Here is a 506294-nt window from a genome sequence, read left to right as displayed (position 1 = left end):
CTCTCTACACCCTTCCCTCCCCTAGTTTTTTTTCTTTCTAGCTACTACTGGAAGTTTTTTACTCCATAAAATATTTTGGTTAGATGTAATATCTTGTTATCAATCTTCCACAGGTATCAGTCTAACTGGATCACCAACCTTTGCTCATTACTTTTGTCGCTTGACCAAGGAATCACTGGACTGCATCTTCTATCCCAAGTTACCTTCAGCAGTATTATGTTCTTGCTGTTTACCTTGTGCTTTATTCTCTATCAAACGACGCCTATTTTTCTGAGTACAGGAAGAATGATTCTGAAATTGCTGACAAATGTGTTTATTGCTCACTGGCCCATAGCAGTGTACTCAATCTGTAGTCATGTCTCCCTTTGGCAGGCACCATCTTGGTCATTCTCATTTAAGAAAGAAATTTCCAGCTTCCAATGACTGTTTGAATGCACTAGTGCCCTACTCATTTGTCTTAAATATAATTCCTGTTTTGCCATAAAACCTGCAGAAAGAACTTTTCTTGTGTTTTTGGGCTAATTGCAGTCAACGGAATTTGCAGACATTTGGAACTGCAGGTTTCTTTCCTTCATAGGGAGGTCAGTTAATACATCTGAATTTTGACTCCAGTTGTTTAGGGCTTTGTTTGTCTGATGGTCAACACAACATGTTTTTATTCTCACGTTGGAAGTAAAAAGTACTGAGTTAAGAGTCATACGCTCATAGAATTATTCCAATAGAAAGGGATGTTTAAAGTTCATCTAGTTCCAACCCCCGTGCCATAGGCAGGGATGCCTTCCACTACACCAGATTGCTCAAAGCCTGGCCTTGAACACTTCCAGGGCTGGGGCATTAAGAGTTTCCCTGAGCAACCCATTCCAGTGCCTCACCACCCTCACAGTGAAAAAATTTCTTCCTTAGAATCTAAACCTGCCCTGTTTCAGTTTGAAGCCATTCCCCCTTGTCCTGTCAGTACAGGCTCTTGTCAAAGGTCCCTCTCCAGCTCTCTTGCAAGCCCCTTTTTTGTGCTGGAAGACTGCCAGAAGGCTCCCTGGAGCCTTCTCTTCTCCAGGCTGTGGTTTGCATTTACAGGCTGGATTGCAAGTGGGTGGAAGAAAAAGCCGTGTTGATGTGAGCCAGGCACTGCGCGATACTGGAACTGCTAACGGCACATCTTCATCCCACTCTGCTGGAACAGTTCTTCTGTGTACTTTCAAGTGCACGCTTTTTGGTCTGACTGGAATATGAAATAGCCTGTGGGGCACTGAGAATTTATTTCAAGTTCTTCACAGTGCAGTGACCACATATGTAGACAACTGGATAACAGACCTGGCTGCTCTTAGGAGTGTTTGCAAGGCCAGACAGCCGCATAGGAGTCTCACTGAAAAATGGAAAAGTGAGCTGGTTAGCTGGCAGAAGTGGAGGAGAATGGGGGTGGATCTAGGTTAAAGAGGTGAAAATACAAACCTGAAAGAAAAATATGTAGGTAGACTGAGTGTTATGTTGAATGCTAGAAATACGAGTGTTAAGAGTATGCTTACACAAAAAGTCATTATTAGGTAGATCAGAGAACTAGATTTGAAGTGTAGCCTTCTACAAGATATTTTCACTGAAATAAGTATAAAGCTGCTTCTTGAGATGTTGTATGAAAGATTCTGATTTTTTTTTCTTGCTTTAGAATCCTTGTACAATTTAATAAGCAAAAGACATTAGCCTCCAACATCATCCCCAAATACATGAGACGTGGCACCTTAGCTTTCTAGTTGTACAACACAGCTTAGGAAAACAAAACATGCTTTCATCCTACAGCCAAGAATATACTCTAGATCACAGCTCTTTTGGTTATTACACAGGCTTCTTTTTGCTATTCACCCTTTGTTCTTGCAGATGGAACAATCAAACTGAATAGAGGTTGCCTGGCACTTTCCAGTATGAGACAAGGTGATCTTTTTTTTTTGCCGCTTTCCAAACTAATTAGTAAAGCTCCATTTTTTCAGGATGATTTCTCTGTCCCAGATTTGGGGGTGGTTGGTTGTTCTCTATTTTTTAATGGTTCAGCTGTTTCTAAGGATAAAACAATGGAAAATGCACCATTCCCCATGTGCTAAATTCTTGAAAACATTCTGTCAAAACCTGGCACCATTCTGGTTTGAACCACTTGGAAATTGTCCAAAACCCCACGGTATTGGTACATAGGTCTAAATTTGGCCAAATTATAAGCCTCTGAAAAAATAGTTTGCCCACTATGAGGAGGGATAAAAGTCTGCATCCAGACTCTTCAGTTGGATTGGATATGCCTTCTGCTCTTTGTATTTCATATATAGTAACTGCTGGGTGCAAGTTACAGTCCTTGTCTGTACACACTGGCTGAGAGCTGAGAAATAGAGTGGGAAAGAGTAGGATCAGACTTCAGCAGGGAGGATTTCCAACTGTAGATCTTAGTGTTTCTTGTTTAAGGAATAGAAATCAGCTTTGCTGGCAGTGATGTCATCTAGGGGCAGATTCAGAGGCAGACTTCATTAACACCAGCAGTGGAGGACTGGTCTGAACACAGGAACCTCATAACCTGCCCAATGGCATGTGACCAACACAGGGACACAAGAAAAACTTTCCAAAAGTGCTAGTGTAATTTTGCCTAAAAGTCCTTGCCTAAGTAACAGAATAGTAAGTTAACCTGTACAGTATTTGCTGTGTGAGATTTTAAATACAGGAACACAAATAATTGATTAACGCAAAGAAGATGAGATTCTGCAAAGCAAAATAGGTGATATGTAAGTGTCCTGTTGATAGAGAGTAAATGGATGAGGACACTCAATGCTATGTGAATTCAGGTGCTTCTCAAATTCTCCATGAAGCCTCAATACTTGTAACAGGTGCTGCTCTAACAGGGCAGGATTCCTTCTAGGCCTGAGTATTTCTCTAACTGGTTTTTAGGTAAAGTTTTTTTTTTCCTGTGTGGTTCTATTGAAAAATGTTTTGGGAGAAGAAGACACTTAAAGTCAGATGCAGTATTGATATAACATTTATCTTTGTGTTTTTATTAAAATGGAAGGAGAACGCCAAAGACTTCTAGTTCAGCCTAATTTTTTGGGTAAAGATACACTGTGAAGATTTGAGAAGTATTCGTAAGAGTTCGCACCTCTTTATTAGGGGAACTCAATCAATCCTTCTTGATAAAGGTGCTATTTGTGGTTATTTCTAGAAACGTACTTATTCAAGCAGAGATCATGAAGAGTGGGTGGGCACTTAGAGCGTGTTGTCTACTTGTTCCCCTTTTCAACCAGGGGATGCTGTGCGTGACATGCATGATAGTTTACTGAGATAATTCCTAATCCCTGCATTTAAAGTTAACCCATCAGGTTGATATCCTTAATCCAGCAGGACAACATCCACCTGCAAACAAGCTCTCTGTGATGACTGTGAGGAGAGGCTCTCATCTCTGCATCAGATCTAAAGTAAAATGCTCGTTTTCCTTGTCATTTTTCATGGCTTGAGGAAATCTGAAGAGCCATAAACATTGCTTTCTCCCCATTAGGTGAGGTATCCCCAGTTTCAGAGCTCTTTGGTTTGTCCAGAAACATACACTGGTAAAAAACTTTGTCAGTATGGAGGAAGGATAGTGACAGGGAAGATACACTGCTCATAAAGGTACATGGCTCTTGACTCCAGGCAAGTCACCTCTGCCGTTGGGTGAACATCATGTTCTCATGTTCGTCTTTTTTCTATGAGGAAAAAAATTTGTTTCATGTAAGACAAGAGAGACTCTTCTTCCTTTATTCCCTTTTTTTGTCTGTTTGTGTTTTTTTTAAATCTTGTATAGGTTTTGCACAAAGCAACCACTCATGCTCTTGAATCAATAGTTCATGGCAGAAGCTGCGTCTCCCCTGCTCTCAGGAGACATTCTGACTCAGAAATGTTCACAGCCTATTCATCACTGAAGCTATAAACCTAGTTTCCTTGTTTATAAGTGGTAGAGTTTTCCAATAAATTATGAAAACCACACTTTCAAAAAGATCACAATGCTGCTCCTTATGAAACTTTTTCATTTGTTCCAGATTTTGGCATGTTTGTCAAAAGTTTAAAACACACCAATGAACAAAAAATGCCAAACAGTAAAAACCAAGCAAACAAGATAAAAAACAGTATTAACCAAATTCAGGTTTCCTCATCTTGCTATCTCCACCAAAATAAAAGTTTCAGCTACTATTTGTCACCTTTACGTGTCCAGAAACCTATAAATGCAAATTAAAAGGAGGGAAAATGGAAGGCTTGGGTAGGGGAAAAATTCTTACAGCTCACTGAGCTTGGATGGCAATATCAAAATAATCCATAAAGTTCCCTGATCAGTTATAAAAGGGAGATGGTGGAAGCTGGTGGTCACTTGGGGCTCGATGGCAACAGTGATACAAAAAGTTCAAGAAAAAGGAGAGTTCCCTGTTCTCTACCCGTGCAAATCTCCCTGTAAGGAAGTGCTTGAATGAACAGTATCTGCCACAGTGTGTGGGCGCTGGGTGACGAGCAGCCTGCTCCTGCGATGGTGCTGTGAGCACCGAGAAAGCTGGATTAGCATTGCAGCAGCTGCTACATTCACCTTCTTTAGCAAAGCTTCCCTGCAGACCACAGCTGGGACTTAGTATGTTTAGAGACATGCAGCTTCTTTAACTGACCATGCAATTGCTGCTAAACCGGCATTTCCTTTGAAAAACCACCTTCAGGTGCTGTCCATCACAGAGGAGGGGTGGGGGGAGCATCTTTCTCTTCCGTGTGTTAGTCAGGAACTGCACAACCACATCATGCCGAGCACTTGCTCTGCCTTGAGGAGCCACCACGGAGGATGTTTCCAGATAAGCTGGGTTAATCAGGCCACCATGATTTCAGAGGTTGCTGCTCTGCCACCCTGTGGGAGGGGTATGGCCTATGCTTCCCCCTGACCAGCTGTGTGTCAGTATGATCCCACCTATCCCTGCTACCGGATTTCTGGATCAAAAGTCTTAACCAGTTTTCTGCCACATCACCCAATATGGACAGTAATTGACTGACCCAAAGATCATTTGGTAGCTCTTTCTGCTCTGTGTGAGAAATAATCTCTGAGATCAGCCCTCTTAGACTAATTAAGCAGAGATCCCCTCTAATCCCCTTAGAGCAGGCTTCCCATTGCCTTGGCTTTGTGTGGACAGACTCCAAAAAAGCTCTGGCCACTCCTGATTGCTGAAGCAAACACGGGCTGTCTGAGATAAACATTCTGCCAAAGGTGTATTGGGGGGGGGTAATTCAGCATCCATGCCGTCGGCACGTTTGGATGCATAAATTTCTCTGAGTGGCACCAAGAGCAAAGCAGCTCAATGCCCCAGGTGCAATGTCCTGCTTGTGTGGGTTTCCAGTGCTGTGAAATGCCTGCTGTGCTGCCCTGCGGGTGCATTGCTATCCCAGTTTCTCCGGGATGTGCCTCCTGCACATCCCCCGACAACACCCTTAACAAAACCCGTGTGCTGCTGCCTGCGGTCGAGCTGCAGACACCACGCACAGGGTGGCTCGCCCTGGCCCTTGGCGTGCCTGCCCTGCCTCCGAGCCAGAGCTGAAATGCTTGGAGCTGGAAACGTTATGTCACAGTCCCAGGGGACCCCATCCAGAGGGACTCACCGAGTGAGATGCAGAACTCGGTTCTCTGCGCAGATTTTTGCAGGGTGTGCAGAGACGATTTGGCCACCCACAAGTCACTGAAGGTGCAGAAGGTGGTAGGACACCTTGTGTCAGGGCATGCAGGGTGTTTTCCCTTTCACTACCAACACACCTGAGTATCTTCAAGGGATGGGGTATTTCTCACCTGTCCATTTACCTGTCTGCTTCTCAGTAAGCACAGCTTACTGCTGTCACTGGCAAAACACTCAATAGTGGCTCTTCTAATACTGACCAAAGCAACAACCTGAGAGCACAGGGCAGGAGTTTTTCTTGTAGGTAACTAAATAGTCATGGCAACTGGAAAGTTTGAGGCTCCTACAGAAAAGCTAAATTAAAATCAAATTAAACTTGGCAAGGCTTCTCATCTAGGGATTACAGTACAATAGCATTTGAAATGTTCTGCCAGAACTAGTCCAACACTGATGGCAGAGCAGTCTTTTGAAGGCTATCTTAAATGTCAGTAAAAACTAAAATACCCTGGTAATGACTGTTGAATGCTTTGGAGGAGGTAACCATTGAAATTCAGTTAAAGAAAAGTTTCCAGCTAGGACTTATTTTTCCAACTTCTGTTTTCTGCACAACTATTTAAAAATACTTTGGAAAAGATGAGCAGTCATGTTTTTCTCAGCTGAGTGCTTCAAGGATGAGTTAAACTCAGGAACCTAGAGTCAGAGGGTCTCAAATGACCTGTCCTTCCCAGCTTTTTCCTATTGAAGCAAGCGCTTCACCTTTGCACATGTGCCATGTTAAAGTCTGGGAATAAGGAATCCTTTCCTCTGCTGATACTTAACAGACCCTTTACTAGTAATTTATCCAAATGTGCATGTAAGCTTTATCAGCAATCTTTTGTTTTAATGGTCGAACAATCTCTTGAGGTGAAATAACAGATTTTTTGCCTTCTCTTTGTTGAGGTTATATTTATATCATGCTCTCAGGCAATGAGCTTTAAACTCTTGTGTGAAATGTATGCATTATATCCTCATTTCATGCCTGTGGAAAGAAAGCTGTAGAGACATATATTCATCCAAAGGAGTGTTCCGTGGCACAACAGATCCCTGAACTCCCCTCACTGAGAGTTATTCTGTTAGTAAAAATAACTGACAAAAATATTAAACCCTGAAACTAAATAAACTTGAAAGACCATTGGTTTTGAAACCACCCTGCTTCTAAGTGCATCAGCATATAGTGAATGTAAAGCAACAAGGGAGGAAATGAAGTTTGCACTATTTCTGTTTCTTAAAAAAGTTGGAGCTTCAATCTTTCTTGTTCCTGTGTTTAAAAATCCTGATGAAATAAGAAGTGGCTCTGTAGATCTTGATGTACTTACAGAAGTAGTCTGGGTAAACATAAACTCTACTCTAGTCCTTTTAGTGCTGTATGTGGCCAAAGAGACAAAAAGCATTTCAAGCGCTCGAATGGGGAATCTCCTGGAAAGGGACAGCCTGAATAGAGCCGGCCTTTGTGATGTCGGGGAAACATGAGGTCAGGCTCAGTAAATTGGCAGGAATTGTTTAAAAGAGCTGTTACAAATGGAGAAGGGTACATTTTTGTGTATTAGCATGTTTCTGCTCACAATTTTAATGGTCAGAGGGAATAAAAGATGGTTTTGGGGGTGTGTCTGTGCTTTCTGGCTTGGTGGACAGACAAGAGGGAAGCGAGGAGGGAACTACCCTCCTGCACACATCTTGGTTCTAGATGCTGAATTCTTTTCCTGATCTTTAAGTGGTGGGGGAGAAAAAAAAATCCAGAGCAATGCTTTGTGAACCTGATCTCAGAGACTTGCCTGTGTAAAAGCAAGCTTGCCGGTCTGTTTGGCAGAGTGTGGTGAGTAACGAGCCCCTCTGGGGACTCTCCAGCCCCCACCAAGGGAGGCAGATCTTCCCACAGCCAGTATTTAACAACCAATGTGGTGCACTCCAGCTTAAGAGTGCATGGGATACCCTGAATGAGAAAAGAATGATTCCACAGACAGACTCCTGTTGTCATGCAAAACCCAGGAGAAATGAGGAAAAAAGTTTGTACTAATAGTTAACTGCTTTTACTGATAGAGAAATTTGCAGGGGGAGAGGGAGCAATATAAAAAGAGCTACAGGAAGCTAGTCAGTATGTGAAATTCCCCCACATAAACAATGCCAATCCAATTAAATCCATTAAAAAATACCAAACCAAAACTAAATGGTCATTCTTTCCTAAAGAGAAAAGCAAATGAACAGCAGAAAGGCCTGTTCTCACTATCAAAATTGTCTGTGTCTGAGAGCTGCTCTGAAGGGTCCTTGTGAGGTGATTTGAACTGGCAGTCTCTGCTGGCACATACTTACTGGGAAATGCTTTCTTAGAGCTGCTAAAAACAATTTTTAAACCCTCCCCATATTTTTAGGCTGAGGCCAGCTGCTATCTCCCAGTAAATTAGTTTGCCTGAAATGTCCTCCAAGGGAGGAAGACAAAAGGAAACTCAATCTTGTTTCAGACTCTCACACCTTAGAGCTGGGCAAGGAGGAGGAATGCAGACACCCAAGCGTCTTTCCAGATGAAGCTGTCGGAGAGTTCAGCACTGTTGAGTCAGGGCTGGTGTGAGGTGGCTGACACTCCTGAGGAAGAGTTTGGCCCTGGCCTGAGCAGACCATGATGGTGAGATAAAGGGAAGGAAACACCCAAGGGATTGCGAGGTCCCAGCTGAGGGCTTGGGCCAGCACCACAGCAGAGCCAGTGCCCCTGTGGGGGCTGCTGGCCACCTCTGCTGGCAACAGATCCGTCATGGACCAGAGCCCTGGGACCAGGGCCTGCTCCCCAGGACTGGTTGTTTGCTGAGCTGCAACAATTGGGCACTTGTCCCTGCTAATGGAAAAAGGCTGATAAACAGCTCTCTGCCCCTCTGTCTGCACCAGCACTTGGTCCCTTGTGGAACACACGCTGGAACACTTCCTTGGGATGAGAGCCTCGGCTGCCAAGGGTAGTTTTGTTTGTAACCTGTCAAATGAAGTCTGTGGTCAGGGAGGCTCTTGGACCTGCATCACAAGCCACACATTCATTTTGCAAAGTGTGCCTGTGTGTCCTTGCTTTCTTCTTCTTCATCAGTGAAGAGAGATCTTTGCTTTTCAAGGGACAGAGTGGGTACAAGCTCCTCCGAGGCCACATGCAAAACCTATGCTTACCACCTGTCATGCAGGCAATAATTATTAGGAACTGGAAGCAGCAAAGCATGCCCCCCTGCCTGACCTCCCTCAAACACAGTCAGTGAGGGCAGCCTTACGTGGGTGACAGTGGCTGGGCTTTGTACTTTCATGCACTCTTTTTCACCTCATATTTTTGGGCTAAAAGCAGTTTTTGTTGAAGCCCTAACAGACTCTGTCACCATCCCCTTTAGACAGGTGGTAAGTTTTAGTGACAGCATGCTCTCCTTTCTCCACCCAGTAGCTTTTGAATGAGCTCTTCCAGCCCAGGAGATGTTCGTTTAATGTTTGCTGTGAGCGTTGCCAGTGCTAATTGAGATTCTCAGCACTGAGACGGTGTTGATGGGATGCAAGGTCACGGGGTGTATCTACTCCCTGATGGAGTGTGCCTTTTGGAAGAAACTTCCTTTTGCCAGTGCTTGACATGAATTTGAAATTCACTTCTAGTGCCTGTTCTGCAGGCATTTGAAATTCACTGTTTTGTAAACCCTCCTGCAAAGGTTGGTTTCTGGGTAGCAAATGTGATATAAGCCTTTGCAGGCTGCCCTCTTCTCTGCGACCCTCTTTTATGGCCATGGGAAGGGTAGTATCAAGCAACTTCCTCCTGGAGCTACCCTGGACATTCTTGAACTCAGATCAAGTGATTGCCACATCTTCAAGGCTGGCTGTTGACTGTTTGCCCAGCTGCAAACACAGGAAATAGCACTGTTAGAGCCAAAAAAGGGGTACACTCAAGTGCTTCCATGAAATGCCACTCTACTTACACCACAGAAACCTAAGTTTATCTTCCCACAGCTCCCTACTCTGCTCAGAGCTGGGTGCTGTGCCCTGTTGGTGTCCTCTTCAGTCCTAACAGTTCTGGGACTTGGTCAGCAAAAACCACCTGGCAGAAGAGCTCGCTGGCACTGTCAAACTTGTCATTCCTACTCGCTTAGTAAAGTTGCTTAAGGCACTGAAATGGCAAGATGTTTCTGAATATTAACTAAAACAGGCAGGAGACAAAGGAGGAAGGAAAAAGGATTCATTTTAATGCAACAAGAGGTGAGGAATTGGGTATGCTCTCCTTCCAAAGTGGCAGCAATGATTAATAGAGCTGTTAATGACCTGGAATGGCAGTGTAGGGGTAGAACAGGCTGGTAGCAAAATATACATCTACTTTCATAAATACCAGGGAAGACTGGGAGGCTATGATCCTGACTGGGAAAACTAGATGCATAGCACAGCAGTGGGTGGAAATCCTTTTCAAGGCACCTGAAAGGAAAGGGATGATTTTAAAGTTTTCATGATATACAGACCGTATGTCCTAGACTAACTCAAGTTATCTTGAGCCAAGCATCATTGCACTTCATCCTGTTCAATAACGTGGACTCAAAACAGACACCAAATCTGAAAAGTGACAAACTGTGGAGCTTCTTTATAAAATTATTGTGCTCCCACTTGAAATATTGTAGAGCATTATTAGCATGCCATTTCATATCATACATCAGCAACAGCAAAGAGAGCCAGAGACAAGAATGAAAAGGATTAGTGATACGCAAAACTTCTGCAGTCAGCAGTGGAAAAAAGAGAACTGTTCAAGACAGAGATGAGTCTAATATGATGAGACTAAGAGGTGAAGATGTGACAACTGGTGAGTAGCACAGCACATGCAGATCCAGCAGAGTCTGTGCACCTTCTCCTACAGCTCCAAAAGGGAAAACATCTGAAGACAGCACAAATACAAGCCAGTGGAGTTTATTGCATTTGATAAGCACAGTCAAGGAATTGACAGTGCTGAAACTGATACAACACTTAAATGCATAGTGATGGGAAGGAGTAAAAGCACAGCAGCAGCCATAATACTCCAGAGCTACCCAAACCCGTATCTTGAAATTTCAGTAGCCACTGCTGGACACAGGGGAAAAGACAAAGTGCATCAAATGCTCTGCCTTGGGAGGGATGATCCAGTGGAGTCAGTGAAATGTTCCTTATATGGTGGTGCCAGGAATAGCATCTTCTCTTTCTGGTGATGTCCTCACTCAGTGGCACTGACAGTGCAAGTATGGTACAAATGTGATGAACAGAACCTGAAGGAGAGCAAAGGCCTTTCCAGGAGCACTATCCATGCTGGATCTGGATCCTTTAAGAAAAAGCAAGAAGCAGTAAGGCTGAAAACCCTAGCTTATTCTGGAAACACTGCTGACACTTTGCATTTAATCCTGCCATTATTAATGATTGAAATACTCTGGCAGCTGGTGGGTATCTGGCAACCTGCACGTCTGAGTCAGATCTCCATGTAGCACCCGCTCCAAGCTGGCTCCAGCACCGAAACCTTCTCCTTGTTGGAAACCTCCATGGAAGAGCCAGCCAGAGGACAGACTGCAGGTCCACTGGCTAAGAGAGAAGTTTCTCGCAAGCAGGTTGGCGCAGTGCTGGCCATGTGCGCTGTGCCTGTCCTCACACAGCCCTCACAGCCCAGCAGCACCCTCAGGAATGCTCAGGTGGGGGTCCACAGGCAGCTGAGACAGAGGTTAGAGGTTTCCTGGAGCCCTGACACAAATGCCTCAGTAGTGTGGAAGTCCTGTATGATAGTGCAATGTGAAGTGCCTGAGATCCTTATGCTGAGATCCAGCAGCTTCATCACTGAGTGTCTCTCCTGCCATGTTTCCCTGGTTTCAGAGTCAGAGAAGGGGGCAGCAAAGCACACACCTGTGCAAAGAAAGGCACAGAAAAATAATGTCAGACCCTTAAATTACAGAGATCTTCAGAGTCTGAGGATCTGTGGGTCTGGCTTGCTCAGCAAAAGGCATATTTTACATATAAGAAACCACCAGCTTCATAACATTAACTTCATAAAGATAGAAGAGAGGGGGAATGGGATCTTCTCCTGATGAAAATCAGGATTTTTTGGAGTGCATATCCTGCATCTTATCCTATTAAAGATGATGGGACATTGGTGGCCATCTCCTGTGTGCAGCAACAAGTCTTAGAGCAAGAAAAAGTATAATAATGTATTCTTAAAACTCATCTAAAAGAATTCAAGTATTTGCACATATGGACCTTCAAACCTCTCTGCCAGCCAATTCTGTAAGCTGATCTCTGACAACAGCAACAAAATGCATCTAATTCTGAAGCACAGCTTCTTGGTTAAGAGATGGTATGTGGGGCTGGGACTTATCCTAATGTATGCCATATGCAAAAGGCAACGCTGACCTTGCATGCCAAAAGAGGCTCATTTGAGCCTCACATTGCAGTGCTGTGCTTACAGGCAAATAAAGATAATTTCTCTGGATTGATACTATTGCTTTACCAGCTGTCTCTCAAAGCGCTGGAGCAGATAATCTGAATGGCCTGGCAGCCATTCTATTGCAAAATCATTGCTACCCAGTTGGCTGCGATTAACAGCAAGCAAAGATCAGCCTTGCTGGATGCAGGTGAGCTGACCGTCATCTCAAATGTCCCCCCTCATGATTGTCTGTGGCTGCACAAGGGGGAAGTGGAGTGCAAACTGGTGTAAGGAGCACGTGTCTCTTCAGGGAAGGGGTTGGGTTGGCAGCAGCTGGCCTGTTCCCAGTGGTCCCACCAGTGCCAAATCGTGGGCAAATACAGGCAGGCGCAGCCCTCTGCAGGCTGGGGGGCTCAGTAATCAGTAATTTAAGCACTACTACCCTAAAAAGTGCTGCAGGAGGACCCTGGCTAGGATGGCAGCTGATGGCAGCTGATGCAGCTGTCTGCTCAGGGTAAGAACACCCCAGAGAAGCCCTTCAGCCCAAATGGTGGGTCAGAGGCTGACGCTTCCTCAGTTCTCCCTGCACGGCTGCCTGAGTCCTTCAGAGTGTTGTGCTGGCACAGGATGAGCAGGCCAAGGAAGGCGCCCTGACCCAGCTTCAACACAGCACTGAGAGAACCCATGGATGTGCTGCCTGTGAGCTGTGCTTCCCCTGCAGCACTCGGTGGCATTTGGAGCTGCAGGGAGGGGACTGGACGTACCCAGCACCATATGGCCTCCTACCAGGCAGAACTGAGAGGGCGGCCTGGTGGTGCCTTCGCGAAGCAGCAGCGCTTTTTTAACTTGAGTTCCCGCCACGCTCCACTCAATGCTGTATGAGCTGCTGCATTAAAAATAGCACCGTGTGCAGAACCAGGCGGAACAGCAGGGTTGGCTACACACACTGCTTTTGCTGCTGTGAGAACAGGAGTGTTGTGTTCGATGCACTGGTGGAAAAGGTGGGTTTAGCACAACCTCTCCCCCTTGGACCTATTCTGTCTCCTTCCATTCCCATCCCCAAAATACTTTAAAAAGATGATAAGAGGTAAATTTTCAAGAAGAGACAGTTAATACTGAATGAAAAAAAGCACACTATTGCTTCTGCTATTCAAGCACAACAGGGTGACCCAACTACTGTTACAGAAGCTTGTGTAACTAAAGCAAAACCTAATTATTTCCTTCTACCTCTAGCTCCAGCTTCATCTCTTAGAGTTAATGTAGGCAAAATGAGCTGTTTGTCAGGAGAGGACTTCGTACCAGTGGAAAAATGTACCTGGCAGTCTCCCCAAAATCTTCATAATTTTTAATACAGCTTTCATGTTTGTTTTCACTTTCCCCTTTGTTAAACGTTTTAGGCAACTCAAATGAAGCCCTTGCCATCAAACCAGCCTTTTAGCAGTAATGACATAAATTACATTGTTCTCCTGAGCTTGCAGCACCCAGCTATTAAATCTAACCATGGGAGTTTGGCAAATCTTTTCATGCATGAGGCAGATGTTTCCTTCCTCCCCTGCTTCCACCCTCCACCCCCTTTTTTTGCCTTGCATGAGCACGATGTGCACTCTGAGGGACACACTGTACCCAAACCCCTTTGCCTAAGATGTTCTGCACAGAGCCACAGGTCTCCCTGAAATGTCGCCCTGAAATACTCCATGCCCATGTGGGGATGCAGACTCACTCGTGATCCCAGCCTGTCACAACCCTCCAGAATAACAATCTCAGGTGCCCAGAGTGGTTTCATGGTACAGAGCTGGCAGAAGCACCATGACTTAGAAAGTCACCTCCATCACCCAGGGTCAAATCCTGGCTGCTGCTGTTGGGACACTCCAACTCAGTGCGGCATGACTCCACGATTCATCATACTGGTGCTTGGAATGTGCTGCCATGTGCTGTCTGTGCTCAGTTAAACAGTCCTGTGCATTTCTTTCTTTTCCTTGGGGTCTTCTGGAAGCATTTTTACTTTCTCAGACTGTGTTTTCTCAGTGTAGTTATCTCCCCAGGCTGGGCTACCTTGGGAAAGCCATCACCTTGCAGAAGCTGTAGCTGTGCATATCCTGCTTCAAAGGGCATTTATTTCTATCTTCAAATTGCCCTGCCATCAATGGCCGTGTTCATGCTGTGCACAGTTATTCAATGACAATACTCTAATGCAGGCTAAAAGATTGTTAATCTGCAATCAGTGCTGTTTAATGTACACATGCAAATGGTAACATGCCAGTCATGCACTTCTCCTTGGGGTGGTTTTCTCTCATGGGGATGCATGACATGTGGCCCTGGTTGGCACCCAGTGTGGCAGCATGAGCTGGCTGGTGCACAGGCCACTCCTGGTTATCCTTGTCCCCATGTGGTCTCAGGACAGCCTGCCAGATGGATCAGTGTGCCTGGGGACACCAACCTGCTTCCCACTGCCATCCTTTCCCAGTTCTGCTGCCACATTGCTGCCAGGTGGTCAAGAAATGGATGGGAAGCCCTGTGCTCCTAGACAGCATCACCCAGAAGGCATCAGCTGCAGACTCAGTGTAGGAATTGAGGAGCCCTGTGACTGGTTTGGGCCTCTCTGCAAGGGAAAAAATGGAACACAAACCCAAGCCTATTTTTGTTCAGTAAGCTCTGGCATGAGCACAGAGGTTTTTCTCCTGATGAACTTTCTTTTTCTGTGCAACAGCAACCAAAATGAAAAGAACAGCGCTTAAATGGGATTTGTTAGTAGACAAACAAGGTTAAACAGGTTAAGCTGTGGAAATAAAAGTCTCGGTGTTCCTATCTTGGAGCAAATAGATGCCTGAATGTTCCTGTGAGACATATTTGCTGGTGCTGCAGTGCAGAAAGACAGGCACTGCAACCCTTTGCCTCAAGAAGCAAAACATATCTGTGCTGGGAAGGGAGGGAAATATTTTTCCTCCTGAGTTTCAGTAAGCTGGCTTTAAAACAAAGATTAGAGGTGTCAGTAATGGCAAAGAAAATGCACCCCCCTTGCAGTTCCACTGGACAAAAGGAGCAGCAGCACTCAGCCATTCTGCCCTGACTAACAGAGGGGGGATGGGACCACACACTGACATAGGTGCCATCCCCAATCCAACACAGGCTCTCTCCCCAGCCACTCGTGAATGGCATGAGTAACAGAAAGGAAGCAGTGAATATTTCCCATCCCTGTCTGCCACCCAGCAGCTGTGCTGACCCACCCCAGCTGTGGCACAACATGGGGGCAGGAGAGCAGCAATTGCTGCTCTCCCTCCAGCTCTAGCACAAGAGGCATGGGGAACTAGGGATGGTGAAACAGACTCGGTGTGCTCTGCCACACACTCCTAGCAGCAGCTTTAGAAATGGGAGAATGCTTTGCAGTTTCAGCAGAAATAGGCGCTCTTGAGAACCACATCATTGAAAAGACCTGAAGTTCAGAGTTGCTATCTGGAAGACAGTTCTGCTAATAGTTACAAGCCCCAGGTATTCTTGGATGCAGCAGTTCTCTTGTCATTGAGCCAAGCAAGGGTGACATTACCTCAACCTATTTTGTTATCCATGGAACTGGTTATAGAAAATCTCACTGCAGAAGATGACCTTGGACCAAGTGGGCATGAGAAGATTTGGTTTAAGTTAACAGAAAGATAACGAAAGTAAATTGTAACAAGATAATATGGAAGAGGGGGCTTTGACTTTCTGTGTCATAGCTCTTGAATCTTTCCATGTCTTTCACTCCCGTTGTGTGCCACTCTCCCATCGCATTGATGCAGGGGTTTGTATGGTCACATCACTTCGCTGAACCAGGGAGACAGCACAGTGAAGAGTGCTCAGCAGAGAGTGAGAGGTTGCTGAGGCTGGCTTGGCTGTGGCAGGCAGAATTGATTGAGATATGGCACATGAAGGCTGGAGAAGGCATCACCACCACTGCTGCTGTCCCTCTGCACTCCATCCTGCCCAGACTATCAGAGACCACCAGAAAATGGTAGCCCAGACTGGAAGGGAAAGGGGCAAGGAAAGGCTCCAAGCTTAACAGGGCACATAATATCTATCTCATAAATGTTCTTGTGAGTGGAGACCAAGAAAGAAAAAATGGAAGGGAAAAGAAAGAAAGCGTACATTTGGGATCAGACTGTCTGTTGTAAATGTGAGAAGTAACCCCAGTTGGGTCTGGTTAGACTTGAAAGAACCAAAAAGAAGTAGCAGAGACCTCTGTAGCTATTGCATCCTCCCAGGAGTGTTTAGCAATGTGAAAATACTGTGTACAACTGGGGCAAGAAGTGTCCTACTCTCATAGTGAGGGAGGGATCAGACAACAACTGGGTATCGGACTGCTTAACCCATGTGGAAAGCAGCAGCTTAACCTTTTGTGCTGGTTTGGACAAATTTGGAGGAAAAATATCCTCTGATAGAAGGCAGGTTACAACCATCCCCCCCACCAGTTTCAGGGGAAAAAAAGGAATTTTCCTCGGAGGGAAGTGAAAGAGATAAAAATTATTTATGTAACAAACACACAGGAAAAGGATAATAATGCTGAATCATGAAACCTCTCGCTGTAGAGAGAAACCTGGGAAAACTTCAGAGTCCTTTTGTAGGTGTGGTCTCTCTCCTCCTCCTTGGAGCTGGGTCAGTGTGGGCCCACCTCCAGGGCCTCAGTGGAAAATTCTCCCGATACGTTATGATGTTGAAACAGTCCAGAAGAGAAGGGAAAAACCGAAATTTCAGGAAAACAAAGTTCAACTCTCCATCTCCCTCCGGAGAAAAGGAGCCAAAAGCTGGCTGAAAAGCAAGAAGGGTGCTCCCTCTGCTCTTGCTACCACAGCATCAGAACGCAGAGGAGTGTGTGTCTGTGTCCTTGAACAACTGTTTTGAAAAGTTCACTCGGTTTTTTCCTCTCCCCCCTCTCAGGCTCAGTTTAAAGGCACAGAGAGGCACAAAATTAATTTCTGGGCATAGAACAGCGACAGGGGATTCACATCATAAAGTCACTCCAAGACACCTTTCAAATAAGAGGCTTGAAAGAAGATGCCAATGAGAATATTTTCTCAAAGATGAACAAAATGTTGCGTGCTTGGGACAGGAGGCATTGCACTTGACTGCTGACTGGGTAGGGTGGCCACAGTGACAGGAGCCTCAGCTCTGTGGGAAGCCCTGCCTGGGCTTGGCTGTGCCAGCACCATCCATATGGGTTTGTTACAGGCAGCTGGGAACCCATTCGAGCATTTTGTTCTGGACTTTGCACCTCCTTGCAAACAAAACAACAAAACTTCTTCAGAACCACTGAATTCCTCCTGTTGATTTACCTTCCCAAATGAAATTATCTGTGACATCCTAACATTCAGCTTCCTGCTCTGGTTAAGAGTAACAATTTATTTAGGTCTCAAAAATAAGAGACTAGATTGGCACTGCAATTCAATAAGAATAATTATCTAGACTGCAGGGTCAGAGCCAGGATGACTAATGGAAATGTTCAGAGAAATGGAAATTACCCTGCTACAGATGGAAGCTAAACTCTGAGTTTAATATATTCCAGCTAAAAAGACCAGATAATCTCCATCCCCAGTGCTGAGGGAACTGGCCCGTGAAATTGGCAGTCTGATAGTAAGGATTTCTGATCTATCAAATCAGAGAGAGATACCATAACACAGGAATCCAGTTAGTGTGAGAAATGGGAAGGAGGGTAGGATCCAAGCTGTTTACTCATTAATCCAACCTCATCGGTTTACAACCCTATAAAACAAATTTTGAGTGAACGAATAATTGAAGACATGGCAGAAAGTGAAGCTAAAATGTAGCATAGGCCAACCAAAGGTCAGTGAGATGGCAAGCTTACTGGCTCAGGATGCACAGACCTGTGGGATAGCTGCAGCTTACTTGTTGCAAATCCAGGAGTGAACTTGTTGCCCGTTCTTGGACTCCTAAGCCTTGGTGGCAAGGCAAGAGGGTGGTGGTAGCACACACCTTGGTGCAGGGAAGCAGCCTGGCATTGCTGGACACTGGTAACTGAGAAGTATGAGACTGGTAACTGAGTAACTGAGGCCACTTTGACCACCTTCACTGTGTTGCAGGTATGTCACCTTGTGAAAACGAGCAGCACTCTTACTCCTGTAACTCTGGAAAATCAGTATCCAAAAAACCAAAGGAATTTGATCAGAAAGCCCATAGATGTCTTGAGCTAGTGGGTGAATGCCTAGTCATTGCTTCAAAGTCTGTAAAAACACCCATCTAAAAGAAATTTCTGTTTTCAAAGAGCAAAGGCACTTGGAACCTGGACTTGCATTTGTAGCAAGCAGGCAACTGTTGAGTCTCAAGCTCACGGAGGAAGGGCTGGGCCCTGCTCTATGGTCAGGAGCCTTTCTTTTTTTTTGGTGCTCAGCAACTCAGTTTCTAACAGCTTTGTTGATATACCCAGTCCTCATGTTTGCCAGCATGAAAATTCGATGGGTTTTGTATGCAAGCCTAGCATAAATTTTTGCAGCTCTTTCCTTCTTTTCACTCTAAAGAGGGATTTTTCCTTTTTGTTTGAGAGGCTGCTGGCAGACAGCCTATGAGACTTACAGCTTTAACATGGAAATTTTGCTTAACTTAGATTTGTAGTTGTGGTGGGTTGACCTTGGCTGGATGCCAGGGCCCCACCAAGTTGTTCTATCACTCCTTTTCCCAGCTGGACAGGGGAGAGAAAATAAGATGGAAAATGACTCACAGGTTGAGATAAGGCAGTTTGCTAAAGCAAAAGAGAAAGTTTGCACGCACATAAGCAAAGAAAAAAACCAGAGGCTTACTCTCTACTTCCCATCAGTGAGCAATGCCCATCCACTTCCCGGGAAGCACGGCTTCAGCACCCTTAGCGGCTGCTCCAGAAGGCAAACATTCCAAATAAAGAATGCCTCCTTTCCTCCTCCTCTCCTTAGCTTTTATACCTGAGTTGACATCATATGGTGTGGAATATCCCCTTGGATAATTTGGGTCAGTTTTGTCCCCTCCAAGGATCCACCCCCAGTTGACTGATGGAGTTAGCACCGCTGCTGATGGGCTCGGCCTTGGCCAGCGGCACATCTGTCCTGGAGCCGGCTGGCATTGGCTCTGCTGGACATGGCGGAAGCTGCTGGCAGCTTCTCACAGAGGACACCCCTGTAGACCCCCCTGCTACCAAGACCTGGCCATGCAAACACAATACAGGAGTTTTATAAAATCTTTCCCTGGTTGGCCTCCCATGAGACCAACGTCACTGCAAGGCCATACAGACATCAGTGTTGGGACGTGGCAGACAGGAGGGACAGGATAGAGGCAGGAGGTGAAATACTGACAAACTGCACTGTTCCTCCAAGGTGTCCACTGCCTGGACCCTCAGATCCCAAATCCCACCAGCGCTGCACAGAGTGCCAGAATGCCAGGAGGCATTTTCAGCGTTTTTTCTTGCCATCGCCCAAATCAGTCCCAGTCTGAACAAAAGATTTACCAAGCCTTATAACTATTTACAAGAAAGCCTTGGCTTAAAATGGTATTTACAGACCGACATAGAGGTACAGAGACTATAGGTACTTCCCAGCACTGCTGTGGGGCTGATCCTCCCAATTGCCTCACATCAAATTGCACATTAGTGCTGGAACTTCAGCCCTTGTTCAACAAAGTGCAGATCAAAATGAGCTGTGCAATCTTCTGCTGCTACATAAGTCAATTATCCCTGAGCTCCATGACTCAGTCCTAGCCCTGCCATAATGCCCCCATGGACAGCAGTACTGTGGCCAGTAGGTATGTAGCGGATTAAGGGTTTAGTCCTGCATTAATTCTACTAATAAAGACAAGTTAGAAAAAGATCAAGGAAAAAAGAAGTAGGAAAAAGCTAGAAAATATTGCTGCAGTGGTTTAACCAAACCCCCTTTTTTCTGCATTGACCCACAAACTCAGAACTCAGAAGAAAACCAACATGATGCAGACATTTGCAGCTCCATAAACACAAGATCTGGACAGCAGTACTCAGAAGGAGGCGCTCAGAGGAATTGCTCTCCTGTATCTCCTCACTTCCTTCCCTTGCTCCAGACAAGGCTTTTCTCAGACTTGCTGCCCCAATTCTTCAATGCTTTTGTGCTTTTGCTACTTTAATTTAACAGCAGAGCCCCTGTTACACCAAAGCTCAAGGAGCTCGAAGGAGTACACATGAGCTTTCCTGAACTGCTTGTAAGAGCTGATTGTCAAGGTGCCTGTGTTATAAGAACAGTTCTATTAACTTTTGACCCGTAAAAATTGACTCCCCGCTCCATGCCTGGCCAGCTCCAGCATCTTAGAGAGCAGCAAGGCCAGCATTTACTTCCCTTGCAGATACAAGAGCAGTCATGGCTTGAGCTGGGACTTGGATGCTCCAACAGCTGCCTGCTCTGCCTGGAGCTGCAGTAGGTAGCTCTGGCTGCCACAGGAATGACCAGGGTGTCCCATGGGAGAAAGGAGCAAACTCCTAGGGAGGACTCAAGGAACTGAAGTCAAGTGCAGGTTGTTCTGGTTGGGTATTTTATGCCCAGAAGCATTTTGCTAAATCCAGAACATCCTCTTAGGACATATTGGAGGGAGTTGTTTTGTTGTTTGTTTGCTTGTTTTTAAATATGGGAAGAAAACACGAAACATTTGGAGCAGATTGAGATCTTTCCACCTAACATATTTTCTTTTAGTATGTGGATGTGTAGAGAAACAGATAGTTTCTGATATGTGATTCCAGATATATGTTCAAAAATCTTTTTCTGATGAAAAATATCCCAGCTCTGAATTAAAATTAGTTTTTTTCTGACCCAGAAGAGATTATTTTTTCCACTAAGAACATGGTCTACGGGGAAACTTCAATCTTGCTTCAATCTGGAACACAAACAATGTCAAAAATCTTGAATCTGTAACAATCTGGAAATTTGGAATCCCACCAGACAAGTTTGGAGACTTCTATCCCTTGCGAGCAGGCTGGGAAAGGAGGGCTGCTCTGCCCTACACAGATTCCCACAGTGTAGCAGGTGGAAAACCAGGCCCGAGTGTAGGTTTTGGGAGAGCTGTGCCCACCATCACCTCCTCATACCAGGACCCAGGACATCATATTTCCTTTGGGATAAGTATCACAAATTAGTCACGGCTGAGAGCTTTCCCTAACATGCTGGGTGCTCTCACCAAGATTTCTGAATCGATTGAGGAGTGAATGTGGCTGAGGCAGGTGCTCAGTACCAGGTCTCCTGTGAAAGCTCATTAGAGCATCCTCCATTATGCATTTTTTACTTAGGCTTTTACACAGGGAAATCAGCAATTTTCTTAATTCAGCAGATATGTGCACACGAAAACAGACCTAACCCAACAGTTAAACTACTCACAGTAACAGCAGAGAGCAACTGTACATGTGAAGGTGAATTAGAATCCATTTGGCTGTAGTGCTATCAAAATCTAACTACATACATATTTATTTTAGCTTCATGAGTATTTTTTAATGTAAATACAGATTTATAGATTTATTGACTTTTTATACGTGTGTGTACACACACACACACTTGTATTTATCTATACATAGGTACAATGCATGGTACCTGCAGTTTTAAGCATAGTCACACCCTTAGCAAGGGCTGTATCAGGAATGGTCAGGGTGAGTCACAGACATCTAAGCACGTGAATACGCTTGTGTTTTGCCTGACTTCATTAGATACCTATTCTGGATATGATTTTACAAAGGACAGTGCTAGGCTAAAGAAAGCATCTCCCTCACAGTGTTAAACAGAAGTGCAGGCCTTTGAATGAAACCAGAGTGAGAAGAACAGCACAGAAAACCAGATAAAATTCAGTGAGTGTCTCAGGCCACTGGAAAACAGCCCAAAATCTGGCATTTCACACAGGTATGGTGTCTGCTTGGCAGACTCTGCCTTAGAGTGATGACCAGCCCCCTCCAAAGAGTGTCCTCAGCACTCAACTGGCCAAGGGGGCGATATCATCCCTTGAACATGCAGTCCAGATGGAAACCACCTATGAACCACCTTTACCTTCCCCTCCCTGGCTGCCACGCCTCCCTCAGGCGATGATTTGGCAGCAGTGCCATGCAGTGAGCTGACTCGCAGGTGCCCAAAGGTGCCCAGGGGGAGCCAGGCTCTCAGCCTTGATGGTGATGTTGAAATATTTGTCTGTCATCTAAAAGTGCCCCTTCTCCTGTGAAGGGGCAGCAGCACATGCTGCCCATTCAGAGACGAGTGCACAGTCTTTGGGCACTTCTCTTCCATTCCTGGATGACGTCCGAGCAGCAGGAAAACAATTTAGTGACTAGGCGAGTAGCACACAGGAGGAGGAGGAGGTCATTAAAATCCTATGATTTTTTAAGCCCTTATGAATCTGGTGTGAGATTCACCTACATATTTGCTACCTCTTTGACCTTAAAGCAGTATGTTTATAATGTACTTCATGCTGGAAGCACCGAGAGTGCACCAGTGTATGGCATCTTTTTGCACACTGCCATGTTTCCTGAAGAGGCCTGCAGGATGGGTTTTTCAGATAAATTAAAATAAAAGCATTTCTTGGCTTTTAACCCCTTATTCTCTTTGCATTTGCTAAACAGCTCAGGGAGCTCTCTTGGCCATAAGCATGCTGCGTTTTGAGGCACCCTTGCTGTTTTAGGTCCGCCAGACAGATGACAGCAAAAAATGCCAAGCAGTTTGGAGTGAGGCAGCATAGGGCTATTTTAGGTTGCATGATCCCATTTCAGACCAGTGGCAATTTGTTTCACCCTCCACAGGGATTCCATTAGTAAGGTGGAAGTCTCCATCCATAAATTATCAAAAGTTTTCAGATACTGTAATTTCTTTTTTGTTCTCAAGCCTGCAAACACACACAATCACATTTAGCTGAATGCAGAGAAATGCCTCTGGCTTCAGTGAAACTAATGACAATGCCAGATAGTTGACAGTCATGATAGGCAGTGCATCAGAGCAGGTTTAGCCTCTCTTTGTGAGGAAAGGTAGAAAGAAACCATATAAATAAAGCCCAAACAATGACAATGCTGATAATCAACAGAGGGATTTTTGTTCTCAGAAACTCAGGTTTAGGTCTCTATGAAGAGAAATGACCTCACCTATTAAAAGCAGAGCTGGAAAACAGTTGGTTTCCAAGATGATGAGCTAGGAGTAAATAATTTCAGGAGGGAAGGGTCTTCTGTAATTGATTGGAGACCCATATTCCAGAAGAAAATATGGGCACAATGAGCAAAGAGAGGAGCAGAACAAAACAGGGAAGATGCTCTGGGAAAGCCATTAAATACCACAAGGGGGATTTTAAAGCTCTGTAAAATTGTCAGCTGACCTCATGCAGCAGAAAGGAAAAAATGTGAGCTCTAAAGGAAAACAGAAACTCAAGTGGAGAGGCAGAGGAGTGTTTCTGTAAGGCCAGCAGAGACAGCTTTGCTGAGTTTGGGCAGAAAATGGATCTGCTTTTCTTCATTGTCTCTTCCAAAAGCAATTTCAAGATTGATCAGCCCTTCCAGAAATTTCTGTGCACATGGGCTGTTGCACGTCCTCCTCAGGAGCCAGGCCCTAGGGGAAAAGGCAGCCAAAGCCCCAAAGCCCCTTCGCCATGACCTGGGACCTGCAGACAGACCCACCATCTTCTCAGTCTTCCCACAGCCCCAAGGAGAAGGAGAATGAGTGGAAGACCATGTTCCTCCAAGAGCTGGTGGCACTGGCATGGGTCTGGCACAAGAAACACAGTCATGCTCCTTAAGCCCTCACTCCAACTTCCCCATCATCCTCACTCAGCTTGTGAGTCCCTCCACTGCAAGCTCAGCAGCACAGCTCGTGTGGAACACACCCCTCTGTTCCTTCAAACCTGAGCTGGTAAGACATGAGAGGAGGAGGCTGGACAGGGTAACTATGGAAAAACAAAGTTCAAAAAGACCATCAGTAGCGTTAATGAGATTGGTTTCTTTGCTGTGGTTGCTGTGAGTAGTGAGGACAGGGGATGGGATGAACCTTGTCTGTTCATCAAAGCCTGAGGGCCAGAGAAGGAAGAAACATCAAATGTGTCTTTGGAGAGCCTCTCCAGACCCACAGCTTCTTGGGTCACAAGAAGCACTTGGGTGAGTGCTGGTCCAGCCATGGGTCTTGTGCCTGAGACCTAGATCCATCCACCAAGAAAGCACAGCATTGTTCTCTTACCCAAATACAAGCTCCAAGCCTGAGGGCCATATTTTGTGAAGAAAAGCAGGAGAATAATGTCCTGGCTTGTATGCATGTAGGTGCAAATTTGGGATGGGATCTCAGGCCAGCTCTATTCAGGTAGTGCTTTACTCTTCTCACTGGTAAGGGTGGTTTTTTTATTAAAATGCTGGCATTAGCAACATGTAAAATAAGGAGTTCAGCTGGTGAGCCCGCTGGGTGGGTTAGCCACTGCACTAGCATTCACAGCAGTGCTGAGCCCCAGGGCGTCTCCTGGACTGAAAGAGCTGCCAATTATCTGTTTTTGTTGGAGGGGGACTGGGCACCCATTGCAAGCATGTTGAAAGCATGTGCCTCTGCTGCAGGCTGGGAAACACCCACAGAGCTTCCCAGCCTCCACACACAGGCCTTGGAGGGCAGAGCTTTCCTTACCCCAGACCCACCAGGCTTTAACCATGGAACCATCAGAATTACCCTGCTGGCTGTCACTGCAGGAGCTGAGGAAACAGGTTCACAAGGAAACATTGTCAAAGCCACCAACCTTTCTGCTCTTAGAACAGCTACAGGAGGACAGCAACATTATAGATGTATTATATATATGTATATTGTTATCAGCAGGGTGCTGATGAAATCAAGGACAGGGAGTTTTGCTGCATGGACAGGAGCCAGGCAGTCCCTGAGGACAGGAGTTTCTCCTGTCCTTCCTTTATCTAGCTACTGTGTTTACAAAAACAGACAAGGATCAGTCCTGTAGGCTAAAATAGGAGCACGAGGACCAGCAAATGTAGGGACTTGCCAAATATGGAGAGTTTGGGAAAGAGCTGGTCATCTTCCACAAACTCACAGAGAGTACTCATTTCTTTGCTTCAGTCTCGTTTCTCTGAGTGAGCTTCAGAAGCATCCACATTACCATTTTGCCCTGTATTCACTGTGGCTGGCCAGCAGCTGTTTTGGTAGCAAGGAACAGAACAAGCTGCGTGTTCTCCTCCACACCCTTGTACAGGCGTGCTGGGATCTGCGTGGCTGAAGCATTTCCTTCAAGGGCTCGGTGGGGAGGTTACCAAGTCATTTGTGCTGAGAGGCACAAGGGCAGGGCAGGACAAACCTGGCCAGACTTGCCCTCTTCCTTTTGCACTGCACTCACAGAGGACTGTAAGTGAAAGGAAGATGTTTTTGTAATCAAAACGGAAAGAAAACACCTCGCTGAACCTACCAACACTATTTTTTATGATCTATAGCATTGCTGTAGCCTTCTGCACCTCTAAATTAACACTTGCAAATCATGTGGAGATGCTTGTAGGTGAATTGTTTGTTTTTTTTGGTTTCCATTCATTTAATTTTATTGTTAACTATGTGGCATACCACTTTATTTTTGACCAAAATATATAGCTGCAAAGGAGACAATTTTTCACCAGGAGGGATGAAGTGCCTTGTACCAGATGGAAGTAGGACTTCACCCATTCCCTACCACCCTGCAGGGGACAGGTGACTGAGCAGGCGTGGGGTCGGGGCCCCACACCTCCCATCAGCCTCTTTGGGAGGGAGGATTTTCTCCCTTGCTTGGATTCATGCTAAAGAAAGAAAGAAAAGAGTTCTCTCAACAGAGCCCAGGAGCTACAAAGGCTTCAAGGACAGGCTGTTCTGCCTCACTGAGGACCAGTGGTCTCTCTTATGGCACTTGATTTTAATGCCATTTTTTAAATGTTTGCAATTTTTTTGTCATTTGGTTGTCTCTCATTAACCAAAATGTAAAAGTGTGTAAAAAGAAAAGGGCAGGCAGAGAGGGTCCATTCAAGGCCTTGTACAACTCATGCCAAAGCAGCAGATATGTGGGGTAACATGAACTGGTGCATGGGGAGGTTCTTTGTTTTTATCATGTTTGGTTTTTTGTTGGTTTGAGTTTTTTGGTGTTTTGTTGGTTTGGGGTTTTTTTATGGCTAATACATCTGTTGCTGAAGGTTTATTTTTAGCTAAAACAGAAATCATTGTTATGCCATGGCAACCAGAATTGGGAGCTAAGCTAGAGCAAAGTGGTCTGACTAAAATATACCTGAAAGCATCCAAATTGATTAAATATCCTAAAAATAAAGATGATAGCTGTTAGGATAACACAATGCTGATGTTTGTGATTTAGAAACACAAACAATTTCTGTTATGGCATATTTTTTTTTCTCCTAGTTACTGGCTGTGAAGGGAGACCTGGAAAAGCATTACTGATAGTCATGAATGACTAATACTGCCAAAGGATTTGCAAAATGGGTGGGATGTTCTGCTGGAGATATGAGGAAATTAGGCTTTCTCTTTTGAGATGCAATAAAAGCCTCCTGCAACCCGTGCTTGAGGATCCAGCTGCAGTGCTGAGCTGATCAGCTGGTGGGAGGCAGAGGACATTCTGGGTAGGTGTTTTCCCTTCCTCACAGGGGCTTGTTTAATGTGTGCTGAGCCAAGTCCTGGCTGCAGAGATCCTGGTGCTTCTTGGGATGCTGGGGGTCGTCCCTCACACGTACCAGGCAGCACAACCCCTCTGCGTCCAGATGCCTATCATGCCTTGTGGTTTACCCACAGTGTCAAAGAGCAGAAGGGCTGCATGGAGCCTGACCAGACCTCCAAACAGCCCCATCCCTGGCAGCCACCTTGGCATGCTGAGAAGCTGGGAGTGGGCGGTGGTCCCCAAATACCCTCCTGGTGACTGGCTATTTCAGGCACCTCTGGGCCATGGATGTGTCATTGAGTTCACATGCCAGCATGTGAAGACATTGTCCTTTTGAGCTGAGAAAGATGAAGGGCCTTGAAGACATGGGCATCAGAGGTGATCCCCAGCTGGTGTCTGCTGTGTAGATCCCTCCATGCCAATAAATCTTAGGGGGGACCTCAGCAGTGCAGGTGCTGGACCATGAAAGCAAACCAAGGCAAAATGGGGCAGAGTCAGAACCAGAATGAGGGGCCCTGAGCCCAGTGGCTGGGTCTTCCATCCGAGGGCCCCCAGAGAAGTGGAGATGCCAACACAGTCTTGTCAGCCTCTCTTCTTCTGTGTCTCTCCTGGAAGCTCCTCTCCATCACTGGTGGGAGGGAAGTGGTTTCCATGAGCATCCCTTTAGGTTATGTGCCTGACTTAAATGGGTCAGATGCTTTTTAGGCAGGGGAACAGGAGCAATGGAGCACACAGGTCCTACAGCTGGGCAGATCGTGCTCCTATTGCCATGCACAGATCCCGACTTGTTGATGGACAAAGTTCCTTCACCCTGGTCATGAGCTCTGGGTTGTTCTGAGGCAGTCAGGCTTGGCAAACTCCAAACAGGCATTGTCAGGTGTTTGGGACTGGTGGTTTTGCTATGAGGCCACTTCATTTTAGGCTGTGGTAGACCTATTCACTCTGAAGTGCCGAAGTCACTCAGGCAGGAAGGGACATCAGATCTCAGATCCAACCTATGGCTCAGAACTAGGTCAGCATTGGCCTCAGACCACTTTACTTTGTCCTGTTGGATGCTGGAAGCCTCCATGGACAGACACTGCATAACTTGTCAGAGTGACGTGACCCATTGTTCAATCATCCTTGCATTATGTTTTTGTTTCCTACACCCAGTCAATCCCAGCTCCAGGTTCTTTCATCCAAAACATTCCCCAATGTATTTAAACTCTTCCTCTTTATACCTTCTTTCAATCTATTAATCAAGCTCTGAAGGTCCTCCCTTCTTGCTGGCCCTGATCCTAGAAAAAGAATTCAACCAAAATTACAGTAGAGGCTCTGGAATTAAGCCTTCTTTCCCAGTACCTCATAATTTAGTACTGCGTAATTTTTGCCACTAAGATGCTACTTGTTTAAAGCAAAAACACTTGGGGAATATTGCCATGGTCCAGAAAACTCTTTAGACCATACTGGTTTTTTTCTGCTTGTGGCGAACTGTCTAGTTAAGTATGAAATTTTGACAAAAAATGTCAATATTTGTGAATTACTTACTATTTTCAAAGAGCATTTGATGTGCTCTATTACGTTTTAAATGATGTGTGCAACAGAATCCTTATATTTTGATCTGTGAAAATAATTTTTCCTTAGTTCTAGTTAACACAGAATCAGTAAGGTCTGTAGGTTTTTTAATTTTAAAATACATGCCCAAAATTATATATGAATCTTTCTCAAAAGCTGCACCAAAATTATATATGAATCTTTTTCAAAAGCTGCACCATAATTAGACTCCTCTTGACCTGTTCTTTACAGATACTTTTTTTTTCACTTTTTATGCACAGTGCTTGGATTGACCCTCTGTTCTGGTATCTATTTAGAGTTGCTTGACACCATGGGAAATACTCTTAATGAAATACATTAATAATTATGCACACATTTAGAAAATCAAGCCTAAGCACAAAGGTGAACACCAAGTCTGAGCCAACAAACTTTTCATATGAATGTTTCAGCAGGCTGGTATCATTTCTTCCATTTGCAAAGGCTGCAGGGATGTGAAGCATTTTAGAAAAAGAGACTGTCTTTGGTCCAAAGAGGCTACAAAGAAAGGCCTTGATCTTGCAAGTGGCTTTGAGCAGATTTCTGAACCAGTGTGCATCCGATCATGGCAGCATGAACAAAGGGCCCAATCATGTCTCTGTGCCTCAAAATTTTCCTCTTCTGAGGGCTGCAAATCTAGATGTGAATCTTCACATATGTTTGAGGGCAGTCATGCTTTTCCTTGTTCCAGGTGGGTGTGCTTCCCCCTCTGATCCCTCTGGACACCCTGATGTTCACACATTGCTCATTGCAGTCGATGAAATACTAGCAGCCACTGTAAGGGACGATGGTGGTTCTCTCTGGTCCCGACTTCCTCTTCTTGCCCTGGCCCAGGCTCATCCACATCCCTGCCCAAATCCCCAACCAGCAGAAGGGGACTTCTCTGCCAGTCTAGCTCCCTGAAGGAGTACAAGGGCATTAGTGGGAGGTGGAGGGAAGAGTGGGAATGGCTTTTTGTGGCTGGTAGGTTTTAGCAGGGAGTTGATGTGTGTTACCCCACACTTCTGTCACACCCAGAATAGGAACCATAGCATGCACTGGACCCAGGCTGGATGTCTGTGTGCTGAGGGCATAGGTGTGATTTCAAAAGGCAAATGTGGACGCAGATGAACATGGCCTGAGCTTAGTCTTGAGGGTTTTGCTGCCTGAAGTCTCTAAGACGGTTTCCCTGGGACTGTGAAAAAACAGGATGCTTTTTCAGAGTGGTAAAACCAGGAAGGGAAGCATCTGTGGGGTCTCCTTACCCCAGTGCTTCTGGCAGGTGGGCCCAGGTCAGCACCCACACCAGGGCAGACATCAAGACCCAGGGTTTTCAGCATCCCCATCCTACTAGGCACCTTGCATCTCCTATTACACATCACCTCCTTGCCTTGGGATGAGGGTCTGGTAGGGTCATGGGGAAACAAGCCCTCCCTCACCCAGGGCCTGTTGAGGTGGCTGTCTTTGGTCTCTGTTTGTAAAGCTCTCACCAACACCTGTATTCTCAGACACTATGAAAATGAAAATAAGATGAAATAGCACTTGGTTCATTTGGTGAAACTAAAATTGATTTTTAATTTTTAATAGGTTGACTCACCACTCGTGGGCATTGCAGACAGTAGTTAAAAACTACTTTGCACTGGAGTCAGAAAGTCAGAACTAATTAAAGAATATGTCCAGAAAAGCACTGCTAATAGACTGAAGGGAAGACCTTAATTAGAAATTGGGAGGTAGTAACCCTCCTGTTAATAATGCTTAAATGACATTTGGGAGCCATGCAAAACAAGCAAACAGCTTCTCTCTGCATAACTACAGTTGAAGACCAGAAGATCAGAAGAACAATGTAAATACGGTCTGGATGCTGCCACTCCAGAGCTGAAACAACCTCCTCCTCAAAGCAGTCTTCAGTCTTGCTCTCCACCTAGTAACATACAGCACTGCAGCACTTAAAAAAGTCTGTAGAGTAAGGCAGCAAGGTGACTCCAAGGACTGCAAGGCATGAGCAATAGTATGCAGAAGCTAGAACACCTCAGCCTACACAATATGACTTACCTCTGCTCCTAAAGCAAAGCTCCAGGCACATCCTCAGTTACCTGGCAGACACAGCCGGCCAGGGCTCAGGAGAAGTGTAACTGAAGCAAGCTAAATATTTCAGGCATGTCGACGGCGATGCAGTGATTTGGTAATGACCCATGCTGAAAAAATAAACAGGCTAGGAAAATAAAATGTTTTGCAAGATTTCATTTCTTTTCAGAAGAAAAATAAAATAAGAATCTGATTATAATGTACCCCTCAATTCAAGCCTGAAACTCTCTATATTAGCAAACCTGGACAGTACTGTAAATCAAAAGGCATGCTTTCGTTTAACCTGCTGTGACAGACCCCAGTGTCATCTGCTCTGGTAAACCATCCCAAACTCCATTCACCCCCCTACTCCAGCCAGTTCCTGTGGCAGCAGCACTGGGGCTGGCACAGCTGTGGGGGCAGCCACAAGGATCCACAGGTGACCTAAGACCAGCTGCCACGGCATCCTCACCTACACCGGCACCACCTTCCCCGGCACCTGGAGCCAGGGCAGGGAGCGTGGGTGCTGAGCACGCTGCAGGAGTTGTCTTTCGATGAGAGCTGTCTTGGAGCTGAGACATTAAAAATAACCATCAACGTGTTCAGGCACGACAGCTCCCATACGAAAGAAGATCTGTGAATTTCACCATACCTTCTGTGTTGTGGCTGCCAGTACAAAAATCTATCGAAATTATCACATTGTTTGGGGGAAAAAATCACACAGATTTAAAGTGTAATAAAATAATACAAAGAAAAGGTTTTCTATAATTTTTGGCACATTACTGGAGGACTGAGAGCTGTCCCCTTTCTCTTCTAATCCGCGAAGCAAGAGTAGTCTGAAGTTTGAGGTGTTTCATGATTTCTGGATGTTGTGAGCTACATAAGCCAAAAATATCAAAATGTTGAGTTATCCGTTTGCTGATGCCTGGCAGTTTTGTAGCACCCTTTCCTAGGCACTCCTTGCAAAAAAGCATAAATACACTGTACCAGAAATATTTAAAAATGGAAACTTTTATCAAGGTCACAGTTCTCGCATGTTTCTGATTTTCATTAGCAAGCCAATTTTGTTTAAATTTTGGGAAACTTTCAACTAGTCATTTAAAAAATACCAAATATGGGTAATTACATGGGAGAACACACTAACAGCAGGCTTATCAGAAGTCTCAGCCAGGAGCATCCTTCAGTGCTCTGCATGTTCAGCAACTATTTCTGCCGCCCCCACAAAGCAGCCACCAAGGCAGGGGGAAGATGAGAGCCTAGTTATAGTCTGGAAGCTGCACCTGAAGCATTTACGGTGTTCAATCTCTCTCACTCACAGTCCTTATTTGTGGAGCCCTGTCTTGGGGGTTGACAGGAAACTGGCTTGTGTTCATGCCATTTTTCTCATGAAACCCTTTGTTACACATTTCAATGTCTCTATCTTTAAAGTTAAAAAAAAAAGTAACTCTTAGCACAAGCTATTACTGGCCTTGAACAGCCATCAAAAACCTGCAAGCTGTGATATTAAAATAGCTTTGTATCATCTTCCATCTTCTTTTTGTAGTGGAGGGCCTCTTGTCACCCTACATTTTCCTACATCTTTTAAAGAATGGGAAACCTCACAGTAGAACAGTACCTGCTGCATCCCTGTTCTTGAAGAGTGAATGGTCAAAATTTTGCCTAAATCACAGATAGGAGAGATCATTTTAATCTGCTTCTTGATACAACTGTTTTCAATCCGCATTGTTGTAAAATAGAAGGTTGTTAATTTCTGTTAAAACAAGGTTGTTGTGCCCTAACATCCTGCAGCAAAAATATGATAGACATCAACAGGGAAGCTGGCATCTCTCCACCAAGAAAAGCTGAGGGTAATCTGTGCGTGTGCCCTTGCTTCGCTTCACAAAGGCCTTCAAGAGAAGAAGTGAAAGGCAACATAGCAGGCTGGTATTAAGCAGCCTCAGCCATTCAGATACTTAGCTGAATTATCAACTTCGTCTGAAAAGAATGCAAAACCAGACCATTGATGGTAATTATCAACTGCACTTTGTGGGCTTTCAGTCTAATGAATACACAAATGAAAAAACAATGGAGGAGGCTTCCAAAAATGAACATGGCAACAATCTTGATCTTAGAGTTGGCTTAAAGACAGCTCCTCCCAAACCAGCTCTAAGGCCATGTTCTTACTGTATATTTCTCTTATTTCATTGCAGGGCTTTCCTTCTGAGGAACTCATTAGTCGTTTTATTCATAAAATAAATGCAAGTTTAATTTCCAAATTAAAAAGCATTAAAATAATTACATCTCCAAATCCCCAGTTAAAAATGATAAGAGATCAAATCCGTCAAAGGCTGTAAATGACTCCCCATCTTCTGAGGGTCAGTTGGAAAATTTGCTCAAAATGAAGCAGCCACACTGAATAAAACTTTAAATAAAGAGAATTAAGCTCTGCAAACCACCAAACTCGGCTGAACCTGCAATTCAACATTATAAATCGCCAACTTCATCTCTTTTTAGCTGGAGAAATACAATATACATTTGTCTTTGTTACAAAGAGGTTCTGCAGCTCTGAGATGAATACACTATAGGACTAACAATGGCTAATCATGTCCAAAGGCTGGGGAAGGCACGAATCCCATCCCTCTGGGGTCATTTTGCAGGCTCTATTGCCTTTGTATGGCACAGTCAGGCAGACTTCTGCTACATACCTGATATTGATTCTGAATTATGTCTTGCCTGGAAAAAGATCTTGGCAGGGAAAAATTCTGTTTTAGCCAGACTTAATTGTCTGTGGATTCCGAGGAATACTCACTGCTTGAGAGAAAACTTGAGAAAATTTGTGCAACCGCCAGTCAGAAAACCACGCAGGATGTGGAGGCACTCCCAGCAGTCAGGACATGCTTCTGAGGTGTGATGTGACTCAGGTTTCCTTCTTTCATTTATCTTTTACCCCAGGTCAGAACCTTGGTCTATCTGCATCCTCCTCCTATTTCCACCACACTGCTGAATAGAACATTCCATCACCCCATTTGCTGGTGTGCGCAAGCCCAACCCATTGCCCAGATGAAAAGAAAGCATTTTAAAACATTTGAGGGTTGAATATAATATTTAAATTGGTTCAAGAAGTCCTTTATATTTGTCCAGAATTCAGAAATAGTTTGATTTGGGATGGATCCAAAATGAAGTTTTGTATTTGGTGTAATCACAATATTGTAAAAGCAGTGATTCCCACAGCCTCTTCTTCCTGACAGCAATTGAAGCTGATCTCACATGGCACATTTTGTGCTGCTGCTGCCTTCATTGATTAAATTTTTCTGCAACCAAGTAGCTGCATCCATATGCAAGTAAGAGAAAAACTTGGGGTGATTTTTTAAGGAACTTCAGGTCAAATCATAATTTGGCTGCCAATAGCTCAGAAGCAAACACATCTGCTATTATCCACTCAGCAGCAGTTAGTCTGTATCAGCTTTCCAGCCACAGAAAAAAAAAAATTGGTATTTAGGAGGCCTTGGAACAAAGAGAAGTGGTTGGATACAGACTCAGGCATTCTTAAAAATACTTGCTGTTTATTCCCAGTATACAATACCTGCTTTCACCACACTCAAAAGTGAGTGAAGAGCAGAAGCAGCAAACTTCTTACAGCTCCCCACAGGTACAGAGCAGCTCTGTTTGGACAATTACAGTTCCTCCCTTATAATTTTAAACCTACCTCAAGCTCCTCCTTCTAACTTTGTGTAAAGTTATCGCAACAGATACATCTTTTATTGTTGGTTACAGCCAACAGAGGGCTCATTTCCTTGAGTTCTGTCTCTTCTGGTGCTCTCTCAGGCTTGATCAGGACCAAGACAAGTTGAGGAAGCTAAGCTCACTATTTCCCTGGCTGATGGCCACAAGAGCCTGAGAATGCTTCACCCACATGGGGTATGATGTCCAGGTGACTGTGGTAAGACCATAGGGACTGGTTTTTTGCCACTCTGCCTGTGAGGAGTGATAATTGGCATTGCTGACTTTCATCTCTGAGGTCTGGACCACTTTTTCAAGAGGTCATTAAAAACTGGAAAATCTAGGCACATTGAAGAGCAAAGGCAAAGGAAAGCAAAGTTTCTACAGTGTCTATTTCATTTAGTCTTCACTGCTCTGAGCAGTGTGCACCTTTGAAGAAGCAAGCCTGTTGAAAGAGATGCAGCCTCTCCATGTGGGAAGTAGATTGTCAGATGCTTGCCTTGCTCTTGGCCCTCACCTGGAGCAGGTAGCTCAGACCAGCCAAATGAGAAGCACATGAAAGCTGGTGAGCCCACATCGATGCCTCCCCAACTGGGAGAGCTTCTCAATTCCCAGTTCTATGAAGTGGAACAGTTAAGTATAGCTTATTCAGATAAAAGGACTTTCCTTCTGAGAACGTGAATTAACAAGCAAGTTATAACTGATGTCTGATTTTAAGCCTATGCTTCTAGCATATCATTAGCTGGGTTTCTCCTTCTCTTGGGTTTTTAAAGCCATGAAACCCACCACCCTGGTGAGATCTACATACCAAACCCTGCTGGAAAGTGTTATGCCCCCACAGCACCCACCTGTGCCCCAGCATTCAAGCCTCTTCTCAAGCAAAATGTAGAAACAAAACCCACAGAAATGTAACCCTTTTCTGTGGGAAAAGATGGGCAGGGAGATATTACAAAAATATAAAAGTTCTGCATTATAATAAACACTTGGTCTTGGAGACACATATAAAAGAAGTTTCATGGTTTCTTGCTCTGAGAAGCAGAGTTGCAGCAGTTAAAGCTTGTTAGACTCGAGAAGTTTCAAAGCAGTTGAAGGATGAGATCACTGTTCTTCAAACAGCCGTGTTTGGGCACGATAAGGTGGGAAAGTGAAAATGACACCAGTCTCTGGTTAGCTGCCCTGAGCCCACTGACCCCTCCATGGTGGTACATGCATCAGAGCCAGAGCAGCCTGTTGACAATGAAGGAAATGTGTTTTTCTCTGTAACCAGCTGCATGTAAAGTGTAGTCAAAAGTCTTATGGAAAGAAGTAGTTAAGATAATTTCAGACCTAATATTTCACCAGCAGTTGTACAGCACACTTTGAAACTGAGTTTGATCCTTGCTGCTGCCGTAAAGATGCACAGAGTAGCTCTAGAGGTGCAGAACTCTGCTGCACAAGCCTTTGTCTACCTCCCATATATCACTGCCAAGAATGCACAATTCAAAAAAATAAAGCAAACACATCTCTGGACAAAAGAAAAATACCAGTTAAATGGACCTCTTATCACGACAGGGAAATTTGTCCTCTCACATCTGGTCACCTGAGCAAGATGAGGCCATCATCCTCTCAGGTATCTTAGGAGGAACCAACACAACTGACTTTGAGGAGAAGACAGCTAAGTCTAGAGGTAACATGAATGTGCAACAAGAGTGACATGGGCAAAGTCCATTGTAAAGCCTGGAGCTGATCCTAGGTGTTCCCAGACTGCCTTTAGTGACTTTACTGTGGAATCAACGTAGATGAATGAGGTCTTAGATTAGCTTTATTTGAAATAATATTTGAGTCTTGCAAAGCAGAATGGTGCACAGGTTATTGCAGCAGCACTAGTATGTAATGACTTGGAAGTGATCTATTCAACTGTATACAAATTTCACTTGAAAGATTTCGCTCCTTGGCAGATTGGTTTTTGACAAAATGTAGCTGTGGCGTGAGTGTTTATGGCTGCTACCTACTTCTCCAAAAATAAGCTGATAAATTAACATCTCGCCCCAAATTCTGTGTAGCTGAATGATAGCCTGGGAAGGTTATGTTGAACACCAAGGTGGGCAGTGCTGAGCATCCAGATCAGTCCCAGCCAAGGTGAGCAGCAGGAAGGGATGCAGCCATCTGCCACACAGTTGGTTGACCCGCCTGGGATTAATCTGTTCTCGAGAGGACATACAAGGGAAAGGTGTCAGTGTCCTCCAGCCTACCACCACTAATTAACTGGCATTGTTGCTGATATTAATTGATACACTTGCTGCTGCAGGAGAGAAGCCAGAAACCAAGCAGGGATGTCTGTCTCCTTCTGAAAGTGAGCTTCTTGCAACATGGGCTGAGATGTGTTAACCAAAAGGTGAGAAGAAGCTGTGCTCAGCCACTGCTCAGATGGCACCTGCTGTATGGAAGATGCCAGTCCCACAGGGGATGCCAGTCTCATGGAGCATGCGAGTCACACAGAGGTGGTTTGGGAAAGCCTTGCCCTCTGGCCACCAAAGCAAGGTAACCATGCTACAGTGCCACAGCAGATGTGCAACAGATGCATGGAAGAGTCAGGAAGTTTTGATGATATTAGAGCCCATCATAGACAAGCCAACTGTTGTTATTTCAAAGACATGTAAAACGAAGACGTTTGATCCACCTGACTTTACAGCCATTGTTAAAATCGCTGCTGTAGCTGCCTGTCCATCCAAGTACCCCCTTTTGTACAAATCAGAGGTTGGCTTTGGGACATGCTGACTCTGGAACAACTTGTCCAATTTTTCAAGGACATCTGAGTAAAAAGAATAATTGCCTTATCACTTATTAACTCCAAAAATGATGATGATACTAAGGAAGCCTGGGACAAAAACCAGGATGCTGCTCTCTTGGGACACTATGATGGCTGATGCTACACTCCCTAAAACAATCAAGCTACTTTCTGTGTGAGAAGATATTAGAGAATGGTGGCATTGACCAATACTGTTCTGCAGATGTGAGCACCTCTTCTGTGCACGCTCCTGCCCCTTCCTTGGCTTAGGTGAGCTGGGTTGGTGCAACCAGCTGGAGCCAAGCAACCACAGAGCTCTCCTGAAGTCCCTGAAGACGTGCTTGTGCCACCCCCTTTGCTGACAGAAGCATGAGGAGGAGGTGGTGGCTTCCCTTGGAGAAGTCATGGCATCTAGCTGGAGTCAGCATGGTTTTCCACCAGCCAATCAGTTTGCAAAACGAATGCTTGGCTACAAGCAAGTCTCACAGAGAGGCCAAAACAAAGCAGGGAAATGAGAGACAGAGCTTGGTGGGGTGAGCCTTGCCCGTTGCGCTGCCCTCCTGGTGCCTGCTTCCCTGCAGGCATTCCTTGACTGCAGCCTCCTTCTGTTCCCTGGCTCCAAGAGCCCGCAGAAGTCCAGCCTACATTTGCCACATGCCATGGAAAAGTGAGTCAGTCATTAAGGCTTTTAACAGTGACGCAAGCACTGTTATACGTGTATCTAGTGCGTGGGATAGGAGCAGCAGAAAAACGTTGTACAAGTGACTGATGTGCCAAATTTCTTTTTACTTGCTGCAAAGAAAAATTGTGTCCATTATCGGTGAGCAATAGGCAATTTTTGATTGTTTTTTTGTTAGCTGCAATTTTATAGTAATATGTTCCACAAGTGAGCCAGTCTGTATTCTTACAGGGGAAAAAAAATATTTTTTAGAAAGACCAAGATAAATGAGGCATGTTTAGCTGTTCTGGTTCATGGATTTGATTTCTCTGCCTTTCCTGAAAGATGGACACTTGATAGGAAACTTCTGTCATTGCGTCCCTCAGATTTGTAGGGGATGAGTTTGCCTCTTACGTAATTATTCTGTTGTGCCAAGGTTAGTGGCTGCTGGTCTTACAACTACAGAATTAAGACAGATTATCTTAAGTGTGATTTGGGTGAGGAAGGAAAGGCCTGCTCATCTTTCAACCAGCTAGGTCTAGGTGCTGAATTTTGCATGCTATGGGGTTTGCCTGTATTTTGTTTACTTGTTTTCAAGAAGTTTACGGTGCCTCGTTATCCTCCTTACAGTATCTGTATTCTCAGTGAAAATCTGGGGCTTTTCTGGTATGTAAGCTCTCATGGATTATTATGCTTCAAGGTATGAATAATTCTCATAAATGATAGCTAGACTATCTCAGCCTAAGAGAGACATCTTCTTCCACTCAGTTTGGAGTCCCTCTGTTAAGTGCAGGACCCTCAGGCTGGGTTTGCAGGCCTACCTGCTGCTTCCTCCTATTTGTGTCATCTCCCACCAGAAAAAATTGCTCATTTTAGCAGATAGAGACCCACTCACAATATATATGTACTGAAAAGTGTGAGAACCATCAGGATTTTTTTCATGCCAAGCATCTTTGCCCTTGTCCCTGTCTGTGGTTGTGGCTAATGCAATGATGCACTGAAGGATCTCAACTGACAGCACTAAAAACAACCACTATAGAGCTGGTTTCTCACTGTGCTGAGAAAGGAAGACCTGGGTGGTACCTAGGGCATCACCTGCTGCCCTGGCCAGAGCCCTGCTTAGAAACTTCTCCCCTTGCCCCTCCCTTACTGCCCATTTTCATAGAAGGAGGTGCACTGTGAGTTGTTCATGCGTTACCTCAAACCCAGGGGAGGTTTTGGAAGTACATAGCATATAATTCCTTGTAATAGTTCTCTGCCATCCAGGAAAAGATGGTTTCTGGAGTGCATCCTAGTTGCTTACAAAGAGTGGAGAATTTGTAGCTGGAATGGCTCAGGGCATACAGAGGATCTGGCAGACTGAAAGCAAAACCTCTCTGCAGAAAACATTTGGCATCTCTTCTCCACAGAAGCCCATGTACCAGTGCACAAACTGGGCTCTGCAAATATCTCCAGCATATTTACCAGGAGCAGTCTGTAGCTGTTTGCGTTACATCTAACTCAGGCATTTCTTTGTCATCCTTCTTTGTCTTGTATCACAGGAAAGCACACAAAGAGTTAAGATATAATAATAGATTCCACAGCTTTTTTTTTTTTTTTTTTTTTTTTTTTTTGCAAAAGCTAATTTAGATTTATAGCACCGAGCTGGGAACATTTTATGGGACCTCTGACTTAAAACATTGGCAACACATCACTGCAGAGGTCTGCCTTTCCTTTTCAAAGAACCACGGAAATATCAAGCTGGAACAGCCTGAGATGGTCAGCCAGCTGTCTGCTATTTGAATCCCATGAAAACTCAAATACAGCTGCAGGTTCTACTTTGTTCTGGTCAAGTATTGCAGTCCTGGAATGTGCTCCTTTACATTGGGGCATGAATAGTGTCAAAATTAATGCTATTCTCTTAGCAGTATGGATTAAAAGCTGTTTGACAGTTCCCTAAAGGCATGAGTAAATGGGGAATTATTCAGGAGTAGATTTCTTTCTAAGGAGGTCCCACAAAGATCAATTATTGTCTCTTTTTTTTTCTACTGAATGTTTTAATCAGTGATTTTGGGAGAGAAACAAAAAGATAAATCACAACTGAGACACTTGAAGGTGGCAAAAAAGCCGTGCACTAGTTTGAACAGAGGAAATCCAAGGGCATTTTAACACAGCCAAATATGAAACTGAAAACCTGTAACTGCAGAACACAGGTTGCATTTAGAGAACTCTATCTTGCAGGTATATTGAGATATCCTGGTAATGCTGTCCACATCATTAATTGTTGTCTTCCTTGATAGGCGGGACATTCAGATTTTTGTCAGGAGAAAAAAGGAGGCGAATGGGACTTCATGCTTCTCAGTCTCCAGAGAGGTGTTTATTAATTCTTATCTAAGGAGTACAAGCCACTGGTATGGCTTAGACATAACACGGAGCCGAGAGTGCAGCAAGAAGACAACTTATCAAGATTTCACAGCCCTTTTAAAGGTAAATTACCCAATGATAGCTTAAAATGCAAGATATTTTCACTTTTTTACCAATGTCCAACAAGTTCCAAAATCACGTAGACAGGAACTGCGGAATTCTTTATCCAATCATCCCAAAACGCCATTGCTGCAAAATATGGAGTTAGTGAAGAAGGAGAAAGAAGCTTTTAACTACAACTTATCCTCCATTTTGAGGTTTTCTACTTCTATCTTATTCACTATGCAAATAGACCTAAAAACTCTAAATTTTTCACCCTGTGATAATCTCACATAGTATTCTATCACCTAATTCACACCATTGTAGATTCAAATTCTTCCCAGAGGCTAGGCAAATTTTCCCATGGACAAAGGTCAAAAACAGTACTGTCCAGGGGTAAAACCTTTCAAAACAGGCAGGGAAATATTCTCTGCATTCTAGGTTCCCACACCTGGAAAAGACCTGAGCATCATAAAATATGCCCACTACTGTTCAATAGCCCACACTGCACCAGCAGGTCTGAACAAACCTTCATCAGAGGCTGTAAAAACAGGACAGGCTCCAGGAGGGGGAGCAGAAAAAGGAGGAGGAGGAGGATGCATCCATCATCCCTGCATCAAACATGATTATTGCCACAGTGAACTATCCATTACCTGTACCTTGGTCAAGCAGGACATTGAGAATACGAGGAGTGTTCAGGGAAAAAAGCCAAAAGACAAGGAACGTAATAGGGAAAATTTGCTAAATAATTAAATAATCCAGGAACTCCATCAGTTTTACTTAAGCAGAAGGAAGAAATATGATCACAGTCTAAAACTACTAATGTAAGGAACAGAACTTTGAAGGTTCTTTATTCTGCAAAGAATAGTGCAACAGCAGGCAGTGCCCAGGTGTTGAAAACAGAAAGCTTCAGATGAGAAACATGGCACAAATCATTAAGTATGTGAGTTCTCTGAGTCTGCTTAGCTTGTTGTTTTCTACAGTACTGGAAATTTTAAAATTAATTGTATCTTTTCTAGAACAGATGCCCTTGCTCCAATTAATTTGAAGAAAGCTCATCATCTGCCATATGCAGACAGTTAGAGAGACGGTCACTAGCAGTTCCCCCTGGACTTCTAATTTATGAGAATAAACCCCAAATTATTACAGATGCTTGATACATATTTGGTGCAGTACAGAGCTCTGTCACCTATATGAGAGAGCTGATATAATCATGCCCTGGTCCAAGAAGGGCTGGCTGGCTTGCTTGTTTACTTGAACCGAGACACGTAAATTGTGCTTAGAGCCCATTTTGGGCACCAGTTACATGAGGGCAGCATCCTTAGCGAGGGGACACAGGCCTCTTGTGCTCCCACTCCAGCTGCCTGGGAGCTAGGGCAGGGCAGGCTGGCTGTGGCTGCTCGTGTCTGCCTGCCAGGGACCAGGGAGACATCCCACGCCCCATGTGATCCCACCAGGATTTGCGAATAATAAAGGCTCACTTTGTAGCGAACTGCCTCGGTGTTCTCCCAAAGGCGGGAATTAATTCTAGCACCATCCATGCAGCTTTTAGCAAAGAGAACAAAAGGTCTTGGAAATGCTCCTGAGCTAGTTCAGTACAAAAAACAACACATAAATGTACAGGAAAGGATGAGGCAGGAAGATTTTTGTGGTTAAATCAGTTGGTAACACTGACATCCTGGAAGCACAGCATTGTTGGGGGAATTTTTGTGCTCCCTTTCTTTTTTAAGAGTCCTGTGTCCTTGGTCAGAAGGAAATACCATCCTGGGGTGAGAATATGGGAAGCAGAAAATGGGTTTTATTCATACTGAGAATCCCAAACCATGCCAGTACTAACAAACTGAAAAAAAAAAAAAAGATATGAGGAAGCTGGCATATGTGTAAGGCACCCTGTGAATGACACACTGCTAATAAAACTAATTCCCTCTCTGAACAACAGTGAATCTCACAAAAGCCTCTCGCCTTTGAACAGGAAAGCCTGAATGAACTAAAAAATTGTGCCTCTCATATAACCTTTGTGTGTGAATGAATCATAGTTCTGGTACAGAAAGTAAAAAAGGGTCCTTTAAAAAAACTTACAGTGAGTTAACATAAAATTTCCATGTAAATCATGCAATAAGTTCTTTTTATTAATCTTTATCTTGCAAATTGACCAGTACTATTCCCTCCTGTTTTGCTCTCAATTTATTTCCTGTGTCAAGCCAAAAAACCTGCAATTTGAGGGCTGCTTTAATGTATGCTCCGAGTGTCTTGGCATTTGCATAACAGTAGCTTTCAGGGAGGCTCTTGTTTTCCACAAACTGCACAGCTTCCTTACACGGTATGGAAATCTTGATTGGATTTATGTCCCATTAAAAGTCCTGTCCCTTAGGCACCCAACCCTGCAGATAGCTCAGCAAACTTTCATTTTCATTAACAGTCCCATTGAGGTAAACACAGCAACCAAAGGGTGTTCGGTGTAAGCACACACAAACCCAGGCTCTCGTGTCTGATTATCCATTCATAGCTCAGACAGACGAAGGATGGGGGATAGAACGAGGGGGATGCCCCATCACAGCTCTCTGCCACAGTTCTCAGCTGTGAACCTAGTCTCTGTTTGAGAAATGAGGGGAACTCAATGCAGATGGTGACCTGCTCCATGATTTGACCCTGTGAATGGTCCAGCAATGATCAAAATGATCTCTAATGTCATATTTGACTTGCATGGCGTGCAAAACTTGGGTGTATTCATTGTGGACAAAATGGGTTTTTCCCACTATTTTCTATATTCTTCACTAGTTAGTTTTGACAGTAAGTGATAACTAATGGATAGTGCTAATCTATTACTGAGAAATTCTTCTGCATTTCATACTGATTAAATTATAGTACTTGCAGTTAATATAATGTATCTATAATATATCAGTTATTAATATATCCAACTGAGAAAAATCATTAAATCATGACAGTCTTATCACAGGTTCAAAATAAAGACTTCACTGAAATCTAAAGAGAAATTATTTATCTACATAGGGAAAATTACCAATGAAGTCTGAGCATGGTTCATTGCTTCTGTTAACTGAAGAGTTTAAGGCAGATAATTTGTTTCACAATTGGCGTATTAGGTTATTCAAGCTAAGCCAGTGTTCAGTGCTGTAACATTTTTGTTCGTGGACATCTGTAGAAGAAATGTTTAATCTCCTGAAGTTAACAACAAAACTGTCACTGAAATACCTGCAAATGAAGTACTGACTTTCCAAACCCATTTGCATTTTGGAACTGCAAAATCGTCATTTACATCAAACCCTCTCCCAGTGCAGAGGCACAAACAGCTGCACTCCAGGGTCACTTCTTGCTTTTCCATGAACAAGACAACTTGCTTTTGTCCCACCAGCAGCTTCTGACAATCATCATCATCATCATCTTCTCAAGCATGGTGCACCAAGACCCATTTTCCTTCCCCACACCACAGATCAAGAGTGCTGGCCATGCTCTGCCGAAGCCACAGATGCAAGCTCTCTGGGAAGAAGGATACCCTGTCACCCTGCTAGCTCCAACGTGCCTCTCTGTGACGCACTGAGTATGTACCACAAGCTGTTTGAAGCCTGCCTGCATGCCGACTTTGGCCATCTTCCCTCAGTCTTTTGGTTTATAATACACGGTGCAATGTCTTTAATCTTCTTTTGCACCCGTTCCTCATTAGGCAAACCACATATTATCATAACAAGCAACCCTCCCAGCCATCGTTATTCCAGCCATTAGGTCTTTTTCAGCCTCTTCATTACTCAGTCACACAGATTTGCCTTATGACTGCATTTATTACTCTTATTTTGACACATAAAGACATGCAGTATGTGATGATGACTCAGTCGTCATTATCCACAAAATTATTGTCTTTAGATATATGGAGTCTTTCAGCATCCATATACAGTCCTCACTTTGCAATTCACTTCCTGTAATAATTTTCTCATGCTTGTCTTTCCATTTCATATATATAAATTTCTTGTATTAAATCTGAGGAAAGTTAATAATCCTGAAAATGTTCAAAATCAAAAAGCATTATAGTTTTAAAGCAGTAAAAATGTTAAATAACGCTTTTGAAACTGTGTATTAATCTCCATTTGCATAGTCTCTGAACTTCAACACTTTCCTTTGTTTTCATTAGAGCAAAATTGGCTCCTGACCATAAACCCAACAATAAGTTGAATATATAATGTACCTAAATACTCCTGGCATTTAAACAAGTTGGGCTACCATAATTTTTTTCTCACAGCTTTTGCAACTCTGCTTCTGTGCCCATGCCCATCTTGTCTCACATTAGTGCAGCAGCACCCAGAGGGAAGGAGGAGTTGGGATGGGAATGCAGGTGCCTGTCAGGTCCCACACCCTGCTCAAACACAGAGTCCAGGGGGACCTGCCTCAAAACTTTTCAGGCCAAAAGGGCAGGAGAAGCAGAGTGAAGGAGCAGAGGCTCAGAGGAGCTGCAGCAGCTCCTCTGACATGCTGAGCAGCCCAGTGGCATGGTCCAGTTTAAGATGCCTTGTTCCCTTCCTTCTACTCCAGTGCAAACCAGGCTTGGTTTCACAAAGATTCGTCCTATGAAGCTCCTAGTTCAGGGTACAGTGGAAATTATAATATCTTTGGCTTAGGCTACTGGGGGTTTTGCTTCTTCATGGTCTTGTCATTCTTGCTCTTCTTTTTCTGTTCCAATAAGAGCGAGTGTTCTCCCCTTTCCTTTCTCCTTGTTTGCTGTGTACTTCTTTCCCTCTCATTTAACACTGCAAAAGAAAGAAATCTTTCCTATTTAAATTGCAAGAAAGGCTTCTGAGCAATTCTTTGTACAAGGAAATCAGTTCTCATTTTCATCTTCCTGTGAGCTTCACCATGTTCCTGGACACCTGATGATGTCCTTTTTTTCATGGTGTTCATTGGCATCCCTCATGAGGCAACATGCTGCCAGTCTGATCATGTCCCAGAGCTGTGCCTGCCCTTGCAACCATGAGCTTCTCCTATCAGGCCTGTTGTCACCCTGTGCTGTCCCAGGACTCAGCAGTCCTTTTCATCTCTGTTTTTAACAGTTCTGACTTCAGTGAGCTACACTTGGAAAGAAATGGCCTGGTGCCCAGGAGCAGCGTAACAAAGCATTTAAGCAGGAGCTTAGCAAAGGTCCTACTGAGTGAGGTTACTCTCATGTTCTGACTCAGATAGATGGAGAGCAGAAGGCTGAACATCTCCTGGGCAGATACCTTCCTGACTACTCTCCTTACTTAGGGCAGAATTGCTACGAGGAGCCTCTCGGTTTTCCAAAACCTTTTTGCTCTGCTTCTGCGTGTGTCCACCTTTTGGAGGTCTGCAGTCTGCTTTTAGGAATCACAAAACTAATGTTTACATCTGTGTTAATCATGTCTTTTATTATGCTCTCAGAGCTAATCCTTCATACTTTACCCTCCCTTACCATCTTCATTACCCACTGTCCCATATTGAGAAGGCACTCTTGTGATTTTTGGGAGAGCAAACTTTTAAAGTATGTGGAGCGCTTTGTCTTTCCTTAATGACATTGCAAAGTGCCATGGTCACAGATATTTAGATATTAAAAGACTCCATTTATATTAAGGAAATGACACCATTGGGCTGTCCTTGCTTTTACTCTTACTAATTTTAGTTCAAAGTCTCTTCCAATACAATACCTCTGCCAAATAAAAGGGTTCCACTTGGTGACTGGCACTTAGGGGAGGAAAGAGAAAAATGGCAGCCAACCTTGTCCTTCAGACAGCTTTAAAAGCTGACACAATGATTTCCATGTCTTCGTACTCCTGAAAATAACTATTTTGAACTGAAGCGTAGCAGTTCGAAGAGACAAATGAGGTATTTGCCTTGGGGTCCATTCTGGAAGTGGAGAAGAGGCATTTCACAGATATGTTTCTCAGCCCACAGTGCAATAGCACAGCCCAGGGAATGGGAGTAAGTTTTGCACAGAGAAAGCTATTTCCAGATGAAAGTCCTCCTTTAGATGTGTCCAGCTCATCTGGGATGGTGTGCTGGCCAGCTGGAACAGGTACTTTAAATGCTGGTACCTCCAAAACCACTTCTCTTGGAGGAAGGGACTCTTTAGGTACATACATTGCCACCACTGCTGCAATCAAATCTCCTTTAATAATGTATGTAAACAGCCTTCCAGAGCATGATCCATTCTTTGCATTTGATTTAGCCAATGCTCTTTCTCTATGACTTTGTGCTTAAAGGAAAACTTTGATGTAAAAAAAAAAAAGAAAAAAATCCATAATACTTCAAGAAACTCACAGCCCTTAAAATTAGATTTGCCTGAATAGGCAGCAGTCAGAAAAAACCTCCCTTTCCTCCTCTTTTGTCCTTGCATGGCCTCTTCATTTTCTCCTCTCTTTTTGTCTGGGCCCTTTCTGAAGCTTTCTGAATCATGTGTTATTGCATTTGACATTTTGGGTCTTGGGCTGCGTCACTGATCACACAGAGAGGGATTCAGCGGCCTGGCTTCCAGGCTAGGCTGCAGTTACCTGAGGTGACTGCTGTACCCTGAATCAAGCACTTCTCCATTTTTTCCTGTGTTTGAACTACAATCCCAAACAAGAACCTTGAACACATCATTTATCATCATACAACCAGAAATACTCTTCAGCATCTCCTCTGAATTTGTATTTTGGCCCTGTAGGTGCTTTTAAGAAGTTCTTGCGTATTTCTGTGGTGTGCAGGAGTGTTTGAAGATTTATGGTTTCTCAGTGGCATTTTCATAAAATTATTGATAAAAATTAGGTGTTGGCATTTTTACAGCAGTAAAAACTTGGGCAAGTTTTTCTTGCACAGGGAATGATTTATTTCCCTTTCCCTTTTGAAACCCTGATTTACAGTTAAACTGGGGATCTCCTCAGAATCTGGTCAGCCAGAAGCAAGCCTCTTTTTTCCTTATTTCTAGCTCTGTTACAGCCACTATGGTCTTTATGAACAACCTGGGTACAGACAGCTTTAATATTCTGACAGCACAGTGTATATCTCATGCAACAAGGAGAATGCCATTTGTGGTTTTGGTTTTCATATTTATTTCAGGGTATATCGATTGGAAAATCCATAGTTAAAGTCTGTAGGGATTTCCTGTGGTTTGACATTGGAATGTCACCTTAGATTTCCTGAGAAATCTATACTATTTATTTAGTGGCTTGATGTTTTTTATCTTGAAAAGAATTTAGTAAAAAGTGGCCTAAGAGGGAAGACAGTTGCCATGCTATTTGGCTTCAAGTTTGTAGTGTTACAGTCTAGGAATTGTGTATTTTCTATAAATTTCTTGAGAGTCTTTCGAACTCAGCATGGATTTTTTTTCTGACATAAAATCTTGAAATTGAGCTTTCAAAAAATGCATCAGTCTAATGCTATTCTTCAACATGTAATGAGTGCTGCAATCACCACTGACATCAGAAAAATTGCTGCACTTATTTCAACATGCTAAGAGCTGGGATTTTGCTAACTGCCAGAATTAGACCTTTGTTAGTGTTGTGCATCTACAGGTGCGAAGGATTCACAAAGAAGGGGGAATTGTCAGACCAGTGAATCAATCTGAGTCATACAGAAGAACAATCTTTCAGTGTCACCAACAAATTCAGCTGCTCACTCTATGAAGCTGAAATCCATGACATAGTTCATTTTTCAGCTGTTGAGCACATTCACATAATGTAGCTCATTCACTGTGTGTTGCCTACTTCACGTATGAATGTGCATTCACTTGAAAAGCCCATGAATACCCTTAGGTTTACAACACAGATACTGTAGTGTGGTACATTCAGCTTGTCTTCATAGCTCTAGGACTTGTGTGGCAGTATGAATTAATCAGAAAGAGAATGGTTTCCAACTTGAAAAGATACCAAAATGCTTTTAAGATTTAGTCAGTTTTAGTCACACAAAAAGAAAAAAAAAAAGAAATCAGTATTATTGTATGGGATCTCTGCTGAAAATTTCCTCCAAACCAAAGCTAGAGAAAAACCTTATTTTTCCCCATCTAGAAAATAAACAGAAAATAAATCCTTAAAAACTGTGTTAACAAATGTATTACTATATTAGAGATATTCTGGTAGTAGCAATTGTCTGAGGATATGGGTAAGGCAAGGCTGGCAGGTAAAATGAATACTTACTAAATATTACTTATTAAGTATACACTGGTATAAAGTATGACATCTACCTACAAAAGGTTACCTTGATATTATTTTCTGTTTTTCTTCATCAGTAATTTTAACACATATTTATGTCTAAAGTGAAAATGTGCATGTCATCTGAAAGGAAATCTTGCCATTTTCTGGTTAAAATGCAAGAACACTGTAATACTATCCCTGTTTTGCAACTAGATAGGCCTACTGTATTTCCTCAGATTTGTCTTCATGCCAAAATAATCCTTACTCAACATATTATGTGCTGTGAGGGCAGAGCTAGCACTTGGCTGTCTTCACAGTTGGTAGAGAGAAGAAGCCCTTGCATTTTCAGTTACTGAATCCTCTGCATTTATGGCAGTGGTCCAGAACAGATCAGCTTCAGGTATGGAGAAACCACTCTGGTCTGGCCTATGGCCAACTCAAGGCCTGCTCTAAAGCCAAAAAAACCCAAAAACACTCGGTATGGCATGATAGGCCTATAGACTTTACTGTTTTCTCCACATCCCACTATTTCTTCTGTAGTCACAAAACCCCTCCTGACTGGCTCTCCTGCATCCAGCCCCAAAAGAGAACGGCCAATGCAAATACACATCAACACCCCTGCCAGAAGGCTGAGAGAGACCTGGCATTCCTTGTGAAGGGAGTAGGATGTGCTATCACAGCTTAACACAAGAGTTCTGGTAGAGCAGATCCTCGTTCTTTGGAGCAGAATACATATTTGTCAAAACTTGACAGCTTTTTAGTCAGTAGTACATAATTTTAGTTCTACAAACCTTGATATTGTTCTGATGTGGCCAAAAGAAGCAATACACAGACCTGTGTAGAAATCCAAGACAAAAACAAATTGCAAAAACAAAGGCAACAACGACAAAAAAAGAAATTAATTTTAAAATGTGGATGACATAGAAACACAGTTAGGTACATTTCAGGACTTCTATTTTGTCATTCCCTTATGCTGTGTGGGTATGAGATAAAGTATGTGCAACTCTGAGCATTCCAGTGGTAAAATGCACAGGGCTCTGGACAGTTGCTTCTCAGTAAGGGAGCACATAAACCTATTGCAGTACAACTGTGTGGAAGCTTTACAAACCATCCCTATTCCCTGCAACATCCTGAAAGATCCTGAGGGATCTATTAACTGACAGGAATAGTCGCTTCAGGGCTTACAAAGAAACACCCACATTATCTGAAGAACAAAGGTAAAAGCTCATTTTACTTGTTAGTAAAAAAATATTTTGCAAATTCTAATATTTGGATACTTACTCCCTGTTTACTCTTCTCTCCTGCTTCTTTTCCTTTGAACTGTGCAGCATCTGTCATAGCTCAGTATTGTTTACTGCTGGACTGGTAGTTGGAGACCATTTGAGACACTTTGGGCATCTCAAATGTCACTAGAGACCTGTGTCAAGGCAACTCAGTTGTGCCGTAAGCATTACCATTAAAAGGATCTGAAGACACTGCATTGTCTGTGTTGTCAGATCTCCACTGCTCTCAGTGGGGTGCAGGCACTAACACTTTGCTACCTAAATTAAGGTGTTCAAAGATGCCAATGCCTAGCTGGAATCAGGATGGCAGGGCTTTGCAGGTCAGTTTCTCTTGAGGTGAAAAGAGGTATGGGGGCTTCTGAACAGAGATATAAACATGGAGATAAGCACATGGCTTATCTGAGAAGAGGTACATTAAGGATCATGCCTAGGGCAATCTGACTGACTCCATGGAGAAATTTAGCTCTTTATCTGCGGGCTGGGGTATTTCAATCAGAACAGCAAACACATCTGACTCAGTGCAATATTATAAAGATATCCAAAGTATGGAAAAACACCCTCAAGAATCAGTGACCTCACCAGGAAAGTGGCGTGGGGGGCCAGGAACCCAAATCCCGCAAAGGGAATTGACGGGGGGGATTCTGATGGTATCTGTTCAGCTGGAGGGGGAGGCAATGAGCAAGAGTCAACAACACTGTGGATACTGTGCACAAACTCAGTGACCATTCTTAATGTACCTTCCATAGGAAGGTCGACAAAAAACAAGGAGGTAGAGGCAGCACCATCAATTAAAGAGAGTGCTGCAACAAGGACAAGGAAAGCAAAATTCAGTGTTCAGGTCAAAAACGACAGAGCACCTTGGCTAGAGCCCATCGTCCAGAAAGAATATGGATGTACAACTGCAGGGCCAGTAGCAAGGATCTTTAGTACTTTTTCATATCTCAGAGATGATGTTATTGGAATAGAGTGGGGCCTTTCATGACATATTTTCTAAAAAAAATGGGAATATAGTCTGTGCTATGGTGGATCATCATTCTGGTCTCAGTAACTCTGGTGGATAACTGTTGTGATGTCTGACAGATAAGGGCCTTAGAATAGACTTTAAAGGTAAGAAAAATCAAAAATATGGAGGAGAATGAAAAATACGATTAAAAATACCACAAGTTTATTAAAGATTTATTTTATGTGGTACCTTTTTTTTGATGGGATTGATTTTTCAGACAAAGGAGATATATCTATTGATTCTATAAAGCTTATGGTACTTTGTTGCATTGGAAACCACTAGTACAAATTAGCATTGGGACAGGAAATGTAAGGGAGAAGAGAGCAGATGAACAGAAGACCAGGTTAGTGGGAAAAGAGAGCTGTTGCCGGGAGGAAGGTTATGACCAGAGGTTTTCAAGTCTTCATCTTGGGGCTGACCTTACTTAATGCTTGCACAAATAAATTTGATGCAAAGTGAGAGTGTGCTATTGAAATGTGCTAAAGACATTTAGCTACAAGGGTTTAAATATCATGAGTGAAAAAATTAATGATTTTGCAGGCTCCCATAATAGAAATGAAATTGCATGCAAAAGCTTGAAAGGCAGGAATCATGCAAAACCAGAGAAACAAGATTTTCTGCTATAAACCAGGGAGACTATGCAAAAGGACAAAGGAAGAAAGGTATTAGTTATCATCTTGATTATGATAGGTTACCAGTCTGATAAGGCTGTGAAAAGTGCAAATGCAATCTTTAAGCATTAGTTTGTTTAGCAGAAATGGAGAAGTATTAATACCACTGCATTAGGCAGCAATGAGATATCATCTGTACTACTGTGTACAGTAGGAGATATCAGTTCAAGAAAAATGAATGTGAGCTGAAAGAGTGAAAGGCTGTTGGGAATGTTATGCATAAAGAATATATTAAGAATATAGAATATATTAAGAATATACATATAAAGAATGTAAGTGGAGTAGTTAGCACCATGTTTTTCTCTGTCTGAAGAAGACAAAGCTGGGGCACATACTGTCTGTGCAGTAGCAAAGAACTGAGTCAGAGAGAGTAGAAAAAAATGTTTCTGCAATAACCACAACAAATAAAATGGCAATAAACTGCCACAATAAAGTGGCAAGGAAAAGCATGAGACCTGTGATGATTTTGGAATTCCCTTTGACCTATGCACTGCAGGTTGCACTTACTTTGGTCTATTGTTCTAGTGAATTGCCTACATTCTGTGCCATTTTGCTACTTCTTCTGGTTCATAAGCAATCAAATCTGTTCTTTCACACTAGAAAAAGAAAAAAAAAAAAGTAGACATCACAAAACCAAGTAAGAACAGCTTTAGTGCATGTAGTTCACTAAAGGGTCAATTCTAGGGGATATATGGACAAATGGATGTGACTGCTGTCTGCTGAGGAGCCAAACAAGTGACCCCTGTAGGTGAGATGGGGTGAGCTGACATGGGGTACCAGCCAAGAGATCCTGAGCAGACCTCAAAGGATCTTGAGTTTCGTTATCACCAGTGACCCAGTACAGCAATAAACAGACCTTCCCCCTTACAGAGCTGTGGAGAACAAATTTCAGCAGCTGATGTTGCCACAGAGCTTATAGGACTGGTCTCTGCTGACTGATGAAAGGCCAGGACAGGCATGGCAAGGCAGGACAAGGCAGGCAAATCCAGCTCTCTCATGTTCTCCCATCCATGAGAGATGATGCTTTCTGTATATGTGTTGTCTACAGTCTGATATATTTAAGGCTAAGAATATACGTATGGTTCTTACTTTAAAGCATCAGAAGAAGTACTCTTATATCTTAGTACATCTGTTGGGTAATAATGATCATCACAGATATGAGTAATATTATTCCTCTTAATAGGTAAATGACTAGATATAGGAAGAATTATTGAATGAATTAAACAGAAGCGGAGGCTGTGGAGGTTTTGTGCAATCACCCTGAAAAGAAGGCTGCCTCTCAACCCTCCTTCTTCCTCATATCAGCATTTATCTGCATACCCTCATGAGTATTTTGATATATTGCTTTTTTCCTCCATCCTGCATGTGTAAAGCATATTCCAAAAACTTCCCAGAGGTTTTAGCTTCCAGGGCTAAAAGGGGCTGAGAGATACCCAAACTTGCTTGTGATCTCAGCGGCACTGACAGCTGCCAGGGAAGGAAACCAAAACTCTGTAACTCACAGGAGCACAGTTTGTTCTGCTGTTCTTGACTACTGCTCCTCTTTGGGTCATATCCCAGGTGTGTTTGCATCTTCCTTTCATATTTACATGCTACACACAGAACTGGTGCCTAGAGAGCAGTATTTGTGAGTTCTCCTCTAGTAGAACAAGACCATGCTGCTTCCTCCTCTGGGGAGAAGGGAAGGCGTGAGTTGCAGTACAAAGGCAGACAGTAAAAAATGATGGGGGCATTTCTGCGTGTTTGTAGTCTTTGCCTATCACTATAAAGTATGTGCAGCAGGTGACCTGGGACAAAAGCCAGCCTACAAGTTTCATGTTTTAGGAAACACACAAAAAGAAATACATGAAAAGAAGTCAGGATCATTGCAGAAGGAATGATTCCCAGTTGTTTGATAGATTGCATTTGTCAGCGCTTCCCAACACCGGCCTGATTCTGGACTTCTAGAATTGTTGGGAAAACTCCTGCTGACTTCACAAAACCCAGAGTTTGTCTGGTGCTGAGTACAGCTGAACACTCACACTCTGATTGCTCACCCCATTCTGATACACTGCAGCCTCTCAGCATATGATATTGCATTTCCCCAGGCTTACTGGGCAGCTTTTGCAGAAAACAATCTGGCAAATTAGCAAAATACTGAACCCCTGAACATAAAGTATGAGAATCAATCATCTGGGGAGAAGTCAAGCTGAGTGGGAGGAAAGGGCAGGAAAAAGCATCTGGAGTGTATTTAAAACTCTAAACACTTTAATGTATATAATCATGGCATGTAATACACATGGGACAAATCTTGCAGTGATCTTTCAGGGGAAGTTCCCACTTATGTCACATGCCCTGTGCCTGTAAGGTCATGGAGGCTGTTGCCTTCCCAGAGTTCCCAAGTTTTATATGTCTATACTATATACACATAAATGTGTAGGATGAAACTTCCCAGGGGAGGGCATCTAGAGATGATGGGAAAGCTTATGTATTTTGGAGACCACAGGAGTTATGCCAGTGGGGGAGGTTGACTCTTGACTCACACAGGGAGCTAAATTACAGAAAGACAAGAAAGCAGGCTCTCCTTGAAACCAGCTGATAAGTAGGGAGGGTAGAAAATTCACTCACAGAGCAAGACTCAGGCAATTGTGCAGGCAAGAACTTCTGTTAGAATTAAAAACACAGAAAAAGAGATAATATGCCACTTTTCTAGACAATGAACATCAGCACCTTCACCAAACCTGGACCAAATCCTTTTTTCTCCACCCATAATGCCAAATAAAGACTCTGGAACACCACATGGCTTCTTTTTTCTTTCCTTCTGGCAATGCCCAATTTTTTTCTAAATACACTGGGTTTAAAACCTCCACACACATCCATTTATACTGGCTTTGTGCCAATTCTTCAGTTGTTAATTACAACCAGAGACATACTGTTATTTGATACACCATTGCATAGCTCTGGGTTTGCAACTTTTCTGTTTTCAAACTCACTGCATTATGAGCATGTGCAAAAATACGGAAGATGGATGGATGTGGGAAGTCACTAGGAAAGCTTGATTGATGTCCCTTGAGGATTTTCATATTCAAAAGTGAACAGATGAGTGCATCCTGCTGTCATGTCGGAGTCATTCAGGATGAATTTGCACCCTAAATTAAACTGCAAACTGTTAAGATAAGAAAGCAATTTTGGGGTAAAAAGTGTTCTCGCTGTATTTTAGAATCATTACATGAGTTCTGTATACCCTGACTGTATAAATACACAAACATATGCACAAAAGAGTATATATCTATATATAAAAAATATGCGTGTATATATATATTTGTGTGTATATATGTACATATGCATATGTACAGTGTGAGGTTGTGAGCAGCCCAGCAGCAGAGAGGGGTTATCAGACATTCTGTGAACCCTCAGAGCCGACTGCGAAGCCCCTCAGTGTGGCACCTGAGGCCAGGGACGTGGTGCTGCATAAGTGACTGCCCAGCATGAGCCTTTGAGACCAGCGGGTGGGAAGCCAGTTAAATAAATTGCGTGGGAGTTTTCTGCATTCTTGCTGGGGAGCCCCAGGGAGAAGCCCTGACAAAAAGAGCAAAATTGAAAAGTCAGCTAGTGGGGAGAAAAGGTCCCCAGTGTTTTGTATATTTCTGTATAAGGGCAAGGATGTTGAAACCCAGGAAATCAGGGACAAAATGTGAGCAGGCTGCCAGGCTGAGCCTTTGAAAGGGCTGACCACGGCAGTCCCACAGACAGCTTCAGCCAAGTGTAGGATCTGCCATGCCCCACACGGGATGTCCCTCAGGAAGGGCCTCAGGAGCAGGAGATGCCTTCTACCAACGGTTACCCTGTCAGCCAGGGAAACTGGCAGCCAGGACAGCTCTTGCAGCCAGTAACAGCCACATCTTTTGGGTCACAGTCCAAGCCCCTGTTCTCTTCCACCCACAGAAGCAATTTGATACAAATGTGGGTAAACAAAGCATTTTTGGATTTGTTTTGGGGATGTGCCAACTTACTACAGATTCAGATACTAGAACTGTCATTATCTCTCTTGCAGATGTCCTCTGGCGGGATGTGGCCAGTAGGGATGTGGGACAGATTGTCTCAGTAGGGTCTGCAGGATGTGGCTCCCTGTCATCATGCCCATATCAGTATAAATTACTGTCATATCCTCAGGACAACGTGACAAATCCTTTACACAGGCTGAGTCATCCTGAAGCTCTCCAAGGATTCCAGATTCATTTTCTGTCTTCAATATACAATCCATATTGTAATAGCATTGTTAAAAAAACTGTATGGAAGAACTCTGCATGTTTGTATAATTAATGACCCATGGGAATTCAACATTTGGGGGTGCATAACTTCTAATATCATTGTGTTTCTGCATTTAGTGCGGTGGCTGTCACACTGAAGACAATTAAACTGAAGTGTGTGTTCAGTTAAGACTGGTAGCCAGCCAGCTGGGCAGATAATCTCCTGGTGGTCCACACTTTCAGGGGAAATCCTGTAGTGCAAAGGGTCTGTCTGAAAAGCCCAGCACTGTCTCAAAATACTTGTACAACCTCTGCTACTTCAATCAGTCTGGCCCCATTAAAATATATTTCTACTGCCCAGGCTAATTTACTTCTCTGTGCACTTCACAATTATCTCCCATTGCAAGGACTTAATCAAACTTGGGAAATCTGGCCTTGCAGCAAAATGGAAGAAAATTTTGTATCTGAATTTTACAGGTGGAAAAATAAAGGTCGTTTGTATCAAAAGTCAAGATTGCTGCAGAGTCTCCTTAACAAACCACAGGCTATAATTCCTCTTTGCTTTTAAAAACAGAAATGAAATCCTGTAGGCACATGAAATGTGGGGGGGGGGAGGGGACAGTTTGGACAGAGGATAAACAAATATATTTCAGAAGCCAGACTTCTAGGTAAATAGTATGAGAATGCTAGTGCCACAATACCAAGAGAAAAAGAGATGGAAAAACCAGCTTGCCAAACTTCAAGAAGAGCAACCAAAGCAAATTTCCTACTAAAAAGCACAAGATACAATAGTACTTTGGACTAAGATGTGCAACACTTAAGCTTGGGCATGTGACCATGTGTTGATGTGTTTGTATATGTAAAGGTACATGTGGTGTCTTCTCCATTCATAAAACATAAGCCATCTGCCTTATATCTTGGAAACCAAGAGCAGATTCTCCTCTCCCAATGTCATACAGCTGATGGAAGTGGCTTGGGAGATCTTTTGAATAACAAATAATGTTGATTGCTGGTTCTAATATGTGTTAAAGACAGGCAAAGACAAGCTCTGTGAATTCCTGTATGACTTTGCTTGCTTAGCTTCTGCACTCCCTCCATTGTGTCTGATTATACTACAGTACAAAACAAGCTCCTGTGGCATATAATAAATGTAGAAAGATGACATCCACTAACAGTCCCCACTCAGACAATGAGATAAAGAAATAATTGAACCCTGCTTGCAAAAAAGAAAGGCACTATTAATAGAAACAGGGTGTATATCAGGACGTGCTTACTTGATTGCTGATAATCTGTGGGTCTCTTGAGGGCGGCAAGCCCCTGCTGGGGCCAAGCATGCAGCATTCCCAAACCCATGGACAGTGGTGTGCTACCTTCAAAAACAAGTCATGGATTAAATTCAGTTCTCCATTCCTACAAAGTCTAAATCTCCAATCAACCTGCCTCTTCCAGACAAGTCTGGGGCTTCACCATGCTCCTCATACAGACTCCATGGAGACTGTCCTACTTCCTTTTCTATTCCTGTGGCAGACATCCACCCGTGCAGTTCCTTGGCCATGAGCTTACAGCCACTCATACACTTGTCCTGTTTACACACCTCTTCTTTTTTTGCCATTCCTTCCTGTTTTATGTTTTCAGCTGCCAGACATTCCTGTTTTTTGGCTACTCAACTGCTTTCCAGGACTACTGCCCATCCTGCCATAACTCAGTGTTGTGGCATCATATCCTGAAGGAAGACTGGTGCAAGACTGTTTCCCATTTGAGTAATCCTTTTGTTCAAGCAGGAAGGATTATTCCCTTCTGATATCCTTAAAGGCTCTTCTCTGGTGACAAACCTAGAGTTTTATAGTATTTGTTACAATGATGAATTTTCAAGCAGAGACCATCAAGTAATGTAAATCAATATGGCTTTGCTGGCTTCAGAAGAGCAATGCTGATTTACTTCAACCAATGATGCATCCTTGTCTGTCTGCCATAACAGAACACTTCTCTGGGAAGCAAATTAAATATAGTAGGATTTCAGATGGTTGGGTGGCTCCTTGGATTCCACCTTTTATTTCTCTTCCTGTTATTTCTGTCATTATCCTTGCATCTCCCATAAGGTTTTCTGCCTGACAATGCAGTTATGATTTAGACTTGGTGAAAACTGGTTTAGCTTTGACACATAACACATACCATATCTTTGACTTCTGCACTTCTATTAGTCAGGCAGAAAAATTAGCTTTGGAGCCGGTGTTTTCCAGCTGCCTATCGCTGAGGAGTCTGGAGATAAGACTTCCTCTCCAGTTCCACCCACCGGGAAGTCATTAGCACAGCTCCCTTGCAAACATGAAGTCCCTAAACATGCCGTTCCCAGGCACACTCTCTTTCCCTGGCTTGCCTTAGTATCATGGAAATGTGATTTATTTTTTTCCATTGGTACTTCATTCTCAAACTAGCTTACAGTTTGCTGTGGTATGCTAGAATAACACATCCTAGTCCTGAGCATAATTGGATCCACATCAAGCCTGTGATTCTTTAAGCCTTTCTCAACATTTTACATCACACATCTTTTTACATCACTTCTCCCATCTGGTGACATGACTCTGAGAAATATCAAAGAGATGAGAGACCTATTTGTTCTTAAGCTGCTGTTTCCTTTTTTGAACACTGGCAAAAAAAGTCCAGTCAAGTGCCAGAGTTAGTCTATTGTTAATTTTCAATTCAATTACGGACATAAGAAAAAAGATTTGTACTTGGCAGTTGTGGCCTGAAAGTCCTAGTTAAAATAACCACCCACAGGAGCCATTCAGGTAAGCAAAGGGCATAAATTTGCCTGTTTAAAACTTCCCTTGTTTTCCTTCCTCCCCTCTGTCTGCTCTTTATTACTCCAGGTGCCCCCTGGCTCCTTCTGGTAAATATGTTCCCATATTTCCCATCCCTGGTTTCAGCAGTACCTCGCAGGAAAGTCATCCTCACCTTCTCTGATCTCCTCACTGCAAGGGCCAGCTCAGTCTGAATATTTCACCTTGGGTTAAGTGTTCAAAAAGGAGCTGGGTTGAAAAACTCCTCAAGCCTTCATAAGAGCCTGAGTCATGTTTGCAGCCAGGGTGCAGACAGTGACCTGCTTCCTGATCCTGAGGGAGAAGTGAGGGTGAAGATTTTGGGGGCGTGCCAGGCAGGGGTTTGTGCAGACCATCTTAAAATTAGAGCCCATACAAATTTCAGTGCTTAAATATGTTATTCACACATACTTACTGCTCTAGACAGATTAATAATTAATTGGCATTAGACAGGCAATGATGATCCACAGGAAGCTTTGCAGAGATTTTTGTCCTAAAAAAAATGAGCAATTTTCCTCATCCCACAGAAGTTCCCCAGACTGTAGAAGCAGTTGGGAAGAGACTGTCTTTAAGAACAGCGAAGGTCAAGAAAGACCAGGAGGCACTGGAGGAGTGATTCCCACAGGCAGCCTCTACATCTCCTGCAACATCTGACATACATAACTGTCAGCTCAAACCTGTATCTACAGTTCAAGGGTTCCTGCTGCATAGCTCATGCTTGCTGCAGTGCACTCTCCCAGTCTCTTCTTTGCAGCAAGACAGGAATCACTGTGTCCTCTAAACAAATCCCGCTTTTGTGGGAGTTCTGCAGGAATCTCACATCACCATATGGGAATCCAAGAGGAAAATTTACTTTGGTAACACTTAAACAGCAAAAAAACCTGAAACAAGCAAACAAACACACCCACAAAAAACCCAGGAGATCAAGAACAGGAAGGACAAAGGGACTTTTACAGGGAATAAACAATTAGGACACCTCTTGCTTTAGACAAAGGGGTATAAACTATTTGGAGGCCTCTTGTCCCTTCCCTCTGCTGCCAGATGTAAGGTTCAGTCATCTACTTTTGTATTAAACAAGACTTCCCTATCTGGTATGCAGCTGTGGAAGTACAGACAATGAATTTGAGGAGAGCTCCTAGCAGCAGCTTCCACGCTTCTCTGGCAGATTTGTACAAACTGGATATGACACTACCAGCAGCCAGCCACATCCTGCTCCAATAAACACTGTTATTTATTATTGAACTAAAGGGGACCAGCTCAGCAAGGGCTAGGGGACTGAGCACTGCTGGCTAGTATGTGAAGTCAAATGTGCAGGTTTTACCCAGATCTGGGCAGTGACAGTGATAAATTTAAGGCAGAAAAAGACAAAAAAAAAAGTGTTCCACCTTCACTGCAGAAAGCTGGAATTTGGGAAATCCTTCTCAAAAGCACAGTCACTCTTACCATCCACTTCACACTTGAATTAACCCTAGAGTTCACTTACGCTCTACGAGCTTTTCCATATTTTTCCCCATTTCCTCACAGAGAAACCACCATGCCTATGCCTGAAGTGGGAGTTCAGGCATTGGAGATGGCTGGGAGAAAGGTTTTTCTCATGAGAAAACAGCCTTAAGTTGTGCCAGGGTAGGTTTAGATTAGATATTAGGAAAAGCTTTTCAGGGAAAGGGTTACAAAGCGTTGGAACTGACTGCCCATGGAAGTGGTGGAGTCATCATCCCTGGAAGTGTTCAAAAAACACTTGTATGTTGGCTATGGCATTTAAAGCCATGGTTTAATGATGAACATGGTGGTGGGGTGAGGTTGATGGTCGGACATGATGATCTTAAAGGTCTTTTCCAACCTTAATGATTCTATGATTGCCTGGAAGCTGCTAAGGCAGGACAGTCCCCATGCCCTTGCCAATTGATGTATGGTGTGAATTTCCTGGAGCAGCCTTTGTCTAGCTGCATGTTATTTACAAGGTTCTTCTTTTGTCAAGGGAAGGTTTTGATAATATGCAGCAGTACCATTATTTGCAGTCCTTACCTTCCCTTAGAAATAGCATAATCCCTTCCACACTCTCACACTTGGCTCAACAAGGCCATGTGATATTTTTAACTACATCCCTATGAAATCTCAAGACTATTGTCCAAAGATTTAGCTCACATCTGCTTTTCTGTGCAGTGGATATTGATGTGCCTGACAGGCAGTGGTTTCATCACACAAGCAAGCTCTCTGTAAATATTATTTTCAACAGGGGCAGGAGAGAGCATTCAGAGGGGAAGATGTTAGCAAACGAGGAAGCTTTGACACGTGGCTCTCTAAATCTTGTTCTGAATTTCAGTTTTCTGTGAACGCTGGGAGGGCGGACTTCAATTCCAAGGCAGGAAAGCAAGTTAAAAATGTAAACTGGCAAAGATGGCTTGAGCAACTCACATGAACCTCAGGGCTCCTCAGACCATGTTTTCAGCTGGGACTCTACTCTCCTTTCACATTCATTCCCCATAGAGCCACATTCCAGAAGACTTATTTGATAGAAGCCCTCCTTTGTGACATACCTTTTTTTTTTTTTGCCTATCAGAAATATTGCCTTATTATCTCCTGCTCTTTTCCCAAGAAAAAGTCCAGGTAACTTAGCATATATACATGCAGGGACATATATATATGGAGCCTGAGATGTTCATTTGGACAGGGAAAGAAAGTCTGCAGTGGGGAGGAGGTTCTGAGGTAGTGCTGTTTTTGTAGAGGAGGTAGTTCAGATGGCCATAAGTACCCATAGTTACAGCAAACTATTTATATCTATTCTTAAAACAATTCATTTTTGTACATTTCTTTGCTACATTTTTCCCAGAACTGAGTTTTCTAGCTTCTATATGAGGATGTCAAGCGTAATAGTTCCACAAAAGTCAAGAAATGACAGGTACAGATTCTCTCCTATCAGCCAAACATGTCAGAAGACATTAGATTGTTTTCACATGAATTGTTCTTGACAATTTTGCCTTCATTGTAACTTCCAGGTGCCCAACAATAGCTTTAGTAATTCTTCCAGTCAATTTTAGGAATTGAGGCTAAGCTGACTGGTTCCATCTTTTTCTTTTGGAAATTAAGTACAAAATTTTCCCATTCCTGTTTTTCCAGGGCCTCAGTCTTTTTCCAGAAGCTCTTAACTATGCCACCAACAACTCCTGAACTGCTGGTGGTCTCAAAATACATTATGATGCATTTTATCAGATTCCAGGAAATTGGAACTATCTATCTTACGTACACGTTCTCTGTCCCCTTGTTGTTATACCTCCTGTCTTCACAAAAGGCAAAAGGAGAACCCAGGAAACTACAGGCCAACAAGAATCATCTCAGTCCCTGGTAAGGTGATGGAACAAGTCATGCTGGAAATCATTTCTAGGCACATGAAGGACAAGGGGGAAATTGGCAGTAGTTAGCACGAATTCACAAGGCAAGGCACACTTGCAACTAGACAACCATCTATGATGAAATGACCATCTTGTAGGTGAGGGGAGAACAGTGAATATTTTCTTCCTTGATTTCAGTAAGGCTCTAGGAACTGTGTCTGATCACCTCCTCATAGACAATCTGTTGAAGTATGGGCTGGGTAATCAACTCTAGGTGGCCCTGCTTGAGCAGTGGGTTGGACCAGATGACCTCAGCCATTCTGTGGTTATCTTAATATGTTTTTATATTAATTCACAGCAAAGAACTCAAGATTTAGCAATGAGCACCTTGGACTTGGGCTCCTGACAAACAGCACACTTCACAGGACACTCAATTGGGTCATAAGATTCTCAAAGTGAGGTGTGCCAACCATTTTCACCATTCATACTCTCCTAAGAGTCCTCGTAGTGCTTGACTGCAAGGGAACAGAACGCCCCACACTGGATGTAGTGGAGCCCATCAGGCAGGTGGCTCTTGTGGGGTAGAGGTTACTCCTCCACTGCAGAAGGTGCTGCAATGCCTAGAAATTGTTCTTTCAATTTGTCCTTGGATATCTCTATTGACAAAATCTGGTGAACCTGAAATTTTCTCAGCCTAATCTATAGCTGGAGGGATGCATCCAGTGCCTTTACTCTTGTGCTTTTTTCCCACACATTCCATTATCTCAGGAAAGGAAACTAGCAGTAGTTATGTGCCACTAGTGTTATAGGCCTCTTTGCTGCCCTTCCAATATTTTTTTCCCAAAGTATTTCCTGCACAGAGTCTGATAAATGATAAACCATTTATTGCTCATCTCCCAGGAGATTCTCTTAAAATACTCCAACAGTGTTAAGCAGAGTGTCAGATTCTGTTATTATAACAGTTGTCTCATGACTTGAAAACATTTGCATTATTTAGGAAAGAATCCAGAAATATCGACAAACAAAGCTCATGTAGCATATTTTACAAGCTCGTTAATTGTACAGGCATCAAGCATTCCATTGTGCTTTGGAAGGCTAGAGTGTTTCCTGGGACTTCTTTCATGCGTGCATCAGGACAAGAGTGGGGCATGAACCTGAGGCCAGGCATAAAAATAGCCATAACCTAATTCAACTCTGAAAACCCTACAGATTTAATGTTTAAACACAGAAATGCAGGAAGACAGTAATAGTCTAGTCCCATCCAATTTGTGTCTTTTAGCTTCAGGGACACCCAGCAGGTGGAACTGGTGGGTACAGCTCCAGGCTGTTGAAATGCGCAGTCTCGTGCTCTCAATTACCCTCATTTGCAGCTGCACACAGTAACAACGTGGTAATGTCCAGCTGTATGCAAAAATGGACCATGATGTAAATACACACAGAAGAGTTTAACACAAACCTCTCATTTCAAATGATGCCTGCTTGGCAATATGACCATCCTTGCACGAAGGCAAGAAGAGGATCCATGCACTGGAAGCAGTGCTCAAATTCCCAGCACCAGCTTGTCTCCTTCATTTGTTTTATTTCAGTAGCCAAGGGCTTCAACAGACAGGAGATCACCAAGTTTTCACTGAGACATGTCTTTAAAAGTGATTCTCCAAAAATGTGAGGGCAAGAAACATTAAGTGGAGCAGGAGATTCTTGTAAAATTGCAGTCAGCTTCTACCCCTCTAGAAACATTCAAAACTTGCAAGTGCCCTAGTCAGATTTTTACTGCAAGAGCTTTTCTCTCTTACTTCTCCTTTCCTGCCTAAATATCCTTAGGCTCTTGAGTGACTGAAACCCACAAAGAAAGACAGATGGCCTTTTGATAATATCTAATGGAATGTGTAATCTGGAATTCCCTCCCATGCTGAACTCTGTGACCCAGATTGAATATGTGCAAATTTCAGAATTCTAGTTGAATAATTAAATGGAAATATAATACAGTAATTGAGCTGTTCCGTTGCAAACTTACACAGAAAGCGACTAATATTGGAGTAAAATTGAGGATTTTACATGGGCAATGAGTTCAGTACAGAATCATGCATAGAATATATGAAAATATATTCTCATTTATAAGACAAAACTACATGTAAGGTAGTCTCCTTTCCAAAATAGTTAACTAATTGCATAGATTAGCAGGGTCATTGCGATACTCAAATGCATTATGGTCTATTCTTTCAAATGCAATTAGGAGCATTCAATTTAAGAACCAGTCTAAATGGGCTCATTTTACTCCATTATTTCAATCTAGCTAAGAGTAAATCAGTGAATAAATCAACATTTCACCATTATCTGATTGTTATGGGATTAACAGGAAGCTGATATTACCAAGCAGTTCTTTATAGACTGGCACTCCAATGTAATGAGCCATGTTCTGATTAAGCTGCTAGAGTGCTTCTGCACTATTTTATATTTCTGCATGTTGTTACGTGCTTCTAAAAAGTGACAGTGACCGAAGAGGTTATTGCACATGGCCCAGATAAAGTCTATAATGCTCTGGCTGTTCCACATAGCATATTTGTTGTTTTCTTCAAGCTCCTCTTCACAGTGTTTCTCTTCTGCATGACAAATGAGGCTTACTGGCTGTGTTTGCAAGCCTTACAAGCCTTTCAGTCCTCAAAATATGACTAGGAAGAATTAATGACAACAAAAGCTTATAGCCCCAAACACTGACTTCCTGAGCTATAAAAATGATTGTTCTGTCTGCTAGGAACAAAAATGCTTTTCCCTTTAGGTAGATCAGCTCATGGAGGGAGACAAGAAACAATTACCCAGCGCATTCCATGGGTGTAAGCATCTGGCAGTGTGCTGTAGGCAGGCTCCAACCCGTCGCATACATTACTGTAAGGATTGGAGTACAGTCCCCAGAATTTTTATGGAGGTCTTAATGCCTACTTAATAATGTCAAAGTGTTTGTCACTTCAGCAAAGAGGCCTCTTGCACAGAAGTCAATGAAGTTAACAAGAATTAGAGGAGCAGAGACCATTATTTGGGTTTCCATAGCACATTTTGCCCCAACTTCCTCACAAAAGTTACTGCCCCCTTATCAGGTGTTTCTATCACAGAAAATGATAGAAAAGGTTATGTAAAAAGGCAAAGGGAAGCCTCTAGTGAAACTACAAGAAGAGCTGCTTAAAATTATTTCAGTCCACAGCTGATGGACAACGAGACATAACAAAAAGATTACTAGCTGTTAACAGCTGCCTCAAGCTTCAGTCAGATGAGGCCATATTTACCCCTTAAACAGACCATGAGACAGCCAGAACTTCTTTACAAGATTATTCTATGTCTGCAGTATTAGCAAGGCAAAGGACAAATGGACTTAACTTTTCTGGATGGAGTCATACCAGGCCAGTGCAGTAAATGTAAACCCCTCCAACACGATGTCAAAACCACCAGTGAATAAAGATCCTTTCACATGTGTATCTCAGAATAAAAACTTTTGTCACCTAATGCCCCTGAGAACCATGTCAGTGAAAACAACCAATCCCTGCAACCCAGGCTGAAGTCACATACACAAGAACAGCACTGTCTGGTTGCCAATAGCAGTGTTTCACAAAATAGCCATCCCATCCTCAACCCCTCCATCTTTACCAGTAAGGAGTATCTTCAAAACCATATCAAAAACCAGGTCCAGAAACTACTATTTCTGACTGAATATTAAAAGTCATAAATTCAAGTAGAATACTTGTTTTGCAACACATCAAACTCTGTATAATCCTTCCATAGAAGTTTACTGACAGGATTATTTCTAATTTACCCTGAAGTACTGTTGGATGCAGAAGGGCATCACACCACAGCTGCTGATCTGAACAGAGACCAGCCACCTGAACTGCATTTTCTGCAGACCTGGATTCCTGAGTGAGCAGTTGGGCTGAGACCAGGCCGTCTGTGGACTGACAAGGAAAGCTGAATTACAGATCTCTTTCAGGCTCAGGAGTTAGATAGGTATGGAGCAGATGAGCTCTTTCTAATGGTGGGCAGGTATGGACACAGAGGCACCACTTAGGAGGCCTTGGGAACTTCAAAAGGGAAAAAACCGAAAGTTCTCATGGGGTTTAGGCATCTTCAAGGCTTACTGATGTCCAGCTCCAATAGTGAAGGCCAAGTCACACTCACACCCAAGGCATGGAGACAGTTATTGGACTGTGTCCAGAACTGCCCAGCCTTGCAGATGCACTATGTGAAAGCTGATCAGAACAGTACCACAAAAGTCCTGACAAATAATGGAGACAGATCCTAGAGGAAGATGTTATCCACATGGGCTGGTCCAAGCTTCAGACAACGTCTGAAAATCCTTCACCTCTATCTTCTTCAACAAGGTGACTATTTCATGTATTTCTTCATCTCCTGCATTACACTGTACTGTATAACTTTAGGATGCAAGGACACTGAGCTGTCAGTTCTTTATCCAAGTTTCTATGTTGTACAACGGGGAGAAAATGGAGAGAGTTCTTTCAACAACATAAAGTGTTCTAAAAGTGGATACTTTCAGAAGAGAAACTATTTTGAGGAAAGTTTTGCAAATTCTAGTTTAGAAAGCACTTAGAATATTTGTGTTGACAGTGGAAAGATCAATAAATAGCACCGTAATATAAAACAGAAATGAAATAATGAAAAAATAATATAAAATACTGAAATAATAGAAACAAGAATATGCTGATAGGTAAGTATTGCTTTTACAGATAGAGTACCAGTTCTCCCAGATCATAACTTAATTCTTGCCTTTTTGAAACAATATAAAGAAATAGATCGTAACAGCCTAGAAACAGCTACTATCTTTAAAGATACAGGAAGGAGAGTACTACTTCAGAGGTCAAACCTTTGGGGCTTATATTAACAAAAATTAGCAAAAGTAAATGATGCCATGACTGAAACATACTGGGAAGATTTGTTGTAGCCAAACTGACCAAGTACACTGCCTTGCCTGCTCAGTTCTGCATAATTAACTATCTTACCAACTAGACAATTGATTCACTGCTTTATTGATTGATTGTTGCATTAATTCTCTCTTTCTGCTTTTTGTTTTGCTGCCAGCTTTATCAGTTTAATTGCACAACTTTCTCCCTAAGTGATTCATTCCCTAATCAACTCTCTCATTCACTGCTGAGCCTGTTTCTCACCCAGTTCACTGCTCAGCTGAATCCCAATCCTTCACCTGCCTGATCTTCTTGGCATTTGTGACAAGTTGTGGGGCCCCTTGGGGTTCGGACGACAGGTTCTCTTTGATGCTTTGGACATTGGGAGATTTGATATTTATGTGCCTGAAGAAAAAGTGCTTTGTACATCAACAGTGATCGGGTTTTGGTGTTCTGGTAGAGAACTGGAGCTATGAAAAGTCACAGTAAAGGGTCTGTGAAAAGTCAATATTTCTTTGTTTATGTGGATGCCTCTTTTAGACAGCACACTTGTCTACGTGACAACTGACTACTATCATACTGCCTGAGGTAAAACTGCTTTTCAAATCTTAATTACAGAAGACAGGCAAATCTGCTTATTGCAAATCTCGGGGAGGATTTGCAACTTTGACCTCCTGACTAGCCTGGCCAGCTGACCAGCTGAAAAGGGCAGCAAAAGCCACTTAAAAGTTGATCAGGTTCCTTAGGACCTTGTCCCTTTCAAGTATTGAATACCTTCATGTAGAGAGGATCCACCACTGCTCTGTGCAGCCTGTTTCCATGCTTGACTATCCTTTTTGGAAGATTTTTTCCTCTGTCTCCAGCCAGCATTTCCCTGGTGCCGCTCATTACTGTTTCCTGTTCATGCTTTGCTGTGCACCTCTCAGAGAAGGTGATTCCATCTTCTCCATAGTTCCCCTTCCAGCTGCAGATTGCAGCAGTTAGATCCCACTCCTGTACGCCACAGGATCCAGCAATATGACAATGTGACAGAAAAATGAGAACCTGTCAGCTGCAGAGAGCAATGGAAGGAAAAAATGGCTGGACAACCCCAGCTTGGGGCTAAACTAATAAAACAACCCAAGGTACTGACAGATATCACACATAGGGAAAGGGATGTATTGGAAACTCTTCTTGGATGAAGAATGTCAGAGGACAGTGGGAATAGAGAAGATTCCCAGACTTAAAGAAGTTACTTGCAAAGACCAGAACTACTAGAATCACCAAACCCAGGGATGGTGGGGAAAGAGTAAACAGGAGTGAGTTGTTTATTTTGGATGGGAGGAGGGGGAAGGGTAAACCAAATGGTATGATTGGGAAGCTCACAGGCATCCACAAAGCAGCCTTGCCCAGAGGATGACAACCACCCTGTTTCTCTGTCCATATCACATCCACAACTTGCCTCTGTGTTCAGGGAGACCTGGAAGGTTTCTTTGAACTTCAACAAGAGGAAGCCCCAGAGGGAAAAGAGGATCGACCAAGCCTCCCCAACACACCCCTCTTTTTTCCTTTACCCTTTACAGTGTGTTATTACCAACACTGAATCCTTGCAGCTGCCCTTACTCCATTCCACCTTATCTTCAGTCCTTCAAGTTTGCTTGATTTTCCACCTATCACCCTATATTTCTCCTCCTCTTGCTAGGTAAATTCCATGACAGCACAAGCTATAACGTGTGATCCTTTTCAATCCTCTTGTCTACAATAGTTAATACTCCCTGTTAGCTTCCTTTCTCAAGAAAGTGAGTTTTAGACAGTCACATCACATGTCTGCCAATTTTCCCTAACACTTCTTGAACCAATTTGGCTTTTCGACTGAATGTGCAGCAGCTGAAGACAGCTGAGTTCCTACAGGTTCTGAGAATGCTCATGGCCAGGCAAAAGAGGGACCCAACTTAGTGCTCCCACTGGCAGAATAGCAGACCAAATTCACACATTATTTATCACCTGGCAGCAGCTGGAAGCCCAAGCCACAGAACACCACTCCTGGCTGGTGGCAGTGTTTGCTTGTGCTTACCAAGCAGAAGCACCACAGGAGACATGAGGGACAGCTGGAATACTGCAGAGGGATAGCTTAAAGGAAACAGAACACAAATCTGTAGGAAATTCTGCTCAGGGAAATGCATGCCTTTTAAATCCATGAGGAGCTGCCCAAAATATAAATCACATGAAAGATTTCCACTCAGGGTTTGACAAATGACCAGCTGGAACCATTTACTTAAAATCAGATTTGTGATTAAAATCAAACTTATGCAGTTTCAAATTTTTAATAGAGATTTTTTTATTTAATTAAAAATTAAATCTAAAATAATTTAAAACAGCTCTATTGCTAATTAGTTTTTTTCCGTCTTAATATGAGAAAATAGCTACAGGCAATAGCACATTTTGTAAAATATGCATCCCTTTACCTGGAGAACACGGTCTCTGAGTTTAGGGAAATTGCATTTGGAATTGAAGTTAAACATGTGAATTTATTTATAAAACAGAGACTGTTTTATTTTGAAACAACTTCTAGTGGCAAAAGCTTAAAAAGAGTACAGTTTCATTGTAAAGTGCCAGGAAACAAAACCTGATTACACTGATTTCAATGTACCTATGATGCCTTGAAGTGGCTACCTGAAAACAGAGGCTAGACAAGATTAAGAGAATAAAAGCAGGTATTTATTTGAAGGGCCTTCAAATGTAAACCCTGGGTAGTCAAAAGCCTCCAAGGGGCTCCACCCAAGATGGACCCTGGGTCACGGGTTTTTCACACTTTTGTAAGTTTGGTCCATTTGCATATCAGGGTTAATTCTCCAATTACAATTTCAGGTAGTGATGTAATTACCCCAAGTTTGCTCCCCCTGTCAGAGACTTCAGTTTACATATTTTGGGGCCTGGGACAACAAGGTGTCCTTGACTTCAGGCCCAGAGAGGGTTTGTTATGTCTAACCAGAAAGAGAGGACAGTAGCTAACAGGCTGTATGAAGTTTCAGAGTTATATACTAAGCAGTACAGGATTTGAAAAATATAAAAGTCAAAACCTAAGGCATCACCTAATGAATGCAGATACTTTTATTTCAAAAAGGCAGCCAAGATCCAAACCAAGCAGGTCCTACACTCATATCTAAGCATCCTAAGAAAGGAGTTTCAAAGGTACCACAGAGATTTCAGTGCTCAAGCCCCAGCCACAGATACCAGAGTAGCCCCAGCAGTGTTGGCCTTAATTCCTCAGCTTTCTGAAGTGAAGGAGAGGCAGCACACTTACAACTCACCCTTTTTGCAAGTACTTGCTTTCCAGCATTTTGCAGAAATGCATGGCTTTCTCATGGCAAGAATGTCAGTGAAACACTGGCAGAAACCCATGCTCTCTTTTTCCACAGCAGAAATAAATGTTTCAAATGGGAGATTTCTGAGAGAAAGGTAAATTCTCTGAGATATGTGAAATTTTAGGAGGTGTTAGGAAATAAACTGAAAAGGCAGCCACAGGTCTGACACATTTGAAAGTTTAAGATGATACAGTGTGAACATTTATAAACATTTCAACTTACAAATGGCTTAATCAGTAAATCAAATTTAAGCCTTCTTCTTATCTTTCTTCGTCTGTTTCACTACATTCACACTTTAACCTTCCAGGCTCTTCTGAGCTCTCTGCCACCATCTCCCTGCCTACCCTCTGCAAAACACTCCACACCATCTCCCCCTGCCTCTCTCTGAGCATGCTGCTTCATTTTAAGCAACTTCAAGTTTGGAAATTCAGTAAAATAAGTCTTTTGGAAGTAAAATGTAGAAGACCACATATCTGCAACAGCATTTCTGTAGTGTCTGTGACACTTGCTGTTCACTGCCACCTCTGTTCTCCAGGTACACATGGGTTTGCCTCTGGATATGTGCGGTGTCCAAAAATATTAACATAAATACAATTTTCACAAATTGCAAGGCTAAGGAAGTTCAGCATAGAAATCAATCAGCAAACATCATGAAACCCGTGAACAAAGCCTGAGAAACAACACAATCGATCTTGTCTTCTGCACAGCAATGACTAAGCCTCGGTCTTCCTTTTAGTAGTCCTCACTGTCATATGAGGAACATTTTCAAATCCTAGAAAAGGACCTAAGGTCCAGACACCACTGCATGATTTCTTCCCAGTGGGGATTTGCCAGCATTCCCCCTGTGCAGGAGAAGAACATCCACCCACAGACTTGGCACAGGAGGACCTTCCCAGCCTAGCAGGTTGCAGCACTCTTGCATGCATGGCCCTCAGCCAGTGGGGTATATGGAAAATAAAAGTGGCTCCCAGGTTTTGGTTGTTAGTAGCAAAAGAAGTGAGTATCCAGTCATTTTAAAGACTTTTCTCTCTTGCTTATCTGTGTTTTGTGAAAACAGATCAGCCAGTGGACAAGATGTTTACTAGCAATCCTTGCTCAGTGGAAAAACTGAGCAAATACATATGCAACTAATCTTTTGTCTTCTATGGGATTGGTTGATTACTGAACAAATGGGGGGGGGGGGAGGGAAGAAAATATAATTTCAGGGCCAAGCAGTTTTATTTGGTATAAGTTGTTTTCCAAACAGAAAAGGTATTGTTTCTCTAAAATTAAGGACAGATTGAATGTTGTGTGAGGCCTAAACTGGGATGCATGTTAAATCATTTGAGGTTAGGGGAAAAGAGCAATGGGCCTTCTCTGATTAAGGTGCACCAGGCTTTTTCTTTTTTTCTTTTTTTTTTTTTTTAATCTCCAGCTCTTCACAAAGCACGCTTGTGTTCGAAACAAGATGTTTTCATAAGCAAGCTTTTGTGTACAGCAGAGCTTCAGCTGTATTTCAGAAATTAAGAGTCATCCATCTGAGATTCACTTTAATGACTAATTTCCCTACCATAGAGTTTAAAGTACAAAGAACAGCCACTGACTGGCAGAGCCAAGCTTCCAGTTGCCATGCAACACCCCTGTCGCAGGTTTCCCTTCATCTTCTAGTGCTTTTACTCCGGCTCTTTTCTTCATGGATGAAAGTTACGCAGTGCTTTCTAGATACTTAACAGCAGATGTATTAAATTTCTAATCTGATATAAACCAGACTGCAATTTTCTACTGAAAAAGTCACATCAATGAATTTAATAATGTTTTAAATTATAGTATTTGATAGCAGAGTATCTAGTTTTCAAATTTACATTATGCGGATTTTCCTACCCTGTGAATCAGCAACAACTCCCTTTTGCCTGTGTCTTCTTTTAAGTGCCTGTGGGATTTAGACAATGTTTTGTGGGGAGGAAGAATCCATCCAGACCTTTGCAAAGTCACCTGTCCACACGCTAGCTGGTGGCAAGCACAGAGCACTTGTGGAGGCAGAGACAGACGCTGTGGCTCCTGTGATGATAACTAGCTGCTAGTCACCTCATCCCCTTCGTGCTGACCCGACTGGAGACACAGGCTGAAACCTCTCCATCTGTGTTTCCATTGTAATCAGGATCAAGGGGTTTTGCTATCAACTTCAATCAGATTTGAAGCAAAGAAGTAGACATAAATGACTTGGTGTTTTCCAATGAGACTCTGAGTCAGAGTTGTCTATGCTGCTGCCTGTTCAGAGAATATCTTCCTATTTTGCAAAAGAGTAATTTAGTATTATCAGTGGACTGTAACCAAAATTTAGAGCAATCTAGACATACTAATGGAACTACGCATGCATGCAGGGCTCCAGAGTAGCTCTGAATTGGCATAGGCCGCCATTTCTAAGCACAACAGGCACCAGGCATCCAGAAAATAGTGCTGTCACATACATAAAGATGATTTTCCTTTCTCTTTCCTACATGGATGAATGCACAAGTTCTCTTGTGGTGTTCCTGAAATCTGTTTTGAAAATGTAAGAGCCTAATTCTGTAAATTAGTGGAACAGTTTGAATTTCACATAGGCTAAAACTGGTTGTAAATTTTGTCTTTTTGCCATGATGATGAATATTTATAACTTTTGTTCCGCTGATGCCTTAGGTTTTAACTTTTATATTGTTCAAATTCTGTACTGCCTAGTGGGTAACTCTGAAGTTTCCTGTGGCCTGTTAACTTCTGCTCTCTCATGCTAGGTAGACATAACAAACCCTCTCTAGGTTTGCTCTTCAAGGACACCTTGATTGTCCCAGGCCCCCAAATGTGTAAACTAAAAACCTTTGAAGAGGAGGGGCAAACATGGGGTAATTACATCATTAACTGAAGTTATAATTGGAGAATTAACCCTGAAATGCAAATGGACCAAACTTATAAAAGTGTGAAGAACTTGTGACCCAGAGTCCATCTTGCATGTGTAGCCTTTTGACTGCCCAGGGTGTACCTTTGAAGGCCCTACAAATAAATAGCTACTTTTATTCTCTTATTTTTGTCTAGCCTCTGTTTTCAGGTAGCTACATCAAGGCATCACCGCTATTTGAGTAAAAGAATTATATACTAGTGGTTTTTACAATAAAATGCATTTTTAAAAATAGACTACTTACAGTATCTAAATTATGTTCAAAAATAGTCTGCAAAGATGCTGCCTGTCTACTTATTTTCTTCAGTTTTTGACCTGAGATTTATAACAAGTATTACCATGTGATGCATTTGTATGGATTCAATGACTCTTTCAGTACAATCGTTAGGCTTTGTAAGGCATAAAGCTTAATAGGTGAAAGCCTTTTCTAAAGGCAGTAGTGCTTTAATATGGTTGTCATTTTGTAAAGTGGTTTTGCTTTTTCTCACTGAAAGCTTCACTCTGCTGCAGAGGAAAGTGCAGATGAGTCAAGAAAACAGGATAATTTTCCTTGCATTCAGAGTCTTTGAGTGAAAGATAATGTGTTCCCAGGTTCTGAGAAACCTCATGTAAATCTTCTGTGTAGACTTTCATGAGTTGTTCTGGTTTTTAACAAGCAGCTTCTCCTCCTTCGCCCTGATGTTTACTGGCCCAGGCTGGGTCAGTCCCAAAGGTTTTGAGGAGAACTTCTTATGACCATCAGTCTCACAAATTTTCCCTGCTTATCCTTAGGTTCCTGTGGAGAAGAAATGCATGGGGGTCAGAAAAGAGCCCTGCTCATCCTTGGCATCCCAGTTCATTTAGCCCTGACTTCAGACCTGGCCTTTGCTGATTAAAAGCCAAGCGGACTACTTTCAAAGCAATTCAAATCAAGCTGGTTTTCTTAGCATTTTGTGTCTTTTATTTTTTTCCTCACAGCTATTACTGGGGTTTTAGGCATCCTTTTTGCCATAGCAAGGATTCTTGTCTTTATCTTTATCCAGGATGAAGGAGAGTTTTTCTCTTTGTTGGTATGCCATTGATGTCCTGCCTGATTGTTCAGCAGCTCCATGAACTATATAACCTTTACATAAATTCGAGGAATCCTAGAATCAATTAATGCCTTGGGTTGGAAGGCACCTTAAAGATCACCTATTTCCAGCCCTCCTGCCATGGGCAGGGACACCATTCACTAGACTAGATTGCCCAAAGCCCCATCCAGCCTGGCCTTGAACACTTCCAGGGATGGGGCATCCACAGGTTCTCTGGGCAATCAGTTCCACTTTTCATGCAGCCCAAGATATGTTTGGCTTTCTGGACTGCAAGCTCACATTGCCAAGACATGTTGAGCTTCTCATCAGCCAAGAGTCCCAGCACTCTCTCTCTTCAGGGCTGCTCTTGGTCTGCATTCCCCACCCCGTGTTTGTGCTTGGGATTGCCCCAACCCAGGTGCAGGACCTTGCACTTGGCCTTGTGGAACTTCAGGAAGTTCCCACAGATCCACGTCCCGAGCCTGTCAAGGTCCCTCTGGATGGCATTCCTTACCTCCAGTGTATCAACTGCACCACACAGCTTGGTGCTGTCAAAAATCCTGCACTTGTACAATCAGTGTTCAGCCAATAGAGTCAGTAAGTCTGAATATAAAATTTTCGGAAAACCTGCCTCCAGTTTGGGCTGACAAAACTGAACAGTTAAGTGCATTTGATAAGACAGCCTGATTATTTTACACAGGAGAGAGCATAATACATAGACTTTTCTTAAGGTTCATTTAATTTGACAAGGGTCACTTATCTGCAGATATTTTGTCTTGCTCTGAATACAATTACTACCTAAAATCTTTGCTTTATGCAGTTTTCCAAACTTAGGATGCACTTTTACAACACACAGCCTACTGGGTAGCTCAACCCTCCATCACTCTGAGGGTCTTACTGGGGATGTTAATCCAGCACCTCACAAAACAGAGCTTTTCACTGCTGCCATTTCCACCATTTGTTTAGCCTGTGGCCTCCCAGACTTGGGAAAGAGAGGGATACCTCTGCACAAACCAGGTCTGCATCCCTCCTGCACTAAAAGAATCAGGGCAGATGTTTCCCTCACAGTATTCACCCCTATCACAGACCTGGTGCATGATCCCCTTCAGGAATGGGGAGGGGATGCACGTACTGCACTCATGTCCTGTTGCAGATGGGCCCTGGTCTGCCTTGCTCTGTGGTGTCAGCAGAGCCTGAGAGCATACTGCCAGCTTTCCAAAGAGCTACTGGATTCAGAAGTACGCAGCTGCCAATGTTTGCTGTTTCCAGGATGCTAATCTTGACTTGAGAGCTGGCTGCATTCCAGCAATGCACAACATCTTTCCTTTCCGTGTAACAATGGGATGAACCATTCAGCTTTACTGTGCAGAATGTGCTACTGCACATAGTTATGTCTGTGTGAGTCACCCCACAACACCATCCCCCCCTCAAAACCAGCAGCAAAATAAAGCAAACCACACAAGATCAATATGCCAAAGATACGTGCCCCAACACTGGCAGTCGCAGTGTGCTTCCCATTTGTTTGTGATGCAGAAGCTGTATTGCAGCAGGCTGCGTGAGGGAGATTTGGGCATCAGCATCTGTGTGCATAGAAACATCCACCTGTGTACATGCCCATGTGCTCAAGGACAGACAATTTTGGTGGGCACTGTTGCTCATAGTCTTACAACTCCTTCCTCTGTAATACAAATAACACACCGTTTTGAAATCCTGTGGTTTAGCCTTCTTTATGCCCCTTCTTTCTAGGGGAACCTTATCAAGAAATAAAACTTCTTGCTCTCTGCTTAACCTCTACCTAAGACTGGTAAACAATCATTAATGTTTATACTGAAAATCCTGGAAAGGAGAATCCCCTAAGTGTAATTTCAAATAATTATGTCAGTTCAAACAATTATAGTAAGGAATCAGTTCACAGATGTCTCTTACAATGGTGAAACAAACATTTAACATTGGTTAATCTCCTATCAGTCAGGGGAGAATTGATTCAGAATGGACAAGAAAGTCCATATTTACAGTGAATGAGAAACCAATTATATGAAGAGAATTAAATATGTGGCTTGTGAGACACTCTAGTGTACATGATGAAGGATAAAACAAGAAAGATATGAGGGTATAATGAAGAAAAACATACAATACTTGACAGTACAGAGACACGTGGAAATTACATGGTTTTGTAAATGAAAATGTGTAAATTAGGAAATTATTTCCTTAGTTTGCAGTTACAAGAGCAGATGCATAGGTAAAAATTATTGTGGATAACTTGTTGGAACGCTATCAGAAGTATCCCCAAACCATAGGAGGTTGAAAAATGTACTTCCTTGAAATCTTGTTCAAAACACCAGTTTTCAAATTTGTTCCAATTAATAGTAAAAGTTGAGAAGAAACCAAGACTGAAGCAGCTAGAATTCTATTTTTCTAAATTCAGAGCAGCGAGATTTAATTTTCTACCTTGGGCACCAAGTTAACACTTCAATTAAGCTGTGGTAATGGTGGTAATCCTTTTACACAGACATTTTAAATTTTTGCAGGTGATGCTTTTATATGGACTACCTTAATGGTGGCACTGTAACTGAGACACCATAAATATTTTAATAACATATTTAATACAGGCAGTTATAAGGGACAGAATAAATTTTTATTGCTCTAGAAGGGCTAATGGTAAAAGAAGCCCAGGTCTAAACAGACTTTGATTTTATTTAAGGATAAGCACTTCCCTCTTTCAGTGACTGCTCTTAACTTGCTCATTTTCAGCTATAAACATCAAGTTCCAAAATACCCTACATGTCAGTCAAACTATTGTTTCCATAAGTTGCATAAATAAATGTAGCAATTTATTGTTAAAATTATACATACATACAGCTTAGTGTAAGGGTAACATTTAGAATGATGGCAGCAACACAACCCATATCAAAGACAGAAGTGAAACTGGACATGGGACTGTGGAACTGCAACAGAGGGGGTTGATTGGCATGGGCAATGACACGTCCCTTTTAGCAGAGATGCTACTGTCCCAGCAATGCTGCACTGTACTGGGGAAAACACAGTACCAGGAGTTTCATGACAAACTGCAGAAATCTCATAGATCTACAAATATGATTGGGATTTTTTTTACCTGGTATGTATTTTCTTCTACAGGTAAGACATTAAGCTCCAGATGGAGTATTGCCTTTTAATATTCGGCTAAACTTTCAAAACTTGCTGTACAAAAGATCTTAACAGCAGAGAGCTTTTACCTTGCTAAATTCAGTCCCTTAAGGTCCTGCTTGCCAGAGACACCTACAGTAGTGATTTGCCTGTCAAGTTGACCTTATTTCTAGGGGTCCAAATATGAGTTGTGCATAGGTGGATGGACATTCTCTCTTTATGAATGTTATTTTAGAGTAGGAAGTCACAAAAACTATTATGATTGATTTCTTATTTAAAATGCATCAAAAGCAGTCTTGGCTATCTCATGTTTTAGACTGAGAAAGTCTTTTCCAAAAATAGGATCAGATCCTTTGCTGCATTTAATCATAGTGACAGCCAGGCTGCCCTGGTTTGGGTCATAGATACTGTGTTGGTTTTTTTGATTTTTCTGGTGTCCGAATTGAAAAATTAAACTGCTGCCTGGGGTGGTCAAAATGGTGAAGCAGCAAGTGTCTCTGAAGCATCAGCAAGATCCATTCAAGATTTGCATTGTGAACTTAATGTGAGAACAGTTCCTTCCACTTCAGGAAAATGTGCATACAATCAGAGAATTTTTTAGGTTGAAAAAAGACCTTTAAGATCATAAACCATAAACCCAGCACTGCCAAGTCTACCAATAAACCATGTCCCTAAGTGACACATCTGCACATCATATAAACACCTTTAGGGATCGGGTCTCAACAACTTACTTCCACAGGCAGCCTATCCCAGTGCTTAACCACCCTTTCCATGAAGGAATTTTTCCTAATATCCAACCTAAACCTCCCCTGGCACAACTTGAAGCCATTTCTTCTCATCCTATCCTGTTGTTGCTTGTGAGCAGAAGCTGACCCCCACCTTGCCACAACCTCCTGTCAGGCAGTTGCGTGAAGGTCTCGGACACTGCAGGAGTGGCTGCTTGTGATGCTCACTCTTTTCCCATAAATGCATGGGAAATTCCCATAAATTCCCTGTTGCAGGCCCAGCAGCAGGGACAGCCTTTGGAGGAGTTGAGGCACAGGAGCTGAGCTCAGCCCTCCAGTGCAATGTGGCGATCTAGCAAAAAGTGCTGTGTTAGCACATTCTGATACAGCAGCTGATACTGCTTATCAGCACAATGTGGGCTTGACTCTTTCTGCCACAGGAGTAGCCAAGGACCCTAATTTCCTGGATATCAAGGCCAGTTTCAGACAAAGACAATTTGAACCCAACCATTCATCCTGGGACAGTAATGTGTTCTCCACAGGGGTTGTATTCATGCTGACTGTTCCAGAAATGTACAAAAAGCCAGTGTCTCCTCAGTAAATAGCACAGTGGGCAGAAGCCGCATCAGCCTTTTGTTAGTGCTGTGTGGTCTAAATGCCAGTAAATTCTTGGATTGTTTTATAGGTGTCAATCACCTATAAAAGAGAATCACTCTAAGAGTTTTTAAATGTGCTCAACTTTCTGTAACACCACCTGCAAGAAAAGAAACCCAAACTGGGTCTCCTAAGGAGGTCAGCTGGTCCAGCCCTCCGCACAGAGCTTGCTCAGAGGCTTTGCCATACTCTATCACATTTTGCCTATCTTGGCATCCCTCTGGCCCGTGGCACATTTGGACCTCCTGGGATTTTTGAGAATTACATTTGTTTTTATTTAAAAAGCATTTCACGATGGTGGGGTGGACATTGGCTGCGTAAGAACTGTTGGTTGGATAATTCTGTGTGCTTATGTCACATCTGCACCAGTGTTTATCGCTTCCTGAATAGAGGAGGTGAGAAATTGGACAGAGGAGATGGAGCTGTTGGAGTTGTGAGGCCACCTGGACGATCCAATGGGCACGGACATTAAAGTGTGGGTGGTGTTTTGCTTGGCAAATAGCTTTTAGGACTGTAGCAAAGCACCCATGAATAGAACAAGTTTCAAACCCCTCTGTCCTCTGAGGCCTAGTATATTTTAAAACCCACTTGCTTAGGGGCTCACAGTGGAAAAAATGGTGAGAACTGCCAGCCTAAACCTGGGGCCAAGAATGCCCCTCTCTGCCACTTTGTTTTTTCAGGTGTTTTTCCTATCTGACCGAAAGTAAATTTTTTTTCACCTTACTTAGAGCCTAAATATAGCAGACTAAGACATTTAAAAGAAGATGCTCTGATTAGCACTCAGTGGCATGGTCTGATGAGAAGCCGCCTCAAGGGTTTTTTGCAGTGCAATCCAGACTTATCTTTGCTCCCCAAATATGTGTGAAGAATAATAAATTTCCAGCAGCTGCAGGTCTTGTCCACCATGGCCTTACCAGCATGCAAGGAGGCAATCAACCCAGGGCTGCTGCTTCTTTGTGGCCTCCCTGTGAGTCACCCTGAGCAGCTCCTGCATGGTCTTCACTAGCTTTGAGTTGATGCAACAGGAAGGTAGTCACAAGCTCTTTGGGCTGTGCTGGGCTCCAAACACTGCCCAGCAGTGATTTTTGTCTAGTCTTCCAGAAGTTTTTGCTGACAACAAATGGGCCAAAATGCCCTCATCTGCAAGCACATCACTTCCAAAAAACATGTGGGGGCAAAGCAAGAGATGAAGAAACAGATGAGTGCACACCCTTCAAGAATCCCAGTCCTCCTTGTCTGCACTGCATCTCTGCTAGTCCAGGTCAGCTCAGGAATATATCTGCCAGGTTTCCCAGATGTTTAAGCATGTCTGCTCAGACAAGTTGCTTGATGACAGCGCAAAAACTGTTCCCGTTGCCCTACATCTCCTCTCTGGAAGCAGCTATCCTTGGGCGTTCAGCTTTTGTCACCAGCCGGTTGCATTGAAAAAGATGTAGATATTGGCAACAGCTCAAGGGGGGCATGGGCTGAGGTGTTGGTGTGATTTATTAGCACCAATAGCTGGGGTGGGGTCTCAAAGGCATTGAAATCAGAACATTAAAGCTGTTGCTGATCCGTTCTTGGACTTTGCTCCCCCAAGGCAGAGGCATCTGATCTGCTGATGCACAGCTACTGAGCTGCCATAATTTTGGTCCACAGATAAGTTTAGCTGCTTTATTTGTTTCTGATCATCTCTTCAGAGTAGTGGTGCTCCCCTACCGGAATTTTCCTTCTTCCTCATACTTCACAATTGGTAGTTTCTAAGTTAAAAAGTTTTCTTGACAAAATTATTTGGGAGAATCAACCAAGACTGTTGGTTGTCTATCCTCTTATACCTAATCTTTTACTAGTTCTTGAGTTATATAAGTGTAAATTAGCTTTAGTACCTCTGCACTCTACAACTAGACCAGCTTTGTATCCTGACCAGCTAGTTCAGGAGCACTTGATCTGAGTAAGAAGCTCAAGACTGAATTGATTTTTGGAAATGGTGGTTCTCAGAACAAGCTTCTTCTCTTCCCTCTGCAATGAAGTCAAGTAGTATTTTGCTCCAAGTGTCTGAGCAGCCCTCTCTCAGATTAGGTGCTGCAGTTCATAGGTTGAGTACTTCTCTCATTCCTGTTTGAACTTATTTATAACAAATTTAAGAGGCTGCATCACTTTATTTCTAAATTCCCCACAAAATCTGCAGTACTAATTAGAGGATAGTTATCCCAGCTGGTAACCTTTTATCTTTGCTGGATACTTCCATTTACCAGCAAGGCAAAAAAACAGATTACTGCCGTCACTACCGTTACAGCAATCAAATGTTGCAGACTGCCAAACACAATTCCTCCCCCCTGCCCCCAATAAAAATATTTTCTTTTAATGGGACTAAATCTTTCCAAAGCACATTTTCCTTCTGATGCGAATAAGTGGTTTGAAACAGAAGCATACACATGCCTATGTGACGTCTTTTTTAATATCAGATTTCTGGGCTCCAAGAAACCAAGCATGCACACAATATACAGAACGACAGAGGGCAAGGTGGGGTGTTTTTACTGCACTACAGCAACACTCTTATCTATTCTGGGCTGTTGGATACCATTTTGAGGTACCTACTGGTGGCAATATCTTCACATTGGTCTAATGCTAGGAAAATCATCATACTGATGATGGCTTTCTGAGGTGCCTCGCAGGAGGCATCTCCTCCTGTTTGCCACAGGCCACCATAGGAGGAGGTTCAGAGAGGAAAAGCAGTGTGGACCTTTGGACTTTAGGAAGAATGGTGAGCACTGCAGCAGTTAATACCGCCACCTTAAACAAAGAAAATTGTGCTGCTTAAACACTCAGAAAAAAATGAAATCATAAATCTTGTTTCCAAAATGCTTCCTGGGCAGGCCTGCTGCCATGTCACAGTCCCAGGACCACCTGGCAGAGGAGATCCCAGGGCACAGGGCTCACAGCACAGATGGTCAGCGGGTCCCCTCCTCCCCAGGACCCAGTGGAAGGCTCCCCCTCTCCAGAGTCACATCAGTTGCATTCAGTAAGTGCACTGTGAGTGCATTTTATTTGAGCAAGAACAATACGAAGGCTGTGTCTGGGCACAGAGTAGTACAGTATTCACATCTGAGAAAGCTTTTCTGTTGTTGTTGCTGTTGTTGTTTTGCTCTATTTTCTGACTGGGGTGAAGAACAATTCTGAACTCCTTGAGGATGCTTTCAGAGCCAAAGTTGTTTTCCCTCTGGTTCCACCCATATGAAAATGGAGTAGTTTTTTAACCAAGCAATGAGCATAGGCAGGTCAGCTGCTTGAAACTCCTCCTGCCAGGAGGCAGCTGCCCAGGCTCAAACAAAAGCCTCCTTGCAACTAACACTCTGAGTGATAGAGAAGAACAGAATGAGAATGTAAAACAGGGGTTTTAAAATGAGGAGCCACACTTGAGCTTGGCCCTACAGTACCCCTGCTAAAGGACAGAAATTTGTTAATGTGCTGTGCAGATAGCTACCCAGAGGTTACCTTTAACCATGATCTTAAAGGAAAAAGCTGTAGTGGAAATGGAGAGAGGGAAAAAGCAACACATCTAGAATGTGCAGCCTCAGTTCTAAGTATGCTAGGGTAAAGAGAGACAAAAAAGGCCTGGTTAGCTCTGTCCAAAAGAGTGAAGGGAAATAAAAAGGACATTTACAAGTATCAAGCAAAAACAGACTGCATGAAGATTCTGAAATGCAAAATATTAATTTATATATTGGGTTTGCTGTCATCAAAAAGGAGCGGTAGTTTTAATGTCTTGGCTTAAATGATTTATGATGAGTAAGTGGATATACAAATCATGTACAATCATTCATTCACTCAAAATAATAAAAAGAATGATGAAGAGAAGAACAGTCTGATTTAGTCTGATTTCGTCTGATTTCCCATATAACACAGTTTGTTTATCCAGGCCATTAGCTTGTGGACTGAGGTGTCCTATTCCTAGACGTCTCCCAGAGCACATCTGGAAAAAGCCCTTTCCTTTTCTTGGGACCTAGTAGCTGGAAACAGACTAGACAAAGCTTTTTCTACATTTTCCCAAGAAATCCAGTCCAGAGAGTGCTTGCTTTGTGAATCACATTGTTTTCTGAATCCAAATGACTGCTTGTACAACCCCTGTAATTCAGTACTGGTTCAAAAGTTTAATTCAAAAGCAGGATGGGGTCCTCTAGTCTCAAAAATTTTCAGAGGCTCCCTGGGACTCTTCCCCATGTTCAAAGGAAGATGGCCGGAGCTGGGCCAGAGAACATCTCCCTCTACCACACACTCCTATTTCAGAAATAAACAAACTTGTGTAATCCCAAAGAACAACAAATCTCCACAAGCTCCAGTCCTTTGACACCAATCAATACCAGAATGAACATGGCACTCAGACACTGCTGGTTTGTTTTGCTGTGTTTGGCACCTGCATTTCCAACTGCCTTTCTCCTTGATTTTTAGGTACTTTCACATTAATAGAGTTTTCAGAGGCTACAATTCTGAAAAGAGGTGCATGCAGATTTACTTTCATAACACGACGAGGTACAAAGAACGAACAGTAATTTATTTAACACGGACAGTAATGCCTGTCTGAGGCTTACTTGGTGAATCGCTTATTGTAGGCAAAGCGTTAATTATTTGGATATTTCAAGGAAATAGGCAGGCCTTGAGGAAGCCCTCCTGTTTGTCTGACACTAGAAGCCAACATTTGTCATCAGCAACAATCGCGAATACAACTTTATAGTGGAGTTTCTTGTGTGTATTAAGTGGATTGTGTTTAATCCCTTGATGACATGCAAAATGACATTAGTCACTATCACTTACATAATGAATCACAAACATATCACTATAGAATCAGCCTCCATGAACACAGACTCTGGCTGTGAAGAACATGTCCTTTCAAATATAGGGACACTGACTGCTCTGATGGGTGTAATGGGGAAGATAGAAGAGTTTTGCCCTCTGTTTTACTATCCTGCCTGCAGAAGAGTTTTACCAAGACAATTGGCAGTCCCCAAGAGTTTCTGCCCTTAAAACCTACTGGGAAAAGTTTTGTTTAAAAGCAGATTGTGCCTGTAATCTGTTACATGTGTCCCCTCCACCTCACAACTGTTCTGCTGGTGGCAGATGGCACAAAGGAACAAGAGGTGCAAAGTACTGCCTCAGAAATAATAGCCATTAGATCATAAAATGGCTTGCTTTGGAAGGGACCTTAAACATCCTCTAGCTTCAGATCCCCTGCCTGGGCAGGAACACCTTCCACTAGACCAGGTTGCTCATAGTCCCAACCATCCTGCCCTTGAGCACTTCCAGGGACAGGGCATCCACAGCTTCTCTAGGCAAACTCTTTCAATGTATCACCAAAACCAACACAAGAAAACTCTGTTGGCATTGGCTTGAGATTTAAGATGCTGCTTTGGAGGAGCTCATGAGGGGTCTTTCATATCTCTTAGTGGCCCACCTGTGTCAGCAACCCTTCATTTCACAAGTACCAGTGTCCCTGGAGTCCTGCGGGAGTGCAGCTATAAGTAGCTTCCTCATGGCTCCTCAAAAGTTTGGAGTTTAAGAGCTTCAGCTTGTCATCTTAAAGAGTTTCTGCCCCAGTGTACCTCACTGACTTTATCCTTGTCTATGAGAAAATGAAAGAAAGTAAACTTCAAAGAAATAGGCACATCCACTGTCTGACTACCAGCAGCACAACAGCCTCAATCTCACAAATATATATGAACATAGACAACTCCCACATTCTTGCCCAGTGCTCATTACCTTCCTGACTCACCAGAAGAACTCAGAAATAATTTAGGGATTCAATAAACTCATTAAGTACTTCCCTTTACAATTTAGGATGCTATAATCTGGTCCTGATTATTTGCATAAATTAAATCCTCCTGACTCATATCTTACCTGTTTCTTTCAACCCTTTACTTAGGGGATTTACATTCTTTTCTAATTGTACATACACAATTTTTCTTATTCAAGACGGGTTATAGTACCACAATAATTTTAAAGATATGATTAATAGCTTGCCCTTTCTCATTATTTGGTCAATCTCTCATTCTTTTCTAGTTCTATGACAATCTTAAATCAGGATAAAAAGGGCTTTCACTGCCTTTAGTTAAAGCTATTGCTGCTGTTGTATTTGTGCTGTTGTGCACCTTTAGTAGCTCTGTGCAAGGCACCTTCAAGCGAACATGATCTCTACTCTGAAAGGTTCAAACCTAAGGGCAGACAAAGAAATAAACTGAAGTTAAAATGAGGGAGACAAAAATACAGTCAACACACAAAGCAATTTGTTGCTCTGCAGCTGGAGGCTGTTTCTGAAAAAGTGTCAGTTTCCAAAGTTCTCCGTATCCAACAAAACTCTCAAACACAGCATGTAGTTTAGTGTAGAGGTGGACTTTTATTGAATAAGAATGAACTTGGACTCATGAGGGTCCTATTTGCTGAGTTGAGGGTTCACACCATTCAGATTGAAGTCAGTGGGAGAACTTAAAGGTGTAGGATACAGTACCTGGGGACTTTATATAAAGAATATTCAAGTCATGAAACTTGAGATTTGAGGTCCTCATGAGACAGGTGAACACTCATTACCTTTAAAAAAAAAAAGACCAATGAACTGTCTTGTGATGATGGATAAAAGTAGAACACTTGGTATCTAAGTCAAGCAGGAACATGACTGCAGCAGGTTTATGTGCCCTGAGCTAACAGTATAGACAATGTCTATAACACTTGAAAACCAAAAAAGTAAGCAACCTAAATGCATTTTTTCAAGGTTCTTGTGATTTTTAAGTTGCTGTCAAGATTTGGAAGGTTTTAATCAAGAAGAGAGCTTATCTGCAATGGATTTTGCAGGAGGATGAAGTGGGCATAGGCATGCCAGATGCACCTTGGAAGACCGAGCTCTTATGTCAGTCCTGGGGACAGGCACAGCATGATGGGCCCTCTCATGCTTCTTTCTCAGCTACATTCCAGGTTATAAATGCCCAGCGGTTTATATGACAGAAAGAGAAGAAATTCCCCAGGCAAAGCAGGCTGAAGGCCACAGGGGCTTTTCCTTGTCTCTTTCAGCTCTTGGGAGAGGCTATGCTCCAAACCTGCCCTGAGTCAGGGACTCCTTCTTTTTTGTGCTGTACACTCCTTCTTTTTTGTGCTTTGGGACAGCTCACAGGTCCATCACATGGCCCCAAAACCTTTCCAGCTCTTGGCTGAATGAGACCATTTCATGATTTCTGAAATCCTGGCCACGCCTCTTTGTCTCCCCTGCTGTACCTACTCTGGGTCCTTGTGAGACCTAGATATGCAGTTCCAAGAGATCCCATATATCCCACATATCTCTGTGGACTTTCCAGTCCTGAGGATGGGATTATTTCACACATCTTGTAGACTATGTTCCTGTTTAGATACTTGGGTAGGACAGTCACTGTTTAGCAGTAGTATATCGTCACCTGATGTCCAGCTGTTATCTCCAGCAGACCCAAAGCTTTTCCTCTTGGGCTGTTAACCTCTATTACCTGCTCACTTGAACCTTCACTGCTGAAATCCTGATGATAAGTCATACATGGAGTATCCTGTCTTATCTGATTTTATTTCCTCATTCTATTAAAATATAAGCTTGTATAATATTTCAGGTTTCAAGAAAAAAATTTTTGTTTTCTTGCATAATCTTTCTTTTTATGTTCTTTTTCATCCTTCTGAATTTGAATTCAGAAGTATAAATTTGGTCTATAAAAAGCCATTCCTGTCATAAAGAACAAACATAGTCCACATAAAGGAAATAGAAAAGAGGTACTGGATTTATTATTTACTTTTCAGTTTGAATTATTTTTCATATGTCAAAGAAACAGCAAATTAACATACGGGTGGGCTTACTGTTACAATGAACTCAGAAAGCAAAACCATGTTTTGCTACCAGAACTACATGATGTGTTTTGTCTTCTCTCACCATTTTTCATGCTGAATTTCTTCACTTGCACTCAGGGTGGAACCAAGTTATTAAATGGAGCCTTACTTACATAAGAAGCATATGACAGAGCATTTTAGCAGCTCCTGTAAGGTCGTTAAAAGGGGTGAGTCTCTATATGAGCAGAACAATCTGACTGGGAGACCAAATAGAAAGACAAAGATGAGATTTCAGATGCTTCCTCCTGTGTGTGCTGATAATGTGTTTGTTTTTTGAAATGGGGGTTACCAGCAGTGTCAGCCACGCACAAAGACTGAGGGCAGATCAGTTCCAGTGAAAGAGATTAGCATAGTTTTCCTGAGGTTGGTGTGTTCAACCAAAAATAAAATGAAAAAAGCAACAAGAATTTGAAGTGTGTCATGAATATCTTTTGTACTCTCTAGCCCTTAAGCAAATAATTGAAAAGCAACTCTAGTTATGAGTCATGATATTTCTTCAACAATGAGAATTTGTTCTTGATGCCTGAAATGGCATTATTTAGTTAGATATGGCACACTCCTTATCGATATCTTTTTTGTGAAGTTATAGAGATGCACTGAAGGGTGTTTAAATTCCTTTGCGATCCATCCATAAGCCCACTTAAGGTACACTGCATTCGCTATTCTAACAAAAGGAGTTTTCAGGTGCAGTATCAAGTCATCAGTGCAGTGCTGCTTTCTATACAGATTTTTCAGCTAAGCTGAGAGAGTGAAGCTCAGTAAAGCTAAATGACTTACTCTTGATTAGATTGCACCTTGAATTCCATGGCTCAGCTGGTTCTAATTTTTTTTTTCCAGCACCAGTCGCAATAACATGAAGGTGCTTTAAGGCAGAACATGGAAACTTTTGAAGGATCTGCACAATATGACTGAAGAAGGATGAAAAAGTACCTATACATCTATCTGACCCTTGGACAACCCTTGGCAGTTCTGGGTGAGCTGGTTCACAGTAGAAGAATAGTAAGGACTCTAAATGAGTCTTCATTGTAAAGATGTAGATAGTCGAACAGCTGAAACGTGTTTTAAAAAAATAAGGAACAGTTTTGTTGCTGGTGAAGGACACTTTAGTATTTGTGACATCTCTTATGGATCTATGGTGGATGCCTCTTGCCTACACTGCCCAGCATTTGGTAGCCAGATAACTAGCCACGCAGTTCACATTGTTTATCACAGACAAACTCTTTGGCAGAAAGAAGTCCATGCTGGGCTAGAATAGAATAGAATAGAATAGAATAGAACAGAATATTTCAGTTGGAAGGGACCTACAATGAGCATTTAGTCCAATTGCCTGACCAGGTGAAGGCTGAACAAGATTAAACCATGTTGTCAAGGGCATTGTCCAGATGTTTGTTATGGCAGTGCCATAACAATCCCAAATCAGCTGATTGTTTATCACAGTACCTGTGAGTCCCCCAGTAACAGGGACTTCAAAACACCAGCACTTGGTGAGAGCATATCTGTTGAGAGTTCACATCATTGGAGCTTTTAGGATCTTATGACTTTGCTGCTGACAATAGTATGGCTCCGTGTACTCTACTGTACTGTAATCTCCTCAGAAATATCCCCAGGATTACATTTGCCCACAGCTTTACTAATTTTTCTGTGACTGGGAAAGAAAAAAATTGTATGGTGGTGTTTTTGATCAAGCTAGGTTATAGGCACAAAGGCCTGAAGCTCTTGCAACGTTGTGCAGTAGTTAATGCACAGACAGTCCTCATGTGCTCTCCCAGGGCAGGATAAGGTTTCTTTTTTTGGCTTGTAGGTACAGGTGTCACCTGTAGGGATGGTGACTGCCTGCAAGACCAGCTGGCCCTGAACTGAGGTACGCAGTCACTTAAGACAGAAGAGTGCCATGTGTGTAAAATCAGATAGAGCCAGCTGCCCACACAGTGTAAGAAAACTTCTATAGTGTCCTGGAAAGCTAGTCTCTCTTGCAACCTCTTTCAGGGAGACTGGGATGGGATGAGGACACCCTCATCCAAACCTACAGTGTCTATCACCTCCATCTCCCCTATGCCATTTCCAGGAGCAACCATGGCAAGTCAGTCTGTCCGTTACAGCTCACCTCATTCCCTCTGTTTTCTAGGAAAAATAAAACTACAGACTGATGTCAGCTCCTTAGTTCAGGGGAAATAAGACTCACATACTATGAAGCCAATAAACTCTGAGTTGACAGCACTACAGGTTTAGAATCAGGGAGCCACTCACAGCAGGGTGGTGATCTTTCGATGTAAAGCACCATGCACATTCATGTATGGTCTTTAAAAGAAGGCTTCTTGGTGTCTCTTATAACTTCTGTAGATGGTAGGTCCTTTCATGAACAGGCAGCAAACTGGCTGTAAAAGGTCCTATCCATACGGGGCTTGGGCCACCTTTATTTCAGCTTTTATCACCCAGGAGAATGTGCTGGTCTGTGCCTGCTTTGTGATCCTCAGCTCCTCCTGTCAACTCCTCTTATCACTTAACTGTAGTGTAATCAGTTGTCACGTAGTTATGTGTTTATGGCATATACATTATACCTCCTTGGAGATAAGAAATGGTTGCTGACATGCACACCTTCATTAACTCACTGACAGAGGAGTAATAGTGAATACAACTGTCAAGGTAAAACGACAGAATATATCAGCATTAGGGTGATCAAACAATGCAGGCAAATACTGTCTATAAACATAAACCTGTTACAACAGCAGTACTTTATGACTTTTGGCAGCCACAAAGTCATCAATAAGATTCTAAAAGCTCCAGTGACATGTGAACTCACTTTCAATAGATACACTGTCAGAGCAATTTAATTTGCTTTGTGGTGGTGTCACTCTTTGTTGGAGAAGGACCTTTCTCACCCTCAGAGTTCATTAATGGCAGTGTCAAAAACATTCTTATTGCCATGACAACATGGAAGAAAGTTGAATGGAGACCACTGGATAGCAGAAAGTAGATATTGCACGTGGCTGTACTTGGCAGGCAGGTTCATACTGAGTAAAATGCTGCTCTTTCCAAAATGTATTAAGGTGAGTTCAATGTGCACAAGGAGCTTCTGAAGTTTGGAATGTGTCTTTCTGGGCATATATTTTTTTAACAGACATTAATTTCTTAATCATTTTTGCACCAGAAAATTAAGAAAAACTACTCAATGGTTTATGTCTAAAAATCTGCTCAGTTTTATCACTTATAGATGAAAGTACCTTTTGGACCATTTTCATCCATGTCATGTTTTCTTTCACAGCAACGATGACCTTATTTGTATCGTTGGGCAATGGTTATGGCTGCTCTTTTACTCTGCAGTATAGTCACACAACCAACATTTGATAGAGTATTAATGGTAAACACAACTCTGGGTTAATGATTTTTACGGTCTAATTATTTTTTCTGTGGCAATGAGATTCCCTTCTATCACTTTGTAATTTTCTCTCTGCAAGACTCAATGACTGAAAAAGTGGGTAAGCCCAGATGTTTGATGTCCCAGGCTGGAGCAGCAAAACCCAGATACATACTGAATTATCCAAATAAGAATTGAACTAATTCCAATTAACTGCATTTCCTTTGTCTTAGCCATTGATTTTCCCTTAATCTTGAATACCCAACTTCACTTCTCCAGGTCATCTGCTGTTTTATATGTTGCTATCGTACTCTCACTTTTCTTTGTTTCAAAAGCAGACGAGCTCAATCTTTTAAAACATGGTTTCTGCTGAATATTTTAACACACTCCCAGTCATTCCCATCACTCTGTGCTGAAGCTGACATAGATTGTTTCTTGAGACTGTGAGCACCCAGTCCTGCACTTCATCTTCCCCACAGAGTCACACTGCTGACCACATAAAAGCATTCCTTCTCTTTCCATGCCTTCACTGCCTGTGAACTTGTTTCATTCTTTGGACTGTGACTATACACATCTGTCCACCACCACATCCAAGTCCCCTTCCTAACCTGACATGGGCAGAATGGTGTAAGGTTAATGAGCAAATTGTGTTTCCCTCTCCAATTAACAGTATTTTGCATTTGTTGACACTGAGCTCCACCTGTCATTTTGCTCCCTATTGTTCAGTTCTCTGGAGCTCCAAACAACCCTCCCCCCCTCATGACAGGCTCCAAGAATATTATTCAAGAGATCAGTACTTGAGTACTCTACTCGAAATCTTTTGCTTTGTTGGAAATGGATTCATCTGATTCTTTATTTTCTATTTCTTGGCTTTTGCTCCCAGACAACACCAAGCAATCCCAATTGCTTCTCCAAACAGAAACAAGACATGTTTTTACACCTTCTAAGGAATCTTTTAACTCACTTTTTGAAAACTAAAATTCATTGATTTTTAATTGTTTACACTGCTTTGCAGTTTTACATTGCATTACTTACAGATTCAAAAATTCTAATTGATTAGTGAGACACAATTTACCATTGCAGAAATTGGTGAATTGCCTTTTTCCATTAAAACCTCCCCTTTAATAACTTTTTCTTAATGTTGCCTCTTTTAGAGGTATGAGACATGGTTTTAAAAGCTATTATTATACTTTTCGGCAGCAGAAGCCTGAGAGTATTAGGAAAAGAAGAAGCACTTCCAGGCCAGCCTTTGATATGTCAGCAAGATACTATTCTGGTGCTCTTGGCTGGGTTCATCTACTGACTGCATGTTGATTAATCGAATTCTTAGAATATTAAATTCTGCTAATTTATCATGTACTCAAAACACAGATTTTAATTCCTCACACAGGTGCAACATTTTTTCAACATAAAATGCAACATGAGAAGCAAGAGGAGAAATAGGGAACTGAAGAGAAGCATCACCATTGAAAGCAGGGTCATGAGAAGGCTCCCAGAACCCAAAGATTAGACTGAACGTTGCAGATGCATTCACATCCACCATCTTCCTTCTCAGGTGTAAATTCTCTACTCATGTTTCATCATTCTTACTTCATCATCCTATTTACCAAAGAAAAGGGAAATAGGTATGTAAGATACAGCACCTTGTCTTGTTAGAGATAGACATCCCATTCATCCCACCTTTGCTGTGCAAATGTCCTGCAGCACACCTTGGGTCTTGGTGTCTCAGACTGGAGACCCACTGAGGTGTGCTACAGGGGTCTGAACTTAAGGACTTGTCTTAATACCTCCCACAAGTAACTTCTCATCCATGCAAGTTCCAAGAATGATCAGCCTCTTCCTGCTGACCTGCTTAAGCACCTGTAAGAGACGTGTGGTCCTTGCTGGCCACAGGCATTCATTCCATGACAATATTCTGCCTTTCAAACTCAGGAATATGATTTTCACTAAATATTAATCGGCCTGGCTAGTGAGGTCCTGACAACACAACAAATTATTTACCAAGCTTTTCAGCCACATTTACTTACCAAGGAGACGATGCCAAGTGACCTGTGTGTCAAGTGCTTTGGTTCAAACAGCTGAGGAATCAAGTACTTGCTCAATGTATCTGCAGAGCAGAGCAGGTGAGGGGGGCTGTGGCCAAGGGATGTTTCTACCCAATGCAAAAACTGCATTGGGCTGCATCCAAAGCAGCGTGGCCAGCAGATTGAGGGAAGCATTTCTCCCCTCTACTCTGTTCTCATGAGACCTGCTCTGGAGTGCTGCATCCAGCTGTGGGGCCCCCAACATGAGAAGGATGTGGATCAGTTTGAATGAGTCCACAGGAGGGTCACAAAGATGATGAGACGCCTGGAGAACATCTCCTATGAAGGCTGGCTGAGAGACTTGGAGTTGTTCAACCTGGGGAAGAGAAGGCTTCAGGGAGACCTTATAGCACCTTTCAGTGCCTAAAGGAGGCTGACAAGAGAGCTGGAGAGGGACCTTTGAAAGAGCATGTAGTGATAGGGCAAGGGGTGATGGCTTCAAATTGAAAGAAGGCAGATTTAGATTAGATATTAGGAAAAAATTCCTTACTGTGAGGGTGATGAGTCACTGGAACAGGCTGTGCAGAGAAGTTGAAAATGCCCCTGAATGCGTCCAATGCCAGGCTGGATGGGGCTGTGCAACTTTTACCATACAACCTTTTACTTTCCTGAAAAATAACCGTCTTATTTGATAAAGGTAGTGTAGTAGATTTATTTTATTTATATTTAAAGTATGTCAGATGGAGATTGTAGGAGTGAATAGAGGAATTGCAAGGGCTCTAAAACAAGACCAAATGGATATTTTTAGACAGAGCAAATTTGAATGATTTTTACAATATTTCTAATTAAATCCTTGTTTCAGGGTTTCTACTAGTTGCTTGCAGTAATCAGGAAGGCAATTTTTTTCTCTTGTTAATGTATGACTTGACTTCTTATTACTTTTCCTCCTCCCTTGAAAGCAGAAGGCATGGTCTAGCTTCAGAAATAGGATGGCAGGCAGAGTATGTTGATGCTACTGAAAACCTCTAGCAAGCTGGTTTTAATGTCTTGATGGATGGTTCAGGCTTGGACAGATACACTGGGTTTCCATGGCCAAGCTTTGGTACGGGGGGGCGGGGGGGGAAACAGGGGTGGCTTCTGTGAGCAGCTGCCAGAAGCTTCCCCCCCATGTCCCGCAGAGCCAGTCCCTGGCAGCTCCAAAGATGAATATGCCACTGGTCAAGGCTGGGTTGATTACAAATGGTGGTAATGCCTCTGTGATAACATATTTAAGAAGGGGGAAAAAAAGTTACTGTGCAGATGTAATTGGGCCAGAGAAGAGTGGAGTGAGAACATGTGAGAGGAACAGCTCTGCAGACACCAGGGTCAGTGCAGAAGAAGGGGCAGGAGGTGCTCCAGGTGCCAGAGCAGAGATTCCCCTGCAGCCCATGGTACAGACCATGGTGAAGAAGCTGTGTCCCTACATGGAAGAGACCCACACCAGAGCAGGTGGATGCCTGAGAAGAGGCTGTGACCCCGGGGGGAGCCTGTGCTGGAGCAGGGTCCTGGCAGGGACCCCTGGAGAGAAGAGCTCACGCTGGAGCAGGTTTGCTGGTGGAACTTGTGACCCTGTGGGGGACCCATGTTGCAGCAGGCTGTGCCTGAAGGATTGCACCCTGTGGAAGAGTGACTCACATTGCAGTGGAGAACCGTTGCCCATGGGATAGACTCACATTGGAGAAGTTCACGGAGAACTGTCTCCTGTGGGAGCGACTCCACGCTGAAACAGGGGAAGGACTCCTCTTCCTGAGCAGTGGGAGAAACAGTGTGTGATGGACTGACCACAACCCCATTCCCTGTCTCCCTGCATTGTTGGGGGAGTAGACCTGAGAAGGAGGGAGGGGTAGGGGTGAATGTATTTTTAAGGTTTTATTTTATTTCTCATTATCCTGCTCTGACTTTGTTAGCAAGCAATTCAATTAATATCTCTAATTTGAGTCTGTTTTGTCCCAATAGGTTTTGGTGAGTGATCTCTCCCAGTTCTTATCTCCACTCATGGACCCTTTGTTATATTTTCTCTCTCCTGTCCATCTGCAGAGGTGAGTGATAGAGAGGCTTTGGTGAGTTCCTGGCATTCAGCCAGCTTCAACCCACTATGACAGGTCACCAAATCCAGGGATAGAAAGGAATTTCCTTCCAAGTTAAAGTGACAGTGTAGTTACAAAAATGCTGCTAGCGAGGATTTTCTTGTTATTTTCTAAGTCCGTGAGAGACTTTTCTCTCTCACAGAAGAGGTAGCAGGGAATGTAAACAACCCAGACACCTGCAACCTTGAAAAGTCTTGTTTACGGTATAGTAGAAAAATATTTTGACAATGGATGTTTTAGGATTTTAGCCAATCACCCCCAAGGGGTGGCTGGCCCTTTGTCCAATTAGGCTATGAAGAAAAAAGTCTATAAAAGAGTCTGTAAAATAATTAAATAAATCAATCTTGCTGCACAACTCCTGCCTGCTGGATCTTCTCCTCCTCCTCCTCCCTATGGCTGCGGGACACGGTGCTATACCGTAGGAACCAGGCCCGCGGTAATATGACAGCACCACTGGGAGAGAGGGCTATTGTTTTTCTCTGTAAAACTGACATAGCCCAATCGCCAGCATCCTCTGGGCTTTTATTCCTTACATATCAGCTCCTGCTCTAACAGGACAAATAATTGGCTCTAGCCCTAGATCTTTCCTTGCTCTTTTCTTAGACCTTTCATTGAATTTCTCATACTTCCACTTTTGTATTAAAGGTAAGGTTTACTTGCAATGGCCAAAGAAGTTTTTTTATGGCTTTGTGGTACCTGCTCTGTGGGGAACAAGGATTCTGCAAATCTTTGTGGATTAAACATTGATCAGATGAGGATTTTTGATGTCAGGGCACTAGACTGATGATTTAGGCAGTCCTAGTGGTCTGTGCCAGAGACATCTTGCAGAACAGCACAGTCATAATCCCCCCTGCTTGTGGATGATGAGAATGAGGGGTTACACCATGATAAACACAGAGCAGAAATTGCACAATTAGCTCAGGGCAGATTTTCCCCAAACTATTCAGTGGAATTCTTTCTAAAAGGTATATGCCTGTAGAAACTTGTTAAGGAGAACAGTCAGAGATTTCTCACCCCCTGAATTATGAAAAAATAGCTTTGTCATGGACTAAATTTTCTTCCGACAAGGGCACCACTGCAATTGCAGTGTTGCAATTATGTTCATTCATGTCACTGCTGATCACTGGCTAGTTCCTCATGATCCATGATCCCTTGCTGGAATCCTCAGCCTATACATAGAACCCATTCCTTCTAGGAGCAGTGGCTGGACTTTATGTGGGATCCCTTATGGCACCCTGAATGACACCAGACATCTGATGAGGCAGTTACAGACTCACATCCATACACTCCACATTCACACTGGGTAAGTTGTGCCTATTGGCCTGAGTCCCACCCCTAGCTGCTATCAAGTCTGGCTTTCCTGAAAACCCTTTCCTTAAAATGCATCATGAAAACAGCCTGTTCTTTAACTAAATTGGGTGTTTCATTGCCCACTAGCTAGAGCACAGAGATGATATAAAAAGAAGAAACAAGGTAGTTAATAGGTACTCTGTCCCCCCCATTTTTCTGGATATGGAGCACCAGGATATTTCTGTCTCCTTTGTCAGCAAGGATCCATATGGATGCACCAGTTGCTTCAAAAATAATTGTCAGCTTTCACCAGCGTTCAGATGGGCCCTATTTCTGGCCCCATGCACGTAGCAAACAGAAGGTGCCATCTAGTGTCTCCCAGCAGTATTCAAAACTAAAAGGAGAAATTGCTCAAATGAGCATTTAATGTCTACTTTCTCGTTATTTGACACAAAACTGGTCTTCAAAATGCACAAACATTTCATTTCAGGGAGGTTTAAGCAAGAGAGCACTCGTGTTTTCTCTATCCCTTTATCTCTCTACACTGTTTTCATCCAAGGTCTGAGCCTGAACTCAGTTCAAGACCAGGGTTTTAAGGACTTGGATCCATTGGTTCCATTTCATTAAACAATTTGAAGTCATTCTAAGCAATAATGATTCATTTCTTCAACAAGTCAGGGCTTGAAATACAGTTTTGTGTATTACTAATAAACTTTTGTCCCACAGGGCTTAGTCCCATTTAAAGCAGAAAGCAATTTAGTCATTTGATATCCCACAAAGAGAAAAGAGACAGTCTCAAAACTAGTAAAATAGAGCTGTATCTATAAATGGACTTAAATCCAGCTTAAGTGCTTCTGCAGGTGCCTTTGACAAAAAATCAGAGCTCTGAAAATCCACTCTGCACCTGATTGCACACTGTAGGCATATTTGCGGCAATATATCCACCAACATCTCAAAGGGCAAGTGGCGTAGAGGGGCGTTGTGTATCCTTCTCAGCCTTCACACCTCAAAAAGCTGATGCCCTACACCCATCCTGTGCCACTCTTTGCCCCAGGATTCCTCAGAGGGGCAGAGCGGTGCTTCTGTCATGCCATAAGTAGGAATGGGCTGGGACTGCGGTGCTTTTGTCTCCAAGTATCTCAGATAACAGGAGGACAGAGTGACATCCTCCAGACTGGCATTTTCATAGCATGAAATTGAGAAGTGCTGCAAACCCTGGGGCATGTGGGAGAGTTGGGCACTGGTAGCCAAAACTTGAGGATGGTGCTGGAGGATGCCGTTCAGCAGAGGTCCCCAGACCCGGCATGGGCAGGTCCGTGCTGCCAAAAGGTCAGCCTGAAGCAATCCTTCTCAGTTCTTGTTTTGGAGAGGACTGGTTTCTTAGGAGTGACCTAGGAAGCTGGTATTTGAGAAAGTAGAACTTTCTATCTGCATCAATAAGTGCCTCTGCTATATCCAGCTATAAAAGACCAACCTGGAAATTCACTCACAAAAAATAAAGAAAAATCTGGCCGCTGTTACCAGCTTTACCTCTGGTTCCACTACAAGGGACCCTTGCACTTTTTTCAGCAAAACCAGTTGAAAACATTTCATCACATCTGTGAAACTCTTTGAAAGAGCAGCCACACATATTCGCTGTCCCTAACTGGCAAGTATCTTGCTACCTGCTGGTCTGAGATGAGGCCACAGAGGATGGGCTCCCATCTGAATCATCAGGAGCACATGTTGCTTCTCACTCTTGCAGAGCTTAAGTAAAACAATGATTGCACGAAACAACAATCAAATGAAAATGAAAGAAATCTTCCACAGATTTATTTCTGCCTTTCCTCCTTGCAGGGTTAACTCTATTGTAAAATGTCTGCCTGTTTTACAATGTTTTTTTGCATAGGCTATCTTCTTAAAGTAATCAAGGGTTTTTCTGTGAGAAAAAATGTCGTAAATTATTCTGCTTTTCTTTTTCCCCACAATTGTTAATCTTTTACTTAAAAGAAAACCTGAAATACTGAACGAAGTTAAATAATAGTTACAACTCCTTTTCCAAAAGTAAATTGTATATAGGGTATTTTGCAACACATTTTACTCTGCAAATCTTTTCCTTGATTACTGGGATATCTGTGTATATAAATAGATCCTGCTTGTTTTGCATGCCTGATTCATTCTACAATGCCACCATCCAGTGTTCATGATGCTTCCCTATCACTGAAAGGATTATAAACCCCTAGATATTGAACTGGAACATCAGAAAAAGGGTAAGTTAAAATAAAGCTTTGGAAAAGAATGTACCAAGAAGCACATTAAAAGGAAAGATGAGTTTGCACACTACTGTGAGTCAAGTTCACTTGCCTTATTCATAAGCCATAGCAGGACCCCTGTGGGCTTAAAGCATTCAGTTGCCTTCTTTTGGGAAGCAAAGATCATGCATATGTAAGATTACCAGAAGGGTCTTTCTATATCTTTGAGCCAAATCCCCTGGAATCAGAAGAAAACACACACCATACCTTCCAAAATGGATCGTATTCCTGCTTGGAGCCACTTAGATTTACATTTTGTATGGAAAACTATCCCTGAATGGTTATAAGCTTTTTCCCAAATAATTGATGTACAGCCAGAAATCACAGGCTTTTTTCATCAATAATGTTCCTTATTGTAAATAGTTCTTGTCCTTTCCTTTGCATTTACGGAGATCAAACATGGAGCCTTAGAACACTAAAGCTGGGAAAAAATCAAGAAATCACATAAGCCATTTCCATGCCCCAAGGTGGGATCATCACTATACATCCATATCATCACTGAAAGTTACCAGCAACTGAAGGTCTCCAGCACTGGTGAATAAAATACATATTTAGGCAACCTGCTCTAAACATTATTGGAGATATTTTTAGTTAATGTCTAATCTGCATCTTCCTTTCCTGAAAAATTAGGTTTGTTTCTTTTTGTACCATCCACTACTGACATGGAAATCTGCATGGAAAACTTCCCTTCACATGCAGCCTTTGAAGACTCCTTTTTTATAGAGTAAATCATACAAATTAGTTTATTCTATTCTCCTAAATCACACTTTTGAGACATTTAATTGGACAGCCACTTTGGGCTGTTTCCAGCGGACCCACATAAATATGAGCTGTGGTGCCCAAGAACAGACACAATACCAGAACCACGACCTTGCCATGCTGAGGAGTTTGAAATATTTCAGTCTTTTTCATATATGTACTCATATAAAGTTTAAATTTTTGAATCATGATTCTGTTAGCTCCTGTATCATTTTCTAAAGAGCCTCTATATGGCAATTATTCCCTATCTCACTTGGAAAGCTACTGCAAATTGAACTGCATCCTATTTTCCACCTGATTTCTGAGAAAACAAAACATATGCATTTAGGCAACTGCTTTATCTGTTTACCTGATACTTTTTCTTATTTCCTTCAATTTTCTTGGAACTCATTTGCTTCTGTATCTGATTTGGTTGAAGAGCTGCAAAGGAATTAAGTTCTTTCAAGTTGTGTGAAAATCAGTGACTGGATAAAGAGAAAAGATGGAAATTACAACTCCTGGAGAGGTTCAGGCTGCACTGTGTGAGCTCACTGGTCTTCCAGGTGGCCCCTCAGCCTTGGCTAGTTCAGGTCTGGCCTCATGTCCTGCTGCCCCTTGCCCAGCTCAGAGACAGAGAACATGGGGAAGAACCAGCATCAGTGCAAAGCAGAGATGAGAAATAATATGTGATGATGGGAAATGGCACCTTACAGGTAGGGCAGAAGGGATGAGGGGAAGGTTATGCTCACATAATCTGCAGGGTAGATATAGGTATTGTAAATAAACCCACAGTTCCATGGATTGCCTGTTTTTCAAATTGTTTCTCCAATCACCAGCATGGCAGTTTCAGGTTTCAGTAACTGGCAAATTTAATAAGCATATCCCATCTTTTCATGCAAGACTTCAGTAAATGACAGAGTCAAAACTCACCAAGGACAGATGGTGCTGAACCCTCAGTTCTTCCCCTTCCCTGCAGGCAGTGCAACAAGAGTAACCCTCTCCCAATACCTATTCTCTCTCAGGCTGTTCAAGAAGATTAAACAAGCAAAGCTTTCTCAATTTCTTATTACGAAGGATGAGGTACCGGTCCCAATAGCAGTTTCCACTCACCTTTTGTAGGGGGTGAGCCAGTCAACTCCCAAAGCCTGGGATGATGATTCTGTGCCATTCCCTTTCACATGAAAAAATAGCAAGAATGTGATTTTTTTAAAGACTTCAACACATAAGTTATCACTTTAACAATCTCTCACAATTGATACCACCAGGACAACTGGCAAAACAAACCATTTAATTTGATTATCCAGACATTAAAACATTTTTTCTTCTAAGAAATGCTGATAGACCTCGCAAGCTGTTTTTAAAGCAAGACATTCCTCTAGTGCATTCACAGAACATATTTTGCACCTGTTTTTCATAACTTAATATTCTTTCTGCTCCTCATAACAGAATTCACTCAATGCATTCACTTACACTCTTTAAAAATAGCAGCTCTTAAAGCAGATACATGAAACCAGGCAGCACATGTGCTGCTGCTGGCTTCCACTCTAGAACAAACTTTAATACCTCTTCACTTGCAGATAAATTCTTGCCCTTTTGTTAAAATAGAAGTTCCTCTTCCCAAGACTCCAGGAGAAGGTCTGGAGATTTCCACATGACCCTGTGCCCAAATTCAAGGTGTTCTGTTATCAGAGTATGGAGGGACAGTGTGTACTACGGAGCTCAGATACAAGAAGCAGAGAAGAAGAGCTGAAGACCTCCCAAGATCCGCCAGTAAACCTAATGAAGGCAGATCTTGAATTTGGAAAATACGTTATGGCTCGGAAGCATGACAACCCATGGCATGGAATATTTTTCACATAAAATCTGTGTGGTAAGTCAGACACTCAAGCCTAGGAAAGGATGCAGAGAACAAGTTTGCTCCCAAGGTTCTGCTGCATGAAGTGTACTTCTAAAGGAGCACTGGGAGCTTCTGGCATCTCAATTTTCTGTGGTGGATTGTTTTCTCTTTTCGTCTTACTAACAACTTCACTCAATGGACAAGAAAAGGCAGTCCTACTGACACGACATAGTCGATCTTTTGAAGAAAGTTTTTCTGTTTTTCTTTCTTGTCTTGTTTCTTATTTCTCATATTCTTTAGATAATTGGAGAAAATGGTATATTTGGACTCAGAAGTTTACCTGCTTTTTTTTTCCTCAATGAAATACACAGTGCTTCATTATCCGTGATGCATCATTATTCACTGTAGATAAACACAAAGCCAAGTGCAATAAAATTTCACAGGAGAAATACTCTCTGGGAAGCAAAGGCATTTTAAGCATCAAGTATCTGGCTTTCATATTTTCAACAATTTAAAAAGCAAGAACATCACGACTCATCTGTATGATGAGAAGTATTTGTAAACACCAAAGATTTCTTGAGGAATTATAGAGCTCCCTCCTGTTTACTGAACAGCTTGCCTACTAATATACTAGGCAGCCAATGCCTTCAAGCCAAAACTTAGATGTTCTCCTCTATTGCACTGATGCTACATACTCAAATGAGGATTTAGAAATTCTTTGCATTACCTTTTTGAAGAGCCTATATCTGATTTGAACTTAATATTCAAAAATTCAGAATAATACAAAGAAACACATGAGAAAAGAAAATATTTTTATTTCCGGTAAGCTATTAATTATTATCCATCCATCTTACTATCCATCCATCTAACAGTATGTTTCTCTCTCATCTCATCAACCAAACACTTCAAATTAAATATTGAGCATAAGATTTTGGAAAAGGAGTGGAACATAACTTTAAAAAGGGAGTATCTTATCTTCAAGGATGTTGATCCTTTAAATGGTTCTATCTGTATTTAGTGCCTTGATGAAGTATACACTGGGAACATAAGCTGCATAAAATAGATTACAATCAATGCCTGTGTACTCTGTGACAAAACCACTGTGAGCTGTACATCAAAGAACCTGGACTCTTCTGAGTTCAGTGAAGAGAAGAACAGAGGTTTTTACCGAATACAATACATCAATCAACAATACCACTACAGCCCTCTTCATCTAATTTAATTTATCCTTGATACTATTTTCAATTAATGAGAGGGCATCTTTAAAATTTCAATCACTGTGTTGCAGAATCCTGGATATAAAACTAAATTGTAGCATGTGGGAATTGGTTAAGTTGCACTTTTAATGCTTTGAAGACATGTAAAGGAAGCATAGGCCTTATAGACACACCAACTTTCCATACCTTCCGTCACAATCACAAACTTGGAGCAGTTCAGACTCAATAGCATGGAACAACCACACCACTACAAAATGCTTTCCATGAGGAGAGGAAAATAAATCCCATCAGTTAAAGGAATGTTTATATCACTGAAAATATCCCTTATTATGGCTCATGCAAATATCCCTTATTATGGGTTAGGCAAATACTATCCATTATTAGATTTATGAAAATAAGTGATTTGTTAATATAAGGTGTGTCGTTTCTTCAGGAAAGAAGAGATAAAGCATTGCTATGTGTGTCAGTGGGGCTCAGAGATCCAAAATGCTGAAGGAGAAAAACTTCTTAAGTAAATTATGGTGGAAACAGATGAGATGAAGGATGTGTTTGTTAGCATGGGGAGTTAGGTGGCTCTTGGTCACCAGCACAGGGGAGACCAATGCAAGACAGAAGTGCTTGCAAGTATTCAAGAGCCAGCCCTAGCGAAAAACAGGGATTTCAGGGAGATAGACCTCAATAAGCACAGAGAATTCACAGGTAAAATCTCACAGGTCTTACATATAAGGAGAAAAATGTCTCACATATAAAGAGAAAAAGGGGTCTTGGAAACTTTGTCTGGGTAGAGAAGCTAGTCTGCGAGTGACACTTTCCCAGTGCAGAGGGGGGCAGGAGCTGCAATGAGAAATCAGTTTAGCTATCTTATGGTCTTTCCAATTATATCAAATGAGGGAAATAAGCACATATCCATAGAAACAAGGTCAGACTGACTGGGGAGTATACAAAATAATAGCATAAGCAATTAAGGGAAAAGTCAGAATTTTATTCCCAGAGGAATAAATAAAAAAATAAAAAAGAGAACATGCAGGAAGATAAATCCATAAATCCATCTGTAGAGATGTAAAGTACCAAGAAGATGACCAAGAAAAATGTGGATTTGTTGCTTTATTGAAAAGACAACCTATTGGCAGATGACAACAGGGAAGACCAAATACCTTTCTATGTTTATCTTCACACAATACAAGAAATCAATTAGCTAGTGAGCCAGAGAGAGTGACAAATCACTGTTCAGAATATAGAAAAGATGGATTGGAAAGCATTTAAGTAAGAAAAGTGTTTTTTCAAATCAGCCAGGCCTCATTAATATTATCCTAGTGGATTAAACAACTTGATGTGAGCTATCTTGGAGCACACTTGGAGAACAGACAATTACTGCAAAACTTGAAAGGGAGACTCAGCTTTAAAAGGAGACAAAAGCAAGAGTAAACACAGAAGAATAGCTAGCTGTCTTCAGTTCCCTCAAGCCACTGAAACAAACAACCCAGTATCTTTAAGCATCCTTAAAACAAGGAAATAAGTAACAGTCAATGTGGATTTGTCAAGGACAAACATTGGGCTAAAATAGTTTCCTCTTGTGAGTAGAGGAGAAATAGCAGATGTCACACAGCTGAACTTGGAAAACAGAATTCTCAAAGATGAACTGCAGATTAAGTTACTGCAGCAGAAGAGCACAAGTAATGTTTCTGCAGGGTTATGTTAGAAATAGAGCTATCTATTACCAACTGATGGAAAAAAGCATAATCCTATCAAATCTGCAAATTTAAAAATAAATAAATAAAAGAAGAAAACAAGCTTTTGAACAGGGCTAGAATTCAAAGTAATTGATAAACTGGAGAAACCTTTTCTAAAATAGGCTATGATTCAGCAAAGAAAAGTACAGAAGTCTACCCTTAAGCAGGAATAATGAGTCGCAAGACTGGACCAGACAGTAGGTCTGCAAAGATCTGCAAAGGCATTTCAGTGGATCATAAGCAGAACAGAAGTCAATGATGTCATGCTGTTGACAAAACTTATTTATTCTACTGGGTCATAACATTGGAAGTATAACCCATAAAAAAGTAAAAAAATATTCATCTGGCCTATCCACGCTGGTTAGTTCTGAGAAAGTACAGAGGACAACAATCAGAATGACCAAAGATCTAGAAAACATGACCTACGAGGTAAGAGGTTGTTCAGTCTGGAAAGAAGACAACCTCAACTCAAGAAAACCCCAAACTGGAGACAGGGCTGCCTAAAGGGAATACAGGAATGAATGGGCTGCATCTGTAACAAAGAAGATACAGATTAGATATTAGAAAAAACCTTCTATCACTGAGGATACAGAAGGATGGAAGAAGCTGTTGCAGGAATGTGAAAGATTCAGCTTTTGAGATCCTGAAGACTAGGTTGTATTACTGCTTGTAAAGGAACATTGCTGATAGGGGAGTTTCTGCTTTTTGGCATGGAAAAAGATTGTATGACTTCTTGGAGCCTCTCCCAACCATATAATTTTATGATTCTGTGCTTCCAAGATGATGAAGCTAATCAAACAAGCTAATTAGCATGTCTTTACACATCTCAGTTCTAGTCTCAGAGTTGCATCAGACTATCTAGGAAAACAGCTCCTGTAGATTTACTTTGCAGCCACAGTGTTAGGAACGGTCTTTAATGAAAGCTGACTGTGCAGAACTAGTCTATGTCAACTCTATAAGCAAATGGCAAGATTATAGACTCCTGTGTTGAGGCAGCAACCTGGAGCTAAATCCCATCCATCTTCAGGGCTGTGCAAGTCCTGATGGCTGACTTTGGTCCCATGGTATTTGGTCCCCAGACCTGCTCTCTGAGCTGGACTTCACTACTCAGTAAGGATCCAGGAACCTACTGGCCGCTCCAGCAGCCTGGAGTTCCACTCAGGGACACTCTCTATCTGGGCTATATTAAAGCCAAAGAAACTGCTACTCACTTTCTTTTTATAATGTGCATGACCTGACAACTTAGAGTCTCATCCTATTACTGACTGCACACATTAATCAAGAAAAATAAAGCTAAGTGATAAAACCATGGCCTAAATACGTCTTAATTTCCTTTGGACAAAAGCTGCCAAGTTACAGGTACAGAAGCATGGTTTTGTTTTTAATTTTTACTTACTCGAGTAGGTGTGCTTTAATTTCGAAGTTGTTTGTGTGCAATTTTTAAGTGAGTCAGAGCTGATTTCTTGGAAAGGCAACACGAATTCCCTTTGCCATAAAAAAAATAATTATACTGTGCATGTTTTATTTGCCACTAGGTGGGAGTGGAACATAATCTTCTAGTTAATCTTTAAGTAGTATCAATAGAGAAAGTGAAAGGCAAGGTATATTTTCTTGGCTGGTCGCTAAAGAAAGATCATTCTGTCGATAGAGAATGGCTTCAGTGATTCATAGGTGTCTACAGCTACAAGCCATGGGAGCAACATTACATTTTTATTTAAGCCTTCAATAAAGTACCGATAATTCATTAGAAAACACTTTGACTCCTACTCAGAATACAAGTTTTTAACATTTTTTTTCAGTCAGCATTAAAAAGTAGAAGATTTACTTCTTTTTCTGAAACTTACACACCTATCTGATGCATTTTCAAGGAAATGCCTTGAATACTATACTATTGCTCAGCCCTATCACCTATTGCTACTGCTGCATCTTTTGTTAGTATTGAGAACACTGCGTATCTATATAGTCTTCAGATACATTTCAAAATTTGTAACACACCTAGAAATAGTGCTCTTTTTTTATCACATAAGGCCCACTTGTTTTTCATTACATTTATTTGCAATTATTTTTGAAAGCCTGTGCTGTAAACAAAAAGAGTGTTTCTTACAATAAAATATCCTGCCCAATAATCCCTCTGCGTGTGTCTGTACCTCACTTGAAACAGGTACCCTTTTCTTAAAGCACAGTATCTTACTCTCTTATTAGTAATCAGAAATTACCATATCAAAGTACAACTGGATCATCAAAGAAAGAATGAATGATGATCACAGGTTGCAGTCTTTTCTTCTTTCTTTAGAAACCTTAACATTAAAAAAAATAATAAATTGAAAGATATCTTAACTATTTCTTGGAAAAGTACAAAGTTAAAGCATACGTTAGGAGGAATACACTGGAGGTTTCCAACATCATGGTGGTGAAGATAGAAACATTTTGCATCATGTCTCTTGGTGCAAGAGTTGTCAGTGAAATTAGTAAGGAGCTGATTTGAACAAACAAGAAAAAGCAACTTTTCATACAACGCACATTGAAACCATAGAACACCGCGCTAATGATTGCAATGAAGTAAAAATAAACGTAATTAATTGATTGATAACTACTCAAATTATGGAAGGACAAATCAGTCATGTTTTTGAATCTTCTTTTTTTTAATGTTCATCAGTATTAAAAGCAATGGCTAAGATGGAAAAACAAATATCTGTATACTGATGTATATGTAACTGTAGCACCTATATATGGAACTAGTACAAGATGAAGAACTGTATTTTCCCCTCAGCTTTAAGAGTATCTCAGTTCTCGCTTGAGCCTTGAAAGTCCAGCCCTACTTTGGGTACAGCTCTGCAATGGCATGAAGGAGGCATGGCACCACTTTAGAAAATGTCATCAATGCTTCCCTTCCAGACTGACCAAGTCTGATGGCTGCTGGGCAGGACAGGCTGGTATCTCACTATGCTTCAACCTTTAGGGACAGCTTCAGGCAGGCAAAAGCATATCTGATAGAAAAGGCAAAAGCGTATTTGTGGACTCCCTCTGCCATTCTTCAGGGTACAGCTGGCGCTCTCTGGGTCACCGTGCCCAGCTCCTGCCATGTGCCCAGTGACTCTGCCAACAAGGTACACACAGCTAAAGTTGGGTTTCCACCAGGCAGCTTTTCTTGCTGAATACACACAAGAGACAGCTGTGGTTTAAGGAGTTACCAGGCATTAGTATGCTTCCCATGCTGATAAGACCTGTATGGGAGCCTTTGCTAGCCCAGCAGGCATCAGGCAGGTGGGGAAGGGTCAGTCCTGCTGCTCCATGCTGTGACCTAGAACCTCCTCACTACAGTTCTTTAGGATTTTATACTGTCTATGTTGCTCAGTTTTGCCTCCTAAACTACTCTGAACAGCCCTACCTCGGCCTGCAATTCTGCCTTCCTTATGTCCCATGATTTTACTCGCAGCTTGGCCATACCAGTGGGTGCCTGAGCCGGGGCTGTGCAGCTGGGACGAACCCGAGCTGGATTCTGGGCATCGGAGCCCCTGGGGAGGGGCTCAGCCCCCTGGGAGGGGCTCAAGGTAAAACAAAGCAATGGTTACACCATATGCCATCTCCAGGCAGTCCTAACATAAATTTAGCCTCCCTGGGACACTAGTGGGTACTTCTGCAGTCAAAAATAGTAGGGATGACGCACACCCTGCTGCTCGTCCCCTCCCTGACTGCACACCCATGACAGCCGACCTGGGACAAGGGAATATAAAGCTACTCTGCCAGCTCCAAGTAAAAAGTGTAGTCTCTTTGTGAGACAAAAATTTTTGTTTGTGATAAGAGAAAATCCTCCTTATGAGAAGGGAATGCTTCTGTGACCTTTTCCTCATGTTTTTGCTTCCATGTGGCTGTACAGTTGCACAATATTTGGTACCACAGAATTGCCTGCAGCACAAATCAGTTTCTTTTGTGACCAGAAATCACTAGCAGGATGTCATGGAAACAGCTTGAGCTCTTAAAATGAGGATTTTATTTACATTAGAAAGTTGTTTACATTGAGTCCAGGATAGAGTGAAGTGAAGCTGCTAAAATCCCTTCTCAGAGCTCTGAGGACATCCAGTTCCCTACATAATGTCCTAATTAATAATTTGAGAAAAAAAATGAATCTAATTTAAATGAAATCAGAAGAAAAGTTTCAAAGCATGGCCTCAAGACATACATTGGGTACACTTGAGAGCCTGTGCCTCAGCAGTCACTCCACATGACCTTGGACCCTTGACCCACAGGCACACTGGGACCTGGGACCTTCCACACCATTTCTCCCCATCTCCTCAAGTGATGCAGGATTCCCTGCTCTCTTTTCTTCCCCTCTCCCCTCACATTATTTTTCCAAGGAAGGATCCAGCATCCCTTCCCCTGCTTGACATTTTAGCCTAATTTTTGTACTTTCTGCTTGCAGCAGTGAGCTAATGGGGAAAGGGACACTTCCATAATTAGCAATTTTTAAGAGTGGGAGTGGATGCTTCTGGGACATTGTGACTTCTGAGCAGCGGAGTTCAAAATTATAATCAGGGTGACTGACAGAGACATGGTGCACTTGGGGGCTGTGGAGGACAGTTAGTAGGACAGAGAATGCAGCGTATGCTGGCACCATCCCAGAGGAAGCTTCTAAACCAAGGATGTGTTTCATTAGGGTGGTATCAAAAAGACAGGGCTTCTCAGCGTGGAACAGGAATACACACAATCATGAAGAAAAGGCAATTTTTTCCAGAAATGCTTTAAATGCTCATGCTAGTTTATATTTTTTTTTCTTTTCCTAGTCCAGACCTGTTTCAACACAGATAAGGCTAATTCTCCCCGACCCATATTTATACACCTTTACCCATGTTTCAGCTCCCTGGTCTAACCTGGAAATCAATCTTGGTTTGAGCATGCTGTTGGTCTAGATGGTCCTTCAGAGACTCTTTTCCAGCTGAAATTATTTTGTGATTTGATATTTTAAACAGCTGGAAAGCACTGTTGTAGCCAACCAGTTTGCTTTTAACATTCATTTTTCACTTGCAGTGTCTCCATACAAATGACAAATGTAATGCTAAGCAGTCAGAAAGCACGCTTCAGGTGTTTCACCACAGGCTTTGACAGCCCAGATCACTCCCTAGCAGTTATCCCGGCTGGGTCTGTCTAATAGGGGCAAAGGGCAGGATCAGGGGCTGTCATCTCCAAAGGGATGATGGCTGCCTCTCATTTGACCTATCTTCCTTTTATAACAGCTGAGAGTAACCTGAGCTGCGTTTCAGCTCAGATACTTACTCTTAGCTGCATCAAACGAACAGCAGGCAAAGAAAAAAAAGAATCTTACAAAACAGCTAGAACACTCTATTTACCAGTACAATTTTTATGCAGTGAGACATAATTAACTTTTAATACTATTTACAGTTTTTGAAATTTACCCAGTTTGGTCAGTAATTCCATTTTTGCACTCAGAGGAAATGCCTCTGGTGATTCAACTACTCTTAAAGGAAGAATGTAAAGTATTTTCAATATCCTAATGCCAGCCAACAAAGCAATGATATACATTAGTTTGGAAATTATGGGGTTAGGTGCACAATAATTCTCATGAAGAATAAGCAGGAATTCCAATTAAAAGGAAAATTGCAAAATATATCCAATCAAATTATGCAAATGACAGGGAAATAGAACCATATATTTTATCTGAGATAGTGACTGCTACAGATAGTGTGACAGAACAATTCTTCACATTTTGAAATAGCTCTGGAGAGAAAATCTTCACAGCTTTATTTAAAATCTATTCAGACCAGAGGTGGTCCTGGTGATTAGCTGCTTTGAGAATTTCAGTTATGACAATAATCAGAGATACACTATAAGGAGCACCTTAAATTATAATTTTACACATTAAATAAGTGTACACAGGAACTAAATTGGAATAAGCAGAGCAAACGGATTCACATGCACTTTGTGGACATGCACATTTCGTTTTTGTATTACTGAAGAGGATTTTACAACACAGCAAAAGAAAATGTTCTTTGCAATGAAGTAGAATAATGTAAAACTGAGGGGAAATGATTGATCTTGAAGGCTGTTAGAAGGACCTGCTAATTTCAACACAAGTTCATATTGCCTTTTAAGCACTGATGAGGGTAATTCAACAGTATTCAATTTCAGAGTGAAAAAAGAAAGTGCAACTAATCCTACAATGAATTCACGTCTCCTGTGACCTCAATGGGACTCCTGGCCTACAGGTTTTAAAACAGCAAGGAGCACAACACACTAACTGAGTATCAGTTTAACTTCGGAAAAACACTAAACACTGTAGTTAGTTGACCTTGTCTGGACACCAGGTGCCCATGTACCACTCTATCACTCTCCTCATCACCCGGACAGAGGAGAGAACAAAAGGCTCACAGGTCAAGATAAGGACAGGGAGAGATCACTCTCCAATTACTATCATGGGCAAAACAGACTTGGGAAAATTTATTTCATTTATTACCAGTCAAATCAGAGCGGGGTAATGAGAAATAAAACCAAATCTCAAAGTCTCTTTACTCCACCCTTCTTTATGGGCTCAACTTCACTCCCAATTTCCTCTACCTTCACCATCCAGGAGCTCAGGGGGACAGGGAGTGGGGACTGTGGTTAGTTCATCACATGCTGCCTCTGCTGTTCCTTCCTCCTCAGAGGGAGGATTCCTCATGCTCCTCCCCTGCTCCAACATGGGGTCCCTCCTACGGGAGATGGTCCTTCATGGACTTTTCCAGCTGAGTCCTTCCCATGGGCAGCAGTTCTGTACCAATTTCTCCAGCATCAGTCCCTTCCATGGGGTGTAGTCCTTGAGGAACAGGTTGCTTCAGCTTGGGTGTCCCACAGGGTCACAAGTCCTGGCAGAAAACCTGCTCCAGAGTGGGCTCATCTTTCCATGGGGCCACAAGTCCTGCCAGGAGCCTCCTCCAGTGTGAGCTTCCCACATGGTGGTCACTGCCTCCTTTGGGTACCCACTTGCTCCAGCATGGGATCTCCACAAACCATAGGTGGATGTCTGTGGACCTTCATGGCTGCAGGAGCACAGCTGCCTCACCATGGTCTTCACAACAAGCTGCAGGGGAATCTCTGCTCTGGTGTCTGGAGCACCTCCTGGCCCTATTCACTCTTCTGTGGGATCTGCGTGCACAGAATAAACTGCAAAGGTAAAGACAACTCCCCCTGAACAAGCCTTATGTGCTGTCAGAGAGATCTTTGTTTTGGTGAGCTGTTGTTGATACAAGGAGCAGGTTGGTACCTCATGAAACATCCTCTTGCTCACTTCACATTTCTCACAGAATTTAAGTGCCTTTGGAGATGGCAGTGTTTTGTCCACTATACAAAAAGCCTCTTTTCCCCCTTTTCATTGCTTAGATGAAGGAAAATATCTCTGTGACTCAAAGCCTATAATTTCATGCAGATATATAGAATGGGTAAGGACAGAGTTGATTTATTAATGGTCTCTCATCCTCTTGTCCTCAGCACAGACATGCAGTAAGCACCAAATTCATTTGCTTCCATGACATGCTTCTTCCAGGAAACTGACTTCATTGGAAGAAGGGGGAGGACACTTGCAAAAAGGTCTTAGCATGCAACCACAATCACTGCATCTCAGTCCTTTGAGAATACAGAAGAGCCTGGTTAGCAGGACATCTTTCTCCCTTTCTAGGAAGTTACACCAAAAGCTATCGTCATGCAGGGACAGTCCTTTAGCATTTAATCTGGTTATTTCAATAGAGCTAACTACCAGACCACTTCACACACTGAATGTGTGTGCTTCTCTGCAACATTTCCTACAGAGACAAGCACCTGCAATGGGCTCTCTGCACTCTGTGTGGAGTCTATGCATTGATTCCTGCAGCACTCCACTTGCAGGATCCATTGATTCCTGCAATCCCTCTGTGGGATTTCTGAAATTTCTAGCACAGACACTAAGGTATGTGACTTCAGTCAGCAACTTCTCCAAGTGCCCAGACAAAGGTTCTGTCAAATCCCTCACGCCCAGTCCACTAACTCTTCAAGACCATTGGTAGCACCAGCAAGCAGGGAGGAAAGCAGGAGGGATGCAGCCCTCCTTCTCCCAGCTCCCATGCAATGTGGCAGAGGATCCAGACCCATCCTACCTAAATGGCATAATTACACTGGAAATCCCATCATCCTGGGCTTTGACAACAGAAAGAAGAGAGGAACATCCTGGAATAATCCCACAGCCAAGTGAACTGAGCAGCTCTTCTTTAGATAGGAAGCCTGCAGTAACTAAACACCAAAGAGATGCCGTATGGGGAGATCTGCCATGGAAAGTACAGAAAGGGATTAAAGAGGAAGGAAAACAACACGGGCACTGCAGGACACAGATATGTGAGGTTCTTGAATACATTAAGGTAGGGCAGCAAAGCTGGTGAAAGGGCTGGAAGCCATGTCCTGTGAGGAGCAGCAGAGGACTTTGGGCTTGTCTAGTTTGGAGAAAAGGAGGCTGAGGAGTGCTCTTTGCACCTTCCTTTGGAGGGGAAGCAGAGAGAGAGATGCTAATCTCTTCTCCCTGGGATCCAGCAATAGGATGTGTGGGAATGATTCAAAACTGTGTCAGAAAAGGTCTAGACTGGATACTAGGAAGCACTTCTCTACAGAGAGAGTGGTCAAACCCTGGAAGAGGCTTCCTAGAGAGGTGGTTGATGCCCCAAGCCTGTCAGTGTTTGCGAGGCATTTGGACATATCCTTAATAACATGATTTAACTTCTGGTCAGCCCTGAAGTGTCAGGTAGTTGGAGTAGATGATCAACACAAGTCCCTTCCAACTAAAAACAGTTCTATTCTTTTTCTACCATTACAGCTGCTTGAATTGGTTTTTACTTTGATTTTTCAGATAGCATTTTGATAGTTAAGACAGCTAATTTTCTTTTTGTAAAGAATCAGCCATCTCCAGTTCATTGATATTAAATTTGTATTAGTGTAAATGTATGGGTTTAATTACTCTGTTTATCTAACCACTGCTTGTTGTCCACTTTACTGGGAAGAAATAAGAAGGGGTAGTCATACTCCAAAGTTTTTTCAAGTATAATGGAGCAGCAAGCAACCCACACAAGCCAGCAAAACCATGCCAAATAAAACTATCACAGAATCACAGAATATCAAGTTTGGAAGAGACCTTCAAGATCATCTAGTCCAACCATCAACCTAGCACCACTATTAAGGAATGTTGCCAAATAGAGAGACTTACATATTATATTTGGTAAATATAACTGATACTTCATTTGGCAAATAAATCAACCATCAGACAATGCAAATAAAGTGACTCTGGCAGGTGATGTTCATATCCTCACCCCAGGAGTTTTAAACACTTGCCACACCATCAGTTACCCAACACTGCCACCCTCCAAGAGACCCCCCCACATATTTCATGCTGTTTAATCTCAAGCAGCACATACAATGGTAATTGCTCAATGCAGTTTTCACATGTGGCATGGATATGTCCACAGACTACAGTATTTTACTGTAGTGATTTCCACTTGTGCAAATTCATTGTTTGGGGCTCATTCTGTAGGAGAAAAAAAAAAAAACAAAACATAAAAACCAAACAAACTTCTGGCATCAGAGATGTTTCCTTGGAAATTCTGGCTAAGCTCAAAAGCAGTCCTTCCTGTAAAGAATCTTTTTCATCAGAGAATCATTAAGAGAGAAAATTATTTACCCACATTTGTTCATGATTTAGAAGCCAAATTAAGCAACCCCATAATCTGTCTCACTTTTTAAAGACCCTTTTATTGATTCAACACCAAACTTATTTGTGCCGTTCCTCTCTTCTGGGAGGTTCGGTTAAGTGAGAAAGTGGACCTTGCCTAAGCATCCTGAGTATCCATTCAGCCCAGCGCTCCTGGGCAATCTTTCTCTGCTCCATTAACAGTGTCTCTGCTGTGCTGCCTGCCTGACACTTTCCATGACGTGTGAGTGGTCCGATTCAGATGTGGCTCCATTTGTCTGGTACAAGGCCACCTCACTGAAGGCTCCTTTTTACAGAGTCTTGATGTTGCATTTTTCTCCTCCTAGCAGGACAGTTATTCCTTCCCATCATGAAGCCCCCCTAACCCTAACCTGTGCTTGCAGTTCTACTTGTGCAATGTACAGCATTCTCCACAGATAACATAACATGGACGCTCTGTAGGCAAAGACACCTTCAGGATGATGCAGGATTTCTCCGTGTGAGTTCCCAACCCCGAAGGAGGCCAGCTGGCATCAGAGCTGCCATGCACTACAAAATAAGTGAGTAGACTGCTGACAATCACAGGCATGTGAGGAAACTGGTGACATTGCTGGAGGGAAGAGCAAGACAGCTGTATGGACTCTGAGTGGCTTTGGCACGGAAATAAATCTTACACAGCATAAGATCTCTAAAAACAGAGATGTACCAAGCCATAGCATGAAGCTGCTCCTGCTGTAAATGCTGCATGTGTGAGAGAGACAATGCTGACAGCCCTCAGAGCCTGATAATCTGAATCCAGATGGTAGTCCCAGAGGCTGTGCACATTTCTTAGAATCAGCTAACCCTCAAGATAATCACAGCCAAGCATTTCCTTGCCTATAACATCAAGATGTGCTCTTAGTCAAAGCAACCACACCTTGCCTGCAAAATGTCTGCAAAGCTACTTCCTGCTATCACACAAATTAGACTGTGTTTTACCTGAGAAATTGGATTATTACCTGCCTTGAGACTCTTCTAGTCCTTGATGCAGCAGGTAAATAAGTATCTCTTCACTGCACCCTTGCACTTTTCTAGATCTAACCATTGAAAAAGATCTTGAAACATACAATTCACAAGCAGATGCTTTCATCAGACAACTCACTTGCACTGCAGCAGGTAAGTCACTTCTGAGACATGTGGGAACACCACTCAGTATAACTAAGGCAGAACTAGTGGTTGCCTGGACAATGCTACATACCATTTAGGGTACTGCTGCATCAGTGTGCTGATTTCTTCCCTAACACTGAGGACAAGCAGAGGTCTATTTCACTTCACAATGTGTTTTGGAAAAGAGTGTTTCCTTCTGAGAGAGAACTTTGGGTTACTCTCCACTTGCCATATTCTGTAATTGACACACAACCAACTCATCATGTTAACAGTTTTCCCATTAGGATCAAAATTTGCCATACTGGATCCAGCTTAAAATCCTTTTAACCTAGCACCCTCTGTGCAATGGAAAGCACACCCAGACATATCATGGGAAATCAGAAGGTTGGAAGGAACTCTCAAGCTTCTATTTTTAATGGTCCTAATGCCTCCAGTTTAATATCTCAGATGTTTTGTCAACTTCATTCATAGATATTCCAGATGGGAATGTGGCAGATGCTTAATATTAAAAGATGATGTGCTCAGGGATAGGACATGTGTCTTACTGCATCAGGAGAAATAATGCGAGCAAGAAGGCAGAAGTGAGGACCTGTGTATTCCCAGACAGAACCCTAATGCAAGCTTGCACCTGCCACTTCCATCATTGAATTTTCCCAGGGGTACTTCATTACTATTTTTGTATTCTGGATCTTTGTTCGTATTTTCCAAAACAGAACTACATCTTCCCAAGGAAACACATTTATTTATGACTGTGTTGCCAAATGAGACTAAATATAGCAAGAGTCGTGAAGATGGTTCTCTTCCTGTCCCTATTTCCGAACAACCTACTTTCCAGGCTAGGCATGGCTTGCCTAGGAAGACTTCTACAATTATAACACATCCAGGACCTGGAACCTGGGCTACAGCAGACAAAAACAGTGGCTGAAATATGCCCAGCATCCAAATAACAAGCACAAAAACCACAGACATAAAACATCACACATCCACTTTTTTCACAGATTTTCTCTTTATATTGTACTATATGCCTAAGGGGAAAAATCTGGGACAGAGTTTTTTGCTGGTCCAGTGTGCCATTGATTCCAGTGTGCCATTGATTTCCTCTGAGAATTTTTAAGAACAACAGAATGTGTCTGTCCCTGTATTTTTGAAGTATTTGTATCAGCAAGTTTAAAAAAAAAAAAAAAAAAAAGAAGAAAATCAAAAGGTGATCTGAGGAAAATAGAAAACAAGGAAAAACCCTGAAGGAGATTTTTCTACAAATTTATCCTGCTTTCCTGCAGATCTTTTTTTATTCCGTTTTTTTATATTAATCTTAAAAAAACCCAACACATGTTCATCAATTTTTTTTCCAACCATTTTATTAGACCATTGCCATGGTTGGACTTTGGAACAATAGAAATGCTGTGAGGGAACAAAAAATCAATTGGACCTCATTTACCAAAACTATTAGAATTTAAATACCCTGTCCCACAAAAAGCTTTCATTAGATAAATGCGATCTTCCCTGAAAGATCTTAATTTATCTATAATGAGATTCTGTCAATATCAAGCAAATATTGCTCTGTTAAGGCTAATCAGAGGTGTGGTGATCTCTAAACCTTCTGTTTAGATGGCTGTTACTGTTTGGCAGTATTTATTACCTGCAATAGAGCCCACTTGAAAGAGATAAACCATCCATCAATAGGACATGCCCTTTCAGCAGTTGTTTTATCAACTGCTTCATGTACCATTCTTTTTCATTAAACATCATGTTTCATTTCATCAAACATCTGTCTGTCTTTCATATTTTTACAAAAAACTGCCACAGCAAACTACCATTGACACGTCGCCCCTTGCAATGATGATAATATGTGGGTTTTTTCAGTTTGCCTTATACTTTTTGATCACCCCCACAGAAAGAAGGAAAGCAAAGGATAGTATGTTTTACTGAAATATACAAAAAACCCCCAGTCCAGCATGCATTTTCAGGCATCCAGCCCTTCAACACACCATTTTAAAAAGAGTAAAGTCCTTTTACTATTTACACTTATTTACATATTATATTAAAATATGTAGATGTTAGAACCATAAAACAAGAGAATACTACTAAAAGCATACTCCTGTTGCTGTAGAAATTGAGCTTGATTTTTTTCTGCTACACCAGTGAGAAGCAATTGAATGCAAATCAACATCTTGGCACCTTGACATTTTAGGGTAATTAAGGTGTAAGGCACAACAAAGAGATATTTGAAATACATTTGTTAAAAAAATACATTAGAAAAAGTTTTCAGGTAGAGCTGGAGGGAGATAAGTTGTTATAAAGGACAGAAACAACCATTAGAATCACAGAATCAATAGAGGGTTGAAAGGACCTCCAAAGATCGAGACCAACTTTTGACTGAATACTACCTCGTCAACTAAACCGCAGCACTAAGTGCCATGTCCAGCTGTTTCTTGAACACTTTCAGGGATGGTCACTCCACCATCTGCCTGGGCAGGCCATTCCAATGCTTGACGACCCTTTCAGTGAAGAAAATCTATCTGATGTCCAACCTGAACCTCCCCTGGCACAGGTTGAGGCCATTTCCTCTTGTCCTGTCCCCTGCTGCCTGGGAGAAGAGGCCAACCCCCACCTGGCCACAGCCTCCTTTCAGGCAGCTGTAGAGAGTGATAAGGTGTCCCCTGAGCCTCCTTTTCTCCAGGCTAAACAACCCTAGCCCCCTCAGCCACTCCTCATAAGACTTCCTCTCAGGACCCTTCCACAGCTCCATTGCCCTTCTCTGGACACACTCCAGCACCTCAGCATCCTTCTTGTAGTGAGAGGCCCAGAACCAGACACAGAACTCGAGGTGCGGCCTCACCAGTGGTGAGTACATGGGGACAATCATCGCCCTGGTCCTGCAGGCCACACTAGTTTTGATACAAGCCAGGCTGACACTGGCCTTCTTTGAGCACAGGCTGGCTCATGTTCAGTGGCTGTTGATCAGCACCCCAGGTCCTTTTCCACCTGGCAGTTTTCCAGTCACTCTGTGCCATCCTGTAGCACTGTATGGGGTTGTTATGACCCAAGTACAGGACCCAGCACTTCACCTTGTTGAATCTCATGCCATTGACCTCAGCCCATCGATCTAGTCTGTCCAGATCCCTCTGCAGTCTTCCTACCCTCCCACAGATAGGCATTCCTGCCTGACTTGGTGTCATCTGCAAACTTACTGAGGATACAGACACTCCACCCCCTTATCTAGATTGTCAATAAAGATATTAAGTATCTTTACTGGCCCCAATACTGAGCCCTGGAGAACTCCACTGGTGACCACCTGCCGGCTGGATCTAACTCCTTTAACCACCACTCTCTGGGCCTGGCCATCCAGGCAGTTCTTAACCCAGCAAAGAGTGCACGTGTCCAAGCCGTGGGCTGACAGCTTTTCCAGGAGAATGTGGTGGGAGACAGTGCCAAAGGCTTTACTGAAGTCCAGGTAGACAATATCCATGGCCTTCCCTTCATCCACTAGGTGGATCACCGGGCCATAAAAGGAGACCAGGTGGTCAAGCAGGACCTGCCTTTTATGAATCCATTCTGGCTGGGCCTGTTCCCCTGGTTGTCCTGTACATGCCATGTGATCACACTCCAGATGATCTGCTCCATAACCTTCCCAGGCACTGAGGTCAGCCTGTCTGGCCTATCCTATCCCCAGATCCTCCTTCTGACCCGTTTTTATCCAGGCATCACATTGGCCAACCTCGAGTCATCTGGGACCGCCTCAGTTAAGCAGGACTGATGATAAATGATTGACAGTGGCTTGGTGAGCTCTTCCACCAGCTCCCTCAGTACCCTCAGACGGATCCCATTAGCCCCATGGAGCTGGGAGTGTCTCTGGCACAGCAGGTCACCAACTGCTTTCTCCTGGATTCCAGGGGCTCTGTTCTGCTCCCTGCCCCTGACTGCCAGCTCAAGGGCTGGCTGTCCTGAGGAAAACCAGTCCTTCTGTTAAAGACTGAGGCAAAGAAGCTATTAAGTACCTCAGCCTTTTCCTCAGCCTTGGTTACAATGTTCCCCATATCATCCAATAAAGGATGGAGATTTTCCTTGGCCCAATTAGAATACATTTCTTTCCAAATACCATACATGATCTAACAATATATTGTTCAAATTTTCATATGCAATCACAGAATCATAGAATCTTAAGGGGTTGAAATGGACTTTAAAAATCATCTAGTCCCAGTCTCCCCTGCCATGGGCAGGGACACCTCCCACTAGACCAGGGTGTTCAAGGCCTTATCCAACCTGGCTTTGAATATAGTGAGGGTTGGGGCATTCAGAACCTTCCTGGGCAGCCTCCTGCAGTGTCTCACCATCCTCACAGTAAAAAAATTCTTTCTAGTAGCTAAACTGAATTTCCCCTCTTTCAATTTGCACCCATTACCCCTTGTCCTATCACTACAGTTCCTGACAAAGAGTCCCTCTTGGGCTTCCCTTCAGGCCCCTGGAAGGCTGCTATGAGGTCTCCACACAACCTTCTCTTCTCCAGGCTGAACAGCTCCGACTTCCTCAGCCTGTCGTCAGTAGAGGAGATGCTCCAGTCCTCTTATCCCCTTTGTGGCCCTCCTCTGGACTTGCTCCACCAGTTCCATGTCCTTCCTATGTTGGTGGTACTGGGGCTGGATGCAGTGGTCCAGGTGGAGTGTCAAAGAGCAGAGCAGAGGGAGAGAATCACCTCCTTACTGGCCACTCTGCTATGGATGCAGCCCAGGATTAACCTGGCTTTCTGGGCTGTGAGCTCACACTGCCAGTTTATGGTGCGTTCTTCATCAACCACCAACCCAAAGTCTTTCTCCACAGGACTCTCGATCTCCTCTCAATCACCTCTCCACCTTGTCTGTGGCATAGAAAAGAACCACAGGCTCCAAACAAATAAATTCAACGAGAGCACAAAGAACAGATACCTGAATTGCAGATAGCTTATGTAAGATATATTTGATGAAAGACAGCTAGAGAAATGAATGTTAGAAAGCTGGAAGAGACAAAAAGAAAAACAGAGGACTTCACAGACTTCTAAGATAAGTTTGGTATTCAGGGCAATTAAAACTAGATTAAACTGAAACTCTTTGGAGCTCAGTATATCTTGCAGACTGTTCTCAGTCTCGATCTCTATTTTAAAAAAATCAGATCTTCTTTTAATTAAACAATTTGACCTTCATTCTTCTTAGGGAACAACTTTCAGTCTCTACAGGATAATGGAAAACAAATGAGTGGAAGCATTGCCACTTTATACTCTATGTCTAACAGACCCCAGGAGCAACAGTCAAGAATGAAATTTAATAGCTGGAAGATGTCACAATTACTTGAGATGACATAACTACGTAACTTATAAATAAGAGGGTAATTAAAGCATGATATAAACTCAGCTGGTACCCCAACTACTGTTTAAATTTTATTGAACTTTACAATCTGGACTAAAACTTGTCATGTTTGTATCAAACATTTTTAGCTTGATTTCATGCAGAGCCGTTACCATTTCCAAGAATGGAACTAAAGGACAGTATTTTCCTTTTCCCACATCAACAAATTTTTACAAGCTTTTCTTTGAAACATGCCTGGTTGAAAGGCTTGAAATTTGAACTAAGGATTTTTTTAATGGCATAAAATGTTCCTGGAAAAAGTAACTTTAAGTTAGCACACTCTCAAAATATTGCTCAATCTTCAAAAAAAATTACAGTTCATACATGCTGAATAGAGAATTGTTACAACATTTTCAAGAAAATGTCAGCAAAATGTTGATTAGCGTGAGAATCCTGCAGGCCATGACTGAGCTGGATTTTCATTCTGCAGGACCACATCTAAACGGGCTTGGCCCGGTTAACAGCCGGAACCAATCTGCAGCACCTGAGAAGTACAGAAAGACAGGTTCAAATACTCACTCACTGGAAAGCCAGGCCAGAGGGAAGACCATAAATTTACAATATTCTGTCTTAATCCTATATGATAGATTTTTTAATTACCTTTTTTTTTTAATTATAGTGTTGGAAAATACTTAAATTTACAATGATAAGCATTTAGAATTTGGAAATACCTAAGTTTCCTGTGCAAATACATTTTTTTTGAAATCTTTTTCCATTACTGCAATTACTTACATATGTGACCTCACATCCTCATATGATCAGGGAAATTCAAGAAAAATTTTCCAAAATTATAGCCAAAGGATTTTTTCCCCCTTAATTTAGCCCATTTGTAAAGATATGTAATACTTCATATAACTCTCAACAGTGTAATTTGTGTTTGTAGAATCTATCATGGTAATTGCTGATTATCGCTTCTGGCTTTTCCTTTTAAATGCATCCTCCCAGACTCCTAATTCTAGGTTAGAGCCTTTCCTGTGATAAGCACATTCAGTTTTCATCAAAGGGAATGGAAATGCCACATGCACAGCTTGTAATCTGCACTTGAGCTTGCTACTTTGCTCTGATCACAAGAGGTGATGCTTGCATAGCAATGAGCATCTCCTCACTCTGGGAAGCCATGCTTCTGTTGAGCAACCCTAAAGTACATTGGTGGTTTTGCCACACTATTCGTTTACCAAATAAAACCTAATTTTCTACCTGTCTTGTCTCCATATGTCCTTCCTTTTACTTACCAAAGACTATGACTGACTGAATTGAATGTCTTTTTTTTCCATATGGATTATTTAACAGTTCCTTTACAATGAGTCACTTTTTCATGTTTTTCTTAGTCTCTTATTAACCCTGGCCCTACTAAACATGCAATTAACCTTTTCTTTAATCTGAAGATCTGAAAGAGTTCTTTCAGAAGGTGTTTAAACAGGTTAACAGTAGGTAACCTTTTATAAAGGTGTCACAAATGCAGTATATTATATGCAAAAAATGAGCACGTGATTTATGAGTTAATCAATAGAATAAATGAAATTTGACATTGAACTCATGTTTGGGCATATCAATCTTTGTAATTTGGAAATGCACTTTGTTATAATTATGTGCTTCCAGACTATGCTTCCTTCCAAAGGATTTGCCAATTATAAGCCAAATAATAAGCCAAATCAATTGATGCTCTGTCTAATGCCCAAACAATTGCAAATTTGATTCCTGCTGAAAAGACTATTTTTCTACCAATATAGGAAAATGAATTGTTGAATTGTGACTACTTAGCCATCTCTTTCTCCCTCATACCTGGAAGAAGAAAGGAAGTTGTGCAACATTAAGGCAGAATCAGTTCTGGAGGGAGCAGGAACCTTGAATTCTGACAAGCTGACCTAGATATAGCGGTATTGCATTTCCATAGTGGTTTCCATGATTTTACATTATTTCTGAATAATACCTGATGAAATGCCAAACCAGCTGAGAGCAAAGAGACTTTTACCATCCTAATACAGCAGGCAGCTTTCAATTTTTTCAGTAGGAACAGCAAAGTTTTTTGTGGGAGCTCAGCAGGTATTCCACAGCATGTTGTTCATTGCTTCAGAAAAAATATGACTTTACTATCATTCTGTGTGCTCATAAAACATGTTATACAATGAAAAAGGTTATTGAGTAACTAACAGAAAATTCTGAAAATGGTTGTGAATCTGCCTGTTTCCTTGCAGCTTGGCAACAGGATTGGAGCACAGGGGCTTGCCAAAGAAATAAATATGTAACCAGACCTGCCAACATTCACTCATTCAAAATTACATTATTTCATACTGAATTCATTTTAATGTTGTCAAGTTTTTCCCTTTAGGGGTAAAGGACATTTACCATGAATATTATTAGACATTGACAAAAATCTCACTGCTATTTATTTCCTGTGGACACTGAATTTGTGAGTGAGGAAATGGTATTTCACCTGATAGCCCACACAGTGGCAATGTACGCATTCTGGAGTAATTGTGTTCATATCCTGCTTTTAAAAGCACTACTCCCTTTCCATCTCAAGAAAAGCATCCTCCATAGACCTGCATCTGAAGCACTGACAGGATCATTCATGTATTTTCTTGTGGCCAGGCTAACACAGGGAGGGTCAGAAAGCTTCTTTAATCTGCTCAAAGTCTCTGTTCAATTGCCTTGTCAGATGGATGCTTTTGACAAACTGCCTTAATAAAAGCAACAATACCACTGAAGTCATCTACAAATCTTCAATAATAATTGAATTCTATAACATTGAATTCTATTCTAAGAAAAAACTCAATGAATGGTCAATTTTTGTTTGGTTTTTTTTGTACAACTAAACCCCTGTGTCTTTATATTAGTCTCTCAGAGAGCAGTTACATCTCTCCCTACCACCTCTTGCTGTTATTGACTAAAACGGAATTATTTTTTCGTAATTTATCCCTTTTTTTCAATACAAAACACACAGGTTTTTCACTCTTCTCAGCCTCTGTGTTGTCAATACAAACACGGGGTTTTTAAGTGTCAGAAAGTTGCCTCCTAAATTAACAAAATCACAGTATCGTCTGGAACTCAAAGGCCTGCATTCATGATGCATGCAAACTACTATTTTTTTAAGTGCATGTGCATCTTTGTGAAGTTCAGCAGGTTGTAGAACTTGGCATTGCTCAGGCTGCTCAGTAAGTTATCCTCCTTGTCTTCTGACACAGCAGGCACAGCCTTGGTGTAGTATTATCTGTAATCCACACAAAAGCTTTGTCTCCTACTTCTTCCACTGTATCACTCTTCGGTAAAATGACCCTGGGCAGAGCCCTGTTCAAGAAGTCGCTTATTTCCACAGGTTATCCCAGCCCTGTACACTTCATTATTCTGCACTGTCTGGTGGCCTCTGGTGAGGTTAGCATGAACTTTTTCATCAGGTATACTTGTTCAGAAAATACTCCTAGACATATATACAAGTCCCTCTGTGTTCTGCTTTCTGGGAGTAGCAAAATTCCCTCGGTTTAATGTCCTCCAAGGGATATCCGACTTCAGTGAGAAAATCTGGCAGGAGGGAAGTATGGGATGCCTCTTTGCAGCTCTACAAGATGTTCAAAGCTTCTTCACAACAAAAGCTTTTCAAGCCTGTAGTGTGTAGGACCTACCATACAACCTGCATGTGAAGATTTCCTGCCTTGTCATTACGTTTATTAACCATTTCAATGACTTCAGAAAGTTCCCATCCAAGAATTCTGGATCTCATTAGTGGTTGATGGCAATTCTCCAGACTCCCAGCATACTCACCAGTCTAGTAGACCCCTCAGCTGGTGGCTAGACATGATTGTATCACCTTTCAGCTCTGCCTTACCAACACAAAAAGCCAGTAAGAAACCACAGGTCAGGGCTTCTTGGAGTAGAACTGAAAGAGCAGCATCTCTTTCGGCACCCTCCATAGTTACAGGCATCCCACCCCCATGCTTAAGGCATGGGAACAGAGCAGTATGCCCTTTCTGAGTTCCGAGCACAAGAAATGGATGAACAGATTTGTGAAAGCTGTAGTCCATACTGACTGCTCATTACTGACAGGATTGTAATTCTTTGCCTCACCCCACCTTTTGGCCAGAGTAATTGTCAGACACTGCATGCTCTTCACCGACAGCTTGCTCTGCCAAGATAGCTTCAGACAGCTCCCACTAGAGCATAGCTTCCCACTGACATCAACTTACTCCATTCCGTTGACTTTTGCTGGAAATCTGCCCTCCTCATGCACTTTCTAACCCTTCTCTGGCTTCTGAGGCTATAATGGTTGCACTTTTTAATGATATGTAGGGTATATGGAATCCATACGGACCATCAACAGTCACTTCAAACTTACAGTAGATCTCCTCATAGGACAGAGCTGACACAGCTGGCCTGTTCTTGTGCTTCACAAAGATGTTTGAATTTCTTTTGTGGTATCTTCAGTATCTTTCTTTACCTTCATCTCATTCTTTGCTTCCGAATGTTGAAGCACATACATGTCAAAGCCTTCACCTGTAAGTCAGCATCAGAAATTATTTTATAAGAATCTGAGACATCTTTCCTCATTTTATTTATCATTCCACATCTCCTATTACTCTGTAAGAAATGTTATAGCATTCCTCAGGTATAATAAATAGTTTTCTAGCTCTCCCTCTCTTTGTAATCCATTTGTTTCCGGAGTTGTGAAGTTTAATCAATACTACACTAAAGCTTCTGCTTTTTGAAGACTTGAATTTTCAATTTCAGAGTCTGTCCAAGTTTTAAAACATCAATAAAATTTCATTGCATAAACTACAGTTCAACAAACTTCTCAGGCCTTAACTGTTTAGAAGAGGTCAAGGTAATCCTTCTGATTTTTGCTATCATATTTTCTCCTGTCTTTTGTTGTTGTTGTTTTTTCAAACAGACTGCAGCAATCAGGCAATATCCAGCAATACCAACATTGCCGCTGGCTGCTTTGTGGCTGTATCTATTTGAGATCTCCTCAGATACTTGTTCAAACCATCTTTAGTGCTGATACCTGCTTCTTTAGCATAGTTTCTGGCTGCTTCCCACACTTCAGCTTCAAACTTGTCCCAAGTGAGAACAAGCACCTGATTTGGAGACTCTCTGATCACGTTGCATTACTGACAATTTTGTTTGCTTAGGAATCTTTCCAATATCTTAACTGCTTTTTACCTAGGTGAAGTTTTTAATCTGCTTTCCCCAAACTGTCAGGATTTGAAGTGGAACAGCACTGATCTGCTGAGTTTACCAGCAAGTTCTTCTCCACCCAGTATAGATGCTCCCCTCTATGCTTTGAATACCAGGGTGAAATGTATTCAAATGTATTCCTAGAGCATTACACTACTAAGTTTATTGATCATTACACACACAGGAACACAAACACACATACATGCACACGTAGAGAGACACTCTGGCTTGGCTTGCTCTAATGAACTGCATCAGGTTGTTCCTGCCTTCCCTGCTTTCCCCTTCCAAGGGAGCTCTAATGGAATCTGATGTTCATTACTGGTACTCCAAAGATAATTTGGCAACCTTTTTTCAGGTCTTACGCAAATTTCATATGCTTCGCCGTTTCTCAAAGACAACTAGACAGTTTTTATATAACAACCCACTCCCTGCATCTACAGATGCGAAAACCAGCAGGAGTAAGAAAACAATTTTCCATATCCTGTGGTTTACATTCTCTCCCCAAGCCAAATCAGACACTGTATTCTTTAGCTAACAATTCTACTACAGATTTATGGTGAAATCACCATTAACACAAGCTAGGATGAAAGCAAATACATCTATTTGCTTATGCATGGAAAGCAGACAGCAATGTTACTGAAGTTCATGCAAACCAGTTTACAGGTGATAAAAAGGCAGGAAAATAATGTCCATTTCAAGAAGATATCCAAAAGGCCCTCCAGAACCTGTGACAAGCTGTACACACCTAATCCACATAGCTGAATTCTGAGGACACTTACAGGAGTGCACTTCACACTAGAAAGCATGGTTGCTTTTATATTTCATCTTCACTTATGGCCCTTCTGAGTTTTCAGTCAGCTTAAAATCATTCTCTAACCCTGCCTGCAATTCTTTCTTGATGCAGTCAAGATGTTTCCTTCCTTCCTTCCTTCCTTCCTTCCTTCCTTCCTTCCTTCCTTCCTTCCTTCCTTCCTTCCTTCCTTCCATCCATCTTTTCTCCACCAGATCACTGGCTGACTCCTCCTGCTTTTAAAGCATCAGCATTCCCTGGGCACAGCCGAGGCGCAGTAGAAGGTGGTACCTGACCCAGCCAGCCACTGCCGTGCAGCTGCACTCGGAACAGCTGGGTGGTGCACCTCAAACAGCTGGCTGGTGCACCTCGAGGCACAAAGCCCTCCACCAATGAGCTGGGCAATGCTCAAAGCCTCCCACCACACACATTATGCACCTGTGATAGCCCCTGCGACCAAAGGGAATACTAATTAAGTTTTATTCAATCAAATACAAGCTCGATGGATTGGAGGGATGAGCAGACAAGACCTTCTGAAATTCAACAAGGGCAAATGCAAGGTCCTGCAGCTGGGGAAGAATAACCCCCTGCACCAGCACAGGCAGAGGGCTGATCCGTTGGAAAACAGCTCTGCAAAGAAGGACCTGGTGGTTCTGGTGGACAGCAAGCTGTCCATGAGCTAGCAGTGCCCTTGTGGCCAGGAAGGCCAATGGTATCCTGGGGTGCATCAGGAAGAGCATTGACAGCAGGTCGAGGCAGGTGGTCCTGCCCCTCTGCTTAAAGCTGGTGAGGCCGTATCTGGAGTGCTGTGTCCAGGTCTGGGCTCCTCAATACAAGAAAGACAGGAACTCCTGGAGCAGGTCCAGCAGAGCAGGATGAGGGAACTGGAGCAACTCTCTTACAAGGAAAGACTGAGAGAGTTGGGCTCTCTTGGTCTCAAGAAGAGATGGCTGAGAGGGGCCTCATCATTGTCTATCAGTATATGAAGGGAGGGTGCCAAGAGGATGGAGCCAGGCTCTTCTCGGTGGTGCTGAGCAAGGGAACAGGAGACGACGGGCAAATACTGATGCACAGGAATTTCCACATAACATGATGGTGAACTTCTTTACTGTGCAAGTGACTGAGTGCTGGAACAGACTGCCCAGAAAGGTTGTGGATTCTCTCTCACTGGAAATATTCAAGAACTGTCTCTATGCAATCCTGTGCCATGTGCTCTAGGACGACCCTGCTTGAGCAGAGAGCTTGGACCAGATATCCCCGCGGTCCCTGCCAACCTGACGCGTTCTGTGTTTCAGTGACTCCGTGTGGCGGGACAGCAGCACGACGTCACCGAGCGCCAGGAGGCGACGCCCCGTGATCTCCCGCGCTTTCCGACCCTCCCCTCCCCCCGGCCCGGCCCGGCCCGGCCCCAGCTCCGAGTCCCGGCGCGACCCCTCCCTGCCCGCACCGCCCGACTGCCGCTCCGGCCAATCCCGCCGCGGCTGCCAGAGCCGTCCGCCAATCAGAGCGCTCCGCCGCCCCTGCCTCCCGCCCCCTGCGCGGCGGCGCACCAATGACACGCGAGGAGACGAACCCCATTGGGGGTCGGTTGAGCCGTCGCTCCCCGCTGCCCGCCTCGCCCCGAGCCGCCGGCACGTCAAAGGGAGGCAGGGCCAATCGGGGGCGAGGCTCCGTGCGCCGCAGCCAATGGGAGCGCGGCTGGCGTTGCGGCCCCGCCCCTTGTTCCCCCGCCGGCGGCGCGGCCGGCGCTCCCCCTTCCTCCCTCTCCTTCCCTCTCGCAGCAATGGCGGCGACGGAGCAGGAGCAGTTCTACGCCCTCCTCGGCAACCTGCTCAGCCCGGACAATGCGGTCCGCAAGCAGGCCGAGGTAACGGGGCCGCCGCGTCAGCGGCCGCCGAGACGGCCTGTCAGACCCGCCGGGCCTCGCTGGAGGGAGGGAGGGAGGAAGGAAGGGAGGGGGGCAGGGAGGCGGCGGGGCCGGCCGAGCCCCACGTGTGAGCAGCGGCACCAGCTGCCGCCGGGGCGGCCCGGGCCTTCCCCCGGTCTGGGCGGCGGGGCCGGGCGGTGGCGGCCGTTTTGCCTGGCGGGCGCAGGGCCCGCGCCGGCCCTTGGCCCGAGAGGGCGCGAAGGGTCCCGTTACTCCCCTCGGCGCCCGCCCCGGCGTGTCCGGCACCGCTCTCTCCCCTCGCCCGCCTCGAGACCGCCCCCCCGGGGCCCGTGTGGGACCCGTCCCCAGGGGCTGCTTGTCCCCGTTGCCCATGGCTGGCTCCGCCTGAGCCGCCCGGCGTGACGGAGCGCGGCCCCGGCCCCTCCGCGCAGGGGGGGCCACAAGCCGGTGGCGGCAGTAGCGTGTAGGGGGGCCGGCTCTCCGTGGCTCGGGAGCGGAGGCGTTTCCCGAAAGAGGTCAGAGCGGGTGCCTGGCGCGATGGAAGTGCTCTTGTGTGCGCTCCCGAAGCGCCCCTTGCAGGGGCTCCGTGCCCCCGCCCCAACTTGGCCGGCAGGAGCGGGACCGAGGTCCTTCTCTGTTGCCGCCCAGTAGTTTGGTTTTTTAACTTTTCGGATCGGCCGCGTCTGTATTCAAGTGTTTCGTCAGCTAAGAAGTATTTCACCCAAAAGAAGTGTTTTCAATATGCTGAGTCTCTCTTGTTATCAGCAAAAAGTTTTCAGACGTGTTGTTTCAGCTGAAATTCTTTGTGGCGGCTAAGCCACGTTAATTCTTTCTCTCTGTCATGCTTAAGGCTCCATTGTCAAGCCTGGTGGGGAATCTCTCCCGTTGAATTAAATACCAGCGTCTAGGTTTAGCATGAATTCCCGCTGCATGGCTGCATCGGGTCTTTTATCGCTCTCATCACTCCAGCGGTCAGCAGAGTTCAGCGCATTGTTTGGTGAAGAATAAAAAGCATTATTCCTGATGCTGCAGTGAAATTCCTCAAATATGAATCGAGAGTGGGAAGGAGAGGAGACATAAATTTTTAGAAAGCTAGTGAAGTTCGGTATTGATAACTACATTTTCTAGAGAGTCAGCAGGAATTTTTCCCACATTCCTGAACAGAGAGCTGCAATGGAGGCCATTCTCTGGGAGCTGAATTTCTTGCTCTTCTCAACTGCTTACATATAACCTAAAAACATTTTGAACTTTATTGGAATTATATCAAAGCAAGTTCATAGTGCAGCTATGTTGTAATGCCTATGAAATAAAACATTGGATAAAAACTCTGAAACACGGGTTCTTACAACTGGCATATTTTGTCAGCAACTTGCTTGAAACTGAGTTGTTTTTAATCTTCATAGATACATATGCACTATAGTCAATCAGAAAAAGAAACCTTAATTGATACCCAATCTTTTCTGTTAGTCTGTTAGTTTCCTATAAAAATACAAGGAGTAGTATAACTTTTTACTTATTGAACAGCACTGAATTTGATATTAGTTTCTGCATATTTCCAAGGTGTGCTGCAAATACTTTTATGGTTTAGGATCATTCAGAATGGAAGGGTCCTCAGGAGGTCTGTGGTGCTCAAAGCAGTGTCAGCTATCAGGTCAGATCAGGTCACTTGGGGCTTTGTCCTGCTGACTCTTGAAAACCTCTAAGAATGGAGACTGCACAAGCTCTTTGAGTTACTCACTCCTGCTTGACTGTCCTCATTAGGACAGAGAGATCTGAACCTCTACCAGTCTGAACCTCATTTTTTCAATTTATGCCTGTTGTCTCATTATTTTCCACCATGCATGGCTGTGAAGAACCTCCCCTTAGTCTTCATGGTGGATTAATGAACTTTTACGTAGAAACACAAATATATCTCTACAGGGCAGCTAGACTGACTTAAGTTGTCTATTTCTTGAAGTAAGATTTCTTTGGATAAAAGTATTGCATAGCCTTTAAAATATTTGCTTCCTAAAATCATACAGGACTCACACTTGGCTTTAAACATTAGCATAGTCCAAACAGTTCTTCAAAGTGTACTTACTGTTGGAAGGTAGTATTGAAAACATAAAGGATTCAAATAACTGCAGGTAAATTGAATAGCAGGTTTTCATTTATATCCAGTGAAAACCAGTCAGAATGAGAAATGGATAGACAGGGAACTAAGCAGACTCAGGGTATTTCAAATAGGTTTGGTAATTGAAATGAGAATGAGGAGTGTTCAGTTGAAGACTGAACTTGATGGAGATGTAGGGTCATATCCTGTTTGGGAGGATTGTAGTAAAAGCTGTTAAAAAAAAAGGATGAGGAAGAAAGCCTGATGACTCCAAACTCATTTTATGTGTATGGATCTGTATGTGTATAATCTGCTCTTGTGAGACCCCCACCTGAGTACTGTGTCCACCTCTGTGGCCCCTAACACAAGAAGGACGTGGACCTGTTGGAGTGGGTCCAGAGGAGGGTCGCAAAGATGGTTGGAGGGGCTGAACAGCTCTCCTGTGAAAGACAGTCTGAGGCAGTTGAGGTTGTTCAGCCTGGAGAGGACTGGAGAGACCTTAGAGCAGCCTTCCTAAAGGGGACCTGCAAGAAGGGTGGAGAGGGGCTTTTACAAGGGCATGTAGAGATAGGACAAGGGGCAATGGCTTTAAACTTAAAGAGGGCAGGTTTAGCTTAGATAAACAGAATAAATTCGTCACTGTGAGGGTGATGAGGCACTGGAACAGGCTGCTGGAACCTGGTCTAGTGGAAGGTATCCCGGCCCGTGGCAGAGGGTGTAGAACTAGATGATCTTTAAGGTCCCTTCCAACCCAAAACATTCTGTGATTATGTGTATGAACTAGCATGCTCATAACTTAACCTGACTAGTTGACTGCAATCTGGTTGGTTCATTTTACCATCTGTCCTGTAATGTTGTCTGTTGACTATGAAAGCCTGTCTTCCTCTTACTCATGTGTCTATCTTCTGATAGAGAAACTTCTATTTACTTTATTTGGGTGATTTTATGCTCTTTTTTTAAAGTGCATTTCTCAGGTTTGGGAGAACATGAGTAGTAAGTGTAGATAATAGGTATTTTCTTGCATGTGTTATGAAAGTTGGTCATGGTGTGTGAGAAATTTGTACTTCTGTATAAGGTGACTGGGGAACTAACTGTAAACTTAAAGAATACAGTAAGATGGGTTTAGAGAACCTTCATGTTTTTGTATTATTTTTTGTATTTGTGGATAATAGTGCAATATAAATATATACGTTCATGGAAGAGGTTAACCTGAGAAGACTTTCTATTCTGACCCTAAACCTCATTTAATTTTGCAGTCTCCATGAAATGATTAGATTAAATGCAGGGATTCATTGGGGATTCAGAGTCTCATTGACGGTGAGTGTATATTGGCAACTAGAGAGAATATGAAATGAGGATTGACTTTGTGAAGAAGGCCTACTAGGAAGCAGGTACAGCAAGGGGAGGAAGATGAGGTCTAATATTAAATGCAAAACTACCTTATTGAAAATAGCAGGTATCCTGTCAAGGTGTGTAAGAGTTTGTTAGAGTGTTGGAAGTAGCTGCTGCAGTGTTGCAAATGGGAAGTAAGCAGGCAGAGAACTGATGGAGGTGAGCCTAAGCTTTGCAGAGTAGACTCATTCCTTGAGTTCAGGATGGGATAATGAATATTTGGAAAGGGTGAAGAAATTCTTCTTCAAGACTGTCCACAAAAAGTAACTCAAAGTTAATAAGTATAGAACTATTGCTGAATGTTATGAGGTGTTGCTATTTAGCTTGTAATTCTTCTGCTCCTACCTACATAGGTTTAGTATATTTTAAAAAAAGCATTAGTTTCACAATGCTCGCATATACCATGTTTTGGATAGCAAAAGTTGTTTTCACCCTAGCTTCTGAGTAACAAGGTAATTTTAAAAGGAGTAATGAATAAAATGCATGCCAGAAGCATGTAAGACAACATAACTGAACTTTTCATTAAACTTTTCATTTTTTTAAGAGGGTTTTCCTAAGGAGGAGACTAAATAGCCTCTCTTTCTGAAATTCAGAAAGTTTAAAAATAAATTCAGGGGTTTAAAAATAAGATGTTCTTATTCAAAATGTGTGGTTGAGATGTGTGGCTGCCACATAACATTGTAGAAGGTACAAAAAGGTTCAAAACCAGAGCTGATCAACTTTTTGGACTATACATTTGTCTGTGATTATTAACCTGTTGGCCACAGCTTGGTCTCAGGCTTCCAAAATCTTTAATTCTTTGATATGATAAAAGCTATGATGGATTCCCAGTAGGATATGTTTGCTCTATGTTGTATTTCTATGAGTTTATGTTCTATTCATATTTTGTAACTAATCTCCTAAGTGGCAAGTCATGCATATGTAGATCATTCCAATATGACAGATCTTACCAGATAACTAAGATTTTACTCATAACTTTAAAATAGGTCATAAATTTTTATTTTGATAGGTTTAATTTTTTTTTTATGTTATTTTTTTTAGATTGGATGGATACTGATGTTGTTATAAAAGGAAAGTCAATTCATACTAGTGCTTAACACATGCTTTCCAATAAATGTTTATAATAAGCTGCATCTCTTTTTATGCAGGAGACCTACGAGACTATTCCGGGCCCATCAAAGATCACTTACCTTCTGCAGGCAATCAGGAACAATGCTACTCCCGAGGAGGTATGGCTTAATAACCTTGGATTTGTGCAGATTTTCAGGGCGACTTGGAGAAGGGGGGGAAGAAATCAGTGCTGATCATTTTGGGATAAATGAGCAAGTTTGGCGTTAACTAAAGCATCTTAATTTACTGCACATTTGTAGAGGGATCTCTCATCTTCTCATCTTGTTTGTTGCATGCCTAATTCACTAGCTGAGACTTTTTAGTGTAGGATATTTAGTTTTTTGTAAGCAACTGCTTGGATCTCCATTGTTTTCTGTTGTGTGCTTTGTTTAATGAATGTTATTTTTCATTAAATGTGTAACTAGTATGTGACTTACTGCCATGGTTCTTCAAGTTACAGTTGAGAAATTATTTCCATTTGGGGTCCTGTGCCTAAACATGTTAAACTTGTGTGTTGTCTGAAACTTAAAGTGCTTCTTAGGTCGTCTAGCAGTATTCTAGAGTGAGTGGAGAGCATTATACATATTTTTTAATCTGGGCATAAAGTAAGTGTGCCTTTTAGTTGCTCCTTGGTTTTGTAAAGGCTCACAACTTTAGCAATCAGTTAAAAGTACTTACTGGTAAAACTATTATTCACTTGGATAAGCAGTGAAGAACTACTAAGCTTTCAAGATATTACAAATTTTAGAGTCACTTAAAAGTAAAAATGTTTTACTTTTTCAGGTTTTCAGATTTAAAGTTTTACTGAGCATTGGAAGGACGTAGCATATAGAATTCCTGAGTAATATTCTTAGAGCATAAGAGTGCTGTTTCTCCATAGATAACAATTTCTCCTGGTAGACTGTATTCAATTTAGAGTTAGTTGCCATTTGTGCTTTTTAATGCTAAGAAAGTATCAGCTTACCCATACTGATGCTTATCGATCTACAAAGTTGTGTTCTTCTGTCAGAATCCTTCAATATTGTACTAGCAACTGGTTGCATAAGAGGTATCTAGTTTTCCTTTCTGCCCCTCTGAGATGTTGCAAATGATAGAAAAGTGTAGAGCAGTGTTATTACAAAGTGTAAATAAATACTTTTTCCATGTGTTTGCTGATTTTATTCCCTTTACATCAGCTAAGGAAATAACCCAGTGTAAAACGTAAGAATCTTGCCAATGACTTGGATTCCAACTTGCAAAGTACACAAAAAACTTTTCACCTATAGAAGTTACTCTTGCCAAAGACATCAAAGGCTAACATTTGTAGAATAACTTGACATTTATCTCCACCAATGGATTAATCAAAGAAAGGTTTAAATGTTAGCTCTTAACATAAGTAAACACTAGGTGCTGGACTCAAAAAATCCTGATTAATAAAACCTGCAAGCACCCTCTCTTCCCTGTAAATCCAAGTACTTAGTAGCCTAATTAGAGCTTAAGTGAAGTAATCCCCATGCTCAATCTAAACACTGCATATAAACATGCTGGGAAACATTCTGTGCATATTTAATATGGTGCTGGTATCACAGGTAATTTCTCCATACGTTTTATATGGATCCAAATGCTGAGCAGAGTATTGCATGTCACCAGTGGATAGAGCTTTGGGCCTGGTATGCGTTCTCTGAGCACATTGAATGTACCAGCACCGCCAAACACAGGATGCTGGAAGGAGCTTCAGAACTTTAAATATCCCTTGTCCAGGCTATGTGAAAGCTGGATTCAGATCCCTCTTCATCCTGAAGCCTCTGTATTGCTTTACCTCCTTGCCGGAAAACTAGGCTGAAGAAAATACTCCATCCTGTTTGCGTGAGTTGGGTGTCTGTGTTGTAGGGAGTACAAGATTTGTAGGACTATTCAGACAGCAGTTGGGGAAATCCTGGCTCTGCAAGCCAGTAGTTTTGGCATTTAAGTGGAAAAACAGGGATGCAGATCGTGCTCCCAGTACCCCTTGCATTTGACATAGAAAGCACCATTAAACTAGATTAGGAATAACTCTTTTAACTAACTGTATAACAGGTTTTCTTCTAACCAGATGCCTAAACTATGGAAATAGTCACCTTTTTCCTCTGTTCTTATTTCATCCTTTCCTAATAGCAAAGCAACACTGTTCACAGAAGTGCAGGGAAGCATCTGACTGAGCAGTTAGAACACTTCTGTGCCTGGTGATGTGCTAGTTTGTATACCTCAGTCTGAGGAGGGGCTTGAACCCAGGTCCTTACTTCCTGTCTCACTGTTACAAAGTTAGGACTCTGCTTTCTATGCAACTGCATTTTAAAGGACTGTACAGAAAGGTGATCTATATTCACAGTTTATTTGACTTGTTTTATTCCTAGGACTTGTATTAGATGTTAGAAGCTGTTACTTTGCATAAATCTTTGAGAGAAGCAGAAGTTCTGCATTTTCTCCTGCATTTATTTCTTCTTGGTTATCTCTGGATTGGCAGGTTTTGATTGTGTCGTAATTTACAGATGACTGATAAAATAACAAATGCTCTGTAAAACTGTTTCCGCTGTATTCATAGTCTTCTTGGAGGGCCCTGACCTCTCCCCAACCTCTGCCCATACTGTCACATGAAGGGATGCATTTCTTAGTTTGAAGACTGCTGTTGTGGACAGCTTCCTGATCAGCTTTTGGGAAAAAAGGCAGCCCAAGGATGCACCACAGTTCTGCCTTTGGGTTGTCTGTGGACCTTGGGCACTCTGTGCTTTGAATTCCACGTAGGACTAGCTCCCATAATGACATTGTGCAAGTCCATCTTTGGATCCTGTCCTAAATGTTCTTTACTTCCATCCCTGCATGTTTTCTTCCTTGAGGACTTAAAAGGAACAGTGAAACAAAAGTAAAATTCACCATGACAGTGCTACACAGGATAGTCAGACTTTTTCTTACAAAGTTTGCAGGGTTATGTGGATGCTTTGAATACCAGTGAAGAGCTTGGTGTCCCAGATTGCTGTTCATAATTCTGCTGCTGCCCTGTTTAGCAAATTGGTTTTCTTCTTGTGCCTTGGTTCCATCATCCCTAAACTACTAAAACATTTTTAACACCCTGCAAATTCTACTAATAAGAAGCAATATGTTGAAATTTGAGTATTATGACTACTTTTTATATTAATAATTTTGACACCTCAGTTGCATGTGAGCCTCTCAGTAATTTAGACATGCAGAAGACCCAATGCTGGGAAAAATGTGCTCTTTTTATGCTTCATTGGTAGCTGGAATTTCTTCTTTGGGGATGTATGCTTTATATTGTTCCTCTCCTCATTAAAAGCTATTGCCACTAAATTGCAGGATTTTAAAATGCTTGTTTGAGTAAATATCTTGAAATACTTAAGCATAAAAGAACCTTTGGGGTGTGTGAAAAAGACATGTATTCTTTCTTAGAGTAGAAGAAACAGCCCAGGAGGTGCCATTAATTCAGCCATGTTTGTCATAATTAAATTGACAATGATAGTTTTCATATGTAACTGAATATCTGTTGAGGAAAATATGCCAGTTTTTTATTATTAGAAGTCAGATGCTCATTTGTCACTGCTTCAAACACTTGACTTTGCTTTAGGGATTTTGGGGATTGGTTTTTTCCTAAGCTAGTAACTATAACCAGGAGATAATTCATGTAGTGCTGATCTTGTGTCTTTTTGTATGCCTTGCTACTTGTGTTTTTACTTTGCAATCAGTCTGTTTATTTTAAATTCTTCGGAGTTTGAAATTCTTGTTTCTGTAAAGCATGTAGTCTCAACCTCTGTTCCCTGTCTGTCCACCTATTATTACTTCATGAAAGAATATAATACAATGCGAGTTCAGTCATTATCTGATGTCAGGAAATATGTACTGAAGCGCAATTCCTTGAGTAAGGGAAGACATAACACCAGAGTTTATGCTGTGTTTAGTCCCAGTAAACTTGCTCCCCACTCAAGGCATTTCTATGTAAGTTTACCATACTAATGAGGAAAAATTTAATCTTTCCCAATGTTGGTGCTGCAAGGGATGGGAGAAGGGAAGATACCATTATATTGCCGTACCATTAAAGTTTTTGGACACACTGTTAGTGAGATTCCCACAGGCAGTGAGGAAAGAATGTCCTTCCAAACTCATGTTCCTGGTGTGACAGCCTATTGGTAGAGAATCTTGGCTTCTGATGGAGCTACAGCACAGGTGGGCACTGTGACTGTTCACCTGCTGCCTTCCTTAGATCTACTAGGGAAGAGCTAATCCTACATATGTGGTGGCCTTAGTCCACGCCGGAGATGGTGAGGAGGAGATAAGGAATGATCAAGAGTTGCGTCCAGTTCTACACCTTTCCTTCTGCTGGTACTGAGACACTTTGTGTGCGCTACTCTTTAGCTGTACAGAAGAGAGCTGGGTAGATTAGAAAAAGACACAGTGAGTCTGGAGACTGTAGAACATAAGAATAGTATCTTGGGTGATGTTCTAGCAATACCTGATATTTACAGGATATGTTAGAAGTTGACACTTCGCAGCGGTTTGTGTTTCGCATCTATAGGTTATGCTGTAATAATGTAATTGAGAAATTGGAATTGATTACTTTTGCTGCTCATTGAGTGTTTTTGAATTTCAAAGGCTTATAAATGAAACTGTGTGTCATTCAAGTGCAGATTAAATAAGAATATTTTAGGAAAATATTGAGTTTGGATTGTTTTTTGTGGGAATTTACCACACATAAGGTTTTGTTACATTTGTTAAACTTCACAAGTTTCAGTGGTGATTTTTAGTTACTGTGTGTCCTTAAAGAAATACTAGTTGGTGAACATTCTATTAAGTTATTCAGAGTGCTTCGTGTTCTTTTTGCCTTTAGTGTATGTGTTGCTCTATTAATTTTGAATTATTAAGCAATGTTTTTTGCTTCTAGTTCATGTACAATTGTAAATAAATACAGATATGTAAATGATACTGTTGTAGAATAGGTGTATGAATACAGGAAACAAGATTTTAATATGTGGTATTGAGGTTCCTATGCTTACGTTCAAGTTTGAAGAAAAAGGTTTCGTCCTAGGGCTGCAAAACTCTGAAAGCTTTGTTTTGATTTGGATTTGGGGTTTTTTTTGCATATGTGGCTTTTTTATTATTCAGAGAAGAGTTTTTGAACTCTTAGAATTTGCCAAATTCTAACTGTAGGTTCCTGAATCTAGCTTTAAATTTAGTTGTTTGAGAAAGTGAAGGAGAGTTTACAGGTTAATTATCTGACAAAGTTGTCCCAATAAGTCACTTTTTAATCCAAAAAAACCTGTCTGGATTATAATGACCTCATTAGACCATTTAAAATAGAAAGAATGCATGCTTTAAAGATGTTTCAGTAATACAGCTGAGTCCTTAACTTGCCACAAAATATGTCTGAGGTTCAGCTGTAGAAAAATCCTAAATACCTCAGTACTATGGTTATTTATTTGAAAAGCTGTAATTGTCAGAAACATGGTTGTTAGCTGATGTTTCTTTAGTATGTTTTTTTTTTTGTTACGATAATTGTCATCTGTTGCTTGAGAAGTATTCCATTCACCAAAGAAGTCTACACAATGGAAGTGTCATTTGGAAGCATGATGTCAGTGTTCCCTTGTAGGAGCGTGATTATCGTATCAAACACTTCAACACACACACTTCTCCTTCAACAGGCTCGGCAGATGGCAGCTGTCCTTCTGCGCCGCCTGTTGTCATCTGCATTTGAAGAAGTTTATCCAGCTCTGTCACCTGAAGATCAGACATCAGTCAAAAGTGAATTGCTGCTCTTCATCCAGTTAGAAGTGCAGTCCACTATGAGAAAGAAAATATGTGACATAGTTGCTGAATTGGCCAGGAATTTAATAGGTAATTTATTTATATAAGTTGATATAGAGGTAACACGTTTGTGTATTGATAGTAGTTGTATTTGTATCTCTTGTTGTCTAGTCCTGCTGAGGTGTTTGCACGTGATGTGCTAACTGATTCCATGGCTTGTAATAGAACCTAATATTTGTTCACATTATCCTTAACCACATAAAAATAAGATTCTTGAACTCTGCTTTTTAAATTGCTCAAGTTTAGGTGAGATTGTATTAAGGTTTATAAACCCAGTTTTGTGTCAGTTGTCATTAATTATGCTGAACATTGCATCAGTTTTTTTTTTTTGAGTGCTGCTATATAGCAGCAAATAGAGATCATCTTCTATGGTGTTTTTAGATTGAACATTTCACAATATTTTACCTTGTGACTTAGGCATGTCTTCAGGGTCTTTTAAATTAATTTCAGTAGTGATGACTGGTTTTCCTGCACAGTTGAGATCTCACCACTCTGAAGTTTGCTTATCCTAAAACTTGGTTGTATTTAATGTAGATGAAGATGGCAACAACCAGTGGCCAGAAGTTCTGAAATTCTTATTTGACTCTGTCAGCTCTCAAAATGTGGGATTGCGCGAGGCTGCTCTACATATTTTCTGGTAAGCTACTTTTTTGTAGGATAGCCAAATCATGTCTGAAAATATAAGAAAAACTGTTACAACTTAATTAACTAGCAATCATATTTATTTCATTTATTTTGTTGTATTGTGGCTTACTTAACTCTCACATGTATAGTTACAATCTGTAACTTAAACAATGGATAAGTTTGAAATAGTAGTTTAACCTTGACTTGTGTGAAGTTTTATTAATGTTTTGGTCTTATCCTTAGGAATTTTCCTGGAATTTTTGGGAATCAGCAGCAACACTATTTGGACGTCATTAAGAGAATGCTGGTTCAGTGTATGCAAGATCAGGAGCACCCCTCAGTAAGACCTTTATGTTCTTTTGGGTTTTTAATACATTCTGAGCATAGGAACTCAGTGCAGTAGTCTGAAACATAAAGGTTAAACCATAGATTTCAGCCAGAGAATTGCATTACCTGAAACTCATGTACATACAGAGTTTTGACTATGCCTGCTGCAAAACAAAAGGCTCATACCCTTTCATGGTCCTCAAGCTGACTGGCTGCTCATATCTGTGTTGCTTAGGCACAGATTCTTCCCTAGTTATGCTAGGAGAAACCCAGTTGCAGTGGCCCCAAGCAGATGGGGTTTTAGCCAGCAGCATTGAGGAGTCAGAAACTCCTTGTTAAATTCTCTTTTCTGACCTTTGTGTTTATAAGTCTGTAGAGTCTCTACATACAGTATCTGTACATGGTATGTCTCAAAATTCTGAATATATGACAGCTTCTTGAACTGTTCGTGCATGTTTTGCTCTAAGGGTGTGCAAGCAAGCCTTTCTTTTCTGGAAGGCTTCAAATTAATTGATTTGTGTGGAGAATTGTACTTTGAAAACGTTTCTCTTGTTGTGAAAAATGCTGGGCAAGGATAGGAAACCCTGCTGAGGTATATGGGTTCAGTTTGCTGCTCCGCCATGGATTATTTTTTCTGACCTTTGAAAGTCAACTGAGTAACATTTTCTAAAGTACCACAAGTCATGCCTTTAAAGAAGCATGTCTTAAACACTTAGATCACTCTTCTTGAAAAATGAGACTGACACTTGCATGCAGATTTGAAGTTTTGATGTAAGTTGAAAACAATAGGGTTTTTTTCCTGTTTTCTTTCCATAAATGAAAACCACCAAAACAAAAACTAGGGAATACTTGCCAGCTCATAATATGATAAACTTTTTTATTGTAGACAACATAGATGCTGACGGTCTTCATTATCACTTAATGTAATTTGAAGTAAAATGTAAAATCCCATGTTGAAAACTAATAAAAGTATGTTTTAGTACTAGTTTCTCACATTTCTTTCTCCAATCGTGTCTTCTAGATCAAGACTTTGTCTGCTAGAGCTGCAGCTGCATTTGTGCTTGCTAATGAGCTCAATGCTCCCCTTCTTAAACATTTTGCAGACTTGCTACCTGGAATCTTGCAGGTAAGCAACCAAACAAGTAACACTTAATGTGTTGTTATTGTCTGTATTGACTGTACCAAATGTAAATTATTGGTCTGCAAATTTGTGATTTTTGCTGAGACCTGAATTAACTGAGCCTGTTAGCCAGACAGTCACCAGCGAGATAAAGGGAAGACTAATAAGGAATTTTGCAAACAGAGGATAATTGATAGGGTTTTAAGGAAAATAGCTCAGTGCTGATTAACTTACGCAGTGTTACAGAGACAAATGAGTTAAAATTCTTTGTAAGGTATATAGGTCAAAATCATACAACTTTTAAACTAACCATGATATTGAAATACAGTTTAAATACAGGCTATCCCGAGATTTGATGTAATCTGTAATTGGGGAATTCATGGACCTGTGATATCCTGTATCTCTTCAATTTAGAGGAAAACAGAATTATTCTGAACATAGATTCTCAGACTAAGAAAAAGAGTCTGTAGAAATGATCTTTGTTTGCTTAATTAGGAAATTGCAAATAAAATGCCATTTTAAGCTTAATATAATTTCTGAGCCTGGATTAGATCTCTTGGATGGACGAATTTCAGCAGAAGTTGAAATTCTAGTGTAAGGATTTTGCAGAGAAGCCTATTATAAACCAAACCAGAGACAGAAATGGTTTGAGCTCTGAAGGATGACAATTTCACAGTACACTTCCCTTTCTATGTCAAGAAACAGTGGAAGCAACTAAGTACCTATGATAACAGAGGATGTGAACTTCTGATGATTTTAAATTAGGCTAAATTTACATTAAAGACAGACTTCTCACTACAGTCAGAACAGCAGGTTCCTGTTGACAGTGTGAACTGTAAACTGCGTCTGCTTTGTGGCAAGCTGAAGAAAAATTGTGCCAAATCTACTGGTGTCTGCAACTGATGGAATTCTGCTTGATCTTAAATGGAAACTGAGAGGAATTTATTCAAATCATCTGAACTTGAAAATGGGCTATTCTAGTGCGTATAAGTTAAGTGCTTTGATATTGAGGTCTTTATTTGGTGGTTAGTCCCTGTCTGTGCCTTTGTCAGTAACAATTTTGTTTAAAAGTTGTGACTGCCTGAGAGGACCTTGGCTACACAGTACTGTGTAAGTGTGGGCAAGGCAGGGTTTGGGGTGGTCATGCCATGTGTCTTGATGTTTGGCACTTAAATAATGTGTGGGTTTTAAATTTTGGGCTAATAGCCCACTCTGTGTGCTATAACTTTCAGTGCTACTGTTAGACTATTTAGACACCATAAAAACACATGCACTCAGCTTGTTTTTTCAAGCTTTATTTTGCAAATATAGAGCACAGAGCTGTGTTATGAAATCTGTCTTTGAAGTACTTACTCCAGGAAAAACTAGATTTTCTGGCTGTGGTAACACAAGAAGGGTATGAAGATCCGAATTTATAAATAGGAATGTGTTAGAATAGTGGTGAGTGACCTTTGGAGACAGTTGGATGCTTTTTTTGTTGCTGTTGAAATTAATTTTGTTGAAATACTGACGCAGTAAAAAAGCTAAAAATAAAATTCTGACTTGGCATATCAGTTCTTTCAGTACAAGATCTGTAATAGTTATGCTGGAAGTTGAACTTTTCAAACATTTTTAAAACAGTTTTAAAACTGACAGTTGAAACTTTTACCCAAAGCTTTATCCTGCAATGGAGGTAAAAGCAGATAGAACTTTACTGACTTCGCTGGATGTTGTTTGATACTACAGGAAAGTGCCTCTGCCTTTTAGGGCTCACTTTTCACTTTAAGCTGCTTTCTTCAGAAAACCAGTCTTGCTTTAAAAAACTGTCAGAGCTGCAGTGGGTATAAAATACAGTTTTGCAGAAACTTCCAGTAAATATTACATTATCCTTTGAGAGAATCAGAGGATGTGGTAGCTATTAGACCAAAAGGCCTTAACCATGACAGATTTTTTTTTTCCCCAGATTTTTCCAGAAAATTTCTGATACTAGAAGATGCTGCTTCTGTATTGAACGTGTGGGTTATATAAGTGCCATTATCAAAAATGTTGAATTCTAGACTTAAGTATTAAAAATCACTCAGTTACTCACTTCAAAAAATGTTTCAACATTAGGAAGGCATAAAATACTTCGCTAATGAAAATTCCTTTCAAAACCCCAGAAGTGTGTCTAAAGACTTTTCTTTGGAGCCTTGTTTACTTCTAGATTCTAGCACCATTGAGTTACTGTGTTCTGTTTTGGCACTAAAATATCACCCCGATCAGTTAAAAGTAAGTTTTAAATTACTTTTCAGAATATGGATATAGGTTAGGAAAGATGGTTGCAAAAAGCTTGATTTCTTTTTCTCTTTTCCATGTCCTGTGACTGAAAGCTGAAAGGTCTGCTCTAATTTGGTGCCTCTGGAGGGATGTCTGGAAAAAACCTTTAATCTTGTGATTCCTGGTGTTTATAAGCATAGGCTATTCAAAACTTTTCTTACGTAACAGGCAAAAGAGGAGTTAGGCTCATTTTCCTTCTTCTGGCCAGAGTTACTTTCTTTTAAATGGATTTTGAAGTTGTTCTTGTCAGAACTCGGTGGCTTTGCATGTTGGAGCCTCTGATGTGTGACCTTAATTCCTTCTGAGTGTCTGCAGTGTTAGATTTGAACATTGTGAGCCATAATGTAGTTGTAGAAAACTTGTCGTTTTGGATGCTGCATGGTATCCTGTTATGGATTTATGTACAGAGGTCACCGTAGCAGGGTCTGACTCTGGGATCCTGCTGAAAGCCGGAGTGAAGGCTTCCAATTGATTGTATCCTATTAGTTCTCAGGTTACAGCTTGAGCTGGTGCCTCCAGAGAGGGACCCCTATCCCAATTCATGCCTCTCAATTGTACATGTGCCCAGATGGCCCAGTCCCCAGCCATTTACTTCTGGTTGGTGGTCTCTTGGCTTCTTGCTGGTTTTCACTGTTGCAGGGCTGATCTTCTGATTAAGTTACTTCATTCTTTTGGAATTGTCTGCTTGATTCTTATCTTCTTCATTCTGCTTGTATCTGCTGGAATCAGCTAGTTCATTGTTAGAAGCATTAGTTTTAACAAAAAGTTTACTCTGGTCAGTTCTTGTGGCCTAAGGCTTTGGCTACTTATCTACTAATGCTAAATGAGGCTGTTCAGAGAAACAAGAATACAATTAATGAAATTCCTTCTATAACACTGGTAGTATTCATAATGTTTGTTTTTATTTAATCTTATCTCCATCTTATCTTTTTATAGGCTCTAAATGATTCCTGCTACCAAAATGATGATTCTGTTCTGAAATCCCTTGTAGAAATTGCAGATTCTGTTCCTAAGTATTTACGACCACATTTAGAAGCTACTTTGCAACTAACTCTGAAGGTAAAGCTAGGAATGGTTTTCAAGAATCACTTTTTCCACCCCAAAATTTCTATTATAACCATTTACTCTAATCTTTTGGGTTGTAGTTGTGTGCAGATGCCAGTCTCAGTAACATGCAGCGTCAGTTGGCACTTGAAGTAATTGTGGCCTTGTCAGAAACTGCTGCTGCTATGCTGAGGAGGCATACAAATATTATTGCACAAGCCAGTAAGTATTTTCCTCATTTTCTTTCTTGAAACAGTTATCCTTTACAGTATTAAATTGACTTTGCAGTTGGTCAGTGGCAAAACCACATCTAACTGAGAGTTTGCTGGTGCTGGTAACTGAAGACAACTCAATTTAATGTCACCTAATGGAGTAACCCCCTTCCTATTATGACTCTTCATAAATTAATCTGTGCCTATGCAGCACCAAAAATTTGAATAAAAATACAGTGGACTCTTACTATTAGATGTTTCCAAGGAAAACACTACTTGAATGCTTTTCTGCTGGCTTTGGAAAATTTTGCTGTAACAAAAAAAAAGGCATTTAGTTCTGAAGTTCTATGTTTGAAGTTTGGTATGTAGGCCAGATACTCTGTGCTGCTGGCAAGTGAAGACTGAAGGAATTCAGCATGCATATTGAGCATCAATGTTGAGTTAAAGCTGTGAATTAAAAAATCAGATGCTGGTATAAATACATAGAAATAATCTAATTAGTCTATTTAACATGCAGATGGTAAAGTCTGAAGAAGCACTTTTTAAATCATGCATTATTATTTGAAATGCTAAAAATAAATGTCTTCTGGGCAGCCCCAGCATCAGTGCTGTTTGCACTGGTGTTTCTCTGCCTTTTAAACCTTTTTTGTGACTAGATCAGGGCACTGGCACAGCAGTGTAGCCTGCTTTTCCCTCCCTGTTACACTTGGGTTTGTCTAAATTCTTGCTTGTTTTCTGACACTTGCATAAAAGGCAATTTTTTTGTGTGTGCTCAGGTGGAGGAAGGTTGTATAGACATCACTAAAATTATAAAACTTCTGTTGGAAAATGCTGTAAACTGGATCTGCTTGGCTTAAGTGTTTAAAATATTGACCAGAGGTTTTGTTTGCAAGTACAATAGTTTTTTGAAGAAGAGGTTCTTTTAGAGCATATTTTGAAATCTGTAAATTTTCAGAACACTCTATTTTCACTCCATGCTGTAGCTTGTTGGAATTACTAACACTTGACACTTGCTGACCCCACATCATTACAGGCTTCTTACTTGGTCAGAAGAGAAGTACCTCTTACTTCTTTAGAATGTATTCCTATTATTGGGTTGCTAGTTGCTGCCTAGGAATGAAATACTTCTATTAAGATAAAACACTGTATGGGAATGAAATGCCTTTCATTTGCAATTCATTCTGAAATTAGTCTTATTAATGTATCATTAAGGAGAAAAACATTTATTTTGCAGAGCTAGTAAAGCAGTTGTGTTCAGGGAATGATAAAAAAGTAGCAAAAAAGGATTGCTTTTGTCTTGGCTCTGTGTCTTAGTTTAAAAGGTTTTCTGTTTTCATTCAACTGAGAAGTTGCTAGATCACTTGATACGCCCAGCTAAAACTGGGACTTAGGCAAAATTGTCATCTTGTGCTGGTTTTACTGCGCACAGTGCTGGTCTAGGAGTGTGTGTCCTGTGTGCCAGTTAGCTGCTCAGGAATCCTCTTTAAGATTTCCCTTCTTGAGCTCACAGGATTGCAGAGCGTTTTATTGCTCTGATAAAGAAGCAGGCTTAGTGGGTTTATGCTTAACTTGTTTATAAGTTAATTAAATGTTGAGGGCTTCTTGGGACAATTTTGAAATTTCTATGGACACTCTACATTTTTTAAAAAACTTTTTGTGAAACTACTCTTACTGACAACCACACTCACATAAAACATCAAGAAGAAACAAGACATTGTAGGTTCTAGGTACAATGATGGCCAGAGCACATTGGATGAGAATTTGCTCCCAACCTTGTTTGTTAGTAACAACAAACACTGACATGACTTTTTGGAACCACATAGCATTTATGTCAGATGATGTTTGTCTTCCATACTCCATAGGTGTTTTGACAATACATGATTCTCATGTGTGTGCGTATGCGTGTCTGTGTCAAACTTCTCGACTGTAATACTTTGGTGTTTTACTGATGTCTAATAAGTGTATATAAAATTCTAACACGTGGGCATCATGGTAGAGAGATCATGGTGTCCGTTAAGTTATCTTGATAGTATATAAAAGCCCTCTGGAGGTATTTGCAGATGTAGAATATTCTCTGCCTGAAAATACAGAAAACCACCAAGCAAATAAATCCATAATTTGATCTTTTCTTGATACTTGCCCTACAATGCTGTCAGTGAGCAATATTTTTTTAATGTCGTCAGTTGACCAGAAGTTTCTGATCTGTCCAGCTGTGTGATGGTGAGTTTGCTTAGGGTGCTGCCTCTGTGGTAGACTACAATAGTTTGGGTATACTGTGAAATTCAGCAGTTGCAGTATACTTGATCAGTTCCAGTAAGTCTCATTAACAGCATGGACAGTTACTGGATGCCTACTAGTTTTTCAGGTAGGTTGCTGTAAAGGGCAGTTAGCTGTGATGGCTGTCTTCAAGATGTGTGGTAGGCTGTCCTAAAAAAGATTGTTAAAGGTGGAAGGCTGAGTATTTGACTGAAACTTTTTGTTTCCAGGTCAAAGTGAAACTTTGTTGCATAAATGATACTAAATTCAAACAACTGCTCTGAGCGATTGGTGTGTAATACAAAGTAAAGAAGTGCTTCAGAGTGCCTTACTGTGCTCTGAGAGTGCAAGGTGGGCTTTTCACCCCTTGGGCTTCTGAAGGGCACAGGAACTGGCATACTTAGAGCACTGTGCTCCTTCCTCCTGTGAGAACTCGTCAAAATAGGTGATGCTTATTGCATAGTAGTTTAATGCTGTGATAGAGATTTTGTAATAGTCTCTATAAAGACTTAGAATGCGAAGAATGGACAGAATCAATCTACAGAAGTAGGAGTCGAAAACTGGTGGATTATAATGTGCTAGATAATGTTCATGATACAAAAGCAAAATTTGCATTAGGTGGAAACAAGGAAATCTCAAATTCTAGACCATGGCCTCACTGTAAGAGAAAAGCTTTATGGTAAGTGACCACTGTACATATAGCTAGCAAAATATATTAAGTTAATAAAACTAAGAGTTCTGTAGTATTCTTTCCTAATTGATAGTCTTTTTCATTAGTAAATGTTAAAAGGATGATGTCAAAGTTTCAGAAAAATTAAGGAAGTATATCAGAGTTCTTAAGGCATATAATACTGTTTTTAGCTCTTTCAAAAACAGACTTTACTAAGGAATTTGCTTTCTATAATTGTCATGATTTACAAAAAAAATTTGTGTCTTGATAAGTTACACACTCAAGATTTTTGTACTCTCAATTTGAATGTTCTGGAAATACTTTTCTGGCAATCAATTCTGAATTATTGGCTGATGCAGTTAGACAGACTTGGCCATCTGCTACGGGAAGAAGAGCTATTTTTCTTCAAAAAATTTTTGAAAGGAGAAAACTTAAAATTCATGCTTGTTATTTGAGAATCTATTTTAAGAGATAAGACTGAGTTTAAAACTTTTTTTCAGTTCCTCAGATGTTAGCAATGATGGTTGACTTGGAAGAAGATGAAGATTGGGCAAATGCAGATGAGCTTGCAGATGATGATTTTGACAGGTAATTATGAAACCAGTTGTTTCAATGTATTATCAAGGCTGTGGCTAAAGGCATATTTAAAGTGCAGAATACAAATGCCTGTGGTGCATTACTTTTTCTTTATTCAAATAACTATTGTAATTTTGTTTCTTCAGTCATGAGCAGTTTATATGTAGGTTACTTAGGTAATGTTCAGCAAGGAAGTAAATTATTTCAGTTTTCATATTTACTGTAATTAGACAATATGTCTAATGCATGTCCTTCTCTGCCGTTTTGTACTACTGTAGCTTTCCAAAGCCTTTAGCTTTTGTTTTTTCTGTTATTTGTATTACTCACTTCAGAAGTCAGTGCCTCCTAATCCTCTAAATTGAGGGCTAATCCTGAAGTTAGCTGGAAGCCAAGTTGAAGCATATTGACCTGTTTGATAATCTACAGCCAATCTCTTGGTATTTTTCTGTATCTATGCCCTTGAAAATGCATTGTTTTAGAAGAAAGATGACTTTGGAAGGATATCATCATGCATGGCAGAATTCCTTGTTGGATTTCACTTAGTTCAAAAATACTAGAATTTTGCTATTATTTTAAATCTCTTGGTATGGCTAGCAATAGCTTATCTTGTTCTGTGTTAGGCAAGAAAGATCTCAAGATGTCCGGTCATTCGGATTTGCTTATTCCTGCATGCTTTTGTAGCTTGCTCCAACTTTTTACTAGAATAGTGGTTTGTGTACAGCATCTCTGTTACATTTGCTCTTGTCCAGCTACTCTTAGAGTGAAGTAGAAGAAAGCAGAAATAGGTGTAGGAGGTAACAATCTCCACACTTCCATAAAGACATGGATGCTCATTTACCAGTCTAGACACTTCTTTGACATACCTGGCTTATCCAGACTCAGATGTAATTAGTGTTTTGAGACAGTTTATCTCAGAACACTTAGAGATCTTCACAGGAAAACAGACAATAGAAGAGATGTTGGTTTACCCTGAGCTGTAAAGCAACTTCTAATAGATAGCAGGCATGTAAAGCCACCGGTAGAACTGATGCATAGGAATTTATGGAATAATCCGTTTAATCTTTGCCTTATTTGAAATAATTTTTTTAGTTGTCTTTGATTATGAAATTGAAACTGAGCTGTCCTTTCTTCTCTCCCTCACATAGTAGACCATACCCTTTTAATCTGTTTCCTCAGTGTTGAAATTTTGCTATACAGGTGTCAGACACCACCAGTACATTCAGGTTTGTTAAGTATTTGAATCTTTTCAGTCAGTAAAATTTCAAGGGGAAATAGAATATTAAAGTTCAAATCCTTATCAGGCCTTTCAGGGTGTGGAAGTTTATTCAGATGGCTTGCTTTAGGCAGCTTACTAAGTATGCTGAATCATCCACTTAAGGCGTGCCATTTTCTCTTTATTGTCAGCAGAGTAACTTTGTCCTTCTAAATACTAAGCTAAGCTGCCTATGGATTTTGTAATGACAATTTTCCTTTTCTTTGTTAGAAGTCACAAGTAGAGTGAGCACAAATCAGAAAACAAGTTATGCTCTACAACCTTAGCCTGAAGAAGAAATATAGCTCCTTTGGCCCTCGGAGTAATAGGAGAGCTTGAGGCTTAGACACAAACTACTGGGCATGAGCTGGTCTCTGCTGATCCTGTGTATGAGGGCAGTTTTTCTTTTAGCAGTGTCTCTCCTAGTGCTGCTATGTGCTTCCCACAGTTGAAGCTCACCTTTGTGGACAGCTCAGTGGCTGATGTGCATGCTAACTGGTGCTTGAGTCTTTGTAGCTTCGTAAGAAGACTGAAATTGTTGTGCAGTCCCAGGAACAGGATAATGATCATCAGGCTGCACCCTAATTAGGGTGTGTTCAGATCTGATTAAGGGGGATATGAGTCAGCCTACACAAAAGCAGCAGGGAATACTTTAGCATTTCCAGTTTTTTGTTGCTCCAACTTCATAAAGGAGTGCAATTCTAAAGGAGGAAAAGGTTAATCCGACTTCCTCTTTTCTTGGCAAAAGCCTTGCAAACATTACAGGGAGATGTGTGGTCATTTTTCTGAGATAAACTGTCTTTATTTCTTGAAATTGAATGTGTGAATTAATGGTGGGAAGAAAGAGCTCAGGGAATGGAGTTTCAGATGAAAACTGCTATTAACTTTAGTGAGTTTGCTCCAGTTTAGCACTATATACTCCATTGTCCTGCTGGTGATGTGTCTGTTTATTTGAACATGACTAATCTGAGGAACAAGTACAGTACTGTCAATATCTTTTCTCAATCACCTTTGTTCACAACATGTGAATTTCTAGATTATTTATGGTTTGTGACGAGATTTGGGGACTCAAGCATAGTAATTTGAAGACCTGTTTCTGACCCAGCTGACGGAAATTTTAAAGAAGAGGGAGATTGTTCCCTTTCTGAACAATTACTCAGCTTTTTCATCATCATGGGTGTCTAGGATGGACTGTAATAACCTTGAGTTATTACACTGCCAGCTGTACCCAGACTGTAACAGTAGTTATCTATATCCTGGAAACTTCCTTGCTTTTCTGTAGGGAATAATTCCATTGGGTGGAACAAATCACTTTGCACAGATAATGTTTGGCTATTCTAAGTTCTGTAACTGGCTGAGAGTCACAAATTCCACACTTGAACTGGGTGTTTTCTGCCTAAGTCATTGTCAGAAGACCATGCTACTGAGTATAGCCACACAAGAAAGGTCTCTTGTGTGCCAAAGTTTGAATTCTGCTGGTTCACCTGAATCATAGCAAGTCTGAACTGGTTTATGTTCTTGTGACAAAAAGGTGATGGCCAGTATTATTGTTTCATTCATTGTGAATTTAGTTTCAGCTTTCTAGGTGTGTGTATCTGCTGTGAAATTTAGTCTGTACCTTTGGCCCTAGTGCTAGTAAGGCTCAAGTTTCTTTGGTAGTAGACTTAATCAGTGGCCTGCAGAAAACAAATGTTTCAGTGTATAGTAAATAACTATTTTGTGACTGGTGTGTGTGTTTTTAGGTTTGGGTATGGTTTATTTACTTGAAGAGGCTCATGTTTTCAGATGGCAAAAGTTTGAAGACTAGAACTGCAGGAAAGGGCACTCTGTTGGACTACTTGTTTTATTGTACATATCAAACCACTGATATTTGTGTAACTGATATTCAGCAATGCAGTGGCTGGTGAGAGTGCACTGGACAGGATGGCATGTGGCCTTGGAGGGAAACTTGTTTTGCCTATGATTAAAGAACATATTATGCAAATGCTTCAGAATCGTAAGTAACTGCATTTTCTTTTATTATTTTTTAACAATTGTGTCCTTTCCAGGAACTTCAGTACCTCTTAAGTCTTCATGTTTAGCTACTTGATATGTTATGATACATTTCCACTTTTGATGTCAGCAGCAAAAACTGTAAATGCTGTGAACTTGAAAGTTTATACCTTCTCTTAGATTGTGATTTATTAAACTTACACAGAGTGTATTGCAACATTTTTTCTGGAACATGGACAGCTGAGCAGAGATGTCATAAAAAAACTACATTTTTTTGAAACACAGTCGGGGAATTACATAAAAATAAGGGAAAACTCGGGGGGTTTTCATTTAAAAATATTCTCTCTAAATCCCTAAACAGACCCTCACAGTACCTTAAGTTTGTCTAAAGTGCTGCTTGTTTTTCTGTATCTCAGTGGTTTTGCTTCTTCAGAAGTGCTGCATTTAAGTGAGATTTTAATACATTACAGTTCATAGAGGGAAACTTGTTGGATTTTTCCCCCTGGAATTTGATGGACAGGGGTCATTGGTAGGCTGGCTGTCTTCTGGTATGCTGACTTTAATACTTGTTTCATGAGGTGTTCCCATATATTCTTTCTTATCAGTTGCTTTGTATGCTTCTTTCCTCTTAAAATACCTGTAATGCCTGCTCAGCCAATTATTGAAAAAATACTGTGCGTTGCTTTCATGCGCTTTTACTTGACCTGTGATTTGAGCCTTTGGAGTAGAAGATAATGGCAGAAGCTCTGGATACTATTTCTACCCTCCTGGTTTAAAACCCAGTCCAGAAAAGGCTTGTTAGCATTTTGGGTATAAAACAGAGAGGGTAGCACCTGCTGTGTGTGAACACTTACAAAGTCTGTTTGGAATTAAAGTTTTTTTTATAAAGTTTTATTAAGGAAATGGGCTAACTTAACACAGTGTTGGTAGCTTCTAGGCTGGCAACTAGCTAGTTCTGTAGTGCATTCAGAGAAGTGTGGAGCCTAATCACTGAAAGACCTGACTCCTGTGAAGGGGAGGTCATGCAATTCATGCCTGATGCGTGCTTTCTTCTGGGTCAGAGCTTTCCATAACCATTAATACTCTTTGGAGAAGGGAAATGAAAAAGGTGTTTGGATTGGAGGTCCTCACTGGTAGGGAGCTGGGAGGAAAGATGAAGACATTTAGATTAAAATATTGACAGTACTCCCAGAAGTCGAACTTCTCCTTCTCTTATCCATTCTTTCTAACAAATATTTATTTAAATAATAATTTAAGACTTTTGCGTTTTGACTGGGTGGCCAGACGGTCCAAAGATGATTGTGTTTCATTTTGAAGATTCATTAATTTCAAGTTTGGAATGCATGGTAGCAGTAATGCAGTGAGAGTCATGAGGTGTAGGCTTAACTAGGAGCATCTAACGAACTGAAATAGCACAAAAAACCACGCTGCTTTTCTGTTGTACCTTCTGTCAAGACGATACTTCATCTCATCCTGGTCAGACAGAAGACTGAGTGTCAGGATTCCACTGCTCTGAATTGTGTTGTTCTTCATTCCAGGAATGTAGTATGTTACTAGCAATAATGAAATATTACGCTATTTTGGGAGATAAGTTCTGTAACATGCCTTTCCCACAGGTCGTTTGGTAAACCTGTTTATTCCTTTGGTTTTCTCTTCTGCAATCCCAGTAGTTCCTAGCACAGAGATTTTTGTGAAAAAGAAATAAAAGAAATTGGAGTTTCTCACATGTTACCTAAAAAAAAAAAAAAAAAAAAGGAGAGGGGCATGAAATATTCATTTCAACAATACCCACTATCCTGAGAATAGGCTAGTAGGACTTAGAGATGGGGAAAGTTTACCATCTATAAGTGGAATGTTACTGTTCTTACAGCCTTGAGAAGACTGCTTAAAAGTTTAGTACCAATCATTTATTTGTTTTAAATTTAGATATTGTTTGCGTCATTAAACCTTTTTCTTGAGGAAGGTATGGGCTCTTCTGATGATACTAAAACAGAAGAAAGATGGGGGAGAGGGAAATAAAAATACTGTCCTGATGTTTGCCTGGTCAGCTCATTTAAGTAAAATGCAGTTTCCAGGTATTAGTACTATGTACATACTTGTATCAGCAGTTAAGAATTCTTTTTTCTAGGTCTGGATTTGGTCTGGATTAGACACTCAATTTTTTGTGCATCTCTGGAAGTATGTATGAGGGAAATGGAAAAGTATTTAACAAATCAAGTAGATGCATTAACTTCCCTTCCATCTCCTGTTCTTCACTCTACCTCCTCCTGTGTCCCCCAGCCCCTGAAAAGAAAAGGTGATTTGTCTTTGTGGTTCTTTGGAGTTTCCAAAATGAGTAACACTTCATTTTTACTCTTTTGTAGCTGACTGGAAGTACAGGCATGCTGGCTTGATGGCACTCTCTGCCATCGGAGAAGGTTGCCACCAACAGATGGAAGGAATTTTAAATGAAATAGTTAATTTTGTTTTGCTATTCCTTCAGGATCCTGTGAGTATAGTTCTAGTAATTATTTCAAAATATTTTCATTTCTGCTCTCACAACTGTTTGTTAACTATTTGAGGGAAATATTTTTTCAGCATCCGAGAGTAAGATATGCCGCTTGTAACGCTATTGGACAAATGGCAACTGACTTTGCACCTGGGTTTCAAAAGAAGTTCCATGAGAAGGCAAGTAGTAGAGTAGTAGGGGAAAAAAAGTGGTAAAATTATGATCCCTTCAGAAACTTGTTTTCTGAAAATAAATATTTCTTTTTCAGGTGATAGGAGCTCTTCTACAAACCATGGAGGATCAAGGCAGCCAGCGTGTTCAAGCCCATGCAGCTGCGGCACTCATAAACTTCACTGAAGATTGTCCCAAGTCACTGCTTATTCCGTATTTGGATAATCTAGTGAAGCATCTTCATTCCATTATGGTGGTGAAATTACAAGAGGTATAATACACTGAACAAATTGTTTCATGGAAGGTAACCTTGTCACATAGGCAGAATAAGTATAGTTGAACTAAGGCCTCAGAAATGATCCAGTATACGCGTCTGCTGATGTTGGTCTAAATAGTCAAGAATTAGCATACGAGCGAGAGCAGATTTTTACATTTGGCATGCTTTTAAGTAAAATGTATGCTTTAGAAATATAACACTTTATTCTTCCTCTTTCCAAGTTGATACAGAAAGGCACTAAGCTAGTTTTGGAGCAAGTTGTGACTTCAATTGCATCAGTTGCAGATACAGTAGAGGAGAAGTTTGTTCCCTACTATGATTTATTTATGCCCTCCTTGAAACACATTGTTGAAAATGCTGTTCAGAAGGAATTAAGACTTTTACGAGGAAAGACTATTGAATGCATCAGTCTAATTGGTCTTGCTGTTGGCAAAGAAAAGGTAAGCTTAGATTTCATGTAATAGTCTAAATATATTTTTAATGTCTTTGTTTTTTGTGGTGTTAGCATTGAATTAATATAATCACTTGTTAAACCTACAGCTGTATTGTTGCTGATTTCTATGCTTATCTTTGTGTTTTCATTTCTGAGGTGACCGTCTTGCTGCTTAGATTCACAAATTTGCAATAGAATCTTGTTGTAGCTTAAGTAAATCTTGTCACACTGAAGTTTCTTTTTGCCTTAGGAGAAATGTCATGACATCTCATTTAGGCAGTTTCAGGGGCAAAATGTATGCAGTTCAAAGGAAACTTAGTATAGTATTGTATGTGGATGCCTGAAAAAGTTTGTGAGCATTTAATTCTCTGAGAAGTAGCATCTTAATTTGCCTTTAAAAACATAGTTGTTTCCTATATCTAGTTTATGCAGGATGCATCAGATGTAATGCAGCTGTTGTTGAAGACACAGACAGACTTCAGTGATCTAGAAGATGATGATCCACAGGTATGCTAAAATTGTCTTTATAGCTAGTTGGTATTAAAAACATTCCTTGTATACATGATATTTCTGCCCCACCCGTAGCCCTTCAGGCTAATTATCCAGCCTGTCTTACAAAACTTGTCATTGAGATGGCCCTAGAATCTTTCGCAGAAGCATGGTTAGGAAATGAGACTTCCAGGACCTATATTTGCTGAAGAAATTTGAGCTTGCTGTCACCTTCTTATAAATAGATCAACAAGATTTGTTAGGCAGCTGTTCTAATGAGCAGAGAGCTATTTTGATTTGTACATCTGAAAACAAATACTCCTCTGAAAACACAGTACTGCACTCTTTTTTTTCTTTTTGTTCTATTTTACCATTTTCAGGAATGTGGCTCAGTTAGTATTGTGTGAATCTGGGAAATATTTCAGAAAAAAAATTAGTTTTTTAAAGCAGGCACTTGCAATGCAATCATGAATCTTACACTGTCACATTTTTACATGTATAGCTACTTTGATCAGTGGTACTGTCAAGGTGTTGTTAGACTTGGGGATGTCTTTTGAAGATGCATTTTTATATGGATTGCATATTGGATTACTTCTCTTTGAAAACAGCTTTATGGACTGCTGACAAATTCTTTTTAAAAGTCCTATTCTCTAATGTATTTCCTTTATGCTTTCCTTTTAAGTATGCATTAAAATAAGTTGTGGGACATGAAAATTCTGCCTTCTCTTTTCTAGATTTCTTACATGATCTCTGCATGGGCCAGAATGTGTAAAATTCTTGGAAAGGAGTTTCAGCAATACCTTCCTGTTGTCATGGGACCTTTAATGAAGACTGCATCCATTAAACCTGAAGTAGCTCTTTTAGACAGTAGGTTTAAGATGATGATTTGCTTGAAAAATGTATTGAGATAAATGATTTTGTAGCACTTTTAAATTATTTTTCCTCCCCTCTGTATAACAGCACAAGATATGGAGAATATGAGTGATGATGATGGTTGGGAATTTGTAAGCATAGGTGATCAGCAGAGTTTTGGAATTAAAACTGCAGGCCTAGAAGAAAAAGCAACTGCATGCCAGATGCTGGTAAGTAATAGAACAGTTTTGGTGATCTATGTGTTTCTGGTCAATCGAATCTGAAGCCAATATCTGTAATCAAAATACTATTTTTTGTCTCACGTGAAAGATTTTTTGCTTAGTTTCGATTATAGGCACTTTGTTGCTTGTGGTTTAGTTGATTAAAAATACTTTATTTAGTTGAGAGCTTAAAATTTTTAAAACTAACAGATAGTTTTCCTTTGTTAACAAAACTTAAGAAATTGGATATGTTAAAAAGTAGTTCCTTTCTACAAATATTGCTGTTTCTGAATTTGTTTTGAAAAATACATGCATGCCCTAAGAGCAAGAACTCATGCTGCTATCAGGGTTTCTCAAATTACCACAGTTGAGGGGGAAAGTAAATGGATTATTGCATGTTTTTTAAAATAAACTAAAAAAACCTTGCACTTTTAACAATCTCTCTCGCACCTTTATGTAGTTGGAAAATATAACTATTTTCCCTTAAAAGAGGCATATCTGTGCTCTATTTTTCAGGTTTGCTATGCAAAAGAGCTAAAAGAAGGATTTGTGGAATACACAGAGCAAGTTGTCAAGCTGATGGTTCCATTGTTGAAGTTCTATTTCCATGATGATATCCTATTAACAAATTCCACTGTGAAAACGGAAACTTAGAATCAAAATTGTGCTTGCTGTTTTCCTAAATGAATTGGAAGTGTTAGTGTTAAAATATTCTGTGGCTTTGTAGCAGAAATGGTTTCAGAGATTGTTGTTTTAGACACACTATTTTAGGCAATATATTCCTGCTTTTCCCCCTAGTTGCTTTTTAAATAAGCGATCAGTAGAGAGTGATTTTCGTGTGACAAAGCAGAAGAGAACTTGAGCAGCTTTTCTGTCATGGCCTGAAACAGGCCTGAAGCCACTTTTAAATAGCAGACAGTGTAATTTTCCTATGATTTAATCTATAGCTAATTAAGAAATCAAATGAATGGATTGTAGTGAAATGAATTTCAGGTAGAAAACTAAGAACTTCATTATGGTGGTGGGGTCTTAAATTCTAAGCACTTTGTTGGTGTTGATTGCTGTATTGCCTTAATAATGACACGTGTTCGAGTGGCAGCAGCAGAGTCGATGCCCCTCCTGCTTGAATGTGCCAGGGTTCGTGGGCCAGAGTACCTCACGCAGATGTGGCACTTCATGTGTGATGCGCTCATCAAAGCCATTGGGACAGAGCCGGAGTCTGATGTCCTCTCAGAAATAATGCACTCTTTTGCAAAGGTAACATTCTTACAAATTTCATGGCATCACTGCTTGTAGCTTTTTGAAATAAGAACTGACATGTTTGATGTTCCTTTAAATGGCTCGAATAAATGCAAGGCTTCCTCTACAGGAAATTTGTTTTGACTATAAATGTTGTTATAGCTGATGGAAAAAGTTGGATTTTTTTTTTTAGTCTCAAAGTATTAACCTAAAAACAATTACCAAATTTGTTCCACTTTAACCACAAGCAACTGAAATTATGGGTGTGAAATGTACAGTGGTACTATGCCTTACTTGTATAATTAGAGTCTTGATTACAGTATGACTGTTCTACTAGGATTATTCCTGCCAGTGATCCAGAGCATGTATTAATTAATTAATTAATTAATTCTTTGTGTGCTTAGATTTCATTAAGACTGCTCATGTTAAATTTTAAAGCTGAAAAATTGGTTGTTTTATTTCACAAGTGCATTGAGGTAATGGGAGATGGATGCCTTAACAATGAACACTTTGAAGAACTTGGAGGAATACTGAAAGAAAAACTAGAAGAGCACTTTAAAAATCAAGAATTAAGACAGGGTAAGTTAACACAAATCCTGTTAACATGTGATATGGCTGTTCTTTAAAGCAGAATTTCTAATTATTTCTGAACACAGAGAAAAAAACTGTTTAGATTTCTTTGATTTGTATATTTATGTTCAGTTATTGGACTTTGAAACAACAGAATCCTTGAGTTATATTTGTAAGCTCTTGGAGGATGAAGAAGATGATGGCATTATTTTCAGCAATACTGGAGTTTTAATCAAAAGTTGGTGGATGGACAGATTTTCTTGAAAGACAGTGCATGTCTATGGTGTTACCATTTCTGTGGTATTTTTTCATCTGAAGTCTTTGCAGTTTTCTCAAAGCAATGGTAGTTTCTCATTTCTAAGCACTTCTCTTGTCTTTGTGGACAAGCTGGTGTGTTTATTTCTATTACCTGTGCTTTTTTATGTGTTCTTAAACTGAACTGTCCAATACTTCTTGTTTTTCTGTGAAAGCTTTTTGAAGCTTCTTAAAGATGGGAAATTCCTTTTGCATTTTTAGCTACTGTTTCCCGTTTTCTAAATTTGTTTCTGCGTAATTTTACCCTTGCACAGGCTTCTTCTGCACTTACAGAAAGGTAGTGGTTTAATTTTTCTTTTTTTTTTAATTTAGTGAAAAGACAAGATGAAGACTATGATGAACAAGTTGAAGAGTCATTACAAGATGAAGTAAGTTAGTTTGAACAGTTTTTCCACTCATCAAGCACCAGGATGAAATACTGCTCAGATAGACTTTCTACTCAGAGCATAGTGCATCCTCAGTATTATTTCTTCATAGAAAAATGTTGTTACCATAGTCTTTCAAAACTTTCAGTAACAAATGGGTCACATTACATTTGTGAATTAAAGAAATATGAAAGGTTTCCTTGTCTGGTATACTGAAGTAAGAAATTCAGGATATAGCTTTTTATTTTCTTCATCCTCTCAAACAATTCTTGGATGACATTAACACTGATACAGATTTGACAGCAGATTATTTAATCACAGCATAAGCTGAGTTGGAAGGGACCCAAGAGGATCATAGAGTCCCAACTCCTGGCCCTGCACAGCACCATCCCCAAGAATCACACCATGTGCCTGAGAGCGCTGTCCAAATACTCCTTGAACTTAGACAGACTTGGTGCTGCGACCACTCTCCTGGGGAGCCTGTTGCAGTGCCCAACCACCTAGAACCTTTTTCTAATATCCAACCTAAACCTCCCCTGACACAACTTCAGGCCATTCCCTCTGGTCCTGTCACTGGGCACCACAGAGAAGAGATCAGTGCCTGCTCCTCCTCTTCCCCCAGTGAGGAAGTTGTAGACTGCAATGAGGTCCCTTGGTCTAGCCCTGCTGACTTGCTTTTTCTCTGAGCCTTGCAAGTTAGGTGGCTCTTAAACTTGGGCCCCTATACTTCTGATTCCAAGATGTCTGGTGTGTCATGTCAGGAGCCTGTCTCAAAAAGAATAGCCCCAAAACGGTATCAGAGAAGGACAGCAGGATAAACAGCTGCCATAATGTGTTTGCTTATGAGAAAATACCAAAGTAACTACTTACACCATAAGGTACCAAAGTGAAGTTTAAAGTGAAGGTGATTGTAGAAGAGATACAATAATTTTATTAAATCATTATTAGTATGGAGAGAGAGTAATAATGAATGACTCCTGCTTATAATATGAGACAAAGGATGCTCAGTAAATTAAAGAACTAAGAAATTTCTTTTCTGCACGATGCAGGTAGGAAGCTTGATCACATGAGTTTAACCTGTATGCAGACTCCAGAAATCATACACCCATATGTAAATACTGTCTTAAATAACAGTGCAGTTCTTGAGCCTCTTTTTAGGCTTTTTAGAATTAGGCCAGCATTCAAGAGGATAGATTTGTTCCCTCCAAGACCCTTTTATTTCCTATGTTTCATTCTATACTGATAATGAGAGAAAATGCAAGCAGGCAGCAGTTTCAGAAAAGCTGAGTCTGTACTCTGCAACAGAGTTGCAAGGCATTTTAAAAAATGCTCTAATGTTTGTGGATTTTTCTGTAAAGTCTGAAGAAAGATTTGTCTGCATTACCCTGTGAAAGGAGGGGTGGAACCAGAATGACACTTGCTATATGGACAGAATTAACGTATGGCCATGAGTAACATTTGGATATGTACCTTTGGTCTCAGAGTATGTTTATGTAGCCCTTACCTCAAGGCAGCAGAAATACAAGCACAGAAGTCATGAAGGTTACTCAGACAGTAGTTTCAGATACAGCCCTCACTTCAGCAGTAACTAAATTGCTGATTTGGTAGAGAGTGGAAGGCATACACCAAGCAAGAGTTACACTCTCTTCCCAAGGATGTTATCAACTATTGGTCAACAGGCACTACCAGGCTAGGTAGACCTTGTGGTGTGCTGCACCAGTTCTTTACCTCTTAATGTGTATGTTCCAGGGTTACTGCTTTTAAGTTGTACCTTGACGACACCGAAATTGTGTCACTAGGAAGGGTTTAAATATCCAATTGTGGGAAGCTGTGTCTTGCATGAGAAATAATTACTAGTTTGTCACCAGAAGGTGAGAAAGGTGAAGATCACTAAGGACCAGAAACTAGCTGTACCATTTTCCCTGCCTGTTAAAGTATAATCTGGTTAAGGGGACAGTGCTGAGTAGAACAAAAGTTGCTGTAAAAGAAAGAGTTTTCCCAGCATAAGTGTCCAGGGAATAATCCCCATCTGTAGATACAACTTGAATTGATAGCTTTGAGGTAAGGCTCTTTACTTGACCGGTTTGATTTATTAACTGGGCAAGGTGCCAAATAAACAACAAGAGCAAGAGAATAATATTTGTTGTATTTTTACCACAATCTTTATCACAAAGTCATAAAATTTATTCCATTAATTTAGATACCTTAGCACTTCCACTAAGTGAATTCCACTCTGCTAAAGATTGTTAGTCTTCATGTGAATTGTATCCTTTTCCTTTCAGGATGACAGTGACGTTTATATTTTGACTAAAGTATCGGACATTTTGCACTCAATATTCAGTAGTTACAGGGAGAAGGTACTGCCATGGTTTGAAAGGTTACTTCCACTAATTGTCAACCTAATTGTAAGTAGCTTGCTTTCCTTTAGTTTAAATTTTGTTATTTTTTCTGATACTTTAATATCCCTTCCATGCTGAAGTCTTAGAGAACTTGGTAGATGGTAGCAATTACTGTTTTACAAAATAGAAGGTTCTAGATGAAGAATGAAGTTGTTATCCTATGCTTTTGAGCAGGGTCACTGCTGTGCTACTTTAAATTTGTGTTGCAAGACCCAGGATCATTGACACACACAACTGTTTTGAGAAATTTCATTTCCTTGAGACTATCCAGTATCTCTAAAATAGATTTCAAGAGGAGGGCCAAAAAAGTGTTGCAGACTCATGGGGAAGAATTGAAACCTATATATGTAGCAGAGTGTGAAATAGAGGTGCAAAGATAGCCACCTGGATTTTGTTTTGTTGGTGGTATTGGTGGAGCTATCACTACCGCAAATTACCTGGTTTTAGGGTTGAATTTAATCCGTGAAGATTTTAACGAAAGTATTAGACCACTGTTGCCATGATTGTTGTTGGTATAATCATTGGCTGTACAATAATTTCAGGGTGTCCTAACTGTTGTGTGTTTGCGCCACAGTGTCCGCATCGGCCGTGGCCAGACCGGCAGTGGGGGCTGTGCATCTTTGATGATATTGTGGAGCACTGCAGCCCCGCCTCCTTCAAGTACGCCGAGTACTTCCTGCGGCCCATGCTGGAGTCGGTGTGTGACAGCAGCCCGGAGGTTCGGCAGGCAGCTGCCTATGGAGTGGGAGTGATGGCACAGTTCGGCGGGGACAGCTACCGGCCCTTCTGCCCAGGTACGGACCTGCAGCTGATGGGACTCTTGGAATGTGGGGGTCAGGGGGAAGAAATAAAAATGGCTCACCTTTTGGTAGATGAAGTATCTTCCTCTTGGAAGTGAAATAGATTGCCAGTGTAACCTGTGTGGTAGACTGGTGATGGATTGACAAAGTACCTGAGTTCCTCGGGCTTTTATTGTTGTTCTGCTTAGTAGCATTTCTGTTGCAGCACTTACTGCTTAGCAAACTTGATTTCCATATTCTTTTTTTAGCATGATCTGGCATGCAAATGTTAATTTCATAAAAACTGTCTTTCTGATACACAGCTGTCTCATAGATGCTTTCTACTAATATTAATGAGGTTACATATTAATGCAAAAGCCTTTGGATGTCTGGAAAAACTACACAAAAGCCCTATATTAAAGAATAGCCTAGAATACAACTAATGTGGCTCTCTGCTTTCCGATTTTGTAAAAAGGAGCCTGATTTCTGCAAAGTAAGAAATGAAATGAGTGTGTACCAGAAACACTTTATCTCCTTTCTTTCTGAATGTTTCCAATTTCTTTGAAACTTCAAATTCATCTTAAATTTAAAGAAATGACTGTCTGTTAGCACTCCTCTTGCACACTGAGTAGCACCCCTTATCAAAGGTTTTCCTTTATTTTTTTTAAGAATATTTAGTCATCTAAGTATGTATTTAAAATATGTATTTCACATGAATCTTAAATGAAAGCTGAATTAAAAGATGTAAGAAAATAAGAATCATCTGATAGGGACTAACACAAATCTTGCCTACATCAATCAGGGTTGTAATTTTCATTGTTAACAATCTGTCTTTTTAAAAAGAAAAGAAAAAAAGCAGTGTGGGAAGCCTTGCAATGAATCATTAAGAGCCTAAAAACTTAAGAGTTGTCTAGATAGTTCTGATTTTGAATTTTTTTGAGCTTTTTAGCTTCTGTTGAAGTCTAATTATATTTTTCATTAATTACGCTTTATCTTACACCACTTAAACTTTGTAACATCTTTGATCCTTTTCTTCTTATTTGGACAAATAATCCTTGATTATGTCCAGACACTTGGCTTGTCCTGAAGTTGAATTTTAGATAAAATAAACTTTCAATTTACAGCATATAGTTTAGCAGACACCTCAAAAGTATTCTAAATCCTTTTGTATGTACATGAAAGAACTTTGTGATTTATTTTAATTGATGAAGATATGCTGTGATTAGAAACAAAGTAAATCCATGGCATGAGACATTATCTACCCCACAGATTTTGCTATTTCTCTCAAAACATCCTGTTTGTGAACTTTTGTTTGTAACTTATTTTCTTTACTGGTTGATGTATAGCACTGGCATATTTTTCTTTTACAAGTTTGAAGAGTATGTAAATACTCTTCAGAAAAATCAGAGGTATTGATACGAGCATTTTTGGCAGTCAGTTAAAAAAAGTCCAGGAATATAGGGAGAACTTGTAAATGGCATGTGAGCTACACTGATGAAACAAATGGCACTAAAACCAGATTTCATAAAGAGCAAAAAAATAAGATGGAAGGAAAACTACAGCAACAGGGATACAAGGTTACAATTGATGCAGCTGGCAGGGTTGCTTCTGTTATGTTGGTGGAAGAATATAATTATCTGTTCTCTGTGAGAATTGTATCAATCAACTGCATGCATTTCTTCCTAAATCACATCAATGGCCTCAAAACTGTGTGGTGCCAGATGTCAGAGCAGTCAGTCCTTGGAAAAAAAGCTTAACATTATAGAAGATGGGCCTTTTATTGTCAAAAGGCTTTTTTAAGGTTTATCTAACGCAGCTGGGTTGTAACTCTAAGTAACTTAAAAGTGCATAGAACAGTAACACAACATCTATGTGAGAATGGATCTGTTTTATAGACAAGGTGAAGACTTGTCTGGTAGGCTGTAGGGAGAAAATTATGCTGATTCATTTTGATACCCTCCTAACTTTACAGTTGCAAGGACACACATACCTAGAGAGTCATCCATTAGTATTAGTGAATGAGATACAGATGAGATGAGATTTAGCTTCAGCAGCCACGAAAACCTGAGGTATAAAATGCAGACTCATTTGGCCTGGACACTGCAGACCTCTCTGAAACAAATTCTGCTTTGCAGAATAGTCCAGCATCATTATCCTGCATTCAATACATAAGCTAGTGGGTCTGATGTTTCTGTAGTTCTGTAATGTTTAGCAGTTTTTACCATTGCTGCTTAATTCTTCAAAAATCTAATGCAGTGGACTTCATATAAAGTGTGATTGTGTATTCTTTAATTGCAAAACTGCTACTTACTCATCAAAATTCAGTAGTGTGAGATCTCGCTCTTCCTCAGTAATTAGTTATTTTGTAGTGTGCTTTCTGTACAACTCCACAACCTGTTTGCTGTGCTGATATAGAATTCCACAGCCTTACTATTTTATTTTTAGCAGAAGAACACAAGGACAATTGTTCCTGCTTGCATGTAGTGTGCTTGGAAGTCTGCATGGACACTAGTAGCTAAAAACACAGTATTAATGTTCATTTAGAAGTGTGCGTGTGGTTACCCACATGATTATTAAAAAAATATAATTGCTATTAACCTAGGAAGAAAACTGGCATTTTTCCTCCATTTAAAGACATTTCCTTATGATCTAAACTATGCCAGGTTGATTGACCAGATGAGATTACTCCTATGAGCTTTTCCTAGGGCACATTTTAGTGGCTGAAGGTGTGTATGTGTACATACGTACCTATTTTTATGTACAGATGTGCCCACAAGCAGTAGATACACAGCAGCATATGCTGGGGATGTGCACTATAGTTCACATTACTGTGAATGTCACTGTAGCAATGCTTTTCCTCCTCCTGTGTTTTTAGAGCATATTGGATTAAACAGATAATGCTTGCTATCTACAGTGTCTTGTGTGTTTTAGATTGCATAACTCCAATTGAGAGACATGGGAATATTATTTTCTTCTGAACTTCTAAAGAAAATTCAAACTTCTGCAGTAGCTGTTTTCTTCTGTTTCCTTGCAGAGCTTTATTTATCTGTTTGGTTTTCATATGATAATTATTGAGCAGAGAAGAACCTAGAAGCAGTGGAACATTGAAAATGACTGGATTTTAGTGCTTGGAACACAAAAAATCCTGGTTTTAATACATAGAGTTGTCTCAAATAGAATTTGTGATACTAATAAAGTATATCTTGATTGTGCATTAAACTTTATTCTTGTGTTGTTTAACAATTAGAGGCGCTTCCATTGCTGGTGAGAGTCATTCAGTCACCAGATGCCAAAGCCAAAGAGAATGTCAATGCAACAGAAAACTGCATTTCAGCGATAGGAAAGATAATGAAGTTCAAGCCTGACTGTATAAACGTTGAAGAAGTTCTTCCACACTGGTTATCATGGCTTCCACTTCATGAAGACAAAGAAGAAGCTGTTCATACTTTCAATTATCTGTGTGACTTACTTGAGAGGTAAGGCAAACCCTTCACACTAATGCAGAAAGTAAGCCTGTTTGCATGCACTTTCCTTGCACTCCTTTTCCAAAACTGAGAAACTGTGAGGTTAATCTACGTATGGGTTAGAGAAGATAATTTGGTATGTCAGAACTGGGCCTTTCCTGATGTTATTGATGTTTTTTTAAACAGTTACTGTTCCTGTCCTAAATAGTGTCTGTATGGCTGGAAAAAAATCCTGGCTGCTTTATGTGTACATAATGGGAAAAGATCTGCAGAAAACTTGTATAGAAAATTTCAGGAAATTTTTTGATACTCTGCTTACATATCAGCACTAGTAACTGATCGGGTCTTCTCTCTTAAAAGCAGCACACATGCTCTTGCAGCCTCCTTTTTGTAACCTTTATAAGTAGTTTTGCACCTTTTTGCTTTCCAACAAAGCGAAATATGAAGTAGAGAAATAATATGGAAAAATTTGTTGTACGGTGCTATCTCACTTAATAATTATTTCAGTTATTATTGAAAGCATCTTATCCCACAGTTTATTCTTTGGATTTGTGCTCCCTCCCATAGGTAAATGGAGAAAAAAAAGTAAATGGTTTTTCTAGTGTGGTGCACTTCATAAATGAGTGAAAGAATGTAGCCTCTGAGGTGTTATGTAGCAAGCACGTTCTGGCTGGAATTGTATTACATCTTAGGAGAAAAAATATAAAGGAAGTAACTTAGATTTCTTACAGTCTTTTCTATTTTGTGAATACCTTGTATCTCTTTGTGCTTTATTAAGACAAAGTCTCAAAATGGCAACTGAGGTCCATAGACTGATTATAGAACAGTTATGTAGAGACACCATAATAATGCTGCCAGGTGTGCATGTAAACAGGAACATAGAAATTGGGAATTGCAGTACCAGCACAGTTCTGTACCTTGCTCTGTGCAGGTGGCTCAGCCTGGCTACCTGCTTCTCTGGAGCTCTGCCAGTCCCACATTCACAGCCTCTGCGTTCCAGCAGTGGTACGTGGCAGGGCTGGAAGTAGATCATGTGTTCCACACAGATTCCTGATTGCTAATACTCCTCCACTCCAGCATTTGTCTGGGAAAGAGGGAGCAGAACTGCTTGCGTGCTGTGTCATCGAGAGCGCTGGCAGAGAGCTGAAGTTACCAGCAGTCTTGATGCCAGTAACACAATGTGCTGGGAGGCACAGAGAGAGGAATAAGTCCTTTTAGGCAGGGTATTTCTGTCACACTGTTTACAGTTCCATCTGCATGGAACCCGGCCATTCTGTAAAGTTCAGAACTTCTTCCTGATAAAGTTTAGACCGAGTAAAGAATCAGCTGGTTAAATATTAACAGAAGGGGGAGCATGCTGTCAGCAGGCAACAAAGCTGCGCACATTTACTCAACTGTGTGAAACTTAAATCTGAATAAGCAGCTTTAGAATAAGATCATTCGAAATCATGTGTAAAGTGTTTACATTATTTTTAGTTAAACATTAATTCCTTTGTAATATATATTTTGTAACAGCAATAACCCAGTTGTCCTTGGTCCCAACAATTCCAACCTTCCCAGAATACTTGGTATAATTGCGGATGGGGAAATCCATGAAGCTATCAAACATGAAGATCCATGCACCAAGCGGCTGGCTAATGTTGTTCGCCAAGTGCAGGTAAATAAATGCTTGTTTAAGTATAAAGGGAACATTTAGAATCTGTTTGCAGAAGGAACTAAACTGTTAAACCAGTTTTGAGAGCCTTATCTCCTTAGAGAATAATGGTTCAGTGATCTTGGAGATCCTTGGACATTCCTTCAATGATTAATGATGAAACTTGGTGACATTTGCACTTGAATAAAATAACTGTAACTAACTTACATGCAGTGAGATGGTTAATGTGTGAGCCAGTATTAGTTTTTTGTGGAGTTTTTTTCTGAGTCAGAAATTAGAATCTGGAGAGAAATCTGCATGTCCTTTTATCAGTGAACTGTACTGCAGGATTTGGTCCAATATGTGGTTCTTGTAAAGGGTCCCCAGCATCCTGTGGTGACTTTCTAATACTGCAGGCAGTTTGGGTTCTTTGTTAGCGAATGAGTGCAAACCGCAAGTTATTTTACTACTGCCCTTTTTAATCCAGTGCAAATATAGGTGGCTGCTCAATGTTTTCCCTGCCTTTGGGGAACTGCCTTAAGGTTCACCTCCTTTATGCCATAATGAGTCACTTAATGATGATGGGGATGTCCAAGTACTTGAGCAAAGCTTCTCTACGGTGCTGTAAGTGAGAGTGCTCATAGGGCAGATTTGTTCCAGGGCCAAATGTTGTTGGGTGAATGTAGCATTAATGAGAGAAAGGCATGTGCCTGGTAAGCATCTCGCTCATAAAAAAGCATGAAGGATTTTGAGCAGCAGATCTTCACTTATTGACCTTTCTACCTGATCTGCTTTGGCAAAATTCAGGTTCAAGAATTTTAGGAACACTTGATGTTGGAAAGGGTTCACCTGTACGAGTATATCAGTCTGAGAGATCCATTATGTCTGGTAGAAAAACCTGTTAAAATTTTGAAGGCATAAAGAGAAGGAAATGGAGCCAAGTTTCAAAGTGAAAGTGGTGTAAGTGGCTGCTCTAGATTCTGCCTGACAGATACAAATCCTTGCTGTTAGTACTTAAAAGTCTGGGAATGGAACTTTGTATTAGGGTTTACCTAATGCATTTGTTCACTTTACCTCAAATCATCAAGGTTAGATGATGATTTATTTTTTTAACAATACAGTGGCACATAGACATATAGATTAGTTGTGTACAGCAATGTCTGGTTTTGGCCAGGATTGATAGGAGCATTAATACAAGACAAGACCTTTAGCATTGACTGAATGATTTACCTTCAGACCAGGGAGGGGAAAAAAAAAAAAATCTTTAGAAGTCGTGTCTTTTTGTACTAGCTTGAAAGCAAAGCAGTGAGAGACTCGAAATCAAAACTACAATTTAATAGGAAAATTAAAAATAAATGCAATGGTACAAAAACACTGACAGAGTTAGGATACAGACACCCTGTTAGTCAGGGTGGCAGTAGCAGTCTGGTAAGATGGTCGCTGCAGTCCTCCTGAGGTGATAGATGTGGTTCTGTTAAAGCAGTGATCCTGTAGAAGGGTCTGGTCTTCCTCTGAAGGTCCAGTGGTGGTTATGTAGCTCTTGTCCTCTGGGAATCCAGTAGGCAAGGGCTACCAGTGGTGTTCCAAACCTCAGATTATATCCAGGTAGGAAAGCTCAGTTCCTCCCCCTGGGCGGAGCATCTCACAGTGGGATGATGTAATTCTGTGAGTGATGCAGTGAGGCTGGATGGCCCATTAACAGAAGATATCTCTCTGGAGGGAGTTACCAGGGATGTGTCATGGAAGAGACAAAGAACACTGCGCCACCTGGTTTTAACAGATGGTGGTTACATCTTTTGGTTACATCTTACATTGTAACTTAAGGCAGTTTTAAAAAATACAATTTTAGCACAGTGTTACCAATCCTGTTTCTCTTCACGCATAGTATTTTTACTTTAGTAAAGCTGAAAGACTTTTATGCGGTTACTGACTGTAAGAGTTTTATACTCTGATAGGAATTTTCAAGGTTGTGTAGTTGCTAACAAGCTCCTGCTTCCCAGATTCCAGTAGACTTTTTTTTTTTAAATGATCTCAGTAAGCTGTTTCACTGCCAGTGCCTGACATGAGCAACATGGTCATAATAGGAATTGAATATAAACTTCTTTGCTTAGGTATTGCCAGGCCAGATATATTTCAGTTTAAAGTATCAATTTAAACATGCATCAGAAATGCTAGAAGAGTACATTTAATTCTGCAATATTTCATCATACATTGAGTCTAAAATGCCTAATGTTATTTAAAACTAAACCCACAAACTTAAATTTGAGAGCATTTATTTTTGTGAATCCATTTTTATATTTTTTAAACTTTCTAGATTTTGAGAAAAGGGCATTATAATAGAACTGAATGTAAAATATACCAAATATAAATTTAACTTCTTTTAAAATTTACTTAAATTATACTGTTACGGCAAAAGCCAATCTAGAGACCTAAAGTCAGTCACCTGCAATTTTTTCCCTGTTATTGTCCTAAACAAAGCAGGGTGCCAATTACTTTCAGTTTCTATTGATAAGTGAATAAATATTTTTCCTCAATCTTGATTAGTATTCAGCACTCTCTGGTGCCAGTAGAACAGTCCTCACTGATGGTGACTTTAAAAGCTAATGTCTCAGCTGAGGGCTGTAATAGCACAGATGAAGGGTTTACATTTTCCCAGACATGCACTGCAGTTCTCTGGGAATTAATTGACCATTCCTTTCACTAGAGAGTCACGCGCTTTGTTGGCAGCAGAATTTTGCACACCTACATGTGGCACATCAGGCTGTAATCCCAGTGTTCACCTCGAAGTTCTGAGTGTGTTACTGCTGCCCCAGTGCCCAAAACACTCATATGGAAGAGGCATGGTTCAGTTTTGCCTGAACAGTGGTCTTTTAACTTCAGTGCAAAATGGAGCAAATGGTTTAGGCTGTGATTAACACAGCAGTGTCAGTTGTCAACCCACGTAGTGGTTACAGGGAGTTCCAAATCAATTACTCTGCTGCTTTTTAGCCTTTTGAAGCATCTCATGTTGAATCTGTGTAGCACTGTGTGTAACTGAAGATTTCAGTCTCTTTGGCATATATATCACAGGAATAAGCTGAGTGAATGTTGAGCTTTGTAAACATAGCAAAGTTTAGGATGTGCCTTGGACACTTTCAGCCTGCATAAAGACCACTTCTCGTTTTTTTCCTAGACATCCGGAGGACTGTGGACAGAATGCATATCACAGCTCAATGCAGATCAACAGGCAGCCATACAGGAGCTCCTGAACTCTGCTTGAAGGGCCTTAATTATCATCTGCAAGAAAACTAACTCCAAATAAACGTTTACCCTATTGTTTAGGTTTCTTTTGTTTCTTTTCTGAGTAAAACCAGAACTGTAGTGCATGTAGGCCATTCTGCAACCTACAGGCAGTGGCAGCAGGAAGAAGCATTCTTTCAGAATGGTGTTTAAATCGGTTTCTATCCCACAACATGGAAGAAGTTTCCTGTAAACCCTACAATAGCACTGAAGAGTATTTTTCTAACGGTATCAGCCATCCATACGATGGTGAAAGGGAAACAAGTTGAATTTTCTCATTAGACATAAGACCTTCAGCAGTAGATGTACGTTATAACAGATAAACATTTCTCTACATCTAGTGTTAATTGTATTAATTGGAGTGTGAGTCTTTGTAGGGTAGAAAGTGTTCTTCTGCCCAACAAGGTAGTAGATCAAAAGATGAAAAACTGAAGACAAACATCGAGCATGAAGACCTCATTGATCGCACTTTCGATTCCCAAAAACAACTTGTACAGTGACTCAATGAGGAAAGCTGTTCAGCTTCCAGCCCTTGAATGTGAAGTCTCTTTGGCATGTCTGACAGTATCTCATTCACTCCTCAATAAATGACATTGAAACACAAGAAGCTTGTGTAGAAGTTCAGTGATGTGTGGTTCTTTTAATTTACTCTTGTGAAAAGATGAAAATAACAAACTATACAAGTCACAATTTTATATTTGAAACTTTGTATATTGTTGCCTATTACAGATTTTATGCTCTTTTGTTTCTTGACTTTTTAACAAATTTTTCACCTGAGTGTGTAGAATGGAAACTTAATGGCATTCCTTGTGTGCAGTAAATTTACATATCTTGACTTTAAAATGTTTTTCATGTTCAGATGCAATTGCATTTCTTAACTTATAAAATGTAGTGTTGTTCCAGCTGCAAATGTGCAACGTGATCTGGTAGGCAGCAAACCTGTTGTAGTAGCCTGTTTCATTGAAAACAATCATGCAGTTGACAGCCTGACCTGAAAGAATCAAAAAACCTTGTCAGGTCTTTCTGGTACTTTGAGAGCAATACATCATCTACCAACAAACATAGGCGTAGAGTATCTGATTTCTAACAAAGGTGAGTGAGGTTTTTGCACTCTGTTACTTCAAAGCTGTTAATATATGCATTGATCTTTAAAAACTTAAGTTCTTACTGGAGTGTCCTTCAAGTTGGTCTCAATTGTCTCTTGAAACAGATCTTTTCACAAAGAGGGTGAAAGTTTTTCCTTTATATTAGGAGAAGGTAGAACTCTACATGTAATAAATGCCTCTCCTACTAAATAAATTTAGTTTTGCCTTTGAAAGTGTTCCAGAAAAGAAAATACAGAATGAGGTGTACCAAAACCAGCCCAGGACCATTATACCCAAAGGTTTGTGAGACAAACTGCCTTAACCATAGAACTTGACAATGTAGTTTCTTTAGAGGCAGCTGAAACAGTGCAACAAGGTACTGTTCCAGTTTTCATTTTGTTCTGTATTGTTAATCTCTTACTTACAGAAACTCAAGCATTCATGCATCTGGAAGATGAATGCTAACAATTGGATACCAGTACTGTGAGAGAACTAGTAAGCCATGTGAGTTATCTCAAGCACTGGTCCTGACAATATCAATTGTGCTATACTGTATCCATCATCTTTCTTCTTTGTGGGGTTTGGCTTTTTAAGTATTTGTTATTTCAATTTCCCCTCGGTCTGAAACATGTAAATTTTTCCCTGCAGCAAACTGTTTGTACTTTTTCCCAGAGCTTCAGGCTTAGATTTTTTTTTCCCTTTCTTTGGACTGCGTGGTGAGAATCGTAGCACATTTGGCATTTCGCAGAAATGGTGTCAGCTTGGCTCTGTAACATAAGCAGCATTTGAATTGCCCTCCAAATGGACCAACTGTAATCCTCTTGCCTTCCTTTCAGTCCAAGTAACAGAACAAATAGAACCAGGAGATGGGATTGCTCTGTGTGCCAGAGCCAGCATAGAGCAACTTTGTGCAGTTGCTTCTACCTTGTTAATCATTTTATCAAAGCAAAGGGCACTGAGTGTATCACTGTCAGCCTGACAGGTAGGTTGGTTCCAGGTCCTACGTGGAGATCTATTCTTGCCTGTCCCCACTGAACTTGTCAGGGTTAATCCAAAGCTTCTGTGGCATTTTCTCAATTCACCGAAGCTTTAAAAACTACACTCCCTTTCCACCTGTTTAAAAGCTGTCTAGATCACTAATCTTGGCTTTTCTGGTTCCTTAACACAGAATTTTTAAGCAGTCAACCATTCCTGTTCTTCATTGCACTTGAGTACTGTTGCCCAAAGAAAGTATAGTAGAACAGTAGCTTTATCTGCAGCTATCTAAAAATAAAGTGTCATCCATATGGAAGAGCCAAAGTAATCAAACTGTGGTGCTGATATGAGAAAGGTAGTTTTGATTCAACCATTTTTTCTGGGTATAACTCCAATCTTGCTTTAACAATCTGCTCAGCTGTTGTGTGGGTTGAGATATGTACCTATGTAGTGTAAAGAGCACTGCAAACAATAGCAGTGCTTTGCTTTGCCCAAACAAAGAGGTACCAAATCTACCCTAGACATCCACACAAAAGTGCTCAAAGTTGTCCTCAGTAACAAAGCACAACTAGAGAACGCCGTGCAGGTGTTCCAGTACTGGAGTTCCATTTGCCAGTTTAATAAGCATTGATAGTAACCAGTGTTCATGAGCACTGCTTTCCAAAGTAGCTCATTGCTCTGAAGTGTGGGTGAGTTCCCATCTAAACTCTCACCCATTCTTATTGTTCTGAAGGTGAAACTTCTTGCTTTGTGTTTGCAGCTCTAGGATGTTCATGACATAATAATGCAGATGAATGTCAAGTCTCCTTTACCTGGCTTTGTCTACAAGATTCCCCAGAGAATCCTGTGCAAAATCTATGTAAGAAAGTGACTTGTAGCCATCATGCTTTCAAGATGGGCTTTGTGTACTGCTGAGGCATTCTGTCATTGCTTTTTCTCCACAGAGACTTCAAAGTATTGCTGAGTGCAAGGGCTGGTATTCCCCAGCATAGAACAGTTGTTGTTATGCCAAATGTTGTCTGTTGTTCTCTACACATCTAGACCCGTCAGTCTCATGTATGGAGTACATGCGTGACAGTAAGACGTGTTGCACAGTTGGAATTTTTGATGAAATAAAGAATTAAGGAAGGTGAATTTCCTATTGACTGTGTGTATGCTTGTATGTACTGGCTATGCAGCTGCCTCAAGCTCTTGAACTGGAGCTTTATTTTTGCCTTAGTGGTATCTAGAGGGGTGCACACATACACTGAGTCTGGCAAATACAATGAGGGTGCTATTAAGAATAATACAAAAGTCAAGTGCTTGCCACCGCATGTTTTTTCAGCTTTGAATTATTTTGTTGTGCATCTTTGCAGAGGCGCCTTAGCCTTTGCTATTCAATCATTTGGTTTGCTCTTCCTTTGCTAACTTAGACAATGCTACTTCCTTGTATGGGGCTCAATGGTATCTTAAATTCTAAGAAGTGCATTTGTTGTCTTCCGAGAAGCAGTAAATAGGATCAAAGTGTCTGTCTAGTACAGGTCCTTTCCCTTCTTGGTTATGAAGATGTCTGTGTTGCTTCGAGGAAGAGCATCTCTGAGGACAGCTTAACATCTGTTGAAACTTAGAGGTATGGGCTCAATATTGAATAGAAGTCATGGGATTTGTTCAGGAAGAGGCTTATACAGCATCTTCTCTGATGGTAAAGAGATGTGAGGAATGGAAGCCTACTCAGAACATGAAAGCTGGGTTTCCTGTCTTTGAATGATGAATGCCTCAGCCACCATATGGTTATTCCAGTAGAAATCTGGGTTTGTCTCTTGAGTTTGGGCCACTTTTGTGTATCAGAGTATTTGCTTTTCAAAGGCAGTGTCTTGTTCCTCACAACCCATGAAGCCTAAATGTTTGGTCTTTACATTTGTCACAAGTTCACAAGATTTTGCTCGTGGAATTGACTCTGACTTTTTCAATTACCTGATAGAGAAGCCACATTACCTCTCAGCTCTTCTGAGCCTATTTAGGAAATCAGCATGGGAGTGGCAGCCTGGGATGGTATCTGCTCCTGATGAGCAAACAAATGATGCTCAGTGCAATTACTCACCACCCACTGAGTAATGCCAGACTCCCCAAACCCAGATAATCCACCCTTCCAGGTAACCCCCCATGCCATGAGCATGGCATTCGGTGGTGTGGAACATCCCTTTGGTTAGTTCCTGTCACCTGTCCTAGCTGTGCTCCCTTCCAGTTTCTTTTGTGTACCTCCTCATTGGCAGAGCATGAGACAAGGAGGGGGGAAAAAAGTCCTTGACTTAGGATAAACACAGCAAAAACCAAAACATCCATGTGTTATCAACACCATTCTCATTACAAATCCAAAACACAGCTACTGTAATAGCTACTGAGAAGAAATTTGTGCTACCCTAGCTGAAAGCAGGGCATCCTGCAAGGCTGGAGTTAGTGTGAAATTCATTTCTTTGGTTAGGAGATAAGAAATTGCAGTTTCTGCTCTGGCGAGACCGTTTCTACAACCTCTACAAGAGATCTTTTCTCATCATTCTGGTTCAGACCAGTGATAAACTTTGTGCATTTTCAGAAAGGAAAGGTAGGACCTAGGAGGTACAAGTCAGTTTTGACTTCCATGATTTTTTGCTTTATCACTCCAAAAGCTGCCCATGACCTCAGTTCAGGTGCAGGGAATTTTTGTGGCTGCTAAACCAGGAAATCAGAATGTCTCTTGAATTTAGTGTTGTTACCACTCTAGGCTTAAGAATAACTTGTGCTGATGTAACACTAGACGCAGACAGGTGTGTGGAGTTTCACTTAGATAATGAAAATTTAACAGTAAGCAGTGAACGCCTTAAGGAGGTTTGTTGGTTTTTTCAGGGGGTTTTTTTGTGCGTGTTCTTGCTAACAGAAGAGGTTCAAAGCTCCCCTGAGGCACCAGATGAGCCATACTCATTGATGGAATGGAATTTTCTTCCAGAAGAGTGGGAACAGTACATGTTGGCAGAAATTCCTCAAGGGACCACTACCCAGGAGTGTATGGTGAAGTATTCCCAACTAAACGGTGACTGATGGGAATAACAAGTTTAACATCAGTCAGTTTCACTCTGAAGGTTGTTACTTGTCTCTCATTTTACCAACACCATTACCACTGCTTGCTGCCTCTTGTAGGTGGCCAGTGTCTTCTGATGGTGGGTAAGGAGCAAAAAAAAAAAAGGGGATATTTCTTCAACTTACTATTTCTGCACTAAATGTGTGCCTGCTTTTTTTCCTATGAAGCAACAGAAATATTAAAAATAAAACTATCTGAAGTGCAGTTTTTAATGTAATGTGTGCTGTTAACAAAATGCTGTTCCTTAATAACTGCAAGTCCTATCTTGTGTCTGGTGGTGATAGGATTTGCTGTAAATTAATTAAAAGGTTTAATATTCAATTAATATACTGTCTTAAAAACCAATGCTAATCTTTCAACCAAAAAAAAAAAAAAAAAGCTTTGAATAAAATTCACATTTTGGATTCAGATCGGTGAGAAATAATGTAACACCGGATATTGAATCAGGGAAGTTAACCCTGCCTGTATTACTTGAACTAAATTGTGCAACATCACCATTTTTAAATACCTGATAATAAAATGCCAAGAGATATTTTTACTGTGAAGTTTTGTCTGTTTAGAGAGTTGGTATTCCTGGAAAACAAATAAACCAAAACAAACACCAAACCCCCCAAAATCGCCGATTTTTGTCAATAGTTAGTGTGAAGAAGTGTGTGAATGCAGTGGTTGTATTTCAGCTGTTCTGTGCTCCAGCTAGAGCTTCTTCTGGCCAGTAGATGGAGATGATGCGATTGAGTATCAGAAGGCCATCTATATGTACTCGGGAATTTGCCACTTTACAGTCCCTGTTTTTTGGGAGGCTGTTTCTTAACAGGACCATTATACATAGGCAGCGTATTTAACATCTGTTTACTGGAAACCTGTGCACAGAGCAGATAGTTTGCCTCGAGAACTGCCTATTACAACCCTACAGAAAGAAAACAGAGAGAAAGGGGAGTGTTAAATCAGTACAGGTTTAGCCAGGTCTTCTCCCTATCCCTGTTTCTCCCATCATTAAAGAGTGTGAATAAAGTACATGCCCATGGAAAAATGCTTTCTTGTAAAATGAGACAGCCCTAGCAACTTTCTCCTTGCAGCTACAAAGGCAAACTGTGTTTGGAACCTGCCACCTCTCCTCATCCTCAGGGTAAGGAGGAAATGAGTTTCATTTGGGATGCCTGTCAGTCTCTGGGAGCAAGTGAAAAGGAAGAGCAGCTCCATAGATGAGCTCCTGAGGCTCTGCATTAACATCAGCAAGTGTGGATTCCTGTCCTTAAAATGAGTAAATGCTTAAAGACATAGCTGGAAGTGGCAGTGTGGTGAGAAAACACATTTCAAGTGCAAAGCTAAAAAGGTAAAGAAGTTTTATTAAATTTTAAAAGAGAGGATCTTCATCTGCCCTTGTTGCTGTTAAAATACTGTCCCATAGTATTTATTATCACTGAGGGAAAACAAACAAACAAAAGACCTCCACAACCTAAACCTTCAAGTTGTTGGAATTGGACTCTTCTCATCATTCTTATTCCTGATCACCAAACTGAACTCTGAGTGGTTGCCCACTGTAACTTCTATATTCTAAATAAACATTTAGTGATATTTTACAACTCCTAATGTAAGTGCAGTAGATAATTTTTGTCCTGCCTCATTTTTCAGCCGTTTGTAGTGTTTGGTTTGCTGGAACCTGAGTCCCTTGCTAGTCCTATAGAAAAGGTGTTCTGGTGTTCTTTGGTATGTTTTGTACGTCTATTTTTCTTCTTTGACACAACTGGTAGTGCTTTTTCTTTTGAAAAAAAACAATGAAAATTCAAGCAACTTTTAAAATAAATAATTTCTTGATGACAAATCACCTGGACTTTGTGTCTAAACTGTGAGACTTAGGCACCTGGATTATTATATCTTGCCCTTAAGTTGAATTACCATTTCCAACTTAAAAAAAACCAAACAAAACCAAAAAAAAAAAAAGAAAAACAAAACAAAACCAAATCAAATAAAAAAACAAACAAAAAATCACCACCACCACCACCAAAAAAAGCACACTCCTATCAAATAATCTAAAAAAAAAGAATCATAAATAATTTTCCCTCAAATCCTACTTTTTTCTGGTACTGCTGTAATTATGATGGAAGAGAATGATTGCTTTGCTTGGAAAGAGGGCAGCCCTGAATGACTTTAGGCTGTTTTTTCCTGTAAGAATTCCTATTCCTTCCTAAGGAGGGAGTTAAGCAGCAGGTGCTGCAGTTGCCAGGGCTGTTCTGCATAAACATCTGTGCACTTCTGCCTTGACTTCACATGCAGTCCTGATGCCAATGCCAGGAACAGGATACAGCAGAAGTGGAAGGGTTGAGAAAGAGGTGAGAAGTTTAAGGACTAGGCCATGCAGTGATCTAAGGTGAAACTGGAGAGGTTCAGGGCTTCAGACTGGAAAAAGGTGACGGCTCCAAGGGAAGCAGGACAGACAAAAGCAGGGGAGTAGGTGAATCAGGAACAATTCACTGTTTCTCATAACACAAGACTGCCCAAATAAAGTATTAAATAGCATGTTTTAAACCAACAAATTATTTTTTTCATACACTAATTTCTAACAGAGGTGTCTGGAGGTCAAAAACAGATTATTAAAACCAATTATTCAAGGGTGTGTGAAGGGTTAATAAACAAGGTGCTCCCGAGGAAACTACTTGCTCAAGAAGTCCATAAATCATTGGCTGTCAGAAGCTGGGAGAGTAGGTTAGGAAAAGGATCACTCTACCTTTGTCCCATTTGTTGTTTTCTTTCCCTAAAACTCCATTACTCCATCTTCTGTAAGACACCCAGTTCTCTGATCAGGCTTCACATGGCCCTTTGTACACATCCTTCTCTACAGCTCTCCTCACTTTTCCCTCACATATTTTGTTTATGCAGATCAAAACTCTCTATGTTTGCATGGGGCTTTGGGAGATACAAATAATTCTTCACCCAAATCATACAGGATCAACTAGAGCAGGAATCACTTTGTATAAAACATACCTCAGTGCTAATATTCATGTAGACACTTGCTCTGGGGCCTGAGAAGGAAAGAAATGTTTTCTTCCCTTGACACTGTTACATGTTACATGGATTCTAATGAAAAGACAAAAGAGAAATCTATAATCAAGTACAAACATAATAAAATTTCTATCTTTTATTCTCTGCACCATTTTGAAGGAGATAATGGATTTTTTTTTTTTTGTATATTCAAATGTGGCAGATCTGAAATGCTAAATATTTGTATCTTACACAAAGGATCAAAGTGCAGTAGAAAGTAAAGCATGTGGTGAGACTCTCTGGCTTTCCCTAGTAGAAGATTAAACCATTTTAATATTTGGGCAGTTTTATGAGAACTGCAGCTCCTTTGTTACTGATCTGCCTCTTTAGGATGAGAGATGTCAGCAGGAAATAGGGATTAAGATTTCCTCTCCAGTGCCAGAGGGAGATATGGCACCGTACAGATGTGTGATACCCAATGTTGTTATCAAATGCAGAGAAAATGTGGATGGAACAAACTAAACAGGCAGAGGTGAAGCAGTTGGAAATATCAAAGAAAAGACTGCATTTCAGAATTTAAAAGCATGAGATAACAGGCAACTTTTTTTTTTTTTAATAAAGAACCAGTTAAATGTAGTATGGACTATTATTACAACTCCTGGTGCTTTAATACAGTTTCTGGGAACTATTCTGGTTAAGCCTGTCCCATTTCAACAGAGTGAATTCATTCCAATTCTATATTAAGCTTGTGTCCATTTTGAAATCTAGTATTTAAAATAAATAAGGTTTCTTTTGGTTCACTTGCAACTACCAAATGGTCACTAGAGAAAACTAAGATATTTTTAAAGGACAATTGTATCCTGAATATTACTGATAAACCAGAAATGACTGCTTTCTGTATTTCATTGTCAGAGTAAACCATGAATCTCAGGTTTAAAATATTTATGGAGTGGAAAATTGCACAATAAACTGGAATATTATGGAGCACCAAAATGCTGAGGGGAATGAGACATACATGGCATGCAGACCACTAACTGAAAAAACAGAAAAACATACTATTACTAGCACACATAAGGGAATTTTTTCTCTTAAGTAGAGTGGGAAAATTATCAAATTGGAAATAGTGGTAATGAATTTTGAATGATTATATTAGGTGGAAAAAAACAGGCATGGGAAAAACTCATACCCTCTTTGCCTGCAACCTGCATCTCAGAAAATTAAGGTGCTGTAAACAAAAACTGTTCCATGTCTGTCTTCAGCATCAGAATCTAGGAAACAGGACAGCACTCATTACTCATGCTTAAAAACTACAGGCAGAGCCCAAGCTGCTACAGATATGGAACAGGTTAAAGAGCATCTTTGACAGTGACAGACCAGCACTGGGAGGAACATGACCACCAGTTCTGGGCATCTTTGTCAGCAAGTTGATGGGAGCTGATGGGAGAAAAAGTGTACACTTAATCTACCTGACCTTGCAGGAAAAATTTCCTTGCTGGTTTGAAAGGAGACTATAGCAGAAAACAGACCACGTCATTGTTGATGATTTTTCTCATCAGTAAAATGGAAATGATGCTTCATATTTTTTCATCTAAATTCTACTTTCTAGAGCAGTTGTTTTGTTTACATTCATTGGAATATTATTTCTGAGAAAGAATAAAAAAAGATAATAAGCAGGAAAAATGCTTTTCAAGTCACTAATATTTTGATTTTATTAAAGGCAAATTATGCAGATCTTGCTAAGCTTTCTACAGTGAAATGTAATTTCTGTAAATTATTTAATGTTTTTCACTTCCAGAACAGAAAGTTTCACAGATCCCTTTTGAAGAAGGAATTTGCTAATTATGTTAAGCACAGATAGAAAATTGATGGTCTTGTTTCTCTTCATTCTGTTACGTTTTTCATGTGGGACACATAAAAATTACCACCCTGAGAAAATGGGGCTTCTGGTCTGACATTTAGGAAATGGGCTAATTTCAGAGGCTGCTTTCCGAAATAGCAAAATCATACACTGAATTGATGTTTGCTTTGACAGGTTTTATAGTTGCTCCCCACAGCCAGATTTAGATGTTCTAAACATTAAAACAGGAGAATACAACAATGGAGAAGACAATGACTAACCCACCTGTTGTAACCAGCCGCTGTAAAAATAAAACGTCTGTCAGCCAGCATGAAATTACAAAGGACCCATGGGAGATCCTGAATGCAACAGAGCACCAGATAAGGCTCCCCCACCACTACTTTAAAGTGGGGATTATCCCAGAAGGATCTATTCAAACACATTGATATGTTCCAGATGTATTCCCTTGCAGAAGGTCACAGCAAAAATAGTGGCGGGGGGGTGTTGAGGAGAGCAAGAGATTTATTTTCTTCATGGGAATCTTTAAGTCTGATAATGCTAGAAGCCATGTTTAATGTTCTATATTGTTCTCATTTTCATATTTGCAAGGGGACTCTTTTCAGCTGTGTTTACTCATGCTATAAATTCTAAAGGGCTGCAAAAATGGCTTTTTTTTTAAATTTAAAAACATGCTTACTTTTATCAGTCCAGGTACTTAAAAGGTTCTTCATCACAGAGTTAAATGGTTTCAAAATCGTTTAATAAATTTAGTTGCATGGAAAATGCAACTAAAGTAGAAAGTATCACATTTCTTGTTTCTCTTTTGTTTGTTTCATTTTTTCTTTAAACAGATGAACAGTTTGCTCTGTCCGAAATAACAAAATGCAAGAGAATGAGCTATGGTGCTGGGAGTTCTACCCTAGATTCTGAGTTCTAAGGACATATTTGTATTTCAAACAACATATTTATATTCTTCTCCAAAGTAGTTTTGAAAGATTAACATGGCTGGTTGGATGTTTATATGAAATATTTTCAGCTCTGCTAATACTTTCTCTTTCCCTTATCACTTCTCTCTCCTCACCACGACAGTTTCTGATGGCAGTACTGGTATAGAACACATATTTTGTCCTGATATTCAGTTTGCTTCTTCCCTTCTTTGGGAGAAAAGGTGAAAGTGGATTATAGGAGAGGAAGCCTGAATGTGAAGAGCAAAAATATTTTTTTTTAATTTAAGAAACCTGTATTTTTCTGTATTCTTCCTTGGTGTTTTTTTTTTTCTTGAACATTATGATATTTTTTATTTTAAAAATGATGATTTTATTAATAATTATAATAAATTTTTATTTTCTCATTTACACTGCAGTAGGTGACTGTTTTGTCCATGAATGATATAATGTCAGTGTCATTTAAAAACAAACTTTTTTTTTCTACTTGGATATGCAGATGGGAAAAAGCAAGTATCAAATAGTATAAGCCAATGCAATCTGTGTAGTTTTGAGGAGTATAAATTGTTCACAAATTTCAAAAGGATTTTTTAGCTCTGAAACTTTAGGGACGATTCCTCTATTAACTCTTGCACTGTTGATGATCTGAGCACTGATATGCAGCTAAAGTAACATGATGAATCTGAAACAGGCCAACACACTGAGCAACACAAGGTAAATATGATGACATGTAACTGAGGTTATGTTGTGTGGCGATGGGCTGAGGCTGGGGAGAGGGGCCTGTTCCAACTGCTCGATGTGCAAAATTCTCTTTATATAAATTCTTAAGGACTTGGGAAACTTGCAAACATCATTAAAAGGCTCTCTCTTAATTCATGATATTATACCCTTTGAGCAGGCAGTAAACAAAATCTGTTAATTAGCTGGCTCTAAGTGTTTGAATGGCTTCTTTTCAATGGTTGAGTATTTCTTTCACATGGAAATCCTGAAACTTGAGAATAGAAATTCACTCCTTTGCCAGCTGGCTAAATACTTGGTTTTTTCTCAGAAGTAAAGACATGGTCTACTGCTAGTGTTATACACTGTTATGAAAACTGTAAATGACCACTGCCTCTAGCTGTAAGTTGAACATTGCCTTCCACTGTTGAAACAAGAAAGACACATTGCTTCAACATTAGTAATCTTAACAGAAGAGTCAGCTCTAATCTTAACAACTGATGACTCTAATAATATTTTGAGAAGACATGGACAAAAAACATATAAAAAGCCTTTGAAAGGTAGTGGGAATCCCAAATGCTACAAAATATGTAATAAAAATAATGGTGAAAGATGGATAGTTCTGTCATGTTCTTGCACTGAAATTAGTAAAAACTGATGAATTAACACAAGTTAACATAAAGGCATATGAGAGCCTAAAAGTGACCAATCAAACGCCATCGGTTTGCAAGACAGAGCCCCCCCCAAAGCACATTTATACAAGAGCACACTGATAAATCTAGCATGGAAGTATTTGCTGAAAGCAGCTTTGAAACAAAATTTCAGGCTCTGGGGAAAACATCCGTGGAATGTTTTATGAAAAAGAATTACTAGACTTCTGAAATACAGAGTTTTCAGTTTGGGCAGCATCTTAGCTTCTCACCTTAATGAAACATAGCAAAACATGACCTCAACACATATTGTAAAGTAGTTCACAAAACAGGCGTAGATTTTAAGGGCAGAAGGACCACAGAGGAATCCAATACGACCTTAGTGTAAACCAGACCAAAGAACTTAATCCAAATACTTGGTGTTTGAGTCCAGTAATTTAGTTAGACAAAGCACACAGACAGGCAAACAAGTTTTCCCATGGGAGGTGAAAATGGGAAATTGCAGGTACTCTGCCTTAACTGCCTGCGCGCACACATGCCTTCTAGAACCTCACAACAAATAGGAGAAGGTGTCAATGAAAAAATAACTGCAAATCATCCCAGCATATGAGAGCTGTGAAAAAGTGAAGGCTTTCCAGAGATCTGTGTTTGTATTCCGTTGTAGCTGGCACAATCTCTTTCCTAAGGAGAAAAGGCAGAAGATGCAGAGACACAATCTCTCAAGATGACAGAACCCTTTAAACATACTTCTGTCCTTCCTTTCGTTTTCCTTGGGTTCTCCTTTATCTGGTAAAGCAGAAATTAATAATCTGAAATCCAGTTCCAGCTCCTCTCTTCTTTGTCAGTGGATGTAGACAAAGCTTATCTGTTTTCCTTCAGAAACATGAACTAATTAGAACCATTTTTCTAACTTCAGTGACTTTTCAAAAACAAAAGCCTTTTCTTCAAATTCTCCTGTTTATTTGATGTACCAACAAATTCCACATCTTATTCAACAGGGAAGAAATGTAACCCAGTGTACCACAGGAAAATACAGCAGCAGTGAGTGCTTTTCTCTATCACATCAGACGAGTGCAAGATGCTGCCATTTGCAACTTACAAGACAGAAATCTGTTTTAGAGAAAAATTGCTGTCTTTTTAGACGTCAGTTCCTAGTTGTCATTGATGCCCTTCAGAAGAGCCAAGAACCGAAGGGTTAACTAAAACACATGCAACCTTGTCCATGGCTCCTAGAGAAATGCCCAACACCTTACCCTCTGTAAGGTACATCATTCAAGACAGTATTTCACTGTTGCTTTTTGGAGCTTGGTAAGAAATGGTCAATAGCTGCAGGGCAACCTGTTACTTTTGTTTAGTGCTGAGAAATATCACTCAAACTTGGAAGGCATTGAAGATGACATCATACATTTGATGTAGATTACAACAACTCTTTTGTTAGGTGTGAATGAGGCATTAGTGATCTGGAAGTGTAGATAAAAAGCACCAGGAAATTCTAAATGTTAAGTGCTGCCACTTAAGTAAGAGTTAAAGCTGCAGACAAAGTAAGTGTTTGGAAAAAGCCAATCGTTTTATTATGTCAGTGTTTTTAACCACAGTTCCTATGGTCAGGCAGTTAGACCAGTTGGTCCTCATGGGTCCCTTCCAACTGAAATACTCCTCTTACTCTATTTCTATTCTATTTGTATTCTACGTTGTCAGAATGAGAATGTATTCTTTCTTCTGGATCCTCTATGGAAGAAGTTTTGGGGGAAATAACAATAATTTATTTATCAGGTATTGACAGGCAAAGGCAGTTTCCAGCTTTTCAATCAGTAATGGATGTATGTTTGATTAAGGTTTCAGGGTTGACTAGAGAAATTAAGTTCTCTTGATCTCAGGAGGTTTGATGGCATATGCACTGAGGTATCTGTAGTGAGGTTTGTGCACAGAGAGACACTGCTGTTGACAGCAGAGGAATTTGTCTTTTGGAGATTAAGCAAGACCAAGGCTTGGACAAAAAAAATATATAGTTTGCACCTAATTTTTCTTTCCTGCTGTGATTAAAAACTAGATACAGCTGGCTGGTTCCTCAAATAGCCTTTAAATGCTAGTTGCTGAGAAGGATTACTTTACAAATACATACCTAGTTTACTGCTCACTCCTGGGTCACTGAGAGAACTTCAAAGACCTGAAGGGTCTTCCCTGCATCACTCATTTGTGTGCACCATCAAGTCTCCTTCCTGGAAAAACACCGGGTAAAAGACCGAAGAAGGCTCAAAGAAATGCACGCCCTAACCCTTCAGGTATGCAAATGTAAGGAGGTGATTTAAGAGCTGCTGTATGCAGACAACTCTGCTGGCCCTAGGTGTGACAGACTTTTTGCTGTAACTCCAAATCTTCTCTGAGGGAATGTAATCTCTGGAAGAGGCACGCACCCAGCCCTGCCCTCTGCTTGCTCGGCTCTTTCTGCTGATGTACTGAAGACTGTTGTGAGAGACAGAACCTGAAGCCCGGATTGCTACTGCTGGTTAAACTTTACTAATCTGCGTTTGTCTAACGAGGGCGAAAATAGAGTTTATGACAAACTAGTAACCATAAATGTGAATACAGTACACACACACACCCAGTCCTTTGGTTTCTCTGGCACCTCAGGCAAACACCTGGGACTATGATGTGTGTGGAGGGACGTCTCCGGGCACATGAAGCACCGCTCTGTTCCCTGAAGCCTCGCTCCTACAGCAGAAGAGCTGGGGTACCCATTAATGCACAGCCCCCCGAGGCAGTGTCCTGGTTCCTCCTGAAGGGCCCGCCTACTTTCGCAGCCTCACAACTGCCGGCGAGCGATTCCGTCTCCAGGGAGGGGTGGCAGGGCACAGCCCTGCTGCGGGGTGCCCCGCTGCCGCCTACGCCCGATGGTCCCCAAAACCTACAGGAAAGGGCAGGGACCCTGCGGGGCCTCCCGCTCTCCTCGCTCCGGGGCTGCAGCCGGGTTTAACCCTTCCCTTACACCGCGACCACCTGGGCGCTGCTCGTCCCTTCTGGTGCCCGGGAGGGGGAGGAGGTGGTAGAGGAGAATGGGGGTATCTGGACCCCCGCGGCACCGCAGGGCGGTGGTCGCTGCGCCTCCGCCCCTCTCCGCCTCGGGCTGCCCGGGTACCACGGCCGGGGCGGACACCGCGCTCGCTGCGCCGCTGGCAGCGCTGATCCGAGCGGCCGCCGCCGCCCGTGAACGCTGGAGGGGGCTCTCGGCCGCCTCCTCCCGCCGGCGGCTCCCCCTCCGGGAGGGGGCAGGGTTAGGGGAGGGAGGTGCAGCCGCGGCAGAGCGGCGGCGAGCGGCGTCCAGTTCCCGCTCCCCAGGTCCGCGGGCGGCAGCAGGACCGGCCCCTCCGCCGCCTGCCTCCCTTCTCCTCCGCCCGGTGGGCTCCCCCCACTGCCAAGCCGGACATGGCGACCCTGCTCCTACGAGCCCCTCGCTGTCCTCCTCTCCCCGCCGTCGCCGCTCCTGCCGCCGCCTTCTCCTCCTCCTCCCCGCGGAGCTTTTAATGGCTCGGACCTCCGGCGGCCAAGCGCGACTGCCCCCGCACCAGCCGCAGCGAGGAGAGCCGGCGGGAGCCCGCGCCGCCCCAGCCCCGCGCACGGTAAGGGCGGCACGGCGAACAATGGGGCCGGGCGGGAGCGGCGGCGGGTGGCGCCCGCCCCGCCGGGCACCGCGGCCGGGGCTGCGGGGCGGGCGGCGGGACCCGCCCGTGGGGCGGCCGGGGCGGGAGGCAGCCGGCGGCCCGGAGCGCCGCCCCCGGCACCGCCGCCCCCTCCCCGGGCGGTGACAGCCCGGCGGACACCCCGCTCGGCCCCTCGGTAATCCCATTATCGCGGGTAATCCGCGGGCAGGCTCCGCGCAGAGCGGCGCCCGGACCGCCCGCCCTCCGCGTCCCTAGGCTACCGCAGCCGGGCGCAGTCCGGGTGGCAGCGCACCTCCGTGCCTTTTGTTTCGCCCCGGGCTGGGACCCGGCCCCGGGTCCCGGCGGCGGGGCGGGAGCCCTGGAGGGACGTGCGGTGTCGGGCGGAGTTGTAGGGGCGGCCCGAGGAAAGGTTTAGCCCAGGCCGGCAGCCGGTGGGGAGGTGCCGCTCCGGGGGGCGTGCGAGGGCAGCGCCTCCCTCCTGCCTCGGTCCGGGGCGGCCGGGACGGGACGGGCTCCCGCTCCTCCCCGGCTAGGGCCACCACCCCAGGTTTCCTGAGTGGCTGTAGCGACTGCAGCCGCCTGGTCCTGTCTCCCTCCCTCCCTCCCTCCCTTCTCCCTCACACCCAGGGGTGCGCAGAAGTGGCTCCAGCCTGGTGTACTCGACACTGCTGCCATCACCTTGCTCGTGTCCGAGCTGGAGAGTTCGCCAGTTTAAAACCGAATGTTGCCTTCTTCGTTATGATCAGCCTCAGACAGCCGGGAACCGCTGGGGAAAGTTTAGAGTAAACTGCAGTTTATTTCCAGAGCAGCAGCTCATGTGCAGTAGGCCTTAGCTTTTGTGATACGGCTGCTTTCTCTCTTTTTAAAGCAGGCGTAAACTCCGTGGAGTTGATTTAAAACTGCTGGATTTGCTTGACTGCCGGCATGAAATTACTGCGTAGCCTATCTTTTTCGGTCGCAGCCTTCTTACTTGGGTTACCTTCAAAGAGATTTGTCCCTCGAGAGTGGAAAGGTGATTGCTCTAAAGGAACAGCATCGATCAGCTGTTGTGTTATTCATATCTCCCAGATATTTCGACTCCTGCTCCATGCATTGCTTCCAATTCACAGCGGGCAGCTGATGTTGGAATCAAGCCAACAAAAACAAAATTCTGAAGGAGGTCAGTTAAGAAAAGCCCCAGAAGTTCTCTTTGAATTAAGACCTTTCTTTCCTCTACTTCTGGATGTTTATGCGAGTATTGTGATATCTAGCTAATTGGTGGATCTGAGCATTTTAGAAATGATGCTGCTTGCCAAGAAAGTGTGAAATCCTCTTAGCTTGTGCCTCACGTGTCCGCCCTGCCGGGGTCTCGAAACTCGGGTCTGGCTGACAGGCAGGACAGGACGGGAGCTGTGTGTGCTGTGCCCGCTGCGCTGCTCCCTGGGGCTCGTACTTACCCTGCCGTGCACATGATGTGAGCACCGGGCTCTTGGTGAGGCCGGGCGAGAGCCGATCTTCCCCCTTTGCCCTGGCCTTCTCCAGTGTCAGAAGTGTCCTGACTCTTCAAAGGGTAAAAACTCAGCAAAGGGTAACAACTCTGTGGCTCAGGAATCCCGCCAAACGTTTGTGCTTTCCAATTCAGAACTTCATTCTCTCAGATATGGTTTTGCTCCAGGATTTGGCAGACTCTCTTTCCTTTCCTTTGCAAGTAACAAAGATGAGGGGTTATATGTAATACATTGAATTACGATGGCTATTTTTGAAAGCTTAGACGTGGCTGTATCAGTCCAAACACGGTGCAAATTCTTTTATCCCCATGGAATTAAGCTCAAATGTAGAACTGTGGATCCCTGTGGAAGGGATAGTTGGCAATAGGGCCAACTTGTCATCATGGGAAGGGGATAGAAAGCTGTATTTCTCAGCTTGTTTTTGCGCTGTCTCGTACAGTCAATTAAATTGGGGTTTTTTTTCTGCTGTCTATTTTTTGAACTAACCAAACACACTAGGAAAGTGGGCAGAATATTTGGCAAAGAGTAACGTGGAACTTCAGAATGTCAAAAGTTGGTATGAGACTGAATGTGTAATAGCCAAGCTTGACTTTTATTTAATGGCTGGACTTGAAATTGGATTTTTTCCTTTTTCTTTTCCCAAGGTTGACACAGTTCATTAATCATTTTGTAATCAATATCTTTAAACATGCTACTTGTAACCAAACTTTTCAAAATAAAACTGTGGAAGGTAAATGACCTAAGGGGAAATGCCACTTAAAGGTGATGGTTTGAAAAAGGAAAGACTTGCCCCATGAGATGTATTTCTGCATTAAAATTCAGACAGAGAATTCTGAATTTATAGTTACTCTGTAAATTTTCCCTGCTGATGTTTAGGTTAATTTAACTTAGTTGAAAAATCCAAACTTCCACTTTAAAAAATCATTTATGATGATAATTAGCAGTCCTTCTAAAAAATATATATATTAAAAAATTTGACATTGATGAATACGAGGCTGCCAGTTCTGACAGATTTTTAGATTATGTATGCTTCTTGATGGAGCTATGCAAAAAAATGCTTCTCTAGTTTGAAATACCCTTACATTAAGTCTTTACTTGCTCTTGGGCATGCTTTTCTTAAAGGGATTGACTGCTGTGGAGACGCCCAAACTGGGATGTGTTAGGGCATGAACCTGGGGAAGGTGGTCCACAGGACTATGTTGTTTTCATAGTGTTTGCAGGGACAAGCTGGTTGTTGGGCAGAGAAATCCCAGGGCTGACAGTGGGCTAAAGAATCAAGCGCTCATCACCAGCTGGGTGCGTCCCCTCAGGTTTTACACGTAGAAAACTGTGTGTTGGCTGTTCCCTGCTTGTCAGTGGTTGTTGTCCCTCTTTCCTGAGACTGGAATTTGAGGTGTGGGTCAGTGCTCTGACCCTGTCCTCCCCTCTGCTCCATTTGGAGAAACGCATCTTGCTGACTGCAGTGGGGATCTGGATCCAGAACTTCCAGAGGATTGACTCAATTCATCTTTATAAGCTTACATTCATATTTAGGAAGTATTTTTTGTAACTGTAGGATTATATACCTAAATGAAGCTCTTAGTGGATGTTTTCAGCAATTAAACCTCTGTGTTATTAATCTTAGCTGAATTCTAGTGCTGAATCAATGTATTAGCATTGTACTTTCCATGCTGTGCTGTTAGTGTTAGGGACTAAACTTACTGGGTTTGGTTTCTGGTTTGATTTTATTCCCCCAACTGTTTTTTCATGGTTCTTGTCTGTGCCAGTGCCCTTATTTTATATCGTCTTTTTTAGAAAAGCATTATAAAAATGCTGTTTATTGAATTTGGGTCCACCAACTTGTTCTGCTTTTTCTGTTTCTTCTTTTAGAAATTGACATGTTTCTCTTAAAAGGCCCTTACAAGGCTCAATTACATGACTTTGAAAGGTTGCAGTTTGTGTATTTTCTTTCTTTATATTTTTCCTCTTTTTTTGGTGTACTTTTCTGACTGGCTGAGTAGATGGTGAAGTTTCTAGTTTACAGATGGACTGCTGAACTCAGGAGAGTTAAAGGAACAGCTCGTTTTTCTGTTTGTAAAGGCACAGAAGACTAATTACAGGGGTATAAAAGGTCATCAGGCTCAAGTCAGCTTTGAATTTGTGCAAAATGTCAGTAAATTTGGCCTGCAGAAATGTAGGCAAATCAGACAATTAGGTCAGTCTTTGTGGGTTGTGGGCACTATCTTGTTTGTCATCAGTTGCAGCATGATGAGCTTTCTGACCTTGTCTGTAATGAAGTAGACTTGATTAAATATTATGAGAAAGGAAAATATGATATGCCTTTTGGGGGATTTGAGAAGCAGGGATGATCCTTTGCAACTACATTTCTTTTTTCTTTATTCTGGAAGTATAAATGGAGGAAATTGTTCCTAATGTTTGGTTGTCAAAAAGGACTTAAAGAAAAAAAGAATGGTGTCTCTGTTAGCTGGTACTCACATAAAATGAAGCTTTGTTGGTGAAGTTCAAGAAGGTGCTAAAGTTCTGTTTTCTGTTGACCTCGTGTGGGAACTGATTTTTGTAGTGTGCCCTTCAGTGTTATGCAGTAAAGTCTGTACAGCAAAAGCTGGTTTTGTGTCACTGTATAATATGGAGAAAAGAACTTTCTCAAGCCATGAAATCTGGATGCTGAGGCTTACAGGAGAAGATTTTTTTGTACAATACACATTTGTTACTAGGCATGAGGAAAACTGGGGGGTTGGGTGATATTTTGGTGTAAGGCAGGGATGGTGTTTGCAGACAATGTTTTCTTTCCCAGGTTGTAAATCAGGTGTAGTGGTAAAAGTCCACTGGAAGGAAGTGGGAGGCTGTGTCGCTGAGACACTGCTTCCCTTACTGGTGATGCCTACGCTCTGCTCTGGTGTGTACCATTAAAATCAGGTTTTTGGCTACCTTGGCATCAGTACTGGAGGCTGCTGACCCACGGCACAAGATTTATCAAATGAGTAGCAATGTTAGCAATTACTTCAATCCCCATTTCCTTCCAAATATGCTGTCTTGGGGTGGGGGAAAAGTAATGGTTTGGACCTTGCAGGGTGACTGAATCTGCCATAATGGAAGTATGTTAAGAAACTATTATGCTCCCATTTGACATGTGATCCTGCTGTCTTGTAAGGCTCTCTAAATTGCTGTTTCAAATTCTCACCCTCATTAGGGGTAACAGAGAAGTGAAAAGGCCAAGTTGTGCAACCAAAGGGGACCTTCCCCATCGCCCCTAGGTATAGGAGCTTTCCTCAGAGCATCTATTTCTATAACACAAGGCATTTAGGTGTATAATACACAAAGTATTACAGAAATTCAGCAGCATATGATGTGTCACATGGACAGTTTTATCTGAGGGAAAGCTGTGACTTTCTGAACAGAGATACCAGATCAACCCATCCTTGTTTGAAACAACTGTGTTTGAGTGCAGGCACTGTGCTCTGTATACAGAGGGAATATGGGATCGCTGTCAGGGACAAGCTACTTGGGCACCTGGGTTGTCTCACACAAAACACTGATAGGGAAGAGCACACATTTTTGTAGGCCAGAAGATGACTTACTGGTAAACTGGAAACCGTAGCAGTAACAGGAGGGAGTTGGTATTGTTGGACACTTCCTTTTCTGAGCTGGGGCTCTGTTTCTGCTGGCCACCACTGGCCTGCCTTTCTGTGTCTTTCACGCCTGATTATTGCAGTCCCAGTAGTTTGATCACTGGTCACTAATAATACTGACGACTGCGTCTCCTTAATCAAGAGCCCTTATTTTCTGTCACCTGCACCACAGGCATGGGTCAAGAAGACACTTGTCAGTGTATTGCAATAGCACAAAGGGTCTATCTGCTCAGTAACCTGAGTGCGTTTAATTGGCTCTTTCTGCACCACATCAGGCTTTTTTCTGTTGGTTACGCTCTTTCAAGTAATTTATTTCTGTGCCTGGATTAAGAACTTGACCTGCAGATGTTATGCATTCACTCTTTCAATCTCTGAGTGTTATTTTTGGACGAGTCCCAGCCTCTGTCTCTCCACTGAACAATACCAAAGGTGTTCCATGGGGACCTTTGCTAGCCCAGCAATGGAGCACTGGCAGGCTGCTCATTAGTCTTTTATGTCTCTCCTTATCAGTTTTACTGAGAAACTCCCTATCGCTTTGGTTGCACATGTTAGAATAATTAGGCTTCCTGTTCAGCAGGTTTATGTGGCATTGATTTTGGCCTGAAAGTTTAGGGGAGGGGAAGGATACCATCAAATTGTATGAAATGGCAAGTATGTCTTCCATAGTTGCCTTTTTCCATTGTGAGTTGGGTTTAAAACATACTCTTGCACAAAGAGAGGCAGAAATCCCAAGCAGACTTTAATGCTACTTAAAAAGGAGGTGTTCTCCCTTGCATTAATAAATAAGTGAACATAAATCTTAAATTTCTAAGAGGAAAAGAGGATGTGATGATATCACTGTTCAGTTGGAAGAGGGCTTCACATAATTCAGAGACTCTGGGATCACAGCAGGTATCAGACAGAGTTGGAGCATTTCCCTGGCCACCCTTGTCTTCCTACGATTATGGCAAGGGAGGATGGGATGTTGTTTGGGGATTAAGTATTTTTTTTTCTGTCCATCCCTCTCGTATTTCCAATTATTCTGCAGTTTGCTGCCGCTTGTGGCTTACCATCAAAGTGAACTTAATTTGATTTGGTTTTATTTTGTTAATTCTCTTCAGTCTTATGATTGCAATAACAGTGATTACAACTGAGAAGTCTCTGGCCAGCTATTGCTGTGGTGTATAATAGCAGTGTCTTTTTCAGATTAAGAAAATGTAGGATTTGTTTAGTTTGTCCTGCCTGAGGTTATTTTCTCAAACATCCAGGCTAAAAAGGAAGGTAAAGCTCTTGTAAAAGTAAGAATCTGCAGAAATGGTGTTGGTTTTTTATTTATTTTTTTCTCAAGAGTTTCCTATTTTCCAGGAAATTGTTAGTATTCAGGCTCTTAAAAATACAGAAAATACTAAAGGGAGAAATGGGAAGGGGGTATTCAGTTGCTGTACCTTTTAGAGAATGAAGAGTGTATATAATTCTATCAACCAAATAGTCTCAGTGCATTTCAGAAGTTAAACTTTGTGTGAATCTGTTAGATTAGCCTCCTTGGCTAATTTTCAGTCTTTTTCAATTTAAGGACCTCAGCTCCTATCCTATCGTGGTGGGAATTCCTCCTGAAAATCTCTGTTTTACATTGTGTTTGTAAGACCTAAAGCCATTGTGTTTGCCTTTAACACACTAAACATTCAGTAGTGCTTTTTAAACAGGGGCATTAGTTTGTACATGGGGGAAGATGAGCTGTATGGTTATGCCATTGTAACCTGTGTTGTTCATTAGCCATTTTGGCTGAATTGATTGTTGTAATGTGGAAAATAACGTTGTTTACTGTTTCGGTGCAGAGTGCCATTTTTCCCTCCTGTGTCCTTCAAAATATTGAGCATAATTTTCAGTACTATGAAAGAGAAAATGCTAGAAACCATTAAAAGAAACATAAAGTGAGCAAAAAGGAAAGTATACCTACAATGTGTGCTCAATAAATACTAAACTTGAAGCTAGCAGGAAATACCCTCAAAATGCCTCAATATAATAAATAAATAAAAGAAGGACAAAGCAGATGGTGTGATAGTATTGCAGTGGAGAGAAGGGCAAGTTGACTTTACCATTTGAATGTAAAAAAGGTTTTAGAAGGCATTCTAATTAAGTGCTGCTCACAGCTCTGCTTTTAATAGTAATATTTGAATATTGGGATAAGTCACAAGCGGCACAATTCCAACGGTGTAGGATCCATTTGACTAAAACATGTGAGTCGGAAGTGAACCTCTAAGAGAAGAATTTCTAGACAGACCTGTGGGAGAGGAAAAGCTGTTGGTGGTAACTTTATGGGGCAGGCTTTTCCATCTCATTTTTTTTTTTCATGTTGTTTACAATTAAGGCTTGAACGGTAGTGCTGCACCTTTGCTTCTGAGTGTTCTCTGTCTGCCCCTCAATAAACTGGCAGGCAACTTCAGCCATGCTAGGCAAACAATGAAGCTTAATTAAAAACTAAGTGGTGGATAGAGGAGAGACTCAAATCACTGCAGCTGTTGCTGGAGGTCATCTGCGTTGCCCTCAGCTGTCCTGCGGCACGTGTGTGGCTGGGTGGTCACACAGGTACTGCTGGAGCAAATGCAGCCTCCTGCCATCTAATTAGCAGGGAGCAAACAGGACAGTGTCAGGAGGGGGGTCGGGCAGTCCGGCAGGTACCCACACGTACCCACAGAGGGTATGTGGTGGAGGCAGCCGTGCAGCCGCTGAGGGAAGAGCATCGCTTGGGTAGAAACCAGTTTTTGACTGGTCACCACATGTGAGCACTTTTACATGGTGGCTCTCTGGGGGGAGGAAATAAATGTGGCACTAATGAAGCCTGTTCAGAAAGTGAAATTTATATCAGAAACCTTGCCCATATTGACAGCAAGTGCAATTTCCCACAGTTATCTGGGAATGCTTCCTGGAGCCGTGAAATAGTGTGTCTTTATCTAATGAGGTACCGAAGTGATGATGCAAGAGCCAGGATGTCTGCATGATTTTTGACTCCAGCTGTCCAGCTTTTTAAGTGCAAATCAAGAACTGTTTCAGATTCTGAACCAAGAAATTATCCATTGGGCAGTGCCCTGGACTCAAGCATTTCTCCCTTAATTTTGTGTGCAGTGTCTGCACACTGAGGCACCAGAGGAATCACTGGAGCAGTTTCTAGTTGTAATAACGCTTCAAGGATCATTTGAAGCAATGGACAAGCAAATAACACTTGATGGTAGCTCTCTGCTTCAGAAAACCCAACACAGGGAAGCCATTCCTGTCTTCTTGAATGAAGAGAAAGTATATGATGGAGGTGAGCTAGGGACTAATAGCAGCATGCTGCAAGTGTATGACTAAAAAATTCGATCATTGTTGTGATGAAGTAGAGTGTGTGTATGTTTTTCTACATCTGACGAGAAGAGGGAGCTCAGAAGAATTTCTTTTTCTGGAACCCGGATATGTAGACTTTTCATTTTCTCTGCTTTAAAAAAACCCTATAAGTAACAGATCTACATTTTTCCCTTCCTGTGTCATGTAAAGAAAATAACTGCGAGAGCTAGGTATGCTTCTTCATCCTTGTATTTGAATTTTGTGCAAGATCAGTGTGATATGAGGATATTTATAGCTGCAGGTTGAAATAATGCCTGTCCTTCAAGAAAGCTCAAAAAATTTTAATTCTGTTGTAAACATAATTCAATAGAAAAAATCCTGAGGAAGGGTCTGTATTGTACTTTTCTGCCTGCTTTTGTCAAAACAAAATGTCTCCTCTAACCTGAACAAAGTTATCTCTTAAAAGCACCCCAGGATTGGAACTGAGGCTTGGATGTATGCCATGAAGGGAAAATGGTAGCTATACATCTAAAAAATGTCTACAGAAAAATGTAAAATGTGTCTAGAAGTTTTAAAGCCTTGTATCTGTGGCAGTTTTGGGCTAACCTCAGGGGAGAAAGAATTTCAGAAAAAAGGTGCTCTGAGAATGGTTCCAGCTTGGCAAGGAAAATGTGATTTGGAGACGTGGAAGAGAAAACTGATCAGAGTAATAGCTCTAGCTCTTATAAGGAGATTGAGTCTATTCATGAAATTAATATCTTAAAATTAATTATAAAACCAACCTCGTAAGATATCTATATATCTATATATCTGTATCTATCTCAGGACCTGAGAAGATGTTTTAAAATCTGCAGGTAACTCCAGGATTTTTCTCCAGAGGAGTTTCCAGGAGTGGGATAAGAATATCTGCTTTTGTTTTCTCATGGAATATTTGTATCACAGTAAACAAACCCACTTCACTTGTGTGCATATGTTTCCTGCTGCAATCAAGTGACAGTTTGGCTCAACTCAGAAAAGGCTGAAACGCCTGAGAGCTGGATTGTACTGAATTAGCTGGGTAAAAGTTTCCTAAAGTCTTTTGACAGTGTCTCTGACTTCTGTGAAATAAAATATGCTGCAGCAATTTCTGGTTTGTATGTATGTATGTTAACCAGTGAGTGACTTTATTCTAAGCATTATCTTGCTTGTTTAAGGCAAACCCTGGAATAGCCTCTTCTTTTCACTAAACTTCCAGGTTAAATTTAATTGGAATTTTGTCAGGAGGACAAGCTAGTCTGGTTGCTTTTGAATGTGCTTAAAGAAAGTTTCGTAACTCCTTCTTTGGTATTCCTCCAGTAAGGCCTGATCCTTTTTTTATCTACAAAGTTTAAAGCTTGAGGGAACAATAAAGACTCAAATCAATTGGAAGTAATTGCAACTAGATCATCAGCATAGTTTTAATTTACAGTGTTTATTTAGTGTTCTCCTGTTGAGGAAGTTTAATCAAATTGCTTGTGCTCTAGAGGACTGCAGGGAGCAATAGCAATGGCCCAGGTCCTTGTTTTGATGGCTCTATCATATATATCTATATCTATATATATATACGCACACATATGTATATTTGTGTTTGAGAAACAAAGATTTTTAATATCTGGTGCAGTGGCTGGAGTGGTTCCTCTGTAGCTGAGCATGTGGATACAGGGGTCCCACTTGGCTGTGTGCTTTCCCAGTGGTGCCAGTCTTGTTTTCTGTAGATGCTCGTAAAACACCAAGAGAGAGGAGCTCTGCTTTTAAATTAAAGTCACACAACAATGTAGGTGAAAAGAGTACTTTAAATACAATGAATAAGATTGTGTTAGTAACATATCTCTGCTATTTTGGAATAGACTTTGGAAGAGCTTTTAGAAGCTCTTGGCTCTGTGTTTATTGTTTGTATTTCTTGTTTAATTGTGCTGTGTGCTCATCTGCCCACCTTGAGGGCTGTGGTGTGCCTGGTGCAATATTTCAGTGTATAGGGCTAGAGTCTGTAACCCTCACATTAGAGAGTGTCTGTGCTATGGGACAGCTTCAGACTGTTTTCTTCAGAGAATGACATGTGATGGGGACAATTGAAAAGCAAAAGTTTTGACCTTTGAACTCACGGAATGTCATGGGGGATTATCCTTACCCAGTATGCAATTAGTTTGTGTTAGAGAGAAAAACAGTAACCCATTTCTTTGTGCCAGTTCCTTTCGTCCACCCTTTATTTCCCCTTCTTCCCCCTTCATGAAATTCCCATAATGCATAGACTCTTAGTGTTTTAGCAGTATTTATGGGATTTTTTTTCTGATTGATTAATAAGGCTGAATTTCTTTCAGGGTGAAAGAAAAGCATGATGTAAACTGAGGTTCTGTGATTTGGTTTCTGTTTCTCATGTGTGCTGCTGTTGGCATGCCTGGGAAGAACAATTCCTCTTGTCTTAGTTTTAACAGCAGTTTATTAAAAAAACTCAGCCAAAACCAACCATACTGTTGCCTTTGCAAGGCTGATTAGGGAAATGTATTTCATCACTAGAAATGAATGAATCTATGGCTTTTCTTCTATAAATAGAGGGAGAAGAGTCTGCCATCTGAATAATTCCTTTAGTAAAGGTGGGATGTTACTGATGCTACTTTTTTCAGGTTTTCAGGTAGTAAGGATTATTTGGTATTCTCCAAACCTGGCTATATTGATTATTTATTCAGCATTTACTTGTTTTCCTTCTTAAATTCTATCCATGTTTTTTATTTCTCCTTTTTAAAATGCAGTTACTATCTGTGACGGCATTCCATCATATTTATCCATAATATCTATTAATTTTCCCGTTTTTTGTTTTTCTCTTTTTGCTGTTCTGTGAGTTCTTTTACTCAGAGTTTGAATTAAAATGCAGGAGACCAAGAATTCTTGTTCGGACGTAGTTGTTTATTATATCTCGTCTACAATACAGCTGCACGGGATGTGCCTCCAAGGTAACAGGGTGAAAAATGGCCGTGAGTTCTAACTTCCAAGGCTTTTTAAAGTCTAAATTAACCAATTATGAAACACCAAGTAACTTGGTTTTATTTACAACCCAGTTACTAACTTTTCATGTCCTGCAGTGTGGGACTTTTGACCCAATGGCAGAAATCCTAGATTTGTGAAGAAGGAAAAAGGACTAAGAAGAATATCCACGCCCAAAATCCTCCATATTGTAACCTATTATTACCTATATCCCCTAAACCTAATTTTCTACATCTCTACATATTCCACCCAGTCATAGAAGTTTTAATTACACAGCAACAACCTCAGTGTTATCACACAATTTAGGAAGCTTTTCCCAGGGTTTTGGATCGAATACAGTGTGTTTCTGAGGATCACTGCCTGTCAGCACTGACAGGCTGAAATTCTCAGAACCCAGGGTTCCAACCAATATCCATAGTATTCATCTTTTCCATTGATAAGGTAAATGTAATAGAAGGACACACCATGTATGTTTTTTAAGTTCCATTTAGCTTATAGCCAAAACTTCTGGCATAGAGTCCTGGAACTTGTTAGCTGTTTGTTTATATCTTCAACAAAAGTGTAAGTATGTAAGTTTTGAGTAATACTCTTTTTCCATTAGTTCTACAGCTTTCTTAACAGTGAGGAAGGAATGCACATCCTTGGAGGCTCATCTGGCATTTTGATAGCCCAATAAAACTTCAGGTTTTTTTGGCATGAAGCCTTTAAATGTAACAGATCTTTTATATGATTGGTATGATTTAGACTGCAAATGGCAAGCCCAGATTTGGACAGTTGTCTTAATGGATGTTTTAAAGGCTTTTTTTTCTCCCCTGTCGCTGAATACAGTCAGTTAAAAATGTTCTTTGTGATCATCACAAGATTCCAGTTTAATTATTTTTAAAAATTGTGTTCTTTGTTATGTAAGTTCTACATACACTTTGCTCTGTATGTATGATAAAAAAATGCAGTGATTTTGAGACAGTTATCAACTATTAAAAGTATATGACTGTTAATGATCTGATTTATTTAGATATATATTGTTCAGTAGTTTTTTCCATAGAGAGAAATAATATCTTTTTTTTTTCCCATGGATTTACAATTCAATATCTTTTTATGTCATTTAACATATGAGACACTTTGATCAGTAAACACTTAACCTTTTACTCTATAATGGACAGTCCCTTACATTCTGAATGGTAATTACCCTTGATATTACCGGCTTAATTTTTTTCAGTGATTTGTAGGATGAGCTTCCTGTTGTTTCCATTGCCTGCAGAGATGTACTTTCAGTGACTGACTACAGGACAAGTTTTAGGTAACTACAGGCTTGAGCCAGTGTTAGTAAGGATCTTGGCAATGGGATTTTCTGTATCCATAATCTAGTTCAAGGGTGCTCCCTATAAGGACTCAAGTTTTTGTTCAGGCATCTTTCAGATGTCTGAAATACCACTACTTCCATTAAAAGGAAAAGAAGAATCTACTTCGTAGTTATGATCTTACTGTTGGGGATCTTTCCTGCTGGTAAACTGGACAGTTTAAAACTGCTCCAGTTCTTCCTAAATCTTTAAACTTCCCATTCAACTTGCAGACCACATCCCTTACATGCTCCCACACTTCATTAATCTGCAGATAATTTGCTCCCTTGCTGCTCAGCTGTTTCAGTCTCCTCTGTTCCTTGAGAAGCTTTTTCTCTGCCCTGGGTTGTCCATTTCTAGAACACGGAGTTGTTACCTGTGGGACAGAGTACTTCAGGAGGACTCACAGTGTAGGAGTTTGTCTTCCTGGCAGCTGGCTTTCCAGAAAGATCATGAGTAACCTACTTACTGGACCACTGGCATTAGATCTGTCAGTCTCTCTTCTGAAATTTAATAATTTTTATCTAACTGCTGTCTTCGATCATACAGGAAATATTAAATTCATTTGTTTTATTGAAGTGTAATTACTCATTATTTTTATGCTGAGCTGAAGCAGTTTGTGATTAATAACCTCAAGGTTCCCTTTTGTTGCCATATGCTTAGTCATTTTATCTGTGCTAGGAAGGCATGATGACCTATTTTGGTTAGTATGTCTGGCTTTTGAGCTGCAGGAGGATAGCAGGAGCATATCTTGGAATTTCTTGGGTATGCCAGAGACAAAATAGAGGATTAAAATACCAAAAATGTTAGTTGAGCATGGATTCTGTTCTGTAAGATTGTTAGAGGCCTGTTAGACTATGAAAGCTTTAAAGTGTCACCCTTGTTTTTAAAAACTGTCTTTAATAAGGAGTTCATTACTTCAGATCATTCTAAGACCCTTGAAGCAAGCCTGACTTTACTACAGGAATTCAGTAAGGTCAGTGTTCCTTATATCCATTAACAGAGGTTCTCTGCTTCCTGGTGTTACTGAGACAGCCACTGATTTTTTTTTTTTTATTAAATGAATGCAATGTTGAAGTCTCCTTTCTGAATGAATTCATTAAGAGAGCTGCCTAAAGGGTATCTTATTTTTGCAGAACATGCAAAAAGTCAGAGTCACTTTGCAAGCTGAGGGCTGTGGTAACATACTATTTATTTCCCTTAAAGCAATATTGCATTTGGCTGCTTTGCTGGTTCTTCATGCTTAGAATTTACTAACTGAGGGGAAAAGACTTTAAAAGGATTGAATACTCATAAGCATACTTTTTTCCCCCCCATTACATTGTCTTCCATTAAAAAAAAATCCTATTTTTTTTCCTTAACTTACAAGACCTAATGGCTTCATAGGTACTTGTTTTTTATCCATTTCCTCATCTTATGCACTTCAGAGAGATGAGAACAGAGCCATAAGCCTCCTAAATCATACACATAGTATTCCCTAACTGACTGCTAACTAGTCCTAGTAATTGCAAGACTCACACTTCAGTTTTAAGAAGGACAAAAATGTCAAGTTTGTGACTGTGTGCCTGCTTTGTTTAGTAGCAACCTTAGTGCTTTTTCTGGAAGTTTCTTTGAAAATTGACTTGGTGAACAAAGAAGTGTAATTCACTTAAAGGCTGAACTTTGTGAGGCAATGAAACAGGAAAAACTGTATGGGTTTGGTAAATGGGGATGAAACCCAGGATCCATCAGAGCAAGCCCAGGAGAAAATGTGGGTGATGAAACTGCAGGGTTTGGCCTTGAACACAGCTGATAACTGAAGGGTAGGAGCAGTTTATCTGCCATCCATGGGATGCTCCTGCTGACCTTGCTACCTTCCATATGCTGAGAGTAGTGTGGTTTTCCTAAGCATGCCAGAGGTGATCCAGGGAAATCTTTCTGTGAGGAGAATTAGGGCTTGTGAGACACCAGCACATAGTGTTCATGTGGCATTTTTCTTTTCATTTTCTTTCAATTTTTATTTCTTGCCTATATCTATCATCCCTTACTGCAAAGATGAAGTGTGTCGATAGTTTTTCAGTACTGTTGTACAGTTATTGAGCAGAAGGAGTTCTAGTCCTGTAATCTCTCAGCACCCAGTAGAGCTTATCAAAATCATTGCAAGGCTAGAGAAAGTCTGGTTTGTATTAAGTGTCTATTTTAATATAGTGAGGTCTTCAGGTCCTTTCTGGTGTGGACCTTTATTCTACATATGAGCTGCTGTGTGCAGCTTGGCTGCTTGCACACCTTCCAGGGATTTATCACACCTCCCCCCTGAAGGGTCAACCTGAACTGGTCAGTTCAGACTTGCAGCTGGTACTACAGTCATTGTTTCCTTTTTGGTACCATTCCATAAGTACTTGAAAAGTTGACATAAGTTGCCTCTGTACAACCTTCCCTTGATTAACGAGAAACATCACTTTTTCCCGGCAGAAATATTCCAGGTGGCATTTCTTGGAGGGGTGTGAGGGAGAGCTTCCATGCCTCTCATTAGGTAAATGGGCTCTCTTCCAACACCTGCTGCTTTATTCCTGGATAATCATCTCCATGTTCCAGCATTCTTACAGGCTATTTTTGCAGAGTTGGCAGAAAATTAGGATTATGTGCATTAAAGCTTGAAGCACACTAAGAATTTCAGGTATCTGACTGAAGACATCATGTAAATTAGGCATCTCACAAGCTTAGTGGCTTTTAGATAATTAAGGAACTTCTTGATATTTCAGTAAACTTGAATATTAGTGAATTGAAAAATTAATTATGGTCTTGAAACCTAATCTCTCTGTTGTATAATCAATCATTCTGTTTTAAATAGCAGACTAGTTTCTGGTAAAGTTTTGTGGTTTGTTTTTTTTTTTCCCTGATGCATTTTTAGAGTTGACTTTTAAGGCATCTTAGTGATCTAAGTTTAGTTCCTTCCAAGTGCTGTGGTAAAATTGGCATTTTGGTATAAAGAAACAAGTTCTCTGCTAATTTCTAAGACAAAAGATTTAAGAGTGGTACATGTAAACAAGACAATATAACACTAAAAAAAAGTGTAACTGTTGTTTAACCTACTGGTTGTGGAAAAAGAGATATCAAAGTAAACTTAAACACATTATTTGATTGCGAATGAATATTTGAGATTTATCTAATTTCCACTGATGGAAACAGACTTCTACAGGAAAATGGCAACAGCAGTTTTAATGTAAGGTTTTGTTCCTACCTAATGTGTTTAGTTTTCAGTAATGACTTTAGTCCTCTGTTTATCTTTCTTTTTCAACCAAAAAATTATCTAAAAATAATTTAAAAAGATATTCTTGTGCTGTCTTTTTTCAAAATTTTTTTTACTTGACCAAGTTTCATGTCCTGCTAGTAGAGTACATATTAAATCATGGGGAGGAGTGGAAAGGAGCACTGCTAAAGCACAGACTACAACATAAAGTTATTTTTCTTAAATGATGAAGGACACATGCATAAAAAGTTTGGCTTTTGAGGTATTTTTTTTTGGTTTGTTTTGGTGGAATGTTTTTGTTTGTTTGGGGTTTGGGGTTCTTTTGTTATTATGTGTGCTTTGCTGCAGAAAAATAACTGGTTCTTTCCAAGCGAGGCTCATGATGCTACTGCTGCTAATACTGGTCTGGAAAGTTCAACATCTTATAAGATGTATGATACACTTTCAGTGTGCTTGTCTCTGAGAGATTTTCACCTCATTTTCCCCTGCAGGCTGCTTTGTGCATGGCTGGTTGTGTATTCAGAAGAGACTTGTCCCCCACACATGGGAACTTAAATTTCCTGCCATTTCACATGTTGGGGGGAAAATGAAATAAACTACAAGCAGATTCTCCTCCCAGCCACAATTCCTGGAAACTGTATGCTGTTGTGGGCATGTTTATTTTCTACTTTTCTTCCTTGCTGTCATAATTTCAGCCTTTTGAGGAAGGGAGCAGACAGTTTATTTAAAAACCTGTTAGAGCAAAACATCATTTACATAAGCAACAGTAGATGCCTTCATGCTTCTGAGCTCTCTTTTCCTTTGCAGATACTAGGAAGATTTTTTTATAAGTCTAATCAAAGGATACCCTGTAATGTTAGAGATACTTCTTCAGAAGGGCATGACTGAAACCTCAGACATTCTCATATATGCTTAAGGAAGGGCTGTACTTGAGCTTTCCTTTTCAGAGTCATCGGGAGCTCAGTCCAGTGCTGAGATGCCACTTTCATTTGTAGTCAAAGGCTGTTTTGCCTTCAGATCTTAGTGAAGTTGGAGAGTAAAGAAATGTTCTTGGTGATGTGATGGGCCTTTGCAGAGTTTCTTCATGCTCTTCTCCCTTCACCCAGCTGCTTCCCTTCTGATTACATCCGGGCCCTGTCTTTACCTTATTGAGACCTTTTTAGTTTTTGTTTAGATATTACTTGATATTTGTTTCCATTTCTTTGTAGGGTTTGTTTGAAAAATACAGGGATCATAAGCTGCGAAAATTGGAAACGTGAAGGCAATTTCTAGTGGTGAAAAAAACCAAGATGGATGAATATCTTAACAATAGCTTCAAAGGATTTGTAATACAGAGGAAGTTGTTAAGGCTGATTTCTAACCATATGTTTTTTACAGGAGGAGAAAAGTTAATGCTGAAAGCATGAGAACATGGAACATGGTAATAGTGGCCTGAGAGGGAAAAGCTGGCATCTTCCTTTTGTTTTCAGATATCTTCTATCTGGACTAAACAGTTGACCATACTAACGAGGTCTGGTGGTTTTCCTGAAGGTGTTATGCTTGCCATAAAAGTCCCAGGTGGTGGTGCATGACTGAATCAGCATGATTCTGGGTGTGTATAGGAAAGTACAGGTCACACATTTTAATGGCCTGTTTCTGTCTGGTTTGACTGGTTGCCTAAAAGTGGTTCCAGAATAAAATTTACCTGCTACTAAATGATCTGGAGTCATATATTCTGATCTGTATCTAGCACTGGTACCTTACAGAATAGTACCAGTGAAACATTCATTCATGGAGACATGCCTGGTTTTGCTTATTTGAAAACAAAGCAGTGCTGCTTTTATTTAGGAAATAGTCTCAGAATTAGTGGTAGTTCAGAGTTATGCAAAGACAAATGAGATACAAAGAGCTAGACTAAAGCTTTAGCCCAAACACTTTTATGGTTTTGCATAGTCTCTAGATAAGGCAGAGTGTCGTGGGAACACTGTCACCAGAAGAGGCAGGGGGGCAGTTGTGTGATGTTGATGCTCTGGATGGAGCTGCACTTTGGTAAGTGGCACTGTTTTGAAATCACAGTGGAGAAGTAGGGGTGAGTCACTAAATCAGTCATTTTAGTGCCAGTATTGAAATTTTTGGGATAATCACTGAGTGGAGACAAGGAAGGCCAGGAACATGGTAAAATAAGCAGTAACAGATTTACTGTCATCTGACAAGTGGTGCTGATAACTCAATGAAGAGTTGACCTCTTTGCACAGCAGCATAAGGCATATCGGTGACTAAGCTTTGTTTAACATGCAGCTCAGATGTATTTCATATCGTGCCTGAGCTAGTGTTATCTTTGGTGCAGGAGGGAAAATGTGGGCAGCTGTTCCATTGCAAGCCTGTCATGGGAGCCAGCAGGAACCAGCTGTGGTTTTATGTGGTTCACATAATCAGCGCTGTACAGGTGAGAGTCTGGACAGTGGATGAAGGGGATCTCTCGTCCCCCTGGCTTCAAATGGTTTGTGCAGAACAGGAAAGCCACCATGTACTGTAGAACTTATGGGGCAGCTCAAATGGCAAGCAATAGTGTTGGAACAGGTTGGTTTGTTTGTTGAGGTTTGATTTTTTTTTTTAAAGTTCTGTGTGCCTGCATGCAGAACATAAAAGTATAATAGGCAATGTGTGAAGCAGAGCAAGAATGCACAAAGCAAGAGAGAGCTTGTTGATTAGCCTGCTATCTGAAAAGAGATTTCAAGTTGAGAATTTCTGCATGGTTGATTCTTCCTTCCCAAGGGAAGGATTTTCTCTGGATTTCAGCTCAATCAGTTTCTCCCAAGAGAAATAACATACATACGGTCTAAATATTTTCTAGTTACTTGAGCTCAAAATGGTTGGTGATACTGAAAAATGCAAATTCACTTCTCGCTGGAAGATCACTTTCTGTAAGGGAACCAAAGTTTATATACTTTGTTTTTAAGGCACTTTAAGCCTGTTTTTATTAACAGGTGAGAAATGCAGCAGGGTAGCTGCTCTGCATGAACTATAATTGTGTTTATAATGTGGCGGTAGGGCTGTGCAAGTGGGCAAATATCTCATGTTATGAGTGAGTGCCTAAATCTGTTATTGCCTCATAAATCTCATCAAGAGGTCATTTTTTTGACATCTCCCAGACTGATAGTTTGCCTGACAGCCATTTTAGGGAGGAGAGCTACAGGCATGTCAGGGGACATGAAGGTAGAACAAGTTTAATGCTGTTTTGTAGTGCCTTCAGTTTCTGAATCTGTGCAGAAGTACAGTGGCCTCTTTCTTCTTCCTCCTTTATCTTCCTCATCCCCTTCTGCTACTGACTTCTGGGAACTGTGCAACTTCTCAAATGACTTTCAAATTCACCAGCACAGCACTGTAATTGAGCTCAGCCACCTCAAATGGGGGACAGAAGCTCCTCCTGTATAACTCAGCTCTAATGAAGTTTTTAATACCAGGCCACAAAACAGAAGTAGGTAAATCTGATTGTTCGAGGTAGGCAAAATTACAGACCGTCTACACCTAACCCAGTCCAGAAACATGTAGCATAGCTGTGTTCATGTAAGAGGAACATGTCAAAACAAGCACAGATCTCCAATAGGAAGCAAATCTTTGTCTGACTTGTGGCTTCAGCAGGTGCTGCTTATGCATGTTCCTTCTCAAAAGATGGGGTTTTCCAGCAATGCAATGATTTAGCCCTGATATTTCCAGGCAGAGATCTGGCTTAGCCCAGCATTCCACCTCTAATAATAGTAGTAATACTTATGGGGAAAAATGTGAGTAAAACAGTGATCCCTCCCAGCTTTTGGCAGGCTGTAGTTCAAGGACTTTGAGTAAGAAAGTCGTGTCTACTCCTTTGTTTAACAGTCCTTGACAGACTTTCTTTTGTGAAAACATCTGACTATGTATTAATCTATTTTAAATTTTTGCCTTTATAACATCCTGTGACAATGCCATTAATTGTGGTATGGAAAAAGTACCTCCTTTTCCTCTTGTTTTTAAACAAGCTGCCCGATAGACTTCATATTATACTGCCTAATCCATATATTCCAAATACGATTTCCTATTTTCTTTCTCTGTAATACCATTTTATGTAATACCGTTTTATGTCTGTCTTTTTATCCATCCTTCCTCTTTATCTAAATGCACTTGTTTGCTTAGTTCTCCTTAGGTTAAAGTTGCTTCAGTCCTCCCATCGTTGTCAATCTTTGAATCTTTTCTTGCTCTGCAGAATGATTCTCTGAAAATTGCTTGGTGCAACAGCTGTAGGTACAGAGCTCCTGTGGTGTTCCCTGTCAGGTGTCCCTGAGCTGCTCGCTCCTGGTGCTCCCTTTGCTCTCACAACCAGCATTGAACTTTGTCATCTCTGAGTGTGTAGTTCCTGACTTTAATTAAATTGCGGTGACTCCGAGGTTTCCATTCACTATATTGGCTGTGATACTGTGGTGTGTGTAAATAAATACCTGACAAATCTATCTGCAGCTCAACACAGTTAGTTGACTTTATAATCTTGCTGCTTGCTCCATTTTTCACATAAATAATTAATATATTGAGTAGCACAAATGCAAAACCAGAGTGAAAACTGGCTGTATACTTCTGTGCTGTTACTTTTAATCCAACCAATTGTTAGTTCACAGGAGGACCTTCTATTTTATCCCATGACAGTTCAATTTCTTTAAAAGCCTGTGGTGAGAGACATTGTCAAAGGCTTGTTAGATAGATATCTGAGCATGTTATACATATCATATATACCACACTTCCTTATATATGTCATGGCAAGTTTGTAGAGGAAGTCATGCCATGATGACATTCCTCTGTCATGTTTATTTGCATACCTGCTAATCTGTTCTGCAATTTCTATCAACTTTCTCAGTGTAGAAGTGAGCCTGGAGCTACCAACCTGTTCTTCCCTGGAGTCCTTTTATTGAAATTGGCAGCACATCCTCAGCTTTTTATATCTTGTTTTTTTAAGTTTGTTTTAGAGGGAAGCTGGGCAGCGTGGTTAATAGTTCTGTAGTGGTATATTGAAGTGCCTTTACAATTTCTGGGTAAGTAGCATCTAAATCTGGTAACCTGGTGTTGGTCCTGAAGTCTGATCTAATGGTGCTGTGGTTTTGACAGTTGTGTGCCTGTACCATCTTCTCACTCCCATACACACCTTGCATTTTCCTGAGTTTTGGGAGAGTGGTGGCCAGTTTGTTTCCATTGTCCCTTGGCCCTGCTCAGTAGGCAAGCAGACTTTCCTTCTGTGCCCTGAGTGCTTCCCATGTGAGAAACAGGAGCTGGAAGGGAGGAGGTTGCTGGAAGGCAGCAGTATACAGCCATGGGGGAGCACCTCTTTCTGCCTCAGTCCTAATTCATGTTGGCTTAAGCAGGTCCAGAAGCCATGGCAATAATAATATATAGGTAGATATAAATTGGCATTTATTGCATGAATTATTTGCATGGACAGTGTAGTTGAATGTAATTGTTTATACAGTTCTTACCACTCAGAACAAATCTCCGTTTCAATTAAAAGACTTACACAAATGGGCTTTTTCAAATTTTTGCATTGATAATGGATTTCTTTAGTATACTAATGTAAACTGTTCTGTTTTTGGATTGTATTCATAACAGGATTTAAATACAATTCTTCAAATATTTAAGACATGAATAGAAGTTAGGATCAGAATTAAGGGTAAGGTGTTTATTGTTCAGGAGGGTTAATGTGTGTTTTGATTTTGAAACAGTTCACAATTCAATGTTTCATATTAATTCCTGCCATTTGATCTTCAGTATTTGTAACCAAGATCCTCAGTCACGTGCAAGCTCTCTTTTTAATGAGGATCAGACTTACCCTTCTATGCCTCTAATGGCTTTCTGGCTATTTTACTGTTTTTTGCTCCTTGTAAAGAAAGAGATAATTCATTGTTCTAGTCTTAGGATACTTGAGGTGAGACAGCAGTGCTCTTCTCTTTCTCTTTCCCTTTTACCTACTTATTTCCCCTTTTCTTCTGACTTATGTATGTGGTTATTTTTTGTTGTTCTTCAGTTTGTGTGTGTGTCCCCATGGTTTTCCTTAATTGCTTTTTGCTCTGACTGGAGGATCCTGGCTTCTGTGTGTGTGAGGTTTGTGCAACAGTTTTTATCTAGATTCTGCCTTTTTCAGTGGCTCCTGAATCAACTTCCCTCCCTTGAATCAATTGAGGTAATGTGGCGTGGTGTTGCTTAGCAATGCTGGAAGCTGATACCGCCTGGGTGATGTGTGTGCTGTAACAGCACTGAGCAGGAGAGACTACCTGTCCTCTGTGGTCTGTGCAGAGAAGAAATCTTGCATTTTCTAATGTTTTCAGCATTCTTACCTTTATGTGTTTGGGTGGGGTTTTTTTCTTTTAATGTTGCCGAGTAACAGTTTTACAGACTTAGACATGTTCCTCCCCCCTTCTTTCTGATACATGCAGAAAATTTGATAGCATGTAGAATCAAAATATAATTGGGATGTCAGTCTTTAAGGAACTGGGTCCCTAATTAACTGTCTTGAGATAGGTATGTTTTCTGTCTTACTCCCCCACATACCAAGCAAAGCTGTTGTGAAGGCAGAGCTGAGCTTTGTAGGATGTTTCAGTCCTTCAAAGCAGCACAGATTGGCAGCCAAACTGGTGTGCATGGCCGCAGATTAAAAACCAACCACATAAGAAATGTAGAATGAGGTATTTTGGCAGCAGATGTAAAGTTGTTAATGGAAGTTATTAGTGCTGAAATATTTCTTTTAAATTGTTGAAAAATCTAAATTTTCAGCTGAGGGTAGATTTTTTTACTCTCATTTAAATGGCAAAAGAGCGAAGTATTGTTTCTTCCAGCTTTCTGGTTTCGTTGTTTTTCACAAAGCCAAGGGAGTATACATTTAAAAAAATTTTAACTATCTGCTTGTTTTCTTATTGTTCCTTCTCTTTAAAAAAAAGGACTTGAAAAATTACATACATTGGAATCAAATACCTTTGAGGCACATTTTTACCAGGTGGCTGCTCCCATTTTTGCACAACACTGAATAGCATGGGAGATAACCCCATGTTTAAGTTGTAGGGTAGGATAACTGTGAAGGTGTTATTTTCATTTTTTAAACCAACTAGAATACAAACCAAAGTTTTTGCTTGCAATCCTGGGTGGAAGAGAGAGGGGGTGTTCTCCATCAGCTTATCAGGAGTGTGGAGCCTGACATACTTCCTTTCTTTGATGGCAGTTGTGTTGAGTATATCTGAATAGCAGGGATAAAAACTTGATCAGACTCAATGTCTTTGTTCATTTCATGCAATAATGTTTGTGCTTCAGTAAGCACAAGCCCACAACTCTTTTGCAAAAACTCTACTTTGGAGTTGGAAGGCTTGCAAAGTCTTTACAGAGTTCTTACAAATTTTGTGTCCAATTAGCCAAAGTAACTGGGTAAGCAATTGCAGCCCTCGGGTGCTGGGTACCTGCTGTCTCAGTGGTGCTGCCAGATCACCTGTTCCTTTGAGCCTTTGCCCCAGCACTGCACTGCTGATGGGGTGGAAGAAAGGTATTGGTGGGATGAGGACATGGACCTCCACAGCTGGATCATGGGGGCCCAGCCTGAAGAATGAATCTGGGCACTGAGGGTGCGCTTGATGATGTCAAAATACACCCAGAAGTCGAGGGTGGTGGAGGTGGAGTTATGTGGTCTGGAAGCTGATCCCACCTCAGTGCTGTTTATTTGGGCTATAAAGGATTGCTTATGAGGCCTGGGGTGGTTCAATGGGTTGGTCCCTGTGGCCAGCTGCTGCTGCCTCTTTTAACCAGTAGTGTTCATAACCAGCAAATGCATTTCCAGTAGCCTGATAGTTTATTCATTTCTGGTTTAGACCATTTAATCCATAGTATGTACTCATGAGTCCTTGTCTGTAAGGAAACAAAACATCGAGCTGGCGAGGGGATTTTATAGCAGGTTCATTGCCATGGTTTCAGACGGCCTTATGTAGCCTAAAAATAGATTCAGGGAAGAATATTCTCTTCCCTTCCCTGCCTCCCCCAGCTCTAACTAATTGCAGTTTCCTTTTTTGTACATTTTTGTTGTTGTGGATTTACTGACTGACAGGTCAGGCAAATTTGTTTGATGTTTTGTTTTAAAGAGGAAAGTTCATTGCAGTGTATAATACATTGGGGAGTGACTTCTCTGGTAGTGTGCCAAGGCTATTACCTTCTGCTCCTGTCTCCTACACTTCAGTAGTGCCACTCTGGTAGACTGCAGCCCATTACAAACTGGTGTAATAGTCTGAGATATGTGAGGGACCATCCTGGGGATACCTTGGATAATTATAACCTTGACATTGCCTTGTGCTGAACAGGGGAAGTGTAGAGAGTACATGATGATGTGCCTTGAGCAGCCTGCACTGCTGCCTGAACAGCATCCTCTTCCAGAGTCCAGCTGGCAGCTTTCCTGTGTCTCCTGCAACCCCACAGCTAGGATGTTGCAGACAGGTTAAGGATCATGGATGTAACTAGCAGGACAAGTTTTAAAATACTGCTTTGTGTACAGCGATGCCTGGGCTGCAGCTGCAAGGAGCTAGGGGAGGCAAACTGGGTGACCTCTGCTTCCCCATTCTTGGTGTCCTTGCTGAGACAGCATCAGAGCTATACAGCCTTGGCTGGCATGCCTGGAGCTTGGGCATGGCTTCACTACCTCCGGATTGCAGTGTTGTTTGTCTTTGAACATCAGAAAAGTGGAGGTGGAACACAGCTTGGCAATTAATACGGTCTCCTCTGATGTGTACTGGCTAAACTATGTTTAGCTTCAGGCTGGGCAGCTGAATTTCTTCCCCCCCCCCCCGATTTCAACATAGGTGTTGACTGCTTCTGTTAGCAGGAGTCCTAGATGCTTTTAGATCTCTCTCCCCAGACAGGAAGGGCATGGGTTGGAATCACACCGATGCCTTGGATTTCCTGCATTGCTTCCTGTTGAATTGCTGGGCCAAAAGCTAATGGGGGAAGATAACTGTACTCAGTGTTCAACTCCTGAGGCTCACAACATGCCTATTTATGTTGGAAAGCAAGTAAATAGCCCCACAGCAGCCTTATCAACTCATATCTTTTAGTGTGGGGTTTTGGAGCAAAGGGAAAGTGTTCTGGGTTGAATTGCAAAGGGAAAAATCCCATGTGGTCTCTTAGTAGGTTGTTTGGTGAACAGGGTGTTGGTTCTGCTGATCCATTTCTCATCACCATTTTTCTATGACTGCTCAAGAGAAACTGCAGTAAGTTTATTTGTTTGTTTGTGTTGCTGCTGGTACCGGGCCTTTTCTTTCTTCCTGCTGCTGCTTTTGTGGCCAGGGTGCCCTGACCTTCCTCAGTAGGGACTGAATGGAGAAGGGCTGATGTGACCTTCCTCAGTAGGGACTGAATGGAGAAGGGCTGATGTGATGTCAGGGTGCAAATATGTCAGTGAATGGGCTGCAGTGTATTGCTAATTTCTTCTCTTCTTGGTTTATTTACTGGTTGTAAATACTTTCAGACTTTCCCGTGTTTCTGAATCGATCAGGGTTGTGTCTCCTTTTTCTATATGCCATGTTGGACAAAATTTGTAAAGGAAGAAGGTGGTACCAGATAGATAGGACTGTTTAAGGTAGGACTGCTATCCAGAATAGATTAAACTTTTTGAAGTATTTTCTGTTGCTTGTATGCTGTACTGCTTTGCATTTGGTAGCTGCAACATGTGCCTATGCTTCCCTGCTCCTCCCTGAGATACTCTGCAGTATTTATATGCCTGCTTTGGCAGCTGGAGAGCAAAAGAAGAGCAGCCCCCAAGTACAGATGAGAGAAATGTGCCTTTTCAGCCTTCCAGAGGGGCAGGAACCTGCCTTGACTTGTTCTTCACCAGTACAAGGCACAGGATCTGGGGCACAGGTGGGTCAGGTTGGCTGTTACTTTGTTCTGAAGAGCGTCTCTTCCTCTTAGAGTGAAGGTGAGTTTGCCATCCTTTTGGAGGATGCACACTGGGATTTTCATAAAATACAGGGGTTCCTGGTTTTAAGGGTTAGCAATGCATTTTTTTCACATCTGGTGATTTTTTTTCTATGTCCCATTCCAAACTCAAACTGAAGGAGTTCCTCCAAGGATGAGAGCATGACTACCATCTGTGTTCAGTCATGTGCTCCCTGGGGAGAAATGCAGACTGCTTCATGCAGGCCAGCCCAGATTGCAGAGCCAGGCCATGTTAGTGACCCTATGAAAATATAATCCTGTCTGATGCTAGAGGGGAAAAGCTTCCATACCTGGCAGATGTTTACATATTCTTTAAGTGGACTGCCTTTCTGCTGTAGTGATTTAAACCCCTGAAAATATTCTATGTGTGGATTTACATAAAATAAAGCAACCTGCATAATATTACATCAATGCACAGTAGACAATCATCTTCTTCCCCTCCCATCTGTCCAATGCTTGTGTCATTTTACATCCATTTTTGTTCCCTCCAACACTTCAAGCCGCTTCCTTGCTCTGCCCCCTGGGCACCAGTGTGCTCCACATGGGAAAGCTTCTGTGTCTGCATGTTCCTGAATTGTGCTGAGCTTTGTATGAGAGCTTACCTCCTCTGTTGAAAGATGAAGAGACTGGGGTGTGTGTCTGTGTGTGTGACTGGGAGTGGTGGATGGCTGGAATCAGAGACAGAGGGTGTATGTATTTGGAGGAGCTTTCAGGCTGCTGGTGCATCTACAGGAGTAAAGAAGTTGGGGGTGAGGTGAAAGCAATGCCAAAAGCAGAAAATCCTATATGTTTGTTTTGTCCGGATAATGAGGTGTAATTTGAAGGCAGATGCTTCACTTGTAGACCTTGTAGGAATTGAAATATTCATATTCAGGAGTTACGAAAATTGAGGATACTATTTTCTGGAATCTCAAGGTAATGCCAGTCATGTGATTTGCTTTCTTTAGAGTTCACATAAGGCAACACATCTTAATACTTGGAATATCATTATAGATCAGATGCTGTTTAAAGAATGTGATTAATGTTGCAAAGTAGAAGTTCATAATGTAAAGATGCAATTCTCCCTTTTTGTGACGTACGACACAAGTGTAACCATTTAGTTGCATTTTCCCCGTGTAACAATCTTTATGTTATTTGTTGGCTGTGGTAGTAGTTCTCCTACTGCAGGGCACTGTTGTCTATTACAATGTCTGAGAAAGCTCTTGTCCTTGCCTTTTGCAGATGTTGAAAGGGAAGGGTGGCTCAAGACGGTGATGGCCTCCTGCTTTTAAGGAACTGGACTCAGTTCTCAACAGAATTCCCTGCATTGTTAGAAGTGATTTAAACACCCAGGAAATGGTTAAACTCTTGATAAGCTTGAGATCCAAGAGCTAATTTTCAGAAGGCCTCATGCTCCTGGATGTAGCCTGCAATTGTGTCTCAAGCAAGCTGTGGGCTGTGAAATACTTGAAGCATGATTTGGCCCTACAAGTCTCACTTTGGGCATACAGAATTAGTGGGTTTTCATTCTGTTTGACCTAGATCAATAAATGGATTTAGACTCCAAACTCCTAGTAGAGCCAGTATTTACGTGTCTTGGGCACCTGGGTTTTCTGTCTGTAATTCCCCATATAGGAATTAAGGATATTGTGATGCCTTCTCCTCAAACAATCATGAAGCTAGAGTAAGTAATTTTTGAGAGAGTAAATCAGCCTCCTCTACCAAAAGCACAGAAAGATAATTGTTAATTCTGTTTTAAGAGTGGAGTTCATGTAGTTAGTAAGCCTTAGGGATAGATCAGGGTGGAAAACAGAAATCCTGAGCGCCTTCCTCCACTGGCCGTGCTCCCTTGTGCAGTGAAACAGCCAGAGTGGTCTTTGGCAGGTCCAGGGAGGGAAATTGGTTATGGTGTGCAAGAACAGGAAAGGGTAACTTGTAGTTTGACGACATGCTTAAATACAAACCATTCCTGATTCTCACCTCTTCCTGTAAGTTGTGCAGTTTTCCCTTATTTAAAGAGGAAAATGAGAATCTATTATGTTTGAAAATGAAAGCTGCCATAGCAGCTGTAAGGTTTGCACCCTTTAGTGGGGATTTCTGGCACTGGGGTGAGAGACGAGAGCAGCAGTGTCAGTAGACAGTCGTGCTCCTCCATGCTGCTCTCACCCTGAGAGGGGGAGACCTCTGAGTTGTTGTGTACATGCAGGATAGGGCTGTTGACTTTGGTCTCACCTCATAGAATAGGAAATCATAGAATCATAGCATATCCTGACTTGGAAGGGACCCAAAAGGGTCACTGAGTCCAGCTCGTGGCCCTGCACAGGACAGCCCCAAGAATCACACCATGTGCCTCCTGAGGATGTTGTCCAAATGCTTCTTGACCTCTGACAAGCTTGGAATCCATCCTGAGTAATCTGTCAGGAATAAAACCTGATGTCATTGTTCATGCACAAGGAAATAAGCTATTTTCTATCAGATGTGACATACTTTTCCTCCCTCTCTGATTCGTCTTGCCCTTCCTGACAATCCTTTTGCATTTTTTGGGACACCTCTTCAGTTTTGGCTCCTTATTCTCTTACCTTTCACCTGCAGTTTCACCTCCCTTGAAGAGTCATTGTCAGACACCAGACATCTTGCCTGTCCCAGTGCCCCTTCCCCATCCTTGTCCAATTCTGTTTTTGAATTTAGTCAACTTTTTCCTTCCTTGTTTTGTGCACTGCCTAGAGATCCCTGGCTCCCTTTCCTGCCTGTTTTGCTTGCTCTCCCTCCTGTTTTGGGCCCGTGTCCCAGTCTGCTCCTTCGTCTCCCTCAGGTCTGGCATTTGTCCCTGCTGCGCTCCAGATGCACTCCTTTCGCTTCCTTGCTGCCCGGGTGCCGGCAGCCTGGCCGCGGCCAGCACAGGAAAGATGGGTTCCCTCCGCTGCAGGGCCTGGGCCCACGCCAGAGCCTGGACCTGCTCCAGTTGGGCAGCCATGGAAATGAAAAGAGTCTTGGGCTCCTCTGTTCCCAGGCTGGCGCGTGCTCGCCCGCTCTGCGGGCAGTCACTGGGTTGCCACTGGGAAAGTGTGCGATGTTCAAGCATGCTCAGCAAGGAAAGGCGCCTGGGAGATCCTGGTTATTGACTCTTGAAAGGTCTTTGCCTGCCACGAGTGTGCTGTGTGCTACCATCGGATATGGGTATAAAAACTGATTTCCATGTTCAGCAAAATCTAAAGTTACTTGAGACTCAGGAGCCAAGAAAGGAATATGAGGAGTATAGGATGTTCTCCAAGGGAAGGAAGAGCAATCTAATACCCAGCGTGCCTGCTTTGCCCACCACAGCAGTGTCCTCTGCTGTGCTCCTTTACTGGGAGCCTTGTATTGAGTGTGAGAAGACCTGTTAAAATCTTCCAGGCAGCATTTATGCTGGATTATTTGAAATGTATTATTTATTATGTCCCTCTTTCTGCTTGATTGTGCACTGTCAGCTTCTGCCTCTTGATATCTGAATTTTAAAAAGGGAGTCCTAAACCTCTCTATCTTGCTTGGATTGTAAAGGCTATTTTGGAGTGTTACTTCCAATGACATTTTGAGGAGGTCAGTGCAGACTGCTGGGCCGCTTTGGCAGTATTTCTGCTTTCTCTCCTTGCCAATGCTGCAAGGAAGACAACAGAACAAGAGAATTGGTGCTTTCCACTGTCTCCTTTAGTAGTAAAAAGTACAGATTCCACAGATAATGCTTTTTCACACCTCCAAGCAGGTGAGTAGTTTTGAGATGTAACAGGAAACCACAGGGATGTAATCTCTGCTGAAACAGGTTTGTTGATAAAGAGACAGTGGCGTGGTTGAACAGGAAAGCCCTTCTCTAGGTGCAGCTTCTAAAGCTTGCTCTAACAGTGCTGTGCTTTAGACTGGCGTGTCAGTTTTCATTGTGAAGTTAGTTACAGTGGGAAAAGACATTTTTTCTGCAGACACAGCAGCACCTCATTCAGCTACACCTGTCTTACGTGAAAACCCACCCTTGTCTGTCTTCATGTAGCATATATAATACTTACATTTTTAGCCAAACACAAAATGAGGATATACCTGTAGCAACAGTATATCCATGTATCTCTCGGAGTATCTCATAGCTTTCCACAGAACAAACGCAGTGTTATCAATTGTCTAAAGACACAAAAGTACCGTATCTTGAAAGATCAGGAGGGCTGTCATAGGACAGACAGTGATGCTCTGGACTGTGATGCTCAGCACAGGTAGAGTCTTTCACTGGTGGAAGCATTTGCACAAAGAGAAATGGATTAGGAACCTAGTGAAGTTTGAAAGTTTTGCAATAATTTTTAAAAGAATTTTTGAAGGAAGAATAATGGCATAATTTTAAAACACTCTAGGGTATTCAAATTTGAATATTATACAATCGCACATCATGACCCATTTTATCTCCAGCAAGATGCAAATGAATATATTAAGTTGTTTTCTAAACAACAGTACATAAAGCACTTTTTTCTTCATGGTACAAGTATTTCTTGCTGGTACCATGTCATTATTAAGTGTGGTATTTCCTTGGTCAAGAATAAAAAGGCTTATATAAAAACACTTGATTCAATAAACTCAAACAAAACAATCATTGTATATCCAATTATAACAAGCAGTTTTACAAACTTATAAAAAGTCTCTTTTGGGAACAGACTTTTAAATATTTAAAAACGTCAGGAATTCTTTTCTGGTTTTATAGTGGGTTATATACTGAGCGTAGAACTGTGGCCATAAATATGTTTTTCCTGGTGCACAAGCTATGTAATAATTTTGTGGGAGCCTGATCACAGGCTTTGGGCATAAAGGAAACTAGTCAAGGCTATTATGGCCTCAATCTAACATGTTTGGATAGGCATCATCTGTGGCTGCCCAGTGCTGAACACTGATGTCATCGTCCTCTGTGGTTTGGAGCCCCCTGTGCTCAGGGGCACCTACCCCCTGAGCGAGCACAGCGTGCGTGCTGCACCTCCTGGGCTTCTGCTCCCTGCTCATGCAGCACACCAGCACAATTGTGGGGGTACCTGATGGCTCTCAGCAGGAGAGTGAGTGGGGCCAGGCACACTGACCACAGCCTTTTGGCCCTCTGGAAGGGGTCTGTGTGCTCAGGGCAGGGAGAAGCTCTTCTGAAGGGCCACTGAATGCCTGAATTCGTCTCTGGTGCTCAGAGACACCTTCTCCTTCTCTGGAGGATCTGGCTTGCATTTAGGCAGTGTGAATACCTCTACTGTATACTCATACTTGGTTCAGAGAAATAGCATTTCCCCTGAGCTGTTTTATTCCTCAAAACCAGGACTGTATCAGATTTTCCCCCAACTGCTGAACAGTAGTATTAATGTAGTGTGTTATTTATTCTTTTGACATGTTTTTATTTCATGGAAAATGTCTACGTTATGCTTGAAGCTGGGTATGAGTTGCTGGATCCCTTTCAGAATTCTGTTAAATCTGGAAGTAAATCAGATTACTTTGTTCTACTATAAGCACATTCAGCTTGGCTTTCACATGAGGTGTTGTATGGGTGAATGAGCCCAGAGCACTCCAGCTGGTGCAACAGCTTTATTTATGCAGAGTGATGGCATGAAAGGGTTTTGGAAAGTGCTTTTAATGGCTTCAGGATTGATTTTTACCACTGTTGAACCACCAAACTGCTTTAAGTTCTTACCCATTTTGCTTGTGTTTTCTAGTGACAAACTGTGGGCTCAGGTGATGACCCAGTTAATCAGGAAACTGTGCTGGTTGGAAACACAAGAAGTAGAGGTTTTCTTAGACTCTTCTTATATGTTCCCAGCATTTACCATGTGGCAATAAAGCTTCTACAGTTTTTCTGTTCATAATGTCAAATAGTTTTTTGCCCACATGAAGGTGCTTTTATATCTCAACTTTGAAATGCTTTAGGTCTTCATAAAATGGTAACATGTACTTTCTCAGTTCTACAACACATTTTATCATCACTGAAGGATTAGCTGGCTGATTTTAGCATGTATTTCATGCACTCTTTACTCTTAATATTTTTTCCCCCGTGGTTTTTTTTTTTTCAAATCGCATTTTGTTACTGGTGCGAGCGTGTTGAATTTTAATTTTTTGTAGGTTTTAGTGACAGAATTGACAGGTTATGCAAAATGGAAGGGGTGTCAGTAAAATGGATATGTAAGTATATGATACGTAGCTTGCAGCTTCTTCCTAAGCATAATTTTTGTTAAAGGGTTGAAAAAGCTCTCAGAAAGCAGGTTGGGAGTTTCACAGTGAGGAAGAAGTATCCTGCCCCTGGCCCAAGATAAAGCACAAATTTTGTCGAAAAGGTGTGGTCTTGTCCAATTGGGAAAGTAAAGTGTCAGGGAAGTATTTTTAATGGAAAACAGTGTTGAATTTCATGTATGTTATAAACATACATGGTAGTTAAATGGTGCAATAAGTGCAAAGCAAGTGGGCAATATTTAATTCAAACTTTAACTTGTCTAATAGCAAATGAAGCATTTGTGTGGAAATACCTCCCTCTGGTCTATTAAAGGATTCATGGCTCCATGAGATCCCTGTTTTGCTCAGACTGTGCCTTTGGATGTGAAGCAAAAACATAGTTGTTGGGTGAGAGTCACTAATTGAGCAATTGGAGCTAATCATCCCCTTGGCTTAGCAGATGAAACACTAATTTTCCTTCCAGGAATAGCCAGAATTACCTGTTTGTACAGTGCCTTCAAGCTGGCTGATTTAAAACTTGAATTAAAAACTTTAAAATAGGCCGTGTTGGTTTGAATATGATGTTGGCATTCCTGATTCAAGTAAGTGATGTTGATCATGGTACAAGGGTGCCAGGTAGGGGTGGTGAAGAACAAAGTGAAGGCAAGTCTCCAGAGGCTGGGAAACAGTCACAATCAGTCCAAAGACTGACTTGTATGAAGAGGTTTCTGAGGAGTTCCTTTGAGAGGGTGAATGTAAGTAGTTTTTCTTACTGAATTGCTCACTTATGTATGTACAATGGCTTTGCTTGCTTGTGTGAGATGCAAGGAAGAAGAAATGTTTCTTCTTTCTTGCCTGCAATCATTTTCTAATGCATGTTGTCCAGAAACATAACACATAGTGAATCAATATGTCTATTGACTTGTTCAATATCACAGATGGTCATTAAAAGTAATTGTAATGTTGTGGGTTGAAATAAAGTATTTGTAGACCAGATTGGCTTAATTCACAGAGCAATCTGTATTTGTACTTAAGGGATGAGGTTTTTCACAGAGGCAATTGGAAAAGCATAGATTTACCTGCTGCTGCACTTGTTGATAGATCTACTGACAGGTGTGTGGCTGAGGAAAAAAGATAGCACACATCAGATTTGTGCAGGCTGGGACTGTTCTTTGCTGACATCTGGCAGAAGAATGGAATCTGGGACAGCTGCTTGTGCCACAGAATTGCAGACAGTTTTAGGACCTGAATGCAATGAAGATAAATGAGCTCCAGTTGGAAGCTGAATGGCCCTAAAGTTGGAAACGAATGTGGGCACTCTGAATGCTGTACTGATAGGCTTGCAAGAGGTGGTTTTTACCCTGTACAGTCATAAATGCTCATTTTTCTGGACTTCAAGATACATTATTGGCATACTGAATAGTTTGAGTCTTTAAAGCTTTGTGTTACTGCTCAGTTCCCTAAATTTGACATCAGTTTCAGGCTCTAGCTAGTTTGGTGTCAACAACTAAGTGTACTCTATTGCTTTACAAACCTGAGCACTTAGTCTGTCCATCTGCATAACCATCCCACAGAAACTGGGTCGAGGGATAAGACAGTGTTATTTAGAGGTTTTCAGAGTCTGACCAAGGTAGGCAACTTTGTGGACTGTCTTCTTTTTCGGTACAGGTGATGAATTTTATTCTTTTAGGGACAGTCTTGCATAGTTGAGGGAATTTCTTATTGCTGCAAACATTAGGAAGTCTTCAGAATGCTGAAGAATCCAATTCTGAGTCTTGCTTTTGCAAGTCTCTATCTAATTTTTTTTAGATGGCTGTGGTGTTTTCTTGATCAGGCAGGTTTTTCAAGGTTAATTTTCAGCCTTTAGAAAAAAGAAATCTGTGTTTAGAAATTCTGCCTGGTTAAGGACCTCACCCTCCATCCTCTTTTCCACTGACTGTACAGGAGAGTAGACATGACCTATCTTCTTGCTGATCTTCTTGACCATACCTTACCTTGAGCCCCCCTACTTCTGTCTTCATGAAGCAGCCATTGCTTACAACGTTAACTTTTTTTTTGTTTTGAGTGAGAAGACAGCCTAATTATACAGAAAAACTGAATTTTTATTGGCTTCCTTTTCTATCTGAGCATTGTGGATGTGAGCAGAAAGGGCAGACAAGAAACTGAACACAAATCCCTTCAGTTGCAAGGTTTCTTTAGAGTGAGTCAGACTTAGTCTGCTGAGTACAAGCAGAGAAACAAGACACCCAGTACCTGTGTCTGTACTACTGCCCTTCAAGGTTGAGCTATTTTTCTATTAAGAACTTCTCTCATTTCTTTGCTTCCACAAAAATGCTGCGTTTTATCAAAGAAATTGTAAGTTGGACTTCACTGATCCTTTTAGGTCCCTTCCAAGAGAGGATATTCTATGATTCTGTGATTTACATGAGTAAGTTAAACTTTTTTAGTCATCATATTTGCTTTGCACAGTTCTGCCAGGGACTTGCAGAAATTACCCGAATAATGTGTCAAAGTATAAAAACCTGAACTCTATTGGCCCTCTGCTTCCGATCATTTCAGGCTGAATTTTAGTTTCAATCTTCCTGGTCCTGTTGCCTTGTTAGGTTATTTTATTATTATTTTTTAATATGGGTTCAAGATACTTGATTTCATTGTTATGGTAATTCTGATGTAATAATGAAAAGGCAGCATCATTGACAATTCATGCTGCACATATAGAATTTTCTCTTACTGAAGGTGTACAAGTGTGCTGTGTGCTTTTGGTAGGGCTATACTCACACCGTCCCACTGTGCCTCAGGCTTCCCCACCTTTAAGAGGAGTATACTGAACACTGTGCTTCCTTCTTTTCATGCTGTGGAAATGTGTCATAAAGGAAACCAAAGAAGTGGAAAGGGCCTGGATATGTGGTACCATTCTCCCCCGTAACAGGAGTCTTCAGGCTTCGGGAGCCTCTTGCATCAAATTCTGAGCCCTGGTCTGACCCAAAGGGCAGAGTAGTTGAGAGATCAGAGTGGCATCTATTCCAGCATGAGGTCTGCTCTCATTTCAATCAGTGGCTTATTGCTTCTATTTTCCTCAGTATTTAGTAATTTTTGTAGCCCTTCATTCCTGCCCCTGTCTTCCCTGCCCCAGCCTCAACAAGTGCTGCTTATACTTGCAGCTCCCTTTAGACTAAGCAAGTTTGATACTTTTTCCATCCTGCCAAAGAAAAATATGTGGAAATTTTAATTGGCCAGAACCTTTCCAATGCTATAAAATGTGCCTGCTTTGAACATGGAGAGCTGAGGTGGCTTTATGCTGAACCACATTGTGGCCTTTGTCCAGCTACTGTGTAAGTATATACAGACCTTAAATTTTTAGTCTAAGCATTTAGTATCTGTATAAAATGGTTATTAATGTGTTATTAGAACAAAACAACATCTCATAATCTATCTAATGGCAGTTGTAGGGGTTTTTTGTGCCTTCCAGGTGCTGCAAGTAGAGAAAGCTTGAGTCAGCCCAGTGGCCTGACAGCAGCTGGCTGTGCTTAGCTCACCCTGGCTTTAGGTTTTCCAGTCTGCCGAGAGCTGATTTAATTTGCTAACCCGGCCAAGAACAAAACACTGAATTGTTTTCTTTTGAGTTAGAGAGGTGCAGTGGCTCAGTCTGAGGAGGGTGAGAGTCAATGCGTGGCAACAGGCAGGGCTGCATGGGTGGGAGCTGGGAAGGAGCAGAAGGGGACAAGGCTCCCCCGTGGGCAGCTCTGCTGTCTCAGTAACTTCTGCCCTCACACAGGTTAGGATGCAGGTTCGTTCTCTGCAGGGGACTCTCTCCATCTTGCAGGTGCTACGGTACTACTGAGAAGGGCACTGACATCCAGTGAACCCGCAGCAGAAACCATAGACTTGATTTTGGCCCTGGGTTTCAACAGCTGTCAGGAGTGGGCAGAAACCTTTAATTTTCAGAGTTCAGATGATTCCTTTCCTGTTTGCCACTCTCTGCTCCTGTACTGGTTGTCTACCTCCACGTATGTTTTGCCTAGAGCTGCATATGTTAGAATCTGGTGGCTGCTGCTGTTTCTTCTTCATTAATACCTTCCCCAATATACTGTCATCTTCTACTAGAGTATCTTTGAATTTCTCTATCATTTGTCCAGACCTGATCCATCTCTTCATCATGACAGACATTAGGCATCCTAATCCCCTCAGGTTTGTTCAGTGTTTACTTAGTGCTCTTCTGTTGCTTTCTGTGACCTTAGTTCACTGTCTCCTAGATCAAGGTGATATAGAGAAAGGTATGCAGCTTGACTGATGTGCTGTGTTATTTTAGAGAGGGTAATTTTTAAGGCCTCTTACATAAAGGTATAGTAAAAATATTATGCTGATGTTATGACAGCAGCATAGTGAGGCTAGTGTCATGCAGAAAAAAACCTTAAATAACTTCCAGTGCAGCATGCTGATGTTTAGATGTATAGGTTAAAAAATTAAAGGTCTGCTTTTAATTTTCTTAAGTAGCAGATGCTTGTGATCAGGGTGGCCAATAGTTCTTAGATCTTTGCTTCCAAAGGAAAGTGTGTGTATAGAGATATGTTAAACAAGAATTTCTCTATTACTAACTGTTAATAAGGATAAAAAATACCTCAGCTGTATATATGGAGTGGATTTTCTTGTACCTTCCCTCCATGATTTTTTTGGCTCCTAAATTTAGGTGGGTTTTATGTGTTTCATTAAGTTTATTGGGTGTCTGATTGTGTGTGTGGGCCACTAGATCATCTAGTCAGAAGAACATTTATAGAAGGGTTTCATGTCTGTAATATTTCTATGCATTGATTATTTAATGGTATTACTTGAACTGACTTGGATTGATTCCTATATTTATGATTTAATGGAAAGAACATAGCCAAAAATTTCTGTAGTAATGTAGCAGTTGTAGAGGTCCTTTCTGCCCACTTGGTGCTGTCTGGGGTATGTGGTGACTTCAGAAAGGCTCTTAAAACAGCTTTGGAATTAATATGAACATGGACTAGTATCTTTGTGCACTTCTAGACTGGGTGCCTGTGCTACCTTTTTAGATGATCCTTTGTACTCCACACACAGGAAAATCAGATTTATTTTTAAAGGGGCCTGGAGTCTTTCCATGTAGAGCTTGGGGTCTTTTTTTCTGGAGTTCCTGCCTCCAACTGCAGCTTTCTTGTTGGCACTGCTTGTCTTACAAAAAGGTTAAATTTAATTAATTTTAAAGAATAAGATAAATATAATTAATTCTTCATAGATTTTTAGATTGCAATGATAATTGAGGAAAAATTTGCCTCTCTGGTAGTGGTTGACATGGACTTGGGTAGGTTTTGCTGGTATCTTTCCAGGCTTGATGGGCAAGTTAGTGCCAAATCATTGCAAAATCTTGCCTGCATTTTTTTCTTCTCCTTCACTTGTGCCCATTGAATTGATACTTAGAAGTGTGGGATCCATAATTTTTAATTCCCTTCCTTCTCAGCTAACATTTCTTTTAATCCAAGTGCTGTTTTAAAATTTTTTACGCTTGGGTATTTGTTGTGTAAAAAATCTGTGGGAACAGATTAGTCAGGACATGGAAGAGTAATGTGTAGTAAATACTTTAACCTGCCAAAGACAGGGCTGTTTTTATTCTATCCTTGTGGTGGGAACTGGTTTCTTATTACCTGTCACTGTTCTTTACAGTATCCTGTAGAAATGGTGATGCATTCACTGATACACAGACTGTCTTGTACTTCCTTTCCTTCCCATATAGGCTTCTCCAAAATTGTAACCTCAGAGTTAAAGCCAGGCAGTGATTGGCAGTACTCTTCTTCTGCCTCTGTTCAGCTGGAAAGTTACATTTCTATGTGTGCCCATCTGTGTGCTACATGTTTTGGTCATTGATCACCGTATGAAAGTCATGCAGAATGAAAATGCATTTACCAAGAAAGATAAATGGACAGTAAAAGTGGGTTTCATCGGAAATCCAGCTAGAGTGTCAAAAACCAGGGTAGGAAAAGTGAAATAAAATCCTACTGTGATGTGTAGCATTCAACAAGTAAAACTCATGGTGGTTGTATTAAAAAAGAAGGTTCAAAGTTGTGCCAAGTAATGAAGAATTTCCCAATCAGTGTTGTCTTTTTTTTCTGGCCTTCCCAGTAGCGTGTCCTCGCAGTCCTTGGCTCATGAGTGGGATCAGGCCAGGTCCCAGGTCTAGAGCAGCTCTGCTCCCCAAAGTAAACAAAATATTTGTTTGTCCAGTTGGTGTAATCTTGTACCCCTTGGCTTTCCTGCTTCACAGACCCTTACCAAGGTGGCAACTGCAAAGGGCCAGAGAAGGCTGGAAGGAAAAAGTGCTTATGTAGCCAAGAGGGAATGATGGTCAGCAAGTGCTGAGTTGTCCCACCTGGTCTTCTCGCCTTCCTACCTTCTCTGGGAGTCCTGTCTGGGGCTGATAACAGCCTGATTCATAAATAAATTTACATAATTAATTGAAATCTGTGTTCTGTCGTGCTCTATTTCCAATGTGGTCTTGTTTGCTTTTCCAGGAGAAAAGGAATAACTTGCCCTTGTGCAGTACTGTAGCCTATCAGCCTTACCTTCAGGAGGCAATTAGCCTGTGTATTTTGAAAAGTTTAAAGTTTGCTTGATTTTCTTGTCTTCATCTGAGACATTAAGAAAAAATTGTGATGGCTCTTACATTTTGTTAATGGTTATATGGTTTACTAGCTGTGAGCATATATACCATAATGCTTATGTCCAAAACATCATCTGATACGGTCTTCTTTGCCCTTATTCTTTCATCAGATATAAGAAACGTGTTTCCCTAAACATGGGTGAAACAGAGCAGAGACCAACTGCAGGATCCCGCTTAGGAGCTCAGGAAAATGCTGGGATCAGTACTTTGGAGCATGGACAGAAACCACCTATGACACCTCCAGGAAAACTTGTCTCTATCAAAATTCAGATGCTGGATGACACACAAGAAACTTTTGACATTCCGGTAAGGATGTGGAGGTTGGGGTGGCTAAAGATTATTCAGGCATTTCTGGAAATGCATGTTCTCAAGCCAGTTATCTTTTTTATTGCAGCTGTGATTTTTTGGCTAATGAATTCATGTTGCAGAGAAAATGGCTGTTGTGTAGAGATGATGGTGCAATAGAATAGGATTAAACAGGGAAATGAACTGTAGATTGCAGTTATTAATTCCATTTCTGTTTGAACAGCTTCAGGAGAGGGTAAAGTCCTTGGTGAGTTTTTTCTTCAAATATTACATCAGTGGTTTCCTCTTCTTTCTGAACAGTTGATGTACTTTCTTGCTGCTGTTTTGCTCTTTATCCAGTAGACTGTAGATCTATATAGATTTTTTTTTTGTCTTTCCTCTGGCAAGTCCTTAGGATAGTAACTGAAAATCATCAAAGTTTTCAGTAATTCATATCACTCTTACATGTAGCAAGTGCTCTTCACACAGGTTAAGTGCAAGGAAAGAAGAAAAGCAGTCTCTAGATCTGAAGTTTCTCTGTACCCCATTGAATTTAATCTAGGTTTGTCCTTGCCAAGGAGACAGAGTTACTACTGCTTTTGTGTGTGTTTGTGATCAGTAGAATCAGTAAGAATTAGTTTTGATACCAAGACCAATCCGGTTTCACACGACCTATCTGTTAGTAGCCACTGATGATTTTAACGGGCCATGCTGACTGACACAATTAACACATAAGGTGGTTGAGCACTGCTGCTGTTATGGAGGTGTACTGGAGTGTATATTTTTCAAAGTCTTCAGGGTTCAGTGAATAGGAAAGCAGAAACTGGAGTTCAAATTTCATCCTTTGTTACTTGCATTTTCTGTAGCTATGGTAATTCCCATGCCTTCATTGGTTCAGCTTTCCCTTCTGTAAAATGGAGGATCACCAGTGAGATACAGAGGTCTTAGACCTCTGTAAAATGTTATCCCTGCATTAAAAAATGTTATCCCTGCATTAAACAGGAAGGAATTCTGATTAGGAAAATTATCATAAAAAATGATACCTGTTTATGAGGTTTTGTTTGTCTGTTTTCTGTGTGTACACGCACACACTTTTTGATCTGCTCTCTGCTGCTGTTTGTGATCCAACTACAACTGTTTGTTCAGTCTCAGACTTTATTTTAGTGGAAGGTAAATTCTCTGGACAGGCAGGTTACATGTGAACTGAACTGCCATCAAGCAAAATGCCCATGTATATAGCAACTTGTTATGCTTTTGTGCTTTTCAGAACGCCTGCCAAATATCCATAGCAAACAGTCTTCAGGTAAAAGCTGTCTTGAGACAATTGTTGCTGTTAAAAAGTGTAGTTATAGTTTAAATTATCAAACACTAATAACATTTTGGTGCTCTTTTATGTGGTATAAATACCCCTATTATTCAAGAGACAAGTTTCGGGGTTTTTTTAACCTATCTGTAGATGCTGTTTCACTGTATTTTGAAAATTGAAAATTATGTGCAGAAACCTTTTTGAGATTATGTCCCTTTCATTAAATTGTTTAGAAGAAAATATAAGGAACATGTGGATGCAGTGCACCCTATAGTTCCAGCTTTGCTTCTGGGAGTTTGAGAAAACAGTATTTTTTGGTCTTTAATATTAGAAGACATCAGCATTTCATTTAACTTCAGCAACACCTGGAAGACCTGGGGATTTAAACAACTCTCTGTTGAGATCACTTCAATATGATTGTTTTCAGACACTTTTATTTCATAACTATCACTACTCAAGGAAAGCCTAGTTGGTTTGAAAGTCAAGTCTTGTGGTGAAATATGCAGGACGCTTAGATATGAAATCTTTTACAGCAGATTCCTAAAGCCTTTTGTCTTTAACCTATGCACAGTCAAATGGAGGAATACACATTGTTTTCAGTCTGGTCTAAAAGGTATTAATTGTTTTAGTCCCATCTCACAAAACTGAGTAAGTTTTAATACATCTAAATTGAGATGTTTATTCATGTTGGAAACTCCATGTTCCTATTTATAAACTTAATGTTTTTAGCCAGATTGGTGCAGTATACACAGAAAAGGAAAGTGATACCATTTCAACAAAATATTTTAGGAGCAGCAAGTGTGGCCGTGGGCAGAAGATGTTAAACATACATGCCTAAGCACATCTGTGGGCTTGCTTTTCAGTGGAGAATTAAAGACTTTTTGCGTGGTTGAAGATCTGAACTACACTTTCCAAAACTTGAGCTGCTATGATTATGAAAATAACTTTGCAAATACGATACAAGTATAAATTGAGAAGGATTTGTGTTTCCTGTAATTTCAGGAATTCTGCTACACAAACCTTTCTGTGTTAGCAAATGAGCCAAACTTTGGGTGGTTTTATTGATGCTTGTAGTGTGTCTTGTAGGATGGTATGAAGTTTAATGATGCGAGTTTATTATTTGCTCATGAAGTCTGCATAAAACCAGAAACAGATAGTGGTGCTACTTCTGAGTTTGGGGGAACTAGTGAAGTTGTTGGGACTGTCCATCTGTCTAGTCCTACCTCTGTGCTACTCTTGTAATACCTTCAGCACCACCGCCCCATTAGCTATAAGACCTTATCTGTGTGGTATTTTTACTGGGTTTGTTACTGTTTTGTTTGAACGTTGTCATGGTTTTGGGTTTTTGTTGTGTGCTCGTTTATTTTTTCTTGTTTATTGAATTTTGGTTTGGTTTGGTTTTAAATTATATTCCAGGAGGCATGATTCAATATCCTTGCTCTTAAGCAATCCCTTTTCTCACATTGTATACAGATGACTTGTTACGGTTAGTGCCAAATCCATCAGATTTCTGTGTCTGTTCCGTATATAACAAAACAGGAGGAAAATATGACCTATTTCCATTACCCCCCAGTGCTGCTGCTCTTTGGGCTGTTTAAAAGTAAAGTAACTCCAGTGTCATTTGAGTTTTTAAAGGAAAATTAGTTCTTTTGGTGTTAGTGCTTTGATGCCCTATAATTATACCATGTTTGGCTCATTGTATTACTTCTCACAAGAAAAAAAACCCAAATGAACAAAAAAGAGAGAAGAGAGATTCACATGCCTATTTATGTGCCCATACATTGCATTTTTTTAATAGGAAAAACCCTACAAAGTATGTGGAGAGTGTATGTATGGGAGACTTAAAAAACAGAAGCCACAATGAAGACCTTTTCATCAGTTGTTGCAAATGCAGTATTGTAAAAGGAAGAGATAAGTAAGAAAAATCTTTTATTCTGTGTGCTGTTAATAAACGGTATTTCATTGCAGAACCTTCCAGCATTCCTATATTCCAAAAAGCTAGTGAAAACTTGAATAGATAATTGTGGATCTTTTACACACGTCCACTTAGCTGATTGGGTACACCTGCTTGGTGGAGGGGGAAAGGTTGGCACTGCTGTTTTTAAAAATAAAAAAGATTTACATGACTTTGACTTCGTATTTCCTGCCTTGAACATATAAGGAAAGTATAAAATTCATCAGTTATCTTTTTTGAGCACATTTTTGGCTCTTCAGCCATGAGAAGATAAATTACGTAGAACATCGTTCCCTCTGTTAAGTTATTCAGCATTTTATGACTGAGTTTCTGTACCTTTAGTTTTTTGTCTGTCACAAACTCTCAGACAAGAACTAGATGTCCGCTGCAGTTGCAGGTGATTAGTGCCTGAAAATCAGGCCATGAGTCAAGAGTTCATGATCATCCAGCACTTGCAGCTGTTGGTCATGCTGTTGCATGCAAGTGTGGAATATATTTCTCCCTTGCTTTTTGTTTCTAATTTTCACTTTGGCTGTATTTACTGAAAAGTTCGTTAGATATGCTAACTGGAGACTGCAGAGGTCCAAAATACAGCATTCTGTTTCAGCCAGCGTTTGGCTGAGTTATGACTATGTGATAGAATGAGCAAATATGTTTCCTTTTTGCTAGGTAGGAGGATAACAGCTTTAGCTAAAATGACGAATGTGAAGGAGGAAGAACATTTTTCCTCTTGTGTACACATAATGATAATCGTATATAGATAGATAGATCTTGGGCATATTGAATGGTTGACACTTCAACCTGAAGACTTGCAAAACCCAACACTGCCAAACAGAGGTTGAGTATTACACCATAGAGGTTGGAGATGTACAGTTCTGTACTGCTTGATTTCCCTCTGCTTTTATTTCTACTCACCTAAGTTAGTTGAAATGGAATATGATTGAGTCCATAAAGCCATAGCAAAACTTACAGATTTTCATATGTTTGTTTTGATGTGATCTCCCCTGTAGATTCAAAGCAGTTTAAGTGAAAATGAAATACAGTTTTTAAAGAACAGTAAAATAGCTGATGATTGCATCTACTTCAGATCCTTCTGGGAAAAAAAACCCTTTCATGTTTAATGTCTATGCCATTTATATTATATTTACTTTTATAGTTGTTTCATTGCCAGAAGAAATTGGTTTTAAAACTACTCCTAAATATAGAGTCAGTGTTGTTCCTTTCTAGGTAATGCTGAAGACAAGACTGATTCTCTTGTCTCTTGTTAGACTGCCAGGATGATTTGGTGACTCAGACCAAGTTGAACCCTGACTGACATGATGCTTGTCACTGATCATATCCTACTCTCTGGGTGAATGAAGCTGATGTGCCTGGAATGATACTAGTGATGCTAAATAGCAAGTGAGAGCTGTTTCTTTCTTTTTGGCATCAAAGGTGGGATCAAAGTATGTCACAGGAGGTTAGGATTCTTCTTTTGGTTAGGATCTGATCTCTTTAATTAAAACCAAACCAAATTCCTCTTTATTGTGTCTGCAAGAAAATAGTTGCTTCCTTTTTGTGGCTGTCTTTTGGAACAACTAAAACATGCTTGCCTGTCAGATTACTCAAGTTTATTAAACATCTGTTTTTTGTATTGTGTCAACTTCCTTTCCCTTTGAATATATTCAGGCTTTGTGAAATATGCAGGGTTGGAAAATGTCATCTGCTTTGGAGGATTAACACAGGTTTCTTAAGCAACAGGAGTCTCTTACAAAGAAAGCAGGGTAAAGGTGTAATCCTTCGTAAATATCACTTGTAAACATTTCATTTCAGTTTTCCCTTCTCTTGGAAGGAAAAGCTTTAGATTACCTGAGAATAGAGAATAAAGCCCAAATGGTCTTGATCTACAACTATTTATCTTCCACTGGAGTTTGGATGTAGTACCTTTGCAGGGAATTTCTCTGCCTCAATCCCAAATTTTTCAGAGAGAAGGACTCCATAATCCTGTTGGGGGTCTGGTTCTTGAGGGTAATGTTCTGGGTAGGGTTTTTTTTGTTTGGCTGGTTTTGTTTATTCATGCAGTCATATGATGGTGATTCATGTTCCCTTTGTGGGGAAAATGTTGTCTGTTGACGGTGCTCCCCACCAGCTTCAAGCCAGTTTGTGTGCCAGGAAAAGCTAAATACTAGAAAGTCTCAATAGTTAATAACAAACATTGCATGTGCTTTGTTATAAATTTCCACAAGTGCTGTGTTACCTATTAAATTCAGAATTTCAGCCACAGTTTTAAAAATGTTTGAATTACTTTCTGTTACATTTATGGGCTATGATAATTGCCTTGTCCTAAGTATTTACGCCTCTCCTCAATATGCAATTATAACCAGTGAGATAAACAATTTAATAAAAAGAGCATGAGACAGTAAGGCAATGCAGAAACGTAAAACAGTGTTTTATGCTTTCTTAGCCAGCTTCAACTTCAATTCAATAAGGATTGCTTTTTTTTCCAGCTTAGGAAGTGAACAGCAGGTCAAATGTCAGTTATTCATCAGTCTGAGACTTTCTTTTCTTCTTGTGCCTGAAATTATTTGGCCATTGCTGTCAGACTATTTCCAGTGAATATCAAGCATTTAAATATTCACTAATTGTCACGCCAGCTCTGCTGGGTCTTCTGAAATTACAAGAAAAGCAATATTTTTTTCCTCAGCTCTCAAACACATCAATTGTATTTTTCTCAGCAGAATATTGTTAGTGGATATGCAGTAAACTGATTTTTGTTCACAAATGTTTAGAATATCTTTGTTGAAAGATGGGGTATTTTAGTGATGTGTGTTAATAATTTATATGCTTTTCAAAATGGGAGAGAGAATAATCCACAAGCAGACTCCTGTAACCTGGGGCAGCAGACTGTTTAAACTGCTGATTTCTTTGTTAACATTCTGTAGAATGAGTAGAATAACTGGGAATGTTATTTTAAGTGCCAACAGATCCAGTCCATTTCAGACTAGATTGATGTATTTGAAGATAACTGGGAAATGAATGTAATTTTCTTGAATGAATTAGCCTAACTTGTAATCAGGGAAGGCTTCTCAAATACTGCCTTTTCCCCTCTCTTGCTGAGCTGACTCACCAAGTCATGCACCAATGTGTGAGCCAGCACAAAGCAGAGGATGGAGCTGGCACAGGAAGGGCAGCTGTGGATGCAGAGGCAGTGTGGGAGCGTTTATGAACTCTGAAGGGGTCAGTGAAATCATGCTGGTAATTTTGGTAGTAGTGTCTATGCCTGTAAGTTGGTTTGCACAGTACTGGTGAGGCTGGATTGATGGTCTGTGTGGGGAGCGTGGGCGCCCTCCCCAGTTCTGGGGCATTTCCTTGGGCCGCCCGTTTGGAGGTGACAAATGTCCAGGGAACAGTGGGGGAGGTATTTGCCATCCCTACTCTTAAAGGTGTATGTGTATGGGTGGCTAGTGGTACAAGTGGAGGCTGATTTTGCTACCTCTATGTTTTCCTGTTTCAGGGGTGATGGGAGGGATGTTCTGCCTCTGGTCAGAGGCAGGAGGAGAGCTGAACTGCCTCTTGTGTGCATCCTTCTCCTTGAGACTGAGGTTCACCTCTTCCATCCTTGAAAATTTTAAAAGCTAGATGTGGAAGCCTCAGCTAATCATTTTCATCCATGGTAGGATGAAAGCATGGTACATTGAACAGGCTGCTCATAATGCCTGTCTCAAATGTGTATTTTAGGATGAGATTAATTGCTCTCTGGAAGTGCTTATATATCGCTACATGCTGCTTTTTTCTGTTCCAGTAGTAACAGGGAATCATAGAATCATTTAAGTCAGAAAAGGCCTTTAAGATCTTTGAGTCCAACTGTATTTATGTAACATTTAACTATGAAACAGTATCATGTAGTTTAAAAATCTTAAAGGAAAAATGCTGTGGTATTTGTAGATCCAGTGTAGGTGTGGAGCCCCCATACCTGAAACAGATCAGCTGGGTATCAAGGTAAGGAACATCTTCAGCTCATGCATGCAGTCAAATGACATGGATATAATGGTTATCATCATCCTCAAATCCGAGCAGAATCAGCAGCCAGACAGGATTGAATGCATAATGGGAGAGGAAATGTCTCTTATTTTTCTTCCAACAGTTCCTGCTATGGGGATGGTCCTCTCACCAAGCTCCTCCCCATATCACTTACCTTTGGAAGGAGTGTAGAAGTTGCAAAATAAAATGTACCGTGAAGGAAGAGTGCACTGGTGCTGTGCTGCAGTGGTAAACATGCATGACATGATTTACTTAAGCCCCTTCTCTGTTAACACGAGGTGGTCGAGCTCAAGTTACTTTCCTTAAGCTCTTTATGAAAAACAGTTGTCCATGCTTCTGGACATATGTTCTGGAGAGGCATAATAAATGAACAGGATTAACTTCTGTGAGAAAATAACTGCCTTTCTCCACCTGGATTTAAAAAGTGTGTGTTGTCCACAGTTAAAGAAATACAGTAAAAGTACAATACACATGCTTTTCTAAGAGCACAATCTCGTGTTAGGCTTGAGGCATTTTAAAGCACACCCAGTTTATAGTTCTGCACTGAGCAAAAGAGGAGAAAACTTGGGCTCATATGTAAACTAATACTGGTATGTGATTGTCACACAGCATGGTGAATGGCCATTCAGAGCACTGATTTTCAGTATCTTAAATTGCAAAAGCATATCTGGCTGTAACTTGTTCTCTAACCTGTTTGAGGGATGAAGGTACCTTGATTTTGAGATCCCTGTGCAGCTGCTTTCCAGCATTATTTTGAACAGAATGGAAAGTTATCTGTGCAAACAAAGGCTTATGTAGTGCAGGATAAAAGAGTAGCAAAATGTTCTGAATTGTCCATTAATTTTCCTTTCAGTTTATTCTCAGTTGATCATGATTATCTGTTAGAAAGTTTTGCCTGGTGGTAACACAACCTGCTGACATTAGTTCATGTTTTAGCGCTTCCTTGGTTTTCTCATTTGGTACCTCTTGTTCCCTCCTTTCTTGGTACTAGAACATGCCCCCTTCTATTGCTTATCCTTTTTGTCCTCTCCGCCTCTCCACAGCTCCTTTGTAACTGCTGGTTCAATTCCTTGCTATGGGTATTCTCCAAAGAAACAGGAGACAGCAGTGTGGAAAGGTGCAGGAGTCCTGGGTGTATCTCCTGGGTCTTTAACCAGCTTCATTGTGTGATGGTGTCCTTCATCAGTGCAGTATCAGGTCTTTGTATTACAAGCCATGTGTAGTGCTGCATAGGGGAGAAAGTGCTCATCAGTTGTACAGGCTGTATCTACAGTCAGAACTGAGGATACTTTCTGCAATGGCATAGTCACATTCTCATTCATACAAACTCTGAGAGTGGGCAGAAATATCCAAATTTTGCCTAAGATAATTTGTGGTTTGAAAGTGAAATTTAACTATCTTAAACTAAAAAACCTTTATAGCTAGGATGCAGTGATCAAAGCAGTGTGTCTTATCTTGGTACAGTCTAAAGGGACTCCACCAGTTCCCAGTATTAAAAGCTGTCAGAAATTAGTAATGTGCTGCTTACCTGTAAGCTTATCTCCACTTCTCCAGTGACTTCGACCAGGCTGTGATTACAATACACACGCACAATTAAATGTGTATGTGTAAATCACATAAAATGCATGGCTGAAAATGTTTGCCAAAGCTTTTGTGTGTATCTGAACAAGGCTACAGTGTTAAAATCATTCTTGGATAAATATGTCAATTTTTGAATAAAAAGTGATGCATGAGGCACATCAAGTGCCAGATAACTCAGCGAATACAAACAGCAGTTGCAGAAGTAGATTAGAATTTCTCCTTTTCTTATCCCCATCCCCAAAATGGAGGCTTTGATAGAAATTGCACAAACATAATGCTGCCAGTATATAAATAGCAAAATGGTGAATTATGACTTGGTGCCAATTTGCTTTTGATGGCCTGTTGGCAGATGCAAATATTCATGCAGAGCACAGCAGCAGGGAGTTTTTCTTCTCATTTCTTTCACTGTTATCTTTTCACCTAGTTTTCTGGTTGAACCTGGAGTAATTTCTTCTTCAGTTTGCCTTGGTTTTAAAATTCTTGTTCTCATGCCATTATATTTTCATACAGTTCTTACTGAATTTACAATTATCTCCATTTAGTAGATAGTGTGCAGTATGTATTTGTGTGTAGATGTTGCTTAGCATTCAGAGGCTAGTTCTTCATTCATAAAGAGGGACCTTTTGCTCTTCAATGACTCTTCACATTTCATTGCTTTGTTCCCTGGTGCAGATGCTCAGTTTTATTCCCTACTGTCATCTCACCCCCATCTAACCATCTTAGTTTTGTCCTTTCTTATTAAACATTCATCTTTGTATCCACTGTATGGACAGGTAGCATAGCTCCTTGTAGAGCTCTCTTTCTGGTCTTTTGCAAGGAGCACATTTTGGCAGAGCAGCAGGGTATGGATCTGGAGTGACTGTGAGTTAGGGGAGCACCTTGCCTTTCTGCTTGCTGGCAGGGATGAGCTAGATCCTCAGCCACTTTGACTGGAGCTACTGGGCATAAGCTGGGTTACGTTATACAGTGGTGTCATCCAAGAGTCTCCTCTGAGAGGGCTGCCTTTTGAAATGAATCTCAGATACAACCATTTTGGGGAACAGAACTGAAATAAAAGGGATTTTGCAGAATTAATTAAGGTAATACATGTAAAGTGATGTAAAAGAGAACGCTTTGTCAAAGCTTTTATATAAAGGTATCTCTCAGCAAATGTTAAAGGACGTTTTCAAGTAGGTTTTATTACTGGATTCACACAGAGTAGTTCTGCAACCAGAAGTATATATAGCCCAGTATTCTCTGCTCTTAGATGTTCCAGAGTAATTCAGAAAGACCTCTGCAATCAACGATAAACACGTGGCAGCTGGCAAAAGAAAATGCTTTTCATGAAAACACTTGTGTGTTCACTCATAGCATGATACAGAGGGGAAGGGACTCTGCAAGTAGTCTGGTCCAGCTCTTGGCTCAAGGCAGGGCCAGCAGTGAGCAGATTGCTCAAGGTCCCTAAGAAATATTTAACTGTGAGAATTCAGGATTAATACGTTGGAGAATTTTTTTTTTCCTGTGAGCCTTAGCTGGACTTCAGTCACCAGCTGAAAATCTGCCACTTTTAAGCCTGTGACTTGTAGTTCTGAGGTAGAAGCCTTCAGGTTTTCTGTGTGGCAAATGAGTGTTTGCAGCCATATCTGTGGGCTTATAAAAGAAATGAGCCAGTAGTCATTTTATAAATGAGAGACGTGTCATAAGCTTACTTACGTTCTAGAGTTTGTCAGACCCTTCAACTGCTCTTCATAGCTTTTTACTTCACGTCAAATTATGGGTATGTGTGCTTTGAAAGACTATGGAAGATTCTAAAAATAAAATTCAAGTGGAAAGCAAACGCTACAAATGGCTGATTGTGTCACAACATGCTCAACTCTGTGACTTGGGCAATCTCAGGAAGAGCAAGGTAGAAATAGCAAGCTACAGGAGAACAGTCTTTGTGAACAGGAGGGACTTTCATAACTGCATCTGCTTTCAAAAAGTCAACAAACCCTTCCAAAGATCTCATGAAAACCTGGATTCACACCAACTTTGGAAGTTTTCAGACTTTTTTTCATGTGAAGCCATTGGATTGCTGTTAGAGAAATAGAATTAGGAGCAGGTAACCTTGTTGTTTGTCCTGCATAGGCTGAGTCTAGCCATTGCCATTTCTTTCTGTATCTGTTCCATGAAGCGAGTAACTTTGAGCAGATCTAGATGCCTTTGTAACTTTGAACAGGTATGTATGCCTTTCAGTGGGAAAGGTCACTTCTCTGCAGAGCATTTCAGATCCGTGCTGCTTACATTTCAGTACAGGGAAGATCATATACACACAGTTTAGCCAGGAGACGTGACAAAAGGTTACTGAGGAAACAGTTCAGCATTTCCTTGGGCTGAGGGAACAAGTCTTTGAGGGTCAGCTAACGCTGCTGATGCTCGTTTCACCAAAATGGCTGATTTCCTGCATATCTTCTGGATGTGTTTTGGATGTGAAGTTGTTGGGTTTTTTTTGTTTTGCATTGAGCTTCTGTTTACGATGCTGTGGGGGAAGAAAAAAGCCAGAGATCAAGTCCTCAACCTCAGTGGTAGTGGTTTACTGAGAGTTAAACTGAAGGTTAACCCCTTCAGCACCCTCAGAATTAATTCACTAGCTACTGCCTGTTAAATAATTACTTGAAAATGAAACTTGTTCACCTGAAAATAAAGTAGCATGACAGGATTAAATAACTAAAATGATAAACACAAACTGATTTTTTTGAATCTGTTGGTAGCTTAGGTATAAATGTTTAAACTTCAAATTACCTAGACATTTTAACAGAAGATGCCTGGCTAATTTGCTTGTGAGTTGTGATTATTTCTGAAGATAAATAACTTGTTCTCCTCTCTTGTAGACATCTCAGTATCACTCACAGGTAATCCGTTTGTCCTTTGTAGCCATCAGATCCTCGTATTGATATGTCCCAGGTGAACAGATGTCACCAATTACTGTTGTTTTCCTCTGAGGGCATTTGCAGGCCCCAAAAGACTGGCTAGTGGTGGCGCAAATTCCTTTGAAAAGGTCGTGCATGTGGAAGGCTATACCATATCAATGAACTCGCTTCTTGTAGAAATGATCCGTGGATTCCTGGGCACTTGCTGCCATCAGCTGAAAACCACTGCACTGGGCGTGAAGTGCTTGGGTAGGTATATAGCCCTGTACCTCAGCATGTAAGCTGTTTTTAACTCTTCTTCTTCAGTCACGATTGTCCTGAGTTATTTGTTACTTGCTGAAAAGCACTGTAGCAATGGAGCCCTCTCTGTAAAGAGAACACCTTTGTCTTCACTTCCAGGCTTCAGCCCAGGAGTGGGTTTCTTTTGCGTGCCTTTCCTGGTGTCTAAGAGGAGCAGAGAGTGAACTGGGGGCCTAGGCCCGTGATTTTCTGTGTTCCTCAATTGTTAGCTGGGTTTCTGGCTGTGTTTCAGGCTGCTCTGAGGAGATGGCTAGCTGAGATATGGCTAGCTTTGAGTGAGGGCTCATCCTGACCCATGAGTCAATGTGTCCATTTCTGGTCTTTGGGGTTGGGGTTTTTCCCTCGTCCTCTTTTATTTGCAGCTATGAGGATACAACGTAGAACTGTGAGGATACAATTACATCTATAAGGATAGCCCTGGGGTACAGCTGAAGATGTGGCAACATCTTCTAGCATGACAGATAGTAAGTTTGTTGGCTTTGTTTTCTTGCATTTTTTCTGTTTCCTTGGCCCTCTCTGATAAAATCATTTCATGGAAACATAAACACCACACTGAGAGAGGCTGGCTTAACATTTTGTCTCCTAACCTGGCACAAGAGCTCACTCCTCTGCCTTTCTCTCCTCATTCCTCAGCATCCAAAGCCCCTTTTGGATCTGCTGATGCCTCCTACGTCCTCCTACGTCCTGTAGTGGGAAGTTCTAGCAGTTTGCTTCTTCTTTTACTTCCTCTAAATTGATGAAAGTAAAACTAATCTCAGGTTTGTACGGTTTGAGCTGTTCCATTTAAACTGCATCACAGAAATGGGCCAATTATTATTATCTGTGTCAATTGTGTTTTGGTGATTGACTGACTAGAAGAGGGTTAGGTGAAGAAGATGGATTTGTTTAGGGAAGGGCATATCTGCTTTAGTGGCCGATTAAGTCCAGACAAGAGAGTGATGGAAAAAAGGTAGGATAGGTGGGAAAAAGAAGCTTCTGAAGGTGCAGAAGTATAAGAAAGCTCATTAAGAATAGGGGGAAAGCATTGTGCTGGACTTGTATACATCTCTAACTTACCTGATTTTTTTTTTCTTTTTTTTTGTATGTACTTAAAACACTGGAGGTCTGTTCCTTTTGTGTCTTAAACATCACAGCATGACACAGTCACATGAAGGAAGAGCACTAGAAATTAACAGTGACTGCACAGTGCAGTCTGTCAGAATTGGAAGCAGAACCCCTCACTCGCTCATCTTTTTAATTGCCGCCTATTGATGCTTACATACAGCAGAAAGTTAATGATGCATCTCTTAAAAAATTACTGCAAATTGCAAGTCTGTTACATTAATATGATTAATCTGAACTAAAAGTTGTACCTTAGATTCTGCTAAGGCACAGTTGCATATTAGAGCCATGAAGTTGTATGTGCAGCCATAACATAACTGCCTGCTCCTTTCTTTCCATGTTCTGTAAGGGCACAAAGGGACCAATCTGTTAATTATTTTTGGCATTATCAATGTTGATGTCAGGAGAATGTTTTTTTAAGAAATACATTGAATCCAAATTACAATAGTCTAAAATACATCTGAGTGAAGAAAATACCTTCATTAAAAATACCCAAAGTAACCAACTCGGCACAGGCCATTTCACATATCCCAAGACAGTGGACACTTGGCTTCCAAAGTGAAACCTAAGTGGTAAATTTAACAGTAAGGTGGTGTAAGTCAGCTTATGTCAGTTCCATGCTTTTAAATATTGCAAGCTGCAGCAGTTTAAAAAGAAACTCAGGCTTCTGAAAATGCAAGTGATTGGCAAAAGAGTTGTTTTAATTTTGGAACCTGTTTGAGAGGCAGTTTGATGTTTTGAGTTCTCATAATGCAGAAAGATTGGGGGATTTCTATTCCCACCAGGCACTTCCTGCCACAGCTGCTTGAGTGAGTTAATGTACTTGGCTTCACATCTGTTCATTGCCTCTCTCTGCTGCCCCCATCTTCATACCAGAGCAGGAGCTCTGCTGGCTCTCCTGGCCCCTTTTACCCATTCCAGGGCTGAACTTCTCATTTCCTAGGCTCCTGCCCTGATTTCAGCCTGTTGCCAGCTGCCAGGGAAGAGCTGCCATAGGATGCTGAGTATTGCTTGCTGTGTGAGTACTGACCCTTGGGCAGAAGAGGGATGAGGGTGCAGCCTGGCACCTGTAGGACAGGCTGTCTCTACAAGGGCTGGGAAATAAAGCAAGAGTGAGTAGCTGGAGCAAGTTTTCCAGCATCTTATTGAAATGACCATCAAGGTAACTCCAAATTACTGGAAAGGTAGGCTTCTGCTCTCATGGTAACAGAAGTTCCAGTGCTGACTGAATTTGTTATTCATGAAGAAAATAAGGTAAGAATTGGCAAGTCCTACCTATTCTTCCACGCTTTCATTTTCACTTTCTCGGTGATGCAGTGTTTAAGATAGAGACATTGAAAGGGAATATTCATGTTTAAAACAAAATTGGAAGTGTTTGGTTTTCTTGCATTCTTTTTAAGAGAATGGAAATGTTTTCACCCTTGATACAAGAAAGCTTTTATTGAGCCAAACTTGAGCTAAGTATGATGAGAGGACAATAAAACTTGTAAGTAGCTTGAAGATTTTTCAAGTTCGCGTGAACTTTTCTCTGGTGAGCCTTTGTCCTGGAGAGAAAATGTTTGGCTTGAAGGTTAAGATGAATTAGGTGACTTCTGATTATCCAAAGAATGAAGGCTGTGTTTGTACCCTCATTCTTGTTTCTTTGCATATGGTTCTTTCATCCATTCAGTCTGTGCTAGTCAAGGAGGAGGACTGTTTGAAGAAGGCACTGTAGAGCACTCTGTCTCTCATCCAGCAACAGCTGAATACTTTATGGAAGTGTATTAAGTCCTTGACAGGAGAAGGTAGCCAGCTGGCTGCTGCAGCAGGATATTCTTGTTCTCCCTCACAACTGAAAAGGAGGAGTTGGCAGAGCGCCTGCCGAGCTTGCTGGGGAAGAGTAGAGGCACAGACTCTTGCAGTATTTTAACTAGGTGGGCTGTTAACCAAAAAAATAAGAGAAGAAAGCACACATTTCAAGTCTGCCTAGGCCACCAACTGGAAAGCGGTAAAGGGCTGACTCTAATATGAATAATTACCACCTAAAAGCCTCCATGCTTTGGGATAGCTTAAGAATGTGTTACTTAAAGGTCACAAGCAAGTGAAGTAACTACACTGGTGTTTGTTCTGCGTGAAGCAGCATGTGGAACGGTGGTGTCTCACTGGTTAGAATAGTACTGTGACAGGTCTACAAAATCTGGAGTCTGGAGATAATTTGATTGTTCTTTCTTATCCTAGTAAGTGCAGCTCAAGTCATCTGTGTGGGTCACCAAAACAGATAGTTGAAAAGAAAGAAATTCACGTTAAAATTGGCAAGTTCAGAAAAGAGAGAACACAAGAACGGTGCTCACCATTTCATTAAGCCAAGTTTTGAAACAACACGAGACACTATCCAGTCAATCATCCATTTCCAAGAAGAAAGCAGGTGAAAACAGCCTTAAGGCACACACAACCAATTAACACAAAAATAGATGTGTATTTTGGGTGTGGATGACCAAATATGCTGAGGTACTAGTATTTGAAACAAAACAAGCCTCAGGTCATTATTTTATAGCCTGTTCTTCCTCATATACTTCCTTTAATGAAGTCTCCCAGGAAATGCTGTGTGGATGCTCCATTGACTGATAAGTGAAGCTTCTCCTTTAAGCACTGAAACTGGTGGTCCAGGAGATGTTTTTAGTAATTTAATGAAAGAATCCTGACCTCTTATATAGACTCAGAGGACAAATCAGATCTGGGTTCTGTGTTTGTAAATGCTCTTCAGTGACCTCCACTGTATTTTGGAACAGACCTTCTCTCAGTTTTTCCATCATTACTGAAGATAAAGATATTAACAATAACTACTGAGGCCTATATGGATTTTTGGTGATGCAGTTTTATGTGCTTAGAAGGTATTTGGAACAAGTGTCATAGAGGTTCAGCATGGGTTACAAACATGCATTGAGATTACATAGTTCTTGGAATACACAGTCTTACTAACCTTTGATGTTGAAGATCCAGGTCATCATTTATGAAGATAACTAAATATTCACATGGTCTGGACTGACCTTTCAAAAGGCAGGAAATACTGCTCTGAATTGCTTTCCCCTAATTTACTTTTGGTAGATCTTGTGGGTACAGTTGGAAAAAACACTTGAATGCTGGTATCAGTTTACTCTCCCTTCCTCAACTGGCAAAATTAAAGTAAGCTCTGATTCCTTTGTTCACAGTGAATCATATATTTTAATTTAAAAAACCCAAAAAAACCCCAAATACCACATTCCTTTCACCCCTAAATGAACCAGCTACAGCTCTAGTTTAAGATTACAGGTTATTATAATAGGTGCTGGCTCTAGTGCTATCTTATTTTCCACTTCACAAAATTAACGGTTATCTGGCACTGTTTGATGCAAATAACCAGTCTTTCTTAAACACAGCAGAACCTTACAGAGCTGGGTGAACTGTGTTGCACATTCATCTGAAGTCTGTTTTTCCTTAACTTTGGTTAGCAGCAATTACAGTCATGCTGGAAGTAATTAAAAATATGGGAACACTTTATATATAAATGTAGATGCATGATGTAGATATAACTACTAATTGAGATGTTGAATGTAACTGTGACTTCTTGTCAAGCATACTGGGTAGTCTTTGCTTGCAGGTTTATTTTGCAGCTTGCTTCAGCTGCTCATAGAGCTCCTTGGGCAAAGGCTGAAAGGAGGGTTGGGAATTTATTGTGCTTTTTCAGTTGTTCAGAGAAGAGGCAATGGATACATCTCAGGTTTCTCTTAGCAAGTTGAAGGAATTTCAGTCCTTGTTTTTAGACTTGCAACTGCTTGGGGCTTCAAAGCCTTATATATGAGTGAAAAAGAGGGAAGGAGGAGTACATACCACTGCTAATCTTACGTTAACATAAACATAAGGGTTGAAATCCTGGTTGTAAGAAAGCAGCTGCAGTAGCAGAGGGGCCATTCAAAAGACATGCATTCACAGCTCTCAGAAACAGGTACTGCATCATAAAGACCTCGATATCCTGTTCAGCAGGATATCAGTTGGTTATTCAATTTAAAAAAAATCTGTAGCTATTTTACAGTTTTGCTTCCAAGAAGACCTAGTATATTTTTAGTTATAAAATTTGATTAGAAGTTTGTTACTGAGTAATCTGTCTGTTATCTACAATAAGGAAAGCATTTTAAAGAATTTGTCATACATTGAAGCATCAGATATAGTGAGAGAGGTTAACTTTAAAAAAAATGACCTCTAGTTTCATTTGGAAGAAGAAAATAGGAAGCTTTAGTTGCTTATTTTTATTTCTGGTCCAAGTGTTGGGAACACTTGAATGTCTCTCTCTCCTGTTTTTTTTGCTCTGTGTGTTGTCAGACTTCTAATGTCCCCAGCTGAAAAAGGAAATGCACCAGGAATCCCAGTTCCGTCTGTTCCTTTGTACAATGGCACTTTCTCACAACAGGACAGCTACTTGAAGCGGAGCAGGAATGTTCTGCCAGTTTGTCTCAAACTCTTGCTAACCACATGGGAAAAGCTGAAGAGCAGAGAGAAGAATCTTGGCCTTAGTCTATTTTTTTCCCTTTGCATGGGGGCAGAGGAAGTCACAGACATGAAGAAGCACTCATTACTGAGGGCAGGAGCTAAAGCTTTTAATTGTTTTTAAGAGGGAGGTAACTTTGCTGTGGACTTCCGCAACAAATCTAACTCTGCAAGTTGCATTAAAAGCATACAGTTAATAGGCAAAATAAACATGACTATTACCAAAATGTCCCATTTTTCTCCTAGAGGTAGGTAACCTGTTTTGAATTCCAGATCACTGAGCATAGAATGGTTTGAGTTGAAAGGGACCTTAAAGATCGTGTAATTCCAACCCCCTTCCTTGGGAGGGACAGCTTTCACTATACAAGGTTGCTCAAAGCCCCATCCAACCTGGCCTTGAACACTTCTAGGACTGGGGCATCCACTTCTCTGGGCAACCTCTGCCAGTGCCTCACCACCCTCACAATAAAGAAGTTCTTCCTAATATCAAATCTTCCTAATATCAAATCTACTGTCTTTCAGTTCAAAGCCATTCCCCCTTGTCATATGACTACATGCCCTTGTAAAAAGCCCCTCTCTAGCCTTCTTTCAGTCTCCCTGTGCTAAGTGGAAGGCTGCTCCAAGGTCTTCCTGGAGCCTTGTCTTCTCCAGGCTGAACAACCCCAACTCTCTCAGGTGTTTGTCCTCATAGAGAAGATGCTTCAGCTTCTGATCATCTCCTCTGTACTCCCCCTAATAGGTCCCTGTCCTTCCTGTGCTGGGGACCCCAGAGCTGGATGCAGTTCTCCATGTGGGGTCTCACAGGAGTAGAGTTGAGGGGGAGAATCACCTCTCTCTAATTGCTGTTCATGCTTCTTTTGAGCAGAAGTAGTTGGATTTTCTATCAGTCAAACAGATTAATCTACTGTTGAAAGAGAAAGTGAGAGAGCATGTGTGTATCAGTAAATGACATTATAGTATCTTATTAGTATATGACAGAATCACAGACTGTCTGAGATTGGAAGGGACCTGGTGTCATCTGGTCCAACCTTCCTTCTCAAGCAAGGCCACCCAGAACAAATTGCTCAGGACCATGTCCAGGTGGCTTTTGTAAACCTCTAGGGATAGGGACTCCTTAGCCTCTTTGGGCAGCCTGTACCAGTGCTTGGTTCCCGTCACCATTTCTAGGTGGTTGATGGCTGTAATGCAGTCACTCTGCAGGGCCCCACATGAAGCAGAGTACAGTAATCAGAAAATAACTGTTTTCTCTAATTTGAGAAAATGTGGTTGTTTTAGCAGCATTCCTTGCCAAAGATTAAGCATTTGCATTCATTTCTAACAGTTAAAAGATATCTGGAAGCACTAGTGTAATCCTCTGGGATGAGGCTTCATAAGCTACAAAACATTTTGATAAATAGATAGATGGCTTGGTTAGGACTTTTTTTCCCTAGAGCTAGACTAAGCTTGGGTTTATCTCATGTGCCATTTGTTTGGGATGCTTTCATTCAATCTGATTAATCATAACATTTACTCAGACCCACTCTGTTTAATGTGCCTTTGTCTTTCTCCCCCCCCCCCCCCCACCCCAGACCACGAGAACATAGCACTACAGAGGGATGTAAATGCCCTTTCACGGCAGAAATTCTTTTCCAAGAGTCCAAATAGCTCAGGTCTAAGATTTTTGTTGCAAACATTCCCAGTAAGGGTTTTAGTAAGTCAGAAACATTGGGTTACTAACTTCATTGATTATTTTTGTCACATTAACCTTGACCTACTAAACCAGGCAGCAGTTGTTGTTTTGAATGCAAGCAGAACCGTAGCTGGCATCAGCAGCTATTGTGCTGTTCTGCATTCTCTGTCTGTAACCAGATTCTTCTGTTTCACTTTGGTACCTGCTGGCATCTACGTTCCCAGATTGTTGATTGGCAGGTGCACTGTGACAGTCAAAAAAATGTATGAAATGGAGGTGATAGTTAAATGCCTTAACAAGGGAAGTGAACCCCAAATGCAAAGCCAAAAAAAATTATCTGTATAACTTGATACTATTAGCAGCTGTTGGCGAGGTCAGGAAAGTTATTAAAAGTTAAGTATTTGTAAAGCATCTAGTATCCCTCTACCTGAATAATTTAGAAAGAAAGTGTAAGTATAATTCTTTTGAGATATCTGTGGAACAAGGTAATAACAAATTCTCAGACTGCTCCTGTAATTTTTAAAAATGCCTTGAAATTTTTATGATTTAAACTGTGATGCATATACTTTGTATTCAAGGGATAGGCAAGTCTTTTTCCTTGTAGTTTATCCACTACCACTTTCTTGCAGCAGGGCAAAAAACTGTATCTTCTCTTCTTAAAACATCTCTCTCTGGCAATACCCCACTGATTGACCTCCATATGAGACAACGTTTGTTTCATTTTTAAGTGAGAGGAAAATACAGCCAAACCCAGGAATCTTTAGCTTTATCATTCTTATTCTAGTGACTGCCAAACTATTGGTTTCCCATCACAGATCTGGTTTTTTAATATCCATCAGTTACAATTTCATGAATTCTCACTGCTGGCAGTGACACACATGTTTTCATTTACTGCATTATGGGTATTCTCTAGACAACCAGTCTGTTGAAAAGAAATTAATTCCAGCAGTGAACTAAGATACTGAATTCTCAGCAGTTTATGAATTCATGTTTTTACATTGAGGCTATTTATATCTGGATTGAATTAATTTGAATATGTAACCAGGTGGTTGTGGTTATGTCTTTTATTATCCACTGGATTTGAAAAGCCAGCAGAATGCAACTGCAGAATGGGAAAACTCACTAATTGCAGTTGGTAAATATAGCATTGTATGGTTGAAATCTCAGCTTGTATTTCTCTCATTTCTGTTCATGACTTCAGGCATGATTAGCATGAAGGAATACAATATACCATAACTAGAGTATCCTAAGTAAGGCATCCTAGATACAATTTTTAGATCTGACTAATTTTATATTTTTACTAAAGATGAAATCTAATAACTAGTTTCTGTTTTATCCTGTGGTCCCCATTTCACCAACAAAAAATGTGGCAAAATATCTAGGCAACACCTTAGGTGATCTTTTGGAGGAGAGCAGAGACTTTATAGGTAACTTGCAAAGCCTGTCACTAAGCTGCAAATTCATACTCAGCAAGGTTATGCTTTTTATGTTTGTCTTCTCCAGTGAACATTCAAAATTGCTGGCTCAAGGAAGAAATGGGCTTAGTCCTGAACTGTGTTTTACATGGAACAAAGGAAGTGAAAATTTTAGATTGTTAGACAATAAGCACTTTACCCCATCATTTTTTTTCAACTTGGTTGTTCCTTTTAAGAGGAAGCTTGCATAAAATGTGACTTCTTAATCATCATCTTTATTTGAGTAAAATTGGAATGAGTTTTATCTCAGTACTTGATTTGGTTTTGTGTGGTTTGAGAATTTCATAACAAAAACTGCAGGAAGTGACAAACTTGGAAGATTGTAAAGGCGAGTAAATTTCACTGGCAAATTTGTTAGGATTACATTAAGCCCCAGTTAGGCATGTCCCTGTGGTGTTGGTCTTGACTGTAATACTTGGTCATTCTTCCTGTAACTAAGCAGCACAGGGTAGATAGTAGTGATTGCTGAAATCTTTGCTTCTCTCTGTCACGGGAAGAACCTGTTTTTGAGGTTGCCTTTGGTAGGATGTGGGTGATCCACTACTAAGGCTGAGCAGTTTCTGATCTTTGCACAAGAAGAGATTTAGGGTGATAGATACCCTGGGATTTTTTTTCCCAGAGGTTGCATTGGAACTAGCCTTGTTTCCCTCTCAAAGACTTGTAGTGTAAATTCACTGTTTATGATGTATTACTTTTAGTAGCTCTCTGTGAACACAGCCTGCCGTTTACAAGATGTTGTATCTGGAATCAAAAAGTTTCTGAAGTGTTAGTAAATAATTGCAGTTTGTTTGCAAAGAGGTATGCAGGTAGTGAATCTGAGTACATGCAGGTAGCTCAGCATTTTTAATAGTAAGAGTATGCATAGCTAGAGGATTAGAAAATATCTGTTTTAGAAAGTGTTCTGTTGGTTTCTTTTTTTCTAAATTGATTTTACAAATTCTTTTTATCTAGTGGCTAATGTATGCATGAGGAATATTTTTGTAATCCCTTGTGTCTGAGGGGCAGCATCTCTATTGAAACGTGTTCCCCAGATCAGTCTCAGTCAAAATAGTCTCTTCTATCTTGAGTCAATATATCAAGGAGAGGAAAGATCATGCAGTTTTATTTTCTAAGTGGTAGAGTATGGTTGTTTGGATTTGGAAACTCTATGATGACTTTTTTCCTGCTGTGCATGGACAGATGCATGTTGATAAAGCAATACAAATGATTCTGAGAATACCAGTCAGGCTTTTTGTAATCTCACTGAAAACGCTGACACTTATTTGCTCTAGAGAACATTGTAGTGTATTCTGATCTTCCGTGTGCAAATTGCTGTATTTGAATGCAATCAGTGTCTTTGTTACTCATTCACCTGCTCCTGTGTCTGTCTTTCTTGGATTAAATAATTTCCACAGGAGCAGTTTGGGAATGCTGGTTGTGCTTTCTTACACCTCAGCAAATAACATTTAATACTGAAAGCACATTGGAAGAAAATTTTAAAATAAGAACAGCTGATATCTCTGTAGCAAGTACCTCTGTATACATGTGGCAATGCAGAGAAAGACATCTAACAGGGAAATAATTTGTTTTGAGGTTTAATTTATTTGTGCTTCAGGGAGCAGGCAAAGCCCAGCAACTCTGACTTGTGCTGCTGCTGAGCCTCCCAGAGTTTTCTCTCCATGAAGAGCAGCTCCTGGCCCTGGCTGAGGCTCAGTTCCCCTTGGTGGGGAGTGCAGGTACAGAAGGTAGCTGCCAGGATATGGCCACTCCTTCCATGGAAAATGCTAAATCAAGAGCCACAAGCCTTCACCACGGGTTTAATACAGACACTGTTAACAGCAGCCCTGGAAACTGTGAGATGCAGAAGAGCATAGAGGAGTTATTCTTTATATTTTCCTGGCATTGCCAGGAGGGAGGGCCATAATTGGGAGGGCTGTATTAGTTGCAGTACATGTAGTGAAACCAAAGCTGAGGCTGAAGCAGGGATGGCGAAAGGTCAGAAAGCTGATTTGGGGATGGAAATTGGGCTGTGGCAGCACATGTCTGTCCATGGGCTTCCGCCTCATTCCCCAGGAGCTCAGCAGCGTTGAGTGGCAAGTGCACATCTGGCATGCCCCAGTGGTTCAGAGGGGTGGGTGCAAGTAAGGAGCTCTTCTTTACTTGTGTCTAGTCCTTCCTTCCTTCTCACAAAGTTGCAGCTTCACTCCTGGCTGAAAGACGAACAGCCAGTTCTGTAAAGTTACACACTGCCTTTCGTGCTTCTGCAGCCATCATCTCTTTCTGCTGCCATGTTTAATGCAGTGACTTCTCAGAGTATCCAAGAGCTTAAATAAATTAATAAATAAATAAGTTCTCTGCAATTCCAGAGGTTCTCTTCTGATTTTATCCCTGAGAAAGCGTATGCAGGGTATACTAAAGCACTGCCTGGAAATGCAGTACAATGTAGAACATATGTAGACCAAAATTAGGTTGCTCAGAGCAGTCAGTTTTGGTTTTCTTCCAACTTGCAAAGTATTGGGGGTGAGACCGGGGAAGGCTCCCACAGTAGGTTGATGGACTTCACATGTGGCTACAATTCTGTAAGCGTGAAAAGCAAATACAAATATTCTCTAATAGATATTTGTGAAATTCAAATTGCTGAGAGCTTCTGTATTATTACCGTTTTCTAGCTAATACTGATGCTTTGGGAAAGGAAAACAGTCTGGGAAAAATTGTGTGTTCATGAAACTGAAGAGTGACCCTAAGCAGCTCTGTGTAAAAGGCATCAATTGTTTACACACTTAAAGACTGAATTTCTTATTAGCTAAGTCTAACTTTGTTTCGGATCGGGAAACCAAATATCAAAGCAGAAAGGGTTTTTCTGATTTCTATTTAGTGGCTTTTATGTCACATTTCATTTCAATGCACCTATCTAGGAAACAACACATGAATGGAGCAGTTCTGAACCCTTGAATTGTTGCTGGAGTTGGTCTTTTTTACTGCTACCACTGTGATTTAGAAAAGTTTCTAACTTCTGAAAAATGTTTAACAGATGTACTATCTAAGTAAAAACACCATTCAACATAGCTTTTTAAAAAAAACTCTGCTTTTTCCAGTACATTACTGTGCTGTGTTTCTCTCACAAAGTTAAAATCTCACCCTTCTAATGCTATCAGCAATGTCACATTTTTTCTTCCAAATCAATCAAAACAAGCGTCGTTAAGAAGAAAAATCAATTTATCCTATTAATTAGCTGAACTCAGTGTAATGCCTGAAGGCCAGAATGTCATTTCCCGTAACATTTGCTTTCAAAATACAAACAAAATTGGACCACTCTCAGGTTGTCATCACAAAGGTTCTTAATACTTCAGAATACAGTGGTAATCCTTATCCTACCTGATACAGACCTATTTTAAATATTCTGATTAAATGTTGTTGTGTTTGTTCTGGTTTTCTTTCTGCCACATGTTAGATGTAGGAACTTGAGTCAGTCAATGTAGTCAGTGCCTGGGCAAAATATTACTACAGCAAGCTACCAGGAGGTTGCATCTGATAATGGATTACTTGCCTGTGGTATAAGGCTCTTTATTTTCTCATCCCTGAACAAAAGAGATTATAAAATTTAGATTACCAACTCATAAATAAAGGAAAGCAAAATGAAAAAAAGTTACTAAGCGAAAGTGGGTGTGTTGTCACTGTTTCTGTATATTCATGGTTACCAGGGTTCCTGTCTATCAAAGCTGCGTGGAGAGAGTAATACTTCTTAGTGAAAATCTGCTTCACTGTTGTATCTTTTTGTTGACAGTAGTAAAGTGTATTGCAGTGAACATTCAGAATGATTTGTCTGCTGAACCCAGTGGTTGGTACGTGCAGTGTGGAGTGAGTGACCCTCAGGAACAGAGACAGTAAATTCATCTCAGTGCCAAAGCTCTCTGCAGCAAATCCCAGCTAGTACTCAGTATCTTTTAGTCCATGAGGCAGAAGGACTTCAATTGCTATTCTGAAAGGCAGTGTACAGATTTGTGTGCCCCTGCTTTCACCATGAGCAGAACTTGGAGCTAGCACAGTTCTTATACCGAGGCTTGCCAGCCTTCCAGCGAGCCAGCAGCGCTAAACACCACACTGGTAATGGCAGCAGCTCAGAACTGGAGTTCTCATTTGCTGAGCCTGCCAGCTGAATGCTGTAGGAAAAGAAACTTTTGCATATTCAACCCCAAGCAAAATGCAACTGCAAATGTACAGGCCCTGCTTTTTGTGTGTTCTTGAAACTGCTCACCAACTAGCAGCTTCTAAAACCTTTATAAGAGCTGAACTGTGCTAACACCAGCCATGTAATGTGCTTGGCAAAGTAGAAGGGTCCTATTCAAACAACAACAAAAAAACCCCAAACATAAAGAGATCCAACAAAAAAACCACTTGATTAAAATGTTTATCTGTCAATAAACTTTACTTTCCTTCTCAGTTTGTTATTAATTCTAGGGCATGTTTAGGACTTCAGCAATTCACTTAGGATAATCTTGAGCAATGAAGCTGAGTTAAGGACTGTATGATTAAAGTAATAAGCTCTTACTGTGGACATGCCATCATTATAGTCTTTTGTCACTTTCCCATGTCATATTCTTTGAAGGATTTAGTTCTGTCATTTGCCCTGATTTGTGTCTATATTGTGCAGTGTTTTTCCAGAGGTTCACTTGGCTTGCACTGCTTAGAATGAGAAAGAAAGGAAGAAAACCTCAAGAACTGTTTATCCATTAAGTTCATATTAATCCCTTGAAACACTTCCCTCTACGGAAATGCATCTGAGTTTAATTTAAGCAAAGATCATGTTCTGCAGCTGATCTGGGGGTTTCTCCATAGCCACTCACAAGGCAGCTGGTGGGATTGTGATTAAAGATTCATTAAAACCATTCAAATATTAAAATCACATGCAGGAGGAAACAAAAAAAGAAAAATTGAAACCACAATAGTTGCAAAAAGTGAAGCTTGTTGTCACTTCTTCAGTTTGTACGTTTAAAAAAAAGGCCTTTGCAGAAATATTCTCAGGTTTGCCAAACCCAAGAGTTCAAGCATTCAGTTGGGAAGACTTAAGAATCGTGTTGGTAGTTCTTATGTTCATAAAAATCTTTCTTTTTCAAGTCTTTTTCTGACCTTCCTGGCAATAGATATGTGACATTTAGAAATTGAAAAACTCAACTTGTAGCGCATACAGAATATCCACATGAAGATTCTCCACCTTTTCTCAGGTGCCTTCCCCACCTTGTCAGGGGTCCAAAAAGTGATGGCATCCTTCTGCTTTTTGCCTGTGAAAGGATTTGATACTGGGCTGACTCTTGTCCTCCCAGATGGTAGGTGAGAAGTAGTTCAGGTTACTGCTACCAAGTTCAGAATCGTGTCTACTTTAGAAGTGATTGTCATTGGAAAGCTGCCCTGGCTACATAAGAACAGTTTACACTGGCCCCTGTTAGACAAGTCCTGTTACATAGTCCTGTTACATTCTGACAGAGTTGTGGTTTTTCCTTCAGTCCGTTCTGGGGAGAGAGCTACAGCAAAGAAGATAAACTTTTAAATAAAAAATAATGCCTGCATGGAGTAATGACCTGTGGTGCTGTAAATGAGAGGTTTGTTCCACCTATTACTGAAGTTTCATTCCGTTCTTAAAATGAGACCATTTTAATTCACTTGTTACTCTACTGGGTTTTTAAATATGCACAGTGCTTTTTGTTAAGGGTGCTTGCATGACCCTAAATTTTTCTCTGAACTTTTTCAACAAAAATGGTTAATGAAGTCACAGAAATTCAGTTAAGTTATGAGGTGCTCTGCATCATCATAATCATGTCCTTGTTCATCTCCCTAGTTCGTAACAAATGTAATGTAAATGCAGAGGCTTCACTGAATTTTAAACGAATTCATTTTAATGTATTTTATTCTGGGGTTGGGTTTTTTTTTTTTTTTTGGTTGTTCCGAGATACCAGTTCTGAGTTTTGAGCAAGAGAGAAAGGATTTGCTGTGCCTTTTAATGTTTTTTGGTTTATTTGTTTGAGTTTTTTTTTATTGAATGCTCCTAATGTCACAGAGCTCTACAGCAGAGGGTCTTGAAATTTTTTAATAGAGAGCTCATGGAAAAAGGTTTGACTAAAGGGTTAACTACTTATCTCAACTTTAGCAAAGCTCTTGATACTGTCTCTCTTAACATTCTTATAGACACTGGTGAATTTTGAGTCAGGTAAGTAGGTGGGAGAGTGGACTGAAAGTCCTGAAACCTGTCTGAACTGCTGGTGCTTGAAAATCAGCAGCACAACATTCAGCTGGAGGCAAGTCATGGTTTCACACTGAGACCAACACTGTTAAAATTCTTCTTCAGGGCTTAGATGATGGGGCAGGATGCACCATTAGTAAGTGGTTCTGCAGCCAGTTCAAAATTAGGAGTGGTGATTAATCCACCAGTGGCTTGTGCTGCCATTTAGATGGGCCTTGACAGGCTGTAGAAATGGGCCAACAGGAACCTCATAAAGTTCAGCAAAATTCTGCTGCTGGGAGGAATCACCCTGCACACCAGTACAAGCTGGGACAGACTGACTGGGAAACACTTTTACAGAGGCCTCAGGGGTCCTGGTGAATAACAAGTTGAACATGAGTCAGTAATACATCTGGGACAAAGAAAAAACTTTTCCCATTAAGGTGGTCAAACACTACCCAGAGAGTCACCTAGAGAGGCTGTGCTTCTGCATCCTGGGAGGAGATACTCAAAGCCCTAAGGAACTGATCCAACTTTAAAACTGGATCTAACTTTGAAGTTGACCTTGCTTTGATGAGATGGGAGGGAGGCTGAACCAGATGATCTTCAGAGCTCCCATCCAACCTAAGTTATTTTGTGATTCTCTGATTGTAGCCCAAATGTTATAAACAGTATTCCTTTCCTCACAAATAGCCACAGGGGAAGATACAGGCAGTGGGCTTTCATGTTTGTTTGCTGTAACACAAACTAAATCAAAACAGATGTTTCTGTGCCTTACAGTTTAATAAAGATTTTCCCACGTGTTGAATGTATTTAGACTAAAAGTGTACTGTTTACTCTAGTGTCATCTTCAATGTTATATAGTTTCTTTGCTGCTTTCTGTTGTTTATGCTGTGCCAAATGCTGTTCCAAGTCACTATTTTGTTTCTCACGGACAGTGTGTTTTACTCTTTTCCACTGTAAATGGTTCTCTTTCGAAGAATTCAGTGTTCTGGTTCTCCAGGACAATCGCTGGAGTTGTTATTGCAGTTCCCTTCCAAAAGGAAAAAAGACATTGCTGAAGATGTTGCAAACCAAGTTCTTCTCAATTTTTTTTGTGACTTAGCTGTAATGGGGGAGTATAGCATAATTACAACATTTCTTCTTCACCACTTTTTTTCCTCACCCCTTAGTGAAGTTGGGTTGATCCTGCTTTCACCATCTAACCTGTGAAAACTAATATAGACCATAAGTTTATGTTCCGGACTTGAGTCTGGAAAAGAAAAGGCAAATTTATTCTTGGGGGAGCCTGTTTTTAATATCAAATAGAATTCTTTTCAGTCCCTCATAACATTATTGTTCTCTGAAATCCATGAAGTTTTAGTCAGTAAATGTTAGATTTTTGCTTGTGTGCAGTTCTCATTCTTGGTTATTTAGATATTTGAGTAGAATGAAAGTTTTATAAAGAAAGATTTTGGGAAATACTACATTTTTGAGTTAGAACCAAACCTGAACTGTTTTCTTTAATCCAAACTACCCCATGTCTAACAAACTTTTAGTCTATCTAGACCAGGACACCTAATGATACCTTTAATTTGTGCTGGTCAATATGAGGGCTGGAGGTAAATGATTAAGATAGAAAGAATTATTTAAGGTCCTAATTTCTTGCTGAACTCCATAGGAGGTTGGGATTATTAACATTTCACTGGACTTAAAACAATTTGCTTGTAATTAGTTTTGGTGGGAAATAACACTAAAATTACTGAGGTGCCTGGAGGAAGGGATTGTAAGGACTTTGCATAGGTTTGCTCTGTGTTATTCTTGAGATTAAAGGAGGAAAGAAAGTTTGGGCATGTGGGTTCTAGAAGTACTCTATCTGAAACTTTCCTACTAGAGGAGATGAAATGCTGATATTTGGGATCCAGTAGGTACTAACTTTGCCATGAGACATCACCATGAAGAAGCATCAGTTTGCATAAGATGTGTTTGCTGTTCCTCACCCTGGGAATGTTAAGTGTTATTTGGAGTTACCTGCTGTCAATAAGAAAAACAATCCTCAAGTTTGGCAAATATTAACTCTGATTATATTTGCTTATGAATTGTTTGTTTTATTAAAAATTCTGCCTTGTGCATAACTCTCTGAAGGGTCTGGACCAAAATTTGTTACAGGTAAAGCAAATAGATTCCAACATGTTGGACTATAAGAAATTTTAAAACATTTTGGAAATCTGGGAAGCGGGTGATAGAAGCCAAGAAAATATCCACTTTTGCTAAAGGGAATTGAAGTCTGGATGTTTTCTTTACCCACACTGACAAGCTAATGATCTGTGGAATGAAGAGGAGACATGCTAAACACCCCTGCTCAGTCATGTCATTTATGGCATCCTGCATTCATCTGCACTGATGTCACCCTAGATTGTAACCTGTTCTCATCATGGACCCAGTAAATAATGTTCGTCTGTTGCTACATATAAATATTGTTAGAATTTTGACCCTTTGAGACACCATTTCTTAAAAGATAATATTTAAGAGCCAACACATTTTAACATTCCAGTTGGTATTTATGTTAATTTGAGTTCAATTCGTTCCCTAAGTGTTTGAGATCAGCTATATTTAGCCTGGTTTCCTGAGGAACTGAAGTTTATAGGATGGCTGTATCTATCCATCTGCCTTCCACTGAGCTTTTTGAAGCCAATGATCAATTATCTTGATTTGGCAGAGAGAGTGAGGTTTTAATGCTGCTAATCTCTGGCAGGTTTCACTGATAGCCTTGGTTTGTTTGAAGAGAGGCACACAAATAACTACCCCATCTAAGGGAAAGGATGTAAGGTAAGATCATCAGTGGTGTTGTGTAGGGGTTGGTGGGGAAACAGCTGGGCCACGACTCAGTGCTGCTTCTCACTCGTGGGGTAGTGAGAGAACATGGGCCTGAGCTGATACTGCTGTGGCTGGGGGGGAACTGGAAGTATGTAGGTTGTGAAGCATGGGCTGTGGATGATCACAGCTGGGGGGATGATGTGTGGAGACTATGGTCAAGGACCCCGTATTCCTGTGGTGATGACAATGTATGAATATGTAACAAGGAGTCTGTTGGGCATCAGTTTTATTGCACTGAAAACTACTTGCCTTTAACAAGGGAAGCTATGGACACTATTCATATCTCTGGAAGCCTGTAAAAACATACAGCTTACCCTTCCTGTTGGGAGAGGGTTCTTGGGCATGGCACACAGGCTTTTTTATGGAGAATGTACACCCACAAAACAAATGATCTCAAAGTCCTTTAGAAACAAGTTGGGCTTTGTTTCTCCCCAGCCCCAATATAAATAAAGTTTGACTTTTTTTCTTTTTGGGAATCTGAGAACAGGGGAAAAAATGAGAGACAGAATTTTGGTTATGAATAGTAACATGATTGTGGAAATGAGCTCTGAGCTCTCAGACACTAGAACTAGAGATGACTTTTTTAAAAAAAAAATTTCTAGCCAAGGCTTTTCCAGTAGCCAGAGCTTTTCCAACAGAGTTTACTGCCAGAGGACAGTTGTCTGGTTTCAGTGACTGAGCTTAAAATACTTATGTACTAAAATAAAGCAGAGGGTTGGTTTTTTTTGGGGGGGTGTTTTACCTTATTTTCTTCAGTATTTAAAACATTTATTGAGATCAGCATCTATATAATCAATTGTCATAACACTTACTAGAGAAAGAGCATTTTCTCTACATGGGAAGAGAAGTTCCATGTGTCCCTGCAAAGGGAGAGTTAGCCCCAAGAATTATTGTATGGCCTCTGCAGTTGTGCTCATCATAAAATACAGGACGTGAGTTTTGTTCAAATGCCTGTCAGCTGAGATACTCTGTTTCATAAGCTGTGTTTCCAGCAAAGTCTGTTCATCTTTAAATCTCCGCAAGACTGTCTTGGGCTTTGCACTGCCATTTCACTTTATACGAGTACTTATAAACAAAAAGCAGATGCGGGACTAGAATGTCGCACTGCATTTGTCTGTCTACTCCATAAAGCATAGATGCATTTATATGTCTGCTTACAGATAAGCTGATACTGAAGCTTCCACAACAGGTGGACACTCTGTGTTTCAATCTGATTTAGTGAGTTTTGGTTTACTTCACAAAAGCCATTTCTCAAGGAACAGAAAGTATAGATTTTGGTTATAACAAACTAGCAAAGCACGACAAAAGTGTGTTTCGGTTTCTCTTCTTTAAAGCTGATAAGCTGATTATCTCTTCAATTTTCAGAATCCAAATCAAAAACCCCTGCTTATAAGCCCTAAGTCGGCTTGTGTATCCATTCAACTCGAAGAAGGGCTGGATAATTTGTAACAGAAACTTAGAGATCACACGGTAGTCAGCTGGAATGCAGAAAATGAGGTCATGTTTCGTGACCTACAGCTGATTCTGCATTGCCCAGTTGCATCACTGACATGCATTAATAAAAGTCACTGCATGCATAGTTTTGACCATTTGGAATTTTTGAATTTTATTTTTTATTACTGTTTATTTCTGCAATGTCTTGGGGTGACATCAGTCACACTTGGGATATTTTTCCTAACTGCCCTTTATGTATACCTTATGTAGAGAACACAGATTCTATAAAATATTAGCAAATCAATCTGATGTACAGATCTGTCTGCAGTAAAGATCTGTCGTGATCGTGTATTATGGAATATTATCATTTTTGATAGTGACAGTGTATTAGGAGTTATGGTTTTGATGTGCCAGCTCCTAGAGTCGATACTTATTATTTATACTTATGTTGTGCCAGCAAAGCTGTTTCAGCAGTGAAGATCAGGATGTAATCCATCCCAGTAATAATGCCCCTTCTCTTTTTTTTTTTCTTCTTTCTCTTCTTCCTTCCTTCTCCTTTTCCCTTTCCCTTTGTCAGGCTGTTGTTTTAGCTGAATCAGTTCCCTGAATCACTTTGATGGCCAGAGAATTTATGCCACATACATGAAGTTCATGAGGCTAATCTGCAAAGCTGCAACTTGAGACTCATTGAGAAGTGGGCTCCAAGAGCCTGGGACGTGTGGGTTTGACTGCCTGTGCTCTCACTCCTGAGAGTTCACTCTGCCCTTCTGCCGTTGCATGGCCCCACTTGCTGAGTGACCTGTCTCACTTGGAAGGCCTCTCCTTTTTTTGTTGCTTTCTCCAGGAAAACATCCAGCTGTCCATCAGCTGGGTCCAGAGGTTTTTATTGACATTCCTTGGGGGAGCAGCAAGAGCTGAAAGGAGAGAGGTGTGGGATTAATCCAGAAGAGCTTTGAGAGGCTCTGACCCAGAAGAGCATCTGCAAGTCCTACCCTGGAATTATCTGGCTGTTTTTCCAGAGGAAAGGAAGGTGCTGAACAGGGTGGTTTGGAGGGGGTTTATGCAGGGGGTGTTACAAGGTCAAGCAGTTGTTGTGGTGTCATGTTTTGGGTGGAGCAGCACTTCTGCATCTGTGTGCTATGGTTCCCCCATTCTGCTATGGCCTGAAGGGGTAAAGCCAGGCTCTTTACTATTGCCTTGTGCCACTTCCAAAATACTTTCCTTACCAACAAGTATTAAAAAAATCAATATTGCATTACTAACAGAATTTCTCCCATCATTTATTTGTGAAAGCTCAGGTAACTGAAACTTGCATTTAAATGGTTATTTGAGAGTTCATTGATCAAATTACTGGTGTACCAACTTGAATTTTTTTTAAAGGAAGTGGAATATGCTGAACATATTAGTATTTCCTGGGCTTATCTGAGTGCATATAGAACTCAGAAAAACATTTTTCACTTTTTTTTTGGTCAGATAAATATTACTGCAAGAGGATAATCACAGTTATGTGCAAATACATTGGAAGCTTAATATAATTACAGATGTGTGTACTGGCTTGGAGGGGCAGAAAATTATATTTAAAGGCATGCTGAAATTCAAGAGCTAATTATGTACTGACAGTAGTAGTAGTGCATTTGCCCCAAAGCTTGATGTCATGCTAGCAATATACATAGGCTGTACACATTAGTACTTTATGCAAAAGTAAGCATAAACAAGGATGACAAGTAGGAAAGTTTAAGGGTCTTAGCTTGACATTTCCTTGCTAATTAAGTGTCTAAGCATACCATTGTTACTTTGGTTCACAAAGGAGCCTCGTGTGTTTTCAACATTGGATATGCATCCAATCCGTGTGGCTGAATTTCTGCCAGTGTGTTTACCTAAACTGTAATTTGTCCCAGAATTCATATTTGAAGGCCACAGCTACTATCAAAGCTGCAAAACCAGAATCGAATTACATTTCTTTATCACATACCTCTTCTGCATCGCACACCTTTACATTTCTCTCCTTCTGGTTTATGCTGCCCAGAAGCTGAAGAGGCATTTAGCACAGTAGTGCAATATAAGCAAGAAAGTTTGAAGCTATCAACAGCCACCACTTACATTTAGTATCTTTATTGGAATCTTTACTCTCCCTGCTAGGCTTTAAAAAATCCTTTAGGTAATCAAAAGCTTAGCCAACAAAATTAATTGTATTTTTTTCCACTACAATACTTGCTGCTACAGGAAGATAATGAATCAAATATTTCTGCTATTTTTCTAAGCAGTAGGTAATTTTTGACGGTAACAAGAGCTATGCTCACTAAGGTAATTGTAGCAAAAATCAAAATTTAATCAAGATTAATCAGGGTATAAAGTAGTTGTGTTAGGAAAATGAGAAGAAATCTGTGTTCTCTTGGACCCCAAGCTTGGTAGATCGTAACTTAGCTGGGAGGTGACTAAAGACTTCGCTCTCCTCTGCAGGGTCACATTAGAGGCTGGGTATTGAAATGGATTGACTGTTGATAGGATTTGCCATAGTGGATCATGCTTTCAACTGTGTGCTTCTCTTCTAGCCTGTTACAAGCAGGCAGCGTGGACACAAAGGCTGCATTGAAATATAGGTTAGCTTATATATAGCACAATAGGTAAAAATAGCCTCTGCTTGATGAGAAGTGTGATCTCAAAGTGTCATTTTATTGTTACCTGCAACATGGATCTGTTCAAATCAGAATCTGTACTGGGGTGTTCCACAGGTATTTTTCAAGTATTTCTGGAAATTAAGACTGGAATCAATATATATGTAAAAGTTGAAGAGATACATTTTAAGAGTTTGAAGCTTATTCTTTTGCATTGGAAAGTAGATGAAGTACATGGAAGGGAGAAAATAATAGCCCCAAGTTTGCTGTTCCGTATTTCTTCCTTCTGGAGTGTGAATATAGATTGTTGGTTAGAACTTTAAAAGCTGACAGAATGCATTTAGAGATTTTCAAATTACTTTTGGATTTGCATTAAAAAAAATCCAGGACCTGACACTTCAGTAGAGTTTAGAGATTATAGACTTTATTTTTTTTCAACTACCTTACATTATTGGTCAGCTTCATCTAGTTCAGTAATTTAAAGACTATCAACGTGGCAAAGCAAGCTGAAGTTAGCAGAGCAATGGGAGAGCAGGTTGACCTTGTAATGACCCTGAGTTTTTTAACTGCAGTGTTATATTCATGCTGCCTGTATTGTCAGTATTTGAGGGACAGAGATCCCTGGGATGGTTATAAAAATATCATCATTACAAATGACAACTGTTCTGCATGCAACTGTTCTGCTTTTCTGTCCATGCATGCAGGGATGCCATAACCGTGTGCTGGATGCGGTTTTTCTGTATCTTACAATTCTTTTTCATTCTGATGGGTGTTCAGTCACCAAACTCATATATGCCTTTCAAGGTAGTCAGTAATCTGAAGCAATTTGATGGTGATCCAGGTGTGTTCTGACTCTTGAGGCTCAGAGCAAGAACCTCAGCTAAAGACAGAGGAGCAAGTGATTCCCAGTAGAAATGGGCATGTCTTGTCAGCTTCCATCTCAGTGTCATCAGAGGCCACGGCACCTGGGAGAGCTCCTGAGATACTGGGCTGTGTCCTGGCTATGATCTGGTGAAGCACTCTAATCCTACAGCTCTTGCTAAACTGGGAGATACTGCTAGCTGCAAACAACATGAGTGATGACAGTGACAAAGAAAAGGCTTTTCTGACAGCTCATTTAAACATCCAGCACTTCTAGAGAATGTACAACAATGTTTTGTGTGCTAGATAAGAAATAGTGGTCTGAGAGGCTAAAACGTTTGTCATCTGTTTATATGAGCACCACAGTCCTTGCAGGATCTAACAAGATAATTAGATAATAGGCTTCCAGCAGCTGCTTTTGTTATACCTAGTCACGAAAAGAGAAAGAGGTAGCCTATAGCATATCAGAAGGGGATGTAGGAATAAACAGAATGTACAGATACAATCAAAAGGCATAGGTTATAGTGGAAAGGACTGCACACACCAACCCTAAACATTTTGATTAGTCAGCATTATGTTCTTGGCTCTATTAGACTTATTTTATCAGAGGACAGGGTGACATAACCAAACAAATTGCTCTCAGTCAGGGAATATCTAAAGGCCAGGTTTCTGAGGCATTAGAAGTCATTCCTGGCAAGGCAAAAGACATCTCTTGTCCTAAATGCTTGTGTTAGTGTGAGTGGTTTTTTGTTTGTTTGTTTTTAGAAGAACCAAATGGTAGTAGTAGTATAGATGAAAAAAAAACAAAAAAAGTCATCTGCTGTCTTTGTCTGTATATCTCCTTCATTTCTGCATCTGCTGCTTTTTCTTACGGAACATTTAATTTTCAGAGATTAGACAAAAAATGAAAATACACTTAAACACTGTTTACCATCCTTTTTTTTCCCAAAACCTCCTTTCCGGCTTTCTCTAGTTTCATTGTCACAATTTTGCTTATTACTATCCATTTATTAGCTTTTCTTCCATTCCATTCAAAACTCGTATGCATAATGCAGTCTCTCTGTAGGGTCCTTATTCTGAGTATATTTAAATCTCTCTTAACTGAGTTCATGGAAAAGGAATCTTTGAAGCATATATTTATTGCGATTTTGTTCCATTTCCCTTAAATTCTTTATAAATTCTTTGACTAGCTTTAGATTTTGACTTCTTTTAAGACAGTAAGTCCTATCTAGGACCTAACTAGGAAGGCTTCGCACTTGTTGTTAGCCTTCATAAACTGCCAGCTGAACACCGAAGCACTGTTGAGGCAAATGGGAGCACGACTGAGTTGTTTCCCACTGAAAAAAAAAGAATGGCAATGGTGCTCCAAGACAAAGCTGTTCGGGTTATCATGATAATTTTTCTAGCAAGCAGAGTTGGTTGAATAGAATTACCAGCTGCAGACACAGTAAATGAGGCACAAATCATGCTCAGTAGGCTGGATGGTTTCAGGGAGGAGGATGAAATTTGCAGTGACATTTCTGCAAGTAACAGAGCAAAGCTCTGGTCTGTAAAAGAAGTGAAGGTATCCGCTTGCAGGTCCTGCCCCATGGTGAAAGCATATAAGAACTTGGGAAAATTGCAATTGTCCCAAAGCTATGACTGTACTGATTTGCTTCAGATAATTAAAGAAGCAGAAAAAAAATATGCCTTTTTTCATAGAAATAATTTGTTATTTGAGGTGAGTGATGTCACTGGGTAGCTACAAAGCATGCCTTGTCCCTGGCGTCTCTAAGAGCTTCCTTTTCAGATCCAGAATGATACTTGGAAGTTTGTGTCTCTGTTAGCTCCTGTCTCATGTCTTTCAGCTCCCTACAGCTGCTGCCAGATCTGACCCTTGTCCTTTGGACAGACTCTTGTTGATGGGCCACCTCTTGTCCAGCTTGATCATACAACCTCAGGAAGTCATTAGTCCATGTCTGTTTGTCCTGCAAGCATTTACATTACTTTGCTGGGCTGAGCACAGGGGGCAACTTTCATTCTCTGTAGCCTGTCCACTCAAAAATGCTAATTCAGAGTAGTCTGGCACTGCTCACCTGTTATCTTCAGCTCAGATCACAGCTCTTGATTATTTAGATTCACTTAATGGCTGCCTGCCTGAGTTGTGTCTTCATGTCTGTGCGTGAGGATTCCTCTGGGAGCTTTACGCCATGCAAGTAAGATATACTGCAAGCTTTATAAGAGGCCTGTCTTGTTGCCTGTATTTTGTGTGTTACAGCTCCTCAGGGATTCAACTGCAAGAGTTAAGTATTACTGTAGTGACTTACAGCATTCTGATGTTATGTATAGATCACTTAATTACATTTGAATGCCTGAAGACTTAAGAGATGCTTCCCTTTTGCAAAATCCCCAGCCAAAAAGAGGTATTTTCAAATTAAAGCTCCCCCCATTCGATTTTTTAAAGCCTATGCCCACTGTTGGGTAAGTATCATTTGTTTCAAATGTTCCTGCACATACTGTAGCCTTCCTCAAGAGCTGCATGAAAAGATGATATTTTTTCCTGATCTGAAGTTGGATCACTTGGAGAAACATTTTCTGCATGAAATGAAGAATTGTTCTGCATCATCAACAAAACAAATTAAAATGAGATTTTTTTTCAGTCTCTCTTAATCCAGTACACAAGAAGGAGAATTTATTTCAGTCCAAAAGTATAAGATCTAGTCAGTAGATTATGTGAATGTTATTGTTTATCCACGAAGACTGCAGGGGGAAAATGTGATAGTGAATGCTTGTCAGTGAGATCCTTTTCTCTTGGAGAACTGAGACAGAGCCTAAAGTAAAAATGGCATTTTCTTGTACTTGTGAATTTTTTAAAAAAGTCTTCTAAAATGTGAAAGAATTTTAAATAAAAGTTGCAACAGCAGGTTGTAGTAGGCAGGAATGTAATTTCTGGTTTAAGTGTGATGGTGTATTTTAAAAAAGTACACCCCAAAGCTGAAGAATTATTTTCTCTCAAGCACAATAAAAGGAAATTTGCTAGTAATATGGACAAAAATCTCACAAGTGCAGCTGAAGCAAAAACTGTCATTGACCTTATTGTAAAGATACAGCAGTGTTTAAAAGTGTTCCAGGCAGGATTAATTCCCACTTAGAAGCAAATTTAAGGTTTAGAGGGGGGTTGTTGGAAGGAGACATACATAAATAATTGCCTCCTGATCTGGAATTTCCGCTTGGTTTCTGGCCAGCTGGAGAAGTGGACGTTTTGAGGCAGGACAGCAGTTGTTACTTTTTCTCATCATTAACAGTCAAGAAAGTTTGTCCTTTGACTTGCAGTTAACTGAGAAAAGATGTTGAATGGTAAAAAATTGAGCTGTCCTTGAGTATGTTCCGTTTATGCAGCAAGCTGCATCTTTTAAATGTGTTATCTTAGTCATTAAAAATAGTTACCTTTGAGGGGAAGGAGGTGTATTTCATCTACATTGTTTCATTGCATATGCAAGATGTATTTTACTACACATTTAAATTATTATGTAGCATAGTATTGATATCCCAGACTTGCTGGTACCCTGCATGCCGTGATATGTGTGTGTACACATGGCCACATTCTCTGTAAAATGATGAGGCCACTATTAGGGATAGGCCTTGCTGGATCAGGGCCTGGGGAACAGGTTGTCTATTAGTACTGAAATAAATATAAGGGACTTTAAATTAAAAAAAAAAAAAAACAACCAAAACCCAACTTGGCCATTTTCTTCAGTGCATGTTGGAGGAATGTCAGGTTTGGTTTGTTGCGGGCTACAGGTGCAGCTTCGTTCCCACTCGCGTCTGCCCAAGTGCCATCGTGAGCTGTGTGCTGGGAAGGATCTCGTAGCCCTTCCCTCCCTGCTGAGCCTGGCTCCCACCCCCTGGCTGGCCCAGCAGGGCAGGGATGCTTCCTTTCTTCCTGGCTGCCAGGGCCTCCAGGGCACCACCAGCCCTGGCTGTCCCTGCCCGTGGTCTGGCAGCCATGACAGCCCTACCTGCCCCAGACATGCCCCAGTAGGGCTGGTCTCCCACAGCCTGGCATGGCTGTGGGCCCCCTGAGCTGGGCCCCTGACGATGAAGGAGCTGTTACCATTTTCCTTCTTTAATGCCTGGTGGGAGTAATAGGAATTGAAATTGAGGCTGTTTTCTGTTGTCACACAGTACTTTCAGTGCCTGGAGCCCTGCTTCTGCTCCCTTCATTTACTCTGAGTCAATGTCTGACTTTCTCCTGAGCAATTTCTGTTTAATCCTCCCCCTTAGTCTTCAGGAAGAAGTTGTCTTTCTCCACCACTACTCACCTCCCCCACACTCTTTAAATGAAAGCTCATTCACTGGCTTTCCATCCCTAGCAAAACAGAGAGAAGTTTAAGACACTTAATTATTGAAGATGTGCTCCAGTAAATAAAGGGATTATCAATAGTAGAATTAAACCTTGGTGAGTAAAAAACTCCAGTTCATGTGTGGAAAAATTAATGCTGTGTAGGTCTCAAAGCCAATTAAAATAAATCAGTGACTTCCATGAGCACTACTGTCTACTGCTAATCAAAGCTGTTATTTTAGTAAAAACTCTGATCATTAGACAAGTTCCTTTCTAATTAGCAAGACACCATTGCAGACACACTTGTATCTGCAATAGTCTACTTATTCATTTTCCTCATTTAGTTCTATATTCTACATATCATGAATTCTAAGAAAAAATGTGCCACAATACTGTATATTGTGGTGTGACATAACCTAAAACAAGTAATGAACAAGAGATGCGATGAATGACCACCTCATTACAAACCTTTCTGTCTTCCCCATTGTTCCATCCTTGGGAATAGGAATAATGACCATTTAGGCTGCAAATAATGTGCTTCCCCAATAAATTGCCATGAGAAAAGTTCTTCTGTATGGATCTGTTTGCTTATGCGTCTCTGCAGGGCATAATGCATGCATAAGATCCTACATAAGGAACACACACTTTGTTGTGCATAAGATGTATGTATGTCTTGGGGTGACCTTATGATGTGTATCCCATATCGCTGCCTATGCCCAGAAATTAATATTTGTGCCTTTCTATGCCTCTAAACTGAGCCTGAGAGGGGGAAGGAAAAAAACTGAGCAAAGCTTTCTCAAAGCAGTTTGCAGCTTGTTCAAGGTCACATAAAGATAGCAGGGTTTTTTTGTTGGTTTTTTTTTTGTTTGTTTGGGTTTTTGTTTTTGGTTTTGGTTTTTTTTCCCCAGCTGGGGCAGGGGAGCGAGGAAGCACCCAGCTTGTGGCTTTCCAGTCAGCTTTTGGCCAGTTTTTTTCCAGTTTCTTGTTCTCCAGAGAGAGACTGAGAGTTGAACTTTTCCTTCTCTGGAATTTCGGATTTTCTCCCTTTTCTACTGGACTGCTTGATTGCTGTAACATCAGAGCACATCAGGAGGACTTTCCACCGGGCACAGAGGGCCTGGCCCTGGGCCAAGCCCCAGCTCCGAGCAGACCAAAGGGAGGACTCTAACGCTATCCCAGGTTTTTCCTCTACAGCGAAAGATTTTACCATTTAACATTATTTTCCTTTTCCCGTGTGTTTGGTAAATAAATAGTTTTACCTTCTTCACTTTCCTCCGAGGAAAATTTATTTTTTCCCGAACCTGGTGGGGAAGGGGTGGTTGTGCCTTCTCTCAGAGGATATGTTTCTAAATTTGGCCAAACCGGAACAATGTAGTAAATTTTATCTATGTCTGGAATCCTTCTGTTATTAATGAGTATAATTATTAGAGTGTGTGAGCTATAGCTGCCATTACCACAGGCAGCAGTCCCTCACCCCCATCTTCACATCCTTGCAGTAGAATCATTCCTTTAGCAGCAAACTCAGATTTCCAGGTTTCTTCTTCTTTCCATCCCATCTTTTCTTTGCCCTATCACCTATCCTAGCTCTGTCCTGTCCACTGCCCACTGTTGACTCTCAGCCTAGACATGGGTGGTATAATGCAGTTTGCCAGTTCTGCATTGCAAACCATATTTGAAATGGTTTTCCTCTGTGTATTTTCCACTTCTTCCAGGGCCCAGCTATCAATTCGTGGGATAAGCAGCAATTCTTTTTCAGCTTATACTTGGGGAGTCATAAGTTTTTGCAAGTTGTTTTCATGTCATGTTAGATTTTTTTCAAAGATATATGCTTTTAAGATGTCATTTAAAAAAAGAAGGTTCTAAACAATTTCTGGTATTCGTCCTTCAAAAGCAAACTCACAGAAAGAAAGTTGTCTAAGTTTTTCGTTTTCTCTTGGAATTGTAGACCTGTGTGTTACAACTTACCTTGGGTACTCCAGACTCCTCCTGATGGTTATGCGTCAAATTACTCTGACCGTGAAAGTGTCAGGGAAGATACACCCCCTTCAGAACACTGTATGTGAGACAAGTACTAAAGAAACAGTTTTCTTACAACTATGGGAAAAGTCAGGAATGGTGCTGCAGAAAAAGAAACCACTGTCGAAGTGATTGGCCTGTGTATGCAGGAAGTGCTAACCATTTTCCCTTTTCCCTGTCCTTCAGGTTTCTGACTGAGTAGAAAAATTAGTAGTACTGTGAAAATCAGAGGGGTAGTGGGTGGCATCTTCACTGGTGCTCATTTACTTGTTGCACTAAGGCCATACTTGTTACAGATAAACAAAATATTGACTTTTTTGAACATTAGAGGGTGTCAACAAGTAGTGCTCCATTAGCATAGTCAAATCCAGAAATACTCACTATTTCTTTCTTTCTCCTGAATATTTGTTGCATGTTTGGAGTGCAGATCTTGAGAGTGAGCCAGCCTGGCTCCATTAACCTGGTGAGGGGTCCAGTCTCCAGTTCTCCCAGACCTTTGTCTCCTGGCCCCTCTAGTGGATGTCTGTGTAGGCAGTGTGTCTTTGCAGTGGGACACGGTGTCCTTTGGTGGAGTGTATTGCAAGACCTGAGAGGTAATTTTAGCTCCAACAATGGCCTCATTTGGTGCCAATCTGATAACAGCCATCCTGGTTTACGGAGATCACAATCTATTTTATGCTTGGTGTGCTGTCTGTCTTTTGCATGTTAAAAATGAAATACTGTTTATATAAAGAAACAAAGTGGAAAAAATAGTTTTGTTCCTGTTGAGAACTTGTCAATTTATGTTACTAAATGTCATGTTTTTCCTGCCTGCAATCATTTTTTTGCTTCGTGAACTTGCGGGGGAAGCGCTGCACAGCATCTCGTGGAGAGGAAGCTGCTCATTCACTGCCCTGACCTCGGAGTGTCTCCTGGCAGCCTGGCCTGGGCCTGCTTCCTATGGGTTTTCCCACTGCAGAGCCTTTCCTCTGGGGACCAATCACTCTGGGCTGGTGCAGCTTTTGCCTCAGGATGAACAAAGTCTGCTCAGTCTCTGCACAGCACGGGAGGTTTTTAGAAGCTGTTTGCTGAGTGACACCAGTGCAGTGGTTTCTGTGCTCTGATGGGGAGAGCTGAGGGTGAGTTCCCAACCACAGAGATGCAGCCTCTGGTGGTCTTGCCACCCATCTCCAGCTGGGTGTTTGGCATGACATGCAGCTGCTGTGAGCCAGCTGGCCACACCTCCCACATCATCTCCAGCTCTGGGTGGAGAATCACTGATGGCACAAGGCAGAGGAGAGCAAGAAGAGCAGTGCAGAGGGTACCTGTGCAGTTGTGTTCCTGGGTACCTTAGCCAGGTCCTAGACTGCAGTCTTATTAAACCCAAATTCTCTTAATCCTTCAGCTCATGCTGCTGTATCTATAAAGCACCATAGCCTATTCATGAGAAGAAAAGCCTCCAAAATCTTATTTGTACACTTTAAGTCACTCCAAACCAGCAGCGTGCAGGTGCTCTTGCCTACTCCCCCAGTACTTTGAGGTGTAGCCAGTTAGTTTCTGCTTGTGCTGCAGAAACAGCTGGTGAGCAGGTCTCATGCTTTTGCACCATCATTTAGTAATTAAAGGTTAATCTTACAGCTGCCTTAAATGGCAGAATGGAAGCTAACTCTGCCAATCTACAGATTTTTTTTTTTTAATTAAATAGATTACAGTGCAGCATGCCTTGAAAATCCCCTTTTCAAATATGTTCTTTGCTGTTTGCTCAGTACATATCCTGTGGTGTTATTACATATTGATGCACTCACATCTTTAGATCTTTATGTGATACATGAGAATATTTTGCCAGTGTGAAGGAATGGCATTGGTGTTACAGGTCTGGAAATTTAGAGTCTCAAATTGCATTCGTGTCAGTAAGAGCACAACATTTCTTTCACGCCCCTAAGGAAGAGGAAATTAAATTGAAAAGTCTTTACATTTCAAAATTCAAAGATGGTAAAAGGGCTACCATGAATTGCCTCAGGAAAAAAAAAAAAAGACATCCAGTCCTTTTTCATATAACTGAGCATAATTATTTAGGTATCTAAACCCATTTCTTGTTGGACAAAGACTGCAGGATCAAGCTTTACAGTCCCTTGTTGAAAGTCTGCCACAGCACCAAGGTGTGATGTGATGAAATCAAGACAAAGAGCACCTAACATGGCCTTTATCTTCTCTTTTTTGGGGGGGGATGTTTGGTGCAGTTTATTCCTCACCCCTCCACACCAAGAATAAATTGTCAGAGGTTTCTTAAGTCTGCTGAGTGCGATTGATCTCACAGCAGTATGTGGTGTTTCATTATTTTCTTCAGTACTCTTAAGAAGGTCTGTAGGAGAGGTGGATTTACTGTAATGGCGGCTAAGTAGTTTAACTTAATCCTGAATAAACAAACAGATGCTCTCACCAAGGACCTGGCATCTGGGTCTGTCAGCATTTATTACTGCAAGGCTCAGAAGAGATAAAATTATCATTAGCCTTCACAGAAAGATCATGGATATATTTTGAAAGCCATGTACTTCAAAGCACAAACTAGCCTCTCAGAGAAACTAGTTTAGATACTTAGATGCCTGTATTAATAATGACACAAGCAAAATGCTTCTTTCTTCACTTGATTTGTGCTTCAGAACTCTCATTTTACACATTTGTTGTCCCTCCCCATGGGCTAAGGCTGAAATAGGTGAGTTTACAGTCGCACATATGTGCATTTACAATCGTGTGACTTTGTACTCAAAGGTTTTGTCTATGGCCTCTGCCGAAATATCTCCATGAGGGAAACTGTATTTAGTAATTAACTGAGGTTTGGTGGGGTCTGGCCATCTGGCAGCATGCTGCTGTTGGTAAGCAGGCTGGAGTGCAGTGCCCACAGACTACCAGGTCCAGGGGACTGTGTTGAGTGTCATTGTTACAGACAATTGCATGAAATACCAGGGTCTAGGATTATTCAGGCTTTTGGACCATCAGTTGTAAACCTGTATCCATCAAAAACCCTAAATCCACAACTACACATTTTGCTTATTGCAGTAAGGTAGTGGGTTTGTTTCCTGTTTTTCTTGTTAGTAGTTTAAATAGTGAACTTCAAACCCAGATTTCATTCCAAAGAAAGGAATTGTAGCAAATTGCATTGCACAAGTATTTGAAAGTGAATTTGTAATAAAAATAATAGGTTTAAAACTTACTCTAAGTATTTCTCAAAGGGGGAACCCCAGCCCACAACACTTGAATTTCAGCGAGTGGACTAATGCTCCTTGTAACCCTGAGCTTAAGAGTCATTACTGTAGTTCCAGTGAGAGGGAGAATGTTTTCTGAAGGAATCTCTCTTCCTCCAACGCATGCGAGCTCCCTCTTTTACAGTAAAGCTAAAACTTTTGGGACTCTGCTAGGAGCACTTGTGCCAGGAGGGTTGTTGACTGCTGCTGATTGCACCATGCATTGCTGCAGCCTGGGTCAGAAAGCTGCTCTCTGTGTTTTACATGGGAAAGCCAAATACTCAGTGAGGGGAACTTTATGCTGTCCCAAGGCCTCATCTTCTATTCATAGCTGTACTTCCCTAAAAGAAACACACACACACACACACACATATATATATATATACACACACACAAATATAGATATATCTCAAAATGTGTGTGATATGTTCAAACTGTGACTTCACAGCAAAGTTTCCCAGTAATATATTAGGTGAGTGAGTTTTGGAAGGGTCAAGTTGTCCACAAGAGGGAAGGATCACTTTCTGGTCAAGCTTGTCATGAACAACTATGCTTGATAGAGTGGAAAGTATTTTTATTATGAATTCCTCCAGGATTAGGCATTAGGATTTTTTTGAGAGAGTATCCGTAGCAGGAGTGTGGGTACTGAAAAATGGCTTGAATTCAAAAATGTCTCACTGCATCAGTGGACTTTGGTTCTTGCTTTCCTATTAAATTGAAATTAAAATTTGTTTCTGAATTACCTCTTTCAAAGAATGACCATAGCACAGACATATTGAATTGAGCAGATCAGAACAATTTGGATAAAACATTTGGAAACTGTGAAATTTCCTCCCAACGTTTGAGAGCTTTCCAGTCTGCATTGCTTCTGTTTTCTTCTTGCTCACAGTTGGCAGTACCTTATGCCAGGGGTGGTTGAATTAAAGTCAATAGGCTAGATTATGTCCTGAGGACTTGACCCACAGTAATTGTGGTATGTTGCTGGGCAACCTCGCAGGACTCCCAAGGAATGAGCTGAGCTTAGGGAGCCACAATTTACTCTTTTTTTTATTCTTCCAAAGGTTTTAGCAATTTGTTGCCAGTAAACTTCTACTTAGCTTTGTTCCAGTTCTTGCACAGTTCTAAACCTTAGCTGTTCTCCAGCTACCTGTCCTAGAAGAAGCAAATGGAGGCCTGTTCCCCGGACCCCCACACGCTTATGTTCCAGCAAGCAGCTACTTAGAGGTCTTGTTCAGAAGCCCACCACATCAAAATGAATCTTGACAGCACCGAGTTGCTCATTAGTTGTAAAAAGACAAATTACCATCTGGGTTAATGTTATGATAAAAAAACAGACTTTTTTTTTTTTTCTGTGCCTACCAAGGCAAGCAACGTTTTAGTTTTCCTTTGAGCGAGTTATTTGCATTAAGTTCATATTCTTTGGTTCTTTCTGTTATGAGCTGAAAAGAGCCAGTTCTTTCAAGGCCAGATTTACTGCTGAGCTTTGCGAGGGAAATAATTATTTTCAGAATAAAGTGACTTTTATTTCAGATCAGCGTGTCTGCAGCAGGAGTGGAGCTACTCCAATTTAGTTTATTTTTCAATACCTCTTCCCATTAACTTCTCCATATGAAGTGGGCATCCAGTCTAGCATTTTTCAGGCATTGTGCCGCCACCATTTAAATTGGATGCTCATCAGAACAGTTTAGAGAGCAAACCAGCACTATGATTAGAGAGTTAAGACATAACTTACCATAGACACTTATGGTATGTTACAGGTGTTTGTCCACAGGCACAAATCAGTATTGTAAAGAGCTTACAGGGGAATGTTTTAATTTTCACAAATAATAAGCAAAGATTTTTAAGCCTTTCATATAGAACCATAGAATATCCTGAGCTGGAAGGGAGCTAGCAAGATCACTGAGTCCAGCTCCTGGCTCTGCACAAGGAAATGCTTGGACAGAACTGCTAGGCTAAGAAACAGTTTGGCAATGGGGCCTTAAATGTTTTTAAATACTTTTGCTGCAAATCCATGGTGCATGCTATTAATATTCAGAGGGGAAAACAAGCCTCTGTAATATTAATGTTCTTACTGTTCATGTGAACTCTATCTGTTAGGACCTACAGGTAGTGACTGCTGTGAAGCTGATTTTTTGTTCTGTTAATGCACAGAATTTCATGTCTCCTGTCTCTGTGTAAGCTGCATAAACTTGCAAGAGGTATTGTAGCTCATAAGAGTAAATTTTAAAAACAGCTGCTTTGATGATGGGTGTGAAATTTGCACCTGCAAAAGGTGAAATCTCTCCACTGATGTCTTTCCCTTGAGAAGCAGTACCATTGAACTGCTCCAGATGAGACTTAGTGGTCTTGGGGGCCTTCTGTGTATGAATTTTACTTGATAGCACATTTTTTGTAGGTATGAGGTAAGTCACCCTTTGGGAAGGTGGAGAAGAAATCTCAGGAAGAGCCTTTCCCAAAGAAAGTCAGGAGGCTTTTTGTTTAGTAATGCTAGAATTGCCAATTCTAGTTTAGTCTGCTCATTTTTTCTTTGCAAAACTTTGTGTTTCTTGACTTCAGTAAAGAGGAAGTAAATAGAAAACTGAATGGAATGAAGTGAAGGAAAAGATATAAAAAGACATTTTTAGGCCCTGACATTGGCAAATTTATCTACACAGTAGAGAAAAGGACTACAGAAGCACTGATAGTAGAAATGAACTGTAATTAGCCAGCTCCATTGAGGGAGGACTTGGGGGTTTCCTTCCCCTGCACAAACTGCCTGAAGCTGAGCATGTGGGAGCTGTTGTTCACTGCTCTGATCTCCTCCTGAAGCACCACTGGTTTTGTTCCTTACAAGCTATGGACTGCTGTGACTCTTCAGCAGCTGGCTGTTAATCATTATGGACTCTTATCAGGTTTGGGTTTGGGAACCTGTAAATAATCAAACTGGGGTTGCCTTTAGCTGTGTCTACCTGTTGGTCACTCATCCCCACTGTCACACAGGAAGTGGGGAGCAGCTGGCCCACATTTCATAGCAACCTGCTGTCTCATTGCACTCATGTCTGCTATATAGTGCTTGAGCAGGGAGACTGATGAATGTCTTCTTAAATGGATGCAGTATTAAATGAGTGTGTGTGTAGTGGAGAAGGGCAAGAGATGATCATTCATTGCTCAACTTGAGAATCTGTTTAGTCAATCCTAACTTAGTCAATCCTAGTACTATGACACGTGAGTGAAATACTTGGGAACAAAGCCCTTTTTGCAGGTTCCCTGCAGGCTCTTTACTGTTGTATTGCTTCCATACTACTTTCCCATCACCGTTACAGTCTGTAGAAAACAAAAAACCAACATGACATGGTGCAGGATCACAATTAATAGTCAGGTAAGCAAAAGCTGCACGTGTGGTTCTTCCATCATGACGTCTAATGTGCTCCATGAATCTGTCATCAGGGAAACACCAGGCAAGTCTTGGAAGGCTGTACCACATCTGAATTTGGCTTTAAGAGAAGTACTGCTGGAGTGGAGTGGCTGGATTTGGGGCATGGAATTGGAGAAGATAGCTGACTAATTTGCAGATGTCTCAGAAAAGAGCTGCAAGAGTGAGTAAGGGAAAAGAGGGGAAAAAAAAGCTCACTGCAGAAAAAAGGAAATAGTTTCATAGAGAAAGCCTGAAGTGGTGTTTGTGTTGGGGTAATAGAGGAAACAACACAGTATGAAGTATTCTACTGCAGTGAAGGAGAGGCTGTGCTGGCGTGCAGGTGAACTACAAGCAGCAGGTGGACCTGTCCTAAACATTGCACAGGGATTACTCAACAGCAGGATCAGAGGTAACCATGAGGATTTGGGACACCTGTAGAAAGAAGCTGCAATTGGAAGTTAATTCCAGCCATCCGTCACAGTTTTTCCTTATGTTTCTTAGAAACTCGTTCCTGTCACTCTGAAGTGAACCAGACCTTTTCCAACCAGTGTCAGTTTATCAGAAGTTCACAATTACATCCATAAATTCTACTCTGTATTTGCTTGGCAGAACTCTTCTGGGTTGTCTGGCTTCTGCAAGCTTAAAATAATTAATCGGTTTCTTGCTTCCAAGACTTCAGTCAAGCTCAGATTCACTGATTTGTGATGCCACCAGATTCTGGAGTGTGAATCCATCTGCTCTCCATGCAGAGGAGAAATAAAAGAAAGTACTAAGTTAAAAGCTTGGCAGCTGAACAAATACTGGCAGCTGAAGCTTCCTTGGTGGTATTTCTTCTCATGTCCATTCTTTCATGTATGTAGGTCCTTTCTCTTTTCTGTGAGTCTTTGAACATTTCAGAGAAGATAAACTGGAGGAGCAAAGTAAGTGCAAAGTAAAAGTAGCTGAATTTACACAGTTTGCGGAATGATACAAGGTTTTTCTTGGCCATATTGGCTGGAAGCAGATGGTGATTGTCCCTCTGAAATCTGCTTCTGGCTGTTAGTTTTGGAGACCTTTTTTGATGGCCAATGTTTGAGGATTTTTTTCATCAGAAAATGATTTGGTAAGCTGCTGTCTCCTACTCACAGTACAGTATGCATATCAGCATAGTGTCAAATCACGCCTTACTACAAATTTGTTGGTATCGTGGCAGTCTCTCCTAAGAGACTGCCCACACAGTGTGTTAACAAAAGAAAAAAATCGCACAATGTAATAGGGACACTTAAATCTAAGGGTGTGGGGAAGCAGATGTTTTGGTGCAGCCATTACAAATTTAGTTCTCATTAAGGTACTTAATTACAATTACAAATTGCTTGACACTAAATTACTGCAATATTTTTGTTTTGCTTAGCTTTTCAGCATTTCCAGAGAAGTAGGGAGAGTGTTGTATTTTATCGGTGTCTCCCCTGTGATTTTGCCACAGAAGCATTTTATAAGTTACATATATTTTTCTTCCACTGTCTGAGATGTAGATGTGTTAGTTTAGCAAAGGTCCAAGTTAAAACATCTCTGAAGCAGAAGGGGATTCTTCTGCTCTGTTTTTAAAGCTGTGGTCAAGGAGGATTTCAAGGGCATGATCTCCTTTATCATTTGTAAGTCTTTCCACTCTGGAGAAAATAACTTTAGAGGAAGACTTTAATAAAATGAAAGGTATCACTCTATCTTGTATTGCTTTTTACTGGTTCCTATTAATCTGGTGACATTTTAGGAATACTACCTTTTTTCACTTATTCTTCTCTGATGCATTTCAAACTCAGGCCAATCTTAATGCAAACTAACCTTACGTGTAGAAGTCCTTGCCTTAAACTTATAAGCTGCATGAAGTCCAGCTATGAATGAGACAGTATGTTTCTCTACTTCTATTACTCAGTGTGAAAATAAATACAGTAATTTACTTATCTCTATGATAAGTTGGTCAACGGTGTGACTGTTTGAATAAAATATAAGCAACTTAATTAATTGTATCCTGTTACTTCAGTAATAACCATGGACAGCAATTGTGGTTTATCTAAAATTCTTATATCCAAAAGACAAATGGAAGGTTTTGTCATTTGTTGTTGCCAGATTTTGCAGTACAATAGCATGTACATTAATGGAGGAAGGAGTAGAAAGGCGGGTTTTAATTAAAACTTTCCATGTTGCACCAGGATAACTTAACACCGCTCATAGTTCAGTGTGTGGCCCAGAAGAAATTTCATGTGAGCATCAACACAGCAAAAATTGAAGCTGTCTCATGTAGGAATGCTCCAAAAGACACAGTTCACAAAAAAAAAAAAAAAAAAAAAAAAAAAGTCAAAGTTAGATACTGTACAAGCTCAATCAGCATTGGTGAAAGTTTGTGTGCCAGTATAACTGGATGTGAGATTAAAAATATTACTTGTGTGTGCAGAACACCTAGTGACTAGGAAGAGGCAGTATTATAGACAACTTTTTATGTACTGGAAAAGTGCAATTTTATAACTGCTGAAAGGACTCATTCAACTAGCTGAAGAATTAAGAAGGCAGAATGTGACTTTCATGATAGTTCGTGTTTCAAGCTGAGCAAACTTGCAGAGCTCATTTGAAAACAAGTTCTTTAAGCCCCAAAACACTCCTCTAAGCCCCAGAAATTTAGCACGAAGTCCAACCTTTATCTCCAGTGAAACATTTCCACCTTGACCAGAATACCTGCAAAATTGACTTTCCTACTCTTTCCCTTTTCAATAAAAACCAGACATGCTAAAGTACAACAGAGCAAGGTGAGAGTGACTCTGTAGACACCTCCAGATACAATATGGTAACTACACTTTTGATTTGGAAATTAATCAGGTGTTTATGAGTTAGGGTAAAAGTAAACTCCTGTTAATTAGGAAGAGAATGGATTTTTAAATTAATAATGGCCCACAATTAGCATATGTCTAGTGTAAGATCTAGCCATAATTTTGAAATTATTGTTTGCTGATATGAAAAGTTGTAAAGGAACAAAAAAGTGTGGTGTTTCAAACTATACAGCATTATCCTGGAATTTCCCCTTTATCTGTTGTATATTTCAGAAGCATTGCCTTTACTTATGAACTTGTACATTAAACCCTCTGCCCTCAGTGTTACAGATTAGCTACTGCTTAAGACACTGGAAAAACACAGCAAAAGAAAACAGAAGAATCTGCTGGTTTCACTTTACACAGTGTGAGTTGTGACGCATCTAGGATGTCTGTCATTGTTTAATACTTTCTGCATTACTGTAAGCAGAGTCTTTTGACAGGAGCAAGAGCATGTCTGTGCTGCATCTGACAGCAGAGTATAGTCTGGTGAGGTGTGGAAACAGCAACAGCACTGTGTCTGTGGCAGCAGTTCCCACTCTGTGTAAAAGGAGTTGTCCTCCTCAGAGAGAATATCAGCCCACACCCCTGTGTTCCCAGTGGCACATCTCTTCTGGTGCCCTAATTAGCTGGGCTGTCATGTAGGTGTCACACAGACATATCTTTATCGTGAATTGGCAGTGACTAACATCACTGTTTCCCAGTCATACAGGAAAATAAAAAGGCAATTAGCTCCAGTCATAAGTTTGTTCATTGACTCCTACAGGGTCCCTAATCCCGAGAATTTGTGTAGCTCCCACCTACCTAGTTCATGCAAGAAGCTGCATTAACTTCTTTTGTATTTCATGTGAACAGGCGGCTGTTAGTCTCAAATGCTATGTGTAGTACTGGCAGTTCGGGCTGAGCAGCTCTTTGTTCTTTTGGTAATGACTTAATTTTGATATTTATGAATTTAGATGTGGTGACTAGTTCCCACAATGATTTTGATTATGTGAACTACTCACCTTGGGAATATGCTTCCCCAAAAAGTTAGCTTTCTGTGCAATTCTCCTATATCAGCCTTGATCTTTCCTAGGTGCCACTTTGCATGAACAATACTTTTGTTCCTGTTAGGATGGGGAAGGATGCACAAATAACAAGTTGAGGTGAGATGATACTGAAAAAATGAAGTCAGTTTGTTTCTCAGAAGATGGTTCCCTTAATTTATGCATATAAACAGTAAAATTAATATGACTGCTTGTTCTGGATGTTCTTTCCCCAACTTAGTTAAGTACTTGTAGCTCTTATTGCTTTCACTGACAATTGATTCTGATATTGCTCCAGTTTTATGTGTATTTCGAATTCCAAACTAAGACACTTTGTGAAATTTTGTCTGAGTTGCTTTGATTTTACTGTCATTCCTTCTTTGTTTACATCTTCTTTGTAGGAGGTATTTCTACAAAACAGGTGAACTTTTTGTACTGAAAACTGAGATTTTTTTTCCTCCAGTGCACCAGTGAAATTTCCTTTTGCTCCACATTTTGTCCCTGCAACAATTGCAATAGAAGATGGAAGCACTGCATGTTCCATTTTTACAGTCTTGCTGTAATGCCATTGCTTCAAGGCATGTTGTGAAAAGCTTACCACATCCTTGTTCAGTGCCTGGATCTGCATTCCCACAGCAGAGAGACAGACATTCACTCCAAGTGTAAGCTTTGGTCTGGTGTTTAAATATAGCACAAATATTCAGAAGGATTTTTCGCTTCTCATGCCCTCCTACCCTTGAGCAAATCTCTTGTATGGTGTTGCTTTCCAGATGTTCTTCTGAGAAGCAGAGGGGAATAATTGGGGTTTGCATGATGGGAGATAAGTTGTAGGGTTTTTTCCATTAGCTCTGCCAGGCTACCTGAAGTGCGAGATCTCAACAAGTTAGATGGGCTTCAAAACTGGGATGAAGGAGAAGACACAAATATTCCATCAATAACAGAATTTCTTGATGTCGCTGGCTTCAAACTTCCTTCATTACTCTTGTTCTCCATGCAATCAATAACCACTGGTGCAAAGGTGAAACCTGTGAGAATGAAAGATCTGTAGGCTTTGCATAGGTCATTTCACATTCTGGGTTTTCACTTGAATTTGTATGTATAGCTAAGTATAAATGTGAAGATTTAGTTATGCCAGTCCTGAGAGTCTAAGGCATGCATCCAAACCTAGCAGTTCAGTGGCAGGCTGCAAGCCTCACGAGTTGTTCTGCTGTCTCTGAGGTCTTTGCAGGGAGCAGTAGAATACTAATGATGGCAACAGGACAAATCCCTCCAGAGCCGAAGTGGTTCTTCAGTTCACTGTCAATTTCACTCTTTGGAAAACTGGACCCTTTCCTTTTGGACATACCCTGATTGTCAGAAAAAGACTTCTAAGATAATACTCCTGCTATCTGGTTTGTTCCTCCCTGCAGTTAGAAGAGGTGTAATGGAGAACCTGCTCACCTGCACTATCCTGGCTCCTTTCTTTTGCTTCCTCACACATTTTTACAGAGCTTGAATTGTGTGTTGTTAAGTCTTGAGTTTTTCTCTGACTGTACCTATTTGCTAAGGTCATTGATTACTGGTGGTATTGCACAACATTAGAATCAGAGTTGATACATAACACACTCATACATTTTTCCTTGCCTTTTTTAGGTCAGAAAGGTGTGCCAAGCACCTTTCAAAACAGATAAGGCTATGCAAGACTGCTGATTTTTACCATAGTTACAATAGGTCAGAAATAAAATATTTGCTCAGAATAGACAGGAAGGGCCCTGACTTGCTGGTGTAAGTTTTTAGCTCATTAAGAAATTTTAAATATATGCATTTAACTCTCTTTTTGTGTGGATACTGTGTTAAAAAGAGTAATCTGAGAGTCTTAGGCAAGGTGAGCACTGTCTATGTGAAGAGGAATGAAAAAGGTAAAGCAGAACTTGAGAGAAATGAGCATATTGGATGTTGCAGATGGAATTAATAATGGACCTGTGTCGGAAATAAGGTACCTAATTTATGTTTGACCTATAAGAGGTTCAGCACAGAATCTTCATAGTTTCTTAAGAGCTTTCAAGATTTCCCTTTATTTCCTCAGGAACTTGCAGTTTGCAGCAGCATATTGGAAATGTGGAGTAGCTGTTTTTGTGGCTCTTTGCTGTATGTTCCCAGAACACCTTTACTGAAAATGAGGATTTCTGCAATGAATTTACTAGGGGCTTTCCTTCTGTCATTTCCAAAGTTTAAGTATTTTCCAAGTGAAGTGGTAACTTAAGTCAGATGAATCCTTCTTCCTTTGGATCTGACCCTAAGAGGTGTTACGTGCCATTCATTTCCAGTTACTCCAAGTGGGAGCAGAGAGTGCACAGGATCTTGCCAATTCTGGCCTTTAAATTGCAAATGAGTGTAGTGCTTTTGCTGTTCAACACTCAGGGATACCCTTCTTTTTACAGAGCTGCTAATTACCTGGTTCATTAAAAGTAGTACTATATTGCTGTGAATGCAAGTTAGGCCTTCCTTTCAAACCTGATGCTGAACTTCCCAAAAGCACAGTAACCTGATGTCAACCACCTGATTATTTTACATCCAACTCATGTGAAAAACTGATGGTTTCTAAAAGGCTCCCCACCTTTTATAAACTGTATTTGACAAAGCAGCTCTAACACCACAGTATACGTGCTTGACATACTTAACAATTCAGATGTCTGAAAGTTCATATGGTGGAATTGGTAGGTACTAAAAGATGTGGAAGGTGATGGTGAAACACCACCTTCGTTCTCTTCCTGTGTGTTTCTGATAAATTTGAATCTCTACTTCCCTCTAGCTGCTGTTCTGTCTCTGTGTCCTTATTGTTGGGGGGCCAGCAGAACTTCTAGGTTTTTTCTCACTTGCATGCTAGGTCCTTCCCCCTGTAGCTGTGTCTTGCCACCTGCTGTGCCTGCGTCAGTCACACAGCTGTTGATGTTAAGCAGACGTAACTCCCAGCTGGTTTGGTTTTGACCACCGTGCTCCGTCAGCGTAGCAGCAGCCGTGCCATTTGGCACCTTGATAATTCCGTACTGTAGCTCCATAACTACACCTCAGAGCATTCGATTTACCTCAGATTCTGAAATATGGCATTGCATTGATACATGCTTGGCTTAATATCTGTGAAGGTATTTTTGCAGCCCTGAGAAGCCAAGAGTAATCCTAGGCTCTGTAGAATTAGTGTATTAGGTCCATGCACAGCAGGCAAAGCTGTTTTCCCGGTGAGTTGAATTCCCATGCACCTCAGAGGGTTTTTGTCAGAGCACTGCCAGGGTGACTTGCAAGAGTGAGAACTGATCGTGCAAACCCTGTTTGGCAGAAAATAACCATGGTAGTATAGGTAATCTCACATAGCTGGCATTTAGATAATTTCTGCTCTGCTGCATGCTTGCAAGTGATTTTTACCATCTCTTAGTTGTTTTAAGTGGAAGACAGAACTTTGATGAGTTCAGTCACTGGATCAATTCATACAATTGGTCTGACTTATTTTCTGCTAGCTTAGCTGCTTAATTTTCTTTCAGTCACAAATAAAATGTGTTTAGAATAAGCCTAAAGATCACTTTATCAGAGAGTCAAATGGGGCTGTGAATTTACAACAGTGAAGTAGGCTATACCTTAGTAACACTGTGAAAGTTGCACAACAGTAAGCAAGCACATCAGAGTGGATCAAAATTTATTGTGTAGTTTCTAGATCCTTCTGCTGCTTAAAATGGTTCAAAGACCTAATGAAGGCTCCACAGATTAATGAAAATGTGAGTCTATTTGGCACATGGTCATTAGGTGGAATATGATTCATATCGCTACTATCCCTTAGTACAGTAGTGGCCTGCTAAGTTTAAAAAATACTGAACAGATTAGTCTGTTAATTTGCATTCTTGGTGGAAGATTCGAGACATGATATGTAAGTGTATGTATTGTAAGTACCATCTAAATTTCTCTCTCCATCTCACATTTGGTCCCTCTGGATTAATGGCAATGCAGCATGAGGAAATCTGCACTCTGTCTCTCCTTTGTTAGCACGTGACTGGGGTTTACAAAGTCTGCCCTGCTCTCCACTAGCTTGAAACCTTCCAAAATGGCTTTTCTCTTGGACAGCGTCACAGCCACAGAGTTACAACTCTGTCCTGGTGCTCAGTGATCAACTGATTATCCTTTTAAGTTTGAAAGTGTCTTCTGCTTTGCCAGTAGGCTTACTTTTGTGAGAACAACTTTTTGGCCTTGTAGAGAGGTGTGCTTGAGAAAACAGGCACCTGGGGAAGTTTGTGCAGCCAGGTCCTGCCCCGGGGAGGAGGTAAAGGAGCCCGGGTGCCTCCTCTGCTGCAGGCCACGTGGGGATTTGAGTGAATAGGTGGAAATACCTGCTGTTCTAGGGACTGGAAAGTGTCCCAGCAACTGCATGGTTTCAGGCATGCCTGCTTTGGTATGCCAGCTCTGACCTTGAGAGCGGAGAGGAAAGGTTGCTGGGATGTGCCAGGATCCAGCTCCCCAGGAGATTGAGAGCACAAACGAGCCGGGCTCCTTGTGTGGCTGGAGGGTGCGTCATGCTTTAGAATGGCTGGCATTTTTGACACTGTTGCAGCCCTGAGTTTCCTTACAGCTAATGAGATCCTGGGTTCAGTGCTGGGGTTTCTGTGTCTCCCCACAGGGAGGAAACCTGGTACCTCCTCCTGGTGCATGTGGGCTAAACTTTAAAACATTACATATGGGGCTACAATGTTAAAAGGAAAACAGCATGGCATGGTGATCTGCAAAAGCACCGGGAAAGAACAGCTCTTCTTTTATGAGATCTGAGGCTGTGGCTTGAGGGAACATTCTCTTTGCTGTGCTCATGAGAACTGAGTGAGGCCACAGGTCCAGTGGTGTTTTCACTCCTCTCCATCCTGGCAGCATGACTGCCCACAGCTGATGCTCAGCCCTGCTGTCACAGCCACCCCACAGATGGGGGAAGCATGGCTCAACCTCCCCTCATCCTCCCCAGCTGTATGCCTCATTCTAATTAAAAATATGAAACAACATAACTGGTCTAATTAAAAAAAAATAACACTTCCTTTGCCTCCTTGCAGATCATGCCTCAGGATGAAAGCGTGCCATATAAATTCAAGCAACAATGGTTGCTTGCAACTGGTGTGGGTTTTAATGCTGCAGCCTGTTTGAGCTGCTCTTGTCCCCATCTGGATTTTTTTCCCTTCTCTTTCCCCTTCATTTATACAGGCCAGTTACCAGTGCAGTCATTTCTGTAAATTGGGTGCTGTTCCTATTGATCACAGAATTGATCAGGCTATAACCTAATTCCTTCATGCTTTTTCCTGCCCCTGAGGTCCCTTTTGGTTAGCCTGTCCACTGAATGGCTCAGTGGGTACAGATGACAGCAGCAGGGACAGCTGGAATGAGCCCGCTCCTTTCCATGGGAGGTCAGAGTGGATGTTGGTCTGCTCTGTATGTGAGGTTCAGCCTGGGGAGGATGGTGATGGGTCATGAAATATGTGAGAGAGATTGATTTTCATCATCACTGAAAGCATATGGGTGACTACATCCAGTGTGGGTCAGATCGCATGGGTTCGTATCCTTAATGAACGATTTTTTGTGTCGACCTCTACTGCTAATTAACTTGGAAAAGTAAACTGAGATGGCCCAACTCTTCTAGTATTTTACTAGATTGATGATGCTGGTCAAAGCAAAAAACAAATAAGCCCTTTATCAGTATTATTTTATGTTTACCTTGTGCACATAAGTGTTTGCTGAGCTGCCCAGAGCTTGTGAGAACAGGAATGGGATGCGGAACACATTCCCCTCATAGCATAACTGCTTCAAATGGTTGTGGTAGAAGAGCTGCACAGCTCTTTGCAAAGGGTCTGGCTTTCATCAGAAGGGTTTTTTTCACCTTTTCTTAGCACTGTGTTCCTTGATTTAATATTCCCCACCGATGCTCTTGTTTCTTTCAGAGGGAAGCAAAAGAATCTCACCGGCTCTTCCACTTCGGTTTTGAAGTTGTTCCCTCTTCCCCCACTCACCTTCCAGCTCATGGCTTGTACAGGTGTTTATGTATGAAGTTACTGTGGGAACACTTTTCTGATGAGAGGTTCTTGTTTTACGTATTCGAGAAGTAATAAATTTACCTTGGTGACATGGTCTGCAAATCGTGTTTTACACCAAGAGACTTCCTTTCAATCTCTCAGATACCTTAGCTCTTAGATAAGAACCAAATTTCCATGTTCTTTTTCAAGGGTGTTTTATTTGGTCTTTTTCTAAACTCCACATTAGTAAGGAAAGTTGAGGAGTTGAGATAGAATGCTATTTGGTACCTGGAGTTTTGTCTTCCTTTGGAAATATGCAGCATTGTATGTTTAAAACTCAACTGCAATGCTGAAGAGGTTGTTCCATGGCAGCTTCAGCAAGCATTTCTAAAAATTGCAAGTTTACATTCACTTAGGCTGTTTCTTAATTTTCTTAGCACTGTGTGGTGAGTAATTTTGTTCTTCAAAGACCTAAGCACTTTGCAGAGTTCATATAAATCCCAATTGTAAAAAATATTGTTATTTCTGAATACACTGGGCAGGGAAAGAATTTAAAAGACGGTACTGTTTCCCCAGACCAGCAGCCAAAACACCTTCTTAGTTTGTACATAAGGGAGGCTGGATGTAAAAGATGTCAAGGAAGTGATGTGTGTGGATTCCCAGAAGTGTTTTTTGGTAATTACTGCACTGTAAGCAAACAGTTGTTTCAGATAAGATGGTGGCAGGAATGTCACCTGTTCACAGTCATTGCTTCATCTGCCTCTTGAGTTTTTTCTTTTCTTTCTGCCTGTGTTTCTGCAAGTACCAGTGTCCTTTCTCTTTTAATGACTCTTCCCCAGTCTCTCCTAGAAAAGTTCTGATTTAGGTGAAAAGAGAAATCACAAGCTGTTAGCTGATAAGGGGAAATTTAAATTATGCACAAATCTCCTTCCTTTGCCCTTGATGCTAGAGAGGTTTGCATGTGGTGAACTGTTAAAATAATCTGCTCTACCTTTATAGAGTTTGTTTGCATTTGTTGCCACTATTAGCCAGAAAAACCTTCTATATTATTAAGAGTATTTATTTGGTTTTGCCATGGTACTCAGTTTAAATTGTTTCTTCAGGTCAAGATAAAGGTGTTTTCAGTTTCGTGTTTTGGCTTTTCCCTTCTTTTTGTCTAAATCTGCAAGGGATCAAATCAATGCACTTGAATTTTGGGTTTTGTACATTTTATCTTTGAGCAGACATCTGCTTTTCCTGTCTGGATAAATCTGGATGACTCAGTGTTTGCTTGATGGGCCATGTAAATTTTTTTCATGCTGAGAGAAGAGACTCTTTGAAATATGATGATTTTATTCTGTTTATAAATTTGCAGTATTACCTTTATCACCTTAAGAATGTTGATACTTGGTCAATTTTTAGCTTTCATATTTTTAGCACTTCTGTTCCAAACTAGGTATCCTTCATGTCAGCCTTGTTGCTTTTATTTTGCAACTTCTTCTACAAAGGTGGACTACATGTCTTGTGAATGTTTATATCTGTATACTTTTTTATGTGTATAACAATAATCACTACGTCTGGAAATTTTCTCTGGGTTGTAGCCTTTGGGGGTTTTTTGACACTGACAAGCTAATTACTAGCTTCCTGTGGTTTTCTTCACAGGCTTCTGGGCTAAATAAGAGATACCAGCTTTCACCAGGGGTCTGCTGTTTGCCTATGAAATGGTTCTCCTAAACCCAGGGGAACACTGAGATTTTGCTTCCTTAACTGCTGGTGTTTCAGTTCAGGCAACTGATTTTCTGTTAAAGCAGTGAGTCAGTGGAGTCCCTGTGATAAGCATCTCTCTGATGTTTATCCAGTAGCTGATCTCAGAGTGAATAGACCAAGAAATGGAGCCTAGTCCAGACCAAATCACTTGAGATGCCGCTGGTGGTGCAAGTGCAGTTGTGTTGAGAGATGGAGGTCATCTTGATCTGGTAATTTCCTGTTACCATTTAAAGCCATGGTGTACCACTGACATGTATGTGTTTGTGTGGATCCAGATACATATCAGCAGAAAAAACAGCCAGAAGTTTTTGATCACTCTTGTTCTCTGGTTTCTTGACTCTTGGAAAATCCTCAGTTGTCTCCTTAGTGCCTGAAAAATAAGGACATATCCCTTTCCATCCCCCAGCTTTTATGGATGGATGGTTGTAATTACACATTGACTTACTGATAGCGACATTCAACACAGATGAATACAGTTGAAGGGAAGTCACTCGGCCTTTCTCTCTGACGAGGTGTAAACAGCACTTTGAAGTTGGAGTTTGGAATGGGAATGGGTATTTATTAACAGGAGTGCAGGCTGCGCTCCCCACCCCGTGAAGTCGAGGGCTGTAAGATGCTAGATGAGCTGTGGCAGAGCACTGCTAATCAGACACTGCCCGGGGTAAGCGTGTATAGATTGCCCTTGTAAATCGCTCTCAGAAATCCTTTTAACTGGGTGATGGGCCTTAATTTTGTTTTATGACATTTGTTCTGGCAGGTCAGTAACTGTTTATGGATTTGATGACATTTCTGCTGTCGCAGGTGTCCTAACAGAAATATGTCTGTTTGCTTAGTTGTCCTGAGAGGCCACGGGCATTTGGCAGAAAGAACAACCTGCTGGGATTTTTTTTTAACTGAATCACTTGCCTTTGTGGTAGTTGCTCTTTCTCAGATGTGAAGGCAAGGAGCATGCCAGTGGAGAGTAACTTGCCTGGGTGTAAGTCAGGAACAAATGAATGTTTTAAATATTGTGACAAATTCAGTGTGTTTCATTGCCTTTAGACTAAAATAAGATTTCAAGATTTTTGAAATGGAGGTCACTTCAGAATATTTCTAATGCACCATTATTTCTGGAGGGTTTTGTTGGGTGGTTTTGGCGGGGGGGGAGGGTTGGTCTGGGGGTTCCTTTTGTAAATGGTAGTCAAACCTTATATTTCTTACAGAGCACTTACTGTAGACAGTATCACGCCATAATCTCCACTTACATTACAGAATGTGGAAGTATGTGTCTGGAGGAACTTGCTTGACATAGATCTTCTGTTCCCTTAAGGGCTTTAGATTTGTGAGGAAGGATTTTGATTATGTTTTTGTCCTGTCAAGAAGTTTTTCCATTTTAACATGCAAGTCATGGACTCTTGCATTTTAACTTAAAATAAAATCTTCTGAGTGTACATTTCTCCCATTTATACCATGTGCAGAAACAGTCCTGCAAGTCTTCTAGGGTAATAAGATTATCTGCTGCTCTGGGAAAAAAAAGTTTGCATGAGTTCATTTAGAGAAAGCTGCATTTCCAATATGATGTGGTGCTTCAGCCACCAGTGCTCTGAGATTTGAAGAGCCTAACAAACAGGATGGTTGTATACAAGTGCAGCTACTGATATAAACAGCTTTGCTGCGTTGTTTTGTTTTCCCTCCATCCTAAAACCATGTGTTTGATTGAAATAATCATGTGATGGCCTTTTATATGTATTACATAGCCTGCCAGACCCATGCCAGATCCCAAGTCCCTTTCTGGCAAGCAGCTCACTTTGCCCTCTTCTCACAGCTACTCAGAGCTCTGCAGGGATAGAACTGTGGCACTCCAGACTCCTGCAGTTTTCTCCCTGGGCCTTTTCCACCAGAAGTCCTGGGATGGGACTGAATATGCTGAGGTGCTCAGCAGGGATGCTTGCATGAGTTTGATGTGTGATAGGGATGTCCACATGCAGGTCAAGCAAACAAGCACCTCTCCAGTCAAGACATAAAACTGGGGAGAAGCTGCAGAAGCTTACCTGGCTCACTGCAAGAAAAGCTCTCTGCCAGAGCTGTTGTCCCTGCTCTACTTTCCTGGTTGAGAGAGAACTGGTTTTCACAGAAGAACATTTGATGTTTGTAATGTCTGTTTCTGAGATGAGTCCAGAGCTGAAGAACCATGTTTAAAGCTCTGAATGGGTAAATGTCAATCTTGGGGAATCTGATAAATTCTTATTGAGGTCAGCCCTTCTTGGGGCACCCTGTGCAGAGCAGTATCTTAGAACCTGTGGAGGCTTAATAAGCCAACCCTCTCTAGCTGGCCTACTTTAGGAATTTTTTAATAGAGCTAGCAGCAGACAGCTGATTTTTATGGTTTTTTGGCAGGTAAACAGCTCTCATGGCAGCTTTGCTTTCCTCTTACTTAGCAAGATAGTGAGTACCTGTTGCAAGGTATCCTTTTGCTGGCATGGTAAGGACATCGGAGGAACAAGGGGTGCTTTGAAATTCCTTACCTCTCAATGTGAGTACTGCAGAAACTGAGCAGGACTGGGGTAGGCAGATGTTGCTAAAAGTGTCTAATCACAGCCTCAGTCACTGGAGTACCTACTTGCTGCCCACTGTCCTGCTTCATAGACTATGAATTTTCAAGAGCTTGAGCCAGATTTCATAGACCTGAGCGTCAGACAGAAAAACATTTGCTGTGAAAGGCGAGGGCACCCTCTTCCTGCCTGGAACAGCCTGAGCTGGTTATGAGCACAGAGCTGCTATTGTTCTGCCCGGGGAGATTGTGCTAAAAGCTTTGAAGCAGCGTTTGCATGTAGGTGTCAGTTTTCTAAGAAGGTTTTTTTTTCTTTCTTTGTTTAAGAAAAAAGGAAAGAAAATGGAAGAAAGAACCCTGAACCCTCACCTCCCAACCTTTTCTTGGCATGGCTGTTTGACTTGGTAATTGTTGATTTTACAAGGTGTTGTTTAGGCTTCCCAGTTTTTCTTTGGCCTGGCTATTAAACTTCTGTTCCTTGTTGGAATCCAGTGAGTTAGTGCAGGAACTTTGCCATCACAGATAACAGAGGTGCAGAATGTTACATTATGCAGTACATTCTGTGGAGTATTACAGGTGATACTGATAAACTATTGTGTATGTCTAGCACTTACATTTTAAAATTCCTTTGTGAAATCAACAGGCTGCAGTATAAAATGGGCAGGAGTTTAAGGACTGTAATGCAATGCTCTTGTGTCTCAGCTGCATTGCACAGCTCCTGGCCTGCTGGAGACTGGCTTCTATGAGCTGGGTTCATTAAAGTTTCAGTCAAGTAAGCTAAGTCATTCTGAAAGGTGTCATCCTGCTCCGCCTCTGTGTAAATCTCAGTCAAGTGCTAGAGGACACAGCAAAAATGTTTTTAATCTAGAATTTCAGGGCTGCTGTAGTTAACGTAGGATAAACAATAATCTTCCTTCCTATGTGATTTTTCCCAGTCTGCTGACCTGCACCTGACTTGTATTGTATGGGGAACAGCAATCATGGGAAGCTCTAAAACATTTAAGCTCAACCGGTGTTTGAGAAGGGCTAGGGAAGAAATTATCTTCTGCTTCACCATGTGATAGTTTCCTGCTCTCTTTTAGCAAAATGCAAGCTCCTACCTGAAGTGGAAGAGAGAGGCATCTGTTTAGAGAGGAAGAACATGAAAGTCAGTGGGAGGGGGAAGGGTAGTATAGGAAAGAGCCTGGTATGTCATGCTTTATTACTCTTATCCCTTTCAGAAGGCAAATCTAGAGTGAATTAGAGCAAATGTGAAAAGCGTGACCTTTCTTTCTTCAAAGAGCCTGTGGGGAACATGGGGTGATTGAGCACTGGTAGAGAGAAACTTCTGAGCTGGTAGATGCAAGCTACTGGCCATGCAGGATAGAGCCCCCCATGGTTTATTCAAAGACATGATACTGCTGTACCCAAAAATCAGAATATAAATTCTGCAAGTGTAAAAAGTGGGAAAAGTAGTTCCCCTTCTGTGTTTTTTTGATATTTTAAAATTGTGTTTGGACTGGTCTTTTAGTCTTTCACGTGAAACTCTGAAAGTAAGACTGGTTTCTTTTTCGTACTGGATTGTCAGTGTATGGAACAACATGACTCCAGATGCTGGAGTTTTAGGGAAATCACCAGGATACCTGTTTAAAAGGGTAGGAGTTGGCAGAGTGGAACAGGGCTTACTACAGACATTCCCTGTAGTGATCCCTTGAAGTGATCAGGAAAGACTTGACTTCTTTACTCTGGTACTCCCTTGGATGGTGAATAAATATGATTTTACTCCCTTGTTTCAAGCAGTGCAACTATGACATGAAGGAAGACTGGCTGTGTTCTCCTTTGCCTGGGCGTGAGTGTGCTGGGAGAAGCAAGGAGGAGAAAAGTGGAGGAGATCACTGTCAGGAAAGATGTGGTGCCCTTGCAGAGGTTAGGCTGACTTTCCTTAGAGCCCTCCTGACCTAAGCTACCATTAGGCCCTTGATTTTAGCACACCTTTGGACAGCTGAAGAGGTGTCTGGAGCGATAGGGCAATGCTGGATGAGTTGGTGGCCAAGTGGGTGGAACCATTGTGAGCCCAGAAGGATTCACATGGAAGGTTCCATGAGGGCCACAGAGAAGTGCCTCAGGTGGTCAAGGATTTACAGCCTCTCATGGCTTGCCTTTACTGCATCTTTCTGTTGCCATATCATGATCTTGCTCACAAGCTGTGGTTGGTTGGTTGGTTGGTTGTCCTCATACTGCCTCACCTGAGGTTGGTGTCCCTTCTCCCAAGTAACAAAAGACAGGATGAGAGGACATGGCCTCAAGTTGTGCCAGGGGAGGTTTAGATGGGATATTATGGACAATTATTTCCCAAAAGGGTTGTCAAGCATTGGAACAGGCTGCCCAGGATGTGGTGGAGTCATCATCCCTGGGGGTATTTAAGAGATGTGTAGATGTCATACTGAGAGACACAGTTTAATGGTGGACTTGGCTGTGCTGTGTTGGACTCTGTGATCATGGAGGACTTTTCCAAACTAAATGACTCAATGATTCTGTGCTTTCTACCTCCCCCTTGCTCTTCCAGAAGCCCACGTGATCTGTGGGAATGTGCATGGTGCTGCATTTGAGAGAGGTAAACGTCCTGCCTGGCAGCTGCTTGTTCCATGGGAATAGCCACTGGGCTGCCTGCAGTATGCCTTTTGGTTCTTGCCATTGTGAGTGGATCAGGTTTGTGCCTGCTGGGTTGCAGGGAACAGAGGAGAAGTGAGCGGTCTTGCCAGGTGGATCTGCCTGAGCAAACCTCTTACACGGAACATGGAGAAAGCAGCAGAAACCATGGTGGAGGTAGGGATGCACAGCCTGTGGGAAAACAGGCAGCAGCGAAATACAAAGTCATTTGGAAATGCAATAAAGAAGCTGGAAAGAAAAAAATTATTAATAACAAAAAAAAAAAATTAGTGTAGTAAAACCAGGGAGAAGAAACGATACAACAAAACTAAGATATACTTAAAAAAAGTTATAAGGAGTTTAATGGATTACAAGAGATTTTTGGGTGGGAAAAGAAAAGATAAATAGATCTACATACCTTTAATCTCCCATAGTAGGAAAAATGCGCAACTGAGAAAGTAAAATCTGTGAAACCTCATTTTATGGCTAATAAATACATTTCTCTGGGATGCTGATTAGGGATGTTGAATTAACAGCCTTGAAAATGAGGCCATTTGCCACCTTCAAATGTAAAAGTTTTGGGGGTTTTTTTGTTCTCAAATAAATAATTCAGTAACTTTTTATGAGCATTAGAGAGCAAGCACTAGCATGGCAAAGTTAAATTCTTTATCATCTCTTTTGATCTCTGCTAAATTGCTGTTGTGAGAAGTGTAAATTGTCCTTGAGTTGAAGCTGCTGCATGCAGCACCTAAGTACAGAGTGCTAATTTAACTGGGACTGCACTGCCTTTGCACCAGCCAGCCGAGGGGGAAAGGGGAATTCTTAGGGTACACTTTACCAAGCAGGGGCAAAAGATCTGGTGCTTTGTCTCTGCTCTTTCAGAAGACCTGAAAGTATTGAGGATGTATGGAACATGCTGAGGAAAATCTGTTTTGAAAGAATAGTGTAGAACCCAGCAGAAAATAAAAGACAGTGAGTGCAAAGCCCTGGTGTGTGTCTGTGTTCTGCTCGTTCAGAGAGCAGATGTGCCCAGAGAAATCTATGAGTGCCACTGCCTGCCCTCTGCTGAAGAGATGCAGCTGGGTTTGGCAGCTGTCCCCCAATGGGCTGATTAAGGGGGAAAAGGTGGTATTGCTAAGTGGAAAGGGAGGCCAATAGACGGATCAAAGCACAGAGAAGGAAAATATTTTCACCAAGTTAAGACATTCACTTTCCTTTTTGTCCACTGAGCTTATTTGAGAAAGCCTTTTCAGCTTCATGTTATGGAAAGTATACATCTGCATGTTTTGAAAATACTGTCTTTAAATGACATCTTCATTCTTCAATGTAGTGTAAGTTTCAGAGCAACCCCTTAAAGAACCTTAAGTGTGTTTAAGCCATAATAAAGGAAGATCTCCTTGTGTTTGTGTTTATTTTTTTCAGCATGCATCAGGGAAGATGAAGGAAAGTTCTCTAATGAGCTGTGGTAAAACCAGGTGACAAGATAGAAGGGGAGGAACCAGGGTGTCAGCAAAAGGGGGATGTTTGGTACTGCAGCCCTAAAGTGAAGAAGTAGTGCATTTTGATGTTGATTTTTTCAAGCAGCTTGGGGGGGGAAAAAGGGCTTATCTGTGTGTCTGAGCTCTAAATTTTGTGTTTGATGTAACAGAATTATTTTATTTGTGAAGGGTAGGTTACAAGGGAATAAACTCAGGTGACTTTCTAGAATGTGTTACTTCTTTCTGGTTTCAGTAGGAAAAAAGATGGTGAGATTTCAGTGTTCGTGATGTGCCATTAACAAAATTTAAGTTTATTTTTGTAATTTTTAGTTTGCTGTTCGGAGTACTGAGTACTTTAGGAGGAAGAGAAGTCTAGCATAATCCAGGCTCAGAAATGTTCCCAGTCTTCTTCATTTCTGTTTGTGTCATGTGGCATTTTAGCTTCTTTGCACCCTACCTGAGTGATCTTCGTGCATCTTAGTGAGGTATTCGACAGTAACCGTAATTTTTTTCCTCTTGGCAGCTGAGTGAGGAACAAGATGTTTATCTCATTCATTATGCTTAATTTATCATTAGAAAGATTCATGTGATGTTGATAAAGATGGATATGAGATGTTTCTTCTTGTGCCCGATTCTGCCCTTGGCGTGGCGGGACATTGAATCCTTGAAAGGGAAAGGAAAAGGAACCTATAGCTGCTTCCTTAGTGGCAGTTCTGAGTACTGCAGAGTTGCTAGTGCACAGTGCACGTAAGGGTTCAGTGCCCAAAGAGTCATAAAACGTGGTGCTCTGCCATTTTCCCTCCTTTGTAATTGTAGAATAGGGATGACAAAGCTGTTCTAACACAGAATTTTGTTTCTCAACTGTGGTAGCTTTCTTGATGAACTAATAGAAGTGTAAGCAGATACTAACCAGCTTGTAGTTGGTGTACAATAGGAAAAGAAAATACAATTCTCAGATTAATTAGCAGTTTACAGTGCCTGTAAACAGAATATTGATAAAGATTTTGCATAATTTTTTTGTTTTCTTTTTTGTTTGTGATGGTAGGAAGGGAGGAAGGAAGGTTCACAAGGACTTGTGAACCCGTTTAAGAGCAGGGTCTTCTCAGGAAAGTATGTACTTTTTTGAGGGAGCATGTAATGTTGCAGAAATGTTACAAGTTTTCCATGTTGAATATGGAGTTGGTTTTGCATGATAAAAATCACGATTCTGCACTTTGAAAGCAATGCTTCAAGTGCAGATGAAGTGAATGCTTGCAATTATTTTTCTGGGCTCCACAGGCATGTCTCTTCAGAATGATGAACTTGCCTAAAATTCAGCTTGAGAGAAACCAGGTCAGAGAGACATATAGTGAGGCTGGGAGGTTGTTTGGCACACTGGGATTGCAGAAGAGAAGCTGGCCATGGTAGCAGAGTATGCTGCTCAGAAAGCAGCTCTTCCAGGGAAGGCCTTGCCAAAGAGCCACAGCCCAAATGACAGCCATGTGGAGCAGAAGGGAAATGATAAATTTGCTGGTGTGTAAAAAAGCATGGCTTGGAGAGCTGCAGGAGACCAACTGCAAGAGTCATGCTGCAAGTATTAACAGGCGTGTACCCTGCTTGTGCTTAAAAGTTTTGATGTAAGAGGAATAGGGATCTCTGTTTCTGACAAATGGAAGATACTACAGATTTCTGGAGACTGTTCTTTGCTCCGGAAGATGGAGAGTTTTATGCACAGATATTGTAAAACTCTGCACGTCACCAGTAGTTATCTTCAACTCCGAGTACCAGACTAAGAAGGAAAAGTAGAAAACTCATGTTGTCTTCAGGTAAGAGTGACTGGATGGGGATTTACCTGCCACCTGGGATCATCCCACCACAAGAGAGAAGATTAAGCAGAAAGAAATAAAGCATAACATGTTTAAAAGGGTCTAAGAACACAGCAAACCTCAAGGCACATTTCAGAAACTCCTCCTTTTTTGTCTGGGTTTGGTTCTGCCAAGTTGTATGACCCCAGCCAGTGCTGGGGATCATGGTTCCTGACTCGTTTTCCTGGTTCCTGACTCTTTTTTTCATTATTTCTGACTCTTGTTTTTATTGCAAAGTTATGATACCACGTGCTTGAAAAGAAGAGCTAGCAATGAACTGCACACATTACTGCCGTTTATTTGCTTTGATAGAGTACACTTGTCAAGTGACAGTGTTTGAGGTCTATTTCAGCACAGGAAAAGACTTCACCTTCAGATATGAATGTCATCCTGCCGAAGGGAAAGGAGTGTTTTCCTCTGACAGATTGTTTCTTCTTGGTTAATCAGCAGGCAGACACTACCTTATTCAGTTTACCTCTGAAGAGGTGACAAGAGAGTTTAATCCTACCCAAAGAGCATTAACATTTCTACAAGTTTGTTGAGGGCAGGAAGATAACATTTTAATTAATACTCTTTTCTGTCCTTCTGAGGAGCAGAAGATTTGAATGAAGGCGAACTCCCAGGAAAGCTCTTTTTATGGGATGTGCTAGCTCTGGGGTAGGTGAACCTCCAGGACTTTGGACTAACTTAGGAGCTGGCAGGGCTTATGCCTTCAGAGCTGGGAAATACAAAGGGAAGCCCCTCTGGCTCTGATCTGCAGTACAGTAAAGTTTAATTTTGGTCTCCTGTTCACATGTTGCTAAAAAAATTATTGTCGCTACACTCCCTCTGTGTTCAGATTGTGTAAAGGAGTTTTCAACTCTTGCCCTTTTCTGGTTCTAGGGGCAGTTTCAGAGTGACTGTCACACACAAAAGTCTTCAGTTGTCATCAGTGTGAGGACATTCAGGTGTTTGGCTTCACAGCACAGCTCTCCTGGGCATTTGAGAGATGATACAACAAGAAGCTGCAGTCCCTGTTGGAATTACTAATGCAAGCGTCTCTGTGATTGAGATGACTTTTAATGGGACACAACAGTGTAGTCACAAGGGAGAGAGAGAGGCTGAAATGTGTGAATCTCCATGGGGATTTTGAACAATATCTCAGTTTGGTTTTGCACGCCTGTCTGGGTACATGCAAATGACAGCTTCAAAATAATTTCAGTGTGTGCTCCTCTCTACTGCCAAAACATCAGTAGATTCTGTGGTCATAAAGCTAAATCCTACATTAGTTTCAGACTATAAGAAGCTGAAATCATTAAGTCCTTCTAGAAGACAATGTTGGACGCAGAGAGAAAAGGATCATATGATAATAATTTTCACTCTGTTCACTGTCTTCAGCTCTCAGTCAATCTTCTGGATGTTTTCTGGTGGGAGGAGGTGGATGTGTGCTTGTGTCAGTCCTTTTATTGAGAAGAATTTGATTCATTGGGATGGAGCAGAAGTGATTTTTTAAATAAATAAGTCTGAAATTGTTGAATAAAAATGTCAAAAAGAATGTTCCCATTGTTATCCTGAGCCTTCAAACATAAGCACATTGTAGAATTAAGGCTGCAGCCTTGTTCCATGTTCTGATACAGGTGTCATAGGCCATAGATTAGACCTTCTCAAAACAGCATACTTTTTCCTGAAATGGTTCTGACAGTAGGCTATTCCTTGCCCAGATTTTAAGCCCTTTCTCAGCAGCCTGATACCACCTGAAACTTTGCAAAGAAATACTTGCAAATACAGTGAATGTTTCTCTCTTCTAATTTTCAGTAGTGTGCCTGAACTGCTGTGGTCAAAAGCTCCCTAAGAAAATCTGCATAGAGTGGAACATGACTCAGCAAAATTTTAAAAGGAGCTGAAGACAGTGTTTAATAATGGAAAGTGCCTGACAACCCAACTCTAGATGGCACTATCTACTTCTATGGCATGTAGCATGTTTTTCATGCACCATCTACTTAAAATAAGTTACCTAAACAAATGCAGGAGCCTTTGGAGGCTTTACAGCTTTCATACCTGCCGGTTGTGCCTGTGCTTACAAGCATCATTGCATTGAAACTGGATCCAAACTGAAATGCTAACACTCCACACTTTGCCTCCAGTCTTCTTCACTGGCTGCCTGGAGTTGCCGTCTTCAAATTTTTGTTGGCAGAGTACTGTAAAGACTAACAAAAATCTTCCTGCTGTTGGGCATATCCAGTTGATTTTCCCAGTACTGATGGTTCAACAACAAATGCTACAGCCATGTTGATACCCATTCTTCTGCTGGAATGCAGTTCTTCCCTTTTGTGTTTCTTATCCCAGTGAGGAAGTGGTATTTTATTGGGATTTGAGTATTCCTCTCCATAGCAGAACTGAAGTGTATGCACTCTCTTAACTGATGGCAAAGAGTCCTGTGCTCGGTGAAGAACATTCTTGTAAGAACTTTTAAGTCCTGCAAGCACTGGGAGTAGACCTGAGTGCCTTTGTTAGAAGCAGACAGATTCAAACAGAGTGAGAAAGATTATTTTATTGAAGAATTTTGGGTTGTGGAGATTTTAGGTATACAACATAATTCCAGGTACACGGAATTTAGGAGAAAGATGATGAAGTGGAGGAAGAGTGATGGTTTCATTACCAAAGCAACAGTTTTGTAGGGACTAGTTGCACACACAGTGGCCAATGGTGAGTTGAGTCTTTTGTGAAATGCACTTAACTGGTTGCTTTTTAAATGTGGTCAGAACTTTTTTACGTGAGTGGGCATGACTCAGAAAGTCAGTGTACATGTAGCATATCAGTGTGTTAGTGGTTTGATGAGAAAAATTAATTCACAGCAATGCCTGTGGTGAGTTGAGGAACACTAGCATGGGAATTATTGTGATCATACTTTAGGAGGCAAAGAGGAAATTGCCTCAAGTTGCACCAGGGGAGGTTTTGATTGGATATTAGGAAAAAAGTTCTTCATGGAAAGGGTTTAACAAGCATTGGAACAGGTCGCCCAGGGAAGTGGTGGAGTCACTACCACTGGACATATTTAAAGACATGTAGATGTGGCACTGAGGGATATGGCATAATGGTGGACTTGACAGTGTTGGATTAGTGGTTAGACTTGGTGATCTTAGAGAACTTTTCCAAACTATATGATTCTATGATTATGGAAGTAAAATTAAAAGGCTAGAAATTTTAGCAAGAGGTGCTTAACAATTATTTTCTAAATTTCAAAGAAAAAATTTGACCATGTGAAAACCAGTGCTATTTAAATTATCTGTTGAAAATAATGCTCTTTCATTAATTTTTAAACTGTCTCCATACCCAGCATAATTCAGAACTCCTGTACCTTTAAAATATGAATGTGAGATGCACAAATTGCAGACTTTAGAGGTTGTTGACATTAATTATAGATTAAGGACTTCTTGAAGACTTCAGCAGATTTTTCTTCTGCTTCTCTTCTGTCCTGTAGTTTGTTGTTCAGATTGGGAGGAGAACAGACTGAAGTATGCTTGTGTCATTTTCCTCTGATTGTGTATTCGGAAACAATGTTTTAAAAAATATGGAAAGGATTTGAATTCTCATTTTCTGGACTGCAGACACAACAGGCTAATGCAGCTGTAGAGATGTGCTCAAGTAAGAGAGTTTATGTTATGAAAAAGTTATTTCTGAGTAATTATAAACAAAACTGTGGCCCTTGGGATAATATAAAACTATTACTCATACAACAGTTGTTTTGTTACCACCAAAATATTTAACTTTTTCTTGCTAATTCAAGGTCAGCAGCTGCTTCCAAGGTCCAAAGCAGCAATTCTGTTACAGCAGAATATAGCACAATATGTGAAGGAAGTGGATGGCTCAGACTGTGTCCTAGTGACCACCTTTCCCTAATGTGCAAGCAGCAAATACCAACATGAATTTTAAAATTAGTCTTGGTTTTTGTTTTTATAATTACCTTCTAAAATACAGAGGGAACCTGGCAGGTGAAAACAAATCTATAAATGTTTCTATTCATGGCTGTGACACTGTTCACTCCTCGCTCTTTGTGGTAACTTCATGTTGCAGATTCAATGGGAAGCTTTGGCTTCGCTCTCCTGAGCATTAGGCACATGGAGAAGGACAAACACTCAGCCATGAAATGTTGACAAGCAGGAGCTGAGTGCTTTAGTTAAGTGTCATTCCTTGCAGTGAGCAGGGACCCTGAGCCCAGCCAGATGAGAGTCAAGAAAGTGTTAGGTGCCTCTGTGTTTTTGTGGCCTCTAGGAGAGCAGGCTGAGTGTGCTTGGCTTTGGACCTTGCCTATGAAAATGTTTGCAGTCATGAGCTCACTTCCCTGCTCCAGAGGTCATGGATGTATTTTCTCGCTAAACTTGATTTTGATATGTAGTATACTTGATGTTGGGATGCAGAAGACCAAAGCCCAGGTTTGTGCCTTGGTGGAATGTATTTGGGAAGGGTTTAGAGGCTGATACTCATTAACTCCTGACTCATTTTGCCCTTTAATGTGGGTTACGATAAAGGTGGAAAAAGCTGAAGAGTTTGGGTATGACTTGACAGGCCTGAAAAAAAAAAAGTGTAAAACAAGAACTTTTTTCCTACTGACACACTGAAGTGCTATCTTTTATGTAGCCCATTTTTAGAAGCATTTTCTAATGCTGCTGGTTTATCAAAGCTCTTGAGATATCTTTCCCAAATTTTCATTTTGGCATATATAAGAATTCATTCCTGTACTTGGTGTCAGCACCTGACCTTCTCTTTTTATTTAGAAAAATATTTTCTTTGGACAGTAATGGGATGCTTGATTGCCCACTGAGTCCAAAATGCCTTCAAACTAATCAAGTCTAATTTGAGTGTAAAGCCTACAGCATGGCACCTGCCTTGCATGAAATTCAAAGCAAATTGAATTGTTTGTCACAAGAGAGTGGCTTGGAGGTTGGATCTTCCCATCAAGGATCTAATCAAATTTTGAAGCATTTGTGCTCTGCAAGGAATGCAGGGTTTGCTGCTGTTAGTGTAGCAGAGAGGACAGCTGGTTTTTATTGGGGTTTTTTTCCCCTTGTACCTGCACTTTGTTGAAGCTGTCAAGGTAGTGGTAAGGTCTGACTGTGTTCTGGTGTTGTGTCCTAGGAAGACATTCCTGCTTCTCTGATGTGTCATGTCAAAGATAGCAGATGGTATAAAGAGACAGAGCAGTCAAAGCTGGAAAAATGTCAGGGAAATGTGAAGGGATGAGGCCAGAGAGCCAGAGCAGCTGTGGAGGTACTGTGAACTGGATAGTACACAGGGGAAAGGAATTCTTCAGCATCCCACTATTTGTGTTTGAAACTCATGTCTGCCCACATCTTCAAAAACATGAGAACTCTCAATCATCCTCATTACCTCTAGCAAATAATTGGGTTTGACCCTGCCTTGAGAAATTGCTCTCAGGAGTCGGCTGGGAATAATAGAAATTAATTTTTATAATTGCAACAGTTAATTTTAATATTGCTGCAGTACATGGGTCTCATTTGAGTGCAGATATGCAGAGCCAATGTAAGTAAATATTTGAGAGGAAGTTGTCTTTTAAAAACAGATGAAGAAGCAAGCCTAAACCTGAGAAGTAGAGGTGCTTTTACAATTAGCTGGAGTTTTAGGAGCCTCTTAGTAACAGGATAGAGTCCATGGTTTGCCTCACATATCAGCATATTTTTAAAGGTTTTTTTTTTGATTGGTCTACTGATATTTCTTTAGTAATGACTGACCTCTAGAGGAGGAGGAACTATGACTGGCAATGAATCAGGACAAAACCAAGGAAGAAGACCTCAAAACAGCTGAAAAACAAAAAAGCGTTGTGGCCAGGACAACTGGCTGAGTGAGAGCTTTTGAGCAACCAGAGGGCTGTGGTCAAAGCTCATAGCTGCTTCCTGCTCTAAAGCAGCAAATTTCAAGAAGTCTCATTTGAAAGTTGAATGTTTAAATTAGCTATCTACACTCTTCCATTTTTAGGCATCATAGTGCTTTTGTGTGCTAAGTTTTGGTTTGCTTCTTTGAATTGTCAACCTAAGCATTCAGAAATCATGAATCAGCCTCCCTCTGCCTCCAGTGGCTTAGAAACCATGAGATTTTAAGAAGTAACAGATGTTTTGTTCTTTTTATTTGCCTTTTGGATTTTGAGCTTGAAGAGTTCATATTTTAAGTGTTTCACCTCAAACCCCAGGCTAACACTTTATTTGTTCGTTCTTCAAACGTAAAACAGATTCCGCCATCAGCCTCAGTAATGGGGCTTAGAGAAGAAAAATTCTGTGTTCATGAGGAAATCATGAGTTGGCATTGCTTGGTTCCTTTAGGTTATCTTTGGAAATATAGGATGGGACTTGATTTTCTGGGTTACTGGGAATGGTCCTATCACATTGCAAGCAGCCATATTATATAATCCCATCTGATATTTGTTTTGACTACATTTATTTAAAGTCCATTTAATTTAAGCATATTTAGTAGTTACGTTTACTACCCTGTAAATTCCCTGGGGAAACCTCTTCCAGAACCTCACTAATCAAACAGTTAAAAATGTCTTCTAGTTTCTAGTGTAAACTTATTCATGGCCAGGCTAATACCCACTTGCTCTTGTGTTAACTTCCTGCTGCAGCTGATGTGAGCATGTAAGTGAGTTTTATTTCTGCTTTTGCTTGCTTTCCTGACACCTGGCTTTTGTTCGTCTGTGGTCAACGTCACCTTTATCATTGCAAACTAAGAGAAAATCAGTATAGCCTCCAACTGTCTTAAACTTATAAACCATCCCCAGTACACAGTGGCCTGTCATAATGTTCAAATGTTGTCCCAGTTACATTAGAAGTAGCATAGTCTAGGACAAGATAAGGTTATGCTGCCCCTAGAAATCAGTGTAATCAAAGGTATGCATATGCTTTTGATTAACATTTCATTCTAAAGATTAAGGAGAGTTTAATATGTGATGTGTTTTAATGGCAGCATGAGAAAAGAGTGGGGAAGGTATGCTGCTTACCTCCCAGGTGCTGTAGTCTAACCCAGTATCATGTAGCTAGTGTAACTGGTGGTGTGTGGAAAGCTGGAGTGGAAATGATACAAAAATTCAGGCAGAATGGGCGTTCTCTGGAGGTTGTCCCAGCTAATCATTGCAGGTTATATTTGCTCACATTACTTTGATAACACACTTTTCAAACTTGAATGCTAAGAATCAGAAAATTAGGCTGACATTTCGGGAGTTTCAGTGACAACTTAAATGCTGATTGAACTGAAGACTTGCACCTCAATCACCTGAAAGATTTAGTTTGAAATTTGTTCGTGTCCTGGGCTTGTTTCATGTACTTAAGGTGATGTCTGTGAACATATGGGACATTGTGTCAGACCTTTGGTAATCAGGGTTCTGATGGATTAGCTCCATGGAAGCTTCTATCTTTATCTCAGACTTTCACCTGTGTGTCTCAAGTTCTGGGTCAAGGAAGGTGAAAAGTGAGACACCTGAAAGTGAGAAAAAACCTTTCCCCTGGTTATTTGTTCTCTGTTAATAAACAATCTTTTGATAATCTGGTTCCTAAAGAATCATGATTGCTAGTGGCTGGCAAGTAAGATGCCCACAGTGAAAGATACAGGTTTGAAATGGCAAAACGAAGAAAGATCATAGAACAGAATCCCAGGATCATTTAGACCGGAAAAGACCCTCAAGATCATAAAGTCTTGATGGGCCAGTTGCTGCTTGTGTTACCACTTTTCTAATTTAACTGCACAGTCTTAGGGAGTTGTCTCTTAGAGAGATAATTCATCATTTAAATACATAAGCTAATGTTTTTTCATACCCACCAATCCAGTATATTTTGACTATACCTAGGTTAATTCCATGACAGTTCACAGTAACAGATTTTCTGGAATTGATTTGCTGAGTTTTTACCAAAAAGACTCAAATCATAATAATAGTGGGGGTTTATTTTGTTTTGCTTTTCTGGATGATTATTACTATATATAGAAACAGCAGTATGTTACCACACATGCTGGATTTCAGCTGCATTTGTGGAATAGTACTGATGCCTTTGTCAAAAACATTTTTTTGGGGATATCTTGGTCTCACTGGATACCATATTTTTAATTATTTCTCTTAGAATTTCTTCTGCTTTCGTAGGCATTGCTTCTGTGTTGAATAGCACGTAGAGGATGGTAATAGCCTAGAAATTTTGTTCAAAAAGGCGTAAGGTTTGTATTTTTTTGGGCATCAGTCTCTTTGAGGAAAGACCTACCACTTTGAAGTGGCAAACTAAAGAACATTAAAATATACCATGTGCACTTGTTTTTATTTTATTCTGTTTTCCTCCCACCCAAAGTACAGTTTGTTTGATGTTCAGCTCTCTGCTCCTGTTCAGCGCAGGTTTTCTCTAAAATCCACCTACACTTCCTCCTCTGCCCTGCACCTTCAGTGAAGGAATACCATTACCTTCACACTTCCGTGATGGTTGTGAGTCACTAGAGCTTGTAGGGAAAGGAGTTTTGGGTCCTTCTGCTGCTGAGGTTTGCCAGCCCTGGTGCAAGAAGGTGACAAGGTGACATCCACTTACAATCCAGCAGCACCTGAAAAAATTTTATCACCTATGTGAGTCCCTGCACTAGGGATTAGTTAGGAAGTTTATTGCCACTCTTGTGACAGGTTCTGTTTCTGGGCTGTGCCTTTTTGTGAGATGAAAAAAATGAAGGTAGCTCAGAAACTGACCATTCAGTTAAGCTCAAGTTCTTCCTCAGATCTCCTGCTTAGACTTCTGTTCACCTCTTGGGGTATTTACAGTAAGTTTCTTTGGTTTTGTTATTGCAGGCATTCAGACTTCTGAGTTGAAAGCATCAGTAAACCCAGATTCAACTCAGAGCAGCTGTTGCTTTAGTTGTTTCTCTTTGTTACGGTATTTGGCTAAAAGGTTGGGTTTGTTTTAACCATATAAACAAATGTCAAGAAAGAAAGGAGATATGTTTCCAAGGCTGAGGAAATGTAATATTTATCATTTCAGTCTCGATATAATCAAAGGTTAATTTTTATTCTACTGGACTTGAAGTTTTATCTGTGAGTAAACTGCTATGGAGTGGGAAAAGCTCGCTCTTCTCTGTTTCTGTATGGCTTTGAAATGTGCCTGTCTGTGATAGTGTGTGCCTTTCTGTAGTGGCACAGACTACAGGTAAAACATATATGTGCACACATCAGAAATGAAGTAGAACTACCAAATGCAGTTCTGGCCTTTTCCCTTGTGAGTGTGCCAGGGAAACTTGCAGAGGGGGCTGCCACGTTCTAGTGGATTTTTGGAACCTCATCCTTTTATCTCCCCTGTGCTTGTTCTTGGCTTAAGGACACACACTTGTTTTTCAGTAGCAGTAAGTAACTTATGGGCAGAGTTTTGATATAAAGGCTGGTGTCCCTAACATAGTTGATGCCTTTTTGACCATAACCCACATGTTTAAAAACCAGCCATGTAGTGGCCAGCACAGTGATTGCAAAGTTTTTTCCTTAAAAGAAAAAAACTCTTTTGAGAAGAGTATATTGCCATGTTGCTGAGTGTGAAAAACCCCCTGTTTGGTGAAAACAGTACTCACAGATTAATTCAGACATAGTGATGCTCTTGAGGTCAGAGACTTTCCAAAGACATGAAGAATTTTTGGTTCAAGGTGTGTGGTTGTAAGGGACCAAAGTCTATAGTTCTGGGGTTTTCTAGTATGAAAAGTGGAACTCCTCAGGAAAGTAAAGCAGAATAGTAAGTATTGAAAGGTGAGTCTGAGCACAGAATTTGGGGTGATATTTCCCATCAGTCTTTTTATAGGTGTTTGATGGTTTGAAAATGTAATACTTGGTGTTGTAGCAGTGGCTTGGGATTCTCTATGAATAGTACCCATTGTTTTCACATAAGAACCATCAGAAATAGTACTATATCCTGGATACAGAGTATTCATTCCATTGATTGCTCTAACTGCAGGATCAAGTCTTTAGTTTATGACACCTGTTGAAAACAAAGCAAATTATACTTTTCTTTCCAAAGCACAGTTCCTGGTATCCTATCATGCAATTGTGTTATGATATATTCGAGTGTTATTTATATGACTGTTTAGAGGTTAGAGGTGTGGTTTTGTTAAAGACCTAGTGCTGTAGGGATCTGAATGTCTAGGTTGTTTTTGTTGTCAGCTTTGAGGAGCTTCAGATATTCTCAAGAAAGCAAAGCCTTGTTCTATTTGTTTGGTTTTATTTATTTATCTTTTTATAGTGTATGGACTTCTGTAATGCTTGGAGCTGTGATTTGTGTGTAGTACTTCAAGCCTGTTGTGAATCTTTAGAGGTCCTTCCAGCCCCTGTGTAGGATACTTGCCTCATACTGACTGCACAAAGCATCTTAAATGTAATCACAAAACCAGATTTCACAAACCACTTAGCAGCAGCATAAAAGGTTAATGTATGTTTTATGCTGGATTTGAAGGCAGTGTTTTGGGTCTTTTTGCAAAAAAACCTGTCTGTTTAATACAGTATACTATTGCTAGAAATAACAGTAACAGTAAGCAGATTTTTGCCTGTGGCAAATGCAGTCATTAAAACAGGGCTATAAATCGCCCCTTGTATAACTGCATGCATGGTGTGTGCCATGGGTATTTTTCAGCTTGTTACACTAAGTGGTGAAGGAAAAAAAAGCATGCCTGTGTGTATTTTCAATGTAACTGTATAAATATATAGCTATATAATGGTTTTTAGAAGTTGTATCTTTCCAAATCACTTATTGATCTATTAGTGTGACCATGCTGGAATCAGAGACTGATTGTATTGGTTATTTAACTGTTACTTTTTAATTCATAATGCCAGTTCTTCACAACTGGAAGTATGGCTCTTGGACAGACATGTTGTTCCCATTATTTGGCATCTAATAAGACCTAAAGCAGCAGCCTGCAGATAAAGAGCTTAGTTTACATTTTTCGTATTTGAGTTTCTTTGTTGTTTTTGAAGGTTATTGCTGAGTAATTTTCTGCTAGCAAAATTTTGCCTGTAGAGCCGCATGTGCTCTGGGAAATAGTGTGGGACGTTCCAGCTGGCTGGCCTTGCAAGCTGCTCAATTCCTGAAGAGTGTTTCCATATGTCTGCAGTGCTGGGGAGTCACTCAGCTCAGGTTCTCAGCACCTTGCGGGGTGGTTCTGCTAAGCTGAAATTCGATCCTTATTTGATAGGCTGCTCTTGGACTCTGAATCTCCTCAAGCCATCACTTAAGTTTAAAAGTACATGGAAATCCTTCTTTTCATAGAATTATAGAATCATTTAGGTTGGAAAAGTCTCCTTAAGATCATCGAGTCCAACTGTTAGCCCAGCATTAGGAAGTCCACCATTAAACCTTAAGCACCACATCTACATGTCTTTTAAAACTTCCAGGGATGGTGACTCAACCAGTTCCCTGGGCAGCCAGTTTCACTGCTTGACAACCCTTTCAATGAAGAAATTTTTCCTCATGTCCACCAATTTGGGCTGTTGTGACCCACATGCAGGACCCAGGACTTGGCCTTGTTGAAACTTTTACTGTTGACCTCGGCTCATCAATCCAGCCTGTCCAAATCCCTCTGCAGACCCTTCCTGCTCCCCAGCAGATCAACACTCCTGCCCAACTTGGTGTCATCTACAAACTGGCTGAGGGTGCATTTGATCCCCTTGTCCAGGTTATCAGTAAGGATATTAAATGGGGCTGTCCCCAGTACTGAGGCCTGGGGAACTCCGCTGGTGACAGGCCACCAGTTGGATGTGACTCCATTCACCACCACCCTCTAGGCCCAGCAATCCTGGGAGAGTTTTACCCAGCAAAGAGTGCACCAGCAAAAAGCCACAAGCAGCCAGTTTCTCCAGGAGAACACCTCAGCATCATACTGAATGAAATTGGTTATTCTTGCTTTGAGACAACTTGGGACTTGTAAACCAGAATTAGAAGAAAAATCTGCATGTTGGGCAACACATGTAGAAAAAGGAGGATTTTGCTGTTAATCATAGCCTGTGCTGTAGCTCAGCTGTGGGGACCTGTCCTTCTTGTAATACGTTCTCAATCCTACTGTCTTTATTTCTGCTTTGTCTGCTATCATCTTCTTCAGGCCTTTCAAGACCATTATCTTGCTTAAATTCTCAGCCTTACAAGAATGTATCTTTCCTCTGTTTTCCAGGACCGGAAATGCCATGTATATCGTATCTCTGGCATGTGGAAAAATTGCAAGCAAAAAGTGTGTGAGACCATACGATCTTACCTGTGCAAAAGTTTCAGATAAGATTATCTTGTCTCATTTTAGTTGTTTGAACATCAGATTCACAAGGAGTAAGGCTCTCCCAGTTGTCAGTGGGTTGAGAGCTGTCCCAGTGGGCAATTCACCCCAAGCATGTGATCTGTCTCACTCCAGATGGGATGAATTTCCTATCGTAATACCTCTCTCATGTCCAACTGCAGAGAGACAAGCCAGATGATAAGTTTAGACATAACACATAACTTTTAGACAGCCAAAGTTGGGTGAGTTGAATTCCACTGTGGCCACTGGCACAGCTGTGGGATTGCATGAGTCCACCATTATTGCCACAGCTCAGCCCTAACAGAACTCCATTGCTTTTAATGCACTCATTGCCTTAGTTAAAAGCATATTTAGGGACATTTGGGGACACAAGTGTATTTAGGGACATCTGGGGACACTGTTGCCAGTAGTTATGAGGAGTGAAGTGGATTTTAATAGTGTCATCTCTTGATTATAATTATCAGGAGTGGAGCAACATTGGTCATGCTTCTGCTGAAGTGCAGGTGATGGGGGAAGTTCAAGTTTCTCCTGCTTTCAGGATGAATGGCTTTTTGTACAATGGTAAATATGTGGTTTGTAGAATTTTTATGCTCAGAATTGAATCCACCTGTGATGTCAGACAGATCTTGTGATTTCTCAAGCTTTTGAAATTACTCACTGCAATCCTAACCCTAATTATAAATCTCCAGCAAGGGCACATATCCAGATATATTCAGCATCACTCAAAAAGAAACGTAAGCCCTTCCTTAAATACTTGATTTAATGTCAGGATATCCTGAAATAGCTGGTGGTGAGCGCTATCCATTCATAATGGTTGTGAACGACATTTTTTTTTAATTGGAAAATATTTGTCTGTAGTAGTTTAGTCATTTGGATTCAGTTTCGGAAGACTATTTAAAATATGCTGATTATGTCCTCTAACATCTTTCGTGTAAGCACTTATCTGTTTCCTAACAGCACAGTAGACAAAATACCTCATGAATGTTAATGATAACAAGAAATAAGCACACCATGTTAAAGATCATGGAATCCAAGGGGAGAAGCAAAGTAGCAATGAGATAAAGGCCAGCTTCATCTGTTCAGTTTTGCCTGGCCTAAGTGTTTCTCTGAAAGTACCTTTTCTTTTCACTTGACATGAAGGAATTCCAGGGCAACTGGATGCTTAATTGCTGTTAAAAATGGATAAATCTCAAGTCAAACAAGGCTCTGAGGGTCATGGGGGTAAATATCTACCCTAGTAAATAATGTGAAATTGTGTGTCCTGGTTAGCGTGTGACTGAGAGTGAAGAGCACCCTGTTTCAGTGCTGGGAAATCATGTTTCTTTATAAGCGAGAAGGAAGTGTGTGGCCTTGGAATAAATGGTATAAATGGTTACTGGCAGTGATGAGCGTAACTCATCACTTTTCCTGGCCTTAAATGTTCACAGTCTGCTTATAGTTGTGGTATGTGGGATGAAAGGAATTACCTGGGAGGGGGTTGAGTTCTTCTTTTGGATCACTTTCTTGTTTTCAGCCCTTTTCCCTGTCTCTGTAGGCTGTGGAGAGAAAGTAGGGGCAGTTTGTGGCTGTAGGCAGATGCCAGCATATGGGAGCAATAGGAGGTATTGTCTGTTGGCATTTGTGCTTCCTTAAACTGCAAGTACTGGTTGTTTCCAATGCCAAGATGGTGTCCGAATATGATGGTCCCACAGGCTGAGCCACACACTAAATCTGTCATTGGTCTACCCTCTGTATCAGACTGTCACTTGAGTAAACTGCACTTTGCACTTGGAGCAATTTGTTCTGTAGCTACTTGTAGCACATACTAATTACTTTGTAAGATTTTTAGTACCAGTAGAGGGGATGAGATGTGAGTTCCAATTACGACAGACCTCCATGTTTGCTAATATTTGCATTTCCTCAGCATGATTTTAGACCTGCTATTTTAGTGCAAACATGAAGACTTTTTTTTCTTTCTTTGTGTTCTCTGGGTAGCTAGAAGCAGAACTGCAGCACTTTGGCTTACCTGGGACATGATGGCCCTCAGCTCCCCCCACTGTGCGGTCTGAAGGAGTCTCCCTCTGGGACTCACTCAGAAGTTGCTGCCTTTGGTTAGGTTGGATGGACCTGTTGAGGAGTATTGATGATCTGGGAAGAATTAAAAAGCCAGAAGGATGCCAGTGACATGTGTCTTGACTTACCTTTCTTATCCTTCTCCTGGCCAAGACCTTGCTTGATGTTTTAGAGTAGACAGGATGCCTCAAGCTGTTTGGTTGCAACAATTTAAGAAATACTTACAGTCTGAAAAAGCAAAAGCTGATAATATTGGCTCCTTAGTACCAGATCAGGGTTACATCTCTCCCTGGTTTAGTCACACAGTGGTTTTGTCAGGCATTATTACACATTGTGATTAACAATCAAGGACAGTACAAGATGTATATTAGCAATAATCATTGGCCAATGCCATTATGGTCTTCTGTAGACAAAAATTCTTTCCCTAAGGAGATTTATTCTGAGTCTGACAGAGTCTTCTGACTTCTCTAAGTAAATTATGATGAAGAAAGATCGTTCCTGAAGCTGGTAGCAAGGCAGTGTTTCGGTGGAGATCACTAAAGTATGTATATATGCTGGCACAGAACTTCACTTGAGGGCTGGTGAGAACATGGATAACCTTAACATTTTATAAATAGGCAAAGATGAAGTATATTTAGTACATTTCGTACTCGGCATCTCGGTAAGAATCACTTGTAGCACAATCAAGGGAAAGGATTGTCCTGCTCTACTTTGCGCTGTTGCAGCCTCACCTTGAGTCGTGTGTGCAGTGTTGGGCAACACAAAATAAGAAAGTTATAAAGCTCTTAGAGAATGTCCAGAGGATGGTGAAGGGCCTGGAGAGGGAGCTGTATGAGGAGGAGCTGAGGTCAGTTGGTCCATTCAGCCTGGAGAAGAGGAGACTGAGGGGACGCCTCATAGTGGTCAGCACCTTCCCCACAAAGGGAACTGATCTCTTCAGTGACCGGACCAGAGGGAATGGCCTGAAGTTGTGTCAGGGGAGGTTTGGGTTGGATATTAGAAAAAGGTTCTTCACTGAGAGGGTGGTTGGGCACTGAACAGGCTCCCCAGGAAAGTGGTCACAGCACCAGCCTGACAAGAGTTGAAGAAGCCTTTGGACAGCGCTCTCAGGCACATGGTGTGACTCTTGGGGTGTCCTGTGCAGGGCCAGGAGTTGGACTTCAATAATCCTAGTGTGTCCCTTCCAACTCAGCATATTCTATGATTCGATGATCCAGGTATGTTGTTACGTTGTAAATAAAATGTATTGCTCTAGCGTAGCCCAGGAATATCTAAGTTACCTGGGTATTAACATTAAACAAAGCGTATTTACAAATGTAAATTTAAAATGAGATGTATTCTGTCTCTAAGGATGTAAGGACTGGGGTTTCAGCATTAAGAAAAACCCACAAATTAGATAAAATCAAATCCTTTTCCAGTTACACACATTATTCTCAAGGTTAAATGGATTAAAACTCTTTCTGGAGGAATTCAATGTAAGACTGAAAATGTGGTCAAAAAAGTCTCATTGTGGCTGCCTGATGCTTGACTTCTGATAGCACATCCCCAAAGACTTTTCTTTGACGTACCTTGAACAGAGAGTGCTTGTTTCCCACGAAGCCTGTTGTTGCTGATAAAGCTCTTTTATATCTAAGTGGTATCTAATACGACAGTGCTGTATTCTGGCCTTAAGAAAAAAACAGTTGAGTGGCTCATTTGCCTTTGTAAACTTGCTGTGCCTAAAGAAACATTTTAGCAATTTTGTCCAAAGCCCAAATCACATCAACTAATTCTGTACAACACATATTTTTAAACAAAGGAAAACATTGTTGCACATTAAAACAAAATAGAAGCCATAAAAGTTGTGTTTCAGAGGCTGCGTTTATGCACTTGTGATAGTAAATGATGATGCTTTCTTTTAATATTTGAGGCCTCTATCTGGGTGACACAAAGCAGATCTCCTAGGAATCTCCTTAGCTTGAACAGTTGGTGTGGCTGAATGAGCAGTGAAGCAGAAAGGTGTAAGTTGTTGTCTCTGAAGTATTTCACATTAACTTCAGGCACAGGCAATTCTGTAAGGTACACACACATAAATATGCATACACACACACCCAGAAGCGGTGGGAAATCAGCTGAAAGTTGAATGTTCCACCTAGGTAAAAGTAAAATCTTGCTCACAGTCTAGGAGGAAGCTCTCTGGAGATTAATGAGAGGCTTTTGCCCAGCTCAGACCACGTGCTGTTAACAGACACCATGTACAGCTTGGAAATCCTGCTGGCCTTTCTTCCCTCTTCACCTCCTCCTGCCCCAGAGATACGAGCACAAATCCCTTCTTTCCCAGGTTTGCCACAAATGTATAAGCAGATCTCACTCTGCCTGTGCTGCCTTGCTGTTCAATGCTAGGTTCAACATACAGGTCAGTTCCAGCAGGTTTGGATTTTGAAGTGGCTGAAGGTGAAGTCAGTTTCCACAGTGCACGCCAGCACCACTCCACTTGTGCTCCCCGTCAGTGATAGCCACGGTTACGTGTTGTTCGCTAGCATAACCATTCATCAGACTGCTACAGTCTAAAGGCAGTTCCACCTTTCAGAGACCTGAGGTGACTCATGGATGGATTTTTTAGAGCATCTGCTGTGTGAGGAGACACTGCAAGTTGCAGGCAGGCTGCAAAGGGAGAGTGGAAAAGCTCCTGAGGATCTTTCTGAAAACTGTGTAGTTGTATTAAAAAGGGAGGTAGTTATTTTTTATCTTTCCTTGAAATTGTGACTCGACTACATCATTATGAGGTGCCTCTGAAACCTGCTGGTAGAAGCAGCCATTATTGTAACTCTTACTGATGCCTCTTCTGGTCTTAAAATCGAGAATCAAACACGGTTAGAAGGGAAAAAGGGGTTTTACCTTGGTATTTATTTTAAGGATCCTTAGGTGCACACATCCAGGTGGAATGCGCCGAAATGCACACCCCAATGCACACTGCAATGCACACCCCCAAAAGATCTGGTATAACATTATAGGTCTTACTAATTAGCATATCTATCAAAGATTCCCCAGTGAGAGGCTCGAGTGAGTCCCCCTCCCCGAGGAATCTCCCCCTGGATGGTCCTATCTCAGTTTACAAAATGTGTTCTGGAGAGGACCTTGGTGTCTGGGGCTTTCTGATCCCTAACTACGAGGCTTCTAAGATGTTTTGTCTCCTAGCTTAACAAAATAAGTCTAAGAATGTAGGCTAAAAAACAGTAAGAATACAAAAAGCTAAAAAAAGGTATATAAAAGGGTTATAAAAGAAAAGGCAAAAAATCATCATGGCATCATTACCATACCAATTCCCCTAATTCATCTGTCCACTCTAGTTTGGGTCTCAGACTAAAGGTTGCACTTTTCAGTGATGCACAAAACAGAGTTTGTCCCTTCCCCTTACAAATACCCTAAGAGTAGAGACAGTTCTCACTTTTTCTCCTGTGTCTTTGCATGTTTAAAAGACAGATCAGACTCCAAGCATATTCAGTTTTAAGGTCTTTTGAGGCTGCTTAGAGAAATGTTGAATACGTTTGCTGTATGTCCATCAAGTTGGTGACAGATCTTGCATAACCAAAAAAGGAACTCTTGTGTATTGGGGATTTGACTGGCGAAAAACTACTCAAAAGTTCTGCCTTTCAGATACTTAAAGAAGAGATCGCTTTTGAGGCTTAGTTTTGCTCTTGCAAGTTTTGCTTCCGTGAAAATGCATTGTTGGTATGCATTTTGCTCATTAGAAGTGAACTCAGATCATCTCTTTCAGTTTCACACACAAATACAAGATTACTCCACATCCAATCTGGAGCAGTTGCAGAATGCTGCAGCCAAGCTTTTCTTTAGACAGGCCAAATGCAAAACAGCTGGTACCAGAAGGGTCCTAAGAAACTCTTAATTTGAGTTGCACGCAAGGTTGTCTTCCTTACCCTGCCTTGCATTTTGGCTGTCAGAGCTCTAGATCCAGCTGGATCAGTGGCCTAGATGAAGACAAAAAGTTAGGGTGTAAAATGACTACATTATAGGTTAGCAGCAGCCACAGCTTGAAGGCTTCATCTACGGGTGTACCTTTTGGAAACTTCTGTATCCAGTTGCTAAAATGTGCTTTCCTTCCTCTGATAAAGTAAAAAGTAAAATATTTACAGTCCCAGATGGTGTGAACTCTTTCTGAGATTAATAGTAATGTTGAGACTGATGGAAAGGTTTTTCCTGTTCCATTTAGTTTTGCTTTAGATTTAGGATTTAATATTTTGCCTGAACACCTCTTACTTTTTGTTGGGGTTTGTTGTGGAATTTTTTTCCAGGTCTTAGGCTTCTTGCATTTAAATGAAATTATTTTCTTCAAGGGATTTTAGTGCAATCATGGCTGAACTAAAATGTATCCAAATAAAAATAGTAAATAGCCTCTTTGCATCTCAATCTGGTTTTATAGTAATAACTCCCATATACATATAATACTTCATATTCTCATGTTTCCAGGCTGTATATAAGGGTTCTGTTTTCACATTTGATGACTTAAGAATTGCCTACTTCTTCATTCTAGTAAAGTGTTTACTTACGCGTAAAGAAAATGAGGAAAAATGAGCAGACAAAGAAAACAAAATAGAGAAGCAAGCACTTCTTAATGTTAAAAAAGGAAAACCTGAGAAGGTGGTTAAATGATTTTTGCAGAGAGAGGAGTGGTAAAGTGGGAGGCAAGGGGTGAGGGGTGTCACAGAGTTTGGGGTTTCCATCCCCAATTATACGCTGGCTGCTACGCTGCTGAATTACACTGAAAGCACTGAATGGTGCCATTATATTCCTTTTCAAAAGTTGTGGGCTATGAAATTCAATCTGAGGTATTTTTAATGAGTGTTCTGAGCCTCAGTTGCAGCTCTTCCCAAGAAACAACGAGCACAGTGTGCTGCTAAATAGCGCCAGGGCCGGGGGTTAAACTCATTCAGTTTTTTGCTTGCAGGGAGAGAAAGTAATATCAACATTTATTTGACAGGTATATGCTTGGTTCCAGAGTTGAGCTTTAGTGAAACAGCTTTCCATAAAGAAAATGTTCTGAAAAATGAGGTTCTATCAGCTTCACATCAAACTCCCATCTAGTTTCTCAAAACAAATCTTGTGGCATGTTTTCCAAAGCCAGTGCCCACAGCACACATGCTGGGCTTGTGCTGTGGGCATCCTTGTGCTGCAGAGCACTGGCAGGCACATCCCTATAGGCAGAGCCTCGTGGTGGAGGTGCAGCTCATGCCAGATGGAGACATCTGCCTGGTTACACCCTTGGCTGTCAATTAAACATAGATAATTCAGAGGTAATCTTTGTCAGAGAGATGCCTGCTGGCATCCCTGTGTCTTCACTAAAGGTTTTCATGTCATAGCTGGAATGGCTTTGGTGTGACTCTGTCCCTTGTTGCCCCTCCGAACAAGACACAGCTTTTCAGAGAATTTTTAGTGTGCGCCTGGTTTTAAAAAAGCCATGTAGCACAAAAGTATTGTTGCCTTCCACCTTTCCTACATGCTGATTTGCGAAGTAGTTTGCTTCGTATCATGAGGAAAGCACTGTTTAATGCATCTACCCTGCAACTCACACCAAGATCGTAAATTCGTGATGGGCTGGCTCTGGTTTTTGCAAGTCATAACCACACAGTGTCGAGGCTCTGAAGCTGGAATACGTCGTGTGGATAATACTCTTCAGAAAGGAAAATAGTCACTTCCAGCAGTGGATGGTTGCCTTGCTGAGGGGAGAAAGAACAGCCACAAACCACTTTTAGTTTTGCTAGTAAAATTAGGCAGAGATTACTCAGCATTTACAGGAGCTAATTTAGGGAATAAGATGACATATTTTTAGTAAGTTTTCTCATAGTAAGTTTTGTTCTTTTAGTGCCTCATTTTTCTTGTCCACGCTGTGCATTTTAATGATGTTCAAGGGAAGTAACTTTGGTTTAGTAACAGTGGTGCTGCCAAGAGGTTTCCACTGGAAGTCTAAGAATTTAATTGTTGGTGTGTGAAATTTTGCAGCCTTAAACAGTTATTTAACTGCTTGCTCTGCCACTGCGTATTTCCCACAAATGTTTTACATCTATCTGAAGGAAGTTATGGTTGTACTACAAGAAATGAGGTTTTGTTTTTTTTCCAGGAGGACTAATTAGCTTCTGCAGAGACCTGTTTTTGCAGTTTGGTATTTTTTGGGGTTAGGGGTTTTTCAGCATTACTGAGATCTGCAGTCACATTTCATGGGAAGGCATGTGTTGTCCCCATTGGGACAATTTCTTAGACGATTTTTAGGCAGATAACAATGAAGTTTTCCAGCTGAATTCATAAGCAGATGTGATCAGAGCACCACTTTTAAGCTGATAAAGTGAATTTTAGGTGCATATGTGTGAAATGTAGGATTTTGTAAAATCAGTACACAAAAGTTAATACAAGATCAGTTGTACTTTCTAACTGAGAGTTAGATGCCAGCTAGTTAAAATGCTGTAAATAGAGCCAAAGGAACTGGTGAACCAGGAAACTAATCATGAAGTATTTTGTTAATGTTTTTCACCATGACTAACATTTTGTAATAAACAGATGTGTACTTAGACTATCTGAATATTTTTGGTTTATATGGTTCGTGGTATTTAGCCAGTGAGAAGTTTCAGTTTTAATTTGGCATTGATGGCAGAGGGATGAATGTGTGAAATAAATTCTGTGTAATTTTGTCCATACAGTTACCTGAGGAGGAAATTCTCTGGCTCCATGAATCTGCCTGTTTCTTCTTCTTTCCTCTTTGCAAAGGGCTCCACTAACTTTGTGGTGGTTGCCGCTGATTCAGCAGTAACAAACATCTTGTCCACTGGAAATCTGAGTAATTGAAAGGTGGCAAATAAAATCAGTATTAATATCAGTTTGCATTTGTAAGAACTGCAAAGAAACCAAATTATTGGAGCTTTATACCTGAAGATGGTCTGTGATGTAAAAGGCTCAGTTCTGAAGGTGTCCAGCCCATCTCTCCTCCATTTTTGTGTCCTCTCATGCACATTGAAATGGCTTCTATAATAAATACAGTGTGGGTGGTGTTTGCCCATTAAGGTACAAAACTGTAATTTTATGAGCCAAGTGAAAATAGACCAAGCAGAGCCTCCAATTCCATAGCTTTACTATACTGTAATTATGGAGATGTACAGTAAACTGAGGATTTACTGTAGCTGAATTTTGTATTAGTCTGACTCTGCTATAAGAAAAACCTTAACTAAGCAGTACTGAAAATAGCCTCATCATAAAACTTTTCATTAGCTTTGCTAGATAATATTTTTTCTTTTTCCTTCCACGGCAATTTAACTGTTAAAGAGGATTATTTAGTATTTACTGTTCACCTGAATTTTACTGTTGGCTATTTCTACTAAATTTGATTTTTGGGCATTGGAAGAGAGTTTAAGGTCTAGTAAGAGCAGTCCTTCTGCTTCAGCCTATTTTAGAAAATATTTTGACATAAACCAGTTTGTCACGGATCAGAAATCCAAGACTGTGGTTACAATCACAAATCCATGTTTCAAATGTAGAAAACGGCAATTTTCTTTTGGAGGCCATGCTAGAAACGCAAGCAAATTAGAGGGTTATTAAACTCCTTCTCTTTGTATTTTTTGCCTCACTAATTGTTTGCTGTGTTGATTTTTGGTTAGCAACGAAATTCCTAAAATAGTCGTTGTTGAAGTTTGTCATAGCTGATAGGTGGCGGGGGCGTGGGGGAAGTCTAACTCTGCAGTTGCATTTTCTTAAGGGCAGTAAAACATACCTGAAGTAAAAAGTACCATATCTTAAAATCATGCTGATTAAAAAAAGGTGCCACCACCACTAAAACTGACCAAAGGGTAAAAGTGTACATCAGAGACTGTGGAAGGCAATCACTGGCATTAAGGGAATACAGCTTATGTGGTGAGTGTAAAAGCAGCCCACTAAAATCTTGAAAGAAAAGAATGCTAAATAGTCTCATTGTACACACACAGCAGATGATCAATTGCCTGTTTTTAAGGCAGCATAAGAGGCTTATTCTGTTACTGCTTTTGGCCTCAGACCGCCCTTTGATGGTATGTGCACAGTCTGTGCAAAAGCATGTGGGATACGTGCCAGGAGTGGAGCCTTCAACTACATTCAAATGGAAAATATCTTAAAAGGAGCGAGGTGCCTTTAGGTTATCATAAAAATCTGCCTCTTCTACACCCTCTTTTCAACTGGGATGCATACCTGGTGGCTGCAGCTCTGGGGTGGGGATCTGCCTGCTCAAAAGTAGTGGTGGGAGTGTGTGGCTGCTCTGTTCGAAGGTGTCACTTCTCCACCATTCTTTGGCCTGGTGTGTAGGAGTGAGGAATTACACTTCTTCCAACACTTCTCAACTACCCAGTCTAAGCTGAACAGCCAGGTAAAAGCTGGTAAGCCCAGGTGTAAGAGCTATCTTTATGGTCTAATGCTATTTTTATAGTCATCTAATCCTTCCTATAGGATTAATACCTACACTTTGAAAGGGAGGAGAGAAGAAAAAGGGCAGAGGATCCCCAAGTGTCTTGGCAGTATTAGGTCCAGAGCAACAATGCTCAGACCAGTGCTTCTTGCCTTTAATCCCACCTTTCAGGAAATAGACTTTTGTTTAATATGAATTATGCATTTCATTTTACGCCAGAAAGGAGAACTGTTTAAAATATGAAATTTGTCTTCAGATGCTGACAGCATTGTTCTCCTGTGAGTAGTTTTCAAGGCTTCTTTGAAGTATAAATTTCTGACAGGATAATTTGTTTAAGAACCCTGAGCTCAACCTCATCCGTGAGGTTATTTTTTATACTATTTGCTTATCACAAGCGGTTGTTGGTTGTTTTCCTTTCATTTCAAAACTGTAGATACATACATAATTTTTAACAGTTTCAAATAACTGAGAAAGTTGTGCTGTTGAGAATGTGGGGTTGTTATTTTTAGTAGTGATTACAACTGTGTATGACTTCAGAAATAGTAATGAAATTACTGAATGAAGTTTTCACAATCATTTCAATGCAATTGTTAAATTGGAGTATAAAAATAATTTGTCAATCTGATTTGGTTGATCTGATCAGGGATTTTTTTTGTGATTAACCATGAAAGAGCAAATACAGTTTTAAACCTTGTGTTTAACCTTTGTGCCATGTGGTATTTAAGTATTTGTGAAATATTTAGCATGATCCAATTGTCACATTTCACTTCAGAGCATTTGAGCACCCAGAATGTGGTAGGAACAGGGCATAAGTGGAAGAAAGACCTGCCTTTATATGGTGGCAGGTGTGAATAATGAATGTACCCCTTTCTTTTAGATGAACATAAAGGAATTATTTTATCTCCTATGAGCTGCTACTACTGTACAAGCAAGTGTAATTAAAACCCAAAACAACCCAAACTTCTTTCTGACCCATTTGCAGCAGTTTTGAAGAAAAGAAGGAAAACAGAGTAGTCTGTGTTTTCACATGAAGCTATTTCTTACTTCAACCAAAAATGGGACTTATATTTTTCAGATGTTCAGAAGAAAGTGTTTATTTGATTTGGATTTTTTAAGCTGGTATTACTGCTCAGTAATGTAAAAACAAACAAATTAACAAAAGGCTTTTGATCAAAGATCTTGTTCAAGCTGGGGTCAGAGATTATTTGGCTGAACAGATAAAAAATGTTAAAACCACTATTTGACCATAAACATATATACTTATTTTTTGGTAGATAATTAGTGAAATAATTGCTGAATTTACCATGGGAGGTGGTGTGATGTGTCCAAACCTACTTCTTTTTTTTAATGTGTTGCAGTATATGTCAAAGAATGGCCTAAACAATCATTTAGAGGGGTGTTTTTTTAAAATGATTGGCGTTTGCTAGAACATGAAAGAATTGTTGAACCTAATAAAATATTCACCATTGGAAGATCATAAGCAACATACTGTTTTGGATTTTGGTGGAAGTAGAGTGAGGCTGAATTGAGTAGGACTGAGATAATGAGCAGACAGCAAAATGTTGAATGTATAACACGTAAAGTAGGCTAGTCTGACTGGGTACCTTCATAGCTTGCAGCTAAATGTAGGGATGCGCATTATTCATAATTTAGAACTTGACGTTCCATGAAAATGTAAAGTGACTTTTAAAATGTGATTTCACAGAGCTAAATGAAAGACCAGTTCAAAATGCATTAAGCAATAAGGATGTGTAGCTGGAAGTCAGCTTCTTTTCATTGTAATAAATTTATAATATTATTTTGGTGTAAGTAAATACCACATCAAAAGAAAAATAGTAATTCTCTGGTATATCAGTCTGGCTGGGGCTCACCTCATCTCAAATCGTTAAAGCAGATGTCAGGGCTCCTTGTTGTCAGGGTAAAAGATACACCTGTATTGCTTAGGAAAAGTTCCCTGCCAGTGTGCTCGGGTGGCTGGTTTGGGGTGGGAAGAATTGCTCTCTGGAGCTGCAATATTTTTTCATTGATTATACAGGAATCTGGCTGTCAACAGAAACAGGAGCAGGGGACTGCCACCTGCTGCAGCTACTTCCCAGCTCCTGGGGGTTGCATGTGACCTTTCCCCAGACCTATTCCACCAGTATACCATGCCCTCCTGTTTCCTTTCCCTTGCTGCCTCACAGGGCGGTGCTAGCTGTGGCAACAAGTGGTCTGGAGGTATAGTCTTGCCACCAGCCTTCATTGCTTTCATGCTTCCATGTCGGTGTCCCCCATGGAGCAGACTGGTGCTGGCATGGAGCAAGGGAAAGCAGCCAAGCTCTGGCTTATGCAGATGCTGCCACAGGGCTGTGCAACAGGAGCCAATGAAGCTTACCTAGTACTTGCTGTCTGAGGCATGGCAGCAGGGCCATGCTTCATGGTTGGAAAACGCCTTCCAAGATCTGTGGAAAACTTGTATTTTTTCTTAGGCCTTGTAACCATGTTAAAGTCAGGCACAACTGTTGACTTCAGATGATGTCATCGGTGTGGCCCACTCATTCCTGAATGCTCCCTCTGTCAGCTCCTGTTTACTGTGCCCGGAATGACTCCTGGTTTGCTTCCATACCCAGTAGACTGAGCTTTTAATTTATTGTGTTTAAATTTTTTAGTAGGGATGTCATGGAACTGCACTGAATCAACATCTCTCTGAAACCTTGTGAGTTCCTGCTTTTGTGGATGTTGTACTCCTTCTGGTCCTGCAAGACCAGTGTTTCATCAGGCTCTAAATCTCAGCAGATTTTATATGCACAGCATTTCCTTAGAGAGCTGTCAGATTTTATTTTGAGGTAGACTGATCAAAGCTAAGATAAGTTTAGAATAATAATATTTACAAATACTGGAGTGAGAAGCATTTCATTTTATTGAAGCATACTCCAGAGAAAATGCCAAGTGACATAAATACTTCAAGACTGCTGTTCCATCGTTTAAATGCCTGTAAAAAAAAAAAAAACAAACCTTTATGAAAACACTCAGCAGGTTTTAACCAGATGCTTTTACTCATGGTCTGAGATCAGACAGCCGTGCTCTCCTCAGCTAACCTTGAGCAGTGTGGTAGTGCAGGTGGGCTCTCTGCCTTCTTTCCTGTTCAAAAATCTCCACTCAGAGACACTTTTTTTTCCTGTGAGAAAAGATGAAGTTTGGTCTTTGTCAGACAGAAGTCCATCAAATATTTTAGCTAGACATACATACACACTCACAGGCACGTTACCATTTTTCTGGTTGCACACAAGTAGGAAAGCTTCTTGCTGTGAGGGTAACTGATAAACCCATTCTTCCTCTCTCTAGCAGCCCCATCCAAACTGTGAAGACCTGAGACTACTCTGGAAGCAGGAGTATTTACTTCTAAATAATTTGTAGGTGTGTTTTCAGAGCAGTAAAGTAATATCATTATTACATTTAGTCTAATGTTTTTAATATTCTTCTGTTGCCTCCAATGAAATGCACTTAGCAGGAAGCTCTTTCATTGAGACAGTGCATGATTGTTTGTGCCTACCTACAGTGATAGATGGAGTGGAAAGTGTGGGAAGATTTCTGTTAGAACTGCCAAGGTGCAATGGTCAGTGCAGGCTGGGTGGTGAACACTGGGGATGCTTTTGGTTTAATGAAGCTGGAGAACATGAAATGAGTGTATTCAAATATACTTGCACATGAGACTTAGTTTGGATGCTATTGCATCAGATCAAAAGTGTTCTATTTAGAAAAAAAAATTCTTTTTTTCCTTCCTTCTTTGTATCCTTTTGGCATTTTACTATGAATTACTTTAGTTACTGCAAGGTTATGGTGAATGCTTAAAAAAATTAGTACTTTCATCTGCAATTGTTCTTGACATGTTTTTTGACAGTATTTATGAGGCTAATATTTGCTACAACAAATATTAACAAACAGTTAATAACTTGTGAATGCCACTTCCTGCTGACATAGGTCTGTCAGAGGCACTGGGAGTACATTGGGTAAAAACCTGTTCAGCAAGTTCTTGGAGAAGTGAGCTTGGCTCTTCCCTTCAGACTTTCAAAACCAGCCAGCATTCTAGGGTTCAGTCATTGTGTCCTGCATGACCAGGGTGACAGTGCTGCTGTGGTGGCACATACATCCTGTGCTTTCCCTAGAAAAATGTCATCACTTTAATTTCTCTGCTGTAAGCCTCACTACTGGGTATTTACTTTTCACAGTTCATATTAGAGAATGTTAGATAAACCACCTTTGGAAAGATGCTTTGTGCTTCAAGTTATGGCTGAAAACCAGTTATTACCCTGGGTGGAAAAAGCCTATCTATTTATTTTTCAGTGTCCCAGTGAAACAGAGACCAGACTGCATTATGATGCATTTGGGAGCAGGTGGGGAATTGAGCAGCTGCCCACTCTCAAGGAGGCTGTGGGTATGGGCACTGCCTGGAGGTGCCAGGACGTGGGCTCAGGCTCAGGTTTGGGCCAGGTCAGCTGGTCCGCCCACCTGTAATGGTTGTCTTTTCTTCACTTGGTTACTACTGTTTTATTTTACTCTTACTATTTACTGGGCTGAAAGGGAAGGGGCCAGTCTGTAGGTTGAATGCAAGGCCAGTTCTCCAGGATGTGATTGGTCTCTTGTGACAGTGGGGGTTTGTGCAATTTAGTGGGTTATTATTTGTTCTGAAGTGAGTATAGACCTGTGTTTCAGGGCCTCTTGAGTTAAAATAGGTGCATTTGTCCAAGGAACAAAAATATTTGATTTCAGTGATTGGCCTTTTTATACAGAGACTCTTTTTTGCAGAAGACTTGCTGGTGAACTGTAATTTATAATATTTTCTGCAGGTGTGGGTTTAATGGATGGGCTGATGAAAAGAATCCTTACAATCAGCAGAGCGGTGGCTCTGGGAGCTAATATTGGGCTGGAACATCTGGTCTTTGTAGAGGGAAGGCTTTCAGTGTGTTTGACTCCTCCAAATTACTTGCCAGCTCTGCCAGCATAGCACAGACAGGCTGGGAGCAGCCTCAGTGCCTCCCAGCAGGAAGCTTGGGGTAAGCCCATGTGAAGTCAGAGCCCATTTGAAGTATGAGCCTGTTGCATATCAAGCAGCTTCCAGCAAACCCTCAGTCCTTGGTGTTTTGTATGACAGGTCTGCTGGTGAATGTCCTGGTTTCACTGCGTTGTATGCAGATGTGCACTGCCTGACATGGCTTGAACAGCCTTGGGATAAAATAAAAAATCACAGTAGAAATTAGCCTTGGTAGACATAAGAAAATTATATCCCAAGTCCCCCTCTCCTACCTCTTCTATTTCATGGTACTTTTCCCTCAAAAAATAAAAATGCACTGAAGATGGATTCAGAGCTGCCATCCATGGATGGATGGATATATTTTTTAGTTGAAAACTAGTGTAATTATTGTCAACTGCCCTGTGGGTATGGTTGTAATAGCCACTGATTTTGTAAACAGTTTTGACAAGTGTTATTTGCTCAATGATTCGTTAGCATAATAATTTTTCTGCCAATTAAAAGCATCTTTGTAACCCTAGGCTTTGTTTTTTTCTTACAGCAAAGAGCTCCAGGGAAAGTTTTGCATGATGCTGTTTGCAACCACCTGAACCTTGTTGAAGGCGACTATTTTGGCCTTGAATTTCCAGATCATAAAAAGATGATGGTATGTAAAAGGATTAATGTTCAGCTGGTTTTCATCTGTATGCACCCAATATTCTCTCCTTCTGCTCCTTACTTGTAAGATATATTTAATCCTCAGTCTTTAAAAGGGAAAGGACTTTAAAAAAAAATAAATGTTCTTGCCTATTGGAGTTGAAGAAATGTTTTTAAGACCTGATTGTTCCTGTCAGATTTCATCTGCGTTGAAAGTAATGGCTAATTCAGACACAAGATGGGAAAGCATTTTGTTTTTCTAAGTTGCTGTACAGAAGCCAAAGGCAGAGCCTCAACTCTTGGTTTTATACTCCTTATTGATTTGGAGTTCAGAAGTAAATTTTCTCTGCTGATAGAGAAGTTGCAATGGTTGTGATAGAGTTCATGAAAAACATTATGGGCAAGAAAAGGGATAGGTAAAATATAACAAGGTTAATAAAAAGGAAAGCAAATCCAAGAACTCCCAAAAACTGATGGAAGTCCTTTCTGGGGAGCTGTGTGGCACAGGCAGGTGTCCTGGTCCTGACACTCGGGAATCTGAGATCAGCTGCTGGCAACATTCAGGCGCTGCCCTACCAGTATCATGTAGCAGAGAAAGCCATAGGCTAACAACTTCTTAGTCTTTCTTCTTAGTGACTTTCTTTTTGAAGTTTGTTTTATTTTAGACTTACCGTGTAACCTGCTGGCATGTGTGCTAGTTACCTGGATTGCTTTGCCAGTACATTCTGATGTACATTGGATTTCATGCCTGTTAGGTGAATTTTGCACCAGCAGCCTGGATGACCTAAAGGAGATGACTTTGGACAACTGTTAAAAAAAAAATCTGTGTTCTTTCCATCTAGCTAAAATATGCATAAGAAACAATATTTCTTAATGAAATGAACAGTAGGAGTGTCTTGTCTGTCATGCCTTACAGTACAGGCACACACATTAGACAATAGACATTAAAACTGAATGCTAGTGGTCATAGTGTTCTAGGCTAACTATAATTAAATAGGAAATTTTTTTTTTAAATGGATGTTAATCTTTAGAAGGGATCTACTTCACCGTGTGCTCCTGGAATTACATAAAACACAGTTCACTAAAAGGGTTAGTATTCTGCCAGATACCCTTGGCTAGTGCTCGAGGTAACTTGAGAGCTTAATGTAACTTTTCTAAACAGTGCAACTGTACAGTACCATTGCAGCAGAGGGTCCAGGTAGCCATGTTAATAATGACATTCTGGCATTACTGGTGTATGTATGTAAAACTGAAACAAATCCTAACATCTTTTGTATATAAAGTTGCTTTTTAGTTTTCTAGAAAATAGAGAAGGTCATTTGATCAACCTTCTCTACTTCACAGGTCATTAAGCTTTAAATAGATGACTGTCTGAGTTTTGCTCAGAGACCTGAAGTAAACTAACAGTTTTCCGTCTTGTGAAAACAAAGTGGTTTATTTGCTTGAGGCAGAACACAGGAGAGATTGAGGTGCTGCCACCGCCTGAGGCCCTCACAGTGGCAGGAATTGACTGGCTGGAAATATGTCCAGACAATCACAGTGGGGGATACAGGCTCTGATGAAGAGGAAGGTGGTGAAAACCCCCTAAGCCCTGTGCCAGTTTGACCTGAAGGAAAATGCCTCCATGCACTGAGCATTAATTCAGCTGGCCCCTACTCTTGCAAAAGGGAGTACTAGCCAAATATCTGAGAGCACCAGTCCATGTTTTTGCTGGTTGTTCCAGTCTCTGCTTCTGAAGAATGGGGGGCTCCACAAACCTTGCCCATATATAGTCATCTGTGCCCCAAGAAGGGTGAAATTCAGTGGAATTAATGCCTTCAACCACCTGAAAGCAACTCACAGAAAGTGAAGCAGAAGATTTGATTATGAATTGTTGTTTCAATGTGGAGCAGCACTCTGAGAGTATTATTTACACTTAAATTATTGTAACCAGTTTATATGATGCAATTGAGGTGAATGTTCCCATGGGATTTAAAATTTTCTGAGCTTCACAAGGGCCATAATGTAGAACTCAAGCATTGTGCAAGTAAAAAACTTTGCAGTTAATGGTATGTCTGAGAAATAAAATACTCATGCATATTTTATGTTCATATCATCTGAAGAGAATGAGTTGCTTTTGCAGTATAGAGTGCAATGTAAAAGGAAAAATAAATATTTAGAGCATATTTGTTTGGATGTAATCATATATATGTGAAGTCATATATTCACAATTTGGCTGTGTTTATTTCAACATGCAAGGCTCCAGACCTCATATCTGACATATTGACAGTCAGGTTTCCTGGCAGCTGTATACATTCAAGCATGCCATGCTTGGAGCAAACAAGATTTGCATGGGAGATGATTGTGGAGGGTCTGAGTGCTCCACTTCCCGCTGGGACAAGGAGAAAAACAAGGCACTGTCGCCAAGCCTGGGGTTTCACAGAGTTTCATCACACTTGATGTCTGCCCCAATTCTCCAGCTGCTGAAATCTGGTCACCATCGTGGAATGCCAGCCTTTGTTTAACAAATAAAAAGTCTAGCCTTGTAGTTCTGGAGAAAATGAAGAACATTAATCTTAATTAAGACCTCACATTAGTTTTCCTTTCCAGTTTATAAACCAGTCTCAGATTGATGGTGTTTAGATACAGTGTGGGAGCTGCATGATGCAGAAGTTTTGATTGCTTGGGTTTGATGATAGTTGGTGACATTGTTGTTTTGACCCACCTTTCTCACTACATGCATTCAGTACACAGATTTGCAGTATCCAGCAGTCTGTTCAAGGATGTTATAACTTGCTTGTAGGATGGCTGGGAAAGTAGAGAAAGGAATGGTGCACTTGTGTGCTCATGCTATACCATAAACCACCTCTGGGGAGAAGAGACATTTCTTTCTCTCTTTTTTTTTTTTTTTGGCATCAAGTAAAATACATTATTCTCATAATCTTGTAAATTGGCTGTTTCATATTCAAGATGTCTTTTTTCTCTCTCATCAAACTTGGCAAAGCCCCTGACCTTTGTTGCAGATTATGTACATACGAACTTCCAGAAACAAAAGTTCTGAGTTATTCAAGTGTTGAAGTGTGTCAGGACCAGTTTAATGTGATAAAAACTGTATTGCTGTTCCTGGATAACCAAATTTCTTTAACCTCCTAAAATAAGAAAAAGACTTTTCTAGACTGAGAAACGTAAGAAGAATTCAGTTGAGTAACATAAGTGTGTGAGAAAGGGCAGGGCCGTGAGGTGTCTGCTAATTGGAATCACTCATATTAGTAATGATGAAAATGGCACATGGCATTGGAGCGGTTACAGCAGTGACACAGGCCTGCTCCTGTCTGGCTTCTCAGGTGGTTTTAGGGAATGGATATTTTGAGTATGTTTCAGTCACTGCATAATCTAAAATTATTAAAGGTCGAAGAAGTAATAATTTTAATACATACTCTTTTTCTAGAGGAGGACTCCGTTAATTTGACTTTTAATGGCTTTAACCTTTGTGGTGGTTGTAGGGTGTTCTTCCACAAATTCCAGATGACTTCAAGGGAGGCCCTGTGCAATTTAGTGAGATAACAAAATATAAATCATGGGCATGGGTAGTTACCAGTTGAGGACTACGACCTGTCTCCAGGCCTGTGACTCATCTGGCTTTTACCTTCTGCGTGATTGTCCCTTGGCTTTCTGTAACATTTTGCCCCAGGCTTTCTGACTTGAAACTGCAGGCTGGGGGGATAGGCTCTCAAAACTGTATTTCCCCTCACTGCTTTGCTTTTGAAAGCTGAAAGAAAGACCCACACACTGTCCTGGAAAATGGGTTGTCAAGTGAACTACCACCTTGTGCTGTTTTCTGCTTTACACCTGTGATCTGAGAGGACATTCCTTCTGCAGGTGGTGGGAGGGAGGCTGCTTTATCTCCATGGAGCTCAGCAACGGAGCTCCGCATTTATGCCCAGACCTCACACTGGGATTCCTGTTAGGGCCCCTATACCAGGAGGCTGCTGCCATCTCATTTCTCCATTTTTCCAGCATTCCCAACCTCAAAGGTGGCAAGCAAAACCTCCATTCACTTCCCTTTCTCAAGATTAGTCAGGGTTTGGAACTCAATGACAATGTAAGACTGTATTTTCCTAAACTCCTCATTTCAGCTGTTCTTTCCACAAAATTAATGGTTCCTGACCCCATGTGCTGTGATTGTTGGTGTCTGAGACAGGTGAGGGGGAGATTTCCTCACTGTTTCCCAGCTCCCTGAATCTCTACTGCTTTGAAAGCTGTGCCCATTAACAGTGCTGTTTCCTGAGCATCTCCCAGAATTTTGGGGAGAAAACCCACCATGTATAATTAAGGAAAGCATAATGACCACACTGGAAAAAATAAGTAAGTAACTGATAATCTAGGTATTGCAATTAAAAATGCTCCTCTGGAAGTTTGTCTAGAGATAATAACACCACCTTCTTTTGTTTTCAGGTGTGGCTCGATCTTTTGAAGCCTGTTATGAAACAGATTAGAAGTAAGTACTTCCTTGTTGACATTTCGTTGCTCAGTCTGAGAGTACTTGAATAAATTAGGACTCTGTCGGTTGCAATCTTTATATTCTCAACCTTCTGCACTAAATTTTGTTGGAATTATTTTTTTGTTTCCGGCCTATCCTTAAAAGATGTACCTGTGAAGTTATGTCACATGAGCATATGAATGGCTGACCCCACCCCATGGGAGTCTGGGGTTTAGTCAGTCACTAGAAGAGGCACTAGTGGCAATGGAGGGAACAATTTTGTAGAGAAAAAGAGAGCAGTAAAAGAAGGACTAAAGGAACATACATTGCTGACTGGTAGTAGCAGGAATCAGAATTGAAGAAAAAGAACAGAAAAACTTTTTTACTGGAAAGGAGCTAGCAGATGTATTACAATTGTGTGGGACATTGCTGCAGAACCTGGGACTGTTGGAGACCAAGAGAAGGAAACAGTTGGGATATGGGAAGTTACAGTGGGTGGTGGGAAAGAACAGGAAATTGTAAATAGCCAGCAGCTCTGGAAAGAGTAGAAGTGAACAGGAAAGGTTCTGGTTACTTTGTTTCTCTGTCAAATATCAGCCAAGTTCTTAATTCATTGAGCTTTACCATTGAGATTCAGTTTTTCTAGGTGCTTTTCTGGTCATATTAGTCTGAGTGTGTGCTCTGGCACCTCTCCCTCTCACAAGACAGGGACACAATGGTCCTTTTGTCACTGGTCATACTTGTAAGAGTCAGAATGAATGTGTTGATCTTAAAACAGAAGTAGTAATTTGCTAGTCACCTTAAAAAGTGGAGTGTATTTTAGCTCTCTCCTGAAACAAGGAGAGTAGATACACATATATTTTATTGGATCAACTGATGTAATTACTAAAAATATACTTGGTTTTAGCAGAATAGCCCTTGACCAAGTTACTGTTCTCTTTTATTGTGTGTGAATTTTATTGGGCAGTTTCCAAATATCCTGCATACCAACAAAGGACAAGAGGTTAGCATGTCAGAATGCACTTCAGGTTACACGAATCATCCCTTGGACATCATTGTGCATATTTGGCCAGCATGTTATTGATGTTTGTTAACTTCCTGTGACATTTTCCCTAGGACCGAAGCATGTTGTTGTAAAATTTGTGGTAAAATTCTTCCCACCTGACCATGCTCAGCTGCAGGAGGAACTGACAAGGTTAGTAGCTGCATGACTATTTCTTCTTGTTAAATCTCTGATGGACAGAGGAGAGAGAACATTGAATTTGAGATGACTGGGTGAGGATTAATGACTGCCTCTTACTTTTAGCTTGGTATTATTTGTCCCAGCCTTGAATGCACCTGAAAAAAACGGACCCTCAGATTCAGCTGCAGTCTGTGCTGAGAGGTTCTGCAAAGTCCAGGAGTCTTTTGCCTCCTTGGATATGGAGTCCTGGGAGAGCTTTACTAATCCCAAGAGAGGTCAGTTTGGCAACAGAGTTCTCTGTTTGGCATGATCAAGTCATGTACTGGCACCCTGGGGTACCCCTCTGCCAAGGGACATGTGTGACTCTGCACCCTCATTTGGGAGAGAGCTGTTTTCTGTGAACTGCCAATTTGCAGCAGCATTGGACCCTGTCTGTATAGCCAACACAAGTGCCAAAGGTTTGCACAGGTGGAAGTGTGACTTTGGAAATGGAAAAATGCAAAGGAGAAGGAATAAAATGAAAAATAAGAATGTAGAGAAAGACACGTACATATGCAGACAGAGTACCTTAAATACTAATGCTTAAATGCTTTCCAGTACATTTCAAAAACTTTGTTTAACCTTTGAATTTCCCACTGTATTGGCACAAAGAGTCCTATTTTTCTGTGAGTAAATATGTGTATGAGAGACCTGTTAAGGTTCTTTCTCAGTATCAGGTCCTTCTTTTATGGTCAGAAGTATTGTTTTGTTGCAGTATTTCTTCACTGCAACTTTTCACTCTTTTTCTGGTCTACAGTATTACTAGTTCTTAATTACATGTTTCTGTTCAGATTCAGAATTTTCACTATTAGTTTTTATTTTCAATCTTCTCACAAGACAAAGTCCTCTTTTGCAAAGAACTCTGGTGTCCTTATGACTTGTATTATAAAGAACAAGTCCACTTCTGTGATGTTCTGTTTATCTTTGTCATGTTTTATTTTGGTAATAGAGCATTGGAATAAAAAAAAAATATATTGATATTGCTTGATGGCCTGGAAAGAGAAAAGTAGAAATGTAGGGTAGGAAGAAGGAGTATTTACTTGGTAAAGACTAAAGAATAAAAGAAAGAGTAAAAAGAATAAAGGGATGAATGAAAACTCAAAATGTGATGTTATTAATGAAACATTTCTGTTTCTGAATAGATATTCTGCATATCAGTTTCTTAGTATGTGAACTGTAAATTAATTTTTGGTGATCTCTCTCTGTATCTGTAGATGTGTGTGTTAATCCTAACGACTTTTTATGGTTAGATTTTAAATATGTATGCTAAGGGACTTGATATATACACAGCAATGTGTAGGATGTGAAAGCATATACACGGGGAACTGCTTCATCACTTGAAGAAGAGACTATAAGATTTTTGTGCTGTGTTCCTCTACCAGGGTGAATTTTGTATGGGTAGACAGATGTCTGCAGGTTTCAAAAGGACATTATGTAGATCTGCTGTATTATTTCAGTTTGTACATACGTGGTACTTTTCCATACTCCTCAAATCAGCTTGCCCTTTTCATTTAGTGTACCTACATCTTCTCATTCAGAAACTCACTGTTCAAATGAGAGCTTTTCTCTAAACCTATAAAAATCTGGTCTTACTAAAATTATTGAGATCCTAGTATGAGTTCTCCAGAGGAGCTGCAGCCTTTGGAAGGCTTGTTAAGGTGTGTCTCACCACTTCAGGTTTCATACCAGCTGTAGGAGAAATGCCCATTGCTAGCTTTTTTGGTTTTTTTGAGGGAACAATTGGATACAGAGTGGAACTAAGCCATTTCAATTTCTGTTGAAGCTAAAAGAAATTTAAATTTTGAAATAATGTCTTGGACTTCTGTTGTCTCAGCATTTAAACTGGCAATGTAGAATTGCCCTGCATGGCTGAAATGGTTTGGAGGCAATGTTAGAAAGGGCTGGTACATGGACAGTGCAGATATTAGGGCCACAAAGGTATCAGAGTTGTTTGATCAAGATTTTGTGCCTCATTCCCAAGTGAGTGCCAAGGTGGAAGTTTAGAGTTCACTTTGTATTCTACAAGAACCAACTGAGAACTCTAAATCACTGGTTTATCTGTCATTTCTTCATGGTTAGAAGCAGCTGCATTATCTCTTGCCAAGGTCTTAATAGCTGTCACATTTGCTAGCACTGTCATATCTTGTTGCTCTGGTTCCAAGGGAGGGAGGAAGAGAGAAAAAGAGAGATATCTTGGTTCTTCAAAGCAGCCACCATGTACAGCTCTACAGTAATACAGTATCTGTTGGGGTTTATTTAGCCTCTAAACTTAGGTAATTCAGATCACTTCTGTAGATTCCAAAAAGTGAAGGGAACATGCAGTCAAAGGCAGAGCTGGTATACTTTCCCCTCTTTCCCTCCTGCTTTGTGTAACTCTTTGTTCACTTTTGTTTTGCAGGTACCTATTTGCATTGCAAGTGAAGCAGGACCTGGCACAGGGAAGGCTAACGTGTAATGATACCAGCACTGCCCTCCTAATCTCACATATAGTACAGTGTAAGTTCTCTTTTTTCTTCTTTCCAGACAGATAAACAGGATGATTGGCTGGACATGCTTTGCAGGGTTACCTGTTAGTAGCTGCTGTAGGGACAGTTTTAAGCCATATGGATAATTTATTGTACTTCTGTATAATGGTGTTCAAATACAGATAATTTACTGTTTCAGATAAAGAAGAGTTTCTGGTCTCTGGATTTGAATTTTCAAAGCATTTGATGGGCTGCCAAAGATCATTTAAAAAGTAGACTTTGCAGGCAGTGACAGACATATTGAATTCTGCTGAAATCCCATTTTATTATACTTTGCATCATATCAGCAGGGTATTCAAATTCCTGGAGATCTGTATGCTGTCTAGAGAATGTAGTAAATAAACATGCTTAGCATGCCAGACTAAATCACAGTCCTAAGAGGAAACTGATAGGGAAGAAAAGAAAACAATAGATTTTAACCTCCCCCCCCCCCCTTTTTTTTTTAATTGCAAAGTATGCACAATAACACTGTCCAGCAGAATGATACATTAATTCTGTTCATGACATCAAAGCTTCTTTTAGCTTCCACATCATTCGAAAGACAGTATATGTTTTCCCTTTCAAGACTTTATGGATACTCATCTTGAGAATAACATTAGGAAAAACCACTTAGCAGCAAGTATAATGGTTGTAATAGACGTTGTTTTGAATGATCTTTGTACAATTCAGTATTGTGTACTTCCACTGTAATGCTGTTGTATGGAAATTACAGTCAAAGGCATTTGGAAGCTCTTTGGAAGTGAACAGATAAATCTCAAGATCCTTTGTCATAGTCTGTTAGAGTGTTAGGGCAGTTTCTCATCAACTGTTGTTGGAAAGGCAGGTATTTTATGGTTCTGTTTGCTATGGTCATTATTGACCAGTGTGACTGAGTAGCAGTAAGAAGCTGTGAAATTCTGTAGTCCTCATACCACTTTAAAATTGAGTATTTTGGCAGCACAGACTTAAAAAAAATAAAATCCTTGTGAGATTTTTGTCTCTTAGTTTTTCCCATTACAGTGTCCAGCAATCCAGCTGTATTTCTTTTCTTGGTTAAGCTAGTTCTGACTTTCTTTCATCTCAGGCAATAAAAAAAATCTTGGTCATTTGGGGAAATTGAGTCTCATTTGCTAAACTGCATTCCAGGAGGCTGAGTTTTCCTACTAAATGTCTGTGCACCAGAGAAAGTTGTTGAGGAGTGGACACCCTAATGCATGTGTCTCTCTTCGTTTGAGGTATTGCTTTCTGATCATACTCTCTTGAGCACTTACACTTTCTATGCATGATTTTCCTTATTATCTCTGCTTGGGTCCTATTTCATGTCTTACTTGGACCTTTTTAATTACTAAAGTTCTTCACTGAGCTGTCTTCAGCTCGGGAGTCCAAACGGTTCAGAGTGCAACTGCTAGCTTGTTTTCCTAATGCAACAGCATAAGAGGATAAATATAGGATGTCTTTTCACCTTTGCAAGGTGTCTGTGTCCCTCTGCTCCACAGTTAAACTCAAATTTAATTCCATGGATTTTCAAAATTCCTCCATTACACACCTGTGCAGGCTGGTGAGAAGCACTCATTTCCAAGGTGTGCAGAGTGGCAAATTATCACCATTGCTCTTGTGCTACTGAGATGCGTTATATTGTTGGATTAAATAATTTTCTGCGGTTTGCTTGAAGTGATCATGGTGCATTTGAAACTTCTGTCCCTTTCACTTGTGACCTTGAGGTGCAGAGTGATTCTGAACTGGGATTTTAGGGATCAAGTAGTACTCTCCTTAAGTGGTAAGCTAAGAGCAAGGTAAGCTACTTTTGTACTGAAAAACGGAATCTTTTCATTGTGTCAGAAGAGAGAGAAGAGATTCATCATGCAGAAGTGAAACAGTGTTCACAGAATCTGAACTGCCATTTTGGGCAGAGGGATGTTGTGCCTCATGGTGCACCTGAAGTGCTTCCCCTCCACGTCTCCTGACTGTAGTCTGGCTTCTTTTTTTTGCTGTTCATGATTTTTCCCCTCTCCCTTTTTTTGCATAGCAGTGTTTGCTAGAAACCTCTGCTAGAAGTTTGCAGTTGTCTTTTTTATTTGTCCATCTTGTATCTCATGAACGTTTTTCTGTGAAAATTTTCTCTGGCAAGAGTCTATAGCTGTATCTTACCTGCATGGCTGTCTTTATTTATTTCGTCTCTAGCTTATTTTTCAGTAGCAAAAGAAATATTATGTATTTGTCTGCAATTAAAAACAAAGGAAACAGATGATAAGAGTAATGGTGTCAAAGGGGAAAGATTGAGAATGCAGGTTAGTTATTGTATGTCTTACTAATGCTGTGCCAATGAGCAGTTTCCGTGGGGAATACCTGATTCCAGGAGGCCCATATATTGTGTATGCAAGCTTATGTCAATGCTATAGACTGTTACTTATCATAAAATCATAATATGACAGCAAATAGGTTTCTGCTAAATTAGCGTGTATATTACAGAATGAAACTTATATTTGAAACACTCAAATTAAAAATACCTTAAAAGCATTGTAAAAAGTGTTAGAAGTGAGAGGACACTTGGGTACTGCAAACGATGCACTACACTGAGTGTGCGATGTATGAAGATGGACTGACCATGAGCCAGCGTGTGCCCAGGTGGCCAAGAAGGCCAATGTCATCCTGGCCTCTATCAAGAATAGTGTGGCCAGCGTCAGTGTCACCAGGGCAGTGATTTTGTGTCCCCCTGTACTCCACACTGGTGAGGCCCCACCTCAAATCCCGTGTCCAGTTTTGTGTCCCTCAGAAAGACACTGAGGTGCTGGAGTGTGTCCAGAGAAGGTCAAGGAAGATGGGGAAGGTTCTGGAGCACAAGTCTTATTAGGAGCAGCTGAGGGAGCTGAGATTGTTTGAGCTGGAGAAAAGGAGGATTGGGTGGGCCTTACTGCTCTCTACAATTGCCTGAAAGGAGGGTGTAGCCAGGTGGGGGTTGGCCTCTTCTCCCAGGTAACTAGTGATAAGACAATAGGAAATGGCCTCAAGTTGTACCAGGGAAGGTTTAGATTGGATACTATGAGAAATTTCTTCATGGAAAGAAGAAATTCAAGCATTGGAACAGGTTTCCCCAGGAAGTGGTGGAGTCACCATCACTGGAGGTATTTAAAATAAATGTAAATGTGGCACTCAGGGACATGGTTACAGGTGGACTTGGCAGTGCTGGGTTAGCAGTTGGACTCAATGATCTTAGAGGTCTTTTCCAAATGAAGCAGTTCTATGATTCTGTGGTAAGAGGAAAAGAGCTGAAATACAAAGCGTTAGACATACCAGAAATGCTAATACAGACAGAATACAGCATGGTGTAATGCACTTGCAAGGTAAGTGATGGAGAAAAACCATCAGCACTATAAATAAGTCTTCGGTTAAATCACATGAAAAGATTTTAAAGAATAGTTACATGTGAGGCTGACAATATTTACAATATAACTTCCTCTCATTCTCAATGGAGTGCTACTAGAAAGTCATTTAAGGTGGAAAAGGAGGGTAAGGCAGGAAGTAAAAGCTTGTTGAGTATGAGGTCAGAGAGAACAAATTCAGCAGTTAAACTTAAAAGCCAGGAAGACAATTTTGATAATGGGTAATGGATTAGCAGTTGAAAAATGCTGAGAACATTTTAGAAATCATGTAGAGGTGGAGAAAGAGTCTTCTGTACTGTTGACTCTGAAAAAAGCCCTACAGGAGGTGTGTTAAGCTCATCTGTGTACACATAGGGGTTTTGAACTGCATTTTGAAGAATCCAGGCCCATGTTATTTGAGGTCTTGTAAACTTAGGTGGGTTTATGGCTTCATTAAAGAATAGAAACGTGCCTTCTATTTGAGTTAGGATTAAAAACAGACCCTGAAGATTTGTGAGTCTGGGATGAGTAAAATTGGAAGGAGAGAGCTGTTTCTGAGATGGGGACAAACAGGACAATTTTAAAAAAGGAAATTCTCAAAGGTTCTGTAGTATTTCTACCGTTTTAAGGAATGATTGAGAACAGATGGGGTGAATGAGGGGGTGGAAATCAGACAGTCTCAGCTTTCAACTCTTTTCCACCTCTGACCTTCAAAGCAAAAAATGTCATCATGTGTCTGCAGGCAGTTTGGGTCAAAAAAGCTACTGCTCTGTCATTCTCAGATGCTTAGGTTCCTCATTTTCAGTGCCTACACAAGGCTGTTGCTTTCCCTCTGCATTTAAGGTACATCTGATCCCAGTTTGCAGAAATACAGTGTTTTAAATGTGCTCTGAAACCTTTCCTCTTTCTGAACATACTTAGTTTGAACAGAACTGGATTAACAGTTCATTTACATGGGTGGAACTGGGGTGAGGATGAAGCAGGTGTATCTGAGCTTGGGTCTGTCATATCCTTGGTCAGCTGTGTAGCAACATGTCTGACTGCAACCTGCATTTAATTTGAGGGCACTGTATTTTAATTTCCCTGACGTTGCCAAGGTAGCAGCCTTTGTTGCAGCGATGTTGCTATTACTCCATCAGGTTTGCAGGCAGAAGCTGCTATGCCTGTTCAGTGAAAAAACTAATAGCAAGGCTTTCAGAGACATTCCAAGAATAGCAGGCAACAAGATAGTAATTTGGCACCCACAGATAGTTTGCCTGCCCCTCACCCTCACACCTGCCATAAAAAGGAAATTTCACTGAATGGGCTGCAAAATGGAAGGTGGGTGTGCCATACTGTTGCACACACAGTGTTGAATAACTGCAGCAGATGGAAGCAGCTTTGAGGAGGAGGAAGACAGAATGTGTCTCATACTGCTGCAGAATTAGAGGAAGACAAATGTTTCATAATCCCATGAGGTGGATTACAAGCCTGTGTTCGAACAAGCAAACAGAACCATCTTTCTGACTTTCTCTCAAAGGTTACTGTGTGGGACATGGGTCTGGAGAGGAAGCTGGTGTTTGGCTGCTCCATGGAAAGGAAAGGCAGCTGAGCACCATGAGAGAGTGTGAGAGAGATGGATGAATTCTGCTCAGTTAGTGCTGCCCTCTGTGTTACCCCTGCCCTTATCCCCCACACAAGTAAAGGTAGCCCTGATGGCTTCATCTCTTCAGTTGACATCCAACAACTTACTTGGTTGTGGTAGGTGGGAGAAATCCTTGGGCTTCTTCTCTCATATCAAATACTAACACAGAAGAGAAGAGAGTATTGTGTGGAAGATAATGTAGTGGGAATCTGAATCACAAAACCATGACACAGGTTGCAAGGAACTACGTTTGCTTCTCTGCCCTCTTCCCAACTCTCCTGGTCTTTTGGATTGACCAGATTATTCAGATGTAATAAAGTGTTTTAATAGACTTCTCTTAACATTCTCCACAGCTGAGATTGGGGATTTTGATGAAACCATAGATCGTGAACACTTAGCGAAGAACAAGTATATACCTCATCAAGAAGCACTAGAAGACAAAATCATGGAATTTCACCGTAACCACATGTAAGACTTTTTTGGTTTTGTTATTGGCCTTCTTTTTCTGCAGAGTAGTTCTAACTGTAAGTATATGCTAGATCTGAAGTACAAAAGAGGTTTGGACCTCTGAGTTTCTCAAAGATTGCTTCTCAGAAATTGTTAAAGTCTATGAACTTTCTGAAGGTTACTCTTGCCTTTTTCCCATCATCATAACAAGATGTTCAAAGCGCAATTGATTCGATATTCATTCAAGCATGCTGTTATTTTACAGTCTATTTCATACAAAATGCTTCACTGCTGATTTTGTGCATGCAGGTATGATTGCAAATCACGACTGATCAGTCAGGCAATTCTGACAATAGTCTTTTGTTTTCAAGGACACAATGTTGCCTTTCAACCTTTCTGTGCTGTATTTTGAGATAGGTTGAAGAAGGGGTTTAGTGATAGTTTTAGGTAAAGCACAGAGTACTTGCAGAATTAGGGATTTGGGGGAACAGAATTCAAGATGATAATGCAAATTGTATCCTAATGTCTGGAGGAAAGACCTGTACTAGGAAGAATATGAACAGAAGTACCACTAAGGCACAGAAAAGTATTTTTAGCTGTTGAGAACACTTCAAGACGTGAACAGTTTCATTTTTGAGCTAGGTTGAATAATAGGTGAGTGGTAGTGATTTCTGCGGCAGTAATAATCAAAGCTTTGCGTAATTTCATCACAATTAATGTGAAGCTTATAGCTTCCCAAGATTTATGGTAAGGTTTTAATGCCTTCTGTTTTACTTCATTGTGGTATTACATTCCCTTTTACAATGAATAGCACCATTGCACGCTTCCAGTCATGATTTTTTTTTAGGAATATGGCATGTTTTCCAGTGGAAAAAGCAAAGGGAGGTAGTAAATTCTGTTAGAGCTAATAGTTTAAAATCTAGCTGTATCAGGTGTCTCAGAATTAGAGCAGTCAAAGTTTATAATAGACTGTAAAATCTGTGTGTTCTTTGATATTTGTTTAGAATAAGTTGTTGTTCTAGCTGGTACAAGTCTGGGGACATAGAAAAAACCATACAGATATTATACCTCTGACAGTTTTCAGTCTCTTTGATCAAATGTCTCTTTGTTCTCTGGAGGACCTCTTGATCTCTATTAAAAGGTGCGACAAGCTTGTGAGTGTTCTCTGTTTTCTTTCTCAAGGGGACAGACACCAGCAGAGTCTGACTTCCAGCTTTTGGAGATTGCCCGTCGGCTGGAAATGTACGGGATACGCTTGCATCCAGCCAAGGACAGGGAGGGGACAAAAATCAACCTGGCTGTTGCCAACACAGGCATTCTGGTGTTTCAGGTTAGAGCTGCTCGGGACGTGATTTTGTACTTCATAAACCAGAGAGATTTCTGACAGCAGTAAGAATGCAGGAATTCAGCCATGTCTACAAGTATTCAGTTGGGAAAAGGCAGGAACTTCCAAAATTTTTTCTAGGAATGATCTTAAACCTGTTGTAGCTGCATTAGGTAGGGACTCCTACCTTATGTAAATGTGCAGTGTAGAACTCCATCTGTATCCACAATGTGCTGTTAAAGATGCAAACTGGGCCGTGGCTCACAGTTTGCAGGTTGGTTATGTTGGCTTCTTCTACATGTAGGAGCAGGTAGGTATTGCAGGCATAGTGCGTATTAAATGGGTGAGAAGCAGAGACAAGTAAAACAACAGACATCTGGGATCCATGCAGAAGGATGAAGGCAGTAAATATAAGCTCTCTGTAGTGTTACTTTGTCAGAATTCTTACAATTTTCTTGACCAGCCTTAGCCATTGTACCTTTGCTAAATCCATCAATCTTACTTCTTTCCCTTAAAGATCCAAAGTGTTTTCCTTCTATTTCTTTCCTGTCCTTTCCTACCCCAGTCAGTCTAGTAAATATTCATGAAGCATCATTAGTAAATTTATCAAATTCTCATTCTGCTGTTCCCCTTAGATAAATAATAAAGGGCTTTTACAATTGTGAAGCTACAAGTAGTCAGCTGGTGTCAACTGCTTTCACTTTAGATGCTTACCTCACTCTGTGTTAAAAACAGTCAGTAAGCTGTTCTTTAAAATATCCCTTTTTACAATTGTCCAAAAAGACTATTCATTTTAACATTTTGACTATAATCAAAATACTAGTATTTCCAGCCTTACAAAGTACTTTGAGTCCTTTAATAAAGAAAAGTAACAGCAACAAAGAAGTCCAGAAATGTCTGACCCAAATGCTGTGAGATCAGAGTTAAAAATACCCAGCCAACCAAAAAGAGGCAGCAAATTAAAAAGATCCCTGATCTTTTTAAGTGAGGTAGTAGTAGAACCCCAAAACTGAAGCACAGGTTGAAGCATGAGAACACTAGGATGTTGTTAGAAATGCACATAACTCAAGCAATTGTATGTTCGGGCCCTTCCCTGAGAGAGGTATCTTTTCAGGTTTTTACCGGCTAGCGCTCGTAGTTCAATGCCTTAGAAAGCCTCGAGCAACCCAGAGAGGTAGCACGGGCAATCCAGCATTTCAGTAGCTCTAAAATCGGTAACTGTAGCAGCTGCAAAGCCGATGCCACCAGTAGAAGCAAAGAGGGAGGAATCAAGCTCTCAACTTGCCTAATTGCCCGCAGTTAGATGCTTTCAAAAAGAAACAGACGACGAGATGTTCGCAGAAAGAGTTGCAAAGCCAGAGAGCGTGGGCCCCGTCGTGTGCCCTTCTTTTATTGGGAGAAGGGGAAAGGGGAGGACTGGGGGCAGACCCGGGGTGACCAGCCAATGAGACACTGCTAAAGAGTCTGAGTTACGTTTGGTTTTGCCTGGCTTGGAACAAAGGAGCTTGGAGCACATGGCAGAGGCAAGTGTCTTGGGAAGGGGGGGAAGCTCAGAACAGGCAGCAGCACTTCCCCTGCTCCCCCATAGCATTTTCATCAGCTGAATTAATGAATTGCCAAGACTTATAAATTAAGACTGTCTTCAAGGTGGAAGTATCTATGCACAGAAAGCAGCATGGACCTCAGAGTCCCAGCAGACAGCTGGGATCCTTCTGTAAAGTGTAGCTGCAGGTTGATGGCCTGAGGGTTGATTTGTCAAGGTCTGAAGTCATCTCTTCTTGACCTAATGTGTTTGGGACTTCCAAAACAGTTTTGTTTTGTTTTCAAAGTTTCTGAAAAGCTTGGAAATTTTACTGGGTCAAGCTCCAAGACTGAATACTGAAAAGGAAGTCGGGCCCTGACCTGCTGGAGTCTGCCCAGCAATTGGCGTCTGTCACTGGGCTTAGGGTGTCCTTCAACCACTTTATAGGTCAAGGGCTAAGTTCTTACTTTTATTTTGGTTATAACTGATAGAAATTGAAGTATGAGGATCTCCTTAGAATGACCCCAATGAAAGTAAAGGTTCGCTCACAAATGGCATAAGCTGTAGTCAGACTTATTTTAAAGTCTGCCATTTATTTAGAAATCAGTGTCAGTGCTGCTGATTATTTTAAGTAGATTAATTATGTGATTCTAAGACAGCTGGCTGACTTAGCAGAGATCATTACACTGTCATTACTCCTACAGCTGTCTGGTGATGGCGCCCAAATCAATGTGGTTTTCTGCATTTAGCAATCCTGTCGTAGTTCTCTGGAACTTCTGTGCTGTGCTCTTGGAATGCTTGTATTGAAGTCTTCATTGAACAAACTGCTGTAAACAATATTTTAAAATAACACCTCCATTACCTGCTGACATAGATTAAGAATGAAACTTCTGAAGGGTAGGGGCTAATGATGTAGTGGCAAGGAGTTGGAGTATTACAAAAATAATTTCCTTCTTGCTGTTTGCTTATGGCATTGGTTGCTTTTTCCCAGAAAACTATTTTGTGGCTCTTCAGAGACAAATAACTTGTTTAGATTGCTTTTACTTCTGGTACTCCCTATGAAAGGTCAAAACACACACAGTATTTTGTACTTCCAATACAAAACTTGTAGTTTTCCACAGTTAAGCAATATTTAAAGGGATATTTGTTTTGCACTGCAGACACACAAAGAGGGAGGAAATCTACTTCATCAAAGTGAGGTGACATGTCTGCATTCTCTGTCACTGGTGGAAATAGAATGAGGCACCCTTGGAAGGTGATTTAATCCACAGAAAATCTTGAATCTGCATAGTGGCACAAGATAGAGTGGACCAGATTCTGCTGTCTTGCGATACTGGGTTGGATATTTTCACAATAACTCACTATACCTAGTCCTGTATTGCAAGAGTTTAACCATAAGTGCCTGCCTTCAGTCATAGCACCAGATGTTTGTGGTTTGCATTACCAGAGGATGAATTATAAGAAGTACCATCATTTCAAGTTAAGTGAACAGATGATTAATTTATGATAAGCTTTCTTTAGTGGTTTAGATTTTTCCATTCAGATCTGAAATTATTAAACCCAGCTGGCTTTGTTCTCTGTAGGGTCACACCAAGATCAATGCCTTCAACTGGGCTAAGGTTCGAAAGCTGAGCTTCAAGAGGAAACGTTTTCTTATCAAACTACGGCCTGATGTGAATGTAAGTCCTTGTTAGGAACTGATGAAGTTGACAAAAGGTTATTTGGTAAATTTCTACTCACAGATTGCACGTGGTTTTTATCACCTCATGAGTATTTTAATTGCTTATGTTCACTGTTGGTACTGTGCACATCAACCTGGCATCTCTGGTGAGCAGTCCTATCAAAGGACATGTAAACTGAATCAATCATAAGAGAATGTCCCAGAGTCATCTTCTGGTTGTGACTTTGGTACTCTATCAATTCTTAAGGTATAGCATGTAAACAACTTCTTCTCATTAACATTCAAACCACTGCTTTATCTCTGTCATATTTGTCAGTGAAAGGAAGTTTGAGCAATAGCTTTGATACTGACAGGCAGACCAGTGATGTCTCAAAGTTGGAAGGATAGGGCCTGTTAAGCCTGAAAGCCAATAAGTTGGGAAGAAGCTTTTTTTTGGCATAGTGCCTGATTTGTCAATGCATTTCTCTAATCTATGTTGCTTACTAGCTTACATTGCAAATGCTATCCCAATTTTCAGAGTTCATTCCAGGACACCCTGGAATTCCTTATGGCCAGTCGAGATTTTTGCAAGTCTTTCTGGAAGATCTGTGTGGAGCATCATGCCTTTTTCAGGCTTTTTGAGGAACCTAAACCAAAGCCTAAACCTGTTCTTTTTTCTAGAGGTTCTTCATTTAGGTTCAGGTAAGACATGCATTCTTTCTACCTTTGTTGCCTCTCCATTTCAAAATCACATCCATAATGGTCTAGGATTAAACCTGTTATTTTCAGCTCACCTTCTTTACATTGTAGTTTGCTCCTTTATATTTTCCATTGCATCTTCTCAGCCAAAACACTGCAAAGAACGCTGTAGGGAAAAGCCCTGCATTAATTTTGTACTAGCTGTTGCAAAGTAGCTTTCTGGAGGTAAGGTATAAAGTATATAGGGTCCAGATGGTTTTGCGTAAGAAAATTCACCTGTGTTCTAAGCAACACTAGCTAGTAATTTTTTGGGACTCTTTGAATCCTCTGCTCCTAGGATGGGGTCTTTCCTATGTATCAGAGTAGAGATTTGTATTTTTGTTGTATGTCCCTGTGGTAAAACCCATCTCTATGCAGTTAAAAGCAACAAATTGTCTTTATGCTGAGACATTTATGCTTGCAAAGAATTTATGGGAGATGACCACCTCTGCTAAGACCAACTCTATCTGCGGTATTCTTAGAACTGTAGGAAAGCTTTTAATAATTGGGTTATTGTGTTGGGCGTTTTTTTTTTCCTTACACTGGCAGAAGCATCATTGTAGATATTGCATTGTGTATGCCAGGGGGAAGTCCTTTTATTCATACAGTTTATTTTGTTTGTGAAGCTGATACAAGCTGTACAGCCATAAATGCTCTTTGCTGAGATGAATGATGCACTCTAGATGCCTTGTGCAAGAACACAGTGTATATACAGCCATTCTACCTCTCTTCCCACTTAGTTTGCTGCCTGCAAAGTAAATTAATTACGATGGAAGGACCTATTTTGGGTAAACAAGCTATATAACTTGTTACGTTTCTGCCTCAGTAGATAGAAAACCGTAGGTGCATTCAACTTACCAGAGGCTTTGGAAAGCAGGTTTTAGCTACATCCTCTACTCACTGTGAACTGTGTTACTACATTCAGGAACTTGTTCAGGCCCTGAAAGCCTCTAATGAATTGGAAGAATTTGGCTCTCACTTGATCATTCTTGAGGTGTGGGTTTCCTGTGCTGCTCTCAGTTTGCTTTGGAGTTTATAGCTTTGCACAGTAGACAACGCTGGGCATTCTCACTGCTTCATTCACACCCTGTAGCAGAAGGGGAGAAAGGGATTTCCAGCCTAAATCTCTGCAGAAAAGGTGTGTTTTATAGTAGCAACTAAGTCATGAAGTGCATGTCAGGAGGTTTCATCTTGGTTCCAGGATTTACTGATACCAGATAAAGCTGGCATTTGACTAAAAAGGATTCAAGAATATATTAATTCATGAGAGGAAAGCTTAACCCCTGCTTCACTTTCCATTGTAGTGACTTCCCAGTAATGTAGGACCCTATAGGGCCCACACAACTGAATTTAAGCAGTTCTGAAATGGTATCAAAATGTAGCTCCATAGCAGAAAAAAGGAGGCAAGTAACATGCAAAATGGTAAAAATCTTTGTGTATCTGACCATGTCCCCTTCTGTATGATCTTAACATGGATTTCTGCTGATAGTGACAAATACTTTTCTGGTTGCTGTGGCTTTATATGCAAGCCAAAAAACATGTTTATGATGGCCAGGTGGTATATTGTATTAAATATTTTAACTCTGGTTTTCTTCCAGTGGTCGGACTCAGAAGCAAGTTCTTGACTATGTTAAGGAAGGAGGGCACAAAAAAGTGCAGTTTGAAAGGTGAGAGGAAATAAATTAATTATCCAAATATGTTATAATCTAAGAAAAGTCATGATTTCCAGTTAGTTATATTCTGTGATCTTGGTATCAGTCCAAGGAAAAAATTCCTTCTCTGCTGGTTTGACAGTTTATCATATGTGTAATATCCCCGTGGTCCTGAATGTTTTGGCAGAAGTTTCATAACTTATAGTTCACTAAAAATCAGTAGTCTTCAATCTGTTTTTCAGCAGTGAGCATCCTACTATCACAGGTAACTTTCTCCCAATTTGATTTTTACCCTCTTTGCTGGGATGTGGTTAATGTATGTGAAGAGACATATTCAGCTCAAAAGAAAACTGAAAGTAAGAAAAAGTACAGCCCAGCTCAAGGGAGAGGTCTCCAGGGAAACTGAAACTCTTCCAGCTTGCTAGAGCCAGTTCTGTCTGAACTCATCAGGCCCATGGTGAGCTCAAAGCCATGGCCAAAATGCCACAAAGACCATGACAACAGTCCCTTGCTTAAGGTTCATGCTTACCCGATAGACCATTTTTGCTTCAACCTTCTCCCTTTTCTTACAGTGGTAGGCTTGCAAGACATAGCACATTTAAATTTTACAGAAAGGAGGAATGTTATTCTGTTTTGGAGCAAACTTTTATGAAAGCTGTTATTCAAAGGTTTTGTTTTAAAAGAGGCATGTCTCTTGATTCCTGTTTGTAGAAAAAAAAAAACCTGAAATAGCTCTTTACGTGATTTTCCTTTTATCTCCAGGAAACACAGCAAGATTCATTCCATCAGGAGTCTGACTGCACAGCCTTCAGAACAGCATACAGAGGTGCCAAAACAAGTCAGTGATGTTGATGAAACCCTGGAAATGAAATCCTTTTAAGCATTTCTTGTTAGATTACCCTCCACTGATTGCTGTTTTGAAACCCTAGGAGCATAGTTTTCTGCTCACTTACCATTTAACTGGGAGCTAAGGAGCCCTGGGTCTTATAAGCTTTAGGTTCTGCAGAGTGAAACAGCATTGCTTACAGACAACCAGACAAATATAAATAGTGAGCTTGTCTGAGCTGTACTAATGACCATCTGAAAAATTGTAACCCTCAGTGTTGCTGCCAGGGTCCTAGGTTGTAGCTGGCTATTGCATCTGGGGGAAGTGTAATTACTTTTCTTCGCTGGGAGGTCTTGGATGCCCATTTTAAGGTGTTAGGTTAGTATTAACAAGGCAGGAGAACAGTTAATTCCTCACAAAAATTGCAGCTCTGGCCTTCTAAGCCATTATCTCTGGTAGATACCAAATGTATTTATCTTATGTTGATAGCTGCTATGTGTTAGGAGTTCACAAGTCCAAAAGCCCAACAGTCTGCAGCAGCTGCTAGTTCCCAGGTCCAGCTAGTAGTAAGGCTGACCATGTATTCACTATAGGCACACACATGAATATACACATACAGTGCATGTACACACAGCCACACAGTCAGCCACACATGTAATCACAGAAAACAGCACTCCCACGAGCACAGACAGTGCCAGTGGCCTCACCCTCTTCCACTCTTTGGCTCTGGTCTCTCCAGCTGCTGGCATCCCAAACACACCAAACATATGGGCTGATGGCTCTCCTGGGACAGCCTTCAGAGGGGACAGATGAGGAATCTGCATTTTCCTGACTTGATTGTTGTGGTTTCTCCACCTACCAGTGTTCCTCTGTGCTAATCTGTGTCTGTGGCGGTGAACCTTTGATCACATAACTTTGTGTTAGGTAGAGCTTAAATGTCAGGAGCAAGCTACTAGGTTAAGGCATTTAAGAATGCTACCTGAACCATCACCTTCCATGCCTCACTTCCTTTTGATATTCACAGGCTCTCTCCTTTCTGCAAATCTAGAAACTTCAGGGAACTTCGTTGTAGATGGAGCCCATTTCAAATAGCCTGTAGCATTTTAATGTTGCTAAGACAAGCTCAGGTAGATGGAGCATGGCTGCTGGGCAGATGTGTGCAGAAAAGCCAGTCTAAGAACTAGTGGCAGGTGGGCTCCAGCAAGTGAATGTGGGGTGCTCAAAAGCCCACACATGACTTTTTTACTGTATCTAAGTAGGCTGTGCAGAATTTGTCTTATGTTTTTGTCTTTTCCTCCAACTCCTCAGAGTAGTGTGAACAGGTTGATGTTCTTAGAGTGTTAATGGCTGCCTTAGAGCATGGTAACACCTCAAATACCCCTTATTTCATTATCACTGCATTATGTCTGCCTTCTCTTTCCTTGTTTAGCCTATGTATTTTTTTTCTGTTCTTCAAGATCAGAAACCTCTTTTTTAAATTCTAATTATTTGAGGCTTGGGTTACCTCTTCTGTTTTCAAGAGATTCCTATGTTGCTGCAGATGCAGTGCAAAATTCTTGTGCGTAATTACATGTAGCCTTTTCCCTCTGGCTCCCGTCCCTCCCAAACCTCTCCCCTCCCACCCTCCCTCCCCTTTTGTCTTTTCCTTTGTGTCCCCCTTGCCTTCCCTCTATTATCATTCCAGAGTGCTAGAGCTTATGGAGACAACAATGATGCTGCAGCAGTGCAGAGCTGCCGGCAAGGAAAGGAGTTGAAAGCTTCAACAGAAGACACTGGACAGCACAAGAGCCCTTCCTTGAAGAAGAGTCCGAAGGAAGGCAGAAAGGTGGATGGAGCAGTGGTCTCAACAGTGGAGGAAGAAGAGGAGCCTGCTAAGGATAGGATGCAGCAGAACAGACCTCAATCACAGCAGCCAAGCACAGGTCCAGCTTCCAGGGCTGCTCATGGCAGCAGCACCTCCATTCCTTTCATTGACTGCAGTGATGTAGATAGCGAGTATGATCTCCTCAGAGGACAAATAACCCGGTCATATTCCCAAACAAATGACAATTATGAGGGTGATTTGACCAGTGGTGCCTATATTCACTACAGAGATGAAAATCGCAATAGAACTAGATATAGGGATTCCTCAGCTTCTCTAAAGTCTTCCCAGTATCTCTCTGAAGAGTACCTTGATGATAACACAGCTAATCTCTCCTTCTACACTGGGGGAAGCCCCAGGATGCCAAGGCATAGCTCTCTGGTTGATGAAATGTTTAGAGGCCCGGGGAGCCGTAGTCCACTGGCCACTCCGTTGCCTCCCAGTAGCAAAGAGTCAAGCCCTAACATGAGCCTGAGTAGAACTGGCTCTCAGGGTTATGTCTCAGAAAATGGGCACGACTGCAGGGTGAGGACCGGGGAGGAGGACAGCCATGAGTATTGCCGATATTCTCCAGGTTCTCAACGGCCTCGTGCACAGAAAACCCCAAATCTCTGCAATAAGTCAGTTACAGATCCATTTATCCTAAGCCAGATACCCTCAAGCCCTGGGCAGGAGTATAGATCAGAGAGATACTGCAAAGGAGGTGGGGTGGCTAAGATGTCCTCTCCAGAAGGCAAAATGATGGCCAATGGTATGCCAGCGGGGGCACAGTCAAAGCAAAGCCCAGTCATGCAGTCACTGCGTGCCAGTGGCATGATGGATCACATGGCTGCAATCCAGATGATGGAGGCCTCCACCAGCAGTGGGACGGAATCCAGTGATTCTGACTCAGAAGTCATTAACCCCTTCACTCACCCCCTGGTGTTTGGAAACCCTGTTGTGCTAAGCTCATCTCCCATGCCTAGAAATAAGTATTCCTTTGGAAGCCTTCAGCTTGATGAGGAGGTAGAGGAGGATGTTTCTGTTGGCCTCAGTGACGAAGATGGTGTGCAGGTCTTCAGCTGCTAGGGACCAGGGTGTATGAGACCAGGGGATACTGTGATTGCTCACTGAAGTGGTTGCATCTCCTGGGGCTCATGATGAGTGGCTGGTAATTATTTCAGTGCATGGGCTATTTCAGACGTTATCGTTGTACAGACCAGCCAGGGGGAAAAGATGCTAGAACACAATAATAAGTCTCAGTGATGCTTAACAGTTTGTGTCTCCTCTGAAAGGCAGGAGGAGAGGAAAATTATTACTGATTTAAGTACCTCTTTATACACTCACGTCTTCTTTGTATGAAGTCATGTTTTAGGTATGCGTTGTAGCGTCTTTGATATTTGACTAGTTATTTTGACAAAACAAACAATCAAATCAAGTAGGTACATTGTGCTCTTTTGTATGTCTATTACAATCCTTTTTCTCTCCCATATAAGGAGAGCAACTTATGAGTGCCTCAACAGAGTTAGGAGAAAAAAGACAAACTTGCGGCCAAATGCAGGCAGCTTGATGTTCAAGACCAAGACTTGTTGAAATCTTGAAATATGCTGGAAAATTTTTTCACAGCAAGAATATGTCCGGTCTACTCATCTTCATAACTCGTTTTATAATAATCTGATGAACTGAGGGTACAAATCAGGCATGTGTAAGATAACAGTATTGTCAGGAAAAATGACAGTATTGTCTTTTTCTTCAGTGAGTTCAACAGGTTGATTTGGTGATAGAGGTTTTGAAACTCCAAACTCTTCTTTGGGCAAGGAAGAGAACAGGATGAAAGATACAATTCAAGTGAAAAAAACTTTGATCAAAACAGTTCTAATGAAGAGTGGTATGAGTATTACTTGCAAGGCAATCCTTTCTATCCTTTATCAGTTTAATATAGAGATATATTGCAAGAAATTTTTTAATCACTTATACTTTCAGTGAAATTATTATAGAGACATCAAAGTTCTGTGGTCGGTGGTTTGAAGATGGTGGTTGTTTAATTTTATTTTTTGCTTTGATCACAAAAGATCTTTTATCTGTGCAGGATCCAATTACTCTGTCGTAGGGTACTTTTTTAGTAGTGCCACCTCAGAATTTTTCATCCATGAGAGAATGATAGGAGTAACTGTGTTCCAGGCTGATTGTCTTCAGTTCTGTCCACAGAGTGGATATGGGCAGAAGGACAAAGAGACTAATTCTGTGTATGCTTCCTTTTCACAGGCTAAAAGTATTGAGAATTAAAGTATCCTGATAAAATCTGATTTCAGTTTCTCCAAGTTAATTAAGAAAAATCTAGATGAAAGGTCCTCTGCATGGAATGTGTCCTACAGTTATTAGATCTGGGAGACAAGATGTGCTCTTTATGGTTGGCCTTATTTTTAACTTTTATATATTTTTCTTGTGGAAGAATGGAAATAAATCCCAGAATTTTAAGTGATGAAGGACAGTATTGATTGAACTTCAGGTCACTTCCAGTGATCTGCACCATGCACTACACGCATGTAGCAATGATGAATCCATTCACATAAGTACTAATGAAAAAGTGACAGGACTTTGTAAATTTAGACAATATAAAAGTTTCAAGATTGTTTTTACAAAAATTATAAAATAAGAAGTCTTTTAAATTTTCTAATGCCTTGGTCTATGCACACTTTAACAGAGTTAATCTGAGTGAAGGATATTTAAAAATATACCTACAGTAGTTAGGCATGTGTTGTTATATACTTTACTGTTTTGCAAGTAAAATATATCTTTGTGTAAATATAAGTATTAACTCTCTCATCTCCTTTAGTGTGTTGGTTTTCTTAGAGATTAGATACCTCATTCTTGACCAGGAATGATTTAAAGCATCTCTTTAGATACTGATATTTTGGGGACAGGGAATACTCTCATTTATTCCTGTAGTTAAAAGCATGACTCTACAAATGGCAAGATTGATAATTAGGGAAAAGCTTGCTTGTATATGATTCTAAAAGAGGGTGGTTTGTGTTTTGGACTTAGAATAGCTGTAAAATAATTGCCTTGAAGCTCACAATATATGAGATGAAATATAAGTAGTTGAAGCTCGCATCAGCAGATAGTGTGAGCATGGGGAAGTGGGTGCATGACTCTTCTTTTGATTTATTTTTTATTGCCTGTGCAGTAAAAGTACCAGTAAGTATAAAGTAGTAGCAATTTGGACAGATTGATTAATTAATTGCTTCATTAGCCAGTAAAATTAGAGTACAAGTAATGAATTTGCAACAAAAGAAGGATTTTCAGTCATTTCTGCTACTTAAGAAAAGTTAATAGATTTCACATTCTTTGGATTTAAGTGAATATAAAATTTTATAAGTAGCATTTACTATTTTGCATCCTTTCAGATACTGTATCCAGGCCTGTTTCTTCTCTCGTATGCCTACAAATATATTGAATTTATAACTTTTTAAGAACAGACCTACTGGGTAACTGGATTTAGTCTAGTTGCTAATAAAGTATCTCAACAGCTTTTCTTTTCCCACTTCAATATTATCCTCAAAAATGCAATATGAGGATTTTTCTCTGTTTTCTGTCATCTGGCATTTTTTCAGCTTTGAATGTTTAAGTAGTTGTTGTTTTAACACTTGGAATTCTTCCAGTTAGAAGAAGTAAAGTTTATAAATTACATAGGAAATAATTTCATTTAGGATTAATTACTTCTGCAGCATTCTAATGCCAGTGAAGCTCCATTTAATATCAATAGACAAGCTTTTAATTAAAAGCAGTCCGTGGGCCAAATTCCTCCACCAGATATGTGGTTCATATCTGAGCCCTTGCCAAGAATGGTGAAGTGAGAAAGCAGTTTTAATCTGACATTTTCATACAGGATCAGGTCCCTTAGAATCCATCTGGGAATTTGTTTCTGTGGGGCAGTCAGAAAGACCTTGCAGAAAAGAATAGAAACCTTTAGGGCAAGACTGCAAATGAGATGAGATGGAGGAATTCTTGTCCTGGTTCCCAAACTGCTCATGGTAAGAGGAACTTGTCAGTTCTAGTTAGTTCTTGCAAGCATTTATTAATCTGAATACACTGGACAACAACAGTGATCTAAGCATATCTTTGTCTCAAGTATAGAAGGTGATTACAGACAGGGTAACTAACAGACTCTCCCACCAATTCCAGTAGATTTTGGGATGTGGCTGATAGTACTTTTGATTCACCATTCTGAAATTTTTATTGTCAATAGTGAACTTTCAGTCCCATACTCATCAAGTGCCCAGATATCCTTAGGCAGTTGCTACAAATGAGGCAGCTGAATCCCAGCGAGATTGAGCAGCTATGTCTAGTCTGAACTGTGTAGTCCTGAATCATCCATCTCTGGTCTTTCCAGAGGATGTGGAGGAAGCCTCTTGTTGGGTTGATGAATCAACTCTGTCCATGTAGTTGGATAAATAATGGAGATGAGTTGCAAAAGCAGTTAGGGGTTTGTCCATAATAATGTGCAGATTTAGGTAACCTCTGGATAAAAGGCCCTCTGATTCATTCTTTGCTATTCCAACTGCTTGACCACATTCAGCCGTCCTCTACTATGGCAGTAGAAAGGTCATGTCAGACAATTTTAAGTTTTCGCCTACTTGGCAGCAGCTCAAACTTGTGATGTCCTCTTGGGATCTTCTGGAATTCCTTTTTTCATGGCAGCCTTTCCTAGAATCTAGTTTTCCTCAGTGACCCAGGATATTAGATTTGTCAGTAAATAGATGAAGGAAAGATGGAGAGTGGCAAGTTGTTGTAAGAGCTGAGACCTACATAGGATATTGCAGGTAGGGAGCTTTGAATAATCGATATCTGAACGGCCTAGACTGCACTGTTTTCAGTCCATATCCCCTAGCAAACGTACTCCTTGTGCATGACAAGAGAGGAGTGTTCTCTGAAGATGATTTACACCAGGTGCTGCCATTTCACCCATGGCTCAGAGCCTGCCTTACAGGCTATTCCCACTAACCATTGCAGGGCATGCTAAGTGCAAATTATATCAAAGAAAAACTGGAAGAGAAATTCCCATAGGTGGAAAACGTCAACATGTAACTGAAAGTTTTTAGGTTTGCTGTATTTTCATTTACTTTATGTAAGCTATACAGAGCTGAGTTATAGGCAGATGAGCATAATGAAAGAGTTGCATGTCAATAGTTTGAAAAATCCTTTCAGTCTATTAGTTTTCTTCAAGATCAAAGGGCATGCAAAACTAGAAAGAATTTTCTCCGCAGAGCAGCATTGGTAATGCTGAATGTAATCAGTAGAATCCAGTAAAGAGTGAAAAAACAATGGTTTGTGAATTAGTTCACTAAATGGGGCTAGTATTACTAGACCAGACTGCTTCTGGACCTGTATTTTCTCCCCTGAATATTTGTAGGACAGGTTTTTGTTTGCAGTGAGGCTTTTATTAGTTGAAGCAGCTCTGTTCATTCTGAAGTAGGAGCATTGGTGCTAGAAGTTCTTGTTCTGACCTCTCTATCTGTACATGCAGGTAGTGACCAGAGAAAGTCAAATACAAAATGGGTGAGAGATCTAAAAGCTTTTTCTTCATTAAGAAGTAGAGAAGCTTTAAATTCTGTCTTCTTCAGTCCCACAATAAACACACAAACATAGAGTCTCTGTAATCACTAGAAGTTTCTTCTGGGGAGCTCCAGGGTCAGGAAGACAAGGAAACGAGAAGAACAGAAAAACATCTTAAGCACACAAAAAATATCTAGCCATATTTATTTACAGTTCCCTTTGGCATGGTGTGCTTTCCACTCTTTTTCTGAGAGTTTAAATTCCCAGTAGTTTTATAGGATACTCAAAGAGCAAGAATTACGTTGATCAGTTGAACTGACGAAGCAGACCCAATTTTGAACTTTGGTAAAACCAGTGATTCAGATCTCATTAGTATGATCTGTATGCAATTAGCATGAACTGTGGCTATTTCTGGAACAGTTTAACAGGAAAAAAAAAGATGCCTGACCTACAAATTCTGTCAAATTCTGTGTTTGTTTAACTAATCTCATTTATCTTAATGAGTCGTTAGACTGCTGTCAGAGGCGACTTTAGAATGAGATTTTAATTGCTGCATTTTAACTTCTAATGATGAAAAACAAATTACCAATCCAAGTTTTTCCTGACTTCCACACGTTTGAGGAAGTTGGGTGTTGCAGCCTTGTGCACAGAAATGTGGATCACTGGAGAATCCCTGTCATTCAGCAGCATGGTTGTCACCAGCTGGAAAGAGCAGTGAATGTGAAGGAAAGAGGTTCTCTGTTCAAGCATGTAATAAGGCAAAGTAAGCCAAAATCCCTTTTAGTCTTCCAATAATGCTTCTCTCTCTCTCTCTCTCTCTCTCTCTCTATCTCTGAATAGTTTCTTAAGGCAGCTTCTGTATACTTCAGCTCATCTCTTCCCTCTTCAGCTCATCTCTTCCCTCTTCGTTTAGGGGATTAGTCTTCTTCCCCATAAAAAATAAGAGAAACCCTAAATATATGAGGGAAATTGAATCTTCTGGGAATTTTTTGATATGTAGGCCTTTCTTTAGTTAGCTGCTGTCAGACACAAGTGGTAGGAGGAGAGTCCTTTTGTCAGAAATCCAGCTGCTTGTTGGTGTCTCCTACTTGATGATGATGGTTGTGGGTCTTCTGGTGGTAAGTGGCAGATGCACAGTGTTAACATCGTGAGGACCCAAAGCTTAGACTGGTGTGTAACTTTTCTCAAATATGAGTAGCAGCAGACTCTGTTTTCAGTCAAGCTACATTAGGAAAAATTTTGCCTGTACTGTCAGGTGCTGGAAAGGAAGGAAATTTAAATCCTAGGAAACTGACATTAGCAAAATCTTTCCTCTTCTGTTTCAGTAGTTTCTATAGTTACTGCAATACGCCTAGACAAAGGCACATATCTTAGTTACTTATTTGTAAGGGAAATAATTGTTGTGCAACATGTGCATCCTGAGCAAAGGTATCTTCTGTGTTATGGTTAGGCTGTGTGGTGCCATTGGTATTTTAAAATACAGAATTTCTGCTTAAAAATCAAAGGCATCATATGAACAAAAATCCTAGTTTGCGTGGCATGTAGCAGCTTTACAGAGTATTTTGTCTTTTGTTCTAATTCTGTGTTCTATAAAGAGCATGTAGAATAAGCTTGGTTTATGTTGTTTGTTATTAAAAGCAGTGAGCACTTTCTTCTAAATGTTACAAGATCTGGAAAGCCTGTGTGCCTGGCTGAGCTGTGTATTCACAGGCATGTTTTTCACAAGTATGTGTGTAAATAATGGTAGCATTATTACAGTAAAGGGGGTAAAGACCTTAGGATCATAAATTTGCATGCCATAATGGTAAATAGTTTGCTCAAGAATGGTTAGAGTTTTAAGACATAATTTTCGTTGATGATTTTTTTGGTAAAGTTTTGGCCCCTGAGAACCATAAAAATCCACAGTTCACACTGATAAAAATCAAGTCTAAAGGCAGTAATGATACAGCTGTCACTGACTGAGCATGAAAGGTTGAAGGAAAATGAATGCTTTCTGATTCAAGAGCTTTCAAGCTTGTTAAAATTAGATTAGATGCTTTCTTTAAAATGCTGCAAATCTTGTTTTGAGAAGAGAACAAGCTTTTGCCTTTGATGGTTTTCAGCAAGATCAGAGCTAGTTCTTTCTGTTTAGTTCAGAGAATGTTAGAGCTCATGCCTGTTGCTTTTCCATGAGGCACTTAAAAATATTTGATTAGCTGAATCCTTATATTTCCCTTTTCCTGCTAAAAAAAATTTACCTGGACCCACTAACAAAAGTTCATAAGCTTGTTTCACTTACCCAGCCCTTTCCTGATTTCTGTGTGTGCACATGCACAGATTTTTAAAAAATAAATCTCAATAGTAAAAATTAGTTTTTAAAATTGACAATGCTGGGGACTTCATTCTCATTTTTGTCATTTGTTTAATACCTTTTAAAGAGAAACATTTTTTGTTTCATTGTATGCACTGTTTTGTCAGCATGTACCTCTCTGGGAGAAAAAGCCTTTTCAATGTTCTGTCTATCCTCAAAGCATGGTGTATCTTCTGTTCCTTGCATTGTTTGGAGCACTGTCTCAATGTCCTTTTATTGCAGAAATGCCTATTTTGTATTGGGAGTACCTAATTCCTCCTATTACAGTGATCCTGCTTCATGGAGCACTCCTTGCCTCAGAATTAATGAAAACCCTCACCAGGTTGTGACTCTCAGGTTGAGAAACCACACCATGTTGAGGGGCAAAAGAGAAGAGGGAAGCAAGGGGAGAAGGTCTCTTTTCCAGGGCATTTGGGCTCCCTTGAGCACAATCAGATTTCCCTTCATTTCCTAATGAAGGCTGCACCCAGCACTGGAGGCCGTCTGCCGTGGCTCGTGAGCAGGATCACTGCAGTCCTGGTCCGATGTCTTGTTGGAATGGACAGTATCTGTGGCATAAGCTTACATGGGGGCTGAAGGTTTCCGATTCTGTTGTAGCACTGTGTCATGTTGGTTTAAAGACAAACAAAGGCAAACTAACCCTAACTCTGGGTACAACAGGAAAACCTTCTATAGGTTGCTCTATTTCTGTCTGGAGAGATCAAGGCTAGACAAAGGACTGATGCCCAGTGACCTTGTATTCTTCCCAGACTGTAATGCTCACTCTTTGTTCTTAAGCTGTGAGTATACCCTGATGTAGGCCAACAGCAGTTACTGTCTGATTTCACACTCACCGCTGTCTAATACTGCAGTACACCAATAAAGCATGGACCTTTACCAGCTGGAGAGGTTGCTGGCTACTAAACCAACACCAAGCTTGATGAGACTATAAGCATGTCAAGCCATTTAACTGTGTATGCATGGAATTAATTTTTTTATTATTATCATTTTTAGTTTCACCTGTACCTGAAGGCTTTTACTCATTCTAACTGGTATTTTGCTGTAAAACTGTCACTGGTTTAATTGTTCTGTCCAATTGCTCGCTGATGCTTTGTCCTAAATATGAGGAAATTGGTTCATGAGAAGGTGCACCATTTTCCCAAAATCTGCTCACTGCCATGGGCATGCATTTTGAAGCTGTGGAGTCAAAGTGAACCTTTCTTCCTGTCAAGTTCCTCTTCAAGCCAGGCAGAGTTAGTGGTTGTATGTGACACTGGATTTCCTCAAGAGTTTGTTTTTAATTCCTGTTCCTCCTCAAAATCTTTGGTACTGCATTCAGGGATGTTTGTATGTGAATTTATGGATGTTGTGTAACTACTTTTCAAACTAACAAACTGTTTCCACTGCTCCAGCTTGATTCATTTAATGGGGAAGAGAAGTGCAGCTTGATGAACTGGTTCCCCTCAAGCTTTTGTGGAAGTCAGTGGGATTTATTTCTTTGATTGAGGGAGAACAGAGCAGAATCTCCATCCCATAACTCTTTAGCAGTACAACTGTCTGGTTCACAGCTGGAGAGAGAAGGATGGACACCATTATTAAACTCTTCTTCAATCTAAGGTACTTTAGTGATTGGTGAAGTGCATATGACAGCTCCTGCTACTTCATCTGGTGCTCTTCTCCCCCATGCCATTTTATACTATGCATCTTCTGTGACCAAAATGTTTAGATACACGTTAGAGCTGTGCAACCACTGTGAAAATGGAAAATTATGCTAGACTGTGGCCACAGCAGTGGCAGCTCTGTCAGATACTTTCTTATTAAAGAGTCTTCATAAGTGATATGCTCAGTAATGTCAAGGAGAAAGGGGAAACAACTTGGGTTTCATTTGCCAAACTGGAGTTTAGAAAACATTGATCTGACATTAAAGCTGAGTAACTGGGATATAGATGTCACAAACCTCCCCTGACTGCAGAGCAGGCCATGGAGGAGTAAGAGAGAATAAGCCCTGCAACATTCCAGATGTTGAGAAAGGTGCTTTTCTGGCTCTTAACATGTTTTTAATTTGTAATAATAATAATAACAACAACCTTGAGAGCAATAAAACTCTTAAGAGTTGACTGATGAGATCTTAAGCGGTACATGAAGTTTTCCAGCAGAATTTCAGTCACCTTTAATAATGGTTGGTGTTTTCTCTCAGTTTCCATAATTGAGTCATTTTTCACTTCTTGGTACTCCACAGAGAAGGAGCATTCCCATGAGCATCTTAACACTGCTGTACTCTTCCTTTCTGTTAAAAATGTGTGTATGGATGGGAGCTGTTTCTTTTGAAGCAGATGCAGAACACTAAATGGCCCGAGTTTGTTATACAGCAGTTTCAGGAGAAAAGGAATGGAGGAGGAGTATCTTCAGTATACACTGAGTCCCATTTGTCTCCTTCAAAAAGAAGGGAGCTCCCCTGTGTTAGGTTAAAGTTTCTAACCAGGGATTTCAAGTCATCTTATGCTGCCTATGTAGTCAACAAAGAAAGAGGCAGTTCAGGTCACCTATGATGTGAATTGACCTCTGGGAGAGACTTTCTTCATCAACTGGAAAGTACTGATTTTAACTGTTTTTCCATTGATATGAGCCATGTTTTAAAGCAGTTATCACTCAGCCCAGCACCCCATAAGCACCACCCTCAGTCCCTGTGGGTTCACATCTGTGTGTGACAGGAGCCTAGAGTAACGCAGGTACAATGAGTGGGATGGATCACAGCTGGCAGCCGAGGGCAGAGCCCAGCCTGTCCCTCTCTGGCAGGGCACCCACAGCTGGCCAGCACTCTGTGCCTTTCCACCACCAAATTGCAGCAAGCAACTGATGTGTATTTTGACAAAGGTATAGCTATTAAGTATTTGATTCTAGCTGCTGGCTTCTTTTTGTGTAGCACATGGAATGTGTATGTTGGTGGGGAGCGATTTGAGACAGTGTAAAGCTAGGAAGGTGACCCATAATTTCATGTTCTGTGGCCATGTAAAATGTCATTGTCATTTCATAGATTTTTTTCCCCCCAAGTTAGATTTCAATCAAGTTTTGCTTCTTTTGTCACCTTCCCTTCTGTAGCACTTTTCTCCAGTGTCTGGAGAGGAAACTGGCTCAGTGGAACTGAGAGCCACTCCAGGTATTTTGGCATTGATGGGCCAATCTGGCATACCATGGTAAAATGCATTCTCTTTATTTGCCACTGTCATCAACCAGTGTTGGTTTCTCTTCTTAAACCCATGCTTAGAAAATAATTGAAGCACATGCATATTAATTCCTACCCACTCCTCCAAGGATATAATTTTAGTATATGCTTAAACAATCCTTACATAAACATTCTTTTGTACTTTCTCTTGGTTTGTGTGTATACAGCTGACTTCATTAAATTTGAAAGATGGCCCAAATCTGAATCTAAGTAAAAATCACTTGAAGTATGAGCAAAGACAATTCCATGTTACCAGCTGCAAACCATTTAGGCCTCCAGAGTGCAGTAGCATTTGCTATCTGGCAAATGACATGCTACTAATTGCCTGTCAATCAATGAATCCTTTAGGGTGAATTGTAAGGGATTTCAGTACCTTGTAAATAAGATTGGTCTTCTCCCTTCTGCTTCTGTTTATATTCTGCAGTGTGTAGTTGATGAGTAGAGCCTGTATGAATATACTCTTCTGTGGCAGGACATCAGATGAAACATTTTCTTAATTCAGGTTATTTATTCCTCACCTCTGTGAAGAAGAGAAAGTTACTTTGCAGCACTGCCATGAACCATCAGCATGACACATGTCCTGACTGATTGGTGATGGGAGAGGGAAGAACCTCCATTTTCATTTCTTCGTGGCTTACTGACTTTCTCACACCAAAACGAATTTGTTTCCCGCATTTCCCAGAGCAACATCCAGTGTGTTGATATTTATGGCTGTGTTGGTTGTAACTAGGCCCCAGAATGTACGCGTGTAAGAACATTTTGAGGCCCTTCTGTAATGTAGCCACTTTCTTATAACTCATTTTAATTTTCACTTGTTCAGCGTATTGGGGTCTGAGCTCTTGCTTGTAGGTTGTGGTAGTGGTTGGATTTGGTCACTGCTCGTGCCCACATGGGTACCAAAAGTGAGGGTGCAGCATTTTAGCTTGCTGCAAAATAACTTCGAGAATGTCAGTGATGCATTGATGTGCAAAGTCTTTAATCAGTGGGGTGTGTACGCAGTGCTGTGAACCACCAGGCACATGTTTTGTGACACTTTCCATAATGCTTTTCCCATGTCTTCCAACTGTAAGATAGGGCGTCTTTCTAATTCATTGTCCTTTTGATATTTTGTAGTTTGAAATACTTGAGTTGTACTGATAAAAGTTCCATCAGAACTTAGATCTAGGATTATAGATAGGTAGGTAGATATGTCAATATATCTATATCTATCTATCACAGATAGGTGCTATTTAACTTCTAGACTACAATGCTGTGAACTTCTCACAGAGGTGCAAATCATTTATTTGCTGTCATATGACAGGGATAGTGCCAGAATTTCTTTGTTTCCACATTTAAGATGATATCACTTTTCTTATGTCTTTTGTAATGTAGTTAAGTACTTTTAACCTTACAACCTTGCTATTAATCTGTTTCACTATTTCTCAATGATGAATTCCATTTCTTTGGAAAATACTGTATGCAGTTGTGTGCTAGTGTCAATAAAATTGACATTTGTGTAACAACCTGTGGCATTTTCTCAAATTTCACTGCACATTGATTTAGTGTGAAACTGTTGGTAAATCCTTTCTTGCTAGCTGTAATAATACAGACCATTATTTCAGACAAATACTGCTTTGACTTTGATTTATAATAGGTTACATAACTGTCATGATTACGTAAACTGATAACTGTGCTGTTTTTTCCTTCTCTTTTCAAAGGAATGATTTATAAACGTGAACTGGTTTGGAACTGGAAAACATTCATGTTCTAGCAATAAATCTTGAGTTCTTCCAGAAAATAAATAGGTTTTACTACTGGCCTAATCATATTTATTTTATATTATATTGACTGGAGTATCTCAGCTGTGGTTTTTTTAGCCACAGGAACATTTACCTATCATAATTTAGGGAGGGCACAATCACATGATAGTAAATTGTATTTGACCCTAATTATATACAGCAGTGTATGTGTTTTACATTTAATCTTAGACAGCCTGTTAGCTGTGGTAGTCAAGAGCTTGTCACTTTTTTTTGGTTGAATTTTAATGTATGATGCCAAAATGGCACAGACTGTAAATGTTCTTCCACATGACAGATTCTTCTTCTAAAACAGGTTTAGATTTTCAGACGTATGGAGGAGGGGATAACTGGGAGAACACTCAGCATTTTTGGCAAACTTTCTTTCTGTGCAGTCATTAATCTGGCTGCTTCCCAGATGACAAAATGCTAATTTCAGTAATATTTAATGTAGTATATATGAATCCATGGAAGTGTAATTAATTGTCTAATTCTTTAATATTTTTAATCCAAAATGAAATGGGACTTTATATCTGTGAAAATCTGAAATTGTCATGCTGTGTGCATTAAAAGTATTGCTTTTCTTATGTAAATGTAATGCTAGCATTTCCATCCCAAACAATCAGAGGAGCATGGAAAGACTTACAAGGTATAATATACATATTCGTGTTGTGTGTAGAAATTGGGGAACTAGTAGTTTTCTCCCTTCATGTTAGATCTGACTGGTCTTAGCAGCAACACTGCTGTAGAAAGTCATCCTTTCTCTCTAGACTTCAACTAGATAAATTTGTACTAACCTGCGTCCTGTAGTTCCCTATGAAGTACTGATTTGAGTGTTTGAAGTTCTACTTTTCTAGAAAGAATGGCACTCCAGGGATGATTCCCGTACTGTTGTATTTTTTCTCTTTGGTAGAGTGGATTACAATGATGATTTTTTTTAATATTAAGTTGATATTTAGAATCATAGAATGGCCTGGGTTGGAAGGGACCTTAAAGACCACCTAGCTCCAACCCCCCTGCCATGGGCAGGAGCACCTTTCACTAGACCAGGTTTCTCAGAGCTCCATCCAGCCTGGCCTTGAACACTTCCAGGGGTGGGACATCCACAGCTTCCCTGAACAAGCTGTCCTAGTGCCTCACCACTCTCACTGTAAAGAATTGCAGCTCAGTCATCTGTGCCTTGATCCCTTCCCTACAGAGATAGTAATTTCAGCCAGTTTTATCAGCTAAAAGACACTTAACCAGTCCCATGGTGAATGCAAGTGGATGCAGTTCCTCTGGCTTCAAGGCCATTCGAGGACCCTGATGGCTATGTCCTGTAGCATAATTTCACATGCTGCAGTTTAAGATTATAATTCCTTGTGGTACTTTCTTGAGAAAGCTTGTCCTAATTGATTTCTCTTTTATCATTTTTCTTAGCAGGTTCTCTGACTGGCAGCCCTCACCTTTCAGAGCTTTCCATCAATTCCCAAGGAGGACCATCAGTGGCAAATATGACTTTATCTCCTAACTTGAGCCCTGATGCCAAGCAGTCATCTCCCTTGGTCAGCCCTTTGTTGAATGACCCGTCATGCATCAGGGCTGATGATGAGGAAGAGGTCAAAAGAAAGGTAAGGCGAATGAAGTTGGCCTTGTGTCTCTTCTCTCTGATGTGTTGTGATAAATCTGGGCCATTCCTGTTGGTTGCAACCTCAGGAGCTTGTTTGGACAGGGTCTCCTGTAAATCTAACTTGCTTTTAAGGAGTGGAGTCTGGTAGTTTGTTGTAACAAAGCAGTCAGCTCCATTGCTGGAGAGAAAATTTCCAGGTGACAGAAAGAAAAGGAACAGTGTTGAGCCTGTTGTGGGAGTGTCCAACCCAGGCTCTCTGGTCTGTCTCTGCTGGGAGCACCACTGGGAGCATCTGGTTGTGGGAGTAGGAAAAGCTCTCTTTGAGCCACAACCTGCAGCATTCAGCTGGGAGTGTTTGACTTTGGCTCAGACCCATCATTGCAGCAAAACCATAAGGGAGCATCTCATCCAAAACTGCTTTCTGAAGATAAAGTGTTTGTCTGAGCCAGGGTGTTCTGGGTGCCTGCTGGCTCATCCCTCCTCTGCTGCTGGGTGAGAGGGGCTTGCTTTTTGTACTTCTGTGGCCTGTTTTTTCTCCTCAGCTTGAAGCGTCTCAGAAGGAATAAAGGAACTCCACTGGCTTTGCTGGAGAGTGGGAGTTTGTGTAAGGAAGATCTCTGTTCACACTGTGTGTAGTTAGCAAGATTATGTGAAAGAAATTTGAGAAGAAGAAAAGCTGAGAATCAGTTAAGAGAGTCAGGACTCTCTGTGCCAGTCCAAGATAGAGCAGCCAGTGGCTGCTGTGTATGCCAGCTGATGATGGTTCCTATGGGGGTGCATTCTGACTAGGAAATGCCCACACAGACTCCCTTCGCTGGGCATTCACAGTGTTTCCACTGCATCATATGTCTTCAGGGAGGAAACAAAGGAAGAAGATCTATGGATGTTTTTTCCTTAATTTTTGCTTCCTGAGCAACACAGAAGAAGATCAGCTGGGTTCCTTTGGCTCTTCAGAATTAAGAAATTTTAAATCTGTAACTTAGTCTAAAATCCTTCCCCTCTCCCACTGTTCGGTTGTCCAGCCTGGGAAATCTTACAGGTTTGAATTTTTTTGAAAGTATTTTTCCTGTGGATTATCATCCTGATTATAAAATTTACAATGATCAGACACAGATTTTTGTTGTTTTGTCAAATTTGACATTTGATTCAAATGGTCATCTAGCCTGCAAAGGATTTCTTCATAAAGTTCACAATATGTCCTGTTCCAGGAATAGACTTAAAGGAACATCAACACCCCAAAGCTGTAGAAATCATGTTCACAGGAAAAGAAGTCTCTCAAAAACCCATAGAAAGTGCTTGTTCTCTTGTGTTTGCAAGGAAGGGCTGTTTTTTGGGCTTCAGGGCTTAGGAATATTCAAGCATGAGTCACGATATAACCATAAGCAAGGGTCACTGGTTTGTAACTCTCTTCATGATTTATTATCTACGGGTTTTTTTCTCCATAAAAGCAGAGGAAAACCTAATGTGCTTGCAATTCACAGAGGTTCCCAACTGAGAAATCTTACTTCATGGCTAAAGAAGTGGCAACTACGGAGAGAACATACCTGAAGGATCTTGAAGTCATCACATCGGTATGTTTACGTGAGCGTTACTCACGAAACACGTGAAGCTCTAGTCAGTGGTGGTATTTCATCTGCTCCATTTAACATCCTAGCTGTTCCATGCTGCTTTTATATTCTGCACTGTAGGTATTCTTTGCCATGCACAGGAGTGTTCCTCCAGGGAGGAAATAACACAAAAATCAGAGAGTAGAGGTTTGCTCTGTGGTTAGTAACATGCACTAAGAAACTGTATCAGGTTGAGGAACTTGGGACACACTTCAGTTATATTTTCTTGCTCTCATGCTTTGTGGTTAAAATTACTAAAAATGCCTGTGGGTTTTCAATGACTTCTCTTAAAACTGAAGTAGCTCCTTAGGGGCACATATAAATGTTTTCTACTGTATTAAATGCCCTCCATTTAACATGAAATATTGTGGAGTACCTATTTGAATGATTCTAATTTTTCAGTAAGTGAAACTGTGTGTTAAACGAGTCATTCATCTGTAGCATCTGATCAGTGTGGCTGTTAAAATCACCAAGGCAAATAGCTGCCATATTTGCACACACAGCAACAGTCTTGTTTCACTTCCAAGAATAATGTGTACAAGATCTGGTCTGAAATAACCATTTTCTGTGAAATGGCATGGGATCCAAACCCCTTCATGGCATTTTGGCCAGCTCCAGATCTCTCTGTTCTTAAATCACCCAGTAAGGTGCATTGCCAACTCCTGTGTTGAGTGTTGTGGAAAGGGGAACATGCTTCAGGGGAGAGCTTTGGGACCAGTTGGGAACCAGGGACACACTTTCTCCTCAGCTTCTTGTCTGTTCCAGGATCCCACATGACAGATGCAGCTAATCAGAGCCCAGCTTAGACAGAGGCAATATAACATGGTTTTTACAGGCAGCAAGGTAGCTGTGGCCCCACTGCTACTCACCCTTGCTTTCTGGGAAGCCAGCCTGCTGAGAGAAGTGGCCAGGTTCTGTGGGATAGTTCTGCAGTCATTGCTGCAGTCTCAACAGCAGATATGCTGTTTTCATCTAGTATTTCACCCAGTGGCTGCAGAAACAAAAAGTTCTAGCTCTTCAGAGCTAAACCCCATTTGCCACCCTGTCCTTTATTCTTGTGGTAGGCAAATTTGAATTTGCTGGATCACCAAGAGGGACAGGCCCGATGATTAGCATACAGCTGTGCTCCACAAGTAACTGGCCCAGGAGGCCACTGAGAGTGAACAAGTTGCTGACACAGTTGGAAAAGGAACAACTGCTGTGCATGTAATTTGAGACTTGGTAAATGTGCTTCAACTTTAGCTCTCCTCGGTGCTGAGATAAAGCAGGGGAGACCGAAGCTTGGGAGGTATCTCTCTTCATCCCAGGTCTGGCTCAGCTCCAGCTGATGCAGTGTCAAGCAAGACTGCTGTAACAGCCTACTATGGTCCCAACAGCCTCCTAGGCACTGCTGGAAGTCAACCACAGATAGCTGGAACCCCTCAGGGCAGTGAGGAGGGAGCAGTGTTACCATGTTGAAGATAATAGGCATTGCTACCTTGGCAGGCTGCCTAGTCCTGTGGTTTTGTGTGACCCATAGTCTATTAGGGCGAAATAAAGAGAATATGGAGCAAGACAAAGCAGGAGCCTGTTTCAGTCTTTGCAGTGTCTGGCACTGCCATTCCTGTTTTGTGATAGCAGTGTCTTCCTCTTGTTCACTTTGTAAAGTGATGTCCTCTGTGTGCACACAGCAACATGGGCGTGGGTGCTTACTGAACCAACTCCTGCCAAAGGCATTTCAGACAGAACTCAGCAAAAAGAAAATGCAGAGGATACTTCTTTTTGCTTTTACTGGATTGTTTGCAAGTGTTGCAAACTCTTGCACCTCCAGCATTTCCAAATTCAGTTTGTATTGACTAACCAGTTTAGGTTTGAAAAGAATTTTCAGGATTTGATCAGTGATGGGAAAGGGGCAGGGAGTTCCTTTTTCAACTATGCAGGGCCTGATCTCTGATAAGAGCACCAGTTCAGCACACAGGAGTGTCAGGGATAGTCTGGATTGTACTCCTAGTGCCAGCTAAATAAGATCCTTGCTGGCTTAGCTGTGAGGAATATTTGGGTTAGGTTCATAAAGAGAGCAAATGATTCTGCATTCTACCCACTGATAATTTTGCTTCTTTTTTTCTTTGCAGTGGTTTCAGAGTGCAGTGAGTAAAGAGGATTGCATGCCTGAAACACTGAAAAATCTAATTTTCTCCAACTTTGAACCTTTGCACAAATTTCACACTGGTTTTCTCAAGGAAATTGAGCAGAGACTTGTTCTGTGGTAAGACTGTTGATTGTTATTTATCTGTATTATTTCATGCAGTTTAGCATTTTTACATTCCCTTTTTTCTAACTCCTTGTGATCTACTGTAGTGCTTAATTTGTGAAAGTCACAGATGTTGGTTATTAACAGACAGGGTTTATTGAATCGTGCTTTGTTCATGTTTACTCGACAAACTCTGTTGTTCAGATATCTCAGTTACAGACATATGCAAATGAGATCATCATTCTGGATGAAGCTTTCTCTTGCCAAGTGTCAGTGTTTCTACATGGCAGATCTTTTGAAGAACATGCTGCAAGCAAGGCTTATCAGTAATAAAGAGGAAGAGGCAAAGGACCAGGTTGATTTCTGTCAAAATAGGCACAGGCTGGGAGGATTTCACAGATCAGCTTCTCCTTCTGCAGCATTGCAGCTGTGACACTCTCAAGGTCTACCTTGCACTCTACAAATAGACAGTGTTGGAAGAGGACACTGGGCTTGAAAATTATCTATTCTTAACGTAATAGTGACAGTAAAACATGGCATTTTTATGAAATAGCTATGCATTGACTGATTCTTCCCTGGCAAGACTCTTAATTCATTTGACCATTGAAATCTTGGTGGAGGCAGCAGCACAAGCAGAAGCCTTCTGCTTGCTCTAGTTAGACCTCTCTGAACTAGATTGTCTTGCTCTGTGTAGGCAATTTTTGTAACTTTGGTTCTGGGAGCTGAGCTTTTCCTTCTCAGTTAGAAAAGTGACAATGAAAATCACATGAAAGCAGAGCAGGCAGACCTAATGGATGTTAATCAGTTTAATCAAGATGGGTGCCTCTTTAACTAATGAATCAAAGCAAAAGCAAAACACAGTGTGTGAGTTTAGCTCTTATGATGTGGTGAGATCATTGAATGAGGGCACAGCACTTTGCAGACTAGTGCTGTCCAAACCCCCCCTGCACAGTTGCAGAATTAGCAGGTGTTTTCTGGGAAGAGGGAAATGTGGTACTGCCTCTTAGAGCTGACATCCTCACCCAGGACTTTGGTCAACTTATTACTCCTAATGTAATTTTTTTATATATATATATATATATATAATTTGTATATGTATTTATATATAACTAACATAGTTACTCCTAAGATATGTTCTGCACAGCCACCCTGCCTGTATCTTTCTTTTTTTTCATTGGGCTGTTCTGGTGTTAATTGCATTGCACTATTTATTAGAGGTACTCCAAGAAGGTTCTTTCAGATGTTACAAAACACTGATTTCTTCAACCTTGGTGTAAGATTAACAGTAGTTGGAGTTAATCCCCAACAAGTTGGGGTTAAGGTGGGCAGAAAAGGAAAATTTATACAGTTAGTAAAGTTCTGCTCTCTATCAGACCAGTCTTATCTCGCTGGGTGCTGACTCCTGGGGCACATGTTAAAATAGAAATACCCCCTATATCCTTCTGGTGGCATTAGAGGTGGCTGGTGGCATTAGATGTGGATGCAAACCTCCTGTTCAGGTGTGATGTTTTTCAAAGATTGGATGATGCAGCACTACCAGCCTGCTGTGGAAAGGTGACACTGTAGTAAGTAGAGGGAAGGGCCAGTTATGTTAAAAGAAAGGAAAAGTATTTAGGCTTTTAGAGTTTCCATGGTTTTACTTTGTTTCTCCTTTTCAGTCAGCTTCTTTTAGAGCTGAATAAACCTTTTGTTTTCCAGCTTCTCCTTGGGTCCAAAGGTTTCACAGGGTGGTAAACCCCAGTTTAAAGTTTCTAATATCGTATTTAAACTGCACTTACCCTATGATTTAAAGTGCTGATCCGCTGCAAAGTCACTTTGCAATACAAATTTGTTTAAAAATATTCTGCTGAGGTAACTTTGTCCCAGCTGGGCATCTCATTCTGATTTTGTCAGCTCAGCTATTGCATGTCCTTCCATAGTTAGTGTAAAGCCACTGGGAATTCTCTGTCAGCTGCTCTGAATCACTTGACAAAAAAACAGTCACGTTCCTGCCCGTGGTCTGCATTCAGTTTGCAACCAACAGCCTGGATGCACCTAATGTAATACCCCTGTTGTAGACAGTGGTTGTTGTTAAAGTTCTGGAAGATTTGAATACATGCCTTGGGAAGGGAAGCAGACTTGCTGACAGGTATTATTTTGGAGGCGTTGATGTTTCTGTATCATGCCACAGATGCTGAGATAAGCCGCAAGCAATAAACTCTATCCTGTAGAGATTAGTGTTTAATTAAACAGTGAGTGACAAAATTAAACAGCCCCTCAGCATCTACAAAAAGCTGGTGGCAATGTGGTTGGGAATTCTGTCAGCAGCATGGTCAAGGTCATTTAGCTCAATGTCTGCACTGCCAGAATGGTACCGCTGTCTTTGGCCCCAGGTGTTTTTAAGGCAGTGGGTTCTGGCTGTGTTCACCACCTCTGGATAGGTTGCTCCCAGCTGCCCAGCAAATCATAGGCCTGGCTGAAGTGGTGGCGCAGCTGCAGGCAGATGTGGGCAGGATTCAAGCCAGCTAATTTAAATCTGACTCTTCCATGTCAGCTCTTAAATTTCCAGGCAGGTGGATGGGGGGAGGAAGGTGGGACACTTGTCCTGAGACAAGAGCTTGCTCTGCATTTGTCAGAGGGTGATGTGTCCTACAAAAAAAGGGCCTTTGAATGAAAGGGTTGTGGACTTCATCAAGCTGCTGGAAACCCCTAGCTACCCATGTGTCCTCGGGTAGCTTGTCCGAGAGAGAGAGCCTCCTGCAACCAGTCATCTGTGTTCCCCTAGTGAGTAGGATGCTGGGTTTTATCAACTTAAAGTGCAATTCAGCCTGCTCATTCTACACAGACATAAGTGCAGTTCTCTAAGGTTTGTTTCAAGCCTTCATGCTGCATGTTGGAAGATCTAACAGGAGGTTATTCCCTGCTCTCTTAGGCCTTGGATCATATTGAAGCTGAGGCTGATGCAAAAGAGCTGTAAGGAGAGCAAGGCTCGGGGGGATTGTGCATAACAATTGTTAGATGTCTCCATGCCTTTAATTTGTTAAAACATCTATAGACTTTTAGTATTTGGCTGGAAGAAGCTCAGATTGTGTCTATTATTAAAAGCATTTCTGGCTTGCTTGAAGACTTCTGAAGTGTTTGAATCTGCAGTCAGGGGCAGGCTGTTTGCTACAGAACGTCTTAAGGGCCAGTGTCCTTTTGACCTGGTTATAGATTCTGGCAGGTCTGATCTGTTTCTTTACACAGTTCACCCATTTTTCTCTTTAGTGCTGCATTTCCTAAGAGCAGCACATCTCAGTGTCCAGGGCCTAGTGATAGTTTCTAATACAATATAGATTGATACTGACACCAATAGCCACCTGCAGAACATAGGAATTCAGTGCATTTTTCTCAGCCAGAGTTTCTTTCTGGTCATGAAACTGAGGAGATTCCTGGTGGTTTTATTGCACAGCATCCTAAGATCAGTGATCCCATGTTTCCAACCCTGCCTGTGCTGTTGCAGTGCCCAGTAAAGCAGCCCATAAACCTCCTCAGTTACCCCAACTGTGCTGAGCTCTGGAGACTGGCCATGTTCCTGGAAACAGGTGAAATACCCCACTGGAGGCCATGTGGCTTGAGGAGAGGAAGGATGACCTTTGGTGGATGCAGACAGGCATGGTGCTTTGCCCTCTCACACAGGAAGGAAAGAGAAGAGGAGAAGAGCCGGAAGCTGCCTCGGGTGGGAGAGGGAACAGCACACGTCAGGCTGTTCTATGAGCAAGTGCCAGAAGAGCTGCATCCAGCACTTGGCCACCCAGACTCTGGTCCTGGCTGCCAGGGCTCATGCAGGTTGCTCCTCAGCAAGGCTTTGGGTACAAGGCCAGGAGTTCACAAGCCTTTTTGCTGGGAGAAAATATGGGAGGCATATGTCAGTGACTTAAACCTGGCTCCTGTTTCCCAGGGCTGGTAAGATTTTATGGCAAGGAGGAAGAGGTGTGGGCAGTGCAGGTGGAGTATGATAGACTTCATCAGCTTCTGGGCAGTTGAACCTGAGATGTCAGTTAGGTTCTACTCCTTCTTTTATCTCAGCTGTTTAATAAGCTATTCATTTGGGCCGCAAGCACCATTTTCCATCCAAAAAATTTGAGCTCATCTTTCCACACCCCTTTAAATGTATTAAAAGTTTCCACACTGGTTTCTTTAAATGCTGACAAAAAGTGGGAAATGGAGAACCATAAGTATCCCCCTTTGGCTGACCAATGAGCAGCATAGAGAGCAATGCTGGGGCAAGCCAGGATAGCTGTTTCTTCCCAAGGAAGGCCCTCATCAGGTAGTACAAGTCTGTGTTTTGGGCCTTATCCATGTGCTAGGAAGGAAAAGTGTGACATACTTCCCAGAAGTGCAGGCAGACTCATCTGCTTCCAGGGAAACTGGTAGTTTGACTCCCAGATCTTTCTGAGGAAAGCTGCTGCTCAGTGTTACCAGATGGGAATGTGTGGCTGGTAATTTGCAAAAAAAGGGCTCTTAGATCTTAGCATATGAAAGGAGAAGGCGCAATCAGGACTTATGGAAGCAAAATTTAAAACCTCTAATGAAAAAGCACTCAGGGAGGTGTAGGAAGATGAGCCAAATGTTGATTTATTAACCATTTTTTGTTTGAGAACAAATGCTTGCACTGAGGAAGAACAGCCTGATAGACAGTTTATATAAACAAGGCAGCAGTCCTTATCTGCCTTCTCAAAAGCAGAGTGCTGACTGTTCAGCTGGTTCTGCATGTCTGGTGAGGAGGCATGAGGAGGATGACTTCAAAAGTGTCTTTGTCCTGTGTACAGAAATGAGGTATGTGTTGTACAAACCTCTGAGTTATGCACTGCGGATTCCTGAGACCAAGACATGGAGAGGGGCTTGGTGCCAGCACACTGTGCTTGATTTTGAGGGGAAAGTTTTCATTGCTGAAGTCACTTTGGGGTACCTCTGGGGATTGGAGCTGTGCTACGCCCAAATTAACTGGAAATTGTGGGAGAGAAATAGCACATCCAGGATCTATTAGTCAGAGCTAGAGCCCATCTCTGTGGCTCTCCTGGCAGGATATGCCCAGGATCAGCTCTGAGGCTGTTCCACAGCAAGATGTGGAATGCTGTTGCATTAACAGTGTATTTTCATGCAGTGGTGTTACTTGCTCAGATCCCTTACCATTTAAAAGCATTACTGATGCATGTTTGCTGTAGGTGGGGTTTCTCCCACAACAGGGGTAACCATCTCAAAGTCTTTAAATGTATGCACAATCTGTGGTATGACTCTGGATGAAGCTCAGATGGCTTCAGCAGTGCATCTCTTAGGCTCTGAGCAGTGTGTCATGCTCCACTTACTGCTGGAAGTCCAGCTGCAGTGCCGGCTGGAACGGACAGGGCAGTAAGAAGCAGGGTGTGAGCAAGGAAGGGGGTGTTTGCTTTTATTGACTCTTCTTTTCCAATTACAAAGCATTTTTCTTATTTAAAAGGCAGTTGTAATGAGGAATGTTTAAGGTATTTTTTAATATTAGAACTTACTTCAAAGCATCTAGATGTTCAAAGAACCAGCTATCATATTCAGGAGGGAGTTCCTGAGCACGTAACACAAGGTCACACATTGTAAATATAATTTGTTGCAATTGATTTATTATTATTTTGGCTGCAATTCAAGGACTGCAATCAAACACTTTTGTGTTTACCTCAAAAAAAAAAAAAATCTCTATTGAGATATCTCTCTCTTCTTTTTTGCCTTTCCACCATCCCCATCAAATTTCTGTTCCTTCTGATTGAGGATATGGGCTGACTTGAGATTTCTTTCCATTATTTTTTCAATTATATACACTAAGAACTTTATGTAATTCGAAAATCTGACAGGGCTGTTTGTGTAACCGCTGTAAGTCAAGCTGATGGCTGTTTGGAGTAATACATATAAGGTAGTGTCTGAATTTCTTAACAGGTATAACTCAGTCTCCTCTTCTCTTGCTATTGTACACTTGCATTGCTGTAAAAAGGAAGGGACTATTTGGATAAAAATGGGAAATGACCTTACTATACAATAATGTCCTCATTTTTCAGCATAATTTTCAGTGGCTTTAGACCTCCCCCACAATGTCAGTGGAGTAAGGGCACATTATGTGTGGGGAAAACAGCTCCTACATCTTCTAGGGAGATGGACATCATAAATCAGCTCCTGATGAAAAGCTGTGAGACCCTAGGCCCTCAGCTTTGTCCCTTGTCACTGGCAGATAGACACCATGTTCAAACAGTGACCCGTGAAAACAAGGAGTAAGAAGAACAATTTAACCATTGATGCACAACAAATGAGCAGCTTCTTCCATCTCAGCAAGCTGAGTGTTGTTATTCAAAACATACAACACAGGGAGAGCTCTCTTTTCTGCTCCTGTGCTTTGGGCTGTTGTAGCAGTAAGACATCATCTGATATGCTGTATCTTTAAGTTTTGGTTTTATATTCTGTGTGTTTGGATGCTCTTTTCTTGGTGTTTCTTCTTGTTTTCTTGGGATTTGCATGTTGAGGAGCTGGGGAAGATGGCAGTGTAGCATAGGGTTTGCTCTGGGGTCCCAGCATGGAGCTGGGGTAGAGTGGAATTGGGGTTTAGGAGGCAGATGGGAAGCTGTCATGTTCTCTCATGCCCAGCTTCAGCTTTCCCTGCCTCTCTGTCCACTTCAAAGCCTACACGCCTGTGCACCATCCCCAGTGGGAAAATCATCTCTGTTGCAAGGGATAGCATTTGCCTGGAAATAAATAACTAAAGCAAGAAGAGTAGCTGGAACAAGGAGCAGTACACAGCCATCACATTTCTGTATTTTCTTCTAAGAAAACCCTGGGTTTATTTCTTCCAGCAGGATGCATCTGTGTGCAGCAAAGGTCATCTGTCGGCCTGGGCTGAGGGCTCTGGTACCATTCAGCTCTTCACTATTCAGCCAACAGCTGGAGAGAGGCTGTTGCTTTTGGGGAACCCCCTTCTCTCTGTCTCTGTCACTCTGCCAAGATGCAGAGTAAGTTTTGAAAGCCGAAAAGTCTGTGGCTGAGGCCAATGAAGGGGGACTGTTCATGATGCTTTGTGTGTGACTGATGTGGGGAGATGCTGTGCAAGCAGTCAGTGTTGGTGGTGCTGAAGAGGGTCCAGCAGGTCAGCTTTTAGGAAATAAGGACCTGACTTCCATGAACAACCACACTAAATATTAGCTGTTGGAAGCACTCACTGTGACTTTGGTAGGCTTGGGCTCAGCCTCTGAGTAGCTAGTTAGTAGATAAGAAATTTGCAATGTGTATTCTAGCCAGTCTGTATCGTAACCTTCAGATCAGAAAAGCAGCCTCTAGAAAAAGCAGTCTGTAATGATGTACTTAATATTTATCTTGGCAGTAAGTAGATAACTATATATTTCATACTCAGAAAGGCACAAAACTGCCAAAGTCCATTAGGTGAATTCAAATGTAGAGACATGGAAAAGGATCCAGGCAGTGCCAGAGAATTAGAGAGTAACACGTAAAGCAGGAATTCTTATAGAGATAATTGCTGGATACCGTGCCATTGCTGGCAGCAGCACAATTTCATCTGGCTTTGACATTTCTGAGCTTGTGTGTAGAGGCCCAGCATGAACCATTTGGGAGGGGATGCTGCATGCTGGCTCCATGGGTGGAGGGTGGCTTTCCCTTACTTCCTGCCAGTGTGATGGTACTGCCTTGGACTTCAAATGGTTGTGGTTTTCGTTCAGGGGTGCTTTGATATGCAGCACTTGGAGCAGAGCTAGTGGCTGGAAGGTTTTATTTACAACCTGTCAGAGGAAATCGTGGTGGGGAGAGCTGCTGGATGGGTAGGACATGGGGGAAGGGAGAATTAAGGAGCAGCATGGAGTGGAGATGATTTGACAGACAGAGGCTTTCTGGAGAAAGAAATTGTACTTTTATCCTCAGGTAATGTGAAAACTGTAGTCTTGTGGTGTCCATACATACATGCTGTTACTTTCAGTAACATGCTGTTACTTTCAGTTCAGACTATTTCTTGGGCATGATTTGACTATGGCAGTGTTTATATTCTGTAATGTTTTTGCAAAACAGTGAGGGTAGTTAAAGTTCCCACTGACACAACCCAACTTCCTACCCCAGTGTAACCCTTCAGTTCAGAAAAAAACATTAAGAAATCTTGTTGAGAACTGGTTTTCCTTGCCTGAATAGGCATGTGGCTGCTTGGGAGAGTTAACAAAATAGAAAATTATTAAATACAGCCTATGAAATTGGGTGTTGTTCAAATGAACATGGAATAATCTCTTGTTTATCAATGGAGTCTCTTTGTCTGTTGAAAGATAAAATTGGGAAGGGGAGGGGGACAGTGGTTCTCCCCACACACTCCCTGTGATTTTCTTTTTAAAGCGTAGCTTGGTTAGAACAGATCTGTGACAGGTTCTTACAGTCATGATTTTTCAAAAAACGTGTGTTTGGTTTCACTCAGAGCGTGCATCCTTGCCTGTCTCACACATGGATTTAGATACAGGAATATCTTTTTTATCAGGAGCTGTGTTTCTCCTGAGTGCTGCACTCACCAAAGTGCAGCTGGCTGGGTGGGAGGCAGCAGTTTGCATTTGTAATACCGTAAGTGACATACTGAAGGAAAATTCCTGCCACTATGTAACACGAGTCAAAGCCAGATGGATTTTTTTTTTTTTTTTTTAACCCCACTGTCCCTTGCACAAGCAGAAAGCTTTTCAGAGGAAGAACAACCCCCAGGTCCTGTTCTGGAGTTCAGTCATTGTATCTGAACAGAATTAACTTTCTGCCCTAAGATCACATATTCTCATGGGATTTTGATGGCTCCTTTTGCCCCCAAACCATTTCCAGCCTTCTCTGGTGTGTTCAAAGTGCTAGCAATTTTCTTTAAAAGTCTAATCCTTCTGTTAAGTGCCTGCCCTCTCTGTTGTTAGGAGTAAAAGGCAGGCTGGGTGGAGGGTGTACTGTACCTGGGAATTTCATGTCTGTCAGGAAGATTCCTCGCATGCTTTTGAGTGAAAGAGCATGGGGGTCAGGATTTTAAAAGAAATGAGCTGTTGAGTTTCAGTGCTTACAAGTGATTATGCAGTTTTATTGCATGACTGAAGTGTGTGGCATTTCTGTTGCTGACAGGGAAGGCCGCTCTAATGCTCAGATTAAAGGAGATTACCAAAGAATCGGAGATGTCATGCTAAAGAACATTCAGAGTATGAAGGTAGGAATGATCCTATAACTATTAAGCTTTGACATGGATTAACATTAGCATGCTTTTCATTTTCATATGGTGTTGCCTCTTGTGCTTGTTTTTGCCAATTTTAACCAAGGCTTATGCTGTGAAAGTTTCCTTTGATGACGTAGAAAGCAATGGGTGGGTTTCCCTGGGATTTCAGAATTGCAAGCTGATTTTAAATTCTCCAGCCCCTTTCCTCCACTCTCCTAATACAGAAGCAGCAAACACAAAAGTTCAGGAATATTTCATTTCCAGTTCTTTTTTCCTTCAAATAAGAAGGCAAAGCATTGGAATTTGTGTGGCTGAAGAGACTGTTCAAATGCTGAATGTGCCTTTTTCATGCAAATATTCATGTTAAGATGTTGCAGGATTAGTGACCATAAACTGGATATTGATTTGACTTGGGAAAGTTATATTTGTGCACTGCAGTGCCAAGTTAGGTGAAAGGTTTTTGAATCATGAGAATAATTGCCTCTGATCCCTTTAAAACTAGAAGTAAAAATACATGTATGAACCATAAATCTAGGTGTAATGTTCAGCAGACTTTGCAACTGTTCTTGGCCTGGCCAGAGCATTATTCTTGATGCTCTGTGTTACTGAGAAAACAGCGTGGAATGCAGGCACAGGAGCCTGTGAAAAGCCTATGGACTTGTACAGTATGGATGTAAGCTCACCTTACTGTAATGTATCTACACATCCAGGTCAGTGTGGGGCAAAACATGGCACTTCACCTTCAGCATGCAGATCTCAGAGTGATTTTGAAACTCTCCAATAAATCTTTCCTTGGGGATGGCCACTTGGAAGTTCTGCAGTTAGTAAATGGAGCAGCCTTGAGTCCTTGGCTGGAGGAAAGGGCAGTTTAATCATTACAGCTCTCCTGAGATGTTCACTAGGACTTGGTTTATCTTTCAGAAGGACAGAGAGAGATGCAGGAAAGTGAAGTGATGCACGAGCGATTGAACAGCAGATCAGAAAAAGGGAACACAGAAATCTCGATTTACCATCCCCAGCACAGGCAGCCTTGTCACCAATAAGGCAGCCTTACTCTCTCTGCAGTGTACTCAGCCAGGAACTGCTTTTCCCCTCAAGCTGTAATTCAGATGCATTGGAAAAAATGTAGAGGGGATTTTTCTGCCTCCATCCCTGCGCTCAAGAAGTATTCATCTCTTCACAAACCGTTTTTAGAATACCAGAGAGCTTCTGATAGACTCTGTCTCTGCTCTTGGTATCCTGCAACATTAAATTGTCTGTCCTTTGCTGTCTGCAGGTCCTTCTGGGGCACTAGTCTAAAGGCAGTGTATAGTCCTCACTGTAACTTAGACCTGGCAGTGTGCTTTCATCTTTTCCATTTTCCCTTTCCCATTAGAGGGAAGATCTCTTTGCTTTGAGATCCACCACCACTGATCAGCTGATATGTAGAGGAAAGAGTCAAAAGCTAGTTCAACCTAAAAGAACTGCACAAGAAACAATAAAGTTAGATAAAACTGTATTTATTTACCATGAGACCTGTTAAAAGATCTGCAAACTGACACTGCTTGTTTAACTAACATAGGAAAAAAGTTAAGAGTGAGTAATTAATGGGCAGCCTCTGTAGCAGAGGGTCTGCTGTGTCTTTTTCTGAGTTACAGACCTGTAAAATGAATATGCAGTGTGTGGAGGAAGCAGCTTGGCTCTAGGGAAGGTATGTTTCTGGTAAAGATGTCACAAAACACAGGAGAGAGAGAGTTGACTGGAAATGTGTCAAAAAGCACAAAATTCACATTAAGCCAGAATGTCTTCTCAAGTCCATTCAATTTATGCATTCAGTTTCATTTTGCTGCTGCTTAGTGTTCTACCATATACTGGAAAACTTTAGTTGGCTGCTCAGAGAAGCTCTGTACATCCTGAAGAACCAGTTCACCTTTCACAAAACACAATTAATTCCCTGTAGAAATTGTTTTTAAAAATACTGTGGAATTGTTTTAAGGGGAAGTTGTGAATAAATATCTGTGATGCTGAGACCTAAATGGAGTTACGTATTTCATGCAAACCTCATTCATTGCTGGTGTGCAGCTCCCTTGCTGGCTGTGGGATTATTTAGAAACAGCACTAAGGAGAAGAGGATGTAGTCCAAGGATGAAGAGCTTGTAACATACCCATTTGTGTCATGCAACGCCTCTGTTTTTGTGTTTGTTCCGTTTCCCACGCGATGCAACTTCTCGTTAATAAGAGGAGAGCAGAAGCTAGAAGTCCATTTGCCTGCATCTCAGTTCCCCAAAACCACCTAAGGGAACTGGGGCATCTAAATCCCTTTGTCCTTTTAGAAAATTCCATTCACATTTTTTTGCTGTCTCCATTGCACCTACTTGCATGAGCTGTGTTCATGTCATCTCCTTGCCTTTGGATTTCTCACTGATAAGAGACTTAGTTTTGTTGAATCATGTACTTTTGTTTTCCTGGGAATGCAGAGGGGATGGGGGTGTCTGCTTCAAATGAGTAATGCTTTTTCTCCTTGGCAAGTGAATATCAGAGCCATTGTGTTGTACAGTGATTTTGTTTGCAAAATCCCCACTGCTGTGCTAGTTGGATGTGTTATTGGATTAGGTATGGGCTGAGTCATGTCTCTCAGTGATTAAGAGAGAGCCTTCTCTTTTCTTTGATGCATAAAAGCAACTGACAGTTCACCTGCGAAAGCACAATGAGATTTTAATGGAGCTGGAGAATGGGATCAAGAACTCTCGCAAGCTGGAGACGTTTTGCAGAGATTTTGAACTCCAGAAAGTCTGCTACTTGCCTCTCAATACCTTCCTCCTCAGACCTTTACACAGGCTTATGCACTACAAGCAGATAATGGAGAGGCTTTGCAAGCACTATCCTCCAAGCCACGTAGACTTCAGGGATTCAAGAGGTAAGTAAGAGAAAAGACGTCAGTTCCTGGAGCTGGGGAATGGTGTCCAAATCCATTAGCGGTGTATGGCTGGAGAAAAAAAAATATTTTTTTTTTAAGCCTACATCAAAAGAGGATTGAGTTGCAAAATCCAGCCCTCAGAACACCATAAACAGTAGGATTAAGGTTGCTCTTCTATACACATTATGCCACAGTCTGGGCAGGTACTTGGAACAGAATTCTGCTGGGGGTTATTAAACATACAGAAATGACAGCAAGTTCAGGAAGTCTCTTGAACTGAAAACAGTTGGGAGGTTGGGAGGGAGCACAGGGAATATACCATATGTGCTTGTGTTGGTCCTAGCTTTCCCTAGAGATCCTCTAATAACACAAAATACTAGCCCAGGTGAACCTTTGGTCTGACCCAGTAGGGCCTAACTACTTATGTCTAACTGTTATTTGTCCTTTTTTTCAAGACATACAATTTGCTCTGTTACCATTTCCATGCGGCCAGCATGGGTTGGTTTTGGGTTTGGGGTTGGTTTTTTTTTTTTTTTCAAACATGAAGAAATTGCTCTCCTGTAGCCTGAACTCGCTGCCTGCCATTTCTTTCTGATGGTTTGCTCTCCTTCCTCCTCGCCCCCGTCCCCCACACCTGTTGTAAGCTTTGTGTGGTTAAGGATAACTCCGTTATCTGGACAGCACTGGTGCAGATCTGTGGAAGAACTTGGGCAGGGAGCAGTGCTCAGCACAACTGCTCCCAGGCATAAGGTGTGAGCTGAGCTCCCTCAGATTCTGTGGGATGAGACCCACAGCAGGCAGTGCCCAGAATGCAGAGTTAACCTGACCTGTGGCAATAGGAAGTGCCACAGAGACCTGTGACACGAGTGCTGTGTGACACAGGTGTTGGCCCAAATGTCACTGCTGCCTGAATGATCTCAAACAAGGCAGCAAGTAGTGCCTGCATTTCTTTCACCCAAGGCTAGAGGATGAGGATGATGTGTCCATTCTCCTCCCCCCAGAGAGAGTGGCAGTCTGATTCCTGCTCCACTTTTGAAAAGGATACGAACATGAGATTCACAGGTGAAAATAAGAGAACATGAGAAGGACAGTGTGACTTAGAGACCCCATCACTCTGGGATCAGTCTCTCACTAAGGTGTTTACAGATTCTTCTTAAAGGTCATAGTCTAAAGGAAGCAAAAAAAAAAGTGAATTGATTCCCAGCAGAGAGTATAGGTCTCCCGCTAGCAGGTGGATGAACTGAGCAATGATGTAAGAAGGAGAATGGAACCACTGTTACTGTTCATGTGGCTGTGGTTTTTTAACACAAATGGCTGTAACTGCTTTTCTGGCACTGAAGTCAGCCTGTGTCTTTGGCCCATTCAGAGACTGCCCACCCATCCAGGTGTATCAAGGCTGGTGCTCCCATACATGATGGCACAGGCAGTGTCTTTGGAGAGAATGAAGTAGAGCTGTGAGGTGGCTCAGTGATGTGCAGCCCTTTGGTTGTTCTCGAGGATGGGACTGAGGACAAACCCCAAGATGTTTGCCATCTGAAATGATACAATAAGTGACACTGCCATTTCCTGCTGTTTTCAAATAGGAACCTGACCCAGTGTGCTCCAAGCAGGGGGAAAAATGCATTTTTTTCAAGCATAAAGAGCATCCCTAGATTGATCAGAGTTGTAGGAATTTAAGTCCTCTATGAAAATTCATGCATTAGTGCTCTGGATTGACCCTACTGTACTTAAAAAGTTCCTGTGGCTAAAATAGAGCAAACTTTTGGTTTAGGAAAATAAACTGTCTCTTCATCACAACACTCCACCCCTTCCACTGTATAAGATGATGTTCAGAGTTTGTGTGGGTTTTAGTCTGCCTGAGTAGCTTTATGCTCTAGAGGAGAAGAGTAGCACAAGGAGGTTTGTGAGCTGGGTACTGCCGACAAAAGCTGTATTTCTTTTTGAACATTCTTGTAAATTTTTAATAAGCACTTTATGGATTTGTCCATCTAGCTGCTTTGGCTGAGATTTCTGAAATGGTGGCTCAGCTCCATGGTAATATGATAAAGATGGAGAACTTCCAGAAGCTGCATGAACTGAAGAAAGACTTGATAGGCATGGACAATCTGGTGATCCCAGGAAGGGTAAGTAACAGAGTTGGGATCAAGATTTGATACAATTCCAAATCATTAGGTATGTTTTAAAAACCTGTTTATTAGGGGCAGGTGTGAAACTGCCTTTCCTCAAACAAACCTTTTTTTGTCACTAAAAACTGTCAGATGTAAACATAATAATGCCAAATGTCATGGTTTAACCCCAGCCAGCAGCCAAGACCCACACAGCTGCTTGCTCACTGCCCCAACAGCAGGACCAGGGAGAGAATCGGAAGGGTAAAAGCAAGAGCACTCGTGGGTTGAGATAAGGACAGTTTAATAGGGAAAGCAGAAGCCACACACACAAGCAAAGCAAAACAAGGAATTAATTCACTACTTCCCATAGGCAGGCAGGTGTTCAGCCACCTCCAGGAGAGCAGGGCCCCATCATGTGTAATAATGGGGAGTTGATATGCCATCACTCCAAATGTCTCCCTTCTCCTTCTTCTTCCCCCACTTTACATACTGAGCATGATGTCATCTGGTCTGGAATATCCCTTTGGTCATTTGGGGTCACCTGTCCTGCCTGTGTCTCCTCCCAACCTCCCATGAACCTCCAACTTCCTCACCAGCGTGGCAGTAGGAAAAGCAGAAAAGGCCTTGGCTCTGTGTAAGCCCAGCTTAGCAATAACAAAAACATCTCTTTATTACCAACCCTGTGTTCAGCTACTTGTGCCCAGCACAAATCCAAGACACAGCCCCATAGCAGCCATGGTGAAGAAACTAACTCTACCCCAGCTGAAACCAGCACACCATAGAAAACAGCACCTTTAAAGCAGGAAAGGCAATCCTCTTTATTACCTTTTTACTGATTCTTTAAGCTCTGTCTTTTGTATAGATTTGGACAGTTTTAGGCAATTTCAAATATCTTTTACAATAGAGGCAATAAAAATGGAGTGTTTATCACAGCATTCAGAACTTGAGCAGTTGCACATTTTATGCTGCCCTTATTTTCTTTTCCCAGCCCTCGATGCTAGAGCTTGACAGATTAAAGGCAAGTAAGGTATTTGTGCTGGGGGACCTTCAGCCCTTTCACCGTGCCTTGCTTTGAAACTCATGGCCCTGGGGAGGAGCAGTCTCTTCAGTCTACATGTAACATTAGGCAATAATTTTTGAGACAGTGTTGCCTTAAATAAACACTTTCAATTGTGGTATAAGATTACCAACATCTCTTTCTTACTTACCATGCTTTTTTAAAAGCAAAGGCTCATTTCAGAAGAAATGAAGCCACTGTGTAATATTTGTAGCCTTTTTTATTTTCCTAGGAGAATGTATCTGTGTGTGCAAACTTGAGAGTTGTCTATTGCTGAAGTAGTTTCCTCCCCACCCCCTTGACTTTTGTGTGTAATACCCAAAACCAGAACGTGCGGCCAGGTTTGAAGTTGATGTGCCATTGGGAAGGCAGTACTGAGCACAGGTATTTCTGGATTTGTGGCTGTTCCCCACTCCCTCCCTTTACCTCTTCCCTGTCTCCAAGCAGCTGCCACAGCTCATGTTTCTTTCTAGTGATCCACAAACTGTTCACATCCTTGGCAAGTCCCTCGGGACATTTCACAGCCTGTCCATCTCTCTATCACATGAAATTAAATGCTGTCATTGGGTGTTTCTGCTACCCTCATCTATTTAAAGTCTGAGCAGTCTTCCTGTTCTAGGAAGTTCAAGGAAAAGGCAGATGGGGAGGCAGAAGTTGTTTGCCTGCCAAGGCAAGAAGCATGGGCCACCACGCTCTGGCACATGCCCAGGGTGTTGCTGCTTCCAGCCCTTTGGCTGCTCCTCTGGCTCTGACTCAAATCCTTGCCCTTGTGCAGGCAGGGCTGGGAAGCAAATGCCACTGTAACCCCATCCTCTTCAGGTTGTCCCAGAGCAGGATGTCTGCTGCTGCCGAGCTGTTTCCTGTGCTGGACATGAAAACCTCTCGTGGCTGGTTGTACGGGCAGGTGGCAGTGACCTGCAGCTCTGGAGTGGTCACCACCCCTGGCTGTGGTGGTGTTGAGCCTGCCAGGGACTATCAGGTGGTACCACATGGTACTGATTATGATTAATATTCCTTGGAGGCCAACAACAGCTTCCAGTGGCCTCTCTGGTAGCATGACCCTACTGTGGTATAGGGATAACCTCCTCTAGCCACGTTTCCACCCTTTAGCCCATAGGCAGTGCAGGTGGGGGCACTGGACACACCACAGCAAGCCTAAGGTGTTCAGATTGGTTCTCTGAACAGGTTAATCTTAGCCAGCTTATTCCTAAATGCAGGTGATTTAGGTGCTTTATATAGGAGTAGAATGACCTTAGAAAGACTGTAATAAATAAATATAAACCTCTTAGCAGAAGTTGGAGGGAGGAAAATGATATGAAAAATGGTATTTTCATGGATTTCAGAGAAATATAAGGGTGAGTTACTACATGGTTCACAGTAAGCCCAGGAAATCCAGCTTTATGAAAGTTTCAGATGTGCTACTTTTCCTCTATTTCCATCCCTAAACATTCTTAAACACTATGGTCTGAATTAATGTGCTGTATTATATGACATGGATCGTGCTGGGATAACCCACACTGCCAGACAAATGTCTTTCTTTGTCTGCTGCTCATGGTGATGTTGTGTAGCTGGTGTAACATTGCAGTGAATGAGGGCATTGTATGCCATATGCACCACAGAAGATTACCAGTGGCTAACCAAGAACATATATATCAATAGTTTTTATGTCATTTGTGCTGTGAAAAATACTCATTAAAAACTGACGAAAGAGGGAGCTGTCTGAAGGAATTAATGTCAGGTAAAGATAATTTTGCTTAGCTGAATTTTCTTAAAATGAATGAAAGGAGTTTATCCTAAAGACAGTTACAAATGGAATTATCCTTTAAACTAGATTTATAACATATTTAATAAAATTAAAAGTCTTGGTAACTGATTGTCAAGTCATTTGTATGATCGTCATATTTCTGTTTACATACTTAAAAAATCATCATTTTTGCAGGAGATACATTTTTGTTTTGTGTTTGTTTCCCACAGGAGTTTATTAGACTGGGCAGTCTTAGTAAGTTGTCTGGAAAAGGTTTACAGCAACGGATGTTCTTTCTGGTAAGCAAGAAGACAATTTTTCTTTATACAGTGAAATATAACTCTAACCATCTACTAGACATAACTGTTAGACTTGAATTTTGAATTACAGTAAGTATTTTTAGACAGCCTTATTTAAATTAACAAGTACATCACCCGTGCAGCTGGTTGTTAAGAACCTAGATTTCTGTTCAAATCCAATATTCTCTTTGTAACTGCTTCTTACAAAGATAAAACTATTTTTCATATGACAATGTGAATATAATGATAAAATAATACCTCCTTGCACCTTGTTTTAAATAAGAGCAGAGTCATTACAAAATGAAAAGTGGCACCAGGGATAGTGATTGTATTCAGGAAAGAAGATAAAGAGTGACTCCTGGTGATATGAACAGTAATTCTCATAATGCTCTCAGAACAAGTTACAGGACCAAATTTTTCCATAAACCCTTCAGTTTCAGCATGAGTGCCCAGCATGTTGATGGACCTGCCTGTACTTGGAGATACATTTTGTGGCTTCTGAACTAGAAAAGTTTGTCTCCTCCCACCACTTTCACATGACAGTGATCCCACTCTGTCTCTGATCCACAGGAGTCCACTGAATAGTTCCCCCTCTCTTTTCTTCCCAGCCAGCTGATTTGTTCCCAAGCTCCCCATCTTACTGCTGCTGTGCACTTGGTGCTGGGGCCCTGGGATGCCCAATGAGTGCACAAATTTTTTTAGTGCACAAAACACTGAAGAATCAGGGCACTGTGGCAGAAAAATGCTTCCTTGGCTTCTTATGTGCAAAAGGTGAAGGCAGTGGCTGTGTAGAAAAGCTTGTGAGTGTGGTAGTTTTTACAAGGTGTTTGACATTTAATCTTTCAAATGGGCCAAAGATATAACCCGATAAGTCTACCTGGGTAGGATTATCCTCTGCCTTTAAAGGCACTGAAGAGGAAGCCTAATGAATACAGTGCATATTTTCTTGCATACCAACAGATACTAGATGATGCCTTGGTATTATACCTGTATAAAACATTAAAAATCTGAGACTAGACTCTCAAGTCAGTTGCTCGCACTATCAAAGAAATCTTTTATCTGTCTTAAGCACTGGAATCTATTTGGAGGTAGAATCCCAGGTCAGTACGGTGGGATTCCACATACATGTGGAATCATTGGCAAAATTAAATCCCCCTCTAGTGGCTGATCCACAAAGCTTCGTGAATTACTGCTACTGCGCTGTAGAGGTCTGTGGTGAGAGTTCTGTTTCACACCACAGACTGTGATTTTCTTAATCTAACCATCTGGTTTGAGAAAAATACCCTTTGACTCAGGTAGCCCAGTGAAAATACTCTGTTTATTTTATGGCAGCAAAATGCAGGCGGTCATTTGACATGCTTCAGACAACTGTTGTTACCTGCAGAAAGCTCTACAAATTGAGATTCTCAGTCTTGGTATTTTTAGCTTAAACCATCTACCTTAGAACAGGTCTCCCAGCTTCCTTCTGAATAGGGGGAGTAAAAGACAGCCACTCTGTTTATAAGGGCTGAGTTGGACACACCTCTTGGGCACATTTTCTTATCTTTTCACTCAAAGCAGGAGTAAATATTGGTGAAACATACACCCTCTGTAGCTTCAAAGTGCAGCAGAGTGTGAAATGTACCACTCTGTTTCACTGCTGTTGAGGCTTGATAGTTCTGACCCAGACATCACAAAGGGAATATTAGAAGGCATTGGAAAATACCCAGTGAAAAATTATGGAAACATACCTAAAACTAGCCGGAAAGGAAGGCAGGGAAGATAACAGGTACTAACATTATGTAGTGGAATGTCATGGAAGCTATTATTTTGGATTTATGCATTAGGATTGCTTTCACCATTCTGTATTCACCATTCTGATTTTTTTTTTCACATACATACATGCCAACCAACATCATTCTAATGATGCTTATTCTTGCTTTTTAGTTCAATGATATCTTGTTGTACACAAGTAGAGGACTGACAGCATCCAACCAGTTTAAAGTCCATGGGCATCTTCCACTGTATGGCATGACAGTAAGTATTGTGAGAACTTAAGGGATTTGTGCTTAAGTGGCCATTTGTGGTCCCACCTTAATTGCTTGATGAATTTCTGTTGGGCTGAAAACAGCAGCAGTGGGGGGTGTTCTCTGATTCTGTCTTGGGTTCAGCATCTGTTCCTGCAGCCTTCTGCACAGAGGTGATCACATAGCAAAAGTCAGGGGGAAAAGGCATTTCTGAGGGCTGCTCCCTCACAATGCAAACTTCCCTGGAGATGGGTTCTTGAATTTTTTTCAACCATTAATTTGACCATGATTCTTACAAGTAATTCATCACCAATTCACTATAGACATACAAGACAAGTAAACAGTAGTGACAATCTAATTTCTATAAAAAAGCATTTCCTAATGTTTCCAGCTCTGTATCTTAGAGCCAAAGTAGTGGGAATCTGGCAGCAAAATGTCATTTGGAGCTCTTATTGCAATTCTTCTGGAAAACAGCCAGTTCAAGCCAAAAGCACCTATTTACCTCTTCTTGCATTGTTTCAAAAAGATTTTTGCTGATTTCAAAACACTTTCATTCCCTCCATTACTTTCAATGGAACTTCTCACTGGTTTGTATCTATTCTATACAGTTGTCCTGAGAATTGAGTTCAGTAGTCACTACCACAGTAACTGATTTTCTCTAAACACTTGCAAGGTTTCAAGTTTTATCTAGTGTTTCAAGGCATCTGCTCAGTTCTTGATGGCCATTTGGCCTGGACTTGCTCACAACAGAACTCTGCTGTGCTGCAGTTTCCAGAGCACTCCCAGCCCTTTAACGCATCCTTTTGTACAATAAATCACTCTTCTGATAAAAATACCACTATTTTCTTTGACACAAGGCAGACAAAGCCATGCTTTTGGTTTAAGAGGTTATTGCAGAACTTACTATTCTTCCAGCATGCAAGGCACTGTTTTTTTCCTCAATACCTAGCTCAAATTTGTTTGTGAGCATTTCTCCTAGTTTTCTTTTCCCCAATGGTAGGAGCTCATTCAGTTCACTGTTTCACCTTAATAAATATGTGCTTCCTGCAATCTGACTGCATTTGGCTTTTTATCTCTCAGATGGAAGAAAGTGAGGAGGAATGGGGAGTTCCTCACTGTCTGACACTACGAGGTCAACACCAGTCCATCGTTGTTGCTGCAAGGTAATTCACTGGAGACAAAGTCCACATGTGCATTGTATTTCTCTGCAGCTATCACAGTGGGACAGAGAGGCATCATTTTGTTTGTATTTGCTCCTAAAACAATCTCCTCAAAAGTATATTCTTTTGTGAAAGCCACTTGTTAAGAAAAAAGTGGATGTGACACAAGAGAGTTACAATTGTGCAAGCTGGAACCAAAACTAAGCTATCAGGGAAAAAAAAGTAGCATCTTGTGTCTGAATTTATTTATTTCAGAAGTAAGCTCGTCTTGTGTCTATTTCTTAGAATTTGCTTTCAGCCTGTATGAAAGTGAATAAAACCTGAATTTTCATTGTTAGTACCCGTGCTGAAATGGACAAATGGACTGAGGACATCCAGATGGCAATAGACCTGGCAGAGAAAAGCAGTGGCCCTGCCCCAGAGTTACTGGCAAGCAGCCCACCTGATAATAGTAAGTAAACGCCAGAGAATAGGGTTTATTCACTTTTGTCAATATGATTGGTGGTTGCTTCTAAGCAAAGTGGTGAGAACTGCTGGTCATAGGTCAAACTGATACATTGGAAGTGGATTTATATACATATATATGTATAGATATATTGATATATGTGCCATTTTAATGTTCTTGTTGATGTTAGCAGAAAGTTTCATTGAATAGAGAAGTGACTTAAGCATAATGATTCCAGGAACTATTTAACGCAATTTGGGCAGTGCCTGTCCTTGGAAGGTATTAAAAACACCAACAAAGCATGGTAGTTAGTCTTTAATTCTAACATTTGCAGAAACACGTAAAATAATTATATAAAATATAATAATCTATTTAAAGTCTGCACAAAATTATTTCTAAAATGGTGTTTTAAAATTAGTTCACAATACTGTGCACAGAATGGATTGTTTAATTTTTCCAATTATATATGTTGTTGCATAGAGGAAGAAAGATGCTTTTTCCCTGCATTTCATAGAGTCTCCTGATGAAACTACTGTAGACCAGGAATCTGAGGACGACCTCAGTGCATCCCGCACCTCACTCGAACGTCAGTCACCACACCGTGGCAACACTACGGTGCACGTCTGCTGGCACAGAAATACCAGTGTTTCAATGATCGACTTTAGTGTTGCTGTGGAGGTATCTGCCTCAGAACAACCTGAACTGCAGCTCCAGGCTCGCTTTTGAATGACAATTTCCTTTTTGCTCCTCCTTAACAAGTGCATTGTTCCCTTGTCTCCTTCTGGGGAAGTTTCAGGCACGCTTATTAAACCGCCTCCCATATCCTCAAATGATGGCATAAACCATCACTCAAGAAGCACGTATCTGCTCCTGTAGTGCACCTCTGTACAGTTAGAGCAGTAATTTTCATAGAAGCAACTGTCTAGAAAAAAAGCTGATGCCCTTTAAAATGTAAAGCAGTTCAAACTGTCTTAATTCTTTCAGTTACAGAGGCATTAAGTCATTGCTTGAGCGGAAAGGATATTGTCTTTAGCTGCTGCAGCCAGAGTTTTAATTATGTGTATTACTAACTTATTTCTTTACCTAGCCATCTTTTCTGGAACCTTGTCTCATTGCTCAGTCTCATCTGCTTTTTCTTTATTTGCATTTTCCACCTCAAAACAAACCCCGTTTCTTACCCCTCTGATCACAGCTAAGCCAATTTGATCCACATTCGTTAATTCTGTATGCAACAGCCGAGGTGCAGACATTGTCTTTTCAAAGATTGAAATTAAAGACTCCTAGCCCAGTGTAGGTTTTACAATGAGGTGGTAAGCCTGCTGAGGTGTTCTTCCTTCACCCAAGAGAATCCCAGGAGCTCTGCGTACTTTATCACAGCCCTCATCAAATGGAAATTTATGCTATATGAAAATGGAAAAAGGAATCGTAAAGCTGAGTGGATTTGCACTCAAGTGGCAGCCCTCAGACATTGCTCTAGAGAAGATGCACTGATGCAGAACATAGTGATGCAAGGAAAAACATATTCACAGTTTGTGTAACTGCCTCTGTTTTTAACAGGAGGTGAGTTTGTTGCTGAAATATGACAAGATTATTCTGTACTAAAATGCTGACTGTAGAGCCTCATTTCAGTCCCACGTAGGTGGGATTTTCTGCTCTTTATACTCTTTATACCCTATATCCTGCAAGGGAGGAATAGTTCAGCACAGGACAACGTCTCGTATTTTTCCCTAAAGCAGAGGGCTTATTACAAATAGATATAAAACTTACACCAGTGACTCATTCTAATGATTAAAACATTCAGTTAGGCAAATCTAACTTAAGTCTGAGATCAGTGCTCATTGTTGCTCATTTTTGTTCCTTCCCTGTGCCTCAAATGAACGCAAAGCAGCGGAGACCAAGCACACCCTGGAGCCATGCGTTGTTCTGTGAAAACATATTCAGCTCCACTGCTGCTCCATGCGTGGCAGGTCCCACTCATGCTCACGTCATTCTGTTGGTGACTCTCACTTCAGCATTGTCGTTTATTTTCTTTGTGTCTCTCCCTCCTTTCTGTCTCTCTCGTGGTAGAAGATCCTCTCTCTGTCAGTGACTGTTCCTCCCTACCTGCTGGACTGATCAGTGATCAGCGGCCTGTTTCCATTTCATATGTCTGCTGGTACCGAATGCAAAGCCTGTCCTTTTATGATATCCTCCAGAGTAATGAGGTAACAGAAAATTAAGGAGTACACCTGTAACTTAGAGCAAGGAGGCAGTAGGCCAGAAATTAGAGAATAGGATGATTTAAAGGAAAGGCTTTAATGCATATCCAAGGCTGGTGAAAACAGAACTTTTTAAGAATACTTCATTTGTAGTAGCTACACCAGGACCCCCAGATTTTGACTATTAAGCTTTACAGATTAAGTTATTAGCTTCTGTATTAGATAAAGAGAATGATGTAAACAGCTGTTGTGATTGAGGCAAGAGCCCTCACAGTCAACAAGGAATGGGAAGTCATTAATAATTCACTGAGAACTCCCATTCATTTGCAAGGAACAATGATGCTGTGCTTTCCATCTTCACTATGCGAAGAGCAGTTTCTTCAACCAGCCATTAAATACATGTACTTGGTTATGGCTTTCTCCTCCTTTTTGTTAAACTATCCAAAATCCAGCTAAAAATAAGGTTAACAGTCCTTGTTTTTGAAATCTTTGAAAAGTACCATGTGAGCTCTCTGGTTACAGAGACCACAGTCTCTATGTGCAATTCTAAAGTATGTCATAATTTTCCTTACATCACAAATTCATGTCAGACTTTCTGTTTCCATTCTATTCACGTATCATTCTAAAAGAACAGAGTAGGATTAACAAGACTGAAATTTAGTAATATATTGCTGAAAGCCACCTCCATGGATAAAATTATTAGTGTAGTAGCATTGAGTTTTCAGAAGTACCCAGCTGCAAACAAAAAAATACATTACATAAAGTACTACTCAGCAATAGAAAAATGCAGAAGAAAAGTACGTCCATTCAATTGAAGCATTTTCATGTACAACCAGGTCACATAAAACCAGATAAAAGCAAATTATTTTTCTTACAATAATTAAGCTTCAGGTACTTTTCACTGTTTTACTTGGCTGCTTTTGATCTGTTTCAGAACCAGCTGTCTGGAAATCTCCTAAGAAAATTCAAAAACAGCAATGGGTGGCAGAAGCTTTGGGTGGTGTTCACCAACTTCTGCATGTTCTTCTATAAATCGCACCAGGTAACCAACTGGGCAAGTGTGAGTGGCTGGAGAAGACAGTATGAGGTTCTTTTCCAAAGAGGGACAGCTCCACACACAGCCTTCACTGCCACTGGCACACAGAGCAGGGCTTGTTCTCACTCTGCTCTTGGGTCAGTTCTTTCCTGAAGCTTTCAACCATCACAGTACAGATCACTCTTGAAAGCACAGCAGAGCTCACCACTGCTCAGAAGCTGCGGTGCAAGTTTAAACCAGGCTTTGTGCAAGAGAAAATTCTAAGATCATTACAATTAAAAACTTAAAAGTGACTTAAAAATTTTGTTTACCATTACTGACACTTAAGCCAAACAAGAGAGAACAGCAGTCACTGATTTAGTCCACGTGAGCAAACATCTGGGATTTCTGTCTAGAATCTGCTGGACTTTTCAATCTGTTTGAGCAGGGCACAAGCACAAAGTAACTTGAGTTGCTACATTGTGCTTTCATGTTATAGAAATCCTTAATGATTAAAGGAGGAATTGGAGGATATTCTACACATAAGAGGGCTGAAGAAATCATTTGCCATGCAGTAAAAGGACTTTAGCAGTGAACCTGCCAGGTGGCCAGCACACCTCTAAAGGAGTAGGTGTTTGCAAGCCAAGGATGAACCTGTGTGGTGCCCTGCCAGTGGCAAATGATGGAGCCTTATGTTCATCAGTTTGAAAGTAGTGAAACTCCAAGATATCAGCCAGCTTTCCTTCAAGGGAGTACTGATAGGATTAGCCTGCAGCAGATCCTTATGCAAAGGGTCTATAATGATGACCAACTGAAAGTACCAGACAATTAATTTTACTGCAGTTGTATAAATCTGCTGTTCTTCTGCACATGTAGAAAGGCAGTGACCTTTAAATGAGTGTGTGTCTGCCTTCCATTTACTTATGTGCTCGCTTTACTTAAGGGCATTTGATCTCACAGCACTTTCCATCGTATCTTTTCAGGACAATCATCCTTTAGCCAGCCTTCCTTTATTGGGCTATTCACTTACCCTTCCTTCTGAATCTGAAAACATTCACAAAGATTATGTGTTCAAGCTACATTTCAAATCCCATGTGTACTACTTCAGGGCTGAAAGTGAATACACCTTTGAAAGGTAAGTTTGTTTTCTGTGAGAGAAATTTTTTGTTAAGTTCCAGGAGCACTCTTCCAAAGGTGAGTAGATGCAAAGTTTAATAAATTGGTTCAGTAATACAGCACAACTGGAGAAAGAACCTTTAAAATTATAGAAGAAATTTTAAACCTGATACCGCTAAAATCAAATGATTGGTTTTGATGATATGGAAGCAGTAATAGTAATTACGGCAAAACCTGGAATTATCCAATCAAAATTGATGAGGCTGGCTGTATGGGGAGCTCCATATCTCAGACTTCAGGAAGCATGTGAACAGATCACAGGACATCTCAGTAGCTCTTCAGAATAACTTTGCTTCCTCTAGTACAACTGCATGGAAAATCCACACCTGAAATAATATACCAGTTTTTATAGAAGCAGCTGTTCCTGCTACATATTTATGCCACTTCACCATGTAATTTTTACACTTCCCACTGAACATCAGATACATGGAGAGCTGGGGGAAAGGCACTACTCCTCCTAATTTGTGGTTTGTGATTGTTCATACATGGAACTAACTTAGTCCTTTTATATGAGGCATGAGCATGTCAAAAATCATGACATCTTTGTCAAAGAAAGCTATTCTTAACTTTTAGCCATGTCAGTCTAAACCTATAAACAAGGCAGATTGTGGGAAAGTGATGATAAAATAAAAACACAAAATGCCATTATCAGTTCTAGGAAAAATAAGTAGAAATTGCAGCTAAAGTACATTTTTTTGCTCTCAAATTAACAATGATTGGTCTCAATTGCTCATTGCTTGGACAACTCAGAAAAAAGGTATTTGGTGTCTGCAGAGCAAGTAAAACTACTACTAACTTCACGAGTTTTGGGTCCCATACCTGCTGTCTGTTCTCTCTAAACCTCCTTACAGTCATGGCAATTGTGTGGATCCTCTTGACTTCACATAGACTTAGGGGTGAAGTAGGAAGATGCTCCCACAGGCACTGAAAATCAAACTGTACAACCAATAGCACAGACCATATCTGTCAAGAAATCCTCCCCTGGGAACTGACCTTTCTTTTGTTTGTGCCTCTCCTCGTGCCTCCTCACAGATGGATGGAAGTGATCCGAAGTGCCACCAGCTCTGCCTCACGCACTCGAGCTCTGAGTCACAAAGAGCCTCACGCCTATTGACAGCTAAACAAGCCGTTGTGTTGATTGTCCAGCAGCTGCTGATTTTCTAGAGGACATTTGAAACTTTTTCTCCCTCCAAGTTCAAGAAAACTTACACTTTGATAAAAGAAGAGAATAAGTATGGTTTTGCAGAATCTTTCACAATTCCTCAGCAAAACTGTTTAAGTTCTCCGTATATACAAACTAGCTTACCATCATCCCAGTGGCTGCGGTTTGTTTCATGTCTTGTATTTTGTCATTCTGTGCTGTTTTTAGCTTGTGCCAGTATTAAAATATTGTCCTTATTAGAGTGCCAAATGCCAAAAGACATTTTGTTGCCTCAAAAGATTGCACCTAAAAAAACTCCCAGATGACTGAAATCTGAAAAATTTCTCCTCTGAGGCAAACACTATTTTCTTCTCTTTTCATAAAAGTATATTATTTTTTTTTACCATGTTAATCTGTAGACTGCTGGGCTTTTAAATGTAGATGGATTTTCACAATATAGAATATAATTATATATACAGCAAGCAGTCTAACAGGAATGAGATAACTTTCAGATTTCATGCTTTTTTTCTCAGTCTTTCTACATTTACTCAGCAACAATTTACTAATTTTCTATGTTTAACAAGGAAACAGTTTACAGCTCATTCTCATTTCCCTTTGGGGTTACAAATCCATGTGGTATAAATAAAGTATAGGGTTCTTACCTAACCATTTTCTTGGTGCAAGTTGACCAAATTGTTCATCTGTTGGCTTTGAAAAGTGAGTACTACTTGGAAGACAAAAAATCTTTAAAATAATCCAGTGCAATATTATTTGGGCTGTTAATGTACTGTGAATGGTATGTACAAGAAGAAATTAAAGGCTGTGGTGACATTCTGCTCTTTGTTTTACGAACTTGAAAAAAAACCTGTATGCTACAAGAACCGCAGCTATTTGTGATTCATTTGTAATGTTTTGGTAACTAAATTGCTCTAAGCTTTAGTACTGGGGGTACTACTGAAGCCCCAAGTTTTCATCCTGCTTGCTACACATCCCAAATTGACTTCCAGTTTATTGTTGGAATTTCAGTCTCTCCCTCTCTTCCCCGGGGCTCAGGCAGAGAGCGACTTACACAACCTGCAGCCAAATTACCTATTTTGTATGCCTGGCTTTAACAGCAGCTGCCACTCCATTTTGGATAAGCTGGTGGTGCACTGAGAAGATTGGCAGCACTGTATCTACAAGGCTTGATGCCTTTGCTCACTTTTTAAGAAACACTGTTACCAGGGTGATGTAAAACTTCCATTAGCAGAAGTTTGATGTGCTGGTAACGCCCCTCACCATTACATGCCTTGGAGGAAGCACGGTGCTAAGCAGAGGGGGCCTGAAGGTCAGTCTGGGAAACGAAGCTGGGAAGTTCTATCCCTGCTTTTTCTTCATCCAGCTCCTCGCTTTGTTAATGGCTTATCTGTGTGCAATGTGTAAAATGGCTTCTTACAGCTTTGCTCACAACAAAAGGGAATAAAATACCTCACAATACCATTGTACATATGCCTGTTTTGAGACAGTAAAGACTTCTTTCTATTACCCCCGACCTCAAATACACCTCCATCCAAGATGAGGATGGGTTCCTAACCCCTTAGGACATGTAGCAGTCCCCATGGCCAAATCCAAGCACACCTTGACAAAGGGAAACTCTTTTCAGAGTATTTCCTTCAGCTGCATGGAAACTTTCAGCCCCCTGGACAGGTAGCATTCTGCAGTTGCTCTTTTCCTCAGCTATTGCCCCTGCCTCTCCATACCAACACAATAGTCATACCTACCCTAAAGCATTGCCTCTGCCTCAGATGTGCTAAGGACAAACTTGGAAAATAGGTAGGAAAATCTGAAGCCCATTTTCCCAGCTGCAGGTTCCACTGCCTTGTCAACTCCAAGCCTGTGACCCACCTCTGTATTAACACAATTCCAGTGCTTCAGGACTGACCTGGATTGTGACCAGTGATCTGTGTAGCGAGGAGAAGAGGAAATAACACAGCATAAATGAACAACAACTCAGCTGCAGCCTTACTGGTCTGGAAAAACAATGCTGAAAAAGCAACAGCACTTGATGTTGCTATGAAGTAAAAGCCTGCAGACCTGATCCCACCAAAAATTATTATTACTGAGTGGTCAAACAGTACCTGTAACACCTTAGAAGACAGGGCCCTGCCTCTTCCCTTTAGAACTGTTATCTCTAACAGTGAAAAGATTTTTTTAAAATAGAAATTATATTGAAGGCCATGCCCTTAATTCAGCCAAAATTGAATTTAGAACCCTGGGGCTTGTTGGATACAATCATCATTAACTGTTATCTGCTTCAGTAGTTTATTCTGAACCGTCAAAAGAAATCAAGTAACACCTTTTCTCAGTAAGTTTCATTTTCATACAAGGTGAATTTGGAAAATAAGGCAAAGACCAAGATACAGTGATATTTATCCTTAACAGCAGAGACCAAGCTAGGCTGTGGATGCAACTTTCAGAGTACCTACCTAATCACCATTTTTACCTTTTTGTATTATATTTTTCTTACAGAAAAGAAAGGTTTAAAGTAAGATTCTTTTTCTTCTCTATTAGTGTGATTTTTTAAATCCCTTTTTAAAATGGAACCACATGAACTGCTGTCAATTGTCAGCATTTTTCTAGTTGTCTATTCCCAGGATTAACCCAAAAATGAAGCGATGGTAAGAGAGTAAAATCTACTGTCTTGGTTGTATCTTGGAAACAGGCGGAGTCCATGTGTGAATAAAACTCAATGTACTAGAGCACTGTAATATAGCACCACTTATTTTTAACCCTGATTCACATCATATTGCTGGCTGTTCAGACAAGAACGGCCTGCAGAGAGGCAGGGTCACTCTGTGCCAGGTCAGGAGCCATCACTAAACATTCCTGTCTCAGCTGCAGGAAAACCTCAAAGTGGGCACTCCAGGAGATGTACTGCTGGTATTGTTATGACTCACCATGAAATAGTTGCCAGTTTCCAATAAGGAAGAAATAAAAACAAAACAGGGACTTCACTGCCATAGGAGGTTGCACCACAGGCAAAAGGATCAGAAACACCTGGACTCCTGTGGTTTTTTTCAACAAGATTAAGCATCTCCACCATTTATCTGCTGTCTAATTTAACCTCTGTTAAGACGTGTTTGATAATATACCTCAAACCTACCTCTTTTCAGAACATTTTATTTAAACAACACTGACACCTTAATGCCTTTGTAAATTCAGCTAAAACCAGACCAAAATGACAGACTGAAAGACAAATCAGCAGGTAGGGGAAAACCTGCTGTGATTTCAGAAATCTTGATAAAAGAGAGACAAAACCAGGTTCAACAGCCCACCATTCCATCAGCCAAGAACAAAACAGAGGATCAAGAAAGACCTGTAAAGCCCAATTTTGCCCATTCTTTTTTTCTATACAGTACCAATTACATGGTCTTTGCCCTCAAAAGCACAGTTATGTACGTGCAGGCAGATGCACTCCAGTTGCTACACCACATGGACACTCCCTCAGCCCTGGGGGCACAGGAAAGCTGGTAGGGGACAAAATAATGGGCAATGTGCCACACATATGGTTTTTAGCAGCAGAAAATAGTTATGAAATACAACTACAGGCATGCAGCTGTCACAGTTTGTCACCAGTTAAAGGTGCAATCCTTGGGGGGTGAGCAAATGTCATTTGTTGTGAGCATTTAATCAGTTTCACTGGGCTGGCAGGATGGAGACTACAAGGTGGGTTTTAAATCACTGCCATCTGCAAGTGCTACAGATTCTGAGATGACTACCATTAAAAACCAAACACTGATCTGTAAACTTTCTGTATATCATTACTGACACGTGTGCAATAACTGCTCTAGGAGCCCACAAGAGCATCCCCTCCAGGGGAGGGGCCCTGAATCTCATGTCACTGACCACTCCTCACTGACGACTCAGGTGGCAACATTTCATGAAACTTTTCCTTCTTTATTTCTAGGTCACATAGTTTACAAGGAGATTTATTATGTTGGTGTAGAGTGACAAAAGTAAAATTTAAATACACGGTTATAAACAGGCAGCAGCATTACAGAAAACAAGACACACACTTTAATGGTCCTCTGTAATCATGCGTTAAAGGTGGCAGGAAACCATTGTATACAATTTGTCCATGGCATATGCTCAGTGCAGTTACCAGCACATCTGCAAAACACAGTTAAAAGGAGCAAGCAGATTTGTGCTATACTTTCAGCTCCTCCCCAGCAGCTTACAAAAACGATTTGCAATTCTCCTGCTCCTTGCATTATACCTGTGCTTAGCAGCACTCTGGATAATCTTCCAATTGTGACATTTTTGAAGGCAAAAATGCATTTCCTTCAAAGTCAGGTTACTGTAAAACTACAACTGGTACCATGCTGTTTAAAAAATAATACAGAATGTCACATAAAGTAGTGAGAGCTAAACAAGACATTGCCCAAGTACATTAAAAGCACATTAAGAGGCAGATGATGGGATGACAGGGTACAAGAGGATGGGAACTCACACCGAGCAAGCTGCTTTGCGGTGAGGTGACAACACACCCAGCCTCAGCTTCCCCCTCCACCTGCCCCTCCTGCACAGTGGGGCAGGACACCCCAGTGATGACATTCTGAAAAAATCAGTTCCATCTTCTGTTCCCACAAGCTCACTCACAATGATGGAGCTGCAAAGGAACCGTGGCACTGCGGAGTGAAGCTACTGCTTTGTTACTACACCAAAAGCATTCTGTGCACTAGCACATCATCCTTCAGTAAACTGGTCAGCAACTACAAAGTGCAATTGCAGGGAAAATTAAGGTAAAAAAATAGATTACACATCTGAGAGTTACAAAAAAGCAAGCCTTCAGTTCAAATAACTGATTTTATTGTTTTTAAACAGTGAGTTTATTTACTGCCTAATCATGAAATCCCTGACAAATAAGCAGTTCTACTAATTTAAATGTTTGCATAAATAGGGATAGCTTGTCATTTAGTATAGTCAAGACTGAGTGAAGTACTACCTGCACAGAAAAATCATCAGTGCAACATCGTAACACAGACATGTTTTAAGCATGAAAAAACCTCTCAAAAATATCAATACACATCTTTTTCTCTGAGAAACTGAGGCGGTGCTTCTTTCAAATGAAGCTCCTCTTCTGTTACCAATATAGACTTGATTTTTAAAGCATCAATACTTTTCAATAGCAAATGATTGTACTTCTACATTCAAGATACAGCACACTTTTTTTTTCAGTGAATCTCAGTTTAAGATAGTCTATATTTAAATAATCTGTATATTACATATAAAAATACACATCTCTACCATAAATGAGGTCTTGTCTTCTTCTAAATGCCCAAGCCTTTTGGCCACCTGCCCTCACCATAAGTCTTACTCATCTTAAGCTCTGACACATTCATCAGGCAAATTCTGCCACCATCTACTCAGAGAAGTATTTCCTCAACATACAATCCCGGAACACAACTAAAATGCAACTCAAAACACATATATATAACTTCTCAAATGAGTGTTCAAAGAGTGTAGCTTAGAATTTAATTCAAGTTACTGATTGAGAAATTCTTGACATTCAAGCCAGCAGCATAAATTCAACCTCCCCACTATGTCTCAGAGTTCTGTGCATCTCCAAGTAATTTCCAGTCCTTACATTAACAGATGACTAGGGGATAGCTTACACTGATCAATTTATACTTCCAATGCAAACACACCTGTTGATTTCCATGTGAAGCCACAGCACACAGATCAACTGAAGGCTGAATGTTCTCATATTGAGACATCAACAGGTAAATTCCCCATTGCACTACATTCTGATGTACATTTCACAAAAACAGTGCTAAATTTGTTTCCTCGAGTGAACCTATCCCTAACACTTAAGAGCACACTAAACAACATAATTAAAGATATTAATCAAAGTGGAGTTGTAAAACATTGCTCAAACTTTAGTATTGTTCAATTTACTTTAAATTCCCTTAGCCATAAAGGAAACCTATTATCTCATTAGGCTGGCAAATGAGTAGTGCCCGCAAGCATGGCCACAAGATGAACACACACCCACATTTTTTTCAGCTGTTGTTTCAACCTGGGCAGAAGTGTATTAGCTTTGTTAGCAAGACAGTGTCCTCTTACTGTTAAATTCTTAAATTAATAAATTAAGGCTATTAATATGCATAGACTAAGGGCTACCATGGTGATAGGAACTCCTGGAAGGAGACCTCACCAGCTTCCACAACGGTTAGTGTACCTGGGTTTCTTGAACCAAGCCAGGCAGATATGCCTATACTTTTAAATGTTAATCCTTTCTGTTACAAAGCTCCTATCTATATTTTTTTTTTCAAAGTAAATATATAAGTTACCTCACTGTCATGCAAAGCATAAAGTCATCAATTTCTTCATTAAAAGAAGGCAAATATGCTCTCTTAGCTAGTGGAATAAGAAGTACCTGAATATAGTCTTGGTGAAACCAACCAAGGTAAACCTCAGAGTAATACTGTGGGGGAAAAAGAAAAAAAACTAAAAATGGCAGCTACCTAATCAACTGTGCATACAACTAATGAACTAATGTTACTATTTCCAAGATCTATAACACCTGAAGTCAGTTATCTAGAAGCCCTCACAGGAATAGTGGAAATTTCAAAATTCAGAATTTCAAAAAGTAACTTTTCTCTGGGGAGGCAAGCAACACGACCCAGCACACAGCACTCAGGCTGTTTTGCAGTCTCTCTGTCCAACATCTATCAATTTTGGGAAAGAGATGCACAGATCAAGGCAGAAAGACCAAATATTGAATCTACGAATAGTTTTATGCTGAAAGACATTTGTTTTAATGATAAAAATAGGCATGATAAATACTTGCCACTGTCTCAGAATCAACATCTTAAGGAGATATTTCAGAATAAATGAAGGGAATAAAGATCTGTGTGAGCATTCAAACATGTTCAGGTGAAAAAAAGACTCTGTCTGAATTTCACAAGCTTCACAAATATCTGTTACTAAAACTGAACAATTTCAGAATTTGCATTGGCACAATTTGAAACTGAAGATATGAAAGAACTCATTCTCTAGGAAAAACAATAAATTAAAGCTTTGAGAGACCAGGTGTATGAAATTTAAAACAACTAGAAGTAGTACCATAAATAGAAAGTCACGGTCAGAATATAGATAAAAAGGAAGAAATGCTGGAGAAAAAGAATAAAATTGTGTCTGTGCTGAGGTACAAATAGAAGGTTCTATAATACAGGATTAACTCTTTCAATGGCAAATACTTCACATACAAAAATCAAGCCAAGATTCACTTATCACATAATTCAAACTTTACATGTAATAAAGGCAAGGCAATACTCAGTTATGGCCTGTCAAATACTTACCCCACTAACGTTATCTACAAAAGCACTTTACCATTTTGTACACAGTGATTCCTTATGCACATTGAAAGGCTTTCTGTTAAAAAAGACATTATATACATATCTGTACACAATTCCAACAACCATGCGCCATCTCCCAGTGGAATTCTTAAAGCAAGATACCTGAGGTTTCTCAATATCTTCAATTTCTCTATCACAAACCTAAATATACATTTCAGATTTTACAAAAGGACACCTCCCTGGAATATGTGCATTATCATTTTAAAAAATTATAGCTTTAAGGAGCTGAAAAAGATTGCCTCTGTCCAAGAGACTTCATTTTCACTCTTGCACATTTAGGAATGTCCTCCCTCCCCAGGACTTTCCAGAGACTGAGAGGCAGAACAGCATTAGGGTGCACGCCTTCAATGCAGACACCACGGGATCTCTGCTGTCTTAGGAAAGTCAGGAAGAGTATGTCAGTAGGATGAAGAACTTCCTCCAGCTAGTGAATATCTGAAGAGGAAAAGAAATAGTTACTGTGGCAACTTTTAGAAAGGCATTCTACAACAAGCAGCAAGGAAGTTATTCCATTTTATGCCATTGAAGTTCCAGCCTTTTTCCTTGCACAATGGTACTCACCACTGACACCACACTTTAAAGGAAGAGCCATGGAGCTGAACAACTCCTGAAATACACCTGTTATAGTACCACTGCTTTCCTAACAGCAACAACCTGTGCTCATGTGTTAGTGAGTAGCACATAATGATGGAAGTGACTCCAACTTTCCTACTTCGTAAGTTTACATCAAACCTTTTCAACAGGAAAACTGTATTTCTTGATCTAAGCAGATTCTTAAATCATCCGAAGAAATAAGCACACATTTTAATCACATTAAGTTTCCAGTAAACTTCAAACATCCAAGATCAAAACTGGAGGAGGAAGGATTCACTCACTATTTATTCTGATAGTCCCAATTATTAGGGCAGCTATTCTGAGGGTCCCAATTAATTCATTCAGACAAACTTACAAAATCCAGTCTAACCAATCATAAGGGAAAGTGAAAATGTCATTAGAAACTTGTTGTTGAAAACCTATCTTCAGTAATTAGCTACCAAATTGAGAGGATATTGAATGACCTAATGATATAACAGAGAATACTTCTTGTAGCACTCAAACAAAAAGGAACTATTTTTTCAGAATTTGACTAGCTCCAAAAAATAGCTTTATCCACAAGGGAAACCTTACTAAGCTATGGAATGATTCAAGCTCATTTTAAGTGGGAGCTCTTGCTATTCATTCTTTCACTCCCTTTCTGGAGTCATCATCCCATACTAGCTGGCATATCATCCCTGAAAAGAAGAGAAAGTTCACCCAGATATGATCCACTGACAAACATTCTCTCTCAGTAATTCTTTCTCTCCTTGAAAGAGAATGAAGTGCCTGCCTCCACTGTTCTAAGACATTATGACCAAGAAAAACAGTAAAAGTCCAAGGAAGCAGAACAGAAGGAAAACAATGCTAAATAGGTATATAATGGGTTCTGCAATCTTTCTTGTAGGACAAAAATTATGAATGTTGCTGTTGTGACAGAACAAGTAAGATCACCTCCAGCCTCCCCAAAAATGCCCATGTCTGGATACTGTCTCCACATGGTCATTTTCACCCTCAACTGCAGCATCAAGTCTTTGAGGTTTCCAGTTCCAGGAAGATCCCGTACCAGACTGATAAAAATATGACACTGAAATATTAGTTGATGAAAGACTGGATTCAGTTTTGGAACCCCTAATGGTAACAAACTGAGATGGAAGCTTCAGAAACTCTTTCAAGTCTGCCAGGATCAAATGAGACAGGACAGGACATCTGGCATTAGAAGTAACCTTTCAGCACTAGAGATGCTGACTGGGCTTCATTCTTAACAGCCCATAAAGCAACAAACACAATTGCTTGCAGGTTTCTTGGCATTGGTTTTTACTGAAGGAGAAAGTGTCGGCCTGGAAATCTTGTGCTTCAACTTCAAAGCTGTGAATTCCTAAACTTTACCAAGCTGTGGTTAGAGACAGTATAAGGAAGACCCCTGCTCAGGGTGATCATTTTCCATGTAGTGGTTCATGAATAATCATTGACATGAGTTTTTTCTAGTACCAAACAATCCAATCTGGCTGCTGTGAGATTCACAACAGCTGTGGGCCCCTGGATTCAAGGTTGCAATTTTATGCCTCTTCCAATAGCAATTCTGAAATTTATACCACTCATCTTTTTTTGTGCAGCATTTATTGAATGCAGAAAATTGAGTATTTTTTAATAATATATTCCTAACCAAGGCAGTTAGAAAATCTCATACGGAATCTGGCCTTTTGAATTAAGACCAAATACTGGTTTTGGAGGTGCTGCCAAAAGGCCATACAGGCTGTCTTTAATGAATGAACAAGGAACCACTGACTATGTGAGTGAAAGAAACCCAGACCAACTGAACAGTCAATTTATCCACGTGGGTAAAAGCAACTATGAGTGACACAGAGTGCTCTCTGCAATACACACCCAGACACCAAGAAAGTGCGTGTCTCTCATGTGAACTGCAAAGGAAAAAAGCCTGTCCAGTCTCCTTTGACACACAATATGCACACCAACAGGATGAACATACACATGTGCTATAACCTGAAGCTAGAAATTACAATTGCTGCTATGATTAGGTTTTTTTCCAGTAAGCAAACACAATTGCACAAACTGCAGGCACAAGCATTTTTCTTCTCCATTAGAAACAGAAATTAATTCTTTCAATTTAACACAAGCCAAATATTTGTAGAATCAGATTTGCAGCTTTCTGTAAGCCATACTGAAATAGTTTCACTACCTCTGAAGCCTCTGCACAAGGTGTGACACCATGGTATCTGCAATGCCTGGACAAACCTCTTCAGCTAAATAAACTGCCTTCCTCAGTTCTTCTATGGAATCTGTGTTACCACCACACACTTCACTCTTCTCTTTCAACTGAAATGAAACCAGGAAGAAATATATTAATAAGATACTAATAAATATTTCTATACATAATATAACACAGAAGCTTGTCAGGAAGTGACTGTCAGAGTTCACAATGTCAGCATTTGACCTTCATCATACACCCTCACATACTGAAAACTTTCGTCAAGCAGAAGTTAGTCTTTGCAGTACTTCACAGGATGTCACTCATCTTCACACATCTCCCATCTTCACACATCCTTTTCAGCATGCTCACAGTCAAAAATACAAAGTATCCCAAGGAAAAAAGAGCAGTATTTACCCATAGCTGTTTGTTTCAAGATGTGCTTCCTATACTTACTTTAGTATACATACTTGCACACCTATACCTTATACACATACACTGAAGTAACTTTATCAACTTTTTAAATAATCATATCTTCATAAATTTTTCTCTTACCCTTCATGTATTCTTTTTCAAAGTTGTTTTTAAATATTTGGGGGAAAAGTAAGAAAAATATAAAACTCAGAATGGGAACAAAATACAGTTTTCAACACTGAAAGTCAAAAGTGAAATTCTTGACAATCTAGTCCACAACTGTATCTTGGAACAGTGAAAAGCTTGAAATTTGTAATAAGATAAATAGATAACACAGTGTTAAAAATAGAATGCTGCAATCCAAACATTTACACACCCTTTTCTTGTCATGTTCATTGCTTTAGACCAGCATGGCTGATGTTACTGCCATGCATATGAAGTATTGTTAGGAGCAAAATACAGATTTCAAAAGCAGGCACACATGAAAGCAAAGGGCACAGCTAAAACTTAACACAGCAAGTTCAAAATGGGTAGTAGCAACCTCAGGTGTCATTCACTAACTTTTTCAATTTTTTTCAGAGACATAAATCTTGGAGCTGTTATGTTTTAAAGCAGTAACTTACCTCTGCAAATAAAGGGGATATAACTGTAGACAGGCATTGGGATAGAGGCCTCTTTGGGATATCCTTTTCCTTTAAAGGAAAAAAAAAATCTAACCAATTTTATTTCTGAAAAAAAGCATCCTCATTGTATTCTAATTAAAGAGAAAATGGAGTTCCAACATGCTACACTTTATGAAAACTCTGTTTCCATATATGTAAAATATTCTACAACATACTATTCCAAAGCAGTGTGGAAAATAGAGGCTGAATTAAAATTTGAGATTGCAGCACCTCAAATACATGCAAGCTCAAAATTAGAAAGGGAAAAAAAAACCACAAACTGCTACAATCCCACTGAGCATGAACTAAATCATAGACATGCTGATATTTACTAGGTTCATCCCACACGATACAATATATTTCTGCAGAATTTTCAGAGCCAGCACTGCAACCACCTACTTTGGCCACACAGGTTGCAGAAAATACAAAGGAGACCAGTTCCTAAACATCCCTTGTTCTGGGTTAAGTTTGTTTTTCTTGGTTTGTTTTTTTTTTTTGGACACAGGCATATCCTATTCTTTGTTACATTGTAGTCTTTTTCCTTAAAAGACCAAAATGCCTTCTCCAGAACTCCAGCCTAGATTTTCACTGTACTGGTTTTAGTTTACTATACAGAAGGAAGATTTTAAAAATACAGTATGGCCTGGTCTTCCTCCAGTGGTTGTATTTCACAAACTAGATAAACATTTTGGTACATATTTTGTCAACTACAAAAAAGGACACATTAACAGAATGCCCAAACTTCAAGACTTATTCAGAAAGTTTTGTGAAAGGTAACCATAGAAAATACATTTTTCGCAAAAATTCTGGAAGTTTCACAATATAAATGCTTTTAAAGGCATAAAATAAAATCACCCCACTAAATTATTAAAGCAAGAATTATCTCCTTGTATTATAAAGTCAGTATTTTCAGCACCTTATTTCTTTGCAAGTCCAAAGGCTGGGCCGCTCCATTCTCTAGATTCTTGGGGTCTTTTTCTCTTATTGTAAAAATCCACTCTTCTGAATCACTCCCACCTGAAGCCTGACCATCTGCTTCACTTCAAGGGAGAGGGGGAAAAAAACAAAAATCAATAAATCAATTTTTATTACCTACACCTCACTGCTGATGTTCATTCAATATACATGCTAAACATGAAAACTACAGTAAAGACCAAGATCAGGATTCTGTTGTGCAGGCTACTACATATAAAGACAAGTATGAAAATTCAGGTAATTTATCTTTTGTGTAAATTAAGAAAATTAAACCAAGATACTTCACCAAATGTAAGAAAGTGAGGCATTACAGATTGAAAACATTTTCCCAAGTCACATCAACAAGTTACATGAAATGCTTTATTGCCATCTGAAAACTGGCTTTAGCAGAGTACCTCAAATCATTAGGGAAAGGGGAGGAAATTAGAAAACTTAATTCACTTTTCTTGCCTAGAAAAATAGGTAAGACACTGGAACTGTTGTCACTGGAAGACATGAAGCCATTAATACTGTAAACAAATACACAGCTGTAATGTCACTCAAGAAATAACTCGATGCTAGTCATTAGCATTGCAGAGAATAGTTGTGTCTTCTTTACTATGAGGTATTTCATCCATTTGTGAATAAATTGTGGCAATCTCTTCACTTGAATTTCATTTGCAGTGTTACTTGGCTGTTCAGCTTGAGACCTCCTGCTTGCAGAACAGCTGGCCCTATGCCTAGGAAGAACCAGGGACCCTACATATAAGAGAAGGTAGCACAGAATATGGACCAGAAGAGTTGTTCTTGGTGACTTTTACTTGCATGAAATCCCTGGCAACACTGAAATTAAGATTTCATTCGTTTACCAAGTCCACTAAGATGAAAAGCTGCAAGTAATAGAACACAGGAATATATGTGCTAAAAATAACTCCTTGGCTCCTCACAAAGGGTATGTTATAGACTCATCAAACTTACGTATCCGAGTCATCCGAACTGGAGTCGTCATGACTTTGCTCAGACTTCCACCTCTTGTGCCTGTCAATGAGGTCAGCCAAGTAAGACGTTTTCTTGGAGTTTCGTAAAATGAATTTGTGTTTTAAAAGCTCTTTTGCAGTAGGTCTCTTAAAAGAAAAAAAAAGAGAGGGTTGGGTTTTTTTTCCATGTTTGAGAGTGTTAAGTGACTCACTATAAAAACAAAGAAATCCAGAGTTTAGTCTTGATACAAATGAGATTTTAAATATATACCATATCTAAAAATATACCTGTCACTTATGTCACACTCTATTAGAAAAGCTGAATGACACTTATTCAAGCAATTCATGTCAACTAGTCAAGTTCTCTACTATAAACTGACAAACATGAAACTCACAAAGCTTGGGTCCTTGTTTAAGCAGGCCTCAACAAATTCTTTGAGGGATTTACTGAAGTTTCCTTCCAGCGTTGGTGGATTGTTCTTAGGAATGAGGAACAAAACTTTCATTGGATGTAATTCTGAATGAGGTGGCTCTCCTTTCGCAAGTTCTATGGCTGTTATGCCCAATGACCAGATATCTGCCTGTAAGAAAAATTGCTTTTAAGATTAGGTTGGAGAAAGAAAAGAAAGTGTTGGCTTGCTATTCTAGTTTAACCAGCAACACACATCTGCTTGCTCACACTGTCCCCTGGTGGAATGGGGGTAGGGGAGGAAGAGAATTTGAAGGGTAAGGGGGAGAAAACTTGTAGGTTATGAACAGTTTAATAATCGAAATAAAATAACAACAATAATGAATTGTGATGAAAATGAAAATAACAGAGAAAGAAATAAAACCCAAGAAAGGCAAGTGATGTAAGTGGAAACAGCTGCTCACCACCAACAAAAAGATGCTCAACCAGTCCCTGAGCAGCAGACTCCGGCCCACCTTCCCCCTGGTTTTATTGCTGAGCATGAGGCCACATGGTATGGAATATCCCTCTGCTCAGCTGGGATCAACTGTCCTGGCTGAGTCCCCTCCCAGCTCCTTGTGCACCCCCAGCATGCTCACTGGTGGGTGAAAAGCAGAAGAGGCCTTGACTCTGTGCAAACACTGCTCAGCAGAAAGGAAAACATCCCTGAGTTATCAACACTGTTGCAGCACAAATCCAAAACACAGTCACATACCAGCTTCTGTGAAGAAAATTAATTTTACCCCAGTCAAAACCACCACATTTGTAAAGGAGATTTTTAAGCTTTACTGTAAATAACTTCATATGTAAATTGGTGTTGTTACCATTTTTTATGTGATTAGCCACATAGCCCAAGTAAACAAGAGTTTCTTGGCTGTCTTCACTCTTCACTATAAAACAGTTCTACTAAGCAGAGTTTAAAATTTTTTGAAATCAATACTATTACACCAAAAAGCAATGGTAGAGTTGTTGTAAACTAGCATTTTATCTGCCATATTCAAGTACACTATGTAAATATGGGGTAAGTCTAAAATATTTACATAAAGGAAAATGTTTTAACTTGCACAAGATTTTTCCTCAACATAACTTTGCTAGTATAACCATCAGAAATTGAATACATTAGACTATAACCTTCCTGAGGTTTAACACTGTTCTTATATATCATTCCTATTCACAGACTAGAGAAATGCAGTCTTGAACACCAGTATTTAGCTTTTTGGTCCAAGTAGCCTCTGAAAGTTTTCACCATCAGAATGTGCTACTCTTTCTAGGGAATGCTGCCTCCCTTGATACAAATCCTATTGCAAATCTGACTGAAGTAATGTGAAATAATGCATTATAATTCTCTTATGTTTTGCTGAAATCACAGACCCAAAAGTCAAGAGAACAGATAATAAACCTGTCAGAAAGGTAAAAGAAAAAATTTTCACAGAAACATCTATTCCAAGGACAAGATACCAATTAAAAATATTTATGTTTTGGGGTTTTTCTGTTTCTTTTTAAGTGAAAGCAGAACAAAGACTTATTCTCAGGAAAACAGAAAAGATCCGACATGAGCTGTCTGGTTTCACTCCCAAACAGAGCATTTGGAATTTTGCCATGCTGTAAACAGATCTATTTCCAGGTATGGGACAGAGCAGAGATTTCATTTATCACTGCTGTCTTTACTAAATATCCCTCAACTGCCCCGTGGATTCTCATGGTTATCTTTGACTGACTTGTACACATCCATTCCACTGTCACAGCCACAGTGCCTGGCCCAAAACAAGCTCCTCCTTCCTTGTTCAGACAGTATCCTACTGTTAAGAGCTTAGTTACTTAATTTTGCAAGCAAGAATGAAAAAAAAAAATCAGAGTCAATTAGCACACCGTCGAATTTATGAAATGCCATTTTGTTAGCCCACGTTACAGAACAGTTCCTGAGCACAAAGAATTACATAAGCACATGAGCCCCGAGTTTCATTTGTCTTAATAAGCACATTAGCAGCTAAGCTCTCCTCAAGCCTAATTGTGAGTAACCTCCCTGTAGCAGGAAAGCTTTTCTTGGTTACAAAATAAAAATGTCACCTGCGAAGATGAGTCTTCATTGTAATAACTGAGCATTATTATTTCCAATTTATTCAGAGTTTTAGTTTCTCAAGAGGGAAGTGTTAAAGCCACATAAATGGACAGATTTTCTTCTGCCAGACTTTTGGTCCCAGGTGGAGCATGTGTATATATAAGTATAAACATCAAATTTACATGTGTATGAGTGCAGAGATACCCCCTTGCACACACACATATGTCTATAAATACTTCCGTTTTCCCTCGTGTATTTTTAACTGTACTGTTAGTGACCTTCCTCTACAAAAATGAACAAAAAAGTGCAAAAACCATGGCTGCACACTAGACTCTTTGAAGTCCAAGATGGGTTTTGGAACCCATTCGTGTTGAAAACATCAAAAATAACTCTGGAACCTCTGGAACCATATCCTCCCTTTTCACAGATAAGAAAGGAAGTACCAATTGCATGTGTATCCAATTAGGCATTTCTAGGATGCACTTGACTGTGACAATGAAACACCAGAACAAGCACAAATGAGTCCTCCAAACGGAGAGGGATAAGCATGACCTTAGGAAGTGGTGACACTACATTATCATTAAGTTTTATCACATGATGTGATTTTTAGAGTTTCAGATCTTGAACAAAAATTCTACTTCTTCTTTCAAGTTCAGATGACAGTCAGCAAGTCACTGGTAACTACTATTTACTGCAGTACTGCCATAAGCCTTTCCTCTTCTAATCTAATGAGTAAAATTCAATCTGGCTTTGAAGCTCCTGTAAGTCAAAGAAAACAGTCTATGTGCAAGAGAAAGCCGTTTTCAAATTAAATATCTATTTTTTACTGTACAAGTTTTATAGTAGAAAGAACAAAGAACTTGGTATGTGAAAAATGAAGCAGGTTAAGAAAACAGGTTTTCATATAAGACAGGAATCAAAACAGGAAGCAGAAGCACTGCCAAAAACTAGAGCCCTTTCAAGCTTTTATTGGGAATCCCTCATCAAGTATCCAAGACTCTTATGTCTATGTGACATTGCAGACAGGAACAGCCAGAATGGAAAATCTAAGGGCTGAATCATGCTTTGTCCAAGTGATCATCATTCCCAGGAGCCAAACCTCAAAAAAACAAAAACAAAAAAAACCACAACCCCAACCAACCAAAACAAATAAACAAACTAAAAAACCCCTACAAAAATAGATGAAGGAAAAAACCACCAACCACCATTCAAAAAACTGTACTCAACTTTAAATTGGGAATTTGGAGTCATTTAAGCTTCTAGAGGCTCTACAGTGTTTTGCTTGTTACAGCCTCTTTACAGAAAGATATCAAATAGGGAATTAAGCAATACTACAGCCTAGACCAGAGTCAGCCAAGTCCACTTGGCAAGTGCAGATGGGCAAGGAAGATGAGCTCAGGGAAGAACATAAGGAAATACTACTAATTATCATAAAGAAAGCTGATCTTAATACAAGTGAGGCTTGAGGGTGACCTTTGTTTCGGACATACAGCTGCTGCAGTAGATCATGGGGTTGGGCAAAGAGCCTTCCCTGATACCATGGGTGTCCTGCTGAGCTAGCCAGGCCATGTGGCAGGGAGAAGGCAGGGGCAGCAAAGAGCTGTATATGTACCTCAAACAAATGCATAAAAGCATAAAAAGCAAAAAAACCCCAAGCAACCAACAGAATGAACTTTGAAAAAAGCAATAGGCTTGAGCTGGCTTTAATGCACATATTCCTCCCTGGCAACAAGGGACACACAGTGCCATACTGGTGAGAATACGAGAACAGGAATGGAATCACATTTCTGCTGTGACCCAACCATGTATTACAATTGATATATTGTGCTTGTGTTGAGATTTCAGTACGCTGATGTGCCACTCTGTTAAATCAAAATCCTGGGCATAGATGAATTTGGTATTATAATTAACACCCCCTGAATGGCAAATCTGAAAGAATATGGTCAGAGTAGCACAGACCAACACGGCACATTCTGCCAGAGATGAGTAACAGCACTTTCAAATGACACTTTCAGAGCTACCAAATCCATATTCTTCAACTGAGTTGCTGGCTATTTTTTCTAAAAACAAGTGGAAGAGTTCTAACATTTTGTAGATATTTGCTCTCTTCTACTTTTAAACAGCCAAAAATACTCATCAATAGAGTGGGCTAAAAGGTGATGGGATGTACTCGTGAATACTGCCATTACTTCTTGCCATCTGGGCTGTCTTAATAAACTAGGAAACTTAAACTTTGGATACAAATTAGGAAATCTTTCCTCACCAACAGCTTTTAGCTGCTGGGTGTCATCTAAACACACCCTCATGTAGACACAGTGAAAGTTACTAGCTACAGTCTGAAGACCAACCTATGTAATTCAAGTTAGAAAAAGGAAGAGACTTTGGTAGTGCCTTGAAGTACCTTACCTTTGAATCATATGCTGATTGCTTTATTACTTCAGGTGCCATCCAAAATGGTGTTCCCACAAAAGTATTCCTCTTTATCTGTGTATCTGTTAGCTGTCCTGCTACTCCAAAATCTGCCAGTTTTACTTCCCCTTGTTCAGACAGCAATACATTAGCAGCTGGAATAAAGAAGAGGAAATAGCAAAAATGAAGACATTTGACACCATTTGACAATGTATGGGTGCTCATTTAGGCTGCATGAGTTTTTCTGATATTCTTTCAACACAAACGAAAAAAACAATTTACCTTTAATATCTCTGTGGATTTTCTTTTCTGAATGCAAGTAATCGAGTCCTTTGAGTATCTCCCTCAATATTGTAGCAATCTGGGTTTCATCAAGTGAGCCAGGTTCTAACTAGAAGATGCAAGAAATGTTTAAATATGTATAAAAAAGGGAGAAACAGAGAACAGAAATAACACTATGACTATAAAAAGAAACTACTTTTTCTGTCACCCATCAAAACTTCCAATTTTCTAGCTTCATAACGTGAGACAAACCAGAATATTATTTTAAAAAATACATAATTCTAAACTAAGTGGCCTAATGAATAACAGGCAAAGAAATCATTTATCTAAAATACTACTTAAAGTTTGTTAAGAGTGCCATAAGGACAGAGTCTCAAGTTACTGCTTTGTGGTCAGGTCATAGATATAACTATGCCTTTGAAAAGCATCCGACTGTTAACATTACACTGAACTTAGATGTGCAACTCCACAGACCCTATGTGGACCCAAATCTCAAAGCCTGAGCAAGAACCTAAGGCATATAAGGTACTACATCAAGCAGTCTATGATTACATACTGCACTGGATTTTGAGAAACTCTCTAAAACACAACTCAAACTGATAGGCTGAGAGAACGTTACATATTTTAAAAAGTTAACTTTTTTCATGTACTACTGGAAATATAAATCTGCTAATAAAGATTCCAAGTAACTATTCTTATGAGAAGAATCAGTAGTGTTAGGTGATCCCAAAGATCTTTACATCTGATATGAATTCTAAAAGTGATAATAACACTAAACAGACAGAGGAAAGATCACTACCCAGAGAGACTCCTTAACCAATAAGGGCATCTCAAGAAAGACTTTGAAACTTTGTGTCCAACAATTAATACTAGAAATATTCCAGTATTCTAGTTTACTCCACAATAGCACTCACTGAAGTACAATCAATAAGTTGTATCTTAAAGCTTCACTCTGTGAGAATGAAAGCATTTCAGATAAGGATTTTCAGATAAAAATTAAAAATAGTCCATCCCTCAGAAATCCTCATGCATAACAACAGAGGCAATATTTCAAGTTAACGCAGACGATGCATTTGCTTTATCTTTGCAGCTTTAGTTACAATCTTTTTTGCTTTTCCTTAGCTGTGATAATACACACGGTATTACCACTACCCAAAACCCACTCAGACATTCTCAAAGCTTTGCTCCAGCCAGGCTGTGAGCACCAGCATGAGACTTGGTAACATGACACAGCACAAATAGGGGAAGGCCTCGTATGTCAGATTCAGCTCACCTTAGTGAGGAGGAATTACTGAAAACAGACTAAATCTGGGAACACTGGCACTTGTACCTCAATCACAGACTTGAACTATACTCAAAGTTGAACAAAAATGTACATGTAGTTGCATTATATGTACTTTTTGTTCTGGATTTTTAAATCATCCAGTGCATACTCAAGTACAGAAAACACCAAGCTAGCACGGCATGTCTGCACTCTGAGCATGGAATTAAGGGTCCCCATTAATTCTTGCCTCAAGTATTAAAACATGACAAAGCATGCCAGATTCCAGTTGAGAACCATAATGTACATGTTAGAACTAGGAGAACATGCACCAGCACATAAACGGTGCTTAATAGACCCTTAAACGATTATTTCAGTTCTGTGGTGCAATTTCTTCAATAACATTTTAAGATGTGAACAAGGACTTTGTACTATTTTTAGGCAACAAACAGAGAATAAACACATGGTCATCACCCAAATGAAATGTGTGTGATGAAAAAAAAAGAGAAGAAAATACGGTAACATCTGTTTTCATTTTGCTCTTTTATGCCTATACAGAAAGTAATAAATAATTTCTAAAACCAAACCCCATTTCTAATTGCTCTTCTGTCAGGAAGAAAAAATGCTATCACAGTAATAAATAAACTTTTTTTATCATATCTTTACATGGAACATTACAAATTTTTACACAACCATAGAACTCCTAACAGATGTGGAAGCTAAAGGTATAAATGGGTTTGAAAACACACAACTGCAGGAAGACCATGTTTAATACCCCCTTCTGTCTTCTGGATGTCACCACTGGAAACCCTTTACACTGACCTTGTTCCTGTCACTCTTTCCCCAAACATCTATCAGTTGCCCCATTTGACAACTGCAAACTCTGCTGCAAAGACATTCTGCCTCAATTTGTAGAACAATTTTCACATACTTAAAACATCCATTATTATTTCTATAATAGTATTTTTTAAATCCACAATAAACATAAGATGATGTGTCATTTGGGAGGGGACTTGGGTGCTTTTTAATAGCTAAAGTTAATGTCAGCATCCAGTCACAGAAAACAATCTGCACTGACCCTTCTGAATTCCCATTCAAACCTGGGTACTCCATCCCAGGTGCAGAATGAGGCACTTGCTCTTGTTAAATTTCATGTGCTTCGTGATTGCCCAGCCCTCTGGTCTATCCAGAGCTCCCTGCAAGCCCTCTCTACCCTCCATGGAGTTCATAGCTTCTCCTATTTCTTTGAAATATTATTTTTAATACCAGCCGAAATTGCATTTCTGTCTGTTTAGACTTCAGAAAGACTTCAAACAGGGAACCTTTTGTTTACTTGTTTGGGGGAGGGGGTGGTGAGAAAGATATATAAAAATGTATAAACTAAGAAGAGTGGTGGTGGCAGAACTAAAAAAAGCAAAAAACTATTTTCAGGCACTAGTGCTTCTGGCTGACTGAAGATTAGCATTCTATGTTTATATCCTGCTTCCAATATTATGTTGCTTAGTTCCCTTCCATTTACACAAATAATCAATCACGCCTCACGGAAAATAACATTTTTCTGGCATTGACAAATGCTTTTCTCCTTCATTGAAAGTGAACATTGCCACAGCCAAATGACCTATTATAGTTTCCAGAATTATAAGGTAGGAAAACAATTATGTGAATTAAAGTAACAAAAAAACCATGCAGAATTTACTTACTAGATCAAGGGCAGAGCCTCCACCTAAATATTCCATTATTATCCATAGTTTTGTATCCTGCAAAACAAAAAAACCAATAAAAACGTATTAAGGTAAAAGAAAAAAAAAGTAACTTAAGTGAATGGGATTTATTCTGGCTTTTTTGCTGAAGAAATTAGCTGTAGTTTTGAAACACCCCTAACATTTAGTTGTTCCTCAAAAGTATCTTTGGATTATTTACTCAAGAGTGTGTTCATCTCTGTGCATGCATGTTTTCAATTTAATTCTGTTCCTCTAAATTAACAAGAGGAAAGCTACTTCCCATTTCCCAATGGGTAACACAGAACTCTGAAGTTCATTACTTCCAAACAACTGATGCATACCTCGTGTCACACTCAAACTCACTCCAGGTGCCTCTCTTTTGTACTGATACTACTAGAATATAGACAGTATCTGGGGAGAAGAAACTTCTCTTTAACCTCTACAAAAGAGTCAGGCAGCAGAAGGAAACCTCTTGCCTTTGTGCTGACTAGAACCAGCCAAGTATTTTGAGCATATTAACTCCCAAGAGCCATCCACCTCTGTATTCTTATCACATTTCTTTGTGCATTTTTCCAAGTGTCTTCTGAGACAAGAAAGATACTGACAGAGGCCACTCCGTGAAAATGGAGGAGAATGCATTTTCATTTTAAAATCCCAATTATGGACATTCCAAATATCAAATAGTAAGTGTTACATATAACATATTTCCTTTCCTTACAAAATATTATCTCAATTTTGTTGACTATCTTTGTTTGTACAGATACCTCAAAATATTTTCTTTAGTAAGCTTCATTTCTGTCTGGTTTGAATTGAATTCTAATTTATTCTTCATATTTCTGCATTGTTTCATTTTCTTGAATAGTCAAGTAGGTTTCCTCCACTAATGCTTATGCATCTGTTATATGGTATAGAATTTTCCACAGTTGTGTTCAAGAAAGATGAAGCAAAGTAGTAATAAAGGTTGTTTAAGATGACTATAATAATTTACTAGCTTCAGCTAGTAAAAGCTAACAACAACATCAAGCTGCTATATTCCTAAAGAAAAGTTTGGTGCATATTACAGGACTGTTTAACACAAGATACACAATACACTGTGCTAAGAAAGAGACTGGACCCAATCGTTTCTTTCCACTCTTCGCAGCACCTTTTTCCCAAATACACAAAGAGAAGCAGTAGTCAGCTTTTCCTTGCAGTACCAGCCTTAATACACACAATAAAGCAAAGCCACAAATCTACCACGTAGCCATTCAAGTGAAATTGCTGCATAAAACACACTGGTGGTTTAGTGTTTTTTTAGACTATCAAGTTATTTTAAGCTTTGTTAGTTTCAACTCTATGGTATGTACCAAACTTTCACAAGACCTCTAGCATAATAATATAGATATCTCCCAGAGCAAGGAGTACATAAATAGCAACAATATTCATTTACTTTGTCCTACAGAATAAAACTTCCTGTAAAAATAATGGCTCACAGCCAGGGCAGCTGACTCGGAATTCTCATCTATAAGGATGGATTCAAATTTTTAGAGAAGTGGTAAATGTACTGCAGGACATAACTTCTCCTAAATCCTGAGGGATTAAAATTTTAGTTCTTAGGACTCACTTAAGTATTTTAGTCATTACTATATCTATAGTTCCACTGCATCCACCTTCTCTTTGGACTCAGAATGCACCTGCTGTAGGTAAATGTGCATTTTTCCTACCTCCAGTTACACATACCATACTATTTTTAGATAAGACCCTGGATTAGAGTTCCTTCATCATCCACTATTTTTAACACACAGATTCAGCTAAATTTAGATACCTTTCTTCAGGAATCAAGTCATGCTATTTCACAAACACAGTCTTGTTAAAAATATTTTAAGAGAGCCAGAAACACATTTTTTAGGGAGAAAGACTAATTTAAAAATATAATCTATCTCAGTATCTGCAGACAACATCCTGATAGTGCTTACTTACTGCAGACATCACAAATATTCCAAGAACTGTAACTCATCTTGACAGAGTCCCTTACAGTACTGAAATACTTGTTTTTCTGCTAAAAGTTTTTCATACTTTTCCTGTCCATTCAAGGCTCCAGGTCCTAGCAGTTCCAGAACAAGAACATTTCTGAGATGTGTCTTATAGTGAGTCATCCTAAACTTCATCAAAATGTTGTATTTATATTTTGGTTCAGTCTGATAAAATGTGATTAAAGCTACATGAAATTTCCTGAATATTCAAAACTTGCACTTCATTTTAACAGTAACTTAAACACAAACATGTCAACTGCATCACTACATCCTAGTTCACTGGAAATGCCCGCATGGGAAAGAACAAGGTAAAGGAAGCAAATAAACCCCTTGACCCAAATATCCACACCACCTCACCTAGAGGTCAACAAGAGATGCATCTTCCTTTTTCTACTATCTCAATTATCTCATAGATTTCAAGAGCTAACAACTCGAAATAAGATATAATTTCCCAAAAGAGGAACTCTCTAGAATGCTAGGTACCAAATTCTCCAGCTGAAAATTAGAAATTAGAGGTAGAAAATAACTAAAAAAAAGTTTAAGAATGTAATTTTAATTACATAGTTACACAATTACACTACTACACGTTATATTACTCATAGTCCTTTAAAATAATCATTTATCATTTCAGTTATTTTTCTAGTTCAATTACTCTTTGCTCTTGAAACTTTCATCAGCTGCCTGAGGCCACATGTCTGAATTTACAATACAAAAGCTATTGATCCAGTAAACTCAGTAATTCTACATTTTAAAACAAGTGATGTATGGAAATACAGTTAAAATACACACACACACACACACACACAACTGTATCTGTATCCCAGTGCAAACCTAAGTAATAGCAATCTATTACAATTACGGCATCTTTTTATCTGGACCCTTATATTCAAAGTTATTTTTAATTCTCTATGGTCCCCCTTTGCCTCAGAAGTATTACTGAACTTCATTGATGGTTTTGGGGTTTTATTTTTAAAGTTTTCATCATTCATATGAAGTATCTGAACACATTCATATGATGTACCCAAATAGATTTAATTACTATGGTAGCAAATCTTACTATCACCTTTCCCTAATTCTTGCTGGAATTTTTTTTTTAGCTTTCTTATACAGAATCTGCATACACTGCGTAACAAGAAGATGCAAATAAATCCGTTTGGTGAGACAGCTGTAATGAATTTCTCAATATGTATTTCATCTTAGAACCAACAAGCTATATATACCAATTTTATGTCTGGGGGGGCTTGAATGCTAGGTATCCCCCAAAAGCACTCTGTCACTTCCTTTCTCACATGGATATGGGAGAGAGAATACCGCAAAAGGTTCATGGGGTGAGGTAAGGACAGGGAGAGAACAACCTCCAGTTGCCCTCATGGGCAAAGCAGACTAAAACTGGGGACATCATTTTAGTTTATTACCAGTCAAATCAGAGTAGAACAATAACAAATAAAACCAAATCTTAAAACCCCTTCCCCCTGGCCCCTTCTTCAGGGGCTTGAATTTCACTTCTAATTTTCTCCACCTCTTCCCCACAGTGGAACAGGGAGATGGGGAATGGGGATTGTGGTCAGCTCATCACACATTGTCTCTGCCACTCCTCCCTCCACAGAGGGAGGACTCCTCACGCTTCTCCCCTGCTCCCAAAGGAGACAGTCCTTCATGGACTTCTCCAAGGTGAGTCCTTCCTTCCCACAGGCTGCACTTGTTCATGAACAGCTCCAGTGTGGGTCCCTCCCATGGGGTGCAGTCCTTAGGAGACAGCCTATGAGTCTCCCACAGGGTCACAAGTCCTGTCAAACCTGCTCCAGAGTGGGCTCATCTCTTCATAAGGCCAGAGGTCCTGCCAGGAGTCTGCTCCGGTGTGAGCTTCCCACAGGGTCCCAGTCTAACTTGGGCACATCCCTGTGTGGGTGGTGTGGGTCTCCTCCATGGGCTGCAGGTGGATCTCTGCACACCCACTGAATCTCCATGGGCTGCAGTGTCACAGCTGCCTCACCATGCTCTGCACCAGGGGCTGCAGGGGAATCTCAGCTCCAGCATTCGGAGCACCTCCTCCCCCTCTTCTCCACTGACCTTGGTGTTTGCAGAGCTGTTCCTCTCACTTATTCTCACTCCTCTCTCCAGCTGCAGTTGTGCAGTTTTTTTCCTCCCTTCTTAAATGTGTTATCCCAAAGGCACTGCCATAGTCGCTTACAGGCTCAGCCTTGGCCAGCAGCACATCCGTCCTGGAGCCAGCTGGCACTGGCTCTACGGGACTTGGGGAAAGCTTCCAGCAGCTTCTCACAGAAGCTGCCCCTGTGGCCCCCCCACTACCAAAACGTGGCCATGCAAACCAGAGATAATGCCTTCTAACAACAGCACAAGGCCAGCACAGCACTACTATCAATTGACTTTGGCATCACCACAGCAACGGGCCTCCTTCTTTCCCGAGTATCTCTGGCATGCTTCACATTCCCCAACACCTATTGTCACTTTCCTTTTTAAAGCTGCCCAAATTCTTTTTTTTTGCTTGAACTTCTCACCCTCTTCGGTATATATCCCCCTTTTTCTCACAAACAGAATTCCAAAAGCACTAAATTTTCTTCCATAGCCGAGATTAGTAATTATATATTACACATAGCCACTTATACTTTCAAGAAGATGATACATTTATATCCTGACACCAGCAAGATTCAGTGCTCCATTTCAAGATCTGAAACAAGACCAGTTTTCTTTTTTTAAGCATCAGCCACAACACAGCATTGAATCTTCTTCAAAATACATGAAGCCATGGTGAGTCATCCATCCAAATTTAGGATTATTATTTCTCTATAAACTTAGATGAGCAGATTAATGAGGGCACATGGAACATTTCCTTTTTCACAGCAAGAACAAGAGGTTTTCCTCTGACACCATGAAACTGAGGAAAGGAACAGCTTTGGAATCTAGAAAAAGCTCTGTTAAGAGTCTCTGTAGATCATTTCCAAACTATGGTTGCTCTTCTTGAGGTCTGACTTCTGATTTTAACTCCGGAACCACAGAAAACCTTACAGCAGCAACTTCAGCTCTAATGAAGTTTCCTTTATCAAGTTACTTCTATACCATGAAAGTACTTGCAAAATAAGTGCAGACACAGTAGGTAAAGAATTTCTAGTATGTAAAAATCAAAGACTCTACACTGGAGAAAAGGCCATCCACCAAAAAACTCCTACAGAGTCTCAAAGGTACATTTTAAACTGAAATTTGAGGAGTACAGAAGACTTACAGAAACAAGTAATCAAGATTAACATGTTTGTTTGTAAGTCCTTACAAAGTTAAAAAAAATCTGAATAAACATGGGAGAGGCCTACCTTCAGAGATGCTTCATATTTCTTTTATGTGAAGAACATACACATTTCTTAGCACAATGATATTATACACGACAGACCAAGCTAAAGCAATCAACAAAAGCATGTACCGAGGAAATTGTTTCTAAATCTCCTTTCTTGTGGGAAGGAGAGACTGCAGAGGAAAATCTAACACAATCACAAAAGAGAAGGACTGGAAGGACTCTGAAGTAAGTGCACTGAATGACCTGTGCAATTTGAAAACTGTAGTAATAACAGTAAGCATATGTTTGTTTTAAAGTGAAATAAAATTCGCCCACGCCTATTGTGAGAAAGGGAATTTCCCAACCTGAACTCATTGTGAGAAAAGGTATTTCCCACCTTAAATTTATGGTAACAATTAGCACCAGAAGAAAGTGTATTTATAAACATGTGTAAAAAGCTTGTTTAGTTATGGACACAAGCCGTGTCCAAATTCCACTGAGAATCTCTATTTGCAAGCTTTTAAATATATATGAACAATTACAAGCTAGAAATAATATATTTGATTGACATCACATAATAGATTTTCTAAGTTGATCTATATACTGAAATTTTACCATCACTGGATTAGGAGAAAAACACAGAATATTGAAAAACTAGAAGACACAACCTCAAGTGATCTGAAAAGAACAAACTAGGACCAAAACTGATATTCACTGCACAACATGATGTAAGATAATTTGTTTAATAAACATTTCAGTTATGCCAAAGTAATAAGGGCCAGGAAAAGACTCTGATATTTAAGTACTGGTATAAATTTAGTATTAATATTCATAATTCTCCAAGCATAAGAAACCAGATTAAAAGAACCTTGAAATACACAATGCACACAACAGGGTAACTTCTCTAAATTGCATTCCTGGTACAAGTTGTTACCATTACATGGAGATTTGTCTTCTGTAACTCTGTATTTAAAAACCCATAGAAGCCTGACACGTGTAGCAATCAGAAGTTTTTTAAATTCTCACATACTAATTCTTAAATGCTTGACTTTAAAAACAAGATGCAGACATCATGGATCTTGTCTTCCATATCTACTGTAAGCCACCTTTCCAACTGATTCCCTCCATTTTTGAAAGAAAGAAGGATATTTTCAGGATCTATTCACCCTTGTGCTTTTAACTGCATCTGAAGTCGCTGCTGTTCGTCAAAGCCACCAGGTGGCAGAATCATGTAATGCCAAAGATGCTTTCATCCACCCCACACCCCCAAAAAAAGAAGGGCCTGCCCCAAAACAAGCCATGTAACCCACCGAAGAAGCACAAAACTACCTGTCTAAAATGAATCTGAAAACATTTATCACTCTGACACCCTTCATAACAAGAGGAAGAATGATTAGCCAGAGAAATATATCTTAAAGGATATGATAATTCATATACCTGAATTCTTCAAAGTGCCTTCCTTTCCTCACAGTCATCAAGCACAGCTTCAGGCACCATCTTATTTATTCACCCTCTCCTTTCAATACCAAGTCACAACTGTAGTCACTATCTCATTATACAAGATGAAGAACCCCAGTATTTGAGGTGTCATTATTTATTAACACACATGGACATTGGGAGATTACATACAAAGATACAGATCGAGCACAAAAAAATTACATTTGGTATGATGCCATAAATGATGCATTCAGGCAGCGACAGGAAATGGCATTTACATATTTGTGGTTCCTGCTCCCAAAACTTTCCACAACACTAAAGGTCACCAACTGTCTCAAATCTGAAAACATGTATCAAGAAGTACCAAGATCTCCAAAATATTGTAAATGTCCTTTCCCTGGAGCTCATACTATCATAACAATTAAACATATACAAGAAAATAATTATTTAAGGCTTTAGAGAAGACACCTATGAGTTGATGTATTGCCATTAGATCCTTGAAATTCATCGGGATTTGCAAACTTTCCAACAGCTGACTGTTCAATTTGTAGACCCACAGATTATTATTAGAACAGATACCAACTGCCAAAATTGAGTTCTTCAGGAGTAACTACAGGGTGGCTATTACTGTTATTCAGCAAATGAACAATTTTGCTAAGGAATACAATTCAGATCTACTTCATGGACTCAATTCTTGTCATTTTTTGACTAATTATAAATGTTACATATATATCTACACATACACACATATTATATATTTTTGGCTCAATTTACATCTAATCAGAACTACACCCAGTGCTGCCATATGTTGACAGCATAGAATGAGGAGCGTAACACTATCTGCTCTTTCGCTCCATTCTTCTAAGTACACAATCCTTGGAAAGGGACAGAAGGTAAGCAATGCATCCCTGAACTTCCAGCAGCCTATCCAGATGCCAGTCTGATTGCTCAATGCCATAGAATAATTCTTTCAACAGCCAGCAAGGATGTGACAAAGGATAGAATCACTGTTATCAAAAGTCAGATATTCAAATTAAGTTTCTCCAAAATTTGAACACTATAGGTACCCAATTCTGTTAGTGTAAGTAGTAAATAAAGTCCTTTCCACTGCAAAAGGAAATGAGAAAATGCAAATGCAAAACCAAACTCTAGTATTTTCTAAAGACACTTGTTTCAAAGCACTTGAAAGTCAGATGGCATGGAAAGACAATTGTTGGTTTCAAAGAACAAGAGAAACTATTTTGAGAAACAACACTACACATACAAAGGTTTTCTTCTTGGCCACCAAAGACATTCTCTGGATAAACTGTCCTCTCCCTCCCCACCCTGACACAACTAACAATCCATGTCTTAGAGCAGAATCTTCAAGTACTGTCCTGTTTTCTTAGAAAGGTGAAAAATAACTAATTCATGGTGTCTGTTGGTGTTTCAGTAATCTTTAACCTTGCAAATTAATATACCACCTAGGGGTTTTGAGGTGTAAGAGGACCAAGAGCAGATGCTATGAAATACAGATTAACTATTAATCAAGAAAGTATGACTAATGATCTTGCCATTCCAAAGTAAATCATCTCATATACTACTAAAGAAAACAGTTAAAATTGATTTTGCTTTCTAAATGAATGATTGAGTTCTACTATCAATTTGAAAGGCTCCAAAGAGAAAGAATGTTGCTTTGAACATCAGCTTTCTCCAGGAAAAACTGACAATAACTAGATTCACCTTTAAAAGGAATTCTTTAAGTATTTCATGAATTCCAGAGCCTCCAAATAATATAACACTTCCTGCCTGTAGCTAGGTGTCTCATTTTACAGAAGCAATGTCCATCAACAGACACTTTTAGACTAGAAAGCGGTCTAGCAATTCTCAGTCCTGTTTCTACTCTTCCTTGCTGAATTCCTAGAGAAGCAGGCATAAGACCAAATTTATTTTAAAATATCCCCCCACAAAAAACCCAACCAAACCAACAACAACAACCGAACAAAACCCCCCCCAAAAAAACCCCCACAAACAAAACCACCTCCACTTTCACTGACAGTAAAGGGAGACCAAATGAAGGAAAGGAAAGTTGCCTTTGTTTCCTTCTCATCTGCTCACAGGGAGGGCAATCCATTAATAAACTACATCTGTAATATAGTTTGTCTTAAAGGAAGAGAATGAACCCAGTAATATTTACTGCAGTGCACTACTGCTCATGCCAGCACATTCAGTAATGTCTTGTAGAGATAAGAAAGACGTGTCAGAATAATTCCCAGCAAAAGATCTGCAGTTTTCTAAAATATTCCTTCTTTGAAGTTGATTTTTTTTTGCCTTTTTGAACACCAGAAGAAGGCGTATAGAAATAAGACACAGTGATAAGATTGCATATTAAGAAAAAAATTTCAAATTCCTAGAGTTAAACAACATAAGAAGTGTAGAAGATTACAAAAGAAAATTTTCCAGCAAAACTAAGGAAGCTGACTACTGTAAAACAATCATAGAATAACTGAAGAATAAAACCACCAAACACAAAAAAAATCCTCCAACCTATAAAAACCAACAACCAAGCTTCTTTTGAACACAGTCAAGCAAAACTCAAGCTGATTTGATCTATCAGCAAAGTCAGGACCTATAAACATTTCAATTATTCAGAATATCCATGGGCAAATCTCTTCCCCATATGTAAGTGTAGAATTAGGCATGATGTTATTTTCCAGGACAATTCACTTCTTTACTACCTCAATATATTTAAGTTACAATCTACAGACCCTTTATGCTTATGTGGTAGAGCCCAGTAAGAATGGCTAGATGGTGGGTATTAAAAGGGCTCTACATAATCAGATACCTCTTACTGAGGTTTAAAGAAGTCACACTAACAGCTAAGTAATATACTCTCATCATAAATGGAAAAAACAAGGCAAAATTTTACAGGACTTACTAATAGATAAAGCTTAAATGGTCTGAGTACCAACTACACTCTCCAAATCCACACCCTTAAAAAAAAAATAAAAATAGTACTTGTTCAGCAAACACATGAACATCTTCACTAATGGTCTATTACATGCCCAAATATTCCCACTAAAAGAAAAAAAAAAAGAAAAAAGAAAAAACCCAACACAGCAAAACCCCTAGAAGGTTCTTCCTTATGATGCCAGTCATATTCTTAGCTTTCATATATAAGAATATACTGGAATATATTATTATATATATACACATATATAAAATATACATGATATATATAATATACTGGAATAAGAATGTGAAAAGAAAGATCTAGAGCTGAGTATTCATACAATTCACCTGATTTAGGTGGAGAAGGGGTGGAAGTCACCCCTGGAAAGTCTGCTTTTGCAAAAAAACAAATTTTAAAAAGCTACCATGGGCATTCTGTGTTTAAATTTATGATATCAAAGTAAACTTCTGTTTATTTTAAATTGCTTTCTCCACTAAATTACTTTTCCATAGGCATTTGGAAGACTGTGCTTCATGTAGGTAGCATCTCTAACATGGAAAAATAATTCCTAAGGACATATTTCCCTCAAGGAGAATAAAATCCAGTAATTTATTTCTACAGAACTTTTCTGGAATAATGCTCACTAGAAATTCAAGCACACAAAGAGTTAGGTGGAAATCATCTGGATATAAAGTGATAATTCAGAAATCTATTTTAAAAACAGGTTTAAAACTGTGCTAAGTAAGCAGTGTTTGGTTTGGATTTCTTTTTGTTCTTCCTCCAACTTGAACCTTAACGGTCATGAATTGAGAAAAGCTCAAGTTTGAACCTCATCCAAAGTATGAAAACAAAAAACTAAGGGAATGATGGGAGCATATGTCCGAGTTATACCCCAGAAGTGTAACATGTCTTTTTCCCTTCCACTGGGGGCGCATTCTTAGGCAAATCGACAGCGATGGACAACTTTGGGAATCTTAAGGGGGCTGCAACCAGCTGATGAGACCCCATAGATTTCTCAAAAAAATTGTCACGAAGGAGCCATGAATGATGGCAATGCTGTAGTAAAGAATATTACCACGCTGGGGTGCAGGACTGACAAGTATTTTGGCTGGGGAGCGTTTCTGAGGCGCTTACCTCCGTTGAAGTCTCTTGGCGTCAGGATGAATGCTAGCTGTCCTGGGGCTGCCATCCCTTTGAGGGGAGGGAGATACAGATGAGCCCAAAGGTTCTCTTCTAAACACAAGTCCTTACTGCAAGCTGGCCAAAAGGTCCCTGCAATCAAAGAAATCATTGTGGTTTTGCATGTGGCGCATTTATGTCCTTTAATCAAGGTTTGTCAGCCATCTAACATGTTCAACCACAAAGGAAAAAATAAAGGCATCTGCTGGGTAGCCAATGCAGAACAGAAACTAAGTAAAGAACTGTTCATTCCAGTTTGGACTCTGTGAAGTCCATGAAAAACACAGGTAACACAACACTTCAGACTAAGCAGAACCACCTCAGTACACAGTATTTTATGCATGTATACATGTATAAAAAAAGCTGTTTGCCTTTGGAATCATTCTCCAATGCTCTGAAACTCCTGCCTTCTTCAGGTCTCAAGAAAAAATGTCACATTTTAATTCCTAGACATACATATTAGTCAAGTCTACTATCTAATGCAGCAGACACGTTTCAACAATTACCTCTTGCAATCACCACAGCAATATACAATTAATCTTTAAATGCATCCCTTTTGCCATAAGCTAGTTGTAATAGGGCTTGCAGAGCTGCTTGCTTGGAAAAAAACCCACAACAATGAATGTTCTGTCACAGTGCTGAAAAAAGATTCCTTCTGCAGGGCATTTAGCAGACTTTTGTGTTTGCATGCCAACATGCTAAAGCCACGAGCTCCATGTTTTCCGTAGTGTGAGTCATCTCTAACAGTGTCCATATTCACAGCCTCCTTGGCACATTTCCTGGGCACATGCCCTTCACCATAGAAATGATTCTTTATAGCCCAGCTGTCACAAGCCTAGGCATGTCATATTAAGCACATGATTTCCCAGAGCTGCAAACTAGTGGGCGATCTGAATTTATAACTTCTACCAAAGTATATTATAGTAGAAGCATATAGACACATTTCTTGAACTGGCTGCTCTTAGCTAGCAAATGCAAGAAACTTGGACAACAACGGAACAACAGCACACATTTCACTTCATAAAGGACTGGGTAACCACTACTTTGGAGCACTAAGTGTACACGAACCCATACTCTTCCTATTCCCACCTGCCTACAGCCACTTTCCCCTTCCTCGCTTCATAACACATTGGTGGAAAAGTAAAAAATCCTGTCCCTTACAGCCGCTATCCTTTTAACTTACATTTTTTATTCTTAGTGGAGCTGACAAGAATCATCCTTCCCTTCCCTGTCCACCAGGCAAATAACTACTTCATAACTGTATCTACCAAGCCATTGCCTTATGGGGGGGGTGGGGTGGAGGGGTGGGAACCTAACTACTAACTGGGGTAGATCTTTTCCCAGGAAATCCACTTACAGAAACACAGAAAGATTAATGAGTGACTTACGTGGTCCTATGGCAATCCCAACAGACCATCTACTCACCTCTTATGAATAGTCACCAAGAAGGCAAGAAATACAAAAATGTAACCCTTAATCAAAGCTCCAAATGGAACTGAATTTTACTGAGTGAATCTGGTTATTGATGAACTGTACAAGGTCCCAAAACAGAAAATTGGAAGCAAAAGCAAATAAAGAAATTGGAACCAAAAGTAAATCAGCATTAGTTCACAGAATTCTTTATCTCAGACAAGCTGCATTACATCTAAAGCAGAACTAACAAAAGAACTTTGCAGCCAATGAATACTGAGATTAGCAATTCACTCCACACACACACCAAAATGTCACCCTACACCGGTCTATCTTAAACCTTCTTCACTGGAGTAGTTCACATCAATAGGACACAGGGGGTTTATAATTACTCCCTCCTCTATACCAGAAAAAAACTTCCAACAGCAAATATGAGGCACACAAACCCCTTCTCCATTGCCCAAAATCACAATTGCTCTGATGTTTACATCTGTTCCTGTTTAGCCGTTACATCAAATTAAATTCAAAATTCAAGTTACAGATCAGATTTACTTCATAGGTCCGATACCAATTCACTCATTGATTTAATCCCTTTTTTACCACTTACCACAATTTCCAACATCTTTTTCACTCCTGCTCTGCAGCCTATCAAGCTATAACCCTCTTTTCCTACCCCTTTTGCATTCACATGCTACTGAATTCCACTACTCCCTTTACAGAACACACATAGGCCAATCCTTCTTCAAAACTCTTACTACTAATGGAGTTGTACACATGTATCAACACTACAATAGCTCAGGATGTTCAAGTCAGACTTCTGTCAAGCTCATCATTTCAGTCCCTGAAAAACATATTTTTCTGGAAACCCTTTATTATTTTCCACTTTTTGCCTTTACAAATTTTACCCTGACTCTAGTTACTGGTAAAAACACCTTCTATTCACATAAATAATTTCCATTCTGCCTTCCTCTTTTATGTTTTTGTTTTGTTCTTACAATTTGCTGTTTCAAGGAACTGTTGAAGGAAGCAGAAAGGGAGAAAGCTCTGTACCTCCATATGATCATTTTTATCCCAACAGTTACACAACAGCTTAGAATTTAGTAGTATAATGAAAGAGCCTTAAGAACTTGTTTGAAAACACTGGCTACTAAATACAAGAACTGCAATGTTTTAGAACTAATACACTCCTTAAACCTATTCACTGGGAAACTTCCCTTTTGAAGTTCAGAACTTCTAAGTCTAACCAACTTTTTCAAAATAAGAATTTCTGAGAGTTCAACACTCGAACATTTAAAAATGCTTACCAACACATTCTGCAACATGCCATAATGTTCCCTTAAGTGTAAAGAATGTGACTCTTCTGCTTTTATACAACTATGTGCATACAGACCATGTGGACACTTAGAGTAAGAAATTTGACCCAAAAATTTATATAAATGCCAAAGTATACTTAAGTAAAAGAAAGTATACCTGAGCAATACAGACTATCTAACATTCACATTAAAAATGCAACAAAAACATAATAACTGTGTAAGCGCACCAGTTTATGACAGAGGTAGGTAAAGAAGTTTTCAACCAAAATGTTTTAGAGGTTCATGAGAACATCAGATTAATAGACTGGCAGCCACCTGATGGCAGGACTAACCACATTCTAGATGACAAGCTTTGTGCCAGGAAGTCTATCTGAGAAAAAAATGGGGAACCAGCCCACAAAACTAATGCACCTAAGCCTGGGCATAAATACATACACACACTCTCTTTTTCCAGCTCTACAGTTGGCTGATGGAAGAAGCTTCATAAACAACATATTGGCAGTGGGCTTGCATAAAACTTTAGACTAATCTGAACCATCAGTGTACAATGCTCTAATCCTTAAGATAAAATACTTAAAAATATAAATAAAAAAAAGGTGATTAGTCCCCTGCCTACTCAGTGAGCTGAACCACTTCACTGAAAGTTCCAACAGTCCCTGTGGCTACTTGCAAGGACCTCCCCTTTGCAGCAACAAGCTTGCACCTCAATGCCATATTAATACTCTCTTTTTAATTCTTTCAGCAACAAGGGTAGCAGTTAACACACAAGTTACAGAAGGACATTTGACACAAGATTACATATGGTTAGAAAGCAATGCTATGTCATCCTGATCTGTATGGCCAAAATAATACAGGGCTTCATGTTGCAGCTAATCTAGAAGCAAGCCATTACCAAAAACTGTGGTCCTTTTCTCTCCCCCCAGTTTTTAGGCCACTCGAGTCTACCATTTTTTAATTTTTTTTTTTGCACCTGACCTAGCAGTTCTGTAGATACAGGTCAGAACTGGCTGATTGGTTAGTGCTTGGGGTTTGCTCTTTTCAAGAGCCAGGTTGTTTTTGGAAAGGACTGGAGAAGACATTGAGGAAACTTGTTTCCCAGGTGAACCAAGTCATGATGCAGCCGACAGATCCAACACAAGTAAAATGGCAGGAACACGTAAGCAGGATGGGGAACAAGATACTGCTGCTGCCTATTTTTCATACCTGTTAGATCTGCCTAAAAGCAGGTACTGAGATGCGAAATTACACACATACTATACAGAGGTCAGCAATCACAGCAGTATAAAGGCAGCATTTAAGGCCGTCACAAGGACAATACAAACATATTACTTCCAAAAACCAATATTTTACATTAACCTTTCTAAATTTTTATTAAAAACAAGATCAGAATAACATCATACAGTTAAGTACTTAGAGAAAATACAAAACACAGCTACTACAGACTCTGTTTTCTTTGAGATATACTAGGTGATGCTTCCCAACCTTGATGTACTTGTACAGTAAGAATTACTTATCCATAAAAGGCTAAAAGTGCAGAACTGATTACACTGATGAACAGGAAAATTCATTGTTTACTAGGTAGATTTTTCAACAGATGTGAAAAAATAGGGCAATATGATGCAGATTCCAGAAAGTCATAATAGTCCCTTCAACTGCTGAAGGCAAATACTGGAATAACAAGTTTCAAAGAGCACAATTCAAAACAGTACCTTTGAATAAAGACAATGTAAACAAGTGACTCTTTTCTCATTAAGGGCACAGTAAATGACTACAAGGAAAGACAGAAGTAGTAAAGAGTATGGGCAACAAAGGTTCAGAGTTCAAGGTAAGGTCTCTGAAATAAGAAGGGACCAAACTATTTTAAATATGAAAACAGGACTTCACAGCAAAACAACATGACTCTAGAAACAGAGTTTATGGGTTCTTTGGCATCCTTTTGCCTTTGTCTTATTTATGGTTACTGGGAGGGTCTATCAGTGCAAGCTTTCTACGTGTTCTTTTCAATCAGTAGACTGACAAGAGAGAGCCTATCAGAACCATTACAGAAACCTTCTTGCCACCTCCTTCTGAGCTGTCCAGCCACATGTCACTTCCACATTTACTGTGGACAAATGAAGGCAACACTCACTCAACTCTGCAGGCTAGAGCTGCCTAATGAGAAGAGAGGGTTATGGGGCTTCAGAAGAAAAGTAAGCATACCAGAACACAGGCTGGATCACAGGAAAGTGGGTCTCATTTTGCTCTCAACATTGCCACAATAACAGAATTTGCAGCCCCAGCCTTCCTATCATTCCATCTGCAGGAATTCCTACAAGTGAAGACAATTCCTTCTAGCTTTGGTCTAGAGAACAAAGAAGGCACTCCACCACCTCAACCCCTCACAAAATGCAATGATGACAACATGGCTGCAATTGCAGCAGGCAAAATGGCAGATAGTTACAGCTTTTTCATTTAATCCTGCCTAAATGAGTCCAGAGAAGGACACTGGAGCTAGGGAAGGGGTCTAGAGTACAAGTTTCACAAGGACCATCTGGGGGAGCTGGGAGTATTTAGCCTGGAGAAAAGGAGGCTCAAGGGAGACCTTATTGCTCTCTATAACCACCTGAAAGGAGGCTGCAGTGAGGTGGGGGTCGGTCTCTTCTCCCAGGTAACACGTGACAGGATGAGAGGAAATGGCCTTGAGTTGCACCAGGCAGAGGTTTAGATGAGATACTAGGAAAAATTTATTCACAGAAAGGATTGTAAAGCATTGGAAGAGAGTACCCAGGAAAGCAGTAGTCATCGCCCCTGAAAGTGTTCACAAAACGTGAAGACATGATTTAATGGTGAACATGGCGGTTGTGGTGCTAAGTTGATGGCTGGGCCTCATCTTGAAAGGTCTTCTCCAAGTTTAACAATTTTATGACTCTGGTTCTAATGCCCATCCAAAGTTCAGGGACTGTAGTTTGCAAGGGCACTAGCTGCTGCTGTGGGGCTGGGCACAAAGCACAATGATGGATCATCAGGAAACTACTCACATGTTTCACTTCCCCCTGTGCTGAGGCAGCAGCCCCTGTTGAAGTGGATTATATAGTCTTAAAGTTAAGCAGGAAAAATCTCAGTCCCACTCTCCCACCCGGATAAGCATGAAGAAACCTGCTAAAGGCTGCCTGTTACATCAAATGACAACAGAATGCACCAAGTCCATTAACTTCTGACTGACCCACAGCACACATTTAAGGTCACATCAGTTCAGAGATGCTCATAAATGTTAAAGTAAACCAGTTAAACCTGTAAAGCAAAAGAACATCAGCTTCAGTAAGTTTAAAGTCCCACATAAACACTCAAATTCAAAGTTACATTAGCTAGAATATTCAACACATTCACATTAAAGTTCATGAGTCTCCTAAAGCATTCGAGCTCAAGCTTCTTTAAATTCAGCAAATACTGATCTAAAAACCCCCAAAAACCTGCTACTGGCATAAAACCCACCTCATATAAGCTGTTCCAATATTTAAGCTGTCTTCCCTTTAAAACAGCACATGAGATTATCAGATGAAATTTGCTTATCTTGACCATTCAGCAAATACATCTTGTCCTATTTTGGCGTAACTGATTAGAAAGCACTAAACCATCAGCACTTAAACACAGAAAGGCTTTGCTATATACACACTGAATCACTTCCAACCTTCTCTAAAAAAAACAAAACCTAGCCTGAACTTCAGTCATCCTCCAGAATACAGGCTTTCCAAACCTTGAACTGTTCCTGAGAAGTTCTTTACCGGCCGCATTGCAGTTTTCCAGCCCACTGTGAACTGGCCATGTTATTCCAAGAAGAGTATCACTGATCCTGTGTATACCAAAGCCTTAACCAATACAAGACTTGCTTTGGCTCAGCCACAGCACTGCTTAGCACCCTCACATTCATCTGATTACAAAAAATAAAACCACAGATTAATTTCAGAATCACCATTTTTCATAAATAATTTTTTTTCTTGCTGGAGTTTATTTGCCAGAACTCATTGTACTACAAAGTTCAGTTAATTAAACTTCATAAAAGCATTTTTTTTTATTAGGGTAGACTCTGTCACTCATAAAAGTTAACCAGAAGCTATTTTCTGTTTTCTTGCTGTCTATAGAAACACCAGCTTGACTTTCAGCAGTAGGTATATTATATCCTAGACATAAAATAAAAACCCATACGGGTTTTATGTAACAAAGCCTAAAGTTAAAATTATTGGCAGCTATCCTTTATGAACCTTCTATCACTGCTTCCTATAATTTTTTTTTTAAAGAATTCTTAAAATACATTTATAAAATGGGAAGCTGTCTGTGAAATAAAGGGGGAAATATACTTTGAGTCTTATTCTTCTTGGGTCAATAAATTTAAACAGTTCAAAAGAGGGTATTTTCTGAAGCTCCAAAGTGTGCTAGAAAAATATATTTGAAGGATGAAGAAACACAAGCTTAGAGACAGTATATTTTTTAAAATACAGTAATATTTTTAAAATACATACTACAAGACTAGTTCAATACCAGTTTGATATCACTTGCACCTAGTTACAATGAACGATGAAACTACTTATAAATTATTTGCTCTGCCATTACATACATATGTATAGATGTCTAAGACAAGGAAATGAAAGAATTTTCAATATACACATACATATAAATACATCAATCTCAGCTTTTCACCACATACATTTATTAACCTAAGCTTTGAGAGTAATGTACATATACACATATACAAAAAAGTCAAGGGTCTTTAATCTTCAATGTTTTAAATATAAACACAAATTAATTTGCTCATATATTCCTAAATAATAAGACAAGATCAAGAAATATAAAAACATTATTAAGTTATAATAAAGCAATACCAAAAGTTATTAACAAAACTGAAGAAACATTATCAGAGAGGCATCTGAATCTTGAAAATAAAACAGATTTCAAACAACAAGGACACGAGAAACAACCACACAACCAAATCTAACTAAGCTCTTGAAAAATTGGTAAAGCAGAGTAAGATGCAAAAGGCAGAGCTGACAAGCTTCTAGACTGAAAAACTTTTAGAATAAGTAGCATAGCAATACTTCCTATTTAAAGCACAGCAAAACTCAGAAGAGATAGCAAATTTCAGCCAAATTTCTAAGAAATTTTCTAAAAATTAATAAAAACAAAAGAATCCCTAATCCATTACAAGGAAGAATGTGGATGCTGTTAACCTAAAGTCTAAAGAAGTAATTAGACCCAGAGAAGTTTCATGAATTAATTCCATAAGAATCTAAAAAGAACTACAATTCTTCTATCCTTGGAGCATTTAATCAGATCATCAAGGAACAGATAAACCTTTCATTTGGAAGACAGCAAGCAACATTGATACACATTTTTAACACACCATGGCAGATAAGGAATGGCAATCCCTGTAGATAAATGCACCCATGTAAACCATGACACTGCAATTTGCTTTAAGAGCAACATTGCAGTTACTTCTTATATTCTACAGTAGACAGAAGACCTTTTTTCCCAATAGAATGGGAACATTAAAACATTGTATTTAAAAATACAATGCCTTCAGAAAAGGGCATTTCTGTTTTATATAAATACATCTTGATTTCTGACAAAAAGGTGTACCACAAATAAACTTATATTCAGAATGACAACCTAAACTGATACCACTTCACTATTGCTTTTGCTCTATTTGCATGAACTCTGACCACAGCAACTGCACACAAACCTCCAGCAACAGACACACAGAACAAAGTCTAGAGGGAATGCAAGACTTGCTTTATGGGAGCAATAAGCTGCTTCTTATTTAAGACTCACTGTGCTAAAGCAGTAATATTTCACATGAACAGATATGGCTTAGTCCCTGGATATGAAAGAAGAATTTGCTATAAAGAAAACACATTTCCAAAGTATTCAATTAGTATATACAGAGAATTGTAGAGTAAGAAAATTTACAAGGCTTTTGGCTATATCACACTATTCTAGATAGAACCTAGAAATTAAACAATGTTTTCAAAAAGTAAATTACTAGAACAAAGTAACCTTCATCAACTCATTAAATTGCAATAGTTATTTCAAGCTGTCCTACCATGTATATCATGCAGTAGACATGAAGAGCTTGACAAGCTCTTCTCACATCAACTCAAGACAGCATGAGGCCTCAGACAAGCACAGTGGTATTATATAAGCCTTGTAAAATTTCAAGCAACAGGTTCCTGGACACACTGGCATGTAAAATCACATAGCTTAATGGAAGAAGGTGTGGAATAACACAGAATGAAGAACAATATAAAGATATCTCAGAAAGAGGTGATCCAATTTATTAAAAAAAACCACCAAATATTAAAAAACTCAAGCCCAAAACATTCTGCCTACCAGAGAAAGGATAGCAATTCCAAAAACAAGTTCAATCTGTTTGCCAAGAACAATTAACAGAAAATCAATTAAGAGTTCCCTATAAACAGTACCTCTTTCTATCCAACATCCACCAGATACATGGTCAACATGCATGAGGCTGCACAGACCACAGGATAATAAATGGCGAAATGGTTGGCAATATAAACTGAGATCTTATTGTTTTCCTACTCGCTTATTTCAAAGAAGTTTGTTCACTGAGAAGACATTACTTTCTTGTAATTAGTGCTAAACTGTCCAATCACAAAAGAAATAATGTCTCTTGATCACTCAGCACATGGAAAAATTAATGTGTTAAACATTCTCAGTGACGGATTATCTACACTATTAGAAACAGAGTTAAAAGACAGCCAGACCCTTAGAACTACATATAGCAGTCCTGGATTCCAAATACAACAGAGACCTGCAGCGAATAAACTTAGATTTCTAGCCAAGAATATGAACCAATTCATTGAAATGTTAATATAGTCCCTTTTGTGTGTGCGTATATATGTGATGACACATTATCTCTATCTCATAACAAGACCTGACTCTTATTTTAGAAAGCAAACAGAACTGCAAAATGTTGCCTTTGCAAAGATTCTACCATTTCAGCATCACCTAATAACCACCACACATTAATTTTTAGCAGCATAAAGAAATGAACTTTTCGTTTTGAAGACCAAAAGTTCTGTAGTACCAAGTGTCTTACAAACAACACACATTCACAAAGAACTAAAGCCATGAGTAGTTGCACATTCTACTAACTGTAGAAAGAGATGTACTTCATGGCAAAAGTAACTGAGTCATACACAGCCACTATTGGTGCAGTATCCTAGAAAGCTGACACAAGTTGAAAAACTCACAGGCTACTACACTGAACAGAAGAAGACATGTGGAAGGTAACAGAGGGTCCCCTTCACAACAATAAGCATAAATATCCCTATTGACACTTTGACCCAACCAAACTCATTCAGGGTTCAGAGCCCTACAATCTCCTCTCATCCTCCATCAGGAAAAGCAACCACTGCCATAACACCTTCAAAAAACATTGACATTCACTTAGTTCAAATTTGAACACTGGATTTTCTTTTTCAGCCCCCTTGTTATTACACATTTTTAAAACTAATAAGAGGTTTTCCCATCAGACTTTTTCTTATATTCTATTTCTTATCCTGTAAGAGCTAATACCCCTTGCTGGTTTCTCATGTGGGTACAAATGACACCAAGGGTAACTAGAAACTATCACATTCGATTTCAGAGCTCTGGAGATGATGGTCAAGGGTCTGGAGGCCCAGGTAGTCTTCTCCTTGATTATGACAGTTTGGGTCAATGATAAAAGGAGAAGTAGATGGATTTACAAAGTAAATAACCAGCTGCATCACTGGTGTTGGCAACAAGGTTTTGGTTTGGGACTGTGCTGATTGGAAGAGATGGAACTCACCTCATGAAACAGGTCACACAAGCCTTTGCCAACAGAATGGCCAACCTGGTAAAGTGAGCTTTGAACTGGGAAAAGTGGGAGTAGAGGAGAGGACTGTGACATTTCCTTGCACCCCTACTGGGACACAGATACACTCAAACACCTCTGTGAAGTGCTGGCACACCAATGAAGGCAGTATAGGGAACAAGCAGCAGGAATTTGAGATCTGTGTGCAGCCACAAGGCTTTTTTCTCACTGTGATTACCAAGACATGATGGGACAGCTCACACAACTGTAATGTCACAGGGAAGGGCTACAACTGTTTAGAGCAGACAGACCAGAAAGGCAGTGCTGGAGTTGCCATATTCATTTAACTATCAATCATTGACCGTGTAATTTCAAAAGCAGTAGTAGCCATGAGGAAAACTTCATCCAACTTACTGTGCTCAATTAAGTGCCTTCTGATACTTCTGAGACCACACCTATACATAACATCTAAGTCCTGTTCTGGTAATAAGCTATCAGGTCTAAAAATCACTAACAAAGCCCTTCACTGATAAGATATCCAAGCAAACTGGTTCAGAGCACAAGGAAGAAAAGAAAAACTGTCCCTCACTTGAGTAATGCATCTCCTGGATCCAGAAAAAGTCCTTTTCTCTTTGAAAACTAACTGGCAATCTCAGAAATACAGAGATAAAGCAGGGTGCCCCTTTTAGAACATTCATGTCTTTGCTGAGAAATAGACAACTTCCACAAAAGCAAAAGCAGACTGAATTAAAGTATTTTATGCCTACTTCTAACTTCAAATCCTGCCAAGATGACAAACTCTTATCTAGACTCTCATCTCACTGTTGTAAAAGAAAGCTATTGAGATGGGAACAAAGTCTGCCCAAAGGAATAAAGTAATACCAAAAGCTTTCAGGTATTTCCACTACCTTCAAGATGTAATAAATCATTACATCCATCCAATTAAAACCAATAACAAAAACAGCAAAACAAAACAAAAGAGCAAGATTTCTGGCACACTTAAAACTGAATCCTGACAATAATAATATGGCAGTGGGAGGAAAGGCAAACAGATTCACAAGACAGTTAACAGAAACGCCTTCCATCATTAGCTTCACTTATCTCTAATGTGCAAAAAAATTTACTTTCAGATTTTAATTTTTAAATCACTCAGATCAAGGCTAGGTTCAGTCTCCTCAGAAGGACCTAATAGCTTAGAATGATCAGGGATCAAACCCTGACAAAAAATTTCAACCTTTACAAAACAGCTGATACTACATTGCTTTTAATGTTTTGATAATTCAAATGCAGACTTAGGTTGAATTTTCAGAATTTAAATAACCTAATATTAAGAGAATATAAACATATTAGAGCTCAACAAACTCACGTTATTTAAGAGGTTTTTTTGTACAGAAACAGACATGCATTTTTTCCTATTAAGTTCTGTCACATACTTCACAAAATACAGTAACTCATTCTTTCTTTAGAACTGAAAGGACAAAAATGCATTTTTCTTCAGCTGAGGTCTGACAAACCTCACCAAAAAAACAGACACAACTGGATAGCCTGGAAAAGAATTACTTATAAAATCAAATCGCCATCTGTGAGTATCTTACCTTTAAATAGGATCCATAATATTTAGTTACATATGGACTGTCACACTGACTCAACACTGTGATTTCTTGTTGGATGTCTTCTATTTCATCTTCTGCTTCTTCTAGGTCAATAATTTTTATAGCGACAACTTTCTGAGTCCGATTGTCAATTCCTTTAAAAACTTCACCAAAAGACCCCTTACCAATTCTCTCCAGTTTTGTAAACAGCTCTTCTGGATCTGCCTTCAGAGTCTGTTAAAAATAAAGAGAAAAGTCATTCAGTATTTGTAACACTAAACCAAAATGCACTGTTTTTAAAGGCAACAAACACTTCAAATTCCTATTTATCTAGCTACCTTTTTCTACCTCCATAATTATCACATTCTTTCTACATCCCTTATATGCACACACTGATAGGTTTATGTTACACTGTACATAAAGAACAAATGTAACTCTGTCCATGTGTCAGGGTTTTATCCTATCTGGCAACAGAAAATGCTGCTATCTCAATTTCTTTTCCTTTGCCAATAAAGAGTATCCAGAATGAAAGATTGTTACACAGATTTGTTTTTTATTAAAAGCAAATAGATCAAACACCTCTACCAATAAAAGTAAGCCTTTTGTCTAACCTTTCCTCTTGAAATTGGTTCCCTCCCAGATCCCAGAATCCTTCTCTTTTGTATTTTTCACGTATCTCATCCTCCTAAGGATTTCATTCACCTTCTTCAGGGTACAGAGTACTGTTTCCTTTTGTTTGATGTGACAAACAATCCTCCTCAATTTTCTCCTGCTAAGGATCACCTGCATGAATAGCCAAGTTTCCTCCTTCTCCCTGATGCCAAGGTTTTCTCAATCAGGATTTATTTATCTTTTTCTTCTTCTCTCAGTTGTGTAAAGTCATTCAGTCCTAAAAAACATCCTGTTCCCAGCTTTCTTGATTTGAGCAGTCATATAAAAGCCACGAGTCCTCACCTAAACATGCAAATAAGACTTAGGTGGACCACACTGCCACATTTGGTTTTTCTCCACTGTAAAGTATTCAGCTCACTACTGCTGCTCAGACTTCTCACTTTCAGTGCACGGATGGTAAGTCCCACAGCATCTTGTACCTTCTTAATCTAACAGCACAGACCCTCACTAGCCAATAAAAAATACATACATTGCAACTATAGGGAAGTTGGACTACATGATCTTTAAAGGTTCCTTTCAATCCAAACCATTCTATGATTAAACTGGAAAAGTCATAAATAGAGGGAATAGTCATGAAATGAAGAAAAATAGGATAGGATTACTTAGAATCTTCTCCTTAAGAAATAAAAGTAATACCTTAAAAGACATGTTTGTGTTTTTAAAAGGATGACACTCATGCTAGCTAAGTGAAAATACATTGTTGATATAGAAAATGGCTCATACAAGAAGAATTCAGTAATGCCTAAATAAGTATAAAACCTCACTTTATACTTAGCCCAACTTTGTAGTAGCATGAAGAAGGGAATGAGAATTTCTAGGCTACCACCGGCAAGCACTGAAACAACATTTTCTGTAACAAGTAAATTTAGCTTATAAACCACCTCCCACCTATACTTCTGTCTACTTCTGCTCTCACATCTCAAAGGTTACATAATTAGCCCATGCAGCTGCAAGAGGAAGATAGCCTAGAACACAGTTTTTCTGGAGGTATCTGAATTTCACACTGAAATAGGTGTTTTGAGGACCAGGTAGCTGGAACTGACTGAACCCAAAGATAAACCCACTCGGTTCTCAGAGCATTTTATCATCTGGCACAAATTGGGAGTACACTACTACTTTTGGTACTTTGAAGACAGCTATAAGACATCACGGCTTTCAGATAATCATGCCAGGAACACATCGCTGGTGAGATCAGCCTAAAGCAAAAACACTCTAAGCGTACTTACTGCAAGACTTCACCAGCCCCAGGAAGTTCCCCCTGCTTTACATCTTACTGATCCATCCTTTTATCCAAAGTCAGTTTCGGCAAACAAACAGAAGGGCATGGGGTTTTATCACCCTTTTGCCATTAAGGGAACAGAGCAAAAGATCCAAATCCCTTCCATGAAAAGCAGCTTGTTCCTCCTTTAATTTCAATGTAATGAGAACAACATACTCTTACACACTAGTAAATATTACATACGTAATATGCTAATATATCTCCCACTTGGAAACCAGACCAAGGCACTTCATGTTTTCTGACAGTCAACCCTTAGCTACAGAATAACCCTTACCAACACTTCCAGGGACATAATTTCTAAGAGATCACAAAATTACAAACCAAATTGTGCTTACTGATTCTTCTCATGCTTCACAGAATGCTCTGTTGTCAACATTCAAACCAGTCTTCTCCGAGAACTCTTCATGAATAAAAATAACCTTAACACCTGCATCAGATATTTTCCCTTGTGGAAAACAATTATCTGTCTACACTTTCATATATCCTGTGTTGGAATTTGAGATGATGTGCTGTAGAGAGCTGTGCACGCCTAATCCATCCACACAAGCCTTCAAGTTCCATTCACTAGCCACAGGAATCTGAGCATTACATCATTACAAAGGCATCTGGGTAAGCCACAAACCAATCCCAGTCACAGCTGCCTAAAAAATTCCATGTTTCACCTCCTGAGACTAAAAAGCCAGCACTGCTCAAAGTTGCAGCGCACTGCAGTTGTTCATGTGGAGAAAATGCAACAGCTACCTGCCAGCAGCTCTTCAAGTTCTGCTGGCTGTATGTATACACCCCCTATTTTCCCTTTTCCCCTTAACCATCTATTACTAGCATATATTAAATCCCCTTGTTTCACAACACCACAGTCTTCAGAGACTTTCAGGAACCTCACAGTTTCTTTTTTACAGTGCCAAGCTCTTGGGATTCTGGTGTTAGGCTGGCAGTTTTATAAGACAACTGTAAAAGAGAATTAGTAATTACAGAAAAGCGAGGAAGATAACTATTCCTGGAAGACCCAAGAAGAAGGGAACAACTGTTCCTGTTTGATTTTTTATAATCAAAATTTTGCAGACATTTTGAAATGCTAATTTTTCAATAATAACAGGACTTAATGGGATTAAAATCATTATCAATATTATTTCATAAGTTTCTTGTGAAATGACTAATTGTCAAACAAACAAACAAACCAACCTTTCCTTACCAGTTCACAACTTTTGTAAATTCATTCATTTGTTCTAAAATGTAACAGTTGCCATTCCTGAATTTTGTTCTGAACAACAGTAGGTAGCAGTTGTTTCAAAAAACCCAAACAACACACTCTTGCTCTGCAAGAAGGTCTCAGTTTTCTTCTCAGAACACCAGGTGTTTGAAGTGAGAGCCTTAAACTACTGCCAACCTGTGTTTTTGCAAAAACTGAGAGCTGGTCTCTTTTAATGACCTGCTGTCTTTCAAAAATACAGACGTCAGGCCTCCAGATACATAAATGAACTGCTTAAATCTGAAAGTACAGGAGTGGTCAATTCCCACCCATTTTTCCAAGATCACATCTGGAAAGGATTTTCCAAATTTGTTTTTGCTTGTTTTTGTAAATACTTCCAACAGAGACAAAATAAACAAATAGCTTTATAAATATTCTCTCTAGACAACTACCTAGAGGAAAATGACTTCCACTGATAGTTTCACTATGGTTTCGCCAACTCTATTCTTTGCAAGCTTTCACTAAGCATAGAGCGTATTTCTACTCATATTAAAATAATGAGAACTGATAAAAGAGCCTTCATGTAAGCATCAAATTAGCACATCAAATATTGCTAGAAACCCCAGATTAGAACATCAATATCTGTTGCAAATGGGTAAAGCTAATCACCTTGACAAAGAACTAGATCTCTACCACTACAACATTTTTTTCAAAGCTTGTCACAGAATACATAGTGCAACAAATCAAAAACAAATTATGGAGCATTCAGGTTGGATGATTCCAGAACTTTCAATTTCCACAGACACTTGAATTACTTTGCTTTTTATTTCAAATAGTTTTTCACACTTTTGAACACAAACTGCAACCATCTTGTCTAGTGTCCAGCTTGTTTAGCCATGCAGAACAAAGTCCTTTTCACCATAAGCAAAGCCACCATTCATCCAATAATTTGAGTAATCTCTCTGTACTTGTTCCACATTGGATTCATTACTTTTGACCTTAATCAGCCAAAAAAACACACTCCATTTAAAATTAACTCTTCTTAGTACCTAACAACACTGTTGCCCACTTCAACAGAATAAAAATAGTCCAATACATTCTCAGATCCTATTTGTTCAATTTGGCCTCATGGCTCAAACTCAGCTGCAACCAACTAAACCAAATCACTTCTTCCTAATGCTTTGCATTTCCAACTAATGAGCTCCCAGACTCTTGCAAAGGTTCTTTGTAATACTCATACTTACGACAAGCTGCACTTCATGTTGTTTTGTTCAGTAATTCCAGTTCCCAGGGTTGCACAGTTCTTCAGCACTGGCCTCTCAAGTGTAATGGGTGCCTTTAAATTTTGTACCATCAACCATTTTAATCAGCATGCATTGCCTTTTTCTATGCAAAGGTCACTTTTCAGTCACCAACTGATGAGAACAGTCCTGGAGAAACCAGCAGTATCACCCACTCTGACACCACCTCTGCAGTGCCCTCCTCACAGCCAGGATTACACATAGTCTTGCAACATATTTATTTTTATGAATCTCCAATTCTCATCCACACTAATTGTCCCTCAAAGCTCAACAGAAAACATTACTGAAATTCAAACTAGTTAGATCCAACTTTACCCACAACCGTTCTGAGCAAAGATACAGCTTTATGTTTATTTCCACATCTCACTCCAGTTCTTATTTCTAACCTTTTTTTATGAAGAGTTATTCCAGCTATTGTAGAAAAGCATTAAAAAATATTTCTCTTTAACTTACAAGAATTATAAAGCATCTCCATAATTCAAGTTCTTTTTTACTTGCAGATCTGTGATTTCTCTGTGCAGCTCATTTGAAATAGACAATCTTTTAACACCTCATTTTGTATAAGTTTAATTTCACCAAATCAATTTCCAATTTGTCAGTCCAATTCTCATTCCCTACCAAGACTGAGCCCAAAATATGATAATCTGAAGAGGTTCAAAGATTTCTGGGGATTGCTTAGCCTGGAAAAGAAAAGCTTGAGGGCTTGGAAATCTTATTGTGTGTGAATACCTGATGGAAAGGAGTAAAGAACACAGGGCCAGACTCTTCTCAGTGGTGTCCAGAAGAAGGACAAGATGCAATGGCCAGAAACTGAGTATAGGAAACTTTATCTAAACTTCCAAAAAAAAAAAAAAAAAAGAGGAAAAGAAAAAAACAAACAAACAAACATACAAAAAACAACCACCAAAACAACGACAAAGGTAAAACCCCAACCTTCCTTAATGTGAGGATAATCCAACACTACACTAGGTCTGTCCAGGCAGGTTGTGGATCCTTTGAGGTATTAAAAAACTAGGCTGGATGTGGTCCTAAGCAATCTGATGACTCTACTTTGAGCAGGAGGTGGACTAGATGTGCTCCACAGGTCCCTTGCAATCTCAGCTATTCTGTGATACACTTCCTATCACACCAAGAGTTAGTTTTGCTGCTAAATTTACTGCTCAAAAACATAATTTCTTCAGAAATGAGACACCATTGCTGCACATAATTTCTATATTTTAAATTTTTCTTTGGTTAGACCAGAGAACAGAAATCTGCCAGAGAAGTTCACACAGGAAATTTTCCCACGTACCCAGAGAGCTTTGAGCCTAAAGCCAAAGTGAACAGCAGGCACAGTTGATGTCATTCTTCACACAGCTCCCCATTTCAAGAAGGCACTGCAAAGGTTTCCCCATAGCACCACTTGCAATCTTTCACAAAACCATTGAAAGTGTCTTCATCTCAACACGGTATTAAGCAGTTCCCCTTTTTACTTTGATTCCCACAAAACTAGCAGCACAGTTTGTGCTGTAGTGGAGGCAGGCAGTAGCAGAGATACATAAATTTGGGTAAATTGAACACACTCAAATCATGCAGCCCTCCCACAAACCTGGGCTACCAAAGCAGGGGGCAGGGAATAAACAAACCCATGGCCAGAAACAAACAAACAAACAAACAAACAAACAAACAAAAAGCAACCACCAACTCCCCAAAACACCCATATAAGATGGTTTTGTATCAGGGAAAAAACTACCTCCAGGAAGGAGAAGCCTCAAAGTTTGCTTTTCAGCATTTCAGCTTTCTCAGAAGCTCACAAGTTTTTGTTCCAGCAATATATATATGCCACATATGAACAACTGATACAACACAAAATTATTTCCTGAAGCTGGTGTGAAATTGAAATAGAACAGAGGCAGCAGGCAGATTATAAATCGTTCAATTGTATCAATCCCTACCTATACTTTCAAAAAGCAGCTAATTAACCCAAAAAGACAGATTTTATATAAACAAGGATAAAAAAAAATACATTTTTAAGAAGCCTTAAAACTGGAACCAAATTTGAACCATCTCTCAGTCTTATCTATCAGTAATAAAGTAAATGATACAAAGTACCATAGCTATGTTATAATTATCATGAACAGCAACAACTGATTTTTATTTCATTTTAAAAAGACTAATCAGCAAAACATTGAATGAGAGGTACAAAGACTAGAATGAAAGCATTCGTCTATAATAAATAGGTGTAGAATTTGTCAATTAGAAGAAGTAATTGTTTTCTTTTTTTTCTTCATACACATTCCATATTTCTAATTTGCCATCTCCCATACTATAATTATTCAATTCAGACACATGCTACCATAAGGAAATTGCTTTCTTCTGGGAGAAATAAAATATACCAAAAATTCAGAGAATTAGCAATAGCAATACTTTAACTATTGAGAAAAAGGAACAGCTGCCATAAATCCTGCTGTGAAACTTCAGTGGGTTGAAACAGAGGAGAGAGGAAGCAAAAAATAAAGCTGTAAACCTTGCACCTCAAACACTGCAGGTAAAAACATATAGCATGAATCACTGTGGCCTACTAATACTCATATTTGTCACACAGTTCAACTCTCTTGTTCTGATTTCTACCTAGATTGAAACAGGGTTTAAGCACATTTCCAGCATGAATAAAAAAGTTGCCTAAAGTTAGCCTACCATAAAAGTATTCCTCATCCCTTGTATAACCCTCTTTCCACTTATTTTCAAGCAAGATGCACTTATCTTAGATTTAGAATACAAAGTATTCAATTCTTTCTTGGTAACACAAATATACAAAGCATGCTTCCAGATTTCTAATTAACCAATACCATTTTCTGGGTGCAATGTCCCCTGCACAAATCAGTCTGAAATTTTCTGATATTTTTCATTCAGAAAGCTGCTTAGTGTACAACCCTACAAGTTTAATACCAAAATGAATAGTTACCTAACCACAGCCTGCTTCCAGAAAGCACATTTAATTGGAATTTATTCTGAGTTTCTGAAGTTTCTCAATTTTTAGTGCAACATCACTAAAAGCTTTCATAACATGTAACTGACTTCCCCCTCTTCCATCCACTACACTTCTAAACTGTAAACTACTGCAATTAAAAATCTCTCCATGCCTTGAGCACACAATGAAAACAACATACAAGTATCAGCAGTAGGTACATTATGGCAGTGAAACACAAGATGTATTTTAGACACCAAGAGAAAGACAGCTAAGGAAAAATGTCCCAAAAAGAGTTTTAGAAAAATGTCTCTCACTTGTTTACACTTGCTAAAAAGCTAAATGCTGTAAAAATCACTCTTAATTAGCTAAGCTACTGATAAAAAGAAAAATAAAGTAGCTCTTTTCGGAAAATCCCATCATTATGACAAATGGCTGAATAAATAGTGCTAATTGAGGCAATTAGAAAGTTACATTGCATTAACACTACTTGAGAAAAAGAAGGAAAAGAGCGATTTTAGGTTCTACAGCAATTCCATAATTTGAGGGGAGACTCTCCTTGCACCCATTGTTATCTGACAGAAAACACAGATGTCTGTCTCAAGAAGCTGCCAAGCAGAACAACTAAGAATACAATAAATTCTCCTGGTCCAAGCCTCACTTTTAATCAAGTTACACTGCAGAAGGCTCTCAGTTCTATACTAACATACAATCAGCACACTCTGATGTTTGTGCAACCTAAACATTTACTACTCTAATACCCATTCTTGTCCACTAAGAGGGAACAACACCACGCACAAATACTTCCAATAAATAAAGTATTTTTTGGTTTATGAAAGCCATTTCACTAAAAAAAACCAACCATCTATTCAATACATCTCTTCAAAAATAAATTACATTTATCTGAGTCTTGGAACTTCCTGAACATAGCCAGAAGTCTGGTTTCAGGTAATATACTAAAGCTTAAAGCAAGCTTGGGAAAAACAAACAGATTTTACTGCTATCAACTAACTTGTGAATGCCAACATCACCTTGCACTGATCATAGCTCAAGACTCAGTTTGGCATATAACCCAAACACATCAGCTTAAGGGAGTTAGCAATTTTGGCAGAAAGAAGTTGCTACATTCACAGTCAAGCTTCCGTGTATAAAAAAAATTTAAATATGGAAGCTGAAGTCTACCATTAAAACAAACAGACAGACAGACATTTTTCTCTGCTGAGAAATGGAGATAATTTTACTGATGGGTTAGGAAACCCAAGATTAAAATCTTTCTAATGTAATGTAATTTTATTATCTCATGCTGTCTTCTCATAAAACTAAATTGTCTTAAAAAAATTTGTCCCTCTACATCTCAAATCCAGTACACTGAAGAGATTCTTCCTATGTATTGTATTTGTTATTAATTGTCAGGTGCATACCTACACATGGAAACTTACCCAGATCAACAAAGAGTTTACAAGTAAAAACAGTTCTGATTATATAGCTGCAGCCACACAAATTATTACTTTTAAGCACACAGAACACTGCTGAATTAAATAGTACTCCACAAATGTAGGCAGGTGTATCACCACAAAAGCAATAACCAGATCAAATTCAATCACAGAATCATAGGATACCAGGTTGGAAGGGATCTCAAGGAAAATCTGGTCCAACCTTTCCCAGCAAAAGCACAGTCTAGACAAGATGGCCCAGCACCCTGTCCAGGGAAGTCTTAAAAGAGTCCAGCAGCAGGGAATCCCCCATTTCCCCAAGAAGATTATTCCAATGGATGATTGTCCTATTTGGGAAAAAATTTTCCTCTTGTGTCCAATCAGAACCCTCCCCAGGGGTAACCTGTACCTCTTACTCCTCATCTTTCCATGTGATTCCTAGTAAAAAGGCAGTCTCCATCTTGTCTGTAGAAACCTTTCAAATACTGGAACATGGTGATAAGGTCTCCCCTAGGCCTTCCTTTCTCAAGGCTAAACACATCCAGCTCTCTCAGCTCCACATGACAGGCTTTCTAGTTCTCCAATCATCTCTGTGGCCCTTCTCTTGACCCTCTCCAGCTGTCCACATCTTTTTTGTATAGCAGGCACAAAATTATTATCAGATGGATGCAGTATTTTATATTATTATTGATTTATATTAGATGCCTGGTTAACTTTGTTTGTTAGTGTTTGGTGCATCCTCTATTCTCCTTCCTACTCCACCCCCCAAGAAAAGGAGCATGAGAAGAATTTAAGCAAATTTTGAAAATGCAGCCAAGATACATACTTCCATCTTCTAGTTCAGAAACACAAAAGATGCCACTGTGTAAAAGCTGACATCAGAGCCTTGTACACCACTCATAACACAAGGCCTGATATTTAAATGTGTTCGCTACATCAGTAGCCTTTTGTCTCTCTGGGGAACAAAGATGACAGCTGGCTAAGAGGGTACCTTACTCAAACATGAAACTGGTACATGAAACTTGCCACAATGCAGGACAAGTCTGACTGGTCTGTGAGGATACCTGAAAGACACAGTCGCCATAAGCAGTATCTATTTACCTATTCTGGAAGGCCACACAATGGAAATAGGTTTTCCTGACTCCTCTCAAACAGCTCCATACATCTATTACATAGCCCTGACACAGCCTTTGACTACAGAGTGAGAAGATGCCCACTTCATTTTCACCAATTAAAACTTCTGTCCTGCCACCCAAGGGCTGAGCTTGTAATATGTCACAGAACCATGACATCTGTATTCAGGATATTTTAAAACTCATTAGAGAAGATCATAACAGTTCAAGGATCTGTCCAATATTTAAGTGCTGTAAGTTACTGCAAAGCATTTGTCAAACTATAATGTAAACAGCAACAGTGAGCACAAACTCTCAAACAAAAAAAAAAACAACCAAACAAACTGGGTCTCCTACACAGAAGCTGCAAATGGAAAGCAGTGGAAGCTAAGCAGCCTTTCCACAGTGCCTTTGATTTAGTAACACAGTATTTTGCAATTACCAAACACAGAGCTCACACAGGAAGTGGTTAAAACAGTTTATTATAAAAGGAGAAGGAGTTACAATAAGGAAGACAGTAACACCTATAGTGTGTAACTATGAAAGAACAGCCAGGCTGGATCAGAACAAAGGATCCTCTAGGCCAGGACACTTCTCCTACAACAGTCAAAAGTGAACATCTTGGGAACAGTGCAAAAATAGAACAGTAAACAGCAGTATTTCCCAAAACATCCTTCCAGTCTCCAGCAAACTGACACTTTAGACACTTTCTGAGCCAGAAATGGTGCCTTTATACTTAAAAACTTTTCTGTTAATTTGTCAAGTTCCCACTTAAATTTAGTTAAACTTTTAGCATTTCTTGAAGCAAAACAGCTTGAATGTCAATGCTTATTTACATTAAGAACCTGTAGCTCTTGCACTGAAAATACAATGAAGAATGGATAAAAATAACTTACTGCATAAACACTGTTATTGCTACAGAAAAACTGAAAGGGAAGAAGATAGAAAAAGGGTTTTATCACACAGAAGAGGCTTGTCTTAAAGATGATGGAATTTTAAAAGCACCACAGGAATTTATTACCATAAATTTATTAACACAGTACTTGATTATTTAAAATACAGCTTCCATAAAGAAGCTACAGAAGCTCACCACAGCCTTGAAATGCAGGCCAGTCTGAAAATCAAGGTCATATACACTTACTCGGAGCCAGCCTTGCAGGAATCTCACACATTTACAGGCAAACACACACTCTCCTCAGGCCACTTCCATAAGGCATGAACAAGCAAGAAACACATTCTCAGTTCAGCAATGATGCAGCTTCACACTGCACACCCAAACTCATATCTTTACAAAGCCCTTAAAACAACAACAGCAAAAACTTTGAGTCCAAACTTAAACTGCACACACAGAAATTTAGGTCAAAACCCAACTCTGTTTTTATTCAGGTTACAACATGCCCACTTTGCAGCAGACAGCAAATCTCAGGTTTTGACAACCTTCCAGCACCATCCTACATTTCCTCCACAGTTTTTCATTCCTTTGGCTCACTCTCTACCCACTCACTTTTTATGCATCACTCTTCAAACATCGATCAGACATCTTGTTCAGGGAGGAATAGATTAATCTTTCATTCCTCTGCTCTATTTACACTACCCGTGCTCATGCCAAACAGCATTAATAAAGTGATGTCCCTCCAAGTGATTTTTTGGGGTCAAGAAGTTACTCTGCTCACACAAGCACACTGGCTGCTCTCTTGTGTAAGTACAGCAAAGAATGTCGGAGAAACCTGCATAACTTGTCACTGACACTGCTTCCACCATTTGTGGCAGAAGCTGGTAGGTGGGGAGGAGGGATCACACTACAGAAAAAGAAGACATAGTCCCGTGATTTAGGCAATTTAATTATAACTCAGAGAACTAGGCTCTATTCCTCTCTTCTACACAATGAAAAAGTCCCAAACCTTTTTCTTATCGAAGTAGATGTCACACATTGCATGTACTTTACTCTTTGAACATTTACTTGGAAATAAAATCAAAGAGAATCATGTACTGAAAACAGACCACTATAAAACTGCTGTATATTCCGACAGAATGGAAATGGATATAGACATCTTGAACTGGGCACCGAAAATTAGCAAGCAGCATACACACTGCTTACAGATTTCATGCCTCTACCTATCAGCAGGTCTTTAGTTTGGTATTCAGGGGGATTTTTTTAGACTATTAAAGTTCACACTTGAGCAACTCTCATAATAGAATAAAAATCATGAGAAAAATAACGCCATCCTGAATAAAAAGATTTGAAGCAAAGTCCCAAATTACATGGACTAACAAGTACCCTGAAGATCCACCCATTTAGTACAGCTAACAGTACTACAAACTAAATAATAAGTCCTTAGATCATGCAGTGACACACATCAGCAGTACATGCATAATGATGGAACAATCTTCATTCTCTCACAAGCAACTACAAACCTGACTTTTTAATTCTAAAGTGTTAGAGATTGTGTTTCAAAGTAGATAGTTGCCTCAGTTCTAATATGTCTCAAAGGAATAAAAAAAAAAAAAAAAAGCCCAAATAATAGCCATAGTCAATCAAGAAACCCTTATTTCTCTGTCTCTGGCAATCAGCAAACTGCTCATATTTGGAAGGTGAACTTGAACTCTCAACAGAAGGACCTACAGAACAATAAATTAATCAGCTCAGAGTGTGGGCCTAGTTAGGCTACAAGGCATTCAGTACTATGTATGAGCATATAATTAATGTCATGCAAGTAACATTTTCAATTCAAATCCTCAGATTTTCGGAAGAAAAGAGATTCATGACTTAGAATCTTGACTCACAATAAAACCAACCATGGTAAACCAACACTTAAACCAAATTATGCACAAATGCTTTCAATCCAGAAGACAAATTAAGGGAAACTCTTACAGGTCATTCATAGGTTGTTCCTTCGGAGATTAGGGCAAGAAAGTTTCCAATCAGATGTGGGAAACATTAGAATAACAACACACAGATACCAATGACCTTAATGTTTTCCTGGCAGCAGTTTCCATTTAAACCAAGAAAAACGAGGCGGGGAGGAGGGGGGAAAGCCAGCTCAGGCAGTACAAAAACGCATTAGTTATTTCAAAAATACAGTTAAGACACAGAACCAGAAAATTCCACCGTATAACAACAGCAGCTGACGAACTCTCGGAATCAAACACAGGAGCCAAACACGATCCCCGAGCACCCACCTCAGAGCAGCACCACAGACATGGGCACTGCAGCATGCGCTGAAGGTCAACATTTCCAGGCCCTGCTTTTGCGGACTGGTTTTACGTATGCTTCCCCTATCCACCTCAAATTAACGGGGCTGAAAATTGCCCACTGAGCCGCGGTTCGCTTCAGGAATTAAAACACCGAGAACTCCCGGCCGGGGGAGGGGGCCACACGCCACGCTCCGCTCCGCACGCCTGCAGCGACACAGCGGCTGCCGAGGACAGGGATGGAGGGAGGCAGGGGCAGGCAGGGATCCACCGGGCCGACGGAGCTCGCTGGGCACCACGCCAAGCGCTGACAGCACGTTTCGTCTCCATCCCGCTCCTCTGCTCCCGCGGCCGAGCCAGGGCCAAGAGGCGCCTGATCCCCGAGCCCTGACCCCCGAGCCCCGGGAAACCCCCCTTTTACACCCACCCTCGCCCGAGGTGCGTGTCCGTGCCTGCCCTGGGGGCAGCTCCTCACCTGCATCCCCGGCAGCCCCGCCTGCACGGGGGAGTGAGCCATGGCGGCGGCGAGAGAGGCAGGGAGGGAGCCGGCTCTCCTCAGGCGGCTCCAGGGCACAGAGCTGAGCTCATCTCCACGCTCTCTCACACACAGCACGGCCGTCCTCCTCCTGGCCCTTCCCCCGGGCGAGCAGCGCCTGTGCGCCGGCGGTGGGAAAGGGGCCGTCCCAAGCCCAGGCTCTCCAGGCCGCCGTCACGGATGAAAAGGCGGCAGCAGCTTCCTCATCCCTCCTCCTCTTCCTCCTCCTCCTCCGGGCCGTGCCGGCGACACGATGACAAACCTGAGGCGGGAGGAGGAGGTGAAGGAGCAGGGGGAGGAGCGGCAGCGGCGGCCCCGCCTCCCCTGCGCTGGTACCTGCCCGCGGCGGAGCCCGCCCGCCGCCATGGGCGCGGCAGGAGCGGCCCGCGAGGGGTGCGGGGTGCCGCTCCTCGCTCCGGGGAAGGGCACCGCAACGCCGGCACTGCGCTGCAGGCTCTGGTGTCAGGAAGCGCTTGGCTTCCTGTCAGAAGCTGCCGAAGCCTCAACCCAAAATGCCGACCGTGCTTCTGTAGTTCCTAAGCGGGAGCAGGGTGGGTCAGCACTGAGGTCTCTCCCACACAGCAGAAGCTCTGCATACATGCAAACCCCTTGCGAACTCGACAGTGTTCTATTCTTTGTTATAACTGGAATTTAACAGCTCAGTCACACAACTTTCCATTTGGCATGGAATGCCCTAAGATTCTCTCCTTTTTCCACCCCGCACAAAACCTAGGGAGTTTCATGAGTGTTAAAGCTGTTGAAACCTGTCAGCTGGTGGGGCTGGAATCATAGGGCAGCGCGGTTCGCTGTCTTTTCAAGTGGTTTTTAAAAATGAGGTGAGCATCCACTGCAGCATAAATTGCTTTTCATTAGATAATTCACTAGAGTTTGTACAAATCTCTTAACTGCAAGAAACACTTTAAAATATAAAAGGGTCTTATTGAAAAGTGATTGGAACTTCCACTGAAGTTTTTCCTATAGTTATGATATTCTTTGTTGTGTCATGTGAGCTGAGTTAATGCTACACAATCTTGTTTTCCTGAGACTTGTAGACATATAAATGTTCCCAAGATCTCTACCTCAAAGTATTATTCAAATAAAATTAGCCAATAGCCTTATGCAGGCAAGTAAGTGTGCACACACACAAACACATTGGTTTTTTTGCCTGAGAAAATAAACTAAATATACCAGCCTTTGAGTATAGTGAAACAGGAAAGGATGATGGCTAGAAACTATAGAAAACTGAATTATTGGATTAATTTTTTTAGTTGTTCATGAAGGAGTTGATAGTTTCCTTAATGCTGGCATGGAGTTTAGATTCTGCGGGGTTTGGCTTCAGGAAATATGGACAGGTTTCTACTGTTTACTGGTATGTAATTTTCCAAGAAATGTAAAGTCTTTTCATTTGAGTTCTACCTCGATCAAAAACAAAATAACCGTCATGACAATCAGTATCAAAACTTTAGATTGTTTTCTAAAGTATTTTGCAATCTCCTTTTTAAAAACAGTTTTAGTATCTCTATGGTTGCTACACTGTTTGCAGTAAGTTTTTCTAGCTTGCTAGGGAGAAAGTCAGTGGGCTACAAGCAAGCCTTTTCCTTTGTCTCATGAATATCATTGAGCTTTTGCTACATCACTTAATATTAAAAATCCTCATTGAGAAAATGTCAGTTTTACCATTGCCTATGCAGTTTTATTTTTGCTCTTTTCTGTATAGTCATTATGATACAGATTTTATCAGCTGCTTTACCTTTTCTGCAGTTGCACGTTCAGTGTGGAGTCAAAATAAAAAAGGTACACAAGTTTTCTCTTTTGCATTACGAAAGGTATGCAACTGTTATTTTCTGTCCATGAGTATATTCTTTGGGACTTAAATAATTTTCATATGGAACATATACTTGATTTGCTAGAGTTGGTTCTGGTTTACCTTGTTAATTCCCTTTCTATGTTTAGGTTGTAGATTCTCTAGCTCAAGGCACATAAGCACAAAAATGTTCCCATGCTGCTCTGAAGTGACTTCCACCATGTAAGCTCCAGGCCTGGGGCCACTGTGAGGTCTTTCTGTTGCTTGTATACTGTCACGGATTTATTTAATCTTAAGGTTTTGAAGTTCTGCATTATATGTTCAACAAGAATCTGTGCCTGAAAAATTATTGTTTGAGCCGTGGAATAAACTCTGTGGGCAGATTTACTTGTCAAATGCAGGAAAACAAAGGAGCAGATTCAAAACTCTTAAGTCATAAACCAGCTACCAGATATCATGAAGTCAGAACATTGTATTAGAAGGCCTAATATCTTGTCAGCTTCTAAATTTTATACTGTAGCTCATGTTCTGTTACACATCCAATTTCTCCCTGGACTTGTAGAAATTTTAAACAAATAGTTTTGAATGTAATTTTAAAATCATGAATGTGTGTGTTTGCTATTCGTTTGGTGAATGCTAGTCTTTCAATCTAAATTTCAACTCTATCTCACAGACTAAATAACAAAAGCCCTGCAAATTTTCCTTCCCTTTTCTCAGCCTTTTGTGGTTTTTTTCAACCTTCTCTGAGAAAAAAAAATAAATTTATTAGTCCAAAGAAGGGGTACTCTTGCAGAAATCTTTATAAAAATAGAAGGATTACCTGATATGCTGGCCAGCCATCCCAATTCAATGACTGACACTTCAAAAATCAACAGTTCTTATTGCTAAGACAGTTCCCTGATATATCTTTTTGAAGCCAGATGTTCCCAGCATTCAAAGATTCAATTTATGTGACAACTTCTCAATAAATGGTATTAATAATTGGTTATTGGTATATTGGTATATTGGTAACTGGTAAATAATTCAATTTAACATGATACTTTGAATATGCAGAGATTTTCTGCCTTGCTGGTTATGTTTAAGCCATAAATTATAACATTTCAGTCTCCTTTTCAGTAAGAAAGGAATTACAAAAGAAAAATATAATTACATAATTGTAAAGGCTGTGACTATGAACTTCTGCTTGTAAATCTTTCTGTGAAGAAAAGACGTTCTCCTTACTGACAAAGACTGAAACTTCTCAAATGAACAATGTAAGACCAGGTGATTTCTAAGATGAAAGGTGCACCAGAAACCCAGCTGGTTTAAAATTTATAGTTGTAAACGTGTGACACTTGCCTGTATCACACAATGCACAGCAGCATTATTAAGGCTCTTCACAAATGGACCTTTAAGAATTTACGTGTTCCTGGGGCAAGAGGGGAGGTCCTCACATGGGTCTCTAACTGATGATAGAGAGGAAAGAGAAATACAAAAACATTTCACAGTGGGGGGTGTTACCAGTAGGCTGAAGCAGGACCAATCTTGCTCAGTATGTCCATGAATGACCTAGGAAAGAAAATTGACAGTCTCATATTGCCAATCATCATGAGGAAGAAACTAAAACAAAGTCCAAGGAGTTGAAGAAAAATCTCAGTGAGTGACTGCTGAGTGACATGCCAGCAGATGGGGTTTCAGCATTGAAAATGTGCTCCTTCAGCAGAGTAGAAGAATGTCAGAATATGAGTGCTGTAAATATCTTTAATGTGGCCCTAGAGAAAAGCAGCTTTCTGGGCAAACTTTATAAACATGAAGTAGCTAAATCAGTGAATGAAACCCCAAAGGTATAATTAATGTTCATTTCTGCACACTGAGTCATCCTGACTATGGCTTCTCTTTTCAGATCTATGCGCAGTCCTTGTCTTTCCTTTCTGGGAGATCTGCTCAAACAGCAACTTACTCTCCCAGGAATGAACCAAGGAACAAGACAAGGGTAGGATGCAAGTTTATTAAAAAAAAATAAGTTTAGTGCTAAAAAGCACATTACCCTGTAAATAACAAAAAATATCCCTGTGCTGTCCAGGACTGATATTTTCCCTGCCTTTGGTTGTGTATGCTCCACAAGATTAGTTTCTATTGTACATCCAAATTATGCAGCAATGATACACCTACAAAACATTGGGGTTTTCTCTGTTTCAACCAAAAATTTAAAATTTCAGTTTTCAATTTCTGTTGGAAAGGTTTAATCCCTTCTACAAAGTTTGTGGTTGAGCCTTTCTTCCTCTCAAGATGCCATGGGTAACCCTGCAGCTGTGTATTTTTTCCAGCAGAGGAAGCTTGTGTAGTTTCAAAAGCACACAGCTTGCCTTCCACAGCTAGATTTGGCTGTGCATTTACGTTCTGGTTTGACAAGCCACTTGCCAGAAAATGGTTTTGTCAATTACAGAAGTAGAGCTGGAAGTTCAAACAGAGGCATTCTACTTCAGGTCTTGTGAATGCTGAAGGGAGAAAAAAAATAGGTTATTAAATTTTGTTCCCCAAAGAAAAAGCTTTTTTTTGCTATGTTTGTATAAAACATGCTGGTTTTTATATATATTTCCCTTCCTGCAGTGATGTTATTCATATCATTCATAGAAAACTGCAGTTTTTTGAGATTCTCATCAATAGAAGAAAATTCACTTCCTTGTAGTACTGAGAAACATAATGGATAAGCCAGAATGAGGCAGGAAATGGAAGAAACATCTTGAGTGTTATATGCTGTTTATTAATAATGAGCAGAATATAAGTGCCTGAAAGTATTTTAGTATTCCAGGCAGACAACTAAAATTAGATGGAGACCTAGAGCTCATTAAGAAACATGAGACTGATTTTACTGTCCTATGCCTCTGCCCCTGAGGAGCATCATTGCATTATATCTTGGGTTTTATATGCCTTTCTCTTAGCCCCTTGTCACACAAACCAAACACATACAAATGGAAAAAAACATACCTTCTCTATCTTCTTCTCACATTTCACATTTTATAATGGAGACATCTGTTCTTATCTCAGGTTAATGTCTGTGTACACAGTAGACTAGCAATGACTAAATGGATCCATTAAGGGTGACCTTTAATGGTTTTAAACTAAAATAGAGTCGATTTAGATTAGATAGACGGAAGAAGTTTTTTACAATGAGGGTGATAAAACAGTGGAACAGATTGGCTAGAGAGGTGGTGGATGCCACATCTCTCTGAACATTAAAGGTCAGATGGGACGGGGCTCTGAGCACCCTGGTCTGTTTGAAGATGTCCCTGTCCCCAACAGAGGGGTTGGACTGGATGATCTTTAAAGGTCCATTCCAGCCCAAACTATTCTGTGATTCTATGATCCTGTAATCATGCTGAGACACTCACCCTAGACAGTCCATATCATCACAGATGGGAAATGTTTGCTTGCAGGCTGCAGTTGTCCCAGCAGAAAAAGTTGCACTGTATTTCACTGATAACTGATAAGTAGTGGTCTTACAACTGACTGCATTACTTCACTATTTTAGTTCAAGAATTATCCCATATCATTAATTTCATTATATACCAGATGTTACCTGTAAAATCTTGTGTTGGCAGAAGTGTATTGTATTCATCTGTTGAATAAATAAATTAATAAATCTGTTGAATAAATAAATGAATAAATAAACATATCCTGCAAGTACCTGTTATCACTCTGGGGTGTTGTTACCAAATTAAAGTCATTGTGATGTGATGAGTTTTTTAGAGTACAGCTTTGTGCTGTGTTTAATCCAACTTAACTGCAGTCTACTGCCAAAGTGCTGATCCTACTCTTCCTTTCTCCCAGCCCTGGCTCCAGTCCTTGCATTAGCAATCACATGCCCGCTTGGTGATTTGGATCAGTTCACTGATCCCGTGGGAAATGCATCCACATCCTGCTGGATTAGTCTCCTCTCTGGCAGCAGGAGTCTCTGGATGTCTCTGGGTGTCTCTGGGTGTCTCTGGGTGTCACGCAGCAGGGACACCATGTGTGAGGGAGCGAGGGAGGGAGGCCAACATCTCCCATTCACTGGTAGCCCACAGTTAGCTCAGATGAGCTAGGAGGTGAAACTCCATCCAGAATGTCCTCTGTGGAGTGGGATGGTGGCTCCAGCTCTGTCATACCACAAAAGCCACCTTCTCAGCTTGCAGGAATGGATGCTCCAGCCTGTGGTTTTAGCCCAGAGCTGTGTAGTCATAGCAGTCAGTCTTCACAGAGCATATACAGAAGGAAACAGTGGAGGAATGACTTTGCTGACACTAAACCTCTTTTGCTAGGTAATCAGAGACCCTCAGCCTGCAGCCTTCATGGCCCAAAATGTAACACCCAAAAAGGAAAAGCCAGAAATCAGATACCCTCAAAAAGTGAGCTTGTTATTTTGGGAAGGTTTCTATAAGAAAGGAAATTACAGGCCATGAGCTGTTTTCTAGCATTTGAACCTGCCATCATCCACACTAGATATGTGGGGGGGACAGCTACAGCTTGTAACTGTGCCCCACAAAAATGCAGCTCCTGTGCATGTACCTTCCTACTCTGCTCCTCATTCCCATTCCACAGTCTTCCAAAAGTAATTACCCAGTAAGTTCCTGTTGTGCTCACAATGCTCTGACATCATCCAGCCATCTTCTACCTCCTCCTGCAGACCTCCCCTCATTCACAAAAATCAGCTGCAACCTCCCACTTGCACCAGACCTTTGGCAAGATCCCACAGCCTTGTGCTGCCTTGGCATCTATAGTTGCCAGCTCAGTTTTCCTACTGTCTTTTTCATGAGAGCAGGGTTCCTGGGGATTTTGGACTGAGTATATCTCCTCTGCCAGCTGAGGCAGTGGGTACCTGATGCTTTTATTTCAAAGAAGAGCAGATTTTGCTGTTCCACATCAGCACTACTCTTCTTCCCTGCACAGAGGCAAATTTACAGGCTGAGCTGTGGGCTGTAGGCTTCTATTTACACTTCAGTGGAGTAGCAGAGCTGCACAGTCTTCCCATTGCACGGCCTCCTGACAGCAGAGGGATTTACCTCAGCATCACAGCTGCAGAAGGCCACAAATCTACTTTTTTTTTTCTGTTGAAGTTTAAGTGAGAAAAACACATATAAGCCCTTGAAACTGCTACCAAGAATTACCATCACAAAGAAATACAGAGATGACTCTTCTAGACACTTTGTATATAGACTTACTTGGGTTAAATGCAAATTTCTGCTACACTGAGTATGCAGAACTCACCTTGACATTCCGTTCTTCCTGGATGAGGTTCTAGTTTCTTATCTGAATACTGCAATTTTGAAAGACATTTAATCTCAGTTCTGCTCATTCTGCATTTTGCACCTGGAATATATCCTGCCCCAAAATGCACCTTCTTCTCAAACTCCCTAGGTGCAAGTCATGAACTTCCCTACCATTCTCTTGAGAAATTCTTCAGTACCAACTCACAGGTACTGTGAATCAGGTTTTATAGGTCATTATATGTATATATTTATGTTCGTGTTTATATTTATATGTGTGTATATATATATATAAAATCAGATCTGTATGTATAAGGTGATGCAGTTATGTGCACTGATAGGCTTAGGCAAAGCATACTGATACCAGCACAAAAATTCTCATCAACTTCACTGGACTCTTGATTCCTGCTGTTTGTAGGTAGTACATAAGCTTCTCAGCCCATGGCACATCTTCCTTTTCACCTGAATATAGGCTGACACTATTATCATTGACTTATTTACGTGAGCAGTTTTCTCAAAGAATTCAATACAGACCTATGCTTGCTTTTATTTGTATTTATGAAAGTCAAATAAAAATTTCTAACCTGTTCCTTGTTATAGCTGAAGGTTTTACTATGTGTCTTTACATCATTCTTCCAGCAAAAACACAAGATCACGTAGTTTCTATGTTCTGGTGGTTAAGCAAAGAAGCACTTTCAGAAGATGCATCTCTGTGATTTTTATACACATGAAGTGTTTATATTTAATGATTTTTCAACCAACTTCTGTAGAGATTAATTTTAAAGCTTTTCAGTTCAGCTTTAAGATTATGTTCCAGGCTTCCCAAGAAGTTCATGTGAGAATGAGGGTGCAGCATCATTAGGGGGTTTAACTGCTCCAAGACTGTCCTTCCCAACAACCACGTCTTTCTTCGGCACTGGCATCATTTCATGTTGCCTTAATCTGAGCTGGAAAGCACACTCTCCCCTACAGAGATCCTAAGCTGAAGTTTCCTCTGCTTTCCGTAGGGCAGACACAGTGGAGGACAGAGCAGGAAGGAGCAGCTCCAACAGTCCTTGCACACAGCTCCTTGGCCCCAGTCTGAAGATCTGGTCAGAAGTGCTTGAGGAGCTGCCATCCAGTGACTCTCCTAACTCCTCCCACCCCAAACCTTTGTCATTGAGCATCCCAACCTCCTCCATCAGCCCTGCCCAAATGATTTCAAGCACGTGATGCCAGGGTAATGCAAATCTCCTCTGAGCAGTCCTGCCTCCCAAGGCTCTCCTATCCAAGTCACAATTCACTGCAAATCCCTCCTGCTTTGACGAGCTCCTCAGGACCTGAGGGTCCATCCAGGAGCTGATCACAGTCCTGTCAGCCCTTACAGCAGCAGCATCCATAGCCCCACAGGCTATGGAGGTTCCTTGTTGTCCTCTAAAGGACTATACCCAAAGCTCTTTTCTAAGCATGTCCAAGTTTAACTCTAAAGTTTGCAGGACAGCTCTAAAACCTGCATCTGTATACACTTGAGGAGATGTCAGGATGAAAAGTGCAGTGCTTAGGAGGTGTCTAAAACTGCATGTTATTCAGGAATGAGCTGCTCTTCCAAGAAACTCCCTTAATGGACAGTGTCCAGCTGGCATGGCCTCACCAAGAGCCCTCTCAGAGAGCTGGGGCCCCTATCAAATGCAGTGATTGTGGCTTTCTTGTTAATGATAGGGTGGGCTGAGTAGTTGTACAACAGATTAACAGTCTGGGAAGTCACCCAGGAGGCAGGAATCTGAAATCAGTGCACACTTAGTCTGTCAGAAACAAATGAAGCCGAGTTCAGCCCAAATTTGTATCCACTTAAAATAATGGTTTGCTGAAGTGTGTACACATCCCTCTATTTAACATTGTGCTGTTTTCTCTGGGGATGAGTCCGCTGTGCCCACAGAAGTCAATTTTGCTTTGTCTTACTGACATTTTGCTCAGTTACAAAAACTCCTCGAAACTTGCTTGTGGCTTTGTTTCTTAGGGCAGAGTTTCATGCCTGGGGTTCGAGTCCTGCAGTTAAATTGGATTAAGCACAACACAAAGCTGTAGCCAGTGATTTTATCATCTTTGAGTGTAATCGTTGGGTGCTGCAGCACAATCCGCTTTATTCTTGTTCTTTACTATTCTTCAATATCAAAGTCCCTTTTTATAATACCACCTGGGATTTTGGCAGTTTTAATAAGTGTTTAAAAGTTTAAAAGAGAAATATTTTCACCAATGCTGCCAGAGACTCTCTCTTGCTAAAATCCATCCAAATATTTTTATTTTTCTAAACAGCAAGCCCTATGGTCTCCAAAAGCAATCCTGATCTGTGCATCTGATAGGATACAATAGTGATCTAGGTCTTTTTATAAGATAATCTGAAGCTTGTGACACCTGCGAGTGAAAAGTGACTAAGTTAATGATGTAGGGAGCTTTTCTGGATGTGCCTCTCCGTCCCCTTCCCTGCCACTGTAGCGTATTTTTCTGCCACCTGGTGGTGGAAAATGGGGTCCTGGGGAGGGAGGCCGGGCTACACTTGCCTGAGCAAGGGGTCTAGAGTTGGCAAAGAAAGAAAGGTTCAGTAAAGGTAGGAAAGGGTCGTGTGTTTTATATCTATTAGTATTACCTGGAGTCTGTAGTCACAGACTTGCGCTTCACTGCAAAAAGCCCAATCTGGGCAAAGCAAATAAATCCTTCCTGTTCCAGACGCTGCCTCAAGGCAGACGGGAAATGGCTCTGGGCTTCTCGGACTCCTCCTGGTTCTGCCAAGCTCCCCGAGCTGGAAATAGGTGGCATAGAACAGCATCTTGGGTCTGGCCCATACAACAGGGGTAGCAGCAAGTCAGGGACGGAGCAAGTTCATCACCTGTGTGCTGTGGGTGCTGGAGCAGCCATCTGCTCTGAAGCTGTAGTGGAGAAATGATGAGTCACACTTGCAAGGAATGCATGAAACAAACAGCTAAAACCGAAAACCAACCAAGCAAAAGATGCCAAAGCCCAGCTTGGGTTTCCGTAACTCAGTCAGGAATGTGTTGGTGAGTGACCACAGGCTGGTCCAAAAACGGGGAGGAGATGATCTGTGGCAGTAACATCTGCAATTCTCTGCAACGACAGAGAATATAATGACCATTAGTCTCATCTCCCTACTCCCTGTAGGACAGCACGGGCAGTTGTAGAGAATCTGGAGGTTCTCCTCCCACCCTTCCCAATTTCTGTGCTCAGTTTCTTAAGCAAAGTCTCCCCCTCCAGGTTCAGCACTCAGCCAGGCTGTGCCACCCTGGGACATCCACAGCTCTAACTTGAGTTAGCAGTGTAGCAGTGTCCTACTCATACCCTCCCATGTTTGGGATCCGATTTCAGTAAAAATATATTCAATAGCATTAATTCACTTAGGTGGTTACAGAACTGATCTCAGGCACTCTGTTGAACTAAAGTACCAGCCCGAAGGGGCTGAAAAATTTGAATTAACCTTTACTTGAAATATTTTTTGTGTGATAAGACCTTTTGGAGATAGAACTCCCATCTAAGTAGAAAACATTTCCAATTTTCACCATCATGGTATGGCTCCAGGAGCATTGAGGTTTCTTTTTTTTTTTTTAAGTTTGCAAGGCTTGAATGAAGTATTTTTCCCAGCTGGGAAAGGACTATGTTCAACTTAGAGTAAAAAAAATGTCCTTTATGGGCTAAAATGGAAAGAAGCTCAGACAGGGACATACGTTGCAGTCCTCTGAATCTCACAGGAGGAGGATAAACACAATTTCACATGAGCAGACAGCTGAAATTTCATCTTAATCTCATGAGAGTTTTATCTGCCACTCACAGCAGAAGCAGGTCAAATGAGGGGTTGCAACAGCAGTTTGAGAGTGAGTGCTATGAAGGTGCCACACTATCACGTTTAGCTCTTGCATAATTTTTCTTCATTATTTTATTTAGTTATGCAGCTTCCAGAGTTCGAAATTTTAATTCCCCCTCACCCCCAAAATACAGCAATAGTGTTACAGGGACAGAGCTGCTTTCACTGCAGATATTCTCCTTATGAGTGTTCCAAAAGGTCTTATGACCATTTTGGCATTGCAGAGAAAACCAGCTCTTTCTTCCCAGTACATCTGCCAGCAAAGGCAAACCTGTCTGATTGGCATTTGCAATAATTAGGAAGTAGTTGCTGGCTAGCCAATGTGACACCCATCTGCAAGAAGGGTTGGGAGGAGGATGCCAGGAGCCCGTCTGCCTGACCTCAGGGCTGAGGAAGGTTATGGAACAGATTATCTTGAGTGTGATTGCACAGCATGTGCAGGGGATCAGGTCCAGCCAGCACTGGTTTAGGAAAGGCAGGTCCTGCTTGACCAACCTGCTTTCCTTCTATGACAAGGTGACCCACCCAGTGGATGAGGGAAAGGCTGGAGGTGTTGTCTACCTAGAATTCAGTAAAGCCTCTGACACTGTCTCCCCACAGAATTGTGCTGGAAAAGCTGGCAGCCCACAGCTTGGGCAGGTACACCCTTTGTAGAGTAAAAAACTGTCAGGAGCAGTAGCGAATGGAGTTATATCCAGTGTTGTTCCCCAGGGCTCAGTGTTGGGAACAGTCCTGCTTAATGTCTTTACTGATGATCTGGACAAGGGCATCATATTCTGCCTCAATTTGCAGAGGACACCAAGTTGGATGGGAATCTTGATTTGCTGAAGGGTGGGAAGGCTCTGCAGACGGATCTGGATAGAATGGATCCATGGGCAGTGGCCAATGGTATGATGTTCAAAAAGACCAAGTGCCAGGTCCTGCCCTTGGGTCACAACCACCAGTAGTGCTACAGGCTGGGGGCAAGTGGCTGGAAAACTTCCTGGAAGAGAAGCACCTGGAGGTGCTGGTCAACAGCCAGCTGAACGTGAGCCAGCAGCAATCCAGGTGGCCAAAAAGACCAGTGGCATCCTAGCTTGTTGCTTATTGCATCAGCAATCATGTGGCCAGCAGGACCAGAGCAGTGATTAGCCCCTGTACTCAGCAGTGGCGAGGCCACACCTCAAGTCCGGTGTTCAGTTTTGGGTCCCTCATTACAAGAAGGACACTGAGGTGCTGAACAAGTTCAGAGAAGGGCAATGGAACTGGAGAAGGGTCTGGAGCACAAGCCCTGTGAGGAGCAGCTGAGGGAGCTGGGGTTGTTTAGCCTGGAGAAAAGGAGGTGCAGGGGAGACCTGATCCCTCTCTACAACTGCCTGAAAGGAGGGTGTAGCCAGGTGGGGATCGGTCTCTTTTCCCAGGCAGCCAGTGATAGGATGAGAGGAAAGGAGCTCAGGTTGTGCCAGGGGAGGTTGAGATCAGAAGTGAGGAGAAATTTCTTCACTGAAAGAGTGGTTAAGCATTAGAACGGGCTGCCCAGGGAGGTGGTGGAGTTACCATCCCTGCAAGCATTCATAAAATGGTTGAGTGGCACTTCATAACATGGTTCAGGGCAGGGTGGTATTAGATCAAAGGTTGAACTTGATCGTGCAGGTCTTTTCCAACCTTAATGATTCTGTGATTGATGTAAACACACAGCTACTCTCTGAAAAGCACAGGTCCTGTTCTGCTCATCTTCCTCTCCTCTCTCCCCCCTACACAGTCAGAGCAGCTGTTAAACTCCCTGGGATGTGGACTAAAGCCCACCTCTGGGGTGCAGAGCTTTGACTCAGGACTAGGAAGGAGCATGGGAAAGGGATAACATTTATAACAGCAGCATTAGAGAACCCACTGAATTACAGCTGTCATGTTACCTTTGTGCTGTGCTGTATTACACAAAATCCTGTCTTGCAGTGGTGGCTGTAGGAAGAACAGTATTGCTTGAACTAGGGGGAAATGGGGCATCTTTGATTTTCCCAAACCTCTTCCTGGTGGTGGAGGATGATTTTACTTGTTACTTCCCCTTTGATAATTTGTCTCCCTTTCACACTTTAAGGCAGGAGTCAGTTATTTTATTACCAATATTGTAATCTCTGCACAATGATCAGTGAATATTATGCTGAAGTACAACATCAAACTGTGAAAGAAAAAGGGAAAAGCAATTTGTAGAGTACATATAGGTGGCTTGCAATTGCTTCCAGGAAAATTTTAAAAACCTAACAACTTTGAATAGACAGTTATCTGTAGTTATACCAAGTTTTTTTCAAGGATTATGCTGCTAATCAGACAATTTTTAAGAACAGCAAATGGCAGAGAATGGATTAATGTAATTCAGAGAATATGACATTGAACTATTTTAAGTCAAGTGTCATTAGGCTGAGCTAAGGGGGAGCATGGAAAAAGCATGGAAGCTTTACAATTATTTGTAATATTATTAAGCATACAGACATGCACATTCCTGTATCTACCCGGCCACGCAGAGGGCAGATGGGATTGCTAGAACAGGGTTTCATATTTAACTACTCTTGTATTTTTTAAGGGTTGTTGTTTGTTTAAGAACTGAATTTAGAATGATCAACTGTTAATTTGATTGAGTTCAGGCTGTCTTCTCTGTAACAGAAAATTATATGCAAAGTAATTAGCAGCAAGTCTGATAGTCTAGACAGCAGCATCCTAAACTAAACACTGTCATATTTAGCAGTTAACTGCACCTCTTAATGCTTAAAACCAAGGAACTGAAAACACTCAATTTCAGCCCAAAGACCAGTTGCCTGCACACGGCTTCTGGACACAGTCACAGCAATGCTGACAGGAGCTACTTGGGTAGGCACGTGGATATTTTAATTACTTAAATCCCTGCTGAAAATGAGATTAAAATCTTGTCACACACAACCATCTCCATTCTACCTTGCAGGTAGTTTTCATCTCATCAGAAAAGTTCCCCATCTAATTTTACAGTATTATTGGCTTTCTAACCGTAAACCACATCCGTCATGTTGTGGACAAGTTACTGGGCTTGCTAAAGCACGAAGTTCCAACATCTTATGGTATAAAAACTAGACAGATGACCTGTATTCCAAAGGGAAAAAAGGTAGTGTTAAAGTGCTAAATAAACATTTCACCTGGCATGGACAAAGCAGTAGGAAGAAGATGCTATTCTGTTGGGATACAGTTAGGAGATAATTTATTTTGCTTCACTTACATGGCAGAAGAAAAGCTGGCTAGTCTGCCATAAATAAGTTGGTATAAAACTCCCTTAACTCCTCAAAGAGTGACTGGAAGCCAGATGCTCCTGTGGCTGTTACAGGAGACCCTCAGTTCCATTGGCTGGGGGACATGCATGTCTCAAATCCATAGGAAAGGTTATCCCCAGATGACCCTAGAGACCAAGAGGGGATTACTGCCTATGGGATAACAGAACTACCTCTAACACAAGCAAAGAGTGCCTTGGACTTGTCTTCTCAAACTCCATTTGTAACTGTCTTCATGGGTGAGGGACTCTGTGCACATGGACACCTAGGTGCCAGCAGCTCCAGTGGGAACAGGGATCACAGGGGCCCATGCACCTGCAGTGCAAGCAAAGCGCCCAATTGCTTGAATACGGATGTCTGTGTCACCACTTGAAAATACCAAAATAGAATTGCTCTAAAATAGGATAAGAGTATTGGAAAACAGGTATCAAAGCAGCTGAAAGTCTGGCCAGGGTACTGGAGGGGCCAGTGAGTCCAAGCTGGTGGAAAAAGTGTAGCATGTAGACCTTAAAAAACAAGAATTACCAAAACAACATGCAGATCACTGGCACTCCATTACATGGAGCACAGGACTACAGGTGCAGGTCCTGTTAAGCAGCAAAATGTAGTCTCCCCTAGCATAAATTTGGTAGGTGTTAGGGTATATTAAGATAGAGAAGACCAGCACTGATCCATTAGCTTTAAGTGATGGAGCCTGTAGACAAAGATAGCAGAGAGGTGGTATCGAGTTTTGTTAACATGCAACTGTAAGCCATATTCTTAAAACACTTTCCTTATTTTGTTATAACACAAGTTTTATTGCTCTTGCTTGTTCCAAAGGTCATTTGCTGTTATCAGTTTACCTGAGTGGACACTTCTACTATTATTTAAAGACATAATAGGAGTTAAATGGGTAGTTAACAGGCAGCTAAAGCACTACATCCATGTCCAAGTTACTGCCACTTGGAATACAGACAATATTTTAATCTGATCACTGCCAGAGCTTTGCTCCCATTATCTGTAAGGAAGTATAAAAGAATTTAAGGCACATGTGACCTGCTGCTTTCAAGTAACAGTGATGTGAGAGAGATCATGCAGAGAGCTTGGTTTCCATTGCTTTTTCTTGACAAGTCTTGTTTCTTTCATGATATAAAATTGAAATGCAGTATAAAAATACTTCTTTTCACAGGGTCCAATAGTTCCAAGTCTAATTTAAATATTCTAATGCTATAATATTTAAGAATGAGGTACATTAAGAGTGCAAATTATGCTGGAGTTTCTTCAGGATACCACATTCAGTACAAGAGAGAGACTAATATTTTCCTATTGCTTCACTAGGGAGGCTTCACTTTAAACTCAAACAGTTTTGCATAGTGTCTCTCACAAGACATATAATCCAGAGGTGTGATTACTGATACCCTGATTCCTCTGACTGCAGGGAGAGTGAACAGGATTTCCATCATTTACAGACACTCCTTGAATACAGCTTTTACATTCGAGAATCAGCTTCAGCTTTCTTTTCATTGTCATCTTGAGCCTTCTTGTCTTCTTCCTTTTTTTCCTCACTGAACTGGGCTTCAATCTCATTTGGATCAACGTAGGTATAAAAAGAAGCCATGATAGCAAAGATGATGCAAACTACCAACAGCAAGGCAGCAAACAGCACATACTCTGCCCACTGTAAAAAAAAAAAAAAAAAAGGCAGAATTTATCCATCAATATTCATTTGTCAAGAGTATTACACCATTTTAGTATTTTCAGTAAGTAAACTCAGAATGTGAAACAAGTATCATATGGCTTACAGGACTAAGTGTTAATACATACAATACATATTAAAGCAACTCAGAATTGAGGCTCTTTCAGCTATTCTATCTTCACTGAAAAGACAAAAGTTCTGTGAATGCTGAAGAATTCTGTAATATCCTTTTCCTGGAGGAACAGGGAATTGAATGAAAGACTGAGAAGGAAACTCAGTCCCCTCCTTTTGGTCAGATAATCTCACTCTCAACCAGGCTGGCACTGGTTCTGCTTCCACTTAGACATTTTTACTGCTGACCTACTGACCACAAATGTGAGCAGAGATCAAGACCAGAAACCCTACCTGAAAAGCCTCAACATCTGTTTCACGTTCTTTCTGATTTAATTTAGCTGAAGTTGGGGACTGCCAGACCTATTTCAGAGACAAGCTCTTCCCTCTCTCAGAGAGCCATTTTAATTCATTACTGAGCACCACTAATGAACAGAAAGTCTTGTACGAGTGCTCTTTACCAGGATAGCCACAGTTTTAATGCCCCAAAGAATGAGGTTTGAAACCAGTGGAGCCAGAAGAAGGGATGTGGCAAGGCTGTGGTATGCAGGTGAAGGCTCATTAGCAATTAACAGAATTTTGTTAGGCTTTGATTCCATTAATGCAGAATTTCAGCTCAAAAGTTCACAGACTTTCTACACCATGAGAAGAAATTTACTGCAGAGACTCTAGAAACTGCTGCTTGCAAGCAAAGGAGCCTGACAGCAAAAGGATGGCAAACGCTAGGCAAGTAGAAACCTTTGCTGAAGAACTATTTGTATTATCTGCCACAATTCCCCCCTGGATTAGAACTACTTTCTCACAGTGTAACATAATAGCACACAATATGCTTGCATGCTTACCTGCTTGTCGAGTTTGGATGCCCCAGCCACGATAAGGACAATTATGTTACCAACAGCCACAGTCAGCAGCCATCCTGCCTGCAGCACTGACTTCATGTTAGACGGGGCCTGCAGAGACAGACATTTAAGTTTCGGTGTTATCACTTATTTTATGATGCATTTACTGCATTCTTTACCTTACAATGAAGACTGTTTCTCTGCAGGGAAGAGGATTTCTTGGTTTGGGAGGTTTTGGAGGCGGTTGGGGTTTTTTGTGTGTTTATTTTTTGACATTAAAAATTGCTAGAGAGCTAAATGGGTCTGGAGAAGGCTTTGAGGAGCAAGAGACCACTAGCACACTGACTATAACACCTTTTACTTTATACACACTGAGGAACTAACAGGCGTATTTCACATCTCAGTAACACGTGGCACACATGACATGAAGAAATTGAGTGCATCACCTAGCAAGCCATGCCTCACAACATTCCCATCACTGCAGTTTCTAGATTCAGAATTAAGAGAAGAAATACACACAGCTAATAAACTGGAGTCAGAAGACAAAGGAATTAAAAGTGTATAACTAAACTGCTAATAAAGGCTGTATGGAGTAACCTGGTGTGGAGATAAGATGTCAGGATGTCCTGGATTTACATCTGAGAGCTCTCCAGTTTGGTTATACTGCAGCAGGACAGTTGCACTTATTTTCAAAGGAAAGATACATGCAAGAAGGAAATTTGAGGACTGGTAGTCAAGTCTTCAAATGACAGAATTCAGCATAGCTTCATGGAAAACACCAAATCCTAGTGAAACAGGACTAACTTGCATCAGCCTATACAGTCCTACTAGGGAGCTGTGAGGAATACAGCTGATCAAAGCAGCAGCACAGAACCACCACTTAAAAACAAGAGGTCACGGAAGATGTTAACTTGCACCAAGATGCTTAACACAAGAAGAGAAATACCTACCTGTGAGTATGAAAACTCCAGCCCAGTGACAGAGAACACTACTTCTCCACATGTAAGAAGAAAATACTGAGGGATCTGCCAAGCCATATGGACTGTATTTGGTGCAATATCTTCAAAGTATGTTACATTAAGAAGGGAGCCAGTACACTGGAAATGAAAATAGCATATTAGGAGCAGTAATAATGAGTGTGCACAGTAAAGGCATTCTAAGCAGTTCTATAAGCATATAGAAAGTTCAGGGTAAATGATAAATGTTACATATGAAGCTCTGCATACCGAGTCGTAAAGTATAATTTTTTTACAGCCAACTTTGTGCAAATCTGTAGTGTCTAACAGGGCTAAAGATTTAGGGCCATTAGTGGTGACCATGAATTCTTGCATTGCTATTATCATAACCATCATTATTTTTATACTTAACAATGGTTTTATGTTCCTGTTTAAAATACCAGAATTCCATCATATATACAATTAAAGACAAGGGGAATAATTCTGCAAGTATTTTTTTCATTAAAGGAAAGTATCAACATGGAAAGTAATTCTATATTGTCCATCCAACAACAGTGGCAACTCACATCATTAATTGAAATGGTATAGGCACTGCCATATCCAAATGTCTTTGAAAGAACTGTACAAGTGGCCAGAGGCATTGAAGCCTTAATGGTAAATGACCTGAAAAAGAAAAAAACCCAGACCCCACAGTTCAGACCATAGGCGTAATCAATTGTGTGTATTACACATTTTAAAAAAGCTCTGTGCCCTTTTCCCAAGGACAAGTATATCTAAGAGATTAAATTAGGGTAAAGGAAAATACTTACCGGTGTTGTTGTGGAATGACGCTGTAACTACTGACAGAAAGAGGACTCAGTACTCCAAAAGCCATGTCATCCATAGTAACATTGACAGGAAAAGGGTAATTGTTTATGAACCTTTAAAATGGAAGAGTGATTAAATACTACACAAAACATGTATAAGTCAAAGAGTACAGGTTTTATTTTTAATTATATATTGGGCAGCACAACAAGTATCAAGTCTACTCATTTAACACTTTTTTTTAAAATCAGTTAACATTTTGGAAAGAACTCTTAATCTCTTAAAGTGTAGCTAATACAAAAAGCAAGTTAGATCCCCATCAGCCCACTACCTTAGGAGAACATCAAAAGCAAGCTGATGCTACAACCAGTAGGTGATGCATCTGCAAGTGGGAGATGTAGAAGAAAAACAGAGAAGGCAGAAGTAGGAAGATACTTCTTATCCAAGATTAAAAAGGAGGTATAGATATGTAATTTATGCCATTTGTCCAGTAAAAAAGTCTAGGCAATGGAACGAAGCATACACTTCCATTTTTAGCTAAATTACACCCAAAACAGGTGTGCAAGATAACTTAAGGGTATCGTGACTCAGAAGTCATAACATCCCCTAAAACATCAAGTGACGTGTCCAGCAAGAGGTGTGTTCCTACAGTATAGAAAACTATGTTCAATGAGAGTCCACCCAAAGAAAGATTGAAGAGACAGTCACACTACTGTCAAAATTTTGACACAAAAAAACCTCTACCTGATGAGATTTTTTCCTTCTTCTGGTTTTGATGTAACATTGTCCAATATCTGGTGGAAGAGACCATTATCAAGCTATGTCGATGGCATTAGAGAACAGCTTAAATATGTACTATTACACAGCGGTGGGAATTAACAGAGGTTTCAGAGCAGGACTCCAGACCTTCCTCTTTAGGATCCTACTAGCACACACATCTTCTAGAAAGCACTGTATGACCATGCATCTAAGTCTTGGTGAAAGGGTAGTTGTCAAGGTAAATAATAAATTGGTAACTTTTTAAAGATTACATCCTGGTGTACTCTCTACCACTCACCAGCCTTACTGGTACAGCAGAGACAAGGAGAGACAGAAAACAAGACAAAGGATAAAAGCCATCCAGAGCTTGTCCTCTGAGCTTCACACACTCCACATAGATAGCTGTCAAAACATTGATGTATGTCTTAAGAAATAAGCAGACTTACCAACATGGAATTGATGTCAGATACATTCCCTTTAAATGCCAAAGTGTAGCGTTGTCTGTCTAGCAGATTCAAAGGCACAGTTTTATTTCCAGATGCAGATATTATGTCTAATGATTTCAGCTTAGAACTCTCAAATGTCATGTAGCCAGTCTACAAAGAGAAACAAATTGCCATGGGCTTCTGTGCAACTGCATATTTGTCTACACTTTTGTGGGAATGTTATGGGCTCTGGGAAGGGTCAGAAGTTCACACATGTGTTATTTCTGAAGTGCCAGAGATCATGAACATTCCCTAACTTTCATTTTTGTTAGGTTTTCTACATCAAGCATTAATGCCATTTGATCCTTATTTTCTATTAATTTAATTTGTCACTCAAGCTTCAGAGTTACATGAGCTTGCCACAAGCATTATGGAATAGCTGTTATATTTTCCTATTTCTTGCTCCAGATAAATCAGGCTACCATAACCATCAAGTAAAATTCTATTTAGCCACAGAGGTAGCACCAGCATAAGCTGCGATGCAGTATTTTCCAAAAAGCAGAAGTGATATGTTTTAAATATTCAAAACACATTTAATCAAATCATAAAATACTTAAGCCATTAATAAACACATTTGTGCTACACTAAAATAAGCCTTTTTTTTACAGGATTATCAAAAGCACTTTATAATCCATATCTGGATTATAAAATGTCTGTAATAGGGAATAGAGTATTCTATAGCTTTCATTTTCAGGTGTGTACCATGGTTACATCAAGACCCTGTCAGTATACAGTTTGGGTGCCCTTATCTTCTCCTCACACCTCTGTTTCCATGTGAGGTAAATTTGGAGGAGGTTGGAGTAGGAGCTTTCCTCTTCAAGGGAAACAGAACTGCAGGCTATCAGAGAACACACTTCCTAACATCCCTTATCAAAAACATCCATCAGAGGCACCATATTTTGCTGTCAATAGAACTACCAATGCTGTGCTCTATGAGAACCTGAAGAAGTTCTTTGGCAGCAAAATCTGAAGCTTAACGTGTGATGTAGCCACAGAAGAAGCTCCCTGTTCAGGTAAGCCATCCCTCACTGTAATAGCTGTGACTCACTAGAGCTGAATGGACAGTTGCTGAATAAAAGGATTGCTCTTAAGAAATTGAATCTTTTTAGCAAGAGGGAAATTTTCAACTACTTCCAAGTCACTGTTAAGTTTTTGAAAGCTTCTTGGAAAAAAAAAAACAGTCTTGTCAAAACAAACTAGTAATACATCAAATACTGACATAGTTACCATTTCGTCACTCACTGTGTTTTCAGTAACAATTCATTCCACAATACAAAGAAAAAAAATAATTTAAATTATTAGAATAAAAAAATCCGAGAAAATAATCAATTTTGAACCATCAGTTAAGAATGACTTTGACTTACTCCATTAGATTTTTTTTAGTTTTAATTAATTTTTTAATATTTCTCATCTGCCCTTACTTACCGCCTCATTAGGTGCTACATCCACAATCTGAAGTTGAGGCTGGAACTGAGCTTTTGCATGAGCAACATCTAGATTTATTAATCTGACTTGAGTTTGCTTAGCTGCAGGGAAAACTGGATAGGTTTTCTATAGGACAGAAAAAAAAGTAAAATCAGTGCCCTAAGTCACATGGAAAAAATTGCTATAATTACTGTAATCTTTGTTTTTTCATGTTGAAGCTTGGCATTTGCCTGCTGATATGTGATTGTCTGAGGGATGAAACTTGAATCAGGCTTTTTACTAGTCTCACAAGCTGCCTTAGGAAAGAAGTCTCTCGTCCACAACAGACACCTCTAGACAGCTATTCAGATCTTGGAATGCAATGGATCATTGCCCAGAGGTGTTGCAATATTCCAGCTACAGGGGAAAGCTTAATCTGGTTCAGGCATGGCACCTCCCTTTGGGGAAGGAAGGCTAGGGGAGACAAATCCTTCCTTCAACAAGTGTCATTGTTGCTCATGCTGTGATGATGCTTCCCAGACTGTCACACTTCACCTCCGGTTTAAATACCAGAAGAGGTCAAACATGCAAAGCAGCCCTCTGTTAGGCCAAGCAAATGTCTAGTTTCCAGCTTTTAGTCTCAGTTTAAAGATTGATGTTGCCTTTCATGCATGATTTACATTAACTTCAATGTAATGTTTTGCAGGATGGTGTTTGTTGCTAGCCAATTTTACTATGCTGACCACAGTATTGCAATATAGTTCCACTCCTGCTACTTCTATGCTTATATGATTGGCTCCAAATTTAGGAGTCTTCTTTAGGGTTCAGTTTCCCCTTAAGCACACCTTTTTTTCCTGAATTAACAAGTAACAGCTAAATATTAATAGTAAATACTCGCATGTGGCTGAACTTACATCTATTTGCACCTGCACAAGGGCAGCAGCAACAAAAGCCATAGAAGCGAGGAACATCCCCACAGTCATCTTCCTCAGGGGCCTAGTACAACAAAGGACACGAGAGATTTAAGAGAAGTGGTAATTCAAAGCTTCAGCTGCTTGTTTTCTTTCCACTCTGGGAAACTCAAATGGCCACAGACAGCACATTATCACCATTTGAAGGGCTGATGTTCTTACAGAAAGCATTCTGCTAAGCTGGGTACCTCTTAATTCATAGTTACACTGTCAGGAAATATATCTTTCCTGCAGCACCTTAACCTGTTACTCTGCATCTGCTGGGCTCAGACATTGACTGACCATAATTATTAGGTTCCTGAAAAAATCTGTTCTTGCAGAAAGTAAAATACCCAATCCAGTACAGTTGTTAGTGGTAAAACAAGAAAGAGACAAGAAGATATGCCTTTAGAAAAAGACTAACAACTTGTCTCCATATTGCTATGTTTAAATAAGATTGAACAAAAACAGTCAGGGAAATTTTTTGAATTAGGAGACATCTACTGGCATTCAATTAAGCTGTAAGGATAGATTTAGAGTAAATATTTCATTTGTGGCATCATTTATCCAGTGTAGAATGTCCACAAATGAATGACAGTATTTCCAGCACAGCACACACCCAAGATTTTTCAGAGCTATATGGAAAAACAGCATTGCACTGTAGCTCTCTGAAAATTGTTTTCAGAACCATATTCTCTTCTGCCTCTCCAAGCACTCTTGCAAGTGCTACCCACTTCATTACCACGGAAAAATAATGTGTAATGCCCCCCAAGCTCCACCTAGAAGTATCCAGTGAGCCAGACTCCCAGCTGAGACTGAAGAGCAAACATCTCGTGTCTCAGTTACTTTTAAGCCCAAAACTTGACAAATGCTAAGGATGTATGTTGTATTTCTATTCCCTATTCTTCAGGAGGGAGAGGGAGTAGACATGGGGGATATGGAAAACAATCAAGATCATCTCTCCTGCAATCAAAAGATTTTGTCCCTAACTGAAAAACATTGTTACTTTACTATTAGCTTCTCCTCTTCTAATCTGTGCTGCCTCTCCATACCACTTGCAGTATTCTGGGTTTTTTATATTTTCATTTCTTTAAAATATTAACCCGTTTAAAATACACTTCTATTTCCTCCTTAGCTGACTGCTTGCTCTTGTTACATTAGGGCTGGAAGAGCCAGTTAAACAAATCACTAAAATGAGCCTCTCTTGAAGTCAGATAATGACATCAACTTACGTAAAATTGATCTTGCATTTCTTGATTAAAGGATAAACCAAATAGTCTACAACTGGGACCATTATAACAATCAGGATTGGATTCACAATCTGGGGAAGAGGAACATGAGAAAAAAAATCAGTATTTCTCGAAGTGCTTTTTTTAAGTAAGGGCAAGATGTACATAATCTTTCAGAACTATTTGAAATTGGAACATAGAAAATTAATGTACCTGCATTTGGTCTGGTTGAACTAGAATACCCTGGTGAAGATAAAAAGAAATAGTTTTTAATACTGTGGCAACAAATAAAACTCATCTGAAAAGTGTTAATTAAAAAAAAAGGAATAAAAAGTAACCTACAAAATCCCCATTCATTGCTGTGGCTTGCAGTGTCCATCTTGACCCCTTAATAAGAGAAGAAAAAATTAGATGTCACAGTAAATCAATGTTCTAAAGTTCATTTTGAATTGTTTGCATAAGTCAAGTGTTGGAAAAGACATGCAATGGAACAAAAAGTAAAGCTAGCTTGCTATGGGAGTATTCTTACTCTGCAATGTAAACATTTGAATAAAGTGAGTCTCATGGCCCATTCCAGTTCATTTACTCGTTTTGTGAAATACAGCAGAAAATAACTTAGATGCAGAAATCAGCTGGAGAGAGGGCAGGGACATCCTGTGCAGGGCACTGCCGTGTGCTGTGCACAGAAGCCACCCTGGGGCCCATGTGCCGCCAGCCTGAGCCCAAGCAGCCCACACGTCCCACTCATCCAGCCTTCCTTCACACAGCCCAGAGCCAGCGGCCAAGCCAGGGCTTGATCTGCCTGGAGCCCTGTGCCCCAAAAACCTGCCTGTAGCTGGGACAAGCGGGGCTGACTTTAGGCCTGAGCCCAGGAAGAGACAAGAACGCTACCGCGGCATCTGTGGCGAGAGCCTTCAGCTACCCGTGACACCCCACTGTCCGAGATGTGAGTTATGACCCATGTAATGAGTATTGACCTCTGAATTTATAGCAGAGCTGCCTAATTGGAACAGGTCACACTGACAGCTACAGCTCACGGGCACTAGACTGAAGCAGTAGGATACAGGGAGTCTGGACCAAACTTCCTACTGACTTGGATGAGGCTTTCAACCCCTGGTTCTCCTCAAGCATCTTCCTAAATTCATACTTCAATGCTTAACTATGAGTTAAGCTGAGTGTTGCTTTTGTGAGTCTTGAGCACCCAGTCCACCAAGTGAATGGGAATTATAGACTTATACTTCTGCTTGAAGGTGTAAGGTATTTATAACAAGGTATGAGTGATTAAGCAAACTGGCATCCAGATAATTTGAACCCTGGTTCTCCAGATCATTTACACTAGGACCCTAAATTTCATCTGACAACTGACAATTGAAGAAACATTAGCGCTAAGAAAGCTTTAAATTACTGTTTCATCCCGAGTCCCAGGCTGATACAAGATTTGGAGAGGCCTGTCACTGAATCTGTCCTGGGTGTGCTCAGATAAATTGAGATTGCCCCTGGCTGCAGATCATCCTGTACTGATGTGACTCAGGAACTAGTCTTTTGCAATAAAACCAGGATGAAGAATTTGTTTTTCCACACTCCCATAGGCACCTTTTATGTCTGGCGACCTCAGAGTACATAGAGTAACATGGTACAGCTGTAATTACCAAGCCAAACAATTTCTACTTTACCTGCTGGTCAAAAAGCGCCCAGAACATGGGGAGAGGGATGTAAAGGAAAAGCACCTTCAACACCATCTTAGTCTGAGCAATCAGTTGTTTCTGCAGAAAGTAAAAATTACACAAGAGGAATTGGTTTAAAAAAAAAAAAAAGGGGAAAAAAATGAAATTCAGACTGCTACTCCCATCGCAGCAACAGGTAAAGACCCATCATGTCATGTTTACCCACACATTAGACTTTGCATGTTGTGGGTACATCTGATGATCTCTGTTAAAATAGTACAAAGTCTGCTTGTGTGTGTGTGGGAAGGGCTGCTGGTTAAAGGTCACTCAGAGAGACCTAAGCCTCTTTGCATGCACACTGATGGCAACATGAGATCCAGCACTTAGGTGCCATGTTATTTTTCTAGGAAGGAGGCATTTGAACGATAGGCAACTGAGGAATTTCACATATGAACAAAGCATACAGGCAAAAGGAAGATAAAGGTGACAGGCTATGGTTTGTGCTGCCATTGACAACAGTGTAGAGTGGATAGTAGGCAAGGGACAAGTTGGGAACTATGGGATACAAGGCTTTAAGAGTCATGATGAGAAATTGTACTGAGGCTGGAGAGGATGCAGTGTTTAGCCACTTAAACTGAAATTCCAAAGCATAAGTCTGATGTTTCATACCAAGACAAGTATTATGGCCCTGTGCATTGACCATGACAGGCAGCACCATTTCCCTTTTCCCCTCTGCAGTCATTACACCAGCATATTTTGTTTGAGGCCAGTTTACCATGAGATACAGGAAGCTGAGAAGGAAAGATAATGCCTGCTATTTTCCTAACCAAAACCCTTAAATGTTTGTATTTGTTTGGCAAGGGAAAGTCTTTTCTTCATCTCCCTTGAATTTCCCTGGACAGCCTATGATTACACAGAGCATTGACTCAAACAGCTCTGCTTTCTCCCACAGGAGCTGAGGTGATAACCTGCAATGCCATGAGAGCACGGAAGTTTGGCCAGATCAGCTACTGAATGATCCAGAGGCCCAAAACTATTTTCCCAATGCATGAGGCAATGGATCAGAGCAGACAGAGAAGCTGAGGGTCAGGGGATGTCAGAGCAGAGGAGGCTCTCGCCGTACTTACATCATATTTCTCACTTGCCCAGTCTAGCCAGTGCTCTCTCTTGGGGAACTCCTTGCCGCAATGCTGAAACCTGTTTTTGATGGCAAACTGAGGAGAGACAGAATTATGCTTAATGTCACTACAAATATTTAAAACACACTAAACTCTTTTGTCATTAGAGATGATGCTCCTGGCTTCTTGGGTTTAGAGGCTGCTAAAGGTGACTTGACTTCTGTTAACTGCTCCAATCATCTAGGGGAATATTGTTTTTAAGGCCTCACGCTGCATATCCAGCAGAGCGTGCACTTGGGGTTAGGTGGACCAAACAGCTCAGAGCAGTCTCTCTCAGCGTGGGTTGCTGCTAGGAGCTGCAAGATCTGCCCTCTTCAGACTTACTTAAATACAGCAATAAATAGAGTAGTGTCATATGCACAGGTTTTCAGAGCTGAATGGCTGTAGGAAGACATTTTACTGTGAGAAGCTGCATCTTGTAACTACGTCTCACACCCTGACATTGAATATACACAAATATAGTCCCAAAGAACTCCTGAGATTTTCTGCACATTATAACATGCAAGGCCGAGCTGGGCCTTAGGAGCAGCACTCTAAGCAATGGCCAAAGTCACCTACAGAGATTTGGTTTTGACAGTGCTTACAAGATAGGTAATAGGCTGGGCTGTATAAAGCTGTCAGATCTGTATGGAGAATGAAGAAGCTCATCCAAGAATAAATCTGATCTCAAAGTTGAGGCACTGCAAAGTTGGGACATGTTGTGCTTTTTATGTAGATTCCACTCCTTTCCTTGCAGGATGACACTGATGTGCAACCCCCCAAACATCCTTAATACAGTGGGGACCAATAAACCTCTGCATTGTAAATAAACAATCTTTTAATAAGGAATAAGTCTTTGCTGATAAGATGTACTGATAGCTCTGCTCCTGACTCAGCTCAAGGCATGTTTGTCTCTTTCTGCATAAAGGTGCACAAATGCAGAGGGAATGATTCCCAGAAGCTGGGATAAGCTTTTACATAACACTGACACCTTATTTTGTTTCGTTTGTGTATAAATTCACACATAAATCAAGATATGCATAAAAAGACAGTCTAAATCTGGAGGTGTCAGTAAGAAGCCTTCTGTAATAAAGTAAAAATCTTCAGAAACTTTCCTCATATTAAGACAGATTTCTGATTTAGGCACATTTACAGAACACTTTTAAGAATTGCTGCCAAGGATTTGGGGAATGTAAGCAGTACTTACCCCAACGCATTTGGAAACCTGAAGCATTACATTTCCTTGCGGTTTGACTTTCTTGTACATTTTGCTTCCAATTACAAACACAACTACAATAGGCAAACAGAAACCAAAATCAACTCAGGATTAAATGAAAATAGTAACAAATATTTTGGTATGGAAACTAAGTCAAGGAGTTAAATCAGGGTGGGAATAAGCCTCCTAAGAAATTGCCTATTCACATGCTCTCATATAGTAAGATAAATCAAATTAATATGAGCAGATTGCTTCTATTCAAGACAAAAAACTAAATCTGGAAACTCTTATGGTTAGTGCTCAGTGGGAGGTTATCTCAATTAAAGGAATGGTCAAAAAACAAAGACCATTTAGGACCTTGACTCTGGCCTTGCTGTAGAAGCTCCTTTTCAGGAGCTCAGGATGCTGCAGCTCACATCACACAGGGACACGCAAGGCTCTGCCTGAACTGCAGGACTCACCAAGGTGTCCTGTGCTCCCAGGCCCAGGCACATTGCCCAGCCTCATTGTCCCACATGCAGGGCAGGACATGGGCAAACCCCCTCAGCCGCTGTCCAACCTGGGCTGGGCTCATGGGCAAGGTGAGGTCACTGGTAGCCAGGTGGGCTCCCAGTCAGGACCTTGAAGGACCAGGACCATGAGGAATACTGTAGTACATCATGGCACCCCCAGTTTCTTGGTCAGCAGTAAGGCTCAGGGAGTGACCTGTACACAGCCGGTAAAAATGCAGGTGTTTGAGAAGTATTGATATATCCAGTATTGTCCTCCAGTGCAGGGACAATTACCTCATACAGTTTACCATCCTGGACTAGAGATAATGTCCACAACACACATTTGCTGCGAGTTCTTACCCTATATTCAAAAGATCTATTTGTACACAACAGTAATCCAAGAAACATAGGCAGTAATTTACATCATGTATAGAATTTGAAGATACATTCATGTCTCACCCCAGCCCCATCAGACTCTGCCAGTAAATCAGTCTCCTCTGTAAAAGTGAGTGCTTCAGATTAATCCCACCCACCTCCCCACCCAAGAAAAAAATTTAAGTCAAAAATTGCAGAAATGATCAGGTACTGGTAGAGGTCAATACCTGGAGATTTCTATCACACTTTCATTATTCTGAGATTGTTATCATCTAATTACCGAGGCAACAGGATGGCAACAGATTCACCTACCCAAGGCAACAGCCATGAGGATAGCAGGAACTCCAAAAGCTAGCGGGTAGCATCGTTGTTTGGAATGAATGCCACATTCCGTAGCTGAAGTAAAAAGTAACATCAAATAAAAGTCCCAGTCAGCACAGCTGATGTTTTCCATGTGGTTTCTGTTCTTTACATTCACTGTTAACTCATGGGGAAACAACAAACCTGTCTGCTGACATCCTCAGAGTGGAGGATCAGTACTCAACTTATCTTTCATTATTGAAAAGGGGAATTATGTGTCACAGAATGGTTGAGGTTGGAAGGGACCTCTGGGCTTCATCTGGTCCAAGTGCTCCGCTCAACTAGGGCTACCTGGAAGTAGTTGTCTAGGACTGTGTCCAGATGGCTTCTGATCATCTCCAAGGACGGAGACTCCACAACCTCTCTGGGCAGCCTGTGCCAGTTCTTGGTCACCCTCAGAGTAAAAAAGTGTTTCCTGATGTTTCCTGGGTACCACCCACTGAGAAAACCCTGGCTCCATCCTCTGCATTCTTTCCCATCAGGTATTTTTATACTTTGATTAAATCCCCCTTTGCCTTCTCTTCTCCAGGCCAAACAGTCTAATGCCTCTCAGGATCTCCTCACAGGAAAATTACGTCTAGTTTTACACTGAGACATGAAGAATTACACTAGAAGGGTCAAAAGCATGTCCTTAGTGAGAAAGGAACTAGATTACAGAAGTTTTGGGATAAGTTCATAAACAAAGATTCTAGCAGTGTAAGTGTCACTTGTTGAAAAAACATCCCAGTCACATCCCCCTCCCCTCCTTGGCATTAGTCACAGATTCGACTCTATAGAATTCGAGCACACATCCTAAAGTCATGCTCAGAGTATGAACATAGCTATTAGCAGTATAAAATAAAAGACTAAACAAAATTATTACATTCTTCATCATACATCTTCTAAGAGGAGAATTAGAGAGTATGGTTTGGAAAAAAATGTTAGCTTGTGGATAATTCATGTCTTGATTAAATTGTATTAGTCTACTGGTTAAACCTTTACAGGAAATAACAGTTTATTACTTCCTTCAGCTCAATTTGTCTTTTTTTTTCCAAGGTATTTTTCACCCTGTATCAGCAAGGAAGTAAACTACAAGCTGTGCCATATGCATCTCTCCTCCCTTTTTTGGAAAAGGATAGAATTTGCATTAAACAAACATCTAAAAGTCTTCTACAGAGTCTTTTCCAGTCAAGAAATCCAAAGGCCAGAATTTCAGCCCAGTGCTTTAGGTTTATTCTAGAATTCACATGCTGTTTCCTTTCTTTTGAGAAAAGCAGCCTTTTGAAACTGCAAGCAAGTGCATCCATACAGCACCATCTGTGCAAGCTTGCCACAGAAATCCATATGCATATAGGTTAGCAAATTGCTCAGTTTTGTTTAGGATCATATTCTTTATAAGCAAAGGAGAACATAGATTTCTTATTTAACAGTATGAAAAAATACTTGTCACATGGATATATCCAGTTTTAAACTGGCTTGTTTTGAGAGTACCTCATCTCTGAGAAGCTGGATGACACACTGAAAACTATTTGCTAGATAATGCCGGTGTGCCAGAGAACAGAATTTTAATTTAAACCTTACTGGACTGCAATCCAACACTCCTTTTCTGATATTTAACAATTGTAAACAAACATGTGACCTTACCTCTGAGATTTGGGGTGACTATAGTAGATAGGAGACTTCCAGCATTAATGGACAAATAAAAGAGAGAGAAGAAGGTCCTTCTTTGCTTTTCCTACAGTAAAAACAGAAAGATGTTTAGAAAGGCTTAGCCAGAACCACATTGATGAGCCTAGATCAAAAAATCAGCACCTCTGGTTTCAAAGTTCAAGACAAGTAATTAACTAGCTCCTTCTTCAGCTCCCCAGGAAAACCTGCAGTAATGCACCTGCCTAAATATGTATATTATTAGAGTACTACAATAGTCAAACTTTAGTTGGAGTATCAGTATAATTGAAAATCTGAAAGACATTGTTACCTGATCTTCTTCAAACTGATCTCCACCAAATGCTGACACACAAGGTTTGATCCCACCAGTACCAAGGGCAATAAGGATCAAGCCAATCATTGACAGAGCACTGGAACAAGGAGAAAGGAGAAAAGAAAAAAAAATAGTTTTGTGTTTATTCTTAAAGCATACATAATAGAGTGGTTGAAAGACAGTTGAAATTCAAGTAGAATAAATTTAAGTTGTCCCATCCTTCACCAGGCTGGGAAATAAAAGGTGTACAAGGCAACTCACATGTGCAGTGCTACACTATCAGGAGAGCCATCCCGGTTGTGATCTGTCAGATCATTTATGGAGCCCACAGACAAGACTGTCTGCCCAATTGTATAGACAATGGACAGGTAGACAATGGTCCTGTTGTCAAGAGAGGAGATACATTTTCTTAGATATGTTAACACAATTACACACATAAAATGCACACAGATAATTACACAGCTAATGCAGACTTTTGCTTATTTTAAAGATTCGTGGCAATGAAAACAATTAGCAGATACAATAAATTATGGACTGAACTTGTCAGAAGCTGCTATAAAAATCTGCCCACACACCACTGCCACAATATTTCTATTCTTTTCATTATTATTATTTTAGGTAGCCTTATTTAATTAAACAAGGCAAGATGACAAATGGATTCTATAGGGATCACTAGGTCTCAGGAAATACTTTAATATCTTCAGTGGTTGGCTTTTCACTAACCAACTCAAGAATGCCATTTTCATATTTTTTATATGGTGAAGATAAATGGACTTCTCTTCAACACTGGAAGATGCATGACAGTGAAGGACAATGCTCAAAGACCTAGAACAATCCGACTACTCGACATAGGCAAGAGATCCTCACAGCAAGCTTGGAGCAGCATCCTGACACAACAGGGACATTGACCAAGTTCTTATCACTTTAAAACAAGGTTTCTCTGACTTAAAATTGCCCTCGCCTGTAGCAGAGTAAAAAAAAAAAAAAAAAAAAAAAAAAAAAAAAATCCATAAAGTGGGGCAACGATGAGTCTGCTGTTTAATGATACTTAATAGATACAATTGAATGGGTTGGTTTTGTTAATAGCGCTTCCATAGTTACTTTAATTACCCAACAACCTGGGAAAAAGTTTCCAGTTGAAGTTGAAAAAGTTTCCAATTGAGCTGATCGGGAGAGAAACTTCTGGTTTTTATTTGTGAGGCTTATAAGCCCACTGCAAAGACTTACATAATTGGCACTGCATTGATGACACAAATTTTAAAAAGTAACTGTAATTTCTGTACTATTTTCCCCAAGATTTTCACAACTAATTTCAACAAATGTGAGCAGGTCCCAGCATGCTCCTTGACAGACATCGCACAAAGTACGTGAACTGTGGAAGATTTGAGTCTCTCCTTTAAGAGTACTTAGCAGTGCTTAGATAACTTCCTCATCCTCTTGTCATCATAGATTTTTTTTTTTAAATTCTTGTTTAAGCCTTCCTTGTGACACCTTGCTGCATTTTAGGGCATTAAACCCTAAAGCTGTTTCCTAGAGCATGTTTTTTCTTGTTTAAGCCATCCTAACAAGTTCCTGTTAAAGGTCTGGGCCTTTCAGTTGCAGCACTGGCATATCCAAGTACCAAAGGAGAAGAGATGCAAGGTCTTCAAAGTTTCATCTTGATAAAACAAGTAAAAGCCAAAATAAATTTTAAAAATAAACCACAGCATCTAAACAAGTGAGTACACAATATATGTGTCCTGCAATCTGTAAGACATCCAGCTAGTTGCAGTGAGTTTGCACTGCTCAGAGCAGCTGCACAGAGCACACAGGGCCGTGGTCACAGCCCTGGGCTCCCAGGGGCAGTCCCTACAGCAGAAGGCAACAGTGCTGCTGACTGCACAGCACATCTCTAATCTCTGGGAGACCTTTGGCAAGTCTGCTCACATTCATGGCTCATAACCCTCCATAAAATCTTTATTGTGCTTTCTTTCCGGCACAGTAAATACTTTTAGAATTAAAACATCAGTAAAGGAGAGCGAGATAAAGCTGTTGGAAATAATCTGGTTGCATTTCAAAGCACTTCAATGCTACTATCCTGACCAACTAGCCTGCAGTTAAAAATACAGAAGACATCATTTAGAAAAAGAATTGCTATTCAGTAAGACCTCTCACGGATCTGTCAATTCTGAAATCACACAGTATTCTAAAACTTTTTCTAAGGCCCACTTAACAGCAGATAACACAGAAATTCACTATTTCAATGTCCACTTGCAACAGGTAAAGAGACTGTCCTATGTAATTATAACCTCCAGTATCTATTTTCACAGCTTGGTGAATAGTCTCCTTAGTTTAGCTTACATTTTGTCCAGGTGAGAGGAGAAACATGCAGCCTGCTGGGAAAGCATGCTACTACCCTTAACCAACTAGCAGAACTGGAACTTTTGTTGATTCACAGCGCAGTTGCAAGTCTGAGCTGAATCAATTAAAAGCTCAAGCTTTGGTGAAATGAAGTTTGTAGTAGTCAACAGCAGTTCTGAAGCTGTTGTTGAGAGCTGCTGTTTTTGGTGGTGGTTTAAGTAACACTGATTTCAGGTGAGCTTTCAAGATCTTTGGTTACTTTCTATGGAGCACTTACTTAAATTTTCCCAGCCAAGAGTCCGCAATGATTGCTCCAAGGATTGGCGTCAAGTAGCACAGAGCAACAAATGTGTGGTAGATGGCAGTGGCTAAGTTGTCTTCCCAGTGCAGGAAATACTTGAAATACAAAATGAGCACAGCTGTAGGAAGAACAACAAAGCAACAGGTTACAAACCCAAGTCAGGCCTGGGTAATGGTCAGCACAAGGAGACAAGGGACATACCTTTCATGCCATAGTAGGAGAACCGCTCACAGAACTCATTGATGACGATGAAGAAGATGCTCAAAGGGAAGCCAAAGCAGAGCGCCTGGAGGTAATGGACAACGTGAGCTCAGAGCTGTGCAACCCAGACTAACACTCTTCACTGCAACCCACAGCCTAAGCAAGTTCAACATGGACTCAGTGGGAGTGGGGAGGTACTCAGGGTCTGGAAGCTGCACAGGCTTCTGTGGGATGACAGTAGTTTACCTGAACCAAGAGTCAGTTCTCACTTTCCTATCTTGGTCCCCAGAGGTCTGCACACTTCTTATCTGGCCTTTGCAAGAACCCTTTAGCAGTGCCATAAATGACCTTCAAGTGCTGCACAATGCACATTTGAGGTCTCCAGCACCTAACCCTTACAGCAATCTAGATTGGTATCTAAAAATATGCAAAAAGCCAATGTTTTTGGAAAAATAAAAAGTCAAAACCCAAAGCCAACCAAAAACGCACAACACCAAAACCCCTGCAGTACACCAGCTAGAAGTTCAGGACTATTTTTAAGCACCTGTAGTTGAGACAAATAAACATTTAAACTTTTCATTCAAGAAAATCTCTCAGGAAAACTCCTTATCCTTAAAAATGCTCTGCCTGATGAAGAATCCTTCATTTCTTCAGACCTAATGATAGAAGGGACTTTATTCATAACCTAAAATGGCATGGCACTGGCTGCCAGATTCACTGAGCCTTCACCTGCTGCAGCAGGCATGTCCATGGTCATCATCATGCAGCTCGTGACACAGTTTGTGCCATTGAGACAATGGTTAAAAAGCATACATCAGGTACAAATCTGATATGGTCACTAGAACTGGAAGTTTATCTTCTGATCACCTACTTGTCTTGGTAGGTGAATATATGATATATTCATTAATTTCTATTAAAATTAATGGGAATGCAACTTAATACTCCCTTTTAACCTTTTTAAAATGGATTTAAACCTGCAAGTAGCAAAGAATCAGATTTTAAAGACATTTCAGAACATTGCAGAGGCAAAACAATTCTTCTCCATGTTCCAGTTTAATTTTAAAATGTCATTGTTTGGATTACAAAGGCTTAGGAATTAAACTAATCTGTATTTCATGTGAAACAGAAGGAAGTTAACTTTGCAGCTCAAAAGGAAAAAACCTTAGATAGGGAAATCACGCCTGACACAAGTAAATTGGAGAGCCAGTGTCGCCAGCAAAGCCTCAACAAACAGAATACTTGGAAACTTGGGAGCTACAACAATTTTTTTGGGAATGTGACAAAAGAAATGAAAATAAGAGAGTGGCAGGAGCATTGTTGACGGATCTGACTCAGTTGTGAGGATGCCTGAGCAGCTGGAAAAGCATTGGCCATTGATGTTTGCAGAACCAAGTACTTACTGCATATCCTACCCATGGTTTGACAAGCAGGCTTCACAGGAAAAACCCAGTCTCAGCTGAGGCAAGTTCTAGGTGGGACTCCTCTAGCTTTAGAGCACACAAAATTTGAGCCCTACATACAAACTTGTCGCTCTTGATTTATAACATCCTCCATGGGCAGAAAGAGGTGTCTCCAAAGGAAGATCATTCACATCTATCCCAAAATTAGGTAAAATTCCCTTGAAGTTACCCATTTCCTTCAGCTGAAGGCAGCAAGAGGTTTGGACAACTACTCCCAACCTGGACACAGGTGTTGGTGGACTGGAGTTCACACAGAAGAAGGCTTTGTGCCCTGTCCACACAGCATTCCCCTAAGCCATGCAAATGGTCATGGGATGGAGAGCCACACACTGAAGTTTTGGTTCAGCACATGTTAAGTTAGTTACTGAAACAGTAACCCAGGCTGCATGACTCGTAATTGGGAATAGCCCAGATGGAGAGGAGAGAATTTCTGTTCCTGAAGCAGAACAAAGAATTCCCTGTGTCTGTCCTGCCTACAGGAAAAAAAAAAAAAAAAAAGACAGAGCAGTCCTGGCCCAGGAGCTGGTGGGACCCATCTCCACCTGAATTTCACAAAACCTCACTAAAATCTTTTGACCACTTTGGGGTTCTCACAAACCTCCCCAGTGTTTTGCCATCACCCTACCCAACACCTTATTCTTTAGGAGGGTGTTACATGCTGGTCTGGGGAGGTCACAATCCAGCAAGCCTAGATTTTTGTTTCAAGATACTGGTGCTTTTGTGCCTGGTGGAGGTGTCTTGCATTCCCATGCTGGCACAGCAGCCCCTGGTGGGTTTTTACTGGCTGCCCCCAAACTGGAGGGGATCTGCATGTCACAGCTGGAGCTGAGCATGAACACAGGCATGCAGGAGAAAGCTACTGGGTCCTTCCCAAGGTGACAGGCCTTCAGCTTTTCCAAGATGCTATAAGCAAGAGACTATGCAATTAATGCTTGCTAATACATGATGTGTACTTGTTCTTGTTTTGCACTGTACTGTCTTCTGTTACAGTATACACATGCCCATACACACATTTACCAAAACCTTGTCTGTTGTTACCCTCATTGGTCAGGAAGTGCTGGATCCACCACCAAACAGGTAACCTGAAGGTTATGTTTTATAATGCCCTCTATAACCTTGCCCTGCCCTGGGGATGCCACCACCCTGCTGCACAGCTTTGACTTTGGCTGCTGAGGAAGCCACTAAGCCGAGGGAAAGTCTGTGGAGTAAAACCTTGCAAGATAAGAAAAACAAAGGCAGAGATAGGGTTGCTGAGACATATATCAGTAACAGTTCAAAGATTCAAGAGTGGTGGATGATGATAACTCAGCCACAAGAAAGATGGGCTCCAGGGACCAAGCTCCTCCCACCAATATCTGCTCAGTCATCAAAGGCTCTTCAGACATTTTATCAGGGTGTTGAGCACACTAATGCTTAGCTAGAATTTAATAAGTTACTAGGCTGCTTTTGCACGTGTTGGCCAGTAAGTCATTATATTGTATACAATAATGTATACATTATTGTATACATTTAATGTATGTTTATGGAGTGATTTTTACTTTGGGGACTGCTAACATTACCAAAACAACATAACCCAAAGAGAGTCAGTAGAGCAACTTTTTATAAGGGAAAACAATACTTACCGACTTGCCGGTAGTTTTTCCACCTGTGGAGGGGAAAAAAACAAAATACAAGTTAATGGCAACTTTTAAGTAATACTCCTTTAAAACCAATGAAAGATTCAAAAAAGGTTCAACTCTAAATAAACAAATTAAATGTAAACACAGTACTGGTCAGGGTAAGTAAATTTTCAGTTTCTAAAAAGGGACAGTTTTCATAGTTATTAGGCAAAACTTCCCTTGATAGCCTTTGGGTTTTTAGGGTGTGCATAAAGTCATACACTGCCAGGAGAAGCTCAAAAGGACTGATGAGTCAAAGCGTCCCATGGCTGCTCACCACACATCATTCAAGGTGGTGGTAAACCAGCCGCTCAGAGATGATGAGTCCTGTTACAATTCACTCTTGGGGATGTTACCTTAAAGACAAGTCAAGATTAAGGAACAGGCTCAAGATGCCCTGCCAGGGATGGAGGTCAAGTCCTGAAAAGGGACTTTTAGAGGACTGAATATACAGCCCCAACTCTGTGATCCACGTTAGCAGGCATTCCCAAAACCTGAATCTTAACCTGGGAAGACCTGGAAGAACAGAGAGGTCCCACTGAGGGCAGCAAGAGCAGACAGCTGCTTGCAGCCCTGAAGTCACTTCCAACTGCTCTTGGCAGGCCCTCTCCCCTGGCAGCACTCCAAGTGGAGTCCTGCAGGGCTTCCTCAGCTCAGGAGACAGGCTTGAAGGCTGAGCTTTCACTGTGTCAGATAATGGCCCTATGCCCACATAGTGGGGATGTCAACATTTTCCATAAAACCACATGAAGCAAACTCATTGTCATTAAGATAAGACCAAGTACAAGATGTGAACTTTGAAATCCCTCCTTGTAAATCAAGTCTGCCTATAATACATCTCTATAAGAAAAGTATGTTTGCCAAAATAATTATTTTGTCCATAGTTCACAACAGATGAGAACAGCTGACAGCAACACTATACTGTTTGACACAATACTAAATAAGGTAATTTCCAGAAATCACTAAAACAGATTGTTCTGATTCTTTCCTTCACTGCTGTGGACAAGTACCTTCACAACAGAGACAGTAGTATTATGCTGGTGATTTGAGAATATATTTTCCTAGAGAGCAAGCAACATTCTGAAAGTGCTAACACACCCAGTTCAGGGCACATGCAGGTACACGAGTTATTCAAGTTATCGGCAATGCCCCTTCCACAACCCACAGGAGCAGATACACTAAAGGATACCAAGGTGTTACCAATAGCCTATCTTCCTATCAGATCCTTGGTTATTTCCAGTTGTTGGCCTTTCCAGCACATGTGCATCACACTGCCAGTTTTTCATGACATGTACAGAGAAGATCAGTCTGGGCAGCTCACTCCCGTCTGTTGGGCAAAAAATATCTAGGATCTTGTTGCTGGTTGGGTTTGGGGTTTTTTCTGCTTTCCTGATGGCAAAAGTGTCACCTCTGCAACAAACCTTACACAGAGGACATCACAGAGGCAATTTTTTTCAGATATTGTCTGACTTCAATGTTTAAGAGACACAATTATTTCCAAACATTTTGACTTTACCCCTCTATTATCCTTTTACAGAGACGGTTGGGGAAATTCCAGGTAGCATTAAAGCCAACCTTTCAACACAGGCACCTAAACTAAATAAGGACTCCGCTGTCAGGCAGCTTCAGGGATTGACCTACACAGCACAGAGCACCCAACATTTTGCATCATTTTCAGTGATAAGCTGAGATTTGCTTGTGGCATGTTGGAGCAGTCCCTCTTGAAGGGGCAACCTTCAGCCCCTCTTATTCGTTGCCCACGAAGAATGACCTGCAGAACTGCTCATTTTCACCACAAAGAACAGAAGAGCTCCACATTTTTCAATATAAAGCTCTCAATGCTTGTGCACTTTGTAGTCCCTTCAGATGCTTAATATATTTTAAGAAATATAAAGTCAACAGCCACTCAGTTCTTGGCTTCAGCACCACATCTAAATAATTATCAGCGGGCCATTCACTCCTTCCCAACCTTGCAGGCCAGGTGGGGCAGGCTTACAGCTCCAACCCCTTCCCACCAGTGTGGTTCCTCCCCTGGAGTCACAGAGATGTAGTGAGATGCTGCATCCCTTGCAGCTCACAGTTCGTGACAAGATGGGACCACTTTGCCTTGCTCCATGCAGACATAACAGCAACTTGGCCTGGATGAAATGCTTCTTCTCTGTGGACACAATAAATCTGTACACACCCATACTGTCACCTGGGATGTTTCTGGCTCCAGAGCAAGCCTACAGTCCTGACACCTGACTTGGGGCACAGACAAGCCTATTGCCTCTGCTCCCTGCAGCAGCCTTACAGCACCTTCACAAGCATACTGCTACTATCAGGACATCCCCCTCCAGGAGTCCCTGTTTCACACCTTGCTATTCCAAAAAACACCAACACAGAAACTATCCAAGCAAACCTATAATGCAGCAAGCCTGATATTACATGAGCACACCCAGCTGCACCCCATTTCTTTCTCTTCGCAGAGCTATCACAATTTTCCTGGTTGTCTGCCCAAGCCAGCAAGACCCCAGTTAACCCCTGGGCAGCACCACTGACCAGTTCTGCCTGTTCATTACTACAGTTGCTTGTCCCCAGAACACAGATTTCCTTGCTGAAGATGCAATGGCACTTTCTTGGGTTGGTTTTCTTTGGGGGGGTGGAGGGCGGGCATTTCAGGTTCCTTCCCTCTGTGAGACAAGGTTTCTCCAAGCCCAGGAACTGCTTGCTATGAGAGACACCAATGTGCTCAGACAGACACTGTAGGAACAAAGGTCCAACAAAGGGCAATGGAGAGATACGTCACAAAAAAGTTATTTTTTGTACATCTACTGCTCAGTGTTCCAGTTTAGACAGGAAAAAAATCTTCAGAATTTATTAGCTAAATGGGTTCTGCCCTTATCTCAATCTTCCACCCGTGTATTTCTGTTTTTAAAAAACACTAGGTCAACCCTAGGTAAACACTCTCGATGAAAAAGCATTATTTAATATCTACGAGATACGCCACACTTGTGCTCAGATATTAAGCTCCACATGCCTTAAAAGTGTAGTGTAGGATAAACCTTACCCGCCAGGGGCTCAGCTCAAAGAGCTTACAGAGACCGAGGCAACATCGCTCGGCTCTCACTCGGGTTTCAAGGCAGGGTCATGTAAACCAGGATAAAGCGTTGCCAGAGGGAGAACTGCCCCGGAGGAAGAGGTAGAGTAGAGACGCAAGAGTGCCCGGGGACTTCCTCAGACCGATACCGAGCAGCAGAGCCAGCCCTGGGCGAGCAGGACCCCTGGCCATGCTGCCAGCTCAGAGCCCGGCACGATCACCCGGCTCGGAGGGAATCGGCTCGAGGATCCCGCGGTGCTCATCCCAGGGCGGCATCCCTCCCGCGGGCCGGGGACCGCTACCCACTCCGAGCTGCCCCATCCCACACCGCCACACCTACCCATGTCGGCGGCGCGGTCCCGCCGGAGCGCTCGGGGCTGAAAGACAGAAGGAAAGGCGGGAAAGAGGGAAGGAAGCTGCCGGGGGCGGCCGGGCTTTAAGGGCGGCGGCGGGGCCCCGCCTGGCCTCGGGTGGTGCGGGGCGGCGCCGCACAGGTGTCGGGGCGGGGAGCGGGTCGCTGTCGCTGGGGAGCCATCCCGGGGCTCACCTGGCCCTGACCCGCCACGATCGGCCCGGGCTGCCCGAGCGCAGCGCTCTGCGGCGCTCCTCCCGGCCGCCTGCTCCCCTTGCGGCTGCTAAACGAGGGCTGTCCCCGGCCGCTCGGCGCTTTCTTCGTTCTCTGGCCATAAGGAAGCACCGAGACAGTGCCATCAGCTGAACCGAGCGCTGTGCAGTGCTGTCAGCTGCACGTTGTCCCTTTGATTTCAACGGCGTTAAGGGAAAGCTTAGTAAGCGAGTAAGTGGAATACACACTATGTGGAGGGCGGCTTTCTGCCTCGTACGCTCCTCTCAAGCCAAGAAAGAGATTTCCTCGACTGCTGCTGCCACCGCTTTTTAACGATCTCTGACCTGTGGCTCCCATGAACTGGTGCTTCTGAGAAGTTGTCCAGATAAGATGTGGATGCATCCCTGGAAGTGTTCAAGGCCAGGTGGATGGGGCTTTGAGGAATCTGGTCGTGGAAGGTGTCTCTCTCCATAGCAGGGCATTGGAACTGGATGAACTTAAAGACCCCTTCCAACCCAAACCATTCTGTGAGTCTATGTTTCTATGACCCAGTTTGCTCATCACTTGGTCAGTCCACAGCAGACACCTGGCCCGTGTGCCACTTGTGCTACCAAGACACAGGGAAAGCCAGGGGAATGCACATCAATACAACATGATGTACGTTTCCTGCACACACTTTACTGAACCATGTACGTGAAATAAATGGATGAGAAGTTTAGCAAGAAACTTCCTCTTCTTAGGAAGAAGAGCGAGAGTGTGAGGCTGATAAGAAGAGTAGGTTAGGGAAGCTGCATGTTACCAAGACCTGAAGGACTCAGAAAATGCAGAAACAGTAAAATATTAGCAGACATTGCCAAGAAAGAATTTTCTGACAGAAGAATAAACTCCTTCTTTGAGGCTTGAAGATACAGTGTTACACTCTGTGCAACCAATCCAATAGCATTTTCTATGGCATGCAACTTAATAATTACCTGGCTGCTGAACAGGTTCATTTCATCTTGGCTACACATCAAACAAGCATTGCAATGCATTGCAATTTGGAATATCTACACTCAGCACTTCAGGTTCAGAAGGCTGCTCTGATTTGTGATACAGAGCTACAGCTGAACTTGGATTTTTGAAATTGTGTCTATATGGGAGTAATCTACTCAAAGGAGTGCTAACCTCTTGCAGTTACCTGTATGCTTGAGTGTTAAAATTTATGAATAAATTCTTAAGATAAAATATGAGTAGGTGGTAATAGCTATATTTATAGCAAGTTCTCCCGTAAGAAACATAAATCTTGCTGCATAAACTCCACTGACACAGCTGATGCTAGTCATATATCACTTCTCAGTGGGATATATATATATATGGTCACACAGCACAGGCAGTGTTGCATTTCTCTATTATGGTTACTCCAGCAAAACAAGCAATCTGTAATGCAGCAAAGAATGCTGAAACCTCCAATGGCTCATTCATCTACAGAAATAATTGAGATATTGCCACCATTTGTTGTTAAAGTATGAAATTAAAGAAGCCATTTCTTCCATGAACAATGGGAAACTTCCCATTGTATGAACAATGGTGGTAAAAGGGTAGTTCCCAGGCACATCTTATGTAGACCCATGCATTTAGTGAAAACAAAGGGTAGGCCTTCGATATTTCTTCCTAGAAAGCAACATACAAGTGGCATGCAGAAAGTAAGAAAAAACAGCTGTTCTCTCAAAAATTTGGGATAAATGAGCTAGTTGGATCACCCTGGCTTTCCCTCGTGTTATCTTTCAATTTTTAAGGTCTCTGTTAATCCACAAAGAATTCACCCTGATAAGTACACATTTTAATTTGTCCCACCGAGAGAGATAAAAGTATACACAATTGCTTCACAGCTATTTCTGAGGTGAATTGGCTTCTGCTTTCCTTTAGTAAGTTGATGCCACAGGGTTGATCTCTGTGGGGCTATTTTATGGTTGTACTCGTAGGAGGGACAGAATTTGTTCTCAGAGGATTTAAGTTTCCCAGTGACGCTCCTTTTCAATGAGAACTCAGAGCACAGCAGGGCTGTTAAATACGCAGCAAACAAAAATGCAATTCTGCTTTCTTCTACAAAACTGTGAACTCACAGAAGCATGTTTTCAAGGTGTAATTGAAAAGTCAGCCAACATAAATTTGAAGAATTAAGCATGTTTACCTATGAGGGAAACTGTCAGAGGCCTTGCTGATATCAAGGTAGACAACATCCACTGCTGTCCCCTCATACACCCAGGCAGTCATGCCATCGAAGGCAATCAGGCTGATCAAGCAAAATTTCCCCTTGGTGAATCCATCTTCACTATTCCTCATAAGCTTCTTTCCCTCCACATGCTCAGAGATGACAACCAGGATGAGCCATTCCATCGCCTTTTCAGTGACTGAGGTGAAGCTGTGACTGGCTTGTAGTTTTCTGGGCCCTCCTTCTCACCCACTTCCGAGACTTGAGTGACCTTGACTTTCTTCCAGTCCTCAGGCACCTCTCCTGTTCTCCATGACCTTTCAAAGATGAAGAAGAGGGGCTTAGCATAACATCTGCCTGCTCCCTCAGCACTCGTGAGTGCATCCCATTGGGGTTCATGGATCTGTGGGTGTCAAGTTTGCCTACTTGATCTCTAATCCAACTCTATGACCAAGAGAAAGTCTTCCTGTCTCCAGATTTTCTTTCTTGGCTTCAGGGTCTGGGATTCCTGAGGGCTGGCTTTAGCAGTAGCAACTGAAAGAAGGCATTCAGTAACTGCACCTTCTCTGTGTCCTTTGTGACCAGGGCACCCACCTAACTCAGCAGCAGGCCCATGTTTTCCCTCGTGTTGCTTTTCCTACTCATACTCAAAGAAGCCCTTCTTGGCCTTGATTACAAACAGGCCTTAGCCCTTCTCATCTCATCCGTTCATACTCTGATAATGTTGCCATATTCCTCCCCAGTGGCCTGTGTCTTTTTCCATGTTCCATAAACTTCCTTCTTTGTTTGAATTTTACCAGAAGCTCCTTGCTTATCCATGCATTTCTCCTCCCCCCTTTCCTTGATTTCTTACTCAAAGGGATGCACCGGTCCTGAGCTTGGAGGACGTGATGCTTGAATATTAACTCTTGGACCCTCCTACCTTCTAAGCCCCTAGCCAATGGGATTCCTCCAAGCAGGTCCTTGAAAAGGCCAAAGTTAGCTCTCCTGAAGTCCAGGGCTGTAATCCTACTTACTGTCTGTGGCATTTAAGTACAACCTTATAAAATGAAGGCCTTGTTGCCTTTGTATAAGTATGGCTCAGGCCTGTTACTTTGGCTAGAGAAGGACTGTGAGAAAAGTCCGTGAGAAGAAAAACAATTAGTTTTTATCCATGAGAATGTAGTATCAACAGAAGCACAAAAGTTAAACAGTAGAAGGAGAAAACAGCCACATATCTGCACCTGTTATTTTTCTGAATGCTTGAACCCCTATGCCATAGGTAGCCAATGACTATATGTTTTAGTTAGTAGCAGCCAGTAAGTATATTGTAGTAGTTTAGCAGCCGATGAATCTGTAACATGAATGATAACATACAAAAAGTGTATAAAAGAGGCTGCTTTGTTTAATAAATGGCTTTTTGGCCCTTGAAAAAGGCACTGTCTGTGTGTGTCGTGACCGCCCCAACAGCAACAACTGTCCTGCTCTTCCACACAGGATCCTGAACTCCACCATCTCATGGTCACCACAACCAAGGCTGCTCCCAGCCCTTAAATCCCCAACCAGTCCTTCTTTCTTAGTTCAAGGTCTCCTTGACGGCCCTTCCACCACCCGTGTCAAAAAGTTACCATCAGTGCTCTGCAGGAACCCCCCAAGCTGTGTGTTCCTGGCTGTAATGATCCTTCCACTGGAGGGATGGTTCCACATATTGCGCAGTTAAAGGTTGTAGCTTAGTCAGTAAGATTGTTTCCTTGCATCTCCTAGGAAGGAAGAACATGATCATTTCAGAGGAGCTGGCGTGGTGAGTCCATAACATGGAATAGTTGATAACAACTATTCATTATTTAAGGACTATCAATTAAGACTGAAGTATTTTAAAGAAAATTAGGGCAAATTACTATCTGTTCAGATTATGTGTGATTTATAAATATTAATAGATGTTTCTGGCTCATTTTGTAGATGGGAAGAATTGTAACAAGGATAAAGAATTTGCAGGGGTGTGCAGCTCATCATGGGATAGCCAGTATTGGATCAGATGCTGCAAACTGATTGAGGTTGTACATTAATTCATTCTAAACAAAGGCTAGTGGATCTTGCTGTACAACCACAATCCATTTGGCTTTCATGATGGTAGTAGCCAAACACTAACACTAGTCACTTCCCAGTAACTACTCCTCCCAAGATAATGCATCCTTTCAAGAAAAGTTTATTCCTGCTTTCCAGATAGGGAATCTCAGGGGAAAAAAAGTGATTTGTTTGCTGTGACTTTTCTCATGCACTGTGTCATGTTTTGCTAGCAGAGCAAGTAACAGGTGGGATGGTCTGGAGGAGATGTGGACTGCTGGGAAGGAGGTCAGCAGGGGTCCCTGAGAAGGGGTCTGCAGCAGTTCAGCTGCTTTCAAGCAGCAGCAGTACAGCTACTGGGTGGTGTACACACATAGTGACATAGGTTGGTATTTGAGATGCTCACTCAATTTGCATGCAAGGAACAACTCTGGCCCCAAAACATATGGATTTGCTTCTTCAGGAGATTTCTGAACCAGACCAGGGTCATGCAGAGAAAGAGGTTTTACCAACCCAGCCTGCCAGCCCAGCTCAGCAGCATTTCACAAGTAATTGTCTCCAGAAAAAGGAAAAGAGTTCATGGGCTGTGGCCCAGAAGGGACTTGGCTTCTCTGGCATGTCTTTCGGTACACACACTGAATGTGTGGGTGGAGGTTAAAGCAGGGGACTGGGAACTAAAGCAGAGGCTTGTGCCTAAATAAAGTAAATAAGTGAACTGTATTTACCTGGAGCTGCCCCAGACTGATGGCAAAAGTCCTGTGCCTGTGACAACATGCGAAGTTAACCAATATGGCAGATATAGACCTAATGAGTTAATGGTAAACAATACATTGTGAAGTCACTCCTGCCAAGATGTGGGTTTGTTCCTTTTATTTTTGCCGAAAACATAACCTGTGTTTGATAACTACGATTGTTTTGTTTCCCCTTCATTTACTCTGATAACATTGTTTCCTTGGTAGAGCCAAATTTACTCCTTGTCCACTTCCTCTTTATATTCATCTCCATCATGAATGCTGCTGTTTCCTTCCATCGGTTTTCCCCTTGGGGAATCTGAAGGGGATCTTTTGTGCAAAGCCTGGATTTAATAGGGAACCTTGGTTCTGGAAACGCAGGTCTGTATGGAAACTAGACTTAGCTGACAGTTGCAAGGAAGCATTAAAAACCTTCCCTTTGGACTTAGAGATGTGACCATCCCTTCCAGCCCTGAAAGGCCTTTGTGGATCCAGCCTTCAGCCTGAGCCTTTGTACCACAGGCACGTGTTGCGCCTTCGTGACGCATCAGGCACGAGAGGAGGAGAACAAAAACACACGCAGTAATCCCAGTTTTGGTGCCGATTTATGGTCAGATGTTGTGCAACCCATCTCTGAAGCTGGGAGATTCTCCCTGCCAAGGAAGGGCACTCCCAGCAGGTATGTGGGGTAGACAAGTAGGAGTGTTAGCATAAGTATTAAGGGCAGCTGTCAAGGGAAGTAGGGCAGAACAAAAGAGCTCCTGATTCAAAACCTTTACATGTTCCTTTCTACTACAAACACCTGTTTCTACCCTTGAAGTATGTCACCGTATTCAACAAAAAATATAATAACAAGGGCATGAGTATCCTGCACCCATGCTAGGATTCAAGCCTTTCACTGGGTGGTGAAAGCATTTTTTATTCTGAATTATGTACCTCTGCTTTTCTTCATGTTAGATTTGAATTTGCCTGGCACACAGCATCACCCTCTCTCACCTAGGCAGTGCAAGGATGCTGAATGTTGTTCAAAGCACCTTGAAATCACCCAAATACCTCTTCAATAGTATTTTTTTTTTCTTTGTACTGCTACATTGCTGTTCTTCTGAAACTTTAGATCTGTGCTGTGAGGCCTGACATTTTTGATTTTTAGCTTCTCATTGCATTGTGTCTGCTGAAGTTTCACTACTAGCATGTTTTTAGCCAAGCTGTGGTCTTCTTTTTTTCTTACGGACAGCACACGAGAATGTCAGCAACACAGCAGCTACTAGGGCTGGCTGGATTATCCTGACAGCTTATGCAACCAACCCTACAACATGAATCATGTTGACTGGACCACGCAAGTACAAGTGTCATCTCTTGACCAATCTGTTTTGACTCAAGCAGATGTTAAAAGACCAGAGTTAAACTGACACAATGTTTAGGAACTGATGTGAGATTTGTATTTAACTCATGAAGATATTTAAAGGATTATTTTTAAGTGATGCACCCGACACACGCATGCACACACACACACACACCACCCCTGAATAAATCATCTTACAAGATTTCAAGGAAAAGCATCCTAACATCTTTTGACTTTGTACATCCTTTTTGGGGTGGGTGAGGCAGCACTGGTATACAAAGCATATCTGATTTCAGCTGACATCAATGTCCACAGTGGAAATAACATATTTTGAGTTCAGGTAACAGGACAAGATCATATAATTTTCTAGAGATGCATTTTCCAGTGTTGAAATTCTGCAGCTGGAGACCAAGAGTTCCTACTGTCTACGTGTTGAAGCCCTGTTAGAAGTTTGCAGATGGACTCATTCCTCCTGAAATGGATTTTCATGTTATTTACACAGTCATATTTTCACCACAGGTTAAAAAGCTTCCTTCTTTCCACTACCCAGTCCTGTGTATTGTTCAGATCTAAATGAAAACTTTAACAGCAGTATCTGATAGAATTTAGTGTGCAACTGGATTTCAACAGATTAATTTATCTCGCTGCTCTCTCGTGAAGTCTCTACCAAGCCAATTTTTGTATTTCATCTTAGAAATCTTGATCAGTTTTGTTGCTATTGAAATATCAAAGCATCCAGTGCTCAACTGGATTAATTCACCTGTGCACTGTGGTACCCCTGAGGGCTTCCCTGCCTCTCTACTTCTCTTTGGTCTTTTCTAGTAGCACCTCTAACCTTCTCTAAGTAGTCTCCATATTTTTGTAATACTTCTCCAAACAAGCAAAAAGATGCGTTACTATTGATCTATGCAGTTATATACTGTTAGGGTTTTAGGAGTTCTCCTTTTTTTTTTCCTCTTAAGGAATTTTCCGCCATATATGTTGCTAGGGGACAATAATGACCTGATACTTAAGAGAGACAAAAGAAGTGGCCACAGCTCAGGGGAGGGGTCCAGCTGGCTACTCTCTTTACCTGGGGTTTCTCCTGTAGGGCAGAGATACGGGAGATTTAGACTGGGAAAACGGGGTTGGGTGCAGCTCTTGTTTTCTCAGTGTTTGGAAGGGAGAGAGTCTGTGGTTGCTGTGGGGAGAATTCATCACTACTGCGGGGTTCCGTCTCCTGCTGCCTTTCTTCTACCATGAGTAGAGCCCTGCTCGTAAGAGTGGCCATTGCACTGGGACTTTATTAAAACTCTACCTCATCAAAAGAAAGGACCCTTGCCATCTGTTCAGGTGCCTCAGGTGAAAAGACTGGGACCCAGGACCCTGACCCCCTCCGGAGGGCACGTTTCCCCAGCTGCATGCGGCAGCTGCCGTGGAGGAGCCCGGCTGCCACTGCCCAGCTCCGTTGCTTTCTGCCGCTGCCTCAGGCTTTTTTTGCTGCACTCTGACCCATACCCCCTGCCTGCCGGGACACCCTGCAGCCCCTGCTACAGCTGTGGAGTTTTTGCTACCTCTTGCTTGCAACCCGGGGTGAGCTTGCCCTGCTGTTCCAGCCACTGCTCCGAGGTTCCTGCTGCAGCACATCTTCACCGCGTAGCCTGTCCGCCATTGCCGCGTGAGGGAGGACACGCCTGGCCTCACGCCACAGCGCCCCCTGCAGGCGCAGGGAACCATGGCACCCGCCCTGCCCGGCCGGGAGCCACCGGCGCCCCTGCCGGCTGTGAGCGGAACTGCGCCCCACGGGAAAGGGCCCGACAGCCGAGGGAGGGCTGCCCCTGGGTTCCTGGTTCTGTTTGTTGTTGCTGCCATAGTTATTGTTGTTTGTTTGACTTGTTCTACATCCTAGTAAAGAACTGTTCTTCTTTTTCCCATATCTTTGCCTGAAAGCCCCTTAATTCCAAAATTATAACAATTTGGAGGGAAGGGGGTCATATTTTCCATTCCAAGGAAGGGTCCTGCCTTCCTTAGCAGACACCTGTCTCAAACCAAGACATATACTTATTTTCTTTGTTCTTGACACTCCTGAGCAACTGATTCCCAATCAGCACCACAACACAATCCAGTTATTTTGTTCTGTCAGCTTCTAGAACAAGGAGGTCCTCTTACTTTCTCACACTTGAAAAGCCCAGGATCCGCTATTACTTAGCAGGAATGTAAACAAATCCAATAGGTCAACCCATTTTCCTATTAAGAGAGTGGGGGATTTTGAAAGAAAAAGAAATAAAAGAAACCCCAAACCTCAACAACAGAAATCCAACCAACAACAGCTTTTTCCTTCTTGCAAAGGCATCTGATTAAAATGCATTCAGTACAAAGGTTATAATATGACCGTACATAAACCACTTAAAATTACATAATGTATTTCATAAACTGAAACTGCAGCACATAAATAATCTACTTGTCAGCATAACATATTGCTAGGTCACTTGCTGCTTTCCTCAACAAAAAAAACTTTTTCAAGGAACAGGAAACTGTCTTCCAAGGGGAATCAGAGAGAAGAGAAGCAGCATATTCCCAATGAGCAATGCTGGTATGCAGAATTACAGGGAACGTACTTAATGACAGGGAAATAGTTTTTTAGGAAATCATTACGAATTTGACCATGAAGGTTAATACCTTTTCTAAAGATGAAGTGAATTGTGTTAGTTTTAGGTATTTCAGCAACTGGGTTTTTTCCTTGGGAACCCAGTTGTAAGGGCCAAAGATTACCAACAGCCTTTTCAGCCTCTGCCTACAAATAACTTTGTAAATACAGTCAGATTAATCCACTTCTTAGGCTGAAAACATTGGAGTGGAATTTTGGAGGAAACTCCACAGATACTTGAACACATCCTGTAAGAATATTTTCATGTCAGGACAAAAGCAAAGTCTTGGATCTTATTGAGTGCTGCACAAAATGTTTGGACTCCTTCCTGCTCAGGCTACACCTGTTGTTTAAATATACCCAGCCATTTCTTTCTTTAAAGCACATGTTTATTCATATGTGTTGAAACATATTCCCTTTGTCAGAAGCATCTCGTGGAGATACCAACAAACAAATGATTGTCTATGGCCTTGTAGCACATTCCTCATCAAAAAAGTAGCACCAGCAACACAGAAATTTTAGTCCCGTAATGAAAATGACTGCAATTCTGGTGCTGAAAGCTATCCTGAAAAGAGTGAGCAGAGACACTTTTTGGCAGCTCAGTCGGGAAACATCTATTTTCAGACGTTTTAAAGAACCCTAATCCTGGCAGATGGGTTCCTTTCCACCAGTGGGTCTTTTTATCTTTGTTTCTCCCTCCTCCTCTCATATGATTGAAAATCAAATTGCTATCTATCTCTTTCTGCCTAAAATCCTTTTGCTGAGGGAAGGATGCAATGGGAAGGAGAATAAAGGGTATAACATGACTTGAGCTCTTGCAGTTTCCACTTCTTAGAATCATAGAATCTACCTGTCTTTTAAATACCTCCAGGGATGGTGACTCAACCACTTCCCTGGGGAGCTTGTTCCAATGTTTTACAGCCCTTTCAGTGATGAAATTTTTCCTAATATCCAGTCTAAACCTTCCCTGTTGCCACTTGAGACCCTTTCCTCCTGTCACCTGTTACCTGGGAGAAGAGACCTCCCCCTACCTTGCTACAACTTCCTCTCAGGTAGTTGTAGAAAGTGAGAAGGTCTCCCATGAGCCTTCTCTTCTCCAGGCTAAATAATCCCTCCACTCATCATGGAATGTAGGTTTCGGACTCTTCACCATCTCTGTTGCCCTTCTCTGGAGGCACTCCAGCACCTCAATATCTTTACTGTAGCAAGAGACACAAAACTGAGCACAGGATTCTTCTGGTAAGCATGGCTGCTAGGTATGGAGAGGGTAATGATCACAAAACCTACCACTATTTTTATAGTAGTTTAAATGTTTAAAAAAAATATGCTGCCTAATCAAAGGTTATATCTTGTTCCATATATTGAGCAAGACTTAATTTTCACTGCTTTCTGAGCTGTCAAAGTTTGCAGAGTGTGTAGCTATTTTTTGACTTTGTATTTTTATAAATGAACAAGTTTTGCAGAAAGAGCTGTTATTAATCAGACAGTAACAGGCCTAATGGGTTGAAAACAGGAGTTCAGAACTCACAGCTTTGCTATTTCTTTCTTTGCTATTGACACACTGACTCGTCAGTGAATTGTCTAAACTTTTCCATCTGTAAAAACAGAACAGTTACAAATCTTTGCAAATATTAATCAGATTCTCACATTTAAAATTTTTATTTCTATACCCCAAAAAAGCCTATATAATATGATAATACCTTTCTAAAGTTCTAAAGCATTCTAAAATATCAAGTCTGCTTATAATAAGATCATGGAGTTATCCCGTTGTAAGTCTTGTGATCCCATACACATGCTACATGAAAAGCTTGTAAAAGAAAGATTTCAAATTGCTCAACCTAGCCAACAGATACACTACATATGCAGGAAACATTTTCTATACTAGAAGCAGTCCCTTCAAAATGCAAAAGCAGTGCAATCTTTCCCTATAATCCATACTGAAAAGCAAAAGAAAAAACAAAAGAGGCGAAGGGCATGCAAGCAGAATTAATTGCTCTATTTTTTGTTTGTTTGGAAACGGATGCAGAACAGATTAGCCTGCAATGTAGTGCATTCTTCCATTAACAAGCAATTACATTTGGTCTAAAGCAAAGCTGTTTAAAATACTCCTAGCTAGTTATAGGTAAAAGCTCAGAAAAAAGTAGCCTAAAATGGATGGGCTTGTTATTATGGAAAGGCTTTAAGACCCTTAAACATTTTAGAAATAGGTTGGAAAATCACCTTCCAGAGAACAAATGTAGCATCAGCTTCTGAAATTGCTTAAACTAGAGTGGCTGAGAACTGGTACTTTGTGTATCAGAAGTTAATCCAGGCTTATCCATCCAAAACTGCCAAAGCTTCAGATGAAACAAGTACTAGAATAGGGCCCACTTTTATCTGTTTCAATACTGGAGTTAAAAACTTTTAAGTTACGTATTTAAGCTTGCATATTGCTACTAGAAACCAATGCTTTATTAATAGCAGTTTCTAGGACACTTAAAAATTCTTTTTAACTAATAATATTGATCAGAAGTGTCGTCTTTACCAAGTCCTGCTACTGCTGCAGCAATACCTCTCTTTTGCTTATGGTGAAAATTCAAGTATGTTCAAGCAGAAATGATTTATCTGCATTCTCTCCACAAGAACAGAAATGCCTTTTTCATTACAGTGTATGTGTTGAATTGTGTTTTACTTCCTGATTTCCTTTCTGATAAAATCACATTGCTTGTCTATTACCACCTCTCTATTACTTATTGGTGTGTCCCAAAAAGAAGTATCCACAGGTACCTTAAGCCTCATATTGAAAAAGACAGATTTTATTCTGGTTTTGAGAACATTTCTAAAAAGTGGATGAGAAAACCTGGTCAAAGAACAAAGTATCATCCTCTTGCTCCCATATCCATTCATTTACAGTTCCTGGAGACAATGAGTGGTTCCTGCATCCTACTAAAATAACTTCTTATTCCTTCTGTTATGAGATAACACAAACTTCTAACAGTGCCTCTCAGCCATAGTTGGGTTTGGTAATATTCACACTGAACTTCTCCTTTATGGTTCACTTGGTAACAGCTGATGCTGGGTATGTGCCTGAGGCTTGAAATACTCCATCCAATAACCCTTGATGAGCTCCTCTGAAGTACAACAAACCTTTCCAGAAAAAAAATGTTACATTGCACTCAGCTGAGACCACAGATGTTTTTCATAGGGCAAATATTGCCTACTACAGAAAAACCCCAGTTTGTACAAAAAGCTTGTGCAGAGATGGACGTTGTCCCACCGAGGATCCTCACTAACACCCCCAATTTGGTGCGTGGCGTTATTAATAAGCAGGAAGACAGATTTGTGGTGCAAAATGCCCATGTTCAGAATGGATTGAGGTGAGATTTAGGACACCATTGTAGTACAAGTGCACAGTTCAAAGTATTTGTTTCTGGCTCACCTTAAACATGATGAGCTGAACCAAGACATATCAAGAACATGTTCTGTCTGCTGCTGACCATAACTATTGTTTGAATATCCGTGCTGCTGACACGTGCTTTGAAAGAGGAGCTGAACACAGTGAAGGACTTGGGCTAAATAGCTTATCCACAGGAAAGAAAACCACCTGTTTTTCCCCCCTGAACAATGCCACCAGACCTGAAAAGAATGAAAAATGGCCAAAGAGGAGTGTTCAGAGACTGGGCCTTGCAGATGGACTGGTGAGGAGGAAGACCAGTGGACTTTATCTAAAGGAAGCAATGATACAGACAGAACCAAAAATATTTCGGCAGCCAGGCTACTGAAAATGAGCTGGCCCAAAAGTCAGGTGGAAAGGTCAGTCCAGGCAGAAGAGGCACACTGTACCTGACTTATCTTTACCCTTCTCATGCTTAAACATGTATTTTTCACTCCTGCTGTTATGCAATTCAGCTATACATTATGAAACCATTGCCACATCCTCCTAACAGGTGCTGCCACATTTTGTATCAGGGTGAAGTTGGAGTCATATTAATTGTGTTTTAAATTATTGGTGATAGAGAGGTGCCATTTAACCTTCATTGCAGTACCTCACTGTTTTGGTTTTTTTTAACAGCAGATTGACATATTTAGTAACCACAACAGACAGAAGGAACAGAGACGATAAACTGCAGCCGATCTTTTATGTAGTGTTTCAGTTCTCCTAGCAAAGAGGTTTTAAAGAATTAAGGTTTCAGTAAGGGAGAAGCCAGGCCTGAGGCAAGGTCAGGAAGCTGGATGATCCCTCTTATCATCCTTGTGGGTCTCTTCCAACTCAAAATATTCTGTGATAGTAGGATGCTAATACTGCCAATAAATAAATAAATAAAATATATATCAGTTACTTTTTAATATAGGACCTGAAAAATGGTCCTGATGACCACTGTATATATAAATTGCATGCAATACATAAAAAAGGGAAAGAACAATTTAGTGCAGGTTTTGGGCAGGAATTTGTAAACTTCAATGGCAATATAACATCCTGCTAGGATAGGAGGGAGATCTGTTCATGTCTTAATTTACATATAGTGATAGCGTTAGCTTAGGATAGAGTCAATCTGATACATATTAGTCTTAACTGAAAGGAATAAAAATTAATTAAAATATACAGATAAATGGATTAAGCAAATGGTGTTGAAACAGGCTGAATTGAAATGCTTCCTATCAAATATTTAGCTGTTTGACAAATAACTCCAACGTAATATCATGTGTATGTGACTTGCAATTTGGTAGAAGGGGGGGAAAAAGCCAAAATGAAAGACTTGCAAGCTGCAGGAGGACCACACCTCAATAAATAGCTTTTACAAATAAAGAAGACATCAAAGTATACTGCAGATTTTGTCACATGCTTATTAATTTAAATGAGCTCAGTTTGCAGCACAGCCCCAGTCAGATATCTGGAACTTGAGCCAGAAGAAGAACAGCTACAAGAACTTGCAGCCATTCGCAGGACACCATTAAATGGCTATATGAAGTTTGAACAGTTTCAAAATGACAAATCAGGACACAAGACACATCATGGGTGAAATTCAGTTGAGGAATTCCAGCTTCTAAGAACTTCAGCCCAGGACTTTGTTGCTTTTGACAGGATCAAACAAAATCCAACTTTCATGCTGCATGGACCAAATGACATACCTGTCTTGTAGAAGCTGATAAATACCACCCAAAACTGAGATAAAGTTTCTCATTGCTACTTGAAAGGTGGAGGCAGAGAAAAGGAACAAGACTGAAGTTGTAGATCATTCATGCAAGACCGTGTTCTCTCAAAGAAGCATCTCAGGAATTTTTTCATTTATAAATCTCAAATCACTTCAAACACTAGAAATATTAGGATGTAGTTGCCTGGAAACTGCTTCACGAGTGCTTGTGGTACAAGTTTCTGCTGTGATTGATGCCTGGCTGAAATCTGGCTGCTGAACACAAGTGTTGTGATCAGTACTAATGTGCTGTCCTGAGTTAAAACCCAGTCAACAAGGAGACCACGTTCTAAAACCATCATGTTACAGACTGCATTCCTCTACTTTTCCAGAACATTGTTATAAAAAAGCCATGAAACAGAACGGGTTAACAGTAACTAACATTAGCTCATAACAGCTAATGATACCAGGATTTCAAGTTTTGGTTTTAGCATTTAGACCTAAGAGAGACCATTAGCTCTGAACCACAGGTTAACTATATCAGAAATAAAATTGCAATTAAGCAACACTGCACCAAGACCTTTGGAATTCAGCACCATTGATAGTGCTTAATGAAGTTGTTGATAGGGATTAAGAATCTGATTCGAACTTCTAATCTGATTTTGCCTTGCTGCAGTATCCCATCTCTGTTATGGCTTCCTTAACCAAACTAAAAAAGCCTTGCAGCATTCTCCAGTCACTTAGAAAAATCTGGTTTTGGGTTGTACACTCCTCAAATTTCAACTCACTAAGTTGAAACGCTGTCCCCCAGATCTCCTACCATATATTCCTTGAATTCGGATTTTTGTGGCTTTTATATAAATTCTTCAGTACAACATTTTAAAACCTCAGCCCCAGTGTCCACCCAGTACCAGAGTCATTTAACTGTTTTCACAGGTTCTGTAGGACGAGATAAAACCACCACAACACATTCTGTTTAGATCCACTTGCTGCAGTAATTCTCTTTGCCACAGAATTACATTAGGAGTTTGTTTATGGGAAGCTCCATGTTCAGAAGATTCCTTAAAACCATTTCACTGGTGCTGTTTTCCAAGACATAACGTGTGTATTTAATTTCTTTGCCTGTTCCTAGAAGCATGACTTTGTAGGTGATAACACTAGCCATAGACACTAGCATACTCTTGTTTAAAGGTATGGTGCAATTAAAACAGGAGAGACTGACCTTTGTTTTCATGCAATTTAAATAGGCAGGGTTTTTCCACATTTGTTTCTGGAATACCAGTGAAAATGTTGAATAGTACTACCACTGTGACACCAATGTGTTTGGAAGTCTCGTAGAAAGAGTCCATCAATGGTCTCTAAAAGCATTTGCCAGGCTGCACTTCAACATTTGGACACAGTTCTGTTATAAAGGCCCACCCAGGTCACACTGCTCCAGGGAGCTGAAACAGAGACATTAAGAATGGTTTGAATGAAATCGGAGCGAGAATTATTTATGTGAAAGCATGAGCAGCAGCGCAGTTGGAAGGAACAGCAGGAATTGATAACTGAGGACATGACTAACAGCAATTAAACCAGTAAATGCTGAGGAATGTGCTGTTTACATCAAAACCAGGAGGTCTGAGCTCTGATAAGGCCATGGCAGGATGACTTGTCAGCAGAAGACCTGAGGTCTGATAGCAGGAGGATGGCAGCAGGGTTCCAGCACAGTGTGTGCCCGCTGCTTGTTACCCCAGCACAGAAAAAGGCCATAAAGTTACAGAAATGAGGAAACACACACAGGTAGCAACCCTCCCTACAACTTATGGGTGATGAGGTAAGCAAGGTTATGATGGAGCATCACACTGTACTAGCTGAAGGATACAAACACCTGCGTGGCTCTGGTATTTGTATCTGGTACTTAACCCCGGCAGGCAGCTCAGCCCCACACATGCACGTGTTCATCTCCCTCCCCATGGGGTCGGGGAGAGAACTTAAAGGGTAAAAGTGCAATAACTTGTGGGGTTGAGATAAACATAATTCAGCAAATAAAACAAAAACCCAAATCACCACCATGCCCCCTTCAAACAAACAAGCAAAAAAACAAAAAGAAAAAAAAAAGCTAAAAGAAGTCAAGCAAAGATAAAAAACCTCAAACGAAGAGAAGTGTTGCCAACAGCCTAATTGCTCATCAGTGACAGATGCCCAGCCAGTCCCCAGGAAACTGCTGCTCTGGCCAACCTCCCTCCCCTCCAGGTTAATTCCTGAGCTCAATGCCATACGATGTGGGATGTCCCTATGGTCAGTTGGGATCAGCTGTCCTGGCTGTATCCCCTCCTCCCAACTCCTTGTGCACCCCCAGCCTGCTCCCTGGTGGGGTGAGAGGCAGAAAAGGCCTTGACTCTGTGCAAGCACTGCTCAGCAACAGCTAAAACACCCCTGAGTTATCAACACTGTGTCCGGCACAAATCAAAACCAGCCCCATACCAGGTACTGCAAAGAAAATTATCTCCATGCCAGCCCAAACCAGCACAACGAACAAGTTTTCCACTGCCAAGGAAGAACCCCAAAGACATGGCACTTACTCAAGGGTCACCACTCCTTTTCTCCCATGGGGACCTCCAGCCTGCCCAGAGTGGCTGCTTTGACATTGGCTTCTTGGTGCTTGTGAGCACGGGGGTGTGAAAATACAGCTGGCTGAAATCTGTGAGATTCGACATGAGTGACTGAAATTGGTTGTGCTTAAAATAAATACCAACTTCCCTTTCCTTCTCGCCTTGAGTTGAATTTTGTCACAATAATTTCATCCTGCATCTTTTTCTATAAGCGTATTTTACTATTGGCTGAGTCACTTTCCCCTGCAGGTGTGCAAGGCAAGTCAATCCTCCAGTTCTGAGCACACATTTTAACAACACAGCTCTTCACCAACACATTGCTGCCTCGTGCTTTACCAGCTGGTGCATTCCTTCATTTCTGTTTCAGTTCCTACATTCTGAAATTATCAGTATCTCCAAAACAGATAACAAACCATTTTAGCATAGCATGTCATCACCCCTATTCTTTCTCAAGTAAATAAGTAAAAAAAAAAAAATCACAGTCATAAAATTTGTCTAGGCACATTCAACTCTTTTTTTTCAAGGCTTTATTGTGTATTGTGCATGTATTTTTATAGTCTCCTAGCACACTGGGATGAGCAAATATTCAGCTGTTTCAAATTATGGATGCAGAATAAGGATCCAACACTGCTGACAATGAGAGAAAAAAGCTTTAAGCAATCTGAAAAAAACCCCTTCAACAGGATGTTGTTGATGAAGAGAGATTTTCTTTTCTGTCACAGGCCTTTTAAAAGTCTAAATAGTTTCTAAATGCTTCCATCTCATTACACCAATTATAAAAGGCATTGGTCCCCTTAGTGCCTGGTTATTGATTACTGTGGGTAACGTGGCTACTAAAGCTTCACTAAATGAAACACAGCTCTGGGCTTGTCCCTGCTCAAGCAATGTTCACAGAGTTCTGAGAGTTATGGAATGACCAATGAATTGAACAGTTTTGCTGAACTAAGGTCCTTTTCTTACAGTCACCTGTATGTCCTTGGGAACTCCTTATCTGTCCTTTTTACAGTCCACGCCACTGAAAAATGATGACTTACCAGCTCTATCAGAAGTTTCACTTCTATCTTGGTGCTAATAATGTTGATTGGAGCAAAATAATGCAGTCACTTTCTTTTCAGATTTCTTCCAGGGTTCAGAATCCTTTATTTTTTTTCTCAAACATTAAATGCTAACTCAAGTTTACTTATTCAGTGGCTACCAGCATTTTCTTGTATTTAGTCTGGTAACTTCTCTAGACCTGTACAAATCTGCTTTTCCTCATACACTTGGAAAAAATCTGATGCGTTACTTCAATTAATTTGAAAATTACATTTCTGTAAAGCTGCTTAAACCTTATACCAATTCTTGAAATATTAAATTGAAACAAAACTAATTTAAAAGAATATTTATCTTGGGAGATGAGTGTGTTCTGAAGACCTCAGCTGTAGTTCTGCCAAATACGTTCACAATTTTCATGTTCCCCATCTTAATTTATCACATCAAACTTCCACATTTTTGGGAGTCAGATATTACAGTGACAAACATAAACAGATTATACAACACTAGCTACAAAAACCACTATCCCAAAAAGCTACATTTGGTGTTCAGGTATCTGGTGTCAATGAATTTTATAGGGCAGAGAGAGACATTAAAAAAAAAAAGAGATGTTCTAAGGATTCACAGTGAAAGATTATTTACCTAAATCCCTTCAGCCTCCTCTCTTCACCTTTCCAGCTAATCTTTAATAGCACAATCCAAACCGCTAAACAGAATCATGCAGCTAGAAAAACTCCCAGTGCTTTTTTCATCATTTACAACATGTAGCAGTTAAACAAGGTGTAGCATTCCCAAGGCATTTTACTAATATCAATCACACTCTGTTTTTGCAGAAAAAAAAAAAGTTGCAAGTTTTGCATAGAGAGAAGAAATGATAAAATTCCTCCTTAAGCAGAAAATGCCAGAAACACCCCCCCTAATATCTACTACAGTTAACATTAAAGGGATATACTGCCTAGCCTCTAGATATAATTTAATTTTTTGTGTCTAGACCAAAAGATATTTAGAGTATAAATGGCTTTAAAATAACTTATTATATATTCACTAAAACACTTAAGTAAGGAAAAAACCACCATCAAAATATTTTAAAGATGTTAAAATGGTCACTTCCACAAATATCATAAAAACAATTGAAGTTTGTCATTATCTGCCAAAGCTTTCAGTTTTTCCTTCCCCCAAGAAACCCCAGGACTTCTAGTCTGAGCACAATTAACTATGTAATTTTTCAGTCCATGAAAAACCACTGAACAGCAGTCTTCACAAACTTCAACAGCTAACTTTCATGACAGACAGCGACTCAGATGTCTCCTTTGTACTGAAGTCTTCTCATAAGGAAATCAAAGATAAAGGAAACTGGGTATAAGAAAAAACCTTGCCTGACTTACTAGACCAGATGTTTTCATTAAGATCCAGGTCTGTCTAAACACACTGTTTTATTTGAGATTATTCCATTTATTCAAATACTATTTAGAAAATATTTGTAACATTTTCACTAGGTGTAATTTGCTGCTTACCATGTCCATCCTCAGACTCAACTGCAAAGACACCCATGACCTATTACAAGTTGCTGTTTTGTATGTAACTGTGGCAACAGTGAAACAGAGCACGCTCAGCACCTTGAAAAAAGATTTTTGAAGCGTATTGAATGGGAGAGGTTGAGTTTCACTTGTCCCTACACCTCCTCATCTTTACTGTCCTTAAGCCCAACGTGCCCCCTCATTCCTGTGGCTTGGCTTCCTGTTCCCTGCAGTGCATGACAGGCTGTGTGTGTCAGCACAGACTAATGCAGTCGAGTGGAGGGGTCTCTGCTTTAGCCAGTGTCTGTTTATATGTCCTCAGATCCACAGAGCCTCTCTTCCCTTCGAGGTTCCCAAACAGTGCTTGGTAGCCAAATGTCAGCCCTGGCAGAGTGCTAAGTTATGTTTCTGCCATAGCCAGGGCATCCTTTTTTTCAAATGTTTGATCACTTCAAGATCCTGCACTTGTTCAGCGGTGAAGTCCTGGGCTGTCGGAGGTGACAATCCTTGTCACCTGCCCATATTCTCCCACTTGCTACCCATGACCCTACTGCCTTGGGACATACCCCTACATGACATTCTTGAATTAACCTTAGAAAAAGCTGGAAAAATATACTTGAAACATGCCAGCAGGAATATTTTAGTTGCCAGAGGGTATTGAAGATACTGAAGAGTTATTGTAAAAAGGGAGAAAACATCTACCCCACAGGAAAAGAAGAGGAAGGTGCCATTCTTTTTTCATCCACCAATTGGTTTTTGGAAGAGAAAAGGGAAAATGTGTAGCTGCTCACTGTCTTCATGAGATGGTTCCCAAAGTCAGGGAAGGCAACAATGCAGGGCCCAAATACCAGATTAGGCTCAAGGCCAATGCTTTTGTCATAGTTCTCCCAGGCAAAACAACCAAATGATACACTGCAAATTTGGCCTTTAACAAGCTCTCAAATTTGATGTACAGAAAAAAAAATTGGAAGCATGGCAGTGATTAGATAAACTAATGCTGTGAACAAGTAAATCAACACTGTGACCAACAACTGTCAAACAGATAATAATTATCAGTTCCTTCTGCAACATGCTGTGGTCAAAGCTGTTATCTCAAACCCTTCAAGCCTGACACTGGGTGCCAAAACAGGACTGTTGTGATTTAACTTCACCCAGCTGCTCACTCACTCCTCTGCAGCAGGATAGGGGACAGAATCAGAAGGGTAAAAGTGAGAACATTTGTTTAATATGTAAAAAATATGAAAAAATATGTAAAAAAAAAACAACCAAGAAAAAGAAATTATGCAAAACACCTTCAATTGCTTGCCAGCAGCTGACCAATGCCCAGCCAGTCCCTGAGCAAGTGCTGCTTAGGCAAACTTTCTCTGCAGTTTTTATTGCTGCGCATGACATGACACCATACAATGCTGGACATCCCTGTGGTCAGTTGGGGTCAGCTGTCCTGGCAGTGTCTCCTCCCAGCTCCTTGTGCACCTCCAACCTGCTCCCTGGTTGGGTTAAGA

General features: G+C 40.8%; 4 protein-coding genes across 17 annotated transcripts; 2 read left to right on the top strand and 2 right to left on the bottom strand.

Annotated features, from left to right (window-relative positions):
* Positions 1-126287: 126287 nt before the first annotated feature.
* IPO5 (importin 5) lies at positions 126288-168893 on the top strand. The gene is made up of 26 exons (XM_069008184.1): positions 126288-126503; positions 131157-131237; positions 136782-136974; positions 137479-137581; positions 137812-137908; positions 138917-139021; positions 142247-142369; positions 142456-142576; positions 145993-146080; positions 149210-149316; positions 151676-151800; positions 151890-151979; positions 152069-152242; positions 152470-152688; positions 153105-153188; positions 153905-154037; positions 154131-154252; positions 154760-154856; positions 155328-155500; positions 155950-156061; positions 156680-156735; positions 159015-159137; positions 159706-159925; positions 163158-163386; positions 164890-165031; positions 168180-168893. The coding sequence occupies exons 1-26, from the start codon at positions 126420-126422 to the stop codon at positions 168264-168266; spliced, it is 3288 nt and encodes a 1095-aa protein (XP_068864285.1). The 5' UTR covers positions 126288-126419; the 3' UTR covers positions 168267-168893.
* A 13802-nt stretch (positions 168894-182695) lies between these two features.
* On the top strand, positions 182696-388884 carry FARP1 (FERM, ARH/RhoGEF and pleckstrin domain protein 1). 8 transcript variants are annotated; one of them, XM_069008120.1, is made up of 27 exons: positions 182696-182849; positions 223102-223297; positions 319359-319463; positions 323888-323930; positions 325029-325107; positions 327533-327630; positions 332975-333089; positions 334251-334398; positions 337498-337593; positions 338113-338276; positions 339911-339979; positions 340727-340802; positions 342475-342712; positions 356933-357123; positions 358604-358693; positions 360841-360974; positions 370068-370149; positions 372814-373051; positions 375044-375174; positions 378191-378259; positions 380186-380275; positions 381346-381428; positions 381764-381876; positions 382385-382548; positions 385003-385110; positions 386067-386218; positions 387292-388884. In XM_069008120.1, the coding sequence occupies exons 2-27, from the start codon at positions 223127-223129 to the stop codon at positions 387371-387373; spliced, it is 3129 nt and encodes a 1042-aa protein (XP_068864221.1). In that variant the 5' UTR covers positions 182696-182849; positions 223102-223126; the 3' UTR covers positions 387374-388884. The 8 variants fall into 8 exon arrangements, with proteins under 8 accessions (XP_068864221.1, XP_068864247.1, XP_068864257.1 ...); XM_069008146.1 differs by lacking the exon at positions 182696-182849 and adding an exon at positions 183837-184184 and having other exon boundaries at positions 340727-340790; XM_069008156.1 differs by lacking the exon at positions 182696-182849 and adding an exon at positions 183838-184184 and having other exon boundaries at positions 340727-340790; positions 356936-357123.
* Positions 388885-392231: 3347 nt separating this feature from the next.
* On the bottom strand, positions 392232-445692 carry STK24 (serine/threonine kinase 24). Of its 7 annotated transcripts, none has more exons than XM_069008050.1 (11): positions 445359-445692; positions 431762-431992; positions 408749-408805; positions 405788-405896; positions 405503-405660; positions 400985-401170; positions 400591-400736; positions 399575-399698; positions 398620-398688; positions 397574-397710; positions 392232-395235 (listed from the first exon to the last, which is right to left on the bottom strand). In XM_069008050.1, the coding sequence occupies exons 1-11, from the start codon at positions 445398-445400 to the stop codon at positions 395199-395201; spliced, it is 1296 nt and encodes a 431-aa protein (XP_068864151.1). In that variant the 5' UTR covers positions 445401-445692; the 3' UTR covers positions 392232-395198. The 7 variants fall into 7 exon arrangements, with proteins under 7 accessions (XP_068864151.1, XP_068864166.1, XP_068864159.1 ...); XM_069008065.1 differs by having other exon boundaries at positions 397630-397710; XM_069008058.1 differs by lacking the exon at positions 445359-445692 and adding an exon at positions 444872-445226.
* Positions 445693-458456: 12764 nt separating this feature from the next.
* On the bottom strand, positions 458457-485441 carry SLC15A1 (solute carrier family 15 member 1). Its single transcript, XM_069029441.1, has 23 exons — positions 485381-485441; positions 481926-481948; positions 478844-478928; positions 478619-478760; positions 476263-476382; positions 475999-476098; positions 475665-475755; positions 473994-474077; positions 472807-472889; positions 471570-471656; positions 470452-470541; positions 469121-469165; positions 468992-469021; positions 468782-468870; positions 467514-467595; positions 466621-466746; positions 465157-465306; positions 464696-464745; positions 463957-464067; positions 463714-463810; positions 463142-463288; positions 462195-462302; positions 458457-461223 (listed from the first exon to the last, which is right to left on the bottom strand). The coding sequence occupies exons 1-23, from the start codon at positions 485382-485384 to the stop codon at positions 461035-461037; spliced, it is 2133 nt and encodes a 710-aa protein (XP_068885542.1). The 5' UTR covers positions 485385-485441; the 3' UTR covers positions 458457-461034.
* Positions 485442-506294: the final 20853 nt, after the last annotated feature.

This window comes from Aphelocoma coerulescens, chromosome 1 (genome assembly GCF_041296385.1).
Source record: "Aphelocoma coerulescens isolate FSJ_1873_10779 chromosome 1, UR_Acoe_1.0, whole genome shotgun sequence".
Lineage (NCBI taxonomy): Eukaryota > Metazoa > Chordata > Aves > Passeriformes > Corvidae > Aphelocoma > Aphelocoma coerulescens.
Note: the sequence above shows the minus strand (reverse complement) of the source record. Positions and strands in the feature narration are given on the sequence as shown.

Coding starts and splice junctions, on each gene's coding strand:
- IPO5 (XM_069008184.1), top strand. CDS start 126,420: ATGGCGGCGACGGAGCAGGAGCAGTTCTACGCCCTCCTCGGCAACCTG. Junction 142,370..142,455: donor CTTTGCAACTAACTCTGAAG/GTAAAGCTAGGA, acceptor TTTGGGTTGTAG/TTGTGTGCAGATGCCAGTCT. Junction 159,926..163,157: donor CTACCGGCCCTTCTGCCCAG/GTACGGACCTGC, acceptor TTTAACAATTAG/AGGCGCTTCCATTGCTGGTG.
- FARP1 (XM_069008120.1), top strand. CDS start 223,127: ATGGGTGAAACAGAGCAGAGACCAACTGCAGGATCCCGCTTAGGAGCT. Junction 327,631..332,974: donor AATCTCACATATAGTACAGT/GTAAGTTCTCTT, acceptor CATTCTCCACAG/CTGAGATTGGGGATTTTGAT. Junction 334,399..337,497: donor CAGGCATTCTGGTGTTTCAG/GTTAGAGCTGCT, acceptor TGTTCTCTGTAG/GGTCACACCAAGATCAATGC.
- STK24 (XM_069008050.1), bottom strand. CDS start 445,400: ATGGCTCACTCCCCCGTGCAGGCGGGGCTGCCGGGGATGCAG. Junction 408,806..431,761: donor ATTATGGATCCTATTTAAAG/GTAAGATACTCA, acceptor TTTGTTTTGCAG/GATACAAAACTATGGATAAT. Junction 401,171..405,502: donor AATCAGCATATGATTCAAAG/GTAAGGTACTTC, acceptor TTTTTCTTACAG/GCAGATATCTGGTCATTGGG.
- SLC15A1 (XM_069029441.1), bottom strand. Junction 476,099..476,262: donor GATAGTGTAGCACTGCACAT/GTGAGTTGCCTT, acceptor TCCTTGTTCCAG/TGCTCTGTCAATGATTGGCT. Junction 467,596..468,781: donor AAATGCAAGATCAATTTTAC/GTAAGTTGATGT, acceptor TTGTTGTACTAG/GCCCCTGAGGAAGATGACTG.